The sequence below is a fragment of the Candoia aspera genome, chromosome 7 (assembly GCF_035149785.1).
Source record: "Candoia aspera isolate rCanAsp1 chromosome 7, rCanAsp1.hap2, whole genome shotgun sequence".
Taxonomy (NCBI): domain Eukaryota; kingdom Metazoa; phylum Chordata; class Lepidosauria; order Squamata; family Boidae; genus Candoia; species Candoia aspera.
In genome coordinates, this window is record NC_086159.1 from 50,763,347 (window position 1) to 51,338,095 (window position 574,749).

Consider the following 574,749-nt stretch of genomic DNA (forward strand, 5'->3'; position numbering starts at 1 on the left):
CTTTGGCTGATTAAATAATAGCCAGATTTAAGTATGTTTCAGGTCCATCACAGCCAGAGAAGATGCAATAAACCTAGTACGGTGCATAAAACGCGGTGGTTCTGTTACCCAAGGCCCCAAGCATTTATGTGCTTGAAAGAGAGAGATCCCAATCTGTAGCTCAGACTCTTAGCCATTATGCTACATTTTGTTGTTTATTCGTTTAGTCGCTTCTGACTCTTCGTGACTTCATGGACCAGCCCACGCCAGAGCTTCCTGTCGGTCGTCAACACCCCCAGCTCCCCCAGGGACGGTTCTGTCACCTCTAGAATATCATCCATCCACCTTGCCCTTGGTTGGCCCCTCTTCCTTTTGCCTTCCACTCTCCCTAGCATCAGCATCTTCTCCAGGGTGTCCTCTCTTCTCATTATGTGGCCAAAGTATTTCAGTTTTGCCTTTAATATCATTCCCTCAAGTGAGCAGCCTGGCTTTATTTCCTGGAGGATGGACTGGTTTGATCTTCTTGCAGTCCAAGGCACTTTCAGAATTTTCCTCCAACACCACAGTTCAAAAGCATCGATCTTCCTTCGCTCAGCCTTCCTTATGGTCCAGCTCTCACAGCGATATGTTACTACGGGGAACACCATTGCTTTAACTATGCGGACCTTTGTTGTCAGTGTGATGTCTCTGCTCTTAACTATTTTATCGAGATTTGTCATTGCTCTTCTCCCAAGGATTAAGCATCTTCTGATTTCCTGACTGCAGTCAGCATCTGCAGTAATCTTCGCAGCTAGAAATACAAAGTCTTTCACTGCTTCTACATTTTCTCCCTCTATTTGCCAGTTATCAATCAAGCTGGTTGCCATAATCTTGGTTTTTTTGAGGTTTAGCTGCAAGCAGCTTTTGCACTTTCTTCTTTCACCTTCATCATAAGGCTTCTCAGTTCCTCTTTGCTTTCAGCCATCAAAGTGGTATCATCTGCATATCTGAGATTCTTAATGTTTCTTCCAGAGATTTTAACCCCAGCCTTGGATTCCTCAAGCCCAGCATGTCGCATGATGTGTTCTGCATACAAATTGAATAGGTAGGGTGAGATTATACAGCCCTGCCGTACTCCTTTCCCAATCTTAAACCAATCCGTTGTTCCGTGGTCTGTTCTTGTGCTATGTTGCCTGTGGATTAATAATAATGTGGCCAACATGTTTGTATAATTAAAAATACGGTCTGCCATTCATGTCTGATATAGATGCTAATAACCATGTAGCAAGTTCAGTTGTAATAACTATACAGCTTCATTAACTGTTTTCCATTATCTTTCCCACAGTGGTTTCTAAAATGTGCCAGGATCATTGATAGTTTACTTTACTTTACTTTATTTTATTTTTATCTTGCCTTTATTATTTTTATAAATAACTCAAGGTGGTGAACATACCTAATACTCCCTCCTCCTATTTTCCCCACAACAACCCTGTGAGGTGGATTGGGCTGTGAGAGAGTGACTGGCCCAAGGTCACCCAGCTGGCTTTCATGCCTAAGGCGGGACTAGAACTCATGGTGCCCTGGTTTCTTGCCTGTTGCCTTAACCAATAGACCAAACGTTATGAACTTCAGATAATTTCATTCACATTCATTTCCTAGTGGCAGTTATGTCTTAGTTTATAGTGTGGATAATAGTTGCCAGCATTTAGACTGATTTTTTGACTGTCCTGATAGGAAATATGGAAAATCTAGCACATCTTGGAGGGCTGCAAGTTCAAGGGGCAATTCTGCGATTCTAATGCAGATATCTAGTCTTCCCAGGATGGAAGTTACTAGAAATGATGCAATACTCACTAGATATGATGTAATATTAGTACCAAACGCAGTTAAAAGCAAAGACTGCAGGCATTTGGTCAACGAGCATAAAATAAAGCTTATGCATTAGAAATTGCAGCACTTCTACAGTTAAATGCATTATTATTAAATTATTACTAATTTGTTTAATTATTAATAATAATTACATTATTGCATTATTTTGTGCTTTAACAGATCATCATTTTGATCCTTTTATAAAAAAGTTTTATTTGCACTGTTTATTCAACTAATAATGCAAAATAAACCCATCTGTGTATGGGAGCTACCTAGAATAACTTAGCATACATAGCAGCACAAAGGAGAAAATGCACATTAAATAAAGGAGCAAAGGAAGGAACAGATTATGCAGAGTATTGTCACTATACAAGATAAAAAACGACTTACCAGACTATACTGGGATACAGCCTTAGAAACAAAAAATAGAAGCACATTTATTCACTCAGTTTTGTTTGCAATCAAAGGTCAAACTTAAAATAAAAACCACATTTAAAATGGAAGGAAAAAAGGATAGTGATTTAAAATGAAAAAGTAAATTCAAACAAATTGCATGAAATTAGATTTTTTGGAGATCATCAATAAGTCATCTTATATGGCTGCAAAATTTTTCAGCCTCCTTTGATATATGTGGAAACTGATCACCCAATAATACATTCATATATTCTATCTTTGACCTACCTGTATATGTAGCAAGAGTGGTTGTATCAAATCACTTCAAAGCCCTGTATAGAAATAGTGAAATACTACTTGGTGTCTCTATTACTTTAATCTAGATGGGCGCATTTACTTTGCTTTGGGGATTTATTTTTGAAATGTATATTCTAGCTAGTGAAAAAAACTCTCTGATGCCTATCACAATTGATATTTGTCAGTTTTCAGGAGTAAAATGTCTCTTATTTATCCCCCATCTAGGTGGGAAGAGGACAGAGCCCATGTTCTTTTGATGGTCAATATCCAACATGATGCCTGACTTCAGTCTTTGTTTTTCCTAGACTCAAGGCAATCAATGAATGGGATTAAAATTCAAAGTGCTACATATCTTGGTCAAATTTCTTTTCCACAGAAGCAAGCGAACCTACCTGGAGAACCAGAATTGATAGGGTTAGATTATAGGAAACCGTTTAAGCTGAAAATTTGAATGAACCCTTACCTTTTATGAAGACATTCCAGATTCCAGTAAATTATGAAATAAAAACCATTATTTAAAAGCCGATTAATTTTTATTTATTTATTTATTTATCTAATTTGTCCCTGCCCATCTCCTCCCATCGGGGGACTCTGGGCGGTTTTTATAGACGACATCCAAGAAAGTGATTGAATACAGCTCAATTGTTGCTGAATGGAACAAGCATGTAAACTAGTTTTTAGAGATCTTGCAAATAAAGGATCCTAATCAAAATCCATAAAGGATTGTCATGGGTTTTCCTGCTATAGATTTTGAAATGCACATAGTGTATTTTATTTATATATCAAGGCCAGCCATGCTTTCATTCCATTTGTATAGAAATGTCCTGCTCAAGCAGACATGATGGAAATTTTACAGGAAGATGGCTATAATTGGTTGTCATTGGTCTGTATGTGTGTGTGTGTAAATGAACACACACACACACACAGACACACCCATATACATAGTAACCTAGTGCTTAAAAGCAAAATTATGATTACTGACAAGTAAAGGCAACTATGTGAATTTTTTGAAATTTAGAAGGTTTTCAAAATCCTCCAGGGATGACATTGCTTTAGTGCTATTACTGTTATAATCTTTGTATATTATTAAGTGTAACAAATAGGCCATTCATACCATGCCCTAACTTTGCATTTGGTGACATTCTTGCTGCTGTGTTAATATAAGGTCTATTAAGCTGGACCTCATGGTCCATTACCCTTTCTTTAGGCTTGACCCTGTGAAGCTTAAGGGTCTTGAGCACAGTGTGAAAAAGCAACATGTTTCACTCTCACCCAAGGAGCTCATTAGGACTTTATAGAAGGACACACACACACACACAAAATACTCACACAGTACTAACATTTGCTCTATGGAGTGCTCACCAGACAAACAGCCTGGTGTCAGGAGGCAGTCATTGTTCTCTTTTTTCAGCCTTGCACACCAATTTAGCAAGCTAACTAAAAAAGAAGGGCTCATTCGTAATCCACCATTTCATCCTTTGTCACGGAAATCTATTTACCAGCATCTCCAATGGACCCCAAGTTCTGATCTTTTAAATTCGTGCTTCATTCAGGAATGAATGGATTCAAGATACGGTTACATTTATGATACTTGCCAACCATTTTCTTTCTTAGAATATTTCATTATGATAGGCTTCTAAAGTACAGCTATGTGCAGAAAGTATTTAATTCCTCAACATTGAATCGTTTATTCAGGAAGAAACTGTATGTAGGTTCATAGTTCCACCAGAGTTGTTGACTGGGCAATAGAGAAAAGAAAATACTAATTCTCTGTTAAATAGATAATTTACAAATGCAGATGTAAATGATTCTATACTCAGATTGGAAACATATTATATGAATTAAAATGTATTTAATTTTAATCAATATACTTTTGGGGATGAATAATTCAGCAAGACCAAATGTACTAAAAAGCCCTATTTAAAATAAATGGTGTACAAAAATCATTCAGTTTATTCCCATTTATCTCAGTGTGGCATAAACACATTTTAGTTTGCAGGTGATGCTCACAATTGCACACAGATGTATGTAATACTATCAAAGTTTCCCTGAGTTCAATTAGATTATTTCAGAGTGAGTATAAGACCACAACCATTGCTTCCTACAATTTTAAGCATATCTAAGAGTGCTGCTGAGTTGCAGCTTATTTGTTTAGTTGGGGAAAAAACTACTTTTACTTTTAGATAATTACAATAGTAATTCAATAGTCAAGTGCCATAAAAAGCATATGTTAGTTATATGTAAGTGACTTCTGTTGATCTAAATCAGTTTTCCCCAACCTAGTATCTTCTAGATGTGTTGAACTATAAATCCCTCAATCCCAGCCATTAAGCAAAATCAATCTGACATGGAAAGGAAATTGTTTGGTTTGTAGGTTACCATTTACAGATAGAGAAAACACAATGCTTGAAATGCAGAACTATAAGGATCTCTATAGTAGGGATAAGCAAACTTACATCTCATTAGGTTTACTTTATTTTAAAACAGGAATCCCAGATCCACCAATCAAAGATATTCAAATTTCACAGAGTTAAAAAAGATTGGCTCCTAGTACTTTTTGAGCAAGGTATTTCTTTATAGTACTGTGCCTGAATTGAGCCCATGGTCATTTCACATGGAAGCCAATCCCATGGTCCAAGTTTTTCTTAATGTCAAGAGTCTAATGACTCTTATCTCCGAAGGGTGGGGGAGGGGGGAAGGTAGTAAAACAAGCAGACAAACAAATGAAAAATAAAGAAAAAAGGGTAGAGCAGTATGGGTAGCTTTATTGGAAAGATTAATGCATTTGATAGTGTCACAGATAGATTGGAATTATATTAAGAAAAACTGAAACAATTTGAGGCAGGTAAGGTAGTTGCTGAGGGGAAAAAAGCTTGTTCCATGAATCTTATGAAGGCAAAACATACAGCTTATTTTAAAAAGTTTGACAACGTTCCCAATCCAGCTTTTTAGAAATAATAAAAATAATGCAGGAACATTTGACACCTAACCCCTTATTGATTACAGAGCATTTGACATTTTATAAGACATAAAGAGGAGAGTCCATGCTAGCTATCTGAACATTTCAATTTTGGCAAAATGTTAAATAATGCAACTAAAAGAAAGCACTAAAAAGACTCTTAACAAGGAAGAGTTAACATTTAAGAAAGCATTTAAAATTGTTGTCTCCATGGAAACTACTACTGTAGAGTTGCAGTTGAACATGAAAGCAAATGTGAATAAACTTGCAATATCATACAAATTTAACAGATCAAAATGAACTGTGCTATTGTTGTAACAGAGATTCACATGCACCAATTTAATGCAGATTTAAAAGAGAAACCTGCAGAACACGCAATAAAGCAGGTTGTGGTCAAGAACCTGTCCTTCAGGGAAGAGCAAACCATTTGATAAACTGCAAAGCATGACTTCAAAATGAGTGCTGTGCTGCATGTTTTAGATGAAGAATTTGATACTGAAAGTGAAGCAGGGATAGGTGACCTAGAAATACATATCATAAAAGGTGAAATGACAGCAGCAAAATGGCTCACACCAGAAGTGTATGGAAGAACCATATACATGCAATTGAACACTGATTCTACTTTATCAGTTATATTATAGTATGAATTTGAGCAGCATTTCAGAGATGCTGAACCAAGACCATAAAAAATACAATTAAAAAACCAGAGAAAAGATTATTCCTTCAGAGTGATATCTATAATGGTAAAAAACAATAGCCAGCAGTGTACTGTATGCTGGACTTGTATGCTAGGGAAACAGGGACTATGATCACCTGAGGAAGCTGACACCAGATTAAAGTTCCACCAGCAGCCTGTGTGCTACACTTCCTATCATGGAGACCACTAAGAGTAAGATCAAAAATACATTGGATACTGCTGTGTCTTTGCTGGCATATAGACTGGCACACTCAAGCTCATGAAAGATAAAGTAGCGTTACAAAAAATGCCACATCCAAGTTTTACAAACCATGTTGTTGGGAGTCTTGTGCCATTTTTGCTGTTGTTTATTTGTTCAGTCGCTTCCGACTCTTCATGACTTCATGGACCAGCCCACGCCAGAGCTTCCTGTCGGTCGTCAACACCCCCAGCTCCCCCAGGGATGAGTCCATCACCTCTAGAATATTGTCTATCCATCTTGCCATACATATCTCGTGCTATACAAGTTTAATAAATTATGTCCAGTTCCATTAAAGAGTGGATACTGAACTGGATTGGATGGAAGCTGAGGGAATTATTTCAAAAGTTGATTGGAATGCATAGGCTACATCTGTGGTTTCAGTGGCTAAAAAGAACAAAAGTGTTAGGATCTGTGGTGATTTTGAAGTACACTAGGAAAAAGGCAGTGGTGAGCCACTTCTGAAATCTTGCCAAGAAAACTAGAGATTAGTCTAGGCAGTCACCAGGAGTCAACACTGTCTCAAGGGCACACACACAATTATATGGAAGAATCAAAAAGGAGCAACTGAGTAGGGTGTACCAGCACACTTCTTTTTCCAGGATCAACTAGAATTCTTTATAATTCTATTTTAATATTACATGCAAATGCTTTCAGTAGATCTTAATTTTAGATGAAGTCAATGCATTGGATACAAGTAAAGAAATAATCTACTTATTCATATTTAATTATCCAGTCCTCTGAGAATTGGACACAGTTGAACGGATTAAAAAAAAGATGTATGAGTGAGGTACTTACAATCATATCTGCCTTTAGGTTAATTACATCTCACCTTGAACATTTATTATCAATGCAGCAAATAAAAGAATTTGGTTGTAAAGCTCGATGATACAAAAATAGATTGTATTCTTTCTGATTTTTATCTTTTTTGTGCTGCAAAAGAAAGCTATTTTTTCTGTGCTTCTGTTTCAAAAGACCATAGCTATGCATCTGTTGATCCTGTGGGAACCTTTGTTTTCAACATGTTTCTTTCACCTTTAAGAAAAATCAGGCTCTGACTTCCAGCTCTTAATCGTCTTTCCACCTGACGTTCAAAGAAAGCTGGGCTTCTGTAAGGAGAAAGTCAGGAAACACTTTTTTTTAGCAACAACAAATTGAAACATTTATATAAGGAAGTGATGGGAAACTTCAAATTTGATTACAAGCAACCTTTGGCTTCCTATCTGCTGAACAATAGGCCATGTTGTTAAGGGCAATTTCCATGCACAGCATGTGGGTCCTATTTTTTCATCCTTAGACATGGTTGTTTGCTGTTCAGAGCTGTTTATGCATTTTAATCAGCCTGATTCAGCAGTCCTTAATAAATCACTCCTAAATGAATGTTCCAAAACAAGGACTGTTCTACAGGATTTTTCTTGGTTTTTTTTCTTCTCCCAATTTCAGTGTCTCAGGGCCTGGTAGATATGAAAATAAAAATCAAAGACTGGTAAAGTCAATGAAATGATCATCAGCTATCTGACTTTAATGTCTTTCTTCCAGATTTTGCTCCAAGTTGCTTTTTTTAAGCTGCAGGAGTCCAACTTTAAATTCACAGCAGACAGGCACAATCTCACTATTAGAACCTCTATACAGCAGGTTTTTTAATGGCCTGAAGGTGACAGTCTAGATTTTGGCAGGTATTTACAAGGAAAACAACATGCAAATAGTACAAGAGGCAGTCTGGTGGAACATAAGAACAGGAAAAAAAAACCCCAGTATGGAGATAATACTTTTTGGGGGATAAATATTTGTTCACAATTGAGGAGAAGAACTTTGGACTAACATATAGCAGGTTGACTAATACATTTTTTCAAAGCAAAAATAAAAGCTCTATTGTGCCAAAAACAGGTTAATGCATGAAAGTAAACTGTTAGTCTATCATTTTAAATCAATATTGCACTGCTTGAATCTAATGTGGCCTTCTTTTTAGAAGAATGAAAATTATTATAATATAATAAATATTATAGGAGAATTTCTTCGCTATCAGAGTGTCAGTGGCCCAGCTCAAATTATGTGATGATAAGAACGTTCCTTAGAGACTTTTTCAGCCCCGCTTCAGTAAAAAGATGTATTTAGGTCGCCACCTAATAGTAAACCCCAGAAAAACTATTTCTAAATATTAGGGATTTGGGGAGTTGTAGGCAGCTTCTAGAAATAAATAAATCTAGTAAGTAAATAGACCGGGATAGGATTGTGCTGTAAGATCACAAACCTATGCTGACTTTTGTGATAGTATAGCCCACTGAACTCACTGGGATATATTTCTCAGTAAACATGTGCAGGTTTGCCGAACTCAGTATCCTCTTATATCAGCTTGTATCAGCTTTGACTGCATGGGAGTCCATAAAGAAGTTTTATCTGTTCATATTAAATGCATTCTAACAAACTACCTTAAATATCTCTCAAGCTTCTATAAAACCTGAACCCATGCTTGTCAGAAACAATCTTGAAATGACATTGTAATTTAAAAGTAAAACAATTCCAAATATATGGCCACTTTATTTTCCCTAACTTGGTAATAAGGTATGATGACAGGTCAGAATAAGAGCTGTATTTAATGAGAACATTTTCCACTGGAAGATCCAGAAATATGTATCTCTATGTTTTCCCCAAAGATTGTAATGAAAATTACATTTGTAGAATCAGTGGATTTTTTTTCCAAGAAAAAAAATATGCATTGTTGGAAAACAGATGCTGACAAAGCACACCAAGCTGGAGAAAGCTTACAATATGATCCTACTTCTGGTTCATCAGTTGCCCCTCTGCTCCCTCCTCAAGACAGAAATAAGTTCTCTTTACATGCTAAGTACATTTATGTTGCCATATAAATAGACAGGTAGCTAATAAGCTTAACTTTAAGCTGTATAGAATACAGTCATAATCCTCTGCACACTTATTAATGAATTAGCCCAATTTAGCTTAGCAAGACTTTTCCAAAAACATGTATTTATTTATTAAAATGCTACATTGCTGTCCATTGTTAAAATTCCAAAGCAATTTATGACAGTGTTATAAAAATGCAAGTTGCATTGTATAATCAAGTCAAAGATAATATTACAGAGAATTAGTAAAGTTTGGGGGTGATATGACTGATAAGGTGTCTGCAAGGAAGGTCAGTGGACAAAACATGCATCATGACATTGCAACACAAAAGTTGTCATTTTTCTGTCGTCATGGCTGGTTGGATGCCTATGATGATTGATCTCTCCTAGAGTTCATTGATTGAGTATATGCATTCAAGTTAGTGTTACATTCTATTCTATTCTATTTTCTATTCTATTCTGTTCTGTTCTATTTCTTTATTTTACTTTATTTTATTCCGTTTGGACACTGCCAACTCCAGCTGACGCAGCAATCACATACATGGACCTTCTCTAGAATGATTTGTTCCCACCCTGGATCTTCAGAACTTCCAATGGTGCACTGATTGCTGCTGTAATTGTGTCCATCTACCTTGTTGCTGGTCATCCTCTTCTCTTTCCTTCTACCTTTCCCAGAATAATGTGTCTGAAATATCATAAAATGAGCCTGGACATTTGTGACTTGAGTGAGAATGCTGTTTGTTCTATGTTGAATATATATTGAAGAAGCTGGATGGAAAGATGAATGTGGTTTTAACAATGCAGGAAGAAAGATCAGTAGCCTGTGCTAAGCTGATGACACTACTCGGATAGCTGAAAATGAAAGGACCTGCAAGCTTTACTAATGAAGTCAACTAGCACAATGAAACAATTGGACTAAGATTAAATATAAAGAAGAGCAAACTTATGACAACAGTTACAGCAACCAGCCTTACAACTGACCATGAAGATATTGAAGTGGAGGATAGCTTTTTATGATTTGACTATCAACAGTAAAGGAACCAGCAGTCAAGAAATGTACTGCAGACTAGCTCTTGCTGGGCTAGCAATGAAGGACATAGAAAACATATTCAGATGCTGTAGTGTGTGTGTGTATAAATAAATAAAAAGATCAGAACTGGGCAGGCAGGCAACAGTTTTTCCATGATACTCCATGGAAGTGAAAGTTGGATTTTAAAAAGTAGGAGAGAAAGAGTATTGATGTTTTTGAACTTTGGTGTTGGAGTAGATTCTTGAGCATACCATGGATAGCCAAGAAAACAAACTAGTGGATTATAGAACAAACCAATCAAGGTATCTCACTCATGACCAGGCTCAAATTATCATAGTTTGGACAAATTATGTGAAGATCTATGTCTCTTGAGAAATCTGTAATACTGTGAAAGATAGAAGGAAAGGGTAGACGAGGACAATCTGCAGCAAAGTAAATGGAGTTGATTACAGCAACAGTGGATGCACCATTGGAAGACCTTATGGGCTAGGTTAGGGACACATTCTGGAGAAGATATATGTGGTTGCTAACAGTTGACTCTGTTTGGATGGTACATAATTCATCAGTTAAATACTACAAGAACCAGTTACTGTTATGAGGAAAAACTGATTTTGTACTGTGCTTAGATATAAGCACATACCAGGTAAAAATACTAAACTATACTAAAATAACTTCTAAGGTACCTTCCAATTCTATGATTCTCAACAGTTCATGTTATCCAAATTACACCAGTTTTGTTTTTTTGTTTTTAATAAATGCATTGATGTTGGCAGGAAACAAGGAAGAGATGCAAAAAGCAACTTGGTTTAACTTCCAGAACTGGAGAAGTGCTGACCTCTGTTTGTGAAGGAGCTTCTACCTTTTCCAAAATGATTTCAAAAATAGTATGAAACAGAGGTTGATTACCAAAGTGGGGCCTTGATTGTGTAGTCATGGCCACTCTTGATCCCCTGCTGCAGATACCCCTGTTGATTTCAATCAAGCCCTATGAGACAGGCAAACTCAGGAAACAAGAACCACTGGATTTTTGGAAAGATCTTTATTGCTAGTTGGGTATTGTAGTAAAATCTTACAATGTCAATGGTTTTGACATAAAGCCTGTCAAAACTATTCTCCAGCTCTGAATCTCTTTTTCACACTTCCATCCTGCCCCGGGCCGAGGTGTCTCTTGCACAATGGTCCTGTTTCCTCTCCTGTGTCCCCAGGGTCTGCTAGTTATTGTATCACAATGACTATGCCCAGTTTCTTACTCCTATAAACAAGGGCATTGGGAGACTGGGTAATATTGGACAATTGGCCTAGGCCACAAACATGGAGGGTGCTCTGTACTCCAGTATGAAATGTCAGATGACTCAATGTTTTTATTCAAGGCAAAATCCCTGATAGAATGCAATATAATTTGAAGAGTTATTTCCCCCATTTCCTCATGTACAGGGCCAAAGGAATATCTAGACATACAAGGAGAGAATGACAGATATAGGATGCTGTGTGAAGAGAGAAAATTAATATTCTATATCTCAGTCTCAAAATTTACAAACATATGAATGAGTAACTTCAGTGAGACTGGAGAATCTCCAAACGAAATAATTCTTTTTTGCAATGTTCTTTAACACATAAGAATCTCTGATAGTTACAGAGATGAACCTGGAAGTGTATCAACCACACAAAGTTTTGGACTACTTCCAGTCACAGAACTGCTGTGGTACAAACTAGTCTTATGGGCAGCAGCATCTGCCACAAATCAAGATGACACCAAAATCTGCAGTGCCATTATTGTGCAATGTCATATGCAGAGCCATTATCATGCAAATGCCACATTATCTACTTCTCTTTACATATGACAAAGTATGTACAGTAAGTTGCAACATTTTCATGATAATGTCAAACACATCTCACCATTTGCCCTTCTTTGCCCCTCAGCAAATGCTCATACTTATAGGACTCTTTTTTCTGTTGTGAACCTCTACATGTTTTTTCTTCCTTATCTGAGCCTTCCTGTTTTACGCTGCTTTTACCTTCCTCAAAAGTTAGTACAAAACAAATCAGGAATTGACCCAACAAATCCTGTTTCTGACTTCATAAGCTGCATGTTTACTTTTGCATGTTAAACTCATAGCTTTTAAATGCATATAGGATGAATAAACTTTTCATATATAAGTATATGTGTATATAGTTTTGACCTAGAAATGCAGTTACGTGAGTGAAAAAAAAATTAGCTGAGGGGGCACTTCTGTAGTACAACTTGCATGAACAATCTTATGGGCCTTCCTTTGGATGGCCATGAACATTACCTCACTTGTAGAACATGCAATTAACAATGATCCTTTCCAATCCCATCCACCTTCATTTCATGTTTTAAACTTGCTTCTGAATTGCTGATAAAATACAACAGGGAAACTAACCACCATCTGGATGTGTTCCATTTTTTACTTCCAGCTGAAATCACAGCTCCCTCCCAGCTACCAGAATAATGTGGATGTTGTTTCAATTGCCCTGATATGTAGCTCATCTACCTACAAAGAAACACTACTTTGTTTTATGTGAGGATAATATATTTCAATATATAATATATTTCAAAAGTAAACAAAAATAATTAAATGAACATCTGTAATGTGCCCAGCTGTCCTGACTTAAAACTCTTTTAAAGAAACAAGATGAAAGGAAATATGTTCTTTGGCCTTATATTTATTTATTTGACTTATATCCTGCTATTTATTCAGGAGTTCAAGTTGGGGTAAATAGTATTCCATCCTCACAGTTGTCCCTGCAACAAGTCAGGCTGAAGGAGGACATCTTGTCCAAAATCACTCAGTGAGCTTCTGTGGCTCAATGTAGGCCAGAATCTGGATCTCCCCCCACTTAGTCTAGCACTCTGCCCAGTCACTCACTGGTCCACACTTGGTCCATTATACCAGTGTTTCTCAACCTTGGCAGCTTTATGATGTGTGGACCTGAACTTCCAGAATTCCCCAGCCAGAAACACAGCATTGTACTATACCTGCTCATCTGCTGGTGAAGGTTCTATATACTGGTTACTGCATCCACCAGTGCTGTGCTCACGCTTATTCAGAGTTCCCCAGAATTGCACTGTATCTTCAGCTAAGGGCCAGCATTTCTAGGTCAATGAAGTAACACTGTGGGTCAGTGGAAGACAGCTTCCTATCTTCCTGGGGATCATTCTGAAAACAGAATGTTATGGGGTCCAGGTGTCATCTTCCATTTGTTATCTTTCACACCATCCTTCATCCGTTTTTCTACCTGTTAAGGGAAACAAGACTGAGATGCTTTGCCCAGTGGCCAATATCTGGATTCTCACACTGTTCTAAGCCAGAATTTATGCAGCCATAACTTAATCACCATTGAGGCACAAGAGGCACTACCCTGTAAATTATCACCCACGAACCTCCATGGCTGGGTTTACAGAAGGTGCTGAGCCAAAACTCTCTGGAATCCAGAGTGAGGGAGAGAGACACGGAGGGAGGGAGGGAGAGAATGAATGAGAATGATTGCTGAAGGGGCAATCCCTTTATCAGAACTCTATTCAAAAATTAATTTATAAGTTGATTTATTTATTTATTCATCAGTGTTCATAAGATGCCCCATTTCATATATGCTCCGTTGCAAAGTAAATTAAGGGCCATTTGAGAGCCTCCAGGCCAAAAGGAAGCTCCAGACAGAAAGGCTGCTGCTGAAATTCGGGCAGTGTGCAGATCCTTTAGACATAGTTTCCTTAATCTTCTCTTTAAAGGCGGCCCGAAGGGCCTCAATCCCCAAAGAGCCTCACTTTTCACCAGAAGAAAAGTTGGTGCGTCTTGGGGGAGAAACAGCCTCGCGGACACAAGGAATGCGAGGCTGAGGATTTGGGTGCGCCCGAACTTCGGCTCTTTATTCCGCCGGTCCTGCAGCGCATCAGCGGAGAAGCAGCTGGGAGCTCGGGAGCCACTTCAGCCCGACAAGGGGACTGGGATCCAATAGTGTTTAGGAGGACCAATGCCCATCCAATGACGGATAGCGCCCCCGCCCCGCTCCTCAGCACCCTCAGCAGCGCCTTTCATTGTCGCCCACGTCGATCCTGCCTTAAGGACCGCTGACAGAAATTAATGAGTCGGACACACCTTCCAGCCCATAAGAAACACTTGCGGAATCTCCGGAGAAGGTGTTGGGCAGTCCGCGGAGAACCACCCAGCAAATTCCTGAGGCTCCCGGCTCATGGTCGCCTCCGAAGGGCCGCGGTGGGAGGGGGCGGTAGCCAGACGAGGCGAACCCCCGCTCCGCGTCCGGGCAGCCCAGCGCTTCGCAGCCAGGGCAGCGCGTCCTGCTTCCTTCTCTCGGCCATGCTTCCGAGCGCCCTCGCTTGGCACTGCGGAAGCTCCGCCGCTCTGCTCGGCTTGCCCGGGGCTCCGGGTTTTGGCAATCTGGGCAAAAGTTTCCTGATTGAGAACCTGCTGAGAGCCGGCGAAGGCCCGCCACGCCTTCCCCAGCGCCTGCCCGCCACCCCAATCCCGCTCAAGTTGCGGGAACCAATGCGCGTCGCCGGAGAAGGCGCCTTCCCCGGCCGCGCCTGGCCTTTCCAAGCGCTGAATGCTTCGGCGGCGGACGGCGGGGCTCCGGCGGACAGAGGAGGCGCGTTCCCCGCAGCAGCCCCAGGTGAGCGACTACCTCCCGCCAGCCGCCCTGGATCTGAGGCTTCTTCCCCGGCCACTTTCAGGGACTGAGATCTCGCTTTCAAGCGTGCGCAAACGCTGAGCTCTCCTAGCAAGATCTTTCTACCCAGACAGTAACGGGGTTCACACAGCGACGTCAGTCCTTCTGGCTTAGCAGGTCCTGTGAATGCCGCTGCTGCGGTTTGAGAACCATTGCTTTTGCTTTAGTGTGGGAGTCCAGCCATGTGGTTTGCAAGCCAGAGATTATGGCTTAGTGGGTTATGTAAACACACCCTGGTGTGGCTTGTTTAGTGAACAAACAAACCATGGCTTAGTGCAGTATGTGAACCCAAGGTTACCAAGCAACTCTAGAGATGACATTTCTGAAACAAATCCCAGTGATTTCCATGGACTTAGTTCCAGGTGTGTGAGTGTTGGCTTAGCAGTGCTTTGCCACCGTTTAGTCGGGTGGGAACCCAATGGGATAGTCCGTGTGAAGTAGTGAGGGGTGTAATACCCCTCCTTGGGTAATCAGAAGCTCAGCTTCCTGCGTTAGTACAGGCTCTGGATGGATCTCTCACTTTAACAGCTCTGATCATAAGCACCACAACAGGGTGATGGAAATGCTCAGTGTATAATGAAGAATTAACATGGGACAGAACCAGACTCCCAGTCGGAATAGTTTAGTAAATAGGTAAATATTTCTGCTTCATTAGTCATACAGGATTCTGGCCCATATTAGCAAGCACCATATTTTCAGATTGACGGAAATGGCATAGCATGCCATTATTTTCTTTGTTTGTAATGTCCTACAACTTGTGAGAACCAACACCAGCAACCTCTCATTTCCACAGCTTTCTTTCAGGTTTTATCACTGGAAGGCTATCATCAGCTTTCATGTGCTTCACATTTGAAACACGCCTTATTGACCCCAATATGAACATATTCAGAAGGGCCTGCAGGAGGTAACTAATTACCTAACCTTTTCCCACCCAAGGTTCATCAAACAATGACCCTTTCATCTTCAGCAACCAAGCGGTGGCATTTTGTACTAGTTGCAACCTCCAGGCCAGTTCCAAGGGGAGTACCATACTCCGGGTGTTGCCTCAAAACGGTCACAATTGCAGATGGAATGATTGATAGCGGTGCTTCAGATTTATACAGCAGTTTAAAGCATTCTGATATTTTTGTAAGCATTGCCTTAGCATTAATTGAGGAATAATAGTCAATAAAATTAACAATTAAAGCAAGGCATGCCTGGTAATTGATTAAACTTTAAAGGCTCAAGATTTGATGCAATATTTGCCAGATAGCATTTGTCTAATCATAAAACATTTAGCAGATTAAGCAGGCAACATGTACTGAATAATTTTAGCCTTGCTTATGGACTATTTGTCCTTCTGTTCAGGTTGGTAAAGCACAAAATATACATTAATAACTGACTTAAAAAAAACTTTTGAACATTATCCTGGGAAAAATAAGAGTTTTACTGATAATATTCTCAGTAAAGCCTATGAACACTGGTTGAATTGGATGTTCTTATAAATGTTATAAATAAATAAATAAATCTAGGGCTTTATTGCAGCAGATACTCAGAATTTTAAATTGTTCTGAACTGAAAATATGCAAATGTGCCTTTCATCAGCAGTGTTCTACATACAGTTGAGACTTCATTTAATTAATTTGCTGTAGAAGTTCCAATTCCTGACAAAAACAAAGTTACAGCACTGTTTAAAAATGTCCTAGTCAATTCCTTCAGTATGATGATGTTTAAAAGGTCAGGATAGAAATTGTGGTTTGTTTTGTTTCCAAATATCACAGCACTGAATTCCAAAATTATATTTTAAAAGTCCACTTGCTAACGAAATACAGTGCATGTGTAGAAGATGTGTTCTGTGGAAATGCAGAGGCGAGAATCTGTAGATTACACTGGAGTAAAATAAATGGGTCATTAGAAAGAAATGGATTTTAAAAGAGAACTAGTGATCACACTGATTACAATAACAGGATTGGGAATTTAGCCTTTCCCTTTAAGTAAAGGTATGTTATTGTTTCAAGGTTGGCCTGAAACATTTTATTATAATAAATTAAATAGCATTAGTTATCCTTTTAGGTGACCCACACAGATGTCTGGGGCAGCTGCTGATATTTGCAGTGTGGGGCATGTTTGTGTTCAGATGCAACCTTAAGAGACAGATAACAGGAAGAAATCAACAGATGAAACTTGGTGGCATAAATCAGACTGGTATAGGTATACTGTTGGTTTTGATTTGTCATTCAAATGTTAGAAACCTGGAACCTCTGTTCATTGAAAAGAAGAACAAATGTAGTTTTAAACAAAGTATAATGTAATGGACTGATGCCTTAGCAGTTTCACTTTGATTCAATCCCTCTTACTTCTATGGGATTGTATACTTTGGATTTCTACTTCAGTAATATGAGATAAGATAACAACTAGGACAAATTCCATAGATTGAATACAAAAATCTAGGCAGCCACTAGATGGTAGCAAGGTTATGATAGCTTAATGTCTAAATAATACAGTGCACCTAAATAGCTATCCTTCAGTTTAATAAATCTGCCCAATCTGTACTAGGTTTTCGATCCAAAGAGCATTTGCTCCATAAGATTATTACACTTCTGTCACATTTCCTGAATTAACTCTCTGGGTTCACCAGAAAGCAGCAAACTTTTCAGGCAATGGGCACACAAGGCAATTTGTGTAGCAATTTAGAATTTAAAAATCAGAAAAAATGTGAAAAAAAGAATTTTGTGGATTTAAACTGACAGTCCAATTAGCTTCAGTCTCCAAAGTGTACTCAGTGTGATTGTGACATGCATTCATTCTAAAAATAAAATGTGCTTCCTACATAAGAAATTTCTTGAGATTTCTTACAGTATTTTTCAATCAATTCTACAGAATTTTTCCCAGAAGCAAATCCCAGTCAATTTACCTAAAAGTTGATTATCAGTGATAGGGGTATGCAATCATGTAACTCCAAATCTGGCACATATTTATTAAAAACAAGTACGTATTAGCTTGTGATCAGTGCTGCTTCACATTGTAAAAATATATGAAATATTTATAGATATATTCTTATTACTCTTGGCATATTTATGACATAGTATAAAGACAGCAAAAACATGAGAAGAGCAAGATGATCTTGTATGTTTTCTTTTAAAAAATATTTGTATTAAGCAATATAAGGGGCATACATTTTAGACCTCTGCCTCCATCTCTTTTTCTAGAGTTGGAATTTTCTGACCTTTTTTGGCCTTGGAGCCTGATAGATCAATGGGAAGAGGAATTGGAGATTATGGAGGTCTACCTACAGCTTCACTGGAAGGAAAATACAACTAATCTCTGGCTCTCAGAATACTTCTTTAGAGCCTCTCAGATTTATCAGTTAAAAACTCCTTGATTTATTGAAACATTGCCTTATCAGTTAAGAAAGGCAGGGAGGGGCTAAATGGCCCAAATCTGGACTTAATTAACTCAACATAATCCCCATTGAAATTCACTGGTGAGGTCATAACTAAATAGTCTGTAACTGATTTCACTTAGAGTGCTTCCAATCCATTGTTTTAGTTTAATCATTTACAAAACCTTCAAAGGGCAGGCAAAATCTTAGAAAAGTCATTCATGCTCCTCTCTGACCCTTGGTAGGAATTCGACTATTAAGATGAATTGCAGAACTACCAACATGTTTCATACAAATTTAAATGATCAACTCAAAGTCTTATGATTAATCAAGAAGTGCATATTTATTTGGGAAGAACTGGAACTGTGATTTCTTCAGTCTCCAGCATCCTATTTATTTCTTTTGGATAAGCTGGCTGAGAAGAAGTGGATATAATTAAAATCAATAATAACATAACTCAGTCTCTTGTAACATGGTGCCCTTCAGATTGGGACAGTTCTGGGCAAGATACCTTGAAGAATCCCCTGCTACACATTTTTTACTCCTCACCCGTTTGCCTGGGTCTCCATTGTTTACTTGTGTGGTCACACCACTGTCACTTCGGCAACCAGTATGTTGCACATTTTAACAAGTAACAATATTGGACGTCGAAGCAACAAGCAATATAGATAAGCTCATGCTGCCCTTTGGAATGCAGACAACAAAGACAGCAAGAGCAATAAGTGGCTGGGCTTCCATTTGGCCCAGAGCTCTTAGTGGTTGTGCACTCACAAACACAAGCTCTGTCAGCCCCATATCGCTACATTTGTTTTTTAATGGCAACCTGCTGCTCTACCTTCAACCAGCTAGCAGAGCAGCAAGTTATCCTCAGCAGTCTCAGAGGTGGGGAGGGCTGAACTCTTCTGACCAGGATAGTATTCTATGCCTCTCTGAAGAGACTCATTTTACATCTTGAAAACTGTCAGACAAACAGAGGAAACTTCCTAGGACCAAAATGTTTGGGGGAAGTTACAGAATGGCTTCTACGGAACTTGCATACCAAAAAAAAAGAAAAATGAAACAAACCATCCAGGTCTCTAAACTTATGATCCAAAGGTCTTTTGCGAGATTTAGAGGCTCTTAATGATATTGGTGTTGCATTCTTGGAATTTTTCGAAGGATGCTCTTTCAGAACGATGTCTTTCAAACCAAGCAAACCCTCAAGGGAAGAAAAGATCATAAGCATGGCAAAAGAATATTTGCAAAGTTCAGGCCGAACTTCAGGATTAGTCACTTGAAGGGTGTTCCAAGGCCAGGGCGAGTGGAGGGGGACGGGGAACAAAGTCAAATGGTGGCGGCAAAGAGACCATTGAAGCCCTGCCTTTTTTTAATGTGCATCAGATGCATCCCATACATGTAAAAAGGAACCAATCTTCCATTTCCCAGTTGTGCCCATCTTTTTGATGTCATTGACTCCACCAGTGATGTGGGGGGTGGGGAATGTGAAATGGCTTAGGCATGGTTGCGGTATATATCATGGGACTTAGTGCTGATCTTAAATGTTGTTTCTGATGTCTTTAGGTACACAGCCCCACAAACAATTGAGTTCAAAAGACATCCTACTGCTGATTACAGGATAGTAGATTATTTGTATGTGATGATGAAGGGGCAGGATTGTTCCTTTGTGAAAACCCCAGAATGCCCATGCATTGAGGAATCTCTGGCTAGTCACAAAGCAGCTGAGCCAAAGCAATTGGCTTGAATCCAGTTTTTTCATAAATGGAAGCTTATCTTATGCAATTCTCCTTTTATTCATGGGATGAAATTGGATTCTTTCCAAAATATATGGAAGTGGTGGGGGAATTTTGTGTCTGCCTTGGAACAAATTGCATATCCACCAGAATGACAGCTTAGGTCTGGGCTCTGCAACATTTTTGGCTGAGAACTTCAGTTGTTGGAATGGTGCACTGGGGAGCAGGGCTGTTCCCCAAAGTCAGATATTTGGAGTGCTGCAGGAGCATGGTTTGTGGCTTTCAGGGACCATGGGGCATGGCTTGTGGTTGGAATACTTGGAGTACTTGATTAGCAAGGGGTTTTTTTGCCTATATTCTGAGTGGATGTTTAAAAAGGATGTTGCTTTTTTGCCTAATTTTGATTTACCCTTTGGGATGGGAAAATTATACAGAGGTCATAATACTGTTTGGTCAGTTGTTCTCAACAGCAGGATATTATGGGATACCAGATTACAGAGTAACTGGTAAGTGCCCAGAAGACTTGCCTTTCAGGAATGTGGGCCCTGTGGGCTGAGAAAGAAAGTCCTTCAGGGCTTGCTGATCACACACCCAGAATCCTGAGGCTTGAGGTACAGTGATTCAGGAAGACATTCCTCAACATCTAAAGATCTGGTCAGATGAGGCAGAAGCAAGCTTGCTATTTCCAGAACAGAGCAGGGCCAAGGTACCATTTAAGTAAGATGCTAAGAGGAAGTGGTAAGGTGTCTTAATTCATGCTCACTTGGCAATAGCTGATAACTGGCTTAGGGGAACTTATGTTAATTATCCAATAATTCTACTTATTTATTCCATCTGTGGCCAAGTCAGGCTGCTTCTGTCAAAATTAAGCTTAACTAAATTATTTTGTTTTCTCTGAATTTATTCCTATAAGCTAAATAATTTCAAATAAGAATTTATTCAAACCTCTGTTTGTGCAATCCTTTATAAGCTTATTCAGTTCACTTAATACAAGCTAAAAGTAATTTGTCATTTTGCTTAACATTTCTTTTCTACATCATAAGTTTGAACTTTCTCCTGCAGTGTGTTATTCCAGAACACAGGTAACATAGTCCATTTCTCAATAATATATTTTCTCATTCCCTTTGTCTAATGATAGACTAGAGGTTTCACTGCAGATTCTGCAATTTTTGACTCTTTCACAATTATATGTTTCCAAAGTACCTTCCAAGCACACATCTTTGAAAGGCAGCCATGTAGCAGGGAATGGCAGTATTTGAAAAAAACAAAAAACAAAAACTAAGGGAGTGCTGTTTTGTATATATAATTTATAATAATTGGTGCCCTGATCCTAAACAGGCATTTAAAAACACACACATACACACACACACAAACCAGATTAATTTAGCTCAATTAATTTAGCTCAATGAGATTTCTGGATTGGTGCCCAGGAATCAGCTGGGAAACCTACTTAAATCTATTTTCAGCAAGCCATATGCATGCAAGAGATCATTGTGCAAATAAGGCAATTCTCCAAAAAAACTTGCAATACCATGGAAAATATCTGATCAATGTGGCAAGTCACAGAACACCAGTAACATGTGTGAGGCATTCTCTTTGTTTCAATGAACCTTGTTTTTAGACATCTATCTTTAGGATGAATGCACAGGAAATTTTCCTGAAAATTATTAGATTCCGAATGTACCTGATGGATACTGAAAGAACCAAATGGTTGAGTCTAAAAGAAGTCTTCTCTGCATCAGGTAAGTTAAGAGCCAGAAATTAAGATGGAGTAGTTAGGGTTAAATCCATATATATTGACTTCAATGCTCCATCATATGACTATTCTGTGAAACCATTTCAGATCAGCACTAAAATAATGCCATCTCCCAAAAGTACTTGTTAGGAAATATGAATGGTTCACAAAACAGCAAAGTAAAAGCCATGAAAAAATGTATTGTGAGAAGTTTACTCAGGTTGTAATTAGACACCTAAGATGAAAGAGATCTTGTTAAAATTTCTGAAAATGCTGGACAATTACTAGATATTTGGGATAGAATTCACTGTTACGGAGAAAGCAAAGCCAAAATACAAATTGACTTTAATAGATCATCATGTAGCATAACAGGTATTGTTGTAGATATCAGCTCTTCATTCAATGGACTCAACTCTGCCTTTGCAGCTCTCCCAAAGCACTTTTTCTTAAGTGCCTCCCCAGTCTACTTGGCATGCTGCGGTGGGTCCTGTCAACACCCTGCATCCCCCATGGCTTTTCCAAGTAAGTTTTTATGCTTAATCAGTAATGCTTGAGTTATTCTGTAAACCAAAGCAGCAGGGTTTAATGTGTTCTGGGAAAAGAAAAAAAAACCCTAATTGGGGGTGCAGTGGCCAAGAGCTAATGCCTCTGTGGAAATCACAGCAACCCCATTCAGGACATTTCCAAAGATTTATCAGACTTCAGTGCCCTGAGTGATTGTGGGAGATTTCAAACACCATTGAAGGAAAAGAGCAAAGCTTCTGTTTTGGGCTGACTGCAAAACGTGCTACAGTTTGTTTTAAAGATTTTTAAGTCAATAGGGATTTGCAAAGGGGAATTTAAAAAGCAAAACAAAATGTTAGTCATTTTTTTAAAGAAACCCTTCAACTACTGAGATCTCATAGGATTTAGAGAAAATATTAGGATTTTGCTTTTGAAATGATGCATTGCCTACTTTTGGTGTTGCCAAAAATAGTGTCAAAATTTAGAATTGTTTGTACTATGGAAATGCAGGATGGAGGTTCTATAGAATAAACAAACATGTAAATAATTACAATTTCTTTTCATTGGAAGCATTCTGTATATACAGTACATACATTTCATGGGTTTGTGAGATGGGCGACTACATAAATATGCTAAATAAATAAATAATAAATAATACAATTCCCCAGTTAATAATACGTGTTTAAATGCATATATTTTGCTAATCTGTGCCTTTTATTTCTTTATATATGAACATCCAGAGATCTAAAAATCAGACTCAAAGATAAAACTGAATAATGTAAACTATGATATATGAGATTAAAATTGACAGTTACAATTTTTCTTAGACTACTACAACACTTAAACAAACAAAAAACAAACACATGCACTTCAACCACAATTAAAATTAATAGACTGATATATATTTTCTAAATATCATATATTCCCCACTATATGTGATGAGTGTAATTTGATCAAAATGTAAACTTCCCGGTTTTCATATTTTGTTAAGGATGTCCTTTGTTTTGGCTGCTTTTAAGGTACAATTCTCACCTGGATTTGGGACTAAATTCCACTAAGCTCAGGGAAAGTTTGCTGAATAGTTAGGTATTGGAGTGTACTGCCCAAGCAACACTTAATTGTATGTAAGCGCATTACAGTCTCGTATTTCCATGTTCCACTATAGAGCTCTCACTGATCTCATCCTGTGGTTAATTATACCTTAATCTGGGATAGCATGACTAGTCCATGCTGAACTCAAAATACGTAGGATTAGGCAGAAGCAATGATGCAGAGAAGGTGAGTTTTCTTTTCCCAGCTCCTGCTATGCCTGCTGAAATGTTTTTTTCTCCAGCATTTCTCCATCTAGAAATACTTGAGAATATGTTTCTTGTGACAAAAAACCTTATCTGTCCCTCCTGGACTGATGTGCAGATAGGAACATAACTTCCTTCTCATTTTGTATTTCTCTAAATTTACCATCTCTCTCTCTCTTCTTTTTAACTCAGTCCTATCCTTCCACCCAGGAAATGGATAAACCAAGTCTTTCTAGAATGCATTTAAAATGCAGAATTGGACATAAATTCCAACTAGCTTATCTTTGGTGACGAAATATATTCAATTATGGATTTTTTTGTTTAAAAAACTCAGACTAATAGGTATAAACATAGCTGGTATAATAACCCCCCAGGGGAAAAAAATGGGGAAAATCTAGACCCTGCCAATCTCTGTACTGTAGCCCTGCCTAAATTGCAGTGTACTTCTACCCATTGTAAGCTAGTGCTCCAACAAATGCCAAGCGCCTTCCCTAGTGAAAATAGACTTATGAAGACAGTGATATTTCAAGACTTACATATGGTCTGCTGTTGTAGCACATCTGGTGGAAATCCAAGCTCTGCTGTTACCATGAGAACTTCTTTTATCAGCAGCATCAGAAGGATGACATTTTTCTTTTCCTCACAGCCCCTCACATATTTTCAATTTTTTCCTATAGAAGCTGGAAACAAACTAGATGCAAAATCTGACACTGCATTCAGCTGACAGATTGCCTTAAGCATCTCCAAATGTTCTCCATAATGTTTAATGGTTTTTCATTCTCCCTTAAATGCATTTGTGCTACTGGTTTGGCATTATGTCACCTGATTTTCACCAAAGAAAGTGTGTTCATTTGAAAATAATTGAGAGTCATTCTTGCAGAAATTAATTGATAAAACAGTGTTTTTCAAGTCTTTTCTCCAGGGCAGTGTTTCACGATTATTTTAAGATGGAGCACATTCACATCTCAAGAGGGTGCAGTTAAAAAAAGTCAAGATGGTGGCTATGATAGTGTAATTGAAACGCCTACCATTTTTTATGCATGTCACGTGCACCACACATTAAAAAAAAAATGGATGAAGCTTCAATCGTCTCAGGTCCACATTACCCAGCGATGAGTAAAATAAAATGGAACAGATAGGTTTATGTAGATTAGTCCTATATCAAAGAATTTAAACATTTAACTGCACATATCTTTTCTGATGCAAGTTGGTCTCACTTCCATGCAGATACAGTATATAATATTTCAACCTAAACTCAATACTTTAATTTGAAAGTAAGGCATATTCCAATCCTCAGTGTATTTTCTTAGCCTTAAGTTGGTAAGGCTTATTTTGGTATGTGTCCTTTTCATAGTCTAGGTTTAAGATTAAGTTATTAGAAAAACAGAAGCTATTGTGTTGATGGAAATAGGACAATCCAGAAGAAGCTGAATCAGAATAACAAAAATTAAATTAAATTAAATTAAATGTTTTTTGTAAAAAAAAATAGTGATTTAAAGTCTGGATAAAGCATTACTGCTATACCCATAGTCAGAATCTATGTGTCTTTAGGGAAGTGGAGTAAATTTTTCTAGGAATGTTTTAGAATGCGAGTTGCTAAGTGGAATAATTCTTGACAAGTGAGGCAGCAAATGCTGGCAGTTTAATGAGCTGCAAGTTTTGTAGCCTCTCTTGAGGGGGCTGACACTTTCCCACAGAGCATTTCGTATAGGCCCAGCCACCTCACAATGGGCAACGGCACCGTGACCAATCACCACTTTCACTTGACTCATCTACACGCGACCTCACCACCATTTTTCACTGTGCCGATGAACTTTAGAAACCATCCCGAGTTGAAAAGGCCTGGCTGAGGGTCAGTTGTCTTTTTGTGTGGCCATAAAGGGGTGCTCTGTGTGCTGATCTTTTCTCCTGTCTCACATTCCACAAGGATTTCTTGATGCCATTTAAAGCACTTGACTGAAAAATAAAGCAGTGAATGAAAGTGACTTTTATAGACTCGTTCTAGCTCATCTTCCCATATAACCCTGTCTACCTGAAAAGGGATTTAGTGAGCTGAGCCGAGCGCATACAGGGACTTTCTGAATGCACTGGGCCCATTATCAACTGCAGCAATTGTTTATTAACCAGGACTGATACACTACTATTTTGGAAGTGACCTATTAATTGTCCATTTAACTAGAGTGTATTGAATTGCAATGGAAAAATGGAAACCATGACGAAAGTCTTTCCTCGCTCCTTCAAGGTGGTCTTGGCCACAAAAGCAAATGAAGATTGTTCCACAGATTAAGAAGACATTTATCACCATTCTGTAATACGAAGAAAAAGCTTTTTCCGAAAGTATTTGCTACCATATTAGTGTCTGTGTTAACAAGGTATTATACTCTTCCAGTGTGGAGTTCAGCAGGATGGGGCTGCAAGTTGCTGCAGCTCATTTGTCCTGATGTAGCTTCTTCCTACTACAATGGGTTATATTTGCTAGACAGTTATTTACCAGACAGGCAGAATGAAACATCTGTCTTCAGACATGCAGTATAGTGCTCATTGGTCTAGCTCTACTACTGCTTCCCTGTTATAATTTATAAAGCATTTGTTGAATTTGAACTGATAAAAATACATAAAAAAGCTTTTATAAAAATACATCAAGCTGCACCCAGTGCTATAGAAGGTCACTGATATTTTATTAGTTTGCTATTTTGAACCATGATCCTAATTTGTAATCTAGGCTATATGTGCGATGATTTAATTTTTAAGGTTCCTTCATACTCAGACTGGGAAGGTTATATAAAACTGATCATCATGCTTAAGGGTTTGTGGATAGAGGGTCTGGATCATATGTACAGGGTTTCTATAGGGCTCTTGGGCCACCTGTTTATTAGATCCATGCCTGGTTATTTGAGGGACCATTTGTCTCTGCCTGTCCTGTGCGGTCAAATAGATTTGGCATACTTCAGACCCAACAATTAAACAGCATCACCCGATGGGACACAGGAAGTGAGCCTTCTCTAGTACCTAGGCCTTTATAGGTAATAACCAGAACCTTGAATTGCACCCAGGAAGCAGTGGTATTACATTGTCATAACATTGTATGTCCATAACTGCCTATGCCACTGCATTCTGGTCTAGCTGCAGCTTTCAAGTAGTCAACGGCATGCATATATAGAGTCATTATGTAATCAGGCGGCTTTAGGAACATGATAAATAAATTAATACAAGTGGAAGGACACCCCCCCCCCATTCTGGGTTTGCATTTGCCCTCCTAGTCCTCTTCAGTTACACTGAGGCTGGAATCCTCAGAATCTGCAGGCTACCATGGGAAACTTTCTTTTTCAAAGGATAATATATACATTAAAATAATAACTAATTATATATATATATATATATATATTGTGTGTGTGTGCATTGTGTGTGTGTGTGTAATTATATATATATATATATATATATATATATATATATATATATATATAAAACACACACACAGAAATGCACACTTTCAGACAATTTGCCTAATGTATCAAGTGATATGGAAAGCACTAGATTTGGAAAATGCTGTTGTATACATATTCCTGGGAGTAAGTTCAATGGAATTCAGTAGTGGTTACAAGATTAAACTACAACAACAATGGACTAATTGGGTAAAAATAATAACACTGATGAAGCCTGTTACACTATTTCTCATGTTTTAGGACAGGAGAGTGCTTTGCCTCTTCTAACCCATGACCCTAGATCCCGGAGAGGAATCTTAAGAAGGGCTGTCTTTTCAGAAGAGCAACGAAAATCTTTGGAGAAAATGTTTCAGAAACAGAAATATATCAGCAAAACAGACAGAAAGAAACTGGCCCTCAATCTGGGTCTGAAGGAGTCACAGGTAAAGAAAGATTTGATACAGTGACTTTTGCCCCAGATGGTGCTCCTCAGAATTGTAGACTTCAATTCCCCAAATGGCTGGAGAATGTTGAGATTGGGATTCCACACATTTGGAGGGATGCCCAGGTTGGGAAGGGTTGTGGGGAAAATATTTAAACTTTAATTTCTTTAACAAGAAAATGAGAAAGACAAAAAAGCACAAAAATGTACAAAATAATCAGGGCAGATCACCTTCAGCCTCATTCTGGGAACTTAGCTGTCAAACATGGGAATGAACTTCTGTACACTGTAGCAGAAAAGGAAAAGCCATATTATGTTGACATTTGCTTGCAACAAAAGATTATATATAGAGGATGCAGGGAATTCATAGAAGAACATGGAGCATCTTAATGATTTAACCTAAATCTTCATTGTAGCTGAGAGGTGACATATACATTGGTTGCTTGTGCTAGAGAGAATGTTCAGATCAGTGTTTCTCAACCTTGGCAATTTTCAGATGTGTGGACCAACTCCCAGAATTCCCCAGCCAGCCTTCTGGTAGTTGAAGTCCACATATCTGAAAGTTGCCAAGGTTGAGAAACACTGGTTCAGATGATCCAATTGAGTAAGTAAGGAAGTTCTCATAGTTCAGAAGAGGAAGTATAGGATCTTTAATTAATACGAAGGTATTTCAAGTTCTGAAGCCGGTCACATCTGAAAGAAAGGGTGGGGCTCCTCACAGCCCTCAATCCAGGTCACGTAGTTTGCAGCCTGAGAACTACAGTATGTGCACCTCTCAGAAACATGATAGCAATCCAAAGAATCCTTCCAAAGGTTGCCAACAAATTGTAATTTTTGAAGTTTGGGGAAGGTAAAATTATATTTTGAGGAGCATTACGTTAAATATATCAATATAATTTTAATTACATTTAAAGTTACATTAATCATACTTTTTGCCCTGCCCTGCCCTGCCCATTTTGGGGGGAAATATGACCCCTATATGCTACCCAAACACCAACCTTTGATCCCCCCAAAGTTTAAGACTCCTACCTTAAATATGATTTTCTCTGTGTTTCATATTAAACATTCTCATAGAGTGACTTCTAAAATTTGTTAGCATTATCCTATTTTCCAACTGGCATAAGGTCTGCTTGGGGCTACAGGACTATCCATTTCCATCCTGGGTGTGACCATTTTTCTCTGCCAGATTCCTTCGTTATTTGAGCCTCCATATGCAGAATTTTGTTAACCTGTTAAACTAGATGAATGCTGGGGTATTTTATGCTAGGCAATTTTGGCTAGGGTGATGAAAGGTGTTTTAATTTAACCATCTTAAAAAGTTTATTTTAGGCAGAATTACCTACAGTATCTAACAAGAATTGTCCCTACCCCACAGGTCAAGATCTGGTTTCAAAATCGAAGGATGAAATGGAGAAACTCCAAAGAAAAAGAAGTACTCTCAAATCGGTGTCTGCCAGAGGAAGGTCTTCAAGAGACATATGTTTCCAGGTGTTTAAATTTTTCCTCCTCACCATGTCCGGTCTGGGAAATGTCTCAGCAACAATCAAGTTCAAGATGGCAGAATTTTCCAGAATGTGCTGGGAGACTGAGTAACAGAATTAGTCTGCGGCCACCCATAAAACCAAACTTGTCTTCCAACAGATCGTATTTGTATCGAGAACAAAGCACCACAGAGAAGGCAATTCCATCATAAGAAGGAAAAGTGACAGAGTAAAAATGATGCAGACCACTATTTGAGATGAACTCAGACTAACTTTATATTATGGGAGAACTTAATTAGATTATATATTCCATCACTGGTTAAAATAAAATATAACACATTTATATTGGCAGAATTAATAGTTTAAGAAATATTCAGTCATTAATCTTCCCTCATGTTCCTTCCAGCTGAAATAATATCTTTAAGTCCAGTGAGAAGGAACTGATGGTAAGTAAATTAAAGAAACAATACAAATAGATTTGGTTTTTGCAGTCATTCAGATTAAATTAGCATTTCGTTACATATTCTCTAATAGAAATTATGAAATTATGAAAATGAGAAAATCTTATAATGTATGACATTAGGTCTGCATCATTTCTGTTTTTCAAAAAGATGACTAGGGGTTTGTGATATAGTTGACTTTAATTTTCTAAAAAATAGAGAAATAAACAGTGGAGTGTGATGGTCTACCTATACAACTGCCTGATACAAATTTCTGTATCTGGGATTTCTTACCCTGGTTTGATGAAGGTGTCAGAAGTTCTCCATAAGAGTAGGAGTATGCAGTATGTGACCCTGAGAGGACTCCCATTCATTCTCGCTAGCATCATTGTGATTGAGAAGGGTAGCTAGGGATCAAGAGCATCTGGAGGCATATGTGTTGCATTTACATCATGGGCATCTGCAGGGCAAAAGGGGAAATAACTTTATGAGAGTAATCATGCAAATTAGGCAAATTAGGCAATTCACATCACTTGTGTGATGATGTGATGATGCTCATAATGTCACCATGGTTTGTATCTGATGGCTATGACTCCCATAATTAAGGCAGGGGCTTCCAGGGGGTGAAAAAAAGAGAGTTGCCAGATTTAGATTCTGGTTTTATACCCATGTATCTAGATTAGACCTTGTTGAATGACATAGAGTTTACTTATAAATAAATATGCTATGGATTAGCTCTCTTTTTGCTTTGAATTGACCCAGATAGGAGGTAACAAACAATCTAAGAAAAGGAGAACAAGGTTAAAAAAAAATAAAGGACTCTGAGTCATTCTGGATAGTGATGATTGGTATTAGGATATAGTAGAAAACTTTAGCAGTGCAGCTCCAGATCAACTCCATATATTAGGCTAATGTTATATCTAGTCCCAAAATCATACTTCTTTTCGATTGCACCTCATGAGGAAACTGGAAGATTTAAAAATATACTTTTTCATATGTGTTGACTGATTATTAATCAATCAATCAATTAATTATTACCTAATCCATTTCCTCTTCTTCTGTACTTCAGATATGAGTTATTTACTTACTCAGTATCAGACAAAATGCTTGGAAATTATTTTTCACTATGCATTGCCTACAGCAGGGTTTCTCAACCAGGGTTCCATGGAACCCTAGGGTTCTGCAAGAGGTCACTAGGGGTTCCCTGGGAGATCACAATTTATTTAAAAAATTATTTCAAATTCGGGCAACTTCACATTAAAGAGGTAAGTTTCATTCTTTATTTTTAGTTTAAGAACACTGTTAATTCAAATACAGGGCTACACATGAAACGAATATAATAATTTTGTAACTTCTGGCCTATATTTGAGCCTGAATGTGCAGGGGTTCCCTGAGGCCTGAAAAATATTTCAAGGGTTCCTTCAGGGTCAAAAGGACTTATTCGTATACTGAACAGTGGCTTTTCTGCCACATATTTATACAAAAGGGGAAGTAAGTAGCTGTAATGAATGCCTATTCCAAAAATATTCTCAGACTCACAAGCCAAAGCTTAATAAAATCTGGTTTATTGTAGAATAGAATGCAAATACAAAGAAAGCTGAGAATGAAAAAAGCGCGCCTAAAACCAAACTAAATAATCCCCAATACAAATGAAGTCCCCCCCTACAATCGTCTCAAATTCACAATCCCAGGTGCTCCTAACGAGTTCTGCTGATCAATGGGAAAAAGACCTTGAACAGAGAAGATAACCCAAACACATTCCATCTTAACGAGCACAGATAGAGAGCTTGGTACAAGGTCCCTCAGCAGCTCCCTCCCAACCAGACACGCGCGTCAGCGCCTTGGCATGCGAAACGTTACGATGTACAATGCACATTGAAACGATGAACATGACAGTAGCATAGAAATAATTTACAAACATGAAGAATTTTGGAAAATGTTTATTATGTGCCACATACTGTCTTACAACCTTTTCAGGTTTATTTAACATGCAATGGGCCATACTGATTGCAGAAATTTCTATAGTCATGCAGGACAATTGACATGGCATCGGATTACTGATTTATCTGATTTATCTGTGTTTAGAAATAGCTGTAAATTATAGAAGAAGGCTCAGTTACTGTTCATTTGACACAGTAAGCAGCACATAGGAATTATATGGCATTTTAAACATTTGAATTTGAATTTCTGTAGCTACAACACCCTAAGACTAAACTGAAGTAAATTATTCTAACTAGACATGACCTAAAGAAAATACAGGTGCATACAAATTTTACTGAATCAGTGGAATTTATATGCTGAACTGTGATCTTAAATTCTGCTAATTTCTGTACACACTGTTCCTTTTGTTAATCTGTTGAATACTAAGAAAAATATGTGTTGTATCAAAATAGTCATACAGGTCAGCTTGGAGAGCAGTAAAATGGTGGGAGATGGATATAAAAAATAAACTGCTATAAAGAAAGTTTGAGAACTGGGATGGCTTGACAGAAGAAGAAAAAAATGGGAGTAGGCCTGGTGAGAGTCTTCAAACATTGATTGGCTTCCTTGTAAAAACAAAGGCAAAGATCTGTTATTGCTTTCTAATCACAGAAGCATGAATAGATCCAATTGGCTTAACTTCATTTAAACTTTGATAATTCCTTCATACTTTGGGGGGGGGAAGTCGTTGGCTTCAGGCTGGTGTTTTTTATGGAAATGTGGAAATTTTTATGGAAACCAGCCTAGAAAAAAGAAAAAGGTAAGCTGAGGTGACGGAGGCCAAACCCACCAAGGCAGCCATTGTGTGAGAACATCAATTACATGACTACTAGCCCAAAAATATTGTTACACCTGAGTTAAAATATATTTAGCCTTTAAAGTAAAACCAAGCAGCTAGTCTTACTGAAGTCCAGTGAAAGTTTAATTTCTTTTGATTTTAAAAATCAGGAATAATTCTCTATTTTTTTAAATTGGACTACGGTTCATTAAAAAAAAGCATGCACAATCACAAAACTGCAATTCATCTGCTGCATGAAGTCTACAATATTAAAAAAACTGTCACCCTTAATTCTTCAGCTCATTACAATGGAAAATAATAATGTTTGAGTCCAGATTCTCAGTTAATTATTTACTGAGATGACAAGTATACTAAAGATTTACATAAATTGTTTTGTTCATTTGCCATAGACAATACACAATTGTAGTCTTAAAAAATGGCTTGTCCCAGCTGATTCAAATCCAACAGTTATTTCCTGACACACTCCTACGTTTGAGAACATTCATGCAACGTTGGCATTTATTGGAGCTTTTCCTCAAGCACTGAATAAATTCATAATCACACATGAAATGTGTTCCATTAGTAATAGATAAGCCAGCTGCTTCTGATGATCCTACACAATTCAGCAAATTGCTGATGATCCCATTGACTGCATCTCTGTGAAAAACAGAACAATAAGAAACACTTAGTAGAACATGGGCAAATCCAAGTATAAGCATTCCTACATTTAGACATGATGTTAGAGCCAAAGTTAAAACTATCATATTCAAACTTTCTAGAATTTTTTTAAAAAGGGGCTCCATCAGCAATATCAGTTATTAATAGCATTATCCTAAAGAAAAAAACACAAGAAGGTGTCTAGTCTACTTTTGGCATTTCCCCCCTCCTTCTTGTGTCTACTTTTATCCACTCTTTGAAGAAGGAAGTTGTTGGCAACAGAAGTTAGGAATTTTCCTGGAAGGATTGTGCTAGCAGAGTTTGTCTTTCAACAGATGTCAGGTTAATTAAAGTCCCCCTCACTAATATTCATGACTCTTGAAAGATCTGCATTTTATCTTGGGAAAAAAATCAATAATCAACAACTTCTGTTTGATTTGGCAGCAATAGAAGACACCAATAATGATTCCTTTCTTCACTTACTTTAACCCAGATGCTTTCTTGAGTACCACAAGTTCATTTACATGGATTTCTGAGCAGAAATGGATACTTTTAAAATGTAGTGCAATTCCTCCTCCTTTCTACTGCTACAATTGAAATTTTTCAGTTGATACATTCCAGTTATTGAAGTCATCACACTAGGACTCAATTTTACCTATTGCAGCATTTTTGTACTAGGAGTTTAAGCTCACCTTGTTTAATTTCTATACCATAGGTATTAGCATATAGACAAGAAAGGGCATGAACTTTTTGAGCCAATATTCTTTTTGATTTTTCACTGAGTGTTTTTTTTAATTGGCTCCACTAGAGAAAGGTTCCCTCCCCCCAAGATGGCACTGAGATAATAGCTTGCATATAGAATAGGACTATTTTATCTATATTTATTTTACTTTGGAAGTCTTTTTTTTTAGTTTCTATTTTTATGCCTACAGTAAACATTATACTCTGGATATTTGGAGGTCTAAGCTATGCCAACCAGTAGTTTCTAAGGTGAAAGGGAGGGCGACTTACTTGGCAATTAAAGATTCAATTGACTAACTCACCTTTTTATAAGAAATGGAATTGTAGACAGGGATGTGCTGGGAACTTACACTTTTTGAAATGGATTACAGTCTTATAATCTGTCGAGAGATTTTTTTTAAAAAAAGTTGATCATTTCATAAACTTTTAGATTTAATAGATGGTTTTAAGATGGATCTATATCCAAAGAATGATTGATTCTCTTAAATTTAAAGGAACTCACAAATAGGCAAAAGCTGGGTATAGAAAGGGAGATGGCTCTTTTAAGAGTATTGTCCTATCAGTGGATGTGTCAAAATGGACAAGATAATGAGTGTTTTCAAGAATTATCTAACCCAGAGACTGGGTCACAGGAAGTCTTGAATATCTATGGTAATTCAATAGAGGATATGCAAAGCAAGTTAGCATCAAAACAAGCGATACAATAAAAACCAGTAATGTAAGTTCTAAATCCTGGTTGCGCTGGGTATATGTTGAAGTTAAAAATTTCTGAATTGAAAATTATCAGTGATATTGGGAAATAACTTTTCCATGTACCAAGAATCTTGATTGATTTTTTAAAAAGGCAGAATAAAACCTATTGAAAATAAAAAGCACAAGGTACAGAAATAACTCTGGAATAGCCTTGTACAGGCTTCCAATTAAAATGACCAAATTACTTTCTGGCATATAGTTATGGACCAAATGAAGAAAAATGGATTCACCCACTATGCACTTATTCCTGAAGATTGCTTGGGTAAATATTTTGTGAATTGATTTTTAGGGATAATCCATCCCCCCAGGAAACTACAGCATCAAGAGCTTTTCTCTTGGGAACCGATCACTCTTTTGGAAAAAGCTAAGTTAATTACACTTTTTAAAAGGGGAAATACTCATGCCAAGTTTTTAAAAATCAAACATGGATTGGTGGAACTCCGTGCTGGAAGCATTTTTCTCATATGTGAAAGGTCACTCTTTGCCCCCAAAGATTGGAAACTATCTATTACCAGAGTACAAAAAGAATGATAGAGTTGACCCTACTATCATCCCATTAGCCTGCTAAATATCATCATCAAGCTGTATGTCAGACATCCCCTGTGGAAATAACAGGAATGGATGAAGCAGAAGAAAAAAAATCACTGATGAGCAGGCTGGTATTAGAGTGAGAAGGTTCACCATAGACTGAGAAATACCCTGCTATACCTAAAGGGATATTATATTTTATAGATTTAAAATCAACCTTTGATATCCCGTACTGTGATAAGCTGCTCCTCTTGATTAAGCAGCTATATGTGAATACTTATGTTCAGATTAGATGTAACCAGGGAAATCTTTCTTCCCCAATTCTAGGGCAGAAAACGATTAAGGGAGGCTGTATTCTAGCACCCAATTTGTTTTAATTTTTATTTAAATAGTATGGGACAGGCCCTTGCCCAAAAGAGCAGCCCCTAGTTTCCTTGGTTGATTAATGGATATTCCATATGCACAGATGCTGCTGCAATCTTTTTACTGACATCTGTAAGGATGAAATGGACATCACAAACTGGTTGCTTGTTTCAAGAGGAATCTCTATTAATAAAATACCAAACAAATGAAGATAATTGGGCTTTTAAAGAAAACCAGTTATCCATAACATTGGCAACTTATTAGGCACAAAATTCAAGTGAGTGCCTTTAACTATTTAGGAATTCTATTTAATGCAATGAGTTCTTGGAAAACACAAGTACCTTTGTTAAAGGACAGTACGTCAGGAAGCTCAGCAATCATACTCAATTTTTTTTAGAACAGTGTATGTGTGCATGTATTTTATACTAGCTGCTGTACATGTTTTGAGGCTATGGTTATAGTTCAAATGCTTTATAGGAATCAAGTTTGATACTGATTTTGGTTAATTGGCAACAATGCAAAGTAAATTTTTAAGGGATGCTTTCAAACACACTTCTTTGCCTAGAACCTAGTACACTTTTAATTAAGGACATGGGTCTTATATTATAATTACTGAATACATTTTGTGTTTTCTTCCTACTCCTTAGCATCCATAACCTGATTGTTGCCTTTCACTCTCAGTGGAAAAAAAAAAATGTTAAAGCAAGATGTTTGTGCTACTTCATCTCAGTCTGTAATTTCCCTGGAGACAGAGAGCAGTAAAGAGGTTCTGAACTAGAGAGTAACGGAAACAAAACTTCAGAAAGGTTTGAGTCATATGCCATTATTTTCACCACTTTTTGGCACAATGAAAGGCTATATCCCAGCTTGATATCTATATATTCTGATCTCAAAGGGCTGTACAAGTGTATTTACCTTGGCCCACTGTAACATTCTTGCCTTGACCTTATTAGCGGGCAGGTTCTCCCATATCCCAGTTAAAAGCCATTTCTGCTGAGATGGCATAGGGGAAATCCAATCTATGGGACACATATTCCGTAAACGCAGCATGCACTTCCAACAGAGGTTTAGAGGAAAAATACACCTCTTCAGAAGAAAAGAGCTAGTGATGAGGAACAAAATAGATCAATTTTTACTATTATATCAGAAGAATTAAAGATAATCCAGCAAGAATTTGCTTAACAGTGTTACGAATATTCTATTCCTATATCATTTACTCTGTTACATGTTGTTGCATTTTGCTATTATAGCTTTAAGAGGAAGGGCCTCCTCTTATTTCCCCTTGATTCATTCATGGCCATCGTGGGTTTTAGAAATTTTCTTACTACTTGCTCCTTTACCTTTGAATTTCCCTCCCTGCTTTTCCATTGTTATTTCAATGAATGCTCAGCGTTACTGGATATTTTCTCCAATACTGAAGAAATTAAGTCTTTCCAAATGAACTCAGCTAACATTGACCTTTCGCTGAACACAAGGATATTTTTAAAAAAAATCTTCCTGTTTACATCCCTTAAGCCTATTGTTAAATACTAATATCTCAGCCCTGTACCTGATTGCTGTTAATAGCTCGACCTCTTGACTGCTAAATCTCATCTGGACGGTCATTGTTTCTATTTTTTTCCCTTGTTTATATTGTCCTATTGATTTAAAATTTGTACAACTTCTATGTACATGAAATGTATAAAAATCTATACCAATATGCTGTGGGGAGGAGGGTATAGCAAGAGAAAGAGAAAGAGATGCCTGTGCTATACTTCTCCCAATTCTGGAATTTTTAAATAAGTATTATTGCCTTTTCCTCTTTCTGCAAGTGCTGCAAATTTCCTTAACACCAGCAACAAAAGAATTACAGTCTTTCGTACAGGGATGATAAAAGGGGAATAGAGCGATTTTTAGTTCTAATTTTTACAATGTTTTATTCTTAATAGTGTACTAATGTTTTTACTTGATTTGCATTTTTAAATTGGTCTCTGACTGTAATAAATAAAAACTAACCAGCAATATGCTCACATCCTTCTACACCATTGTAGTGACATCCTTTTTCTGACATCCTTATTTCAGGGTTTTCATCTTTAACATTGCACAGATTCAGTTTAAAGCCCCACAATAATGTTTATCATACTTCAGCCAATCACACTTTTATGACTCTTGTGAGATGCAATTCGTCTTATGCCAGCAATCCATCATCCAGGTACTCTAGTTCAGAGGCTCAGAAACTATGCCCAACCTTTTGGAACTATTTGCATAGCTAAGCCTTCTTCTGCAATATCTTTCTATCCATTTCGAATCATCTTCCACAGACTGGACAGATGGATGAGAACACTCCCTGAGCCCTCTGGTTGCAGAGCTTCCTCCCTAGACTTCATTGTTGTTCCCCAAATATCATTTGTCTACACTGGAATAGCTAATTGCCAATAATCTAGATAAATCCTGGAAATTGTTCTGTCCCATCCCTGATGGTTGCTTCCGTCAGTCGGTATGCGTGCTTCAGAAGCCTGAATAGATCAGGTCAGCATTCATTTGTTTCAATTCATTGTAGTAGCAAGACTGCAACTACTACAACTCTTCTCTTTGTCTTCTTGCAGAAAGTTGTCTTCCTTCTACCTACATGGAGCCACTGTCTGTTATCTGTTCTGCTGGGTCTCTCACTCAGAATTTATTTCCTCTATGAGGGCCTGAGAACTGTTTCTGAGCTCCAAAGGTCCATCATATCCTTTACACCTCTTGCTTTTGGAAGTAATCCACTGGACTTTATTGCTTGTTTATGGTTCTCCTCCTTCTGGAAGGTTGCTTCTTCTCAATTTCTCTTGTAGTCGCCCCTACAATTTTCATTCACTCTGATCACCAGCTGAAGGTGAATTGTTTACTGCTGAAATGCTCTCATCTCTATAACCCTTCTAGCTTATTCACAGGCAGGAACACAAACATACTACGAGCATTGCAGGTGATGTCTTCAGATTCCTATCAATTTATTTTCACCTTTGCTTCTCAAGGGTTCACAGTGTAAAGCTTTTATTTCTTTGTGTTGCATTTTCAGTGAAAAATTTCTCAAGGGCTCCCATCTTAACACCCTTAACAGATAATCTGATGCTTTTCTTATTCACTTACTCATTCTACTTGGTTACTAGAGGTAAGCTTGCTCTTCCTTTCCTTTCCTTTCCTTTCCTTTCCTTTCCTTTCCTTTCCTTTCCTTTCCTTTCCTTTCCTTTCCTTTCCTTTCCTTTCCTTTCCTTTCCTTCCCTTCCCTTTCCTTCCCTTCCCTTCCCTTTTCCTATTTTCTCCCCTCCCCTCCTCTCCTCTGCTCTGACAAAGATATTAGACCTTCTTAGAAATCAGTTTAGAAATCTGAATAAGGGAGCAGATTTCTACTTCCTTTTTTGTGGGATGCCCATGACAGTTGCCAGAAGCAAATTTCTCGTAATGTATGGCAAGTCAGTTCATGAATTTCCCATTTCTGTGTGAAAAACGTACTGAAATAGTGTGACACATGAATTTGTGTCTACTTCCACCCATTTTATTTACTACTGAGGAAAAAACTTCCAGTGGCAGAACTGAATTGCATTATTTGCAGTGGATTCTAGTATTATGCCCTGGAGACTTTTTAGTTTTAAGTTAAATACTTTTTAGATGAGCATAGAGAAATAAACACTTGTGCATTAGCAGTAGCCTAAAATAGTGAATAATTACAGACAGCTTTGGCTGATCTATATATCCTAGTGATAATCAGATTATCTATTTATTATCAATGAAATTGGCCACGGCCCCAGATTATCTAAAATGAAGTGCAGGGGAGCAGAATTGAGGCCAGGTCATCCATAGACTTTGGTAATTTTATTGAAATTTGGTGCATTAGTACGTACTTAAGCTGAGAGACAGTGATGATCCATAAGGTAGTGAATACAAATGAATGAGAAATTAAGGCCTATAGGGGTCAATCAAAACCTTGTAAATCATCAAATGGGTATAAATTTTGTACACTCTAGAGCAGTTCCTGGCTACTGATTTCTGGATCCTTGTTTTGTTCCCAGCAGTTAGAGAGGGGTTTCGTGCATGTCTTCCCTGTGGGTTGTTGTTATTGCTTGCCATCCAGTGAACCTAGTCCTTGGTTTTACCTTGCTAACAAGCTGAGTTGAAGAAAATGCTTATAGTAGCTTGTAACTCATGTTTCTTATTAATGGATGTGGCTTCTAGTTAAAGAAAGGGGTTAGTTTTCTGTTCACTGGGTCTTAGCTATATCATATAGATGGCATACATTTCACATGATCCCAAATTCCATACATTGTAATCCATGGATAGTATTGTGGGGGGCTGTCTTGGATAGATAGCATCTGGCTTTTTCCATCCTAAATGCCTTCCTTACAATTTTGCAATGAGGACTATTATATAATTGACCTTCTGAAAGGCATAATGTAATTGTTTAATTCTTATTGTCCCCTCTGTTTGATTGAATAGCTTGCTTTTCCTTTGTTGCTACACAACACTCATTTTGTTTTATGCTTCTGCTGTAGTTATTTCTTCCATTATAGAGTTATGGAATAAAAGGCTTAGAGGAAATAAATTTGTCTGCATAGCCAAATAAAGACTTTCTGTATTTTCCCCTGCATTTCTCAAGAATAGGTTGTTTGTGTTTTTACAACATTTACTTCCAAGGTGAAAACAAAACACAAATGATAACTGGCTTGGATGACTGCTATTAAATCTTACCTCAGATCTAGAGACAGATAAACCAAAAGAAAAAGACATGACCTTATGAACAGTATAAAAGAGCTAACCACAGTTAGAAAAAAAGAATTCTCAAAGCAGGCCCTATTTTTCTACCATGTTATTTCCAACCCTCCCAATACTATTAGCTTTAATTATTTGTTTAACTGGAGTATCTATCCCAAACTTGTAACAAAGGAGGTCACTCAACACCATATCAGAACAGCAAAGGAATCATTGTCTTAAGGGTGTGCTCTGCAAGCAAATGGTATCTGGTTGGCCATTCTGAAGAACAAAACATTGGACCTACGATGGGCATTGGCCTGATCCAATAGGGCTGTTCTTAAGTTCCTAATTTTTGCCAATTTCTCATTAGGGAAAAAGAGAGAAGAGAAAAGTAATAGAGCTGCATAATTAAGAAGGCATTCTTGCAGGTGCCCCTGATGTCAAAGGCTTATCTTTTTGGCATTTAGGAGAGGGATTCTTTCTGTGTTATTCCCACATTGTGGAATACACATATCAAGAGCTATATTTAATCCCCAATTCTCTTGGTAATTAGTAAATCTGTAAATATATATCTCTTTTGTTGCATGTATAACTAATACATAATTTTAGCATATTGTTCATTTATATCTGTGTTTTTAAACTTTTATATTCTCTTTTTACTGTAAATTTTATTAGCTGCCTTGAGTGCTCATTAGAGCAGAAAGGCAGGATATGAATCAAATCAAATCAATAGTGATATTAATGCAAAAGTTCATGGATTTAAGAGGCCTATTAATAAACCAAATATATTTACCCAGAAGTCAAACTTTTAATCCTACTTAGTATTAGATTATATCCTTTCAGAACCATCCTATGCATATTTACTCAGAAACAAGTCTCTTTTCAGCAATGCATAGACCTTCTGCCTTATTTATTTATTTAAAATAACTTTGGCACTTTTTCAAACTTCTCCTATTGTACAAATAATGTTGCCTGAAACCAGTGTTTAACTGTTCATCAAATTATATTGGCATTTTCCCCCATGGACAGATGTATGACTCATGAGTCAACTCATAAAAATTCTATCGTAAACTAGAAGAAGACATGTTTGCAAAGACTTGTTGATTACTTGATGAATGTTTAATATGTAGGAAGCAGAGCTGTATGCAATGAATCATTCAATATGAAATTACAATCACCTTTCATATTCTTCAAAAAGGTAGGTAAAGTAGGGGCAAGCAGAGAGGGTCACAACACATACATAACTTTATATTGGTCTGCAAAGTGGTTGCTACCTTGACTTAAAACCTTTTCAAGAAGAATTGGCCTTATTTTCAGATCCTTCTTCCTTTCCCCTGGTATAACTGCCACAAAAGGTTGGAGTGCAATAAAAGCAATAAATCATTTTAAGACTCTAATTCCATTGCCATTCAGCAATTAATTATTTCCCTGCCTGCCAAGTAAAGCTGCTTCTAAAGTTAGTGTGTCTAAGTTATTATTATATGCCAAACCACCCTGCTATAGTCTGCCAAGAAAACATTGCGAAAGTGGCATCCCCCCAAAGGGTCAGACATGACTCAGCGCTTGCACAGGGGACCTTTCACTTTTTTTCAATTATACTAAATGCCCCTTAGTATCAGTCAAGGACTTTAGATAAAATTTAGCTGGCAACCTTTCATGACTAGCAGAATATTAAGTCTAGAACCTCTTGTCCCTCTGGCATTCTGCACAATGAAATCTGGTCCTTTGAAGCTTGGATCTTCTCTATCTTCAGTGATCTTTCTGCACCAGAACCTTTTTCAGTGATCTTCCACTCATCATAGAACCAGCTTTCTTCAGCCGCTAAAACTGTCTAAACTCCGTGGTTTGCCAGTTATTTTCTTCTCTTCTCCACAGATGCTTTCTTGATACCTACATAGTCCATGTCACTTTCATCTCTCCCCAGCATGAGGAACTCTGTGCATATGGAAATGCCTTATATGTCATCTCCCATCTCTTTCCTGGCCTCATAAGTACAAGTACCACTTGTATTTCTGGAAGATCATGTGACAGGATGGCAGGCAGGGTTTGCCTGCTCCATTCTGTCTCAGCCTGCATAGAATTTACACTTTCATTTTCATATCTCCATGCACTTTCTACCAGTTCTGGTGGGAGGATTTGAAAGGCTGATGTGATGGAATGTATCTGTGAAGGGGGAGGTGATGTGATGGACTACAGTAATGCAGCTGGTTCTCAGGAAGGGGGGAGCACATTCCAAGGAGGGGGCAGGACAAGAGACAACATAGCTCAGAGATAGAGCGTGGGAAGATGACGAAATTCAGAGTAGCCCCAACCTAGACCCTCCCAGGTTATTTTCCTTTAGGTTAGAGTAGGGTAGAATTAGTCTGGCAAGATTCTGTCTATAAGTTGTGGTCAAATAAAGAACTGAAGTTTGGATGGACTGATTCCTTGTTGTTCTTGGACTAGGCCTGACAGCTGCCCTACCAATCAATCAATCAATCAATCAATCAGGAAGGCCTGCATATGTCTGTGAAATCTCAGACTATCCATTCCTGGTTTTTTTTTTTTTAAATCCATTCAATTGTGTCCTATTCTCAGAGACTGCCTGGACAAGTCCTTGTAGTTTTCTTGGCAAGTTTTTTCAGAAGTGGTATGCCATTGCCTCCTTCCTAGGGCTGAGAGAGAGTGACTGGCCCAAGGTTACCCAGCTGGCTTCATGCCTAAGGCAGGACTAGAACTCACAGTCTCCCAGTTTCTAGCCTGGTGCCTTACCACTACACCAGACTGGGTCTCTCTCTCTTGTTGTATAGAATAACATAATTCAACTGGATAGCTATCCAATTCCAATTGGAATTATTAAAAATAAGCAGAGAATTGAACAGAAAATTAAGTCAAGACAATCTTATGGCTGACCCATGAACAATGGTCTACCTAGTATATAAAACCTGTAAACTATCTAGAATATACAATTTATATCATACAATCCTTCTGAGTTTATTTTACCCTAAGGCTCAAGCCAGAACAGTGTGGGTCTTAGCTGGTGGCAACCTAGTTGACATTGTTTGAATTCAGACACTAAACAGTGTCAACCTTGGTTATACTTGGATGGGAGACTTCCAGGGAATACTAGGACTGAAGAACATCCCTGAAAAAGGCATTGGGAAACTGTTTCTACATGACTGCCAAGGAAATGACATGGATGTGTCCATGAAGTCATCAGGAACTGAACATGAATTGAAGGAGATGTTTGAAGATCAGCATAAGGGGATCAGAAAAGAATTGGAGAATAGGATGCAAGTTAAGAGAAACATGGGTAAAATTTATAGCACCTGTTCCATTTTTTGAAATGACCTTAAGAAAAGCTGGTTCCTCCAAGTAAATAATAAGAGCAGGTTAAACATTTCTTTGAACCATGTTGCTATGGATAAGATATGCAGAGGGGAATCAAACTATTTTTCGGTTACTGAACTAACTTATGACTGAATCCTGTAACATGTCCCTAGCAATATGTCCCTAGGCCTGTGCAAACCATTAGGAAAGATATTTAATGAACTGCATATCTTAATTCCCTGCTTGGACTGTCAGAAAAACTCTTAAAGTTTTGATGCTGTTGCCTTAGAACCCTTTCCAGTCTTCTGAGGATGCACATACTTGTGCAAAAGATATTTTTGCTGGGATCTGCAAAAGATATTTTTGCAGAATCTGATCATGAGTCTATCTAGTTCAGCTTCTTGATTCAAATATTCACCATCTGGATGTCTCCACAAAGTCCACAGGCACAACTATTCATGCAGTATGTATAATTTGGATTCTCAATCAATTTACTTTGAGGGGTTCACACAATATATTGAAACCTAAGTTAATTAAACAAGTTGGATATAGTAAGCAAGAAAAAAACTAACCAATTTTTAAAGCTAACCAATTTTGTATTCTGTGTAACTGAAGTCAATAGGTTGACTTCAGGTTGAAGTCAAACCTGATTAAGTTTTTACCAACATGAATTAACTACACTGAACTATTGATTGTCTTTTCCTACTCCTGTCAGAAACTGGATACTAAATTATTTTCTTCCACAGGTTATCTGAGTTAGTGGTCTGTATGATTTTTTGAGATTTCCTCTTAAAGCTATCTAAGCGTATACCATATTTTGTAGCAGTGAATCCCATAAATTATTTGTGTAGAAGAAGTTCACTGCTATTCCCCTGAGCACAGTGAATATGCTCATATGAACATGTTTAGTTACAAGTAGAACATGCTTAGTCACAGCTCAACCTGGAATAAAACTAAGCCACGATAATGTTTTAATTTCAGATTCTGCTGAAACCTTTATTTCTGTATTTTCCACATGTAGCTAAAGACTATTCTCCTACTAGATTGTGTGAAATTACATTCCTTTAGACTTACACTGCATCCAGACTACATATTTTGTGATGGATCTTTTTATAGCAGAAGTAAAATTTCATCGTAAAATGTTAACCTCATTTTCAACATGCAAGTCAGAGTTACTTCCTTTTCTAACGAATTATTCATGATACTTAACCCACCCCCCAAGAAAACCCTGAAAGGATCATCACTGATAACCTCAGTGTTTTAAGTGTTTTAAGCCTGTTCCCTTAAAAATCTTAGATTAAGTTATTGTTCCTAATGGATTACATGAAGCCAGTAGTTTATTTTTAGAGAGGTTGGTTTTTTTTCATTACCTTTGAACTGAAAGCATTGGGAAGCTGTGACCACAAGATTGGGAACAAGTTGAAAGAGGTGCTAAGATATAATTTTAAAGCTTGGGCTCAATATTGAAAAGATAAATAAAAGTGGGAATACCCATATGGAGTAAAAATAACTGATAAGAATGCTAATATATGCTAAATAGCAAGATTGCCTTTCCTTTCCTTTCCTTTCCTTGCCTTTCCTTGCCTTGCCTTGCCCCACCCTGCCCCCTTGTAGACTATACATGTAGACATCAGATGGGATCTTGCTGAAAGAGTTGTCCTTTTCTGATGTGGTAATTCATATTGGGACAAGGTGGTGCTCTCTTCATGGAGATTTTTTCCAAGAACAATTTAATGTTTAGCAAATTGGTGAAACTTGGAGGGGGGTATTTTCTTTCCTAGGCTGTATCAAGATACCTGTTGGAAATGATTTGATGCTACTTACATTCTCAAAGAATATTTCCCAAATCATAAAGACAAATGGATGGATAGCTCTTTATTAGGGGTGTGTTTGGGGACTACTGATGGCAATTGCAAGGATTTTGCCATACTTAGAGACAAAATTCCTAACAGAACAGATTCCCTTGGGTCACAGTGGCATCTACTTCACTGGAAATGTTTACATAGAACCTGGATGCCCATTTGACATAAATGCTGTATTTAAAAGATTCTTGTTCTGATAAAAGTTGAAACCACAGCGTACATGATAAAAGCAGCTAAAGAACCTCTTTTTGTACTTTTTTCCTTTATCAATTGATCTCTGGAAAAAATAAGCTGAATTTGAACATTGCTCTCCCAAAGCAACCTAGGTGGGGAGGGGACATGCAAGATGAAACATTGGATCTCAATAACTTCAATATGTAGTCTCTGACTGAAGCAGACCTTTCTTTACAGCCATGATTGTTTCACAAATAGGTTATGAAAAAATGCTATGTCGTTCTGCTTTATCTCTAAAATGACTGTTCGTGAAGAGTAGGGAAATGCCTCCAAGGAAAGGTAGCACTGACCTTTTATCTTTGACCAAACTCTTTCCCCCACCCCTGCAATGATTTTATTTTAGTTACTCTGGAACACTTCTGCTTTAAAAGTTTCCAAAATGTCAACAAGGAGCAGACTAGTCTGATCTCAGCTGGGAAGCTGTTTCACAGCACTGGAGCTGCCTCAGAAGAGCAGCTCTGCACTTCAGCTCACTGGACCTCCCAAAGATATGGGATCAGTAACAGCTTTTTTTTCACTAACAGTTTGATCTAATTGGTTGATGGTTCTCGTTGGACTAGGTGGTCCTGGTGACACACTCTAAAGAGCTTTATGGATTAAGACCAGCACTTCAAATTGTACCGGGAAACCAACTGTCAACCTATGCAAGATCCACAAAACTGGTGTTATATGCAGGACCCAGAAAGTATGTGGGCCACTACATTTTGGACCAATTGTAGTTTCTGAGTTATTTTTAAGAAGAGCCCTAAGTAGAATAAGTTACAGTAGGCTAGCTGGGTGGTGATAATGGCATGAGTAGCTAGGTTCTCCAGCTCCAGGTAGTGTTGCAACTGATTGTCCAGCTGAACCTGGATGTAGAACCCTCTGGTCACAGCTTCCAACTTCTGTTCTAGCTGGAACTGTGAATCCATAAAGACCCCCAACTTGCAGACCATATGCCTGATGGGTAGTACTTGCCTATTCAGAATTCTCAAACTCCTGAATGGCCAGGCCTGCCATGATAAAGAATTTAGAACTGGCCTTGAGGAAGCCAGTTTGGTCTAATGGTTAAGGTGCTGGCCTAGAAACCAGGAGTCTGTGAGTTTTAGTCCTGAGTTAGGCATGAAAGCCGGCTGCGTGACCTTGGGCCAGTCACTCTCTCTCAGCCCAACTCACCTCCCAGGGTTGCTGTTGTGGGGAAAACAGGAGGAGGAAGAAGTATTAGGTATGTTCACTGCCTTGAGCTATTTATAAAAATAATAAAGGCGGGATAAAAATAAATAAATAAAAAAAATAAAAAAATAAAAGTACGAGACAGCTATCAAGGAGGGAAGGAAGCAACAGTCCAGAAATGGAAAGAAATGTGAGAGAGAAACTCGAAATAATCTACCTTGATTTTGCTGAGACAGAAACTTGGTCAGGCTTTCAAGATTCCATTATTATACCCTACAACAATAACGTAGCATTCCTGGAATCCCTGCAGTGTCTAGTTCTTGACCTGGCCTACATTTAAGGCTGACAGCCATAAAGGTTCATCCTTACCACACCTTAATCTTTTTTTTCCCTTCATACTAATTACATGTAATCAGAGAGCCAGTTTTGTGTAGTGGTTAAGGCACTGGTCTAGGAACCAGAGACTCTAAATTCTAATCCTGTCTTATGTGTAAATCCAGCTGGGTGGCTTTGGGCCAGTCATTTTCTCTCTCAGTCCTAGCTAGAAGTCAATGGCAAACCACTTCTGAAAATGCTGGTAAGAAAACTGTGTGGACTTCTCCAGGCAGGTGTCAAAACCAACTCAAAGGTACAATTTTCTCTCTATATCTGGGTTCAGAAACTTCTGATGGTACTTGGATAAGAGACTAGACTGGAAAATGGAAAAACATCCAGGAAGAAAGCATTGCTTCCAAGAACATTAAGCCCATGAAGTCACCAGAAGACTAACGTGACAGAGACATTTATTTTATGTTCAGACATATGTATATAAATATAGAATAATTCCAGGTTATATAGTCCCAAGCAGAACTGTATAATTTGTACGTGCTGCAAATTCCATGACAGAACTCAATCTACTTAGATACAGGTTCATACAATATATTTTCCAACAATCCAGGATGATCTTAACATATTGGAAAGTTTTGCAATGCTTCTGAGATTTAGCTGCAAACAATTCCATGTCTTTCTGTATCTTTACATCCAGTTTTACTTTTGATACATCTGTTCAGGAAAGTTGTGCTATGCTCAGCTGCAATTTTAATATTAACTTTCTCCCACAAGATGGCACTATAACTCTTTCGATAGTAATTCTGAAGGTGTCTCTTACTCTTTGTCTTGAAATGCATTATTTCATATAAGATAGAACACAAACAGATGTTTAAAGAAAGATATTAACTGTGCAGATAATTTTGGGGTGTGTGTGTGTGTGTGTGTATGAATGTTCCTTTTAGATGACTTTGTAAACATTATTTACTTATACTCATGAGCAACACCAGAAAAATCTAATTTAGATAATGGTTAGGAAAGGACAGACTCCACAGTATGCATTAAATACAAATATTCTGTGTCTGGAAGCTGGGGGAGCAAATGAGAAGGAAGGGTGCAACCATCACTTACTATCTTCTGGAATTCCCTGCAAATGCATCAATACCAGCTTCTAAACACTAGAAGAGACATCAGTTTTTAACAGAAGTAATTAGGGGTGCCTACAGTGTGTGTGTGTGTGGTTGGGTGGGTGTGGCTGGGTGGGTGTATGAGTGGTCAAAAAAGACAAGATGGCAGCTGCAACTACATAATCAAAGCCCATGCTGAATCAGGCTATCGGGAACTGTGTCCCAAAGGTTTTAAGGATGCCATTGAGGAAACCTGAACTTTATGCTGTCATATACACTAATAACAAAGAAAATTCTCTAAATAAATATACTGGAACAGTAATACACATTGCTGGCTCCCAAAGGTATGGATATGTTTCTCAGCTCATCCAAAAGTTGCTGCCAAATTATAGTGTTTAATGTGACAGAAACTCATGTGAACCCATCATATTAACTGTTTAGATCAGTAAAATGCGCAATATCTGACGGAAAATCTTTAGTTTTGATGTCCCATATTCAAAGAAACTCACACATGTGCCAACACATGCAGTGGCCTCCAGCTATTGATTACAACCTGTATTATCCCCTGCCAGCTAACCAATGGCCATTATAGGAATTGTCATTCCAATTCAGCTAGGGCGAACCAGTGTGAGGAAAGCTGGAATAAACTGAGAATGCTTCATTCAGGTTCTAATAAAATCGTACCTATACAGGATCAGCACATGCATCTTGAACCCCAACTTTAAGACTAGCAGCTTATGCTACATCTATACAGTCTATTTCAATATTTACAGATGCAACATTGACTTGGTTTCATATCCAGTTGTGCTAAAGGTGGCCTGTCAAGTAAGCAGCCAGGATGTACCTGTCCTCAAATTCAGGGATAGACAACATTCTTCAAATTTTGCAAGCATGTGATAGGTACCCTCTGAAAATGGCAGCCCTGCTGGATATGCCCATTACAAACCTTTTCTTATCAAAAACCAAACAACTCTTCCTAGGATATACTATATCTTTTAATAGTACAAATAACTATGATGACAAAGGCAGGTGCTTTGCTTTATGGCATGCCAACTTCCACTTTATTTTTTTTTTAATTAAAAGAAACTTTTAAAAATGTAAGAAAGGGTGCAGGTAGCAAAGAAAGTTACTGCCCCACCTCCCTGGTGTGATTTCTTACCCTGCCTTGCTATTTGGTTTTGGGGCTTGCAAAATAGCTTGCTGATATCCTAAATGACAAGCTAGGAGAGCTAATGTCATTCCATGCAGGTAAGGGCCTGTCTTTTCTGAGCATTCTCTCTCAAATTAATCCCCAGGATAAATGACCTACTTGCTCAATAGGTGAGACAGCTTTGAGCTGTCACTCTTAAATGGCCCTTCTTCATGAACTTATTTGCATTTGCTGGTAGAGTGAACTGGTTTTTCAACAGACTCGGAAGTAACTCAAGCTGATTAGTAAGTTCTAGGAATTCAGCACAAGGCAGTTGATGAAAGGATACATTAACTACATTTTAGGCAATCACATAAAAGTGTTATAGAACATATATTAAACCAGTGTTTCCCAACCTTGGCAACTTTAAGATGTGTGGACTTCAACTCCCAGAATTCCCCAGCCAGCATTGGGGAATTCTGGGAATTGAAGTCCACACATCTTAAAGTTGCTAAGGTTGAGAAACACTATATTAAATTATTAAGTCTTTCTTTAAAAACATACATTTAGACAATCAAATGAAAGTGCACGGAATATATATTAAACTATTCAGCCTTTCTTTAAAAACATATATTTATATAATCAAATAAAAGTGCACAGAATATATATTAAACTATTCTGCCTTTCTTTAAAAACATATATTTCTTAAGGAATATGACTTACCAAGTGAATAGCTCCCCCTCCCCCCTCACAAATAATACTTTTTTCCCTTCCACTAACCATAAATGATTGATGAAAAATGTGTGATGTGCGTATCAGGAAAATGCACCCTGACATATTTACACAGGAAATGTATTGCATGTTGACAGTTTTTTGTTAGAAAAATGACAGTTTTGGTACGTGCTGCTTCTTGCTATGACTATAAGGAGCAGGCAAAAAGGAAAGAGTCTAAGTTATTCTATGCACCCATAAAATGGCCCTGTCAGAATTCAAGGTGGCTTAGTTGCACTAGAGACTAAACCTTTTGTCTTTTCTAAAGCCGTATTTGGAGATTTTAGTTCTAAATAAAGAGAAAAAACAAATGCAAATACAAAGAGCATTGTGCCAGCCACACTTACGCATTGTTTCTGTAGAGTAATAAAATTATAGAGATGGAAAGAATTCAAGTTCAAGATGATGATAGTCATTGACCAATGTTCTTACACATCTAAAATTACAGAATAACAAGAAAATTAAGAACCAAAGGAAAAGGTAAAATAGTGTTTTAAATGAAGTGCAGTCCTTAAGATACTAAAAAGAAAAGAAAATAACATTACAAGGAAAGAAGATAGAGTTGGAAAAAGCCATCCAGGCCATTAAACCCAGCCTCTGCTCAGTGCAGGAATCCCAACTAAGTCATCCCTGATAGATGGCTGTCCAACTTCTTTTTGGATACATCCAGTGAAGTTAGCTCACTTCCTCCTTGGGTAATTGGTTCCATTATGGAACTGTCTCATGTATGGAATTTTTCTAATATTCATCCAGAATGGATTCTTCCTGCCCAGATAGGGTATTGAGAGAAGACCTGCTGAGATCCCAATCCTTAAGCGTTTCATGGGACAAAGATTCATGGTACATAAATTAGATAACAGGACTTCTCAGTGGTAGCCCTCACCCTTTGCCCCCAGAAGCCTTCACAGCCCCTGCCCTGTTTGTATTGAAGGAAAGGAGTAAAATCAACACTGTTTCAACGGGCCTTTGATCTTGATTGATTATGGATGACTGTCAGATGTATTATAGTTTACATAGTTTGTTTCTCCCCCGCTTTAACGTATTTTTATTGTGTTTTTAGTTATGTTTTATGTTTTCTTCTGTTAGCCTCCCATAGTCCTCATCATTTAGGGCTTAGTTTATAGGACTGAGTTTATGGTTCTTTGATCATCTTTGTTATCCTCTGAATCCATTCCAATTGGCACAAATTGTATCTACTGTATTTCCTATTGCAAAATCATATTTCAACTGCTTTCTATGCAATGTCACCTGATCAGTTAAAAGGGCTGGGATGGGCCCAGTCTGGCCATTCGATCTCCAACACCTAAAGGACCTCAAAGTTAAGCTTTTCCCCTTCCTGGAAAACAACTCCCCCTTCACCCTGTTGCTGCTTCAAGGTTCAGGGAGTCCTTGGAAACATCACTTCTGTAGAGCTTTGCTCACTACTCAAGGCAGGGATGATGTCTTTCAAAATGCTTGGAAGACCTTTAAGGGGGGGGGGGCAGGCAAACTTGGTCCCTGACTGCTGCCACTTTGAAGTGCCAGGAATAATTGGAAACAGTATGTCCTACAGCTTCACCTGACAGGAAAGACAAATGGCAGATGAAACCAGATTAATAGGAGCCACTATGTTAAAGGATCAGCTTCTACAGAGTAACTTGAAATTGGTGATTAGGGCTTTGGGGAAAAGAAAGGGACCTCGCCTCCTTGTTTACTTAACTTCATTCAGTTTTCATACAGCTCCTCTTTTCTACTCTTGCTCTGGAACAAAGACCTTCTCTTTCAGAAAGAGATTATGTTTTTTTACCCATTATATAATTATGTTTCTATACCCATTATGTAAATCCTGATTATTTTATAAGAGGTAAATGCTGCTTTTCTTCCCTCACCATTCAGTTTTCACATGGGTGATTCTTTTCTTTCATATTCTAATGGGTTAGGGTTAGGGTTAGGGTTACCTAACCCTAACTCACGATTGGTTCTGTTGTGAATTGTAATCTACATAGTAGTATAAGCATCTCTCTTCAGTGATCCAATGTATGATAGTGGATTGTTGTCTGCTAGAAATATTCATTATATTTATCTCCATTTATAGTATAGTATTATTTTTGCAAATAGATTAAAAATTACAAAAATGATGTTTTGTACAATTGCAAATACTAAATAATAAGTCATCAGTGATTTATCTTCCAAACCCTGTGCATGATGCCCATAGAAGCTCTTATTTGTCAGGGAAGTAAGTAGTATACATATATCAATAGCTCTTTGTGATCAAAACGAATATATGGTTATTTGGCATCCTTTGATTAATCCTGTTCTGTATTGCATGCTTCTTACAAAATACTGTTTATATATTCTGAGTATTTACAGCTTTCTTCTTTGGAACTATCAAGGCTATCTTCTCAGGGGAGAGGAATACTGTTTCTTTCAATCTAATAGTGCTTTAGATTTCCCTGCTGCCAGTTGTTCTCTGTACCACCTTTATCAGGAAGCACAATTTTAACAATGAGAATTGGAAGATCACACTTCACCTGGTAGAATGAAGGCATTAATGGGGAGAAAATGCCCATATTTAAGTATATCTTGGTTTGACTTAGGGTCGACATATTTATAGCTCTGTCAGCTATAAATTTGTTTCCGTATAACGCCTCACATATTTAAATATTTAAAAACATCAACTAGGAACTGGCCTAGAAGAACTCACTTTTTTTCTTGGGTGGGCAGAACATGCAGAACAAGTAGTGGGCTATAGTTTCATGTATCTTCTGCATTAATGAGCACAGTGCAACCACACTGCTTCATTTTTGATGAAAAAAACCTAAAAATCCAACTGATACAGAATGTTCCATCATGATACAAAAAGAGGCATTTGTATGATAGATGACAAATGTAGATTTACATCATGCCTGCTGCACAAAACAAGGTACATTTTAGGCACCCCATAATGCATTGGGTTAACAAGCCAGTTGATTAGCATTAGCTGCAGATAATAAAAAAAGAAACTTCCATCGGCAGCATCTTAGGCTGGGACAAGCAAAGCAGTCACTGTGGCTTTAATCTTCCCATATTAGTGTCCTACAAGACTGTCTCAGCTATTTCTTATGTTCTTTCAGAAAGAAGGAGGTTTGGCTGGTATGTGCTTTTGTCATCAGGAAGACTCCAACAGCAGTCAGAGTGACTCATCTTCCATGATTGGGGAACGTAGGAAAAGCTTCAAGTGATCTACTTTCCCTTATGTTTCATCTTTCCTCCCCAGAGGAAAAGGAAGAGGCACTGGAGAAACAAATATGGTACTATAAGTCTAGGAGATTGAATCTGGGGCACAGAACAGAGATTCCCATCACTGGCACTGTTGAAGGGATATAGAAGACTCAGTTATTTCTGTATGTTATTCACAACAGTTTAGAAGCAGAAGGTGTTTGCTTATGTAATCATTCCTCAGTGAGATCTAGCTGTCAGTAGTTTAATAAAATAACAGGGATGTTTGCCCATCTACTATAAGCTAAAAGCAAAACAGAACACCTGCTATACCATTTTAAATGACAGGTAGCTCTAATTTTAAATCTGTGTCATTTGTTGAATTGTTACAATATATCTTACAATTATTTTTATCATCCTGAAAGTCTTCCTTTCCCCAAGGGAATGGAAGAAAGAATATACATCTCTGCAAACTGACAACAACATTCATCCTATATCTCCCCCAATTCTGAACATTTGTTTTCAAGATAGTAATACTATTTTTAGCAAATTGGATGTGTGCTGGATGGGAGGTGGGTCTATTAATTTTAGATGAGAGTGCTTTTTGTGAAATGTTCCTTGTTCCATAAAGACGTAAGTCAAAACCACAGTGTATTCAAATTGAATCCAGCATGGTTTTCTGCATGTGCCCCCCAAGCCTTTTATTAACGGTGCCCCCCCACACTGTGGCTGTTGTTAAATATGCAATAGCCAGATCTTAATATTGAGGGATACTAAAAGAACAACAACTCCACACCATTATTTAAGTTTACTTTCTGATTTCTAGCACAGAAATATCAGGATCTGGAATCTATACCAAGCAACTGTGATAGATTTTTATCTGATGTGGAGGTGGTTTAACAATGCAAATAGCAGCAGCCTGAGAATTAAATGGAGAAGATCAGGCAGGAAGGGGGCAATTAATTTCTTGCAGTCCTGAGGAAAACCTCTCTTCTGAAGATAGCTTTGAGTGGAAAACACTAACTGGCACCAATTCTGTATTGGTTCTCCTCCCTTTCCTGACAGTATTTTAATCTCCCTTGAGGTCCTCATCAATTGCTACAAGAAGTGTGGGTGGGTTTTTGCCTGTATGTTTAGGAAGAAAAGAAAGCCGTCAGGACATGTTGAGGAGTTTGAAGGGCTTTGGACTGCCTTTCTTTCCATTTTAGTTGTGTAGATGACAATTGTTAGAATACTAGCAGCAAAAATATTTTTGTAGTTCTTCCTTCCAGAATTCTGCAAATATGAGAAACCCCATCATTCTCACTCCACCCCCTTTTTTTCTGCTCATACGCTCTGCTTTCTGAGCCACAGCAAGCACCATTGAAAATCCAAGTATTTTGGGTTGGTTTTGGCAATAAATATTCAACTTAAAAAATAAATGTAATTTATTTTGGGGGAGGAATTTGCAGAGACCAAGTACAGTACTGCAATTCTTGCTGGATTTCAGTAAGGACACAGGTAGAGTTGCTTTTCCCAAAAACCTCATCTCTGTAGAAATCTAGTACACAAAAATATGATTTCAGCTCTACCAATATCCTAAAATGCTAGGGTTGTTCTGAATACAAAATTTTACTATGGGCAATGTTCGAACACTTGATATTTTTAAATGGCTAAATGGACCTACAATGAGATAATATTGGGATTAAAACTCTAATTAATTCCAGTGTTGGACTCATGCCATCTTTTTCTAAAGAACACAGCATATGGTAGATCCTTTAACAGAGCTGCCCTTCCGAACCTGATGTCCTCCTGATCACAAAATCCATAAGCCTTGGTTATTAGTCATGATTTGTAGATAAAATTATCAAAAGGGTACCAGGTTGGAGGATGGTATGATTTAGGTTTTTATTTTATTTGTTGCCTGATGAATAGTTCTGGGGAACTTGAACATCTGTGTACCATTTTGTGTCATTTTGATTGCCACAGAAGTAACTATGGCAATCCATACTATGGATTTTGGATATTTTTTCACTATGGATCAGCACAGCTGTAATTGTTTCTCATTTAGATGTTTTTGTCCCACAGTCTCTTTAAAACAAGTTCAGAGAAGTTGTCTCTAATAGAAATGATGTCCCTTCCTTGGCACATTGATCATGAATGCCAATGCTTTGAGCTGGCTCATTGCTTTGAGCTGACAATGTGAGTCACAGAGAATAAATAAATCTCATGTTATAAATTCTTGATAGTTCTGATGACTGTGTAGGCAGTACATATACTCAGCCAAATGTTAGCAATTTCTATCTATCTATCTAATGCTTCAGCTATTTAAGATACCTTCAGCTTAAAACAAAATATGATTCAATTTTTAAAAAACAGAGTATTAATAATATATTTTAAAAAGAATAATTATATTTGAATCTGTACCAAAAGCAGCATTCACAGCAAGGTCTGTGAATAGTCTTTCCAGACATTGCATCTCCAAGTCTTATGCTGGCTGGAAATCAGGAATTTCAGCTCCAATATCCTAGAGGGTACCAAGGTGGATAAGGATGCTGTATACAAAGTCATGCAACTAGAACTGATGATGTTATATTCATTACATTTGGGTTCTGCAGTACCTGACAGAAGGAGAAAAAAATATTGCAACATTTCCCTAACTAAGAGGAAAGATGAATTGGAGGTGGTAGTGGGAGGTTTAGCAGAATTAGCCTCACCATATGGTTAAGAAGGATGAACAGATTTCTGCATGACTGTAGTCTCCATGCATATGGTCAACAGAGTAAAAATTGTAATCTAGCATCTCTTTCCTATTTCCTTTATAAAACCTGAATAAAGTAGCACATAATCCCAACTTTCTCTTTTTTTATAAAGAACTTTATTATTTTTCAGAGTATAGTTAAAATACAAAATATAGAATATAGAAAAGCTAGAGTATAGAACTAAAGAAAAAAGGAAAACGATAAAAGTGCAAAACAGAGAAAATAGAAACAGAAGGTGACTTATGACCTTCTCCAGTACAGATATGAATACATTTACAAATATAATCTCTTACAATTAGTTGAATCTTAATAACATTATTTCTATCAAATCAAACCATTTAATCATTAAAACCTAAAATCAAAACTTCATTTTTTTCTGACACAAGCAAGTAGTCTAAAAGTGGTTGCCAAGTAGAAAGAAATCCAGAAACAGTATTTTCTCTTATCAGTGCTGTTAACTTGGCCATTTGGGCCAGCTCCATCAATTTAACAACCCATTCTTCCACTGTACGTATTTGTGGGTCTTTCCATCTCTGGGCGTATAAAAGTCTTGCTGCAGTAATCATGAAGAAGAGCAAAGTCCCATGTTGTTTCTCGAGCTGTTTCTCTATCAAACCTAAGAGGAACAGTTATGGGTTTTTTTGTAAGTCCACTTTAAGAATCTTTTGAGTATTAGCACATATTTGATCCCAATTTTTTTAGCCTTTTCACAAGTCCACCAAAGATGATAAAAAGGTCCTTCATCAAGAGAATTTCCAACAAATATTCATTACTCACTTATACATTTTTGACAGCTTATTAGGAGCTAAATACCAATGATACATCATTTTATAAAAATTCTCTTTTAAGTTATAATTCAAAGTAAATTTCAAAGCTTTGTTCCACATATTCTCCCATTGCTCCAACGTAATATTATATCCAAAATATAATCCCAACTTTCTCAAGTACAAGTTCTGGCAAGAGATTTTTCTGAAACTTTAAATAATTACTATTAGATAGGTCAGCTTTTTACAAGCTGATGTTGGACTTCAACTTGTAATCAACAGGCAAATGGCTTTGGGACATACTGGCTGCAAGATTTGAATACTGAAGTTCAACATACATAGAGGGCACCAGACTGAGAAAACTAAAATAAACAATACATGGTTAGATTGATGAATGGTTTTGGTCTTCAGAAAACAATTTAGCAAATTCAGGTTCAGTCCTAGAAAATTGAGAATGCATTGCACATTGTGCAATTATTACACTATTGGGTGAGAATTAATTCTATCTGAAGCAAACCCATGGCAATCAATGGGTTTTAAATCAGCAGAATTAGTCATTACCAGTTGATTTCAATGGGTCTGCTGTAAACATGGCTAAATCTGAATCCTAGAATTTACTCTTACTATGTTTACTGTCTATTCAATCAAAACTGATTTCCCTATTGACTCAGCACTTTAATTTATGAAACTCTAGCTAGTCTAGAATACTGCTCCTTTGATGAAGACAAATATAAACTCTCTCTACAGAGCAAAACCTGTTCAGCATGCTGGTGGCAGAACTGACCTTGGACACCACATTTATTTTTGAAGGAGCTTAAGAATTTGTCTCAAATTGTTGTAACGATAGCTGCAATCTCCATTTTCTTCCAAGAGCATTGCATTTAGTAACCATCTGTTTTCTCAGCCACCTCTGCTATTAAACGATTGTAGAAGATGAATAGCTGTGACATTCCTCAGCGTTACATGTTACACTGCTGTATATAAATTATTTGTGCCGTCTTCATTTATGATAACCTTGTAAACAGTGAAGAGAACACATTTGCATGGTGTTTACTTCGATTAGTGTGGTGCCAGTAGGACTGGAGCTTAGTGACAATGGTAAGGGTCCTACAGTCTAGGGTAGTGTTCTTCAACCTTGGCAACTTCAAGATGTGTGGATTTCAACTCCCAGAATTCTCTTGCAAACTCCCCAGAATTCTGGCAGTTGAAGTCCACACATCTTGAAGTTGCCAAGGCTGAAGAACACTGGTCTAGTGACTCTACTAATACCCTCTAGAAAGACTGAAATAAAAGGGCAGCAACAAGTAAGAATCACTGACAAGGCTGGTGCTCACTGCTGCATTTCTCCTCATCCTCCCCCCTCCTCTTTTAGAAAACGCACTGGGGTTACTCATTTTACATTTTTGAAATATGGTATTCTTCCCTATAACAAAATGCTACATATTCCCAAGAAAATATGCTTAGCATACAAAACGAAACCAAACTCCATTCGGTAGTTGTGATTTAAGTGATTTTAAAACACAAAGCTGCACATGCTCAGTGTACTGAGTACCCCCCTTTTTTTTAAAAAAAAATCAGAGATGGCATAAAGAGTAGTCCTGCATTTTTCATTTTGTTCTCATAAATCAAGAATAATGGAAAAGAGAGAAAAGAAATGTTACTTCACATGGATGTTTCTCAATTGAATGTACATAGCCATGAAAGGTATAGGAGAGGCTGGGTGGGAGGCATCAGACTTGTAAGTCCAGGATCTCTATTTTTTTTTAAACTATAGCACTGGTGTCAACTTGTACAAATGTTCTGCAATATCTGAATTTTAATGGCAAATCCATTAAAGGTGCTGGTTGCCACCTTTAAAGCCCTTCATGGCTCAGGATCAGGTTATCTGAGGACCATCTCTCCCCAGTTGTTTCTACCCATCCAATCTGGACCAGCAGGATGGGCATGCTTCAGGTCCCATCAGCCAAAGAATGCCAGCTGGTGGGGCCTAGAAGATGTGCCTTTTCTGCCCACCTTATGGAACCTTCTCCCTCCGGAAATCAGGATGGCCCTGATCCTGTTGACCTTTCTTAAGGCCCTAAAGACCTGGTTCTGTGCCTGAGCCTGGTTCCTGAGTATGTGCTTCTTGGCTGTGTTAGCAATTTGGGTTGTTGTTTCTCAGCTGCTTGTATTTTAATTTTTATAATTTTTATAATTTTTATAATTTTTGTTTTTGTTATTGTTATTGTTATTGTTATTGTTATTGTTATTGTTATTGTTTTATTTTATTTTATTTTATTTTATTTTATTTTATTTTATTTTATTTTATTTTATTTTATTCACTGCCCGGAGTCACTCACTGAGATGGGTGACCATATAAATTGGATAAATAAATAAATAAATCCAAAGAAGGGCAGCTTTGAAATAAAATGTAGTAAAAATATGATTCTTTTCTTACTGATTTATTTTCTATTTTAAGTAGAAGATAGTATGAAAAAAGAAGTAAAACTGCTGAAATTTGTACTTACGTTCAGAGCAGTCAGTGAATATGCAATAATATAATATGGCCTTACTTAATCAGTAACAAGCCATATCCTATGATATTTCAACAGACAATGAATAATCATTTTATAACATATTTATAGTTCTATTGTGCTAAGTTATTCAATATTGACTCTTTGTCTTTTATCTGCCAGTTTGCTTGCCTATTTTATATTCTTTGTTCTTACCAAATGGTATAGTTGACAACCTTAAAAGAACAGAAATTCCAAACAATTTAGAAAAGTTGTAGATCACAGTCAACATTTGGGAAAGAAATGAGTTACAGTTTCCCTATTACCACCACCATCACAACTTGAATGTATGTCATTCTGTAGATGTTTTCAGTCTATTCATTCCTATCCAACCACTGAATGCAATGAAAATTAAGTCATATTGTGTGGATTATATTAAAAAAAACAAAAACAAAAACCCTGAATGTCAGTAGGAAACCTACAGAAAGAAATAATTAGAATACAGGGGAAATATGCAAAATCAATCAAGAAATTTGCAGACTGGCCATATTAATGACTTTTACAAATGATTTAGAAGTCCCCCAAAATATATATCACAGCAGGTCATTAGGTATTTATGGAACTTTAAAAGCTGCCCACACCAACATATAGTGCAGGAAACAAGTCCAAGTTCACACATTCTATTGTCCAGATATCATTTGGGGTAATTTTACAGTTATCACGTTTTAGCATGTCTATTAAACTCTCTATTATCAAATATTTCTGGGGATCCCCATTAACATTTCTGAAACTACCACCATCTAAGACATAGACTGACTTAGAGGCAGTGAAGTAAATAGCACCCAGGAACACCTCCTCCCCTCGGTTAGATTCCCATGCATTCAATATTTACTACATGGAGGAATATTATCTGAGAAGTGAGATGGAACTTCATTGGGTCACACACCCGCTTCACTTTCCTGCCTGCCCACAGGGACTTATTAATCTTATGTTGTGGGACTTGGTGGACAACTTGGGGATAACACAGGGCCAGGTTCTTATCCAGCTTCTCTTTCAATGATTATGGAGGAACAAAATATAACAAAGTACATATTTTTTAATTAAATGTGCAGATTGTGACTTGTAACACTATCACTTTTTAAATTTAGATATCCTTTTCTTTTTTTAAAAAAAAGTTCTGCATTGTTTCATTTTGATAATGACTGTGCCTTGAAACTTGTAATGTGACTAAATAAAATCCTACAATAATTAACTTATATCTCTCATTTGCTCTTGCTTTTCTTTGAAATCTGCTTAGTCTATTGTTCAGAATTTGTCTATTCAATTTGCCATTCTCTTGCCAGTTTTCCTTTGGCTGCACTGGGTGTATTTAAAACCCTCCACAGGTTTGTCTAATTTCAACATCTTTAGTTGTCAGCAGTTTTGCCTTCTTATTATATGCTGCCTCTTGTTAGTGATTAATTAATATATATGGTGAAGGTGTGAAAAAATGGATCCTAACAATGATCCTCTGTTAGAGATGCATATTATCTTACACTTTTCATTGATCCTGTTATTTCCTTGTTCTTTGGGTACAGCCAGACCCTTGTTACAGTAATAAAGTTTCCATTATGCTTCCTGTGCAGGTTTCAGTGAAAGCCCTTAGTCTCTCTGTAGAGATATGGACCTGGATTTCTTTCAGGTCAGAATTTCCTAACCTCGTGGGCAAAAGAAGCTGGAAAGCCTCAATTTATCCATTCTCTCCACTGATCATAATATCCATTTATCTGCATTGACTTGCAATTTATTCACACTGATTTTCTTTTGTCTACTATACTAGCATACTGTGGGTGTTATTCGGCTCTGTATCCTTCCATTCCTTCAAGTATTTTTCCAGTTCCTGAATGAGGGCTTTCCAGTCTTTTAGCTTCTCCCATTCACCTTAAAGAGATACTTTAACAAATTGCCAGGAAGCTTGTCAGCTGCTCATTGCCGAGGAGAATTGTGATTCAGACAATAAATTGCAAATCTTCTGCACCCTGCAATGGCTGGCACAACACTGGGTTTCATTGTCAGCCAAAGTGTATGGCTTTGTGAGCTACTGTACTTATGGCACAGCATAGCAGTAGTGTACTGTTGACTTAAGTGACTCCTCGAAATAAGTTTGATTTGACTTGATGAATGATTTCAGCGATTCTCTCCAGGATAGAGCGGAAGCCTTCAATACTACTGAGCCAGCAGGTTACTTATCTGACTCAGTTTCATTTTGCATACAATGTCTATTCAATGTAAGGCCTCCCCAGGATGTTTCATTGCCAGGGCAAAAGACATGATACCTTTTTCCTGTTCAGAATCCAACTGTGGACCATATTGTCAACTTCATGTGGAGACTGTGAGGTGGCTTAGAGAGGGTGGAGGAGGCCATTTCTTGTACTCCAGCTCTTTGCCCCTGTACTCATTGCATGATGGGGCTCTTTCCCTCTGCCAAATGACAGAATACGCCCTCAACCGAAGCCAGTACCACCTACTCAGATAGCTTTCTTCTTATTTTTCCTGCTTTAGCATGAGGGGCGCTGACAACTGAGCTAGTGTCATATTAAGCCACATAATGGTAAGCGTTAGGCTACTATGCCATGACTGTCTTCATCCTAGGCTAGGGTGGTTGAAGGCTATATATACCTCAGAAGTAAACTATGGTGAGCTGGTCAGATGTACTGTGTGCATATCACTAGTAGTCGATCTGAAATTTGCTGTAGTGTATAAGATGGTCATATATCTGAAATATAAATATTATATATACACACACACACACACATACATATATAGTAGAAGAGCCATTGTCCTTTTGGTTTTTTACATTCACACCATAAAATATTTCAGAAAATTTAGGCATACTTGACCGTTCAGAATAATGGGACAAAAGAAGAGTGCACACTTGAGAAGGTAGGAGTTGTATCCTGCTACCTTAATCTTGCTTAAAAAGTGTTTACCCTGACTGAATCATGATGGGTGTGGTAGCTTATCTTCATGCTGATTCCACAAGGAGCCTCCAAGCCCTCTTCCCACTACCTTGCTGTGTTCTTTTGTGTGTGTGCCTGGTTTTCCAGAGAAAGCCCTCTCTATCAGGGAGGAGGTAAGAGGCAGCTCCATTCCTTCAGCAGCTGACCTCTCCCAGAAAGAACATTAGTTCATTAAGAATTTAAATCTCTATTAATATAACACGGTCAGAGACCTAGAAGAAAGAGGAAAGGAAAGGAAAGGAAAGGAAAGGAAAGGAAAGGAAAGGAAAGGATGTCAACTATTATCAGCATCAATTCAGGGAATAGCTGATCTCTCAACCCATATAGAAGTATTTGTATGTCTCTAAAAGGAAAAAAAATATTGCCTTCCAGGGGAGGTATGGCGAATTGAAGATGGCTCTGCAAAAGCAGAGCTGATGATGGTGGCAAAGACCAAGGAACTGGTGAGTAGATCAATTCCTTGGAACCTCTCTGGATAAGGAGAGGATGGGAGATTGCTCACATTTGCTCCGAATGGCTGCTCCCCATGAGACCATAGGACAGTGGTTTTCTGTGGATTTGTGTGCCAGAAGACATCAGGATTAGCCATCTTGCTCACAACTACGGCAGAGACTTTTAAAGGACACTAAGTTTGCAAACCTCACTTTCTAATCACTTTCAGAAATTGTTCATTAACTACTTCTAAGCTATTAGAGACCTTTGGAATGACATGTTTGAAAACACTGGGTGAGTCTGCCTTTAATCCTGAACAAAAGAAAATTTTAGTTGTAAGCTTAACAATTTAAAGAATCTGAAATAAACAGCAAAAAGCTATATAATATTTTGATCTTAGAAAGTTATAATCAGACTATGGGTCCAGATAAAATTGGAATTTTGAAACTTTTACAATAAGTTTTTGGAATTAATTATAAAATAAAAACAGATTCTTGTGGGAAGTAGATCCTGTTTTGGTTTGTACAAGACATAACATAGATAAATAATTTCATGATTTCAAAAACTGGACACTAGAGGGGACTAAAGATTTTAGGTAGAGGAAAGATATATAGGCCTGCAAGATGATGCAAAATGTTATGGCAATAGAAATAGTGAAGGAGACTGTTAAAGAATGGAATCAGAAAATAGTAGCCACAATATCAACAATGTTAGTAATGATGTCTGCTTCTATAGATAGACTATGTCCAAAAGAAGAAATGTCAGATGTAGAACAAATTTTATCTGACAAGATACAGATGGTATTGAAAGTGGATTTACAACTGACCAGCCAAGATAATGATTTAGGAAAGGATATTTCGCTGGATCTACAAAAGAAACTAGCTGAGGTTTTAAAACTTAATAAGGAAATACAAATGATAAACCAAGAGAGCAACTTCGGTGATTTTTTCCTACTGGATTTACAAAAGACACTGGTTAAACCCTTGAAGAACTCTGTGTGATGGGACAAAGAAGAAATGAAGAGAAATAAAATCCTATGACAATATTTGAATGAACTAAAGATTAAGACTGTTGGAGGTAAATGGAAGGAATATAAAGTTGGTTTATTTGATCAAGGTTAAAATAAGATGTTATTACTTCTGGCTACCTTTTTTGGACTTTCTGCTGACATCTGGACTAAAAAGACGATGTTTTGTGGATTTGTTTATAGATAAGAGATGGGATATGGGATGAAGAGATAAATGTTTGTAACTTTAGAGAGTTACTACATTTGTTTATACTTGTGATGAAGGTTGGAAGCCATTTTTCATATATTCCTTTTCTTTTTATTCTTATTTTTCTTTTTCTTCTTTCTTTTTTGTCTTTCTTTTTCCTTGCACTTTTTTACTCCTTCTCTCTATTCTCTTTTCTTTAAGTTTAGTTTGTATTCGATTTTACTATTATAATCAAAATCATATATAAAAATGATACAACTGGCATTTATAATATGTTACACATACACAGACACATTTATATGAAGTCGTCTCTGTATTTAAGATTGTCATCTGCTGTTTATGAAAAGTAGACCACAGGATAGAAGTTTGTTAAATCTCTATTTTGCAGTCCTCTCTTTTCAAAAATCTTATTCCCTAGCTGTTCTGATCTGAAATAATACTGAACTGCTTTTTAAAAGTACAGTAATTCATGAATAAGAGTACATGAGAAACAGGCTTATAAGGAAGCAAATCTAATTGAACTCAGTGGTTCAATTTAATTATTCAAGAGTTACTCTTTAGGTTAGAAAATGACTAGGAAATGTATACTTATTTATTTTAAAGTTAGTATCAAATATGTTTGATATCATGGGAGTTCAAAGAATCAAAGGTGCCATAAAAGACTGAGCAGTATCATATCATATCATATCATATCATATCATATCATATCATATCATATCATATCATATCATATCATTCAGCAGTAATCATGTTAAGGATCCATCAGTTAACATTTCAAGGCATTTCCACACCAACATACTTTCTCTGGGGATTTGCTCCTTTGGAAGTGTGACATTAGACAGAGGTGAAAATGGGCTTGGAGGCTTCAGATGGAATTTGCTTCAACCACAGAAGTATTACACAATTTTCATGTGTGATCATTTCCTACCAGGGGAGCAGGGGAAGGTATAAGCTGAAGGAAGGCTATAGAAGGCCAGAACTACAAGTTGCCATTGCCCCTGGATGTTCCTTGTCTGGCCCTAAAGATCATTCCATAATAAAACATCAGATTGATACAAATGCTAAAAACCTGTTTTTGATGTCAACGCAGCATATCTATGACTTAGTTTTATTTACTTTATTTATTAACAATATTAATAGACTGTCTGAATCTGCATGCACCAGTGTAACTATATACTGCAGAGTTTTATTAGAAAGGTATGCTTTGCAAACTGTACAATAAGCTCTAAAATCAGAGGAAAACAATATCTTGTTTTGTAAGTAGGTCAAAGATGTAGATTACTTAAATTTACTTGGAGCATCCAGGTTCAGGGTAAGCAACACATGTACAAAACTACAGCAAATAAAATATTAATGTTTTTCTTTAAAAATAAATAAACTTGAATTAAAAAGGCAGAAATGGATGCAATTCTTACCTAATGCAAAGGATTTCATCATTTTAAAGAGTACTTTAAATTTACTATTAAGGAAACCGCTTAGTTTGAAGTCTTGCAAACTGCCATTTTATTAATATAAATTAATACAATTAAAATCCAAACCAGATAATCCACATTTGGAAACAACATACTTTGCATCAAGATTTATTATTCAAAGCAATGGATATAGTTGTTGTCTCATTTAAGGTCATGACAGCTCTACACAGTGTGAGAGCTAAGAAGTCCATCTTGATTCTGTAAATATTACAATACAATTAAAGTTCAGTTTCAAAGGAAAAATTGTAGGGAGATTCAGATAATAGAAAGTATTTCTGTAGTGTGTGTTCCTTTACCAGAGTTCAGTGTATAACAACTATTTCTGTCTTCCCTTGTTTTTCTCCCTTCTTTCTCTTTCTCTTTAATAAATGTTTTCCTACAAAATATGGATTGTGCTATGCCTTGCTGCAGGTCGACAAGACACTTTCTCAGAAGCCAGAGCTTCTACTCCTCTGCTGAAAATTTAATATTGGTTCCGTGACTGTGAATTTCCTTAGCATCCCCACCCCCCTTGTTCCATTGAGGTTACAGGGAAATTAATCTCAGAACAGGAAGCGTAGAGAACAGAGTTTTTGTTTGTATTTGACTGTAATTGGAGCAGAAGACACTTCTAAGAAACACCAAGTTGCTATTTTGCCACATTGTCTGGGGGAGCAAGCCATTTATCATACTTTCGGTTTCTTGGACACCACAGCCCAAAAGATATTGAAGAAATACTTTTGAAGTTTAGGACATATTGCATTCCCTGTCAGAATGTTGTGTTTGAATGTTGTTCTTTTTGAAATTATTCAGACGCGTGGAGATAGTACTGAGAATTTTGTTAGACAGCTTAAAGTAAAAGCCAGTATCTGTGAGTTTGGCTTTATGGTCAATGACATGGTGAGAAAGACTGTATTTACTGTATAAGATGAACAAGTATGTAAAGGAAAGACTCTTAAGAAAGCCTTACCTCATGGTGAAATAGACTATTGATATTTGTTGTGCAGCAGAACTAACTAAAATACGACTACAGTCAATGGTTGTTATATCAGCATCTACTAATGACTTGTGTACCGTATATGCTACAAAAAAGGGATGTGATAACTGAGAATGACTTCATTGAAAATGTAAGAATTTAAGTTCAGTTTTTTAAAAATTGAGAATTGAAGAATATAAATTGAGAATTGAAGAATATAAATTGAGAATTTGAAGTTGAAAATTTAAGTTCTAAACACAAACTTTAACCATGCCCTTTAAGTGGAATAGTACATAAGCTTCAGTGCTGTCCTGCATTTGGAAAATTTTATTATCAATATTTCATGAAACATCATAATATTAGAGTGTGTAAAAATGAGTTTGCAGTCATGAGTACTGAGCAAAAGAGACATCAGTTTCATGAATTAGATACAAATAGTTTGTTACTTGGGGAATTGGAGCAACATGACCAAATACAGCTAGGCTTTAGAACAGTGTTTCTCAACTCATGCTGGCTGGGGAATTCTGGGAGTTGAAGTCCACACATCTTAAAGTTGCTGAGGTTGAGAAACACTGCTTTAGAATTTGCATAGGGTGAGGCAACAGCCACAAATTTGGATGACTTTAAAAGGGGAATGGAAACATTCACAGAGGATCAGTCATTAATGGCTCCTTGTCAGCCTTTTGGTTTCTGCCCAAATTATTTTCCAAACAAAAGACTCACAGAGTCCCTTCAGAAGTGGTGAAGGGATTGGGATTACAAGAACCCCAGCAAATGAATTATTTCCCATTTAAAATCAATATGTCTCCAAAGGACATTAAAGCAGAACCTTCTTTGTTTTCTTTCTAACTGCTGTTCTATGAGCTGGTAATTTGGGGGTCTCTTATGCAGGTAGGTCTCAATTAGTGCGGTTAATGAATCCCACAAAATGCTTGCATTATTCGAATTCACTCTATTCAAAGTGACATTTCTATGGAAAATATGGTGATAGGTTCCAGCTCAACAGAAATAATCAATAAAAAAAAAAGTATTTTTATATATACACACACACACACATACATACATAAATGAAATAGTATGGTAAAGGATAGAAAGAATATACTTATAATTTAAATGTATTGTTAACGAAGTCACACAGCAGTTACAGAAAGCAAAATAAAAACAAAAACTTCCAAAAATCATTCCTAAAGGTAAGCTTACACTGACGAAAACATCTTTATTGTCTTTCAATAAATGCTCATCCTTTGGAATGAGGTTCCCCCTGAGATCTGGATGGCCCCCACCCTGCTGGTATGTCAAAGGGCCTTCAAGACCTGACTTTGGTGAGGATGAATGAAACCCCCTTTGGATTGTGTGGGTTCATTTCTCTTTCATTCCTGTCCAGTTTTTGTCAAACGTGGCATCTTTTATTCTTTTATTTCTGTCTATTACTGCATATTTTCTTTGTTTTTAATGTTTTTACTTATGAACCACCTAGAGTCGTCGGGAGTTGGATAGCATATAAATATGACAACAACAGCAGCAAGAACGACAAAGGCTAGTATGGAAAGAGAAGCAAATCTTTTTCAGTGTGGGGTTATTTGTTCTCTGGAAAATTTTCTCAGAAGATATCACCAGGTCTTTCATACCAGCGCTGATGTTTAGATAGTTAGTGAGAATATACTTGCTATGTAAAGCTTGTTATCCTTGCTTCTCATCTGATCATTTTTTACTGCAATTTTAAATTAGATTAGCTTGTATAGTGTTTTATACTGCCTTGGAGACCATTTCCATGTTTAAATGCTCTGCATGAATGTATAAATATATATTATGTAATATCAGTTAGAAGATTTTTGTCCCTATCGTCACTGAAAAGATCTCATGCCTGACCATGCCCATCTGGGAGTTGCCTTAGCATAGCAGCATGCCTAGTGCTGTTGAAAGGCAACAGAGATAGGCTAGGAATATACCTTCCTTTATGAAACAAGAAAAAAAAAGGGGGGGGGAAGTGCGTTTGTTTCTGAATGTAATTCACATAGATCTTGATTGATCTATCTAAGACAGAAAGGTCCACTAAATCAGACTTGTCAATTTAAATATTTGCCTCTACCAATCAAAGAAGAAGCTGCTGTCTTTGGCAAAATGGAGCATATTAACAGCCTGTTTTGATTAATCTTGTCAGTGCCCATTACAATATTTCATGAATGTGGTTCCTGAGACTCTGATCTGCAGCCCCCAGGTTCCAAATGGTTTTCCACCCCTGGCATTCATCATCATCAGTCTTCCTGCCAGAGAGGGATACTTTTCAGTGGTGGTATCCCATATGTTGAAGGATTCTTTGATGTCAGATTTAATATCTTTTCGTTGGCTAGTTAAGACCTTTGGTTTTCTAAAATTACCCTGGCCTTCCCATGCATGGAATTTAAGCTGACAGTTATAGTGGTGCTGGGTTTACTTACTCTGGGGTTTTAATTGCTCCGTTGTATTTTTCCTATTTTTTCCCATTTTGGTTTTCACACCTGATTATATATAGCCCTAACAGTTTTGCTATATAGAAAAGGAGCAGGGAAATGGTTTTAAGTAAATAAATAAATATATTTATTTCAGCGATGTCTGTATTTTAATTTATTTTTGTAACATTGTGTCCTGTTACTGAGAAGCGCAAATCAGCACCAATCTAACATGCAATCTTATCCGTGCCGTTCCTGCGCTTTGTTCAAAGGTTATACGGTTTTGATTAGGTGATTCTGTAGAAAAGATATTGTCCTAAATTAGCTCCTTGTTGATGCTCATACTTCTCACTCACCCAACCTCCTGGCATCTGGAGGTCAAAGGAAGGGGTTGAGGAAGCTGGAAAATATCCAGCTGCTCACTGTATTTTCTGCACTGGGTTCTACTCTCTCTGCTTTTTAATAGCGGAAAGGCCTGCAGTGCCAGAGGGGGTGGATGGAAAGCAGAGGTACAAAGCATTCAGCTTGGCAATGAAAGTAGATTCAGGCAACAACAGGAACAGCAGAAATCAAAGCATAGTTCAGCTACAGGTCTCCGTCTCTGCTTTTTGACAATGAAAAGAAAAGAAGAAGGAGAAAAGGAAAGTGGTGCTACCCCAAAGTGAAAATACTGTTGCTATGTTGTTTGTCAGGGTTTTATTTTGTGGAAGCCATGTCGAGAAGTACTTAAATCCCATATCCTACAAGCATTGCACATAGATTACTGCAATCTACCCTCTATATAAAAGGTAAAGGTTTCCCTTGACGTAAAGTCCAGTCGAATCCGACTCTAGGGGGCAGTGCTCATCTCCGTTTCTAAGCCTTGGAGCCGGCGTTGTCATAGACACTTCCGGAGGTTAATGTTTTAGTATTAGAGAGTCAGTTTGGACTAGTGGTTAAGGTGCTGGCCTAGAAGCCAGGAGAGTGAGAGTTCTAGGCCTCCCTTAGGCATGAAAGCCGTCTAGGTGACCTTGGGCCAGTCAGTCTCTCTCAGTCCAACCCACCTAAAAGGGTTGTTGTTGTGGGGAAAATAGGAGGAGAAAGGAGTATTAGGTATGTTTGCTGCCTTGATTCTCCCTCCCTCCCTCCCTTTCTTTCTCTCTCTCCGATAAAAGTCTAATAATAACAAACTAGAATCTGAGCTGTCACTGGGACCAATCTATAACTATTTTTTCTTGGTTCCGTAATATTTGGTATTACACTGTGATGAGAACGGAAATGGTAGAAACTGGAATAGAGGGAACTAATACTGGGTCAGCATCTGATAATGAGCCTGCGTATGAAAACATGGATAATAAGCTTGCATATGAGAATATGTGTATTTGTGCTGAAGCCTGTATTCAATTCCCTTGTCAGAAGTGATATACTTTTACTCAGTTACATGTTTTTGTAACTTTTGAAAACAGCTGTATGTTTTATGATTTCCTTGCTTGCTTTTGTAATCTCTGAACACATCTATATGCTTTGTGATTGATTTCCACATATCCTTGAAGATAACTGTATGATTTGTGATTTCCTTGTATGAGCTTGACCTGGAGTAGGGATGCAGGAGACCAGCTGTGGCCAGTCTGATAAGGTGGGTCATGGCTTGGGCAGCTGACAGGGCATACAAGATTGATAAGTTTATGATAAGTTTGTTCTTGATCTGTTCCCAAAGTTGCTGAAATTGTAAGAAACCAGCTGTGAGCTCACTGTATTTCTTTTGTCTCAAGATAGTATAAAAGCAGGGGTCTGTAGCTTGCTCTGGGCTCTCCCCCTTAGCGGAGAGTCTCTATGTATCTCAGAGCTCTGAAATAAAGTGGATATAAAAAGTCTGATTTTCGTCTTGGTGTTTTGTTCACTTCGCACCAAGTCCCAAACCTGGCTCCTTGGGTCTATTGGCTTGACCCAAACAACTGTAATCTCCCAACCTCTTTTCCTGCTTTTTCCACATTCCCTCCCTCCCTCCCTTCCAGCTGTCCATCTCACTACTGCATTCTTCACTGTGGTTTTTGTGCAATGCTGAGTTATATCTAGCCATTGGGGGAGATCTTCTTCAAGGTGCACCTGGACTGCAAGTCTATGTTTGCAGAATCCCACACAAATTTACTGCACTTTAAAAAGGGGAATACAAAATCCCTAGCATGATCTTTTACTTTTGTGACTGCGCGTTTGTATTTATGGCTTATGTTCCTGCAGTAAACACAAATGATATATTACACAAATAATTGCTTCTTTTGCAATTATAATCCTGTCCATTGAACCTGATATACAAAGGACACTGTGCTATGTGGCAATTGCCCCTGGAAGAAATACCAGGAAAGCAGTAAAAGGGGCCCATTGTAGAATATCTTCTGGTTTATTGTGCAGATAACTCGCTCAGACAGCACTTGTGAACACTAAACACGCACTCCTATGATATAACCCACATCAAAACATAGCATTTTATTTTTAAAAAATTGGGAATGGGGAACTTAGTAATACTTAAGGTACAGTATCTGACTATCCATAGTGAGTATTGTTCAAAAAAATATTCATCTGAGAGATCAGTAAAATAAAAATGTTCATAATTTTTCATGGTAGTTCTGTTATTTTTTCTCCACAATTCAAATGAATTATTTAGCTGTTGTTTCCAGTAAATCTGCAAAAATAGAAAAAAAGTATCTTTATCTTGAATTGTAATTAAAATTATACTAAAATTTGGGATTATCTTCTGGTAGAAATCTAACCATCAATTTTAATATGTATAAAATCATTATTGCATCTGTAGCTAACTTTTTTTTCCTAAAACCAGACGGTATAGAATTATTTCTTCTGTTATTTTTATGACCATTTTAATAACTCAACCATATTTCAACCTAGCCCATAGCAAACTTTATATTCTGATGGTAATTTTCTCTTAATTAAAAATAATTATTGCACCAATTCACAGCAGGTGGACTAAGTCATTAGCAAAACACTAAGTACAATTAAATAAAACATTCAGTAGTACCTAATAGTTGCTAATCTTGTATTTCATTTTTAAAAATATTGATTTGCAATGGGAGAAAATTACAGATGTACATATTTGCTTTTAGCAATGTTAGATGCCAGCTTTTCTCAGATAAGACTGAGAATCCTTCCATGATGTATGAGTTTCCTCAAGTGGTTAATAGCAATTTGAGCTGATTGAAAAAAGTACCAGAGTCATGCATTAGGTACAAATTAGACCTCACAACAAGCATGATATGGGCCCTTGCATGCTTAATTGTCATTCACCCTGTGTGTATGTGTGTGCCACAGAAAAGAAAATCTCCATCTCCATCATGATGAAAGGAATAGACTTGACACAGCCTGTCTTTTGTCATTATTGCCCTGGGAGAGAAAAATGCCTTTAGCATCCTACAAACAACACATAGGCATTTAATACTATTGTTTAATGGTGAAACAATGCACGGCTTGCTTCTTTTACCTGTGTTCCTGATGCTAGTAGTAAGAACACACACCCTATCCCAGGGTTTAATTCAGTTTCATTCTGACTCAGACTGTATCTAGATAATTCTCTTTGTCCAAGATATAACCTGGATCAAGCTTCTCTAGCTTTTCCTAACACTTATCTGAATGAATTCAGGTTGAGATGTGGATTGAACAAAAAGAAAAAGTGCTGCTGAGTGTAGGCAGAAGGCCTTTCTCTACAAACAGCTACACATCAAGTATCCTAGAGAGAAACACAGAGGATCAGGTAGCTGAAGAGACAGATGACAGACAGACAGAGAGAAGAGCCTTCCGTATGGTCTTCTCAGTTTGGCAAATGTCCCCTCTGTTTTCCTGCTTTTTTATGGAAGCATCTTTTCTTTTGAAAGAATCTTTTACATAAACTCTCCTTCAGATGAACTAATGATGAGTCTTCGTAGCTTTCTTAGCAACAATATGGACGTGGTTCACTACTGCTTCCTTCTAGGATATTTTCCTTTTTTAAAAGTTCTCAGTTTAGCCCTGATAGTTTCTCCTATATTTCTACCTCCATCTTTATATCTATTTCTACCAGATCCAACTCTGTTTATGTTGTCAAAATCTGCTAGGTATCTACAGTATTTCAACTGGCACAGAATGAAGTGGCCCACAGGTTGACAGAAAAAAGCCCTGCACTGGTTGCCACTGCCCTGTCTTTGGTGGGGGGGGAGGGGGGAGGGGAATCAAAGAAGTCAAGCTGGCAGGTGTGGCCATGCATCGGAAGCCCCACCCCCTTTTTAATGTGTTTCACAGAAATGTAAAAATGGGTTCCATCATGCAATCACACCTGCCATCTTGACTTGTTTGACCACCTGCCCCATGGATGGCCCTGGGTTTCGAGTACAATTTCCAGTACTGGTTACCATCTTTAAAGCTCTTCATGTCTTGGGTCCTGGCTACCTTTGGGAATCTGCTGCAGAGCACGTCCTCGCCTCCTGAAGCATGGGGGCTGGGAGGAGAGGCAGGGAGGGTGCCCCACTATTATGGAATAACCTGCCCCCCAATGTAAAGATGGCCTCCTCCCTGTTAACTTTGAAATACTGTAGATACCTAGCAGATTTTGACAACATCAACAGAGTTGGATCTGGTAGAAAAGTAAAAAAAAACATCCTCTTTCTCTGAGCTTTTGGATTATAATTTATGGCAGGGGGAGCAGGTTGTTGCCGCTGCTTTACTTATTATCTTTGATCCATTAAAATGGTGTGAGTGTTTTATGGTTGTACACTTGCTTCGCTTAAGTAAACACCCAGATTGGGGTGACATATAAATTCAATAAAATAAAATAAAATAAAATAAAAATGTACCAACTGGGCCAGCTGTTAAGGAAAGGAGATCCCCTTTGTTTTTCAAAAGGGCTTTCCTTTAACAGGCATGGCCAAGCGGGCAGATTATCTCTGCCCCGCCTCCCCCAGGCGGTGTCCTCCCCAGGCCAGGGAGGCTGAAGGAAGGCTTCGCTCTTCTGTACACAGGTCACTCTCCTGTCCTCCGGGAGGCGGTGCCTTTCTCGCCTGCTCAATGCCCGGGGAAGAGAATTTGATGTTGGTTTTTTTGGAGGGGTTTTGCAGTAACTGGGTTTTCCTCTCGCCACGCCGCCCATAATACCCCCCCCCCTCCACACACACACCTCCGCGGATCTTTGCCACTCAGGAGTTCCTACGAATGAAGGCAGAGGTCGTCACGCATAAATGAACTTTACCAATCGGAATGCGGCTACATTTTGGGGGACAGGGAGCACCCGAGCGCTTGACGACCTGTCTCACTGTTACATCCCTGGCACCAGGAGTGTGGGTGCCTGGCTCGCTTCCGATCCACTGAGGCTTAGGACCAGAGGGGTTGCGGATTCTTTTCCGATCCGCAGGCAGGAATGCCAGCGCCACAGGCTTTGCTGTATGGTATCCCGGTGTAACTGTTGCCTTAGCGCAAGTGTTAGGGCAGTACCCCAATCACTGATGGGTTGATTTATTAGCCTGCTTGTGATTGTAACAATAATTAGCCCCGTCGGTGGATCACACTCCTTGATGATGCATGTTTCCTACCCTCAGGTTTGTTGGCTTGTACTGGATGAACCCTTAGAGTATTCCAAGGAGCTCTACCAGTGGGATAGTGGGACAAAGAACAAGGGAAGAGGGGAGAATGTCTCAAGGGCCAATAAAACATATTTTATTTGTATGAAAGCCTGACGCATTTCGGATGTCAAGAGTACTATAAAGCAAAAGCCACGCAATTTTTGTACAAGTTTATAGAATTAATTGTTAAGTGTGTAAGGTAAAGACAGTTGTTTAACCCTCTATCTTGTGTGGTTCACCATGTAAGTCACTGAGTGCATATTACAGTCCATACACACATACACCCCGTTCCCCCATGCCTTGAAAAGGAATGATTGTCCATAAATGTTCTTGTGAATAACAGCTACTGTAAGTGCATGGATGGTGGATTCCACTAGTATTTTGGGATTGCTGTGTGTGTGTGTGTGTGTAAATGAGAGAGAGAGAGAGAGATGGCAAAGCAGCGTTCATGCCTACAAGGCATCAGTTGATGTTGCAGATCAACAGACAAAGTGTGTGCATTTATTTCATTCATAGATCCAGAAGGGCCACAAGATCCTTTCAGGAATTCATTTGCATGCTTGAATCTGACTTGGCAGTGGGAGGAAAGTCTTTTTTCTCACTTGCAATTGACCCCAGCACCATCTGGCCTCGGCAACCTCATTCTTCCCTCCTATTTGCATTAGGTTGTCCTTGAGTCCTCAGCCCAAGAGTGAAACAGACTGAAACCATTTCCCCCCTTGTACTTACAGCACCAGACACCCACTTATTACTGAGGTGATCCAACAAAAAGGAGAACTGTCTTTATGTCATCTCAACAATGATGCTATAAACCACTACTGTGTATATTTTGGAATACAAGCAGTGTTTCCCCTTTTAAGCCATCCCGAGATTAAAAAATCTGCAATTTTATTAGAGGATTTATTTATTTATTCTATTTATATTTATATAAGTATATAAATCAATATAAATTATATTCATCATATTTATATAGTTGCCCATCTCATAAACGTGACTCTGGGCGGCATACCATAAAAACAAATCATACAAAAGAACAACATTAAAAAAAATCCATAATTTAAAAACATCAATATTAACAGATTTTTTATTTTATTAGATTTTTATTATAGATTTTTATTATAGATATTAGATATTTTTAGTTTATTAGAGGTGAAGCCTGCTGACTTGTTGTGGATGCAAGCAAAGGTGTGTTTTGAGAGTGCTGGGAGTTGCTGGTGCATCCTTCTCCTGGTCACTGGCCAGTCTCTTTCTTCCTTCGCCATTGCCCTTGCCATTAGCACCATGGCTCCTGAATCCTTTCACTCACACACACACACACACACACACACACACACCGCAACTCCCTATTTTTGGAACTAGGCTCTCAACAAAGTACTGATTGGAAGAGAAGAGGCCTGTTGTTGTATTTGGGGAAGAAATGGAGGTGCATTGACACAATTCCATTTTAACAGAACCTCTGAAATGGGGTCAATGGGGACCTTAACTATAAATGCCACAGCCCTGCCTTTCTTCACTGCGTTTTCCAGAGATAGGGCTACTGAACTTGGCTTTTGTTGCTTATTTGCCATATTCACCTGCATCTGGCAGCTTCAAGCACTGCCCCCCTGAACTTATTTCAGTTAGCTTAGTTGCTAATTGGTAGCTGGCCTTGCTCTTATCTGGGGATATTTTTATTCTGCATATTTCTTTAGTTCAGACAATTTTAAGTTGGCTGATGCCCAGGCGGGATGTGAGAGGAGAGTCAGCCAGCCAGCCTGGAAAACTCAGTTGAACATAGTGTCGACAATGATGAAATATGGGTTGAAAAATTTTGATGCAACCCCACCCTTATGTACGTGAGCACAATGTGTTGTGTTTTGTCATTTAGGCACCAATGTGGTTAGGCACGGAGATTTAAGCAGGCAGAATCCTGAAGTGAGACCCATTGGTTTGTGCACAGAGCTCAGCTAGAGGACAGCAAAGCTAGAGAAACAAATGTGGGGAAAAGCCCTAAGAATTGCAATAATTCAATGGTAAACCACATGCACAAGGTCTGGGGTCCAAGTCATGGTAGAACTGGAAAACACCTGCACAATCTGGAGGAGCCACTGCCAGCTACTGTAGATTAGTCATCTCCAACTCATGCCATCTACAGAAGTTGGGCTAGAGCAGTGTTTCTCAACCTTGGCAGCTTTCAGATGTGTGGACTTCAATTCCCAGAATTCCCCAGCCAGCTAGCAGAGGAAACTCTGGGAGTTGAAGTCCACACATCTGAAAGCTGCCAAGGTTGAGAAACACTGGCCTGGAGCTTTCATAATCTTCATGTATAACTGAACATATGGAGGTTATGAAATAAAACTGAGCTTAGATAGACCTTAGTTATCCCGGGAGTGGAAGCAGTTTCTTCTGAAATTTTTTTTCTACTTGACTCATTTCTTCACAGTTTCCCGGTCACATGAGAATTTTGGGAGATGCCTGCATGTGTTCCTTTCGTCGCCGTACATGAATGAATGGAGATGTGCACCGAGGCTTTACAGGGTAAGGGGATGAAGACGGGCCATTCTCCAACGGCAGGTGTCTTTGAAACGGTTCCAACTCCCACGGTAGAAATTTCCAGCCTTTAGACCAAGAGAGGGTTGCGCGCGTGTGGGAAGATCTAGCAGGGACGAAGGCGGATGGCTTCGCACGCTTTTCCAGAAAAGTGAACCCGGGGACGAAGCCCGCAAGGAGGCCCGACAGGAGAAGGAATCCCCCGTACTCGGCGCCTTCCCGGCCAGAGGCAGCTGCGGGGTGCGGAAGGGGACCGAGGCGCGCGCCGAGGGGCGCGGGAGGTGGCGGAGGGCGCCTCCCCCTCGCGGTCCAACCGCCTGTCATCTCCGGCCCCAGCCCGCCTCCTCCTCTTCCAACCTGTCGCCTTCCCGGCCCCGTTTGATGCTGCCTGCGAGGAGGAGCCTGCCTGAAGCCTCGCCGGCGCCGGTGGCCAGAGCGGCGGCGGCGGCTCCTGCTGCTGCTATTGGTAACGGCGACGAGGCTGGGCGAGGGAGCCCGAAGGGAGAAAGCGAGATAGGCACGCCTCTGGGCGCCTCTTCCCCGCGCCCGCCCGCCCCACTTCCCCGCGAGGAGCTGCCGGCATTGCCCCGTGGGCGACGCTCTCTCCGGCGCTCTTTAGGGACAGGGGCGGCTTCGGGGTTCGCGGCGCCGGGCGGCCGCTGCTCTTGGCTTGAGGCGCCCGGAAGGATGCTGCGAGCTTTAGTGCTGGCTCCGATCTCGCTGACCTTCGCCTGCTGGAGCCTCACTTTCTCCTGAGGGAAAAGAGCGAGCGAGCGGGAGAGAAAGCTCGGGAGGCTCCGGGCAGCGCTTTTTTCGCCGGGATCCGCTTCCCCAGGAGGACTATGGACTGATCGCCGCCGCTCCCTCTCCTGCCCTATGGAGTCCCCGCCGGTCTTCGCGAGCACTTTGTGCCTGCTCTTCTCCCTGAGCTCCGGTAAGGGCAAGGGGGGAGAGTGTTTCCCACCAGCTTCCCCATCCCATCCCGCCCATCACCCTCGCGGCGCCCTTGATCCAGCCGGGTCTTTGTTTCTGAGAGGGAGAATCGGGTCTGTCTCCGCCAGGGGAGAGGACGGGAGGGGGGTCGATCAGACATCCGACCCCCAGAACTTTGCCAATGGACCGCGCGCAAGTAGGTCCCGCAGCTAGGACTGGCCGGTGCGACTGAACAAAGGGGATCCCCGGGTCGTGGGCCGTTAGAGAGAAGGTACCGGGGACCGCGGGAAGAAAACGGCGGAGGGAGAAAAGTTGCCCACGTTCCGTGGTAATCCTCTCTTTATTTTTCTGGATCCAGTTTTCGGCATTGGCGTGGACCCTTCAGTGCAGATTGACGTGCTGAGCGAGTTGCAGTTGGAGGACTCGGTGGCTGGAGTGCGGCAAGTTCAGGGGCTGCACAACGGCAGCAAAGCTTTCTTTTTCCAAGGTAGGGGACGCCCACCCTTTCTGGTTTGCAGCGCTGGCCGAGGGCTGATTCTTCGGGGCCGGTCGGCTGAGACCACCTGAACAATTGCAGCCCTTGCGGGCACATGCATTTGATTGAACTTTTTGCATTAGTTTTGAAGGCAGGGACTATTCCGCTAGGGTCATGATGCAAGATTTGCTCAGCAAGGATTCTCCCAGTGCTTTTAAGCATCAATGAATTCTTACCGCCCCCCCATCCCCCTTCACTTTTCTAGCTCTTCTTTGACGGATAGGCCTTTCATTAAGGGTCAGCAGGAGATCTGGTGGCAGATGGCTTATTTTGCTAGCCATAGAAAACCCTGCATAATAAATACAGGCTGGTTTGGACAGGCTGAAATTGGTTTATTTGATAGGACAGGCTAGATTAAGCTCTTGGTTCAGTTGTTGCTTAGAGGAGAACGCTAGCTAATTTTTATCTATAATTATTGTTTACTTGTAACTGTATTTTTAGATAATTGTATTTTTATATATTGTAATTTTATTGTATATTTATTCTTTTATTGATTATTGTTGTAAACCGCTCAGAATCCCTCTGGTGGGAGGAGATGGGCGGTGACAAATTTGATAAATAAATAAATAAATAAGTACCTAACACTCTGTATCCGACATTAGAAATGTTGCATGAATAGTGACAGTCACTCAAAAAAAATTGCTTTTTCCTTTGATTAAAACTCTCAAAAAGAACAAAACAGAGGAAATCCCATTATTTGTGTATACAATAACTTTAGCAATTTTTAATGAAGCTGGTTGTTTTTTTCCCCTTCCAGTGTTAGTCTGCAAACAGCAACAACTTCCATGAGATCGTTACTTAATGAATGATTTTATAAAGATAAAAGTATTTTCTGTTCAAAGCTCATTTGTTTGTTTCCATTCAGATTTTTTTGCCAAATTACATAAATATAAATATGTTGTTAAGCTAAGCTGTAGAGCTGAATGTCTTTTAAAAAAAACCTAGCCAATACATTATCTCTTAAAAAGAGGCCTGGATCTCAAATACACAAGAATTTAGAAGAAGGGTTTATAACATTTTAAGGTTGATAATTATTATTTTAATGTAGTTCAATGGTAAACTTTAGAAAGTGGAATGGTAAGGATATTTTGTTAGACATTCCAGTAATGACAGCATTTTTTAATTTTTTCCCGAGAGTCAAATGCAAGACAAGTGTAACTTTATAAAGCAAGTACTGGAGTGTTTTTACTTGCCAGTAAAAATTACAGCCTTTTCCAGACTGGTGTAAAACCCAAAAACTCAACCAATTTCAGATTTTGATAATGGACAATTCCAAACATATTTGGAGGTCACCAGGCTTGGAAAGGCAAACAAGGTATCTGGAGCTACCCACATAATCACTGGCGGGCTTTGTAGAAGCTGTTCTTCTGTAGCTCAGCCAGAGTGTGTCACTATAACCATTAGCATAGAAAATTCTGGGCATTTAAATAGCGAGAGTGATACATGCTATTTTTATATAGAGGAAGCCTCATTGCCACAAGATCTACATGAACTGGCACACAACAGAATGAAAATCTAAAAGGTCAGTTTTGGGGCTAGTAATATGAACACATTAGAATGGTACTCATTGCTGTAAGGAATAGATTTGTTCTTTCTTGTCTTTTCTTTAAAGAGAATATTTTTTAAAAATGGAAAATTTTTGAAATGTTAAAAGTTTTAACATTTATTTTTCTTCTGCTTCCCATTTCTCTTTTTCTTTCTCCCAAAATCAAGTCGTTCAGTATAAGCATTGATTTTTACTTACCTATCTGTTCCCATATATGTATATTTATCTTCTCTAATCTGTGAAGCATCTTATGAAGTGATAAAAATTTTCACCTTGGATGAGAAATAAATGAATATAGAGAGGGATCTGCTCTGCCTTATTTTGATTCCTATTGCTGCCACTTTCCCATTCTTAGAGTTCTGAAAATCTGTGTAACTTCTTGCCCAAATGATGATATATTGCAATATATTGCAGTGTCCTGTGGCAAAAAATTAGAGGTCTGTAGGTAATCAAGAATATTCCTTATGTACAGCAAAGCATTTTGCTTAACATATATTAGTTCTTTATAGCTAGTTCTAAACTGATTTGGAAATCAGGGTAGGTGTCTGGAGATCTATGTAGAGTAACACTGAGAACTGTAGAAATGTTACTGCATCATACAGAGAAAAGAGTGATTGCTCCATGAATCAGTAAATCAATGCTACATAAAACTACCTGCCGTTGAGAAAATACCCCTTTCTCTGTTGCCCCATCCCATCTCAAAAGAGAGAAATAGAAGACAAAACAGGAATTGGATTGCCTTTAACTAGTCAAGACTGTCATCTCGTTTCTATTGCTGAACAATATTGTATGTTACAGAAATCAAATTCACATGGATAAAAGGGACTGGGGAAATATCAAGCCAATAATACTGGGACAATATACAATTAGTTTGCTGTACAAATCTGCTTTGTCCTGCTATTCCTGGAGTAACGTCCCTAAGGAATCAATCAGATGTTTCCTTGTGATGCAATCTCATGAAACCCATCAGCTATATGATGATTGGGCTGTGTAGCCCTGACCATAAAGATAGACTTTCCTATTTCATTGGCTCTACTGGGATTATTTTTTCCACTCATTATTCCACTCCTGTGTTATGATTTTTATTTGTCTATCTCTGTTTTCAAGAAAGGGCGAGAGAGTGAGAGAGAAAAGGTGACTATCTCTGTTCTCACTGGGAAATCTGTCAGGCTTCCCTTGGCTGGCAAGGCAGCAAAAACAAACAAAAAACAAACCCTTCAAAGAATATATTCCCAAGGCACCAAAGTTTCAGATAAATAGGTTTAGTGTGCAAAAGCAATAAAGCTATTGCAAATGAATTCCAGTGACTTCCATATCAAATATAAGTTCTATTTATAGTAAAATCAAGGTTTAAATTCTTCCATCTTTCTCCTGCTTTTATGATGTGGCATTGGTCTTTACTAACAGATCTGGTATCAGACTGTTTACTTTTGACCATGTGAGCTTTCATATCACGTCCCACTTCAAGAGCAATTCTTCCCCATCCAGTGTAGGTGGAGAAGACTGGTGCTCTCCTCCCTCCTTCCCACATAGCCAACTCAGCAAAGATCTGTGATTTTTCTGCAGATTCTCTGCATCTGTTGAGGTTGAACAGCATTCCTCCCTCTCACTCCCACTCCAGGGGAACCTGGATGAAAAGGAATTCCTTCTATTCCTTCTCCCTACCCAAAGTGTCATTGGGGGAGGGGAGGGGAGAGGGAAATAAATATTTATATCCTCCAGAGAGATAACTACAGGTGGGCAGTTTCTGATACTACAACTGCTTGATCAGATGCAATCCCCAGATTAAAAATCATCTCCCCAAAGGTCTGGTAGAGTTGGGTGGGAAACAGGAAAGTGCCTACTGTTATTTGAGGATCAGAGGCAGGTAAGGAAAGAATATTCATTTCAAATATATATTCACTTATTATCCCCCCCACCCACCTCCATTGAGAAGTTTGTCCTGCAGAAGGTTGGGATGGATCAGGTTTCTGATTGGCAATCAACATACCACCTACAAGATCAAGTACCCTCCTTCTCAGGGTCTGAATTGCTGGTAGTGTTGTAGAAGGATTGTAAGGCCAGTTAGGAGGCTTGGATTTATGTGGGTATTGTGAATGGAATTGACAAAGAAGACAGGATCCATGGACGTTTTCTGCTGCTTCCTAAGATCTATATTCATTTTTGCTGAATCAGATATTCTAATTTGCCCTTTTTTTCATTGGGAATCCAAAATATATTCCACCTTGAATTCCTTCACCCCAGCTGGATCATAAGGGGTATGGAGGACATTCAAGTACCAAAACAGAACCCTGGAAAAGTGGGTGTATTTTCACTGTAGTTGGAAGTTGCAGATAAAAGGCCACTGGATTAATCTAAGCTGATACACTGAAGGGACCAATACATTCAGCATCCTGGATTTGCTAGTTCCTAGGATGTGTGGAGATTAGTGAGCAATGTGCAATCCCCAACAAAAAGGCCTTCCTGGTGATGATAGTCAGCAGTATGTTTGTGGAAGCCTTGGCAAGATCAAGCTGTTCCTTGAGAAGCTGGTATGCTACCCAAAATTGCTGTAGAAAATGTGGGGTCCCAGAGTGGGCCAGAGTTAAGCAGTTGGTATTGGGAAAGATACAAGTTGCTTGAAAATATGGCATGCATGTAGGAATATGAAGCTGTTATATGAGAATTCAGCTGTAGGCAATAGTTCAGGCCAGTTGTCTGCTGATAGCTCATAATGAAAAGTATTGTTCCAGGATTCGACTGGTCCTGTATGTATCACCATCAGCTTGTGGGTAATGTACCCAAGAAAAATAGAGCTTAACATCTAAATGTTGAAAAAAAAGACACCTCCAAAACAAGCCATGAGTTGAATTCCTCTATTTGAGATAAGATGACTGGGGCACCTTAGTACCAGAAAACACAGTAGATGAGCATCCTCTAGTGCAGAGGGGAAGCTGTTACAGAGAACAAAATGAGCCACCTTTGTGGAAAGGTTAACTATAACCAGGATAGCAGCTAAATTCTTGAAAGGTGACAGATCAGTAATAAAATCTAAAATCCCAGGGCTCCTGTTGGGACAAGAGGGGGTGCTACAGGCTGGTTGATTTCATGGTTAAAGGTTTGGCATAATAGTGGGTATGATAAGAAGACATGTAGGTCTTGACATTTGCTTGGAGATGACTTCTGCAAAGTCTGTAGATGTATCAGGTTTTCTGTTCAGACTTTGACAGAGTAAGGCTACTTCCAAGAAATGGTGACATTGTTTAAAAGTAAGGATTTCTTGCTAAAACCATCATAGTTTATTTTAGCAGGTAGCAGCTATCTAAAATAAAAGGCACAAAACAAAATGTGGATACCCAGCTGCTTGGAAAATGCTTAGTCCCAAAGGAAAACAAGAAGTACCTATTTGAACAACAAAGAGGCAAGAGAGTATGGCTGGCAGAGGAGAGGCTGGGAGGCAAAAGCTTGTTTTAATGATAAATAGGCCTGTTGTGCATTGAACTCCTACTTAATTGTCTCCCACCTTAGTAAGCTGAGTGAAAATTCTTGTGCAAGCTGCAAAATGAAGTATGAATTGCTGAATTGTTGATGAAAGTTACAAAATCCGCCAAAGTTCTGTATTTCCTTAACATTTCTTGGACAGGGCAAGGACAGGGCAATGAGGTATCCATTTGGATTTCCTCAGAAGAGATGTAGTAGTACCCTAAATAACTCAAGACAGGCAGATTGAATGATATTTCTTAAGCTTAGCATACAAATTGTGTTGGTGAAACTGTTCAAGTATGGTCCAGGGTTCACTCTGAGTAGTTGGGTCTTCAGAATTAAATAAGTCAACTAAATATAGAATGAAACAAAATTCAAAAATCATGAAAAATTTCATTCATAAAACTCAAGATTTCCATAAGACACATCAAATACAGCTAAGTATTTGTGTCTCTTCTTTATGCAAATCAGGTTCTAAGCCTTCCCCGATCCAGCTTGGTAAAAATACATGCTTTCTGCAGTTGTTCCTCACATTTAGAAATGAAAAGGAGGAGATAATAATGGTTTCAAACTCTGAAATCAAGGGCCAATGCCAAAAAACCATCTTTCTCTTTGACAAAGAATGTTAATGCACTGAATGTAGATAGAGAATTTTGGATAAACCTTTTCTGCAAGTTATCAGTAAATTCCTTTGAGCAAATCAGTTCTGCTAATGACATGGGTGTTTAGTAAGGATCTGAGTTCCTGGAATCAAGTTTATAATGAAGTCACAGAGTTTATGGAGGGCAAGGTTCATGACTCTTCTTTCTCAAAATCATTGCATAATAATCAGGAAGGATATAGCAAGAACAATACTTGGCTAAAAGGAATCAATGACCAAATTATATCAGTTAGACTTCATGGAAAACCCTTTAATATGATGATTATCCAGGTTTATGCTTCAACCACTGATGCAGAAGAAAAGGAGGTTGATTAATCTTATGGTCATGTTCAGTTGACCACGCATTGACAGAACATGCAAGGAAGATGTACTGCTTGTGGTTGGAGACTAGAATGCCAAAGTTATAAATTTTAAAGAGGAAAATGTGGTTGGACAGTATGGCCTAGGAAACTGAAATGAAGCAGGAGAATGATTTATCCATTTCTCCCAATCTAATGATTGCTTCATTCTTCCAACAATCAAAACAATAGATATAGTACATGGACCTCACCAGATGGAGTCCACAAAAATCATATTGATTATATTATCATTGGTACAAGGAAGTGAAGCAGCATAGTTATAGCAATAAAGACATAGCCAAGGACTGAATGTTCCTGGGAATGTTGAAGAGATCATGAACTGCCCACTTTAAGCTAAAGTGGAAGATGAAACCAATCAGTTTCCGCAACATGATCTTGACCACGTACCTGTCATTTTCTTTTTTTTATAAGAATTTTATTAAGTTTGAAACAAAGATAAAAACTACAAAAATAAAAAATAAAAAAAAAATAAAGTGTTAAACACAAGAAAAAAGAATTTTGAAGATTACATAAAGAGGTAACTTCTGACTTTCAACAATATACAGCAATTTCCATAATCAATCCCTTGCTCTATATCAAACCAAGATCACATTATTTCTATAAATCATTCCATTAGCACATTATAAAAATCACTAAATACAATTGCTCCTTCCCCTTATATTAAAAGAATCAACCACGCCCAGAACATTTATTTAATTATTTCCTTCTTACCACTATTCTATATATTTCTGTCCACTATAATAAAAATCAGATTATAAAAACATATACATTGTCTACTTTTATAATTAATAATACTATAACAACCCTATTAAACCTAAAACCACACAATCATTATTATACCTTATAAATATTAAAAATCAAACAAACCTTAAAAGCAATCCAGTAAATCTTAATCCAAATCATTAAAGAAAAATGGAATCATACAAGCCTTAATATCAATCCAAATAAACGTTCTTAAATCTTTATCCCACTTCAAAATATACTAAAGCATTTACATACCTCCATATTGCAGACAAGGCATTTTTTCATACAGAAATCAAACAGTCCAACTGCCCCACTTAGAAGTTCAGACTTCTCAGCAAAAAACCTCCCACAGAACAGAGCGTCTTCTTTCCCACAACATTCCATCAGAAAAGCAACTCCATTTGTAATTTGCAACTCAGACTGTCCCTTTAACCCCTTCAGTACCAGAATGTAATTGTTGCCTGGGATTTCAGCAAAGGCTTCAGTCTCGCTGTCAGTAGAAATATCTCTATCTTTGTTAAAATCTTCAACTTCTTCTACAATGTCCTCAACCAGATGACATTTTAAAATTAATATTTTCTACAATGTCCTGAATATCTTGCAAAATAGCTTGACAGGAATCGGAAAAGATCTGTTTGTAGGTCTGTTTAAGCTCACAATGGAACTCTGAGAGAGTCTCCTTGAAATCCTCCATGTTTCAGGCAGTAGATTATGGCGCCCCCTAGATACTTGATTAGTGTAAGTAGGAGTTAATGAGTTAATGAAAAATTTCCAAAAGTTGTTGACACAAGAGAAAGTATGCTAACAAGCAGCTCCCACAGAAAGTGGCAACATAAAGCTGAAGATTCAAAACAGTAAATTCAACATGTAGGAAAATATTAAATCCTTCAAATTCAATACAAAAATAATAGCAGGGAGGCAATTATTTATTCTCAGTCCACCTTAGTATTTAAATGGGAAAACAAGCCAAAACTTAAAAAGATTTTTAAAAATTAATCCAGAAATAATGATAGGCACCAAAAGAGTTCGTTTTTCCTTGCTGTAGAAAACCTCTCTTGGGGTACATAAACTTGAAAAAAGTATAAATTAGGTGGTTTAGAAATGGGGTGGTTGGTCTTAGTGTCCCTTTAAGGCTACAGCGTGGTTTGGAAATGATGACGTCCCAGCCTCCCGGGGTCTCTTACCAGATTAGCGCTAACGCTGTTCGCGATCCTCTGACTGTGAGGCGTACAAATGGGATGATTCTGAGCATTTTCTGTCCATGAAAATGCTCTAGGGCTTCAGGAAAAGCCTGCCTGAGCCCCCCCAAAAAGCCGCATTGTCATATCTGCCTGTGGAGCTCATGGGCACAGCTGTTCAGACAGCCATATTCCCACCAGAGGTCCTACCTGTCATTTTCAAAGGGAACATCAGGAATGGCTTGAACCTAGGGAACCAGAGGAACTGTGGATTGAAATCAAATAAGTTGTTAAGGATGAATGTGAAAAGAGACTGCCAAAGACCAAGAAACAGAAGATAGAAAACTGGATTTTGGTGGAAATTGCCAAAAAGAGAAGCCAAAGCCAAGAAAGACAAGAGTTCTCAGGGAGGAACTTAACAAAGAATTTCAGAGAGCTGTTAGAAGAGACAAGAAGTAGTATTTTAATGACATCTTTAAAGACACTGAAGATGGAAACAGACATGGAAAAACAAGAAATAACTTCTAAATAATCTCCCAACTCAGAAGAATGTTCCAGCCTCAAATTCTGTACAGTAGAGATGTCAACATCCAAGATACCTGAGATGATATTCCCTACTTGAAAGAACCTCAAATACTAGAAGATAAAGTTAGATCAGACTCTTGCCATTTCAAAGTTGGAAGGTTAACAAACTATGGCAGCAAATCAAATGACACAATGATTAGAAGATATCGGTCTACTTACGAATACTAAAGAGACTTAACTGAGTGTGCAAATTATCATACAATACCCTTAATCCCACATGCTACCCAAATAATTCTTAGTATCATCCAACACAGATTAGAACCTTATATGGAGGGGGTCATGTCAGATGTTCAAACTGGATTTTGAAAAGGCCAAGGAGCAAGAGATATTACTGCTGATTCATGCAGGATAATTGAGAAAGCCAAAGAATACTAAAAATATGTCAGTATGTGCTTCATGAATTATAGAAAGTTCTTATTGTGTCAGCTGTGTCAAGTTGTGGAATGTGCTTAGAAAAATGGGAATTCCAGAAAATCGTATTGTCTGTCATGGGCCACGATTCAGAATCTGATGACATTGCTTCAGCCGACCCTGTGGATAGTCAGCCTCAGAAATCATCAAGCCATCTGAGGCTGATCAACCACAGGCATATCCTGATCAGCTGGAGCAGCTGGATGATGAGGCACAATCCCCAAGCCCCAGGTCTTGACACAAGCAGTGGCGAGTAGAGCAATGCTACCCAATGAGGCTCCTCTCTAGCAAATGGCAAGGCCTGAGGAATTGCAGCCAGCTGCCTGCAGATAGATTTATGTAGCTGCTTTGCCTTCAGCTTTTGTTGGAATCAACTGTTTGGAATTCCAACTTGTGACTCTTGCTCCTGTGTTTCCTCACTCAAATCCTTGACTACTGGACTTTCTGACTAAGCTGTCTGACTCCTGGAATGAATTTGGACCATTCTCTTGCTACTTGAACTTCAGACAGAATTATTCGGGCAAGCACTCTTTGCAAAGACCCTAATTTATGATGTTGTCTACTGTTATCTGTCTGGCTCTAGTAAATAACTTAACTCCTAGCTATTGTGTCTGCAACTTGAGTTGGAACATTGTCTTCATGCAAAACTTATACACAGATCAGGAAGTCATAGTCCAGATGGAAAAACAGACTGGCTCCAAATTGACAAAGGAGTGAGACATGGCTGTATAGTCTTCCCTTATTTTTTTTATTTTTCTACCCCACCTTTGTTGTTTTTATAAATAACTCAAGGCAACAAACATACCTAATACTCCTTCCTCCTCCTATTTTCTCCTCAATAGCAACCCTGTGAGGTGAGTTGGGCTGAGAGAGAGTAACTGGCCCAAGGTCACCCAGCTGGCTTTCATGCCTAAGGCGGGACTAGAACTCACAGACTCTTGGTTTCTAGCCTATTGCCTTAACTTTTAGACCATACCGGCTCTTCCATTTATATGCTGAATATATATATTGAGGGAAGCTGGTCAGAAGGAGCTGAGCGTGTTTTTAAAATTAGAGAAAGAAATATTAATAACCTGTGCTATGCTGATGTCGCTACTCTGATACTTGAAAATGAAAAGGCAAGCTCTAGTAATGAAAGTCAAGGACCACAGTGAAAAAATAAGACTGAAATTAGATATAAAGACCAAACTAATGACAGAGAGCCAGTATGGTGTAGTGGTTAAGGCATCAGGCTAGAAACCAGGAGACAGTGAGTTCTAGTCTTAACCTTAGGCACAAAGCCAGTTGGGTGACCTTGGGCCAGTCATTTTCTCTCAGCCCTAGGAAAGAAGCCATGGCAAACCAGTTCTGAAGAACCTTGCCAAGAAAAAATGGTGTGTTGTGTGTTTGTGTGAAGAGGGCCTGTATGTTCAGAACTGGCCAGGCTTACCATTAATATCTATTGTTTGAGTAGACAAAATGTATTTCTATATGTCCTATGCAGGATCTATAAAATTGGCCAGCGGTTCAGGCCATGGAAGTTTAGCACAGAGCCAATTTCAGTGTAAAGCGTAACATACTGTATAGGATCAAGGTGTATGGCTGAGACCACTTAATTGCTGACTACCTCCTTCTCTGACCTTGTGGGATAGAGAGGGCTTTGTGTCATTGTCTGACAAGGTAGGCTTGTTATATCTAAGGCAGTTGTTTTGCAAGTGCCCCCTTATTCCACATGTATGGCACTTCATGGCTGATTTAGAGTAGGAATGTTTAGCAGAGTAATTTATGGCAAAATATTGCAAAATGATACAATATAAAGACTTTGCATGCATCAGCATTGCTTTTTGCAGTTGTTACCTGCTGGTTCCCAGTTGCATGGGCCTTATATCTGAAGACTCTGTTGAGTAGACTTAGGGGAGAAAAGGGCATAAACAGAGAATAGTAATATGTCTTTCCTATTTTTAGTGTGTTGCAGTTTTTGAGTCTTTTGCCTGTAGTCATACTGTGCTGGATTAACACTTCCAAGGTGCCTGGAGTTCCTGTCAAATTAGCTTATCCCTTAGTTTATCAGATAGTCCCTTTTTAAACTGTTCAATCAATGCCACTTCATTCCAGCCAAAATCCTGAGTGTAAAGTTGGAAGTCAGCTATATATAAGCATATTTTGTGCTTACCTTAACAAAATTGTTGAATCTCATGGGTGGCTGTTGCATGTCTAGTCAGATCACTGAAAACAGCTTTCAGTCTGCCCATTAAATAAGTATATTCCTTAGAAATAAGATGTTATTTTCCAGAAAAGAAATCACCAATTTTGCAGCTTCCCTGATTAAAAGCCCATGTATAAATTCCACCCTGGAACAACCTGTGGGAAAATTCTCCAGTCACAAGGAGATTTAAAATTCACTTGGAAGCCCTTAATATTTTGGGAGACCCATCAAGGAACCACAGAATAAAGAAACATAGCTGCCATGAAGCTTTGCAAAAATATTAATATGGTTGAACTTGTTTATTTATTTATATTTTATTCATTATTAAAGTTATCCACTACCCATCTCACTATAAAAACTTGTTCTCTATGAAAAACATAAAACAAAAAGAAAGTCTTTTAACTTGATGTATTTCTTCATAATGCATACTCATAAGCATTCATCTATACTTGTAAACCATACATGACTGAAATGACCTAAATGAAAAGATGAAGGAGTTTTTTCACTTAGTAATTTTGTAGTGTGAGATTGTTTGGTCATCTTATTAAATGGATCCAAAAAGCTAAAGAATAAGGGATAAATAAATATTCTAAATATTCTTGTATTACATCAGATATATCTAACCATACTGGCTTGAGAAATGTGTCAGTGCAAGTAAAAGAGGCAAGTAAGATCCAAACCTTAGTCCTAGATTTGAAATACCTGTATTTATTTAATTAGAAGCTTAAATTCTGCATTACGCATACATGATTTTATTCAGTAGTTATAATATCACTATAACTACTGAATAAAATCATGTGTACGTAATGCGGAATTTCAGTCAATTAATGAATACAGTTACCTACTATTTCATAGTATTTGACACACTGAGGATAGTATTACATATCTGGTAGTGTAAATAATGTTGACATTCTGAAAGAACTCTTATGTATATACAGTCATTCAGAAAACAAGCTTTTGTTTCATTATTTGCTCCTAACTCTTAAGTTTAGACTTAGGTAAAGAACATGAAAATGCAGAATACCAAAGAGAAGGTTTAATCTGTCAGATTGATACATGAAGGAACTTTAGACTTAGTGGCTTCTTAAATACTTCTTTCTGATACAAGCTGTTGCCATAAAATAAAGCAGAAATAGACTGTCTTGAACAACATGTTAGTACTGTGTTGCTGAATAACTCTCTTCAGTGACTGTTACAGATAGTGATACATTTTGCATGCTAATTTTGTATTTGACCCCATGTTTTCTTTTAGAACAAATTGTGATATTGGAATGAATCAATTGTAAATTTATTTATTCACAGTATTAAACAAATGAAGTATCAAACGGAGGTGGATATGTCAACAAAGAGTATCGTGATAGGAATACAGAAGTACAAAGTGTTGAAAAAAAAACCAGCAGTGCAACTAGGCTAGATTTCATCAAAACCAAATAAGCAACATGCACACATTTAAAAAATTCAACAAGGATGAACAATTCCTGTTGGTCTTCAAGGGTCGTGGAATGTTGACGGTCACAAGGAAAACAAAATATAAATGGGAGAGGGTCAGTAAGAAATGGATTTGGTCTTTTAGAATCCCTTACAATCCATAGCATCTTGACAGAGAACATGCCAGTTGGGACCCAGAACAGAACCAGATAGCAAGTGTGCATAAGCAGAGGCCCTGGAGCTGCATATAGCCCATAAAAGGTTTAGATATAGGCCCTTGAAACCCTTCCAGTTTGCCACCATATTCAATTATTGTACTGTAAACTGAATCATATTAAAATGCCCATACAACTAAATCAGATTTAGTTTTTGTTCTGGCCTTATGAATACCTCTCAAAGGCCATATGCTTGGTCCTGAAAGACATCCATAAAGAGCAGAAAATACATTTTATTGCAAGGCTTACTTCAGGTAATGAAAACTTGAGTCAATGTTGAATCTTTCTTCTCCTTCGGTCCAGTTCTTTTCTCGATTCCTATTCAAGCTGAAATAAAATAGAAAACAAGGTTAGGGATAAAACTGAACTAAAACTCATAAGAGCCCAAGGTAGCATGGCAAATGGCAAAGTATGCTGTAGTTAACAACATCCTGTAATAGCTTAGACTGCAATCATATAAACATTTCCCTAAAGTGTAATCAAAACATAATGAGATTGATTCCAAAGTAAACTTACTGATTCTTGGGCTGTGAATCCTTATAATCTTTTGTTAATTTATAGTTTTGTTATATTGGGACAGATGACACACTAAGAGTTACATATTTTGGGCCACAGTTATAATTTGGAATGATAAAGGCATAGAACATAAATGCAATTTTACATGCTAGAATATATTCAAATATAAAGAATTTAGCCACTCCCTTTATAAATACCTCATATGTTTGTGTATAACACAAATACATACATACACAGACACACACACACATATTCTATTTTCTTCCATAGATTATCACAGGGAATACTCTTTTCTGCACTATTCTAATCTTTGTAGGTTTAAACTCATCATGACATCTGAATATCTTTGCCAAGGCCTTCATGGCTATTCTACCAAGTGCTAGACTGCAGCATTTCTTGATTACCTGTTCCTTTACTGTTGATGGTTGATCCTAAAAGTCAGAAGCTGTCTATCACTTCAATATGTTCATCGCCAATTCTAGGACTGGTTCTTGTTCCTGTTGTCATTAATTTAGTCTTCTTTATATTTAATTTTAGTCTCATTGTGCTCCTTGACTTTTATCACTAGAGCTTGCAGATCCTTTGCATTCTAGGTTACCATTGTAACATGTTTCTTCCTCTAATTTTAAGACCATGCTCATATTTTTCCAATCCAGCTTCCCTCAATATATATTCAGCATATAGGTTGAATAAATAAGCGGAGATTATACAGCCTTGTCTCACTCCTTTGTCGAACTGGAGTCAGTCTCTTTTGCTATGTTCTACCCATACTGTGGCTTCCTGACCTGTATATAGGTTTTGCATGACAACAATGAGATTTTATGAGATTCCCATTTTTCTCTTCACATTCTACAGCTTGACATAACCAACACAATTGGAGACTTTTCTATGATCAGTGAAGTACACTCCTTTTTGGTATTCTTTGGGTTTCTCAATTATCCTGCATGCGTCATCAATAATGTCTCTTGTTTCTCAGCGTTTTCTAAAGCTAGTTTAAAGTTCTGGCATTTGTTTTGCCATGTAGGGCTTTAATCTATGTTGGAAGTATTATTTTGGTAGTATGTCAAATTAAGGATATTGTACAATAGTTTTCATACTCTGTTAAGTCTCCTTTTTTTGTATTGGAATATAAATTGACCTCTTCCAATCTATTGTGCCATTTTCCAGATTTGCTAGCATAGCTTGGTTAGAACCTTTCATTGATTCTTCTTCCGTTGCTTGCCATATACTGTATCTGTGGGCATTCCATCAGTTTCTGCAGCCATCTGACTGGTAATAATTGCAGTACTTATCTAATTTCAGCTTCTAGTACTAGAAATTTTTGTAAGTAGGGAATATCTTCTAAGGTATCTTGCATGTTGCCATCTCTACTGCACAGTATTTCAGCGTACTTCTTCCATCTTTATTTGATCTTCTTTGAATCAGTTACTGTCTGTCTATTGGTGTCTGTTAGCATATCAATTCAAGGTTTGGGTTTCCTTGATTTTCCATGTCTGTTTCCATCTTCAATGTCTTTACAGATTTTGTTGTAATACTGCTTCTTGTCTCTTCTAACAGCTCTTTGAAAGTCTGTCTTAAGTTCCCTCTTGAGATTTTCTCTCTTGGCTTTGACTTCTTTTCTTGCAATTTCCATGGTTTGTTCTGACATCCAGTTTGCTTTCTTCTGTTTCTTCATCTTTGGCAGTCTTTTTTCCTATTTATCCTTAACAACTTCTTTAAGTTCATTTCATAGTTCCTATGGTTTTCTCTCAATGAGTTTCAATATATTCAATATATATATTTCAAAGCTTTAATAAATCAATCATAATTGATGTTGCACATTTTTTCCTTTTTGAAGATGAGACAACTGCCAGCTTGATACAATAACTTTCAGAAAACACTAAGTAGATGTATAAAGCTTTACATTAATGAATAGAGATAAAATAAACTGAAGCTCAGTCTATTTATAAGCATAAATACGAGCTCAGAATGAGTGCAGCATAATACATTTTTTTATGGAGGAAAGTAGAACTCTGCTTAAATTTAGAATAAAGAGGATTGTCAAAGCATGAGCTATTGTATGAGTTATTGTAAAGGGCACAAACATTTCTGCAGATAATTAATCAGCCACAGACAGGTACAGTAGTTCTTGAAGTGCTCCCTGGTCAAAATAAAATAGAGGCATGAATGCAAATCGTATAAAACATTACTTAATGCAACATTACATTTGTTTTATAAACAACTCAGAAGTTTCAGTTCAGCTCAAGTTGATAACAACAATGTCTGAAAAGGTAATCTTATGCTCACTTACTGAAGAATAAAATGCATATGGACCTTTTTATACATGTGGCATGCAATGGGGACAATTGTCCTAGGCATCACCCTTGGCCCTATTGAAGTATAATTCAATATCTGAAATGATCAAACGATCAATACTTTTCATTCAAAGTGGTAAAGGAAATTAAAGTACAGTTGCAGGACTTATATGTACCCACTGAGGAAATCTGAACTGTTTCAATTAAGTATATCCGCAGAAGTTTTGAACCACAACTGCAATAAAGAAAGTGAATCAATCTTCCATGAAATGTATTATGATTTATAAAAATATTCCCCCTGCTCCCAAATTCTCACTCATTTAGTCCTATGTGAGCAGCAAAAATCTAGACTACCAGCAGCAAAGAGAAACAAAACCCTTAACTCCTTGCTACCGTATAGCAGTTCTCCAGATTAAAGTCTCATTGCTGTATGATAGCTCTTTTTTATTACAAAACACATAGGTTGTTATATAATAGTGCTGAAGGGTAACAAGAACTATGCTTCTCCTCCAGTTTTCTACGGCTATTAAGATAAAGATGTCCTGCTTTCTGTTTCACCTAGTTATGTTAGGGAGACTTAGTTTTCTGATGCATTTATGAACTTGTTTTCACTGTTCATAAATAGCAACATGGTGTCCTGACTCTTGATATTCTCTTGGCTAGCTAAACAAAATGTATTGCCCATATTGGTGGTTGAGGAAAGGGGAGACTATTGGCTGATATAGCCAATGGCATGTATTTTCCACCAACCCCCTAAGGACATATCTGTGCTTAGTGTATAATCTGCTCCTGTTTTGTGTTCATACCAGCTTGACTCTAAAATAGTTTAAGAAAATCTTATTCAGACTGAGACACTTGGGCAAGGGGTTGCAAGGTGTTCAGTCCAGAATGCAGGTTCCACATCTTCCCATTGGACAGTTCTTCTGATATTGTGCCCTACTACCTTGCTGTTTCAGGAAAGCTATTGCTAATTGATTTTCTTCCTGTATCAATCCAATCAATCAGTATGTGTAACGGTTGCCTAATCCCAAATACTCAGTCTCACAAGCTCGGGCTTAAAGATAACTGATTTATTAAAGGAATAGTATGCAAATACAGAGAAAGCTGAGAATGAGCAAAAGCGCGCCAAATACAAACTAAATACCCTCGCTTCAAACCCAATCCCGCCCCTCGCCCCACCATAGCAACCACCCCCTCCCAGGTGTTGGCAACCATCACACATCGGCCTGGGAAAGTAACCTTGAAGACATGTCATAACCCAAACATACATTCCTGCAGAACAGCAAGGAGATTACAGCCTGGCACGGCTGAAATTCCCCTCCCCGCAAATGACAGACACGGAACAGGAGAGTGACATGTGAAACGTTACGATGTATTCAAACCATTGGAACGATGAACATGACATATCGCCCCCCTTAAAGAAACTAAACTAAGCAGCAAGTTCATGCGGCTAGGCAGAATAAAGACGGGCTAAGTGATTTTACAGTGTGGGACACGCATCAGCACCTATACATAGGAAGACACGCATCAAAGAATCCACATGTGAAACGCTCCCATTCATCTCTACACAAGATCTAAGCATTGGCATGAAAATTTTCACGATGCAGATATTAGCATTGAACATTGCGATCATGACAAAACGCAAGGAACAGGTTACAGTGGTTAAACAGCATATAAATGCAAAAGGCTAAACAGCATGAGAATGCTAAAGCAAACCACAGAGCCCCGCCCCTCCACTCAGTCCGGAGGGACATGCTTCCAGCAAACAAAGCCCTGAAACCCACCCCTATCTCGCCCGAAATCCAGGATTTCTCGCTGATCGCCAGCCTCGCTCGGTGGGTCCACCTCCTCCGCCCTCAGTGCGATGAATGCGTCGCCTTCTTCCTCGGGCCCCAAGGCGGGCTGTCTCACCTCGGCCTCTCCGCTGCATCCCGCCCGACCGCCGCCGCTCTCCACGCAGCCCAGGCCCCTCGAGGCCGCACCCTTCTTGGCGCTGACACAGGCAGGAACGATGGCTCTCTCCTGCCGCGCTTGCATCCCGTGGAGCAGCGCCATCTCCAGCCACAGGAAGTTCCTCATCCAGTCCCGCTGCGCCTCCGAGCGCTCGCACCGCAGCTCGGCTTCGGTCAGCAGGAACACCCACCACTCCAACGAAAATGCCGATGTGCCGCCCTCCTTCGCCGGAACCATGCAGCCACGCCGCGTCCCAGCCTGGGCCATCAAGGATGCCAGCCACTCCGGGGACCACACCGGGGCGCCGCTCTCCACCTCCAAACCCATCCCCGACTCCGGAACATCACTACCGGCCACCGCGCTGAGGTCGCTCCCCCGCGACTCTGCCCGTTGCGGCCTGACCCGCCGATCAGCGAATTCCACCTCCGGAAACGTGGGGTATTGGGGTCTCCAGGTGGCATGAGCTAGCCCCGACCGAGCTTCCGCCACGCCGTCCCCGCTGGAGCGCTGTTGCGCCCCGATTCGTCCATCCATTGTTAAAGTCATCGCTAGCTCTCCCCTTCACCAAAGGCTTGGATGGGGGCTAGCGGAAAATTTCATTATGATTCTCAGCTTTATGTAACGGTTGCCTAATCCCAAATACTCAGTCTCACAAGCTCGGGCTTAAAGATAACTGATTTATTAAAGGAATAGTATGCAAATACAGAGAAAGCTGAGAATGAGCAAAAGCGCGCCAAATACAAACTAAATACCCTCGCTTCAAACCCAATCCCGCCCCTCGCCCCACCATAGCAACCACCCCCTCCCAGGTGTTGGCAACCGTCACACATCGGCCTGGGAAAGTAACCTTGAAGACATGTCATAACCCAAACATACATTCCTGCAGAACAGCAAGGAGATTACAGCCTGGCACAGCTGAAATTCCCCTCCCCGCAAATGACAGACACGGAACAGGAGAGTGACATGTGAAACGTTACGATGTATTCAAACCATTGGAACGATGAACATGACAGTATGTTTGTTGTTTTGACCATTGGTCATAACAAATGAGATAAAATCCACTTAAAGTGGCAAAACATTAATAAAATACATTAAACCATTGTTATTACAGCAGATAAAATAATGGAGAAACATTGGGAACATTTGATAATACCCTCTCTCTTTTTAGCATCAGGCCACACAAAGCTTGCTAATCTCCATGTCTCCTTGTCTAAATTTATTAAATATTCAATTTTATGTGAATCAGGCCAAAATGATTTCCCTAACAAGAGGGGCTCCAAAATTTTTCCGTGTGCGGAATAGAAAATAGGTAGTACACTAAATGATGTGAAAAATCTATTATTTTTTTCCTGTATATTTATACTTGGGTGTATGTATGTGTATAATACACACATATATGTGTTCTTAAGTATAAATAAATACTACACAGTGCTGTACTCTATTTACACAAAACAAAAACTAAAAATTAAAACTAGTTAAGGAAAATTTCAACTGTAAATGAAATCCAAGACTAATACTGAGTCTATAATGTAATACATTAGCAAATTAGAAACAAACTGTACCGTAAAATTTAATACTCTAACATAGTAATGATAAATTGCAATATTTCATTCACACATGACCAAGGACTGATGGAACAAATATAAAGGTATTACTCATGTAGTCCATAAGTCAGTGGCTTGTGCACTTTCACAGATGCTATACAAAACTTTGCTACATTATGTGTAATAAGTCCATCCTTACCATTAGGAGAGCATTAACATAAGATTTCTCAGCCTGGGCTGGAGCATATAACAACAAAGGAAAAATCAGTCTTCTTTGGGTATCATTATATGAAGAGCAGTGTAACAGCATATGGAAGATAGATTCAAATAAACCATCATCACGAGGGCAGGTTCATCTAGCTGCAGGAACTTTGTTAAATCACATGTATAATAGTGATAAAGGCAAACTATTGTATTTGGCTTTGTTGCAATGGGAAATCAGTTGAGCTATTCTTCAAACTTCGTTGAAATGGGAAATCAGGGAGTTGATGTAATTAGTTAGTTTCATCTAGGATGATTAAACCAAATGTGATAGATTTTGAAACAAGGTTTCTCTTATTCTGGTATCCAATATCTAAGAGCCTTTCTCTGATAATTCTCTTAGCCTGAATGAATTTGAGAGATGTAGGAGATCAAGGGAGAGGCTGTGTGATAAACATTTTCTAAAAATTGCTTGTGTCCAAGAGGTCCAGAATTTATTGAATAAAAGAAATTGGATCATTGCAACCGGGAAAGAGAGAAGGGTCAAACTCTTCTACCTCTGGCAACTGGAGAAATTGCTGAAAGGCTGCACTGCTGGACTTTATTTAAAGCACAGAGAAAGCAAGGAAGTTCAAGGAGAGAAAAATAGTAATTAAAAATCTTCTTGGTTTCAAACAACGACTATTCTATTTACAGGACAAGTGTTATAACTATTCTGCATAAGCATTCACAGGAAAGAAACTTTCAAAGGTATCTGAGGTCATAGGAATCACTGACTTTGTTGAAGGGGCATTTCTGCCTCTGGGACATAGCCAGTGAACTGCTGGAGTTAGTCTGCACCAAACTGTACCACCCAGTCCCAAACAGACAGGAACATGAGGTGACATAACAGGGGAAATTATACTTTAGAAGTAGTGCAGAATAACACACTGTGAGAGCACTGTAATGATGGTGTCATCAGTTTCTGCCTTCCAGAAATGATTGTCAGCCTATTCTAGTGACAGGGCAGCCAGGCAGTATAGATAAAGCCTACTGTATAGGAACTTTCCCAGTGCATCTGTCAGTGAAGTTCAAGATGGGGTGGACTTTTTGCAAAAGGAGGAATGTGTGGTGAGGAAGCAGAATAAGTTTACATGTTTTGGCTCTGGAATGGATTATAGAGGAAAAAGGGGTTATTTGATGCTGTAGGATTAACATAAGATGGTTTAAAATATAGGCTGGGTATAAGATGAAGCCAGGTTTATGTCATCAAGGTAGAACCCTGGGGTTGCCACAGCATTTTGTTGCTAATTTAAACTGCAAGTGGGAAAAATTCCTATATTTCATTTTATCCTGCCTGATGTCTTTTGTACTGATGTGAATGAAAATCTATACTTAAAATAGAACTGGCTTTGTGCAAAAGAGAAACATAAGAGCACCACACAAGATGCTTGTAAGAGAAGTGCTTCATTATGGGTCTATTTTTGGTCCTCATCACAGTTGTTGTCAGAGAAGAGGCACACTAGAGTGCATACATACATTTCTAAATTCTGATTGGCTTTCTTTCATACTTCATTTACTGATAATTAATTAAGGCTGGAAAAGTCACATTGATGGTAATGAAAGAGGTGTATTCTTGTTTGCAGAGGTTGTAAGGAATTTTACAGTCAGTGATTGCAACAGTGCAGTGCAGGATCATTCATTCACTGCCAGTACACCATTATCTGTGCACATCTGATACTTCTTCCTCATAATCTCTAGTTTTTGGAGACTACCAGTTTTGAATTTAACCTCTAATCTGGATATGGTGCTGTCTGTTTCTTAAAGTTCTTTGTTTATTAAACTAAATTTTTCATGGACTTGAATCATCTTAATAGCTAATTGGACTATATAGGTTTTAGAGACTGATTGATTCAGTTCTGATATTCACCCCTCCCAGTAGTGTAGTGGATATTTAGACAGCATAGTCCTGGAAAGTTTTTCAGAGAAGAAGCCATGGCTTATCTATTGGGATGTCAGAGTAACTGAGGTTTAAATGAGATTTTCAGTGTTGATTATCATTTGTCCCAGAGTAGCCTAAGAAAAATTTGAGGAAAGTAATCAAGAGCAGGAAACATCTCTTTTTTTTTGTAGGATTCCTACTTCACAGTTTTTGTTGCAATATAATTTGAATGTTTAATTAAAAGCTAAAAGTTGCATTTTAATTGACTAAAGATCTTAGACCCCCCTGAATTAAGCACATGATGTTTAATCTCAAGTATCTATGCACAGGATATGAAATTAATAAATAGGGAAATAATCTTATAGTATGTGCTGTTGAACTGTAAAACTCTCTGTATATAATGAACATACACTTTTGATAACCTGCTGCATTTCAGAATTTATTACTTAATATTACTTGTCCATTTAATGAGTCATGATCAACATTTAGAAGTCAATTCCTTCTATATTTCTGTGTTTCATTTTTAATAGGTATGTGTAGCTTCATTATGGGGACATGTTGTGTTATAAATGTATTACTATATTTGTATTTAACTTTTGGCTTTATACACATAGTTGGGAATGGAAGGGATTCTCTTAATAAATAACGGCACAAGCCTGAGACTTTCAACCTCTGCTAGAATTTGGGGTGTTGGCATTCTTCCAGAAGGGAACAAAAACCATAAGTACTAATACTACCTTTAGCACTTCTTCCCTTCCCTGCCTTTACTTTCCAGAGAACTAGGGAAGGTCCGTTCTGAGGTGCTTACTCCTTCCCCATTCACCCTTTGGATTCAGATCTTGCTTATCAGACCATTGTTTATGCTGCATCATTTCCTCCTGTCTCCCAAGGTTATTCTCACAGCCCATTACAAAATTCTGGCTATTCTTGAAAAGAATTCCAGCTATTCTTGAATAGATTCTGAAATCTGGATCATGGAGAACATAAAATTACTCTTCCCTAGGAATGAGCTTTTAAATAAATGCCTCTGCTTTCCCTCTTTTAACCAGAATTTCTAAGCCTAAGCATCGGATAACACCCAATATCAAAGTAAGAAAGAGTAAAGGAATTTTATTTTATTTGAAGAAAGGCCATGAAGGCAAACTTCAGAAAATGGGTTAGCTGTTTCAAGTTACATAAGGCTCAGATTTGTATACCAAAGCTAGCAATCATTAATCTGAGTAAACAAAGCAATACAGGGACAGAGAATGGGAGCACACTTTGAGGTTATACCAGAGCACAAGCAGCAGTGAAAAGGAATAAAAAGTCCATCATGCATCCGTCTCTATTTTCCCTGCCAACTTTACCTTGCTAGTTCTGATTCTCTTAGGACTCTTTGGGCCTGGAATTGAGCTACCAATCAGAAATATTTTCTCAGGGCGATTGAGGCTCAGCATTTCTAATTTTAAATGTGAAACCCATTCCCAAAGGGAATAAAAGTAACAGTGCCATGAATGTGTGACAGGTTTCCATTTTCTCACATGTCAGTAATATTGATCCAGAAACACAGAAGAAAGACTTAGTAGTCTAGGAAGGTCCTTAACAGATCCTTACTCTCCAAATCTTACCATGTAGAGAAGAGAGGAAGCAGGGAGAAAAATAAATCAATTGCTCGTCCACTGCTCTTGTTGTATTATTATATATTTTATAGGACCACAGTGAGTCATATAGTTGTAGTGATTCATATATTGAATAAATAAATAGTGAACCTGAACATGCAGTCTTCACCCTGCTTGCTAGTTCTGTCATGTAGCTAAGCTGTTTTTACTTAATGCATAAATCTATAGGCTAACTATGTAAATATAAGAAGCATAGTCCTAAGTTAACAATGGAAATTGGGATAGGCAACTCTGTCGCTGTGATGCAGTCATAAAACACAGTTGGGCAACAGCATCTCTAGGGGATGACTGCAACTGTGCCAACTTACAACAGCAGTTCCAGTTGCCATCATTAGGCAAATCCTATGTGGTTGCAGCACCCCATGGCCACCATTTGCAACCTCCTGCCAGCTTCCTGATTGGCTTTGCTTGTTGGAAGCTGGCAGTGAAGGTTGCAAATGGTGATCCAGTGATTGCGGGACGCTGCAACGTTGTAATTGCGAGCCGGTTGCCAAATTGCAATCAAGTGACCACGGGAATGCTGCCATGGCTGCAACTATGAGAGACAGTTGTAAGTCCCCTCATTCAGTGCTGTTGTAACTTGGAACAGTCCCTGGACTAGTGGTCACTGAACAAGGATTACCTGTATGTTTTCTTTGGATTATTTTCTCCCATCTTTTGTATTTATTTTCCATCTTTGGCTTTCCTTACCACTTTAGCTGAGCACCTCTAGACAGCAGCATGTACTTGTGTTTGTGCACATGACAAAACAGGCAAGATGGAAGATATAGCAATTAGATCCCATGTGTACCCACAAAGGGACAGGGCTTCCATTGCAATGCCACAATTGCCACCTTTCTTGTTTTGATCCTCCCCTAGAGATGCTGCTAGTCCTGGAGAACTAAAAAACTTGCAAGCTGTTACCCAACCATAGATTTTCTCATGAGTCATCATGGCTGTTTTAATCTTCTTATAGAGACAAAAGGACAATCTAAAGTCTCTTTGCAGCTGTTACATAAAAAGGATACATAGGCAATTAGGGATTTCCCTGTGTGCTCAGAGTAATAAGGAGAATAATCCAAACATGACTTTCTAAAAAAAGTTACTTTGCAATTTTAAAATATGTATTTCTACATCCTAAATTTTATCTCTGAGTGCATTACCTTTTGCTTAGAATTGTGAATTTTATCCTCTGTTTCTTGTAAAAAATAAATGCCATTGTGTTTTGTAAACAGCTGCAGTGTGTTTTGGCCTTTGAGTGAAATACATGTTTCCCTGGGCATTTTTCCTTTATTTCTTGCTAACTTTGGTTAACGTATTGTTTATATTTTCAGAAGACTTTGGTGTACATCTTACAGAATACAAATGTTTAATACTTTATTACTTTAGTATGTGATTGCTAAACACTGACATTATGTAGTGAAAAAAGAACCATTGAACCAAAGTACTAAGGAAATTAAAAGTAATTTAAAAATTAATACAACATTGTTCAAAAAATGAAAAGTTTAAATATCCTAAATTGAATTAAATCCCTTCTTGGTGAAAATTTCTAGAAAGACTTGGTTCTAATAAATGCAATCATTTTTGTGCTCAAAACTTAAAACAACATGCTTCTTTTTTAAAAAAAATACTTTAAGTGTATTAAACATAATTTTATATAAAATATAGCATTTCAATGGTGAGAATGAATACTTGACTTTGATTCCACACTGAAATATATAATAAAATAGGTCTGAAAGTTTGTTGCAGTTGACTAATCAATTATTTTTGATTGTAACCAACTGTAAATATGTTTCTATGCCTAATTTACTTTTGAACTGGAAAAATATTGTTTGTTTGTTTTGCTTTATTTCAGGTACTGCAAGAAATATAAAAGCATCTCCAGAAAAAGCTGAACTATTTTTCCAGAAACTAAGAAATAAACATGAATTTACAATGTTGGTATCACTCAAACAAACTCTCTTAAATTCAGGTGTTATTTTTTCTGTTCATCATTTAGATCACAGGTAGGCATAAAAAAATATATTTTTTGAAGTTTATTTATTTATGGTACACTCAAATTGACTGCTCTAAAAAAATAACTAAGCAGGTTCGAACCTACTTAATGCTTAGATGGGAGACCACTAGAAAAAAGAAGCAGGGTTAAGTAAATTAAGCACTGAAAAAATACTTTTGGGATAAAGCAGAGGCAAACAATTTCTGTACTGTTGCCAAGAAAACATGCTTGCCTGTGATAACACCTAGTTTAGCTCAATTCAAAAAAGTCTTGTCTTCACAACTGAGAACATGCCTAAAATAAATCTGAAAGAGATGACAGAGGCTGACTTGGGCAGTGATCCTATGCATGTCTGTACAGAGGCAAATTCTATTGAAGCAGGTTAGATTTATTTCTAATATAATTTATTGAAGATAGTAAGTTTACTTAAAACATGGCATGCAACTTTGAAAGAGTGAACATTCCCCAAGGTTATAGAAATCTATCTACAATAATAAGTAATAAACTAGAAGACCTGAGGCCATTTGAGAAAGATTTCTTTAAGATATTGTAAGACAATTCTTAACACAGGTAAAAGAGTTGTTACCAAGGTTGTTAAGCATCTGTTACATCAGATGAATCAGTCAATATATGGCCCTAGCAAAGAATTGTCACCATAATCCTTAAAAATATAGAATGTGGAGTGACTCCTTGAATCTAATGGTGTTTGTGGCTATAAATCAGCATAGGATTGACAGTGTACCACGGCATGCTGAAACAATATTTTTTATTTGTTGTCTAAAATAGGCCATAGAAATCTTTTCTTCCCTCCTTCCCTCTGTCCCCTCCTTCCTTGAAAGGTATGTTTGTTCCTGTGTTGGCTGTAAAACCCACCATTGGACTTCGTTTGGGATATGATTGTTCAGATGCTAGTTTTAAAATGAACATGCATTAAAATCTCTGGAGCTCATTTAATAATTGCTTCTTGAATATCTGAGTCCAACAGGATTTTTTTAAAAAGAGAAAAGTGTTTAGGCCTTTAAAAAGCTATTTATAGGATACATAATGGGATCTAACCTGTAGAACTGGCTAGCATAAAACTTTCTGTGTTTATAATCATATGCATATGTCATATTTAGTTACTCTTTTACAACTTTCAGATATTGTAGAGTGAAGTAGAGTGAAACATATAATGCCTAGCATAGTGAGATATGAATCGAATACTATTGATGAAGAAGAAAAAACCATGGGGATTTTGGCATGGGATATTCCTGATTCTGTGAAGTAGACCTCACTGAGTTACACTCAGGGATGGATGTACTAGATTGTAGCATAACAACCAATATTATTAATTAATTAATTAAATTTTTATCACCACCCATCTCCCCCCAAAGGAGGGCTCTGGGCAGTTTACAATAAAAACAGTTAAAATTTGATACAATTATAAAAAAAACAATAAACAATATACATATAAAATATAAAATATGATAAAATCCAGATGGACTGAGAAATTCTGTATCAATCTGTGAGTCTAAAGGGCCATTCTAGGGGGCTAGCCATCGCCAGGAATGACTATTCCCCTTCCGGCTCCAGGCATGCTGGCAGGATCAGGTTTTTAGATTTTTTCGAAAGACCAGGAGCAAGGGGGCTTGTCTTACCTCCAGTGGAAGGATGTTCCAGATGGTGAGAGCTACTGCAGAGAAGGCCCGTTTCCTGGACCCCACCAGATGAAATTCTTTTACAGATGGGGTCCGCAACATGCCCTTTCTGCATGACCAGGTGGGATGGGTCGATGTGATGGGGATGAGACAGTCCCTCAGGTAACCTGGCCCCATGCCATGTAGGGCTTTAAAGGTAAAAACTAACACCTTGAATTGGACCTAGAAGCAAACTGGAATCCAGTGCAGCTCATACAGCAAAGGTGTTACATGTGCTGACCTTGGGGCACTCAAGATTGCTCGTGTGGCTGCATTCTGGACGAGTTGTAGCTTCCAGATACTATTCAAGGGTAGCCCCATGTAGAGTGCATTACAGTAGTCTATATAGGAGATGACCAGGACATGAGTGACTGTTTGAAGGGCTTCTCAGTCCAGGAAAGAGCGTAACTGGCACACAACAAGAAGTTGAGCATAGGCCCTCCTGGCCACGACTGCCACCTGCTCTTTGAGCAGGAGTCGCGAGTCCAAGAGGACCCCCAAGTTACTTACTGGGTCTGTCTAGGGCAGTGCAACCCCATCCAGAACTAAAGATGACAATTTCCCAGATCCCAAGGAGCCATTAATCCATAGCCACTCTGTCTTGCCAGGGTTCAGCTGAAGCCTGTTCCCCATCCATGCCCCCACAGCCGCCAGGCACCTGGAAAGGGTGGTCACGGCATCACTTACTTCACCTGGGATGGCGATGTATAATTGAGTATCATCAGCATATTGGTGATACCTCATCCCGTGGTGACGGATGATCTTACCCAGTGGTTTCATGTAGATGTTAAAAAGGAGTGGAGAGAGTACCGAGCCCTGTGGCACCCCACACAGGAGGGGTCACAGGCCGGATCTCTCACTTCCTATCACCACCGATTGGGACTGGTCCTGGAGGAAGGAGGTGAACCAGTGCAGAACTATGCCACCCACCCCCAACTCCCTGAGCTGACCCAAAAGGATACCATGGTCAATGGTATCCAAAGCCACTGAGAGGTCAAGAAGAGCCAGGATGGATGCACTTCCCCCATCTAGCTCCCACCAGAGATCATCCAAAAGTGCAGCCAATGCTGTTTCCATCCCATAACCGGGCGTGAAATCTGACTGAAAGGGGTCTAGACAATCCATTTCATCCAGAATCCTCTGGAGCTGCAACGCCACCACTTTCTCAACCATCTTCCCCAAAAAGGGGAGGTGGGAAACTGGACAAAAATTGTCCAGCACAGTAGGGTCCAGTGATGGTTTCTTGAGGAGAGGGGCACACCAGCACCTCCTTAAAGGCTGCAGGAAGCACCCCCTCCATCAAGGATGTATTAACCATCGCCTGGACCCAACCACATGTCACCTCCTGCACTGCCTTCACCAGCCAGGAGGGACATGGATCTAATTGGCAAGCGGTGGCATTTACAGCCCAGAGGATCCTATCTACTTCCTCAGTCCCAACAGAATCAAACTGTTCCCAGATAACTGGGTAAGTACGTTCCTCAGCATCTCCACAGACCCTGTCTCACACTTGGAGTCCAACTTGGAATGGATCCAAGCAATTTTATTCTGCAGATGCCCAGAAAATTCCTCAGCACGGCCCTGTAGGTGGATTTCTGACCCCCCTTTCCCCAGAAGGGATTGGGTGATCTTAAACAGGTACTGGGCAGCATTCCGTGGATGCAATAGAAGCGGAGAAATACTGATGTTTCTCCACTCTTACCACCACAAGGTAGGCCTTCATAGTGGCTCTAGCTTGTGTTCGGTCAGATTCAGTCTTAGTCTTCCTCCAGTGGCGCTCTAGATGTCTCTTAATCCTCTTCAGAACTCTCAACTCCTCCGTAAACCACATGGAGTGTCAGGTTCGGTGGGACAAGAGAGGCCGCACAGGCGCGATCCTGTCCAAGGCCCCAGCCGCCTCCTTATTCCAGGCAGCAGCCAGGGCCTCCACTGGATCATGCAGCAGGTCCTTGGATATAATCCTCAGCTCCCTCTGAAACCCTGCTGGGTCCATCAGTCGCCGGGTGCGGACCACTCAAATGGGTCCTGCCTCCCTGCGGAGTGGGACGGCATAAGAGAATCTCAAGGTAACCAGGGTGTTACAATAACACAGTTATTGAGGTTTCTTTCTGGAATTTATTGCCAAAATAGTTTTTAGATATTATTTTTGTTCTTATTTTGACTATTAAACATGGGAAAAGGAATAGTTATCTAAAAAGTATCATTTTCTAGTTAATGGAATTTACTGAATTTATTGTAGGTGATGTACAGTCTGATTTTATTGGAATCTTACAAGTAAATAAGGCAGATACGACTAAAATGATAAATAAATGCAATATTTAGGTTAATGATTGCCACTAGTAGCTATTGCTCAACAGTGAATGTGAACTTCTTATCCCTCTCAAATGATTTTAATTAATGTGTAATCTTGTTGCTAGTAAGAGGTTTCTAATTTTAGTAAGTGGTAAATCTAGTTTTCTAAACCCTTACTGTTTAAATAATCAGAATAAATGTGTGAACAATTTTCTTTCTGATGGACACACCTGTAGTTCTAAACTTTCAAGCATAACATTAACATATTTCAAGTTGAAATTATCTTTGATTAATGTCATCAAATGCACTTATTTCAGTAGACTGCTGCTGGATAGGAATATATTTTGAAGACAATGCTGTTGTCATATACAGTTTACTTTTTCTCTCAAGGTATTGCATCTGTTAACAAACTAGTACTTTAAAGGGTGTCTTGAATGCCTCATTCTTGTTTTTCACTAGAGAATCTTCTATGACTGAAGTTCATGATTCATGTAGTGCTTGGTGTCAGACTTAATGCAGAATAACAGTGTACTATTTAAGCTATAATGTTGCTTAATGTTGCGTTGTTCTTGAGGGGTCTTAGCAACAGTATATGCTCAGATGCAATAATCTGCACAGTAATAATTCACATTGTTTTGAAATTCAAGTTCAAAATGGCAAGTTCTCCATGCAGTGGCTTCTACAGAGAGGGGGAAGGAATGTCTAGGGAATGACAAAGGCAGCATCATGCTGCTGTGATGTAAGTCCTGCCCCTTTGTGCATGTCTTGTGATTTCACACTGACATATGAAAGGGGCAAAGCTTGGGGTATGATGGCATGAAGCTGCCATCATTTTGGCAAATGTGTTTATAAATGTTATGCAGGAACTATATGCTTCTGGAAAGGAGGTACAAGCTTTTAACCAGATAATTTTGTGTATCTTGGACAAATGAGTAACTGTCCAATGTGTGATGGGTAGAAAAGCATTTGTGTAAATGTACTTAGGTTAGTTATTGTAGTTATGTTGGTCTCGTGCTGCAAACACAACAAAATATCTGTGGCACCTTAAAGTTTAACTATTTCATGCTAGAATCTTTGCATTCAGCGCATATCATGATATTTACTGTCTATATCTAAACTTTACAAGATAGATGTACAATTTAAAACAGGTTGGCAAATTTAACAGGTGCTGGGCATTCCCAAAATTAATAATTGGCAGAATCCCTTCAGAATGCAGTGACACTATTCTCAAAGTCTTGCCCAATCTCACAACATTCAAATCATTTGCAAGCACAAAATCACATGAGGTTTGCTGATATTTAAAAATTATTTAATTTTGGCTGTAGATACCATGTAAAGTGGTATGAGCAGAATGTAATGCACCTGATCTTTAAGGTTTACAGTAGCATTTCTTAAACAACCATAATTAAGTAAAATTACCTGTGATATGAATCTACATGCTGCATTTTCATTTACCTTACTTAATTTATCAATGACAGAGTATTTCTGATGTTATTAATGCTTCGTGTATAATGTTATGTTATACATAGATCGAAGTTTGAATTTTTGGTTTCTTCTACTTTCTTTCATTTGCCTCTAATCATACCAAGAATTTCTCCCTCCCTGTTTGAACAACAAAGTGGTTATATACCAGTCATTTTAGGATAACTTCCAGTGCACTTGATTGGCTAAATTCTAGTATCGGAAAGCTTTTTCCGTAGTAAGTAGATTAGTCTTTAACATGTCACAATCATCTGTTATTTCTGAAGTGTAAGCAGACATAATATAATGAGTGTAGTAAGTATGATTAATTTATCTGAGTACCTAAAAATGTGTAAAACTAGGAATCATTGATATTTTTGTTTGTTGTATAGAATGTTTTTTGCCAGAAATGTATGCACAAGACTGTCTTGCAGATTTGTATAAAAGGGGAATTAAAGCATTCCAGTAGCTTCATTTGCTTCTGACCTCTGCACCTTAATGCTTCTGTCATCCACACTTCTTTCAACTTCTCTTTCCCTCCACCTATACCCTGTCACTCCACTGTTTCATAGCCAGTTATCTCTTTTCTGCTTCTCTTCCTGACCTCCCTCTTTAATTTACTTAAAGAGTTCAGTCACAGCTTCCAACAGTTATACCATAATACTTTAGCCTATTATTGGTTCCTATACATATTATAAGAAGAGAACACAAAGATAGCCAGGCATTCCCATGGCTACACATTATTCTAACATGTTCCAGGATGACTTTTCTAGCTTTTGTTCTAGAAAGTTTCTTCTCTAGCTCAACTTCACTGCTGACATCATTATTATCTGGACTATCTGGACTCTATGGATTATATTCCTTAACCTCAACCTAATCTACATTCTGGATACATTTCTTTTATGTACAAAGTTCCTAGCTCCAGTCACTCTTATTGCAAAGATCTTGAATGCTCTAGTCTTGCTTTCAGACAGCTTTCCAGCCTAAATGTGCTAGGTTGGACATTTAGACCACAATCCAGTGATACAGAATGAGGAACCAAGTCTTACAATAGATGTGGATGCAAATTGCACCCTTTTTCTCTGGCAACATTATCTTAGGTCCTATTAATGTCACTCATAAGATTAGAGATCTATACTTCTATAATTTTTCATCTAATTTGTGGCATCATGTTTCTGTAATGTGCCACTGCATTTCATGTAGGACAAATCAGTCCTATATCTATACTTATAACTCCTGAGAATGCCCCCTGACTAACCTCAAGTTAGCCATCCTTTTGCAATAAGATTGTAAGAATCAGTTTCATCACAAAACGGCTCAACTAGCCAGTCAACTATATTTTCTGTGGAATAAACAGAGTTAAATGGTTTTTCTTACGTGTATTAAGAACTCAGAAATGTTTGGGCCTTTATCCACTACTAAATACTGTCAATTCATCCTTGAATTGGCAGAAAACAATACAGGTATGAAATTTGCTGTTCCCATTGCCAATTTCTCTCCAGGAAATGAGTGCTTAACAGCTTCTACCACTAGTTGGTGTTGGAATATTACTTTGATATAATACAGCTAACAATGACATAAGCCTATTGACTCATGGGTTGGAAATGAGTTGAAGGCATCCCAGAGGAACGGGGGGGGGGGGGGGAATGGCTGCAAAGCAAAGTTGTGATATGGTTAAGTACGAATGGCGGCATAGCTTAATCTGTGTTATGAATGGCTATCACTAGGAAGACACTTTGCATGCTTAATTGTTCTATATTTTATTTTTCCTTATTGCTCCAGCCCCAAATGATTCTCTATCTGTCTGTCAATCAATCATCTGCTATATGATCTATCATCATCTTAAAAGAATCCTTCATATCTGATGAAATGGATAATACCCCATGAAAGTTTATGCTAAATGTTATTAAACTTTAAGTTGCCACAAAATTATTTGTTGCTTTTGCTTCAGCAATGTGTTTTATTCTGATAACTTTCTTATAAGCCTAAATGATTTTTATTCCCATAGCAAAATATTTAAAATTATTCAAATGTCTAATCACTCCAGGCACCAAGAATAGGAAAAGTTTGAAAAAATTAAAAGTTAAAGCATGCTTTCTGTCTAACCATTCATTAAGGTTAACTAACTTCTTGCATTTGGTATTGAACTTACTTGGTGTCTCACCATATTTGTATGTTTTCTTTTTGAGACTAAGCTAAACTTAAATTTATTGACAGCATTGACATTTTGTCTGCTATGCATCTCATCTCATGTGATTATTAAATAAGTAGGCTAAAGATTTAATATAACTGATATCCAACACTTCAAGGAAAACAAAATTGGGAAAAGCTGCTATTAATAAATCAGAGATGTTGTTGTTATTTTATACTGCTTATTTTCTATCCCTGCTTTATTTTCTTTTAAGTAAACAGCAATAATATTATCTAATTTCCTTTATACACCAATACATACGAAAATAGCAACAAATTCTCAGTACTAATTATGTGCTAATTAATTGTAACCATCAAATTACAGCATGATCAACTATGAAGCCATATTCTCTTATATCAGGAATGTAATACAGGTAGTCCTCGCTTCATGACCGCAACTGGGACCGGAATTTCGGTCACTAAGCAATGCAGTTGCTAAGCAAGGCATCATGTGACTGGACCTGATTTTATGACCATTTTTAATGCAGTCATCAAGTGAATCATTCAGTCATTAAGCTAATCAATGGTTCCGTATTGATTTGGCTTATCGGAAGCCGGCTGGGAAAGTTGCAATTTGCAATCATGTGACTGCCAGAAGCTGCAAACCAGTCATAAATGTGAACCAGTTGCCAAGCACCCAAATCATGATCATGTGACCGTAGGGATGGTGCAACAGTCGTAATTTCGAGGACGGGTTGTGAGTAACTTTTTTTAGCCCTGTCGTATCTCCAAACTCTTGTTAAACAAATGGTTGTTAAGCAAGGACTACCTGTAATGACATATTGTTTAGAATGTTTGAACTTTTTTTTAATAGAATACAGTCAAATATCTGTAACCAGGAGTAAGCTTAGTGACTCAATAAAACATGCTCCTGGGTCTTTATCTATAGAAATATATTTATAGCATGTAGCTTTTATATAAGGCTTCTGTAGATGGCTTACTACTAGATTGTATGAATACAACCACTACTATACATTTTATATATCTTTCCAGGAAAGTAAATATTAGCTTTAACTACAATATTCTGCAATGACATATCTCTGTTCTTAGGAATAGGAATAATTCAATTTTATTTAGTTCAAGTATGAAAGGTGAAAGGTCCCCTGTGCAAGCACCGAGTCCTGTCTGTTCCTTTGGGGGGATGCCGCTTTCGTGACGTTTTCTTGGCAGACTATAACGGGGTGGTTTGCCATTGCCTTCCCCAGCCGTCACGTTCCCCAGCAAACTCAAGTATAAAGACTGTTTATTTCATGGAAATGTACATTTATCCTGTTTTGGGTCATTTATGACAAAGCCAAAGGAGTTATATGCTTAACTTATGATGTGATTTGTTAAATTCTGAATTATTCTATGCCACACTGAAACCAGTTTAGGAGAAAAATCTAACTATGTAGCATTTGCTTTTTATGAGTAAGTGTTCATTTTTAGTTTGTATGTAAAGAAGCATGCTTTCTGTTTCTTTGGTGTTAAATTGCTTCATAACTTTCTTGTCCCTTTCTGGTGCAGGTACTTGGAACTAGAAAGCAGTGGCCATAGAAATGAAATTAGATTGCACTATCGTTCAGGAAGCCATCGCTCACACACAGAAGTATTTCCTTACATTTTGGCAGATGACAAGTGGCACAAGCTGTCCTTAGCAATCAGTGCATCACATTTGATTTTGCATGTAGACTGCAATAAGTAAGTTAAAAGTTATATTTTGTACCAGTAACGTGTAGCTGCAGTATTCAAGATCATCTATGAATTGGATGAACATGCCTCCTTTTAAAAAGAATTTTACTCCCACATTCTTTTTCTAAAATAGAATTTATGAGAGAGTGGTGGAAAAGCCATATATGGATTTACCAGTTGGTACTACATTTTGGTTGGGACAAAGGAATAGCGCTCATGGCTTTTTTAAGGTATGTATTCTTTACTGAAACCATATTTCCAAGTTAAGGTAGACATGATCTTTTAGCTGAAGCAATGCATATATTGTAAAAAATATTTAAGCGCACATAAATTTGAGAATAGCATTGACTTTGAAGGTGAGACTTGTATGATACATACTTTCCTTGGACCGTTAGGTCAGTTACGACTATCTTATGATTTTGGCTTCTCAGCTCTGGACAATAGTTGGACACTTTGGGATTTTCTGCTATTATGCCTTTTATGTGTTTTTGTTACATGTTGTTTAAAGTTGAAGGTGATATGAAGTTCTTTTCCTCCTATGCGGAATCTGGCTGTTGAAAATACCATAGCTGGTATTTTCCAGGACTATAAACAGGAAAAAGAAGAAGATTCCATTACTGTAGAGTAAATTTCCTCCAAAATTAAACAATCCTACCAATTGGTCTTTGGTTTTTTTACCTAACAGAAAGAGATTAAATTATTTCTGACCTTTTTAATATAAAGATTACCTAGTTGATTTTTATTTCATCAACTGAGGATGGGTATATTTTATATACGAGAGAGTTTGATTGCAACACATGAATTTATATATACATATAATATAAATATGGAGGACTTTGAATCATTTGATTACACCTTTTTTTACATTCCCTAAAATATTTATATTGTATACCTGATAAGACCCAATTATTATGTCTGGAGGAGATGATTCCAAAGGATAACATGTTAAGAAGTTTTAGCTTACAACAGGTTCAGCTGAACTTGTAAGTTTTGTATCAATAAGCAACATTCTTAGAAGGGGTTTGTTAGTTGAAGACAAGCATCGGTACTTCAGGTCAATTGTTATAGGTGTGATTAAGGTATTCTGAGCTAAAGCCCTAGTCAGCAGGAGCCTGTTGATGGAAGCTGATTTCAGATCATACTAAGATGGAGGAAGAAGGATAAAAAGTTGTCTGCAATGGATACCTTCACTTGACTAGATGGCAGTCATCTTGTTAAAGTAATTGCACAGCTTATATGTTCTTAGATCTTCCTTTGCTTCTGGGGAAAAAAAAGTACATTCTGGGCTTTTCTGGGCTGCCAGATTGCTCCATCATCGGTATGGGCCAGCAACATTTTTGGATAATAGGAACCCTGATTTCACTTCTGACTCACTGTCTACATGCTTTCCTTTCCTACTCTCAAAGTGGTGCTTTTCTGTCCTTGTAACTTCAACCATTGCTGTCCAAATGGTCTACTCATGTGTCTTTCTTCTAGCCAAACACTGCATGTTGATTGGGTGTATTTCACAGAGACAGGACACACCCTTCAACTGAGTCAATGATTACTGTGGTCCCTAGTATCTTGTAGAGCCAGTCCTAGGATAGTGTAGTGGTTATAAACCTTGCCTATCATGTAGAACATTGCTGGTTTAAAATCCTGCAGAAACCTTCCTTTAAATATTAAGACTCCTAACCTTGGTTAAGAGTACCTCTACAAGACATTAGAGACCAACAGTAATTTTTATTTTAAAGGTATTTGTGTCCACATATTTGTGCATTTTCAGGCATTAACTGTGTGTGTGTGTGTGTGTGTGTATAATCTCACACACACATATAAAAGCACATCTGTCCAGTGTAACCTGCCCACAGGAAGGAAAGCGATTGGCAGTAGCTTTCCTGAAATATAAAATGGGGAAGGTAACTCAGCAGGAAATTGTCCAATGGGAGGATATGGTGGCCTGAAAACCTGGCAACCTACGGTCTCAGGACAATTTTATCTTAAACTGGCTTAGAGTCAAACTGACAGGACAGGAGCAGCTTAAGGGTACAGACTGGATATGTTCTATGACAAGAGGAGAATATTTTAGCAGTTCTACTGCTATAGCTATGATCTTTTCTATGGGACAGTGATTTTATACTGATCATCAGTGCCTTTGTGAACTCTAGAACCCACTGTAAGAACATGGTTTATGCAACATTGCCTTTGCAGATAATTCATAATGTTCAAATGGTACAGATCATGGCACCTTCCTTTCCAATAGGCAGAAAGATGGAATATGCATTAGATGTAAACATTCTGTGGTAATAATTCATTTTTGATTAGTATGGAGATCCAGTATGAGATGTTGTCTCCTAGTTGAGCTGGAATGTTTATATTTGACTCTTCTTTCTATAGAATTCTAATTATTGTTAACCAAAAGAATGTAAATGAAATTCTGCTTCTAAGTAATCTATACTTTGGAAAATTTGGCAATTAAATGATGACTTCCATTTGGCATATTTGCATCTCTTAGTAATACTTCTACAGCATAAAACTCTGGAAATATTCTCTACATCATTAGTTGTTCTCTTTGAGTTAGGCATGCTACATTAAGATTCATAACAGAGTTTTGAACTGTTTACCCACACAGATATTCCATTCCTGTAAGTAATTCAAGGTTTGTAGGATGATATAAATGATAAGGAAGAAAATTAGCATTCATTTTCTTCAATCATATTCATATTTTTAACGTCAGATTTTCTACATCTGAGTCCCTCTGGAATGTTTCAGATTGCAACTACTTTCAGCCACAGATAGCATGGAGAATGGACAGGAATCATGTTGTCTGAATATCTAGAAAAACTAAGTTGGCCAAGGTTGAGTTAAGATTTTGAATAGTGATTTTTTTTAGGCTGGCTTTTAGCCCTTTTCCTTTCCTTTCCTTTCCTTTCACCTGTTTTCAATTTTATAGCACACTCTAGTGGCTAGAAATAAAAGATAAAGATGAGCAACATTAACCAGAAAGAAAGAGTGAGAAGGGGAATGCTTCTTTCATAGGACTGTGCTTAAAGATTAGGAATTGGTGTAGTAATAATACGACTGAGAAACATTTAGATATATGGGCTATTGAGGAGATGGACTTTATTTGTAAAAAAAATCTATTCAGTTCAAAGATAACTTTTGATAACTTGATAGAACTAATGCTTGCATAACTGTTCAAACCAATACTCTTATCACATTTTATTCCACTTTTGTACTTCACTATAATGGCTTTTCCAGATTTGTATGCTTCATTTACATAACCCTTAAGACTTAGAGTTTTATTTATTTATTCTTAGTTGAATTTCACAGATAAACCAAAAACATTTGAAATTAATTGGTTGCTAAAAATGAGATAAGTGCTTGATTTGAAATCAGGAATAATCAGGCTCTGAGATTATGAATATGATCATGTCTTTCTGGTACAAATGTATTTCTTTAATAATTGTATGCTATATATTGCTTCATGTATTTTTATGGATGAAATGTCCCTTTGAAACTTAGGCTAGATTCTGTAAAAAGAAATTAGTAAATACAATTGCCTGTGTGCATATGCCAATGGTTGTATATTCCAATTTAGCGTTAAAACCAGGTAACTTGTGATCCTTTAGATGTTGTCATTAGATGTTGTCTAATCACCATTCCTACTGTCTCTCACCATGCCATTTGTTTGGTTGCACTTGTTTATGCACAATTATTCATAACAGATTTATGAAGTATAATTGTTGAAGGTCTTCGTGATTTGGAATACAATCCACCATGCGTTCTTCTTCCTAAACCCTTCTTAAATAAATTAACTTGTTGCAACTCACTATCATAGCTGCGGCTTATATTCTCATATTTTATTTTAATGAGTGTTTCAAAACTCAGTTAAACGCAAATTATGTTCAAATTGCTTTTAAAGGTCACTTGAAACCTTTCCTTTGGCAACTAAATAAAAGTGACAGTGAATTCACAGCAAGCAGTCTCTTCCTGATAAATTACACTTTGACATTTAATCTTAAATCTCTGAAAATGGTTGAATGCATAGATGCATCGGTATGTACATGCATAGCTATCCCCTCTAATGCTACTGTAAATAAAATAGATAATGATCTCATAGAAAATGTTTTTTATACAGGAAGGTGCAGAAAAATATACCTATTCTGTGACAAATAGTTTTATGTAGAAATATTTTGGAATATTATATTGCCAGGAATATAAACTTTCTCGTATCACTTTGCTACAGGGCATAATGCAAGATGTGCAATTACTTATCATGCCTCAAGCATTTATTTCTCAGTGCCCAGATCTTAATCGCAGTAAGTCCACTAGTTTTTATGCCATAATATTCAATATGATGGATCTTGTTTAATTTTTTGTATGCTACGATTTTTTCTTAAAATGTATTGCTCTTCAACGAAAGCTTGATAGCTTGAAAGGACAATCGTATGAATGTCTATAGAGATGCTATTTGTATTAAGTTCAGTAAGCTTTACCCTTTGGTAAAGATATATAAGTCTGCAATTTTCGCTTAAATGAAGTGCAGTGCGATCAATGCAATGTTTGTAATTTCAGCATGCCCAACATGTAATGACTTCCATGGTCTTGTGCAGAAAATAATGGAGTTGCAGGATATTTTAGCCAAAACGTCTGCAAAGGTAATAAGCTCCTCAGAAAGCTCTTCAGTGAACTGAATAACACTAACTTATTTCACCTGAACAACAATAAAAATTGATTTGCACTGTAATTTTTTACTCCAAATCTAAGTTTATTGCAAATAAGTACTTAGTACTTCTTAGCACATTAAGTAAAGCTTCTTTAATTAGAAGTAAATTCCACTGAATTTAAGGGGATCACTTCCAAAATGTAAAACAAATATTTTTGCTCCAGGAATGTAACTATTCTTTATTTTTATACATATACATATACATAGGCTTATTGTTGTATTCTTTTCATTTGGAATTTCAGGTGATTTACTCACAGTGTTGTAACATTGTTGATGTTAGTTTAAATTGGTGAATGAAATTACATTTTCAATATCAAATGTTCTGGAAGATGATCTTAATTTGTAATATGATTGATTCAACAAATATATTATTTGTTTTTAGCATTATTATATGAAGAATTCACACACACACACACATGTTCAAACTATTCCTAATAGCTTGGTCTTCTTGGCTTAATAGTATATAATTAGATGATTATATTATTACTGTTACTGTGGCTATTATATATATGAACTACCTGGAATGACAATTACATAGCATAAATTATATACCAGAAATTTGCTAAGTGCATGAAGTTTAATTGTGGGTAAAATTGCTGTTAAAAGCAAAAAAATTAAGAGAACAAGTTAACAGAAGTTATCTCTGTAAACTGTATTAATTGGTTGCTGATCTGTTTATTATTATATAAACAAGGAAGAAAGAATATTCTAATTTAATTAACACAATTTTATTTTCAATATATACAGAAAATATTGTATGAAATACGGAAAACATCTAGTACATATGAAAAGTAACAAAATACATAGGCACACAATTGTACAATTTGCTATTCTTAAAATGTTTATTTATTTATTTTTATTTATTAATCAAATTTATCACCGCCCATCTCCCACAAGGGACTCTGGGCGGTTTACAGTAAAACATAAATAAAAGAAATATAAAACTATAAAATACTATAATACATAATAAAATAAACATAATAAGAACCCAATGGCTTAAAGTTCTCTGTGATTTGCAAGCAGAGCAGGGTCTTTCTACGAGGCTAGCCATCCCCAGAAATGACTACTTTCCCTCCCGCCCCAGGCATGATTAACATATTAACATAAAGTTTAGAGCAATTTCCATTTCCTCCTAACAGTCAGTCAGACATGCTGCAAAATATAAAGTGTTGAATGTAGAATTATTTGCAAGGTACTTGTCATAACTGATAATGTAGCATATTCAAATTAGTGGCCATAAGAAGCTTTCGTATTCTTATCACCACCTCAAGCCACTGTTTTGTTCAAATTCTTCTGAAAACATATAGATGAAAAATCCATGTTTATCCCAAATCTATTTTTCAGTAGAACTCACTGATTTTTGAAGTCCTTGCTCCCAAATAAATATGAGTACAAATGAAGATAAAATTGCTCATTAAAGGATAACTAAAGATTGAAGCAAAGATAACCCTACAGTCTGTTATGCATTATACACGATGCATGGAACTAATAACCACACTACTTTCCTCATTCATTCCATAGAACACAGTTTCCTTAACTGCTTTTATTTTTAGTTTCATACGGGGATCTAAATTCCTGTTTTCACATTTAGCAAAATTCTGCTAATTAAGATGTATTTCATAATATAGTGGGCTTAATTGTGATGGGAACTCTTTCTTTGGTTAACAAATCCCTTTCTGTGAAACATGTACCTAGCTGTCCCGAGCTGAGCAGAGGATGAATAAGCTGGATCAGTGCTATTGTGAAAGAACCTGCACTATGAAGGGCAGCAGCTACAGAGAATTTGAATCTTGGACAGATGGCTGTAAGAACTGCACTTGCATGGTATGACTGTAAATTAAAAAAAGCATTCAAGGCCCTAATTGTGCAGTCATAAAAAAAATGTTTGTGTTTTGATAAAAAAAAAATTCCCACACCAAATCATTTAAAAGCGAAAGTAATCATACTGGTCATAAAAAATTTGCAGAATACATGTTAGATCACTTGATTAGGCCAGCCTATGGTACGAAATCATATGCATGCTGTCTTGTTTTCTAGAACAAAATAAATTTGTATAAGAAGGAATTTATTTACATTATACAGTAATTTCAGTTGTATTTTCTCTTCTAAAAGGGTCCCTCATACTTTTATGTAATGAGAGCCAGTTAGGTCTAGTGGTTAAGGTGCTGGGCTAGAAACCAGGAGTCTGTGAGTTCTAGTCCCGTCTTAGGCATGAAAGCCGGCTAGGTGACCTTGGGCCAGTCACCTTCTCTCAGCCCAACTCGGTGCAATGTAGACTAGCCTCCTTGTGGTGCACCCCTGGCAACGTTACTTTTCACGGCTAAATAGTCTATATATCTGGCTGCTGGACCTCACAAGGATTTCCCAGCAAGAAAAATCTTTGATTTTACCTGGACTATGCAATTATTATTAATCATGTAAGAAAAGTGTACTTCAAATAAATGTACACAATGATGTTAATCTAAGGCATTATATTGGTGAGAGTGGCTACTCTCATCTCCATCCTCTTCTACTAGTGGTGTCCAAGAGAGTTTTGTTTTAGAGCTGTGTTTTATCTTCTCAAACTATTAGTTGATTTCTTGTCTAAATGGATGCTTACAAGAACTTTGTAGCTGCATATTTACTCCTCTGCAGTTTACAAACATGATAGAGCAAAGACAGAGATATAGGAAAAGATAAGATAGATATAATAGTTGATTTGTGGAAATCACCTGAAAATCTTTATTCGGTATGGCTTTTCATACATCAATAGTCTTCCAAGTTACAGTACTTAACTGGTAGCATCTTCTTTGCAAATGATAGAATTTGGAACAGCTTTAGAAATAATTGAAATGGTTTATTAGAAATCTAAGTGACTCTAGAATGTTTCCTTCATAATTATTTTTTATATAAGATAATAATATGTTTCAAAGAATCCATGTCTGCAACTACCCAATTCATTAGACCATGTTCTGGCAATTATTTTTAAAATAAGCTTTTGTTTTTTAGAATGGTACTATCCAATGTGAAGCATTGATTTGCCCACTTTCTGATTGCCCTCATAATTCTGCGCCTGCATATGTTGATGGCAAGTGCTGCAAGGAATGTCAACGTAAGTCTTTATATTTTTTTATATGTAGTATTTATTCCATATTATAGAACATATAACGCTTTATTCCTATGCATTTGTCTCAGGTTTTCACTTTCACTTTCACTTTTCACCACTAAACCAGAATATAATTTTATTATTGGTGAGATTGGTACCAAGTGTTCACAATGCATGTTTATAGATATTGCATTAAGTGAATATATAGGCAGTTTAGCCAAGCTTAAAGTCAAATGGCTTATTTGTCATCTGTCATGTCCAATGGGCTTCTGGTTATGACTGTTTAGTACGTGGATTGATCCATTGAATACCATCATTTTCTTAAAGGAAATATCTGGAAGAAATCCAATATCATAAAATTTAGATATTTTGCCAGTTTCTACTCCTTGCGGTTAACAAAGGTAGCTTTGTTAGTCTTTAACATAAAACACAACTTGCTAGTCTTTAAGCTACCATAACACTCTTTCTTGTGCTTGATATTATCTCTGTATGCATATGTGAGATTTAGAATGCTTTAGAAATGGGACAATAATGTTAGTTATCCTTAAGAAAAATTTACTCTGCCTAATTGTTTTCTTTAATATCATTCTATACTTTTTAAAATGCAAATCATTTCAAATTTATGGAATATAAAAAAGCAGAAGTCTGCAATCCTACTTCTGTCAAATTTAGATATATGTGTAGATTTGTATAGTTTGTGTTGTTACTAGGATTAAACCCTCATTTCAGCAATGTTGTTTCTACTTAATTTCAGCAATATGAATTACTTTTCTGGTAATAATTAAATATAAATATTTTTATTACATGTTATCATGGGTAAAATGGTTTATATTATATGCATTAAATTTCTCAGAACGTTACATTTTTGTCCTAGCAGCCAGGAAACACGCTGAGACAAGGAACTGGTCTCTAATGTTTATTGCTAGTACATAACAGGAATCCTAACAAACTGAAGAAGTGTGGGAAAAACCCAGACATATAAACCCCAAGGGTTAAGGCGGTCCCGATCTGTGTCTCTTTGAATGGCTGACCAATTCCTCAGTGCTACGCATGCACTTAACAGTCTGGATGGGAGCCCCCTGCTCGCCATCCTTACTCATGACATCACCCTCCCCTCCAGATTCACATTCCATTTCAGCCCCCTCCCCTCCAGAGTCTTGATAAGATGTGCTGTCTGCTTCTAAGGTCCCATGGGAACTGGGCAACGATAGAAAGTCTTCAAAGGAAAACTCCTCCACGGACGAATCAGTGCTGCTCTCCAGGTCTGATAACGCTTCTGGGCCAGGTGGCTGCTGCTGGAAAACATCTAGATAATTAGAAAAGTCATCCCCCCTCCCCCCTGGGAAATGCAAGCCCGAGGTGGAGGGCTGCGGCTCCCCCACCTCCTCTGTAACTGGAGTGAAGGCTTCAGGCGGGGGGGGGGGGAAGGTGCACACTCACGAACTCTTCTGCTTGGGCTTCTTTGGCCTGCTCAGCCGAAAGAGGAATCTCTGGTAGAGTGCGAGGCTTGGGTTTGTGAGGGAAAAGCTGATGAAAACGATGAACCAGTGCTGGTGCATGCACATCTCTGGCATTCTCCCATGTGCGCTCTTCCTCAGGGTACCCTTTCCAGTGTATGAAATATTGGATGCCCCTTCCCCTCTTCTTAGAGTCCAGAATTTCCTCAACTTCGTACTCCTCCAAATTTCTCTGGTAAACTGCCCTGGGATCTCAAGACTATTGGCGGAGCTGCTGCTGGTGCCGGTTGTGGGTTAATCGGAACTGGTTGTTGTAACTACTGTAGCATGGCAGCTTGTAATGTGTTGATTTGGAGATCTACTTGTTGGTGGTGTTGTTGCAGGGCTGCTGCCAATTGTTGGATGGCGAGCCGCATTTCTTGGTTTTCTGAAGACATTTCCAAATGTCTCTCCTTAATTTCTCTTTCGATGGGAGTAGGAGTTTGTTAGGATTGATGTCCTAACAGCCAGGAAACACGCTGAGACAAGGAACTGGTCTCTAATGTTTATTGCTAGTATATAACAGGAATCCTAACAAACTGAAGAAGCGTGGGAAAAACCCAGACATATAAACCCCAAAGGTTAAGGCGGTCCCGATCTGTGTCTCTTTGAATGGCTGACCAATTCCTCAGTGCTACACATGCGCTTAACAGTCTGGATGGGAGCCCCCTGCTCGCCATCCTTACTCATGACAATTTTGAATGCAACATTCTTCCTTCCTTCCTCTCTCCCCCTTCTTTCTTTATGAATATATATTATCACACATATACACTAAACTTACTTTACTATTTTTACTTTACTTCTTGAATAAATCAGGGCAATATCTAATTACTCTCTACTTAATTTTTTTCTTGGCTTCTTTTTCTAGATAAAATGAATTCTGTATTTGATTGGAATATGCAAAGGCAACAGAAACCATACTATTACACAAAAGTCTATAGTTCTTATAACTATTAAATCTCACAATATACAGTAGAGATTTATAATTAAATCTCTATTCTTTCTAAACTTATTTAAATGTACAATATATCATAGGTAAAGGGTAAAGGTTTCCCTTGACATGAAGTCCAGTCGTGTCTGACTCTAGGGGGCGGCGCTCATCTCTGTTTCAAAGCCGAAGAGCCGGCGTTTGTCCATAGACACTTCCGTGGTCATGTGGCCAGCATGACTACATGGAATGCTGTTACCTGCCCACCGAAGCGGTACCTATTAATCTACTCACATTGGCATGTTTTCGAACTGCTAGGTTGACAGGAGCTGGGACTAGCAACGGGAGCTCACCCCGTCACGCAGATTTGAACCGCCGACCTTCCGATCGGCAAGCTCGGCAGCTCAGCAGTTTAACCCGCAGCGCCACCGCGTCTCCTCTACAATATATCATACAGCTACTTATATGTAGTGCACCAGGCTAGAAACCAGGATACCATGAGTTCTAATCCCACCTTAGGCACAAAGCCAGCTGGGTAACCTTGGGCCAGTCACTCTCTCTCAGCCCTAGGAAGAAGGCAGTGGCAAACCACTTCTGAAATCTTGCCAAGAAAACTGCAGGGACTTGTCCAGGCAGTCATCAGGAGTCAACACTGATTTGAAGACACAAAATTATTATTTTTAAAATAATACATTGCTATGTATCAAATTAAATCTTTATAATCATCACATGTTCTAAGCTTTTTTTAATATGCAATAGCAGTTCTGCATACTTGTACATATAAATATGTAAATGATAAACATGATAACCAAATCAAATCAGTTTATTACAGCCCTAAGGCCAGATACAATAAAATATCTAATAGTAGAACAGTTACAAACACACACACACATATATATGTATATATGTATGATTATATGTTATACATTACAGTATGCGTATGTATGTATGTATGTATATGAGAAAAACAAGTATAGTAGGATCTAAAAATAAGTAAGCGCAGATATAATAAAATAAAACAGAATAAAAATAGTATTATAAGATGTTCCAAACTTAATTAATGGTGCAGCATATTGTACAGATGGTAGCAGAAAACTGACTTGGGAAGGTATTTTTGAGTCCTTGTCTGAAATAAATAACATTACAGAAATCACACTCCCTACCTGGAAATTTCTTCAAGATCGGATAAATGAAGATCTGTCTAGAAGATCTTATATAGGGAGCAGCATAGTAGTATGTGGCTTAGAATTTCTATTCAGCTATCACTACATGAACATAACTAAAGGTACATAGGAGTACCCTTAAAATATCCAAAAAGGACTGCTGAGGGCAATGCATCCAGCCTGGCTAAAGTGAAGGTCTTAGGAAATCTCAGAATCGTAATGGATGATAAATAGGAGGCTGGAACAAAGCCTTTTTGGAAGAATATGATAATATTGGGGTGTGACACCTTGCTTAAATTTTTGGAACCATCAATATGGCTTGAATAAAGTTATTTTGTATCGTTTCAAGAATGTTAAGCTTTGCAAAAGCAAATTTGGGAGCCATAAAGAAGCTGAGGGACTACCTTACCATGGAAAATCCTGCAAGCTGCAGGAATATAAGGGACTCCTTTTGAGTGGTAAAATCTTATGATAGCTGTAGAGGTACATTGTGTGATATTTGCCCAATTGAAAAAAAAGAGCATTCCAGGTCAGAGAAGCACGGAACTGCACACCAAGATATTTATAGGTGTGCACCTGTTCAGTTTGAGTCCCATTTATTTGCCATTTGTGAACTTTATGATAATGTCAGGCAAACACTAACACTTTGATTTTCTGATAGTTTATTGATAGCTTTTGTTCTGTAGAGAACAAAGCTAGTGCCCTAAATGTTTTTCTCATTCCCACCTATGAAGTAGACATAATAACTACAGTACATCATTGGCATACAGTAATTCTGGAATCACACAATCAGCTAAAATAGGTAGGTGATGGGCTGAAACAGCAAGTGTTTGGATTATTGGATTTAAATATAGATTAAGAAGTAGAAGAGCTAATATGCAACCTTGTCTTACACCTCTATAAGTTGGGACTGTTTTAGATAAATATCCCCAAGGAGTACATCTAATTTTCAGGGAGATATTTGAGTAAAATTACTGAATATATGTTTCAAACTCTTAGAAGCAATGAACAAGATAGCCTACAAGCACTGAAATCAGCTATCCTGTTTCAGCTGATGAGCCAGGTGAAAGATTGGGCAATCTAGCCAGGAAGGTTTTTGCATTGTAGAGGACAACCTCATATTATATATATCTGAATATGATCCAGTGAAAAACTAAAAAAAGGACAGATAGTCTGATAGTGCCGAGTAACTGACGAAAAAAAAACACTAACTAAATTAGGTTTTTCTCTGGAGGATGTTGGGTGTTCATTCATTGGTCTAGCACAGTGCTTCTCAGCCTTAGCAACTTTAAGATATATGGACCAATTCCCAGAATTCCCCAGCCAGCCATGCTGGCTGGGGAATTCTGGGAGTTGAAGTCCACACATCTTAAAGTTGCCAAGGTTGAGAAAAACTGGTCTAGCATATATTCTAGATGCTAAACAAGTCAGTAACTGTGAACACTGAAGTGAAAGTAAAATAATTTTACGTTAGAACATACCTGCATCTAGAAAAAAATAAATGGAGTAGTTGTTGGAATACACATACATGGTGATAAAATTTGATAAATAAATAAATGTGTAATGGAATCATCTGCTGAGCATTGAGCAGCCTTTACTTGATTCTTCAGTGTTTCCAGGAGCATGGTTTCATGCTGAACCAAGAGTTGGTTCATACCATACTTTTTACTCCTTACCATACTTTTTTAAAGACTCAAGGGAATTTGTCTGTTAGGTATGATACCAAGGTTTTGAATAACATTGAAAAATATTTTATTTTAAATGATATTGTTAACATTCTGCTTTGATAAGATTTCATGAGATTAAGAAGAAATATGGTTACAAATTTCATCTGAAATTAAGTTGGAACTTGTAACCAACTCTATAAGACTAGTGAGAAAGATTGGCCATCAGTAATTAAGAAACTCCTCTAGTTTTCTATTCTTTGAATTAATCTTGTTTACCATATATTTAAAATTTGGACAACAAAGAAGTGGAAGAAAAGGGAAAAGGACAGGGGTGAGAAATTGTTTCCACCTTTTCAAATAAGCTTAAAATTTCTAACTCTGGATCTGTGATGGCAGATATTTTTCATATCAGAAAGGAATGGTATTTTCCTAAAAAAGGGAAGAGAATTCTGGGAGTTTGAGGTCTAACTACCTAGCTTCCTGACCTTCTGGAAGGTCATAGGAGGTCATCCAATGACAAAGTGGGGTTCTATTTTGGGCATGGGGTGCTGATGATGAGAATTGTAATGGAGGTATCTGGAAGGCAAATATACTGTATGTCACTTCCATATTTAAACCCCACTATGGCACTGGCTTTATGGGCATTGACCTGGTTACCAATAGATCTCTGAACAAAATTCCAAGTGCTGCTTTGACCTATAAAAAAACCCTACATGCTGGCTCCAAGTGTCTTCAGGACTGTCTCCTCCTCCTTGCCCACCCTTAATGTTCAACCCGGAGGGCAGGATGCTAAGGTTTCCATCCTTGTGAGATGGGAGTGGGGAAGCCAACCTTTGTGGTAGCATCTCTGTCCCTTTGCAGTAATCTCTGTCACAGACCAAGAGTGTATCTTCCTGGCATTTACAGAGGAAATGAACATGACTTTATTCCAGAGGCCTTTGGATCTGATTGGCTGCTTATGTTGCACTTATGGGTAGGTGGGGTGGGCCTTTATTTGCAATTCTTTATAGTAGTCTTTAATTTATTTTTAGGGTACTGTTCAGAGAGTTCTATTGTTTTACTTTGGTTTATTATTGTAAACTGCCAGGGGTTTTGTGATCCATATACTTAATAGGTTTTTGGAAATTGGTATTTTTGTTCTTAGTTTACTATTAAATGATGTGAGGGGGGCAGAACGTATAAGGAAATCCAATAAATGGTAGGGATAAGCAGAGATATATTTTAGAACAATATCCAAATATCCACTTTATCTATCCTGCATCTTTTATGAGCAAAAAATGCTGCAGATTTGCTTATGAAATTTCTTTTTGAAAAGCTGTTTTCAGAAAATGTGAAATCACTGGTTTTCCGTTCCGATGTGGTTCTTTTAAGCTCCATCTGTTGCAGTTAATCAGTAGGAGGGTGAAGCTCCTGAACTCTGTGGTGAAGCTTTTTGTTTTGTAATGTACAAAGTCACTGATGTTAAACTCTGCTTTCTTTGCATTACAAGCAGATACTACTGCCCCATTGTTCTCTATTGTGTATACAAGAATTTTGGGTTTATTGTGCTCTTTATTTTTAATCAATATTTCACAAGAAACCATTATGTCTCTGTGAAAACCATAATGTGATCTCATAACAGAAGCTAATGAAGTGAAATAGTGCACTCAAGGAAATGCCCATATAAGTTAGAGTATAAGAACAGATTAGATACATGAGTGACAAATCCTTTGAAAAATATGAAAAAACTACATTTTCTGTGATTGAAAGAAATCAAGTATTTTATTCATGACTGCTAAATGTGTAAAACATGGCCATTCATTTAGGCATGCTCTTCTGCTGTTTAGCCCATGGTGCTGGATACATTTAGCAGATACCTAACGCATGGTTATTAAAATGTTTCTGATATCAACCCATGCATGCAAAGATTTGTGCATTCTATCAAAGGCTCAGAAATGTAAAGTGCTAATTGTGTATTACTGTACCCAGTTGGTGTGTGAAAACTACAAAGGATAGCTATGAAACTGACAAGTCCTTTCATATGGGATGTACCTTCACTGTAAAGAGAAAATTGACAAGGGATTTGAAAATTTCAATCTTCTTGTCAGATTAAATAAAAACAGCAACCTAACTGAATTCTGTGAAGTGAATATGGCTGGAATACTGACTTTTAAAAAATGAAATGGATATAATTTCTACATGTATTCATTGTATATGATTGTTGACTCATTTGCAGCCAGAGACTTTGGATTTAAGCTGATTTAGCTCCATTATTCTTAATGAGGTCCTCCAATTGTGTTCTTCCCCCTGTGGATTAAGCTGCAATTCTAAACACTTTTATTAGGGAGCAATTTCTGTTGACCAAAATGACATGGTAGCAGCTCAGTTATTTTGAAATCATGATTTGAAAGGTATCCATCGCTTTTAAAATTTCTGAATCCAAAGTGTGATTTATATTTTGGTAAAAAATCAGTACCTGACAAGAAAATTATGTTGTGTTTGCAGTTGTGTAAAAAATTAGAATACTGCAAGTTTGACTAACAAGAAGTAGGATCTAGATATGAGGCAGTTGGTATAGTGATTCTAGACTAGGTATCAGGAGACTTGAGTTCTAGTCCTCCTTTAGGCATGGAAATCAGCTGTGTGACTTCAGGCCAATCTTGCTCAGCCTGACTACCTCAGGGAGTTGTTGTGGAAAAAATAGGAAGAGAAAGCATTATGTATGTCATCCTGAGTTATGCAATAAAAGCAGGATATAATTTAATACATGAGTGAATGAATGAATGAATGATCATCTAGGTAACTGAAGCTGGCACTTGGTTTGATCTTGCCTGTACAGCTCCAATTATTACATGCTTTCCAAGAGGCAGATCAATACTCAGTATATAAAATTATGTATTGAATTGTCAACATTATGTTACAAACAGATGTACAATTAATCAATATAATCAAACTCTATCTTTAGCCACCATATCAAGTCTTGTGTGGGTGTTTAGGTGTGCCTCAATAACATTGCAAAATATTCTTGAAATTAAGCTTTCAGTTAGGCCTCAAGTGATGGGATATAGTTACATGTTCAACTGAGAAGAGAAATATGAGAGTGTGAGAAGGAACATGCTGTATAAAGACAAAACACCCACATAGTCCAGGCTGCCCTTGAAGAGCATTTGGAAGTTTCAGCTGGTACAGAATGCAGCTGCAAGGGTTATAAACGGTGTCAGCTACTCAGCACGTGTAACACTGCTTCGGGGGATGCATTGGTTGCGAGTGTGTTTCCAGTTGCAATTCAAGGTGCTGGTTGTCACTTTAAAGCCCTTCATGGTTTGGGACTGGGTTACCTGAGGGACTGTCTTCTCCTAGTTGTTTCTACCCGTCCAATCTGGTCTGGCAGGACGAGCATGCTCCTGGTCCCGTCAGCCAAGGAATGTTGGCTGGCAGGCACCAGGAGATGTGCCTTTTCTGCCATAGCGCCTGCCCTCTGGAACATCCTACGTCCGGAGAGTAGGATGGCCCCTACCATGCTGGCCTTTGCGAAGGCCTTGAAGGCCTGGCTATGTGCCCAGGCCTGGGGTCCTGAGTGTGTGAAGGACCCCACTTCCTGGTTGTGCTTCAATCGATTATAATATCTCTTGGCTGTTCTTTGTATTTAATTTATTTTTGTATTGTGTTTGTTTTAATTGTTTTTATGATTGTTCACTGCCCAGAGTCACTGGTTTGAGATGGGCAGCTATATGAATTAATTGAATAAATAAATAAATAAATTCAGTGCCTGTGTGGCCAAAAAAATGCAGATAGAAGGCCTACAAATAAAATGTGAGAGAAATAGCCAGCAACTATTACCAAGAGGCATAATCTTCCACTAGTAGAATATTTGTGTGTGTGTGTGTGCGTTTGTATACAGCAACATTTTCAGGTGGGAAATAGATTATACTTCCAGGAAGACAGTCTTAATGGATCTTGGTGACCAAAACTGCAATAATGAAAGAGTCATGGAGGTGTGTCAAGTCTCATTTGCCTTTCAATCTACTTTCATCTCATCTGTCCCACAAACATAAGAAGCTTCTTATCCTTGAGATATATATTATCAGTACCCATATTCTGGTCACTCTGAACACCAGATTGAATAATAAGAAAAGAAAGCTTTATGTTTTGAGTAGAGACAAGTGATTGACCCATAAGCACAAACTGAGCTCTTAAACTCTCAAATAACTTCTCCATCAATCTCCCCTCAAAATGCATTCCTAAAAACAAAATTATTTCTCCAGGTTCCCTTTCTCTTTATCTGTCATCTCTGTTTATTTTGCTCATACCAACATAAAATATCATATTTTCATAATTAATAATGACTTAGAGTCTGCTTTAACTCATTCAGCTGATCTCCATTATTTTCATTCTTCAATTTAAGACCTCCAGACTTCTCTTAATCTTTTTTAATGCAGACATAAGTCCCAACTTATGCTGTCCCAACTCCAACTATAAGGCTGTAGTTTAAGCTGCATATTTTGAAATAAGTAGATGTATTCACATGCTCTGCTATTCTTCAAATTGAAAGCAGCAGAAATGTTGAATGGATTGCTGCAAAGGTACATGAAGATGAAACCACTTTTGGCCAGTTGAGACAAGCTCCAAGTCAGAACATTAAAATAGTTATAAATAAATCAATTTTGTATTAAGCTACATATATGCATTGATTTTTCATAATCCCTTTCCTTTCTTATTTGAATAGTATTTATTTACATGTTGTATATCCTGAAAAAGAATATATAATGCAAAACATAAGGTGAAGATGATCTTACATACTTATGGATGTGTTTCTTGAGTTGTGCTTGGAAATATGTGGGCACACCATCCTTTCATAGAATTAGTAAGCCATGATCATACCATGATACTATCCTAAACTAGCTGAGCTTATAATACTTTTCACTGATACCATGATATGAAGTACATTTCAATAATCTTTGCTCAAAAATGACAACTACTAAATCCAAATCACCATGTATACTGTACACAATCAGAAGGCGTATTTTTAACACCAAATTGTAGAAAGGGAGCTATGCTGCTATATGGTAGCAAAATTTCAGAAGAAGTTTGGTAGCACCTTTACCAGGAGTCTGGTAGTACAAATTTTATTAAAAGGCAGACACTTTTGAAAAATTGGAGCTTGCTTCATCAGATGCATAGAGTGATTAGACTGATGTAGGATTTAAATTGGGAATGCCGGGGAAAGGAGCTTTCAGCAAGCTCAGAAATCTCAAAAACCTCAATGGATTTTTAATACATTACTAGGGTACTGCACAACCAACATGTCTTTCCTTCCCTCCCCCTCCAGCCTCATCTCAGTTTAAATCCTACATCTGTGGCCACTTTATATATTTGATGAAGTGAGATACAGCTCATGAAAGCTTATGCTGTTTAATAAAAATTATTAGTCAGAAAAGTGCTACCAGACTCCTGTTCTTTTTCCATCTGCATCTTTCAGATGGAGTTCATCTAAGATTGACCTTTCTCTGATCACAAGCAAATATTCTTTAAAATTCTTCCTGTTTATACTCCTCAAGAATTTGTTAAGTGTCTAGATCTTTATAAGTACTGTGAATCATTATATCTACCCCTGACCCTGATTGCTGTTAATAGCTCAACCTCTTGACTGCTCAATCTCATGAGAATGTTTTCTCTGATGTTTTTCTGATTTCCTTTCCTTTGTTTGTATTATCCTATTGATTTGAAGTTAAGCTGCATACAAGACATTTATTAAAACCTGTACTAGTATGCTGTATAGATTAGGGTGTGGCAAGGTAAAGATAGATGTGCCTGTGCTATACTTCTCCCAATTATGGAATTTAAAATAAAGTATCATTTTTTACCCTATTACCCTATCTACAAATGTCCATAACAGGATCTTTCAAGGTGATCCACTGCTATTTTAATTTTCAGTTTTGTAATTATACCATCAACAAGAATGCTAAATAAGTCAAACTCTTCCAACTTTTTTACTTTTTAAAATTATATGCCAGATGAAAAGCTGAACTGAATCATTACTAGATACTAAACTGAACTTTACTTTCTAGATAGCTGAACTGAATCATTACTAGATACTGTTCAGATATTTAGTAGTGATATTGCAATGCAAATTTCAGCAATATGTGCCATCACTGAAGTAAAGAAAGGGAAAATCATTAACTCACAAGAAGATATTCAACTTATAAATGAAATAACCATCAAAGATCTAACACCTGAGGAAGTTTATAAACTGGGAATCTGGGATACATTAGGTATTTTGCACAGCTAAATAAAGAGAAAAATATGCTTAGAATTTTGTTAAATGATTAAAGAAAATCCTAAAGTCCTACCTAAATTGAAGAAATATAATCACAGCCAACAACTCATATGCAACAACAATAATTCAACACTACAGGCATGGTTGGTTGATTTCCCAAGACTTCTCCATGTTAACTTGAAAGTCCATATGGGAGGTCCAATGCTGTGGTAACCAGAGAAACACTATTTTCATGCTGGAACACCTTTGACCAGCTTCAGCTTGCCTCAACAGCAGGCTGCCTGAAGGATCCATGGTCTTTGCAAAGTGGCAGCAGGTTGGTGAAGAGCCTCAAGTTTGTATCACTTCAGTTTCCTTCACCTGCTAAGATTGAAGGCACAGTTAGAGCTGCTTTTGATTGTGAGCCTCAAAACATGCATTGGACCTGTAAACAAGCTCTCACTACAAAAACTTTGTCAGTCTCATCTTCATTTCACTAAACCTTGGTATTGTTGTAGAACATGAAGTAGACTGATGGAAGTGGTATACTGTTCTTTAGTATACCATTATGTAAGAGTATACAAGTTAGTATAACGTGCAGAACTCTTGCATTTGAATGATGCTGTACACTTTGAAAAATATGCCAAAATACACTGAAGAAAACGTCTATACATAAAAAAATACAGATAAATCTCTTTGCTTGCCTAAGGAATGAAAAATAAAACAGAATGGATAAGGAAATCTGTATTAATACAAATATGTAGTGTATACAGTATTTTGGGAATTTATATTTAAGGTACCGTATATCAAAATATAATTTGCCAGGAGAATTAAAAATATCAGTACATTGAAAGTGTGCTATAGGGTATTTTAAATTGTAATTTATCCCCAAAATTTTGCTCTTTTTTTCTTTTTCATTTTGCCCTTACCAAGGAGTTTGCAGAATTCAATAAATTCCTTCAGCAAATTATAACCAACTCATTACTCTTATTCTTACTTTATTTTATTATAATTTTTGAGCTTCAGCAAAGGATCGTTACCTTGTCATGGTGCTGAACCTTGAGCACCTCAGTGATGCCATGAGCTAAACCGTGAAGGGCCACCCAAGACAGGAAGGTCATGACAGAGAGGTCAGACTAAATGCGATCCCTGGGGAAGGTAATGGCAACTCACCCCAGTATTCTTGCCGTGAAAACTAAATGGATCAGTGCAACCAGAGATATGTCGGTATATCATCGGAAGATGAGACCCCCAGGTCGGAAGATGGTCAAAATGCTACTGGGGAGGAACAGAGGATGAGCTCAACTAGCCCCAGACGTGATGACGCAGCTAGCTCAAAGCTGAAAGGACGGCTAGCGGCCAACGGTGCTGGTGGTGAACGGCGAATCCGATGTTCTAAGGATCAACACACCATTGGAACCTGGAATGCAAGATCTATGAGCCAGGGCAAATTGGATGTGGTTATTGGTGAGATGTCAAGATTAAAGATAGACATTTTGGGCATCAGTGAACTGAAATGGACTGGAATGGGCCACTTCACATCAAATGACCACCAGATCTACTACTGTGGAAAAGGCAACCACAGAAGAAATGGAGTAGCCTTCATAATTAATAGTAAAGTGGCTAAAGCAGTGGTTGGATACAATCCAAAAAACAATAGAATGATCTCAATTCGAATTCAGGGCAAGCCATCTAACATCACAGTGATCCAAATATACGCCCCAGCCACAGATGCTGAAGAAGCTGAAGTAGAGAAGTTCTATGAGGATCTGCAGCACCTACTGGACAACACACCTAAAAGAGATGTTATTTTCATCACAGAAGACTGGAATGCTAAGGTGGGCAGTCAAATGACACCTGGAATTACAGGTAAGCATGGCCTGGGAGAACAAAACGAAGCAGGACATAGGCTGATAGAATTTTGCCAAGACAACTCACTCTGCATAACAAACACTCTCTTCCAACAACCTAAGAGATGGCTTTATACATGGACTTCCCCAGATGGACAACACCGAAATCAGATTGACTACATCCTTTGCAGCCAGAGGTGGCGGACATCTATACAGTCAGTAAAAACAAGACCTGGAGTTCAGATCATGAACTTCTTATTGCACAATTTAGGATCAGACTAAAGAGATCAGGGAAGACCCACAGATAGCTAGATATGAGCTTACTAATATTCCTAGGGAATATGCAGTGGAGGTGCAGAATAGATTTAAGGGACTGGACTTAGTAGATAGGGTCCCGGAAGAACTCTGGACAGAAGTTCGCAACATAGTTCAGGAGGCGGCAACAACATTCATCCCAAAGAAAGAGAAAACCAAGAAGGCAAAATGGCTGTCTGCTGAGACACTAGAAGTAGCCCAAGAAAGAAGGAAAGCAAAAGGCAACAGTGATAGGGGGAGATATGCCCAATTAAATGCAAAATTCCAGAGGTTAGCCAGAAGAGATAAGGAATTATTTTTAAACAAGCAATGCGCGGAAGTGGAAGAAGACAATAGAATAGGAAGGACAAGAGACCTCTTCCAGAAAATTAGAAACATTGGAGGTAAATTCCAGGGAAAAATGGGTATGATCAAAAACAAAGATGGCAAGGACCTAGAAGGATCAGAAGAAGAGGAGATCAAGAAAAGGTGGCAAGAATATACGGAAGACCTGTATAGGAAGGATAACAATATCGGGGATAGCTTTGACAGTGTGGTCAGTGAGCTAGAGCCAGACATCCTGAAGAGTGAGGTTGAATGGGCCTTAAGAAGCATTGCTAATAACAAGGCAGTAGGAGATGACGGCATCCCAGCTGAACTGTTCAAAATCTTGCAAGATGATGCTGTCAAGGTAATGCATGCTATATGCCAGCAAATTTGGAAAACACAAGAATGGCCATCAGACTGGAAAAAATCAACTTATATTCCCATACCAAAAAAGGGAAACACTAAAGAATGTTCAAACTATTGAACAGTGGCACTCATTTCACATGCCAGTAAGGTAATGCTCAAGATCCTGCAAGGTAGACTTCAGCAATTCATGGAGCAAGAATTGCCAGATGTACAAGCTGGGTTTAGAAAAGGCAGAGGAACTAGGGACCAAATTGCCAATATCTGCTGGATAATGGAAAAAGCCAGGGAGTTTCAGAAAAACATCTAATTTCTGTTTTATTGCCTATTCTAAAGCCTTTGACTGTGTGGACCATAACAAATTGTGGCAAGTTCTTAGTGGTATGGGAATACCAAGTCATCTTGTATGCCTCCTGACGAATCTGTATAACGACCAAGTAGCAACAGTAAGAACAGACCACGGAACAATGGACTGGTTTAAGATTGGGAAAAGAGTACGGCAGGGCTGTATACTCTCACCCTACCTATTCAACTTGTACGCAGAACACATCATGCGACATGCTGGGCTTGAGGAATCCAAGGCTGGAATTAAAATCGCTGGAAGAAACATTAACAATCTCAGATATGCAGATGATACCACTTTGATGGCTGAAAGCGAAGAGAAACTGAGGAGCCTTATGATGAAGGTGAAAGAAGAAAGTGCAAAAGCTGGCTTGCAGCTAAACCTAAAAAAAACCAAGATTATGGCAACCAGCTTGATTGATAACTGGCAAATAGAGGGAGAAGATGTAGAAGCAGTCAAAGACTTTGTATTTCTAACTGCGAAGATTACTGCAGATGCTGACTGCAGTCAGGAAATCAGAAGACACTTAATCCTTGGGAGAAGAGCAATGACAAATCTCGATAAAATAGTTAAGAGCAGAGACATCACACTGACAACAAAGGTCCGCATAGTTAAAGCAATGGTGTTCCCCATAGTAACATATGGCTGCGAGAACTGGACCATAAGGAAGGGCGAGAGAAGGAAGATCGATGCTTTTGAACTGTGGTGTTGGAGGAAAATTCTGAGAGTGCCTTGGACTGCCAGAAGATCAAACCAGTCCATCCTCCAGGAAATAAAACCAGACTGCTCACTTGAGGGAATGATATTAAAGGCAAAACTGAAATACATTGGCCACATAATGAGAAGACAGGACACCCTGGAGAAGATGCTGATGCTAGGGAGAGTGGAGGGCAAAAGGAAGAGGGGCCGACCAAGGGCAAGATGGATAGATGATATTCTAGAGGTGACGGATTCGTCCCTGGGGGAGCTGGGGGTGTTGACGACCGACAGGAAGCTCTGGCGTGGGCTGGTCCATGAAGTCACGAAGAGTCGGAAGCGACTAAATGAATAAACAACAATAATTTTTGAGACTGTGTCAGGAAAAATATTTTCACACTGATTAGGAAAGCTTGTATGAGCAGCATTCCGGGGATTATGTTTAATAACTGGGTGCCATACAGTATCATTTATTTTAGAGGGAGTATATGTGGATCAACCTCAGTATGTCCATTCTGGATGGCATTTTCAGAGGCAGCCCCCTCCTCTCTGAGATGAGGTTCCCATTCTTTTATCCTTTAAGAAGCCATTGAAGATATTCTTTATCCACAGGATTTTTGGGGAGAGACTTAGAAGACAGCCAACATTCTTCTTTAAATATTCTAAGATTTACTGTTTTTAATATATTGGATTTATGGATGTCTTTAATGCACTGCTGTAAAACACCTTGCATCCTTCAAATAGGCATCATATAAATAATTCAATCAATCAATCAGTCAATCAAATCCTTTCCTCTATTGCCTTCTCCCCTCCTATCACAGCCTTCACCAGTCCCCAAATCTCTATTCATGATCCTGCCACCTTCTGCTCCTGTCTGTACCATTTCCCCCCATTTTTGCTACTTCCCCATGGATCAAATGCACATCTTAAATTCTTCTTTCTCTTGTCACCATTTTCTATTCTGCTTTTAGTGCTCTCTTTCCTTTATGTTATCGGATATATAACAACATAACATGTTATCAGTTCTAATATTTTTTCTCCATTGTTCTCTTCCCTTCTTCTCTGCCACAATCTCTTTGGCTTTTTTCCCCCACCCTACATGTCATTTGAAGTCTCCACCCCATCTTGCTATTTCAACATATTAGTATAAGGATCAAAGCATAATTACTGTGATGTGGGGTAGGATGAGTCAGATAATTACCATAAAGTCAGAGTTTGTAGCTGAATGGGAATGCCCATGCTCCAATCCTAATAGACCACACTTAACTCTCACTTGAATGATTTGGAGTTTATAGAAATAAAGTAAAGCTCTTCTGGGACTGCTTTAAGGCATTTTGGCTGGCACTACATGCTCAATCTTAAACTTTGATTTAAAAAAACATAATCGTTGTATTCATGTAAGGTGCTAATGTTAAACAAATGAATTTATACAAGCAACAAGGCGTCCCCAAGATTCCTTCTACTATAGTAATTATGCAGGCAGAAATTCAAAAGGTTCACAGTTCCTTCTTGAAGACACACCTGATGAATTTCAACTGATGCATATTGACAAAATTTCTGGTACTTTGTCTACTAGGTAGAAATACGTTTCCATAATTTCATTAGGGGCATATTACATGGACAGAAAATTATCCAAATATTGAAGTAAGGTGTAAAATATGGCACCTAGGCTTCTTATCAGTACAAGGAACATGGATCATATAATACCTGAACTGAAAGAATGGAACTGGCTTTTGGTTGTTTACTAGGAATAATTTAAGTATTGGTATTGTCCTTTAAAACTTTAAACAGCTAAAGCTTGACTATTTAAAGGACTGCCTTTACTGCTATGAACCTGATCATTTGTTAAGATTTGAGGGAAAGCTCCTTTTGAAGATTCTGTCACCATCAGAGGCCTGACTTTCTGGATGGCCAGAAACTTCGGTACTGATCCCAGACCATGGAATGCACTCCCTCAGGAATTGCCTTTGGACCCCCATGCAATAAATGTTAGGGAACACATAGTTCTGCCAGGCTGATATTACATTATTTTAGTACTTAATTTACTACTTTAATTGACTTTTTAAACCTTTTATATTCTGTTGGAGTAAAAATATGGAACAAAATAAAGAATCAAGTGATTGTGGAAGCTGTAACAGTATCTGCTTGGACCTATCTGTCCCTAGTACAAATTCTACTTTTTCCTGAAACTGTGTGCACAGGGATCCTGACTTGTAAACCTAATTATAGCATATAAAGCTGAGTAAAATCTTTACTGCTTCTGTGGGACAGAATATAAGAGCTTGGTCTTCTATTCCAATTTCCATCTTTTGAAGCATGAGTGGCATTTGGAAGGCTCTTAAATCTCCATCTGAAAATGCAGTATATTATTGTTGTTGTAATTATTACCTTAGGATATTCAATTCTTGCTGAATGTAGAAAGAAAAGTAATAATACATGAAAATAATATAGTATTAAGGTATTCATAAAAGCTACTCTTTTTTTAAACTAAGCACTTTATATAACATGGGGATATGCCCTAGAAATTTATTTTAGGGATTTAAGCCATATTTATTACATGCATTATATTTATTATATGTGTTTTTATATTAATACAAATAACTCATCCTTCAAACATTAAATTTCTAATAATTGGTATGACAATAACTAGTTACTTAGATTGAATTCTTTAAGTATTGTGTATTATAGCACAGTGAATAGTCATTCTGAAAGTTACAAATGATGATAGTCTAATCAAGGAAAATAAAATTTGGTTCAACAAAAATACAATATATATTTTGAATAGTTCATATTAAATCTAATTATCCAAGGAATTAATCTTAGGGATCTGGGTAACTTAAAGCTGGAAATGGGTATGTTTTGTTTAGCACACTCCTTTTCAGAGCTGTTGGAGCATTTTTACACCAAAATTCAGCCTCTGAATTTTTAAAGTGCAATATAAGGACTATTTTACTGTCAGGATCAGGACTTAAGCTAATTTGTAGAGCCCATTCTTTATATATAGTCGATGCTAGGCTTAATTTATAGATCTTAAAGAATCTAGGAAAGATCCTCCCTGAAACTCTAGAGAATTGGAAGTAATCATTGTATAGCATGATTGTACAAATTTTTGACTCCTAGTGTCTTTCTTAATGCAACTTTCTCAGTTTGCAAGCCACCAACCAACTAAACAGGACAGACTAGATTTAATGACTTTTGGAGGTAAAGAAGCTTAAATATATTCCACTTCAACTACTTTGCAGAAGTTGCTGTTTTGTTAGTGAGGTTCTTGCATGTGTGTTTATGCACTTGAGAAGTGAAAGTTAATAAACTATGTAGGGTGTTTAGGTGTCAAATTATTGCTTCATTCAATTTTACTATCCACTAAATCCCCAGGGGAAGAGTCTTCAACAATTTGCCTTCAGCAAAAACCTGCTGGAGATTTTGGAAATGAAATTTCTGGAAGCAGCCCTGCAGCTAGTAGCTGTCACTCACAGTTTAATCCTCACAACACTAGTGCATATGGTGGTGGTGTCACAGAAGAGCATTAGGGTTGAGCCAAAGCAGTGTGCTTTGGAGCTTCATGTTGCCAAGGTCACTTCTAATAAAATGCAAATAAATTAATTATACTTGACAGGTAGAGTTGGTCAGTTGAATACAGCCTTGAAATGGTTGCTGTATTATCCATTCTTTGTCCTATTACATATCATGTACAGATCATATAGTCAAACATCTACCATATGAATATGTGAGAGCTTTATCTGGATTATGTATGTTTGAAATATCAAGCGGCTGGAATGCGTACAGACACACATTTCAGTTCAGCCAATCTAATGGAGTGAACTTCCACTAGTAGAAAACATTTTAAAACCTTTGGAATAAAGAAATCAAATTACAGTGAACAGCAGCCACTGCAATAAGAAATAAATAGTGCCTCAATGTAGCATAGTATGTATTATATTAAAGTAGTTTAATGCTTCAGCATATTAGAGCTTGCAGCAAATACATATTTGACAACTTACTATTAGCAGAACTGCAATCTTTCATAGATTTTACTAGATTAATTGGCTATAAACACGCATTGACTTATTAAAAATATGTCTCTGATGAATTCCAGGATTTGTACCAAAGATATAATACTGATGACTATAATTTTTAAATCAGATAGAAAAAAATATAAACAGAATATATTGACTTGGATCCTGACTTCTGTGAGTGTACTCTACTGACAGAATCCTCTTGCTCAGAGAAAGAGGGAAAAACTTTATTTTTACCATTTCTCCTTTCCTTCACACTGGTTATGCTCTTAGCATATACTATGAAAGGTAGAAACTGTCAATGACAGTGTTTGAGTGTGTGATACAGTTACAAGAGAAAATAATTATAAATATATAAATCAAGGTCTTGTTTCTGATCAGGAAGTGACTATGAGTTATTCGAATAAGCTAGAAGCAAAAGTTTCAAATGATGATAGCACTAAATTCAGTTAAAATCACATTCAAATTTTAAATTGAAAGTCAGTGTAAATTATGGTAAATGATCTGGCCCCAGCCCAGCCCTTCAGGTCTTTCAGTGATGAACCCATTTCCAGCGCAATTGAGTCCATCTTGGTGCTGGCCACCCTTTTCATCTCTTTCCTTTGACCTTTCCCAGGATCACAGACTTCTCAAGAAAGCTAGGTTTTTGCATAATGTGTCCAAAATATGATAATTTCAGCCTGGTCATTTGTGCTTTGAGTAAGAACTTTGGATTCATTTGTTCAATGATCCGTTTATTTATTCTCAGGAATATTTTCCAATACCAAAGTTCAAAAGCATCAGTACTCTTTTTATCCTGCTTCTTTCAAGTCAGTTCTATAGTTCCCCTGGGACAACCATTGCCTGCATGATTCCGATCTTTGTAGGCATGAAGGCACAACATCTGAATGGCCTTGGTCTATGATATAGTTCTTGACTGCTGGTTTCTATAGTGTTGATGGTCAATCCTAAAAGGCAGAAGTTATCTACCACTTCAGTAAATTCATCATCAGTTCTAAGACTGATTGCTGTATCTGTTGTCATTAGTGTGGTATTTTTTTATATGTAATCATTTTTCCACTGTGCTCCCGATTTTCATTACTAGAGCTTCCAGATCATTTTCAGCTATCATCATCATAGCACAGGTACTGATAGTTCTTCCTCCAATTATATATTCAGTGTATAGGCTGAATAAATAAGGGGAGAGTATATACCCTTGTTTTCTTTGCTGACCTGGAGTCCACAGCATGGCTGCCTGGGGAATTCTGGGAGTTGAAGTCCACACATCTTAAAGTTGCCGAGGTTGAGAGACACTGTATTAGAATATTAATTATATTACTTGCTAGGTGTGATGGGGGGAATAAACACTTAGTGTCCACTCCTGCAGCCATACCTTTCTGTTGCTTATTACATCATATACTTATCGTACATAAAAAAAATTATTATTTCAAAAGTGTCTTGTGAACTTTAAAACAAAATGAAGTATGCCTTGCCTGTGTTTCCATTGAAACACCAGCTATAATGTGCTTACAGATTCAGGTTCAGCAGGTTCTTGCGTACAAGTTCAAGGTTGTGTTTACTGCTTTCCTTTCTCTGTGCTTTGCTTTGTTTGACAAAAAGGGGAAAACGGAATGATCACAGGTCAAGACTGAACCTGAGTAATCCAGTTTCCCCACATACAAATAAAATACACCGAATTCTAGCTGCTAAATAACAGTTGCTATGCTTCTAAGTGATACTTAAATGATGTCTAATACCTAGAATTTTCTGTTAAGTGGTGTAATCATTGTCTTGGAGCATCATATATAAAAAATCTAAGTACTAAAGTATTGTGCTATTTTTAACTTTATAGCAATATGTGTATTTGAAGGCAAAACCTACTTTGAAGGGGAAAGACAATCTGTGTACTTAGACTCAAAGGACTGTATTCTGTTTGAATGCAAGGTAAGATTATTTTTAGTTTATCTTTCTCCTGTAATTTGTTCCAATACAACAAATTAAAAGCTATTATAGTAGTAACATGATGGCTTTTCAAGTTGATGTATCTTTTTTCATATTGCCTTTATGTGTAAGATATTTTTTTAACTGCATATTTACTCATAATAAAGCTGTGATATCCAAGGAGGAGTCTAAAATTTTACACCAAATACATTTCACTTGGAGAAATGTATTTGGGTATTCTAAATACTTATGGGATATCTGAAGTTTATTTCTAGAACAATTTTTAGGGTTGTTAAATATGCCATGCCATGCCATGCCATTTCCCCACCAATTACTGCTTTTAAACACTTCATTATGTGATGGAATGTGTTCCTGAAGGAGGGGGTGATGTGGTGGATTTCGGTGCTAACGCTGATTCCCAGGAAGGAGGGAGCGCATTCCAGGCAGATAAGAGGATTCACAGTCTGGAGACTGTTGCTGGGAAAGTTAAGAGGTTCAAGGTAGCTCCTCCCTAGAGTCTCACAGGTTATTTGCCCTTAGGTCAGTTAGAGTAGCTTTAGTCTGGCAAGATTCTGTCTGTATGGTGACAACAATTAAGAACTGGAGTATGGATTACACTGACTCAGCACTGTTCTTGGGCTGGCCCTGACATAATTTCATCACATGTTCTATGTAATATGTTGCTACTACAATTTTGCAGTGTGGCTCCGTGTATTTTTCTTTTTAGTTGAGAAATTTGATCTTTAGTGTGCTTCTATAGCTATGTTGTTTTTGCTAGCCTGAATTTAACCATTTTTTTTCTTTTTTAGAAAAATGGACAGATGCCTGCTTTATTAATTATCACATAAGCATTTTTCACAAGAAAACACATGTTCAATCATTTCTCCACTTCAATTTGTATTTCTTTTTAAAGCTGCGTGCAGTTTTCTGGCATTTGTTTATGCATGACCCTTAGAACATATTTTAGGATACATTCTCTCTCTTTCTCTTTCTCTCTCTTTCTTTTCCATTTTTCTGTTTCTATATTAAAGCACTTAATTTAATATATATGGCATTGAATCATATTTAAGGAGAATAAATCCACTGAAATAAACTTAACTAACCCTAAGCCCCATTAATTTTGGTGGATGTCCTGCACTAAGTAGGGCTGGATCTGTGGTTTTCTTTCCTAATAGTTTTAGATCTGTTTTAAAAGATGAGAGGAATGTGTTTTGAATTTAATATGAAGAAAATATTTGCTGCATTAATGAGTTACTGTCATGTTCATCGTTTCAATGTTAAATGTACATCGTAACGTTTCGCATGTCATTTTGCTGATGCGTGTTTCAGTTGGGAGGGGAGGAGGATTCTGTCTCCTGGGATGTTATCTGTATTCAGCTGGATTGGAATGTGTTTGGGTTATTTCGTGTGTTCAAGGTTTTCTTCCCAGGACATCAGCAGAAATTGTTACCAGCACCTGCGGTGGGGAATTTGAAATGGTTTGGGCAAGGGGAGGGATTACGTTCGCACCGAGGGTTTTTAGTTTGTATTTGGCGCACTTTTGCTCATTCTCAGCTTTCTCTGTATTTGCATACTATTCTTTAATAAATCAGATATCATTAAGTCCCTACTTGTGAGTCTGGTACTGTTAGGGTAGGCAATCATTACAGTTACTGAGTTTACTCTTAAAGGTTAATGAGATCTGTGTTATCTCTATAGCAACTTCCTTTGTACCAATGGAAGACAATGTTCTGGGAACATTTAAAGAAAAACATGGTGCAGCAATTTGGCCTGGAAATGCAGCTACACTTACTATTTTGATGAAAAGTTTTGATCTATTGTTGCAGTGTGGAAGAACTGCTATAGATTTTCCTAGGAAGTCCAATATGACACCCCCCACCCCATTTCTCTACTGCAATGACTATCAGTTATGTAACACACAATGCACTGTCCAAACCATTTTTCTGGCAGCATCTCTCAATATACCATTTTTTTCAAATCTTCTTGACTTTTTTTGTTAGTTGTAGCTTTTTCTGTAGTGCTGTATTCTATATGATACAATCCAATACAATTGTATCATAACTCTTACCGTTGAAAGTTTTTTTTTTCAGAACTTTAGATCTGGGTTCATAATTTGTCCAACTTCACTCTTGAATTGGTAGGTCTGGATTGTTGCCATTTTGTCTCTTTTATCAAGCCACAATTTTCAGTGCCGCAGAGTTGTGGATATTTTTGTAACTGTTTTATATTTAGTTAGTTGATGATGCTGATGATGCTGATGATGCTATCTGTTCAATCATGTCTGATTCTTGGCAATTCTATGGACCAGTTCCATAGTTTAGTTAGTTAAAGACAAAAAGAAAATCCGAAAGAACTAAGTTTATAAATGAGTTAATAGAGATTCTAACTCAATATATAATTTACAGTATTATCTTAATGTATTGTTTATTATCTGTAGTTTCTCTTTCTCACTTCTTTTTAATGACTTCAGTTATGTTAACCAAGTACCTTTAAAGTTTAATAGAGACATATTGTAATTAGGAAATGGTTATGAAATATTTTATAGTATTATAAGCTTTTAATGATGCACTACAATATATTAGCAATATGATATTTTAGATTTGTCGGCTATCTGTCTGCATTTTACTGTTTATATTTAGTTTTATAAAACAAATAATAATAATAGAGATTCATTAAAAATCCCTATGTAATATATTTTATAATTATATAAATATTATATAAAATAATACAAATTCAAACCTAGTAGTTCTAATGGTAATTTCAATAGAATATAATTTAGCTACTTTTTGGAGATATCAGTGGATTGATCCTCTAATAAAAAATTGCTACCTATTTTTCACATTGATCTAAACACTCAGCAAAGAGTAGAGTGAGTCACCCAGAGCAGCAGCTATTAAAGGGATTCTGCAACAATACATTGCCAAAAGTTTCAGTAGCTTCATTCAGGCATGGAGATAAACTTTCCAAGTGTGGACGCTACTACATTGTTTCTCTGGCATCCTATTGGACCTTTAATAGGACCTTCTGTCTTTTTTAAAGGATACAAACCACATTCCATAGAGAGGCCCTTCTTCTTCTATAGGCCTAGTATTAACACATTATTTATCAAACCAGAATTAGGAAGGTTTAGGAATAGAGTTCTGAACAGATAAGGTATTAGACCTTAACAACTCCTGTGTGATATTCATCATTTGCTAGTATAAGTTAAGTTTATGTGGGCCCTTTTCATGCCTGATAAAGCTTGTTTGAGTTTCAGATACTTTTGACATATTGAGAAACTAGAATGAAGCAAGTATGTGTTTATTGGACAATTCAGTTTGAGGATGCCTAAACTGAATGGCCTCTAATATACTCTGAGTAGTTAACCTTGACTCTGAGTTAATAAAAGCAAACTAGTACTAAGTGGTGGATGAATGCTGTCATGATGAGGGGATGAAGTAGAAGATCTAATTAATGGGCTTGTGTCCATGTGTCAGTAGAAGGTAAGATCTACCTCTGGATTGCCAGGCATCGAGCCATTTAAGATCTGTAGATCATTTTTAATAACCAAATCCACCTCCCATTGTTGACGCCTTTATTCTGGGAACAGCAAGATGTGGGGCAAGCTGTCAAGACTTAAAACATGAAAAGTTAAAATGTGAAAAAAAATGACTTACAAGAATCCATCCTTGTATTAAAATCATCAGCTAGAATCAACTCAGAGTTTGGGTATAGTGACAATGATTCCTTTAAATACACCTCAGACAGCTTTCAGGTGTCTTTATTATGTGACAGAAGTTTAGAAGGACGGAAATAAAACATTTGCTGATAAATAGCTATGCTTCCCAATTTTAAGTTCAGTGTAGATGCCTTGGGCATCCTAATTAGAATTTGGTTCTACAGAGATGCACAGGTATATATGATTAGCTGAATTAAAAAAAAGGAACCTGAAATGACCAGGGAATTCCTATTTCTCTTTCAGTTGCAGCACTATGCATGTGGCTTATATGCTTATGATAAGCAGACGTACTAAAACACACATTACTCTCCAGAATTTTCTACTTCTGTCAAAATCACACAAATGTTAGGGATGACATTTGAACATATTACCAACCGTGGGATGAAATAGATGACATCAGGCTAGAAAATCCATGTGAAACAATAAAAATAAATAAATAACACAATAAAGGCTTATAAATAAAAGAGATTTCAGGTAGTTTTTACCTAGATGACTTACAGTATAATCATTTATATATAAGTATCACTGGTGGTTAACTATGCACTTACATTTTTTATTGAATGATATAATTATGCCCAAAATGTCATTCATAGCCAACACAAATAATGATCTTGATTCAATAGAATTACAAAATGCAACGTACAGAGGAGTCGAATTGTCCTGCTTTGAACTGTCCTGAGTCTCAACAAATATCCTTATCTAAAAGTTGTTGCAAAGTTTGTAAAGGTAAGATAAAAGAAAAGATAAAAACTTTTGATGCCTGCCATATTCATAGTTGTATGTTACAGTAGGTATATTTAAGTTTTATAGCACCCTGATATCCATTGTTTTTATTATATAAATAAAACCTTTTTGAGAAACTTGCCAGTATACAATATATATGACACACATATAGTACACACAAATTGATGTGGAAAATTTCTTGAAAGTGGATGTTGTTCAGCATATAATTTACTACTGAACAATTATTGTACCGTGGGCATAGGTGCCAATTCCAGGTGCTAATTCTAGTTCCGTAGTTATTGGGTTGAAATATGTGAGGCTTGCTGAAGAGATAGAAGTCTGACAGGAATAATCTTGATGTACCCCTAATATGATAAAGTGCATTTTCACAGTTACATTCTCCAAACATTTGCATAATCATTCCATTTTTAAAAACACAGTTATGATTATGTGAGTAGTAGAGACCATGTAATTCATACTTACGACTGAGCAACCTTTTTTGAGTATTCTGTTCCATGGTATAGTTGAAGTGATTTACAAGAAGCAATATTAATTCTGCGTGGCATTATAGTACAATGACCAGCTGAGATATTGATCAATACTATTCTTCACACGAGGAAAGATCCAGTCCTGGCAGGAAAGTTTGCTATATCTCCCTTCTAGAATCTTGATGCTTATGCATTAACTCTGGCTAGAGTAAAGGCCCTTCTATGAGGGACAAAGAGAAAATGTATAAATACTTATGGCTAGATAAAGGCCTGTTTCAAAAGTCATTGTTATAATGGCAAGCAATTCTGTTCCTCTCCTTCTATAGGTCTAGATCTAGGATACATTGTTTGATCTCTTGTAAGGCCCTTTCAGAGTCTAGTGTTATCAATGATTGGGCTAAGAATCTGTAGTAAGTAAAGTCTGAGGTTACTTTTTTTTTCCATGAGGAGTCAAACTTGTCAACAAGAATTACATGGAATAGAGGTCTCTTCCCCCAAATACTGTAAGTTTTGTCCAGTATTTCAATTGTCAAATCCTCACTGGAATCTCAACTGTTACCAATTTGAAGGTTCTTTTCCACTAAGATGGTGATCATTATCCCATTATTGCAAGATTAGCCTCTGATTCTGTGAGAAATAGACAGGAGAATAAGGATGATATAACTACAACAGCAGTTTCCCAATAACACGGTCAAATAAGCTCAATAAGTTTACTTCTTTTTTTTTTTTAGTTTACTGTTGGCTTCCTAACTGAAACTATCTTTATGTAATCCAGAGTCTTTAGTCTAAGTATGAATTTCTAAATATCTATTATCACTTGATTACTTCCAGGTTCTTTAAAAGTTAAGTCACTAACTAATTAGAGAATTACCTTAAGGCCACAAACTTAGGTTTCAGAAAGAATGTATAAAACCGTAGGCTCAATTAGTTACATCCTACTGGACTTATAAGAAAGGTGGTTACTAGCTTCAAGATGAACTTTACAACTTAAAAAAAGATATAAAGTCTTAATGAAATTCCAGAAGCAACAAATGCAAATGGAAAATCAGGAAAAATTAGTGCAAGCTGTTAAAGAAAAAATTTCCTCTGCTAATTGCTAGTTCTAGCACAGACTGAAGCCAGGATGACCATGTAATTTCTCCTGCTGGATGGATTGAGTATTTTAGTGTCCTTTTTGGTGCTGGTTTAAATGCGTTTTTTCCTCCAAATTAACTATAAATTAACTATAAATTCTCTTCTTCTTCCCTTCATGGGCCTTCAGTTTCAACTTTAGAATTTTAGAAAATTCTAATTCCCAAACTTAAACCAAACTAAAAAATGGGAAAGTAGTTATTGGAGCCCTGGGAGAAGAGCAATGACAAATCTCGATAAAATAGTTAAGAGCAGAGACATCACACTGACAACAAAGGTCCGCATAGTTAAAGCAATGGTGTTCCCCGTAGTAACATATGGCTGCGAGAGCTGGACCATAAGGAAGGCTGAGAGAAGGAAGATCGATGCTTTTGAACTGTGGTGTTGGAGGAAAATTCTGAGAGTGCCTTGGACTGCCAGAAGATCAAACCAGTCCATCCTCCAGGAAATAAAGCCAGACTGCTCACTTGAGGGGACGATATTAAAGGCAAAACTGAAATACTTTGGCCACATATTGAGAAGACAGGACACCCTGGAGAAGATGCTGATGCTAGGGAGAGTGGAAGGCAAAAGGAAGAGGGGCCGACCAAGGGCAAGGTGGATGGATGATATTCTAGAGGTGACGGACTCGTCCCTGGGGGAGCTGGGGGTGTTGACGACCGACAGGAAGCTCTGGCGTGGGCTGGTCCATGAAGTCACGAAGAGTCGGAAGTGACTAAATGAATAAACAACAAAGTTATTGGAGATCTGATCCCTACACAATTAATAAACATTGTAACATAGAATGTGGACTTCCTGTGTTGATCTCCCCCTTCAAACAGATTGCTTGCTCTTTACAAATGTCCAAATAGTAGTGCTGTTCTCTTATGGTCCCAATCTTTAAGAAAGGTGATAAATCTGATCTTGCTAATTTATTTCCAGTTAGCTTATTAGTAAACTGCTAAATATCTGTGTGAGAAACTCACTGATTGGCTAGAACATGAGCAAGTCTTGATTAGACCAAGTGGGCAGAATTATTAACAACAGATTAATGTATTTTAAATAATTTGGTGGAAAAAAACTCATTTTTGAAGTTCTCTATATACTAAATCTACCTCTGTAGATTTAAAGGTATATTTTGATGAGATCTCTAGGGAGAGATTGGGATGGGATGGAAAGTACTAAATACATCTATAGACTGCCATTTATTAGACTAATCATAATCTTCATGTGAATCCATGCATAGTAAACTCTATACAAAATACAATATCAGGAATAACAAACAGCATAGTATCAATCATAAAATAAAATTGTGAACAGTAATAAATTCTTGAATTGAACAAAAAATAAAAAATAAGAGTCAGTAAAAGCATTATATACTTATTGTACAGAAGAGAAACTAGAAATTAATTATAGTAAAACAAAAGTGTTATATTCACAAAATGATGTGATAAATGTACTTTTTAAAAGTACATTTTTTTTAGTTAAAACTTTGTGTTTTATGTTTAGAGTATGTTTCCTGTGTTAGCAATAAGAAGCACAATAATATAGAAATAAGAAATTTGTTAGGATTCAAGATGCCCTTTGAGAGTGTAATTCAGTTCAAAATGGCCCAGAGGAAAGAAGCAAAAGGCCCATAACAAGATGTAGACTTGCATTTTGAGGGGAAGTATAAAAAAGGATAATAATATTGTGGAATCAACACAAGACTCAAAGCAAAAATAATCAAGGCTGACTGTAGTCTTTATTGATACAGTGCGCACCAGAGGAGTCCTCACCAAGATGGTGGGTTCCTCCCCTGGAGACAAAAGAAATGCAGTGATATTTATACATCACAGAAAAGGAAATGATGTAAGCATACCTATTCATATGATGATGCAAGCATACATACATATTCATAAGCAATAGATCTCAAGTTACTTTCTGCCCCACTTATCTACTCTGAAGAAAGCTACTGTCTTAGTGGGAAGAAGGGAGGGAGCATACTTCCTGAATACAGGGATTCATGGGTTGCTCAGGAATGTCCTGATAAAAATTAGCAAAAGCTGCAGAAGCTGGTGTGAGACAGCTTCCAAGGTTTTTGCCACATCTTTCAATTTGGTTTAAATGGGGCCATTCATCTGAAAACTTATTTTTCTCACAGTTCTAAAAGAAATGTCTATTCTTTGGTTTAAAAAATGTAGATCAGGGTTGACATCAAGACCAAGGCAGCAGCCTAAAGGCTAGGTGTGGCTGATTACCTTATTGCTGATAGACAGTTGGGAACTTTCCTGTCTATGGAATGTAATTAATTATTCAGGACCGCTGATGTACCTTTTCCATCTCCTATATAATCCTTGGCCAATCTATTGTCGGGCCTCTTGGTCAGTTTGGCTAGGACCCCACTGATCACTGTAGGAGGGAATTCTAATAAAGAAATGTTCATTTGCATTGCTTTGCTTCATGTTTAGTGGATCACTATTTTTCTACAACTTCAATCACTTAAGAGTTTGTTTGTTTGTTTAATTTTAGGCCACAATTTTTGCTCTGAAGGACATAAGTGTTTAGAGAATTCTTTTTGCAGAAACATTGAAGAGAAGGCAATTTGTAGCTGCCAAGATGGTTTCCGAGCTCTTCGAGATGACAGTGTATACTGTGAAGGTAAATCCTAATAAAACATGGCCACATCAACAATAAACTTTAGTGTGGAATATTGCATGAAGTATATATTAATTCACAGCTTGTCAAAATGATGGGCTCATTATATGCAGAAAATTTAATTTAAAGCTTATTAATCAACTGAAATAATTACATCTCAAATTAAGGTTTTATCTTCTTAAAAAAGTTTGATTTGTGTCAAAGTAATAAGCTAATATGACCGAGTTCTTGATTTATAAGTAATATATTAACACAGTAAGTGGAGATTTCTTTTCATTAATCAGATTTCAGATAAGATAAATTTATATATCAGACCATTTTAATACATCTTCTGAGCTGTTATATCATTTTAATTAAGCCTTTAGGGTTGTCCTTAAAGTCATAATATTCAGAGTAAACAATAGGACTGAGGTCTCAGTATTTTATAATATGCATAATTTTAATAAAAACAGTATATTTGAAATATCTATTACAAATATTGCAACAATTATGAATGTGTTAACTTATTACATGGTTGGTTCATGTATGATATATAGTGTACCTTGACAGGAAATAGAAATTAAACCATAATTTTCTGTGTTTTTAGCCATGGGTATGTTGCTTCAGTTCTGTTCTATAATCTTTCAAAACTCTGATATTCAACTGAATACCAGTGAGTTATAGTTTAGATGTTAGAACTAGTATTGATTTAATATTTGGCCCAGATTGTTTTTATAGCATTTTAAAGGTAGGGAGGAAATCTTCTCCAAGATTGGATTAATATTCTCTCTCTTCCTCTCTTTGCATGAAGATAGGCTTACTGTACCTGGAGAATATGTGATTGTCTTTAAAGACAAGATTATTAAGAGTTTTCTCCCTCCCTCCATCTTTTTTTTTCCTTTAATGAAAATTTTGCCACTCTTCAAATGGAAACTTGGTTATCCTTAGCAGTTATTCCCCAAAGCATTTTGGGAGATTGAAGTGATATGCATCCTGGTGTGAACCAGTCTACAAGTATCTCAGCTTTTGCAAGTATGAGACAAGTCCGTTATCTTTGTTCTTCCCTTACACTTCCTTTCTAGAGAAAAATAGAACAATGTATAATTATAGATCATCTTCTTCATTAATTGCCAGTTTATATGCACTTACTTTTATCAGGTACATATGAAAAATGGATTTTTTAAAAAAACTTTTTTTTCAAGTTATGTATTAGGAAATAGATGTAATGATATGTGGGAATGACCTTGGGAGACGGCAGGAAGAGCCACAGCCTAGACAAGGTCTGGTAAATGGTCTGGTATTGGGTCCAAAGGAGGAGGGGGGAGTGAAAGCTTCCCAGAAGGGAACTTCCCTAGTTTTCTGGAGAGTAAAAGGAAAGGAGGGAGAAAGACTTTCAGTCTTGTAAGATTCTGATAATGTAACCTTACCATAAAGATAGAGCTAGTACTCCTGGTTGTACTGCTTCTCTGGACTACCTTGCAAGGCTAACAATAGCTAAGCATGACTATCATGACTAGTTCTATTTTTATAAACAAAGAAAATGCATATGCATTTTTATTACCGTGCTAAAACAGTAGTTTTACCCCATGATAAATAAAAAGCGACCAAATTCTTACATGTTTTGACCACTATATTTACAACACTTATTTAAAACGCTGTTTTATCAACAAAGAGTGAAATGAAAGTGAGAAAATGTCTGAAAGCTGCAGTTTTAATTGCTACCAAACTGCAGCTTTAATTACTGCCACTTATCAATTACTGCCTGCATCTAGTGCACACTTACTTAGGAATAAGTGTTACCGAACATAGCTGAGTTTTGTCCCAAATAGATCTTCGTGGAATTGAACTACAGATTATATTTAAATTAGTTTTTATGTTGAAGATTTTCTTCATCATCATAGCAATGCTTTTGCATAATTTAATGCCTGCTATTAGAGAAAAAGCTAGAGTCATTAAAAAACAAAGTGTTTTAAGAGGCTTAGGGCATTTAAATAGATTCAGTGAAAACTTTTACCATCTGTGGTATATTGCACTTAGGATTTTTAATTTTTTAAAAAATGTGTATTTACAAATATTCACAATCTCTGTTTCTAAGAATAGGGCTGTTTTCTATGCCATTTTGTCTCAGTAGCTTTCTTAATTATTTGGAGTCCACAACCACTGTCAACCACATTGACAGTGGTTGAGCTTCTGGATTTTATAGATTCTTTTTCTTATTCTTCACTCAACATAGCAGGCATTAAATTATGCAAAAGCATTGCTATGATGATGAAGAAAATCTTCAACATAAAAACTAATTTAAATATAATCTGTAGTTCAATTCCATGAAGATCTATTTGGAACAAAACTCAGCTATGTTCAGTAACATTCAAAGGCTTAATTGAACACCCCACAAGCTTTCTTTTTTTTCTTATTCTATTCCTTCATTTAAACCTCGTGTGGCGCAGAGTGGTAGGCGGCAGTATTACAACCAAAACTCTCCCCACGATCCAAGTTCGATCCCAGCGGAGGCTGGATTCTTGGCTAGCAGGCTCAGGTTAACTCAGCCTTCCAACCTTCCAAGGTCGGTAAAATGAGTACCCAGCTTGCTGGGGAAGGTGACGACTGGGGAAGGCAATGGCAAACCACCCCGCTATAGTCTGCCAAGAAAATGTCATGAAAGCAGTCTCCCTGCAAAGGGTCAGACATGACTCTGTGCTTGCACAGGGGACCTTCCACCTTCACCATTCCTTCATTTAAGGTTAACTGTTCTTACATCTAGCTCTTTAGTTAATTAGGGGCTATGAAGAAATCCATTCCAGCTCTTCTTAAAATTGCTATGTAAATCATATTATATTTTGATTTCTTATGCTAATTTGAAGGAATTCAATGCTTTTTAAATAAATATCATTATAGACAATGGCTTAAAGGTAAACTTATGTACCAGCATCATTTGTGTTCCTTCTTATTGCAAAGCAGGTACGTTTGGAACTCATGTGGAATGTGGTAGATGCTGCTATGATCTCACTGAGCTTTTTTTTTTTCACTCTCTATAAGTTATCAAAATAATTTCACAAATATAGATGTTGTGGATATGTGTTCCCCCATATTAATAAATTACTCTACTGAAAATATTAATATTTTCTCTCTAATATTAATCAATTCTACCAGTTGTTATTCTACTGATTATACTTATTAAAATTACTAAAATAATTAGTAAAAATACATATAATATTAGAATACATTTTATTATTTATATAACAATGTATATATTTAATAATAATAATAATAATAAAGCAATTGGTAGTTGCTCTTCTTCATATCTATAATCATAAACATTCTTCTAAAAGTGTTAAAAGAGACGAAGGAACTTGCTTTTATGACTAAATAGTCACAGTATAAAATTGGTGATTTGGACTATTGTAACCTAAATCTCTGCCTAAGAAATAAAACAGAGACAATTGTTCTGATTGGAGACACTATTCCAATCTGTGTTAACAACAGGATATTCAGCAGTATTTGTTCATCTGGCCTTGTTGTTTTATCCACAGATATTGATGAATGTGCTGAAGGGAGACATTACTGTCAGGAGAATACCATGTGTGTCAACACACCAGGTTCATTTATGTGTGTCTGCAAAACAGGTTACATCAGAATTGATGACTACTCTTGTACAGGTAAGCGTAGTTTGTTAACAGAAGCAGCTGTCCAACATTTCAGCTTTTGGAAAAGATTATTTGTTTTGGAGATCATTATCACATGTAATTAAAAAAACCCAACAGCCAATACTCTTTTTTTCCATACAGTGAGAGACATATGATTTAAATTTTACATTCACCAGGATTTTTATGACATCTGTCTTGATTAATTCTAACATGTTCTTACTGTATTCCTCTAGTTTAAAGGGGAAGGCTTGAATTTTGCTCTAACATAAAATATGTATGAATAAATGTAACGTATGGAGAGAACCCCTCCTCCTTCTTTCCTTCCGAAATTTTAAGCTCTTTTTTCTCTACTTTATCGTGTGGGAGGTTGGGAAAGTTACTCAGAATAAATTGTTTCAGCCTGCCAGATAAAAACATATTACATTAAGCCTCATTCTGTAAAAAAAGAAATCAACAAAAACCAGACAGTTGAAAACAGGCAATTTGCTTCCACATTTTAATTTTTCACTTCTGAGGAGCTCCAAAACCTCAAAAAACTGGCTTAAGGGAATGACATCTGGCCTACAAGGCATGGGTTTATTTCTGGTATAAGATAAATAAACATGTCCCCTTGGTAAGTTTAGAACTGCTAGAATATTCTGTTCATGCTGGATCTCAGATTGTTTCCTGACATCCTTTTTTAATATTATCTATATTTTGCAAGTTGGTTTGTGCTGTGCAGTACTTAATTTTATCTTATTTGTCAATACGTTCCTTGGTCACCATTGTGTGGAAATGACCATGACATGAATAATGCATGCATAGTAAATTAGGTCAAATTTCTTTGAAACAAAGATGGATTCAGTGCAGATAGAAAAAACACATTGTCTGGCTTCTTTGATGTCCACAGCAATCAGGGATTTCATCAAAATAATTAAACCTGTCAATATAACAAAGCAAGCTTTGTTTTTTATGTCCTTATGTGCAGTGTCATGACTCAGCAGTAGTTGTAGACTGACAGTAATTTCTGGTTTACTATTTTTCATACAAGAACAATAATATGACTCCCCTATTTTAAATCATCACTGAAATGGAGAAAGAGCAACCAGGAGTTTGTTTTCTTATGAGGAAAATTTGAGTTCTGTTGAGTTCAAATATCTAGTCTAAATCTTGGGCTCTAGCAGTTTGGTATTATGAGACCCTGGTCCCGTTTTTGGATCTCAGATTCCAGAAAAAAATAAAAATAAAATTGTACCAGGACTGCAGTCTGCCCATCTGACTTTATAATGTTCAGACTTAAAGGTCTCAAGTCCACCCACTTAAACATTTTAAATGTATCCATGCTCATCCTTTGATTTGGCTGGACAGATGTGATGAGGATAGGAGAAAGGTTAGAAAGAGAAATGCAAACTGCTATCTTCAGTTTGATACAATGGCTTGCATCAAATTATGATAACTGCTGATAGAAGATGTCTGCAAATGATTCTCCTTTTTCCTATCTCCCTTAACTACTCCCAGTTTTCCCAAAAAATCAGGGGAAGTCTGGTAGCACCTTTTCTGACTAATAAATTTAATTAAAAGGCATAAGTTTCTAATTTTGTACAGTAAGCATTCTTGTAGCTCATGAAAGTTTGTGTCTTTTAATAAAAATTGTTAGTTAGAAAAAGTGCTACCAGACTCTTTCTGATTCTTTGCCACCAGAGATAACACAGTTCTCCTCCTATAATATTTTCTAGAGAGAGCCTCTGTATAAGGTTGCAGGTGCATAAGAGTTTGCAAGAGGGGGAAAATAATACAACACTGAAAGTATTAGTTTGTTAGAATTTGTTCAGAGTTCCCTAAATCTGAAGTCTATTCTCAATTCAGATTGTATTCTGCAAGTATGTGCTATAAATCTTGGGTAACACAAAACAATACAACTGATGATTGTAAGGAGATTATATTATAAGAAAAAAAGAAAGTTATTATGGAGCAATTTGCTTAATGAGGACTGTGTGCATTTGCAAATATAGCAATCCACCTTTATTGTGATTATGAGGAAACACAATTTCACTTCAGTGTATTCAGTGTCTTTGACTGTAAGACTTGAACTTCAAAGTGACATTTGCAAAAATCTTTCTTTAAAAATATAGAGTCGCTTAAGCTTATTAAAGTGATTGTTGGCAAACTAAATGCACAATTCTTCATAGAAGAAATGAATTACAATGACAAGGTGGCCTTGCAAACCAGTTCTGTGCTTGTTGCAATGCTGCAAGGTTACAAGAAAATCAACGAAAGTCAACATGCAATATTTATGAAATTCTAATATGCAAGCTCCATTAAATCTTCTTAAAGGGCAAGTAGAAATAAACTTTCAGACTTCCTTTTTTCTTTTACTTTTATAAAAAATAATAATACCAATAAATGCTGTCTCATTTCCTTTTCCTTTCCAATTCTAAATGCAACTGAGAACAGCTGTTTACCTAGCTATCCAATTATAAAAGGACCTGTTTCTTTTTTATCTCCTTAACAAACCTTCTCTCTTTAGCTATTAATCAAGCTGTTCTGAAATCCAGATGGTTTCTTGTCCACTGTTACAAGTGTTAATGCAAACTAAGGATTCTGTCCAGTATTTCCTAAATAACAGAATATCCTGGAATTCTGGACATTATAGAAACAGCTTTCCTTCGGTGAGTGAGATGGATCACTATGCTATAAATTGTAGAGAAGGAGAAAGAAAAGGATAAATACTGCATTTACCCTTGCTTTGCAAATGTAGGTATTTATCTTGCTGTTGCACTGCATGGCAAATGGAATGACACACTTGTGCCTGTAGAATCTTTTGGACAACAAGGCTGAGCAAGGGGCAATAATTATGCAAGTATAGGTCAAAAATTGACCACAACTTTTACTGGCTATAGTTTATATGGTTCTGGTGTGGCATAAGGCAGGGTTCTTAAGCCAGGGGCCAACTTGCCACTTCAGGCTTTGTGCTGAATAACCACTGGTCATTGGTGCATTAGTGTTCTGCTTATCAAAAGTGGGTTATTGCTGTAAAACTTTCTGAGGGGGGAAAAATCAGCATTGCCACTGATCAAGGACAGCATATAACTCTCTGTAACCATTGGCTGATGCACAGCCAGTCCAACTGCCATCTGGCTGTTTTTCTAGAGAGTCATTAAAATGCAAAGTCAGACTTATAAGACACAGAAATTAAACACTGTTTAAAACTTATAATGATATGCGCTGAACAGATTGTTTTAGAACTGGTACTGTTAGAACATTGATCAGAAAGAGATACTATTTTTAGGTGATTTTAATATGTGAAAGAGTTTAGAAATCTGAACCCTTTGACAGTCTGTTCAGCAATTATCTTTAGGATGAATACCTTGATTCAATGAACAGTTACAGTAAATGACATTATGGAGACTGATAAATAGTGATTCATAGGTCTCCACTATCTATATACCAATATACATTGTACAGATCACAAACAGAATGAAACAGAAATCCTAATGTGGGAAAGCAAATATGATTTGATTCATAGAAACCTAACAAAATGACTGGGTGGTTAGACAGCACTATTATGTACATGTATTGTAGCTGTTTTGCAAGCTACCAAGTATCCATTAATTCAGAAAGGAAGAAGGAAGAAGCCTAGCGTTTAAGCTTTAGAACATATATAGTCTCCTGACCTCTAACTCAGGTAGGAGTGGGACACCCCTGTTGTTGACAGTTTCAGTTTTCAGAAAGTAGAAAAGGTGCAGCTGTCCTAGATGTAATCCTGACCAACACAGATAAATTAATTGATGGATTGAAAGTGTGGGGAATCTTGGGAAAAATGATCACAACATGCTCAAGGTAACTAGGGAGGGACAGCTAAGAGATGTCTGTTAGGTTTCTTGAAATTCGGAAGGCAGTTATAAATCAAGACAGGTGGGCAGCATTCTATGACTTAAAAAGCTAAAAGATAGGAAGAGATACGAAATCCTGAAAAATTGAATATGGAAAGCACAGGTTTGAATAAGAAGAAAAAAAATGGGGGAAGCCTATGGAGACCTATATGAATGAATAGTTAGGACACAGATAAGCTGAGATGCAAAAGGAGATATACAGGAAATGGAAACTGGGGCTAATAACTAAGAGTACAAACTATTTGAAAACTTATTGGGTGCCATGTGAAGTATCATCAGAGAAGAACAATATTAAAAAGGAGAAAAGGAAAGATTCAGGTAACTACAGACCAGTAAGTTTAATGTCTATAGTAGACAAGGCACAGAACAGATTGTTAAGCAGCAGTTCTGCAAACATTTAGAAAAAACTGGCTTTGTTAAGAACAGGTTTGTCAAATTAACTTTATTTCTTTTTACAATAGAATGACTAATTTGGTAATCAGAGGAATGCTGTGAATATAGAGTATATTGATCTCAATAAACTATTTAACAAAGTCTCTTGATTTTTTATGAACAAGTTGGATAATTATGGTACTGTAGGCTAGTGGATTTGGAATAGGTTCAACAACTGCACTCAAAGGATTACAATCCATACAAATAGATTGTGCACTGTCCATGCTCCAGTGCAATTCTGCATCTTATAAATGCCCTGGAAAATGAAATGGAAAGAATTCTATCAATTTGCAGCTTCTATCAAACTACAGAGGTTTGCTAGTACCTTAGAGAACAAGATCACAATTCAAAATGACCTCAACAGGTTTGAGCATTGGGTCACATCCAACAAAATGATGGTCATAATGACAAGTATAACATCTTGCATCTGAGTAGGAAAAGTCAAAACTCTACTTACAGGATTGGGGTCACCTGAATTGGTGGCAATGCATCTGGGAAGGATCTAGGAGTACTTGTAGACCTCTAGCTGAGCATGAACAAGATGTGGAATGCAGCAGTTTAAAAGGCCAATGCAATCTTGGGCTGCATCAAAATAAACAATACACCCAAATCACATGAAGTGGCAGTTCCATTGTACTCTGCACTGTGGTTGGACGAGAACCAATGGGTTGACATTAAAAGAAAGAATATTCAAGTTGAATGTTAAGAAGAATTTCCTGATGATAAGATCTATTAAGCAGTGCGATAATCTGCCTGGAACAGTCATGTATGTACCCCTTACTGTAGATTTTCAAACAGGAACTGGATAGCAAATTGCTGGAGTTGGTTAGACTAAATCACGTATCAAACGTCTCCCAACTTCCTACATTTTATGACTCTGAATTTTAATTTATGTTCAATAAAAATTAAAAAAGAATCACTTGATATATTTATTGTAATTAATATTTTTTCTGGTGTCCTTAAATTGGAGTGAAATTTGAGATCATGACTGTCCATGTAGTTTTGGGACCTTGGGTACTGTACTTCTGTTTTAAGCCAATTATATTTTTAGCTGCACTTAAGGGCCAGAGTATACAAAAGCCATTCACAGGTTAGTATTGTAAAGATTTGTATAAGTCTACAAGTTTAGCTTTATAGCCTAGGTAGTCTGAAGACTAGGAAGCTGGTTATGGGAGAAGAGGTGCTAACAGATCTGGTCTATGGTAGAAGGAGACAGGCTCAGGACCATGGAGAGTTCATTAGAAGTCAAGATGATTCTAGCAAACTGTTCTGGTATATGTCTTTCATCAATGGATGTCATAAGAAGGCTAGTAGATGCAGGTCATCCTTTGGTTTTGCTCCTGCTTGTTCCTGACTCCACAGCTGGCAAGCTGCAGAAGCTATGGAACATAATTTCTGAGCCTGAACTGAATGGAGAGCTATGACTTCTGGCTAGTAGGACTAAAATGAGATTTTCCAAGTTGGAGTACCTGAATTTCCTTATAATTGGAGTGATCTTTATGGCCTTGTTGGGCTCCTAACCCTAGGGACATAGCAGTGGGGCTCATCGTTAGTGGCTGTTAGATGCCTGATTTAAAAACAAAAACAACAATATTCATGCAGTGATCAATGCTGTTTCTCTTATTTTTTTAAAAAATAACATATGCATATTTGTAGTTTTGAGTTTGAGCTTTTAAAAAAATTCTGTGATTCTTTTTATGAAGTCATTGAAGATTGTCTCAAGTGCATGTTGAGAGTAGCAGCAATCCCAAAATATATAAAATAATTACATATGCAGTGAACTTTATGTTGAGAAAGAATGACTCACGAAGTATGTGAGATTACACAAATTGATATTTACTGTGATGCTTTTATATAACATTTAGCTCTGAGACTGCAGGAGAAAATAGTGGGTGAGCTTTAACATTACAAACTTTATTATCAATCAGTAAAATCCTGTTCTTAAAGCACCAGGTTTTATTGGTATATAAAAAAATGTATATAAAAATGTTGGCATATTATAATAGTTCAAATCAACAGAAGTGCTACATCATGAAAGCATCATAAAGCAGGATTACAGGATTATACTTTATTGATTAGTCTATTTGACCATATCAAAACATCAACTGTAGTAAAATACAATAAGACAAAATGAGATAAGACACAATATAATGGGATAAAATAGGCTAGTGTCACACTATGGTGTGACTTCGGCTGAAATCAAATGTGATAGGCTTTGTTCTTTTAAAAAAATATTTACTTAACTTTTTAAAATCTTTTTCATTTCTATGTGAAGCTCTTGCACTGTATTCATATCCTTAATGATATTTAAATGGAAATAGATTATATCTAATTAGTTATAAACTGGTGTTAAAATTTGGAAGGAGTTACTTGATAAAAGAACAATGAAAGCTCAATTTACACAACTTTCAACAGTATTTGACTTTAATTGGACTTAAGGAAATTAGTATCTGCACAGGGATATAACATACACCAGAAGGTTAAAGATGTACTGACAGGATAAAAAGCAAAGCCTCATAGAGTGATCACCAAGGGAAAATACATTGTCAGTAGTAGTAGTTACAGCAAATAAATTATGTCATTGGCTCATTCATTCTACTGATCAAAGCGCCTTCCACCTGGAACGTACATTTACCTTTGATATTTAGAATTTTAGAAAATTATCCAGAGCTTCGTGACAAAATTACAGGTTACATGAAGAGCAGCTTAACTCCGCACTGATAAATAGCTCATCAAATAGTGCACCAGGAGAGGCTAACCATGTAAAATGATCACATTAAAAAATAAAAAACTTTTATCTAATGCCAAAAGGATGATAGAATTGGTGTCAGCTGTAGTTCAGCCGGGGTTCTGCAGTACAGGGCATTGTGTATGGGAATTGTGAAGAACAATTGTAGCCTGAACTCCTTGCCTATATTGTTCATACTGGAGAGCATCCAAGACTGGAACACCACTGCATTATGCCTGGAGTCTTTTTGGACCTATAACATATTTGGGAAGGGGATAATAGGTGGGGCTTGGATATATTGAGGTTTAATAAACATTTTAAGTTCAGAAAACAGCGGTGTCCTTCATCGAATGTCTTTTCAAAAGGGATTCTTGTTTTCACTGTAGTCTCTTTCTAATCAGACTTTATGCTTTGGTAAAACAGAAGCAACCTGAACAAGCGAGCAAAGTAAAGATGTAAGAGAGCAAGACCCCCTACACTATAAAACCAAACCAAACCAGATACTGATATTATTAAAAATTGAAACTCATATTTCTCTTTTCCAGAGAAGAAATTTATTGCAATAAAAAAGGCAAACTGGGGGGGGATCTATAGATTTTAAAATAATGTAGAAATTCTATCAGTTGCTCCCATAGACTCAGGATACCAGTTTGCAGGTCTAGGCTCAATCCAAGCACGCAAGCACGGTTGAGTGGCTGTGGATTCAGAAGCCAACTTATTTCAGAAATATTCCATCTTTAGTTCTAGATAGAATGAAGCTCCCCATATCAGCCTGGCTCGTAATGTGGGGTCCTGCTGAACTGTTGGATTCTGTTTCAAGAGCAAGTAGAAGCATTTGCATGACTTCATCTGGTCCACCAGTTATGGCATTTCTGATCAGAAGGCTCTGCCTACAGTTACTCATGCTTTTATTATCTTGTGTTTGGACTACTACAATGTGCTTTACATTGGGCTGTAATTATATCTGATTACATGTAAAATTCAGTAAAAAAGTATTTAATCTCAGTTTTAGTATTTTTACTGATGGTCTGTCTTATTCTGTATTTTTTGGTTTTACAGTTGCATTTTCATTATCTGTTTTACTGAAATTTCTTGGTTGTTGACCATAATGTATTTATTTATAAATAATAATTTAAGCAAACGAAAAAGCTTAAATTTATTTTTAGTTAATAGGAGTCTAAAAGATATGACAGACAGCTTTGCTACACTCTTTGTTTAAGGATAGGTATGGGTTATGTCCTGTACATTCAAGTGGAATGTGTAAATAAAATATTCAAATAAAATTAAATATATAGCATGATAGTGTATATTTATGCATATTTCCAAAGTTTTTGAAATGATTTTTTTTTCATGGAAGGTTAATGAAACCCAGACATCAAAATAAAAGACATAAGAAGAAGTGAAAACTAATTCCAAAATATTTTATTTCCTTAATTAGTTATTTTTTATGGGTCAATGCTGAGTATCTATATATGTTATTCATCACACACTCTACCTCCATAATTTTGCTGAGAAATTTTCTGGGGGTAGTGCTGGGTTGAAAAGTTTATTATTTATGCTATGGTTTTGAAAGAAATTGGGAAATAAACCATTTTTATAAACATTAAACATTGGTTCAGGTAGTACTTCACAGTAAAGTGAATTGATGGTATATAGCTAAAATCCTCACTAAAGAAATAAGCTTCATGATTATACAATTTAACTTCATAAATCACTGTGTCCAGCCAGTCATCCACCTAGCATCCTTGACCTTAGCTCACCATCCATTTGTTTTTTAAAATGACCAGAGGACAGTCACTAGGCATACCAGGAGCACAATTGTTCTGCTCAATTAAAAAGAAAACAAAACTCACACTAAACAACAATATACAGCAAAAGGGAAAATCCCAGGAGCCAGAATATGAGATGAGGCAGAATTCCTGCTAGTGCTAAACCACATTTCTCCAAACTTCAGCATTATCACAACAAAACTATTTTTGCAGTCATTCTTCCTGCTGAGTTAATTGGCCCAGCAATCAAGCAATGACAAAACCTGAATGCAAGATACAACATCTCACACATGCCATAGGTCTGTGCGAAGTTTCAGTCAGTCAATCACAAACCTGTCCATGAGGGATTGCTGATTGGCAGGGTCCAGGAAGAAGGCCGCCTCTGCCATAGCACCACCCTTTAGAACAAGCTACCCCAGGAGGTAAGACAGGCCCCCACTATCCCAGTCTTTCGGAAGGGATTAAAAACTTGGTTACGCCACCTAGCCTGGGATGGGAGGGGGGACAGCTATCTATATTCTATATTTTATATTTTGTATTTGTATTTTTATGTATTTATATTGAACTGTTTTTAGTGATTTGCTATTTTTATCATTTGTAAGCCTCCCAGAGTTGTTGTATGTGAGATCGTGGGCAAAGAAATTTAATAAATAAATAAATAAATTATGGTGTTTAAGCCATAAAACATTATATAGAAACACATACACCTAAAATATATAGATATGAGTAGATTTTGAAGGCACTAGAAATTTTGCTAGTTCTGAATTCTCTTCAGCATTCAAGTCCAGAGAATGAGAGGAGGCCTAGCATGGCCAAAATGCTGGAATTCTCACAGATTTGAAATAATCAGGTAAATGGAATTGCCTTGATTTTAGTTCTCCTATACTGATTGCCATTCAGGATTCTGGCCCAACTCTATTTGACGGTTTTGAGTTTTAAAAAGCATAGTAGCCCCAGGTGCCAACATATCTCTGGAATTACCTTTTATGCATATTTTCTCATGTCTTCCCAGGTCATCTTGCCAAGTCTCTCTGCTTAATTCTACAGCACTGCTATTCATGGTCTATTGCAAAGGCATATTTGATGTTTTATAAATAGATCAGTGAAATTCATGGCTTTAATGATTTTCTATAGCAAGGATGCATAACTTTTGTTTTGATTGAGAATTGCACTTAGTCTCTGAGTGGTTTTTCAGAGGCTTCACTTCAAAAAGGACCAGGAAAAAGGTGATCCAGAACAAAATGAATTTAAACTCAAATGAATTTAAAATGTACATTCAATTTAGTTAATTAAAATAACTCTTAAAGTTTGTTCATATGAATACTCCCGTAGATTTAATAACTTCCTATTTTTGTCACTTTAAAAATTGTACTTCAATAGCAACCTTTGGAGAGTTTAGATGTAGGTTATATATCCCTAATTTATAGCATGGTGTCACATTAATCTGCAGGCTATAGATTTTGGGTATTGGGCCAGAATCTGATCTTACAAATGTATATAAGGTTTATTTTGAAATAATTCTTTTTTGTTAGTGTTAAGAAGGAATTATTCAAAGTGCTTGCAATAACGTAATATGCAGAGTACAGTGCATATTATACATTTAATGAAGAAAACCACAGCATTAACTTCACAGCATTATTATCTTCTATATCATGAAATTAATGAAATGTGCTATCAACAAATATTGCATTTGAACGTTTGCCTCAAAATTACCTAATGCCAAGTTAAAACAAAACGAAGCAAACTGAAAAATTGTTATGATGTCCACATTAAGAACCCTTCCCCTATTAAAAAAAATGATAAATTAAGTAGCTTTCTTAGGAAAGTAATACATGATGCTAAGAGATGGATAAGAGAACAGAATATAAAATAATTGCTGACTTTGGGTCTGGAAATTGATGATGGCAATTTTGGTAACAATAAAACTATTGCTCCCTGAAATCTTTTTAAAAAGCATATTTCTCCTGGGATATAATTACGACAGTATAGTTATAAATGGATATTCTGCCTTTCCATAATACTGAAGAATTAAAACCAAGGCTTAGTTGTTAGAATATTTGCTTCAAGGAGATATGTATGTAGAGAGAAATAAATCATTTTTAAAAAATTCCTAACCTTTTTATTCCCAAGGTTGGAAACTATTGTGTGTTATTTTATTGCTTTCTTGTCTTAATAAGTAAGTATTCTCCAACCTGAGAATGACTGGAATTATAATTTTATACATCAGGAGTGAAACCAGGTTAGGGGAGGCTACAGTAGTGCATCCCAGACCTACAATTTCAGATGTCATCAGGGCCTTTGTTTACTTGTATAATAAATAGCTGAAAGGCTGTCAGCTCTTGTGTGTACATCTAGATGCAGACATCAAGTAGCCATGCTAAGATCACAAGAAAAGAACATTTAGCGGCTGGCCCATGGACCCTAGGAGACAGAATAAACTATGCCAATAATTCTTTGGCTTATCTATTGTACTCTTCTGAGAAAGTAAAGATATGGACTCCATGTAATTTTGGATATTTTCTTTAATAATTATATATCCTAATAGATACTCTCTTATTATGTGAAATAGAATGGATTGAGAAAAATGAATGCAATTACATTTCAGTAATATTAAGATGATGATACAATGTACCTAAATCTCTCTGCTTAATTCTATAGCACAGCTGATTCTCATGGTTCTAATTTGCAAAGCTGTAACTATTTTCTGTTTCCTACTAGTCTAATCCTCTGTAAATGCTTCTTTTCTCTGCATGGAATAAGCTTCTGGAAGTGATTCCTGCTGGAGGTCACCAAGCTGTACATGATTATTGCAATAGCTAGATAATTTCATGAGTAAGTTATTCATGCTGAGTTGAGAGCAATTAAATTTTTTGCTTCAGGGATCGAAAGCAGCAGTTCCTTAGTATAGTTGCTGAAGACTTAACAAGTCTTCTGGACACGACACTCTATCAGAAGAAAGGTCAGAGATCAAATACTGACCCAGTTGAGACCTCATGTTCCAATTTTCTAGGCCATTGTTTAGGAGGTTAAAGAATAGGCTGAAAAATCTGGATGTCTACTAATGGCTGCAAAGAGATTATTCTATATCATTTTTTGCTGCCTAGATCTGGCAGCCCCTTCATATTGCAAAGTTGTGAACCATAACAAGAAAAATATTTTTTTCATACAGTAGATCGTTTAAATATATGAAGATTTTAAAATTATTCTGAAGCAATTATTTTCAACCTGTTCCCTTCAATATTTCCACTTCTTATTGTCAAAAGTGTGCTGTGCTTCTGCTACTAAACCTTCAAATACTATAAATGGGGGACATCTTCCAAAGCCCACTGTTCATCCATGTCAAGTGATTTTTCCAGGCTTTCTTGGACTTCAAATTTCTTCTGAGTGCCTCTAAAATATATATCCACCACTGTCCTATTGCAGCATATTGAGGAAAACATTGGTAGCAGTAGGCAAGCAATCTTTGAATGAAACGTGCCTGCTGTAACTGATCTCCCCTTTGAAGAATCTCTGACAAGCCCCAGAGGAACTCCAGGGTTCCCTGAATCTCATTTTGAAAGCTAACCATCTCAAGCATCAAAGTAGAGGCATAAAAGGAGTTGTCCTGAGGTATCTAAGCTGTCCAAAATTATATATGCTTTATATATTTTAAAAGAATATCTAATTAGCAACTAGATGGTAACCAGTCCAAACTTTAAGACCCCAAAACTACTCTTAATGTAGAAAAGGAGTTCTAGTGATTTGCTGGAGGTTTCCATATAACATAGAGGCATGGGGGTCAGGAGAGTAGTCAAGCCCATGCTGTTGGTGAATGGTGTTTTTGGGAGCCATTTGTGTTAATTGGTTAGGAACAGTGCTTTTTAATTTTTAAAAATATACATTATATTTATATTGTATTTTAATTTCTGTTAGCCACCCAGAGTTGCACTGGTGAGATGTGTGGCCATATAAAATGATATCGATCAATCTATCAGTCAATCAACTGTATTAAAATTCAGAAGTTCTTGGCTTCCTCTGCATGTTATTACATGATCCAAAGTACGTTAGGAAGTATGGTGTAATTAATAATAATAGAAAAGGAAAGATAGGTAAAACTGGTTGATACTTTTACTATTAACTGTAGCTCTACATACAATATCTTTCTATTCTTGCAAAACATTCTTGCCTCTCCCATATCCATGCACAAATTCCTACATAGCTTTTCTCCTCTCTTTTTCAGGATGTCATTAACTCAGTCCAATTGCAACTCTCTCTGTCCTCCCTTTCCTCTTGATCCATTCACTCATCCTTCATCAATTCAATCCTCATTCATTCTCTCTGTGTGACCAGCCACCTTAACATAGTTCTCTCATGCTTGTCATTCTTTTTTGTATTAAATCCACTTTCATTCAGCAGCCATTCATTCTTGACTCTATCTTTTGTTTTACTACACACAGCCACAGCCACACATACAAGTTTGTATGTGTGTGTGAGTGTAAACCCCATTGCCATTTCATTCAATTCACATTTTATGTTTCTCCTGACATACCCAACTTTCACAGAAGTTGGGCAGCAATCATTTTCATTTTTGTACTCGTTTACAGTATTCCTTGAATTAAACTACTACCTTTCAAACAGCATTGGCAGGCCTTAAAAATTTTCCATTCATTTTGTAAATTTTCTCATGTCTACTTTAGCTATAAATTTTCTTGTAATTCTATTAAACTGCCTCCTAGATTACTGCATTTATCCACCCCAAAACTCTTGGCATTTCAGGTTCCTTTGTTTCTCTAATTTTTGCATTCTGATCACCTATCAATAGTGCCATCTCCTTTTTTGAAATTGCTTTTAGTACCTATTGCAATTTGGCAGAGAAGTTTTCGGTATTTTCCACTGTTGTGTCTGCAAGAACGGAAATTGGTATAACATTGATGCTACTTATCGATCATCTTTTCTTAGCATCATTGCCACTCCATTTGTTCAAATCATGTGTTTTAACTGATTTGGTCTGATTCATAAGAACTAGTTGTTAAATAGTTCTGGGGATATGGCACCTTTCCATTCTACCTTCAGTGAGAAGTGCTGAGAAGGATAAAGTGGTAAGGCCTAGCAGAGATGCTTCCAGAAGTACTACGGACTTAAATATGGGGCAGGCAGCTTCCACTACTGTCTGGAAACTGGAGCAGGAAGGGCTATGGAAACTGAATCTGAGCGCAGTGGTCCTGCTAGCTTTGCTCCACTCCTTATCTGCTGTGATGGAATGTGGACTGATGCAATGAAGGGGGAGGGGAATACCAAGCTATTGCAGAAAAATGTATCTGTGTAGACTTTCTTTGACAACTACTTGCCTTTGATTTTTAAACCATAGATTGGAAAAACAGCTTAGGCTGAAATTCTGTGCACATTTAACTGAAAAAAACAATTGCCTAAACAATGGGGCTGTCTTCAGAATGCACTTGCATGGTATTATATTGGTATGGTAGATTTCTTCTTAGCTATCTTAATCAAATCCAAGTCCTACTAAATCCGATAAGACTTACTACTCAGTAAGTACCATTGTATCTGCAGAATTTAAGCCAGTATATTAAGATGTATATTTACAGCCAAATTACAAGGAGAAAAAAAAGATACAGGCAGAAATGAAATATATATCAAGGTATACTTAGATACAGTGCTAAGTGATTCTTTTTTTAAACTTTCAGAGCATGATGAATGTCTCACAAATCAACACAACTGTGACGAAAATGCATTGTGTTTCAATACTGTAGGAGGACATAACTGTATTTGCAAACCAGGTTATACTGGAAATGGCACTGTATGCAAAGGTAAGGTATCACAATCAGATTTCAGACCCTTTGTTTCTCTAACCTTTGCATTCCAATCACCCTTTAGTAGTACCATCTCCTTTCTTGATGCAGCATTTAGCACCTGAAATTTTCTACGTAGTACATGCTAAACTTGCCTTTGTACCTGAAAGATGGATGTAATTGCAGTTCTGAATAATTCAAAGAGTATGTTTGATCTATTTAGATATATAAAATAAAGATACATTATTATGTGAAATCATCCAAGATCAAAACATAAGTTAGAAGATGTAGAGAGTAATGAAGATCACCTTGGTAGAGAGGTTACCCAGGTGAAAAGGAGTGAAACATATCTTAAGTCCACAACAGATAGCATTCAGAAGAATCTCAGATAGACACCTCCCTAAGTCACAGGAGTATAAGAAGGGGGAGGAGGTTCAGCACAGACTTGCAAGATTCTGTTAGAAGATTGAAATGTCTATTGTGCATGCAAATTAGACTTAAACCATTTTTAGTCAGGTATTTGGGAAAATACCCTTCTGTCCCACTCAGAATAGAATTGAAGATCCTCTTATGATTTTATTTAATGGTTTCAGCCTTTTGCAAGGATGGTTGTAGAAATGGTGGAGCTTGCATCGCTTCCAATGTCTGTGCCTGTCCGCAGGGATTTACAGGCTCAAGCTGTGAAACTGGTAGGAGATCCTTTACTATATTTACCAAACGCATAACTGAATTTCTGTGTATGAAATAATATAGCTTCTTAAACACCATGATTTCTGTTAAGAAGAATTGCCAGGACCTGTTTGCACCCCAAATTTACTCTGTGAAAATTTGGCAACAAACTGTTTAATTTTCAGCAACATTTTTTTCTCAAAAGGGTATAAATGGGAGGGGGAGCAGATTCCTTCTTTTCCATCCTTAACCCTGCCCCATCACTACCCTAAAATTGCAATGCTGGAATTTGGTCATTTTGCTACCGAATTTCAGCAACCTTTGCATAGAGGTAGAAATCAGAGCAGTTTGCTTCTCAAAGTTCCCCCTTCCCACTCTTAAAAAAAATCACTAAACCAGAATGTCAGTAAATTAAAAAGAAATGTTCCTCTGATGTCACTACTTTTCCAGTGACATAATCTGCAACACTCACCCTACCCCTACCCTGCTGGTCAGGGCGTAAGTTGTTGCCTCCAAATCACAAACAGAAGCAGAAATAGCCATGTGTCTCTCTACCACCAGTTAACTCTACATTATCAAATTAGTTTTGTCTGGTAAAGGTGAACATTGTGTGTGCTGAAGGTTTTTTTAAGTGTGGAATCATGGTAACCTTTATTTTTGTTGTTTGTGTACATGTGGATCTTTTTTAAATATGTGATACATTTTAAATTGCTATCAATCCAAAATCTAGGGTGGATTTAGAGAGAAATGGAGTTATTTAAAATTTTTATTTATTTCAAGTTAGTTAAATTAACGATGTCTCATTCTCATACGATTAGTCAATCTATATGTCTATACACAAAGTGAAGTATTTCTCATCTTATTCAAATATATATTAAGTGTGCATGTGATAGCAATATCTCTCACAGATTTATGGTCACTATCCAGTCAAACCATTTCTGGCATATCTTATAATACCTGCAACTTAAATGCATTATAAATGAAATTGCTGTTAAGCATAAACTGTCATTAGGGAAAGAGTCTATTCTGATTATAGTCTTTTTTTTTTCCACAAAAGATGTTGCTGTTTTTAAACATTGCTTGGTTATTTTTCCATACTGGAAAAATTAGACTTTTCCTTTTAAAATGTATAGATTAGTATAGTACATTTCATCAAGTTTAACTCTTTTACTTCATTTTTTTCTTTACTGTTGTAAGAAATCTGGGAACATGCATACATGGATAGAAAGTACTTGTACAGTATAAGAATACCTGACTAGCTATTGAAGTGATACTATAAATTTATCTCCAGTACTGTGTGAGATATATTATTAAGAAATAAACCTGCCCACATACTCTTGCACACCATTATTATTTTCAGGAATTAATATGCTTTCCTCCTTATTGTACAAAATTCTTTGGGTGGAGGTATTTTCCCTTGACTATTCTTTTATTTACACCTAATGAATATTGTGTGCAAAAAGATAAGAAATGCTAAGCAGTATACAAGTCTTCCCCTGGAAATGATGAAGAAAAATCATTATTTGAAAAGCATTGGTTTTTCTGGGATTCTGTCTTCCACTGAGCAGTTAAGTTGTTGCTATAATGTTGACTTCTGCTGTATTTTTTTCTTTTCTCTGCAATAACCTAGATTGCAAATTTTGAAAATTCCCACTAGAAATGTATCAAATATTTAACAAAAGTTCTAGTCCTGCTTTAGGCATGAAAACCGAGGACCTGAGGACCTGCTGCTCGGTCCAGCGGAGGCTCTGGCTGTCGCCTGGAATGTGGCGGTGGCCGGGGCCTTGGACAGGATCGTGCCTGGGCGGCCTCTCTTGCCCGCTCAAACCCGACACTCCCCGTGGTTCATGGAGGAGTTGAGGGTCTTGAAGAGGGTTAAGAGACGCCTAGAGTGCCACTGGAGGAAGACAAAGACTGAGTCCAACCGAACACAAGCTAGAGCCACTATTAAGGCCTACCTTGTGGTGGCAAGAGCAGTGAAATGTCAGTATTTCTCTGCTCTCATTGCATCCACGGAATGTCACCCAGAGGCCCTGTTTAAAATTACCCAATCCCTTTTGGGGAAAGGGAAGCCAGAAATCTGTCTAGAGGGCCATGCTGAGGAATTTTCTGGGCATCTGCAGGATAAAATTGCTCGGATCTGTTCCCAGTTGGGCTCCGAGTGTGAGACAGAGACTGGGAAGATACCCAGGGAATGTACTTACCATGTTATCTGGGAACAGTTTGACCCGGCTGAACCCAAGGAAGTGGACAGGATCCTCCAGACTGTAAATGCCACCACTTGCCAATTAGACCCATGCCCCTCTTGTCTGGTGAAAGCAGCTCGGGGGTGACATGTGGCTGGGTCCAGGCAATGGTTAATACATCCTTGAGAGAGGGGGTGTTTCCAGCAGCTTTCAAGGAAGCATTGGTGCACCCTCTCCTCAAGAAACTGTTGCTAGACCCTACTATATTGGACAATTTTTGTCCAGTCTCTCACCTCCCCTTTTTGGGGAAGGTGGTTGAGAAAGTGGTGGTGTTGCTGCTCCAGAGGATTCTGGATGAAATGGATTATCTAGACCCCTTGCAGTCAGGTTTCAGGCCCTGTCATGGGATGGAAACAGCATTGGTCGCACTTATGGATGATCTGTGGTGGGAGCAGGATGGAGACAGTGCATCCATCCTGGCTCTTCTTGACCTCTTAGCAGCTTTTGATACCATTGACCATGGTATCCTTCTGGACCAACTCAGGGAGTTGGGGGTGGGCGGCATGGTTCTGCGCTGGTACACCTCCTTTCTCCAGGGCCAGTCCCAGTTGGTGTTGATAGGGAGTGAGGGATCCAGCCTGTGGCCCCTACTTTGTGGGGTTCCACAGGGCTCAGGGCTCTGTCTGTTCCTTTTTAACATTTACATGAAACCACTGAGCGAGATCATCTGTCACCATGGGATGAGGTATCATCAATATGCTGATGATACTCAATTATACATCTCCATCCTGGGTGAAGTAAGTGATGTCGTGACCACCCTTTCTGAGTGTCTGAGGGCTGTGGGGGGCTGGATGTGGAACAACAGCCTTCGGCTGAACCCTGGCAAGATGGAGTGGCTGTGGATTAATGGCTCCTTGGTTCTGGGAAATTATCAACTTTAGTTCTGGATGGGGTTGCACTGCCCCAGACAGACCCAGTGTGTAACTTGGGGGTACTCTTGGACTCATGTCTCCTGCTTGAAGAGCAGGTAGCAGTCATGGCTAAGAGGGCCTTTACACAACTTCGTGTTGTGTGCCAGTTACACCCCTTCCTGGAATGAGAGGCTCTTTGAATGGCTACTCATGCCCTGGTTATCTCCCATATAGACTATTGTAATGTGCTCTACATGGGGCTACCCTTGAAGAATATCCGGAAGCTACAGCTGGTCCAGAATGTGGCCACACGGGCAATTTTAGGTGCCCCAAGGTTGGCACACGTAACACCTTTGCTACACAAGCTGCACTGGGTCCCAGTTTGCTTCCAGGTCCAATTCAAGGTGTTGGTTATGACCTTTAAAGCCCTACATGGCATGGGGTCAGGCTACCTGAGGGACCGTCTCATCCCCATTACATTGACCCATCCCACTCGGGCATGCAGAGACGGCATGCTACGGATCCTATCTGCTAGAGAATTCCATCTGGTGGGGTCGTGGAAGCACGCCTTCTCTGCAGCAGCGCCTGCCCTTTGGAATATTCTCCCCCCAGAGGTGAGACAGGCCCCTTCGCTCCTGGACTTCCACAAGCAATTGAAAATCTGGTTTTGCCATCTTGCCTGGGGCAGGAAGGAGAGCAATCACTCTTAGGGATGGCTAGGTCCCTAGAAGGACCCTGTTTTACTTGTGGATTCATTGAGAACTTTTAGCCATCTGGTTTTTATCTTACTTATATTTTATTGTGTATTTATATTTATTGTATAGTTTTATATTGCACTGTTCTAATTTTGTTTTTGTTGTAAACCATCCCCGCCCAGAGTCCCTCCTCGGGGGGAGATGGACAGTCATAAATTTGATGGGTGGGTGACTTTAGGCCAGTCAGTCTCTTTCAGCCCATGATGTCAGGCTCGGGTCACAAGCCGTTTGGGTAATTCCTGTTGCAACCAACGGATCAACATTTGGTTGATTCCAAAAAAAAAAGAGCAGACCCTGCACTTGTGGGGAAAATGCTAGGAAGGGGGAAAAAAAGAAAAAATAACAAAAGAAATAAGATGGACATTGCAATATTATTGGCTCTGCAAGAAGGAGAGTGAAATCTGGATTTAAAGTAAAAGTCTTTATTAATTCATAAATCTCGGATTCTATAATAAGTTACTATCCCTTGCAGTATTTCAGGAGTTCTCTATGAGGCCAGTTCATATTGACAGTTTTCCAAATTATTCACTCTAATTCTGTGGGGCAGAATTAGTAGTATTTATGGTTACTACTGTGGTGGACAGTAAGCTTAGCGTGCTACCTGGATATTGAACCCTTTTTTCTTTTTTACTCTTGAATATAGGATTAGCACTAGACCTTACTGGGCTCTTGACATAAAGCTCTTATTAATACTTGTCAGCAATGAATCCTTGCTTTCTCAGTATAGCTTCTTTTTCCTAACATTACTTGTCCTTTTCATTCAGAATATGCTTCAGGATGAATGAAATTAAACACTTCCGGTGGAAGAAACTACAACACTTCCTTTATTCTCTAAGGAATCTGTAGGTCAGAACATCTAATACCACACTGAAAGGTTTAGGAAGCTAAGTTACTGTTCCTTTTTTGCCTGCCAGTAGTATTAAAATCTCACATCCAAAAATATTTTGTCCTCTGCAGACATAATCGATTGGTACAATATCCTTGTTGTTATTATGGCATGGGTGCATGCTGTATATTTGCAGAGGTAACTGTAAACTATAGATTACCCTAACCCATTTGGCGGGAAAAAGCAGCCAAAACAAGGGGATGTGATAAATTAGTGCACGAAACTCCCTGGAGGGCAACAACTTTTTGGCAAGCAAAAAAGGAACAAGAGCAGGAAATACGGTCTCGTTGCACCATAAAACCAATCACCAAGAGGAAATGTCTGACACTAGTAGACATCACTCTCCTTCTTGCAGAGCCCAATAATGTACATTAACTCATTAAATGAAATAATGATGCCATTCACAAATTTTGCATGTTTAGAAGATTAAAATTCAGCTGACATGGGTAACTCATCTAAGTAATTACTTCATTTACATGTCACTTTCTGTGGAAGTTGAACAGTTAGCACTGTATGGTCAGCTTGTCTCTGAAATAGATCAGCAAACAATGCCTGGACACTCTTTAATCCCACCCACCTGCTGTTTCACAGAGATGACAAATAAGAATAAATTGACCTTGTCCAATTTTGCACCTGGAAGCAAACGGTCAACTTACTGTACTTAAACTTTAACTGGCTTAACATAAGCTTCTGTACCTCACTCATTAGTTCCAGATCCATTTTGCCTGTTCATTTGTATGCAATGCAGTTCTATGGTTGCTTACTTTATCATAACCCAGCGGGACTTTCTGGTTTGGACCTCTATTTGCGATTGTACCCTAGGCTGCATATTGATCCCACTTACCTAACAGAAGCTCTGTTGAACTATATTTAACTTCCTCTTGGTTCAGTATGGCCAGGGTCACAGAATTAGAAAATCTTGTATCCTTCTCCATATTCTTTATCCTTATCCTTGTAATCCTACTTCATAGGATAATATTGATGTTTTAAGCATCAGGAAATACAGTAATTGACTATGATTTCTATACTAACATACGTCCAATGTCAGACATTGACCCTGTAACTCAACATTCATTGTGCAATCGTGTATACGTTTACTCAAGCATGTATACTTTCAGGGGTGTGTGTATGTGTATATATATATAGTCTCGTCCATGTACGAAGGCCAAAGTGGTCCCACTGGTGGTAGGGGCACTTGGGACTGTGACTCCTGAGCTGGGAGAAGGGCTCCAACAGATCCCAGGAATAACATTAGAGCTCTCTGTCCGGAAGAGTGCAGTGCTAGGAACAGCTAAGATACTGTGCAGAACCCTCAAACTCCCAGGCCAAGGTTGAGGAAGACACATACCACCCATAAGGGTGAGAAGGGAATTTTTTATATATATAATATTGCAATCAGTATGCTTGATACATAGATCTTCAGAAAATTTATTTATTTATTTTATTTTCTATCCCGCCTTTATTAGTTTTATAAATAACACAAGGTGGAGAACATACCTAACACTCTTTCCCCTTCCTATCTTCCCCACAACAACAACCCTGTGAGATGGGTGACACTTTAAATCATGATAAGAATCTTTTGTCTGTAGCTTTATATGATTGCAATGCCATTTTTACTTCACAGAACTGTATGTACTTGTCAGGTAGGTATAGATTATGTAGCATCTGTCTTTAAATGATGCCAAATCTTTAATGTCTCATTTTATTCTGGGGAATTATAGAAATTTCTAATCTTCATATAAGAAACTGAGGAAGATCCTCATGTAAGGACACTGTACTATGGCAGAAAAATGAATTTAAAAGTGTGCTCTACACCAGTCATAAAACGAGTGCACTGAGCTTTCTATCCTGCTTATAGCAAAATAGCTACACAGTGTTATTCAATTCTTCAGTTTTGGTTAACAGGTTGACCTTCATAAATTATAATAGTCTTGCACAAACCTTTACCAGCTGACAAATGTTTTCCTTATGTTCTTTTCCTTAAAATGAATATTAATAACCAGATTGCTCTTTACAAAAATAAATATAATAAACAGTGACAGTAGCTACTCCACCTACTGTGTCTCTGGCAAACCATTTAATAGGTTTGTTGACTGATAAGAGAGAAGCAGGTTTTCAACACTTCTCAACATTTGTTGCAAATTCTACTATACTAGCACATAGGACCTTTTACATTCTCACGGTATCTTAGCTTATTTCCATTAATCAATCTTTTTTCCACTTCTAATCAGTATTCAGGGTGAAAGCATGCCCCTTTTAGACATCTGAGAGGAAACAGGTTACCATTAAAGTCTGTGCTTTTCACTATGTAGGGATGTATCAGGATTAAATAAATTAGACTGCGGTCAATTTGAGAAGCTCCTTTATACCGTAAGAAAATGCACTCTGGTGCACTTTTTAAAAAGTAACTTAAAATGTTTTACAAAAGAGACACAGAATTTTCCTGTCAGCTTAATCACACTGATCAGAAAGCACAATGAATGAATAATGTAGAGGAGAAAAAAAATATAAACCAAGTAAAAGTTCCATTTCCCTCTTTGTATTCCTCTCTGCCCTCTTCATTTCTTTTTCATTGCCAGAACTTTTCTACTTCTGTAAATTCTAGTTTTATGCCTTGCATATTGCAACCTTCTCTTTCCTGATTCTCCATGCTGTGTTGTTCCATCATATCCATTTCACAAAATGGATATAATAGCCCAAATTATTCACCTCATTGCTTAGCCTGTGTAATGATGGTTACTTTTTAATACTTATTATTTGCTTACCACTTAATTTCAGATTCAGCATAAACTCCTCATTTTTTATGAAATCTTTCTATAGCCTGCACCAATATATCCTTTAGTAGTCCCTCTTTCCTTTTATATTTCTTACTGTGGACAATTTTGGCACAATATGAACAGATATTTACTTCTTTAAACTTGAATATTCATCTTTTCTTTGTATACCTTTTTGTGCTGAATTTTATACTGTAAAAGGCATGGGAGGACTATCTTTCCACTATGTTTACCAAAAGAAAAACGGAATTTGAAATACATTCCTGCCAGGATAAATAGGCTGGAAAAAAAGAGTTATAAAAACAGAAATGAACCTGGCCTACACCTAGTTTCCCCATCTTGTCAACCTAAGCATTGCCATCTCCAGCTGAAACCAGTCCTGGTGATTTCTGCCCTCCTCCATAAATGTGTACATGCCATACAGTTGTGTATATATGTGTATGTGTTTGTGTGTCAAAAGCCAAAAAGAACAAGGCTAGGACCAACAAAACAATGTTATAATAATGTACGTAATAATTATTGTGGAGTCCTTGGTGCTCTCTGAGCTTGGTTGTTTGCTTGCAGTCATTTCATTGCCCAACTAGGGAACATCATCAGTGCAAGTGAGTGTGGGGATTGTTCTCTGTTTATATACAGTATCTTGCCCTGCCAGTTTTGGTGGGGTTGTGATTGTCTTCTTGGTAGTTCCTTGATTGGAGTATTGTTTTCCGCTTGCACTAAAACAATGGCAGGGCAAGCTACTGTATATAAACAGGGGGCAAACCCACACTTACTCGCACTGATGATGTTCCCTAGCTGGGTAATGAAACATCTGCAAGCAACCAACCAAGCTCAGAGAGCACCAAGGATTCCACAGTTCAACCCTGAGCTAAATATATTCTCTTCTATTGTTAACAATTATTAATTGAAAATAATTGCCTATAAAATAATGTATTTCATTTAAAAAACTAATTGATTCCTATCTGAATATACCAACCATTTTCTTACATACATAAATCATAAAGTTCTGCTTCACATAGGAACAGATAAGTACAGACACAGACATATTCCCTTTCCTCCTTCCTTGAGGAACAGCAAGGAGGAGATGGAAATGGAAATTAAAAAAAAGAAAGGTGGAACAAAAGTGGGTGCAGATGAATCAAAAGAAGAGATAAGACATGGAAAGAAGAGACTCTGCTTGGGCAGGACAGAAAGGTTTAAACTCAGTAGGCAAACAACATTCCCAAGCACCAGCTACTCTTTAGATATTCTCTGCCTTTTCTGTTGTGTTGCCCACCCTATGCAGCTACTTAGTCCCTGAAATTTGGGTGGCCCCTGTCCTGTTGGCTTTTGAAAGACACTGAAGACCTGGCAGTTCTCATGGACATTGGGCCAGGGTATTTAGTGAGCTCAACTCTGAAATATGCTTTTAAGAGGTGTCTTATGGAGTTGAGTGATTGCCCTTGACTGCTCGTTTCTTTTGAGGTTGGATATTTTTACCTGACTTTAAATGTGTTGTAAGCCACCCAGAGTTGTTTTGAATTGCTTGGCCAAATAAACAAATAATCATGTCTTGCAATATATGACTGCAGCTATTTGCCTCTTCTGCTCATTTCTTTCTTTATCACAGATTTTTCTATTCTTATCATTCCATGAAAGAGAGCCTCCCATTCACAGGTAATTATACATCAGTGGGGGACTCTCTCTGCTCCTATAAATAAGTATTCCTAATCTGAAAAATCACAACTGATATTAAAAAGGGGTTTCTTTCACATTTAGAACGGCAATGCTATGCCTGAATAAGAAAACTCAACTTGCATTGAGCGCATAATAGCCCAAAGGCTGCCCAGTGCCTTAGACCCAATGGCCTCCCCTTATCCCTTCCTACCACCCCTGCATCTAATTTAATGCCCCACATTATCTGGAATGGTAAAGTCTGCTCATCTGAAAAGATAGGAAGAAGGAGAGGAGGCTCTTGGTTACGTCTCATGGCAGTCTTTTCTGTGTATCGGTGCTACATTTGGGTCGACCAGCTTGAGCCCTTAGTTCTTAAATATACAATGCAGCATAAATAAAACATGAATTTAGCAGCAGCTCAGCAATATATTATAATATAATTTCGTTCCACATAGGAAGAGAATAAAGAATGACCTCATAACTCACTCCAAGCACTTTCACTTATAAATTATAGTCCATTATATAATTAAAGGAAATACAATGAATAATGACATTAACGTTCTTACACGTCCCTCTTTCATTGCCTCCCTTTGCTCATTTTAAGAGAAGCAGCAGTTCTTATATTTAGAATCAAGTATGCCCAAGAATTTTTTTTTGGCACAAAAACGTACATTCCCAAACCGAGTGTCCTGAGACAGTTGGTATTACATGTCTCTCTCAGTTTGTGTTGGATGTTCACTTGCAAAATAGTCTCTAAATTAGATATCTCAGCTTGCAAACATCATGATCATGTTTGGAGTAAAGCTGGGCTTTGGTTGTATTTTTGGTATACTGGTCAAAATAGTGTGTGTGTGTGTGTGTGTGCAAGCGCACACACGTGCACTGTTGGAAACTAAGATAAAAGGGATGATCTGATCTTGTGGAGTAAAATTTATGCAGGACATATCAGTAACCCAAAGTGGTTTGGTCTTATAGAGATAATGAATGAAAATTAAATTGCAGAATAAATATATGAAGGAAGAGTGAATGGGTCAAGAGGAAGAGAAAGACTGAGAGAATGATAGTTGATGGAGTTAATGAGTTCCCCAAAAAAAGAAAAGACAAAAGGCAATATTGAAGTAATATAAGGACATGATGGAAGCAAAAATGCTTTGCAAGGGAAAAAATATATGGAGAGATATAGTAAATTGTGTTGGTGTACCTTAGATTTATCTGTGTCTCTTTTTTTCTACATATCTCATGCTTTAATTGCTTTGGCTTACTATTTGTTGTGCTTTTCTGCACTTTACATAATGCTTTTTATTTCAAAAGGGAAATGTATGATATGGGTACATCAGATGTTCTAAATCTGTAATTTTCATGGTTAAGCATAGCACACACACAAACACACACAAAAAGGAAAAATAAAATCCAACAAACTTAACAATGTTATCCATAAAGAGTTTAATTTCATTCCTATAAGTCACTCTTAAATCCTGATTTAGAAAGGTTTCGGTATGAACTGTTGCAGATTAGAGACAAGAGCAGAATCATTCAATGCAACTATAAGTCAATATGCAGATGGGGTGGCAGATTTAATTTTGTTTGATAGGTTGTACTTCACATGACATAGCACGCTGGGAAAATCTGTCATCAAAGACCTATCTAAAGTTTTCAGAAGTAAAGATGTCAGTTTAAAAACAAAGGTGTGTCTGAATCATGCCATGGCCTTCTTAATTGCCACATATGCCTGTGAAAGTTGGACATTAAAAAAGGAAGATAGGAGAACTGATGCATTCGAATTGTGGTGTTGGTGAAGATTATTGAAAATACCATGGACTGCCAGAAGAACAAACAAATCAGCTTTAGAAAAGATACAACCAGAATGTTCCCTAGAGGCAAAGGTAACTAGGCTTAGACTCTCATAATTTGGGCACATTGTCAGGAAAGACCGATCGCTTGAAAAGGACATCACATTTGGTAAAGTCGAGGGCCAGCAGAAAAGAGGAAGACCTTCAATGCGATGGATTGATACAGTTACAGCAACAATGGATGCAAACATTGGAACAGTCAGGCATATGGCACAAGACCAAACAGCATTCGTTCTGTTATACATAGGGTCGCCATGAATCATAAACAACTCGACGGCAACTAACAACAACAACTACTTTATCATTTGTAACCACACAATTAGATTAAGTCCTTCCTGTTTTTAATCTTAATATTGGACCTTCCTTCCTTCCTCCTTCCCTCCCTCCCTCCCTTCCTGGGAGGCTTAATTGTCTTTACAGGAAAGCAGGATATAAATTCTCAGCTAAACTATGAGCACACTTAATTGAAACTCACTTGAAGGCAATGTAACCTACATTGAAGTCAATGAAGCCTGTAATTGTAGTAGACTTGCTTTCTATATTCAAAAGCTGCTGAAGATATATTAGGGAAAAAATCTTTAGAGAACTAGTTCCAGTGTTGATAACAATTAACTTAATGAATTTAATTAACTCTTTGTTCTGATCAGTCTAGTAAGTCTATGCTTTGCAGGAAGGTAGATTTAAAATTCACATTTTTATTCACATTCACTTCAATTGTTGGCAGTAAATGAAGCTGAATGAATGAATGAATGAATGAATGAATGAATGAATGAATGTATTCCCTGAAGAATCACTGTTAGATATTGCTGAAAATAAATCTCCCAGAAACCTCATGAGTTCTGAGAGTTTCTTTAAAGTCAGAACAAAACAAGCTATTTTGTTATTTTGACTACAGAACAAATTGTGGCCATTATAACACCAGTGTTTTGACTGTTCCAGGCAGAGAAAATAATCTCGAAATAGGAAATCTCCTGACCTCAAAAAGGTCTGTTTTCTGTGTTCTGAGCTTCACAAACTGTCTGTGCTCATAGAGCTTGTTTCAAAATGTAAACGAACTATTTCAGTTTTATCGCAATGGAATATAGCCAACTCAGCTGTTTTGAAATAATGTTTCAAGCAGAGCTGATTTTTTCCCTGAGTTTAAAGCAAAGCATCTTACCGATTTTGTTCACCCCACTAGTTAGTACCAACACTTGGCACTGTGCCCCAAACCACATTTCTCAGCAGAGCTGAGGAAGCATTGATATTATGCAATTTTATGGAATAGGTCCAGTTAGTAACCTAACCGTTTCACACTAGATTAGTAGAAGTCTGAAGGGTCTTCACAATATAATCTACTCATGAGGTTAGCAGATAATGTATGCCCAGGCTAGGCTTTTTTAGATTTTTTTCTTGAGTAAAAGCTATCCTAGTCACTGATGCCATCTGTGCTTCCAGTGAAAATTATAGGTCCAGAAAACCTGAGACTGCGTATCTGACCTATTAGAGGAGTACAATAGCACTGTTATTGTGTTACAATAGCACAATTGGAGTACAATAGCACTGTTCACCTGGACAGACCATCTACCTAGTAAAGGTGATTTCATCTTTTCCAGACTGAACCTCATGTAACCCTTGCCCTGCTTAAGCACCAATTGAGGATATCCTCCCATTCACCTGGATAAGATACAAAGGAGAAATAAAAGTGGAAACGTTTTTATATTCCTGGTAACTCAGCCCACATCTGGGAATTACTTTTCCCAGAATTTCATCTGGATGTTAAATAGACAAGGAACACTGAGTACTGGAACAATTAATGTTGATAATGTCATTGAAGCCACGTGATGAACATACGTTCTCCTGCACAGTGGAGTATATTCTTTGCACTGGGGTCATGGAAATAATAATAATATAAAAAAAATCTCTGCTTTTGCTAGAATAGACCAAAGGTCTGTCCTTCAACCTTCAGCTTCAACAGTGGTGAGTCAGTACTTATGGGAAGCTTACAAGTAAACATAAGGGCAACAGTATCCTGCCATTCATGTTTTCCAGCAGCTGTTTGTCAGAGGCATACAGCTTCTGATACTGGAGATAATAGATACCCAACATGAGGAGGAACTAATGAAAGCTTTATCCCACAATATTCATCTATCTCCTTTTTAAATGTGATGAACTTTCCGTGGTAGTGAATTCCACAATTAACTCTGTGCCGTTTGAAGAATTGTTTTTCCTTTAGAGAATAATTATTTTTGTTGTTACTTTTTTGTCTTTCAGCTTCATTAGATACCAGGTTCTAATATTATGAGTAGAGAGAAAAAAAAGTCCATTTTCTCTTCACCATGTCTGAATGTAAAAAATAAATAAATAACTTACTGACTACACTTTTCTAAACTGAAAAGTAATGCTGTTTCCCCATAGAAAAGCTGGTCCAGACTCTTGCTCACTATTGTTTTTAAGAACTATATACTATATGCCAAGCATGGTTTATACAAGGCATTTTGACAGTGGCTGAACATATATTTTTTTTTATTTTCTTTTTATTTGCAACATAGAGCACATCGTTTCCAGAGTATTTGCTCTCTGTAAAAGTTATCACTGAAACAAACTCTTTTAGTGCCAGCTCACACTCATCAGCATGTAGGTGAAATTAGGATTTTTGGTAACACTGGCAAATAACCTCCAAAATTTAATATAAATTTTGAACAAATATTGTCACTTTCCTGTATAAAGAACGTGGTTTAGCTGCAAAGGATGACTAAAGAGCTGTGATTTTTTTTAGAGAGTCAACTTAATGAAAATAGATGTGCATTAAGATTCTGTCTGAATCAGCATCTCAGTACAGTAGAATCGTCTCAGGCTGCCTTCTTAATTGACAATGGCACACATCCTAATTGAATGTGTCTGTATGTATACACAGACATGTGCACACTCAATTTAAAGTATTCAAGCATGCACTCAATTTATCATGCCCTATTAGTACTTTGAATTATCATCTCCAGTTGTTACATGTGTCATATATTTTGATGGTGTTGACTGTGTAATAAGAAACTCTCATAGTCTTGCTTTTCAGTAGATTTGTGGTTGATCAGTTTCTGACAACAAAGAAATGTTAACGGGGCCACATGGTGTAGCGCTTAGTGAGAAAAACATTTTTCATAATGTTTCTATCTAACTTTGGAACACTGCCACAGTCACTAATGAACTAACAACGTGACTGAATTTCCTTTTCATAGCATTTAGAAGGAACTTTAGGGTGTAAAAATCAGTGGAAGATAAGGAGTGTGGAAAATTACATATTTGAGGAATTAATGAACTATCATTCTCTATCACATTTTGCTTCCTTTTCATTAATGGAGCTAAATTAGTTTTTCATAGATAGTTTTTTTTAAACCACAGTCATGCTCTTGTAAAAAAATACACTCAACACCCCCAACCCCAAACCAGAGTTTCATAAGAGTAAGTTTGTTCTTTTATGCAACGTGACAGCCGAAAATATTGCGATGAAGAACTGTGTTAATTCAATTCACTGAACAGTTTGAAATGGATTTGCTGTAACTGATTTCCTTCTTTTGAGAAATATTAATGTTTTAAGATAATTCATGTGAATTTTTTGCTGGGCTCAAGCCATCAGTAATATAGGAAAAAATAGAAATTGCTCTGGGCTGAAGCATGATTTGTGAAGACTCATCTACTGAATGTATTATTGTTCTTTCTTTATATGGTCATTGCAACAGAATAAGTAATGCTTAAATTAAAAAGTTGGAATTATTGTAAGGACTTTAAAATTTTTGTTTTCCTTTTTTAAAAAAGGAGTATATGTACATACATACATACAGTAGATACATATATATATTAGATTTTTTTTTAATCCGGCCTTTATTATTTTTATAAATAACTCAGGCAGGAAACATACTCAATACTCCTTCCTCCTCCTACTTTCCCCATAACAGCAACTCTGTGTGGTGGGTTAAGCTGAGAGAGAGTGACTGGTCCAAATTTACAAAGTTTCAAGAGTTTTTAAGTATAGACAGTATTTCATTCAAATTATTCAAATTGGAACATTTATGTGAGGAGGGATTTCAGGATACTGAACTGTGGTTGATTTGGAAGAATTTTAGTATAACTTTTCTGAAGGCTGGGAGCATGACCTCACAGCAGCAACAGGTCCCTTACCTTTGTTGTTGTTGTTAAAGTGAAAAATTGTAGTTTTCCTGCTGTTTTTGGTAGAAGTAGCAGGGAAAAAAAACCTTATTGGCCCACCACCAACCACAGTCCCCCATCTCCAACCCCCAAATTTATAATTAATGATATCATGTGATATAGTGTAACTCTAAGAACCTTCAGAGATGGGACGCGGTGGCGCTGCGGGTTAAACCGCTGAGCTGTCGATCGGAAGGTCGGCAGTTCGAAACTGCGCGGCGGGGTGAGCTCCCGTTGCTAGTCCCAGCTCCTGCTCACCTAGCAGTTCGAAAACATGCAAATGTGAGTAGATCAATAGGTACCGCTTCGGCGGGAAGGTAACGGCGTTCCGTGAGTCATGCTGGCCACATGACCCGGAAGTGTCTATGACAACGCCGGCTCCAAGGCTTAGAAACGGAGATGAGCACCGCCCCCTAGAGTCGGATTCGACTGGACTTTACGTCAAGGGAAACCTTTACCTTTACCTTAAGAACCTTCAGAGAGAGAAAATGCTGTTTCCTGCCTAGTGTTTTGGTGTTTGTTCAGTCATTAAGTCGGGTCCGACCCTTCATGACCCCATAGACCATAGCATGTCAGGACTTCCTGTCCTCCACTGTCTCCCAGAGTTTACTCAAAGTCATGTTCATTGCATCGGTGATGCTATCTAACCATCTCTTCCTGCCTACAGCCAGCTACAAAAAAGACCTTCATTGCCACCATTGCTGGCAGCAGACCTCCAAGTCAGCAGATCAGCTCTCAAGTCCATCATTTATGATTGAGCTTCTGAACTGGGGCAGGCAATTCAATTAATAGTTGTTGAGATCCACCATTACTATCTTAGGCTTGAACAAAAGTCTTTCCTAAAGTTCAGTTTTATAATTTGCAAAGTAAGAAAAAAAAATCTCTGAATGTCAAAATTTAATGGTAGATGGTAAGGACATTTGAAATATATATATTTCACACACACACACAAACACCATATTATATTCTTGTTAGGTGAACAGAACCTGATTCAAGTTCACCCGATTGACTGTATGTGGGAGTGAAAATCTGAACAAAGATCTAATAACCCGAGTAACCACTACCTTACATTGGTTGTATGCTTATTGGAATTAGGAAATATGGAGGTAATAAGTCTAATCCTTGAGTTTAATTCTAGATGCCAAGGCTTTGACATTTAAAAAGAAATAAGAGACTTTTTGTTAATTTCGGTGTTAAAACAATTATGTTCATGTCTTACTTCTAAAGATACAGAGCTTTCCAGGAGTCTAAACTAGCATTAATCTAATGCACCTTTTTAAAAATAGATTTATTTTAGATGCATGAGGGTCCCCCCCACAAAAAAAAGCTGACTCTCCTGGTCTGCTCTTCTTGATTAAACTCATGCCTGGGTTGATAATAATTTTATAAAATCTATATATTATGTCATGAGTAAGGATGGCGAGCAGGGGGCTCCCATCCAGACTGTCAAGCGCATGCGTAGCACTGAGGAATTGGTCAGCCATTCAAAGAGACACAGATCGGGACTGCCTTAACCTTTGGGGTTTATATGTCTGGGTTTTTCCCACACTTCTTCAGTTTGTTAGGATTCCTGTTATGTACTAGCAATAAACATTAGAGACCAGTTCATTGTCTCAGCGTGTTTCCTGGCTGTTAGGACAATTATCTTAGTTATATCTTAAATATACTCTCATGTTTTGTTATTTGCTTTAGTATGTAAACCCCTGTGATTTACTTACTGTTCTATTTTTCTTTGACAATGTGGAAAATAAAGAAAAGTGAATGAAATATAAGCAATTTCTAATTTGAATTGCCTTGCAACACAACTTGAGCATTTGGAAATAGAAAATCTTTAGACCTGCTACATTAGAAAGTCACATCGCTTGCTGTAAAATAAAAACCCTCATATATCTGTTTTTGTTCTCTTGTAAGATGATTATGCAAGGACTAATACTATAGCTACACAAAAGAGTGATATCTTGTTTGAACAGAAAAATAGCTTCCACTTATCAAAATGTGTCTAGATGGTTATGTCTTTCAAATTGAATCTAAAATTCATAATATAATCTCAAATAAAAAGATCTTCTTGAAATGTGGTATATCCAAATGTCAACATCATATTATATACAGAAAGCCATAAATTCTGTTTTGTTTGTTGTAATGTAAAATACTAGTAGGATTTTCAGTTTTAAAGTCAAATCTTGGTAAATATAGATAGGAAATATTTTCAGATGAATTTCTATGTATACGTTGGGATAGAAATACATCCATATTGAAGAAGATACATTCATGTATTATGTATATCTGAAGTATGTTATAGATTTTCTTTCTAGTTGAATGAGGCTGATTCACACATATGGGGAGGGAGGGATGAATCAGTCATTTTTCCAAGCCCATATCAGTTTTGATCATGACCATTTATAAGTCGTCTCCATGTTACTTGTGCATTAATGCATACTTAAAAAAAATTCACATAGAATCATGCAATTAAATAAGTATTTAAATATGTTTTTAAACATAGTGCACAATGTGTATTTCTAAACATATTTCTATACATTTACACATTGCTAGACATAACTTCTGCAGCAAAGGATCGTTACCTTGTCGTGGTGCTGGAGCTTGAGCATCTCAATGATGCCATGAGCTAAACTGTGAAGGGCCACCCAAGACGGGAAGGTCATGACAGAGAGGTCAGACTAAATGCGATCCCTGGGGAAGGTAATGGCAACCTACCCCAGTATTCTTGCCATGAAAACTAAATGGATCAGTACAACCAGAGATATGTCGGTATACCATCGGAAGATGAGACCCCCAGGTCGGAATATAGTCAAAATGCTACTGGGGAGGAACAGAGGATGAGTTCAACTAGCCCCAGATGTGATGACGCAGCTAGCTCAAAGCCAAAAGGACGGCTAGCAGCCAACGGTGCTGGTGGTGAACGGCGAATCCGATGTTCTAAGGATCAACACACCATTGGAACCTGGAATGTAAGATCTATCAGCCAGGGCAAATTGGATGTGGTTATTGGTGAGATGTCAAGACTAAAGATAGACATTTTGGGCGTCAGTGAACTGAAATGGACTGGAAGGGGCCACTTCACATCAAATGACCACCAGATCTACTACTGTGGAGAAGGCGACCACAGAAGAAATGGAGTAGCCTTCATAATTAATAGTAAAGTGGCTAAAGCAGTGCTTGGATACCATCCAAAAAATGACAGAATGATCTCAATTCGAATTCAGGGCAAGCCATCTAACATCACAGTGATCCAAATATACGCCCCAACCACAGATGCTGAAGAAGCTGAGGTAGAGAAGTTCTATGAGGATCTGCAGCACCTACTGGACAACACACCTAAAAGAGTTGTTATTTTCATCACGGGATATTGGAATGCTAAGGTGGGCAGTCAAATGACACCTGGAATTACAGGTAAGCATGGCCTGGGAGAACAAAACGAAGCAGGACATAGGCTGATAGAATTTTGCCAAGACAACTCACTCTGCATAACAAACACTCTCTTCCAACAGCCTAAGAGACGGCTTTATACATGGACTTCCCCAGATGGACAACACCGAAATCAGATTGACTACATCCTTTGCAGCCAGAGGTGGCAGACATCTATACAGTCGGTAAAAACAAGACCTGGAGCTGACTGTAGTTCTGATCACGAACTTCTTATTGCACAATTTAGGACCAGACTAAAGAGATCAGGGAAGACCCACAGATCAGCTAGATATGAGCTCACTAATATTCCTAAGGAATATGCAGTGGAGGTGAAGAATAGATTTAAGGGACTGGACTTAGTAGATAGGGTCCCGGAAGAGCTCTGGACAGAAGTTCGCAACATAGTTCAGGAGGCGGCAACAAAATTCATCCCAAAGAAAGAGAACACCAAGAAGGCAAAATGGCTGTCTGCTGAGACTCTAGAAGTAGCCCAAGAAAGAAGGAAAGCAAAAGGCAACAGTGATAGGGGAGATATGCCCAATTAAATGCAAAATTCCAGAGGTTAGCCAGAAGAGATAAGAGAATTATTTTTAAACAAGCAATGCATGGAAGTGGAAGAAGACAATAGAATAGGAAGGACAAGAGACCTCTTCCAGAAAATTAGAAACATCGGAGGTAAATTCCAGGCAAAAATTGGTATGATCAAAAACAAAGATGGCAAGGACCTATCAGAAGAAGAAGAGATCAAGAAAAGGTGGCAAGAATATACAGAAGACCTGTATAGGAAGGACAACAATATCAGGGATAGCTCTGACTGTGTGGTCAGTGAGCTAGAGCCAGACATCCTGAAGAGTGAGGTTGAATGGGCCTTAAGAAGCATTGCTAATAACAAGGCAGTAGGAGATGACGGCATCCCAGCTGAACTGTTCAAAATCTTGCAAGATGATGCTGTCAAGGTAATGCATGCTATATGCCAGCAAATTTGGAAAACACAAGAATGGCCATCAGATCGGAAAAAATCAACTTATATTCCCATACCAAAAAAGGGAAACACTAAAGAATGTTCAAACTATCAAACAGTGGCACTCATTTCACATGCCAGTAAGGTAATGCTCAAGATTCTGCAAGGTAGACTTCAGCAATTCAGGAAGCGAGAATTGCCAGATGTACAAGCTGGGTTTAGAAAAGGCAGAGGAACTAGGGACCAAATTGCCAATATCCGATGGATAATGGAAAAAGCCAGGGAGTTTCAGAAAAACATCTATTTCTGTTTTATTGCCTATTCTAAAGCCTTTGACTGTGTGGACCATAACAAATTGTGGCAAGTTCTTAGTGGTATGGGGATACCAAGTCATCTTGTATGCCTCCTGAAGAATCTGTATAACGACCAAGTAGCAACAGTAAGAACAGACCACGGAACAATGGACTGGTTTAAGATTGGGAAAGGAGTACGGCAGGGCTGTATACTCTCACCCTACCTATTCAACTTGTACGCAGAACACATCATGCGACAAGCCGGGCTTGAGGAATCCAAGGCTGGGGTTAAAATCGCTGGAAGAAACATTAACAATCTCATATATGCAGATGATATCACTTTGATGGCTGAAAGCGAAGAGGAACTGAGGAGCCTTATGATGAAGGTGAAAGAAGAAAGTGCAAAAGCTGGCTTGCAGCTAAACCTCAAAAAAACCAAGATTATGGCAACCAGCTTGATTGATAACTGGCAAATAGAGGGAGAAAATGTAGAATCAGTGAAAGACTTTGTATTTCTAGCTGCGAAGATTACTGCAGATGCTAACTGCGGTCAGGAAATCAGAAGACGCTTAATCCTTGGGAGAAGAACAATGACAAATCTCGATAAAATAGTTAAGAGCAGAGACATCACACTGACAACAAAGGCCCGCATAGTTAAAGCAATGGTGTTCCCTGTAGTAACATATGGCTGCGAGAGCTGGACCATAAGGAAGGCTGAGAGAAGGAAGATCGATGCTTTTGAACTGTGGTGTTGGAGGAAAATTCTGAGAGTGCCTTGGACTGCAAGAAGATCAAACCAGTCCATCCTCCAGGAAATAAAGCCAGACTGCTCACTTGAGGGAATGATATTAAAGGCAAAACTGAAATACTTTGGCCACATAATGAGAAGACAGGACACCCTGGAGAAGATGCTGATGCTAGGGAGAGTGGAGGGCAAAAGGAAGAGGGGCCGACCAAGGGCAAGATGGATGGATGATATTCTAGAGGTGATGGATTCGTCCCTGGGGGAGCTGGGGGTGTTGATGACCGACAGGAGGCTCTGGCGTAGGCTGGTCCATGAAGTCACGAAGAGTCAGAAGCGACTAAACAAATAAACAACAACAGACATAACTTATCCTAAAATTTAATTTTAATGTCACTGGTACTTTTTTTTAATATAAAACTATATCACAAAGTTCAGACATGTGCAGATTCAGAAGGATTATTAAATTTTCATTTGAAGAGGTTCAAATCTGTTTATTTTATATCAGAGTTCACCAAGTCCTAATTCCTCAAACATCCCTCTCTATATTTATTTTCTTAATGATTTTAAAATTATGCATTATTGCAGAGGTCTGAATCTATGTACCTAGCTTACATTAACATGTAGAATATAATTCATAATTATTCATAGAAATTCTCAAAGCCAAATAGCAGAAGCTATTGAGAACTGACAGGTGATATGCTTGTTACCTTTATAATTAATTGGTCATGGTTCTTACAACAAATTGACTACTGGCGTCACAGAATGTCAGTTTTTCCAACTTGCTTTTAAAAGTCTTTACCTTCCTGTGAAAAAGATTACTTTGCACAATACTTAATTGTGTTACAATGTTCCTCATGTAGATTTTTCAGTGAAAAAGGCTAATTTTTAAAGGAGCAATTGGTATACAAGAGCCTGCTTTCTTATGTTTAATCAGTGGAGATTTCATTAGGGATATAGCTCCTTTTCAGAATTCATAGCTGCTTTAGGTAAACACTTCAGCAAATTACTAATCACATATCAAACCACTCCTGTTTGAGGCCCCTTAGAATAATTGCAGAATTGGAAGAAAATAAATTCAGAGTAAAGCTAATATATCACAGTAGAAATAGCATAGTATAATATTATCTGATCAGGGTATAATTTAGAGTGTGCTGCTAATAGTTTGTAAGCCAATAAAAAAGGCTGACCATATTTCCTTGAGACAAAAACGAGACATTGGGACAGCAAAAAGGGACAGGGTTAAACTTATGTAATATTCCATATTCATGAAAAAGCAAGACAATAAAAAAGTTTTAAAGAGTGTTTACGATTCATTTGCTAGTCCTTAAAAAGATTACTGTATATATAAAAAGATTTTTGTTTTCATTAAAATGAAAAAGTTTTATTACATGAACATATTGAGCTAACAATTATTCTTCAGTGACAGAACTCATACAAAAATGTAGGTGGACGTAGAGGGGGACTGTATTTTATCGCTATCACCATCACATCTCATAAACAAACTGATGTTTTTAACTGAAGCCAGAGTCTTTTCAGCATCTTTATGTTTCTGGCTACGTAGATGTTGGTTCATGTCACTTCTACCTCCATGAGCAATGGAAAAATGGATATTACAATGTTGGTATACCACTTTTTTTCTGTTACTGCACAGTTTGTCCAGTTCAATAAATTTGAATTCCTTCTGGAGATCGTCGTTAAAACTGCAGCTTCACCTCTTTGGCATTGCAAGGGTAGACTTCAAGCTATAAAAAGATGAGTCCAGTTCACACTAGGTACAAGGCAAGGCTTGAGTCCAGTCCACGCTAGGTACAAGGCAGGCACTAGGACCAGCGTGGAAGCCAGCAGGTTCAGGCACAGAGCTCCAATCTGGTAGCCCTTGGAGGCAGCGGCAGTGATTGGAAAAGGCACAGGAAGGTAGGACTTGGTGGACGATTGGTCAGCAAGGCAGGGTCGGGAGCGGCGGTAGGTAAAGGAGGCACAGGAAGGCAGGCTGGGGCGGCAGGCTGGTTCAGCAGGGCAGGACTGGAAGCAGTGGTGGGCAGCAAAGGTGCAGGAAGGGAGGCTTGTCTGGTGGTCCAGCTGTGCAAGGCTGGGAAGGTCTTCCCGGTTCTGGATTTGACTGGAGTCAAGAGGTGAGGTCTGGAAGTTGATCCTGAAGAACGGTTGTCTCCGACAACCTGTTCCTCTTTTTCCGTCCGTTTATTCTTTTTTCTTCGCGCTGTTTGGAGATAGCAGCCAATGGGCTTCCTTTCTTTTTGGCGCTCTTCCCAACTGTCAAGCTGAGCTTTGTTGCAACTGTTTTGCCATTGCTGCAGAGCTCAGCACTTTTCCCGCTGTTGCTGCAAAGCTCAGACTGCTTTCTAACAAAAAAGGCTTTTAAACGTTTTTTTAAAAATGGGACAAAATTGACATTTATATTAAAACAATGGGATGGTCAGGAACTGTTAAAAAAATGGGACTGTTCTGTTCAAAACGGTACGTATGGTCAGCCTACAATGAAAGCACTGGTTTTATGTTTTTTTTAATGGTATCAGTATTATACCATAGATAAGACACCATAAAACAAATACTTGTTTGCATTGTGACAAGGTTTATTTGCATAATCCCATTCATAGTAAATGTAAATTCTGCAATGGGCATCAGCACTTTTTTTTTTTTAATCAAGTTGTTCCATTCAATCCATTGAATATCTGGATGTGAGAAACATGAAAAATAGAATTAGATGTTATCAATGCACTAATGACATTACTCCTCAACTTCCAGGCAATTTCTCCCAAGAACATCTTCTGGATTTAAATTTTAAATAGAATGAAACTTAGATCATCATCTAAGACAGGGATTCTCAGACTTGTGAAACTGTGACAATCTAAAAATGATAAAACACATCTGTGTGACTACCACTACAACCGCTAAATAAAACTAATGGGGTTATGGTTGCGTAAAATATAAACATATTTATTTTTAATAATTAAATGTAGTCTATATATCAAATAAAACAATGGTGCAACCTTATAAAATAAAACAATTTCAAAATCATTCAATAATATTTTATACCATTTTTAGAACAGGAAGCTTGAATGGTTCCTGAAATTTGGGTTTCATTTTGAAGACAGTGACTGTCATTCACCAAAGCCATAAGGGTAAAAAGGGGTTTTCCTTGCCTTAAATGAGCTTCTCTTAAACTGCTATTAAACTGATGCCTCTTGCAGAACAATGGCAGGCTGGTGCTCTCTCCTGGCACAGCTGCAATGGGAAAACAATCACAGTCTAATTTCTTTCCCTTCCAATCCAATGCTTCTAAATCTCTCCCCCCCCCCACTTTTTCAATATCCTCTGCTGACTGAGCATCAGGTAAGATAGCTGGACTTTGCATACTGTAGAAGCATCATGTCTTCTTAGCATATTTCTTCTCCTTTGAAACAAAGCAAGCTAACAAACACCCTTCAGGCTTCATACAGGGCTATGGAACCACTTTGTTGCTTTGATTCATTATACTTCTGCATCAGGGAGCTAAGCCTGTTCAAAAAGGAGGAAGGTGCTTCTTGACGACCCTCCATTCATTGTCTTATGACTACCCTAGCTGTTCCAACCCACATGTTAAGAAACCCTGATTTCTGAGTGGTTCGACACGTCTGGTTGTCTGATACTTGAGATAACTACTTTTCTGCATTTATATTTTACTGAACAGATAATCTGGAAAATTATCAGGACCATGATACCGATTTTATCCTTCCCATATTTTCTCTCTATGCACTTTTGTCAGCTTTGTCAGCAGCTCTGCCTTCAGAGTGTTGTTATTGCAGACAGGAGTGAGGAGTGCAGACAACACAGGAAGGATGAGGCTCATCCCTTTTTCTGTCCTATATAGGGATGAATCCTAATAGCTGCTTCAGACCTCTAGTCCATAGAGTTATGGATTGTGGTTCAGCAAGAGATGCATTTGCCTGCAGAATGGTTGCAGGCAATCATTCATTTCTAAAGATCTGCAGAACTCTTTCATCAGCAAATTCTTATGCAGCAAATGCTCATGCGCTGCTGCTTTCAACAATTTTGCATTCATACATAAGGAAATGGGATGAAAGTCTTGGCACATGTTACACATTTCAGTCCAAGTAATATTTCTTGTGATATTGGTTTGTCAGTTAGTTGGCAAATAAAAATGAAAAGTTATTTCAACTTTCAGCTTCCCAACACTGACATGCCCTTTAAATTCCTTTTCCTCCTGAATAATCCGTAGAAGAGTTCATCAGAACGCACACTGCAGTGCTGGACTCTTAATTGGGAAGCTTGCAACTTCACAAATAAGTTTTTCTTAGAGAAACAATGTGGAATTTGCTCAATTAATGGATGTCATTTTGACCTAACTCATATACTTTCTACCCAATGTTTCTTAATAAAAGAATCCTAACCCTCAATATGAAAAACATCTATCATTCACTATTTTGAACGTTTTGGGTTTTTTTTAACTAGCAGCTGGCACAAAAGACACAGTTTGGTGCACATGCTGCTGTGGATTGATTCAGAAAGTCTGGATTATTTGAAATGATGCTCACTTTGCCTTAGGTATAAATCTGAACTTTAAATGGCTATACTTTCCAATTAAAAATGAGGAAATAAAACTATGGCTAGAGCTTAATTTTTAGTATTTACACAATTAGATTAAAACATGTTCTTTTGAATGGAGAAAAGCCTATCAAATGTTAGACAAATAAGTGCAGTGATTTTGTGCAAGTAGGGTTACCTACAGAAGTTCTAGATGGAAACAGAATTGGAAAAAAATTGCAGGATATTTTTCTTATAAAGCAATCGAGCTTGATACCTTTCAGAGTTTTGTGCACCAGTAGCCATTACATTGGGGATGTTAAAAAGCCAGATGTTTATCCTTTCCTCTTGCTATATGAGACATATGTATTAAAATTATTGTATGCTTTCCTAGTTGAAAAAGTCAAGACAGAGGTCCAACAAAAGAAGTGGAGCAATTATTGACAGCAAGAGCCAGAATTAAACAATGAGTCGTTTTAATGTATGTTGGGAAAATCTACTGGGAACAGAGTTAGAGACAGTTAATTAGGTGGAGACTGTTGGTTTGGCCAGAAACTCTGAGATTGTGAGTTTTGTCTTGGACATGAAAGTAGCTGGGTGACCTTGGGCCTGTCACTATCTCTCAGCCCTAGGAAGGAGGCAATGGCAGACCAATTCTGAAATCTTGCCAAGAAAACTGCAGGGACTTGTCCAGGCATCGCCAAATCAACATTGACTTGAAGGCAATTCCCATCCCCTCACCCTCCAAAAATTAGGTGGAAGACAGAATTAGGTGATCTTCAAATGGGAACTTATAGTGCTGGATGTATGGAGCACCACAAAGAGTTAATAATAACTCTTGTCTAGGAAAATGTGTTCCTCTTCCATAGCATCTTTTAAATATAGTCTGTCTATAATGGCAGACACCCTTAAAATTAACTTCTGGGTCCATTGTTCACAAATATCCCTCAGTACGTCCAATGTCAAAGTATTTTGCTCCATTCTGTATCAGTAAGTCAAATGTTAAGTGTTCTTCTCCTTTAATTGTAATCTTTAGTTCCTTCTGGTTCCCTCTAATGTCCAACTTTCAAAGTCCCATCCTCTTCATTCCTCTACAGTTGTCAGCTCTGCTCTCAATGGAGCCATATTCAATTTGCTATTTCTTCCCCAGAAGTCTGGTTGAAGCACACCTTCAAAGGAAATTAATGAAACTGCACCACATTTCTCATTGTTAATGTAGAGCTTTGTATTCTTTTCTTCAGCACCAGTGGTTATGTACCTTTGTTAGCAAAATAAGGGGTGGACCATGACAGGATGGATGGATGGGTGGGTGGGTGGATGGATGATAGATAGATGATAGATAGAGATAGAGATGATAGATAGGTGAGAGAGATATGGAAGAACATACCTGTGAAATAATCTGTTCTACTGATATGAACTACCAGAGATCTGCTTAATATAACTGACTATGGTAGCTTAAACTTTCACAGTTTATGATAGAATGGCTACATCAAGCGGAAGCTAAGGTAGACAATAAGATTCTTAATTGCAGGCTTTTATGACCTTCTATGGGCCCATAGCACATGTCCATATCAATGCCTCCAGCCCAACTCACCACACAGGGTTGTTGTGGGGAAAATAGGGGGAGGAAGGAGTAGTAGGTATGTTTGCCACCGTGAGTTATTTATAAAAATACTAAAGGCAGGATCAAAATTAATTAGTTAAATAAATAAATAAAGCAACATAATTTTTAGTTATCTTGTTCTTTAATTTTAAAACTCTTTGGAGTCATTATTTCTACAGCTTCATTCCAAGAGTGTATAAAGGTCAGGGCAAAGGAGAAATGGTGTTAGGTTTTCAAAGAGCATCCTGAGCATCTGAGTTCTGTTGCACAGCCGACTTCTTTGGTCCCTAGGAACTCTCTGTAGATTTTCTTTTCTAACTTTGAAAGCAAAGTATCAGTACCTTTATCTTCAGATGTATGGAGAATCAAAAGCATTTAAAAGTGATGGTGTGAAGAGCTAAAAATAATTGTGGACAAATTTAGGTTCACTGCTGGGAATAACCAGGAGGCATGAGTGTAAGACCTAGAGTGGGGTAGAAATTGAGGTATCAGACTAGGATTGGGGAGATCTGGGTTCAAGTTAATCATCAGCCAATTCACTCTGTGAATTAGAGCCATTACGCTGTCTGTCAGTCCAACTTATGACAGAGGTATAGTTTGTGGGGAAAATGGACAAGGGGGTACCATGTATGTCTAACCCTTAAGCTCTTGAAGGAAAGGTGGAATTAAAAAATAATCCCGTTAACTTGCAAAAATATTAAGATTATTGGCTTTATTTTTTTAAAAAGCATTTCCATTGTAATCAGAATTTGAGTATACACAGTCAGACCATTTAAATATCATGTCCACATTTGTAATATTCATGTTCTTGATTACCCATTTTATTGTTGCAGGGATGGGAGAAAAATTCAAAAAGCATTTGGTCTGGCGTAATTGCAGATAAGAACTTCAGTAAATAAAATAAAGGATTCCTAGTTTGTCTCAAGAAATAATGGAATGTTATGATATCATGAAAGAATGGGATAAATTTATTTTATAAATACCGATTCACCTCATCTTCAAGTTGTTTGAATTAATTCATTGTAAGCTATTTGTTACTTTTCCATACATTCCTTTTAAAAACTCTGTATATTTAATTTACCTTCTTTTACCTCCTTCTTGGAATACTATTGTTTCCATTGCAAGACTTGAGAGATGTAGATTTAGAAACAGAGTTTGTTTCATCTTGGGAAATGTGTTAATTATGACAGCAAATGATGCAATTCATATTCAAAATGTGTTTTGGAGTAGTCTTACTATTTGAAAAAACAGATTTAAAACAATAATTCCTAGGAGCATTACCTCTACAAGAATGGGAGTTATGATTTAATGTCCTGCCATACTACAGAAATAGATACTGTTGGTTTATTAGAGGCAGCCTGATGTAAGAGATGGGAGCAGGGATAATGGTTAGAAATAACCCTATTGCTAGAATGACTTTTTCTGCTTGCCATGGGCAGTGACACAATGAGTATGCTTCTCGTTTATCTTCATTGAATGAATTAAAATGTTTCAACAATACTGAGTGCAATTTAATTGTGTTATTTTGTTCACAACACACATTTATTTTTCATCCTGAAAAAAGTAACACTTATAACGCTTCAGTTCCTTTTCAGTATACTGAATCTCAGACTATGGAATTTAAATATTTTGTGTATATCAATTTCTTTCATGTGTCCACAAATAACAGTTCATTTCTGTGGACTGATACTATGGTTTATGTTGTTTTCTATTTATTGAGCAGATATTGATGAATGTTCAGATGGCTTCGTTCAGTGTGACAGCCGTGCCACCTGTATTAACCTACCTGGATGGTACCACTGTGAGTGCAGGGATGGTTACCATGATAATGGCATGTTTTCACCTAGTGGAGAATCATGTGAAGGTTGGTAAAGGGGCATCATAATTAATGTGTTCCTATGAAATTGTGTTTGAGTGATACTAATTGTCTTGATTTAGACTAAGAATTCATTGTGTTGTGGTCCAGAGATCTTACGTTCAGAGTAATCTAAGTAGATAAAGGGAGAACAAACAGATAAAAATGATCTCTACTGTAACTTATTCGCCACTGAATATCTGGAACTGAGCGTTATTTCAGCAGATCTCCCCACCCGTTTCTACCATTCCCATTGCAGTTTACTCCAGTAAAAGTCAATACCATATCAGTGCACATAAAATACTTTTCCATATGGATCATTCTTCACTACCTTCCATGTCACAAAAGAGAGCTTTCTACTTCTTTGCTCTTTCTGCACCATCTGCATCCCCTAAAACATTTTTTTGGGAGGACTAAGGGGCTTTTTTGAAAATGTGGGATATCATGGAAATAAGAAATGACCTCAACTCAAACTTAATAAAATAAGTTATCTTTAGGAAATGCATATAAGGAAAGTTTTCTGTTTTTCTTTTCCTTGGTAGAAATATTCCTACCTACATTGTTTAGGAGCATCTCCTAATGCTCTTGAAGATACAAATAGATATGGATAGAGGAATATTTGGAAACTTTAATTCCGTAATGTGTTTATTCATTATACAAGCCAAGGCAAAGTACAGGCTTGATCAAGCTACTTTGTGGACATTACAAATGTTCCTTTTGATATTTTGATATTTTGGATGTTGAGCAAAATGGAATAGCAGTACACTTTCATCAGATATGTAACTGAAAATGTCATTTGATTTCCACATGCTCATTCCTAGTCCATGAAATTGGGTAGACTTTTGGGAGTTGTCTGGGACTGGGAAAATTGATGGGAAAGAAGAGATTCTAAAAACTGCAGGTAGCCTCATTTTGAAAAGCAGCCAAGTGTTTTAATGTTAAGTTTTGCTCTTTTCTATTTTAAACAATATAATTGCTCCATAGCTTTACAGAGTTACAAGTAGCATTGCAGTGGGTCACGATACTTCCTTACAATGCCTGCTTAAAATAGTACAATGTTGGGATATCATTCTAAAAGTGGTGCTGAGAAAAAAAAAGATTGAAGCTTCCTCTGGTCTGCTCTGTCTCTGACATTCCCAGATATATTTATGGCTTTGTAATATTTGAATAGGATCTATATAAATCCAGTACCTCATATACAATTAGGGGATTAACTAGGCAAAATGGCATTATGTGCACTGGCTTTTAGACTCTGTTTAGATGCTACAGAATCCCTCCATGCATATGTTGGGAGATATCTGCATTAGAGCAGTGGAAGAATCATAGAGTTCCACTTCCTACATGGCTACTGGTTCAACCGTAGATCGGCTGTATGTGTTTGGTTCAGGAACTGTAGAATAGGGATATGTGAAAGGACAGTCTCTGTGTAATCATAATGTTGCAGGCAGATACTATTAAACATATTGATTACTAGAATTTCAGGAAAGGAGAAGTAATTTTATTGTTATTTGAGTAAAACCACTCTTGTTTATTTATTTATGCATGCATGCATGCATGCTTTACATATTTAATATACATTTTAAAGAAACCTCTTATTACCCTGTGAAGCTTCTGCCACCAGTGTGATAATATTATGCTGCTCTTACAATTTGTAGAAATGCTGCAGTTAAGAAAACTATTTGTGCAGCAATAGGGCAAACTTAGCTATACTAAGATTGGATACTATATAAATGGCAATTAATAAATTTAGTGGGCATGCAGTTCTTCTAAGGTATTGTTCTTAAATGAAACTTTAAGTTATATTTATGAAGAAGCTTTGTGTTTTGTTTTTAAGGAAGGCAATATAGCACATTCTGTTATGATCTATTGAAATGTGAGAGGAAAGAAGACCTCTTTCATTCTGATAGCACTAAATTTCACATTTCCTTTCAATCCTTTCACATAATTGTCTAAAACTGAGTATAATTAATCTTAAAGGAGTAAAGGAGGTTTCTTTTCTGCAATTCCTCTTTCCATGGAAGGAAAACGCTGTACTACTGGAGAAGACCAGCTCATAAGGAGATGAGGCTTCCTGAGAAGGTGGACAGGGCTCTGATGCCTGTTGATACTCAACTCTTAGATTGCTGACATCACAGGATAGAGTCTAGGGATGCAGGAAGACCTATGAAAGCAGCCATATTTTTCAAATAAAATTTACAATTAAGTAATTGGCAATATTAAAACTGGGATACAAAATATTCTCCCCTTCCATTATTACTTAGAGTAAAAAAAATGAGAACATAGTGGCAAGCATAATAAAGAAAAAGTGCATACAGTACAGTTCTAGGACATGGTGAAATTATTTTGTACTTACACAAATCTAAAATATATATTTGAAATAACTAAATCAGTGTGGTTATTAATGCTATATCCCAGTCCTCTGAGCAGTACAATTCTTACTTGCTAGAACTTAACCCCTAGTAAGTTGACATTGGGCAGTAGCCATTTGGACAGAATATGTATTTGTGTTTGTGTGAGTGAGTGTCAGTGTGTATGTATTTGTCTTCACTAATTTTCAGCTGGATATAAGGCCAACATAATATCTAAATCAGTTCTGTATGTATAATTTTTAATAGGGCAATTTTTTCAAGTATACATAGCAATCTAATATAATGTTCTAAATGTACTTAGTATCTTTAATTAAGGCTGACAAAATAGAAAAACCCAGAAGCAGCCCTCAAACCGAGAGGACCATTTACAGCTCTATGAAATGTTAATATGACCTGTATGAAGTAAAGGGTCACTGGTATAGCATCTTTTTTTTTTAAGTTCTTTATCCATCAACAAGTGGTGCAAGAGTCTTATTTTCTGAGAAATTAATGGAGTCCTTAAAATGTGTACAAAGGAACAATAACAAGTCCAAATTTTCCAAATAAGGGGAAAAGTTATGTGTAATTTCTTTCCTTTATTACATCAAATGAACCAACAAAATAAATGTGTGCATTTAACTGTGAAAATAATGTGGAGGAACTATTTTTTTTAAAAAAGAGGGAGAGAAAAAAAGGCCTGGAAATTCACCTCATAAACAAAACAAATAAAAGAATTGACTGTATTGAACAAAAGTCTCCTTCTTTAACTTTTGTCTAATAATAATAATAATAATTCAAATGCTGACAAACATATATCAACAATCGACTGCTGCAATCAGGAGCAAGCTGATTTAGCTTTCCATTATTCCTTAAAAATATTCCATACCTCTTGCAAAATAGTTTCTAAATCCTAGGGATTTAGCCAAGAAAAATATAAGGATATATTCTTGACATTCAGCAACTGATCTAACAACAATTGTTAACAATAATAGGGTAAAAATCCATGTGAGTAAATGTTCCCACTCTTGAATTGCACCTCCAATAACATAGTGATTGCAAGCAAACCTTAGTAAGTGTCACACTTCAATCCCCTAAAACCTCTAACAAATATAAATTTCATAAACAACAATAGAATCAAGAGCAAAAAGTCCAAATAACAATAAAGTTGAAAATTTTGCCAAAAAGCATTCTGAGCTAAATTAATAGTTTCAAAAACTAAGTCATCAGAACTGAGTCATTCTAAGATCCAATTGATTGAATTTACTGACTGCATTTTAATCTGGAATTAACTCTAACATAAATGTTTATCATCAGTAAAATCTCCACTTTATGCCTGCGACCACGTATATTCCACAGAGCCATTGACCTATATTGCAGTCTTAAGTGAAGGTACTAAAACTGATTTTGAACAAGCAAGAATCCCAATACTTGCCAAGATTACAGTCAAATAGTAACCAATGAGCAGTACTAAATAAATGCCAATGATAAGTCTGAAGCTGTGAAAAATTAAATCTATTTTTTTCAACAGGTCATTGTAATTTATAGAGTGAAAATCTAGAAGGATACTCTTACTTTAAAAAAACATTATTTAACAGTCTGATTTATTACACTAATTTTTTAAAAAAGCATTTAAAACATATATTAGTAGGGCTCTTCCTAGGGGCTTTATGATACAACTGATGCATCCATCTGAATCCAAAACACTACTGTAGCACACCTTCACAAAGGGTTGGCATGGCCACTTTGAGGGACGCTCCCCCATCGGAGCCAATTCTTTGTCAATGTCAGCCTTATCAGGTAGACCAGACAGGAAACATGACCAGATAAGCTAATTTTACTTTTTTGTAAAGCTACAATAGCAGAATAGTCTGAAAGTACAATTCTCCCGCTGTCTCCTTTACAGCCTGAGAAACTAGGAAGGGTCCCTTCTGAGCCTTCTGCCCCACCCACTATCCAGCTGTGGGCTATGCCCTCTCTTCTCTGACCATTCTCAAGGCAGCATCTCTTTGCCCGGTTTCCCAAGGTCTTTCCCACATACCATTACAGTCAGTCATCTTACACAGCTTTCTAATTAGTAATAATAAACTTGTTCTTATTAATAAGACTACGTACTTTCTGGGGAACAATTTATAGCTATAACAGAGGATAAAAAAGAGTTTTTTGTGGAAACAGAAGAAAAAGAAATCAAAGGAAAATTGATGTATTTAACAGAACCAGCTCCTAATGGTTTGAGAAACTGTGTGCATTTGCAGTATTTTTCACTCTTCTACTGTGTCTACTCATTTCTCTTCATTTATTTTATTTAAAGCATCTGTGAGGCATAATTTGCAATGTGTTTGTATTATGGATGCTTTTTGAAATGTCTTGGGAGTGAAAATAGTTGCGTACGCTACATAAAGCAATAATTGATAATCTAGCTAAATTTTAGTTCTTAAGATATATTTGAAATAAAATGTACAGTGGTGCTTAAAAGTTTGTGAACCCTTTTGAATTTTCAATATTTCTGCATAAATATGACCTAAAACATGATCTGTTCTCCACACAAGTCTTAAAGCAACATAAAGAGAACACAATTAAATGAGTAAAAAACATTATAGTTGTTCATTTATTTATTGAGGAAAATGATCAATTTTAAGAAATCCTGTGGCCTGTAAGTGATTTACTTTCAAGCTTCTAAACCTTATAAATTAAAAAAATTGTTTCTTTACATTACTACAGCTTTCTAAAATAAGCAGTATGGTATTTCAGTTTCTAAAATGTGAGTCTACAAAGTTTTAATCATTTTCTATAGACTTATTTTCAATGTATGTTGTTGCTAATTACATATAAGAAGTAGGATAATATTTATGAAATGTGTATAATATATTCAAAATGGTAAAATAGACATACTTTTTGATATTTTCTAATGAATAAACATGAACATTGAATTTTACTTATACATAGCACTTCATCATTTCTAGTAAGCATTTATCTATGTGAAAACCCCCTCTTACACTCTGCAAAAGATGTTTGAAGAAACCCTCTTGCTTTCTCTTCTTTTTTTTGTCTAGCTACTTGAATTTGTCTGTTAAATACCTTTTGCAACGTTTAAGTAAAATAGCATGTTTTCTGGATACAGCATTGTAGAGAAGGCCATCACCTTGACTTGTGTTCCGCTGCACAATATTAACAAATACAGAACCTCCTGCCATACAATCTTTCTTGGCATTAAATAAAACATACAATTTACATTTATTTTAGCTTCTCTTATAATTAACTACAATAAAATAGATTCTTATTGTAAATCAGCATGGGATTCAGGCTTTTTGACTGAAGATTGCTGAGGTTTGTTTTATCAGCCAGTTGCGGATATTGATTGATGCCTCCGGCCTCTTTCTACAGATATTGATGAATGTGCAACTGGGAGGCACAGCTGTGCCAATGATACAATTTGTTTTAATTTGGATGGTGGCTATGACTGTCGATGTCCACATGGGAAGAACTGCACAGGAGACTGTATCCATGAAGGCAAGATCAAACACCATGGACAAATCTGGGTGTTGGAAAATGATAGATGCTCCGTTTGCTCTTGCCAAGTGAGTTGGGAGATCCCCTGGGAATGTGAGAAAATAAGAAATGAGAAGGAGCTGAAAACAGAAATAGTTGTTTGGGGTTGTATGTGCTATATGAGAGATATTAATATTCACTGATGAACATGAAAAGAATTACAGTTCATAGTATGGCTAGGACATCATACTGAGGAGTAATAATGCTCTACCTAACTGAATGTCTTATCTGACCTCCTTGGGATAATCGCTGTAAAAAGATGTTTTTTTTAAATTGTACAGAATATTGTCTTTACATCACCCTTATTGCAAATTACATATGACTTTAAAAATCTTTTAACTTTAACCCTTAGTACTGCAAACTACTGCAAAATGTTTTTTCTTTATTTTCCATGTCATAATGATATAACTTAAGCATCATTTTACTATATCTTACAATGGTAGAGTGGCTATGTAATGTGTCGGCGAATGGTCTGTGACTGTGAAAATCCCACTGTTGATTTATTCTGCTGCCCTGAATGTGATCCAAGGCTGAGTAGTCAGTGTTTACATCAAAGTGGGGAGATCGTGTACAATAGTGGGGATACATGGGTTCAAAACTGTCAACAGTGCCGATGTTTGGTAAGCCATCCTACTATTTATTGTTTGTTTGTTTGTTTGTTCTGAATTTATTAGCTGCCCAACTCAAATGGACTCTGGAGCAATTAAAGTGACATTATTTGCTATTATTTATATATACTGTACCTTAACTGTTGTTTATTAACTTACATTTGTTTCAGTTATGTTTTTATATAGCCCTTTTTTCTATTTCTCAAATAATCTTTGACTAAGATTTCAGGTAAGTGGCGAGTACACATCTAATCTCAAAATAAAAATAACTTGCAGTAAAATATTTAAGTAGCTGATAGAAATCATGAATCTTGGCATCAAAAATAATACCTTAGTATTAATCATGGTTGAAAGAAAAAACTGAAATAGTTAAAAATATACTGCAAATATTCATTTAAATTAATAAAGTTCAGTTACTGTGCACAGAGAAAATTCCTCCAAGATAATGTGCAATTCAGATCAAGTTAGGCATAATTAAAGCCTATTGAAATCCACAGTGAAACATTAATAATTCAGTGTTTAATTACAGAACTTGATGTGATTTAAGCATACCTAGTGATTTATGAAATGGACCTTTAATTGTTTAATGTTGATAGGTCAGTTTCAGCAATTGCAAACAAATAAACATCACAAATAAACAAGATACACTGGAATCCTAAACAATTTATGTTTATTCAAAAATAAATTCCATGGGGCTCAGTAGGACTTTTACTGATAGAAAATCACAACGAGAAAATATCAAATAGATTTGCCTCTTAGGTAGTCATTCTTTGTTGGGCTAAACATAGATTGCCATTTTATTGCATTAAGCCTGATATAAGCCTGAGTAAACCGGATATAAATATTATGAAGTCCTGATCTAACTCAAATATGTAAGCTGCTCTGTGGGTGTAAATCAACTCAAAACAGGTGCCTTTTTGCATGCTATGAAAGAGTTATATGTACTCCCTATTTTTCCTGGAAGTGCCATTGATATCTTATGTGACTCTTCTTAGCACAAAGCTCATGACAGCAATCAGATGGTTTTCAACATTTCATGGTTTAGCAAACAACAACAAATATATACATAACATCACAACATAGACCATAACTTTTTGTCTATTTTTTAAAACAGCAGGGGGAGGTTGACTGCTGGCCTTTGTCTTGTCCAGAGACGGATTGTGAATTCAGCATACTCCCTGAGAATGAGTGTTGCCCACATTGTGTCACTGACCCTTGTCAAGCAGACACCATGAAGAACGATATCACCAAGACTTGTCTGGATGAAACTAACGTAATCCGATTCACTGGATCATCCTGGATTAAGCATGGCACAGAATGCACTCTCTGCCAATGCAAGGTATGGGAAAAGTAGATCTTTCTCTAGCTGGTTTTATAAGGTAGAAATATTATCACCTTTGCTCTAGGAAATATGGTCCTACATCTGAAGTAGATAGCATTCCAGTTTTGTTAAAATCAGTTATTTCTGTTAAATAATCAGGATAAATTATTTTTATTTATTCCAGGCACTATGTGACCTTGGGGGTTAAAATAGCAAATATATCTCTTTTACTTAAATATATGAACTCAGCTATGATAACTTGCTCTTATTATTTTAAAGATATTCAACAATATCAAATTGTTTTCCAGGATATGTAAGCTATAATTTAGCCCTTCCCCGCCACTCAATTTTTCTTCCCCTGCCCATTTCTATAAATGAACAAATTGCCAGAGAGAATCAATGGTGTTTTGATGATGACAATCTTTTTATATTTCAGAAAATCAGAAATCAAAAACAGTCATTGCTTCCTTCAGAAAATAGAATCCACATGATAATTTGGGCCTAGTATTTATTGGGGTCAAGAAGAAATGTTGACTCAGAATGAATGATGAAGAATTTACATGATTCCAGTAGTTTTAAAAAATGCATAAGCTACGGGGAAAGTAGAATAACATTGTGTTTTGCTTATAAATATACACATGAGATAAAACATATTTTGTATAATTCTTCCTGACTGAAATGAGTGGTGATTCTCAAAACTTGAAACTTAAACTTTATTATGGCCAAAGGCCAGCATGGAACAGTATAATTAATAAAAGAAAAATCACATGACAAAGGGAAAAATATGCAAAACCATTCAAGGTATAGTTAAACCTGCCATAGTAGGTACTAATAACCCAAATAATTAAAAAAGTCAAAACTATATAACATAAAATAGGCAAGCTAATCCTGAATAACAATAACATAGATAAAATCTAGATAAAACTAGAACCATGTATAAAATTGCCATATATAAAATATACTAGTCAATACATAAAACAAGAAAGTGATTCTCACCTAGGGCCCTAGAAAGCAAAAATATCTGTTCTGAATGTCAAGAATTTGCTTTTCACTTCTAGGCCATTGTATCCTAAAATAACTGCTGTAGTCTTTGGGGGTATGGCCTCAGGGAAGGGAGTATTATACAAACACCATGCACTAGGATTCTAGTGAATTCAATGCAGCAGAGTATCATATGGTACATCTGTACCTAAGTGAATAGTATAGATTTTTGTTCAATCTAATTTATTTTCATTTGTCCAAATTTTCTTTTACTACTCATGGAACTGCTTTCTATGAACAAAACTAAAACTGTTCAAAGCAGTTCTATTTATATATAAATCATGAGCCTTGTCATTTTGAAAAGGTGATTTTCTTTAGCCCAAAAAATGTAACATAGAATATTTGCAAGAACCAACCTTTAGGGACTGTTCACATCAGAAAGAAGGGTTAGTTAACTCTCAATTTCTCTCTGTTTTTGGAGAGAAATCGTTTTTCTATTATTTTTTAAAATTAAAATCTGTAAAGAATTTGATCAAATCAGACCTGGATTAGTTAGGGTTAAGGTTAGGCCAATCCTGAAAGCATTGGGCTTTAAAAGTTTTTAAAAGATGAAAGAGAATTCTTGCTCCTGCTGTACATTGTAGAAGTTATTGCATCTCAATCCAACCCTATTACGGATTTTTTTTTTCTCAAGAAAGTGAAATGCTATTTAGACTTGTACTTGCTAGCATTTGTTCTGCCATGGATCTGCTGGAAAGAAAACACCCATATCCACTATTGGCAGGACTGTGGTAGAATTATTTTAATTCATAAACAAAAGAGGGGCATGTTTAGTCTACAAGTGGTCCTTCTAGTAGAATGTCTCACCTAGAAAAGAATTATAGTGCTACTGTAATAAATTCAGCGGATATACTCTTAGCTGAGAATGCCAGAATGCAGCTGTGACCGCAGAAGTTGGTGTCAACCATCAAAGAGCATATCTGTATTCTGTATGAAATGTAGCCTAACATTTCTCCATCAGAGAGCCTTGACTAGAGAGGAACAAGCTGGCTTAGAACTGCCTGAATTGTTACCTGAGATAATTGGAAGATAGCAGGATGGGGATCTAGAAGCATGTAAAGGGGATGGTTCAGACAGATACTGGCTGATGTGTTTAAATACTCTCCTCCTTGAAAAATATTTTTGTGCTTTATTTTACAACAAAGTACTTTTAAAAACTATGTATTTTAAATGCCATATTTTAAATAACTCCAAAAGTCTCATTAAAATTAGACTCATTACCCACTATATGAGCATAGTGTAGTACCATAAAATAGAATATTAATGCTCCAGATGTTCTTGGACTGCATTGCAAGGAAGGTAGTGGCATAAGAGTTCTTCATCAAGCTGCAATAAAGTAATTTTACTTAAAATCCTTAAAATTTCAGAAAAGCCTAAACAGCTAAAGCTGTTTTAACCACAAAATCTTTTGAAATTGCAAGTGGGGAAAAAAATGAATGCTAGCTTTGCTGGATGCTTCTTAAAGGCCCTGTTATACCAGATGTCAACAAAATAAATGAACAAATTGACTAAATGCTGTGCTGAAAAGTATGTACGATTTCAAAGATAAGACTATATTATACTTTTAGCAGAATATAGCCATCAAAAAGAGATGTAGTGTCAATTTCTTAGTTCTTCTGTAACATCAAATATATTTAGTGGTGATAAAGTGTATTTGATCTTTCTTCATTCTCATTAGTAGCAAACAGTGATGTGAAGGCAGGGAAATGCAGATATGATAGTATCATGTAACAGGAGAACAAGATAGATTCTTTTTTGCTGCAGAATAATATGTACTTTCTCCCTAATTGCTCCTGATATCAAGGAGTACTCTATAAGTTATGAGTTGAAGGCTGGTATTTATTTAAAGAGTAGCAGGTTATTGCATAACTATACAGTATAAACTATAAACATATAGGCTGGGAAAGAAAGGGCAAAATTATCTCTGTCATATAATTTATTTAGCCAGGTTCTTGGTCAAAGTCCAGTTTAAATAGTCAAAGTACAATTTAAATTTGAATGAGAGCATAAACAGAATAGACTTCAATGTAGAGTAGGCACATTTATATCCCACCTTTCTTTCATCATGAAATTCAAAAAGGAGATTCATGTTACATTCCACAGTAGTTTCCAAAGAATCAGTGTGCATAAAAGCTGGAATGAATGGCCCAGTTTGTAATTTTGTTAAAACAAGTCAGGTGGAATTCTAGGCATGAATATTCATCTCTCGTACTTCAGCTAAACCAAATGATGGAATTTTGTAAGCACTATTCTCCATTTTGGTTAACCCACCAACATTTAAGAGAAATATTATCAATGAATAGAAATATAATCTGAGGCACATAAATAGGTTCTGGATAGATCACCTCTAGTATGTTAAAATGTTACGCAAGAAAAAAGAAATTACTGTAATCCTGATTACACTTTTAAATGCCATCCTTGCAAAATAATACTTAATAACAATTAGCTAATGAGGCAGTTAGCTATGTCTGCTGCTGTGGTATGATCAAGATGAAAGGGAATTTTCAATCTAACTTGTAAACTGTGGTAAGAATAGAAATATGACACACAATATGTGCTAGCATCTGTAAAAAAAAAGATCTCTAAAGGGTGAATGAGAATTATTTCTCATTCACCCTTTAGTTGCAGCTGGTAGTTACATCAAACTGCCTTATTGGCCACTACTTCCAAGGTATCTATAACAAATGCATACAAGATGGGTAGGTGGCATGTTCTGTTCCCAAAGTAATATTAATATAGAGATCATTTAATATACAGCTGTGCATAGGTATCAAATAATTAAATGCAAAAGAGTGGTTCAAGTATTAATTTTAAGTGATATGAGTAATTAAAGGATGGCAAATGAAAATTGCTGGATTAATTTAAGTAGAACATCAAACAATAGCGGATGCAGAACAATTGAACAACAAGTTCTAATAAATTACTTTTTCCTCCATTTCAGCATTTCTAGGGGCATACACTTAAACAAAACTCTATTGTATAATAAATCACTTTCTCATCTTTTTTCTAGAATGGGCATATTTGCTGTTCTGTGGATCCACAATGTCTGCAGGAACTGTGAAACCAGTTCGTAATCCAAGGCAATTTATGTTAAAGAATATTCCTTCACTAAGGACTTACAGACCAAAAATTAATAAGCCAAAACTGAAACAAGGTTGATTTGATCCAATTAAAGTCCAGAAATGCTATGAATTGAATGAGCTATCTATTTCCTCAGTCCAAATGAAATGTGTATGACTAGGAACAAGTTCAGATGTACAAACCTATGTTTTGATGTGAGGTTCAAGTTCAGGTTCATGTTTGTGTTTGACATCATTAGGATACTGGACTACTGAAAAAAAAAATGACATGCACATAAAGATGTCAAAATCCTCAAGCAGGGAAATGCTTACTAAAGTTTTAAAACTGCACCTCATCTATGGCCAAAATATTTTTTTAATATAACTACACTTGACTCTATATCAATTTGTTTGATTGGTAACTGCAAGAATCCCCAAAGTTATATAAATGATAATATCTTTTGGAAACACAGAATTTTTTTGCAACATATGTACAGCTCTGATAAAAAATCCATTGACTGTAAAAAATAATGCAAAGGCATGATTGCATAATGTTTTCTTATGAAAAAAAATCATCTGTATTTCCTCATTTGATTGCACTTACTCCTTGATTGAATTTGTCCAGTATATATTCCTTGTGCAAAATTTAAATAAATATTTCTCTTACCTTATATTTTTGAGAATCTGTCAGTGCTTTGACTTACAGAATGCATTTATCAATGAGGTCCATCATCACATAATTATATTCACTATATGGGGAAGACAATGAAGCACACTTTGGTCTTTCTCCTATTATATCCCCATTACCTGTCTGACTGTCTTCCATGTGCTGGATGGAGATCCAATGTGAAGCATGTCTACTTGAGTAAAAGATTCTAAATTGGATGAGAGTATTTGACTCTCATACTTTTGGCACATCGTCAGGAAAGACCAATCGCTTGAAAGAACATCATGTTTGGTAAAGTCGAAGGCCAGCGGAAAAGAGGAAGACCTTCAATGCAATGGATTGATATAGTTACAGCAACAATGGATGCAAACATTGGAACAGTCAGGCATATGGCGCAAGATCAAACAGCATTTCATTCTGTTATACACAGGGTCTCCATGAGTCGTAAATGACTCAATGGCAACCAACAACAACAACAACAACCTCTCTATTGCATGTAGGGTTGACCAACTGTGTAGAATATAGTTGTGCATATTGTACTTGTTGCTCCTATACATCTCTCCATTTTTAAATATGTTTTCTATAGCTTTATTCTTCATATGATATATTAGGAAAAGAGTCCCACATTCTAAAATAGAAGCGTGGGAATTGCCTTACACAGAATCAGTGCATTGTCCATCTAGCTCAGTAATGTCTTCCGTGACTGAAGCAGTTCCAGCTTTCAGACCAAAATCTGTAGCAGACATGATTTACCTTCTGTGTAGATCTTGTGATCATGATCTGATCATATGATCCAGAGCAGACCAATTGAAGACTATCCTGTGCTTCCCAGTAAAGTCCAATAAATATACATACCATAGACATTGCACAAGGGAAGTGGAAACACACACAAATGCAAATAGCGTATAATGTCACATGGAAGAAATACAGATGCCTAATATTGTCACTGTTGATAAAGGAGTTGGAAAGAACTCCAGAAGCTTTCCATACTTCGTTATTCCTTTGGAGCCCACATAATGGTAGAAAGAAGGGACTCCATCCATCCATTAGCAGAATAACTTTCAAAACAGAAGAGAATTTAGAGTAGAGAGAGAAGCCAGTAAATGAAAAATGATTCCATGGAACTGTTTGCAGGTAATCCCATGAGGGTGAAGTAGCTCCTGGCCTCTGTGTTCAGTTCTGTAAATATAAGTAGAATATGAAAGTCTACCAACCAAGAATTGACAACAAAAGTAAATAAAGATCTGAAATGTTTAAGAAAACATGTGTAAAAGTATGTGGGAATGACCTTGGGAGACAGGAGGAAGAGCCACAGACTAGACGACCATCATGCAAAAAGTATCTCAGTCCACAGAAGCAAAACAGACATGGGAAGCATCTCAAAAGGGACCCTCTCCAATTTTCTGGAAAGTAAAAGTGAAGGAGAGGAAACATACTTTCAGACCTGCAAGATTCTGTTACTGTAACCTTACAAGAAAGGTAGAATTAGTAATCCTAGTTTGTGCTTCTTGTTTGGACTACCTCAAAGGGCTGACACATGTAACATTCCATTATGAACTATGAAAATGGAAGTTTTTCAGAATGAATGTAGGCCCATTTGCATACTGATACACTTTGTCACACATGTGCTCTTCAAATGCTTTAGCATCTATAAATAATAGATGCTAAAGGGATTTTTCTGTTTTATCCACAGATTCTTCAAGCAGCAGTCAGGAGATAGAATTAAGTGGAGGGAGGAAGTGAACCAAGAAATCTTGTTTGCATGGCTCCTTGGATCCCAACAGATAAATTGGATATGAGAATGATCTACGTTTTGATGCCCAAGGCTCTTTAGTTAATAGGAAGCTCATTAAAATGGTCAATTTGTTTCTGAGATATCCACTTAGCCTTTGTTGCTTATTTGACCCTACGGTTATTTAGATTTTCTTGAAATCACAATGTTCTCAGCCTGAATATGCCTGTAGATTGTTTTATTGATTAATTTCAGCAACCTAAAGCTTTAATTATTCCATTTCAAATACTCTGTTGTATAATATTCTGCCCTTTAACAAGAGTAACATACCCATACCATGCTTCCAGATAGTAAAGAGACATTGGTGACAGAGAACTATTTACTGTCATCCTCAAACCATGCTTCTTTTTTATTATTTTGTAAGGATCAGATGACAGACTACGTGTAGTCATGAATATTATAAAAAATTCAATTAATCCTTACAGTTATATTTTCTGAGCTGTTTTTAAAATTGCAGGCTAGATAAACAATAGAGCTAGCACAACAAAAGAAAAAGAATGGCTGTGTTACAATGGCATAAGTGCAATTCAGAAAATGAAAATAAGCCTGCTAACTCTGGACTGATTCATATGTGCAGTAAATATCTTGATTATTCCACAGTGGCAATTCAATATATCAACTGACTCAGTTTCATTAAATGCATTGGATTGGATCCAAAGGTTTGCTTCCTCTTGATAGATGATTCTGAGAAAGATTTATTTGTGGAATTTATTCTTTAATACTGCCAGGCCCACATACAAGTCACCCTTGGAATTCCAGTATTAAGCAATACAATGCCTAGGTGGATCAACCCTCAAATATCCCATTGTTGTTTATTCGTTTAGTCGCTTCCGACTCTTCGTGACTTCATGGACCAGCCCACGCCAGAGCTTCCTGTCGGTCGTCAACACCCCCAGCTCCCCCAGGGACGAGTCCGTCACCTCTAGAATATCATCCATCCATCTTGCCCTTGGTCGGCCCCTCTTCCTTTTGCCTTCCACTCTCCCTAGCATCAACATCTTCTCCAGGGTGTCCTGTCTTCTCATTATGTGGCCAAAGTATTTCAGTTTTGCCTTTAATATCATTCCCTCAAGTGAGCAGTCTGGCTTTATTTCCTGGAGGATGGACTGGTTGGATCTTCTTGCAGTCCAAGGCACAAATATCCCATGGTGATGGGAAAATGCTTAAATCATAGTGCAATGATTGAAGACATTAGAGGAGCATTTCTCAACCTTGGCAGCTTGAAGATGTGTGGATTTCAACTCCCAGAATTCCCCAGCCAGCAAACTGGCTAGGGAATTCTGGGAGTTGAAGTCCACACATCTTCAAGTTGCCAAGGTTGAGAAGCACTGCATTAGGGCATGAAGTTTCATACGATAGTAAGCTGACTGACATATCAAGTGAGAACTATGATCAGGATAATGTAAAAGAAAGAGCAGGGGAGGGAAACCTTTTCTAATCCCAAGGTTCACATTTGGGTGAGGTCCCAGATTTGCATTTCTGTGGCTGTCATGACTGGAACAAAGTAGCTTCAAGACCATTCTTCAACAGATAGACTTCAGGTCCACACATTCACAGGAGACAAACACATCCTTTCTTCTTCCAAGAGCCATCCCTCTGTCTTCATATCCCCCTTTTTCCCATTACCTCTCCCACTTCTGTAGTGGTTACTTGTTGTTTTTCTACCTAGTAGTGTTGCTGAGAGGATAAATAGGAGTTTCCCATGTAAGGTAGAAAGACAGACTTTGTGAACACCAGTGAGAAATGCAAGTGTCTTGGCAGTTCCAGTAAAAGGAATTTCATAGTGTGTTCAGGAAGTTAGACATTTCTCTATAGTCCATCTTACATTGACTTGGAACATTCTTTAACATATCTCCATGATTATGTGATGTATTTTACAAATCTGCTCCATTTGTGCCTTAGGGATCCATAACAGGGGGCAGGCAAAAGGGGTTGCCAGACACAATTTTTTATTCTAAAAATTAGGAATAAGGACAAAGAATTAGGTAAAGCTAGGACAAAACCAATTTTAATATAATTTATATTTAATTACAATGAGTGTAATCAAACCCAATATGATCATTCCCTTTGACTTTAATACTTTCCTGCTTCTATAGCTTCAACATTTGTTATTTGGTGGAAATTATTAGATGATTTTAAGGGTCCAATCCCAAGATAATTAGTCCTCAGGTAAGGCGGCCTTAAAAAGGCATCCAGCCTTCTTGTAATTTTATTTACTATAAGGCAAGGGTGAAAAACCTGCATGCCTCCAAGTATTGGTGAACTCCAGCAGCCCCAGTGACACGGTTGGTGTTAAGGATGCTCAAGCTTCCAGTTCAGTATCTCTACTATACGAATCCTAGAATCAAGTAAGTTTGTTTTTAGAGCAATATGTTTTTAGGTTTCCTACCAGATTTTGTTCTTTTGCAGATTATACACTGTAACAATCTTAATAAATTTGGTTGACATTAAATAGGCTGGCTTATGATACTAGGAAATTAAATCTACCACTGGAAAAAAAGCATGGATCAAAAATTGTTAGGTGCATTGTTCTCTTTTATAACATGTTAATATAGCTAGATATATTAGAATCATGGAATATATGAGCTGCAAGAAGCCTTTGTAGTCATTTAATCCAGCTTCCTGCAATGTGCAGGAAGCCATTAAACCATTGCTGACAATGGTTTAATGACAAAACACCAACAAACACATAGTTTTATTCCAAGAAGCACTATCAATGACTGTCAAGCACTGTCAATATAAATGAGATTACGGAAAGACATTTTGAGTATACAGTTTCCCACTTCTTCTCCAGAGAAATAAGATCTTCTGAGCATGTATCATAGCAACAGAGTATAACATTAGAAGGTTTAAAATAAATTATCTGATGCCACTGTAATCTTAGCATATTGCTACATTTTGTAAGACAAAGAAGTCTTCTGTCAAGATCTATGGGAATTTGCTCACATAAAATTAGCCAGTAGAAAACAGTATTTGCTAACTGCAATAAAAGTTACATTTTGTAGGAAACATGCACCCTTGAAATCTACCTGCCTAGCATTCAATAAAAATATCTAGGTTTCTGACACAGTGGGAGTGGATTATTTTAAGGCCATATTTACCTTAAAATGTATACCATCTTAAAATATTTTAAGATGTATAACATCTTAAAATATTTACCATATTTTAAGATGGTATACATCTACATCTACATCATCTTCATCCATTCCTAACCATGAAAACTGTAGTCATGTTGTGACTTAAGCTCTGCCCTTATGTAGTTATGATTTTGTTAAATTCATCGCTCCCATCCCCCCATCCCTATGGATACTTCTATGCTTTTAAAAATCTACGTTTTCACTAACCTGGTTTGGGACATAAGGTGAAGAATTTCCTGGATAAAATTGATTACACCATATTTTTTGGTGGAACTACCAGATTCATAAGGATTGCTCTGAGACTAATAATAATAATTTATTAAACTTGTATGCCACCAGACTCTGAACAACTCTGGGCTAGTCCTCAGTACGCTATTATATTTGATTGTGAGTGCTATCTTAAGTTTGAGGACTAAATGATTTGAGTCTAATGATGGGAGAATCTAATGATCACTCTTCAGATGACACATTCATATGTAGAACTCAGCAAGTAGAGACTTCTGGGGGAGGAATGGCAAACTAGCACGTCTCCGAAAGAGTGGAGATGACAACTGCAGCAAAGACTGAAGAATGGGTAAGTGGACCAGTTCTACATAACCTCTTCAGATAAGGAGAGGATGAGAGATTACCCACATGTGCTCCACATGGCTGTTATTTGAGAGTTTGCAGGACAATAGGTCTGAGCACTAGGAGATGAAGGGAAGCCATCATGCTCACAGCCTCAGCAGAGTCTTTAAAAGGATACAGGGTTTGCTAACCTCACTTTATAATCACTTTTAGAAATAGACTATTTAACTATCTTAAGGCTATTAAAGACCTTTAGAACAACAAGTCTGAGTAGTTACCTGGTGAGTTTACCTTCATTCTTGAACAAAAGAAAAATTAACTGTAAGCTTAAGAATTTAAAGAACTGAAAATAAACAGCAAAAAGCTAAATAAAATTTTGATCCAAGAAAGTTATAAACAAATTAAGGGACCAGACAAATTTGGAATATTAGGACTTTTACCACAAGATTTTGGAAATAATCATATAAATTTTATGGAACTAAATGGTTTTGTGGTGTCCTTGGTACTCTCTGAGCCTTGTTGTTTTCTTGCAGACGTTTCATTTCCAGACTAGGCAACATCTTCAGTACAAAGAGGGAGTGGGACTTGTTTGCAGTTTATATACCGTGGCTTGCCCTGCTTGTATTGGTAGGGGTGTTGTTATCTCCTTGGGAGTTCTTTGGGCTGTTGTTTGCTGCTTGGTTGATTGCCTGAGTTAATAGTTCCTTGATTAGGATGTATTGTGCTGTTTGATGGTTCATCTGGTGTTAATCCTAGTGTTGATTTTTGCGTATCTGGGTGTTGCTTGCTGGCAAGGGAGTGTACTGGTCTTTTGGCTTTTCTATTGTCTCTTTTGAATGGTATGTAAATGTTGTTTACCTCTATGTGTCTGTTAATAGCTGCTTTGTCTGAGTGCCAGGCTTCCAGGAATTCTCTGGTGTTTTTGGATTTGGCTTGGGTGAGTGGTGAGGAATTCCAGGAGAATTCTGGAAGCAGAGCATATATATATATAAACAAGCAGGGCACACATATACAAACTGAGAACAAGGCCCACTCCCTCTTTGCACTGAAGATGTTGCCTAGTCTGGCAATGAAATGTCTGCAAGAAAACAACAAGGCTCAGAGAGCACCAAGGACTCCACAGTTCAACCCTGAGCTACAAATATTCGCTTCGATTGGTACTAAATTGTTTTGTCTATCCTGTCATAACTGAGATTTGAGACTCTAAAATTTCAGAAATTGGACACTAGAGGGGACTAAAGATTCCAGGGAGAAAAGGTAAAGGGGAAAAAAACGTGATAGCTTGCCTTTTGTTTTGGATTAGTACTGGAATTTATAAAATGACAGAAAACATGACATTTGAAATACTCCAGGAGATTTTTGAAGAATGAGGTCAGAAATTAGCAGTTACAGTGTCAGCAATGATGTCTGCTTCTATGGATAGACTATGTCCAAAAGTTGTTAAAGAAGGAATGATAGATGTGTAACAAGTTTTGCCTGATGTAGAAATATTAGAACCAGAAATACTGGAAAATAAAAAATAGCATGGATTATAAGACAGAGAAGACAATGTGGAAGTTGTCTTCTAAAGTGGAAGTACAAATGACAAGCTAAGAGAATGACCTGGATAAGGACTTTCTACTGGATATACAAAAGAAGATGGTTAAAGCTTTGAAGATTAAAGTGGAAATACAAATGATAAACCAAGAGAACAACCTGGATAAGACTTTTTAGTAGATTTACAAAAGAGGTTTGCTAAAGCCTCGAAGAAGCCTTTGGAATGGGAAAAAGAAAAACTGAAGAGAGATCAAATCCTACAACATATGAATGAATTAAATATCAAGGTTGTTAGAAGTAAAAGGAAGGAATATACAGTTGGTTTATTTGACCATGGTTAAAATAAGACATGTTTCTATAAACCCTTAACAAACTTTTTGCTGACAGCAGGACTGAAAAGTTGATGATTTATGGATTAGATAAAGGATAGGTTATGGGAAGAACAGCTATTTCTTTTCAACCTTATGTACTTGTTGTGATGAAGATCTAAGTCATTTCTTTAAATATTTCTTTTATTTTTCTTTATCTTTCTTTATTTTTTTCCTTTGCTTACACTTTTTATTCTTTCTTTCTCTTTTTCTCTTTGAGTTTAGTTTGTATTTGCTTTTACTATTGTAATTATAATTCTCAATAAAAATTATTTAAAAAAAATAGAACTCAACAAATAAGCAGTGGTAGGAAGCCCCCTCTCTTTATAATGCCCATAAATACTGCACAATAATCAGCAGCAGGGACCCCTTTGGATGTGCAGTTATGAGCTTTAATGAAGCGTAACCAGTTTTTGAGATAACTTAGAAGCCTTTGCATGTAGAACTCTATAATTTCTCTCTGCAGAAATCTAGGCTGCATTTCTAGATCAACAAGAATGTAGTCTAAACACACAGAGCAAAGGAACTGTCAGTATCATTAGTTTTACACATTACTAGAACAGGTGTATAGGTGCATATTCTTGATAAAACCAGCTAGGAAAGAGAAAGTTTGATGTCTCTCTGTGTGTATATAAAACTCCGATTAACAAGAACAATGCAGAATTGGAAAGACAGATAACTAAGACAAAAAAACATTTTTTTAAAAAGTGAGATGCTAATTGGAGGTTTGTATGTGATCTAAGGAGAACAGCCTTCATTATTCCTATTCAGTACTTCTCTGCAGCTCAAGATTTGTACAGACCAAGATAATCTATTAGAAAAAAGATTATTCATATAATTGTATTAATATAGTTAATAAAGAGTAATCACATTTGACTGAATATATCCATTATTATAGAGTTTTTAAAGCTCTAGCTCTGTTAATTTTTTGGCCAAACTGATTCTCTGTAAACATCACTGATCTCTGTCTTGTTCTTCATTGAACAAATTTGAACTAGTTCATACCCATGAAGTGAATTATGTGTATATTGTATTACATTTGTTCATGAAAAGGTAGATCAGTGGCTATTCCATTAGCCAAAAACAGTTATGGAAAAACTCACTAATTTAGTATAGATTCATGTATACACAGCTTATTCTGCATACAGTGATGAAAATATGTATTGCAGATAGTGGAGGTTATGATAACATAGGGATTTATTTCAACTAAATTTGTATACATACCCTGTAAATTAAAATGCATTTCCTGCTGGCAGTTAAGTGTATTATTAAACAAATTCCAAAGATCTGTGGGAAGGTTAAGCAGCCTGCTTCTCTGTAGTCTTGATTGCACAGTCTCTAAGAAATCAATATCTCATTTCTCACACCAGACAGATAGTAAACCAGGGAAAGTTTTCAAATGAAGCCTTGTAAAGTCTGACAGGAAAAAGAACATGCTTTTCCTGTTTTGAATTCACCACTTTACAAGCAGGTTTTTGACATCTTATTGACAGTTTTGAAGTACTGTCTTCAGGAATGCTCCCTCATGGTGCAATCTGCAGCATTTTTGCATGTGCTGCAAAAATCTGGGTTGTTTTCAACCTGACTTGGTAAATAAAATTTTGACTTCAGGAAATGATGCTTACATATAGCTATTATGTAAAATTTGCAGATCCTCCATAGGAATCTTAAAAAGCCAAGCACATTTAGCATATAGCTTCATTCCCCATATCGTAATTTTTGAAAACCCAATTGTCAAAAACACAATTCTTTATAGAAGTTATAATGTCTAGACAATGTCTTTCATATAATCCTCACTGGAATGTGTATTTGAGGCATAAATATTAGGCCATACATTTTTGTATATATTAAATAAATTAATATTATATGCACCTTTTTGTATATATATTTAAACTACATACAGCATTGTTGGGGGACGCGGTGGTGCTGCGGGTTAAACCGCTGAGCTGTCGATCGGAAGGTCGGCGGTTCGAAACCGCGCAGCGGGGTGAGCTCCCGTTGCTCGTCCCAGCTCCTGCACACCAAGCAGTTTGAAAACATGCAAATGTGAGTAGATTAATTGGTACCGCTTCGGCGGGAAGGTAACGGCGTTCCGTGAGTCATGCTGGCCACATGACCCGGAAGTGTCCTATGGACAACGCCGGCTCCAAGGCTTTGAAACGGAGATGAGCACCGCCCCCTAGAGTCGGACACGACTGGACTTTACGTCAAGGGAAACCTTTACCTTTACTTTACAGCATTGTTAGAAAATGTCTTAGTTAACAGAAATATAACTGAAGTGCAGGAGTATGAAGGAGCATCTGATTGATAGTATCTGATCTATTTTGGTATAATTTTGAAAAGGGAACTATCCCTACAGAGTATATATAAGAGCATAAGGGTATACTCATATTTGGAAAACTGCTCAGTTTTATTTCCAAAGCTGCCTGATTCCACTTGGAAGCTGAATTGGAGTCTTCAATTGTGAATTCAAAGCACTGTGTCTTTTGCTGACTGCCACTGGAAATCAATATATGGCTATAACTTAATGTGATGGACCTGGATGAAATTTTCAAGAATAGGACTTGATGTGAGGAACGATACCCTTCCAGAACCTTTAAAACAGAGAACTGGCAATGACTTTTTAAAAAATCCTGGCTGAATTGGATGCAGTTTGCAGGCATATTTGTACCTTTTGAGAAATTCAAGCTATCAAGTTCAGGAATTTTTATGCAAAAATATATATAAGGAATATATAAATTACATTATATATAGGATGCATTTTACTCCTTCCTTAAGAGATGGGCAAACTAAAGCCCATGGACTATATCTCAAACTCCTTATCTGCTACCCCCACAGCTTCCTTGGGGTAGCCTACAAGATATTAAGAAGCAATGGATGAATAGTGGCTGCATACTTTCCCACTAATTTTGTGGAGAGAAACAAAGCCCTATATAAACTAGTTTTTAAAACTTTTCCAAAAAGTGTATGGGGGAGAGAAATGGAGGGGGGGGGGAATCCCTGCCTCCTACTTGTCATGTTATGTTAATGCTCCATCTTCATAGTGATCTGATTATGTTAATGCTCCATCATCCTGTGGCCCCAGTTGATGAAAACAGTAGCAGAGAAAAAAAGTGAGTCTCCTCCCTTTCATTTTAGGGAACCCATTGTTGAAAAATGACATACAACAGAGAGCACAGAGGTGGCCATAACTAAATAAACGGGGGGGGGGGGGAATCATGAGGGGTGCCATGACTTTGGGGGAAAGTAAATCTTAAAAAAAAAAATGAGGAGCAGGGATTGAAGATTAATTCCTGTCTCCCCTCATGGTTTTTTTTTTGAGGGGAGAGAAACGATTTTTATGAAAAGTATACATATAGAAGTGACTCTGGGGAGGAAGCCTAACAAATTATATAAAGATAGTTGTGGGAGCTAGGCTGGATAAATGAATGAAAAATGCTAAGGTTTTTTTTCTCATCAGCTGCCATCCAAGTCACAGATGGATGATGGATGTGATGCAAAAATGCAGAGGCAGAAGAACATAAACATCAGTAGTTCATAAGCAGGTAAAACACATGCTCTATAGCTTATTAGGAATCTCCCCCATTTGTGATTTTCTATAACAAGTTCCAAATATTTTACTGTTAAAACTGAGCTGTTTTACTAAAGTTAAAATTAACACCACCTGTAATTAGAGCCTGCCATGCCAATAAACTACACTAGAGAACTATCAATTTATTTCCTGTGCTCTGACACATGAATCTGGCCATATTAGAAATAAAAATGTGAAGTTCTGCTTTTGTACATCTGAGGAGCTAAACCATGTTAAAGTATCCTTGGCTGCATTTCTTCCAGAAGCTGCCCTGACAGAAATAACATCTTGTTATTTGCATATATAATCCCCATCTTGTTCACCTTTTTCTGTAGGTGATATGCACAGATGACCTTGGGTGGTCATGGGATCTCCATAAGTCACAGTATGTGAATGACAATTCAGTGTCCGTGCAATAAAAGACAAATGTCTTCGAGAGTTTAACTGCATACTTTGGTGGAAGCTAGGGTTCCATTTATCACTTCCTACTGTCACCATATGACTTATTCCAAATGGTGCTGGATCTTATTTCTTCTTGCGCAAAACTGGCAATTAGAAACTCCATAGTGAATACCTTGATGCATGCAGTCTAGTTCAATATGTTGGAAACATTAGTCAACGTGTGTAAAACTTCATTTAAATTGTTACGTTAAGACAGTAAACTAAACCTGGAATACAAAGCCAGAGGGGATGAACAGAAGAAATGGAGTTAGTATTGCCTTGGTAGGCAGCATATGGGTGGGCAGACTTCATGTGGTTGTTGGACTTAAATTGTTTCTCATGGTAATCCCAAGATCCAGCAAGCAGAGCCATATGTGAAATAGATTCATGTAAGAACAGGTTGAACCTGAGCATAATCTCAATAAGCAGTAACAGAACCAGAGTTTACAGTCCTTTCACATCAAAGTCCTGCCAAGTTTTCTTTAGTTCAGCAATGTAATTCTCCCCCACCACCTCCCAAAAGGAACAGAGTCATTTCACTATTGCAACAAGTCAGAAACAGAAATACATCCTAGTTTAAGGGAGCCCTAGATAAGATATTATCTTTCCCCACATCCTTGACATTCTGATCTCGCTCTTTGCTGCTGTTTCCTCTCATTCTTTGCCCTTCTTCTCTTCTTTGTTTGCCTGACAAGGGCACTTTTTCTTTTTATATTTTCTTTCACTTCCAAAAGCATTTGGATAATTGTCCACAGGTGTCGAGAAAACTGATCTTTTATACAATTATCTCTTTTTGACCAGCTTTACTCTTTGGCATAAAGTTATGCCATTTCTTTACATTCCTAAAATGCAGATAGGAATATAGTATCACAGAAAGGGAATTCATCAAGAAGGCTCAATAGGTTCCCTTCCAAGTCCATATTTCTGGATTCCAAGATTTGTATGAACTGGTTGGGGAGTAGCAGATGTTACTGAACTTCCAGAATCCTTCGCTATAGGCTTCTGAAAATTATCTGGAGAGTCACCAGTTCTCCATCTCTGCTTTAATTAAAGGTAACTGTTTAGCGACCTAAGGAAGCAGAAAAAGACAGCTAGTAGCAAGTGATATTCCAGTAATGTATTTGGAAAAAGTTCAGATGCTTCACCCTTCATGGATCATTACTTTGTCATGGTAAAGGGACTTGCACACCCAAAAGTCCTATAGATTATACAATTGGAAGTACTCTCCCAGAAGGGTCATTCATTATGGGCAGTTCATAGATGAAAGGTCAGGTAAATTTGATCCAGTGGAGAAGGAAATGGCAACCCACTCCAGCATTCATCCAAGAAAGCCAAATGGACATTCACAACCAGAATAATGTGGACATAATACTGGACCCCCTCCCTCCTGACAGAAAGTATTGGACAAGCTACTGGGAAAGAACAGAGGTCAAATATGAATGGCATTGGTCCTTATGTGGTATATTAAATCAAAAATAACATCCAGTTACTGATTTTTCTAGAAGCAAAAGGAAAGATATGTACATTATTGGTACTTGGACATTCAGGACCAAGAACTAAGGCAAACTACATGTTGCCAAAGCAGAAATTAACATTAATGTTCTGGGATGAATGAACTAAAACAGTGTGGAATGGATCACTTCATATCAGAGGTGCATCAGATCATCTACTGCAGATAAGAAAAACATAGAAGCAGAATAACCATTATTATTAATAAAAGTGTGTCAGCATCAGTGCTCAGATAAGTCCTCCCCAATGATAGAATTATTTCAGTCCAAAGCAAGCCAATCAATATTACAGAAATCCAAGTCTACACTCTAACAAGTTGCAGAGGTTGCTGCAACTACTTCTATGACAACTTTAAATTCCTTGTTGACATCATACACACAAAAATGTCATACTAATTATAGCAGACTAGAATGCTAAAGCTGGAGGTAAAACAATATCCAGAATAATGAAGCAGGAGACAAATAAGATTTCTCCCAGGAAAATTCATTGTTTATAGCAAATACCTTCTTCCAACAACATAAAAGACAATTCTGTACATGAATATCACAAGATGAACAACACCAAAATTAAACTGACTATCTATGTTGGTCTGTGACCAAAATAAGATTTGACTGACTTTGATTGACTGACAAATTGACTATACAGTCTGCAAGCAAAGATGGTGAAACTCTATGCAGTTAGCAAAAACAAGACCTGTTGCTAACTATGATTTATATCATGAACTGCTTGCAAAATTACAACTTAAACTAAACAAAAATAAACCAACAAGCTATAACTTCAGCAATACTACATATATTTTTGGGGTGAAGGTAAATAATAGATTTAATGAGATTTGATAAATAGAGGGTCTCTAGAGAAAGCTGTGACATCATTACAAAGGAAATAAGCAAAAATATGAATTAAAAAAGGAAAAGAAGATGAGATGGCTGAGATGAGATGACACACTGAGGAACAAAAGTAAGAAAGAACAAAGACATAGAAAAAAATGCCCAGCTAAACACTGATCTTCAGATAAGAGCAAGAAGATACAAGAAGTTATATTTAAATATGTATTTAAATAAAAAGAAGATATGAAGAAGATGACTACATGGAAGACATGAATCAACAAGAAAAAAATGTCAACCCAAATCAATAATATTTACAAAGGATTGATGATTGAATTAAATGGGCAGCAATCAGGCACTGAAGGGAAGGAATGTGCCAGACACTTAAGCCAATCACAATTGGGGCTGCTGCTGGAATGAAACAAAACATCGGAGTCTACTTGCTCTGAAGGGCTTAAAACAGCTCAGATTGGAAAAACACAGTTTTGAATCAAAGTTGGAAAACATGATGTGTGGTGCATTACCAACAGTCTGGGATTAGGAGGACAATGCCAATCATTCATGCACTTGAGAAGCAGTGGGTGGCCAAGCAGGCAGAGCAAATCTGGTCATAGTGGAAGTTCTTGGTTTTCATACAAATTCTTCAACAGGGAGATGAAGTGGTCTGATAAACACATTTTTTTAAAGGTTATCCACAAATTTTCTCATGCAGTCAAAGCCTTTGTGTAATTAATGAAGCAAAAATAAACATATTTTTGGAATTCCCATTATCCATTGGATATTAGCAATGTGATCGTGGATGTCCCTGTATATCTGGCAGATCTCATTCCATGACATCTGGTTTGCAAAATCTTGAGTATGAACTTCATAGCAAGCAATATAACTACAGTTATTCAATAATGTGAGCATTCTTTAGCATTCCCCCTTTTTGATATTGGAACTGGAAAATAAATTGATGTTTTCCAACGCCTTAGTAATCTTCTTATCTCTCAACCTGTCCCTACCCCAGTGGTGGGATATCTTTTTTTTTTTGGTCACACTTCCTTTGCGTTAGCAGTCTCACTGCCTGGTTTCAGCACTCCCAATTCATTGTGCACACCTTGTTTGATTGGCACAGTCTGGTATCCCATTGTGAGCAATCAGAAGAAGGAAGCTCTTCCCACAGTTCTGCTATGCCTTTCAGTCCCAAGGGCCTTGTTGGGTCACTAAATATAGAATTTACTCTGCTGACATTATAACAGGCTTTGCTCATCTGTAAAAATTCACTGCATCTGGAACTATCACACAAAATCCTTTTCCAGCATTTTCTTTTTTGCCTTCCTGAGGTTGTGTTATTTAAACATTCAGACAGAAATTAACAGTCTTGGCAAGAACACATTAAGGGGAATATTTGACAGAACCTGTTTGTCATAATTTCTTGATAACGTCGAGAATTTGAATCACATTAACATCGATTAAAAAACAACCTAAATAGCATGGAGCAAATTGGATGCACCTGCAGCATTAGAGTGAGTTTGCTGCTGTAGGTAAACCGGATGTGAAATCAGAGGTGCTCAAAATCAGTGTAGCCACAAGGACATAGCATAGTGGGCTAAGATGAAACATTCAGGTAGATTCCAATATTAAGCACAGTTTATTTAATCAATGGTAGCACAAAATCAGGAGTCTGGTAGCAACTTTTCCAACTCAATTCCTTCTGATACTTTGCCAACAAAATATGTAACCTAGCTAAACTAAGCTAGCTCTCCTCCTACAATGTCTACAATGATTCATCACTGATAGCAATATTGCTGCTCCAGACCCTTGTGGATTTTTAGTCGATTAGAGATTTCTGATTTCTGATATTAGAATATCAGGGAGGGAAATCATGACTTGGTTTTTATGTAAAATCTGCGCAAAATACAGTATTTTTTTTCTGATATTGATTGACAGTCCTTCAGGATTTCAAACAGTGATTCTTAAAATGTGGATAGCAGACTACCAGTGGACTGTGGGGGTTCACCAGATGATCTGCAAGAGTCATCCCATGTTCGTAAGCAAAGACTACTTGCTCCTCAAGCACAGAGACCTGTAGAGGTGACCTTGGTGATAGGGAAGGAAGGAATGAACCATTAAGGGGGTGGGGGGGGACAGGCAGAAAAGAGTAAACAGTCCTGCTAAAGAGGAAAGCCTGAGAAAGAGACTCAAAATAACTTCACCTTGATTTTGTTTAGTATAAAATGGACAAGCTTTCAAGGTCTGTTGTTCTGCCTTACTACAGAATAAAGAGCATTTCTGGAATCCCTGCTATGATTGTTGCTTGACCTGACTTTCCTTGCTGCACATAATCAGTCAGTAGTGACAGGCCACTCACTGTCTTAGCACCAAGAGTCAGTCGGCAAGATCCAGGTCCCCCTTCTCTTCAGGGATACTTAGAGTCAGCTGCCAAGATCCTGCTTAGTGCATCATTCCCTGCTTTCCCATATGCTGGTTCATAAAACTACAGTGTCAGAAAATTATTTCATTGGAGTGTAAATATGGTAATACAAGTATCAACATGAGTAGTAAAATTCAGAAAACTCACAGTAATAAACAGGTAGTTAGTGAAGTTGCCAACTGTGAGTCTACATGTTCTGTGCTAAGTGGAACAATGATCTTGTGCAAGCAACCCCAGAGAAAAATGTAATAGAAAATACAGTCATACATATCTAAAAATGGGATTCCATTGGGCTGGAGAGCCATATCTTCTGAGTCCTCTAGTACTCAGAAATTTCTGTTGAAGAGCATTCTTGATCAGCAAGTTTGTGCTAAGAATGCTGTTATTATGGCATGGGGAAAATAAAATGCAACAGTCAACTGTATATTGATTCTGGATTAATTTGTTGGGTACCAAATTTACTTTAAAAGGCCTTTGAAAAGGAAGGGATGGGAAGGCCTCCACAGCTGCAGCCATAAACATCTTATTGGCCCTAAACAGTGTGAACTCCCATTCTCTTAAAGAAAAAGATGTAGGGAGTGTGTTGTTTAATTGGTTGGTCTATGATTTTTTTGAATGTTTATGATTGCAGAAAGTTTAAGAAACACTGTTGTAGAAGACAAAAGTTGGTCTTAAGAACCCTAAAGTTTGCTTATCCTTTAATGATAAGGCTAGTACGAAAGCAATGAAATCACTTTTTTCCTGGCACTTACTATTACCTACGAATTATTATGAGTGACTGGCATAAGGATATGCTATATTTAAGATTTAAATAGTTCTAGTTATATAAATGGAACATGACCAGAGGGTCCTTAAATAACAAACTCTAATGTAGGCATATTGTTGGAATAGAAGAAGAATATTGCAGTCAATGACTAGTCCATAAACTAGTCCAGGTCCAATTTGTCCTGACTATATCCATTACAGATTTCAGGGAAATAATATCAGGTCACTGGGTGTGTGTGTATGTGTGAATTTTATTATTATTTTTTAATTGCTGCCTTCCTTTGATGTATGTGGATACTTGATCTTCTCTTCTGTTCAAGGCCCGCCTGCCTGCCCGCCCTCCCTCCCTTCCTTCCTTCCTTCCTTTTCTCCCAAGATAAAAGTTAGAAGGGTTATTTGCATTCTAATTTTTATTTACTAATCATGTGTCACCAGTATATAATATCTTCTTAATAATATAATCATCATCATCAGGGAGAGATCATAGATAATGTTGCTAAAATGTCATTCTCAATCCCCAGATGTAAATCAGGGATCCAAGTAAATTGTATTGAATCATGGTGAATATTAATGCATTGTGAAAGATCTAGGTTTATAGAAAGTGAAGATTAATAAGCAAGAATGGTTCCATACATGCAACACATCACGTAGCAAGGCAAATAGAATCACTTACAGTCTGGTTTCTAAGGGAGCCCAAATATCTACAAATCTTGCAAATCACAAGATGTATAAAAAGGGGGGAGTTAGAAAAATTAAACATTTTTAATTATTATATATTTTTAAACTATTATAATCTCCTTTTTTTTCTAGTTTTCTTTAATTTTTTATTTAGTAAACAATTCTTGTTAAATTTGTTCTGTTTGTTTTTCATTTTATTAATAGTAATTATTAATAATAGGTATAATATACAATATATAAACACACCCACTAAGTAATGATACAAAGGACTTTAATAAGTAAACTTAAGATTGAAACCTCTAGTATATAACAATTACTTTGATGTGAGTTGTAGCAGTTCTTTCTCAATGTTATACTCAAGTTCAGATGAAAAAGTATAATAATTTTATGCTTGTAAATTAAATATTCTAAGCTATTTAAATAATAGAGTGTTAATTTTTAAATATATTATACAAACATCAATGTATGGAAACAACACAATGTACCGAGATTTATAAGAACATAATAAAAAGGGGAAAAAAGAGAGTGAAGATTAAGAGACTTATTTATTTTGGATCTCATACATGTTTAAGTGGTGGGTATAGCATATTTTATAATATATGTCCACCTGCCATTGGAGCCAGCTTATTTAGATGTATTTCTTTTCCAACCCCAAGTGAAAAGGTGCATGACCATGACTGTCCCAAGCCAGAAGAGAATCATAATAAATTCTGAAGTTGAATAAAATGTCCTTTATTTGAGGGTTCAGAGACAAGATTTCTTAAAGGCTCATGTTCATCATATTCTGATAAACAACAATATTAACAACATAAACAATTCGAGCTACTTACATGTTGACCAATCCCATTCACCACTCTGGATTTTACTTTCTAAGATAAATAGAAAGCTATGTTCAAAATTCAGTTTTCTAAGGAACACACTGGAAAGAACGTCAAATGGTAATTAAGGCAAACTGTTCTATGATGAATTAGAATGTGTTCATCTTTCTCTATATCAGCCTTTCTTAACCTTTTGACCATGGAGGAACACTTGAATTATTTTTAAGGCCTTGGGGAACCCCTCCACATTCAGGCTAAAATATAGGCCAGAAGTTACAAAATTATTATATTCGTTTCATGCTTAGTCCTGTATATATGCATTAACAGTGTTCTTAAACTAAAAATAAAGAATGAAACTTACCTCTTCAATGTGAAGTTGCCTGAATTTGAAATAATTTTTTAAATAAACTGTGATTTCCCAGGGAATCCCTTGTGATCTCCCAGGGAATCCCTAGTGACCTCTCATGGAACCCTAGAGTTCTATGGAACCCTGGTTGAGAAACCGTGCTCTAGATGGTCTTTATAAGCTGCTATTTCCATTATCTTGAGGTATTCCAAAAAGACCATTTTATAAGTATTTTGATACTTAAATGTGTCCTACAAAACTAAAGTTAATTATCACAAGTAATGATATAGAGAGCGTCGTGTGGCACAGACTGGTAGGCAGCAGTATTGCAACCGAAACTCTCCCCATGAGCCAAGTTTGATCCCAGCAGAAGCTGGATTCTCGGGTAGCCGGCTCAGGTCGACTCAGCCTTCCATCCTTCTGAGGTCAGCAAAATGAATACCCAGCTTGCTAGGGAAGGCAAACCACCCTGCTATAGTCTGCCAAGAAAACATCACGAAAGCAGCATCCCCACAAAGGGTCAGATATGACTTGGTGCTTGCACAGGGGACCTTTCACCTTTTCACTTTCAATGACATACAGAGAGGGATACTAAATTCTTCCAGTGATTCCTTGTACCCTTTGGAGTGAACCAATGCATTTAACTGACCATTCACTGTCCTTTCTTAGTGGTCTTACCAGGTAGGTTCGATCTTTGCAAACCACCAATCTCCAAAGGAATCTCCTTCACTGTGTACCCTCAAATGTCTGCATGGGAGGCTTTGTGGGGTGGTAAGGAAAAAAAAAACACACTTTCACGCCAAACCTGGGCTGAATACTACAGTGTAGGCACTGAGGACATATCCTTGAAAAATGATATGTCTTCACATCACAGTGAGATGTGAGGAGAGTCAGCCTAGCTGAGGTGGCCTACCTTCATCATTGATTGATCCAACATTAAAGTGCTATCTTCCAATTTCTCTTAGCACAAGCCTTTCAGTATGTGTGATTCATGGAAACCAGAGTGAGTCAGTAATCTTATATTTGCCACATTTTATTGTTTCTGTGATTCTGTTTTAATTTTTCATATTTATTTAGTAAGCCATGTAGAAACAAGAGGCTAGGGGAGTCTTCTGAGTACACATGTTGAAGTCCATGCTTGACAGAGACTCAGGCCCAGGCACACAGCTGCTGTCTGGTATTTAGATTGGCAGTGAAGTTGTAGTATTGAAAATGCTGGTTGTCTGTTCACAAATTGGGATTGTAATATTCAGCATACACAGCACATTTAACATATAGATTGCCATTAAGACTCTTAAAGCAAACAAAGTATCAGCAAAAATGTAATCATAATGGGGTGTGGGGTAGGGGAGTTTTACAGAAAGTGAAGATTAATAAGCTGCAATGGTTCCATACATGTAACACATCATGTACTATAGCATAGCAAATATAATCACTTACAGTCTGGCTTCTAAGGGGGCCCAAATATCTACAAATCTGCAAATCACCAGATGTATAAAAGGGTTAGAAACCGAATAGTTTTTTTTAAAATTATTATAATAACTTACAAAAATTGCCCACATCCAGCCAAGCTTTAACTTCCTTGAAAGAAACGATTATCAAGTTCTTTATAACATACTAATTAGGAGCCCATGCCAATGTATATTCTAAAATAAATGGCAGTCTTTGGGAAGAAAATTTTCACACGGAGGGCAGATCATAGAAGTCATGTTGAAACCACCGCCACCCACACAGAGGTCTATGTTTAATGCAATCTGTAGTTTGGACCTGTCTCATAGTGACAGACAGTCAAAGGGCATAATACAGCAGGCAATACGCCAGGGAATATAGTTCAGTTCCTGTTTTCTTTCTCTGAAGTGGAGGGGATATCAGATACCCTCTCAAATCTCACTGCCAGCCTTCATGCCTGGATCTGAGTTTGAGATATCCCAATGTAGAAAAATGTTTTAAAAGGCCATGCCAAAAGTTTGGCAGTAAATTGGATGGAAAGAATGCACCCTAAATGATTTTGAGAAATATTGGCATGGTTTTATGAAAATTAAGTCCCTCAAAAACTACATAGCATCCAAATTCTTCTGAGTGTGTTTTTCGGGCCATTAAAGAAAAATGAATGCCAGTCCATTAAATATAATGTATTGTGGTCCACACTTCACTTTCACATTTTATGCTAATTAAATAAAGATGTGAATCTACTGGCCACATTACTTTGAAAATGTTTAAATCTACAAAAATCTGTGGTAGATTATAGCCTTCTAACTTAAGTAGAGTCTCTTGACAGTGATGTATAGAATTATAAGGTCTGCAATTACAAATGAGAACCATTACGAGAATATATTTTTGATTAACAGGAATTAGTAATGGACTGAATATAGATGAGTTATTCCTGACATTATGCCCCACAACCCCTTTTCAATATTGATTTTTCTTTCCAAGAATCTCAGATTCATCACATTAATGAATGTTACTGTTCTTCCTAGTTCAACAACAAAGATAACTCTTCCATGAATAATTCTAAGCACTGATTCAAGGTGATTGATTACAGGGGTTATGAACTAAAGAAATGACTTATTCAGTATGCAAATATAAGGCAATAAACACACACATACAAGTGCATGTCAGTGCAAAACAATAATTGCAATTAGGTACAATGTCAGCACCAACCTGATATATGTTTTAGCTAAAATGCCATGATCATCTTGCAGTCAGGCAATGGGGTTTAACTCCACAGAGTGTAACTCTAAAGAGCTTTCTGTACAATACAAAATAAAATCCAGTTTGGGTTGAGTTTAGCACTGAATGGCCCCAGTAGAAAGCCAATGGAGATGTAGGAATTTCCATGTCAGCTGCAAGATGGACAGAGGTGATGCCTGCAGTTTGTATTGGGACAGCATCAAATGCCTCCTGTCCAGATGCTCATAACTATTTGGATTCAAATACAAATCTGTACATCCTCTTTTTTCAGTGTAGGTCTCAGGCTGCTGGAACAAATCAACAATATACTAGTCCATCCATCCAGTTTCATCAATTAACTTACTCATTGAAATTCTCAGTTTGCATTATCAAAATTGCTTTCCAATTGTGAATTCTTGAAATTCTTGAATTCCCATGATTCCCATGACTGAAACTTGAATTCCCATGATTTCTAACTTGCATGGCCAGTAAACTTCGATAATGTTTTATAGCCTAATATTGTGTCACTTTCTGAGAATAAAACAAAGATATGATGAACTTAAAAAAGAATTGTTTCCATTACTCCAGACTATACTTTTTGAAATAACAAGATATTGCAATGTAAAAGAAAAGCCAGATTAATAAGCACTCAGGGAATCTAATCTACACATGGCTGATCTCTCATTGGAAAGTGGCAGAAGGTAGTGTTTACTGTACCTTAGAATGCAGTGTTTACTGTAATATGATCCATTATCCTAGCCTTCTGTTGCTATTTTTATTCTCTATTATTATTTTATGGAGAGCAGGTGAAGGGACGGAATATTTGAAAAATACTGGGAAGGGTTTAATATACATATTTAAGATAGGGGGAAACAACTGCAACTGTACCTTGTGTCCAAGTTTTCACACTAATTTGTAGAGCACATGCTTTGCATGCTTAAAGTCTCAAGGATAGTCCCCTGATCTCCAAGTAGGTCAAGAGAAATTTCTGCCTGAAACTCCAGAGTACAATTGCCAGTCAGTGTTGACAGTTCTGATACCATATAAAGGAAAGACCTACGTATAAGTCTACTAAGTATATGCCTCACTGAGTTGGTGGAAATTAGTTCCAAGTAATTTGGCACAGGTTGTTAATTCATAGGTTCTGTTTCATTTATGTTACAGTGAAGTTGGTGTATCATTTCCCAAATAATTTGTGTTTTGTCTTTCTCCAATTTTACTGGAGAACCAGTAAGGAGGAGTCTAACATAGCATTTTCCTTGAAACGCTATGGACAAGGAAGGAATGCTATGGACAGTGAAGTGAATCCTTATTTCAGTTGGGAATGATGTAGCTCTGATGCTGATGTCTTATCTCATAAGTTAGCAGGTAGCATTTTTTGTGAAGCTTCTTCTATGTTAATTGCTTCCAATTTCAGACCAGTATCAGTGGAACCAGTGCTCCTCAGTGAAACATCATGTTGCTTATGTTCCTTGTCCTGTTTTTTCCCACAGTCCAGGAGATGATTGATTGATTGATAGATAGACAGACAGACAGACAGAAACAGAAGATAAAGGGATATACAGGAGTTCACAAATGTGGAAGATTGAATAGATTTTCCCCACAAAAAATAGGGACTAAAGACACATTGAGTTTAACATATACAACTGACAATAAGATCTATATGCAAATTAAATGTTCAGCAGCTATAAAATATGGGAACTAGTATTGTCTGGAACTTCACATTATGATCAAATTACACTGTTTACATTGTTCTTATTAATTTAAAGCTTTTCATGACTTGGAAATATGTTTATATATCCTACTTCTTCCTCTACTGGTATTATGATTCTTGGAGACCTTGTTTCAGATTCTCCCAATGCTGAGACACAACAGGTGTGGTTGCTCGTCAGTTTAATATTTAGTACTGCTTCTTAAATATTAAATTGATTTGTAAAACAAGAGGCAGAAAACAAATTCCTAACTAAATAATTACACATAATAAACATATTATTAACTTTGCATCAATTCATAGTATAATAATGCATATAGAAATGAGATTGTGAACATAGAATTTAATGCTAGTAGAGAAAACTATTTACAGAAAATAAGGATATCAAGAAAGATCCGTATAAAATGTATATATTTGGAAAAATATTCATGAAAAGGTAATTTTTTTTTGTTTGAACTTCACTTATGACCAACCAGACCCCACAGAAGTGGTTCTTTCAATTTTATCACCATCACTGGAGACATTTCTCCAAAACTCTCTTGTCATCAGAAGTGAGGCAGAAGATAGAAAGTGACATGGTACGCCCTTCTGGAGGACCAGGCCCTGGTGAGAGTAGCATCCTTAGCATCTCAAGGATTGACTAATGCAATCTGCTCTTCAAGACCTTCCCAGAAGCTTCAGATGGTGAAAACATACAGATTAAAAAAAATTTTTTTTTTAAAGTTATTAGATATTAGATTTAAGGTTAGAAATCATGAGAATCATTAGTAAATAATGGCAATTCACAAAAGAGTTGAATGTGGAACACTTTTTGCTTTGATAAGTTTATTAAAAACATACAGTGTAAAGTTTTCTTGGTTCCTGTTTAATCCATAACAATGGCGTTAAACCTCCTAATAAGTTCTAACTCTGTTGTTATATGATGAGCTTAATCTCTGTAATTTCTTTCTTTGCAGTAAAGAGATTTAAATTTATTTAAGGTCAGGGCCAGAGTCTTCTGGAAGCTGAACAGAATTTGCTTTGGAAATTTTGATCAAAGGAAAAGAGAATTTCAGTGATGTTCTTGCACATTTAGACACAAAATGGCCTCTCTGTGTGTTTGTGTGTATGTGTGAGAGAGAGAAACTGCACAGTCCTTTATCATATAATCCTATATCCAATGGGGTTGCAGCTTTCTGACACCATGGAAAGCCCTTGGTCTCAATGGGTCTTTTCATAGTGAGGAGCATGGGCAATCAGGAATGCTCTAGTATTGGAAAAACATGCAAAAAAATCCAACAATACTAGCAGTGCCTCAACCATTCTTCAATATACAAGAAAAAAAGCAAACTGAAAAATACCAACAAGAGAAATCTGAAGGGAATTCTTAAGTGCAATGAAGAAGGTTAAAAAACAAAAATAAAGAATCTAAAGCTTTTACAGAGAAATTGTAAAATTTCTTTTTTTTACTTTTGAGAAATTCAAAGGCAGAGTTGGATTCAGCATGAATGAAACGTTCCTATTTCTATTGCCTGTTGCCATTTCTGATGTCAGCAGATTCAGCCCATTTATTCTTTACTTAAAGCAAGGTTTCTCAAACTCAGCAACTTTAAGGTGTGTGGACTTCAATTCCCAAGCATGCTGGCTCTGGAATTCTGGGAGTTGAAGTCCCCACATCTTAAAGTTGCTGAGGTTGAAAAACACTTGACCTAGAGATTCACCAATATAAACCCCAGTGGTATTAGTGACAGATGATGTCATATACCATATTGAAATATGAACAAGGATATGGTAATTCATGTTTTGTTACTGTTACTGGGTCCTCAAATGGTAATGCCAAAGTAGAGATGGAGCAGATATTTTTTTCTTCTGCAAGAGAGTAACATGATTTTTTTCTGTAACCTAGAGTAAAGCAAGTTATTGACAGTCTGTTTGGCTTGTGGAGCATAATTTTTGCAGATCTGTGCTAACTCTGAGAACCAGGTTGGGGTAGTGCTTAAGACGCCAAGAGACCCCGAATTCTAATCATGCTTTAGGCACAAAGCCAGCTGGGTGACCTTGGGCCAGTGACTGTCTCTCAGCCCTAGGGAGGAGGTAATGGCAAACCACTTCCAAAATCTTGCCAAGAAAACTGCAGGGACCTGTCCAGGCAATTGGCAGGACTCAAAACTGAGTCAAAGGCACACACACAATCAAAAGTGCTAAATCTACAAATATCTAATGAACTTCAGTATAGATGCTAAGATTTCCAATAGCAACAAGTAGTCCTGCAGCCATTTCTACTGCAGAAGCACATTTGTGTTCAGGTTGATTGAGTACTTGCAGAACAGAACTCCTATTTGGGGTTGTCAATAGTAGGAACCTCAAAAGATTTAACTACTGCCACTTGCAGTTAAGTTCTTGAAATCCTTTTGGTGTTCTAAACATTGTTTTTTTTTTTACTGTTAATATGGAGCTCCTTACACATCTCTGGATTATTAGGTGCTCTGATGATCACTAGTTTTTTGTTTACTTATCTTGGGATGGCTTTGAAATTATTAGTTCGCATAAAGACAGGAAAATCTAGCTGGAGTTCTTGGCTCAATAATCATTGCCTTATAATCATATGGCTGTATGGACATCAAGGCTGAAGTCCATTTCCATTTTCTCCCATGTCTAAAAAATCAGATTAATGACACTATTTATTAATAAAAGAGCAAGTATTGCAAAAGGATTAGATATCTTAGGATTTATCAAAAGCCAATACATATTTGCAAGATTGCTTATCCATTCACATATCTTTTTTGAATACTATGAACAAGATTGTTTATCCAACATATTGTGGATAAAAAACCAGTTAATATCTGCTGCATAGCAAAAGTGAAATTCTGTGTTCTAATAAACAATTAAATAGCCAGCAATCATTGGATTGCCACTGCGGGTCTTATTTTCTACAGCTTGAACAAGTTTCCACGTATCAAACACTAATGAGAGTTGCAGTGTCTAAGGGATAAAATTTTGTGTGATTAAAACTTTCTCCTGATAAAATATTAAATATTTTGAAGGCAAAGTGGGATTACTGTGGTCCTGATGCATCTGCACTTTTTCCTTCCAACAGCCAGTAATATTTATGATCCTAATAGCCTGATGCCCAGACTTTCTGTGCCAGCAGAGGAATGCTTAAAATGGAACATATCTATCACAGTGCATCATTTACGAGCTCTGACATTACACCAGTGTTGCAAGGGCATTATGGCAGCATTTCAAACCCTTGTGCTGCAGCAAATATCAAGCTACAGTATCAAACTGCTATTGGCTTTAGTTATAGGTTTATCTGCTGCTGAATGTTGAGTAAACTTAGCTCTCAAGACAGATGCAGTAAATACCTAGTTCAGCCATGCATGCTGATTTTAGTATGGAGGCATTTTTTAAAGCAAGCAAATTAAAACAAAATATGCAAGCATTAGAAGATGGTTAGGGAATAGCAATTGTTACAGCAGTTTTTAAGTTTGCAGATAAGGCACCTGAAGTATTTGGGGAGGTAAGGACTGCAGAGGGCCATATGATAAGTTCACCTGACCAATCAAAATCCAGGAGAAAGGAAGGAACAGGAAGGAAATACAATATTTATTTTATTCATGTCTCGGTTTTCTATTTTTTAATTAGTGAATACAGTGTTAATTCCTCAAAGTAAGAAAACATAGTATTTGCTGTTCTATTTCATGTATTAACACCTGTTCACAACTCATGGCCACAGCCCATTTCCCCAGTTCCACTGAAGCCTTACTTTCTAATCCATATTTATACTGCAATAACAAACACTGCAAAGAAAAGATCCTATTATCCTTAATATCCCCAATACTAAGGATATTGGCACTGTATAGGTTCCATCTGAACATCTAGCTGTTCCACAGATACTGCTTTTTATCTCCTTCCTCCTAAAAAGAGAAAGTTTTTCTTTTCTTTAATCAAGTAGTGTTTTGACATTAATTATAAAAATAACCTAATCAGCTATCATTACCTAATTCCAATTACTAGTGGAGAAAGCCACATGTTTATAAGCCATGTTACATTATCACTATGATGCTACAGAGTTATGAATCTGTCTTAGCTTTAGAATTCAGCTATCAAAGTCAATCACTATAAATCAGTAACATAAAGTCAGTATCACTGCTGTTGTTTATTGGAAACCTTTCACTGATTAACAATTTACACCATTGTTGTGCTGCAAACCCCGTCCCGTCCAGTCAGATTTTATAGTCTGTTGGATGCATGGCATCTCCCATAGGTTCCTCCATCACTGCAGAAAACAGTCTACTCTGCTGCTGCACAATGTATTATCTAAAGATGAGGAAAGAGGTCTTGGAATGAGACTATCATGTTCAGCCAAAGGATAAAACACTGTCTGGCCAATCATTTTGTTTGAAACAACATTTGAAATTCCTAACAAGGAGACCCACATATCTCTCCTATATGCTTGAATTAAATGTTTGAAGGCACCACCAAAGTAGCATTTTATACCTGCAAGTAATCATCTAGTTCACTATTGCAATTTTTAGAAGCAATCTATAAAGGAATGTTTACTATAATACAGTAGGCACAGTCATTACAATATAAATAGAAAACAATGCATAGAAAAAAGCATGTTCAGCACCATTGGTGTATCTCTCCTGTTCCGAAGACTATGTGAACGGTCACTTACAAAAAACCTCAGTGAAATTTCACAATATTTCTTTGTTTTGATCTTTCCAGGAGAGATATTGTTACTTATTAGGTAAAGGATTATTCTTTGGTACAGAGGGCTCCCTTATTGGTTGCAATGGACTTGGCTGATCCTCTAGATGGGAGCTAAGATTTTCAGATGTTAAGAGTGAGGAATTAAAGACAATCTCACTCAAGTCAGACTTGATAGCTATCAAATGAGGATCTTCAGAGCTTAAAGGCTCCTCAGCTAAAACTTGTGTGTTCTCTCGTGTCATTCCCACATCAGATGGCGATTTCCTTTTCATTCGTGTATATGATTTATCAAGATTTTCCATGCCTTGATCAGTTTTTTGAAAACGTCCAAAGAACCAGATGAAGAATCCAAACAAAGCAAATGCTAATAAAGATGGAATGAAGGCCAAGCATTTAACATCTAGGCTTGCACCAATATATCGGCTATGCAGAAACATGTCATCTTCAGTATAGGTCCTGTTGGTCAAAGGGTTAGTGTTGTTTGACCGCCACTCCCAAGAAAGTTTGGTTCTGTTCAGATCCTTTAAGCTTTCTAAATCTTCCACAGTATAAATTTTCTGTCCAGGACCAATATATTGACCATATTCATGTGGTTTGTAAAATATTTGATTCTTCCACATATTCAGATCCAAGATTAAAACAAGAAATATAATCCCATAATTAAACCATTTGCCTGAAGCAGAATGAAAAGAAAAGGATAATAATTAGAAAATTCCTGTTTACAACTACAGCAAATAGTACATGCAATGTCAGTAGGAAAAATAAGATGCGAGACTTTTCAATTAATTTCACAATGAAGTTTTAATTAAATTCTTTGCAACAGTAGATTTGTAACTGAGTAAGTTTTACAATTTAGCCTTGTAGTTAATTATTTGGAAATGTGAGCCTAGAAGTAAAATGCTTGTTATAGTAAGGTCTAGGTGGCCTGTGGATTAAAGCAGCCTTTTTATACTTTAAAATAGGTCCTGAAAAATAAAAGCCATATATGACAGATCATTTTTGCGGGTTATTTTTGTGCTGTTACTAGTCATCAAGCACTATATTATATATTGTGGTAAAAGTGGAATTCAGGAACTCAGATCAAGAAAGACTGTAGACTTGCATGTTCAAGCAGTAGCAGTAGATCAGACAATTATGCTATACTATTGCTCTTGAATTTTAACTTTAATAGATAAGGATTTAACTCTGAAGTTAATCTTATTTCCCCATGCTTTCCCCCTTCATCTTCACTTGTTTTCTTTTTCATATCACTATTCTAGATAGTGCTCTCTGTCCCTGTCAACCCCATGTTCTCCAATTTGATTTTCACAGCTCTAAGCATGAGTTTACTATTTTCTTTGGTCAGTGCTAAGTTGGGGTCACTCAGTTTTGTAGATCAGAGATGGGCTACATATAATCTTCTAGATGTTGTTTAATTCTCTCTCATCAGCTGGACTCAGCATGACCAATGGTGAAGAATGATTGGAAGTGTAACCAAATAACCTTTGGAGGGCCACATGTTCTCTTCATGGTCCTTAACTTTGGATAAGGTAGGAATGATTTCACAGGAGTTAATCAGTGACTTAAAGGATGTTAAACTCTTCACAAAGCCAAGCAGATATATAGATAGATTTATCTTTTTTTTTTCATGAGTCTCTTCTCTAAACAGTTGCAGACTTATTTTACAGGAAGTCAAAAACCCCTACTTAAAAAGCTTAACCACATAAAACTGTTTCTTACTAGAACAACATTTGCATAAGAAACCAAAGATAAAGTTTTTTAACTCCTTTTTCTAAGAAAAATTGCTTCCCAGACATGCCAACTACACATTCTGTTTTCTTAAAACAAATGTTTTATTACCTTATTGCTAAAAGCTGTTAGGCTGCCATACAAAAATGTAACACAATAAAATAAACTGGTTAAATAACAATTAAAAGCAGCCACAGAGACCAAACTACTAACAGTAGCAGCAGCAATATAAAAGTTAAAAAGACAGAGAATGAAATGATTTTGTCCTGACACCAAAAAGATGACAGAAGATGTGCCAGGGGACATCTCTGAAGAATTGCATTACTGCATTCACTAAGTGTGCCTCTAATACCAGCCATGCAAAGTCTGTTCTTCATATCTGAAATCTTACACAGTACATATAAATAGGTGAAATGGTATCCTTCATTTTATTATAATTCTCAATTATTTATTTAATAATTGCCAAACATATAAATTAACTCACTTTTATCCATATCTCCTGCAACTAGGTCAACGACAAGCTTTCATACAACTGGATCAACATCAGCTTACAACTCCTCCCAGCCAGCATGGCCAACTGTGATGGCTGGAAACTCTGAAAATTGAAGCTCAACCTATCTAGATGAAACCAGGTTCAGAAAGACTGGCCTACACAACCATCAGCACTCACCAAAGAGAAGATCAAGATGTAATTTCTGTTAATTAGGTTTCCTAGGCCCAGCTAGGTCTCGAGAGAGGAAACCCAGGCCTGATACTTCAGGAGGAATACTAGGTGTGGTATTTCAAGAAGAAACACCATGGAAGGCCAGGCTCAGCATTTAGGCCTTCTGTTTTTAAATCCTGCAGTGGACCAAAAGGTCCAAGGTAAGGGACAGCTATCAATGTGGCTGTTTCTAGTAATATGAAAATGATCAAAGCTGTATTCTTCATCTCAGTTATGTCAACTGCAAGGAACATCAAATGTGCCTCTCCAACCAGAATGTACTCTGTTGTTGACTCCTTTGCTGGTATGTTTGCAGACATATATCCAGTATAGATGATATACAGATGGTCCAACTATAATAAATACTCCACTAGAATTGCTTTGTCTTGACTTCTGTCCCTACCTTTCTGGTTTTGCTTGCATGGGCTTGGGAGGCATATTTGCCTCTACAATGACTGTACTGAATCCAGACATGCATGTTCAGGTTGTAACCTATTATTAACAAAATGTTTTTCTGGGTCGGGCAGGCACTTGGTTATTTACCTTATTTGGACTTATTTGAATAACCCCCCTTCATTACTATAGGCATAATGCATATAGTTTTTGTTCATATTTTTTTTTTTAGCTATCCATATGAGACCAATATTTACACATACTTTTGCAGTGGTGGCCCCCAAAGACTTGGATGCAGCCCTCAGAGCTCTTTCAAAACTTGCTACCAAATTGTAATTTGTCAAAAGAGGAATGTATTAAATATACAGAGAGTAATCAGATCACCTGTATTTAAATAATATAACATAACTTAATTTTTAAATTATCTAGCGTCACCAATTATGCTGTTCTGCTCCTACCCATTTTCTGATGTGTAGCCCTGGTATACCAGCCAAAGACAAAGTATAGCCTTTGTATACCCACAAAAAATTGTACTTTCTTACTTTATGGACAAAATGAAGGTGTCTTAAGCCAGGCCAGTTTATTTGTTGACAGCCCACATTGTCTTTTCCACCCTTTGCTAACCCGTGTACAATTCTCCAGCAGGCATGGCCACTGATGAAGAATCTAGGAGATCAGTCTATAAATATGAAGGATACCCAAGTTGACAGGGTTCATCTACACTACTTGGCCCTTAGTCTCCCATAAAATGCTACTTGATCCTTTTTAAAATTAATGCTGTACAGATTGAATCTCTTCTTTTTAGACACTAGATTTGGTTCTTTTGCATGATGCTGAACCTATCTGAGATATTCTGCATGCTGAGCTATCTACCATGGAATAAATCATTTTAGCAATACATTACACGTCATTACAAAATAAAGACAGAAGTGTTTCCCATTGCATTTCTAGGCTGAGAGAGATGACAAGCAGCTGAGCAGGAACATATTCCAGTCAAGAAGAAAATGAGGCAGACGGGGAATCTCTATGGGCTGCATTCAGCCTATGGGGTGAAAGTTCCCCATATTTGTGTGCAAAAAACAAAAAAAAAATCTTAAAGTCTGTAATTTAGTTAATGAAGTTAACTAAATGTCTTAAGGAAAAGACAGACAAAGGAGAAGGCCTTGCTGTTATTGTGAGATGTCTTTCTTGCTTCCCTCAGCTCCTTGCCATTATTCTGTCTGTATAACTGCTTCCTGACAGTCTTAGATGGACAGTATGGAAAGCCACAAGTAACACAAAAATGTGTCCCTTTGCAAAAGAGAACATGACAGTTGTGGCAGGTTCTTGTTTTAAAACCCTGAGGTTGGATTTTTTTTTTTTAATCAATGTAGAAAGTAATCTGAGATCCTCATGTGTTCAGATTCAGTCCCAGATATCATGCAAAGTTTCATATGAGCTGGATGACAGAAAGTCATATAGTTTTTCACAATAGAGGGAGGTAGCTGGTTTTATTTATGGCGGAGCAGAAATGGAGAGTGACCATTCTTCAGGACAGCATGAGAAAGTGGACATGGTTGTTGTACAGCTAATGTTATTAGCCTACATTAGCCTAGGCAACAGTGATTCTAATAGCGGTGAACATGTTCACCCTTCCTCCAAAACTCCATCTAAAATGAAATAATGCTTGTTTACCTCACTATGCATTTGTTTATCATATAGCTACATGTGACTGATTATAAGGCACCATCACAAACTCAGAGCAAGAATAAAAAGCCTGTGACTTACTATTTCCTGAACAGAAGAATACTACCTAATGACTGTTAAATATTTTTCCATTAAATAAATACATATCATGGCATAACTTTTCATTCTGTGAAAGTTCTGAAAGTCCAGATTACTCATTTCCAGCATGGTTGAGTAAAAACATTTAAAATAATCCAGCGTGACAACTTAATGTACTTTAACGAAGGAACAATTGGAGAGTGGATAACCAAACTTTCTTTTAAGTCCTACAAATCTCCCTGGATACCATGGAAACTAGGCTATCCTGGGTATTTCTATAAACTGCTGCCTAGGAAAGAAAACACATACTTTGCAATGAGCCATCTGTCAAGGGAAATCTAGATGAGATAAGCAGATGTAAAATGCAGCTCTCTCTCTATAAACAGATAAAAGGGAAAAAAATGGAAATGAGAAACTACTATGTAAAAAACTCAGGAGGGAATTCCACAATACGAAGGGTTAAGATTAGGGTTAGGGTTAGTGGGACTGGGCAAATCATTTAGAAGGACGCTCTGCTCAAAAGGTTGCTTGAGCAACTCTGCTGAGGCTTTGAGAGATAACGTTGCGTGAAGGCAGGTCTGGACAGATAACTCACTTTGTGAAGCACTCCTTACAGTCTTAGAATTGAAGAAGGTTTAACAAGCATGGAATAATAATGCTAGTGATTCATTCATGTCAGTTTTGAGAAGAACCTTTTGAACAATATATTAATCTGTGCCCACTTTTTATAAGTATGTGGCTCCATGATCTATATATCAATTTTAGGAGTAAGGAAGAGACGGGGATGAAGCTTCAAATGAAATAGGGATTCTGTTCTGTGGCACATCATTCCCATGGGTGCACTATTAATATATGTGCTATTTGAGGTACCTGAGATATTCGTTCTTATTTATAAGCCATTGGGGTGTAAAAGGAGTCCACCGTAGGCTTGTATGAAGAAGATTTGTAAGATCTTCCAAAATGGACATACCTGGCGGCACTGAATAAAGTTTGCTGCCATCCATTATTCTCTGGTAAAAATTAGTACCAAAGAATACATATATTTCAGAAAGCAACATACAAAAATTCAAATGTTTGAGTGTAGAGACACAGAAACAGCTTACATGTGGGAAATTTATATTAAGAAAAGTTTTCTGAGGGAGGTTTACAATAAAACTGCGTATCAGCAAATATGAATACATAGATTCTGCATATTAGGGAAGGCCGTAAATAAAAACATGGATTGCTTTATGGCTCCTAAAAAATAACCTTTAAAAACTCAGCCCTACTAAGGCAGAGAGTAAAAAAAAAACAAAACAATTTTATACCGATCTACACATTCCTAACAGCTTAATGCCTAGTGATGCATTTCTTACTGAATGCACTGATCTGAAGACTACTAATGGATGAGATTTAATAACTATTACAACTGAAATGATACCAGCTTCAGAATCTCTCCCCCAGTAGATTGGGGGGGAGGGGTGCCTTCAAGTCAGTGTTGACATTTATCCAGCCATATTCACCACCAGCAGGGTATCCCATTTCTTACTGCAGCTTTTATATAATGCTCAGCAGCTGACAATACTTTCCATAAATTGTAAATGCAGATTAAGGCAACAAGCTTTTTCTCATTCCAAGAAACAGTGGTTTTCTTGTTGCTTTACAAGGGAAGGAGAATGATTCGATCCAAAATAATTTGAAAGCATAAAAGGAAATGTATCTAATGTTAAAAATTCAAGCAAGTGAAAAGTGAAAGGAAATATATGAATTTTCAAAGCTCCAGAAGAAAAAATAGGTCAAGCTCTTGAAGGTCCTTTGAAGTTGCTAAACTTTGGGACTTCCGGTGTGGACATGGTGGACTGAACAGCTGTGCTCGTGGGCTCCGCAGGCAGAACTGACAATGCGGCAGGTTTTTTTGGGCTCAGGCACATTTTTCCTGAATCCCAAGAGCGTTTTACCTACCAGGAAAGGAAAATGCTTGGAATTACCCCATTTGACTTCCAGGATGGCAGCTTGCAGCCAGGAGATCGTAAACAGCATTCGTACTCAACTGGTAAGAGCTGCCAGGAGGCTGGGGCGTCACCATTTCCAAGCCGCGCTGTACCCTTAAAGGGACATTTAGACTGGCCACCCCATTTCTAAACCACCCAATTTACATTTCTTTTAAGGATGTGTACCTAAGAGAGGCTTTCTACAGCAAGGAGAAACAGCTCTCTTGGTGCTTAGCATTGTTTTTGTGATTAATTCTTTTTAAAAAGAAGTTTTTTAAGCTTTGGATTTTGCTTTCCATCCAAATATTAAGGAAGGTTGAGACTATGTAATCATCTCCCTGTTATTATTTTTGTACTAAATTTGAAGATTTTAGCATTTTCCTACAAGTTCAATCTGCTGTTTTGAACTTTCAGCTTTCTGTTGCTACTTTCTCTGGGGAGCTGCCTGTTATCATACTTTCACTTCTGTAAACACATCTCGGAATTTTTCTATTATCTCCCACTTTCACTGGTTAAATACCTAGGGGGCGCCATAATGTACTTCGTGAGACATGGAGGATTTCAAGCAGACTGTTTCTGACTTTCACTGAGACTTTAAACCGATGCTTTCTGAGTCCTGCCAAGCTTTTATGCAAGGTATTCAGAACATTGTAGAAAACAGGAAGTTTAAAATGTGTCATCTGGTTGGGGATGTCATGGAAGAAACTGAAGAGTTTAACAATGATAGAAATGTTTCTTCTAATAGCGAGTTCAGGGCTTCTGCCAAAATGCTGGATGAAGATTGGATAGTTGGTTGAAGAAATCAAAGGGACAGATCGAATTGCAAGCCGTAAGTGGAACTGAATTGCTGATGGAATGTTATGGAAAAGAAGGGATTATTATGTATGGGAGGCTTTTTGTTGAGAAGTCAGAGTTCTTAAGGGGGGCAGTTGGGCTGTCTGATTTCCTTATGAAAAAAGTTCTGTGTGTACTGTGAGGATACGTAAATGCTTTGGTCTATTTTGAAGTGGGGTCAGGGTTTAAGAATATCTATCTGGATTGCTTCTAGGGCTGGTTTGACTTCATCTTTAACGATTTGGATTAAGATTAACAAGGTATAATAATGCTTGGTTTTAGGCTTAATATGATTAAGATTATTATAAATGTTGTATCATTAATTATAATGGCAGGCAATTTATATGCTTTTTAGTTTGATTTTTATTATAGTAGACAGAAATGTATAGAATAGTAGTAGGAAGGAAATAATTAAATAAATGTTTTCTTTGTGGGGGAAGTTGATTAGGATGGATGGACGGACAGACAGATGGATATCTATCTATCTATCTATCTATCTTTTTCTTTTATTATAAGGGGATGGAGCAACTGTATTTAGTGATTTTCATAATGTGCCAATGGAATGATTTATAGAAATAATGTGATTTTGGTTTAATATAGAGTAAGGGATTGATATGGAAAATTTGTTGTATATGCTTGCTGTTAAAAGTCAGAAGTCACCTCTTCTTAGAATTAAAAAAAAATCTCTCTGTGTTTTCATTCTTTTTTAGTTTTTTTTTCTTTCTGTAGTTTTTTGGGGTTTTTTGTAGTTTTTATCTTTGCCTTAAATCTAATAAAATTCTTATTAAAAGAAAGGAAATAAAGAAGTTGCTAAACTTGGCTGGAACCAAAAAAAGCCCTTACATTTATTGCAGGGGTTTTCTGCTGTGTTCTATGACCATTTTAAAATAAAATCTAGATCCAAGATAATCCTGGATTTGGTATGAAGTGAATTCCAAAAGCGATCCCCAAAAGAATTGAAAATATCTGGGTTTGCCAGAGTTCAGATTCAAGAGGAAAACTAGGCTTTGCCAACACTCATTAAAAGGTCATTTGCCATGAAGAAGAAAAATTTAAAAGAATAATGCTGTTAGTATTCTACAAGCATATATAGTATTGGGCCAATGATTGGAAAACCATCCAAAGCAAAAAAACAGAAGAGCCCAAATAACTACAATCTCAAGATAGGAGCTCAGAGCCATTAACAAAAGTAATCCTACTGGCCAGTGCAGGAAGTTTTAACACTGTACTTCTAAAGACTCCAAAGACCTGCTAGATTTGTCCAAGGAGAGCAAGTTTGGTCTACGATTGTAATAAAGATTGATTTGATCCTTTCTGCTTATTTCTGTTTGGTATCAATGGGAGTGAAATGAACTACATCAATCTGAAAGGAACAGGTCTCCCCATATTCTAGGTATGTGTGAAGAACATGAGATGGATGTGAACCACAGAAATGTACAACCTCTCCTGGCATAGACATACAATGGTACCCCATCTACTGAAATACCTAATTAGTCAGGGAGAGGTTAGATCTGCTCCTCTTTGGGTTTTTATCCTCTGGCTACAATATCCAATTCTCTGAAATTCTAGGCCAAGAGATTAGAATTTATATTCTAGTCCATGCATGGCATGAATTGAAACTGTAACTTAGGCAAAGGACAGATGACTCCCCACCAACTTTTTAGAGACCTCTGTTGGACAGTTGTCCAATATATTCCTTCCTGTTTTTCTTTTCAACTGCAGAACCCTGCTCGTATTTCATTGCCAAATGGCTTTCTCTGAGAGCACACTGCATTGCCATGTAATTAATTTTACACCAAATGGCTTAAAAAAATAGTCACAGATACTTAATTTAAAAGAAATATAATTTTCAAAGAACTTTAAACAGGTCATCAGCCAAATCTTTGGAATTCTTTTTTTACATCTAAGTTCTGGATTTGTGTGAGGTACTCATAATATATGGAAGCAACATGGGCAACTTTAAAAGTTCCAAAGATGGAGTTCAAAACCTAGGACTGATTTAAGAACAGATGGCCACGCACCGCCTACCCAAGGGGAGTTTCTCATGCTGGCTTGATACTCTTTATGATTCTCCTAAAATGGCACTGAACTCAGATAAAGCAGGCTCTTGCAACTCTGGTGATGTGACATGCATTCAAATGGACTCATTTGTCTAGTAACTGTAATAAATAGGACTTATTAATTCTGAGCGGGAAAGGGAGAAAAAAGGATTTCACAATCCTTATTCATGTGCTCATTCTCCAATTAAATTATGCCCTTCACAAAAATATCTCCATCACTTTAAAGGGTCTGAGAGAAGAAAATGCATTGTAAATGCAATGGCCAACCTAGACAGTCTGCTTTTAAAAGGGGCTAGAATGAAAAAAAAAAAATCAAGCCATTTCAAGTTGCACACTCATTTATCTCATTATGGAAGATTTTTCTCCATATCCATATAGCCAATTATCTCTAAAGCCCCTACTTTTAGACTGCTCTTTTTGCCAGAAATGTTGAGTTATCCTTGCTTTTTGATCAATGATACATTTTTAAAATGCTATACTGTAGCTTTTATTATCCACTTACTGTTCTCCTGTCTTCATATCCTTCTATACATGATGGAGGTACAAATCACTCCATTATTTATGCAACGTGTAAGGGAAGAGAGGAATCAGGTTAACTCCATACAGACACGCTTGTGCCTCCTGGTAACAGACAGTGGACCTCTCTTACATTGTGAAGTATGTGTGTATCTGTGCAAGTCTACCCTACAAGAAAGAGAATTCTGATTTTTTCCTGGATTTCCTTTGTGTGAAGGGATACTATGCATAGCAGACTGAATCTAACTGAGATAAAAAATGTTCTTGTGGGGAATGTGGAATTATTATTTTCACTGTTCTTCCTACAATACATGAAAGATGTTCAAATGAACACTTCTTACCTTCTTCTAGACTGAAATGTAAAGATCAACATTTGAAAAAAAATGACATTGTTTCAATTTTGGCTTTGTTTTACTTCCCCACACCACCGCATTCATGGGTGAGTGGATGTGTATCTCTTCACTGAAATATACTGGAGATTCTTCCCTTCCTGGTAACTGTACTCTGGAGTTAGCCATTAAATTGGTTTTAAAATTCCAGTATACAGATTATTTTCCTCTAGGATCATACCTGCCAAGTGGAAGACTGTTAGATATAAGATCTCTTTCCATTTTATAAGCATTTTTAAAAATATATCATCTTCTAAGCCTTATATTGCTTTCAGTGGAGATTTTTTCAAGATTTTTCAGTTTATAATTTTAACAGTTTCTATCCAGACGCATAAACAGTTAAAGTGAAGGTTGCATCTTATAAGTTCCCCATTGCTTTATTATTTCTGTCTAATAGTTTTCAATTCCATTTGTTAATTTTTGACATTTCCCTTTCTACCCAATGTTTTCAGTTTGTAATATTCTCTTTTAATTTACTAAAGCAATGCAACGAAGTACTATCAGTCAATCAGAGGAATCCTTTTAATGGATAACAAATTCTAAACCTGAAAGGGAGGGATTTTCATTCATTTCTCCTATCCCTTTCTTTAATATGGACGTAGACTTGACAAATTCTAGACAAAAGTATCTTCTTAAAGAAAGTTCTCATTGATGCACTGAAGAACATAATTCCAATTCTCTGTTCAACACTGATAGTTCCAAGGCTGGTTAGGTTTCCCCATGAATGCTATTTACATAACAAAAACAAGCACATCAATTGCATCTGTATAATTCTGTACCGCAGCATGCTATTTTTAATGCACACTCAAACCTAATGGAAATTCAGATTGCTCTTAACATTTAGTCACATGGTTAAGAGGTAATTCTATTTTTCATTCTTCTGGAAACCATCTGCTGTTCCATGCTTATTCTAGTTAAAAAGTGGTAGAGAGTTGCAGCCAGACTTTCTTCTTTTTTTCAAATGGAGGATTAGGGGGAAATGAGAGCTCAAGTTATATGGCAGCTGAATTAATCTGCAAGGATATAACCTGTGATTCACATCTTTAAGGTCTTCTGGATGAATTCTGATACACGGGCAGATTGTGTAGGACAAGTGACACTGGACTGTACCATTTCAAATTTCAGGTGGAAAATCACATGAATGAAGCATCTCTCCTTGATACATCAATCTTTCTCCTGAAAACCTCATTGCTCTTCTAAGAAACCATATGCATGAGAAGATTTCAAGCCACACAACTTTCAGTATATATTGATTTTGTGTTCTTCCCAGAAAAAGTATTTTTACCTTCTCTCCTGATGGTGGAAAACCAATCAAAGATAAATGTAGCAATTTGGAATCCTCCAGTTTTATTCTGATCAGGATATTCAGAGAATGTTACATACCTGTTATATGTATGTGATACTCCTCCTTTAAAATAGTTTTAAAATAAGGCAGTCTGAACTGAAAATGTGCAGCAGGCAAGCCTGGGAGATTCACATCAACATCACCCATAAAATGTGGAAATTCCCAGTCCTGCCAAGAAAGAAAAAAAAAGAAGAAATTATTTTCTAACCATTTTATTTAAAAAATATCTTCTGTCACCTTTAGATATACTCAATTTATAGATTATGTTCTTACTGTGGAGTGATTTCTTCAACTTCTGTGCCTAGGTCCCTATGGAACATTAATGTTAAGATTTCTGTTTGGAACCCTGCAGTTGCTCTCACCCCAAATGGAGAATAGGTAAGACCACTACCTGCCTGGAAAGACTGTCACCTAGAAGAATGTTAACCATAACAACTCAAAATTATCATATTGATCCACAAGGAAGACAACTCTGACTTTAAGATAATCTCAGTTTTCCCCAAAAGAAAAAGCAGATGGGGGAAAGAAGTACAAAGAGAGGCAAAAGTGCTAGGGAAAATGCAGCTTTTCTACCTCATCAACCAATGTTGCTAACCAAATGAAAACCAGTTCCATAGATTCCCCTTCTCCATAAATGTGTTTGCATGTGAGACAGTTGTATACTGAATAAATGCATGTCTCCCAGAAGCAAAAAAAGTAGATAGATAGACAGACAGACAGACAGATAGCACAGGATCAGGACAAAAGAGGAAATTAATTGAATTAATAACTATTAAATAAAGTTAATTGCCTATAAGGTATTTCATCTATAACATGGGGTCTTGATTGTGTTGTTGTTGTTGTTTATTCATTCAGTCGCTTCTGACTCTTCGTGACTTCATGGACCAGCCCACGCCAGAGCTTCCTGTCGGTCGTCAACACCCCCAGCTCCCCCGGGGACGAGTCCGTCACCTCTAGAATATCATCCATCCACCTTGCCCTTGGTCGGCCCCTCTTCCTTTTGCCCTCCACTCTTCCTAGCATCAGCATCTTCTCCAGGCTGTCCTGTCTTCTCATTGTGTGGCCAAAGTATTTCAGTTTTGCCTTGAATATCATTCCCTCAAGTGAGCAGTCTGGCTTTATTTCCTGGAGGATGGACTGGTTGGATCTTCTTGCAGTCCAAGGCACTCTCAGAATTTTCCTCCAACACCACAGTTCAAAAGCATCGATCTTCCTTCTCTCGGCCTTCCTTATGGTCCAGCTCTCGCAGCCATATGTTACTACGGGGAACACCATTGCTTTAACAATGCGGACCTTTGTTGTCAGTGTGATGTCTCTGCTCTTAACTATTTTATCGAGATTTGTCATTGCTCTTCTCCCAAGGATTAAGCGTCTTCTGATTTCCTGACTGCAGTCAGCATCTGCAGTAATCTTCGCACCTAGAAATACAAAGTCTTTCACTGCTTCTACATTTTCTCCCTCTATTTGACAGTTATCGATCAAGCTAGTTGCCATAATCTTGGTTTTTTTGAGGTTTAGTTGCAAGCCAGCTTTTGCACTTTCTTCTTTCACCTTCATCATAAGGCTCCTCTTCGCTTTCAGCCATCAAAGTGGTATCATCTGCATATCTGAGATTGTTAATGTTTCTTCCAGAGATTTTAACTCCAGCCTTGGATTCCTCAAGGCCAGCATGTCACATGATGTGTTCTGGGTACAAGTTGAATAGGTAGGGTGAGAGTATACAGCCCTGCCGTACTCCTTTCCCAATCTTAAACCAGTCTGTTGTTCCGTGGTCTGTTCTTACTGTTGCTACTTGGTCGTTATACAGATTCTTCAGGAGGCAGACAAGATGACTTGGTATCCCCATACCGCTAAGAACTTGCCACAATTTGTTATGGTCCACACAGTCAAAGGCTTTAGAATAGTCAATAAAACAGAAATAGATGTTTTTCTGAAACTCCCTGGCTTTTTCCATTATCCAGCGGATATTGGCAATTTGGTTCCTAGTTCCTCTGCCTTTTCTAAACCCAGCTTGTACATCTGGCAATTCTCGCTCCATGAACTGCTGAAGTCTACCTTGCAGGACCTTGAGCATTACCTTACTGGCATGTGAAATGAGTGCCACTGTTCGATAGTTCGAACATTCTTTAGTGTTTCCCTTTTTTGGTATGGGGATGTAAGTTGATTTTTTCCAATCTGATGGCCATTCCTGTGTTTTCCAAATTTGCTGGCATATAGCATGCATTACCTTGACAGAATCATCTTGCAAGATTTTGAGCAGTTCAGCTGGGATGCCGTCATCTCCCGCTGCCTTGTTATTAGCAATGCTTCTTAAGGCCCATTCAACCTCACTCTTCAGGATGTCTGGCTCTAGCTCACTGACCACACCATCAAAGCTATCCCCGATATTGTTATCCTTCCTATACAGATCTTCCATATATTCTTGCCACCTTTTCTTGATCTCTTCTTCCTCTGTTAGGTCCTTGCCATCTTTGTTTTTGATCATACCCATTTTTGCCTGGAAATTACCTCCAATGTTTCTAATTTTCTGGAAGAGGTCTCTTGTCCTTCCTATTCTATTGTCTTCTTCCACTTCCGCGCATTGCTTGTTTAAAAATAATTCCTTATCTCTTCTGGCTAACCTCTGGAATTTTGCATTTAATTGGGCATATCTCCCCCTATCACTGTTGCCTTTTGCTTTCCTTCTTTCTTGGGCTACTTCTAGTGTCTCAGCAGACAGCCACTTGCCTTCTTGGTTTTCTCTTTCTTTGGGATGTATTTTGTTGCCGCCTCCTGAACAATGTTGCGAACTTCTGTCCAGAGTTCTTCCGGGACCCTATCTACTAAGTCCAGTCCCTTAAATCCATTCTTTACCTCCACTGCATATTCCTGAGGGATATTAGTGAGCTCATATCTAGCTGATCTGTGGGTCTTCCCTAATCTCTTTAGTCTGATCCTAAATTGTGCAAGAAGAAGTTCATGATCAGAACTACAGTCAGCTCCAGGTCTTGTTTTTACCGACTGTATAGATGACCACCACCTTTGGCTGCAAAGGATGTAGTCAATCTGATTTCGGTGTTGTCCATCTGGGGAAGTCCATGTATAAAGCCGTCTCTTAGGTTGGTGGAAGAGAGTGTGTGTTATGCAGAGTGAGTTGTCTTGGCAAAATTCTATCAGCCTATGTCCTGCTTCATTTTGTTCTCCCAGGCCATGCTTACCTGTAATTCCAGGTGTCATCTGACTGCCCACCTTAGCATTCCAGTCTCCCGTGATGAAAATAACATCTCTTTTAGGTGTGTTGTCCAGTAGGTGCTGCAGATCCTCATAGAACTGCTCTACTTCAGCTTCTTCAGCATTTGTGGTTGGGGCGTATATTTGGATCACTGTGATGTTAGATGGCTTGCCCTGAATTCGAATTGAGATCATTCTATCATTTTTTGGATTGTATCCAAGCACTGTTTTAGCCACTTTACTATTAATTATGAAGGCTACTCCATTTCTTCTGTGGTCCTCTTGTTCACAGTAGTAGATCTGGTGGTCATTTGATGTGAAGTGGCCCATTCCAGTCCATTTCAGTTCGCTGATGCCCAAAATGTCTATCTTTAATCTTGACATCTCACCAATAACCACATCCAATTTGCCCTGGTTCATAGATCTTACATTCCAGGTTCCAATGGCATGTTGACCCTTAGAACATCGGATTCGCCGTTCACCACCAGCACCGTCGGCCGCTAGCCGTCCTTTCGGCTTTGAGCTAGCTGCGTCATCACATCTGGGGCTAGTTGAACTCATCCTCTGTTCCTCCCCAGTAGCATTTTGACCATCTTCCGACCTGGGGGTCTCATCTTCTGATGGTATACTGACATATCTCTGGTTGTACCGATCCATTTAGTTTTCATGGCAAGAATACTGGGGTGGGTTGCCATTACCTTCCCCAGGGATCGCATTTAGTCTGACCTCTCTGTCATGACCTTCCCGTCTTGGGTGGCCCTTCACGGTTTAGCTCATGGCATCATTGAGGTGCTCAAGCTCCAGCACCACGACAAGGTAACGATCCTTTGCTGAAGGGGGTCTTGATTACCTATATACATATACCAACTATTCTCTTTTTCACAGAAGCCTTGTTTAGGTATGAGAAAAAGGATTAAATTCACTAGGTAAGCAGCTCATTCTCCAGCAAGCAAGGACTGCTGTTCACTTGTGCCAAGTGCATCACCACTAGCAAAGCACCTGTCCTCAAAGCTTTAATACATTTACAATGAATGGCTGCAGTCCATCTCTACAAGCATCTACATGCACAGCCACTTCATCTGTGGTCTTAGTAAAAGTGTGTTTGGTGTAGAAAGGATGCAGCTGCTTTAATGCTCCAAGAATGTTTCATTCACACTAACATATTTTGTGAACTACTTCTGAATGCTTTCCACGGGCCTAATCTTCAGGCTAATTTTTAAAGATAGCTGTTTGTGCCTCCACTAATTCTTTTACTTTTAACCATGTCTTCTATTTTTCTTAGCAAATATAAAAAGACCCTTAATTCATATATAATTGTTGTGGGGGAGAGGAAACTCTCTTACTATTGGGTAAATATGATCGATTCTGGGGACATTATCTATCTAACTTTGCTTTTTTCTTCTCCTAATGACAGGGATTGAACCTGAAATCTTATGCATGTAATTTCTACAGTGTGCCACTGAAATATTATCTCTTCCATTCACATCAAAAAATGAGTACTTCCACAAAGCTTTCTGGAGGTTGCTGATGGCTAGTAGAGGAAACTAGAAATGGAAACACTCTACCATGGATTTTCAAGCTTTATTCAGTTCATCCTCTCAGTTCTCTCATCTTGTCTGAAAATCTGAGGCAGAATTGGCAGTCAAGCACCATCACACATATCGAGGATCTGAGCAACAGGATCACCCCAAGAAAATGTAAGAGGTCCTGATTCAGTTCTTACTGGATAATTAATTTATTTTTAATTAATGCAGTACCTCCTGCAGCTAGCCAGCCAAACTGTCATGAGTACTGATGGTGAGCAGGAGGGGGCCCCTATCCAGGGGGGAAAACGCATGTGTAAAAGGTAAAGGTTTCCCTTGACGTAAAGTCCAGTCGAATCCGACTCTAGGGGGCGGTGCTCATCTCCGTTTCTAAGCCTTGGAGCCGGCGTTGTCATAGACACTTCCGGGTCATGTGGCCAGCATGACTGCACGGAACGCCGTTACCTTCCCGCCGAAGCGGTACCTATTGATCTACTCACATTTGCATGTTTTCGAACTGCTAGGTGAGCAGGAGCTGGGATTAACAACGGGAGCTCACCCCGCCGCGCGGTTTCGAACCACCGACCTTCCAATCGACAGTTCAGCGGTTTAACCCGCAGCGCCACCGCGTCCCTTATAACGCATGTGTAGTACTGAGGAATTAAGCAGCCATTCAAAGAGACACAGATCAGACCCGCCTTAACTTTTGGGGTTTATCTGTTCGGGTTTTTCCCACGCTTCTTCAGTTTGTTAGGATTCTGTTTTATGTAGCAGTAATAAACACTAGAGACCTACTCCTCGTCTCAGCGTGATTTCTGACTGTTAGGACACAAACAAAAGTATTCTTATATAACCAGTGACCCTGGAATATCTTTGAGTATATCTTAGATTATTAACATCCAAACTTTTAGCAGCAACTGATGGTACAGAATTACCATGGTCAGATTTCATAAGTTGTTATATATATTTTTAAAAAGAATGGAAAAAAAATTGGACCCCTGTTGAGCTTCATTACAAACTATAATCAGAAATTGATTCTTTTCATTTCTAGGAACAGCCCTTGCTACCATAAGTAAACTGTCAGTTCACAGATAAATAATTCAGCAAGGAAGCACCTGGCTACAGAACTGCTGCAAAAGTAAAATTGCTGCAAAAGACAAAAGAGGTCTTTTGTTAACATAGAAAGATTGTTCTAAAATCACTGCTCTGTGCATTGGATTCTATTCATATTCTAAAATACTGTCTTTCATGAAGGCAGTATTTTAATATTACATAGAGATCCAGATTGTATTTTATATTCTAGGGAGTTTCAGTGAAGTCCCAATAAAACTACTAGACCATATAAAGCAATCTGTCTGTTCCAGAAGGATTACAAAATCTGTGAAGAACCATTTATGCTACACAGTCTGATGGATGGTATTGAAATGTCTTTATTCCTGGATATGCAGATGATAGGTGGAATACCCATCATTTGTCACATTGGCTGTAGCCTTTTCCAGAAGACTAGTGTTTGGCTAAATATGTTGATTTTGTATGGTTGAGTGGGGACTGTCCTTAGCTGATGTAAGAGATTGTGGGGTGATTGGGAATCAAGAGACATTAGCATCTTATGTCATAAATAGCAACTTGTTCTGCCACCCACAGAGTTCTTGTGAGTTGGTAGCCATGGTCTAGATCCAAAACATGAAACTATGTACCCTCTCTTGTAGGAGAATGAGAAGTTTTGAAGACTGGTATCAGGCCCCATGCACATGGGCAAAACCAAGGCAGCAAGAACTACCCCAATTTCAATAAAGTATATTTAATGAAAGTCTGGGGGTAAATACAGAATCTCGGAAACTGCAAGAAGAATTTCTCACCCTAATTTATAGTGAGTTCATTAACGTGGAGTGTCTTTGAATGATTGGAAATGCTTCTTGCCACCTGGGCTGAGTTGCCATTTATGAGATTAGCTGCCTTCTATCTTGATTGCTTAGGGGATTTATTCTCCCTTCCATTCTTTTTTCAGTCTCCCCACTATCTCTGACTTTTCTTATTTCTCTAATGTATCCATCCTGGCTAAGTCATCAAGATAGCTAAATATATACATGTGGATTGAGCATAATTGCTGCAGCATTGTGAATCTATGATGTCCCCAAAGGAAATTCAAGATGCAGAACAACCTACTTGTCTCATACTCCTATCCATCTTATCTCTATTTCTATGTAAGGTTCTGTATGCAGTTTCTTTTCAAGTATGTTCAAAATCTGTTCAGCTATTATTTTTTTCCATATTGTTTATTTAGTTTATTTTTTACAACACAAAACTTCAACTAGATAGAACATTTGCTCTTTGAAAGGAATTTGATTTTTTTTAAAAATAAAGAATATCTAGCCTCAACTAAATTGAGGAGTTGCCAGGCAATTTCTTCAGTTTATGGACACAATGTAGTTAATTTTGGCCCTAGAGAAACCAATGAGTTGTAACACAGTATATCACACATGGGAAATAGCTCAGCTGTGTCATATCCATTAGGCTTTCTTGTAAACCATTAAAATGGCAGCATTTTGTTTCCCCTTTTGTATTTTGGGGGATGGGATAAGTAGAACTTGGGAATTTTTTATAGATAGCATGCTTATGTGCAAGTCTCCCAATTTTTTTAAAATGAAACTTTTTTTATGAAAAAAACAAGGAGTGAAAAAGGCTGAATTCAATCCACTCTATCATAAACTGGGATAATAATAACCATTTTATCAATTCACAGTACCAATACAAACAGGAAATTCACGTAAGGAGATATCTCTTGTCACACTCTTAAAAATTCTTGGACATTTATTTCCAAGTGTTAAGCATGGAATTGCACATTCTATACTTAATTGTCCTTCAGAGAATATAAATTTTTGAATGGGGATTCTAGGTATGTTCAGTTACTTAAGTAAATCCATTTAGAATCTCCTCTGCAATTGGGAACTCTGTTGAGTTGGAGCAATCCAAGACATTTTCCTGCCTGATGCAAAGAACAAGAAAGCATTCCCATTCTTTCCAGAAGATTACTGGACTGGTGATTGAATTGTCTCCTTGACATTATCTACAAGACTGAGCACCCTACTAGTTGAGGGCCTTCTCTTCCACAGCAAAATAGAAATGGCTTAAGGACCATACAACCATCCTTCAGACATCTGCCACCTAAGATAATTGCTTCATTCTGCCTCATGATATGGTCAGCCTTAGTGCAGAGCTTCACACTGCAGAGAGGAGTCTAAAAATGTCTAGCCATTTAATGATTTGGATTAAGATTTTTTGGACTTTTTTAAAGGTTTGATTTGTAAGATTTATAAAGTGTCTATAAGGCATAATAATAATTGCTTGGTTTTTAGGTTTAATAGGGTTAAGATTGCTATAGTATTATTAATTATAAAAGTAGACAGTTTATGTTTTTATAATTTGATTTTTATTATAGTGGACAGAAATATACAGAATAGTGGTAGAAAGGAAATAATTAAATAAATGTTGTTTTATGGGGAAGTTGATTTAGACATTTATATTTTTTTCCATTTTTTATATAAGGGAAAGGAGCAATTGCATTAGTGATTTGTAGGGCAAGGATTTCTATCACATGACATATTTTTTTCTGGAACCTTTATTTGAATTTATAAGTAAAACATGTTTTAGAGTAATCTGGTGAGAATTAGATGCTTTCTATTTTTCCTGTATTTTGACTTTTTGAAGGCATTATGTCATATTTCTGCTTAATTTTGTAACAAACGTCATATTTTGGTCATTGGCAACCCTCCTGATAAGCCAGCAAGTTCAAGCCAGCAAATAAAGTGAGAATTTGCCTGTTTTTTTTTCCCCCTTATTTACTGCCCAACTCAGGGAGGTGTGTACATGTGTGTTTATGTGTGTGTGTGCAAGACAAAGAGAGAGAGAGAGAGAGAGAGAGGTGGGGACAAAGGCTTCTCCCCTGACCAGGCCTGAAGAAAAAGGTGAGAATTTGCCTGTTTTGTTTTTTTCTTATTTGCTCCCCAACTCAAAGGTGTGTTTAAGGGAGGGAGGGAAAGGGAAAAGGCTTCTCCCCTGACCAGGCCTGAAAAATAAGGTGAGAATTTGCCTGTTTTTTCTTTTTCTTATTTGCTCCCCAGCTCAGGGCTCTCTCTCTCTCTCTCTGTGTGTGTGTGTGTGTAAGAAAGGGAGAACAACCTTTTTTAAAATGACTTCAGCAGGCAGAGGCTTCTCTCCTGACCAGGCCTGAAAAAAAGAGTAAGAATTTGCCTTTTTTCTTTTTCCTCCTTTGCTCCCCAACTCAGGTGTGTGTGTGTTCAAGGTGGTGGAGTCATGTGAGAGCTGCCATCTGATTTCAGCATGCCTAAAAGTAGATGTTCAGCAAGTGTGAAATTATGGCCTCTTGTTCAAGAATTTGGGGAGCAGATTTTCAGTAGTGATAGTGATATTTTGTTTTGTAAATTGTGTGAAGTTAAGGTATCGGCCCAAAAGTGTTCTAATATTCAACAACATTGTGACACCGCGAAACACAAGAGTTGTTTAGCAAGATTTACCTGAGAACAGGCAACATCTCCTTTTCAAGAGAGCTTCTTCTTCAACTGCAGGTTTATCAGTCAGAATTTTGTAAAGATCTCTGTACAATGATAGTTACTTCAAATATTATCTTAAGGAAATTAGGTAGTGGTAGACTCAGGCATTTTTTGGAGAAGTACACCAGTCACCTGATTACAAATGAATCAACTGTAAGGAAAAATTACATCTCTGCCTGCTATGAAGATGTGTTAGCAAAGATAAGATCTGCTGTTCACAACAATAAGATATGGGTTTCAATAGATGGAACAAGTGATGTAAACGGAAGATATGTAGCCAATGTTATTACTGACACTCTGAAATGTGACAAGCCTGGTGAAGTATTTCTTATAACATGTGAAACTCTACAAAAAGTAAACAATTTCACTATTGCTATGCTCATTATTTGACGATTCAATGAAACTACTCTAGCCGGATGGTGTAAAAAGGAAAAATATCCTTTTCTTTGTAACAGATGCTGCTCCATACATGACTAAAGCAGCCAAGGAACTTAAACTTCTTTATCCAAAAATGATCCATATCACACACCTTGCACATGGTTTACAAAGAGTGGCCGAAGAGTCTGGTGCTTAGTGCCTGTTCTTGTGCTGCTATGATCAGTACCTCAGTGCTGTCCTTTAGTCCAGCCCTTTCCAGCCACTGGTAGGATTTCCCAATGTCAGCCACCTCAGCTATCTGTCCATGGTACATCCCATGCAGGGTCTTGTCTTGCCATGGCACTTCCTCTGCTCAATCTTCCTTCCATGTCTGCTGCTACCTCAGGCATTCTCTCAACAGCTCATCTTTAGGGGCCATCTTACTGATGTACTCCTGGATGCTCTGGGTCTCATCCAGGACAGTGGCTTTGACACTCACCAGACACCCCACCCCCTTGCTGCCTGGTGTACAGTCTAGTGGAAGCCTCCATACATTGTGAGGAGCTTCTGGGTCTTCACATTGGCAGCCTCCATGTCCTCCTTTGGCCAGCTGACTATACTGGCAGGGTATCTGATGACTGGCAAGGCATACATGTTGATGGCGTAGATCTTGTCTTCCATTGAGCTGGCTCTTCAGGACCTGTCTTATCCTTTGGTGGTACTTGGAAGTTGCTGTCTTCCTTGCCTCCTCATCATGGCTCCCATGTGTCTGTGGGATACCAAGGTACTTGTAGCTGGTCTGTATGTCTGCTATGTGGCCTGCTGGTACTTTCACCCCATCAGTTAACTACCTTCCCTCTCTTTACTACCATCCAGCCACACTTCTCCAGTCCGAATGACATCCCAATGTCCTCACTGTAGAGCTGTGTCAGGGATCAGTGAGTCAATGTCTCACTCACTCTTAGCAGACAGCTTGATGTCATCCATGTAGAGTGGGTGGCTGATGGTAGTTCCACTCTTGAACTTGTATCCATATCCAGTTCTTGTGATAATCTGTCTGATAATCAAGCCCACGCAGAACAGCAGTGGGGACAGTGCATCACCTTGGTATATGCCATACTTGATGGCCACTTGTGCGAGCTATCTTGAGTTGACAATGTTATCTTCCACAGTTCCACTGAGTTCTTCAGGAAGGTCCTGGTGTCCTGTTGACTTTGTATAGTGCCAGGCATTCACTGATCCATGTATGTGGCACTGAGTCATAGGGTTTCCTGTAGTCAATCTAGGCTCGGCTCAGATTGGTCTGTCTAGACCTTGAGTCTTGGGCGACTGCTCTATCTATGAGCAACTGGTGTTTGGAGCCTCTGGTGTTGTTCCCAATGCCCTTCTGAGCTGTGCTCATGTACTGGCCCATATGGTCCTGCAGCTATGATGCCTGATAGGTCTTTCCATGTTGTGGGGAGGCAGGTTATTGGCCGGTAGTTGGATAGTGTTGTTCCCTTGTTGGGGTCTTTTATGATCAGCACCTTGTGTTAGCAAATCTGGGTGGGAGCCTGCTGCTAGCAGCTGGTTCATCTCTGCTGCTAGGCATTCATGCACTGCTGTCAGTTTCTTTAGCCAGCAGATGTGGATCATGTCCAGGCCAGGTGCTGTCCAGCTCTTCATGTTCTTGACCCGCTGTTGGATGCCCGCTATTGTGATGGTTACTGGTTCCTGCTCTGGGAGATTTCTGTGGTCTGTTCTCAGGTCTTGCAGCCACTTTGCATTAGTGTTATGTGTTTTCTCTTTCTCCCATATGTTCTTCCAGTACTTCAGTTTCTGCTGTTGGTGGCTCTGCTGTTATTGTGTTGTCACACTGCAGTTGGGAATACACCTTGGATGGTTCTTTGGCAAACAGGGCATTTATCTTCTTGGCCTCTGCTTCTCTAGTATATCTCCTTAGCCGAGTAGCCAGTGCTGTGAGCCTTTGTTTAGCAGCCTCTAGGGCTTCAGATGGAGTCAGGCCCTTGTATTTTTTCAGTAGCTGAGTCTTATTCTTAATCTCCACACCCTTCTGTAGTTCCACCAGCTGACTAACTTCTCTCCGAGTTGCCTTGATCTTAGCCTCCAACCCATTTTCCAGGGTGGGGAGGTATGTACTGCTGTTCTTCTTGATCATGTAGCCAAGCATCTCTGGGATTACAGCGGCTGTAGCGTATACTAGTTAATTGGTTTGAGTTTTGGTGGTAGCAGGGATTGCCATGAGGGCTCTGTTGGCATCTTCTAGCATACTATCTGATGGTACTTCTCCACTGAGCCTTGGTAATCGGTCTCAAGAGTTGACTGTAGCTAGTTTATCCATGATCTTTTGCTTCATATCAGCTGCTGTATTCTGTATTGTAGGGGGTGGCAGTGATGTTCCAGCTTCAGGTGTTGGCTGCACCTCCAGTTGTTCTTCTGGGTCTTCTTGAGCCTGGGATATAATGTGTAGTTGGTCTATCTCAAGTTGTGAGAGCAGCTTCCTCTTCACTCTGCTGAAGCATTGCGTAACTAGCTGTTTCTCAGTGTGTGTGTTTGTGTATATATATATTCTTCCTAGAGTTTTCCTGAGGGTAGGGAAAATCCCTGTGCTTTTCATCACTTAAATGTTACCAGTATATAATCAAAAATTTACTATAGCATGGAAAAAAGCCTGGAAAATTGGTTGCCATAGTGGATTACTGTGGTTTGTTTATTGAATTTGGGGGGAGACACAGCAGAGTATATTTTCTACATATGTAATCCTCCCATTTCCCACCTTTATTTTCTTACCATGAGGTAATCGGTTAAAGAGGAAACTGCTACAGTTGTCATTGGTACTCCAAGAACTGTTTTTATGGAAGTATCCTGGAAGTAATCCCAATCTGGGGGTTACATTTAAATAAATGCAAATAGGATTGTGCTATAAAACGGCTTTACTGAAATTGAATTTGTTCTTTAGATGTAACCTTTATTCCAAATTAAATCACAATGATGAAGAAGGAGATGATTTATGGCTACTGACGTAAATAAAGTACAAGTAATACAATAAACAGAGAGTTATAAAAGGGAGGCTCACAAGTTAAAATAACAACAACAAATAATGATAATGATAATAATCAAGACAATCTCATCTTGATTTTGTTTGGTATGAACAGGTAGTCCTCAAGTTACAACAGCAACTGGAACCAGAATTTCCACTGCTAAGCAATGCGGTCATCATGTGACTGCATGGCTTAGTGACAGCAATCCCAGCACTCCCCATTGCCATCATTAACCGAATCCCACTCATTGTTAGCTGAAGACCCACCCCAATCCAAGCCATAACTGGCTTGGTCCCTCCCAGTCCCAAGCCTTGGTTCTTCCAAGGTACGGGACTGCCTCCCCTTCAACTCCCCACAACTGCCTATTCCTCCCCACCTCTGCCCTTTGTCTGCCCTGCACCCTGCCTTGCAGGGTGGCAAGCAGCCCCAGAACTGCGCAGCAGTTACGGCCGTGTCACTTATGGACATGTCACTTAAAGAGACGTGATTAGAAGTTTCAGACCTTCCTTTCTTTTTTGGGGAAATAAATCAAGCTCATCAAACGAAATAAAACTGTATTTAGAAAAGAAGAAAAGACAAAATATAATTCCCCTGAAAATTACAACATAAAGTTCAATGTTCCAGGCAGACCAAAGGATGGTGCTGGTCTGCTACAAATGAGTCAGATGGAAGATGCTGCAGTTTAATATACAGGCTCTCTGAAGATTATAATAAAATTTGTCTCTTTCTGCTCAGCTCGAAAGATGGAATGGAAGATTGCAGTTACACGCTCTATTTTCTTATTTGCACAGAGAACTAAGGTTATTAGGCTGGATTTAGAGCAAACAGGAAAAAAAAACAATGCAACATAAATTCTGGCTATAACATAATTTTCTATTTCATTAATAGCTTTTATGAAGCAAAGACCCTTTGCTTTTTTTTGGATTTTATTTGGATTTCATTTTTTCATGGCAATTCCAAATTTATTCTGAAGCTTTGGTGAGATATGATCCCTGTGCTTTGAAGACTCGGTCCCAGCTTCTTCCTCAGCTACATCATCCTGTTCTGCCACTGCTTTTTAAAGGATTCACATTTTTTACCCCCAAAATAGAAGGGGCATCTATAGTGTCTCTCTTTATGTGACAAAGAGCTATGATTCCTTGTGGACATGTAGATTCTAGGTCTGCAGCCTTCATGAAGGAACCTTTATTGGGATTGTCTAAATTCTGCTGGCTGGCCAGGGATCTCTATTAACAACATTCATTTTAAAGAGATTCAGCAATGAAAATTTACAGTAGAAAATTAGAATCATAGAATGAAATCAATCAGTGGTTTCACTCACAAACATTCCATGCCAGAACTACAAGAAAAGTTGATTTAGCCTATCCAAGGAAATTATGCCTAGCTGTCAACATTTGATCAAGAATTAGGGATATGATGGATGTTTATGTGAATCTCTATCTCACAACAGCAGCTTACAACTCCACAACCTTGGAATCTAATAGAAGCAGAACCAGCAAGGTGGAAGGTATGAGCAAGAGAGCCACACACTATTTAATTCACACAAACAAGTTTCTATAGCCAAGACAAGCACATGTCTAATTTTTCCATCACAGCAGCACTCTCAGACATCTGCCATAAGGAGCCCTTTTCAATTGATTGTGCATCATTTACTCAAAGCTTTGTCAGGAGAGCAATAAACCCACAGTGGCCTCTTCCCATTAATGTAGGGTCTGCCAGTTTTATTGTTTTTAGTAATAACGCAAAGCTTCATAAAGATAGCATGCTGCTGCCTGGATTATTATACTAAACCTTCCACTCAGGTACTGCATTCCTTATTCACAGGGATTGAAGGAAGTGAAATATGCTTCTATTATGGAAAGCACATGATACTTGCTTTACATACAAAAACCAGATTTTTTTCCTGCTTTTACTTCCAAGCAAAACATCTCAGGCTTAGCCAAAGAAAAAAACTGCCCCATAAATCAAGCCCTTTAAGCAATGAATGAATCATAAAACTAAATACAAGAAAAGTGGTATCCAAAAAATAAAAAGGGGAGGAGGAGCTGTAATATTCCCTCTGACCCCAGTGCAAATGCAAATGCAAATGCACACACACACACACACACAACCTCCAACCAATATGTCTTTCTTTGTAAACTCCATGTAGAAAATATGAATTTCATCATAAATATGAATTTCATTTTAAAAGGCTTTCACTGTTAGGAATCACTTGGGAAGATTTATCAAAGCAAGCAAGCAAGCAAACAAAACACACTCTACCTGATTTTAATTGTATTAGCACTACCTGGTTTTGACATGCAAAACTATCTGGCTGAAGTAGCAATGTCTTTCTCACCCATGTTCTTCCATCAAAAAGAAAAGCACAAATTAAGTGCTCCTTGAGCATGTGTGTAGGAAAAAATTAAAAAACAAACTTGAAGTTTGGTTACGAGCCCTGAATGAATTAAAATCCTCTGCCAGTCAGATGAAAACCAGTTTACAGAATCTCCTCACTTTCAAAAATGGCTGTTATAATTTTAGAAAATGATGTGTGTGTGAGAGAGAGAGAGAGAGAAAGAGAGAGAGAGAGTGATGGCCTTCAGAGAGTTTTGTAATTTGGTTTAGATAAGGAGCTATCGTTAAATGCATTCCTGAAATGCACTTAGGCTTTTGATGGATGCCCTCTTGTGACCCCTCCCTACTCATCTTCTAGATTCCTTCTCATTTTCTGATTGCTGATGCAGCCTCTTAATTTTTTTTTTTAAATCTTATGGAATCTCACTGGCAGTCTATGCTGTAATTTCTCTCTTTTTCTTTCTCTTTTTCTTTCTGCCTCCTTCTTTTCTTTTTTCTCTGTTCATCCCAAGTCAATCACCAGGCATTAGCCGAAGACCAGTTCAGACATCTGCAAGATATGGGCAACATTCCAAGATAACATCTGCAGGTTGTCCCCCTTACTCCCGATTAGATATCATAAAATCTTGTGACATTTCAGCTTTCTCACTGGAATTACCTCCCACAAAAGGATGGACATTTCTGTTTTTCAGCATGGACCAAGAAGAAGTTGGTTTAGCTTCAGCTAAAATTATGCCGAAGATCAGAGCAATCATGGAACACAGCTGCAAGAAGTAAAATCTTGTTGCCTTCCCCAGTTTAGCCAACACTGTTGGCTACAACTTCCTGAATTCCTAGCCAACATAATCACTAGAGGACATCTTTAACCACCTGATTGGGGGAGACTGTCTTAGTGGTTATAAAGGCAAGGGCAATTTATTCAATTTATTCAAACCAAAAGTGCTTGAATTACATCCATGCTAATTAAACAACTCTGTACCGTTCAGCTGTTTTGACTTTCTCCTCTTTTTCCTATCCTTCCTCTCTGCTAAAGAACTGTTGTTCTTGTTCCAGTGAATACATCATCATTATCAACACCAACACCACAAGTATAAAGAAAATCAACAATTTTCTTAAGTATCTGTATCTTTGGAGTAGATGGAGCACAACCAGTGCTAGATTTCTGATACTGCTTTAGAAATGTGGCTTAAGAATATCCCCAGCATTTATCTATAGCTTCTCCTTTTTGAAGGAAATAGACATTTTAGGCAGCAGCCTAGCTGTAATAAGCTTGGAATAGATTTTTACTTATTAGTATTCAGAAATCATTTGTGTTTGCCACCATTCCACATTAGATACCTATGCTTCCAACAAGCAAGTAAGGCACATCTCCATTTTGCTTTTCGCCTGTTTTTTTACCTCCTTGACTTTGCCCATTTCAGTCTTTTTAAGCCCTTTTCTGGTTTAGGTGGAAAGAACATAAATAGATGAAAAAGATTGCAAAAAAGAGAAAAAGTTCCCCAAGGACATAATTATTATTTTACAGTTGTTAATTGTTTTATAGGTTGGTTATTTTGCATTTTCAGTGCTATCTTTGCATTATTGGAGCAATGAATATTTGCTCCGATAATAAGACCCATTCAGTGTTTGGAGATACTTAGTATGGGACAACACTATACCTCCAATTCTTTTTTGGTCAAGGGTTTCATAGTTTGATCAGTGAGGCAAGTGTCTGGGATGGGTCACACAATAAACCAAGAGCTGTTTTCCAGTACCAGGTGATACGGCTTCTCCCAAAAGATGAATCAGATGAATTAGTATCCACTGGTACTCATTATCCAGCTTGATGAGACCATGAATAACAAATAACATCCTTGCTCTGATCAGTAAGAGCTTGATGGTTTTAAAAAATTAATTTGTGGCAATCAAAATACCTGAACATGCATTAAGAAAGCATATCGTAGGGAATAGTTAACCAAGTCAAGCTGCTAGGAAAGGAAAGAAAATTTAAGAAGAATGTAAGGATCATGGTAATAGAGAGATTAAAGATGTTCTCCCTTATGGTGGACACTCTGGGGAAAGGTGTCCTGTTCAGACTATGAGATGGCCAGGCATAATTACTATTAAATTCTTTATTTACAAATAACTATTAACAACAATGAAAGTCCTTAGAATAGATTAGGCAGTACAGTTCAATCAAGTCCACACAGGCAATGGAGGATAACAAGGCAAAGATGCAGATTCAGAAGCAGAAGGAGATTGAGACAAAACAGCAAGGCAGAACTTGGCTAATCCTCTCAAGGAGGCAGCAAGACCCGGTGTAGCTAGAGCATGTGGCAAGAAGGAGGCTTGAGGCACGGGTTTCGGACTGGGCACGGAGACCAGATTAGGCTTGACAACGGAGGCTAGGCAAGGCTTGACTGGAGCATCAAGGCAAGGCTTGGATCTGGAGATGAGGCAGGACTTGGCTAGAGTCCTGCCTTGTCTCCAGAGGCAGGACTCTAGCCTCTGGAGACGAGGCGAGACTCATGTCTGGCAAGGCTCGGGTCAAGGAGACAAGGCAGGACTCTAGCCAAGGCGAGGCTCAGGTCTGGAGACAAGGCAGGACTTGGCTGGAATGGGAAGGCAAGGTTTGGAACTGGATGCAAGGCTGGACTTGGCTGGAGCAACAAGACAAGGCTCGAATCTGGAGGCAAGGCTGAACTTGGCTGGAACAGCGAGACAAGGCTTGGAACTGGAAGCAAGACTGTGCTCGGCTGGAACAGCAAGACTAGGCTCGACTGGAGCGGCGTGTGAAGGAAGCAGGTCTGCGACGGCAGGAGAATCCGGCTCTGATTCTGCGTCGGCTTCAGGCGAGCCTCTGAGACTCTGGTAAGGACTCTTCCGCATATGCTGTGAGCTTGAAGGATCGGTTGTCTCCGGCACCTTGCTCCTGACACGCGTACATTTTTAAGCGATCCTGTCCATGCCATTTTTCCTCTGCAGCCAATCAGGCTGCCTTTTGCTTTGCGTGCTTTTCTGCTCTTCTCTCTCGAGCAGTGATTGGAGAATTCAAACCTCCCTCTGAAGTTTGTCCAATCAGCATCTCCGATTTCTCCCGCTCTGCTGAGTCAATCCTGGTTTCTATTTCCCCAATTCCCTTCTCCTAAGTTTTGTTTTCCCCTTCTGGCTCAAGATAAGTTTCATCTTCAGAGTCAGGGTCAGACTCAAACCTCACAAAATGTTGCTGTAGTTTAGTAAAGGTAAACTTTACTAGGGGAGAATAGAAGAGACAAGTTAGGGTGACCTTTCCTGTGAAAGAAGAATGATGTGAATGTAGTATAACACTAGCAGCTGGGGGAATATAAAATAGCTAATATTGCTAGTTAGGGGCTAGGGGACTCTTGGGAGGCTTGGGAGGACACAGAACGTAAAGTAACAATTTGGTTCAAAACTGTCCCTTCAGTCTCTGCAGATGGCAGCAGGTAGCTAGCTATGAATAATCTCAGATATTAAGCAGGTTGGCCCTAGTTAAGTACTTGGTTGGGGGATTACCTAGGAATTCCAGGACTGTTGCTTACACTGAGAAATTGAAAAAAAAAACCCATTCTGAAAGAAGTCAACGATAAAATACTTTGATTCAAAGCATCCTTACTTACTCTGTCCATAGCTGGCCATAATGATACCACGATGCTGAAATATGATGTAATGTCAAGAAACAAGCCCTGCCCTTTTGTATTACTGTAGTATGTAAGAAGCACATTTCATCACTTATCTCTTTGTCCCTCTTAGATGCCTACGCGACAAGAGGACATGCAATTTCAATATAAGCTGAGAGTTCACAGTGATCTGGTACAGAGAACGTCTCGGCTAAATCTTCATGCCTGTTTCATCAGTCATCAAACGCGAAAAGAAGGCAGGAAGCAACTTGTGGTCCACCTGGCTCAGTTTTGCATTGGCAGCAGCTCTCTTGGACTTCATCCCTTTTTGATTCCTACCAGGCAAAATCCAGGACTGAACTTGGGAACTTCTGCATGCAAACTTTTACCTGCATGCTTTTACAGGGTGAGTTACAGTTACTTACCCACGGCAGTATTAATATCTAGCATGTAATTGCCCCATCCTTTAATAAAATATGGCTTGAAGTTTGTGTGTCTTTTTATTTTTGCCTACAATACATTCACATACATTTTTTTGCATCAAGCCATATTAAGTTAGGTACCTTACTTAGCAAAAGCTTTACATTTCTGAGCAAGATTGTCTTTGAACGTCTGAAAAATGACAAATCAATTGTTTCGTTGAAGGAGCCATTTGCCAAGTCAGAATAATGAATGAGCACTTTCACTGGGCATTCCTAGTGGAGACATTATGCCAACTGATTACTCAACACGTGCAATTTATACAAAGTCAATCACTAAGTCTGCGATATGTTTTACCCAATTTGTTATGATATCTGCCCATTTTTAATCCATCAGCAGAAAAGTCTGAGGTATTACCTTTCTGTTTTGTCTGCAGAGTCAGTGTTGTCTATCTACAATATTGAATAAAACTTCAAAACCGAAGCTTTCAGAAATACCAATGAAGACTGACATTTAACTACTTAAAACTTAAAATTTATTCTTCTGAAAATACATTTGGAGATAGGATTGATACTTGATATAAAACGTATCTTACTCTTAATCGTACTAATCATACAAGATTGAAACTAGATGTAATTGTAGCTAGAGTAGGACCATTGAAACTAATGAAATTTGATCTGATTAATTTATGTCCCATTGACTTACTGTAACAATAACTAAAATTGGATGCAAAGAAACCAAATTAATTAGCGGATTATGTGACATCTTCCTGTTCTGTGTCATAGAAACAGAATACATATAGCCACAAAATCCATTATTATTCTTATCCATATTCTTACAATTTATATATCGTTAGTCACATTTATTATAGAGATATGAAACCTTTGCTTTGTTTTCTTAAGCAATGGCTCTCAGCAACAGAACCCTGGTGTTCTTTAGGGTTTTTAGAGTTCAATTTTGATAAAGACATTAGGATTAGCAAACTGGCTGTGATTGCATCTGGAGCACTTTGAGTTGGAAAGGGTTGCATCAGGAGGTGATATTTTTTAGGGGACAAAAGCATTAGTAAATTTTTGATTTAAAGGACTAATGAGGGAAGGAGGTTCCATTACAATGGAATGTCCATTAAAACCAAATGGGATTTTAGATATGCCTATTTTCTATATTTTATGCATTTTAAGCCTGAATATATTATACCCATGAAAAATAGCAAATAGGATTTTATGCATGTACCAATGTAGATAGCACATGGACACATAGGAAATTCATCAAAACAGGTATTTGTTATACCCAAAATTTCTGCAATAAAAATTGAAAATTCATCTTTGGAATTAAACCAGAAGCTTTCAAGCTGAAAACAAATTCTGAATCTATGTGAGGATTTAAAGCAACAACTAATCTTTGTGTAAGTTACATGTAGGATTGTCACATGACACATTTCATCCACTGTATCTGAAGTCTGCTAAGCTGAAATGAATATGAGTCTTGACTGATGCCACTGTGAACATTTGACTGAATAGTCTGTTCCAGAATGATTAAACACAATAAAAATTAAGGAAATGAATGGTCAGAAAGAAATAGTGCCATAGATGCAACATTTAGAATTCTTAAGCTGCTATGCATAAAGGAAGGTGATCATGTTTTTTTTTCTTTTTGCACAGGGTTGTTCTCCATTGAATAGTACTTAGTTCTCCATGTGAAGAATGTCTAGTTAATATCCTATTTCAAGATCATCAAAAAAAGAGAGAGGGAAAACAAAGACCTTAAAGCGGTTTGCAATGTGTATATTGGAGAAAGATGCATTGCAATCTGTGTATGATTGCTGCCAAGTCTAATAGACTGTGGCAGGTTAAAAACTAGAAAATCAATCAATCAATCAGTCAGTCAGTCAATCAATCAATCAATCAATCAATCAATCAATAAAAGGTAAGATGTATGGCTAGGTTGCTTCAACACACTAAACCCTAAACCCAGGGTAACAAAATAGAAATCCCTTTGTTCATGTAATACACTCTGCCAAGGAAACCATAATAGGTCACAACATGATGGCCTAATTCACATGACATACTATGACAATGTGAATAGACTAGTACACAACGTATTGAAATGCAAACTACTGAACTCCATTATAGCCTAGCTGAATGTATGTCTGTAAGTTACATACCAACGCCATCCACTGTGAATGCTCTTGCATTTCCATTTGTTAATACTTTTTAGAAAAATAGACTGAGTAGACTAGTATTCAACTTAACTGGATTTGGATAAATCAGCTTGTGCCTAATTGAAACACAAAAAATTGGGCAACTGGAAAATCAAAGACATTTTTTAAGCTAGTCTTCTTTATCTGGTAGCTTTGCTTAACACTGGAGAAGTATTGCTAGAGCTAGTATTTTCACATTTTATCCCATTATTTTTCCCACCCATTATTTTGCACAGTTGGAGACTCTGCAGATGGCAAGATCAGCATTCTCCCTGCAGAGGCAGAGAAACAGGATCATATGTACAGATAGATGGGGAATCCCAGAAGCCAGATTCAAGCACAATTGTTTCAATGTCCTCCTCCTAATGTAAAAGTGGCCTGGGTCATACTTGCTGAAAAAGGCAGGAAAGACTTTATTGCTACTCCTACTAAAGGTAATGACAAAACTCTTCATCCTTACGGCAACCCTAATCAACTATCAGAAAGGACTCTAATTTTGTGGGAGTGATGCATTATCTATTCCTTGCACATCCCTTTTTTACTTAATTAAACCTGAATAGAGAGTGGTGCAGTCTTTAGCGGTAATTATATATTGTTTTCATTATATATTTCTTGATACTTTGGTTCTGTCAGGAGCTGAGGCCAAAAAAATCACAATGATGTAACAGGGAAGAATGTGCTCCAAAAACACATGCATTCACTTGTACCATCGCATTAGCTTAATTTTATATCCCTGATTGAAAAAAAAAAAAGTATTTACTTCTTAAGTAAACAATAACAAAAGCGAACTTTCAGGATTCATTTGCTTGATATGTTACATTTATACAAATAAAAAGGAAAAGCAAGCTACTTCTGTCTTTTGCTCTCTTTTCATTCCCACTTTAATGCAGAAGGGTGGGCAATGTGGTCCAGCCTAGGTTGCAGACATCTTTTTCTGGCATTCAGAGGTCCCTTGGACTATGACTGTTGAAACAGCAGGTAGCAGTTTCCCACATGAGGTGGCAAGCACATGAAAACTATAATGTAAATCCTACACCCAGTTACATTCTCATGTCTGATGTGACCCATGTATGGTCCTTAGCCCCACCCCATCCCAAATGTTCAGTGTAGCCCACAGCTACATAAAGTTTGCCCAACCCTTTCAAAATAATTTCAAGGTAGTTTTGCTTGGGTATTATGCAAATTTCTCACCTAACTATGCCTTCCAGGGAGAATGGATACTGGAGCAATTTTGCATTAGTCTGAATATAAGTAAGGGGTGAAATAACTATTTTTCTGTTTGGTAATTTCCATCCATTTAATATAGTGCCTGTGGCTCTATTATATAAAGGCTGATAGGAATACTTGTTTAGGTAAGATTAATTCATTGCTTCATGAGTCCATCACCTTTGTATGACAGAATTCTCTAAGCATATAGTGACAGCCAAAGTGGAAATTTTAAACATGTTTTGATCCTGACCTATGGGATGCCAGAAGCCTTGATTCCATACTTGTTCACTCTGTCTTGTTGTTAAACAATTTAACATTTTATTTTAAAACCTTTCCAAATGACATTTTTTAAAAAGACTATGTTAACATCATCAGAGCATAACCCTAATGTAACACAATGGAAGAGCTAAACATTCTGTGTAAGGAAGAAAACAGTGACAGCAAACTGCTATGTAAATGAGGGTAGGGGACGGGGATAATTTTCCCATCTCTACATGGAGTGAAGGAACAAAATTACTCATTAATGACCATAATAAAGTACCATTATAACAGATGCTAATATACCTCATATACTCATTATGGTAAGACACCTAGTGATTAAGCCTGCATATCGCTTTTGTGATGCAAAACCAGCAGCAGCCAAAAGGTATGATGAAGGTGCTCAAAGGCAATAAAAATAAGTGTCCCTTTTAACCAATGTATTCTCCAGTACCGATCAAACTTTCCGAGGAAGCAGAAACAACTGCCATCTCATCGGCTATGCAAAAAATAAGCAGTCAGAAGGACCCTTTTACTTATATTTTATCCTGCTGTTTCTTTGTACAATACCATAAAGCTAATAGCGAACAAACTACACTACTGCTAATATGCCTTGGAATGCATAGGGAGGATTATGCTCAGCTGGATTGGCAAGATTGCCAGCCTACCCCCTGGGACAGTGCTGGAGGGACATTTAGAGTCAAAGTGCATGTACAGTTATTTTAAGATAATGTTTAGAAAATGGGAATAAACTGAACCACTGCTAGGCAGTTCTGAAGATGAATGTAACAGTGGTGACTTAGCTAGACAAAGAGATCCTAAAGCTTGTGATTCTTTTTTCCAGCCAATTATTTCAGGTACCATGCTAAGCCAATCTTTGGAAAGACGTTTGTCATTCAAGCCTTCAAGAACTATATCATGGCACACTGCAAGTGGGAAATTTCACATTTGTATGTTCCTGTGCATGTAAATGTTGTGTGGGAAAACCAGGATGTCAGAGAGATAGGCAGTTAAGTATATATTATGGTCAGGCATATCCCTCGACTGGCTTGCACTGGCCAAAGCTTTTCATCCACTTGGCTTGGCTTAGCTGGTAAAGAATCTTTATTGTGTATCCAAAATGAAGCCACTTCAAACCGTTGATTTCCTTCTGACAGTTAAGGCTGCTGCTCACATTCTGTATCCTCTTTCAGCTCGGTGCCTTTTCCTCCCATCTTTTTTGGTGGCTTGACATAAACCCCACTTTGTGCCCCTCATGGGCTTTGCCAGGTGGCACTTGGTTACTTATATTTTCAGCATTCCTATCCTGGGACCCTTTTGCTCCCTATGTTTTTCCCATAGTTTACATGACATACTACTTTTCTATATGCAGAACAGTTGGAAGTAAGAGGCACATCAAATTCTATAAATACTGGATATCTCCATTCTGAAAGAATGCATAAAGTGAACCTTCAATATATACAATATCTCTTTTCTGAAAGGATATGTTTCCAGAAATATTGTAAATTATACTTTTATAAATATATAACTGTCCTTAGGTATCATTTGGGAAATAGAAAAACATGTGATCCTGACTGTTGTGGGATTCCTGCATAAACAAACATGGTAAAAGGATGACAAAGCTGCTGAACAGTCTTATTTCAGTTTGTTTCAGCTCTGTATCATTATACAGATGAAGTAAAGAATAATACCCTTAAGAATCTCATTTAAACATTTAAAACTGTATTTTTTAAAAAACAGAGCACTAACATAATTGGTACAAAAACTTAACAATCACAATCATTCTTTTCTACATGAAGTTTCCAGGTCATTTTTAAGGACAACCCACACAGAACATATCAAAATGATCTAATTAAGAACATATTCTGTGGAATTAAGGACAGGCAGAAGCATAACATAGTACAAACCAGCCTTTTCTAATTGTAAAGATCTATTTGACTGTAAGTTCAATAATTTTCAGTACTGTCTGAGAATTATATGGGTTCTGGTTCAGTCTGGTAGATTGTCTGATCTGATTTGGAATGATTGGTTGATCTAACAATAAGAATGATCAATATGAGGAGAAAAGGGTAAAAAAATAGATACCACTTAGATGATCTGAATTTCTGCTGACTTCATGACATGTAGTTTTCTTGGCAGCAATATAGAAGTGGTTTGCCATTGTCTTTTTCCAGGATTGTTGTTGTTATTGTTATTTCTCCTTCCTTCCTTCCTTCCTTCCTTCCTTCCTTCCTTCCTTCCTTCCTTCCTTCCTTCCTTCCTCCTCCCTCCCTCCCTCCCTCCCTCCCTCCCAGTCTGGTCTATTGCCCTGGGATTTTTGAATCTGCGTAGCTTTTTTAAGATCAGCCAAAGTTTGACTTAATATGGCAATATTCTTAGTTACATTAAGGGATATATAGATTCTTATTACAACAATCTGCAGTACACATGAGTATAACTAGAAGCTGAACATTAATGCCAAGAGCAAACATTCTGACAACAATTGCAATTAAAGGAAATATGTAACTATCAAGGCATTGCCACGTATCCTTTGTAGAACAATGAAGAAAATCAGGGAAAGATTATAACAGATGGATATTCTCTGCTGGGACTAATCACAGTACTAAAATAGCTATTTCTGCTAGTTCTTGAGAAAATGAGAAGAGAAAGTCATTTGTAAAATATTTCCAAGTTCTACAGATTTAACTTTTTATTGTTTTGCACATGATGTTTAAATTTCAGAGAGTGTTCCAGCATATTTGGTCACCTATAAGTGCAGGAACAAAGTACAAGGTTCCTGCTAGTAACCAGTGACTGGGTACCAAAAGACAGCCTTACAGGGTCACTTGCCCTTATCCTCCCTAGAAGGTAATGGTTACCTCTAGCTCTGATGCCCTTTAATGGACACACGTCTAATGGGGGAGCTGAAGGCTCCTTTAAGCCCTTCAGCTCTTCTCCCTTAGACAGCAATCCTCATTTACTGCTTCAGCTCCATCATCCCATCCAGCATCACTGACAATTTTAAAGAGAGACCTGCATAATCTCATCTTAAAAACTGAGGAAGGAAGGACAGACAACACTGCTAATTATATAGGCCAAGCAAGTCCTGCAAAGCTTTGGGTGTAGGTCCCAACAGTCTTAATTGCCATTGAATTGTAATTTTTATGTTTAAAAAATGTATTGAAAATATAGGAAGCAACCGTGTGAAGTGTATGAATTAATTCAATTGAAATGTTGTTAAATCCGATTTTTGTCTTGTTGCCAGACCCTTCCTTGTCCTGCCCTGTTGACACATATCATTCAAAGGCCAAGAGCAGCCTTTGCTTTAAAAAGGTTATATATCCCCAAAGTAGATCTTATATGTCACTTACAATAAAAGGTTGCAGTGTTTCTCATCTCTAATAGATTGGCTTTTGTCTCAGGCTCCAGTTGGCCAGTTACAACTTTATGTGGAAGATGGTAACAGCATTCCATGCCTGTCATGCCGGCACATGACCGCGGAAGCGTCTTCGGACAGCGCTGGCTCTTCAGCTAAGAAACGGAGATGAGCACCGCCCCCTAAAGTTGGATACGACTGTGCAGGGGAAACCTTTACCTTTGTAAGGGTTTCAGAAAGATGAGATACTCCCTTCTTCATCCTGGCTTTCTGAAATTACAGGATCATGTTTCGAATGCAGCTGGTTCCTAGGGAAATACACGGATTGTAAACAGAACCAAGCTCTTAATGAAGTGGTATGAATAAATCCAGCAGGTTAATTTTTCTGACTCCAATATCTTTTTCTGGGTTTCTTTTTTAAACTGAGATTTGATTGAAAAGCAAAAAGTGTTATTTCTATTTTTTGTTTCAGGTCTGGAAATATTTCAGTCCCAATGCAGAAGTATAGTGTGCTTCTTGGATGCAACTTATACAGTAATGGATGTTCCTCCAGAAGATAACTGTTATACTTTCAACTGATCTGCGATTACAGGAAGGTCAGAGATGTCAGAGTGCCTGATTAATGGACGTGACATACAGAAAGTGTTGAGCATTAGGAACCAATTACAATAGAGATTATTGTTGGCAGATTGCTAGGAAAGCCTTTGGCCCAGGAGAGATCAGAAAAGTCACACACCAGGCATTTCTACAAAAATAATTTTATTTACAGAAAGCAAAACATACTTAAAAGCTGCTGCATTCTTATAGGCTCTCAGTGAGAGCTGCTAGAAAACTCTACATGCCTACACAGAAGGGAAACAGAAACTAAAACAAGTCCAGGCAAGTTGTTCCCCCCAGGTGCAAAAATTAACATTCGAAAAGGGGACAGTTGAATTCAACCTCTTCACCAGGCCAAAATGATTAGTTACCATAGTAACCTTAATCTGTAGTAGAAAACATTAACACTCCCCTTTTTATACTACAGAATAAGATGCAAACCAATATTCTTTGACAACTCTGTCTTTCCATTCACATTATTTTAACATTATCTCCCCTTTGGTTTAACAGCTGGTTCCTAGGGAAATACAAAAAATAGGTTTTTCCAAACCTAGGTTATTTGTTACAATGCCAAGGCTTTTTAATATGAAATGGCTTTTCATGCAGGCTTCAAAATCAAGCCTTTGTTTTTTTTCTGTTGGTGTGAACAGCAGCAAATCATCAACATAAATGCACAGATACATACAGCCTTGTTTGTCTTTCTTCATATATACACATGGATCTGCTTTTCCTTTTTCAAAACCAAAATTCTGCAGTTTTTCATCTAATTTTTGGTTCCAGGATCTAGCAGCTTGTTTTAACCCATAGATTGACTTCTGCAGTTCACAGACTAGATTCTCCCCTTTTTTCATAGCCAGGGGGTTGCTGCATGTATAATTTGTGGTCTAAATCACCATAGAGAAATGCAGTTTGAATGTCATAGTGGTGAACTGACATTCCTTCGAGTGCAGCAATTTTTAACAGTAATCTAATTGATTCACCTTTAGGAACTGGTGCAAAAGTCTTGTCAAAGTCTAAATCTTTCCTTTGAGTGAACCCTTTTGCAACCAACCTTGCTTTATATTTTTGGATTTTACCATCAGCATCCCTTTTCAGTTTGAAAACTCACCTGCAACCTAGACAGCATTCATTGGGAGGTAGATTTACCAGTTTCCATGTTTTATTTTCTTTCAAGGATGCTAATTCCTGTTGCATGGCAGAATGCCAATTTTGTGCAATCTCAGGTGGTAAAGCATTCACTTGTTCTAAAGACTCAGGTTCTGTGAATATGTGAAAAGCCTTTACTGTTTCAGCCTGAAAACGTGATGGAGGAACGCCTTTATTACTTCTCTGAGATCTGCGAGGTAATACAGGGCTTAAATTTTGACTCCTATCACTTTCCTGAGAAGCATCTGTCTTATCAGACAGATCTTCAGTTTGCTTTTCTGGTTTAATGTCCTCATCAGGCAAAAGATCACTATCAGCAAGTCCTTGCTGTTCTCTTGTGGTGGTCAGATCAACTGGAGAGCTACAGTTTAATCTCCCCCAATTTTGTTCAGCAAAAGAAGTGCTTTTGCTAATTATTAATTTCTCTCCCATTATGAACCTGTAGCTCCTTTGGCTTTGTTCATAGCCAACAAAGATGGCTTTCTTTGTTGTGGGACCTCCTTTCCTTCTCTGTTGTTTTGGAATATGAACCCATGCAGTGCTACCAAACACTCTAAGATGGTTTACCTTTGGTTTCACACCATAAAACAAATGGAATGGAGTGTCCTGAATCACAGAGTTATACAATCTGTTTTGTACATAACAGGCAGTAGATATTGCCTCTCCCCAATACTTAAATGATAAATGTGAATCTTAAGCATGCATTACATTGCATTTTGCAAGGTTCTGCCCTTTCTTTCAGCAACACCATTTTGCTGAGGGGTGTAAGGGTTAGAAAGAATTTGTTCTATCCCCTTTTGCACTAGGAACCTTTTGAATTTGTGAGAAAGGTACTCTCCTCCTCTATCACATTGGAGTGCAGATACAGGCCTAGGGAATTTTCCATTTGCCCATGTCACAAAACTTTTAAATTTCTCAAATGCCTCATCTTTACGTTTTAAGATGTAGATAAATGTGTATCTTGAGAAATCATCAATGATGGTCATTGCATACCTTGCTTGTCCAAGACTTGGAGCAAAAGGACCAATAATGTCAGAGTGTACAATTTCCAAAGGTCTAGTTGTAACTCTGTCACCGTGCTTACTCATAGGAGCTTTTAGTGTTTTGCATTCTTTGCAAACTACACAGTCTAAGTATTTATCACAGGGTTTTATCTTTAGGTCTTATTCTGTAGTATAAAAAGGGGAGTGTTAATGTTTTCTACTACAGATTAAGATTACTATGGTAACTAATCATTTTGGCCAGGTGAAGAGGTTGAATTCAACTGTCCCCTTTTCGAATGTTAATTTTTGCACCTGGGGGGAACAACTTGCCTGGACTTGTTTTAGTTTCTGTTTCCCTTCTGTGTAGGCATTTGTGCTATATACTTGAAATTAGCATTACCAAATCTCCTGTGCATCAGGTGTACACATTGGTCATGATATGGTGCCTTGCCAACTGCAGCCTTGCAGCTTGGCTTCCTTGCATTTTGCACAATGTACAAGGAGTCTTTTAATATACCAGTAGCACACAATTTTCCATGTTTACGTATCTCACAACCATTTTTCTTAAATGTTATGACATACCCTGATGCAGCCAATTGTGCCACAGATAAAAGGTTTGATTGTAAATTTGGCACATACAACACACCTTTTACAGTTTCTCCCAAGCAGGATAAATACAAGTCACCTTGTCCCATAATTTTGGTCACAGACCCATCAGCCAAAGATACACTTTGTCTTTCAGTTTTAGACAGTGACACAAAAGAGCTTTTACAATTACATAAATGACAATTGGCCCCAGAATCTAACACACATACATCAGAATTACCCTTCTCAGCAACCTGTGCAATTTGGCTTGTCTGAAGAGCCTTCTTCTGTGTTGCCCTTGTGTTCTTCTTCTCTGTCTTTCTATTCTTGGGTCTCAAGGCACAGTCTTTCTGCAAATGTCCAGCTGAACCACAGGTGAAGCATCGCTGGCTGGCTAGCGCTGTGGCCTCAGCTTCCTTTCCCTTCTTTTCCCTTGTTTTCTGGTATTGCAGCTTTCCAGAAGAGATGGGGGGGGGGATCTTTCCTCTCTCTTCTCCCATTCAGCAAGTAAGCGCTGTGTAACATACCATGGGGTGAGGTCTGCTTCAGGCATAGCCTCCAGGGTACAAATCAGCGTGTCCCACGTTGCATTTAGTGAGGACAGGAGGATATAGGATTTTGTGAGAGGTGTAAATTCCATTCCTCTCTCCTGCAACTCAACAAACAGCTGCTGAATATAATGCAGGTGCTCAGGAAGGATATCTCCTTCTGCAAGGTAGGCTTTGTACAGCTTTTTTGTCAGGGTAACTTTACTCCCTGCTGTTGCCTTTACATACAAGTCTCTCAAAGCGTCCCAAAGTTGCTTTGCAGACTGCATGCCTCGCACGTGGACTAGCTGATTGTCCTCAACTCCCAGGATAATGGTGGCTCTAGCCTGCTCATCCTGTCTCAGCCATTCAGCACTGGGATTTTGGGGGGTTTGCTCACCAATTGGCAGCCAAAGATTCTCTCTGCGAAGATACATCTCCATCTTCAGGGCCCAATTCAAATAGTTGGTCTCTGATAGGCGCTCCAGAGGCATTGCTGAGGGCTGGGAGGTAGCCATGGCTTCTTCCTTCTTTTGCAAGTCACCTCAGCTGGCTTCTTTGTCCTGTAGACCGGCAGTTGCTGGAAAATCTCCAGGTGGCTCCAAAGAAAATCTTCACAGGTCTTTGCTACCTGCCTTTAAATTGTGCATGAGGTGTGGAGCTGATCTCTCTTTTCTCTCTGGGTTTTACTGGGCTTACTGGGCTGTTTACTGGGCCCATAACCTGTTGGCAGATTGCTAGGAAAGCCTTTGGCCCAGGAGAGATTAGAAAAGTCACACACCAGGCATTTCTATAAAAATAATTTTATTTACAGAAAGCAAAACATATTTAAAAGCTGCTGCATTCTTACAGGCTCTCAGTGAGAGCTGCTAGAAAACTCTACATGCCTACACAGAAGGGAAACAGAAACTAAAACAAATCCAGGCACCTTCTTCTCCCCAGGTGCAAAAATTAACATTCGAAAAGGGGACAGTTGAATTCAACCTCTTCACCTGGCCAAAATGATTAGTTACCATAGTAACCTTAATCTGTAGTAGAAAACATTAACAATTATAAATCCTTGTATCTCTCTCAATAGAGAACTGAACGTAGTCTTAATTTGCATTTAGAATTATCTACTTTTTTTTTTTTGTTTCACATCAATGTTGGTCCTGATTACAGAAGCTGGGCACTACATAACCTTTTTCTTGTAGCACCATGCTCACTTGGACTATCAATACATATCCTCTATTCCAATAGCCTATCACTGAAAAACCTGGCAGAAAGATATTACTTAATCAGAATGGCAGTCACTTCCTGATTTGAAGGAAACAGATGTATTGCAGCTATTTTAATTTTTTCAGTATCTTGAAGTATGAACTTGTAGTGTATATAACTCGGCTACTGGAAAGGAAGTTGCATTTCACTTCTTCTAGTTGATGGTCTTTGAGTGGTGAATGAAGAAGGGTAAAGTGCACATAACGTTGATAGTTGCCACTAATCACTGAAAGCCTTGAAAAGAAGGTCAAGGTGCAGATAAAAATGGGTTGATAATTTATCACCTGTAAAAGGCAAACCTAATCGATATGAGGTCAACAATTAACCTTGAATTCTAAAAGCTAGTTAATTAAATCCAGATGGGAAAAGTCAGATCAGCTTGATGAGGTGGGTCAGATAGTATTTCAAAATAGGTCATCAGATATGTATGTCAAGATAGGTCAAAGTGGTGAGCTATGTATATGAACGTTGCTTAAAGAGTAAAGGTGAAAGTAAAGAATGGAACCACAAGATAGCCTTGTGTGGAACCGCATATATAGAGATGTCTAAAAAAACTTACCAATTTAAAGATCTTGCAGTGCTATAGGCCTGGTAAGAGCTCTGGCAGGCAACTGGCTTTTGTTGTCAATTGCTATTATAGATCAGATGTCAGTGGCATGTATATTCAGTTACATTTCTTTGTTATGTAAAAAGCCTGACCAATATTGGAAGCTCAGGAGACATGTATCCTGGCCCCGGCCATGAAGTCAGAGAAGGATGAATTGGCAATACCAACTGAAGTGTTGCATCAGTCCCCTGAAGCAAAATGTTAATACATGCTTTTCATTTGATCATTTACCTTTCCATCACTTATTCTCTAGCAATAACCTTTAGAAGGGACTGAGTAATCCTCCCTCTTTTACCTTTTTGTAACTTATCCAGACTGATGAACTAGCATTGCTGTTCTCCCAGTCATTTTGATCCAAAACTTCTTCAATTATCATCATAAAAATTAGTCCACTCTAGTAAGCAATGCATTCAAAAACCAGGCTTAATTAAACATTAAATTCTATTAATTTAAAATTGGTAAAATTGTTATAGCACATTCATGTAATTTTTTTCCCTCAAGGTAAAGAATGAGTTTTGCACATTATGTTGTTATTTTCCTGTTGCTAAATTTAGATGCACGTAAGGTGGACACACAGCCTTCCCTAGCTTTAAACCTCACAGATACTTTGAACTTCAGTTTGTGTATTCTACAATGACTGGGGGATTATGGAAACGGAGTTCTAATGTATCTAGAAGACACCGGTTGGGGAAGTCTTCCATAACACAATAAATTAATATGAAGGAAATCACACAAGAATTCTTCAGGGTGTTTACTTAACACTATGCAATGTTCACATAGAAAATAAGATTTTCACCATCTCTAAAGAATTTACATTTATTTCAGAAACAGGCTGGCCTCATTTAGTTAGAAGAATCTTACTGCACTATTTCTTTGAACCTCGAATTTAGTACCCACCTGTGTCAACCTGATTTTACTGGAATAGCAATTTACTGATGCCCAAACCACCTTGTAAATAAGATGAGTCATCTCAGTCATGCATCGTGGATAAATATCTAAATGAATAACAACTGTGCTGTACAAACATCACTCAAAAATGCAATTAAACTTAAGACTTACTCTGTGCAATAAAAAGAGAAAGAGAAAGCACCAAAGCCAAGGATTTTCAAATGAAGTTTCCCTCTCAGCTCAATACCTTCAAGGTCATACTGTGGTGACTTCATTTTTCATAGTCAGAAGAATGATTTAGTAATAATAGTGATAGCGGACAATAGCATTTTATGCCTTCAGTATAATGATACTCAGTGTTGCATAGGATAATATATGGGTATTCTTGTTCATGTTTCTCACTGCAACCACACAAAGTAGATTCTCAGAAGGTACCCTGTATCTCATGAAATTATATTGCGGAGTAGGGAAGGGGAATAAAAGCAACATAAATATTCAAAAGTGATACTCATGCTTTTGGACTTTTTTTCTCATTCAACCAAAATTCATAAAAAAGTGGTTATGCAACATTTCTGTTTTCCACACCCAATAGTTCCACCATGGCATCCATAGTGGAGCTTCACTGAAACTGGAGGAAGAGATTAGTAAAAAATGGAATAGACAGAAAGTTTTACTCCCTAGAACAATCTGAGCAGCTGCCCTCACTCATCAGCCTTCAATCTGGACCACACCATGCAATAACTGGGAATGTGACATATTACAGAAAGAAACTTGTTATGTCTTGTATATGTGCTATGATAAAACAGAAACAAAAGCAGAAGAAATGGCCAAGAGCCCATTTTTTTCAACAAATTTCTTGACAGTTGTTCAATAACTCTTAGAGTTGATGAGAAAGAATAACCATGTGGCTATTTCATATTCAGCTGTATTGACAACAAGGAAGTACACAGCCAGAGCAAGGATACTGAACATTTCAAAGACTGAGGAGGCCAATCAATGTTTCTGGGATCCTCAACTGTGTTTCTTATGCAACAGCAAAATGTTTTCAAAAGAATCACCACAGGAATATAAGAAACTTATCACACTAGCAATACATCCTATTTACATAAAATATAATTAGTCTTGATGTTGCCAGCATTATCCAGTATGCAGCCCAGAACATAAAGTTTATATTGTGCTTCTCAGCCTTTTGGCTAAGATCAACTGTCATTTGTATATTCTTTCATTCTTTTTTTTTCCATGCCACATAAAATCTGGGGGCTGTTTTAGGAATCCAGCCCATTCCTAGCAACATTCAAACACCCAGACACACCATATTGTTTCTGCCTCCCTGGGAAATGGTCTTTCTTTAATGATCATTCAGATGTTTTTTTAATTGTACTTCTTTCTTTGTCCCCTCTGAGATATTATCTGGCTAGCTTTCAGAGGGCTTGAATTTTGTTTACAGTAGATGAACAGATGGACTGGATGAGCAGAAAAACAAACTGCTACAGGAGACTGCATCAGTTCCAAGACCCACATATACTCTTTGCTGATTAGTAGACCAATCATCATTTGGTCAGCTTGGTCAGCAAGTGTTTTGGTATTCCCTGTACAACTAGAGTGGATGGAACACGGCGTTATGAATGTTAGAACAGCATAAGAAGACATAAACTTCCAAATGCTAATCCAGTTACATTTTATACCACATTAGCAGGTCTTAGATAATACTGTGATGACTCATCATCTGAAATATTTTTCATTACTATATCTCCTGCCTTTTGGATACACTGGACTTTAACTTCCATAATCCAAGGTCAGCAGGTTGTTGGGAATTAAATTATAGAAGAAGTCCAACATATACATGAAGAAACCAGATTGGGAAGGCTGGTGTACTTAAACTGAAAGGACTCTAAATGTCCTTAAGAAAGGACATCCTTAAAATCCTTGAGACAGGATTTTCATATATATATTGAATGCTAGGGGCTGACCCTCATGCAGCTTCAGATAGTGCTGATCAATGCTGTTCTCATGCTACATATCCTCACTATCACCCATGAACCACCCTGATATTGTCCTTATTTTCTGTCTGCCACTGATTGTCTCAGGTTGGCCTGGGCTCTCTTCTTTTCCCTGAGCTGAATAATGTTCAGAGTATATATCATCACTCCAGCTAATGCTCCACCATATGGGAAGGAATCAAACCACAAATGATTTGGGAAGAGGCAGAGCTATAAGCCTATTGGAAATTATGTCAGTACTGTTCCAAGAAACCAGGATTTCTGGTGAAATGGCAAAATCTTGAAGTTGTAATTATGCAAGAGTTCCTATGACTGTTGCAAACTACCTGCCCCCCCCTTTGAAGTTAATTGGCTCAATTTGCAAGCACAGTCTCCTAATTCAATGTTGTAATATTTCTGTCAAGGTCATTCATTTGTGCAATGAAGGGTACAATGCTGACACAATTCAACATTGATACTTTGTTTGAATTTGAACAGAAGATGTTTAAGTTTTGATGTAATCTGATTATTCAAACAAAGGAGACTTTAAAATTGATGGATCAAGCCCATACTTTGTAAATATGGCTTAAGCCTGCAAAGGAAAACTATATTAATAATAATATAGAAATAAGTCAATGACAGACTGAGTATTGTGATGTTAATTCATATGCAAAATGGTAGAACATTTGGTGTTTCTCTGAAAATGTCACTGTTAATACCTTCATGCCATTCAACAGCTATGAAAATAAACCAAATTGGTAAACACAGCCAGAAACAAAAAATTAGAACTATTCAAAATAAATAAACCCTTAGTTTGCCAGAACACCTTTCTATTTATTTTTTATACAAAATAAAAAATATTCAAATTGTAGAAAAGAGCTATCATGTAGGCATCTTTGTCATCATCACAAGCGTGTGCAGGATTGTGTGCTCCTATTTTAGCAGTAAGACCCAAAAAAGCAAAATTTAGATGGTCTTTAAGAATCCATCTCCTTGGAAACAGTAGTTGGTAGAAAGAAATTGGTTATAAAAAGTGGAGGAGTTATTGGTGCAAACGGAATGAGTCTGCCTACCAAAACCGGTTGTTAATTTTTTGTGTGGCACATGGGAAACAACCTTGCTTTGCTAAAATATTTATTTCAAACTCACAAGGGAGGTTTTTCAAGCAAAAATCTTCCCATTTAATTATCCTCTTTCTCCATGCCATGCCACTGGAGTAGAAAGATGCCTCTATTGTAAAAACAAGCGCTTATATGAAAAAATAAAGAAAACCGGATGTGTTTCTTCTTTTTTTAAATGATAATTTAGTCTTTAAACAGTTCCCTGAGAATACCGATCTTAATGTATGTATATGAACAGAAATTGAAAAAGAAATGCTTATTTACCTTCCAAAACCCTGAACAGTACACATGGGAAAAGAGAAATTAGCAGGAATTCTAGCCACTTCGGCACTCTGTGGAAGAAATACTGGAGTAACATACCTGCATGACAATAAGAAGGTCAAAAACTAAGATGAAGGAAGCCAGGAAGGCTCTCGAAACCTCATCACTTGGCAGAAATCCACGATTCAACTTGTCCCAGCTTATCCAGTCTGTTGTGATGACCAGCACAACCACTGAGGTCAAAGTAAATAAAACAGTCCTGAAAAGAGAAATCCAAAAAGGTCATTAGAGCATACAAGAGAAGAAAGAAAATTACACAATTATAGTGATCTTCAAAACAATTTGAAAATAAAATCATTTTCTCTGTTATACTTAAAGTATTACTGCGCTGATATTCTCCTTACATCCATCTTCTTCACCTAGGTTTGTTCTAAATATGCTGAGCTATAACTCCATCATTCCTAGGCAAGTCCCCAAACTACCATTGCTGAAATTTGCTGCTGCTGCAAATAAATTCCAATGAGCTGTCAAGAGCTGAGCAATGAGAGGAAGTTTACCGTAGTGACTAGAAGAACACTGTGGAGATGACCCTCCACCCACCCACCCCGTCCCTGTCCAACACCACTGGGGACATGCGAGAAACACAACTGTATGGAGGAAGATTGCATGTGGATTTATTCTTCATGCATAAATGTATGACTCGGGGGTGTATATCTAAGAATGTGATAGTGATTATAAATCTCTGCATGAATTGGAAAGGGATGCTGGTATGTACAAGAATGGGTCTACTACCTTCATGCATTCAGAGAAGGCTCATTCTTTTTTTGTACAGCAATTTCCATAATCAATCCCTTACTCTATATCAAACCAAGATCACATTATTTCTATAAATCATTCTATTAGCACGTTATAAAAATCACTAAACACAATTGCTCCTTCCTCTTATATTAAAAGTAAAAGTAATATATAAACCTCCAAATCAACCACCCCCAAAAAACAATATTTAATTTTTTCTTCCTACCAGTATTCTATATATTTCTGTCCACTATAATAAAAATCAAATTATAAGAACATTTACATTGTTTACTTTTATAATTAATAATACTATAACAATCTTAAACCTATTAAACCTAAAACCAAGCAAATATTATATCTTAAAAATCGAACAAATCTAAATCTAAAAGCAATCCAGTAAATCTTAATCCAAATCATTAAAGAAAGATAAAATCATACAAGCCTTAAAATCAATCCAAATAAACATTCTTAATTCTCTACCCCACCTCAAATAAACCAAAACATTTACATACAGTATCTCTACACACAAGGCATTTTTCATACAGAAATCAAACAGCCCAACTGCCCCCCCTGAGAAACTCAGACTTCTCAGTAAAAGAAAAAAACCTCCCACAGAACAGAGCCTCTTCTTTCCTATAACATTCCATCAAAAAAAAAAAAAAAACTGCATTTATGATTTGTAATTCAGTCTGCTCTTTTAACTCCTTCAGCACCAAAATTTGGTCATCTGGCACAACAAGAGTTTCAATCTCACTGTCAGTAGAAACATCTCTATCTTTGTTAAAATCTTCATCTTCTTCCACAACCTCCTCAGCCAGATGAAACATTTTAAAGCTGATACTTTCTGCAATGTCCTGAATATCTTGCAGAATAGCTTGACAGGTATCATGAAAGATCTATTTAAAAATCTGTTTAAACTCACAGAGAAGCTCACAACAAAACTCTGAGAAAGTCTCCTTGAAATTCTCCATGTTTCAAGCAGTAGATTATGGTTTCCCCTAGATACTTGACTGGAGAACGAAGGAGTTAATGAGTTAATAGAAGATCTCTGAAAGTTGTTGACACAGGAGAAAGTATGCTAACAAGCAGTTCTCAGAGAAAATGAACAGAAAACTAAAGATTCGAAACAGCAGATTCAACATGTAGGAAAATGTTAAATCCTTCAAATTCAATACAAAAATAATAGCAGGGACACAATTATTTATTTTCAATCTTCTTTAATATCCAAATGGGAAAACAAGCCAAAGCTTAAAAGATTTTTGAAAATTAATCCCAGAAATAACGACAAGCACCAAGAAAGATCATTTCTTCTTGCTGTAGATAAATTGGGTGATTTAGAAATGGGGTGACTCGACCTAGTGTCCCTTAAGGCTACAGCGTGGGTTGGAAATGATGATGTCCCAGCCTCCTGGCAACTCTTACCTGATTAGCATGAATGCTGTTTGAGATTCTCAGGTTACAAGTTGCCATTCCAGGGGACAGATGAGATGATTCTGAGCATTTTCTTGTCCATGAAAACGCTCCGGGCTTCAGGAAAAAACCTGCCCATGCCCCGCTGCTGTCAGCTCTGTCCATGGAGCTCACGGACACAGCTGTTCAGTCAGCCATATCCCCACCAGAAGTCAGAGAAGGCTCATTCTTATGTATGGTTGTGATGGCACCCTTTAAAATTTCACATATTTGGTAGATGTTTCCTATGTTTTTGGCTGTCAGTGTTCAAAAAGATGAGGGGTCACTTTGCTTGCTTGTGAAAATATGCAAGTGGATGGATCAAGGTCTGTGTGCTCATTGATATGATTTACGAATGACTTGAAGTGCGTGTGTGTATGCCACATTCTACTCAGTTTCTGACTTTTGGCTTTGTTCTTACCCACATTTAGAATGTCAACTCTCCTCCCAAGGTTCCCTGGCAGAATGTGGAAATAGTGTCATGGCCCTTTGGAACCTCAATCAGCTACGAATCTTAAATAGCTGATATAAAAGCTTAAATTATAGTTATATTACTTTTCCCACAATATTAGTGAACTGTAAACATACTCATTAAAAAGCATCTACTTACAGTAAGACATATATTAACAAATGAAACCCACAATTATTTGGGAAGGCAATTCTTATCGTTTTGCTGCACAACCGTTAAATTACTTGCTTTAGGCTCTCCTTGCACATTAGCTGTGAATCTGTCTTCCAAATATGCTTTAGAAATATTTCAGACAGTGGAAAGGAAAACAATAATTCTGGATGTCAATGCACATGTGTTATTACAGGGAAGATCAATGCGTAGGCAGATGCGTAAATAGCAAGTAAGCAAGTCAATATTTGCTCTGGTTTCCCATTGGAATTCTCATATTGTTTTAATGCATTTTTTTATCCTCATTTCCTTCTTTATTTCTAGAGTGAGGGTAGAAAGTCAAAGTACTGAAAATGGTCTTTTGTATTTGCAATGATGACCAATACTCAATAGGCTTAAACATCAATGTATCTAAGAATCCATGTTAAGTTGTTAGATGCTGACAAAGCAGAAATATGTGTATCTAAGAAATAATTTTCTAATGTTTTCAAGCATCAAAAAGGAAGAAAAGAATCACAGATGAAACAATATTTAATTTACTGCCATGTCATGACTCAGGGTCCCGATTACAGCTGGTTTTATGAGTAGGTTCTACTGAATGCATTTACAACCCTTTTTCAGATTTTTACTTATTTGTGAGCAGCTGAACACATGGGGACACTGGAAGCAAGACTGTTTATGCGCCCATATCGGAGAGCATGAGGATTGCAGCTTGCATGCATGTCTATCCTCCCTTGTTTTTAGTAAATGCTTATATAGTGCTAAAAGTTCTGATCATCCAATCACTACATTGCAACATCCAGGATCACTATATCATACAAAAGGAGGCTGTCTTGAATAACATTGCTGGAAATTCATCAGTGCAAAATCAGTCACAAAATTGTTTATGTTCAGCTATTCTAAAATTCTGGAGAATCCCCATGTTGTTACTGTTACAGGTTTTTAAATGTAAATAGTAAAACAAATGAAACTAAAAATAGGTAGGTGCTACAATACAAAACAGAGTTAACCTTTTAACTGAGTTCATAATAACACCACCAAGACAAACATTTAATATATAGCAATCATTTTGTTTTTTTCTAGGACTAGATTTAATTCTCTTCTGCTGGCCAACTGCTTAAAATGCTGCTTGAAAGGCATCTCCCATGGGAATTATTTTTGTTCATGTTGGGAAGCTGCTGTTGACTTTTGATTTATATCTTATTCTTCTGTGATTGCTTTGGGGATATGAAATATTGATTTATAATTCTCTTATTAATAATATATCCTGGAAAAATGTCTGATTGGTATTTGACACCTCTATTTAAAAACAGTAATGTGGATGTGATTGAGTCTCCCAGAATTTTTGGTAGCAGCCATAATATTGTGCAGGACAGTTATCTTTGCTGATGAATGACGCAAAACTTTTTTTTTTAATTGAATATCATATTTTGTATTTTATCTCCCCTTACGGTGCTTTAGTTTTGTGCTGCTAATATTTGTACGTCTATATTATAAGGGGTTTGGTTGTAACATCTGTGTTTGATAAACTGCTCAGTTTTGGGTTGGTAGCTTGGATTTATGACCACAATAAAGAAAGAAAGAAAATCTGTACTGTTGCTGTTTAATGTCAGGAGGAATTTCTCTGTGCATGGCTGAATTTAGATATTATATTCACATATCTTGGGGAGGGATGTTTAAAATGCTATTTTGAAGCAAGCAATAATGTGATTTATCACTTGTAAAATTAAGCAGTGGATATGCTGGGGGAAAGGGGGAATTAGCTACACACAAATAATTAAACAGGGCGTAGTTAAGATAGCGCCCTCTGGTCATAAACTGCTCAGTATCTGTCTGTTCTTATTTATTTTCCCTTACAATCTTGTTTCTTCCTTATGTTCCTCTGAGCAGGGCCTTTTTCAGTTCCTTGCTCCAGGACTGCAGTCTCCAAGTTCTGGCCCTGCAAGTCTGCAATCAGCTGCCTCATTCCCTTTATCTCTATGGATCTGATGGTATTTAAGAGAGATTTAAAGACCTTCCTGCTTGATTCATAGGTTGGACCTGGTTATCCCACTGTTACCTGGAATTGTGAGGCTTCAGTATTAGCTTTTAAGGAAAGGTGGTATTAGCATTCCTGACATGGCAATCTAGGCCTCTTTTCCAACCTTAGGAAAGCATGTATTTCTTCTGGGCCAAGGCCATTATTTTTCTGGTATGTGAGAACTTGCCTTTTCAGCAACTACAAGAGGGAGTGTATTCTGAAAGTCCTTGAATACGCTTGCAAGTTTCAAAAGATACAAACCCTGCTGGGAAAGGGAGTGATGTATCTCATGAATTTGCCACTTGTGGAATGTTATCAAGAATCAGTGTTGATCTAGAATCAATTTTCTATTGTTCAATTCTCACATGTAATCAATGTCTTTCATTGTCTGATTACTTGCTTTATGATGTATCTCATATACTGAATGTACAGTATGTATCATTTGTTTCTGCACCATATAGAAGGTCTTGACCCCTGCCTTAATAAACGCTTTTTGCTTTTGCCTGAAATACTTTGTGAATGGTGTTTTTGGGTAGGCAGAAAGCCACCTTTGCAAAGGTTAAGTTGTTTCTCTCCCAAATTCAGGGAATAGTCTTTCAGCTCCACACCAAACTTGGGATGCCTGAGTTTTAAGGCAACACCACTAGAGTGCTGCAGCTAACCTATAAAGCCCTTCATCACCTAGCACCTAGTTATCTGCAGGACTGCATTCTCCCATTGGAATTGACCCAGCCAGTTCAATCTACCTAGGAGAAACTAGAAGCAGTGCCCCACTTTAGCACGGCTCTTTGGTGGTGCTGATGGTGCTGGTCTTTGGTATGGCTTCCCAGTGGACATCTGGTTGTCCTCCAGCCTGACTGCCTTCCAGAATACTAAAGAAGGCCTTTCTTGAAGGTGCTTGGCCTTGATTTTATATCAGTTTGGTTAGTTTGGTTTGGCTAATTTTATTTTATTCTGAATTTTCATTAGTTCGTGGACTTTTATATTTATTGGTTGTTGTATATGGTTTCTTGTGTAATTTATCTTAGTGATTTAGGGGTTGATAAATGTGACAAATAAATAAATATTGACAGTTCCTAAGACTCGTTTTATTTTTAATAATGGGTGTATAGACACTTGGTCATGTCCAAGGTTTTGTTTTAAATATGTATGGTGGATGTGTTTGGTTTGTCTTAGCATTAATATTTGCTGGTTTGGCTGTTAAGTTGTGAACTGATTTCATTGCACTTGAATGAGTTGAACTGTGAGTTGAATGGATAACAACCAGTTATGTTCTGCTGTTATGTTTTTGTGTCTGTCTTTTCACAGGTCTTCCCAGGCACCCCCCTGGGAATCGCCTCACCCCAGTTTAAATTCTATTTCAGTTGAGCTACTCATTTCACCTGGTGAAGTGAGTTATAGCTCACGAAAGCTCATGCCTTTCAATCAGATTTCTTAGTCTGAAAAGCTGCTACCAGATTCCTTTTGTTGTTTGGGAAGTAAGGCATGGAAAAACTTCTCTTTTCCATTTAGATGGGCCAGTGTAAGAGCGGAACTGGATTTAGATTTTCCAATCTGAAGGAGAGGTGAGATTACATAACTGGGCAGTAGGTAACTGACAATGTGCATAACAACTGAAAGTTCTCTTTGTCCAGTCACATAATCTGCTATGGTGGAGCGGCATGGCTTTCATTATTTCAAAGATCACAGCAAGATTTGCATGACAGATCAAGAGTCAGGACTTTCAAGTGATAAAATGGGAATCTTAGGCATATGCTTAAGGCATGGTTTCCCAACCTTGGGAACTTTAAGATGTGTGGACTTCAATTCAGTTGAAGTCCACACATCTTAAAGTTGCCAAGGTTGGGAAACTCTGCCTTAAGGCATCAACTTTGTCCCCTAAAACAGCCATGTCTCCCTGATCCAAAACAACAACACATTCTTGGTCCCACTTACTCTGGAGGTAGCCTCTGGGTCACTACAGATATTCTAGCAGGTTATTACATAACCCTGGACAGCACCTTTTGCATCTTTATGGTCAGTGAATTTAAATACAATTTCACATAACAAAACTGCAATTAAAATTATTCTTTTGAGTGGAGAATTCAGATTGCTTCATTTATTGAAAGAAGTTGAGTCATTTTTAATTTTTTTCCTTCCCTAATGTCTGAGCATCCCACAGCTGAAACAGCTTTAGAAGGCAAACAAACATGGCCTTCAAGCCCATCCCCATCAATTAATCAAAGTTCATTCACCAGCCAATTAAAAACATTAAAGTTTGCAATAATAAAATTGATATATTATAGCCTAGTGCTTCCTTGGGAAAAATATTATGCATTAATATTGAGCACCATTTTATGTAGTCATGATTTATCATTTGCATTCTTTCATACCACACTATAAGCATTTAAAATGCACTGTGAAGTGAGAGGGTGCAGCCTCAATGGCAGCTCTGAAAGCATATTTCCTGCCCTTTCCAGGAAAAATGTTTCAACAACTGTGTTGCCTTTTCTTTTTTCAAGGAACTGAATAAATGTTTAATGACTGATACACAGGTGAGGCTCCAGAGAGCGGAGGGGGAAGGAGTCTGAAGGTAAATATAAGGGAAAGTCTGCTTGGACTGATACTGAGTTCAGAGCCAGGAACGTGGTTGGGCAGTATCTGGTGGCTAGGACCACAGATATTCAGTCCCAGGACAATGGGTTCTAATTCTAGGGAAGAGAACTGGAAGAATGGTCTAATTTTAGTTATGTATTTACACATGTACTGTATACCCTGCTCTTCATTCCAGAGGAGCTTGCATATCAAGCAAAACAAGACAGGCTTACGTCCTTCATGGCACAAAGGGAAAAAGGCATAGCAGTTACAAGCTGCTTACTATAATTCAGTTATTACACATACAGGACACAGAAGTTTTATAAAACTATGCTGAAGCCGGTCTGAGGACACAAGGAGCTCCTGAGTAAGAACTGGAAGGTCTTCAGACTCACTCTGGACAAAGAGTTGGCGCAGTGAAGCTTTACAGTGGCAAAGTTGTATTTTGGGTAACAGGGCTGTTAATGTTTTCTACTACAGATTAAGGTTACTATGGTAACTAATCATTTTGGCCGGGTGGAGAGGTTGAATTTAATTGTCTTCTTTTCAGATGTTAATTTTTGCACCTGGGGAGAAGAACATGCCTGGACTTGTTTTTAGTTTCAGTTTCCCTTCTGTATAGGCATGTAGAGAGTTAAGCAGCTCTCACTGAGAGCCTGTAAGAATGCAGAAGCTTTTAAATATGTTTTGCTTTCTGTAAATAAAATTATTTTTATAGAAATGCCTGGTGTGTGACTTTTCTGATCTCTCCTGGGCCAAAGGCTTTCCTAGCAATCTGCCAACAAGGGCAAGAAGACTTTTTGGTGGCTGTTGCTTGATCGTGGCCAGGACTGAGCTGAGTGGCCATCTGGATCTGGTGGCAAGCTGGTGCTAGAGCTGTGGCAGCCAAAGCACTGCCAATCATCTGCCCAGCAGTGCAAACTGTTGGGTTGGTAGTGCTGTTGTCCAGCTGTCAAAGATTTTGTGGTTTTACACTGGTGGTGATGATGGAGCTGACTGCATTCTTCTTTCAGGCAATGGCAACAGCAAATTTTGGCTGGTCTGGCTTCCTCTCCTCCTCTTGAATGGCAGCAGTTACAGTAAAGCAATCCTGGAATGCCCACCATTAGTGTTCCAGAGGATGAGGGGAACCAGGAGATGGAGCTGACTGCTGGTGGGAGTGGGAGCTGGTCAATTTCTCATTTGGAAGGCCAGTCTAAGCCTGTTGCACAGCCACCATGCTCGTAGTGGCCATCTTACCTCACACATACTGCAGTGGGTTTCAGAGGGACTGGAGTAAGTGTTGTTTGCCCCATCTTTCCACAGCTCCAGAATTTGTCATCTGTTATTCCAAAGAACACATTGTGTTTATGTGTGTCTGTGTTGAAAGTGAGCCTAGGACTATGCTGAGAGTGGCTGGGGTATAAATGTTTACCCCTCCCCAGGTGATAAGATAGGCAAGCCAAGTGAAAGTACCTCCCTGGTTTTCTGAGTTGGCATGGTTTGTAAATGTAGTTTAACTTTTAACTATCCCAGTGAGAATGGGAGAGAATAGAGGTTCGTGTAGTTGTGGTATAAGGGAGTAAGGAAAGACGTAGACTAACTATACAAGACTAGGGACACAAAATCTATGACAGAATCATCCTGAAGAATGTGTGAGACAGCTGGTGATGGTTATAGTATCAGGATGTAGGTTGGTGTCCTTTATTTTGGGGTGATGGAATGCTGGTTTGACTCAGAAAAGGGGGACAAGAATGCTAATCTGTTATAGAAAATATTTTTGAGTCCTGGGAAAGGAGAAAGAGTGAGCAAGAAACTCAAAACAACTCTGCCTTGATTGTATTAGGTGTAAGTTGAAGTCGAGAGCAGCTCTGATGGGCTCTCAATATTCTGTTGCAATACAGGGCCACAACTGGGGGGGCAAGCGGGGCATGCGCCCAGGCGCCACACTGGGGGGGGCACCAAAATGGGCATGGAATCCATGTTTGCCCCAGGTGACAAAGACCCTAGTTGCAGCCCTGTTACAATACACTAATCTCATTAAAGTATATTCCAAGACTTCTATTTCCTGACCTTACCTTCCTTGAAAGATGACATGGAGGAAGGTGGACACATGGGTGGGGATGGTATATTGAAGTGGGGGATTAGGCAGTAACATTACCATGGTGTTGCCAGGGAGAGAGATGGTGGGAGATGCTAGTGGGTTGCTGTTAGGGAAAGTGGTCTTGGTGTTCGTATTCCTTGTGCTCAACCCCAATGTCCAGTCATCAGACTGTCAGTCTCCCAGGCTTTTGGCTGTTGCTACCGAATGTCAGGTGGGTCTATAATAAGTTCCCCCCAGTCCAGCTGTGATCCTAGTGGATGAGGGGAACAATCTTATGCATATCACAACCTGGATGGGCAAAGTGGAAATGTGGGTCTAGGGATCAGATAGAACTGCTATTACCATACTATCCTATCTGCTACAGTACATCATAGCCCCCTGACCTGAAGTGCTTGAGTCCATTGCTGATTTGGTGGTCAAATTTCCCAGACTGATGGTATTGGGAAACCTTAATTTGCCTTCTCTGGGCACAGGTTCAGGGGAAGATTGTGAGTTCATGTCCATCATGGCAACCATAGAGCTAACCCAGGTTATTGGCCTGATTCAAATTAGACGTGATTTTTTTCTCAGGGCAATAGTGATCTGGTCTGGAGTTGGGGATGTTACCATCAGACCTTTGTTATTGTCATATCATTCTGTTAGCCTTGGAGAAGAGATCAATTCAATCAGTCTACTCAGGATGGCTGATGGACCCTTCTGGGTTTCAAAGGGAACTTATGGCCATTCCTAAGCCTTTGATACATGGATGGCCATGGATCTGATCCTCCCTATGCATACTATTTCTGCCCATGGATCCCAATCTTCAGAGGAACTCTGGGAGGCAGAGTGGCAGAAGAAACGCCTAGAGTGCTGCTGGAGGAAGATGAAGAGTGAATCCAACTGAGCAGGGGTAAGAGCCTTTCTTAAGAACTACCTTGTAGTGCCAAGAGTGGCAAAATATAAATATTTTCTTCTGACAGCCATGCAGAAACCCTGTTCAGGATGACCCTATCCCTCCTGGGGAAGGAATGGCCAGAGGAATATCCACAAGGCCACTGTGAAGACTACTGTAGCCGTCTGTTGGATAAAGTCATTTTGATCTGTTCTGAACTGGATTTGAACTGTGAAAACTCTGGAGGAAATGGATTATTTCTTTGTGGGATCCAAATGCATTGGTAAAAATACAGGTTATGCTTGGAGCAGCTGCTTTGTTTTCCAGCATGCTAGCTTCCCATTCATTTTTTAAAATTAAAATAATCTAAAAAGATAGACAAGGCAAAAAAAAAAAAAAAGTAGCTCAGAAGTGTTCCAACACTGTATTCTGGATCCAATCTGAAGGGATCATTAACTACTACATGCAGTGTCCCCCAAAGTCCTACCTAGCTGGTCATCTAGAAGAGGAGCATGATAGTCAAACCTGCTAAGATTTAAAAGTGTTCACTTCTCTATCTAGTTCCTAATGTAGGTCCTCCCCAAAGCAACCCAAGCAGTTACAGTCCATACCCTAGCAGAAAGCCCAACTAGAATAAGTCCAATTATCACTGTTTTCTTGATGCAATTTTGATACAAAGTCAGATTGGAAAAAGGCAAAACCTCTTTTCTCAGGAGAATGTATGGTAGCGCTGCTTTTCCTCATCTGCATTCTGAGATTTACTTATGACTTATTTGTCTGTCATGGACACTAATATGCATGAATTAATTATATTTACTTATCAGAGTGAAATTCTTCTTGGCCCTTAATAATGTTTTATTTAATTTGTAAGGTCTTCATAGTTATTAAATCGTGCTGCTGCTTTAAATACAGTAGGCTTTGACATTAAAAAAAAACCCTAAATTGGATAAGGAAGGAGGCATAACAGAAAAACATTTCTATCATGAGGGGTTATTAAGCACTCAGTTTATACATTCCTTTGAATTAAAATTATAAGGTACTAAGAAGGAACACTATGAGGGATGTGTGTGGGGGGTATGTGTGTGTGTGTGTGTGTATTGTGCTGTGCTGTGCTGTGCTGCTAGTCAATATTTAAGATGCTAAAGATGAATCAATTCCATTTTATTAATATTAATATTAATATAAAATTATACTTACATTAATTCAGCAGGGTAACATTTTAACTATGCATAAAACATTGGTAAGTGCACATAGTAATAAATAAATCAGGTTACAAAAAATCACTACATAGCAAAATGTTAAATTCTGGAGAGTATCATATTTTATATACATCCAAGTGTCTTGAAATTTCCATTGGCCACACTATTAATATACTAAACTGAAATGTGTTATCTGTTACAAACATAAGTTCCTTGAAATTAAACTCATCAGCCTTACGCTTTAAGTCACAAATACTTCAGTTCCCTACGAATACACAAAGGAACAGCTTAGGAAATTTCATATTCATAGTTTTGCTTGTGAAAACATTTTCAATCATTGTCTATCAGAAGCTTCACATAAATTACCCCCTTTATAGAACTTGCTCCTCCTCCTAAACTCTCAAAACAAAGCTTAATTATAAAACTCAAAAGGAAGTCATTGTGTGGGGGAGGGGGGAACTATTAAAAATGAAGAGTTGCTATTCAGATTTTAATTTAGTAAGCTAGTTGAATGGGACTTGAAAGTACAAAACAGACCACTACTATAGACAGGTGTGGCAAATACTCAGAATGGTGAGATTCCTTTAACCTATTCTGAAAAAGTGCCTTGCTTAGAGAGAGGGTGTTTCCTTCTAACATGTACAGCATAAGAGGATGTGAAGTTGTCCCTTTTGCAGACCATTAATAGATGGACACAAGGGGGGCTGACCTTTAATTTTCACAGCCTTTTGGTTTTATAGTGGGTCTCCCTCGATTACCCTAAAACAGTGTTTCTCAAACTTGGCAACTTTAAGATGTATGGACTTCAACTCCCAGAATTCTGACTGAGAGCATGACTGGCTGGAGAATTCTGAGAGTTGAAGTCCACACATCCTAAAGTTGCCAAGTTTGGGAAACACTGCCCAAGAAGCATGAATATCATGAAGCAAGCTTTCTCATATTTAATTATTCTTGGTGATGCTAGTACATATGTTTCCTTGACTCAGACAGCTATGTAGAGCAGACTTGGGAGGCTAAAATTTGAATTTACCTAACTTACATGCTTCCAGGACAAACTCTTTGAATGGGTTCCTAACCTCCAGAAAGTGCTGGATATAAGTGAGTGGGCACAGGTAATTAAAATCTTTTATCAAGTCAAGAGTTATGCATAACAGGTAATTTTGGTGACTATAGCTTGTCCCTTGGATCTGAATACTTTTAATCTCCTTTGCATGGAGTCATTACTGCATATATGATTTTCTTCCTGTCTGGTTCATATCATCTGATGCACTATTTGAATCATAAGCTGAGGAACTATTAATTTTAACCTTGATCAGAAAGAACTTTCAGTATTTCCTGATCTTCAGAAACTTGCTGATAGGTATTGATATGGGACCTAGACAACAATTCTACTGTCTCTTCTCAGTGAGTAACAATAACCAGAAATGTCTTGTTTGGATTCTTTTATGACTGTTCTACAGCCCAGTCAGGCAAAATAGAAAATCAGATCACTTTTCTATAGTCATCACTCTAAGGCATCTAAATAACATAATATTAAGAATTGAAGTTTATTTTATAAATATTATTGTACTGAAATAATTCACTGTATTAAAACTGAGAAGATGGAGTTAAAAAAAATCAAATCAAGCTAGACTAAGAATTCGTATTTCTCATTTTAGTATATTTGAACCTTGATGTTTAACCCTAACATTCACATTTCATGTGCTTTGAGTGATTTATTTATTTAGATCTACAAAGAACTGGTAACAAAGAAATCTTTTTTGGGGGGGGGGCTGTGCTACTGCAGACTGCAATGTGGCTGAATGCTCTTGACTAACAAAAACAGACTAGGAAGCTAGTACAAAGGATAGGCTTGATGATTTCTTTCAGACAACTTGTTTTATGAATGCAAGGATTTTTTAAATGAACATCTACCATGCCTGAAAAATGGTGTGAAAGTATGAATCAACAACTGGCCTTCACCCCTCTCCCTCCAAAGTTGTACTGTATGAAGCCTGCTGCTATCCCTATCTCATCTTCACTGAAAAATAAAAAGGGAAAGATTTTAACTCAGCCACAAAATATATGCTACATATACTGAAGGACATTGTCTCAGTTCCTAGCTGATCCAAATGATGTTAGGAAACGCTCTCATCCAAAACCTTGGAGAGGTAATTAGTTGATAGGTAATAACATGTTCTATTTCGTTGATGGCTGCCTACTATTTGAAGGGCTATCAAAGGACTTCCACTTGAAGCTATCCTCTACTGGATTGTCCATTGCCAGTTCTGTTTAAAGATAAAGAACCATAAAGAGAGAGAGAAGGGATCCTGAAGTTGCTAATAAAGACTGAACAGGCAGACAGCCAACTATGCGGTCAAAGTAATTTCCACTTTATTTAAATGTATTCTATTTCTACATAAAGTACAGCCTTTATTTCTAAATATGCATCAAATTAGGAAATGCATATTTTATGTATATTTAAATGTATTCTATTTCTACAAAGAGTACAGCTTTTATTTCTAAATATGCATCAAATTAGGAAATGCGTATTTTATGTATATTTGTTCCCTCCTTTGTTCATCTTCTGTTGATACGTTGGTGATGTGATGCACAAATGGCCATCCAAACAGTGAGTTTGAACTTTGCTGACTTAGATTTAGCTTAAAAACAAAGTTATGGTCTAAGTTTCTTCTTTCCACGTGGCATTACAAAGGAGGAAAGGATTCTATAGACTAATGGAAGTATGACTTTAAATGTTCTGTATCCTTTGTTCCATGTCATAATCCTCCCCTTATGTTCCAAATCATTATTTGGTTTTTTCCTCCTATGTTTTGGAAGTAATTTATTTTTTCTTCCTACATTTTGGAACATTGTAACAAGACATCATGGCAAAACATCAATATGCCTTTTGGACACATCTAACAACAATTCAATGTGCTCACATAGGATAGTCTCATAAGTTCCATTCCTATCTTAAGTTAATGGACAGCACAAATGTCCCATTGCATTTAATATGCATCCCAAACTAGATTGATTTAAATTCTAGATTCTCATATCTTATAACATCCTGTTGGCTGTAGCCAAGATCTTAAGGTTTCTTTGCTCAATTGACCTATGTTGTTATTCATTTAGTCGCTTCTGACTCTTCGTGACTTCATGGACCAGCCCACGCCAGAGCTTCCTGTCGGTCGTCAACACCCCCAGCTCCCCCAGGGACGAGTCCATCACCTCTAGAATATCATCCATCCACCTTGCCCTTGGTCGGCCCCTCTTCCTTTTGCCCTCCACTCTCCCTAGCATCAGCATCTTCTCCAGGGTGTCCCGTCTTCTCATGATGTGGCCAAAGTATTTCAGTTTTGCCTTTAATACCATTCCCTCAAGTGAGCAGTCTGGCTTTATTTCCTGGAGGATGGACTGGTTGGATCTTCTTGCAGTCCAAGGTACTCTCAGAATTTTCCTCCAACAACACAGTTCAAAAGCATCGATCTTCCTTCTCTCAGCCTTCCTTATGGTCCAGCTCTCGCAGCCATATGTTACTACGGGGAACACCATTGCTTTAACAATGCGGACCTTTGTTGTCAGTGTGATGTCTCTGCTCTTAACTATTTTATCGAGATTTGTCATTGCTCTTCTCCCAAGGATTAAGCATCTTCTGATTTCCTGACTGCAGTCAGCATCTCCAGTAATCTTCGCACCTAGAAATACGAAGTCTCAATTGACCTATGCATCCCTTAAAACTTAATTGGGATTCCAAATCTCTGGAATATAGGTCTTTGTGTATGAAACAAAAAGTTCTGAGGCATCAGAATTACCTTAAATATATTATGATTATAGTTGCTGTTATTGGTATCTTGGTCTGTAAGTTAAAATATCTCTCAGATAAGATGTCCAGCCAATAAGAGAACTTTATTTTCTAAAGTTCTTGAGAAAGTTCCTATAGGAATATTCCCAAAAGAAAATCAAAGCACATACAATTCTTTTTGTAAAGGCTCAGAGTGACTTATTCCCTTTATTGCATTTATATCATCTTTCCAGCAAAGAATAGTGTCCTAAAAGGCCATCTATATTTTGTTCCCAGAACACATGCTCTAAAGTTTGAGTTTACCTTCATAGCAGGACACTATAGGTATAAATAATTGTAGGTGAAACTTAAAAGTAATAATGCAAGTTCTTGTTTAAATCTTGAAAGTTTTCTGGGTCTCAAAGCACTAACTAGCATAAACGATGTTAGCCAATGCACTTGCAAAAGAACAGATACTTGTAACAGCTTAAAAGAAGGAATCAAATGAATTCTGTTGGCCATAATATAACTAAAGACCTACTGAAGAATTGCTTATCTGTGAGCTTTGCTTTAATAATAGTCTGAAACTGAATTTTCAAAAAATACTTGGCTTTGCTTTACTGTTTACTTTAGATAAATTGCCTTTGCTTCACCATGCTGCTATCAGTCAGCAGTGCATGTCATTACTGGAGCAGAAACTGTCATTCTGCTAATGGTATCACTAAAATAACACATTAGGATGATATTGTTTTCTTATGGGAGATATCCATACATCTCCCACAAGTAATTACATTACAAGCAATCCTCTTAAACTATTGGTTTTGCTTAGATGCTTTGCCAGAAATACTAATTATTGAAAAATCCCATTACTTCAGGTCTACGAATCAAAAACCAAGTAGCCAGCTGCCTTAAAACAAGATTTCAAAGGGGTCAAGATTACTACCAGTTGGACTAAAATTGTTTGAAACTAGAATATCAAAAACAAACAGTGGAGAGGCAAGCTTTATAAAATAGAGAAAACTATAAATAATTCTATTTAAATAGAAAAATCTGTGGGAGAGTTCCCCCAGTAACATTTGGAACTAGAAGCTGTATCTGTGGCATGCCAGAATTAGTGTCCTAAACCAAAATCTATTTAAAGTATCGTTAACATCTCAAACTTCAGCAAAGGATTGTTACCTTGTCGTGGTGCTGGAGCTTGAGCACCTCAATGATGCCATGAGCTAAACCGTGAAGGGCCACCCAAGACGGGAAGGTCATGACAGAGAGATCAGACTAAATGCGATCCCTGGGGAAGGTAATGGCAACCCACCTCAGTATTCTTGCCGTGAAAACTAAATGGATCAGTACAACCAGAGATATGTCGGTATACCATCGGAAGATGAGACCCCCAGGTCGGAAGATGGTCAAAATGCTACTGGGGAGGAACAGAGGATGAGCTCAACTAGCCCCAGACGTGATGACGCAGCTAGCTTAAAGCCGAAAGGACGGCTAGAAGCCGACGGTGCTGGTGGTGAACGGCGAATCCGATGTTCTAAGGATCAACACACCATCGGAACCTGGAATGTAAGATCTATGAGCCAGGGCAAATTGGATGTGGTTATTGGTGAGATGTCAAGATTAAAGATAGACATTCTGGGCGTCAGTGAACTGAAATGGACTGGAATGGGCCACTTCACATCAAATGACCACCAGATCTACTACTGCGGACAAGAGGACCACAGACGAAATGGAGTAGCCTTCATAATTAATAGTAAAGTGGCTAAAGCAGTGCTTGGATACAACCCAAAAAACGACAGAATGATCTCAATTCGAATTCAGGGCAAGCCATCTAACATCACAGTGATCCAAATATACGCCCCAACCACAAATGCTGAAGAAGCTGAAGTAGAGCAGTTCTATGAGGATCTGCAGCACCTACTGGACAACACGCCTAAAAGAGATGTTATTTTCATCACAGGAGACTGGAATGCTAAGGTGGGCAGTCAAATGACACCTCGAATTACAGGTAAGTATGGCCTGGGAGAACAAAACGAAGCAGGACACAGGCTGATAGAATTTTGCCAAGACAACTCAATGTGCATAACAAACACTCTCTTCCAACAACCTAAGAGACGGCTTTATACATGGACTTCACCAGATGGACAACACCGAAATCAGATTGATTACATCCTTTGCAGCCAAAGGTGGCGGACATCTGTACAGTCGGTAAAAACAAGGCCTGGAGCTGACTGTAGTTCAGATCATGAACTTCTTATTGCACAATTTAGGATCAGACTAAAGAGATTAGGGAAGACCCACAGATCAGCTAGATATGAGCTCACTAATATTCCTAAGGAATATGCAGTGGAGGTGAAGAATAGATTTAAGGGACTGGACTTAGTAGATAGGGTCCCGGAAGAACTCTGGACAGAAGTTGGCAGCATTGTTCAGGAGGCGGCAACAAAATACATCCCAAAGAAAGAGAAAACCAAGAAGGCAAAATGGCTGTCTGCTGAGACACTAGAAGTAGCCCAAGAAAGAAGGAAAGCAAAAGGCAACAGTGATAGGGGGAGATATGCCCAATTAAATGCAAAATTCCAGAGGTTAGCCAGAAGAGATAAGGAATTATTTTTAAACAAGCAATGCGCGGAAGTGGAAGAAGACAATAGAATAGGAAGGACAAGAGACCTCTTCCAGAAAATTAGAAACATTGGAGGTAAATTCCAGGCAAAAATGGGTATGATCAAAAACAAAGATGGCAAGGACCTAACAGAAGAAGAAGAGATCAAGAAAAGGTGGCAAGAATATACAGAAAACCTGTATAGGAAGGATAACAATATCGGGGATAGCTTTGACGGTGTGGTCGGTGAGCTAGAGCCAGACATCCTGAAGAGTGAGCTTGAGTGGGCCTTAAGAGGCATTGCTAATAACAAGGCAACAGGAGACGATGGCATCCCAGCTGAACTGTTCAAAATCTTGCAAGATGATGCTGTCAAGGTAATGCATGCTATATGCCAGCAAATTTGGAAAACACAAGAATGGCCATCAGACTGGAAAAAATCAACGTATATCCCCATACCAAAAAAGGGAAACACTAAAGAATGTTCAAACTATCGAACAGTGGCACTCATTTCACATGCCAGTAAGGTAATGCTCAAGATCCTGCAAGGTAGACTTCAGCAGTTCATGGAGCGAGAATTGCCAGATGTACAAGCTGGGTTTAGAAAAGGCAGAGGAACTAGAGACCAAATTGCCAATATCCGCTGGATAATGGAAAAAGCCAGGGAGTTTCAGAAAAACATCTATTTCTGTTTTATTGACTATTCTAAAGCCTTTGACTGTGTGGACCATAACAAATTGTGGCAAGTTCTTAGTGGTATGGGGATACCAAATCATCTTGTCTGCCTCCTGAAGAATCTGTATAACGACCAAGTAGCAACAGTAAGAACAGACCACGGAACAACAGACTGGTTTAAGATTGGGAAAGGAGTATGGCAGGGCTGTATACTCTCACCCTACCTATTCAACTTGTATGCAGAACACATCATGCGACAAGCTGGCCTTGAGGAATCCAAGGCTGGAGTTAAAATCTCTGGAAGAAACATTAACAATCTCAGATATGCAGATGATACCACTTTGATGGCTGAAAGTGAAGAGGAACTGAGGAGCCTTATGATGAAGGTGAAAGAAGAAAGTGCAAAAGCTGGTTTGCAGCTAAACCTCAAAAAAACCAAGATTATGGCAACCAGCTTGATTGATAACTGGCAAATAGAGGGAGAAAATGTAGAAGCAGTGAAAGACTTTGTATTCCTAGGTGCAAAGATTACTGCAGATGCTGACTGCAGTCAGGAAATCAGAAGACGCTTAATCCTTGGAAGAAGAGCAATGACAAATCTCGATAAAATAGTTAAGAGCAGAGACATCACACTGACAACAAAGGCCCGCATAGTTAAAGCAATGGTGTTCCCTATAGTAACATATGGCTGCGAGAGCTGGACCATAAGGAAGGCTGAGCGAAGGAAGATCGATGCTTTTGAACTGTGGTGTTGGAGGAAAATTCTGAGAGTGCCTTGGACTGCAAGAAGATCCAACCAGTCCATCCTCCAGGAAATAAAGCCAGACTGCTCACTTGAGGGAATGATATTAAAGGCAAAACTGAAATACTTTGGCCACATAATGAGAAGACCAGACACCCTGGAGAAGATGCTGATGCTAGGGAGAGTGGAGGGCAAAAGGAAGAGGGGCCGACCAAGGGCAAGATGGATGGATGATATTCTAGAGGTGACGGACTCGTCCCTGGGGGAGCTGGGGGTGTTGACAACCGACAGGAAGCTCTGGCGTGGGCTGGTCCATGAAGTCACGAAGAGTCGGAAGCGACTAAACGAATAAACAACAACAACAACAACATCTCAAAAAACAAAAAACCCTCCCACCCACAAAATTACTGACTTTTAAGTATAATAGCTGTTCCTATTCTATGATTTGCAAAGAACAGCAATTATAACTAAAGCTGTGAAGAATTTATTTGATTTCAGAGGGCTTCTACTATAGCTGCTGGACTGAATGTCAGTTCAAGCTTCTCTTTGTGAATCATGAAAGTTTTGTTCTGAAATCAAGTGCAATCCTGGGCATGTATGCACACTCAGTTATTTGGCCAATATAGGGAATAAAATAGCAAGTTGCCTTAAATCAAAAACATAGACTGTTAGTTCAGCTAGTTCTGTATCATCTGCTGTAGCACTCTCTCTCCAGGAACTCAACCAGAAGACTTGCTTTTTATTGGTTATGTGATCTTACTAAATAGAAAAATATCAGGGTTTAAACAAGGGGCCTTCATCCTGCAAAGAATGATTTACTGAGGAAGAGTGTAGTATGAATTTCTTGAATGAAGGAACATACTCCAGGAAAGATTAGCTTCAAAATCTGGAGCTCTTGTTGAATCGACTTTGCTGCTTCATGCTCAGATAAGAGCAGTGGCCTTCATTAATCCACATGTTGGTAACAACCTTATTAAATTATTTCAAATTATCTTAGACATTGCAGCTAGTCAAATGAAGCTGTATACCTTTTGACAAGGACAAATCAAAGAAACACATAGTTTCTTGCCTGCTTGATTTCAGACACAGTTCAAGGTGTGGCATTTTATTGTTAAAGCCTGGCTTTCCAGAAATAGTTAGTCCAACTCCCATCAGCTCCAGCCAATAAGGCCAATGATTTTAGATGACTGTTTTAAAGCATTAAATGACTTGAGTTTGTATCTGAATTAGTACCTGATTCCCTGGGAGCCAGATTACTTCAAATCATTTACTTCAAGAAAATTCACAAGATATCATGAGTAACGGATATAGTACAGTTGAACCTTTTTTCCCTACTTTGTTTGTTTTTTAAATAACATGCTCATTACTATGGGTACCTCTAGGATGAGATCTTGAATGAGAAAAATCAATAAATGTGTCTATTCTTGCTTTTATCATTCACTCTTAGAGTGGTGTTCTAAAACATAACTGAGAGTGGATCAAGCCATTTTGACAAGACAGCTATTGGAAATCCAAGCATAGAGGCATTATATTTCCAAATACTAGCTCTTTGGCGGACAAGAAATAATGGATGTCTTCATAATCTATTTCATCTCCCTGTAGCTAGCATCTGGTGGCAAGCTACAGGGAGATGAACAAGATTGGTTCTTCCTTTCTCCTAGCATGACTTAACATATTTATCCATAATTATTGATAATGGATGGCCAGACAGAACTGGTGTTATTACCAAGTTCTGTGTGGTGGATTTTGGCAGTGCCACTGGTTCTCAGGAAGGAGGGAGCACATTCCAAGGAGGTGGAGGAGATAAGAGGAGGCATGGTCCAGGAGGCAATAGTGGGAAAATGAAAACGAATAGCCCCACCCTAGAACTCTCCCAGGTAATTTCCCCTTAGGTTAGGTAGAGTAGCTTTAGTCTGGCAAGATTCTGTCTATATGGTGTGAGCAAATAAAAAACTGAAGCTTGAATGGACTGATTCTTTGTTGTTCTTGGGCTGGGCCTGACACTCTGGTTAGGATATTTGCCTCTTGAGTATCTGTATTTCTGGGTTTCAGGTCCTGCAGCCACCTTGAGGCCAAGGATTGGGTAGGAAGCTTCATGTGGCTCTGTTATCTAGGACTCCTTTTGGCTCATAGACTCCAATGAACTGGATAGGGCATGACTTCCACCATTTTTGGCTTGATTTATGTATCTAAGCCATGTGTGTGCCAGACAGGCTGGATCTCTGTATGAGGTGGTGATGCTGCAGTCTTGAAAGAGGCCATGTTTCTCCTCCTTCTTAACCCTCCTGTGTTTGATAACTATCATCCAGTCTTCAACTTTCTCCTTCTGCAGAAGGTTTTGAGTATGTGGTGGAAATTCAGCAACAGAGCACTCTTGAGGAAGTGGATTGTGTGAAGTCCTTTCAATTGCATTTCAGGACGAGGCATGGGATGGAGTTGGCTGGTCAGTCTAGTAGATTACTATTATCAGGACCTTGATGGTGATCCTATTAGACTTTTAGCACTTTTTTTTAATAGTAAATTTTATTTTGTTTAAAGAGAAGAATAAAAATTACCAAAACAAAAAACTACAAAGAAAGAAAGAAAAACTAAAAAAGTGTGGAAACACAAGAGAAAAAAATTTCAAATTTACAAAAAGATGTAGCTCCCAAATTTTAGCAGCAAAGATATACACAAAGTTCCATAATCAATCTCTTACTCTATATTAAACCAAAACATCACATAATTTCTTTAATTCATTCCACCTTAATGCATAATAAAAATCAGTAAGTAGTTACCCCTCCCCCTTATATTAAAATAAAGAAAAAAAGTTCATATTAACCTGCTAAACATCTTTCTCCCCTCCAAAAGATAAAACATATTTAATTATTCCCTTCCTACCATTATTCTATACATTTGTCTACTATAATAAGAATCAAATTAAAAAGCATGTAAGTTGTTTGCTATTATATTTAATAGTACAATTTTAATAATCCCAATCCTAATAAACCCAAAAAACAAAGACAATTCAAAACAGTACTTCCATATCTTTAAAAGGGAATAACATCAATTAAATCCTTAAAGCAAACCAGATAACATTCTTTAACCCTAATACAGCAGTTTTAATAGTTTTACTCTTAATAAACCCACAAAACAAAGCCAATTCAAAACAGTAAATCCAAATACTTAAAGGCAAATAGCATCAATCAAATCCTTAAAGCAAACCAGATAAACATTCTTCAACCTTATCCCACTTCGATATAAACCAGAGCAGTTACTTAGTCCCACAATGTACACAGAGCTTTCCTCTTGAAAGAATCAAACAGCCCAACTGTCCCCCTCAAAGATTCCAGGTTCTTTTCATGGCATTCCACCAGGAGATCGATTTTACTTATGGCTTGCAGATCACTCTCTCCCTTAGATTTCTCCAGCTCCATTATCCAATCTTCATCCAGCATCTTGATAAAAATCCCAATCTCAGTCTTTAAAAAAAAACCTTTCTAACACTCTTATTCCTCAATTTCATCCACCACATCCCCAACCTGATGGCACATTTTAGATCTCATATTTTCCACGATGTCCTGGATATCTTGTATATAAGCTGGATAGAAGTCAGAAGAAATCTGTTTAAAATCCTGATGAAAGTCAGAAAGAATCTGTTTGAAGTCCTTCATGTCTCACACAGTAGGTTATGGTCCCCCCTAGGAGCTTACCCAGTGAAAGTTGAAGATATGGAAGAGTTCAGAAGTGTGTTTACATAAAGTGAGAGTGAGATAGCAGTCAGTTCTCAAGGGAAAGTGAAAACAGAAAGCTGAAGGTTCAAATCAGCTGATCCAGCGTGTCGGGAAATGCTAATATCTTCAAATTTAATACAAAAATAGTAACAGGAAGACAATTGTTTACTCTCAATCTTTGGAATTTCCTTTGGAAGGAAAATGAAATCCAAAACTTAAAAAGGAATTTTTTAAAAAATCCCAACATTAACGATAAGCACCAAGAGAACCAACTTCTCCTTGCTGTAAAAAGCCTCTCTTGGGGTACATATACTTAAAAAAAAAAAACAAATTGGTGATTTAGAAATGGGGTAGCTGATCTTAGTGTCCCTTTAAGGCTACAGTGAGGCTTGGAAAGTGATGAAGTCCCTGCCTCCCAGCTGGCTCTTACCAGTTGAACATGAAACAGTTTGCGATCTTCTGGCTGCAAGCAGCCATCCAGAGGACAGATGGGATGATTCCAGGTATTCTCCTTGATCCAGAGAATGTTTCTGAGCTTCAGGAAAACCTGCCTGAGCCTGAAAAAAGTTACCATGTTGTCAGCTCTGCCAGTTGAACCACCGGGCACAGCCATTCAGTCCACCATTCCCACTAGAAGCCAGACTTCTAGCACTTTTTGACATCATCAACCATGGTATCCTCCTTAACATCTGGGGTGGGGGGGAGTGAAGAAGGAGCTTGAGATATACTCTCTTTCAGTGGTTCTACACATACCTCAGTGGGTACTTCCAGACAGTGAGATGATCTCCCCTTACTGTTTAATATCTAAGCCATTGGGAAAGATTATCCAGCAGTTTGGGATGCAATACCATCAATAAGCTGACTCATGCACTTACTATCATCCATTTGGATTTCTGTAATATGCTCTACATGGAGCTGCCTTTAAAGATCACCCACAAACTGCAACTGGTCCATAATGCAGTGATCTGCTTTCCAACTAGGTACTTGTTGGCATTATCCTATCACACCTTATTCTGAAAGCCCTGCCTTGGATATCAATAGATTTTCTGACTGAATTCAAAGGACTGCCTTTTACATCCTATGTCAATCTGTATGAGATGATCCTCTTTGAAGAAGCAGTTGAGGGCCTTCATTTCCATAAGGTTCAGGATGGGGTAGGGTTGGGTGGGTAGTTGAGCTCAAAAAGTTATGTTTTTGTGTGATTCCTCAAATTTTATAGAAGAACCTCCACTTGAAAGCCAGATTAGCTCCGACTTCAACAAATCCCTGGAAAGTGGTGAAAAATGAACTTTTGAGAAGGTCCTTCAGAGATTGATGGCCATTTTTGGTAGCAGTTGTATATTAGTATTGGTAGTTATGGTGTTATTAATAACTTAGTGCTTACTATTATTTACATTATTTTTGTGTTGTTTCTTCATTTTTTACTATAGACATTTAATATATTGCATGTTCCTTGTTGTTAAGATTCTGGAAGTCAATAAAGACTTAGTGGCATACAAATTCAGCATATATTGTATATAGATGACTAAGTAAATGTATAGATTTCAGGCTAAATTAAGCTCTGTCATGACATGCATTAATGAACACTGTAACTGCACGCTAAACTATGCATCTTTTAAATCTGTTGCTGAGCTAGTGATTAAAATAACTGCTGATGAATATACTAGTTAGAATTTATATATATCATGCAGCAGACACAGTTCTACACAGTGTTTTTTGACCATCTAGCTGTTGCACAGAGAAAAGCAGTGAATAACCTAAAACCTAAAATATAAGCCGCAGGTGATATGTTTGAACTTCATGGCAAACATTATTCATACATATTTAATTGCTCCATTGAGACTTTTCCTGTTTTGGACAAGCTTCAGGCATTATTTCCATTCCATTAGTAAGTCTGCAGTCTGCACATTCCTTAACCCCAAATGATTGATTCTGTAAATGTCTTACCACTTATTGACCTGAGCTCTAATTGAAGTTGCGTATAGCTTAAAACAAAATGTATGTTTTCGAAATCCAGCCAAAATATGCTGTAATATCTGGCATGTCTTATGGCAGCTGAGAATAGAAGTATTTCTAAAGTGCATGAATGTAGATTTCGTTCACTCAAAAAAAGTTTTTCGAGAAGTAGCTCTTAAAGCTGAAATGCTGCATTACACAAGCCTTTCTACCTCAAGGATGAAACAGACAGACAGACAGACAGACACACAGGGATGGATATCCTGGTCCCAACATGCAACTCTGGTAGCACTGCTGATCAACAACAGGAAGGAGGTATTCAAATTATTTAATTTAATTTTGCCAGGCGCTTCACACTCTTTACATGCTGGAAGCAGCTGCTTCCTTCCTATAACAATATTCTCTTTCTCACAGGGTTTATTACAAAACTCCCAAATGTCTCTTAATTCATCAAGGCCTGCCCAAACTTTTCATCATTTGAATGATTTCTGCATCCTAAATTATTCTGTGCCTGAATTTGTCCTTCCCATGGTTTCTATGTATGTCCCCTCAATGTCCCTTTGGATAAACAATTAAGCAAACTCCACAATCAATACAATCTTTCCTCACTCTTCTGTAGTTCTTACATGGAGATCTCTTCATTAAGTATAAAACCATATTCAGTCCTTTTGGTGTTTATACAATATCAGTGAGGCTAACAATCAACAATAAAATACCACAATACTCCCAATAGTGTAACAAAGGAAAAACAGATATATAGAGATAATGTACTAAATGTACTAAAAAGCTTACAATATAGGTGGAGCTACTGAAAAGTGTTTTTTTCCCCTTTTGTCTCCATGAACAAGGTGCATCTCCTGCAGCTGTGACTTACAGAAGGGTAGAAAGAACAAAACAGCTGCTTTACTGAGGTCTCTGTGTTGTTGTTTGATGGCACTTAATCTATCTATCTATTCTATTTATACTCCCAACCTATCTCAAGTAGTCAATCTTTATAAAGGAAAACTCTTAAAATGTAACAAACAGAATTGGAAGTCTTATTCTACAGTTAAGGCAGAGAGCCATAATAAAAACAGACACATTTGTAATGCGGCTATTTGTTTTTTCTATGGTATTTACAGCACATGTTTTGATCCTTGTGTTTTTGACAGAGCTGTTTCCCCACTAGTGACTTATAGAGTCACCCAGCCATTTCTGAGGTGATGTAATGACAGACTATTTATATTGCCATAACCATGGTTGGATGACAGGATAACTGTCTCTTAGGGAAATGGCCATTTTTTTAATAAGAATTTTATTATATTATATCTCAAAGCATAGTTAAAAATACAAAAACAGAGAGTACAGTAAAGATAGAAGATAGAACTAATAGAAAAAGAACAAAAACTATAGATCTGGAATAAATACAAGGGAAATGGCCATACAGAACAATCTCTCGACCAACTCTGCCTCTGGGCGATTGGAATTGAAAGAGATGGCCCCTAAGACATTTTGGATGTAAAACCTTTAGGTCTTCATATATAATCTTTGGCACTCTGAAGTGCCTTTGAAACAAATTGATACACAGGGCAGCCCTAACAGGTGCCAGCAGCATTTTTACTGCTGCATTCTGGGCCAACTGCAGTTTCTGCAGGCTCTCCAAGCATGCCCTGGCCCACTGCAATAATCTAGCTTTAATTATGGCAGGTGTTACTACAGATGATCATCAACATTGCACATATTCCTGCTATATTTAGATTTCTTTTTCTGAAACCAGACACTTTCAACTTGCTCATCCAGCTGTGATCCTTCCTGATAGCAATCAAGCAAATACTTAAAATATTCTGTCATTCAATATGCTTTCCTGCTATGATACCTTTGACTATAAGGTTGTCTTTGTATTGCATACATATGTTTTATAAAATGTCTTGCATATATAAAGTGGCCTATCAGTTTCTGGCCACAAAGGAGAAATGGTTGAAGTAGAACCATCTTCCTTGCTGAAGCAAACTATCATCTGCAAATCATTTATGTTTGCCAGCAATCACATGGCTTCCTTGGAACAGAAATCCCTTTAAAGCAAGACCAAAAGGGTAGTCTTCTCAAACTTTGAAAGAAATAATACTACTAAACAACATGTATTAACTTGCTATGAGATATGGTGTAGCTAGCCATTCTAATAATATGCTAAAATCAGAGTTCCATTCTTCAAAAAATATTTAAAATTAAAACAGTACAATAAGCTGTTTGCATGCATATATCTTATCACATACATATAGGAAGTGCTTCCTACTTAGTCAGACCATTGATTCATCTATTTCTTTTTTAAAATATATCTACACTGCTTCTCATTTACATGAATCCCAAAGTGCTAGCCCAGCCTCTTATATTCTGAAGAATCACAAGTCTTTCAGACAGAGCTTTTCTAGTCCTAGAAATGCTGGAAACTTTCCTTGGAACCTTTAGCATGTTAACTAAATAAAAACACAGCAAGTGCCTTCTCTGCTGACTTTGACTGTGACTCAAAGTCATACAGCAGGTACTGGTTTCTGATGAGATTTTGTATAAATTGTTAAGGACAAATTTGGAACAAGTGATTTATTTATACTGAGCTCCAAAGCACAATTTTAAAAAAAAACCTGACAGCACAGTAGTGTTGAGCCACTTTTGTTAGTAATGACTAATGAAGAAATACTTAGTTTGGGTTGTAACCAAGCTATGGATAACTGTCACTAAGTTTGACCAGCAATTGGTATGCCACCTGTAACTCAGCAATCATGTTCTTTGCTACACTCACCAATAGGAAATCCAGTGACAGTTGGGAATCAGAGAGCACTCCTAAACTGTGAACCTTCTTTTGGAGGTTCACAAACCCACATACAGTAAGCTTCACCTCAGTTCCAAAGTCAGCTTTTTCATTACCCTGTCACTTCTACTAGCCTGGATCTAATTTCAGTTTGTCTTCTCTATTCAAGCCCATTATGAAATGAGGGTACTGATTATTTCCTTAGAAGTTATGAAGCAGGAGAACTGGGTGTTATCAGAACACTGATGGCACCAAATTCCAATGCTCCAAATGACCTCCTGCAGTTGTTTCATGCAGATGTTAAATACAGTACCCTGAAGTCACCCTAGAATCAATGATCTAGGTATTGAACAGTAGTCCCCTAGCATCACCTTCTGGATAGGACCAACAAGAAAGCCTGGAATCACTGCGAAACAGTGTCCCCAAGGTCTGAACTCATTAGGTAAAAAATATTGTGGTTAATGGTATCAAAAGCCACTGAGAGGTGCAAGAGAACTAGCAGATCTGCATTGTCCCATCTAGTTTCTGGTATAAGTCATCCATAAAGGAAACCAAAGCAATCTCAGTATAATATCCTAAATGAAATCCCAATTGAATTGGGTCCAGAAAATCAATTTAATCCAAGTGCATCAAGTGCTATGGGGACACACTTTCTCAATCACCTAAATGAGGAACGGATATTTCTGACTGACCAGTGACAAAAGAAGTCTACCATGTTAAGGGAGGGCCTTTTAAATCTTTAACAGTTTCTTTAAGATGTGCAAGAAGATGTCCTGTGCTCATGGAGCCATTAATCACCTCTCTTAAATATGGATTTAATCAGCCAGGAAAAGCAAAGGTCAAGTAGTCAAGCAGTAGCCTGCATTTCTTCCCACACTCTGCCCACATCCTCAACATGCAGAAGCTGAAAGGAATCCTTCTTTGATTTGTTCCTTCACCAAATCACCTTCATTGACCTATGACCTGGTATCTGGATGCCATATCGAAGCAATGTCATCCAATGTTCCTCTGTGCAGTGTTCCACTCTATGTATGTATGTATGCATGCATGCATGTATGTGGGGTCAAGCTAGCATCAATTTACATTGATAGGTGATGGTGGGTTTTAATTTCATCAGTCGTAATCCTCTTTTAATAGGGAATGAAAATTAATATTTCACACACACCATGGGTCTTCCCAGTTTCCTTTCCTAACCACTGTGCCTAAAGGTCATTTTAAATTTGAGGTGGCAGCTTCTTTGTAAACAGAGATGTCTGAAATCAGGGACCAAATCTTATTAAAACTCTTGCAAATGAAAAAGCTTCCTAAGTAACCCATTAATCTATTATGAAAAGCCTTTATTTTGTTTAATTAAGGGTAATCAAAGACATTTGACATTCTGTGTATTTCAGGGGAATTCTGAATTAAAACTAGTTGCTGAACTAAATCTGCTGATGGGGAAAACAATACTACCAGACAACAGAAAGAATGAATATGCAAGGACAGAAAGAAATCAGTTTCCGAAAAGCTGGGGTGAGGAGAGAGCTGAGCTTTGGAGGTCAACCAATTAGAACTATTTCAAGGAGAAAGTTTAATCAGCATCTGGAGGACAGATGCATGGAGGTGTGGTGGGGGGTTGAGTGGGCTGGGAAGCATTTGCAATATTCTCAGCCATACTCACAAGTCTCAGTGTATGTGAATGCTGTCAGAGCAACCAATGCATTTTACATCTGCCAGCTCCATTTTAATGCAGTCTTTCAGCAAGTCCTTTTTCCTTTACTTTGACTATCTTTGGAGTGAAAAACAAAAGGGACAAACAAAAGATTGTGAATTATAAAAGATGAAACTTAAACAGTTCATTCTATTAACATACTGCAATTTACTGACTGTTTAATCTATCTGATCTATTGTAAATTTTCCTATTTTCTCAACTGTGGTGCAACAACATACAATAATATGGGGAGGGGGGAGAAGGAATGAGCATACTGTCCTCATTATTTCATCTCAGTTACAAAGAAAATTGAACACTTGGATATTGCTTGGGCATCAGAAGGTTCTCCCACTGGAGGGAAAAATCCTATATTGATTTTTGTATTTTTTTAAAGAAAGAAATAAGCAAGAACTTTCCAAGATACCCTTTGTTACATGATAGAGGAATACAGAGCACAGGTAAACTTGCTAAAGCAAACGTTGATCACAGTGAATGTGGTTTTTTGTTATGATTTCAAAAAGATCTTGTATGCACACATTAATAGAAGTTTTGCAAAGCTGGTATTGTGGGAAAGTGAAGAATAACATTGTATTTCAGACTCCCAAACTCTGTAGATCAGGGCAAAGCATTTACAAAATGGGAGCTGGGTAGGAGTATGTACTCATATTGTCTCTGACAACAAACTAAGATCATATTGATAAAACTGTCTGATAAGGCCTGCTTAGATGACTGAGTCCCAGCTTCTCTTCTGTGCACGGGTTCAAATTAAAGTTGGCTGCCAGTTTCTGCTTGAAGGGATGTCCATCATTTTGCTTGGTAATTAGTACCACTGTCAAACTGTTCTTACTGTCAGGAATCTTTTCCTATAATTCAATTGGAATCAGCTTTCCTGTGACTTAAATCCAGTATTCTCTATCCTACATAATGGAATGATATAGAATAGGTCCTGACCTTCTTTTGTAGCACATTCTTCCAGATGTTTGAAGAGTGCACTTATATCCACACCCTTTCTCCAGTCTTTTCTACTCAGTGTGAAAATACTTTCAATCTTGTTTACAAATTTAGTTTTTAGTCCTATGGTCATCTTTGCTGCTCTTCTCTGAACCTGTTACAGTTTTTCTGAATCCTTCAAGTATGATGCCCAGAATTGTACACAGTATTGAAGATGAGTCCTCAGTAATACAGAATACAAAGAAAAAATTACTTCCATAATTTAGAAATTGTACTTCTGGTGATGCAATATAACATTCTATTTGCCTTTTTTTCAGCCACATCATACCAATCCACATTCAGCTTGTAATCAACTACTATATCAAGAACTTTTTCGTAAGTTCTATTATCAAGCCAGTTATATCCCGTCCTATTTCTGTGTATTTGATTTCTGTTTAATAAGTGTGTAACTTTGAATTTATTGCTGTTAAATCTTATTGTGTTATTTTCATCAAATTTCTCTAATCTATTGAAACCATTTTTAATTTTACTTCTACTTTATAGGGGAATTTTGCAAATTTTATTTCTCATCCAAGTGATAAATTTTTCTCTGGGATGATCTGTCCCTAACCTGATCCTTCATGTCTTCCAACAACGTTCACATTGCCACTGTAACTGAGTGCATCCACCTTGCTGCTTGTCATCCTCTTCTTTTCTTTCCTTCCACCTTTTCCAGAATTATAGACTTCTCAAGACAGCTAGGTCTTCACATAATGTGTTCAAAGTATAATGATTTGAGCCTAGTCATTTGTACCTTGACTGAGACATCTGGGTAGATTTGTTTAATGATCCATTTGTTCGTTTCTTAGCCATCCAATTTATTCTCAGAAGTCTTCTCCAACACCAATAGCATCAATGCTATTTCTATCCTGCTTATTCAAAGTCCAAGTTTCACTTCCATAGGTTGTCACAGGGAAAACTATTGCCTGCCTGATTCTGATCTTTGTAGGTATAGACACATCATAGCATCTGAGTATCTTTTCCAAGTCCTTCACTGCTATCCAACCAAGTGCTAATCTGTGGTATATTTCTTCACTGCTTGTTCTTTACTGCTGATAGTTGATCCTAAAATACAGAAGGTATTTACTACTTCTATATCTTCACTGTCTATTCTAATGCTGGTTGACATCAGTTTGGCTGACATTAGCTTGGTCTTCTTTACATTTAATCTTAGTTCCATTTTTTCACTATGCTTCTTGACTTTCATTACTAGACCTTGAAGATGATTTGCATTTTCAGCTACTGGGGAATCATCATCAGCATAGTGCAGACTACTGGTGTTTCTTCCTCCAATTTTAAAATGACATTCATGTTCTTCCCATACAGCCTTGCTTAAATATGTCAGCACAGAGGTTGAATAAATAAGGGGAAAGGATACTTGTCATGATGAGCCAGTCTGTTTCACCATATTCCATCCAGATTGTAGCTTTCTGACCTGCATATAGGTTTCTCATTAGGACAATGAGATGTTCTGGGATTCTGATTTTTCTAAGCACATTCCACAGCTCCACATAATCAACACAACTGAAGCCCTTCTAATAATTCAGTGAAGTATATATTGACCTCTTTTTGGTATTCTCTGGCTTTCTCAATTATGCTGCATGTATCAGCAATAAGGTGTCTTGTTCCTTGGCCTTTTCTAAAGCCATATTGAATATCTGGCATCTTCCTTTCCATGTATGGTTCTAATCTGTGTCAGATAACCCTAAGCATTATTTTGCTACCATATGAAATTAAGCATATTGTATAATAGTTTTCACACACTGTGAAATCTCCTTCCTTTGGTAGGGATATATAGACTGACCTCTTCCAATCTTTTGGCCACTGTGCCATTTTCCAGGTATGCTGACAGAGTTTGGTTAAAACCTTTATAGATTGTTCTGGGTGTTTTTAGATTTTTTAATCCCACCTTTATTATTTTTATAAATAACTCAAGGTGGGGAACATGCCTAATGCTCCTTCCTCCTCCTATTATCCCCACAACAACAACCCTGTGAGGTGAGCTGGGCTGAGAATGACTGGCCCCAAGTCACCCAGCCAGCTTTCATGCCTAAGGTGGGACTAGAACTCACAGTTCCCTGGTTTCTGGCCTGAAGTCTTAACCAATAGACCAAAATGGCTCTCCCTGTTGCTTTACACATTCCTGTAGGTATTCCTTTAATTTATGTAGCTTTCTGACTTGGCAATGACTGGAGTGCTTATCTTATTTCAGCTTTTAATACTAGAGCTTCTTGTAAGTAGGGAATATCGTCTAAGATATTTTGGATGTTGACATCTCTACTGTACAAAATTTCAGTATAATCCGTCTATCTTTGCTTGATCTTCTTTGAATCAGATTGTATCAGGACATTGGCATCCTTTTTTATACCAATTTGAGATTGGAACCTCCTTCTGAGTTTGGAGATTACTTGAAAGACTTTTCCTGTTTTTTCCATGTCTATTTCCATCTTCAATGTCTTTACAGATGTCATTATAATATTGCTTCTTGCCTCTTCTAACAGCTTTCTGATTTTTTTCTTCCTGAGATATTTGTCTTTCTTGGCTTTGGCACCTCTTCTCTTTTTGACAATTTCCACTGTTTGTTTTTACATCCAGTTCAATTTCTTTCCTTAGCCTTTGGCATTCTCTTTTGACATTAATTACATTAACAACTTCTTTAATTTTATACCACAGTTCTTCTTGTTCCCTATCACTGAGGTTCAGGACTTCAAAGCAATTCCTGATGTTCTCTTTGAAAATGGTAGGTACATGATCAAAATCTTATCATACAAACTGGTTGGTTTTCTTCTTCCACTTTAACTTAACTTGGAACTCGCACATGAACCGTTCATGATCTATTTCCACAGTTAACCTCAGTTCACATCTTTGCTGCTATAACTGAAGAACAGACATATTATAACTGCTGAAAAAATGGAATAGCATTTAACTTTTTAGTGGAATTCTGAACAAGACTGGTGACTTTAGATTCCTACAAGTTGAAGAAACTGGCCATGTGAAGTCACTTGGATGTCCTACCATCTCCAGAGACAGAGCTAATCTAAGTACTTGTACGTTCCAAAAATTCTCAGAGAGAGAAGTCAATGAGAACTGATCCTTCAGCTATATTGAAAAATTAAGTTTTTTTAATTTTGAAAATTGTATAAAGATCAGTTTCATACAAATCTGGATAAAGTTCTGAGTTTTGGTTTAGTTGTAGCTGATTGCACAACATGCTGCATTGTAGACTATGATTAACAAACTGCAACTGCTATATTCAAGCTACATACTAACCCAAAAAAGCAAGCACATTATCGCTTAATACGGTTTGGTCAACATGCTAAGTCATATGGTGCTTTGCTTTATTTTTTGCTCAGCAGCTGTGCTATATAATCCATGGTTTATAGTGTACTGCAAACAAACATGATATGTCAGCACAAAATATATAGATCCAGCACCAGAGAGTGATGTTTTCCCCCTCTTCTTTAATGCAATCAATACCATGCAGATATTCAAGAGTTATGGTGCTTATATCACTTTCCATCCCAGCTAAAAGAAATCAGATGAAAGGTACTGTGCCCTTTCTTGGTGGAAGTTATCAAAGTTATGCTCTCAGAGCAACTGGAAAAAGGCTGCAATTGTCCATTAGTCAGAAAACCTGTGTCCAATTCTCTTTTAGTAGGAAAGGATATAATACAACTGATAACATTTTGATTGTTTTTTCCAAAGGCTGGAAATATTGGCTACCGGCTGTTAGCCCAGGAAATGGTACAGCTGGTTTCTGGCTCAAGGTGATAAATATACTGAATCAGAAAACCAGCATTTTGCTCCAGAAGCATTAACCATCAGGAGGCACCATATGACCAGTTTAATCCTTACTGGGACTCTTCAGGCATGGGTAATCAGATGTTATTCTATGGAGTTCAAACCCTCTACCAGGATTGAATTCATGGACCTTCACACTTTAGATTACTATATACAGTACAACAGCTTTACCTACTGGTGCTAACTGGTTCTAGGAAGGAATATTCAGAAGCTATCAGAATGGTATATACAGTCTACCTTCCCTTAAGCTCTCAAAACAGAGAGATACAGTTGTTGCATTATACCATGCCCCCATATATGGTGTTTCACATGACATCCACCACCCCTTCAGAAGAAAATAGCCTCAGTCAGGATTCCTGCTTCTAGGGTTAATTCCTAATTATAAAATTATAGACTCATAGAGTTGAATTCAGATTTAGATCACTGATTCTCCTTCAGGACAGAGAAAAAACAAAAACAAAAATAAAATACCTCGTGTTCTTCAAAAACTTTTTGTGATTTCCCACTCTATCATAAAACTCTGGGATTTCCTGATGATCTCCTATCCAAATATTATTAAGAGCCAGCTCTGCTTAGCTTTCCTGAGATCAACAAAATTGGCTAGGTGCTGCAACTGCTAAGAGATCCAAGCAAAGCCTATCTTTAGCAAGTGTGGCAAACCTTCAACTCCAGAGCCGAGGAAGTTTTTGTTAGTTAAAAAAAGCAATTTCGGGCTTGACAGAGCAATAGTCTAATGCAGTATAGGGCAATTTCTTATATTCAAAACATTTAATTCCATTCGTTTAGATTATTCTGCAAATTCAGTCATTGCAATTTGTAAAACAAGTCAATAATTTATTTAAATGTATCATGGCTTAGTGTGGAGACACACAAGTTCTTTTATGCCTCATTTGGCATTTAAGTAGCATGCCATAGACTAGAATTTTCAAAGTAGTGGGTAGGGCCAAATAAAAACTAAGTTCAATTCCATTTGATTTCCAGTAACATGTAATTAAAATTAAATATAGTTAGTTATTATTATCCAATCAAGCATTTAATTATTTTCTCTTTGTGACATATCAGAAAGTATAATTCAGTAACTACTTTTTGAGGTTTCTATGGATGTACCAAGATTCTGGGTCATTTTGCACCTTTGGCTTAGCACACTGTGATCCTAGCTTCTCTACCAGGAGTGTGGGCAGCTTTTTTTTTTTAAAATAAAAGTAAATAGGGATAGTGTATAACAGCAACAGTACCTACTATATTTTAGAAGGGCATTCCTAAATAAATCCACTTGTTTTTAACCGACTAATCCCAAAGGATGATGTCTAATCATCCATCATCAATCTGAGATCTTATCAGTCTTGGTTTCACTGAATGCTTATGACACTGCTTAATTAAGCTTATAAAACTGGATTTGTATTTTGTTATTTAATTTTGAAAGGAACAATTATCTAAAGACAAATCTCCATTATACTATATAAAAAAGTATGCTTTTAAATAAGAAATCGCAAGCTTAAGACAAGCTTAACAAAAGCAAAACACCTTGTTTTAATATAAAGCATTATGTAATCTACTGAGGTAGCATTGATTCATGCCTTTGAATACATTTTTCTCTTCCTTGAATATTCACCCACAAGATTCAACTCGTACTCAATTAAATTATATTTGCCAAAGTGGTTAAAAGCAAGAACTTCAAACACATAGCAATATGTGGCATGGGGATTTAGAATATTGGCTGCACAGTTTTGTGTTTTATAGCATATTCCTAATTGGTTCTACACAACTAAATTGTTCAAACTAAGAGGGATGAATTGGATTGGGGGAAAAAGGCATTTTCTTTGTCAAGTGATAGCTATTTGTGTCCAGAAATGGTAAAAGCTTTTTTTTTTTGCTTGTCCATTTTTAGAAGGGATTTGCATATTTGTTCTAAGTGAACCCATTCTGGAACTATTTAATGCTAATAAAAGATACACATTTGGAAGGTCACATGTGTCCTCCCAAATGCTATACTGCCATGTAATTATTTTGGCCATGCTTTATAGGGATGAAGAGAGTTGGAATTCAACAGGTTATGAAAGGTCTCAGAATCTCTATCCCAGGGTGAACCTGGAAATTCACGTTTGTGATCTATTTTTCATTATGCTAAATACACACACACATATTTATAAATGTCTGTATGAAATAGTTGAGCACAAAGAATGTGCTTAAAGCCGAAGAATGTAGCTTACAGGATTTCAATCAATATCCTTTATGGGTTCCTAACATCCATTCTTATATCACTTACCACAGCAGATTTTCAGTTTAGGGACAATGAAATATAAGAGAAAGTAATTTATGAAATATTAGAACTGAATAGGATATTCTGGAAATTATTTCTGCTGCAGATAAAATTCCCATCTTCTGTCATTACACTGTTCACTTGTATAAACTATTGTCTCTAAATAATATGTGTTATTTTTGACACAATGGGCAAACACAGGGTTAGCACCCTGAAGAGGCTCCCATGAATTAAATGAATTTAAATTAAGAATTTTTTAACATCTCTACCTTGGATTTTATATTTTTATTTAAGAATATTGTTTTTATTGTATTTTAATCTTTGTTTATTCCAGTTTTATTGTAAACTGCCCAGAATCGCTCTTTGAGTGAGATGGGAGGTGATGAAATTCAAAATATAAATAAATAAATAAATAAATAAACCAGCTGATAAATGGGATGGACTGTTAATGTTCTGTAATTGTTCAAGAAACACCTAAATTTTCAGATAGATGACAAGAGTCTGCACTTACAACAGATGCACATGCACCATGGTTACAGAAATGAAATATCAGCCCAGTGACTGACTGAATTCTATCATAAGTTCTACAAAATCAGATGGAAAATTTTGTAATGATAATATGTCACTATATATCTTTGTACTATTTTACAAACCAAACCAAACCACACCACACCACACCACAATACAAATCACTCTGGGATAACCACAAAAAACATTTAAAACTACCAATGGCTGGATTCCTACAAAACACTAAGACAAAACTAAGCACATCACATAATAGCTTAGCACAATGTGTAAACCCATTAACTATATATTGATTATTTTTCTTATTATTTTTATTCTTTGCCTTTATTTTGATTTTGTGACTGTTTTTGAGATGAGTTATTGATTTATGATTTATATATTTTTAAAAATGTAATCTTGGAAGCTGCCAATAGTCCTCAAATTGCGGTAGGATATAAATGAGAGAGACAGAGAGAAGAGAAAGAGCATGTGTGTGCTAGCTAGACAAATTAACTATACACAAATGATCTCCAGCACAGCTAGCTAATACTATAAAATATGTAGCACGATCTTAAAAATAGTTGTACTCTGTACCATATGCCATATATAGAAATAGGTCTGCATAAGATTTCTAATTTCAGCCTATAATTTAATATTCATTGTGTAATTCATCTTAGGATCCTAATGAAGTATAATTTAGAACAATACTGATAAAACAGGTTTCACTGCATACAGTATAACAATAACATAGCTTATAGTAGCACACATATTCTAAAATTGTGAACACCCTCACTGTTCATGTGTTAATCAGCTTACTAGTGCCAGGATCTCATCACACTGCATTGCTAACACTCATTGCAACTGAGTGCAACTGCACTCATTACATTCAAGATCTAACATGATTGTCATAGTGTCTACTTTGGGCACGAATTTTGGACTTTACTACTTACAATCACACACACAGACATATGATGCTTAACTTAAGATACCACTAAATATAGCTCATAAAATAAATTCTAGTTCATGAAAATATATATTAGTCCACATGACCTTGCTATATTTAACTGTATTTGTTTTTCCTTTCCCCTTTTGCTGTGTTGACTAGAATAGCCAAGCATCCTGTTACTAATGCCTGAAATATAATCAATAAATAAAGCCACCAAATGAAAAGCATTGCAGAAGACATTTCATTTCATTGCCCCCCACTAAAAATGAAGTCACATGTTGCCTTTATATTAAAAAAAACAAAAAGACCCATTAAAAAGATTTTTAAGGACAGAAAAGGACTTCTAAAACATACTTTTATTTGGCGATGTTCACAGTGTTGTTGCAGATTATTTGAAGGTTAAAAACAAACTGACAAATTTTGAAATCAAACTCAAAACAAAGCAAAACAATAACTGCTACAGAAAAACAAATGTGAATCAATTCTACAGTCCTCTCAGGAAGACTTGAAAAGATTACTGTACAATTTGTGAAATGGCAAAAAATATGCTCCTACTGCACATACACTGGTAGCCGAAAATTGGAAAAGAACTCTTTACCATTTAGAGATATCAAAGAAATCCATCACACATTTATTTTCAAGCAAAATGTTACAATCTACCACAACAGAAGCCACTATGACATGAACAGACAAACTATTCTTGGACTCTGTAAGTGCTCTTCTACTTGGTTTGAAAATGTTGGAAAGTTGTATACAAATGTTGTTTGTTTGCTTATATGAAATATTTTCAGATTTTGGGGTGGATATAAATCTTTCCAAGACAGCTTGCAATAAAAAAAAATGCAATAATAAATTTCACTATTAATAAAAGATTGTGATGGTCAAAGAATAGTATCACCACAAAATGCTAAAAATCAGAAACTTTTGTATATTTTTGAGAAGGCTATATACCAAAAATGCAGGTATTTAGGAAAGTTGCATATAGGATGCATACAAAATGCTACAATTTTTCTTGCAGGCTGATAAGACTTGACTATATGAATGATCCAATACATTATTTTATGTTATTCAGTATAAATTGCACTATACATTCTATTATACTGATTGTTCAGATTTTATTCCTTTTTTAAAAATATTGATCTATGCATCAGAGCATCAGTTTTTGGTCCCAGTACATGTTTGTGTTCTGGTCCCCTCCAACACCATTCCAGAATTATCTTTCATTAATGTAATGTAAGCAGTCAAGAAACAAAGATTTAATGTCATTTTCTACATTTCTATGTTTGGTTTATACTCTCCATCTCCCCCAAAGTGCTATCAGCTAATATGAGTGGATATAGTTGCACCCAATTACAGCTACATTAAAGTCTTGAATATCACCTTAGAAAATATTTTTTTACATATGAAAGAGAATTGGAGGGAGAGTAGAACAACAACTTTATGATCTTGGTAGAGCAAGGAGGACAACCAAGAAAGCTCTGAGAATCACACCCACAGTCCTGGACCTAACAACAGTAGAGAAATGGCTTCAAGCCCTAACATTCCTGATCCTGCCCCTAGTATTTTGAACTGCAGTCTTGTTCATTCAGCCCATAGAAACCCTTCTAACCTGTGTGAAGAGTCAAGCAAAGAGATGAAGGAGTGCTCAGCAGCAGAGAGGGATCCTGGGTATATGCAGGTCTATGCAGGAACAGCCTGGCACTAGACATCAGGACTTATCAGTGCTACCTGTGCTCAGGTGAAGGAGTTTCCAACGTTTAAGGTCCCACCTAATGCTAGAACAACTCTCTATGATAGCTCAACTTTGCATAGTTTGAGTCACGTTTTAAACCATGAATACTTCATATTCTAGTTCTTTCCGTGAAGCTTTCTGAGATTCCTCAAAGTCAGTCTCTTCATTAGAATACAACCAGAAAATACAGGAAATTTGTATGTAGTATTTAGGAAATGTGTATGCAGTATTCAAAAACATTAAACAATCAGTAATATATGTATACTTTTGTGGAAGGGGAACAGGGTGAAAAGGCCAAGATATGTTAAAGTTCTCAAAGATTGGAATGAGGATCAGTGGAAAAGAGTATTATGGAGTGATGAATCCAAGTGTGAAATTTTTGGGTCCAATTGTCGACAATATGTGAGAAGAAGAGTTGGAGAGAGAGGGACGAATGAGTGTTTGCAGCCTTCAGTGAAAATTTAAACAAACACAATTTTCAGAACATCTTAGCCTAGAGAGACTGAGGCTGCAATCCTATCCACACTTACCTGGGAGTAAGCCCCATTGATAGAGTGTTTGCAAACATTGTTATTTACCTTACTCAGCAGTAAGCCCATTGTATTCAGCAGGACGCAGGTGTAATCCTATCCTACTCACTGGAAACAAACACCTCTACCCATTGAGTATAATGGGACTTACTTCTGAGTAGACATGCATAGGATTGGGCTCTGAGAAATAATTATACATGGTCATTATACCATTGCTAAAACAACAAACCTAATGGTGGCCTAAGACTTTTGCACAGTACTGTATGTGTGTGCGTGTATGTGTGTATACGAGAGAAACACAACATTAGCTTAGGAAAACTTAGGAGATGTAATAAATTTATATCAGTAAGTTTAATAGCTCTCATCTCCATGACTGTCAGACTCTTGGCAGCTGACTCAACTGAAAGTAATTCTGCCAGGGAAGATTCTCACTGTCTTCCTTAACAAGATTTATTGAAATGAAAGAAATAGGGTTACAAGAATCTTAGCAATTGGTTCTTTCCAGTTAAGAACCAGTTTATCCTCCAATAAATTGTGGCAGAGACTTTCTCATTTTTATTGTAGTAGCTTTCTTGTAAATTGGACACGAAGATCATTCTTTTTCACTGAAAACGGAGAAGTCTTCAGGTGGATGCTTAGAAAATCATCTACATATCTTAATTCCACTGCTGCACACTTATCCTCAAGAGAGTGCCTCATTTGGCATCCTCCCCCTAAACCCAGCATATGAAAGAGACAGTGCTCTCACACCCTGTGCGACTTTCTAACGAAGTGAATGGAAAGCAATGAAGAAAAATATGAAGCAAATCCTGTAGCACCACCTCTTTAGGCTGTTGCGGGAGTATGGATAGGGAAATCAGTCTGTTGGCCCCTCCCCTGCCTTTTTGGGAAATAGAACAATCTAATGAAAGATAAATAAAATCAAAATGTATTTTTTTAAAAAAGAAAAGAGAATATAAAAATTCCTTTCTAGCTTTAGGTAGTCACAACCAAACATTCAGTGGCAAAGGAGAAATACAGAGTTCAAATAGCAACTTAAAAGGATTTCCCATGGAAAAATGGAAAGTATATAGCTCTAGTAGCCTACAAGATGATACTGATTTCCTCCTTTTTAGAAGCCTTCCCCACTGCAAAAACATTGCTGAGGTTGTACAGAGAACATAAATACCAAAGAAAACAATATCAGACTTTGAACAGACAAAGTTAAAATAAAAACTAGTATTAAGCAACCGTCCAGCTGAACATTATTTTACCTATCCTTTCAAAGATATTTGTTTTGTCCTGAAACAGACAAGGATTAATCATGATTAATCCTGGGCTGTTGAGGTTTTCCTACTAACGATTAAGACTGCTATTGTACCTAATCATTTTGGCCTGGTGAAGAGGTTGCATTTGATTGTCTCCTCACACGTGCTTCATGCAAATTGCCTGGGGGGAGGAAACCTGCCTGGACTTGTTTCTTACTTCCTCTTCTTTTTCTCTCTGCCGATATGTAGCAAGCCAGGAGAGCTAAGTCCTTTAAATTTTGTTTTACTTTCTATAAATAAATTATTTTTATAGATATGCCTGGTGTGTGTGACTTTTCTGATCTCTCCTGGGCTAAAGGCTTTCCCAGCATTCTGCCAACAGGTTATGTGCCCAGTGAGCAACCCAGTAAGCCCAGTAAAACCCAGAGAGAAAAGAGAGATCAGCTCCACACCTCATGCACAATTTAAAGGCAGGTAGCAAAGACCTGTGAAGATTTTCTTTGGAGCTGCCTGGAGATTTTCCAGCAACTGCCGGTCTATAGGACAACGAAGCTAGCTGAGGTGACTTGCAAAAGAAGGAAGAAGCCATGGCTACCTCCCAGCCCTCAGCAATGCCTCTGGAGCGCCTATCAGAGACCAACTATTTGAATTGGGCCCTGAAGATGGAAATGTATCTTCGCAGAGAGAATCTTTGGCTGCCAATTGGTGAGCAAACCCCCCAAAATCCCAGTGCTGAATGGCTGAGACAGGATGAGCGGGCTAGAGCCACCATTATCTTGGAAGTTGAGGACAATCAGCTAGTCCACGTGCGAGGCATGCAGTCTGCAAAGCAACTTTGGGACGCTTTGAGAGACTTGTATGTAAAGGCAACAGCAGGGAGTAAAGTTACCCTGACGAAAAAGCTGTACAGAGCCTACCTTGCAGAAGGAGATAGCCTTCCTGAGCACCTGCATTATATTCAGCAGCTGTTTGTTGAGTTGCAGGAGAGAGGAATGGAATTTACACCTCTCACAAAATCCTATATCCTCCTGTCCTCACTAAATGCAATGTGGGACACGCTGATTTGTACCCTGGAGGCTATGCCTGAAGCAGACCTCACCCCATCGTATGTTACACAGCGCTTACTCGCTGAATGGGAGAAGAGAGAGGAAAGATTCCCCTCCATCTCTTCTGGAAAGCTGCAATACCAGAAAATGAGGGAAAAGAAGGAAAAGGAAGCTGAGGCCACAGCGCTAGCCAGCCAGCGATGCTTCACTTGTGGTTCAGCTGGACATTTGCAAAGAGACTGTGCCATGAGATCCAAGAGTAGAAAGACAGAGAAGAAGAACACAAGGGCAACACAGAAGAAGGCTCTTCAGACAACCCAAATTGCACAGGTTGCTGGGAAGGGTAATTCTGATGTATGGGTGTTAGATTCTGGGGCCAGTTGTCATTTATGTAATTGTAAAAGCTCTTTTGTGTCACTGTCTAAAACTGAAAGACAAAGTGTATCTTTGGCTGATGGGTCTGTGACCAAAATTATGGGACAAGGTGACTTGTATTTATCCTGCTTAGGAGAAACTGTAAAAGGTGTGTTGTATGTGCCAAATCTACAATCAAACCTTTTATCTGTGGCACAATTGGCTGCAACAGGGTATATCATAACATTTAAGAAAAATGGTTGTGAGATACGAAAAAATGGGAAATTGTGTGCTACTGGTATGTTAAAAGACTCCTTGTACATTGTGCAAAATGCAAGGAAGCCAAGCTGCAAGGCTGCAATTGGCAACACTCCATATCATGACCAATGTGTACACCTGATGCACAGGAGATTTGGTCATGCTAATTTCAAGTATATAGCACAAATGCCACAGCTGTGTGCTGACCTAAAGATAAAACCCTGTGACAAATACTTAGACTGTGTAGTTTGCAAAGAATGCAAAACACTAAAAGCTCCTGTGAGTAAGCACAGTGACAGAGTTACAACTAAACCTTTGGAAATTGTACACTGTGACATTATTGGTCCTTTTGCTCCAAGTCTTGGACAAGCAAGGTATGCAATGACCATCATTGATGATTTCTCAAGATACACATTTATCTACATCTTAAAACATAAAGATGAAGCATTTGAGAAATTTAAAAGTTTTGTGACATGGGCAAATGGAAAATTCCCTAGGCCTGTATCTGCACTCCAATGTGATAGAGGAGGAGAATACCTTTCTCACAAATTCAGAAGGTTCCTAGTGGAAAAGGGAATAGAACAAATTCTTTCTAGCCCTTACACCCCTCAGCAAAATGGTGTTGCTGAAAGAAAGGGCAGAACCTTGCAAAATGCGATGAAATGCATGCTAAAAGATTCACAATTATGTTTTAATTATTGGGCAGAGGCCTTATCAACTGCTTGTTATGTACAAAACAGATTGTATAACTCTGTGATTCAGGACACTCCATTCCATTTGTTTTATGGTGTGAAACCAAAGGTAAACCATCTTAGAGTGTTTGGTAGCACTGCATGGGTTCACATTCCAAAACAGCAGAGAAGGAAAGGAGGCCCCACAACAAAGAAAGCCATCTGTGTTGGCTATGAACAAAGCCAGAGGAGCTACAGGTTCATAATGGGAGAGAAATTAATAATTAGCAAAAGCGCTTCTTTTGCTGAACAAAACTGGGGGAGATTAAACTCTAGCTCTCCAGTTGATCTGACCACCACAAGAGAACAGCAAGGACTTGCTGATGGTGATCTTTTGCCTGATGAGGACATTAAACCAGAAAAGCAAACTGAAGATCTGTCTGATGAGACAGATGCTTCTCAGGAAAGTGATAGGAGTCAAAATTTAAGCCCTGTATTACCTTGCAGATCTCAGAGGAGTAATAAAGGTGTTCCTCCATCACGTTTTCAGGCTGAAACAGTAAAGGCTTTTCACATATTCACAGAACCTGAGTCTTTAGAACAAGTGAATGCTTTACCACCTGAGATTGCACAAAATTGGCATTCTGCCATGCAACAGGAATTAGCATTCTTGAAAGAAAATAAAACATGGAAACTGGTAAATCTACCTCCCAATGAACGCTGTCTGGGTTGTAGGTGGGTTTTCAAACTAAAAAGGGATGCTGATGGCAAAATCCAAAAATATAAAGCAAGGTTGGTTGCAAAAGGGTTCACTCAAAGGAAAGATTTAGACTTTGATAAGACTTTTGCACCAGTTACTAAAGGTGAATCAGTTAGATTACTGTTAAAAGTTGCTGCACTCAAGGGAATGTCAGTTAACCACTATGACATTCAAACTGCATTTCTCTGTGGTGATTTAGACCACAGATTATACATGCAGCAACCCCCTGGCTATGAAAAAGGGGAGAATCTTGTCTGTGAACTGCAGAAGTCAATCTATGGGTTAAAACAAGCTGCTAGATCCTGGAACCAAAAATTAGATGAAAAACTGCAGAGTTTTGGTTTTGAAAAAGGAAAAGCAGATCCCTGTGTATATATGAAGAAGGACAAACAAGGCTGTATGTATCTGTGCATTTATGTTGATGATTTGCTGCTGTTCACATCAACAGAAAAACAAAGTCTTGATTTTGAAGCCTGCATGGAAAGCCATTTCACATTAAAAAGTCTTGGAATTATAACAACCAAGGTTTGGAAAAACACAGAAGATTGGTTTGCATCTTAATCTATAGTGTAAAAAGGGGAGTGTTGAGGTTTTCTTACTAACGATTAAGACTGCTATTGTACCTAATCATTTTGGCCTGGTGAAGAGGTTGTATTTGATTGTCTCCTCGCACGTGCTTCATGCAAATTGCCTGGGGGGAGGAAACCTGCCCGGACTTGTTTCTTACTTCCTCTTCTTTTTCTCTCTGCCGATATGTAGCAAGCCAGGAGAGCTAAGTCCTTTAAATATGTTTTGCTTTTTTGTAAATAAATTATTTTTATAGATATGCCTGGTGTGTGTGACTTTTCTGATCTCTCCTGGGCTAAAGGCTTTCCCAGCATTCTGCCAACATGGGCTTCCCCTCCAAATACCTGCGGATTTCAGTCAGTTAATTTGGAGACTGCAGGAGAGATGGAAAGAGCTGTAATTTGTCTTCTAAGCCTTCCTTCCTAACATTCTTTGCTATTTTTTTCTCTCTAGCAGAAAGGGGAAGGTGTGTGGGTAGTCTCCCTGCATACAGATCTGCAACCACCTCTCAAGCTTTTTGACAGAGGAGTATGTAAGAAAATGCAGACTCTGCTGGCTGTTAGTGATTCACTACAAACTAAGTGTGTTGAACTATTCAGTGGACCTTTCTTTCGAGCAAACACAGTTTAGATTGTCCTGCTCAACCACTCATAGCTTCTGCTGGAACAGCAAATGGAAGCTGTGGCCATGAAAGCCTTTGACCAGTTCTGGTTGGTGCAACAGTTATGATCAGTTCTCGAACCCTTGTCAGCTCTTGAATGGACTACTGTAATTGGCTCTACGTGGGACTACCCTTCAATATCACCCTAAACTTCACCAGGGACAAAATGCCTGGGTACTAACAGGCCTATCCCAATGCGACCATAGAACTACAGCAGCTGCATTGGTTGTCAGTTTGTTTGCAGGTGCAACTCAAGATGCTGGCAATACTTCCCACGTGGCTTAGGGCATGGGTACCTGCAAGATCATTTATTCCAAGTAGAATATGCCCACATAAAACGTGCTGGCAAAGGTTGCATGTTGAGTGGCCCTACTCCCTGCAAGGTGCCATTGGAGGGGTCCTGGAGGTAAGCATTCTCTGCCATGCTTTCCGCCTTGTGGAATCAGTTACTAAATAAGATCCCCTCCAACATCACCTTGCGAGGAATATGGCTACTCAGCATGTTATAGCAACTGTTACTAAAGATAGCTTTCCTGGTTGCTATAACTTTGGCTGCAGCAATATCTGGGGGAACCATAGTGTTATGCCAGCTATTAGTTCCAAATTCAGTGAAGTTCTTTGGTCCAATTATGTTTAACATCCTTTATCATTTTTTTATGGACGGACAATACAATTTGGCATTTTGTTTTAAGGGACAAGGTTCAGTTGTAAAATAATTTATTAGGCAACAAGCCCTTCATAGTGGCTTTCAAGATATTTAGAGTACGCAGATTAATATTCTTAATGAGAATTGTGGTTTTCCTACCAGAATAAAATGATCCTAATGTTCCCCCTTTTCCAGAAAGCCCTGGCAGATTTTCCCCAGTCAGGGTAAGGCTTGTCCTGAAGCATCATATCAGTGACCTGAAGTGAAGAGAAAGAGAAAAAAACTATGTAGTTCACTTTAGGTAGAAAAAAAATTGCATTATGCTTGAGGGTCATAGAGAAACATGAGAATTGTCCTAAACTAATTTTGCATGTGCAAAATATCCTCATATACTGTATATCTGTGTATAGGAAAGTCATATGCTTATTCTTGCTCTATGTGGTAAAATATGCCATGCAGGGAAGCCCACAGACAAAAGACACAATGCCACAATTATTTTTAGTAACAGGCCTACATATGGCCCACTAACAAAAATGGCATCCCATCTCTTTCTCTCTCCTGCTCCCCCAACCACCATTGGCTGTAACTCTAAATGAGGAAGGTAAAATTGCCTTTATGTAGTCCTTGTTTAACAACTATTCATTTAGTGATGGTTCAGATTTAAACAGTGCTGGAAAAAATCGAGTTACAACCGGTCCTTACACTTACAACCGTCGCAGTGTCCCTGCAGTCACATGATCACAATTTGGGCACTTGGCAACTGGTTTGCATTTATGACCATTGTAGCATCTCATGGTCATGTGATCACCATTTTTGACCTTTCTGGCCAGCTTCTGGAAAGCAAAATCAATGGGCAACTGCATGATTCACTTAATGACCATGTTGTTCGCTTAATGCCAATTATGCTTCACCTAACAACCACTGCAAAAAGGTCATAAAATCGGGTAGGATTCACTTAATGACCACTTCGCTTAGCTACCGAAATTCAAGTCCCAATTGTGGTTGTTAAGTGAGGACTACCTATATTGGAATGTGTAGAAAAGAATTCCACAAAAAAGATGAGAAACTCCTAAAAGGAAGTTGAAACATGTCATCACACACTGTAGCAGTGCAATTCTGAATGCAGCATCACTTCAGAAAGGACTACAGGTTGCACAAACCATTTATATTTATTTATTTGTATGCTGCCATTCACAGAGGCTCTGTGCAGCTAACAGTTAAGAGTAGCATGCAATAAAAAGCAACTTTCTCATAATTAATAAATAAGCCCAACCATAATATAAATAGACATCAAAATAATAAACAGTAAATATACAAAGGCATGAATCTGCCAGATTTATGCCCTCCTCCTGCACTAGATGGACAACTGGACCTTAACTGCTCCCCTGAAACCCAGGAGGGAAGGAGCAGATGGGATCTTTATGGGAAGGAAATTCCAAAATACAAGGGCAGAGACCCAAAAGCTTGCTTCCAAGGTCTGGTCACACAACCATCTCTTATAGAAAGGACCTACAAGGAGTTGTCCCCATTCAGACTTATTGGACAGGCAGAGATAACCTGACCTGGAACCACATAGGGCTTTCAAGGTAACCACCAGCACCTTGAATCCGACCTAGAAGCCAACTGGCAACTAATACGGATACCCAAGTATATATCCATCAGTGCCCAGCTGCCCAATTTTGTACCAGCTGTATTTTTCCACAGCCCCATGCAGGGGGTGACTAAGTCACAACAGACTGTAAGCAGGGCCTCATAATTGAGAAATGGTCAAAAGAGGAATACAAGATATAACTATACGAAAGCCCTCCTGGCAACAGCTGCCACATGCTGATCAAACAGGAGTTGTGAGTTAACAGGATCCCGAAATTGTGAACCACCTCTGAGTGGGAGAGTACAACCCAGTTCAAAGTTAGAATTGTTAGGGCCAGAAAGCCAAAGCCACTGTCTTTGGATTCACTCAAAGTCTGTTCTTCCGCACCCAGACTCTGACAAGATCCATGCACTGGCTCAGCACTTCTACACCACTGCTTGCTTGGCCTGTGGCCAAGATGTATATCTGGCTATCATCAGCATACTGATGATACCAGAACCCATGGGAACAGATGACCTCCCCCAGCAGTTTCACATACTGTAGATATTAAAAATAGTGGGCAAAAGAGAGACTCCTGAGAGACCTTACAAAGTAGAGGTCACCAATTAGATCACTTCTCCCTTCACCCCTCTCCAACTGGAACCACACTCTCAGGAAAAAGGGAAACTACAGCAACATAGAGGCCCCTACTCCAGTGCCACAGAATCTGTCAAAAAGTACACCACAGTCGAGGTTATCCAAAGCTGCCAGGAGATCAAGGACAGGGAGGCTCACATTAACCAAATCCCAGTCTCCCCAAATATCTTCCACAAGCAGAACCTTTGGCTAAATATGTCACTGAATATAGCAACTCCCAGTCAACAGAGATACAGAAGAATAGAATCAGTGAGAGCAAAACTGAGTTTATTGAAAGAAAGATGCTTCATTTTATCGTTTCCTTATTTTTTTTATATTTCCATAGAGATGAAAAAGAACTTACAGAGGATCTTCTTCAGTTTCCTATTCTGTGGTCCCTTTGAAGTATCCATCAACTGAGTTCCTAATCCTTGAAACTGTATCACATACATAGAAATAGTTTCCAACACCTTGTAGAATGAGCAAGTATTATAACACGGAATGACTGCAATTAATACAATAGATTAATTCTATTCTAATAATTAAAATTCTAAGTAGAGTCTAAGTCTCTTAACCTCCTACTACCAATCAGGTATACAACATAATCATCAAATATCTTCCACAACACAAAACAACTCCCCTCCACCTCCGTAAAGTGCCACTGGAAACAGAACTAATCTTAGCTGTAGCATGTTGGGCGATTTTCTTTTAATGACTACACTGATGAAGAGTTTCATTTCACCTCCCTGTGTGCTCAGACCTAATAAAAAATGGTTCCCAGGGCTGATATATATCACAATTATGCAATATCTAGATCTTTATATAGAGCTATCTTCCTAAAAACCCAGTGATGTGATTTAAAGCAGGCAATTATGCCTTATGTACTTAGACTCTCACTTTCTCATGGTCTCAGTATTTCCCTCTGCAGATCACAGTATCAGCACTATGGACAGCACATTCTTGATGGGTTCTTTTTTTAATCTCATATTCTCTTTCCTCATAGCAAAAAGAGGAAGCTGTGTCTCAAAGAAGGGATGCAGGAATTATAAACTAGGACCTCTTGACTAATTAAACAACCATACCCAAGACACAAGCTTTACATTACTGAGCTTTGCATCTTGCTTACTCTTGTGCTTTAATTATTAGGATGCAAATGAGAGAAATAGATAGTCCACAGATTCTTGGGACCGTCTGTCTTCTTACCAGTTCTGTGAAAGGAAAGGCATGTACCTGGTGTATACGATTGATTTCCTGGGACCAAAAGAGTCTACAGAAGATTAGAAAGTCTTTGGATTATACTTCAATTGTAGCATCCAAAACAGACTGTGTAAATACTTGGGTCTTCAACAGAGCATATTTTTGCAGCATATCATTATGAGGGGCTTTGAAAGCATATCTTAGTCAAAAGTCAAGGTATAAATATAATAAATGGGAAAGAAAGAAATTGGTAATTGGATATTGTGGATTATTTAAGCATCCACCTGGAAGTAAAAGTTCCTGAATTAAAGACGAGTTATACAGAAATGACCTTTCTGAATTATACTTTCAGTATATACAAAACAATCCTTCATAGCATTAATTATTCTTTCACTATAAACAGGAATCTTTTTTTCCCTTTTAGATGTTTGAATGCAGGTTTCAAGAACACTCCTTTGTTTTCAAATAGCTGCTACCATTCTTATGTTGGTTGTTTCTATAGGATATTAAAAACTCAATTGAACCTGATCAGGCACAGCAGAGAACTCCCTTTGCAAAGTAAAGCTCAACATAGACAATCTGGTCAGGAAGTATGCTGCCTGACCTTTCCATGTAGCCACGTCCTTCTAACACAGGGGAGATCTAACACAGGGGAACAACCCAAAGCTGCAAACTACATGTGGCTCCTCAGCCACTTGTTTATGAGCTCAGCATTCACCAATGCAATGTTAAAAATAAGATTCCTAAACTACATCCTTGGGGTTGTAACCAAAAGCTTTGTCCTGCCACCTCTGATTATGCCATCACAACACCTTGCAGGCATCACACCCCAATGAAATAAAACAAAACAAAGCGTAGTGCAAGTTGAAAAAAGGGTCTAATGCTTCCTGAATTTTGCAGGCTTTGTGGAAGCAGAAATCAAGTAATTAAACTCAACAGTGCAAAGCATATGTACCTTTGAGTATTTTGTAACTCAGGGATAAAGCATTTCTTTATATTTTAGTCCTTCACCTCCCTAAGTGATGCATCTCTGAAATTCAGAAAAGTGATAGCAAGACAGTCTAAGAAAGGCCAAAAGTCTGACCCATATAAGAGAGGGTCTTTAATTCTATGTTCATAAAACCCTTCAGAGAGCTGGGAAAAGCCACCATATATACATGCTCAAGATTAGTGCCATGTTTTAATCATCCAATATTTATTATCTAATCTGCATGAGTTGCCCATCTCCATTAACTTAGTCTCATTCCTTTTTGAAATTAATTTCACTCAATATGGCAGTGTTATTCCCACTGTGAATCTTACTATTTTATTGTTTTTTAAAATTAAATTACAAAGTGTAAATTGTGCAAGATTCAGCCTATGTTGAATTGGGATTTAAACTGCCTAAATGGAAATGCATCCATATAACATAAGATAATATATATCTTATATAATCCTGCCCACTGGAATGAGGTCTTCCTGAGATTCATACTATACTCCCACCCTGACAACATTACGAAAACCAGGCTATTTACCCAGATCTTGGGGTAGGGTGGGTGAAATCCCTGTTTGTAATGTTTTATGTTTGCTTGCTGTTTGGATTGCCGTCTCATTTTTTGTACTTACTTCTGTACTTGTTCTGGCTATTTTTTGTGTTTTGTTGTTTTTATTATTTTTGTTGTTACTCTACTGTTGTGAGCCACCCAGAGTTGGTTGGAGTCAGGTGGCATCCCAAATGAATAAATAAGATACTAATTATGTTTCAAACTTACTAATATATCACATGCTACAAAAGTATTAATATATCCATACCAGAGAAGTTTGAACATGCCATCAATATAAATAGGGATGGCTATAATCATAGAGCAAATAGACAACATTTATTTGCAAGTTTGATCTGTCGTTATTACAAAAACTTTCATTTTATTATTTTGAACTTTAAGTAAATTCTCTATTATGACCCATAATACTTGACTATATACTGTTAATTAACTCTGAACTAGTTTATTCTTAACCTATGGAAACTAGTCAAGTAAGCTTGGCTGATACTGATTTTTCTTTTCCACCCTTTAATAACCATAACTTGGAGGCAGGTTAATAGATGGGCCTCTTAAATATGAATCTAAAAAATTAGAAGTAACGTTTTATTTTTCCCAAACTGGTTTATAAGAGAACAGGGTGTGGATTTATTCTTTCTGCTTAATTCTCATGGGCATTAAAGGTGGGAAGAATAACACATGGTATATGGGTAACATCAGGAAAGATGATCAGTTCTCACTTCCTTGGAATGCAGTGATGAGTGCTGAATAAGGATTTCTCTTGATGCTGTTCTGATAATATTTTCATAATATAGCAGATATCGTATTTCCTGAATTAACTAATTCAGCAACATAAACCATTTAATAACAGGCAGTGTTATTCTGGGTTTATAAAATCAGTCACAGTTAGTTGAGCTTTTTTCTTTTAATCTCTCCATCCTTCCTTCTTGCATGTTAGATCTATTCAGATTATAAAATTAAAGCAGAGATTGCTTCATTGCTATATTTGTAGGCCACTGTGGGAACCTTTTAGAATAAAAATTGGAGTTTAATGTTTTAAACAATAATACATAATAAAAATAAAGATTGATACCTAGTCGTGTATTTGAAAACTGTCTGGAATATACAGATATTTGAATTTTGTATAAACAGTAACAGAGGGATTAATACATATTCTATTCTAGTAAAATAGGATCACTACTCAAAAGGTCCCATCACAACTCAAAAGATCTTATTGGCAAACACATGAATAGCTTCATAGCTGATCTTAAGGCTTGGATAGATTCATAAATATGTAAGTTGTCTTCAAATGGGTTGTTCCTAAAATATTTCAAGCATTAAATGTGTCCACCAACACTCTGAATTGAGCTTAGAAAAGCTCTAAGCACAGCTGATTAAGTATGTTTGCTGCCTTGAGTTGACCAAAAGATATACATGCACATCTCTATCCAGTGTAATTAGAATCATTATCCAATATTACGAGTGCTTCTGTATGGAAGATTTGATTTGGAGAATAATACATATCTATTTCTTGCTGTCCCACTAAAAAAGTATCAGAAGAATCCTGTTAGAATAGACCAAAACCTGCCTAGCATTGTTTCTCACCTTAATCGATTACATGCTTATGGGACTCTCACAAGTAGTTATTAGGGCCATGTTTCTCTCCCACTGTTTCCTAATGACTGGCATTCAGTGACAAGCTGTCTCCATTCCTATAGCCTTTGATAACTTTATCCTCCATACAACCTATGTGCTATCTATGATAACCTACTTCATAGAACAGTGCACTGATTAGAATTGTACAATAAAGTTGTACTTGGAACAGACTGGGCAAGATGAGACATTTATATCCAATGGCAAACTCTCTGTGATGGATTTTACAGAACTGCAAGGAAAAAAAAGTGTTAAGAAAGTGCTAACTAGATTCCTGCAAAGCAATACTAAGTATTTTAAAAGAATAATTGAAAATTCTTAATACTGTAATAATTAACTATTTGGAGAGTTAAACACATTAAATGCTATTATATTAAATAGAATATACATAAGAAACTTGGGATGTCGCCTCACTGGAAGGACAGACCCCAGGGCTTGTGAAATCCTAAAACCATTCAAGTAAGAGAGCAGAATAGAATGTCTTTTATAGGAAATATTTCAAAAAATTAATAATGTTTAACCAAGATGACGTATGATGAATGTTTAACCAAGGTGATTTTTCTTAGTGTTGTGGATGAAAGCAATATAAAAGAGGATTCCAAGATTTCAAAAAAATTAACAGTTTTTTCCCAGAAGACTGGTTGTTTATGCAGAAAATAGACATTATTGTGCAACAGTGATAGGACAGAAAAAGCTCAGGCTTGAACTGCTGATCATTCATATCCACTTTCATTTCTTCTATGTGAATAGAATGATTTGATCTCAGAAATCTTGCTATATTTATGATTAGCAGAGACAAATATACTCTATATGGCAACCACCTCATAATACTTGTTTTGTTTCTGTAATGAACCTGTATTTTAAGCAAGCGAAAAGTCAAGTTTAGGCTGAGAATTACTTTTGATTTTTTAATTCAAGAGTTCAATCTGTTTCTCAGGGAGGTTAATGGTTTCATTTAAAAAGTCTAAATGTGTTCAGCTACCTGCTGGGCCTATAAAGAATAAAGGCAATTTTGATTCCTGAATTTGATTCCCAAATTCAGACACATTTGTGTAGTTTTCCTGCTATCAATATGGAAGTGATTTGCCATTGCCTTCTTTCAGGTACTCTGATGACTGTGGACCAGCAAAGTACTAACTGTGCCTAACCTGCTTAACTTCCATGCCCAGACATAATGAAAGGCTGATGGATCCATTTTTCAAAACAGAAGAATTCTTCAGGATGCTTCTAAGGTGGAACTTTTGTATGCCTGAAATAAAACTGCACCTACGCCTATTCCTATTCCTACAACTACACAAAGGCATTTCATTTCTGGATCATCAAAGAAATAATATTTGAAATAATATAATCAATCTGGCCTTTGATTATATGAAATTACAATGATATGAAAATGATATGGTTGTGCAGTAAAGCCCATGTTAATCTACATCAGCAAACAAAACCATGACTTTGCACTGAAGGTGAAACCTTGAAATATTTCACTTTTTAAGATGATCCTTTAGCAAGACTGACTGATTTAATCACAGACTGAAAAATAGTAGGAGATGGTGGGCTGTGTCCTAGTTCCAGGAATATACTGAATTAATAAGCAATCAATCAATCAATCAATTTTATTTCGGTCATAGACCAGCATACAACTAGTAGCATGACAATTATGCTAAAATAGAAAAAGTCATATTGATAGCATAAAATAAGGTAAAGATGAAATTATTAAGGTAAAATTACAGAGTGCAAGTATTAAAAAACAAAAGAATCCTATAAAATTACAATTAATTTTACCATGAATAATCTAAATACTATAAATAACTAGGGCAAATAACTATAAAAGGACATAAGCATGGGGCCAGGTTACCGTCTCATCCCCATAACATAGACCCATCCCACCTGGTCATGCAGAGAGGGCACACTGTGGACCCTACCGGTAACGGAATTCCACTTGGCGGGCCTTCTCTGCAGTGGCACCCACCCTCTGGAACATTCTGCCCCCAGAGGTGAGGCAGGCCCCTTCACTCAAGGCCTTCTAGAAGAACTTGAAGACCTGGTTCTGCCGCCTCGCCTGGGGTGGGAGGGGCAACAGTTCTTCTTGAGGTGGATAGCACCATAGATCCCTCCCCAACAAATAAGATCTTTGCCCCTTGGATTTTGTATCTATTTTACTCTTATTTATTGGTTTGTTTATACTGTAATTTATATTTTTTATGGTTTTAATTGTTGATTTTACTGTAAACCGCCTGGAGTCCCCCTTTTTGGGGGAGATATGTGGTAATAGAAGTTTGAAAAATAAATAAATAAGCAATACTAAAATTTGTAAAACATGATGAGAATATAAAACTATTCTAACTTGTTATCAAATCAAATCAATTTTTATTCAGTCACAGGCCAGCAATTAAACCAGAAAATTCACATCTAATTAGAATAAAAGAGAAAACACTTAAAATTCTAAAAAAAATTCTAGGAAAAGTTTGAAGAGATATTGCGGTGTGCTGTACAAATTATAGAGCAATATTTAGCTATGGTCAATGAAATAAAATCAGATTGGTCTGATAGAAACAGCTTGAGATAAAAAGAATCTGAATGACCTGGATGTTTAGTAAAAAATTGAGATAATAATTTCTGACAACCATCTGCATAGAGGGCACAGTATAAAATGACATGTTCCATCGTTTCAATTACTCCTCTGCCACATGGGCACAGTCTTTGATTGAAAGGGATATTTCGATATCTCCCTTCAATAACAGCTGTTGGAAGGACATTAAATCTAGCCAAAGATAAGGCCCTTCTAAATTTTGGAATCATTATGCAGCTAAGATATCTGGCTGGTTGGAGAAAATGTGTAGAATGGCCCCCAAAAATGTTTTTAGGTAAAACTGATAAATCTGATTGTAGCTCTAAATCAATGGCCCGTTGTGTCCTAGTTCCAGGAATATACTGAATTAATAAGCATTTCCAAGAAATGAGTTTATTGCTGGTTGAATTTTATTCAATTTTCAAAGTCTTGTCTCCAAGGCACTTTCTGGAAATTACTTATTATACATGCTAGAAGGACAATCTGGGACTGAATGATTAATTATTTCAACTGTGTGCTTTCAAAGAATGGCTTTCAAGGAGAAGATATTATCTGGAACCAGAAAAAGGCAGGAAACTCAAGCACCAATCTTTTTTATCTCATAGCTTAAGCATTTATTTTAAATCCTATCATCACATCAATGTCAGATCACTTGTAGCTAAATTGGCTTAAGTGGAGATAGTAATTAAAGAGATGCATTCAATAAAGAAAAAAACCCAATTATCTTTTGCATTAAATGAATAAAATTTTCTTGTGCTATCAAGGACACTAATACATCAAAGAAGATACTTGACTTTGTCACAATATACCCAATGCAATCATATTTGGACAAAAACAAAATGCCTTCTTTTGCTAGCAATTTGCTTTGGCTTCCACCGATGTAGGAAAAAAATGTACTTACTGAACCAGTAATTGAATTTGGTAGCTCTATAGGCCTATTTAAGTAGTGTTTTTGTACAACCTTTGAGGTCTATTTCCGGGAAGAATAACATGAGATCATCCACACAAATTTTTCAGTGTGTTGGCATTAATCTCTAATGCAAAGGCTTTCGAGTTAACTTTTCTAATGCACTTCAGCTCTTGGCTGTTTTCTTCCCTAGTTTTCATCATTAACAGGTTTTTCTTCTTTTTGTGTACTTTAAGAGTAATTGTGTACAATTCAGCCCATTAATCTAGAGACTTCATTAATTTTGTTTGCAGAATTTGTTCATGGAAGAAAATCAAAGAGATTTCGCTAGCTAACAATTTAGTTTCTTCATGAATTGTCTCCTACTCCCTTACTGAAGCATTCGAAAGGTGTAATTGTGGAAACTAAGAATGAATACACATACACATGTGTGTGTTTATATATGTGTGTGTGTGTGTGTACACATACACACAAACACACATTCACACTTCTGTGGAAACAGTTTTTAGCTCTTTGCTCCAGAGGAATTTGTTCAACATAATAACATCTCCCCAGAGTGACAGTCAATATCTTAAACTATATAATGCTGTAACAATATAACACAATAATCCAATAGTCAAGTTACAATCTACAAGGATAATAAAACATGGGAACTCAATGAAAACAAGATCAGACCAGAAAGTAAAACCTTTGTCCTGCACAAAGATATAAAAATACATTTTTAGATTAAATTTGTCAAAATCCCACACAACAGACAGAACTATTTGGACAGGGGGGTAGAATTCCATAATTCTGGGGCTACTGCTGAAAAAGGCCATAAGTCTAGTACGTTCAAGGCAAGCTTCTTTCTTGTGCAGCACCTGCAATAGGCCTTTGTGTGAAGGACACATTTCCCTGGCTACTAGCTATGGAGGATACTATTCTACTTGGTATGCATGGCCCAAGCTGTTTATATAATAACAAACACTTTGAGTTTGATTTAGAAATCTATTAGTAGCCATCTCAAATTAGTTAGTGTAGCGATAATGTACTCCCACTGAGATGTACCCAGCAGACCTCATTTTGGACTTACTGTAATTTATACATTTGTTTCATGTTCATCCCCAATTAGAGGGCACAGCAATAAGTCACCAGCACATGAATCACATTGGTCAGATCAGGCCTCTCTAGAAAGAAACATAAATGCAACACACCCCTCAGCTGATCTCTCCCTGCCCATACCACCAAGAGGCAGCTGTGTCTAATGGACATCTGGTAACCAAATTTGCCCAACAAACCTTCCACATTTCATGTGGCTGAAATTTCTAGTATCACTGTTAAAAGCATTGTCTACACTACAATGGAGAAGAGAAGAAAGAAAAGAATTGCTAAGTTGCCTACTTACATCCCTTTGGTTGGTGACTAGATCAGATCCAGGAATAAGTCCAATCAACCTGAACCTCTTCTACTGCAATGATTAGGAGAATGAATCATAGCGACAAGTGAAACTTAGCAGTCAGTGCTCTTCTTGCATAGTCTGCAGAGCACCTGGACAGATTGCGCTCACTTTTTAAAAATGTACTTTTTCAGCTTGCTTGGTCTATTTGTAGGGAGCATGTTGTGTGTCATATAGCTACTGAAGGAACCCTTGAAGAAGAAAAGTGGTTTTCTTACACCATCCAGCACTACTGTCTGGTTTGACAAACCTTTTGAAAAGTGCAAAAACCCCAAACTGCCCTGCCAAAGTGGACAATAGAATGAACCAATTTTGTGAGGTTTTACATAATTCAAATTTAGTCGTGGGAAATGGGAGAGGGAGAATAACATGAACAGATATGCCCTAATTTCATATTTCGGAATCCCAGTTGGTGATCTATTTTTTTAAATAGCCTGCTATGTTAGACTTAGCTGACACTGAGTAGGAAACTGCAAAACAGTTAATGCAATCTGATGAGCAGAAGGTGCATTTGCCACTGCTGGTAATCATATTTACAAGTATGGTATAATCAAGAGGAAAAGACAGGGGAGAAGCAATTGTTTTGTCACTGCACCAACTGTACTGGGGTCTAAGAGTTGAATGCAGAAGGCATGTGCTGTTCATATAAAACATGTTCTATGAGAAGAAACAAGGTGCTTCACAATTACAAGGCACACATTGATTTATTTTCATTGTTCGTGAAAGTCACCAAGGACAGTCAGGTTTGTCCTCATTTGAAAACTGAAATTAGCATATCTTACATTTCCTTGAAAGACTACAATATCCAGTTTTTAAAGTGCAAATATAACTGCATTTTATCTGTACAGGTAATTTAAATACTTTAGTAACACATTGCTCTTCCTCATTAGAAGCTTAAAGGTCAATCAGTTGTCAAAACTTTTGGTAGGCTTATGAAATTGACTTTCTGGGATATGGTTTTTACAATATGTTGTTTTATTTATTCTTGAAGTATCTGCCACTGTATGCATGAAGGAAATTCTGGATTTCACCAAATGGATATGTTCATTATGTTATGAAGACATGTTCATGGAAAATGAGCAGATCCCATTAGAAAAGATGAATCCCTGATCTTGATTTGGAAGGATTTGGGAAAATGGGCATTCTGTTACAATACAATACACCAAACTGGGAGTCAGGTAGTAAAAGTCTATAATCCCAAATATGACTAAGTTTAATTATCCAATTGTCATTCTATATAGAGTTCACACATTATTATCTTACTAATATTTCACAGAATGAGAAGCAACTTCTCTAAATTCATAGAACTGCATATGGGAGAAAATTGGATTCAAGCACCTTTTCTGCTGAGCATAACGTTATAGTCGCTGCTACAAAATTATTGGCTATGATGTTAGTTTTTTGTTGCTTACTTCTGAGAATTCATTTCCTAGCTGTTCATTAAAATGTACTTATACATATTCATAGTTCAGCTAGCGGGTGAATACACATCACAGCAAGCCTCTCTGTGTGTGTCTGTGTGTGTGTGTTTAAAAAAACCGAAGTCCTAAAAGGGCAGAATCAAACAAAAACATATTTTCACAAAAGATGTCATATGATCAGATTTTATTAAATTTTCTGCCTGAAGTATATTATACATAAGTACATAAATAGCCAGAAGGGACGCAGTGGCGCTGCGGGTTAAACCGCTGAGCTGCTGAGCTTGCCGATCGGAAGGTTGGCGGTTTGAATCCACATGACAGGGTGAGCTCCCGTTGCTAGTCCCAGCTCCTGCCAACCTAGCAGTTCGAAAACATGCAAATGTGAGTAGATTAATAGGTACCGCTTCGGCGGGCAGGTAACGGCGTTCCGTGTGGTCATGCCGGCCACATGACCACGGAAGTGTCTATGGACAAACGCCGGCTCTTCGGCTTTGAAACGGAGATGAGCACCGCCCCCTAGAGTCAGACACAACTGGACTTAATGTCAAGGGAAACCTTTACCTTTACCTACATAAATAGTCATCCCACTATTTTCTTTTGGAGGAAGAAATGTAATGCAAACTGCAATAATGAAATAAGAAGTAGTTCAGCTAAGGAAATTAAGGCAGGAGGTAAGAAAAGAAATAGCTGACTATTCCCTGCAGCAACTCTGGGTGATGTACAACAATAAAGAAATACAGTTTAAAACAGCAGCAGATAGGGAAAATAAACAATAAACAATAAAACTGTTAGAAACCCACATCAGAGAAACAAACACTACATAACACAACTTATAAAATCAATCACTGAAAATCAAGTTATCAGAAGTGGATTCAGAAGTCACTTTGCCCTGTTACAGGGCCTGAAGAAAGAGCCAGGTCTTCAAGTCTTTCCCAAAGGACTGCAGAGTTGAGGCTGCTTCAGTGGGAAGGCTGTTTCAGAGGTTAGGGGTAGCCACAGTGAAGGCCCATTTCTTTTTGGCATTTCTCTAGTGATGAAACCTGGAGCATGCTGACCCTACCAGATCTTACTGGATGGGCACAGACAATGGGGAAAACATAGTAGCACAAGTATTGATGCCCTGAGCCATGAAGAGCTTTGTAGGTACCAGCACCTTGAACGGCACACAAAAGCTAACTGGTAACTAATGTAGCTTATCGCAGGAGCAAAACAAGGTGACCTATCACTACTTGTATCTCAACCTTCTGGACTAGGTGTAGTTTCTAAATGGTCATCAAGAGCAGCCCTGTGTAGAACACATTGCATGTCAGCCCTTCCAGGTAAACCAGACAGGAAACACGACTAAATGAACTAATTCTACTTTATTGTAAGGCTACATTAACAGAATCTTGCTAGTCTGAAAGTACAAATTTCCCACCCTCCCTATTTATCGCTTGTGTGGTCAGGGCGGGTCTTTCCTAAGTTTCTTCTTTAGACCATTACCCTCTCATGGACTTCCTTTCCTTGTATCTGATCGTTCCCTGGGTAGCATCTCTCCCCTCTGTTCCCCAAGGTCACCTCACATTTCATCACATTGCAATAGTCCAAATAAGAGAATATTGAGAGGTTCTGCCTCATTGATGGCAGTCTATTGCAATTATCTTTTACTGGTGAACTCAGAAAAAAATGGCCTCCCAGAGTTTTTTTTTAATACTATTCCTGTCTCCCAGTTTGTGTTCACACACTATCCTCCAGCAGGGTCCTCACTGTCATGCTTAGTACCACAACAAGCATACTTCCCCTGGTTTAAGATGTTCCAGAAATCATGGGAATCTGAGGTGACCCTGGAAGAAGCTTTTGGTTAATGGCAATGTGCATAGCATGAATAAAATCTTGGGCAGTCCCCAAAGAAGAGTGCTTTCAGGTTACATGACAAGCTGACTTGAAACACAATGAGCTTGGCCAATTTAAAGTCAATACTTAGATTGTTTGATCTGTAGGTACAGTACACTACTTCCATCTGGATGATGAATCAGAATTTTCATAGAAAGAGTAACTCAACCTCAATGGTGAAAAAATTAAAAAAAATTTAATTTTAAAAATTAAGATAAACTCTTGTCAACATCCATGTAGTTGTCTTGGAAACAGTATGGAAGTGATTTGCAATTTCCTTTCTCTAGGATGGATGGATGAATGGATTACTTTTGGTCTAGCCCACAATCCTGGGATTCCCTGATGGTGTCCTTTCAAGTAATAATGAGGGCCAACCCTGCTTAAGGTTTTTTTTCCCCCAAATTCAATCAAGGTTAGCTAGCTACTGTAACCTGTTAGGTTGATGGGTGAAAAGATTCTAAACAAATTATATATCTTAAAATTAACCTTTCTAAAATAAATGTGAATGAGAGTACATTAATTTTCATTAACATATTGACAGTTTTTCCAAAACTGTGTTGATTCTTGTAGGAAGCAGATAGATCTTCAGTTTCATCCGTGTTTTTCAAATGTAATATTAGAAACACTATGGTTTAAGCTGTTTCTATCACTTCCATTCATGTTGGAAACTATGCATTTTCAGTATAAAATGATTCCTCAACTTCAAGATTCACTTTTTAAATCTAATCTAAAAGCCCTATCCTTAACAACCATAACCATGTTCAAAACTATATACCTAACTCCCTAATTCCAGCAGAACAAAGAATCTGAATTTGAAATCTTAAAAGCACAAACAATATATAAAAGAGGGAGGGGGTACTTTTAAAGCACTTTACTTGCTATTAACGGTTACCAAGAAGTTGTTTTCTTGTTATTGTGGAATAATACAATATTAAATGTGGACTGGTAGTTACTGAGAGTAAATCTTTGTTATTAGGAATATTCACCAACAGATTTCATGTTGTTATCAGTACCTACAAATTTTTTTTTTAAAAAGACCTCCATAGTCTTAGTGCGGGAGCCCAATTCAGTCCAAACCAAGAAATTTACACCCAATGAAAACATTTTGAAGGTACTACTGCAAAAATAGATAAAATACTTTTTCTCTTTCATAGCTGACAAAAAGCTCTAAGATTTTCTTTACACGGTTTTATCAAATTTACAGGAAGAGTACTGAGACTGTATTTTTAGCTATGGAATGTGCTTAAGCTCAGAAGCTTCTATTTTGTCTTAATGCTGATAAATGAACCAGACTGAAATATCAGGTATCTGAGCAACTCTTACTGTGCTTCAAAGCCTCTGCTCCTATACAATTATTTCTTTTATACCATTAACTGCAAAAAAATAAAAATAATATCTGTGGGTTTATATATGGAATATTTATGTGTCACCCTGTAATTGCCTCCAAATGTTACTTTTATAAATGAATCATAAAAATATTTTGGAAATGCATGACCTAGAACAGAGGTAAGCAACTAATGGCATTCCAAATGTTGTTGAATTACAGTATCAAACATCTCTAGGAAGCACAACTGGATCTAGGCCACAACGTAATGTGAAACTTACGTTGTGGCCTCATAGAGACTCTTCATCGTCTAGAATACTGTTTTGAGCTGTGGCCATTTTGGGAAGCTCACAGGCAGGACATCAAAGCAGACACTCTCCCTTCTTAATTCTCTTCAGGAACTTGCCTATAATCACAAATATATGTTCTAATCAAGAATGTTCCTTTTGACAACACAACTAACAGCCAGTAGCATCCAAACACCTTTGTTTTAATATTCTCTCAAAAGATTCATTCTCAGATCTGCCCTTTACTGGCTCTGCTACTGTAAGTTCCACATAATGCTAAGTGAACCTTGCCCAACCATGCATCTACAGATATTGTTGGACTAGTTCCTATGACCTCATTAGTCACAATAAATGTATGTAATGTCCAATAAAATGTTGGGATGGACACATGGGAAAAAAACTATGCTAAATCACCAAAAACCGATCAGGGGATGAGCCTGAATAAATCCAGTCAACACTCCCTGTTCTTTTTTTCTTACATATAGATGAGAAGACAATTCAGCAGTTCTTATGACTAAATAGCTAGGTATGAACTGGAAGCCATGGTTTTAAGCAATTCTGGGCAGTTAAACAATAGATCTCTTTTCTCCACCTGTGTTAAAAAATAATGTATCTTAAACTTATTGTTCTCCTTAGCATATTTTATTCCTTTAGGATTGTAATCTGTCAGATTCCAGAAAATTACTTGTTATTCTACCTCCCCAATACTTGATTGACTGATTATGTGCCATCAATTCAGTATGGCCTCTTAGTGACAATATATAGATTTTCTCCAGGACAATCTGTTTCTAGCCAGGTCCTTCAGGTCTTACAATGGTAGCACCTATAAATTAAGTCCATCTACTTTGCTGCTGCTCATCCTCTTCCCTTTCCTTCCACCTTTCCCAGCATTATAGACATCTCCAGAGTGTATACATCTTTCCATAATGTGCCTAAAGTATGATAATTTGAGCTTGGTCATTTGTGCCTAAAGTGGGTTTATCTGTTCGATGATCCATTGGTTTGTTGTCTTGTCAGTCTTTTCCAACACCAAAAGTTCAAAAATGTCAATATTCTTTCTATCCTACTTCTACAAAGTCCAACTGTTATTTCCACAGAGTGTCACAGGGAAAACCATTGCCTGCATGATTCTGATCTTTGTAGGTACAGATACATCATGGCATCTGAATATCTTCTCCAAGGCCTTTATTGCTACTGCACCAAATGTATTTCTTGACTGTTGATTCCATTATTGTTGATAGGTAAAGGTAAAGGTTTCCCTTGACGTAAAGTCCAGTCGAATCCGACTCTAGGGGGCGGTGCTCATCTCCGTTTCTAAGCCTTGGAGCCGGCGTTGTCCCTAGGGACACTTCCGGGTCATGTGGCCAGCATGACGACTCGGAACGCCGTTACCTTCCCGCCGAAGCGGTACCAATTCATCTACTCACATTTGCATGTTTTCGAACTGCTTGGTGAGCAGGAGCTGGGACGAGCAACGGGAGCTCACCCCGCCGCGCGGTTTCGAACCGCCGACCTTCCGATCGACAGCTCAGCGGTTTAACCCGCAGCGCCACCGCGTCCCTCCATTATTGTACATTATTGTTGATAGTTGATCCTAAAAGCAAAAGCTGTCCACAACTTCAATATCTTCACTATCTGGCTGGTTCACTAAGGCTGGTTGTTGTAATTAGTTTGGCCTTTTCACATTCCTCAACAACTTATTTGGTTTCATTCTACAACATTAGCAACTAGACATCTTGAAGGCTTTCTTCTGATTCCCTTTCAATGAGGTTCAGGACTTTAAAGCAATTCTTCATGTTCTCCTTAAAAATGGTGGATATATGGTCGATTTTTCTTCTTCTTAGCATTTTCCTGCAGGCGCAGGGCCTTTTTGGATCAACCAAATATTGATCCATTGGTTGCGACAGGAATTGACTGACAGGCTAATCGCTCAAGCCTGACATCATGGACTGAGAGAGTGACTGGCCCAGAGTCACCCAGCTGGCTTTCATGCCTAAGGCAGGACTAGAATTCACAGTCTCCTGGTTTCTAGCCTGCAGCCTTAACCACTAGATCACACTGGCTCTCTATAGTCAAGACTGTGTTGGGGAAACTGGTAGTATTTCTTCTTCTACTTTAGCTTAACTGCAAACTTGTACATGAGCTATTCATGATCTCTTGCACAGTTAGCCCCTGGCCATGACTTGCTGTTATAACTGAGCTCTTCCACTTCTTGATTCCAATAATATTTTCAATTTGATTTCTGTGTACTCCATCTGGTGATGCCCCTATATGTAGGCATCATTTTGGTTTGTTTGAAGACTGTGTTGGCAATGAATAATTGGACTGGCAGAAATTGATAAATCATTCTCCTGCTTCATTTCAGTTTCTTAGATCATACTGTCCAATTACTGTAAATTTTCCTTCTTAGTATTTCCAACCCTGGCATTCCAGTGTCCAACCACAAGCAGCACGTCCTGCTTGCTGTTGATTTCAAATTGAACTTGGTAATAAATCTCATCAATGTCCTCTTGTTCTTCCATCAGTGGTTTTGAGCATAAACTTGGATAACTATCATATTAAAAGGTTGTCCCTAACCCTAACCCTAAAGAAAAGTACAACCATAAAAGGCATTTGACTGGGCTTTAACATTAGACCATGTATTTTGCTGTTGTTATTCCCATCTCATAAAATAGAAATGGTCACTTAGCATGTGCAATAGTGTTTCATTTTTATTTTTTTGACCAAACCAAAAATACAGCAGAACAAATCAGGATTATTCAAAGTGTACCATGAAATTCAACTGCAGGCTCTGCAGTCTATTTTGGACTTTTTATTTGCAAATGCCTCTTTACTTAAGTTCTCAGTTTCAAGTGGCCTCAAGATTACCCCTTCAGAATGCAGATTTTAAAATATTTTAATGTATGCAGAACAACCAGCAATACATTTGATTTTTTTTTTATAGTGGAAGAGTGGCTGGCCACTTCTGCCATAAATGAATTCTCATACCTGACTGCTTTTTGCAAATAAAGTACTAGTCTCTTAATGTATTTTTATATCAATTAATAATTAGGAAGTGGAGTTTATGCACTTGTGTATCTATCGTTAGGGTTGGCTACTCATTAAAGCACTTTATTGGATTAGTCAGTTGCATTCAAATGCAACACTAACTGATATTTCATTGGAATGAGAATGAGCAGTAGCAAAGCATTTTGTGACTCCCCACTGGTCTCCTTCAATACAACAGGGGATCAGAAGGGTTCATTTTTAATTGAGCTTAATTGCAGTATGTAGTTGTCCAAACCACAATAGTGGATAATTATAAGTTAAGTTAGCTGAAGTGCTTATTTTATTATCCATAGATGCCCATTACTTTCTTCAAGAGAAAAAAATCACAAACATAATACACGCACACACACTATTGATGATGATGATGACAACACAATAACAACAAGCAGAGTTGTTGGTGAGAATCACCTGGCAATCTTACAGCAGTTCACAGCCTGCAGTGTTCATAGTATGGAAAATCAACAAGATGAACTTAAACTCTTGGGACAGGAAGACCGAAACATGATTTAACAGGTACAGTGGAGAGCTGGCAGGATGATTTCTATGACTAGAATATAGCAACTGAAACCGTACAAAGGAAAGAATAGCACACTATGTCAAAAGTATCCATACCGGCTCAGAAATTCAAGTGAATGAATATGGCAATGCTGGAAGAGAGCATCTGTGTTCCAATAGCATAGCAGCAAGTTATATTTGTCTTAGTCTTCTCCAGCAACAGAGTATGTCTTCCAATTAGGTAATTGTGAAAAGCAGAATGAAAATTAGAAACCTGATAGGTCAGAGGAATGGTCTGAAAATAATTACATAAACATCATTTGCATTTTTAACTGGTTAACTATGATCTGACATTAATTTTACCATTTGCCCTTCTGTTATTGCTTCAGTCCTGCACAGAAAGCTCTGTGCAAACAATGACAAAGCCCAGATAAGCATGGCAGCTCAGCCCTACCAACGACTAGTAGAAAACCCAGTTATATCCTTCTTTCATTCCCCATATAAAGATGAAGAACCAGGAAGCAGACATGGTGTGCATACGCATTACATGGGATAGCAACACAAGACCCATGAATACCAGGGCTTCTGCTATTTCCCAAAGTGGTCTTTGTGGCCTGCAAATTTTATACAAATATATAATATTGAAGAACTGTCAAAAGCAATCTCACAAGATTTTTGGCAGTGGGGAGAAGTGGGAAGAGCACTTAGATTTTATGTAATATTATACAATAGAGCCTAAGACCTGATGTTTGCTATCCCCTGATGTAGCAGATTGAGTGTTGGTTATTCTTTTATTCATTATCTGAATGCACTAAAACTAAATATTGTAACTCTATACTTAGAAGAGTTTTGTAAAGATAAGTGTACTTTGGTAAAACAGTGAACCTTCGGTATGTTAAATCCATCTGTCTTCCCAAGAAGCCTCAACTTTTCTTCACATTGCAAAGCAAATATCAAAGTGACATTTCATTTTTTTATCAACTTTTGTCAAACACATTACAGAAAACATGTTAAGAATGGAGCATAAAATTTTATATACACAGTTTTTTTGAGCAAATGCCAATCATTCTAACAACCACAAAACCTTTAGATGGGAAAGTAAAGGCAGCTCCCCCCACTCCCATTTTTTAGGAGCATAAATTATTTGATTTTGCATGGCAGAAAGGTGCAATAAAGACAACACTTCTGCTTTCATGTAAATTTACATTTCATACTAAGCAAAAAGAATGATCTATTGTTTGACCTTCCAGCAGTTCTCCCATTAGCTAGAAGGAACACATAGCAACCATGTTATTGAAGGGTCATTACTCTGAATTTTTTACAGCTCAACAATAGGGAGTAAATTGGGGGCTTTGAATCTCAGCTCTGACTAGGAAGAGATGCAGAAAGATAAATACCCATACGAAAGCTCTCTGCATTAAGCAGGGGGGAAAGAGTGGGGGAGAAGAGAATGCCTCTTACTTCTCCAACAGTAAATGCATTATTTTGACATATATAGAAGTAATATACATTTTAGCTATACTTAATTCCATATCAAATGAATGATAAGGAACACTGCATTGTGGGAGCTGCAGCCATGCATACACCTAAGGAGTGCAGAGACACTAAAGCAATCAACGTGACAGGTCATGGTAGAAACACATATGCACATATACACACAGTACAGATTTCTTCAGCTGGATTCCTGCTTGTTTCTATTACATAGGTGGGTAGAGTGAGATCTATGATCTGCAGTAGACCTGAAAGGATTCTGGTTACTACTTATTTAACAAAAGGATCAACTAAAGAGTTCCTTTTCTTTCTTAAGGAGCTTGTGAGCATAAACCTGAAGTGAATGATGGTGAGACAGAACTGTAATCTTCCTTTTGGTACTGAAAAAATTCTTGCCACCATGTGTCAGGGGTGTATACAACATGCATAAAAAAACAGGTGGAGCTTTGATTGCACTGTCATGATTGCCATCTTGCTTTTTTCAACCAAACCCTGCATGTGATGGACCTTAATTGCTTAAAAGCCTCTTTGGCCTATTGTCCCTCCTTATAACCAGTTTTCTCTTAAGAAAATAGAGGTTTTCTCTTGTCCATTCAGTTGTGACCTCAATCCCATTCTCCACTTCTCCCCATTTCTTTCCGATAGTGGAAACAATTTTGCTCTTTGCACAGCTCAAGAAAGCTACCATACTAACAAAATTAAAACAGCAATTTTAATAATGATACCTCCACAAACACACAGATAAACAAAATTAAATCACAGGCAGCAATACCAGTGTTATTAAATCAGCTTCCAGCAGCTTGAAAGTTCAGCTTTAAGCCTTTGTGGCTGAAAGCCCTTTCTAAAATGGACAGCTCCAACAGTCAGAATGTAGCTGAAGAAGAGCCCCGCCCATATCCTCTGGGAGAGAATTCTGGAGCTGGATTACTGAGACTTGGGAAGAAGGATGTCAGAAATGGGGGAGAGGAGCAGAAACGTATCTTTTTCTGCTTAACCCCAATGAAAAAGTGCCCCATTGTACAACAGCTAGAGCTCTAGGAACTCTTCTCCATAAGGCTCCTACATACACATTGGGAAGGTGATTCTCCTCCGTAGTGTGCTGGGTCCCTATTATGTTAGGAACACACATGCTCAACCTATAACAAGAAGAAAAGGTCACACATGCTTGAGTCTACATATGGGAAAAGTCCAGTTTTGCCCTGAGAAACCTTTCTTTCCATCCCATGCAGGAGCAGATAATCACCATTGAATATTATGATTACAGCAGAAGTCCTTGGCATGATATAGCACAAAATCATGCCCAAATTACATAACATTATATAGCATGAAATTATGCCCAAATTCATTATATTTTCAAATATTCTGTTTTAGCTTTGAACAAAGACGCATCCCTAAAAAAAAAGTCCTGTTAAAATTCCATAGTAGACGCAGGGTGCTGGACATGCAACAGCTTCTTTATCGTGGACAGCCTATTTTTTTCCCCCCTTGGTGGGGGAAGAAGTAAAATATTGATTTTTAAGGTAATATTCTATCTGTCACATATGTCTGGCCTCTGCCAAGCTTTAAAGCTTAGTCACCCAAACCTATCCAGTCAAGACACCCACTGCCATATGTTTCGTAATCTGTTACCCCTGGTGATCAGATATATTTTAACATGTTGATGGATACTGACTGTAACCAAACCATATGGGTAGAAAGGGGGAGGAAGGAAGAAAAATGCAGAACATAGTCTGCAAAGAAATGTATGTTAATCCAAATGTACTATTAAAATGATATATAATGCTAATATCCAGCACTATCCAGGTGGTATGAATTTGGTATTACTCAGTGGATTAAGGTGTGTGCAACTAAGTGTTGCAGTAAAACTCAACCACTAGTGAGAACCAGCTCTGGGAATGAGCACTGTAATGCTTTTTCCAGGTTCACAGAATCTGTGAATTGTCTTTTCACAAAATAGCATCAGTCTGGGGGAAAAAAGCATACTAAAAATGAGATAATATTTATTAACAGAGCTGTGGTTGCAAGTATAACTTTAAAGCATTAGGAAGAGTATTTTTCTCATATGCTATACTCTAACCCTCCTATGTGCACTCAGACTGTACGTTTGATGTCCAGCAGGCTCCATTCCGATTTTTCATATTTAGAAAAAGATCTTTGAATTAAAAATGATGGAAAGCTGCTATGCTGCCAAGAAAAATTCCAGCCACCAGCATCACTTTTATTTCCAAAATGTCTTTCAGTTCAAGTTTCTGTATCTTAGAAAATAAAAATGATGGGTTGCTGCAGCCCAATGCTCTGCTTGGAAAGATATCCATCTACTAAGAAAGCAGGAATAACAAAGAGTATCCTACTGGAGGGAGAGGATGGTGGGTGGGATTCTGGTAAATCCTTTCTCACTAGGGCAACCATTGTGTGAAAAGGCAAGTCTACCAGCAACTGTTTTGCAAGCATGTATAGCAGCGTTTCTTAACCTTGGCAGCTTTCAAATGTGTAGGCTCCAATTCCCAGAATCCTTGGAGTCAGAGACCACACATCTGAAAGCTGACAAGGTTGAGAAACACTGATCTATAGCATGATCTCCACATTCCATGTGCCCATCTTCCCCAAAAGGCTGGAGGCTTCTGCTCTAGCTAGATACTGAGCAGACATCTGGATGTATATATCTAACTGATTTGTTCCAGGCCATTTTCCAGTACAATGACCTCTGTATCGTAAGACAACATCAGCTGAATTACACTGGTATAGCCTCTGTTAAACTAGCTCCCAGATGATTAGCTTTCAGCCATCAGCTCCCATCATCCTGACTGTTCAAATGTCCTGCCAGCTTTGGAAGGAGAGGTGGAATCAGAGCTGTAGTCCATTATGGACGTGATGGATTAAAGAGTTTGCCAGCTGGGGGATAAAGTGAGTTAAAGTTCTCCCATTTGCATGGTATCAGGTTGGATAAGGATGAATCAAGCTTTAACACTGCAAGTATGAAAAACCAGGCTGCAGGGGGACATGTCCTTTCTTTAGAAAATTAAGAGAACATTTATTTTGCAAAGGCTAAGAGCTCTGAGTGGGGGATTCCTTGAATTTTATGGGAGGGAAGTGTGCTATTTCTTTTATTATTTACAAGAAAATCTTAAAGTCATACATCAAAAGCAAAGTTTCTGCACTATGGAATAAAGCATGGTGGATGTCATTACTTGTCTCAGTTTCAACTTATTTGATAGTAAATTGGAATTCTTTGGGGAAAAGTAGAGGGGTACCAATACTTTTGGCTGTATCTGTATTGTTGTTGTTATTATGCTTAAAAACTAAGCACGGATCAAAGAAAATAAATTAATGCACAAAATTACAAAATAGACATATTACAAACCTAGGCAGCGCTAACTCTTAAGGAATTAATGGGGTACGAGCAGGTATTTACAATAAAAAGAACAAATAAAGTCTTCTACGTTGCCATTTTCAAACTTATGCTTCTTAGGGCTTTACCCATTTTCTCCCTTAGATTTTTATATTTATTGCTCTCTCCATGAACCACAATTGATCTGCCACCATCTTCTGTTGATCAATCCTCTGAATGCATCTTCTGCCAAAGATGTCTGCAGCATGTAGCTTGCTTTCATTCATCAAGCCAATTCCTTCTCTCTCTTCAACACCCCCCTCAAGGTTCAAAGCCTTCTATTGTTGTTTCTCCACTGCCATGTGACCTTTTCTGACCTAACCATTCCTGACTGCTAATCTATGGAACTCAAAGAGATATATCATTACATCTCAAGCACAACAGCACCAGGACTCAAAATATAGAGAGAAGCAAGCAAGCCTCAAAACCAGTTATATCTAGAAAAGTTATTTCAGAATTGGAATAGCTCGGGTAATTAAGCCAAGAACAATGAAAGCATTTGGACTGTTGTTTTATTTTTATAACATTCTATGTTATTAATTGAGATCTAGTTAAAAAATAGCTTCTTCAAATCTATTTGAAAATGCTGACTGCATTTTATTACATTTGGAAATGTTCTTTTTGACAAGAAGAAGGCCTGAAGTGTACTTAGCATATAGAAGACTGGTGAGAGGTTCTTCTCCCCCCCCCCACCCACCCCCCATGTGTTGCAGTCAGAGTTAATGGACGTACAGCAGCCACCCATTTGGACCACTGTGAGCTTTGCAATTTGCTATAATAGGGTAGTGAAATTATGGTGTTCAATGACTGACTAGGCAGCGAGTGTGGTCATGCCTGCTGTGTGTGCTGTCAATCTTTCAACCTCCACTAGGTTCCACTGTGTTCTTTTGGGCAGCTCTCAGGAAAAGCTCAATACAATTTAGCTGACAACATAAATTTTATTGACAATTTTGACACAGCTCTTGATGGACCACCTAGAAGCCCTGTAGGCCACAAGACATCTCCAAATGGGCTGATCCAGTAGCAACATGCAGGCACAGAGGGGCTGTGAGAATTCTAATTTGCTGCTAAACAAAGAGCTCCTGACTTTATATGACTAACTACAAGGCACAAGTGGAAGGGAACTAATGTTTATGGCTCTGATATATTTACCTAGTATAGACACACAGATAAACTGCTTATATGACCTGGATGATCAACAGAATCAAGCACATTCACAAGGTATCTGTAATCTATATACTACTAAAACTTTCATGTCTGTTTGTCTGTTTGTAACCTTCAATTGGGTGAAATGGTGCATCACAGGGCAACAATTTTTGAACCACGGTACCTCAAATAGGCTAACCTACAGAATGTGTCCAAAATCTGGGACCTATTACTCTGATAGGATTGAAATTTGGCAAAGTTGTGGTCACTTCAGCACCACTGCGCCTTCCAACTACACTTCCCATAAACGTGTAGGTTGTGTGGTGCAAGGAAAGATGGGAGGGGTATATCCTCACTCTTTCCCACCTTCCTATGGCCACTGTGCCCAATCAGCTGGCAGCAAGGCCTGAGTGGCGATTGGCTGCATTGGAATCAAGGCTGAAATTTGAAATCTCTTAATGGCAGTTAGCAGTGAGGGAAGGACCAGGGAGCGACTCTTGGGGACATGCCAGAATGGGGAGCAGAGGCACAGTTTTCCTCATGGTCTGGGGCTCCCTTGGTTCCCCCTCCCCCTAGCAAAGTGGCAGGCAGTTCCACAGGTAGTGGAGGAGGAGGAGGAGGAGAAGGAGGCTTCACTGGGGCTCTGCTGAAGATCGTGAGGGGAGGGGAAAAGGTCCCAGCCTATATTATATGTGGAAAGAAGAATGCTCCCTGCCAGCTTCCCATAAGTCAATAAGCCTGCAGGAAGTATGTACTCTTCTGAGGTGTTGACAGCACTATATGCCTCAGGGATTGAAATTCGGCAAAGTTATGGCTGTGACCCATTACTCCAATGGGACTGAAATTTGATAAAACTCATTTCCAATGCTCCCTGCCAGTTTCCAACAAGGAACATCAATGGGGAAGCTGCCAGGAAGTCAGAAATCACTCCCATACCCACTGCTTTTTTGCTCACCCATGGTCATTCTGTTTCTCTGTTTAAGTAAGGAAATATCTCTGAAATGACCAACAGTTCATGGGTTGTCTAGTCAAATATATGTGTGTCATTGGAACAACGACATGTAAGATGAGACCTAAGGAGGAAAGTCAAACCAAATCCCATGTCATGAGTAAGGATGGCGAGCAGGGGGCTCCCATGCAGGCTGTAAAGTGCATGTGTAGTACTGAGGAATTAAGCAGCCATTCAAAGAGACACAGATCAGGCCCGCCTTAGCCTTTGGGGTTTATATGTCTGGGTTTTTCCCACGCTTATTCAGTTTGTTAGGATTCTGTTTTTGTACCAGTAATTGTCATGAGTGCCGTTGAGCTGAAGACATCAGCGCAATGGCACACATGACAATAACAAGGAAACAGGGGAAGGGGCTCAAGATAAGTAGCCATCAACTTACAAAGACTAAAGAACAAGATACAATGGCTAAGCGGATCGCGAGGCACACCCAAGCTGTTAGCGCTAGCGCAACGGAGATCGCCCAGCTGACAGCAATCACCGGAGGAATAGGGAAACCGATGATGGGCGATCCCGGAGCGCCAGCGGGGCCTCGCAACCCCTCACCTACCGGCAAGACAGCATGTTGGACAAAGGGGGGTGACGTAACCGCGAGTGAGGGGGCGCTGACCGGCGCGGGGTATTTAAACCCTGCACCGGCGCGCTCCTGTCACTCTCAGCTTTTTTCTACCACTGTATCTACACTACGAATAAACCAGAGCCTGCTTCAACGGAATCAGTGTCTGTGTGTTACTCGGAGGTAGGCAGCGCATGACAGTAATAAACATTAGAGAACTACTCCTCATCTCAGCGTGTGTCTCACTGTTAGGACATCCCATCTGTAAAAGGCCAAAACAAAGGTTATGCTTAGTTATTCAAATGATTAATTAACCAGAACAAAATAGTCATGAAAATTATCGAGAGTAAAACTAAATGCAGAATTATGTAACAAGATCCACACTACAGTTCAATTAAAGTAGACTACAATTCAATTAAACTGTCTCTGATAATATAAATTATAATTACAACTAAAAACATGCAACCATGTTATATTTAAACAGCAACATCCTACAATAATATTAACTAAATAATGCAGCATATGCAGCTGAATAGTACTGTTCACAACCTAAAGCAGAATCACAGTTTATCTTTCTATCTATTAAATTTATATAGCTGCCCATCTCACTGATGTGACTCTGGGTGGTGTACAATAAAATAAACAATTAAAACAAATGTTAAATAACCATTAAAAACAATTAAAATATAATAAGAGAATGGGAGAATGCACCAAAATCTCACATAGAATACAAATACCATGGGATCCTAAGCCTGATGAAGAAACCATGTTTTAAGAGATTTCCAGAAGAACAATAGGGTCAGGGCTAATCTAACCCTGGGGGAAGTGATGTTCCAAACGGTGGGTGCTATGGTGGAAAAGGTTTGTCTCCTGGGCCCCATCAGATGGAATGCTTTAGCAGATGGGACTCGTAAGCTGCCCCTCCTGCCAGACCTGATGGGGCGGGAAGATGTAACTGGGGAGAGGCAGTCCCTCAATAACCCTCCCCACCCCCCAACGGAAGGTAGTGGTAATAATTTTGCATTGCTTGTTTAAACATCTGAAATTATGGTGCCCATTAAATCCCAACAGTAATTTTCACAAATGTGAGAATACCACCAAAAAAGCACTTTCCCTTAGGTATTCCTCCTGCACACCCGAACTGTGGGGTGTCTTTTTTTTTTCCTTTAAAATCAAAGCATAACTCAGGGAAATCACCATCAAACCCTTTTCCGATTTGGACATTCTCTTTTTTTTCTCCTCCCATCCCCCTACCCACCCACCCTGAAAAATTGGGTGACTGTGTAGAATGGGGGAAGATACAGAACAGCAGAGACACTTTTTAATGTTTAAACAAAGAATCAATGAACTTTAATTATTTGACTTAAAATGAATTGTAAACAGGTTCCCTTAAGATTATTGCTTAGGATAATTTCTTTAGAATATTCTGTGGGCTCTCACAGCAAGATGACTTCCAGTAACATATATTTTATGAAGTATCTGTGGGCTGGTAATTCTTGCCTTCCCTGCCAATAAATATATATATTCCTAACCTGTCACTTGGATAATTGGAGCATTTCCTTAGGCTAGACTCCTAGCCCCTCTGAAATCTATCCTGCCCACAACCCTAGAAATCCCTCTCCAGTTAATCCACCCCCCTCCTAGAATTTGAACTGGAGGACTTGCCCTCTTTTGCCATTCTTTGAATAACAGTTCCAATACGCAATCATCACAACACCAGACTGTACAGTAAACAACTGTTTTCACAAATCGGCATGCCAAAGCAGCTGATCTCAGTGGATGGCATTTAGTGATATAGGTGAAGATGGTGCTCCAAGTAGCTATTCCCTACTTTAAAGGTCTGCATCAGTAATTCAGACTGGACCCAGTAATGCACCCTCAGGCTGATAGATATTTCAGTGACTGAAGTTTCCAAACACTTCAGTCTGGGATCCATTAATTAGCAATTATGAGATCATAAATCAAACAGGCAAAGACTGGACAAGAATAAAAACAATTCACACTTAGAGGAAATAGACTTCCTATCAGCAACGAAAGTTCATAGGGTAAAGCAGCATTCATGACGAGAGGCAGAAACAATTTAAGGCAGAACATAAGGTCCATGAGATGCTGTTCCAGTGCCAGACTGCACTGGGGTTGGACCTTAAATACAGCTTCTGCTTGAGTATAATTAGTTCTGATTTCCAGCACCAGGCTATTCCTGCATAGCTCTGCTTTGACAGATGCTTCACGTTGCCCTGCTTTCTGACTTTTCCCATAGACTTTTCCCATGTGGGCAGGCTGAATGAAGCCCCAGTTCAAGATCTGAATCATAAGGCCCAGGTTCAAGAATGGTGAGTTTTGATGCCTTCTCATCAATGTTACTAGAGCTGAGACTCTCTGTGGCCAAGTCCCTAACTGCCCTGTCCGGGTGATCTTCCTTATCTGAAGATGGTTCCTCAGCTAAGAGCATGGCACATCAATGTACTGGATTATTTGCATCCTCATCTAAAACTATTGGCAATCTCTTTCAAAAGTGTTCTGTTCTGAGTATGAATTGACCAGGAGGGGATAGAATAAAGTTATTTATTTACAAATTCACAATTATTTACACAATTTAGAGCTTAGTTCAAAAGACAGCAATAATAGTCTTCGCTCAATCCCATCCTGGTAGGAAGGCGGAACAAATCTGAACTGCAGGGTTCTGGGACATCGTTGGGCAAAGTTCTGACATAGCACACGGCAAGGCAGCAAGACTGGGCTCAGCTGGAGCACACAGTGAGGCAACAAAGCAAGATTCTGCTGTGGTTTGTGGCAAGGCAGCAAGGCTAGGCTTGACTGTGGTTTGTGGCAAGACGACTGGGCAGGACTTGACTGTGGAGCATGGCAGGATGGCTCGGCTCGGCTGAGGAACACAGTGAAGTGACGGGACAAGACTTGGCTGAAGAACACGACGAGGTGGCAGGGCTAGACCTGGCTGGGAAACACTTGTATGAAGAACACCACAAAGCGGCAGGACAAGACTTGGCTGAAGAGAACAGTGAGGCAACTGGGTGAGGCTCGGCAGAAGAACGCAGCGAAGCGGCAGGACGAGGCTTGGCTGGAATGTGCAGCGAAGCAGCAGGGCAAGACTTGGCTGGAGGACGCAGCGAAGCAGTGCTCAATACATGGTCCAGATTCGGAAGGCAGGGCTCGGTAGCAGCCTCTGAGTCTTCACAGGCACGGACTGGCTCGGAGTTCGAAGACTTGGCGGTTGAAGGCGCAGGATCAAATTGGAGATCGATGAATGCAGGCTTCAATGGAGCTTTTAGCAAACAGTTGTCTCCAGCAACCCGATCCTGGCACTGGTGTCCTTTTATTCTGTTACCTTCCTGCTGTTTTTCATCCATGGCCAATCAGGCTTCTTTCTGCTTCGTGTGCTTTTCAGTTCTCCTTTCCTGTGCACTCATAGGTATTAGCAAATCCGCCTCCTGGCTCTCACCAATCCAAAGCTCCGAACCTTGCTGAATCATGCTCTATTTCAAATTTCCCGCCTTTATCATTATTACCAACGTTCAACTCTAACTCCCCCTCCTCTAGATCAGAGTCAGACTCCATTCTGACAAAAAACAGGTTGGCCCCTTCAAAATCCTTCCCAAAGGATTTCTGTCCCCTGCAGGTTAAAATTTAGCTTATTTTCTTCTCCTGGCTCAAAGCCAATCTTAGATCCTGATTCAAGAGTTCAATAGCTACTCTGGATGCGTAGGTAAAGTGGAATTTGTCCCTCAGCTAAAAACTTGAGAGAATTTTTAAAGTGGTGAATATTGGCAATTTCTTTTCCTCCCACTAGTCCACTTCTACCTTTCTCTTTGTCTTCTTCTACACCTCCTGTATTTGAATTTATTCCTGTCTTGGGAGACAACTTTGACAAATCATAGAGGGATCTCTTTATATTACTTCCATTGCTGATCTTTTTCCTTCGCTTCTGCCTATTCTTTTACCCCTTCTCCTGTCCTATATTATCCCACAGTTTTCCAGACTCTTTTAGGCATGCTCTTCTTTGTCACTTCTTCAAGAAACCCTCCATGGACCCCTTCTTATGATCAACTTACCAGACTGTGCCTTGGTTCCTTTTTTGTCTAAAGTTCCTGATAGAGCTTGATATTTATTTTTAGTAAATTTTCACTGGTATCATTGACTTAAAAACAACTTGTGTGTTTATGTGTGATTTTTTTCTAAAAAACATTAAATTTCTTTCATCCTCCACAGGATTATCCTGAACAGACTAGGACATGATGCATTTACATACCTGGAAAAGCAAGTGCAGTTTAATCTTGAGACACATCAAAAATATAATGACTATTGAACAGATGTCCTGCAGCATCATTTTCTGAACCAGACCATCTAGATATGACCAAAGTTTCTGTGGGCATAGCTGGGAAGGGGAATAAACATCAGCGTGGAGACCATTCCAATGGAATATGTTTAGCGTGATGATTAAAACTCAGTCATCTTTAGATATTTAAAAGGTGTCATGTAATAAATATGCTTGTTATCTCTTGCTTCAGTGTGTAAAACTAAGAAAAAACTTAGAAATTACTTTCTGATGGTACTAGCTGTTCTCTGAAGGTGATGAACATCAGTGATTTTAACCAGAAGATAAATAGTAATCTATTAGAGGTGTTGTAGTGGCAGATTATGATTATGATTATTTTGAATGGAAAGAAGAAACTCCCAAAGCTTGGAGAACCTCAACTTAAAGTATATACTGGAACTTAAGTTTTAAGAAGCTCTTCCAAATTCTAGTTTTACATAGCTATGCAAAAGCAGGCCCTAGTTAAATCAGGAATGTGCAATCTTATTTAAGCTAAGTGCTACAATAGGTATAGGAGTAGCATCTTTTATTCATTTATTAGTTTTATCTATTTATTTGCTTGCTTGGTTTAACTTGATGTACTGCTGATTAGCAATGTAGAATTTTGGAGATGCACACTAAAAATGGATTGGAAAGGGCAATTTTATTTTTATTACATGAATTTTAAACACAATATGCTATATATTTAATAATCCCCGCCTTCACTTTACAGTTCATTTGGTGCCAACTTTTGTGCAGTCTGAGGAGTTGCACCAAGGCTTCATTCCTAAGGAAGCAAATATAGGATTGCAGTTTAAAGTGCTGAATATAGTGTGATTTCCTGCCACTAACCAACACTACATCTCCAAAGGACAGGATGTATGAAACCGCTCCCCACGCTGTCCAGATGGCTTTAAGTATAATACCACAAATGCTCAGTACTCACAGAAAATAGGATCTCTACTAGCTAGCTGTCAACTTTTTGAAAAGCAAACAATGGGACCTCATAATGAAGCATGCTTATTCCATCCAGGACTTCTGATAAAACCAAGTGTATAATGCATTTAACTACACAGGTTTTATCCAGGTATTCCTTTTCTTCTCTGTGTAAATGGTAATTAAACATTGGTTTTCTGTACCTACCACATTATTAAAATAAGGATGATCTCATGAATACTCTTGACTAACACACACACACGCCCTCATATATGTGTGCACCATGTCTTTGAGACAGTCTTGATTCCTGGCGACTGCCTGGACGAGTCCCTGCAGTTTTCTTAGCACCATTTTTGGAAGTGGTTTGCCATTGTCTCCTTCCTAGGTCTGAGAGAGAGGGAGTGGCCCGAAGTCACCCAGTTGGCTTCTATGCCTAAGACAGGACCAGAACTCACAGTCTCCCACTTTCTAGCTAAGTGCCTTTAACCAGTATACCAGACTGGTTTCCAAATAGATAGATTTTATTTGTATTATACTTTATTGATTAGTCTATTTGACCATATCAAAACATCAGCCGCAGTAAAATACAGTAAGACAAAATAAGGTAAGATACAATATAATGAGATAAAATGGGCTCCAGTGAGATAAAATAGATAAAATATAGTAAGGTAGGGTAAAATAAAAATAAAAGGTAAGATAAAATAATATATGATGAAATGGAATACAGAGATGGATATTAGGATGGATATTAAGCTCAAAGACAATATATGTTTAGGTGAATTGCATGCAACCCCAATGAGTTCTATAAAATGTATTTTCTGTGTGCGATGTTAAAGAATAGCAACACTGACCTAATATCTACAAAGAAGTATTATCACAGATTCCAAGTCCAGGGCAGACCCAGATAGATAGATACTGTACACGAACACATAGACATATAAAAACACTCTCACCTCTATATACATAGACACATCCCCAAATATTTTCTTTTTCTCTTTTTTCAGGGTTGAATAAAAATTATGCTGTGAGCCTCTGCCATCTGCCTCTAATCCCTAACCTTAAGCCTTTGGGGATGGAGGAGGCTTTGTCTGATCATATATTTAAGCTACTAAAGTTCCACTACTCAGTTTTCATGGTCAATTGAATCCTTCTCTAATGACAACGCCAGTAAGAGGAACAGGCCCCTTGTTCTAAAATTCTGGGAAGAGTGCCATTTCTAGTTGCTGCAAGAAATAGTTGAGGGTTTCTAAATCTACCAAATAATTTTTAGAAGAAAGGGCTAAAAAAGTCCCAACTCTCATTAAAATGGTTTCTTTATTTGTAAGATTCTCAGAAATAAAAAAGGAATAATTCTTAGTTATTTCTAACTAATTTACAGTTACAGAAAATGTAAACTATTCTAGAAATTGCAAAGAATAAAGTAGCCAAATATTTTCAAATCATCTAAGCTGCAAGCTGTTTGAAGCGTGTCCTCTGATTAACACAGGAACTCCACTCTACTGTCTTGCTTCTACAAGCAAAGTGTAAAATGGAAGCACCCAAAGCTATCTTTCTGTAAGAGCCTTTTATTTCTTACAGAACCTTTTGATGTGAAGTGTTTAATGTCTGACATCAAGCATTTAAAAACAATATTTTAAGCATATTTCCAATTAAAATATTTGTAGATTTAATCAATCAAAATGAAACAGAGCCTTAAACTGTGACTGAAAGTTGCTAAAGTAAAATAGAATTTAAATCTTTTGGAAAATATTCAAGGCATGGCATGCATAAATCCTGATGTATCAGTTAAAAATAGACTGTGAAATAACATTCTAAAGGTTTGTATATTCGTAATAATCAAAGGTATTATTTTCAGATTTATTATGAAAGTTAACATAAGGAGAAAAGCCTTCCTATTAATGTATTCTAAAATACTTCTAGCAGTTCTAATTTCAAACACCTTGGCTCATTTCCAATAATTTATAAGTAGCCTTAAATTATATGTAATAACACAGGAAATGGATGACCTGTGCTTTTTGTTTTCCCTAACTAATTCCAAATTACAACTTTCTCTCAGTTACAACCTATTCTTCTTGCAGCAAGATGTACGAGCTGTCCCCACAATGAAAACATGTATTTAACTAAGAGGGGAAACCTCCATGTTTCTGTTCATGGATGTTCTTTCACACTACATACTTTGGAGTATATTCCTGAATATCTGGAAGGCATCTGTATGTACCGAAATTTGATGTTATTAAGTATCAAAGCTGAGCCCACTCTCTGAAAGTATGGTACATAAATGAATCACCTAGTAGACCTTATCCTAGGTAGTTAACTGGACCTTTTGATAGCTGTTTAATTCTACAGAAATACATTTATTCACAAAATCTTTTATCATGCCACACTGATGAGCCCTATAGACCTTTCCCCTTCAAGCTGCCTTGCTGAATAAGGAACAAGATTCCTAACGAGTTTAAATGAGCTAATTTCTACATTTTGTATTATTTTAAAATTGACAAGTTCTGAATTTCTTTCTGTTTGATCTTTTAATAAATATGCTCAGCTTAGTTCTTACATTTAGCCGAGGCTGCCCTAATTTGTGTCCTAAACTCTGGAACGTACAGCTTTGCCGACTGTTCAGAGAATAAAGGAGACTTGGGAAACAAAGCTGTAAAAATCTGAATACCTGCAACATCTGCCACAATTTGTCCAAACATCCACAACTTCTCTATTCCATTATTTCAGCATGAAGTTGTCCACATTTAGGTGGCAGATTCCAAAAGAGACTTTGTGAGTGCAAGTCATGTGTACATGTGTATGTTATCTATGAGAGTTTTATACAACCACTTCAGCAGGATAAATGAGAAATGAATAATCAACATCTTATTGGATTCAGGGCTGTTGATTCTTCATGGAATGTTACATGGAACTCACAATTAACTGAAGCATGCATTTAGGAATGTACTTACTCATTTTTTTCACAATATATTTATATATGCAAGAGTATTATTATTCTCTTAGCAAATCTATGGACACTTCCACACAAGGACTCTGTGCCATTATAGACCTCTTGTATCCTAGGAGATCAGCTATGTTTGGCAGCTGACCTGATTTATTTTTGGTTCAGCAGCAGTGAAATTGATTATTTGGCAGCGGTGAGGCTCTGCAGAGCTTGTGGGTGGCCCGTTTTCCCACAGAAGAAAACTCTGGCCTCAAGACACCTAAGCTTAGTAGTATATTTCATTTCCTTTTTGTCTGGATCCACAAGATTTAGGAGGTCCAGATAATTAATTCAAATAACAGTGAGTACCATTACAGGGAGGAAAAATTAATTGTTCAGACCCAGATTCTTTTAAAAAGTTGATAGCCCAGGACAGAAATTAAATTTGTTCTAAATATGGTTAATATCTAACAATTAACATCACAACATATAATAGTCTCCACATATTTAATACTTTCCTCTGACACATTAACACAATTTAGCAGCATTTAAAATAGGTTCTAGGGGTTGTATGCAGCACTGCAGTAGTTAAAATATCCCTTCCTTATTTAGGATATGTGGAAACTGCATGCTCAGTGTGATCAATATATAGCTTCAAACCAAATAGAAATACTATCCATGGGAGACAGACACTTTGGTATCCTTTTGTGTTAAAGATAATATACAGGGAGGTAGGATTCTCCATGGAGAAGAGGAAGCAGATAATGAATATGTGAAACTGCATCAGGGCAAATTCAGAAGGTGACTAAATGGTCGAGAGACAAAGCCTTGTGTTTAATTCCTAAATATTCAGGGATTCTATTGATCTAGCTTCCCCAACACGGTACCCTTCAAATGCTGGTTTATGGAATGACAGCAATTGCAATCCACACAACTAGAAAGGAAAAGACAGGGAAAAGCTGGATGAACTCATATGCAGCAACTCTCTTGGGCTTCTGCATACTTCATCAGCAAGCATATGAAGGCATGTAAATAATCAGGAAAAAGTGCTGCAGTAAATGTAGAAGTAAGATAAAGTACAGCCAGGTTTCCATCATTAACTGATACACCGCGTTAGTATACTAAAATTATTACCTTAATAGAAATCCCTCCAGAATGAGGGAGGGAGAGAAAGAAAGGGAGAGCTTGCTTCTATGAATAGCATCCCCCTGCCTCTAATGAGGTCATTCGTGACATCCCTGAGTAGCACTGCTTGTGCTAAGCAACTTAGTAATATATCTTACCCATTTCATTCTTTCCATTTCACGCTTCACAGTTTAATTTCATTTCCACCACTGAAGTACAGCAGAGTAGTTAGCTACCCACTGTACTACTTTAGATGTTGCTGAAAATTCAATTATATCTGAGAGAAAGAAAAACAATTGGAAAAAGAGTAACTTTGATCATAACTTAAGTTGAACATACTTAAATTTGTTCACAAAATTGTGAGTTGATGGAGAACTTCTTCACCTTGGCAGGCATGCAATGGTCAGCAAAATGATCACTGTATTTTGCTATCCTCTTAATATGGCAACTTGCAACTATTTGTAAAATTGGCCATCTCAGCCTACAACAAACATCAAGGGAAAGGTCATCCCTGGAACCAAAGCTGCATTTTCACTTGAATGCTAGCTGCTATTCTCTTTCTGAGTAAATGGGTTTTCTTTTGGGGTTTTCCCCCATTTGGTTGTATTTTTATCCAATCGGCAGAAGGCAGATATACAGTTCCACTGAAATCGTGCTTTCTAATCTCAGCATAGCCAATATACAAGAAGGTCTGAAGGAGCATCATGTGAAGAAAGAAGTTATACTGGTGAATTCACTGGAGTGAATCTGGCCAGGTATTTCTGCTCCAGCCTTCCTGAGAAGGGATGGCCTGTCCACAGTAGTCCATATTCTTGTCAATTTCTATTTCAGTTACTACAACATGTCCTTAAATTCAACTCAGAAATTGCAGCTTGTTCAGAATATGGCAGTGAGGTTTTCCCCAGAACATCCTTCCAAAACCACATAATACCAATCCTAAAAGAATAGCTCTAGCTACCAATGCATTCCTGGTTAGAATTCAAGGTTTAAGCCTATCAGTGGGTTAAGAGCCTGATATCTAAGGGATATCCACCCGTATATCTTCCAGGTGGACATGCCCCAACATTAAAATCTGCACTCAGGACTCTCCTTGGTTTTACATAGCCAGAAACACTCAACACTTTCCAGAAAACTCCATTGGGTGAACATGCTTTCTCTTTTAGATGCTGGCAGACAGTACAGTTCAGAGCCTGCTGGGGAATTCTAGAGAATCAACTATTTAAGTGTCCTAAAATTAAGGATGCAGGAGTGGGCCTCCTCTATTGTGGCACCCAGGATAGCATGAACATTATCTGCCTTTTGGTACCATGTGACAACCTGGCTTTTTACTCTTGTTTTCAGTACTTAGTGACCACAGCCTGAAGTTATCTCATTAACAAAGAAAGCATTTATTACTGCATGCTTTAAAAAGTGTGTACTGAATTATTATTTACTTGTTTTTATTATTTTAACTTGAATTGTAACCTATCACAAGATCCTCTAAATAGTACACCTATAAGTATTTTAAATAAACAGAGTTCTATGTGCAAAATATAATAAATATTTAGGCTGGCGATCAACATTGTGTGGTCAGCTGATCATTCCATGAAGAATTTGAAAGAAGGGGGAAAAGTCTCTTCCCCATTCAACTGTGAATAAACACATACAGACATTATTTTGAAATTTATAACAGACACGCCATTCTTGGCCATGCTCTGCGAGATAAGTTGATCTCACTTTCCTTACATTCTTTAATTTACTTCTACTCTTTATGACCAAGGAAGATTAATGGAAAGTGAATAGTTCAGTACATTATCATTAGTAATCTTGGAGGCAGGCATCCCATATAATTATAATCCACATGGTTAATATAAGCCAGTTTATTGCAAAGGATTGCACAGTTCAGATGGAAACAGATCTGCAAAGCAGTACCTAAAGGATATGAATTGCTTGGGAATCAATCACTTGAAAGCTCTGGCAACTATAAGAGATGAATAGCTTTCAGAAACTTAAGTAAATGCTTCATTTTGAGTTAAAAGCAGCCATGGACATTATGGGATGGCCTCATTTTTAACTAAAATCTAACTGTTCCTTCTGGCAGATGCAAAATAGGAAAACACTTTGTCCTGTGACTTTATATAGAAATTATTATAAATGACATTGAACCCATGTTATTTGAAGGACTGGGTTTCTCATGGCTCCACCTGCCCACATCCAAAAATTGACCACAGATCCTTAATGAACAGAAAAGTTAGGGTTTTTTTTCCCTAGGGTGGCCTTATTATTAAGTAATACCTTGTCATGGAATGTCAAATCTGGCTCCCTCCTTACTATTTTATAAATGAGCTTTGAATACTAGAAGTTCCAGTTCCTTCTTTTAATGAATAGGTGTTGCTCTTTTTAGTAAATGAAAGTTATTTTGTAAATAACCACCATTATTTTAAAAATGGCTTATGCTGCTGTTTTACCTGTGTTCTATATTTTGTATAATTATATCTGGTAAACTGCCATGGGTGGCATACAAATGCTTACATAAATAATCTAGAGTAAGGACCCACAATAATTCTGACTGAATAGTATGACTTCCATATTCCAGTTTGTCCTAATGTTTTTCTTAGCAGAAATTACATTAATTAATTGGAAGAGATGGTCATACTGCAATGACTGTTAGCTGCTATAGTCACAGTACAGTCTTGATCTCCCTGTGTCAGCTTTTTACAACACTTTATCTTCCAAATAAATTGGAGTACAATTTTTATAACTCCCAGATAGGAGTCACAGAGGTTTTAATCTAGCATGTTTCAAGGACCTCAAGTTGAAATGGCTGCATTATGTAAATGCAGATGGACTCTGAATAGTCTATTATTTAGATTTATCCGTTCATCTTCTGCAAAAGAATTCAGATTCAGGAATTCTATGATCTTCATGAAGACTGCTAATTCCCTCCATTTTAAAACACAGGTATTTGGAGAGTTTATTTCAGAAATATCTTAATTTTGCAAAAATGTTCTGCTATCAACAAAACTGTTGCCAACAACATGGTAACTTTCATCCAGAAACAGATATGATGCTTTCATCTGACTCCACATTTCAAATTTATTACACAAGTTTACAATGTACATGTAATTTCTTTCTTCACCTAAAATTCTGCCTTATTACAAAGTCTACTTTGCACAAGTATAAAGGTAAATAAAAATCTACACAAGGCAATGTTTCATCTTTTCATTCCCCTCATAGCCACTTAAACATCCCACCAAATAAAAGGTTTCCTGGAGGCTTGGGAATCTCGATAGACAATTGAGATGGAACCAAAGTATTGGTGGGAAAGAAGGCAATTGTCCCAAACTATTCTTCCATTCACTTTTTTTACAACCTAAACCAATGTCAGCACATCCTGATCATGGAGAGAGAGAGAGATATGCATGCAACTGTATGCTCATAGGGTCTGCACATCCTATCCATTCAACTGACTACACATACATTGAACACAGCCAATCACAACCAATCTACATTCAGCATATTCATATGCCTAGGCATTCTCTATCAGCTTTTCCCAACCTGATGCCCTTAGATTTCAGATGTTTTGCCACTCTATCCAATTTGATTTGAACAGATACATTTTAAAAAATATAGTGAAATTCTTTAAAATCCCCAAAATGACATTAAGCTAAGTGGTTGAAATGGATATGTTTCCTCATTTAGTCCTTTTTGGAATGATGTCCAACGCATAAATATATTTTGTACATGGTTGTGATCCATGGCCTTTAGAGTTCTTATGAAAAATGAAGTAGATCAATAACCATAAGTAACTGTGTCATGCAAATGCAGTCTATATAGGACCTACAAGAGCCAGACGCAAGGGTCCCCTCACCCATGGAAACTTATTGGGTGGCTCTGACTTCATCTTCATCTTTCAGCCCAACCTGCCCACAGGGTAGTGAGAAATATTGGAGGAAGGAGTGCATTGATTCACCTTTAACCCCTGGAGAGGGGATATAAATTAAGAAATCTAGCATCTATTATTAATCTATAAATCCTAACCTTTGGTTTAAAAATAAAATAAGGCCATTTGAGTATCTTGTAAACCCTCTGATATGCCTTCTTACTGGAAACACCATCCATAATGTCATCAACAGAGTCAGACTTTATTATGGGTCACTAACCCAGACTTCATTTAAAAAAAAGTATGTAATGCAAAGCACAGTGATAAAAAAGCCTCTAGTCATGCACAATCTACTTTGCTGTTAAGAACCCATGAATTCTATAGGCTACAATTGTAAACTCTGCAATAGCAAGAGTCATCTTGGGATCTTTATCTGCCAAAAGAAGCTGTATACAGATTTCTTTTATCTGACCTGGAAGTAGGCTAAGAAGAGCTATTAGTAACTCATTGCTGGTCTCTTGATTAAAATTACAGAAGAGCAGGATATGGTCCACTGACTCTTTGCAGGGACAAAGCCTTTTGGCATAGGAGATTTTGTGGTATTTACCCTCTAACACTACTGATGTTAAAATAGTGTAAAGGCCCTCCAAAGTTGGCTATTTGTAAGTTGGGTCAGATATAATGCTGGTTTAAAATTAAATCTACTGTGTCCTAATTGAGCTCTAAGTGACATCTTGGTATATAGTGTATGTAATTCTATGTCAAAAATCCTTTGCTTAAGGCCTACCGTTGCCTGATCTTGTACAAAGTGTATCGGCTTCTCCTCCCACCCCCGATCCATAATGTCCTCATTCATGTGGATATACCTTCTAGCACTGGTAACAATAGCTTCAATTGGAGGTTCTTTGTTCATTTTATGTGATTTAAACCTTTCTTCTAATGAAGTATAAGAGGCAACATTACATGGATAACAAAATGTTATCAAATGCAAGAACCCTTTTTATATTTTTAATGGTACAATACCTGTTATTGTTGTTGTGGTGCCTTCAAGTCAGTGTTGACTCCTAGCGACTGCCTGGACTAGTCCCTGCAGTTTTCTTGGCAAGATTTTGGAAGTGGTTTGCCCTTGCTTGCTTCCTCTGGCTGAGAGAGAGGGACTGGCCCAAGGTCACCCAGCTGGCTTTGTGCCTAAGGTGGGACTAGAACTCATGGTCTCTTGGTTTCCAGCCCAATGCCTTAACCACCACACCAAACTGGCTTTCTGTACCTGTAGTAACTCCTTATGAATAGGAAACTCCTCTTTATGTATATATCTATTTCTTTAATTATGTACGTTTCTTTGGAAGGTCCTTGTATGCACTGGACTATTTTCACCAATATCTGAATTATTTATAGGATACTAGGATGTTGCTTGCCGTTTTATAAGCTGACTTCTAATTACTAGTCAAATGCATTGCTGTGGCTGAGAACTAATCATTCATCTGAAAACAGAGTTGCTGAAAGATCACCATGATTATTTCTGGTTTGGTAAGCCATTAAATCATACAATATTTTTCTTGATCTAAAAGCCAGAGAGCAAAACCTGTGAAACAGAGACCACGCTTGTAGAGATTCAGCTGCAATGATAAATGATGGTTAGTTAGAAAACTCTGTGAGATGCCAACATTCTTCCGCAAAGTAACCCTCTCCTTATTCTAAACCTGTCCAGATGAATTATTTGCTGCATTCTTCTTTTTCATGGTCACCGAATAAAAATAGTGTAATTTGTTTTGGACATGCCATTGTCACACAGTGCTAGATTGCTAAGTTAAAAGAAAATACATTCTTTTTTCCCCCAGTCCCAGTTTGTGTAGGTCAGAAGACTTCTATCACATTAGTAATCTAATGAATAATAGCTGAATGTTTTCAGCGCTGGAATCTCCTCTTCAACAATCTTTACTAATCTTTTGATTTGCAAGTCAAATGGTTTATCTATACATTATTCAATTCAGCCAATTATTTAAACCATTATGTAGAACATTTTCCCAAAAAGCAGTCCCTCAACATATTTTGGACTTCAATTTCTAACAGGCATGGACAATGATAATGGATAACTTGTAGGTCAAACATATGGATGGACATAGATTGGAGCAACTGACTTAGAACGAGTTTCCAAAACTGTGTGTCTCCCAGAGGTTTTTTTTTAGATTGTTTACCCCACCTTTATTATTTTTATAAATAATTCAAGGCAGCGAACATACCTAGTACTCCTTCCTCTACCTTAGCATAATGAATGAACGAACTCTGGGGACCTTAAGCTCACATTAACTCTTTCCATCCTCTCAGTCAAATAAATTCAATTATTTATATAAAATATGTTAGTATGTGCTTGTCTGAGCACCCTCCAAAAATAAAAACATACACCATCCCTTTTTAAAAGCCACAAAAATAAACAAAAACAGAAGTAAAACAACAGCACTGAATTCTGAAAGAGCTTTCCTCAACTGCTGTCTTCCAAATGCATTGGACCTACAGTCACAGAAATACCAGGCATTGTTCCCACTTATTATTCTAAACTCCCCCTGAAATGAAAGGCTCATCTATTCCATCTGAATGTCTAATACTAATAGATCACTACAGTTTCTTAAATATAAAAAAAATCCATGCTGTCTATAGAAAGTATAGCTCTGCAAGAAAGTATAGCTCTGAATTTTCAAATCCCACTGCCTCCCTTTCATTGATCTGTTTTTTTCAAAGATCTACTCAGTAAAATATTTCCTATCTACTTTATTATCCAATTTCACAACTAATATGAAATAAGCTTCAGTATACTTAGCCAGGACTCTCACTGATATCAAGAGGCCCATTCAGCACCTAAACTGTTCTGTTTGCAAGGCACGACCATATCCAGCTGTTCTCCATCATGCTACTGTTACCTTGGGGCTTATTTGATTTGAGTTATGCTTTTGAGACCTTCTAGTTATTTTATATATTTCAATTACCAACTGCATTTTCAGTTCAACTTTTTGGCTTGGTTTTTACAAAACCTCTTACCATCCAAGCTGTGACAAAGTCTCCCATCCAGGTCCCCACTGCTGCTGCTTTCATAAAACTTTCATTCCTGATGCCCATGAAGTCTGTCACAATGTATGTTCTGTAAATACAAGCATATATATTGTAAGTTACAGTCACTTACAGCAGAATAATTTATAATCTGGCTCCGCTGTCACTAGGAAAGAAGGGAAATGCTCCAACTTTCAGCAGTAACTGTGCTTTTGCTCTGCAGCTTAGATACTCATTTTCTTTATCCATTGCATTTATAGTCTGTCTTTCATGAATGAGCTCAAGGAGACATATAGGAAACTCTCTAATAGAGCTGTGCAGCATTCAGATTCAATCTCCAAAACATGCCTTGGATATGCAGAAGCCTGATTATACGAATATCTGTATCCAACATCTTAAATCACCTGCATCTTTTCCCATTATCCCAGGAAAGGATATGGCAGTTTAAAGTGCTGTAGACATTCCTATGTTCAGATTCCTGCATATTTCAAAGCACTTTTTGGAAACTGAATCCAACACACTACATAGCATGATTCCGTAAGTCTCCTATGATGTCACTGACCAGATTGACACCTGTTTAGTGTTAACAAGGTGCTCTGAAAACCTCACTTTTAGACTTAAAGTATATACAACCTGGCAGGGGAAGACTCTCTAGATGTTCTGGAGTTCAGCTTTCCAAATCCCATTTATCATGACAGCTGAGGCTGGTGGGAGTCATAGTCCAAAACATCTGGAGGATACGAGATTGTCTATTTTTGGATTTAGAAGCTAGATACAATCTAGCAGCTGATCCTTTGTGTCTTCACTGATCACATTAACATGAGACCAACAGCTCAGTCATTTTCAGATTAGGTGAAGAGGTATTGTTTCTCCCCCCCCTTTTTTTTTTTTAAATCAAAAGCTGGTTGTTGAGTAATTCACCCCACCCAGGGTCTCCAATACAATAAAAATCCACTGCATCGTAACAACAACCAGGCTGTTTCACCAAGTCTTTAACTTGTAAGAGTTCCCAGTGGAATTGGGCACCACTGAATAATTAAATGAGGTAATGCTGAATTGTTTTTATTGTTTGCTGTAGTTTCGTAGTTTTGTTATGAGCTGCTGAAAGTCTTCCTCAGTGCAGCACTATAAACATATGGTAAATAGATTTTAAAGGACAATTTTCATTAACTATTTCTTTAAGAAAGCCCCAAGAGCTGTTCTTCATAGACAAGGCTGGGACTGTCATAATCTGATACTGTATCAAGAGTAAATCTCTTGACAGCAAATCCAACAAGTTGTATCATAAAACCAGGGCTACTGAGTCTGATGAACTTTTAGCCAAGTTGTTTCAGGCTATAACCCTGAGCTATTTAGCTTAAGATACCTAACTAAATGAATGACATAATTTTTGGGTGGGGGTACTAATATTAATTCTTTAACTTGACCTGAGAAAGAATCATACTGGCTCAAATTGGCACAGAAAACAACAGAGAAGCATAACCTCCAGCCACCTGGGAATACATGTATTGTTTTGGCAAAGCTAATTCTGATTTGAGCAGTGAATTTTGGGGAAAAGGATCAAGTACATTTAGCATGGGATCTTAATAATAATCTGACACCACATTCACTGAATCTAAACCCAGAACAATTCCTGGATATTTGCTTGTGCTTGTACTTTTCAACAGGAAAAAATGAATTAGATACTGGCTCTGAGTTTCAGTAATGAAAACATGCTAATTAATAATCAACTCCTGCAATTTTAACTGAGATAAAACACTGCAACAGAAAAAAAAATTACTCCCAGATGTATTATTCTGCAGCAATTAAACATTAAATCAAATTAGTTAAATATTCTTTTCCTTGCCCTGGTCTTTCAAAGAATGTAAGTTCATTGTCTAACATGCTTCCATACCCTATGATAGCCTTATTTTTGCATCTTTCAGGATTGATCCTAACATACCAAAGCACCTGGGAGCTTGCACCTCCTTTTAATAAAGGTGAACATTAAGGACAAAAGTTTTACTTAGCTGTCTCTGTGACATGATTACCTTTTTAAAAAAAATATTGATTTAACACAAGAAACAGTGAATAATAAAATTTCTTTACCGGGTGTCTGAGTGGATAGAAAAGGAAGGACTGTACACAGTCTTTCATCTATGATTCAGGATCTGTATGCTAAATCAGGTATTCTAGCATAACCTCTGATCTTTCATCCGGGGAAAAGCAATCACTAAAGCCTAGCGTTGCTATCTCAAGCGAATCCTTTTAACATGTAGTAAGCAAGGATATTTGAGTGAAACCTCTTGGAATTGCTTTTTCAGGTAAACAAAGCATATTTTCTCAATATAAAAAGAAAAAAAAAACCTCTGAATTTTGGCTCTTTCAATAAAACCTTATACCTTTCTTGCCATTTCTGTCTTTACTCATCCTTTCTAACCCCTTGTATCTTCTCAAGGATTTTCTAGCTGCTTTGCTTCACATAGCAGGAACACCTGGAGTTCCTTCCTTCTCTCTTGCACTCCAGCATCTTTTTCTTTTTTTGTGGTCTGGGCTTGAGTTACTTACATTCAGTCACAGATACTGTTTCTGCTGTGGCAACTCTCAGTGGCTGAAACCAAACTTACTAGCACCATTCACAGAAACAAAATAGTTTATTCGCTAATAGTTTATTACAGCAAGCAAAGAATTACTTGTATATTTTCTTTAATTACTCAAAGGACTATGAAATAATTATTGAAACATTACCATGAATAGAACGCATGAAATATGGCCAATGCTTATTAAATTCCCATGCTGATCCTAAATTCTCTGTTTTTGCTGTTAGTATATATTTTTGTTTAGGGAAGGATGGAAGACAAATGAGATGTAACATTCCAGTAAAATGCATTACTGAAATAAAAAATTGTTTATATTATTACTTTAGATCATGGTTAAGTAACATGGTATCCTCCATATATTAAAGTCTTAACTTCTATCTGCTCCAGCAAGCATAATCTATGGGGAAGGACTGTGGAAGAGATAGTCCAACTATTTAAAGGCACAGGAGGCCCACCCCTATTTAGAGTCATACTTCTACCAAATCTGTTAAGGTATGACAGTAATAAAGACAAATGACCTTTATGATTAAACTGGTCAATTCCAGCATTATCCAAATTGTATTGATGATGATTTTATGTCTTGATTTAGACAATGTGCTTCTGTTCAGCAGCATAAACTGTTTTGTTCAAAACATGACTTACTGAAACTTTATTTCTTGTATTTAAAGACAAAAACGTACAGAATAATCTGCATTATGAATTAATGAAAGAAAGCAACTATTGCATTTACATTGATAGTCAACACTGACTTATACCCTATTAGTTGTGGGGGGGGGGGACACAAGCCATCAATCAGCATTCAGAACCAACTTTCTCCCCATGTTTCTGTATGGTTCCCAGAACTGCTAGGGATTTCAGGAAACTGTAATATGCAATATCTATGCAGAGTGTCAAGTAAAAGAAGTCTTTAATCAAGTCTAGTCCTATTCAGTTATGCAGGCCCTGACACAACTACATATTTATGTATCACATTTATATCCCACTGCAATCAAAGACACTTGGCAGCTTCCAAGATATGAAAAATTAATTAAAATATCAGATTATTATACAGTACACACAAAGGTGGAAAGATTTGACTTTAACTGTAATGGAGGAATGGATGGTGAAGATGATGGAACTTGCTGAGATGGCCAAACTGACAGCTTTAATTAGAGATAAGGCACTGTTTAAGTTTAATGCTGACTGGAAACTCCTTACTGACTTTTTCTGTGAAACAGAAAAAAAAAATTATGATGTATAGTTGTGATTATTAGAAAAAAAATAGATTATAGAAAAAAATGTAAGCAATGCTGTAACCAGAGTAAGAGGTTAATTTACATTTATACTTATAACTCCTGTAAAAGAAAACTGGAAGTCATTTCTTTATAATTTTTTCCTTTTTTTTTTCTTTTCTGTACTTTTAGCTTGTCCTCTCCTTATTTCTTTCCTTTTCCCTCTCTCTTCATTCTAATTCTGATTAGTTTTTATCTTTCTTTTAAAAAGTTTAATAAAGTTATAACAAAAATTAATTAGAATATCCATGTTACAATTCAACTAAACATTATTAAATCTGCATCATAAAATCATAACCCAATAAATCAAACACAACAATGACCAAAACGAAAAGAAAAAAAGACAAGATGAAAGAGAATGTAGTACAATCGTTTATTCAACTGGAATGTTCTCCAAAAGAGCTCATTTTTTAACATCTGTCTAAAAGTCACCAGGGAGGGGACTAGTATGATCTTGCTCCCTTCCCTTCCCTTCCCTGGAATGTGGTGTGGGACTACCAGGAGCTTTTCCCTAATAGGTTGGGTCTATTTATAGCTTGTCACTTGGGTCATCTTGCAGTTACTTAAGTGTCAAGCCATAAAGTGAGTTATAGATCAAAAACAGAACTTTCAGTTATACCTGGCAACCAGTGCAGCACATACAATACTGCTGCTATATGTTCCCAAAATTAGATACCAGTTAACACACAATCTGCTGCATTCTAGAAAATGTAGTTTTCAAGTAGTTTTTTAAAGTAGTCCCATGTAGAGCACATTGCAGTAGTTTAACCAGGTAGAAATGCAAGCAAGAGTTGCTGTAGCCAGGTTCCCCTGCTTCAGGTAAAACTGTAATTGACATCTCGGCCAAAGCTAGGTAAAGGCTCTTCTGGCCATGGTTTCTTCCTGCTTCTCAGGCAGAAGCTGTGAATCCAAAAGGAACCCCAAATCACAAACTGCATGGGTAGTACAAGCCCATTTAGAGATAACACTAGGGTTAATACAGAACCTCAATCAACAAACAGCAACTCTGTCTTGCTTGGTTCAACTTTAGCCTGTTCTTTCCCATCCAGACTGTTATAGGCTCCAAGCACTGGGCTAAGAAATCAACAACACCCTCCTATAGCCTGGAGTGGTGATGTAAAGCTAGACATCATCAGTAAATTGATGATATTGCACCCCTAACAGTCAGCTGACCCTTCTAGCAACTTCAAAGAGATGGTAAAAAGCAGGGGAGAGAGAACTGAGACCTGTGGTACCCTGTTAAGTTAGGGCCACCAGGTTGACTTCTCATCCCCCTCCCCTGCCCCCACTACTACAGACTGAACTTTCCTGCTGAGGAAGGAGCAAAACCACTGCAAAACAGTGTCTCCAATACCCAACCCCTGCAAGCAGCAAGTTAAGATACTGGACCTCTCAGAAGCTGGTATTAAAAGCTGCTGAGAGGTCCAAAAGGACCAGGAGAGGTGTACTACCCTCATCAAGATCTTAACCAAGCTCATCCAGGAGAGTGACCAATGCTGTCTTGAAACCTGACTGAAAACAGTCCAGGTAATCCACTTCTTCCACAGTACTGAGTAGTGGTCTGCCACCCCCATCTTAACAAACTCCCTGAGAAAGGGAATGTTGGAGACCAGTTAACAGTTATCTAAGACCACTGGACCCAGGGATGGCTTCTTCATAAGGGAGTGCACCACAGCATCCTTCAAGACTGTGGGGCACTCCACTTCTCGTAAAGAGGCGCTGACCGTCTCCCAGATCCAGTTGGTCACATTTCCACCAGGATGGACAGGGATCCAAGCTACAATGACAGTGGCCAGTCTAGACAACAGTCTATCCACCTTTTCCAAGTTCACAGGCCAAAAGGAGTCCCAGATAAGCAATATAGTACCCTAGTCATTGTTAAAGACTGCCTGGGAGGAATTAAGACTTAGGTGAATCTGAGTTTGTCCACAACATGCTTTGCAAATTGATCAGACTAAAAGAGTTCAGTCTGACAACCAACGTTAACAGTTATAATTATAATATGTAAAAGCAATGAAGTATTTAAATCCTAACTTTCAAAATGATATTACTTATAATCACTGGCTGTGAGCTATTAGGCAGATTTAAGAGATTGAAAATACCAATAAAGTCCCCATGTAAACCAGCAGCCAGATATAGAATTCCTGCCTGGATGGGGAAATGCTGCAGCTGGTAGAGTGAAACAAAGAGGGATTGCAATTTTATTTATTTTCAGTCTTTGAGAGAGAGCAGGTTTATTTGTGTATTAGATTTACAGTATATGGCCGCCCATCTCAAATACACAACTCTGAGTGGCTAACAATTTTAAAAAGAATACAACCACCTACAAAAAACATAAAATGCATAGTAGCCGAGAGAAGATTACAAAAACATCATACAGTCAACACGACCAGGAAATGGGCTTCATCACACACCTGGGGCCCCAGGCTTGAGCACAAAAACAAATCCTCAAGGCCTTGTAGAAGGCCAGCAGGGTTGAGGCCAATCTGATCTCCAGAGGAATATGCGGACTCCATGGCAGAAAAGGCTGTCCTACTGAGCCCCACCAAACAACATTCCCCAGCAGGTGGGACCAAGAGTATGCCCCTCCTGCCAGACTGGATGGAACGGGTAGAAACAACAGGGAGGAGACAGCCCTGTAAGGTTCCTAATCCTCTGCTCAGTACAAGAATCCTAGTTAAAGAAGCTCAGAGTGATAGTCTCTTAGCCTTTGCTTGAACATATCCAGTATTAACCAACTCTCTGGGTAACTGATGACATACCTACTATTTTCACATTGGGAGGGTTTATATCACTTTTATATATTCCTCACTTAAAATAACAGGCAATTGTGCCCCTAGTTTTCAGCAACTGTACTACCAAAATTTGGTGGGGCAATTAGAGAAAAAAAGGTTTCAGCATTTGCATACACCCTGGGAACATGAGCTGCCCACTATTGTACTAATCCTAGCCCTGCCGTTCAAAGAAGGCTGCTAGTTATTTTATGCTAACAGAAGGACCTGCCACTGCTACAACTGCATCTCCATGGAGACTGAAGATGAGGCATACAGAGATTCAGTAACGTGTGTGTGGGGTATACATGTTTGTTTTACAGTTGAAGTGGGGGGTTTTTAAAGCACTTTAAGGAAACGGTGCTTTACATATTTTGTCAGGTCCTGGAAGATATCTGTGGTTGAAACACATAGGATGCAGGGGGCTGAGGAGGAACAGGACTACCTCAATCCAGCAAAGGGAAGGTCCACCATCAGGAGTAATACAATATGTAGTTAGGACACAGCACGATGCACCCATTCCTGGATCATGGTTCAGGAATAATTTCAGAAGTATTTGCAGGATTATAATCTTTTTGTCAGATTAAAGCCCATTTCTACTTTATTTAGGTGGTGTATTAAAAATATATTCTGCATTATTGTTTTGCTATTCTCATTCAGTTAGGTTGAGGGAGATGCTTTGTAACTCTCATTTTTCTCAAATGAGAACAACTTTTCAACAAAATAATCATGGCAGGGGGCAGGATTTCTCCACTTAATTTAGTTACAAGATTGCCAAATGGTGCGCATCAATGTTCTCTCTTTCATTGTCCCATCATCTCTCCAGCAGTCTACAGCTTCGCTGGTACTTCAATAAATCCCAAGGGAATATACCATAAGGGAACTCAACCCATGGGGCATTTTTAGATTGGGAATAAGGAGTATCCAAGGAAGCTTCAGAATGGAGAAATGCAGAATTGAAAAAGAAGAGCAATTCTGGCCACAGCAATCCCTGTTGTTTGTTGTTGTTGTTTATTCGTTTAGTCGCTTCCGACTCTTTGTGACTTCATGGACCAGCCCACGCCAGAGCTTCCTGTTGGTCGTCAACACCCCCAGCTCCCCCAGGGACAAGTTCATCACCTCTAGAATATCATCCATCCACCTTGCCCTTGGTCGGCCCCTCTTCCTTTTGCCTTCCACTCTCCCTAGGATCAAGATCTTCTCCAGGGTGTCCTGTCTTCTCATTATGTGGCCAAAGTATTTCAGTTTGGCCTTTAATATCGTTCCCTCAAGTGAGCAGTCTGGCTTTATTTCCTGAAATATGGACTGATTTGATCTTCTTGCAGTCCAAGGCACTCTCAGAATTTTCCAACACCAGAGTTCAAAAGCATCTATCTTCCTTCTCTCAGCCTTCCTTATGGTCCAGCTCTCGCAGCCATATGTTACTACGGGGAACACCATTGCTTTAACTAGGCGGGCCTTTGTTGTCAGTGTGATGTCTCTGCTCTTAACTATTTTATCGAGATTTGTCATTGCTCTTCTCCCAAGGATTAAGCGTCTTCTGATTTCCTGACTGCAGTCAGCATCTGCAGTAATCTTTGCACCTAGGAATACAAAGTCTTTCACTGCTTCTACATTTTCTCCCTCTATTTGCCAGTTATCAATCAAGCTTGTTGCCATAATCTTGGTTTTTTTGAGGTTTAGCTGCAAGCCAGCTTTTGCACTTTCTTCTTTCACCTTCATCATAAGGCTCCTCAGTTCCTCTTCGCTTTCAGCCATCAAAGTGGTATCATCTGCATATCTGAGATTGTTAATGTTTCTTCCAGAGATTTTAACTCCAGCCTTGGATTCCTCAAGCCCAGCATGTCGCATGATGTGTTCTGCATACAAGTTGAATAGGTAGGGTGAGAGTATACAGCCCTGCCGTACTCCTTTCCCAATCTTAAACCAGTCCGTTGTTCCGTGGTCTGTTCTTACTGTTGCTACTTGGTCGTTACACAGATTCTTCAGGAGGCAGACAAGATGACTTGGTATCCCCATACCACTAAGAACTTGCCACAATTTGTTATGGTCCACACAGTCAAAGGCTTTAGAATAGTCAATAAAACAGAAATAGATGTTTTTCTGAAACTCCCTGGCTTTTTCCATTATGCAGCGGATATTGGCAATTTGGTCTCTAGTTCCTCTGCCTTTTCTAAACCCAGCTTGTACATCTGCCAATTATCGCTCCATGAATTGCTGAATTCTACCTTGCAGGATCTTGAGCATTACCTTACTGGCATGTGAAATGAGTGCCACTGTTCGATAATTTGAACATTCTTTAGTGTTCCCCTTTTTTGGTATGGGGATATAAGTTGATTTTTTCCAATCTGATGGCCATTCTTGTGTTTTCCAAATTTGCTGGCATATAGCATGCATTACCTTGACAGCATCATCTTGCAAGATTTTGAACAGTTCAGCTGGGATGCCGTCATCTCCTGCTGCCTTGTTCTTAGCAATGCTTCTTAAGGCCCACTCAAGCTCACTCTTCAGGATGTCTGGCTCTAGCTCACTGACCACACCATCAAAGCTATCCCCGATATTGTTATCCTTCCTATACAGGTCTTCCGTATATTCTTGCCACCTTTTCTTGATCTCTTCTTCTTCTGTTAGGTCCTTGCCATCTTTGTTTTTGATCATACCCATTTTGGCCTGGAATTTACCTCCGATGTTTCTAATTTTCTGGAAGAGGTCTCTTGTCCTTCCTATTCTATTGTCTTCTTCCACTTCCGCGCATTGCTTGTTTAAAAATAATTCCTTATCTCTTCTGGCTAACCTCTGGAATTTTGCATTTAATTGGGCATATCTCCCCCTATCACTGTTGCCTTTTGCTTTCCTTCTTTCTTGGGCTACTTCTAGTGTCTCAGCAGACAGCCATTTTGCCTTCTTGGTTTTCTCTTTCTTTGGGATGTATTTTGTTGCCGCCTCCTGAACAATGTTGCGAACTTCTGTCCAGAGTTCTTCCAGGACCCTATCTACTAAGTCCAGTCCCTTAAATCTATTCTTCACCTCCACTGCATATTCCTTAGGAATATTCATGAGCTCATATCTAGCTGATCTGTGGGTCTTCCCTAATCTCTTTAGTCTGATCCTAAATTGTGCAAGAAGTTCGTGATCAGAACTACAGTCAGCTCCAGGTCTTGTTTTTACCGACTGTACAGATGTCCGCCACCTTTGGCTGCAAAGGATGTAGTCAATCTGATTTCGGTGTTGTCCATCTGGTGAAGTCCATGTATAAAGCCGTCTCTTAAGTTGTTGGAAGAGAGTGTTTGTTATGCAGAGTGAATTGTCTTGGCAAAATTCTATCAGCCTATGTCCTGCTTCATTTTGTTCTCCCAGGCCATGCTTACCTGTAATTCCAGGTGTCATTTGACTGCCCACCTTAGCATTCCAGTCTCCTGTGATGAAAATAACATCTCTTTTAGGCGTGTCGTCCAGTAGGTGCTGCAGATCCTCATAGAACTGCTCTACTTCAGCTTCTTCAGCATTTGTGGTTGGGACATATATTTGAATCACTGTGATGTTAGATGGCTTGCCCTGAATTCAAATTGAGATCATTCTGTCATTTTTTGGATTGTATCCAAGCACTGCTTTCGCCACTTTACTATTAATTATGAAGGCTACTCCATTTCTTCTGTGGTCCTCTTGTCCACAGTAGTAGATTTGGTGGTCATTTGATGTGAAGTGGCCCATTCCAGTCCATTTCAGTTCACTGATGCCCAGAATGTCTATCTTTAATCTTGACATCTCACCAATAACCACATCCAATTTGCCCTGGCTCATAGATCTTACATTCCAGGTTCCAATGGTGTGTTGATCCTTAGAACATCGGATTCGCCGTTCACCACCAGCACCGTCGGCCGCTAGCCGTCCTTTCGGCTTTGAGCTAGCTGCGTCATCACGTCTGGGGCTAGTTGAACTCATCCTCTGTTCCTCCCCAGTAGCATTTTGACCATCTTCCGACCTGGGGGTCTCATCTTCCAATGGTATACCAACATATCTCTGGTTGTACTGATCCATTTAGTTTTCACGGCAAGAATACTGGGGTGGGTTGCCATTACCTTCCCCAGGGATCGCATTTAGTCTGACCTCTCTGTCATGACCTTCCCGTCTTGGGTGGTCCTTCACGGTTTAGCTCATGGCATCACTGAGGTGCTCAAGCTCCAGCACCACGACAAGGTAATGATCCTTTGCTGAAGTAATTAGCAATTTTAATTTAGCAATTCCCTAAAGCTGAAAAATGTCCTCAAAAGACATTATAAAGCACACGGATTATACGGTGGACAAACTGAAACCTCCTTCACAGAAGAAACCTTTCAAGTAATTGGTAGGCAGATTTTGGCACAACATTACTCAATTTAGGACTCCATCTCAAAAGGTATTTTCTACTGGCTGTAGACACTGAAATAAAAAATCCACCTGTATTGCTTCCACTATGAAATTCATGCCAAATTAAAACACTCAGTTTCAAATTTAAATAATTGAATCCTAAGGTTGTTCTTCAGCAAAGGATCGTTACCTTGTCATGGTGCTGAAGCTTGAGCACCTCAATGATGCCATGAGCTAAACCGTGAAGGGCCACCCAAGACGGGAAGGTCATGACAGAGAGGTCAGACTAAATGCGATCCCTGGGGAAGGTAATGGCAACCCACCCCAGTATTCTTGCCGTGAAAACTAAATGGATCAGTACAACCAGAGATATGTTGGTATACCATTGGAAGATGAGACCCCCAGGTCGGAAGATGGTCAAAATGCTACTGGGGAGGAACAGAGGATGAGTTCAACTAGCCCCATACGTGATGACGCAACTAGCTCAAAGCCGAAAGGACGGCTAGCGGCCGACAGTGCTGGTGGTGAATGGCGAATCCGATGTTCTAAGGATCAACACACCATTGGAACCTGGAATGTAAGATCTATGAGCCAGGGCAAATTGGATGTGGTTATTGGTGAGATGTCAAGATTAAAGATAGACATTCTGGGCATCAGTGAACTGAAATGGACTGGAATGGGCCACTTCACATCAAATGACCACCAAATCTACTACTGTGGACAAGAGGACCACAGAAGAAATGGAGTAGCCTTCATAATTAATAGTAAAGTGGCGAAAGCAGTGCTTGGATACAATCCAAAAAACGATAGAATGATCTCAATTCGAATTCAGGGCAAGCCATCTAACATCACAGTGATCCAAACATACGCCCCAACCACAGATGCTGAAGAAGCTGAAGTAGAGCAGTTCTATGAGGATCTGCAGCACCTACTGGACAACACACCTAAAAGAGATGTCATTTTCATCACGGGAGACTGGAATGCTAAGGTGGGCAGTCAAATGACACCTGGAATTACAGGTAAGCATGGCCTGGGTGAACAAAATGAAGCAGGACATAGGCTAATAGAATTTTGCCAAGACAACTCAATGTGCATAACAAACACTCTCTTCCAGCAACCTAAGAGACGGCTTTATACATGAACTTCACCAGATGGACAACACCGAAACCAGATTGACTACATCCTTTGCAGCCAAAGGTGGCGGACATCTATACAGTTGGTAAAAACAAGACCTGGAGTTGACTGTAGTTCAGATCATGAACTTCTTCTTGCACAATTTAGGATCAGACTAAAGAGATTAGGGAAGACCCACAGATCAGCTAGATATGAGCTCACTAATATTCCTAAGGAATATGCAGTGGAGGTGAAGAATAGATTTAAGGGACTGGACTTAGTAGATAGGGTCCCGGAAGAACTCTGGACAGAAGTCCGCAACATTGTTCAAGAGGCGGCAACAAAATACATCCCAAAGAAAGAGAAAACCAAGAAGGCAAAATGGCTGTCTGCTGAGACACTAGAAGTAGCCCAAGAAAGAAGGAAAGAAAAGGCAACAGTGATAGGGGGAGATATGCCCAATTAAATGCAAAATTCCAGAGGTTAGCCAGAAGAGATAAGGAATTATTTTTAAACAAGCAATGCGCGGAAGTGGAAGAAGACAATAGAATAGGAAGGGCAAGAGACCTCTTCCAGAAAATTAGAAACATCGGAGGTAAATTCCAGGCCAAAATGGGTATGATCAAAAACAAAGATGGCAAGGACCTAACAGAAGAAGAAGAGATCAAGAAAAGGTGGCAAGAATATACGGAAGACCTGTATAGGAAGGATAACAATATCGGGGATAGCTTTGACGGTGTGGTCAGTGAGCTAGAGCCAGACATCCTGAAGAGTGAGGTTGAATGGGCCTTAAGAAGCATTGCTAATAACAAGGCAGCGGGAGATGACGACATCCCAGCTGAACTGTTCAAAATCTTGCAAGATGATGCTGTCAAGGTAATGCATGCTATATGCCAGCAAATTTGGAAAACACAAGAATGGCCATCAGATTGGAAAAAATCAACTTATATCCCCATACCAAAAAAGGGAAACACTAAAGAATGTTCAAACTATCGAACAGTGGCACTCATTTCACATGCCAGTAAGGTAATGCTCAAAATCCTGCAAGGTAGAATTCAGCAATTCATGGAGCGAGAATTGGCAGATGTACAAGCTGGGTTTAGAAAAGGCAGAGGAACTAGGGACCAAATTGCCAATATCCAATGGATAATGGATAATGCCAGGGAGTTTCAGAAAAACATCTATTTCTGTTTTATTGACTATTCTAAAGCCTTTGACTGTGTGGACCATAACAAATTGTGGCAAGTTCTTAGTGGTATGGGGATACCAAGTCATCTTGTCTGCCTCCTGAAGAATCTGTATAACGACCAAGTAGCAACAGTAAGAACCGACCACGGAACAACGGACTGGTTTAAGATTGGGAAAGGAGTATGGCAGGGCTGTATACTCTCACCCTACCTATTCAACTTGTACGCAGAACACATCATGCGACATGCTGGGCTTGAGGAATCCAAGGTTGGAGTTAAAATCGCTGGAAGAAACATTAACAATCTCAGATATGCAGATGATACCACTTTGATGGCTGAAAGCGAAGAGGAACTGAGGAGCCTTATGATGAAGGTGAAAGAAGAAAGTGCAAAAGCTGGCTTGCAGCTAAACCTCAAAAAAACCAAGATTATGGCAACAAGCTTGATTGATAACTGGCAAATAGAGGGAGAAAATGTAGAAGCAGTGAAAGACTTTGTATTTCTAGGTGCAAAGATTACTGCACATGCTGACTGCAGTCAGGAAATCAGAAGACGCTTAATCCTTGGGAGAAGAGCAATGACAAATCTCGATAAATTAGTTAAGAGCAGAGACATCACACTGACAACAAAGGTCCACATAGTTAAAGCAATGGTGTTCCCTGTAGTAACATATGGCTGCGAGAGCTGGACCATAAGGAAGGCTGAGAGAAGGAAGATAGATGCTTTTGAACTGTGGTGTTGGAGGAAAATTCTGAGAGTGCCTTGGACTGCAAGAAGATCAAACCAGTCCATACTTCAGGAAATAAAGCCAGACTGCTCACTTGAGGGAATGGTATTAAAGGCAAAACTTGAATACTTTGGCTACATAATGAGAAGACAGGACACCCTGGAGAAGATGCTGATGCTAGGGAGAGTGGAGGGCAAAAGGAAGAGGGGCCGACCAAGGGCAAGGTGGATGGATGATATTCTAGAGGTGACGGACTTGTCCCTGGGGGAGCTGGGGGTGTTGACAACTGACAGGAAGCTCTGGGGTGGGCTGGTCCATGAAGTCACGAAGAGTCGGAAGCGACTAAATGAATAAACAACAGCAACAACAACAAAGGTTGTTCCAGTTACTGTTTTGGAAAGAATGAAAAAATATAACTATATTTTTTAATTAAGTAAAGCAAACAAGCAGAGTTGTCTGCAAGGGATGCTAAAAAGAAAGTCAAGATGGTGGCTATGATGGTGCAATCAAAGCTCTGCCTCTCTTTTATGTGAAGTGCACACGCAACATACAGACACACGCACGCACACACAGAAAAAATAGATGGAGATTCAGTCGTATGTTTGTGTGGTATGGCTCTCAGCTAACCCACAGGTGACAAGAAGTAGCCTTAAGCAAAATCATTTAGGCCTAACCACTAACACAAAATAGATAAAATTACCAAGGTCTTATTAATAAATCTGATAAATGCATTAATTATCTATATTTCTCAATTTATATATTTATAAATTGTTCATAAATCAGCCAAATTTAAGCTGAATCCTAACCTTGCCTAGTTCAAAAAGGGATGGGGTGAAGGAAGAATAATTTTAGAGTAACAATTGAATTGGATGATTTAATTTGCATGACATACACTATTATTTGAACCAGGATGTACTGTACTTAACTAACAGAATTTTCAGGATTCATACTACATACTGAACTTAATTACACAAACTGATTCTCACAATGTCCTAGAATAAAATATGACCAGCTAGTTTGTGATTCAGAGTAATAGATAATCAAAGTCAATGTGTTGAAAATTAAGAGTACCCAAAGCCTAGGTAGATTGTTGGTCTGGCACTGTGGCCATCTCTCTAGTTTGGCTGAGTTTGGGATATAGTATAAATCATCTCATGTCCTGCCACTCTTTTTGGCTTTTCTTGTTGGCATATTTCTGCTTTACTGGCAGGTTTTGGAATTCAGCTGGCAGAAGAAGTGTTTTCAGTTGGCAGAAGTGATTTGTGCCTCATCCTAACCTCTTCCAGATGGCACATTTTTACTCAGACTGCATCTTCCTACAGAACCAGTAGTATACAAATGTTCTTGGGAAAATGTATAAAACAGAGATTCTCCTTTTAAGTATTTCCTAAATTAGTGGCATTAATAAATGTACAATGTGCATGTTTTCCTTTCTTATTTTGTAGTTTGCCATAACCAATTGTGCTAATCTACCTCATTTCTACCTCATCCCTGCTAGTTATGGTCAGAACCCATTTGATAAATCTCATGTTTTGCCTAGTGAAATCTCTTGGGAAGGAAGGAGGAAATGCCAGCTGCAAGGCCTTCATTCTAATCCATATAAAATAGAGGGTTATTTGGCTGCCCCAGCGCTATGTGGGTTGCCAAATGAATGTCAAACACTCCTCTGGATAACACATTACATTTCCACATATTTCTCTGAACTTGAATAACACTCCTTCTTAAACTGCAGGTTCTTTCACAACATACACTTTTGAACAAATAAAAGCACTTTAAGTAAGGTTGGTCCCTTTTTGGAAAATATAAAGGGTATAATATCATTCTATTTATATGCTCATTCTGCTGTTAAAGCCTATCCTTTATTTTAAAGGATTTGCTGCTATAATGGAAACTAAAGTCTCCTTCAGTTTAAGCTTGACTCCAGAAGACTTTATGGATCTGTCCATGCAGTTTTCTTTGCATCACTAGAGAAGTGGTTTTCCACTGTTGTCTTCTGGGAAGTTTTTCAACTTCCCATATAAGCCTCTGGCCCTGGAATTCCTGGGTAACATTCTACAGAAGTACAACCAGGCTGACCCTGTTGGCTTCTAAGCTCAGACCATCTCAGCTGGGTCTCAATTGCTAAATTAATTTTTTCCCCTTGGAATGTAATAAAGCTATTTAAATGCTACATTTAATATTGGACAGTATTTCTGTGTATCTACCCACAGACATATGTGCACATACAACCCATACATGCCATTTCTCCTGCTTTAGAAACTTTCAGTTATTTTGTTCTTCACCAAACTGGGATCAGCCATTGGTTATGAAAAGAAAGATATATAATGTAGCCAGTAACACTTAGATAAAATGAAACCTGTTTAAAATGTGAGCAAATGTTTCTATATAAGAATAGGAAGCTGTTCTGCCAAGTGTCCAGGCAGTGATCAGGTACTCAAACAATTGGTTCTTTTAGATCCAGAGACAATAAGCACGCCAGTGGATAAAGAAACTTTAAGCTTTATTATAAATTTAAGCAAACAGAGTTAAACAGAAACACAGTTAAGGCAGATTAAACAAAAGCATAAAAAGCATAGCATAAAGAAAGAAATCATAACATACCTAAGCAAAGTGATGCCTTTATTCCCTTTTATGTTGCCAGGAGCCTCCTGACCAAGGCAACATGGATCCCCAAAAGGCTGGCTTTCTTTGTTCTGCAGCACCCCAGCGCTTAAGAATCTGCACAGAAGCTCCCAAACCCCAAAAGCAAGCCCAGGAGTTTTTATCGAAGTCTGGCCCTCAAACCTCATGACCATGTTTCCATGGTGGCAGGCTACGAAATCTGACCTTGACTAGGAAGCTTCCCAAGGCCCAAAAACACCTGTCTATGATATCATCCAAGACCCTGGGAAATCTTACAGATCGTAACAAAACAATCTGAGAGTTTTCTCTTATCTCTCTCCCCACTCCAAACAAAGATATGTTCTGGAGGGCTGTTGGAGGAGTGGACTTACAAACTTTCAATCTTGTGGTTTTATTTTATGTATTTATCAAATTTTTATCACTGCCCATTTCCCCCTCAAGGAGAGACACGTATCTTCCCCCCTCCATGCCAAACAGAAATAAAAACAAGCCAATTAAACATTAGCATAACTCATAATACACTCTAATCTTCTTTGTGTGAGGGAGAAAATCAACATATGTCACTTAACTCCTCAAAATAACAATGGTCTTCCGCATTGCCACTGCAGTAGCGACCACAGAAGACAAGTCACATGGTCTTTTTCCAATATTAAGCAAAGGCTAAATGTATTTTAACTTGCTGTTGGTGGCTAAATTAAATTAAAAGTTTTATATTTGATCTATCTTGTTAGTATGGAAATTCTGTGAAAATAATTTGGACTGATATACAATGGACTAAAATTACATTCAAAAAGTCATATCAATGCATCAATATGTATATTCTAAAAAGTATCTTACTGCATTCAGATACACTTATTTCAAATAAATATATGTAAGAATGCATCCTTAAATCTTTGATATAATAGACATTAAGAGTCACAGTTGGTGCAAGAAGATTCCTCTTGTCATACTTTGTTCAGTTGGGGGAGTATGTTTCATTTGCTTAACATAAGAATGCAAGGAAATGTGGGAATTTGAACACTTGTTGTATTTACTTGTGGCTACCAAACTGTCATGCTGATAAATTGTGCCTCGATGCCTTATAGGCCTGTAATAATGTGCTGTGTAACCAGGAAAAAAATCTGTCAGTCTAAAAACTCTAAGGGTTTATTCTCATGTGATATTTCTCAAAGCCAAGGCTAGTGCTATCAGTTTTATGCTGCATGAATCTGGACAACCACTCGGTGGCAATAGAGAATACAGAATATGTTCAATATTTGGCTGCCATCTATTGGCAGACAGGATTTTGAAACACAGATTTGGTAGCCCTAAGATCCTCCTGGCACTTTCTCATTCAATTTTATGAGGTTCCATTATTCAACAAACCATATTGCTTTAGTATGAGCAATGCAAATTCAAACAGACACACACTCACACACACACACACACCCAACCTCCTGCAGTTTTTCCACCAGTTCTCATTTAATTTGCTGAAAGAGGATTTACTTTCAAACATCTTTCAGAAAAGAGAATTTCAGGGACATTTCCAATGGAGGAGTGTATTGCTTTTAGTTATTAGTGACCAAAAGATGTGTACATCAATGTCCTGTCTTTCGTTATATAATAATCTCTTCTGCAATCTGCAGCCTCTCTGGTTTTCCATGTTCCCAGTAAATTCCAAGAGAAAAGATATTCCCATTGGACATGTGTAGTCTGGGAAACTTGGGCAGCCACAGCAATGGAAGAACAGTTCTAGCAGAAGAAATGTTTAGCCTCTCCAATGATAAAGTAAGCTAGAAACACCACCCCCCCAAAAAAATCTCAAGATTCTTTACTGGAGAAGAAAATTAAATGCAAATTTTGATGAGGTTTTTAACATCCTATAATAATTTTTAACACATGAAAAAGTGATAGATTCAATCTCATTTTCAACTAATAAACTTGAGTTGCTCTTTAAAGTAAGACCAAGACCATCAGATTCAGAAATCTCAAATACTGCCCACCACCTAAGAAATAAGCCTTTATTATAATGAGTGCAATAATTTTTACACAAATCTCGGGAGATTTTTTTAGTAGCATGTTTGTTTCTGACTTTGTGATAGAATTTTACCTTGTGTTAGCATGGACATAATATATAGTCCCCTCGCTCCTGGACTTTTGCAAAAGATTAAAGACCTGGTTTTGTCAGCAGGCCTGCGATGGGAGGGGGAATAATCACACCTGGGGATGTCTAGTGCCGTAAACTGATTTTGAGGGGCCTATTACACTCAAGGACTGATTAAGATCTTTTCGCCATTTAGATTTTATTATATTTGTATTTTTATTGTATTTTGTATTGGAATGGTTTTGAATTTCAATCCTGTTTTATTCTAAGCCGCCCAGAGTCCCCCCATGGGGGAGATATGGGCAGTGAATCCATTTATAAAATAAAGAAATAAATGAAATATAGCTATTATTTAACTGTCTTTACTGTAAATATACAAGAATTTCTGTAGACATACAGCGGCTCCTATATTTCAGTCTTGGGAAAAGATGAAGGGATCACCATGTACAAATACTATTTATGTGAAATGACCACATCCATGTTGACATCTAAATATGGATGCTCTGATTTCTGTAAAAATTATGGCTTGGAATAGTGCTATAATCATCATAGGTATTAAAGCTTTTGTATAGCTCGCTGACATAAAGGCACGGGTGACACAAGTTGGAGCAGCTGTGAATCTGCCTCCAGATTTCTGAATTAAAAATATGCCAGTCTTTTTGAATCCGACCAAGTATGATCCTGTACCCTGTTCAAATAGCCAAAGGCTATTTGTAGGACATCCCTGTGATAGCAAATGCTTTGCAGAAAACAATATTCACAAGTACATTGCCTCTGAGCCTGAAGGCAGCATTTATAACACCTATGACCAGTACCTACAGTACTGATATCCTTGTGCTCCATGAATTATTCCATCTCCCTTTTAAACTGTTATCATGTCTGCCTCTGACCAATTCAAGATCAGGGCTTGTGGGAGACAATGGCACTCAGGCCACTGAGTTGGGAAGAACTCTCCTACAGAAAAGACAGGTAAAGATGATGCATTCCTCGAATCTACTCTTCTTCCCGATCCAGGAGAATGGAAGAAACTAAAGTTGCTGGAATGAAGAATAATTAGACTTGCAAATAAAATATATCCTGGTTTGCAGATTTATCCCTGCCCTTTGCTCTCTCAATGTTACTTGTAATGAGATTTCTCCCTGAGGATGTTGTGTACCAGGATTCTCAGACTGAGTCATGGCCACCTCTTTCCGAGTTCCCTTTGAACTAGATTCCTGCCACAGAACGGTGAGAACAGCCTGGCTTTGAACTCTGAACTACATTATCAGTAAGTGGCTATTAATATAGGACATTCTGCCTTGCTTTCATTTGCTTTGCTCAGCAGTACACCTGCTGCATTAAACTGCTATAATGAATTATGACCCAAAGTTGGCAGCCATTGCTGTATCTTGTGAATGGCATGGTCTAACCTTGCAGAGCATAAATAGATTTTCCCTTATACTTATCACAGTCTTCCTGCATGACCAATACATTGCTGCCTCTTTCCCTTATTTACTACCCCCCTCTTTTCTTTTACTTTCTTCATATGGATACTGATTACATTGAGGAGGGGGGAGAGACCCACACTATATTATATATCTATTTCTGTTCTTCTCCCAGTTTTTCTGATGGACAGTGACCAGCACTGTATGAAATATTCCATGTGCAATTGCACCACAGATTTATGTAATGGCACTATGATCCTGGCCATTCTATTTTAACTTTTACTGACAGTGATCTCTAGCATAGAATTTGCCTTTTTCAGAGCAGCTGTAGACTAAAGTACACATAGCATTCAGAGTACTTCACAACAAATCTTAGCATGAGCCAAGCAGCCTCTCCTCAAAGTATTGAGACACCAGTGCATAACTGCTTTGAGGGCTTCCTCGGGTTGTTTTCATGTCCCTGGGCATGCAAAACCATTTCATTTTGTCAACAGGTTGAGAAGAAATATTACCTTTGCATGCATCTGCATATGTGGGCAACCCTGAAAAGCCCCTGAAGAAGCTATATTGAGTCTTCCAAGGAATGATGTGTCTCAACACCTGAGAGAGAACTGCTTGGTTCATGCCAGCACACCTCTGACTGTGTGAATGATTTACACAGGCCTATTACAGACCTGATTAATGCTTTTATCAGGTTATACAATATACCTCAAATCTCAGACTCCATTAGTATCCATAATTAGAGAACCAACATTTTGTCCTTGCTTTTTCTGGACCATATTCGCCATTTTAATGTCCATTTCCTAAATCTCTAGCAGTCCTCCAAGCATCCACAAAGCCACAATTTCCTGCTTAGTCGTAAGTTATTTGTTGCTCCACCCATGAGCCCCAATTTGAATTATTTAACTTGATCCTTATTCTGTCTGCTATGTATGTATGTATCCTGGAATGTAGCCTTGAGTGTAACTTCCAGAGTATATTTAACTGTTAACATGCTCACTCTTTTTTTCCTGAACTATGTGATATATCAAGCTTATAGCTTTTGTAGTGGAAAGTAATGCCCTTAAGTAGGAGAACAGATGAAGTATTACAAGAGGCAGTTTCAGTGGCCCAGAACTCATCATTCCATGGATTACTTTGCCTTCTGCTGCATATGAACAGCTTTTTGAAAACTGTTCAGGATTGGATAGGATTTTGGGTTTTTTTTCTAAAATACTAATTAGAAGTGCAGTTTGATGTGCGTAAGTGGTAATGTACAGCCCAAGTATATTTTTCCTTTGGTTATATAGACTTTGAGTTAAGAGTTTGGTGTCCATGTTCAGTCCCCAAGGTGTTAATTAGGCATAAACACAAACACAAAGCAGAAGCAAACCTGTGAACCAGTTCAGATGGAAGAATTTCCTAAGGATGTTATAAATCCCAGTCTCTAGAGGCAGGAGAAGCAAACTGCTGTTTAGTTTTGCCTCAAATCTTTACATTATTTACATAGCACCTAAAATTATTTACTTATTTTTTGCTAGCTTGCCTTCTTGGAAGAAAGCTTTGCTCATTAATCAAGATGCCACTCAATAAATGTTGAGAAAGCTGTGTTGTTCCCAAAGTAACATGTCTCATTTAACTAACAGGGAATAAGATAAAGAATGCTAGACTGATAGTCCCACAACTGCTGTGATATGTGCACAGTACCTTTTGTTCACATACTATGTGCACAAATGTTTCACATGCATTTGGTTTGGGCTCCACAGAAAGTGGACCTAAGAGCACCTGTGGGGCACAAGAATATGGCCATTAAATATGAGTTCTCCTTCTAGCCCCTCCTTCTTGCAGTAAGAAGAAATGGGATTAGTCTCCATATGGCAAGTTATTAAATAGAGGGATGCTCTAAATCCATCAACATGCATTGCATTGCATTGCATTTATTTATTTATTTGTCGATCAGATTTGTCACCGCCCATCTCCTCTCACTAGAGGGACTCTGGGTGGTTTACAACAAAATACTCAATAAAACAATAAATATATAAAATCCCTTATATATCATTAATAATAGAAACAGAAATAAAGTCCAGATGGCTGAGTCTTATTCAGTCTTCATGCAGGAGGGGTACTTCAAGGCACCAGCCAACCCCAGGAATGACTCTTCCCTTCCCCACCTGAGGCCAGGTGGCAGAGCCAGGTCTTCACGTTTCTCTGAAAGGCCAGGAGTGATGGGGCTACCCTCGCCTCCAGGGGCAAGATGTTCCAAAGGGCAGGCGCTACTGCAGAGAAGGCCCGTCTCCTGGACCCCACCAGATGGAATTCTCTTACCGACAGGGTCCTCAGCATGCCCTCTCTGCAGGATCGGGTGGGGCGGGTAGATGTAACGGGGAAGAGGCAGTCCCTCAAGTAACCTGGCCCCATGCCATGCCAATAATTATTACTGAGTTTTATAGCCCATTCCCATTCATAATCCAGATATAATCATAATTTACTCAAGTCAGTGTATTTTCATATTGTACATCTACATCGGTTGTCCCCAGCTTGGTGCTCTTCAGGTATATATAGAATGCAACTCTATGAACATACTGGATGGAAATTTGGGGAGTTATCATTTCTACATGGTGGACAACAAGTGTTGTATGAGAGGAATGGCTAGAAAGAGTGTGATTTTATACTGAAGCAGGAATAGGATGGGAATAGTAAGAGGAAGCAGTACCTTGCCACAATGCTTGTTTCCAGATTATTAAATGGTGGTCCAAGAAGACTGGAATTATGTTCTCAACAAGTCTATTATATACTTTTCAGTTTCCTATTAATGATAGTTTTGGCTAATATGGAACTGTGATGATCACAGTGCAGTGACACCTACCTGACACTTCATGCTCAGTTGCAATTTGCTTGGTTCTGGCTTCACAAGTTGTTTGAACTATTGTGATTGGAAACCATGTTTTAAGCTACCACAGTATTTCCTAACCTTTCCTACCTATAATTCAGGGACCACTGATGGTCTACAAAGATACTGCTTGTAGTTTCTGATGGAATATCAAGGCGGGGTGTGGGGAGAGAGAAAGATTTTAAATTATTTTTCAATATTTTAACCAACATTGGCATTCTTACTCAATTTTGTGATTCTCACAAAAATCTCACAAGATTTCAGCAGTTCTGCCTAAAATCCAGTCATCACATCACAAGAGATTCATAAGATCTGTATCTCATGAGAATTTGGCCATTAACTTCTAAAAAAATTAACTGTATGCCACTGTGTCCATTTATGCCACACTGCTGTATCCTGTTTTATGTAAGATTTTGCAAAAGGTTTCAGTTACATACACTAGTTGACATACAAGTCTGGGAATCACTATCATGGCATGATGTGTGATCTGAGCCAATTATAGCTTGTTTGATAAATTATATTTAAATAAAACATGAAGAAAATGGTGTGTGAAATCAGACACTACAGTTGTCATGGCTGCTGCAACAGAACATATCTTCTGTATATACACACAAACACACAACCCATCCTAATGAAATTAAGATTATATCATTGCATTTTAAGCAACATATTCTGCTATAAATTCAACCCTCTTCCTAAAGGACATTACATAATTGGGAGTCACTGCATACAAAGGTCCTCTGACTTGTGAATAAATAGTGCACCTCAGCAAAAAACAAAACAACAACCCTCCCCCCACACACACTCATATGGCAAGTTGTTATGGCATTTGGTGATTCTTTACATATTTGGATATTAGACCACTTAAGCTCTAAAGGAAATGTTAGCATACTGTGTTAGTTTGGCATCCAAAACCTGTCAGTGAAGTTCATTCAGAATAGACAAGAAATATACAGAGCCAAAGTGAGGAGCCAAACTGGTGCTTTCCATATGGCTAGGACTATCACTCTCTTCCACTCTAGAGAACAGGGCCAATTGTGAAAGATTATGGAAGTTATGGCTATAGGATTCCCACCTGCTTTCAACTCTGCCTTAATTCTTCCCAGTTCCATATGATTTCCAATAACAGTCTCACATGTAACCTCTTACAATAATCTAACTAGGACATTACCAGGCTATTCTCATGCAGAAATGACCACAGCTGGCAAACCATCTGAAATTCTTTGTTGCCCTAACTTGACCTTCTTGGAATAAGGCTAGTTTTAAGAATATTCCTTGACTGGATATTGGACATTTATGGGGGGTGCAACTTCAACCAAAAGAGGCAGAATACCAATTTCTTGATCCCATAGAGCTTCAACCTCATTAGGATCCAATTTCAGTTTACTGGCTTTCATCTATTCCATGACTACATCTAGGCACTGGCTCAGCACCTTCCCAGCATCATCTGACTCAAATGACAAGAAAAAACAGATGTGATGGCACTACACTGAAAATCTCCAGGTGACTCCAAATTGAGCATGTAAACTGCCTCTTTCCATTAAAAAGATTTGAGCAAATTATGGATTGAGAATTACTCCCACTATTGCAGACATTTTCTTTGGTGACAGAAGTGGAGAAGCACAGTTAGAATTGGAGAGAGACATATTTTCTTGTACCATTTTTATGTCATATCTTTCAGCAAAGGCACTGTGGTGGGAAAGGCTTGGTTTAAGAGCTTTTAGAAGCATTACTACTTTTTAGTGAACACCATCAACCTGCTTTAGTTGAAAGGAAGAATAAAAAGAACTATATATTTAACATAAGTCCTTTGCTTCAGGTCATGGAAGATCCTCACACTCCCATCAATATGCCCCTGTCAAAACTGCTGCAAGCAGAATTTTCCTCAAAGTGCAAGTCTGAAGTGCCATTCAAAAGATTTGTGAACCAGCTTTCTTTCTTTCTTTCTTTCTTTCTTTCTTTCTTTCTTTCTTTCTTTCTTTCTCATTCATTCATTCATTCATTCATTCATTGTATTTAAATTATTTATAGGCTGCTCTTCTACTAAATAGATCCATAGGATATCCTAGAAAAATCAGAAAAAAAGACAATCCCTAAAGGCACAGCACAGAAACAGAAAGGGACTGGGAGGCAAGAGGGATGCTTGTCAACATCTGAAATAGTTCCCCCCTCCCCTGTCAAAGGAAAGAAAAAGGACTTTCAAGTAGGAGTGTCTTCTTGCACACAGTTGCATCCAGGCACTGTAGAGCGTAAGGAATATTACCTTGATAGAGATAGGGCAGATCCATTACCAAATGACAAGGGGAAAAACATATCTTAAGTCCAAAACAAGCAGAAATTATGTGGAAGAGACTGACAGCTCTCCCTAATTCAGAAGTTTAGGAAGGGGGAGGAGGTACAACACAATCTGACTTGAAAATTTTGTTATTATAGACACTTTCAATAAAAGTAGTTTTAGCCTTCCTGTGGAGTTGATTCCTGATCTGCTCTATCTGGTGCAGCTGACAGGTATAAAAGGTACCTAATTTTATTTTACAGATAGCTTATGCTGAATGTGACCCAGCAGACGGCAGTATTTAACCAACCTTGACTGATTCCCCCAAAGCTAAGTACTGTAGGTTCAGACCTGGTTAGGATGGCAGGCCATCAGGAGTCTTCAGGACTGTTAACTAGAAGTTGGGGGCGGAAATTATCAGAAAAAAAGAAATGGCAAACCACTTCCATACCGCTGCCAAGAAAACTATGTGGATGTGTCCATATGGTTACTAAGGGTCAAGCTCAATTCAAGGAATCTTTTGCCTTTACTTAAACTGAATACATACAACCCAGATTAAGGATTTAAGGGAAAAGCTGGTAATTCTTGTTTCCCTACTTTTAACAATAAAACTGGAATCAGCATTCAAAAACATGACATGACATCAGACTTCCTGTCCTGACATACATCCTTAACTTTCAAAAGCATCTCCATGCTTATTTAGACTAGAGCTCTCCTCTATGAAGGGCAGATTGATAAGGCATCAACACACATTCCGAATGGTTGGATAAGCCTACTGTATTAAGATAGATTGAAATTTGTTTGGCTTTGGCTTAACATATTGTGAGAACCCAGCCAACTGCAATTTATTTAGCTCAATATGAGAATCTAGTCAATAAGCTATCTTAGATCTAGTATACCACCCTTATGTGCATCTATTCTCCAAAGTCCCCTGATGTCAGCCATTACCAAAGAAAATCACAGGAGATTAGCCCTAGGACATTTAAGAAAATAGGGAAAAAAATGAACATTTAATTATATTGATGGGAATTAAACTATGCAATTAGAATAATTAGACCAGGAGTTAGTCACTTTCCTAATATTCAATTAGATACACCATCCAATAACTATTTGCCTTTAAGACATTAGACAAAAATCTGAAAGCAGAACCATAAAATAAAGAGAACGAGGGGAATTGCAATGTAGCACAGTAACGTGGTCACTTAACATTTTATACTCAAGCATAGCTGTATCCCCAATTCAAAATTTTCTTATTTCCTATTTACTAACAAGAAGCTTATTCTATGACTGCTAATTCTTTTGTAGCCAGACAGCACCAGCTACACAAAAGAGAAAAGACTATGAACCAAGAAACCTCAAGGTTTTCAGAAATACAAGAAAGAGAAAGAAAGGGAAAGAAGCCTATTTTAGAATCAGATTTTCTCAGGCCCATGCATGAGCACTTTTGGTAGAATGTAGGGCCGCTTTGGAGATCTAGCTACATAAGAAGGGAGCTGTCGCATTCAGATGCCAGTTTTGTCAAGCAGCAATGCCAGACTGGAGAGCCCCAGCAGATTGTAACAGACATGCGCTATAGCAAAAGACAACTTATACATCCCGTTGTTGCATTTCCTGATTAAAACATCCTAAATGCAACACAGATATGTATTTTATTTATTTTACAGCACCTGGGAAATTTAACCACAGTTTTCAGGGCCTTTTCTTCTGCTCAAGTCCAAGTTTATCGTAACTGAGTAGTCAAGCTATCAAGGAGTTGTTATTCACAAATTCAGCCACATTAACTCAAAAGAATGACCTTCAGTTCTATCTCCACAGTATATCACACTAAAATGTAAAATTTTGGATCTTCCCACCAACATCAAGATCAATACAATTGCATTTGTTCTTATGTTTTCCCAGACATTTAACATATTTAAGTAGTTCTAATCCTCTGATCATTTAAAACCGTCCTTGACCTGATACTGTCATTTTCGTCTTGTTTTCTTTAAAATTGTTGCTGCCATTGTAATTTTTCTTAAAACAACAAACTGTATTTCCACTCAAAGTGGAAAATGGGACAGAAATATTTTAAGTAAATAGGTCATTTGATATTATTAAGTAGCAGAGAACAGAACATTAGATTCAACAATCAGAAATCAATATTTAATTAATAAAGACTAAGGAGTGTAGAATATGCATGATGAAGGGATGGGGCATACAAATGTATCTGTTAATTCAGACCAAGGTCCTTGTTTGCTGACAATAAGCAGTTGAAAGTTTTGGGCCTCACTGTTATTTTTCCCATCTTGTTCTGACATTTTGACACTTTATAGATCATCTTATCCAAGCTCCTGCGCACCTCTCTCCTGCAGTCAGGATCCTAGCCTCTGATCTGAAATGGCAGCTGGCTTTTTGATTTACTCAATGGTATGCCCTCCCTACTGAGCCAATCATCTGCTTTAGTGCCACAAAAATTGCTGAACTTTTGTTTTTGTAATACAACACTAAGTAGTTGGCTAGCATTTCCCTGCTGTTATCTTAACAACTTTATTGTTTAATACACATCTGTCTGTATTTTTTCTACTGCAGGAAAATAAATGGTAACTTATCATTTTAGGTAAAATGTACTTCTAAAGGCACTGTAGTATTCTAACTGGTGAAAGCCAATATCTACATAAATGACCCCTTCATTTGTTATATTCACACATATTTTATGATATTACAGAAGGTTTTGGACATGGGTAAGAAGTTGTTGGTGGTGGTGGTGGAGGGAAATGAAGCTGCAATCTATACCATCTCAATAAAAAGACTAGGGTTGGGATCTAATATCCTTGCAGGCATTTGCAAGTTCACTGTCATGTATTTGCTCTTAAATCCCAAAAGTTTAGTATAAATTACAGACTGCTTAGCACATGAATTTGGGAGGATTAAGAATAATCACATTTCAAATGAGGTACCATCAATTTACTGATGGACCCATTCCTGCTTTTTATTTGGAGGGGCAATCAAAGCATCTTCAGTCAAAGTGATGATCTGGAATAACTTCAGTCTGACTTCACTTCCAGATAGGAAACAGAAATGGACTTGGTTGCTCATCTTGGGTTCCCCCAAATATTTTGAAGATTTCTCACTCTTCTTGATCACTGACCACCCTGACTTCACTTCATAGGAGATGGAGTTTAAGAAACTCGTTTTCAGGGTCAGTATTAAAGAGAGGAGGACAAATGCTTCCTTTGGCATGTACTGTGACTGTCCTCCTCACTGCAGTTGGGTCTGGGAACAGCCTTTCAATGAAGCAAATGGATTTGTGTGTGTGTGTGTGTGTGTGTGTGTGTGAACTTAGTCAGAAGTATATGTAATACATATGCCTGTGTGCATTATCATTTTTGGACTAAAACAGAATTCTGAATGCAGGTATGTGTATTATCTGTGAAAATGAATAGATTTATGTCTGTTTGTGTGATTATGTGTGTATGATTTTTAAATGTCCTTGTCCAACTTAATCCTTATCTAATTTCTGTGGGACCAACACCCACCACTAACAGATAACCCCAAAAATGTTACCCCAAGAAATGTGATTGTCAGGGTGAAAAAGATTCCCTGATTATGTCATCAAACATAAACTTCATTTCATTAATTCATCCCCAAAGGATTTTATTAATGGCACCAAGTTACTAATTTAGTCAGCTTCCTGAGAAATAACCAATTTGATGCAATTAGGGATTTATGCACACATTCAAAGCCAGAAGACTTATCTTGGACTTGCTACAACATCCAGACATGTATCTCAGTGGGGGATATTTACTTTGTCTATATTATTAATTTCAATAACTCAGACCTGCAACTTCAGGACAACTTAATCTAACAGATGGATCAATTACCAACAGAGATTTTTAAACAGAAACATTGTGTACTAGGATAAGGACAAGACAGCATGTCAGTTTCTAATTTCAAAAGGCCTATGCAAAGGAATTTAACACGTCTGGTTATGTGACTTCGCTTCATTAATAATATACTGTATGTATTAATAGACAAATATATCTATTTTTTTGCTTCATATGAGACTGCTAAAAAATATCCAGTATTTCAAACATTAACCAGCTATTTTAATAATCTGTGTAGGAATCAGGTTCAGTCCTAAAATGGTAATGTTATTTCATTAAGACTTCTCCACATTTCAGAAAAAAAATAGAAGAAACAGTGAAGAAATTTTAAAAAAAATCAAAGTATCTACATCTTTATTTTAGAACTTTTCCTAAAAAGGGACAATAATTTTGAACATACATAGAAAATTAGTTATGCTGGAAATAAAGGTTAATTCTTACAGGAGACAATGTAATTTTATTGGGGATGCTCTTAAGTAAGACCAGAAGTAGGCAATCCATTGGATGAATGTGACTGCTGACATCTCTTTCTGCAGCTTCCAGAGTTTTGTGGAATTACATGGTTGAAATTCCACACAAATTACTGAATAAACACAATTTCCACCTATTTTGGCAGAATAACAACACTGAGGAGGAAAAGGAAAAGGTGGGAAATATGAGGCAATACACATCCTACATCCTGTGGTTCCCAGAACACAGTAATAGTGAAGAAAAAGGTGTGACCTCTATTCTCTATGCCACAAATTTAGTCAGACAGAAGGTGCACTGGAGAACACAGTCCATTCATTAGAATTAAAGTAAAAATCAACTGCCAGTCAAGTTGAAGATGGTGCAGTATACGAGATATCTACAACTGTGACTTTATCCTTGATGCCCTATGAGGTAAAGAAACTCAGGATGTTCAGTCTGAAGAAAAGAAAACTAAGAGGAGAGATTATATCAGTGTTCAGGTGTATATAAAAAGATGTCATAGAGAATATGGTCAGAAGCAATTTTACAATGTCTCCCAAACTAGGACCAGAAACAAATGTCAGCTGCCTTTCATTTAAAAATAAGGAAAAACTTCCTAACATTAAGATCTGTAGCAGAGTGGAACAGTCTGCCAAAGGAATTTGTGGGGTTTCCATCTCTGTAAGTTTTTAAGAAGAGGCTGAACAACTATCTACTGCAGATGGTTTAACTGGTATTCCTGCAAGTTGCATAGCTTTGATGATCTTTGTAGTCACTTGCAACTCCACAGTTCAATGATTCCATGAACATCTGATGATGTAGTTGACTATATAGGTGACACCACTGTCAGCTTGGGAGATATCCGAAGTTGCTTTAATGTGCGCACTTTTTTTTTAACATAAATATGAATTAGTCAAAAGTGTACTTGTGTGTGAGAAAGAGAACATAGAGAGGGTTTGCAAGATGATGGCAGTGGATAATGTCCCCAGCATATAGATGAGCTGAATGTCTCATGAAATTTGTAGGTTAGCAATAACATCATTTCTTTTCAGATATTTATATATTGTTCTTTCACTAAAGACACTTAAATATATTCTGTAGATCATAAAAACACACAATGGAATCTACTAGCAGAGCAGTACTCGGGAAGAGGTCAAAACACTCAAAAGCAAGACAAGCTAGTTATAATTCATTCAACACCTTAGAAAATAAGAACTTGGAAACTTGTTTTCTCTAAAGATCATTCACTGGGCATCTGCTGTATTTTATATAGCTATACAAATACTAATAAATATTTAAAAAGCAGGGAAATGATAAATACTGTGGATATGTTCTACCAAAATGAGTTGAACTCCATTTAAGTTTTTTTTAAAAAAAATGTACAATTCTGCATGTACTGATTAAAATATGCAACTCTAAGTGTCCTTAAATAGTTGATTTAATCTAATTAAAAACAAGCAGATGTTTTCCATAAATAAGCATTAATTTTTATACCAGATACTCTTAAGTTTCCATACAACAAAGCTGATTTAAACCAGATGAGTATAGGGCCCATATTATTCAATTTTCTGCATCTAGGTTCTGCAGATGGTAAAATATATATACTGTATATTAGGTGGTTTAGAAATGGGGTGGCTTGACCTAATGTCCCTTTAAGGCTACAGCACGGCATGGAAATAATGACGTCCCTGCCTCCTGTCATCTCTTACCGGATCGTCATGAATGTTGTTTGCAATTCTTTGGCTGCAAGACAGTGTCCTAGAGGGCAAATGGGATGATTCTGAGCTTTTTCTTTATTCATGAAAAAGCTCTGGGCTTCGGGAAAAAGCCTGCCCGAGCCTGGAAAAAAGCCTCCACTGTCAGTTCTGTCTGCGGAGCTTGCAGACAGCCAACCAACTCCATTATATTAATTTAAACAGCCCCACATTTGTAAATGTAAAATTATCCAATATATATACTCATTGTAGGTTCTTAGAATCACTGGTACCCAAAGCCAGCTCTGGCTTCTTGAAAACCATGAATGCTGGCATTTCCACTTATATTTCATGATCAGAATCATAAGGAGAAATTTAACTTAAAAACTATAAAACAATTCCTTCCAGATATGAAAATAAGTCATTGCAGAGGAGGAAGAGGAAGAGGTGGAGGAGGAGGAGGAGAGCAATGAGAATATTCCATCAATTTAACAGATGTTTTTCAAACAAGTTTTCAAACTAGAAAAATGTTTAAGTCCTTTCATATAAACCAAAAGAAAGAGTACACTCATAAGAATCTATAGCCTGGTAGATTTCAAGCCAAAACATAATTATGTGACTTCCTATGAGTCCATGTCAAATTGGTTTCAGTAGAGCTTTCTTAAAATGCTGAGCTTATCATGTAGGCTGAACTTTACAAAGCGAGAACCAGGAATGGGATCACAGATGGTAATCCTGATCTAGATCAGGTCATGTTGCTTTACAGTTGAGTATTTAAGCAATGAAGAACATCTGCACATTTTGTGTAGGTGTTTGAAGGATTAGTTGAATCTGAAATGGCTGCCAATGAGAACTGGAGGGAAGGCAGGCACTAGAAAGTACTACAAATTTTGCTGGGTTCCCTTCTCAGCCCTTCCACACACACTTCAAATCACTCAGACCTGCAAACAAACACCTAATCAAAAATGTGGGATCAGATATCTGAGAAAACAGAATTTCTCCAGATGTCTTTTAAGAAAGTTTTCATGCATAAATATTCTTCTCAGATAATAAGGGAAACACAGATCAGGAAACAGAAGAAATATGGCACATTTAAATAGCTATTCTAATGAATAGCTCCCACTGTTTTCATTGGGTTGAGAATTTTCAGTCTAATCTCCTGGTAGGCACAGCTAGCAACTCTGTTACCTCCGGAGGACTGGGTTGTAAGATTACCTAGCAAAATGTTGATGAGAAAAAAAAGCTGTTTTGTTCTGGAGTAACTGGCTGGTTAAAAGAAACACACAAGATTCCTAACAGATACCCACTTGTTCTCGAAACTTGACCTGACACCTTTATAAAGTCATGATCTAATAAGATATCTGTTCCATCAGAAGGGTTGCTTCAGTTTTAATATATCAAACAAAGCCTTGCATTCTAGCCCTAGATCTTCAGACTACCCTTAACACTAAATATGCCACAGTATTCTGGTTAAGCTTTGTAGCCCAACCAATTTTATCACTGCAAAAGTAGTGCGCTTATTTTTACTGCACCAGATTAAGAGGAAAAGGAGAAGAAAACACATCTGTTTAACAAAGCACATGGTGGAAACATTGGTCTTTGGTTGCAAAGAGAAAGATGCAAATAGAAACACACTTAAAAACCAGCAAAAAAGCCTGCATTCTTAACATTAACTTTGAACTTGCTAACTAAGGAATGAAGATGCCATAATCTGAGATGCATAAATTTCTGAGTGCTTAATATGCACAATTCGTGAAATTAGACACTGTGAATGTTACCCAGCAAAAATATACATGGATACCTCCTGATTTGCAATAGAGGTGGGGAAATGAGGAAGAAATGAAGAATGCCATAGCATTCTATATGCATACATGCATGCATTTACAGAAAAAAAAAATATGCATGTATGTATGTATACACACATATACATATACATACACACACACACACACAATATACTGTGTGTGTGTATGTGTGTGTATTTAGATAGAGAATATATATGGCCACCTGTTTTAAACCAATAATAACAAACAATACATAAAAGAAAACCATGTTATAAAACCAATATAAAGCAAGACAAAAATACAATTTAAAATAATCACAATACAATAACCAAGGCATCTCACAACCAACCTGTAACACAAAAACACAAATACTGGGCTCCACTAACATTCTGGCCTCCATACCTGAGGAAAATGCCAGGTCTTCACAGTCTTCTGAAAGGCCAATAGAGTACAACCCTCTTGATCTCATGGGGAAGACTGTTCCATACAGCAAGTGCCATGACAGAGAAGGCATGTCTCCTAGGTTCCACTAGATGACTTTGTTTCACAGAAGATACCCGGAACATGTCCACCTGGCCTGAATTGGTGGGATGGGCTGAGACCACTACAGACAGGAAATCCTGCAAGGTGATAACCAGCACCTTGAATTGCATCTGGAAGTTTATTAGGAGCGAGTGAAGCTCGTGCAGCAGCAGTTTCACGTAAGTGAATCTTTGTGTGCCCAATATTGTATGTGGCACTGCATTCTAGATGAACTGAGGTTTCTAAATGCTTTTCAAAGTCAGTCCCATGTAGAGCTCATTTCAGTAATCCAATGAGGAATTAACCAAGGCCTGAGTGAGCATGAACAGACCCCGCAATCTAGGAATGGGAACAGCTGCACAAAAGATAGATTTATGCAAAGGCCCTCCTAGCCAAGACTCTCACCCACTCCCTGAGCAGGAATTGTGGTTCTAGGAGACTCCCAGATTGTGCACCAACTCTTTGCAGGAACATGCTACAGCATCTAGCAATAATGTGGAAAATCTACAGATCCAGGGAGCACAAGAACCCACAGCCACTCAGTCTTGCTATGGTTGAGTAGCAGCCAGTTTTTCCCCATTCAGACCCTCACTGCCTTGAGGCACTGGGTAAGAAACTTGATGGCATAACTTATACAGGCCAAGGGCAGGGATGTATAATTGAGTATCATCAGCATACTGATGGTATCTCACCCTGTGCCATCATCTATCAGCTTCATGTAGTTGTTAAACAGGAGTGGAGAGAAAGTTGAGGCCTGAGAAACTCCACACATCAAGGGTCTAGGTCTGGACATTTCCCCCACCACCAATACTGATTGGAACTGGCTTTGGAGGAAGGAAGATAACTAGAACAGAATTGTGCTCACCACTCCAAACTCCCTAAGCCAGTCCAGAATGATACCATGATTGATGGTATTGAAAGTCACCAAGAAATCCAAGATGTTAAGGATGGATGCACCACCTCCATTCAGAACCTTGCAGATATCATCCACAAGCATAATGAATGCCATCTTGGTACTATAACCTGACTCAATACCTTTCTAGAAAGGATCCAGTTGAACCTTTTCCTCCAGATCTTTGAAGCTGTGAGTCTACCACCTTCTCAACAACCTTCCCGAGAAAGGGAAGATTGGAAAGTGGATGAAAATGTCCCAGTACTGTTAGATCCAAGGATTCTAACAGTACTGGGTGTCTTGAAGAAGGGATGGACCACTCACTCCTTCAAATCAGATGGAATTGTTCCCTTCCAAAAAAAGAAGCATCAGCACTTGGATCCAACCACCTGTCATCTCCTGGGAGGTCTTGACCAACCAGGAGGGACATGAATCTAAAACCCAGATGACAGAATTCACAGTCCCAACACCCTGTCCACTTCCTCAGGACTAACTGGCTGAAACTAACTGGCTTGGTTATCTGGCCAGATAACCAAGCAAGATCATGCCCCAGCCAATTCCCTAGGACCTGACCAGTCTGAGACCAACACTGAGCCATTCCAACCATCTTTATCCAACAGATACCTAGAATAGTTCTCACAGCAACCTGGCAAGAGTTCCCGCAATGCCTCCTTACCAGAGGGGATCTAGTCACTTGAAATAGGGTCACTGGTTGGCTACCTGCAGATTTGGTGGAGTGGAGAAGTAAGTCCATTTTTTGTATTTTCCATCTTATCCTTAGCTCCAGTAACAGTTTCTCTCTCAATGAAAACCTGAACCTAGCAACTTGAATCTGATTAATTACACACTTTTTTCAGGGTGAGGACTACACTTGACTTCTGAAGGTTGTCAGAAGATGCCTTCTCAAGTCAGGACAAAGAACTTGGTGGGACTAGAAGCTTCCCCTAAAATCAACTACCTTTCATTTATATTTAATCAACTAACATTAAATAGCTATAATTAACATATGATTGTTTCCCATGTAGTTGATTATTTTCCCTCTTTGCCCCAATAAAAATTACAATTCAACAGTAATTTTAAGAATGGCTCTGGGGACTGCATTTAAGGCTTTTGCAGCAGTATGTGACTCTGAAATCACAGGCTGTGCCCCTCTGCAAAAGGGTTTGTTCTCAATAGACAGGTAGAGACCTGTAACATAAATAATCAAACTTTCCAATAACTGTGCTGAACATAAAACAGGCACAGGAATGTGGTAACTTGATTTCCATTCATTTCCATTCAATATAGAATCCCTTCTGAGTTCTACGTACCCTTCTGCATTCCCTGAAGTTACTGTAAGACTAGCTCAAAGAAATCATTGAGGGCACAGCTGAAAATAGTCTTCATTTTTGCCTGTTTTGTAGTTCTGGCTCTTAATTTCTGATGCTGCATTCATCTTAGTATGAATGCAGCATCATAACTCAGCCAAAGTTATGGATTCCCCAGCTATTTGGCCTTTTTCATCAATGTTCTTCAAGAGCAAGAAATTATTGGGCATTGATGCAACATTGCTTTAAAGTATTTTTATGTTCAGCAAGATTATAAAATCTAGCACAATGATGTTCTTGAATTGTACAGAGGGCCTGTGAATTTGCAGCATCACTACACAGGTCACTTCCCTATCAAGGTCATCTTTGTCTATCTCCAGCTGGGTCAAAGGCAGATAGCAAGGGGAATCTATAGAACGGCAATGATGCAAAGAAACAAGCACAGCAGGAAGAGATTTTTACTTCAAGCCTTCACAATAAGAACTATAATAAACTGTTTATATATTGGTTTGAAAAGTATATTTTTACGTGGAAAAAAACCCTTGACAAAATATTTTTGTTGCCTGAAAACAAAAGGTAGGGCAGAATATTTTCTTGCTTGTTATGGGAAACAAATCAAGCTAGAAAGTTATGGAAGAATTTCATTTATAGCCGCGTTGTCTTTTTTTAAGCTCAAGCTGGTATCATTGGAAATCATGATCCATCTTGGAAATAAATATTGGTATTATCCCAGTACGCTTTTTTTTTTAAAATTTCGGTCAGTCCAAAAACTGAAATCACCCAAAGAAGAGACTGTTGACCCTGATCAGCATATGCCATGTGGATGGCTCAATTCTGATCTAGAAACAAAAATAGTGACATATGCTGCCCTACAGAGGGGTGGGAAGTTCTGAGTATCCAGATGTCACTGAGCTACAAATCCAGGCATTCCTTGCCATTTCCCAAAAATTATGGGAAAAGAAAAAATAATAATAAAATTGGAAAGGTCATAGGAGTCATCTAGTCTAACCTTATGCTCAATGCAGGATCCACTAGAGCAATGTTTCTCAACTTCAGCAGCTTTAAGAAGTGTGGACTTCAACTCCCAGAATTCCCCAGCCAGCATTCTGGGAGTTGGAATCCACACATTTTAAAGTTGCTGAGGTTGAATGCTACCCCAGAGCATCTGTGACCATATAGCTGGTTGAAGACCTCTACTGAAGAAGAACTCAGCAAGTCATGTTCTACTGGCTGTTAGCTCATTTAGCCAGGAAATTCCTCCAAGATATCTAGCCTGAACCTCCTTCCATGTAGTTTTAACCTACTGGTTCCACTCCTGCTCTCTAGGGGAATGAAGAATAAGCACACTTCCACTCCTGCATGACAACATAAATGTTAAGACTGCTAACATACTGTATATCCTCTTACTCATCTTTCCTGCAGGTTAAACATACCCACATCCTTTAACTGTTCCTCACAGGATTTGGTTTCCAGACGCTTCATAATTTTGGCAGTCCTCTTCTGAACGTGCTCTAATTTGTTTCTGTCCCTTTTCAATAGTGGTGCCCAGAATTGGACAAACTAGTCAAAATGTGGTCTGACCTTGTTATTTATAAGGTTTTTAGCCTATTATTGTAAGGAGACTGTAAGCTGCTCAGACAGACCTAATAGGAACAGCATATAAAACTAAGTAAATAAATGCATAAGTAAAGTATAGATGATTTATATAATAATTATACACTTAGAAACATTTTTTTTAAAAAATTAACTTTAGGATAGACTATAATGCTCCTATAGACCAATAATCTAGTAACACTTCGGTTTTACTAACTGAGGAATGATACAGTTGAAAACAAGAAACTATCAATAGAATAGTAATTTACTGTTCTAGATGGGATTAATGTACTTTTGGGTGCCCTGTTGTGGTTTTTGTTGCCTTTATGACTGTTTCAGTCCAGTGTCTATGTGGTTTTGTGTTTTTAATAGATTTTACTATTTTTTGGTTTTGTATGCCATCCAGAGTCTAATGGAGTTGGGTAGCTATAACAAATTCAAATGAATAAGTAAGTCATTGCTGTAGTATTACAATGAACTAAACCTCCAGTCATCAGTTGATGACACTGGTGGGCTCTTGCCATTACTCTTTGGTATAACTGCTGCAGTGACAAGACTTATTGCAAATGAAGAACTTCCCTTTGAGGCAGTAAGAAACAGCAAGTTGCTGTGATCTTAATGATCATCAGAAGGGATGATGGTTCACTTTGTCTTCCTGCTCCTGGTATCCTAGGCTGACCGCAGGATATCAAAACTAGACAAAGAGACGACAGGAGAAAGGACAGAGAATTTGGAGACTTGCCTCCAGATAAGGACCCAAAATACCTGTAATTGTTCTTTACCAAGAATGGAAAATTGTAGCTTCTCTTGCTTGTAATCCATCTTATTATCATTTCATTATTATGAAAACCACAGCTTTGTTTTGATGGACTCCTCCTTCTCCTCTTTAATTTGTTTCTTGATAATTTGTTTCTTTATTTGGGGTGAGCGATTCTAAACCAAGCCTATAATAAAGCTATATTTACTCAACTTTTTTAGATACCATCTGAGGTGAGTCAAGAGTTCCAAAATATATAAAATATGGCTTAAATGTTTTATTCATTGTTTAAAGGAGATGTTTGTTACTTTAATAACCCAGTATTGATTTTTTTCAATTGCATTAATTTCATTACCATTTCTCTCCCGTAATATTTCAGCCTCATCTCCATCACTGCTCTAGAAATAGGAAGGAATTATTTTATTAAGTTTTTCCATTTCTAGGTTTCCATGTTCAAGTTCAAAAAAGAAGTATTTATACTTGCTATGTTTTCTAAGTACAGAAAAGCTCTTCGTTTTGCAGATTTTATCATCTTCACTTCTAATCTTCTAGAAAGCAAAAATAAACCCCTGTAAATTGCTTTGTAACTACATTAAAGAATCACAGGCTGTTTCTCATTTTGTATTTATTTCTCATATTCTAATTAGCATTATTTTTATGCAGGAACTCGAGATATACTTCTTGCATGATTATTTCTATGTCAGTCCTTGGAGTCCCTGGTGGAGGGTTTTACTCAAGGGCTCCAATATCTTAATTATAGAATAAGCTGCAAAATATTTAAATGGGGTAATACCAGTTTATCCACCTATGATTGGTGGTCCCCAATTGTACCCAGGGTGATACGATATTCAATTTTACTTATTTTCCTAGGTATCTAAATACTATACAAATTCTTATTTTAGGGTCTTGTATTACTCTGTAGACACTGAATCTCAAATACAATATTGATTATTAAAGGTTGTGTGTGTGTGTATGTGGATAAAATTTGGCTGATTGTGTGCGCGTGCATGCGTCTGTGAGAAAGAGGGAGAGGGAGAGAGAGGAGCCTGAGACAACCACAAAGCAGGGGCTTTAGGCTTGACCGCTCTGCCCCACCAATAACTAGAACCAGCCCTGAAGAAAGGAGGAGAACCACCATAACACAGCGCCTCCCATTCCCAATCCCCCAAGACCAGCCAGTAGGATATCATGGTCAATGGTATCAAAGGCCACTGACAGATCAAGGAAGGCCAGGAGGGCCCTTGCCTTTGTCCTCCTCTGCAAATACTTTACAGACCAGGATTTGGGGGCCTGAGGATTGTTAAAATGCGTCTAGAACAAGCCATTCTTGTTTATAGAGATCTTGTTTGAGATTAAAAATGGAAGATGATTTGCAGAACATTGGAAAAGAGCAATTAAAAATGAGGCTGATGTGACAAGACTTCCTGCAGTCAAAAACAAGGTAGAAGCAGAATCGTTTAATAAATTCATGACTTCTGCATCTCCATCAGGCTTTGTTTGATATCTCCTATAAAGCTGAAGTCTGCCCACTTCCACCTTAGTGAGGCAGAGAATCTTTGTCTTACCAGCATGTCCATGATAATTCATTGGTAACCCAAGCCCAATTCAGTTTTCCCCAGACCTGACTTTTGGAGTTGAATTACAATTTCCATGGGAAAGGCAAGCCTAATTCCTTGACCAATTGGTGTCCAATTAACTTTCTTGTATTACAAGCTTTAAGATAAACACAAATTTGCTTCAGCAGATTTTCAGCATTAAGCTTTCTTAAGTTATCTTCCCACTGTGACTTCTGCTATTGACATGAGACATGACTCCTGGGAAGTGAGTGCATGGCACTAAAATATTCATAACCTGACTGAATCTATCAAGTGCAAACCCTGGTAGAGTAACATTTTAAATGCCTACTCTTGCCCCTTTGTGGCTACAAGCTACAAAATGAGATAATTGGTCTCAATTAACTACAGCAACCACCTACTGCATTATCCAAAGATTACAAATTAAATTCTCATCATGCCTTTTTGTGAAGAGGAAGCTATACATAAACAGTATAATGGACTTTGATTAAGTAAAACCCACTTGGCTCTAATTTTTTTAAAACTCAAACCAAGATTAATTGAGTTTAAATATTCAGGCTGAAATATTGTAATTTAAGAAGGAAAATCTTTTGTCTAATAGCAAAAAAAAAGTCTAATATGTATCTTTGGCCAGACATTAATCATCAAGTTCAAGAATTATTGCAAAAAAATCCATAAACAACAGGCAAGCTGCTCTTCCATGTATTCTTGGATTCCATTCATTTTAGCCACCATGTCAGAGATTGTAGAGGTGTGATGCAGGAATAATCAGAGGACTAGTTTCCCAGGCAAATTGCCAATTTTCCATGAAACTAAGTAAGGCCAACAAGACACAACTCAGAGAATCACCCAGAAACAGGGAATTGTGCAACCTAGCTAAATCTGGGCTGTCTTTAAGATTATCACTCCCCTGCTGATACAATAGGGTCAGAATTATAAAGGATGATGTTGAACCATCTGGTCTCAGAAAAGGCCACTAACAAGAATACATAAACTGAAATATGACTTAACTTTGGCTCAAGTGGTTTGGAAAATTTTGAAGGGATAACCCAGATGAATTTAGGATTGTACAATTTTTCCATTCCCAAGGCTGATGAATACAATATATTTAAAATATTTACATCCTATTTTCCCTTAAAACATAGTCAACAGAGGTGCACAATAAAATAATGGTACAATAGAAACAGAAATTTCCTCTTAAGGATCTGCAAAGGTTTTGCATAGTACCTCTAGAATCTAGTATAACATAAAATGTAAACAAAATTCAAAGGGCACAACACACTGGTAAAGAGAAAGGTGCTTCTGGGGGAGAGGGCTAAAGAAAATAAAGGTGCCTTTATCACTATTGTCATCATTATCGTCATTATCACCACCTAAAAAATCTGCATTATTGTAGATGAGGGGCAAGCAGTATTTGTGGTTAAAACAAAAAATAATCTCTGAAGGCTGCAAAGAGTGGTAGTGACACAGTAGTGTCACTGGACAGTACAGGACTGAAATGTTTGGGTCTTCATTTAGTCCCAATAGAAGAAAATATCTGTAGCTCAGGGTTGAACTATGGAGCCCTTGGTGCTGTCTGAACTTGGTTGTTTGCTTTCAGATGTTTCATTACCCAACTAGGTAATATTGTGTCATCAGTCCTAGTGATTCATTATCAACTTAACTTCATTTAGGGTTTTTCATTTTGTAAAGGTAAAATTAATATTTTAAGGCTGCCAAATACATCTACTGTACTTTGTGCCTTTGCTCTGTTAAAAAAATACATGGAGATGAATGTGGAGACATTGCCATTTAGTACCATCTGGAGGGAGGGGTCCAGGAAATACCAAAAAAGAAAAAAAGAGCTGGGAAGGTGAGTCACATGGAACCCATGGACTGCCCACATGTTTTCTAAATTTGATTCACCAGGTGCAGCACCTAGCCAAGCCCAGATCTCACAAGCTAAGTAGGGTCACTATTTACACAGGGGATCACTGGAGGATTCTAGTGCTTTAGGCTGGACTGGGAAATTTTAAAAAAATCCAGAAAAGGGCAATGGCAAACCATTTCTATAATGGTGCCAAGAATGGATATTATCACCAGAAATCAGGCTCAGCTGATGATATGATGTCATCCCTACAAGGCTGACTGAACTAAGAAACCAATGCCATGCAAGTCAGTACTACATATATTGTAACAGCTAATCTAACAGAATCTTGCAAGTTTGAAAGTGCTTCCCTCTCCCTCCCTTTATTTCTGTGTGAACTAGGGAAGGGCTTGTCTGAGATTTTTTTCAAGTTACTTTCTTGGTCCGGGCTCAGACCCCTTTATCTGACCATTGCCTTGGTAGCATCTCTTCCTCCTGTCCTTCAAGGCCATTGCCCTCTACATATCTCTATCATTACCAATTTTTACTAGATTCAAGTAACGTTAATTTCAGACTTGCATCTTAGACACTTCAAATTACAAATGTGCTAGCTGAAAAGAGCAAGCATTCTAACCTACCCATGTGAAGAGCACTGGGTTGACAAGCCTACATGCAGAAGAATGAGGAGGAAGGCCCCCAAAACAGCAAGGCAGGTATATCAGTATGTTGAAACTAGTAAAGTAATATACATATACTTCTCTTTAAAGAGACATTTTGCCTAAGACGGTTGAGTCCAGTATGTCCACTGCTTAATTGTACCACTGTTGGGAAACTACCAACACTGTAAGTACCACTTGGAACAGGGCTGCTTTCCCACATTTCTTGCTGTGCATTAAAATACAACTTGGACTTTTATGTTAAATCTCAAATAAAAGCACCATTAATTTTTATGGGACTCAGAGCAGTCTTAATATGCCATTGAGTTGGATCAATGTAATGACCCAGCAGCATACCAATTATGCCTGAAAAAGAATTCATGCTTCAGGTCTTGTGTCATCACTACTGCAATGAAGAATTAAGGTTGAAGTTACTATATCTCTTACTACAACAGAGGAATATTTCCAGAAATATGGGTCTGTCATCCCCCCAAACACAGGCATGCAAAATCATTTATCCAAACTTACTCAGAAATACCCTTTGTAGGCAAAAGATGATTAAATGAACCGATACAGAATTCTGCATAGTTCAATACTAATCCACAGAATGACTTGAAAAAGACATTTGAGGCAACAGAAAGGTGAGCAATTTTGCTTGGATGATTTTTAATCAGCTACAATTCATAAGATATCATTCCAAGATACATACAAAGATAGAAGACTTCCTGTTCCTGATTTAGAAAACAGATCTGTGTCCTATATATAGTGGCATGGAATTTTCCATGAGAATTGAGTAGCCACTAGAACGTAGTTGCCAATGGATATGATTTAGCAAGTTCTGAAACTTTTTTTTAAAATGTGAAAGATTGTCACAAGTGGGCATCTACACAGACATTTACAGAAGCCAGCTATTTATATACTGCTCCCATCCACTGGCTTCAGATATCACAATTATAGTACTGAGATGATGTAAGAACTCAGTCCTCTAATGAATATCTATAAAACAGGATTATTTTACTGGGTATAGATAATTTACAGTTTCTGTCTCTGAGCACACCAAGGCAAAACGTATCCAACGATCTTAGATAAATGCTTGGCAGCAATTTATTTTACCTATTTATCATATGTAATTTTAATGAGTGCTCTGACTTTCCTGAAATGGATATATAACCCATTGCAAGGCTTGATTTACGCATGCTGTAATGCCAAACAAACAAACAAATGCAAACCCAACAAACTGTCCTGCCACATATAGAGTAAAATATTAATTTCTGAACAAGCCTGATGCAGCAAAAGCTAACATATTTAAATTGTGGACAGATTATATGAAAATAGTAGATGTGTAACAGGATCCACAGAAGTTAAAATATATGCCAGCATGCTATACAAAATATTCTAAAGTTGTGTCAGTGCTGATAGAAAGCAAGGTGACATGAAGCAAGCATGAGGCAGGGTTTATCACATTGTAATGTATATACAGTATGTAGAACTATCCTCATTGTAGATATGAGGATTAGTAACATAAAAAGAATTTTAAAAAAAATCTTCAGTTCTCTGAATTGGTTTAACAAGAATAATAAATAATTCTTGCAGAGAGACTATTAGCATTTTCAACAAAGAATAGATATTCCCTATTGTGTATATAGATCTCTGAATCATCAAGAGATGATAGCTGGTATGCCAAAGAGGACAATGCTGTCATGTAGAACAGTGTCCTAGAATTCCCCAGCCAAATGTGGCATTAAAGTCCACACATCTTAAAGTTGCTAGAGTTGAGAAACACTGATCTAGAACACTGAATAAGATACCTTTTTTGATGATAGAGATACAACCTGAGTTAATTTGTACCTCCCAAACCAAGGTACAGACTGGAATGTATTTTACCTACTCGCTTTTGAACTTCCTGAAAAAAAAATATTTTAACGTTCTCCTGTGAAAACGAATGAAAAAGTGTTTTTGAAATAAAATATAATTGTGCATTTTAATATAACCTAATTTAATGTTAAGAGCTAGTTTGGTCTAGTGGTTAAGGCAACAGGCTAGAAATCAGGAGACTGGGAGTTCTAGTCCCTCCTTAGGCATTGCTGAGCCAGTCGCTGAACATGATTGAACAGCTGAAAAAAAAAATAATGTGCATTTTAAGAGAAATACTTTGTGGTCATCCTGTTTTAGTTTTTCTTTTTTAAGAAAAGAAAAAAAAAATGTATATTGGATTATTTTATGTGATTTTGCAATTTGTATGATGCTTTGAGAAATCTGTTTTATAAAGGTACCCAAAAATTCTAAATAATAAATCTTTTAAAAATCAGACCAATAATTGAAAATGGCATTGGCTTGAAGTATTTTGATTTTCCCAGCTCTGCAATGAAAGAGGGTAGTCATAAAAAGAGGTCTTTAGTCAGCTGAATATTAAGCTGACTCAAATACTTCCTGGAATTGATAACGTACAGGAGCATAACCGGGTATAAATTGAATTTTTCTATCCATGTTGGAGTAGAGAGTAATTACATAAAGACTCAGCTATATTAAAAGTTCAGCTTAAACTATTGTTTACTGCAAAAGGCCTAGTAACCTTTTGTAGCTGCCTTCTAAGGAGGCTTCCTATAGTGTTATGTCTCCTTCAAAGCTAAGGACAATTTCACTGATAAAATCAACTGCTTTAATTAAAAGTGGTGAAAGGTGAAAGAGTAACAAATCTTGAAAAAGGAGAAAGCTATAAGGTTCTAAAAATGATGGGCTTGCTTTAAAGTCTAGTGACAGATTCCAATTAAAGTGGTTTAAAAATGTACTTTACACTGCACAAGCAAAAAAGACCAAAAATTGGGGCAGCCATCAGAAGTTTATGTTTACTGCTTGACTACCTATTGCAAATCGAGCACACTCAATTGCTTTCCAGGGCATGCTTCAGTAGCAGTTCCAAAGGCCTCTGCACATGCTTCAATTAGGTTAGAAAATAAACACATCAAAGCAATGTCTCCTGAGTATTCGCTGTAGACAAATCCCCACCTGCTTAACACAGAAAACATTTTATCTTGCTCTGGCTCCTGAGTTTGGTCCATCATCAAACTAATAACCATTAAGGGATTGTTACCACACTGAGTACAGACAAAAGGCAGAGAACGGTTGGGATCATGGCACAGCTGTCACGCACAGCACGCATTTAATCCCAGCTGAGCTATACAGTCCTTACCAACAGCCGGCAAATACCAAATTGAGTGTAATTAATGAAAGATTCAACAAATAGATGGCCTAATTAAATAACAGCCAACCATTAGTAATTAGTACATGATTTAAACAGATACAAGCATTTAGGCATGTCAGATATAAATTTTAGTATAAATTGATTACACAGATCTTACAGATGTGTATGTGTGTGTGTGTGTTTGCATTATAATATCCTTTCAAGGTCCATTAAGACAAATTAATAATTTTTCTTAACCGTAAGAAAATTTAAGGTTAAGAAAATAAGTTATGATAACTTTAATATGTTATGGTTCAAAATACATGAATGTTACCATAAACAGAACTTTAAAACACACACACACATAGCACAAACTGACAGGTATTTCACTAAGTGTTTCAGTTGATTATGACTCTAGATCATATATTTTTACAAATTTATTTTCCTTGAATGTGCAGACCCTGTATTAACTGGCAGTTTTAAATTTCTACCAATCAGATAATTATTCTTGTTTGTACTCTCAAAATAATATTTCAAGAACCTTTCATTTTCGGAAGCACCATAAGATGCTCCTGTCTGAAAAACAGCTCTAATTAATCTTAAAGCATCTATATTTTCTACAAGTCAATTCCACATCCTGAAAGGCAAAATTTCTATTCTGTCAAAATACATTTTAAATTCTCCATTTTGTATATGCCCAACTTCCAGTGTCATAATAGAAAATGAGGGCTGTAAAGAAGAAATAAGATTCCCCAAGCAGGCTGTTAAGTGAGTACATTTAAGATGTTAGAGAAGAATGGTTGACAAAATAGGACCAGAAGAAGATTTGCACTATTATAAAGAAGAGGTCTTTCTGAAAGTAAAGCAAGTGAAATATTACAGCATATAATCTTAGAACTTGATACTGATTCTGCTGGGTCAAATCTGAAACATTTCCATTAGTATCAGACAAGCACATATGCATATATGCAAATACATACTGTACTGTATGGCTGTGTTCACACAATATACTTAACCTGAATTAAGCTATTTTACACTGAACTAACCAAATGGCCTGAGTTCACACTATATACTAACTCCCTCCCCCTCAAAAAATAAATCCTAAACAAAGGCTAATCAAGCTTAGAGACTACAAATGCAGCTGTTACATTGTAATGAACTTGGTTAGGCATGTTATATGAAAGCTATATTGGATTTATAAATCCTTCATGTGCATGATATATTCATTGAAACTGTGCAATTATCAATAGCTTAATAGCTAGTATTCAGGCACAGGAAATGGTAGGACATCTAAAAATAGCTAGATTTCACTTACTTTGGTTATCCCGACAAGCTGCTTTCAACTGTTGGCAGAAACAGTCAAGAAATCCCATCTGTTTCCCCATTAACATTTTCAAAGTGCCTGCTCAAGCCATATGGATGCCATTGTTCCTTATCAATTATTTATTATATATGGAAAAATAATTAGGCAAATATAATTAATGGATGGTAGGATTCAGCAGTTACAGATGGCAGTGCAAGGATTTGTTTGTTACAGGAGCAGGTAAAAGACTATTATTCTAAATATGATTTCTAATTCTCCTTTAATAGAACTGCCAAAAAAGGGGCAGAGCTTTGGCTTCTTCCTCATTATTTTCCTTACAGATAACAATGGATCAGATGGTTCAAACTTAATAAATACAGTTTCAAGCTTGTGCTGATTCCAAATTGTAGCTGGCCAGTCTCGTTACTGTATGTGAAAGAAGCTGAAAAAGTTTAGCCACAGTGCCCCCTAGAAGGCTTTAGTTGAGATCATTAATATTCAGTGCAACAAACAAAATTAGAGTAGTTCATTCCTTTTAGCACAATGTGTATTTTCTCTGACATGTATTGTTTAAGTTCTGTATAAGATCATGCCAGAATTTCTTCTTAGTATTTAAAAATTATTATTATTATTATTCACCAACACTATCCCATGATAATATGAACATTAACATTATAATTGGGAGATGCCTTCCCACTAATTTCCAAGATGCCCTATGGAAATAATATCAAGAGTCTGGATGAAGAAGATCACGATAAACACCTGGGCATTCTTCAGGCTGACAACAAGCACAGTGAAGTCAAGAAGAAGGTTAGTAGTGAATACGTCAGAAGCGTGAAGATCTTAAAGTCCAAATTCAGTGGCTGAAATACCATCAAGGTGATTAACAGCTGTGCAATTCCAGTCATTAGATATACAGCTGGAATAGTGGACTGGACTCAAGCTGAACTAGAAGCCCTGGATAGGAAGACCAGAAAAATAGTAACAACAAATCATGCCCTTCCTCCACGCAGCAACATTGACAGCCTCTATTTACCAAGGAGCATAGATGGGCATGGAATGTTGCAAGTATACCAGATAGTTGAAGAAGAAAAAAGGTCATTGGAAAAATATCTGTAGGACAGTGAAGAAGTCAGTGAAGAAGGTGCACTGAAGCTAGTAACCATGAAGGCTTACTGAATACCAAAGAGACCAGACTGGCCTATAAAAAAGACCAAAGAATAGAAAAGAGACATGGCAAGGCAAAGTATTACATGGACAGTACATAAAAAAAACTAGCAAGCAAAGCAGAAATCAAGAAGACCTGGCAATGGCTAAGAGCAGGAAAGTTGAAGAAAGAGACAGGGGGGCTAATTCTGGCTACACAAAACCAAGCCTTAAGAACAAATGCATATAAAGCTAGAATTGAGAAGACAGCAACAGACAGCACATGCCGTCTCTGCAAAGAAGTTGAAGAAACAATGGACCACCTAGTTAGCTGCTGCAAGATGATCACACAGACTGATTATAAACAATGGCATGACAAAGTACCAGCAATGGTGCATTGGAATATCTATAAGATATGCCATGTTAACACAATTCTTTGAGAAGGCAGCTGAGTTCCTGAACTGTGGAGCCTGATACTGTATTGTTATCAGGTACTAGACAGCAAGATGATATACTGTCTGTGCCAACTCAGGTGCACTTGTTCTTGTGACTGGCCCCCAATAAGTAATGTAGCAGATAGTATTTTCTAGCTGTTGCTCAAAGCCAAAGCTCCTTCTGCTGTAGTGACTATGGTGAGGACAACCTTCACTTGCCATCGCTTATCCATCAGCCAGTCATGACATGTTATAGAGTGAACTTTGATAAACATGGTAGCCTATAGAACCCTTGCAGAGTTCACTTTATCACAAGGATGGCCAAAGCCATTTTCAAACAGTTTTGTTCCAAAGATGGGAAAACTGCTGAAAGTCAAACAGACTGTAAGTATTAACTTGATTTTAAACACAACCCTTTAAGGTCTGGGGGTTTTTTACATCCGTAACAGTAGCATCTGCAATGTTATTCTCTCAGCCCACCACCTTTCTGTGTGTTACAATGTCACATACACATCCAAAAGGGCAGAGCTGGTGGCATCATGTAGCAAAAGCCTGCAGGTACCCATGGTGCATAGCTAAACCCTGTCCTCAAAGTCATGCCTGTAATGACACATCTGCATGTACAGTGAGGACATCTGTTCTTGGGTCCTCACACTGGATGCTTGATAGCTTTTACATGAGCTTAAGATCTAAGCTGCCAAGGTAAAGCTCATATGGAAACCAGTGGATGCACAGTTGCATGAAAAACCCAACACACACTCTTTTTGAATGTGCAAATTCCTTGCCTGCTATCAAAGATGCAGTTTCAAAAGACTTCTTACAGGGTAAGATCAATACTTTTCTATAACACCTTCATAGGGCTAGTAATTACCACTAGTATGCAATGCCAGCCCAGTTCTCAAATATTTTCAAACTCAGTTTTAAGTCCTAATTTTAACTTCTAAGTTTCTACTATGCTTAGGGCCCATTCCATTCCATTCCATTCCTTTCATTCAAATTAGGTACCACTCAACTCCAAACTGACCCAGGGCAGCTCACAACAAAACATTAGTCTTTAGCTATCTGTTGAATTGCCTTCTCCAACATCAGCCCACATATCCACTGAGATTTCTATCATGACTTTTTTGGGATGTCATCACCAAGTGACCTGTACCAGGTAGAATCCTAAGAAAGAAACTTTTCAGTGGTAATCCTTTGTTGGGCAGTGTTGGGCTTCAGTACGATGGTCTAGACAACAGACCACCTTGCCTCTGAAGATGCTAGCCACAGTTGCCAGTGAAATGTCAGGAAATCTGATGTCTAGACCACAGTCATTAAACCCTGAAGCCCAACAGATACCAGCCGTGAAAGCCTTCACTGGGAATCAATTATCTTCAGAATGCTGTTTCAGGCTGCTGGTTACCTTTTGACAATAAGCAAACATCTGTTTTTCCAGGCTGTTATTGTTTTACTTCTCGTTCCTATTTCACAAGCTTTATATTTTCTGAATATTCTGTATGTACTTATAACGTATTATTAATTTTATTATTTATTTAAATTTATTGGCTAACCAACTCCAGTGGACTCTGGAGGCACACAAAACAAAAATGTATATGTATTTTATATGTATTTATATGTATTTTATGCATGCATTTGTGTGTGTCTGCTCTCCTAGTTTTTGTTCAAGCAGCTGTGAGCTTCTGTTTCTCATCTCAGATAACTGTGACCTGGGAAGATTTTCAAGAGCAGACCGCAATTTAGCAGGACACTTTCACTCAGAGACAAACACCCCATGAGCTTGCCCAACCTTTGTATATACCAAAATAACTCTCTGGATCCCAGCCACAACCTGTAAAGAATAAGTGTATGGGTAATAAAAACTAGCAAGTGCAAAATTAAATATAAGCAAGTGTTTAATTAACCACTGCTATACGGGACCGATGGCCTGATCCAAAGTCAGGAGTTATGATTAAGGATGTGATACTGCAAGATCAGAATAAGCTGTGTTGAAATGCAAGCACTGGACAATATTTGTATCATGGTTTGCTCTGGGAAACTGCTACTGGTCTCTATGTGTCACAATACAGTGGAACAATATTGTTTAGAATTGGCCATGGGGTAGGGCACATAGAAAATGAGAAGCTGAAAACTCACATACATTGTACTTCAACATACTTTAGGATATTATGTGTGACTCTCCTTGACCTATTTTTCCAAAGAGAAAAATGTCAGACAGACTACATCTTCATTCAGCATGATATTCTTATTGTACTTTTTCTTTAACTAAATAGCCAAGACTTCTGGTTGTGAAAGAATGAAGGAAACAATGATAAATGGCGGCCTCTTGACATCACACTTAATGATGGCACAGGCTTTGCTTAATGATGGCAACCAGAACTGCCGAAACTGCTGTCACTAAGCAGTGTGGTCATGTGACATCACGTTTTATGACCACTTTGCTTAGTGATGGAAATTCCGGTCCCAATTACCATCATTAAGTGAGGACTACCTGTTCACCAAAGACAGCAGTTCACAACAGAATTGGAAACAGAATTGCATCCTGCATTGTATGTACACCTAAGAATACTACTACATGAGTATCTTTGTGGCATATTTTCAAAGTACCCTACTTATCATTCATGAATTGAAAGATTTGGGGGATTTTTTTGCTTTATTTAATGAAACAGAACAGAAAGAAAAAATAATGAGAAAAATATACAAAAAGTAACAAAAAAGGAAAAGGAAAAAACACAGTAACAAGACACATGCATTTTTTTTACACAATAGTTCGGTAAAACATAAATATATGTCATTGTAACTGTCCTTGCATAGTCTACATATATAGGCAACTCATTAGTAAGTTGCTAGTAACATCAATTCTTCATTTCACTGGGTAATTGGAGTCATAAATTTGTCTTTCCCATGTTGAAGGGCTAATTTCTTGGTAATAATAAGGTCACAGTTGTCCAGCTGTCAGTTTCCATGTAATAGGTATGCACATCCAATGAATGTATGCATTCATAAATATTAAACTTAATCTTAAACTCCAATTAATATATGTAAATATTCTTCCCATAACTTTAGGACATTCCAAAAGCAGGTGTTTTAGTGAACCACTGTTTGGGTTGCCTCTCCAACAACATGGTGATTTACTCACTCCTTTTCTGTATAAATGCAGTGGGGTCCAGTTAAGTCAGATATATTTTTTGTTGAACAAGTAAGATCTAGTGAGGTTGCTGATGTTACATTTTCCCTCTGTTTAGACAAAAGTAGGTTTGACAATTCTTTATTCCATTCAGTCTCTAAAATTTGTGTGTTAAATTGATTTATAGATAACATATTTATACAGACTGATTATGGGCTTTTTGGTTTCATAAGATTTAATGATCCCTTCTAATAATTGTTGTCTCTGAGGCTGAAGATGCCACAGCTCTGAACAAATACATCAACCAATGTTGTGAATACTTCCAGTGGGTAGCAACTGAAAATGGTTTTTATCCTTTAACACAGAAAATGATAAAAATAAATTGTTATCAGCCACTATTTGATCTAATATAAAGATCTCAGTATCCAATCAAATATTCCATAAAACTGCTCTTTTAAAGCTCTAGATTACCCCACAGCATCAGTTTAACATGAGAAAAAAGATAAAAATGATTTTCCATTATTACCAGTTTTCAAATCAATATAATAGCAACAGGAGATACAGCAAATCTATACCTACATCCATCAATGAAACAGTCTGATAATTAGCACATAATGCATGATCCTTACCGGGTTTGATATAACTGTAATATACGCTTCATTAAATGAAGAAAAAAATCCAGTCTCAAAAATGCACTATATGATTGATAGAAGCAAGAATATCAATAAATGTTTTACCTTTCCACAGGAAAGCCATCCAGTGCTATACTATTACGTGTGTTCATAATCGCTTTTTTGATCTAATCCATGATCAATTATGTAATAACTGTTCTGAGAAGTCCAATTGCAGATAGTCAATTTTAGCATTAAAAGCCTCTCTATCCTCATCAGGTAAGTTCTTAGATTTGCTATATAAATTAAAAAAAAATTTAAATTGAAAATTTATGTCCTCAAGAGACCTACAGTATGTATCTTATTATTCCCATTTTAACAGTGGTGATCAGTTTTCCTCTTTTTTATTTCGGACGTTTAATCCTTGGGAGAAGAACACTGACGAATCTCGATAAAATAGTTAAGGGCAGAGACATCACACTGACAACAAAGGTCCGCATAGTTAAAGCAATGGTATTCCCAGTAGTAACATATGGATGCAAGAGCTGGACCGTAAGGAAGGCTGAGAGAAGGAAAATAGATGCTTTGGAACTGTGGTGTTGGAGGAAAATTCTGAGAGTTCCTTGGACTGCAAGAAGATCAAACCAGTCCATCCTCCAGGAAATAAAGCCAGACTGCTCACTTGAGGGAATGATATTAAAGGCAAAACTGAAATACTTTGGCCACATAATGAGAAGACAGGACACCCTGGAGAAGATGCTGATGCTAGGGAGAGTGGAGGGCAAAAGGAAGAGGGGCCGACCAGGGGCAAGATGGATGGATGATATTCTAGAGGTGACGGACTCATCCTTGGGGGAGCTGGGGGTGGTGACGACCGACAGGAAGCTCTGGCGTGGGCTGGTCCATGAAGTCACGAAGAGTTGGAAGCGACTAAATGAACAACATGGTTTCCTAAGACCCTGTCAGGTCTTTCACCACTCTCAGTATTTTTGAGATAAACACGTTAATATCAATTCAGTTTGCTGTGATGTTATTCAACTGATATTTTGTTTGTTTTATCTCCCTGCATAAGCTGGGAGTTTTCAACTTGTCTTTCAAATCAGTCTTGTATTTATGTTTAGGTAAAGGTAAAGGTTTCCCTTGACGTAAAGTCCAGTCGTGTCCGACTCTAGGGGGCGGTGCTCATCTCCGTTTCTAAGCCTTAGAGCCGGCGTTGTCATAGACACTTCCGGGTCATGTGGCCAGCATGACTCACGGAACGCTGTTACCTTCCCGCCGAAGCGGTACCTATTGATCTACTCACATTTGCATGTTTTCGAACTGCTAGGTGAGCAGGAGCTGGGACGAGCAACGGGAGCTCACCCCGCCGCGCGGTTTCGAACCGCTGACCTTCCGATCGACAGCTCAGCGGTTTAACCCGCAGCGCCACCGCGTCCCTGTATTTATGTTTAAGCTTCATTTATTTGATTACAATTTATCAGCGGCCTCTAGAAACTTAATGGCATCCCAAATACAGCCCTGGTGTTGGAGACTGGGCACCTTTGCTTTCATAGATTACATAATTTGCTTTGGCAAATCACAATTCACACAGATCAGCCCCCATGCAATGCAAAGCTCTTATCAATCTTTTCAAACTTTATTCCATCTGTTGCACACACTGAATTAGGGAAACTTCTCTATTACTGTAGATAATTAGGCGCCAATGCTTCATGACCATTCTTATGGCTTAAAGCCCCATTTGAGTCTACAACCACTTTTCAATCAATACAGCACTTATTCAATGTGCTAAAACTTTATTTCCAAAGGCTGCCAATTTTCTTCTAATTTATTCCCTTCTCAGTAGAACAAAGGAAGTAACTGCACCATTACAATGATCTAGCGGATGCCATTTTCCTTCTTTCCCCCCGTCTGATAAAAAGTATTTTCAGATGGAACACGCTATTCTTTTTCTCCCCTGCTCCAGTTTTAATAGGTACCAATGCTGTAATTTTCATCTTCTTGCTTCCACTTGCTGCGCTGTGTCAGAGGCCAGATTAGATGGAGCAGCAATCAGTCAGAGCAGTGGTCAAGGTGACTTTTTTCCTTCCCAGCAGCCTAACAACTGCAGTTAATACTTCCTTTTCATTTTCCTATTCATTTCTTTAATACTTCACGGATATCCATTTTTATACCATGTGGGAAAAGTATTTCGTAAGATGAAAAAGAATCACTCCCCAGACTGCATAGTATCTAGTTGAGTATTAGGAAAGAATGGTGAAATATGGACTTGGGGTACTAGTGGGGAGAAAAGTTGCCAAGTGTTCCTAGGAAATACAATTCTTGCCACCCGAACATGCAAATATCGTTCAGCTGCCTGGGCTGGTGGTGAACTGGCTGTACCGCATCCTCCTTAGTCTGTTGCTTCTCTTCCTGTACTGGACTAGTTACTTATGTTGAGAGACATTAAGTTGGGCTCAACCTCAGACAACCTCATCGCAAAGGTTTGCCATTCTGGACTATCTCCAGCATTAATTTGTGCAGGACAGCTTTTTAATTTATTGCATCCTATCCATCCATCCAACTTAGCCGTTGTTGCCGCCTTCTTTTACTTCCCAAGCACTGGGGCCCGGATGTTAATCATGCCCAACGTGTCCTTTTTACGTGTAGCTAGAGACAGCAATTGTAACATAGTCACAGCTTGACCAGGAAGCCAATAAACGATGAATCCAAGGGAAAAGATGACAGACATGGTGAGATGGAATCCAGAGTTCAGAGCATGGCAAGAAGGTAAATAGGGCAGAGCTGAGGCCGGAAAAGTTGTTCTCAGCATTCCTCTTGGGGAGGGAGGCCAATAAATCAGCCATCCTGAGCCACCACCCAGATGCACAGCTGAGGTACACTACTTATTAGACCCTGCCTGCCTGCCTGCCTGCTTCTTGGCCAGTCTATTTGACCTGCAGAGCTCATCTGCTGTTGTATCTTTAAAGCATATTCTGCTTGGGACTGGGTAGGTGAACCTCAGAGTCTGAGATGCTGTCAGTGGGTGCAAGCAGGGATTTCTGGAGGCTTGCTGGATCTGCCTCAACCTGAGTGGAGTTACTGGCTTCAACACTGCTGGAATCACCCCCTCCAGGATTATCTTAGAAGCCCCTGGCTCCTGATCCTCCTCCTCCTCTGATGAATCCAGCCAGGCCATAACAGAGTACACCTCAGTACGCTAATGCAAAACTACTATTGTGTGAGCTGCACTCGTTACCAATGGGCTTCCGGTGCAATTTGAAGTTGGTGATCTTGGCATAGGACCTGAGAGATCATCTGACTCCGACTGTACCTGCCTGTTTTACAAGATCCAGCAGAGTTAGCAGACTCCAGGTCCCATCAATTAAACAGTGTCATCTGATGGGATTCAGAAGGTGTGCCTTATCTGTTGCAGTGCCTGTCCTATGGAATAGCATCACCCCAAGTTTCTGCTGTCCCCAAACATGCCAGCCTTTAAGAGTTTTGAAGACCTGGAAGACCTCTGACGTCAAGGAATTGGATCTTGTGGACCTATCAACCTACTATAAACATAAATATATGGTTATTGTGTCTTTACTGTTGCCTTTGTATTATTATGCTTTTTCACCTGTTATCTACTCAGATTTGTTCTGCATCTGGGTGGCCATATGAATTTAATAAATTTAATAATACATTACTACCAGAAAGACTATTTCTTTAACTATTTTCATTTTTGTTGTCAAAGAAATTTCTTCTCCTTTGTGTTCTTCAAGTTTGTCATTGCCTTCTTCCTTAGAATTAGCCCCATAATTTCAAGCCATAATGGCAAACACATTTGGAAGCTATCAGGTTGGTGGAGCCTACAAGGTGATGTATTAAATTCTTTTTTTAAAAAAAGTCCTGTTCTTCTCTCCAGGAAGATTCGCAGAATAATGGCTTGCAGTGTATACTGAACAATTTCCCAAATACATCTTCCTGTACTGATCAGTTTTATACCGCTACATCTCTTGCCATTTAGTATGACTAGTTTGATTTCACTACAAGTGCTGTGATATTTTCTATACCAACTGTATTGCTTCACTGCTCTGCCCCCATGAAGCTCAGTGTGATATGTACAGTATATGCCCCAAATGTGGGAGGTGTCAGCTGAACAGGGTTAAAATCCTGCTTCAAAATGGAAGATGATTTGAAGATGAAACAGGATGTCTGGGGATTTGGAAGGCAGACCTTCCATATGTCCCCTTTCTCTACTCATTGTTAGCTCTTATGGGTTCAAGCAAATATCAGGTTAGTACTAGTATATTACAATCCACATGCTCTATTTGTTCAACATGTTTAACAAATCACAACTGCTGCATTCACATAGCATGCTTTACCCAACAATTAAACCTTGTAATGACTTAATTGATGGCCTGGTTTGTGCTACATGCTAAGTCAATGGCTGAATTTCCCACAACATGCTGAATCACAAATGATCCACTTCCATCTTAGTCTAATCTAGCATGTTACATGAATCAGGCTACTGGGTTTCCCAGTCAAATTTGAAGCTTATCCAAAATCAAGGGTAGATAACGTTAGATTTCTGAGCGCCGGCAGAAACCTCCCATTGCACTGGTCAAGTCCCCTGCTTCATTTGACTTTATTCAGCTTCCTAACTAGTTGCCCTGCTGTTAAATTGAGTGTTCTTGATTGGCTGCATCCTCTGTAGCATTTTGAGAGATAACTCACAATGTTCCAAACTTCCAAATATGTTCACTAACCCTAAAAGCTTGTTTATTTTTGCTCCAGAGTCTCACTTGGGTGTAAGTATGTCTAACTAGCCCTATTTAACCATAATGTCACTTAAGAAAGGCTAAACAGTCACTAGGCTGGGGTTTTAATTCTTTTTCATGAAATCTTGAATCAAAACTGAAGTCTGAAAAGTATTTCATTATTATGAAGAGATGACAAAATGCCATTCAATACAGAGGACAGGAAAATATACAGAGGACAGGAAAATTCACGCACACAAATCTAAGTGCTAAAACCTCTAGGCCAAAGAGACTACCAGATTCCAATTAGGAACAAGACACAAATTAGCAGGGACTGGTGCGGTTACCCTCTGCACCTGGATTGTTGATTGTCAAAATGAAAAAGCGAGGAGTAAGGGAAAAAATAAGAAAATATAAATAAAAGCATGTTTGGAACTGTTCATGTAATTATTTGGTTAATTTGATTTTCATATCTGATTTAAACCTCCCAATATAAGTTTAAAATAAAAATGATTTCAGCCTTGAATATTCCATTTCAGCCTGCTACAGCCTCCCATAATTTCTCTTTCAACAGACTTAGATATTATGTGTTGAAAAAAAATTAAGGTTATAAGTGATTGAGAAGCCTATCAAAAAATGCACGCACACACACATTAGATTGGTGTGCTTTTATCTTGATGGATGCATCTAATAATGGATAAAGCAAAGGGAGTGGGCAACATTATCTACTAGTTTCAGCTAGGCTGTGACCTTACACAGAGATTTTCTGCATTTTCTTTGTACAATGGAAACAGGAATACTTGGTTTTAATGGGAGCAAAACATTATAAACATTGAAAGAAGCTGCAGTATAGCACAGAGAGGCTATTCGGGTGTAGAAGCTCTACATTTCTTTGATAACACAAATATTTCCCTGGGGAATACTGGATTGTTTTTTGCATAAAAGAAAATGAACTGGAAGAACTGTCAACATAATCCATCTACAATCCAAGAGGTAAATGTGACATTGCTATGGTAACACCTTGTTATGAGTCTTTAGAGTAGATGACCATGAGCTTCAAGTGGTATTCCTTGGGTTGAAGTCCTTGACCATTAGAGACTAACATATTCATTGCAACATCACCCAACTTTGAATGCCCAGGACCGCCTCCAACCACAACTATCAAAAATTAGTTGCATAGGTTCCCACGTGTTGAGGTGCAAAATACATAAAAACTATAGCATGAGTCATAAAATCAGCTTTAAAAGAAGAAAACCCTGAAACTCCCAAACCAAAAAACAGAGGGGGAGGGGGAAATTGTACCCCCTACCTTGCTTTGGCATAACCTCCCTTCCTTTGTATTATGGTCTCACCTTCTAATTTTTGACTTCAAAAAATGTTAAGCGTGGATACCTGCTGCAGCCCAAAGGTTTCCCACCCATTACATTGATAAGCAAACTCTACTTTGCCAGATGCCTTAAGAAGAAAAAAATAAGTTGTTGTTTTAAAATAAAGCCAGCACAAGAAAATGTTGTGCAATGCATGGAACAAAATAGAGCTATGTCGAGTAGAAGCAGGAATAGAATCCAATTGGCTTCTTGAGAACAAAAGGCATCCCAACATAAGCTTAAAGAAAAATTCTATAGCAGTCTACCAATTCCCAGGATGATTTGGAATCTACTGGGACTGAACACCTGTGGCAACTGTAATGAATTCTGATGTGATGGCCTCAAATGGGAATTTTCCCTTTATTGTTATTCAGGGATGGTACTATGGTAACTATGTCTATAACAAAATGCCCAGGAAGACTGAAATTTCCCCCCACAACCATTTGAGAGATGCCAACATTTTTGCCACTTACTCAGTTAGAGGTAGGATTGGATTCTTATAAATAGATACAGCTCAATGTGGTTTAAGCCTACCAGTTAAAAACCATCCCACTCTGAAAACTCATTCCGATAACTCATTAGATTAAGAATGCTCTGAAATTTATAACTATGTTAGCTAAAGATGGCTTTGTTAGGAATATGAAGAAATTTTCAAAGGGTATTTATACTCCTTTTAAAAAAACATAAGCACAACACGCCATCATAAAGGAAGTAGGGAAAATAGAAGCTGAACAGACTTGTATTACTGGAAATGTGTGGGGCTTTTTTTAATAGCATATGTGACAATCAGTACTAACACTGGCCACCATTCACAGTTTTATAATAATGAACTCAGTGGCTAGCAGTCCCAAGTATATGCCAAGGTAATTATTTGTAAAGCCTTTTGCTGTCCTCTTGTGGCTCTCCCCAAAACTACATTGGTGAATAAAACAGGGACAAAAAGAAACCAATAAATATTCTATTATAGGAGTATATGAGTTTCTCTTTGCTGATCATTGATTCAAGGAAGAGTCACTTTTATTTAATACAGAATTGACTGATTGGTTTTTCTTGCATTCCATAGTACTCTTAGTAATTGACTCCAAATCCACAATTTGAAGGCATACATCTCTCTGTGTCCAGCTTCCACAGTGGGTACATTACTATATTGTTGTCACAGAAATATCTTTCATTTCATGATCTCGTATAAGTTTGTCATTGTGTCTCTTCTTTACTTCTCCAGAATACCACCCATCTTTATTTTTGACCTCAAGAAAACATAACCATCTACCATTTTACTTCTTTACTGTCCACTCTAAGTATGCTCTTTGCCATTAGTAAAGATAAAGGTTTCCCTTGACATTAAGTCCAGTCGTGTCCGACTCTAGGGGGTGGTGCTCATCTCCATTTCAAAGCCGAAGAGCCGGCGTTTGTCCGTAGACACTTCCGTTGTCATGTGGCTAAATGGAACACCGTTACCTGCCCGCCAAAGCGGTACCTATTAATCTACTCACATTTGCATGTTTTCAAACTGCTAGGTTGGCAGGAGCTAGGACTAACAACAGGAGCTCACTCTGTCACGCAGATTAGAACTGCTGACCTTCCAATCAGCAAGCTCAGCAGTTTAACCCACAGCACCACTGTGTCCCATTCTTTGCCATTACTTTTATCTTTTTAACATTTAACATTAACCTGTTTCATTTTCTATGTTTACTTTCAAAATGAGCTTTCTATTTTCTCCTAAAAGGGGAATCAAATCTTTATTAGTCTTAGAGCAGCATAAGGAAGGTGGGGTACAGTCAATTATAAAGCATAGAAGACACATCATATTCTAAAAATAAAAATTATGAAAAGCTAGAAGGGAAGTTGTCTTAAATAACTATTTTTGTGGGCCTATTTTGATTCTAGCTTCCATCCTACATTTGCTGTACAAGTTGAACAGATAAGGGAACAATATACAACATTCTTGTCTCCTTCCTATTTTAAATTACTTTATTTCTCCAAATTCAGTTCTTACAGGAACCTTTTCTTTACTGTATTTACTGTAAAGCTTCCTCAAAAGAATCATCAAGTAAACTGGTACTCCCATTAGCTCTAATATACTCTATGCTGTGGCATGATCTACGTAATAAAAAGCACTGCTTTTCAATACAATAAAAGTAAAGTCAATACAATAAAAGTAAAGCACCTTATAGTCTGTTGCTCTCTCCATTATAAATTTTATGTTATCTATTTGATCTTTTGTCCTGTATTTTCTAAAATGTATCTGTTCATCCTAAACAAAAGGTTGCTTGTATGCAGGATTAGTACAATGGTCTGTTAATTTGCGCATTCTCTTGCCTCCCTCTTCTACCAGTATTTTTCAGCTGCTATGCCACAAGAATTTTTTCCCTATTTGTTAATATGGAGATGTTAGCATTTTAACTACCTCTTCTGCAGTTTTAATCAGCTCAATGGGAATTTTATCTGTACTTCCTGCTTTCCTATTTAATAGCTAATATGGTTAATCCTTCTCAACTTTGGTTTTTCAACTCCTTGTTTCATGTGGTTTGGGAAAGTGAACAGGTAGCACAATTGAGAATTATGGGATGGATGGACAGAGTTTTCCAAACTGGGCATCCATCTAATGTGTGGACTTCAACATGTAGAATTCTCCAGCCAGCATAGCTACTGATAAGTATTCTGGGAGGTGCCAAGGTTGTATCAGTTTCAAAGAAGGCTGTTTCCCACTGAGCCTTTAACAACTACTTGATGTAATGGTACCTGGGGATGACCTTGGGAGACAGGGAGAAGAAACACAGCCAAGGGAATGGTCAGATAAAAGGCAACTTAGCCCACAGCAGGAATGTGGGCAGGGCAGGATGCTCAGAAGGGACCCTCCCTATTTCTTGGGCTGCAAAGGAAATGGCAGAGAGAAATGCACTTTTAGACTTGCAGGATTCTGTTAATGTAACGTTACAATAAAGTAGAACTAGCTCATATGGCAGTGCTTCCTTTCTGGTATACTTCACAAGGCTGACATCTAACAAGCTTTAACAACTACTTACCAGCTGGATGTTAACATCTTTATTACCTAGGGTAGGGTTAGGGTTTTTCAAAGAAAGAAACCAAGAGCCAAAAGACACACTTTACTTGAATGCAAGACAAGTATCTTTCATTGGAACTTTTCCTCTTAATCAGAGGGTTCCAGGCATGATTTTGTAGGGTTTTTTTTTTAATTAGCAGTTTCCATAGTCTGAGAAAGTTTGACAACCCTGACTAAGGAATCTTCGAAGGTGGTAGTACAGCATCTGGAAGGTAATGTATGTCACTGTTACAGGAACATAAGCTGTTTCAGGGTTTAGATTAATAATTCTTTACTTATAGATTTCTAATTTAAGAAACAGATTTTTAAAGGTGTTCCTTGTTTCAAAAAGGACAGATGATAGATAAAAGGACAGATGATATATTATCACACTGAAAGTGTGAGGTTTATCATTTCCAAAAATGAGGTGTCTGTTCAAACATGTGGCCCTCTGGTGGAGTCCCTGCCCACTGAAACTGAGCTGGCAGATGAAGAGAACTTCAGTCCATCTATGAGAGGCAACAGACAATATGTGGCCCTCCAGGGATGCAGCTTTGCTGGATTACAACTCTCATGATTACTTGATTTCTGGTACTACTGATGAAGCTGATAGGAATTGAGATTCACTAACATCTGGATGATCACGCATTCTTTGTTCCTGATTTGTCTTTTCACCTTCCTCGTAATACATAGGCAGATGCTTTATTAGGCAGTGCCATCTATTGGGGCCTAGGAAGTGTTCCTTCTCTGTCCTCCAGAACATCCCCCGCCCCAGATTCCCCAACCCCCAGGACATCCTGAGAATCTCTGAAGACCTGGCTGTTCTCCAGGCCTAGGGCTAGGGTGAGAGTTGAACCCCTGTCAGTTGTTGGTTACTTTTGTTATATCGTACGTTTCCTGATTCTGCATAGTTTCCCCCCCTCCCATTTTATGATTGTTTCTGTTTTAATTATAAGCCACAGAGTTGTCTGAAGTTAGGCAGCCTCTCTATTCAAATAAATAAATAAATAATCCTCATCTGTTTTGCCACCCTTCCAGTAAGGAAGCTTCTCCCAAGTCCATCAAAGGAAATCAGGACAACACATAGTCACTCCTTTCATGTACATCCAATAAGCCAGTTCGCTTAATTTTGCTATTTATCTATTTATTTTATTCAACTTAGATGCCACCCAACTCCAGATTGACTCTGGGAAGCTCGTGCCATAAAGACAAAATAACAAATATACAATCAAACTAGAAAACATAAAATGTTAAACAAGATGGTGAATCTGGTCAGCATTAACAAAGCACATCATGCGCCCAGCAAGGGACTCCAATCACCCCACTCAGTGCCTGGAAGAAGAGCCAGTTCTTTAAGGTTCTCCAGAATGCCATCAGGGTAGGAATCACCCAGATCTTAGAGGAAACCTCATTTAAGAAGACAGGTGCCATGACAGAGAAATCACGTTTTTCAAGGTCCCGACAGACACTGCTGGATTGAAGGAAATCCTGAGCACACCAACCCAGTCACCTTGAACTGGCTGGGCAAGCATCACAGGAAAGAGTGGCCCTTCAAGTAACCAGACCCTCTGCCATGTAGGGCTTTATCGGTCATAACCAGCACTTTGAATTGCACCCAGAAACAATGTGGCGACCAGTGCAGCTCAAAAAGCAGGGGTGTCATAGGAGTACACTAAGGCATACCCATCATTGTCAACACCACTGCATTCTGCACCAGTTGAAGCTTCTGAGGACCAATTCTTTGCATTCCACTTTCCACCATTCTCATCTCCTTGCCAGGAATCCTAGAGATAGCCATGGAGAAAGAGAATTATTCAGCACTGTGTCCTTCTGCTACAATGGCAATGTTAGCCCTTGACTTAATATCATAAGATATTTAGACCCCTGACAAGAAGACATCAGTTTAGATCCCTGATAAGAATAATCTCTCCTCTGCAGTTTGCTACTTGGGAAATAAAGAATAGAAGAGAGTGACAGAATAGCATCCCTGCCTACTTTTGACACTGGAACCATCTATAACATGGTCTCCATCAGATTACTCCTGATTAAGATGACTTTCAAAAAGTGCCTATTCCTGTCTTATACAAATAAGAATAATGATATTTCATCTTTAAAATGTCTCTGTACTGTGTCTAGCATACTAGGATTTTTCTGGCCTACAAAATGTAATAAAAGCAGAAGACAGAAGCAAATTTCATCTCAATAAAATTAGCTGAAAGAACCAAGTACCTGACTTCCTTCCTTCAAACTACTTATATTAAGGGCTTGCCATGATTAGGGACCTGTTAGCTGGCAAAGGAGACTATCAAAACTTGAAGGAGAAAGAGTGCAAACGCTGGAGAATACTTGTAAACAAAATCTAAATGGGTGTGCAGAACTGCAGTTTCAACTAACTTTAAAGAACTTTTGACTGGAAACCAGAACAGACTTTTTAATGCTAACATCTTCCAGATATGTTGGCTATCAACTCCTGATCTTCTCACAGAAAGCTGAACTGTAGCAGATGGAATTGCTCTCCTATAGCTATTTAGTATTTTATAATTGGAAGGGTATGAATTAGTTCCATGTTATGAAGTTTGCATACTTACTTTATAAAATCCCAATCAATGAGTTATAATGAACAAAAGAAACATCAGAGAACTATAACCCACCTCATGTTACCTGCCATAAAGAGACATAGATTGTAGATGTGAGAAAAGATGAAGAGAAAAAGTATGGTGCTGAAGAACATTGTCATCCAAGACCCGTGATCCTCTCGAAACATTTTCAACCGTAGTAACTGACCTGGAAAGATAAGATATTAAAAATGTGTTCAGATTTCTCACAGAACTTCCTACTGTTCTAGAAGAGACAGAGAATGGTACAAAAACTTGTAAACATGCCAAGGTATAGTTTCAGCAAGTTAACAGCTCCACAGTGTGATCCCCATTTACACTGTAGCAGAGACAAAACTTCTCTGCCCCTTGTAATGTGGCTTAAAAAATATGAGTCAAATCCATGTTTAATTTATCCATGCAACATTCTCTAGACAACAGTTCTCTTATAAAAATGTTGCTGTTCAATGGCTCCCACTGAATAAGAACTCCCTCAGAGGTTTTATCTTGGTCAGGATTAAAGCCTGTTTTCCACATTCGGTACTTTTTGATGGACTTGTTGATGGACTTATATTCTACTAGAAATCTGGACTGACAAAAGTAGTATTACTGTCTGAAGCAGATATCTAACACTACTGCTCCCATTCCATGTACATAAACACCCAGCAGTGTAATCTTATTTCGCTGCTTATACTACAATTTAAGGTAGAAGATTATGTTAGGGGACACACGGAAGGCTGCTTCTCCAACATTTCTCCTTGCTCCCAATGATTTGCCTCCAAGGCACCTGATGTATTTGATCTAGAAGAACCTATGAGAAAAATAGATTCATATTAGTTGTTCAAGAAGATTCAGATTTGCTGCTGCTTCACTCTGCCTAGTGAGAAGACAGTCCTGAAAAAAGGGAGATGTTTCTAAGGATGCAAGACAGAGAAAACATAGTATGTAACATAGAATCATTTCTCAGATGAAGTAGTTTATGTTGAAGGTTCTTGTTGAAGTATTTCAACTTTCAGAAGTTACTGTTTGAAACCATTTAGCACACAAATTCTCAAAGCAATTATTACATGATTGTGACTGTCTGAATTTCAATGAGAATTTTATTGTAGTAGGACTAAGGCCCGATCTGCACATGCAACAGTAAAATGAAGTGATTAGTGTCCTGGAGCTGTTATTTGGCTCTCCCACTTCAGGCAGCAGGTTGAGAGCTTCTTGTTGAAAATTACTCCATTTATAGCCTCACTGCAATCAGAAAGCCGCACAGCAGGGAGAAAAGTTCTAAGCTTCGTGTGCCACGTGAATGCGAGTGCATCCACCAGCTTTCTCATCCACCTTATTTTTGTTGTGTGTATGAATATGTGTGTGTGTGTGCATGTACACACACGCATATGTACAAGTATACACACACAAAGTGTTCCTAAAGTCAGGCCCTGTGGGCAATTACTGTATATAAATTACATTAAATGTTTGAATTGGTTGCCATTTTCTTCTAAACACTTTCTTATTCATTTGATGCATGACCTTTGAACATTACTAAATACAGCAACATTTTACCTGAAAAAACTTAATAAAATTAATAACATATATTTATGAATGTGATTGGCATATAGTGTCTGACTTTTGGTATGCCCTATGCATGAGTAACATGCCACAAAATGCCAGACTGGTAGTCCTAAATAGGCCCATATTGATTGTTTTTGAACAAACAAACAGAAATAATGGGACGTTTCAGCAGAGTTACTTGTTTGGAAATCTATTCATCTGCCCCCTAAAAGGTCATACAAGCATATGGGCACTTGACCAACTCCTTAGGCTTGGAGTGTTACGGCAGGCTAGGAGATGTTCAGGGAATGTCAGGACTATACTGTAGGGTAGACTAGGAAATCAATAACATCACCTAGCAGAAGCCTACTGCAAGCTGCATCCTTACTGCTGTCAAGAAACTACATGAATGCATCCATGTAATCACCAAATGTTGCCCTTGACTCACAGAAGCTATGCAGTGGAAACATGAAGCATCCCATAATAGGCAGATTGGCTTAAGGCATCCATTTTCTACCTTTAAACCCTCCCAAACTGCAAAAACAATTCAAGACAAAACATAAAAAAACTTTAAAAAATAAAAACAAAAATAAAATTGGGTGCTGGGTATCACCTGCAACCTAAATACCAGTTGTCCAGTCCTCTGCTATGGATATTCACACAGATTAGCTTATATTAAAACATTATCTGAATGGCTAAATTAAAGTATCATTGTCAAACACTAAAAACAAACCCACACATCATGTGAAAAATGGGAACAAAGCAACAGTCTGCAATGCCATTTAATTACTGAGATAATTTCATCCCCTGTTCTCACTGACGGATGCCAAAGATTCCTTATCAAACATTTGTTTTCTTGCAAAAAAGCAGCAGCATTTCTGTTTCCCACCACTTTCCATGATTTAATAGTTACAATTGTCTTACGGGAAAAGAGCAAACACACATGATCAGTACACCATCCTCGTCTCATTTGAAAGTGTCATGTTTGCAGTTTGGCACAGGTCACAGTAATTTCAAGCAACAGTGTGATACAGCATGTCCCAAAAGGTTTTCTTTAATTGGCTCCCATTTCTAAAGGTTGCTCAGTGCATATTGCTGAGAAACTGTCCATGTGTATCAAAGCAGCTCATTAAAAAAAATCAAATGCAGACTCTTAACAGGGCATTTGCTTTTTGAAACCATATTACTGGAACTCTCTGGAGAACCTGAAAGGACAAAAAGGAAAGCTTTCTTCCCATGTAAAAGACAAAAGGCTGGCAGCCCAGAGCAGACACCTAAACCATCCACATTTTAGTCTGCTTTAATAAAGTTTAGCAACCAGAGGTTCTTGTGCCAAATCCATTCTTTCAAAAGATGCTATCTGTATTCCAAAAACTATCTCATAATGGGAGCCTGGATGGGCAGCATATATGAAAACAAGGGTTAGCGACAAGCAAAGGTAGGTTTGCCAAGACTTCCACTCCTTTTTAAGGTGCCCCTCTTATAACAAGCAGTTAGGACTAAGGATATTTCCAAAGGAGACCCCCATTCTATAACTGCCATGTCTCATTCAGAGGGACCAGACAAATCTTTCCATTTGTAAATCTTGAGTTTTACTCCTGACTCCTCCTTTTCTTTCTAGCACTGAAAATTTGCAAAGGAGGGAAAGGCAAGATAACAGCACAATGTATTTTTCATTGGTAGGATCAGGCATTGTCTATCGGAAAGCCCCCTAGGATGTAAAACCAATATACTCATGCCTTTCTGTGCACACTTTTTATTGCTTTGTTTCCTAGAAGTGGAGAAAACGGTAGAAGTTTAAGTACAACTCCTGAGGGAGTTGCTTCATTGCTTGGAAGTGAGGAGGCAACATATACAAAACATCAGATCAATATTTACAGAGCTAAATTTATTCCCTAAAAAACAGCTGCCATGTAGAGAGCAATCAGTTCCTCAGATTTTGTTAAAAAAAACAACAACAGCAGCAGCAGCAGCAAAGAACAAAATTTCATTATAAAAGTGCACAGAAGCAGAAAAATTAGCTTAGCCTCATTCTATGAATGGGAGGAGTCCAGAGAGGCAGTTTTCCATTCCTGCCCTCTTTATCATTGCTTTCTCACACGTTGCAAGGATTGTCACTGAATTATTAACATTAATTGGACAAGGGTGAAGATTAATGGAAATTTAAAAAGATGGTTTGGAACTCTCAGCCATGTGGGACAGAGGATTCTATCACTTTCAAACAAGGTAAGGAAGTACTTTTACTAGTTAAACTAATGCTTTTAATCATATATACAGAGAGAGAACAGAGAGAAAGAATGTAGACTCATACAAACTATGCATAACCTATGAATTATTCATAATATGGAATAGAAAAGGCACTTTTATATATTTTACTGGAGGTGTGTTTTCAGTAAATTATTTTTTTAATTATAATAAATAGTCAATTCTGGCAATTAGTTTTACCTTGACTGCAATTAATATGAAATATTAATCTTCTTGCTAGCATAGCTCGTTACACTTTATGAAATTGCACATAAAAAGATGGATCTGCTTTACTAAGTAGTAGCAAAGTACCTAATCAAAAGGTAAAACATTAGGTGTCGTAGGAGCTACACCACTTGCAAGATTAGCATCTATTTTTATTTATCCGTTGTGTTGCAATTCCTGAAAGGGTACAATTGTGACACATTTCTTGCCAAGTTTCCTATAATGTAACAATGTAATGAAATATTGACAACGAAGTTAAATTACAGTATAACAGAATACAGAGTAACAGGATTGATATAATCCATGTGATAAACTAGCATTAAAGATAATGCCAAAGCAGAAGAAAACTATTGTCTTAAGGAATTATGTAAAATATAGAAATACAAAAGATCTAAGAAATAAAATGCTGCAGTAGAAAGAGTGTCCTAAGGATAATATATTTTGATACAAAATTTCCAATTGATCTGTTAAAAAAAAAAGTTTTTAGAACACTCTTGTATATCTGTAACTTCGTTTTTTTTGTGATTAAGCTAAATGTATAACTACTACATGTGCAATCTAATAGTAGGGATATTACATTAATATTACACTGAGAAAAGAGACGTGACAATGCTAAATATCTTATTTCAGAGCAACTATCTTCCAAAACAGGAAACTCATCCAAAATTGAGGTGCCTGAATATTATCAGTAAGATGACCTTGGGTAGCTGATCCCAAGAAAAAAAGACAAACTGGCCGGAGGAAGCTCATCAGAACCTCAACCTTGGACGGGTGGCTCAAAATTTAAGACAAAGCTAGAACTTAAAACCAGAAGGCTGGAAATGGTGAACAGCTGATTCAGGAACCAAATGAAACAAAAGGTTCTATTTCATTGCCAAAATATGTTCTCCTATTGTATTAGCATAAAGGGAAATGGATTCACTTTAGAGCTACAGTTGCCTTCCCAGCTAGCCCAGATATTAAGGAGCATATGGGTAGGCTGCAGGTCTCTCCCATAACTGAAATCCCAACTCGCACAATGTTTGGCCACTGCATTAGGGTAGACTACACCTTCCTTCCTTGGTGATACATCTGTTTGCATCATATCAGGCAATCAACTATGGTGGTCCTATACAAGGGCTATTCTTACCACACACATAGCCCAATAGCCCCAACACTAATGCAACCAATGAGAAGTGTTCCTGCCTGCATGACAATGTTCCTGTTTTGAATTGTTCCAGTTAAATGGCAATCCTCATCAGTACAACCATAGGATCTTCACAGGTGTGTGGAGCTAACCAAAGTGACTGCTATATCCATCTCAATTCTGCTTTTTGACATGGTGGAATAAAAACAAAGCTATATACCACTGCAGTATGGATTTTCATAGAGTCCATCCCAGATTTTTACTGTGGGATTGTTCTTACTTGAAGTATCTCAATATTACACAGAATAATTCCCATTTACTTCCACTGTTGCCTATAGTTGTGGGAGTCTTTAGAAAAGCTTGGAGATTTAAGTATGGAGTAGTAATTATGGGGAGCTGTCTTGGGATTGCAAAAGGACTTGCTTTGCATTGTGGAAGGCAAGGAATTTCCCATCTCATTAGTAGAATTACAGAAAAAAAGTATTCAAACATTACATTAAAAAGCAGGAAAAAATAGAGTTTTACCCCAAAATAGAGTTTTACCCATTTTACAACTACGTTCTTGAGAGATTCAAAGCCATTATTGCATATTTGAAAAATCTAACCTTCCATAGCTAGCACAGAAAGCCAAAGTCACGGAAAAATTGGGGGGACGGGCGGGGTTAAGATTCCCAGTGGTTCCAAGTTCTTCCCTCTTCCCATATATATATAATTGCTAAAAAGTTGATTGACTTAGCAAAATCTAAAAGTGCTTACAGAATGCACACTTACCTAGAGTTGTTACACCATACTTTTTTAAAAATAATTTTTTTAAAAAAATGTCAAGGTATCTGGACTTAGGAAATGCAATCACCCTTGATTATAATTCTTGTCAACATCTTGCACTTGTTAAACTGACAACATGAAGGACAAAAAAATGAAATTGAACTCAGAGTGCCGATTGTAAAAAAATCACAGTCATTAAAAAAAAAAATTCAGTTCCAGAGACATGGTAGATCACCCAGTTGGGGTCACACTCTCCCAGAAACAGTAAGTATGTAGTTTGGGCCCAGTCAGACTCTGGTTTCCCAGACTGAAGAAGTGGCCAGGAGTGCCTTTTACAAGCTTCAACTGATACACCAACTGCGTTGCTTCCTAGATGAAAATGATCTTGAAACTACTGTTTACATACCAGTGACTGTCCTAACAACCAGGAAACACACTGAGACAAGGAACTGGTCTCTAATATTTATTGCTAGTACTTAACAGGAATCCTAACAAACTGAAGAAGCGTGGGGAAAACCCAGACATATAACCCCCAAGGGTTAAGGCGGTCCCGATCTGTGTCTCTTTGAATGGCTGAACAATTCATCAGTGCTACGCATGCGCTTGACAGTCTGGATGGGAGCCCCCTGCTCGCCATCCTTACTCATGACAGTGACCCCCGATTTAACGATTACAATATTTAGAGCTGCCATTGTGTCTCGTTCAGAAATTTCAAGTAGTATAAAATTCACCCGGTTGGACTCTGAATGAAGTCATAAGACCATATTGCATCTTTCTGTATAACCTCCCTCTGTCCATGCTTTTTGAGATCACTTGAACAGATTCAGGTTGAACCTTTTCTGTAGCTGCCCCAGTTCTTTGGAGTTATTGCTGAGTTAAGGGGTCTAACCTCTCTGTTAGTTTATTTTAAACAGCTTTTAACCCACCCCCACCACTTTAAAGAAGCGTTTAATGGTTGGTTTTATTTGTAGTTGTAGTGTCTCTTATTTTGACTATTTTGTTTTTATGTCATGAGATTGCCATAACTGGTGGTATAATACATTTTTAAAATAAGTAAAATCACAAGCTATAATGCTAAACATACTTATATATTAAAATAACACAGAGAATCAATACTTTTAGCAAGAGGTGCAATTTACCTGAAATAAATGCACTATTTGAGAGAGATGGCTTTTTAATACATATATGCACACCCTCAGAGAAAGAGTCACCTGTGCACCATACTGTCATTCATAGTTCAACCAACTACTTTCTAACAATTGAAGGCAACTCTTGCTTATAATTCATCACATGCATACATGTTTCTTCTTTTTTCATTTTCAGGGAGGATCTATGAAAGAATATCAAATATTACCTGCAGTATTTATTTCTGCACCACCTACAGCAGACTGGAATGGTATTGCTATTCTGTGATTATACTCTGCCTTTTAGTTTTGCTAATAGGATTTCTGGGGAATGCATTCACACTGTTCTACTGTATTTATACTGTGAAATCATGGACCACTAGCAGTATATTTTTGTTCAACCTGGCCTTGTGTGATTTCGCTTGGATCCTCTTGACTCCCTATACAGTTTATTACCAATTACACAACCAAGCAATCTGTTCTTCCCAAGTATTCTGCCAATTCCAAAGAACATTCTTTGACATTAATATCTATGGAAGCATTTACTTTCTCACACTAATCAGCTTTGACCGGTATATAAGTGCTGCCCATCCCATACATTCTTTAAAATTTTGGAATAAGAGCAAAGCTACCCTCTGCACCATTACTGCCTGGATTTTCATTTTGATAGAGTCCATTCCAGACTTTTACTATACATTTGTGGACCAAAAGCAAATGGAGTCTGCAGCTTGCCTGGAAACAATCGGGGAACCCCTGTACTTTGTGGTGCCTTTTACAATTGCCAGAGTCCTATTTGGATTCCTTATTCCCATTACTGTAATCTTTACATGCTACGCACTGACTCTTAAAGCCTTGCGGAAAATGAAAAAAGGCCAGCAAACAAGAAACAGTATTATAAAGCCCTTAGTGTTGGTTTTATCTGCAATGATTGTTTTTGCTGTAGCATTTATTCCTTACCACATGATGATGATGGCAGTACTAATTTTCAGAATGAAAAACCAACTCACCTCAGAGAATATAAGCCTGGTATTTACCATGTATAAGCTCACTAAAATCATTTGCACTATCAGTAGTTGCCTAAACCCGGTCATTTTTATGCTTACAAGTAAGAAATTCCAAGAAAAAATCAAAACTATCAAGTGCTCCCTTAAACAGAGATGGCTTTGCTGCCAATCACATAAAGTGGGCAATACTACAGTTGAACTTTGATATATACAGCCATGGGTGGATATTTGCAAAGAACATGGCTATTAGCTCAGAGTTTCTTTTCTTTTGATCATCTTTCTGAGACAGATGGAAGCCCGTCAACAAACTTCAGAAAATCAGAGTACCATTCCACAAATGGTGAGCTAGCAAGCTTGACAAGGGAATAATTAAAATTCAAAGGTACTAACTTTCTCCAAAATGTTGAAGTCCAAGCAACCAATTCGAAACTGTGGTATATAATTTTTGGAAAAAAATGCATTTTCATTCCTTTTTTCATGTTAAACTGATGTTATGGGATAATTTATGCCTCAACGTTAATTAAAGTTTTATGGAAGATATGGATGTGTGCTAGGATTTTTATATTAGATGAACTAGTAAATGAACATACTGCCTTTTTAGTATATTTTCTATGTTAAAAGATAAATACTATTTGTCAATTGCCACCTACTGGCAGTATTTATAATTACAACATTTATTGACATTTAGACAGGAGGCATTGTCAGTCTCAGAGATGCACAAGTTATTAGAAGGGATAATTAATCCTATGATATATATAAAAAAACCACAATCAGTAAATATCTGTTATCAGTAAATCAATTTGATATGCAAAGTTTAAAGACTGAATGGAATAAGGAACTGGAGACCCCATTTTTGTCTAAAAATAGAAAATATTTTAACGTTAATGCCAGAAGCCTCACTAGATCTCAGGTCGAGAATCTACCACAAATATAATACTTGAGACTTACTGGTCCCCCCTGCACTTGTACAGAAAAGGAATGAGTGAATTATGTTACTAAACATGCAACTAGAATAATGCTTCATTAAAATACATGTTTTTGCGCTATATATATATGACTTTGAGGCAAAGTTTAATATTTATGGCTGCACACATTCTTTTGAAGTACATATTTACTTACATGGAAACTGACAGCTGGGTAACAAAAATGGATTCTCCATGCCCTTATTATAGCCAAGAGATTAATTCTTCAACATTGGAAAGACAAATTTATGGCTCCAAATACTAATTGGAATAAAGACCTGATGTTACGTGCAACTCATGGATGAGTTTCCTATAGATGTAAATTATGCATGGATGATTGTAATGAAATACATCTTTTGCTATGTTAAAATTTATATATACAATCAATATATCTTATTATAGAATCTTTTTCTTTTTTCTTTTTTGTTATTTTTCTTTTTTCCTTTGGGCCATATTGGGATGTAGATTAGTTTTGATAATGAGACTTATGAATATTTGTTTGGAAAAATTCTATTTTAAAAATAAGCAGTAAAAAAAGTTTATTGGTCAGAAGTTGGGATGGTGACTTTAAATCAATTATTACGTATTAATTACTTTGATTTAAGACTTCAAATCAAAATTTATCATCCTAGAAGTGGCAGTATTTTCAACTTAAGTATTTTTTAATGGCTTAATGTGGGCCAGATACTTTGGCCACTTCAAACGAACCTGAGATACTTTCATATTTGATGGAATCCATGACAGAAATTAAACCCACAACATATCTTTATCAAAACCTCAAGAAAATGTTTGAAGTTGATATTACTGGGATATGTCAAATGTGGACTAAAGAATTAGAATATTCGACAATGCTCCATCAATGGCTGCATATCCTTAAAAACGTTAAAATTGTACTGACAGGCTTAAGTTTAAAGCTATTTCATTTTTTAAAAAAATGTACTTAGAGTACATTGGCCTTTAATTAAATACGGTAATTAAGTTGAAATGTTAGATCTTTAGTTTCAACCCTAACCCTTTAGTATTGTAATTTGTTAAATTTTGTTAAGTTTTTTTTTTCATTATCTTTTTAATTTTTAATTTTTTTTATTTCTTGAATTGTTTAGTTTAATTTTGCTATTGTGTGTTCTGGTCATCTGTTTATATTTTGTTATCTTCTAAAATAAAGAAGAATGTTTGGGGGAAAATTCATATGTAATTGATATATCATATTGCATTGTTTTTTTTTCTTTTTTATTGTTTTTCTTCTCTTTTATTAAATAAATAAAGCCAAAAAAGACCCTTCAGTTTGTGAATGAGCAGTAGCATATTTTGAACATTTGCCTCAAAGATATTCAAACAGGTGTGATTGAATTCTTGGGTACTGAAACTGTTATGTAAAAAATATCTATATATACATTGGAAGCTATTATATATACAGTTGATGTTAATGCATTTTGTTCTTTTTTTCCTTTTTGTTCTTTGTTATTATTTTTTTCTCTCTTTGCTCTCTTTTATTAAATCAGTAAAGCAAAGATGGCGGGGGAGGAAAACTCCAAAACTACTCCACCAAATTTATTTTACATCCCGGTTCATGTTCTTCTTTCACATCTGACACCACAGCTGCTAAAACATAATTTGAAGAAGAGTCATTGTGATGGGCATTTGAGTGTAATGGATATGTGTCTTCAGTTTGCCTATCCCATTCAATGTTAAAAGGAAATGGTAGCTTCGTGATATAATAAACCACCCCCTTGGGATATTTTTAAGCATATATTAGAAGATTAGATATCCCAATCATGCATCTTGATATCATAACCGCTCAGAGTCCCTCTTTTGGGGGAGATGGGCAGTAATTAAATTTGAATAATAAATAATCTTGTCAAAGATTCAGAATGACTGTTTTGAGGATTTCCCCAGGTCAGTTGCATGCAGAGATAATAACCACCCTCTGATTCACACAGCCCTACCGCAAACACAGAGATTAATTTGATGAAGATATTACATTCCTTTTGCTCAAATTGTGTACTTGTGTGCACTATTTAACACTGATCACTAGATATATACCTGTTAGAAGGTATTTTCTAGAGAAAAATGAATATAATTCTGGTGAAACAGTCATTTTTTTATCAACTCTTAACAAAGTCAGCGTCATGAGTACTGATGGCGAGCAGGAGGAGGGCCTCTATCCAGGGTGGAAAATGCATGCGTAGTACTGAGGAATTAAGCAGCCATTCAAAGAGACACAGATCAGACCCGCCTTAACTTTGGGGGTTTATCTGGGTTTTTCCCACGCTTCTTCAGTTTGTTAGGATTGATGTCCTAACAGTACTCTAGTGTTTATTACTGCTACATAAAACAGAATCCTAACAAACTGAAGAAGCGTGGGAAAAACCCAGACAGATAAACCCCAAAAGTTAAGGCGGGTGTGATCTGTGTCTCTTTGAATGGCTGCTTAATTCCTCAGTACTACGCATGCATTTTCCACCCTGGATAGAGGCCCTCCTCCTGCTCGCCATCAGTACTCATGACAGTCAGTGTATACAAATTGTCTTATTCAGTGATTATTTTTAAAAGTAGCCATAGAGCACAAACCTCTTAATAATTAACAAAACCTGGGATCCAAAGAACTACATGGGGACTGGTCTCTGCAGTGAAACTCAGGTCCTCTTTCTTTTTTTTAAATAAAAATTTTATTCAGTTTCAAAGCAAAGATAAAAACTACAAAAAAACAAAAAAACTAAAGAAAAAAAAAGAAAAACTAAGAAGATGTGAAAAAACATTTTTTTTTTCAAAGTTACAAAAAGATGTGACTTCCGACTTTTAACAGCAAGGATATACAAAAATTTTCCATAATCAATCTCTTAGTCTATATGAAACCAAAACCACATTATTTCTATAAATCATTCCACTTTGGCACATTATAAAAATCATTAAGTACAGATACTCACTCCCCTTATATTGAAATAAAGAAAAAAATTCATATGAACCTCCTAAACAGCTTCCCCCCAAAAGATAGCACTTGTTTTATTATTCCCTTCCTACTTCTATTCTATACATTTCTGTCTTCTATAATAAAAATCAAATTAAAAAGCACATAAATTGTCTGCCATTATACTTAATAGTACAATTTTAATAATTTAATAAACCCAAAACCAAAGCATTTTTACCTTAATAATCTTAATCCAAATCCTTAAAGACAAATAACATCAACCAAATCCTAAAAACAATCCATATAAACTTTCTTTAACCTTTACCCCATTTCAAAATAAACCAGAGCATTTACATATTCCCACAATGTGCAGAGGTTTTTCTTAGGAAAATTGAACAGCCCAACTGCCCCCCTAAAAAATTCCAACTTCTCTTCAGGAAACCTCCCATACATAATGACCCCTTCTTTGGCATTCCACCACAAAATCAGTTTCACTTGTTGCTTGCAGATCCCACTCTCTCTTAAATTCCTCCAACTCCACTATCCATTCTTCATCCAGCATCTCAATAGAAATCCCAATCTCACTCTTAGAAGAAACATTTCTATCAAATTAAATTCCTCAGTTTCATTCACTACATCCCCAACCAGATGACACATTTCAGACCTCATATTTTCCACAATGTCCTGAATGTCTTGCATAAAAGCTTGATAGGAGTCAGAAAGAATCTGTTTAAAATCTTGGAAGTCAGAAAAAAATCTGTTTAAGATCTTCCATGTCTCACGCAGTAGATTATGGCACCCCCTAGGAGCTTAACCAGTGAAAGCCGAAGATATGGAAAAGTTCCAGAATGAGTTTACACAAGGTAAGAATGAGATAAGCAGACAGTTCCCAAGGGAAAGTAGAAACAGAAGGCTGAAGGTTCAAATCAGTCAATTCCATGTGTAGGAAAATGCTAATATATTTTTGTAAAATGAATAATGACATGGTATAATATGTCATGTGTTGTTTTTCATCTGAGGTTGTATTTACCTAATTTTAAGACCTGGTAAGGACCAGATGATTTTTATTATGTCCTGATACGTAAAACCATAGAACTCGAAGACGGTGTACTTTTTCACACAACTGTATATGTTTGCATTTATTAGCTATATTTGAGTCTACAAACACTGTCAGGTTCTCCCTTGAAGTATTTTTAATCTCATAAGTCATTTCTGTTTGTTCTGCCACAACAGCATAAATGATGTCATTTTATTTTATTTTATTTTATTTTAGTAATAAAAAAACAATTGTCATACAATCAGCAAGCTATGTCAACATATTCTCCAATTAATATGGATGGATGGATAGATTGATTACAGGGATAAGGTTAGGGCACTGCATTTTTCTTATAAGGGGACACAGCTTAAAAATTGTCAACTTAATCTTAGTAAGTTGGCAGGCCCCTATAAAATATTTCATTGATCCTAATTATTTGGTGTGAATGCCAAACTAATCAAGACAGCTTGGTTTAAATTAAAATAATTACACTACGATCCCAGGTATGTTTACTTAAGAGTTTTCTGTAGGAGCCATTCTTATATAAATGTTGTCTACTATCCACTTATGTGGAAGCAAAACCACTGAACATATTAAGGTTTACTGTGAATCAATAGGGTGTACTGAACATGCTTAGAACTGCAGAATGGTTAGCCTGGGTCTGCAAGAGCTTCAGTGTGTCTTTTAAGAAGTATCAGTTACAAAAGTTTCAGTTTTGTTGTCAACACTATCAACACTTTTTCACAGCCTCACTGGAACACTTTTACTTGTAGTCACCATATCATGACTCCTATGATATCTATCAAGTTTTTTTTAAGCAAATGAGGCATATCTCAGATCCCTATTGTTCTCAGCAGGAGTCATCAATCCCACCAAGCCACTTTTTCAGGATAAAGAAGCCAAGAGCACTCAGGTTAAAAAGACATGAAACCCTGCACACATCATAGGTATGCGCTATTTCTCTAATCCCATCTCTGTGAGCATCCTTGTGAACTATCCACCTGACACTTTACAAAATAAAAACACCGGAGATACAGGTCTAAGCAGCTATTGAGGATCTGGCCTTTTCAGAAAGGACTTTGAGAGACAGAAATAATATACCCTCACCCCTTTAATGCCAAAGAAGTTGCAGGCCCTCTGTTGACACAACTTCACTACAGCTAAAGGCACCATGAGTCTTTTATTCTAACTTCCAAGTGTTTTTTTGTAATTGTATGGCAATCTGTGTATGTAAGGAGTGGCCACAGCTCGATGGTAGGAAAAAATGCAGAAAGCCCCAGGTTCAATTCATCTCCAGTAATGAGAGAACAGATGAAGATCTCTGCCTAAGAGCCTATGGGCAGAACATCTGTTCAGACTGTACTGTAGAAACAGAAAGACTACATTCAGGATTTCTAACTATTGGGTTTTGCTGGAAGTGAGGTTGGGGAGGAGGAACCAGCTGTAGTTCATGCATAATGCTAAGCCATAATGGATGGATTCACTTAATATGCTAAGACAAAACCAGCCAACCACCCTATTGCTTAATGTGATGTATGACCCCCATCCATTATAATTTATCTGAAATTAATCTGATTTCAACTTGTCATGTTTTTGGGTGAGCAAGAAATATAAGCGATTAACAGTAAGGTTATTCAGACAAGAACTAAATGTTTTCCTGTGATCTCTAGTAATGGCTCCCAATTTATGATCTGGGATTATTGGTGGCCCATGAAGGCACTTCAGTAGTCACTGGTTTATATAAAAACAGATAGGTAGGTAGATGCCAAGATTTTGCAATATTTAGAGATCCAATGAGATTATGGCATTCTGTTTGAGAGGATGGTAGATTCTGGCATCCTTTCCCAAATTTCACAAGATTTCAGGTGGGAAGACTAGTCTTATAGGCTTCAGAAATCCCATGAGATTTTGACTACTTAAGAAAAAAGAATTAATTAGGTTTGGAGTGCTACGGGCACCATATATGGATACCTCCGGCACTACCTTGTCAAATGCTGATTTATGTGGATGTTCTCAAAGCTTTTGATGACACTATACTGGTCCATATAAAGGTTGGGAACTGCTGATTTACAGAGATATTCCTACAATCAATTACAGAAATAGTTATATCTTCAGAATCTCCTGGATTCTATTTCACTATAGAACAAATACAGTATAGGCAGAACAATAATGAAAAGGAAAAAATATGTATTATTCCTTTGAATTGACTTCTCGAGTAGAAATTTGAATGTGTATTCAAATGTAAATTTGGAATTATGTTTATAAACTTTGTATGGTGTGCTAATAACAGCAATGATCAATTATTATGTTCAATTTATATTCCAAAGGTAATGAAATCTTGGTCAATTTCAGTTGATATAAATAAAAGTAACAAGCAGTCAGTATTTATCTTTCCTGGACAGTTGTGCAGTGGTTAGATAGGGAAGTTAGTCAGAAGGTTTAGGGAGTCTGATGGGGGGGGGGGGGAATGAATTAAATGATGGTAAGTGGTTTATAAGGGTGAATCAGAGTGCAAAAATAGGGCAAGGTCTTGTATACATGCACACACTGTGGCTTCTGAATGTTCAGTTTATGTCCTCTCTCCATTTTGTAATGATGCCAACAACAATTTCAAAAAAGCATTTGCAACCGACTGCTCTAGAACATAACCCTGCTGAACTTCTTTATAGCTGTGAACAAACCTGTAGTACAACTTTATGTTTAATGGGATTTAACCCCTTGTGAGAGTACATACAAAGGACTGCAGCTCTGTATTTGTGCAGTAAAAGCAAACATCAAGATGTAATGTCTTTTTCTTTTCTCTTTTTCTTTTTTGAGCAAAAGACCAAAAATTACTAAAGGCTAGGAATATTTTAGGTTCTAATTTCAGACTGTAGAAATTCTTTTTTTCTTTTCGCTTGGTAAAAAGCATGCTCTTAAATAAGATATGTCAAAATATACAATGACCTTTGATGGACAGTCTTGCAGCTGAGTCCTCTAATTATGTGAAATGGTGGTTATTGATAAATACTGTACTTGAATCTCTCCCAGTGTAATTTTCTTCTTTTAAAGCAGCATCAATCAATAAAGGAGCAGAACTGGAACTGAGGCAACAGCATGGCAGAAAGATTGACATGTTCAACCAACAGCCCTTCCACTTCTCCATAATCTAAGAGTATCCACGAAAGAGTTGTTAGTAGGGAAAGGGGGAAAAAAGTGAGGTTGATCAGCTGTCTGGAAAAGAAGGAGACTAATCCAGCCTTCTACCACTTATACGTGCTAGGACCTCAACTCTGACAATTCCCAGCACGTATGGCCAGCACCTAGTAATTCTGTGGTCTTAATATGCTTATGAAATAGTTATGACATAATGATCTGTTATGGATCATTCAAACTATTATTTGACTCAGACACTTTATTTAACATGAATACAGGAGAGAGAAAGCTAGTGGAAATTGTGCAGGTCTATGGTCACTCCTAAGGGACGCGGTGGCACTGTAGGTTAAACCGCTGAGCTGCTGAGCTTGCCGATTGGAAGGTCGGCGGTTCGAATCCGCGTGACAGGGTGAGCTCCCGTTGCTAGTCCCAGCTCCTGCCAACCTAGCAGTTTGAAAACATGCAAATGTGAGTAGATTAATAGGTACCGCTTCGGCGGGCAGGTAACAGCGTTTCGTTTAGTCATGCCGGCCACATGATCACGGAAGTGTCTACGGACAAACGCAGGCTCTTCGGCTTTGAAACAGAGATGAGCACAAAAAGTTTGTTTTCAAGCCAGCTTTCAATAATTGGCAATTGGCTACAGTTGGAAACTGATGAGCATTCACAAGCAGCTCCTGCTTTGAGATCAGGTATTTATGATGGTGCCAACATTTAAAGACTTCAATCAGATGCATTCTGATATTAGCAGATTTTTAGAGGTTATAACCAAATGGAATCAAAGACATGCCAGTTATATGGAATGTTAAGAACATGCCCTGTTCAAGTGTTTTATCTCAACAAAATTCCAATGCATGATGGAAGCCTGGGTTGCTAGGGATGGCTGAACATATCCATTTTGTGGTTTCTTAAGATTTTTTTTTTTAAGTTTGTACTACATTTTGTATGTATAAAGGTGCACATTTCTCCAAACATGTATTTTAGATCTCCTAATAGATCTTGTAAACAATTTATTGTGATGCATTTTTGTACACATTTCTGAACACTATAAGCTTTTTGTACAAACTTTTCTCTGATACTGTATATTTTTTTATTATTTGGCAAACTGAATTTTGAATAATGGAGTTGAGAGTCATGTGTTGCTTTGAACATGTGAAATCAATTATGTGTGCATTTAAAATGTAAACTAATAGATTTTTCCCTCACCATTAAAGAATGAGGGTAAAGGTCTCCTAGCTGGACCTTTCCATATTAAGTAGGAAGACCCAAATAAAGTCTCCATGTGTCTTTCTTTGAACGTGGCCTGGGAATCACATCAGAGTTGGAAACTCTTCTTTAGAATGATTTCCAATTCCAGGGAGCTTTCTGTATTCTTTCAGCAGAAGGTCCAAAGATCTTTCCAGTAAGGAAGGAAATTAAAATTGGGAAAAGCACAACTGGTGTGCATGGGGATGCACATGTACCTCTACAAAGGTTTTTATTCTTTGGTCATTCATTTAAGTAGGTCCCTTGAAACTGTATAAATGGCTCAAAAGATTGAAACCATATTGAAGAATCTTGATTTCAGAACCAGTCTAATGTTACCATATGTTCAAGTGCAACCTTCTCATGGACCAAAACAGACCCACTTTTGTGATTCAAAGAGCCCCTAAAGGTCACTTTAATTAAACTGATGGCAGTGTGGTGAATTGTGATATATTTTTGCCTTCCCTGAATTTGTATGATCACCAGGAAACAATTAGAATGGAATATTCTAATATTCTAATATCTTGCTGTAAACTGCCCAGAGTCCCTCTGGTGAGAGGAGAAGGGCAGTGACAAATCTGATAAATAAATAAATATGGAAGTACTAAATGGTTCAAACTTGGGAAATAAGTAAATCAAGATTATTTAATGTTATGTAATTTATTTAAATTGTGTGAATATTTCATGAAAAATGTTGGACTAAAATTAAAATTACTGGGACAAAGATCAACCAAAGATCAACAATATGACTGACAGCTGTAAGTGTCTTATGGAATCTGTTGTTGAAAATGAAAGAAGAGAGTACAAAAGCTTGTCTGCTTATGACAACAGGCAGCATCAACCTAATGCTAATAGGTAGAAAAGAAGTGGAAATAGTACAGACGTCATATGCCTAAGCTCACAGGTGTGATGAATGTAGCCATGAAATCAAGAGATGTCTTCTACTTGGAAGGAAGACAAAATATCAAAGTACAAAGACACCACACTGTCAGCAGAAGTTCATGTTGTCAAGGCCATGGTTTTTCCAGGTATAATGTGGCTGGGAAAGCTGGACCATCAGAAATGCCAAAGAAAAATAGATGCTTTTGAATCAATTTTTGTGAATCAATTGAACCACATATGCAACAAATAATTCAATACTAGATGATGTAAAACCATACTGGAACCAGTAATAATGAAACTAAAGCTTTAATGTTTTGCACATGTAATGCAAAGTCAAGAGTCACTGAAGATGACCTTGATGCTTGGAAAAATGGAAGGCATTCGAGAAAGAGGCAAGCAGAAGATGAGGTGGCTATGTACGATCACTGATGAGATAAGCAGGAGCTTAAAGAAAATATGAAACAGTATACTGTAAAATAAATCAACACAGTGTAGAAACCTATCACAATTTGCTATAAAGCCTCACATAAAGTGCCCTGAACATCTCAGGAAAAGTGGGGAAAATGTAAAGGAAGGAAGGCTAAGTAGTCCTTTGGTCATTAGCTTTTCTCTTCAGCCAAAAGAAATATTTTAAAGTTATTTAAATATATTATGAAGATACATTGATTCACCAAGGCTAGAGGAGATCATGTTTCTAAGATCAAATATATGAATACTCCATGAGACAAGTTCAAATGCCAAAGTGAAACTGTATACTGGACACAGAAAGTACCAGTACATTTATAGCAGAATTATAATTTTGCTGATCTAAAGCTCTCACATGGCAAGGCTTGGATCTTCTTACCAGCTCTTGCAAAACACTTATTGGTGCACAGGTTTGGAAAAAACCATGTTAGAGCAGGGTTATTTACAGTCTTCACATTATTAGTGTTGTTATCATCGTTCAGAAATAGATTCTGTGCCATTCAATGGCTGGACCAGGGCCACTGGTGTTGCAGGCTAGGGCTTGCAACAGAAGGACATGAAATTCAGGATAGTTCTCCCTTTTTGGATTGAATACTGGCTTAAGTAAAACTGAGTAACAGGATGGAGTTGGGAAAATCAGGCATGCAGTGTATAAAGTTTATTTGTGATCCAGTTTGATTTACTTATACGGGTAGTCCTTGTTTAGCCACCATAATTGGGATCAGCAACTCGGTCGTTAAGTGAAATATCATGATTTTACTTCAGCTTTCCATTGGTTTACCAACCTGTGAAGTTCGTAAATGTGAGGACTGGTCACAAAATTACTTTTTCATTGCTGTCATAACTGCAAACAGTTGCTAAACAAAAACTGCCTGTAGTTGCCTAGTTATAGGTCAAATACATTCTACATGCTTTGCCACATATGGAATATGTGTTGCTTCATCTAAAAACAGAGAAAATGATTTTATCATAAACTGTATACCACCCAATCGAATAAATTTCTGGCAATATGTATAAAAAAAAAACCTTTCTTGAGCAATCCTACCTCAAAACCTGAGCACTCTGTTGAATATAAATTCCTGGAAATGAAGGGGAGACATCTGCACATCTCTATTCTCTTCTTGACCCATGCTGTCATGATCACCGTTGCGATGCTTGAAACATCACAACGGCTCACATAACAATACAAAGAAATGAGCACCGGGAGGATTAAGGGATAAGGCAACCAACTAACAAAAGCAAGCAACAGGTGCTGGCAACCAAGTATCGATCCTAGCCGGAGGCACAGAAGGAAGAGATACAATGTTGCAAGAGAAGTAATTGACAACACCCGACCACGAGGCACGCCCGAGCTGTCAGAAAGCTTACGAACCGGATTGCCCGGCAATGGCCCATCACCGGCCGGAGAAAACCAATTAAGGAGACACCCGAGGCACAGTAGGGGCTGCTCGACCCCTCACCTGCCGGCAACGGGGCTCGGGGACACTCGGAGAAGGAGGGCTGGAGCGCTGACCGGCACGGGCTATTTAAATCCCATTCTGGCACGTTCCACTCACTCTCAGCTTTTCCTAGGGCATGCATTCTATACTCTAATAAAACCAGAACCTAAAGCCTACAGTAGCGTCTGGGTTTTACTGAGTAGCAGGCAGAGCCTGACGTAAAGCTGAGAGTCACCAAACCAAAAATCGCCAAGCTCCACCGGACGAAAATTTTCTGCGGGAGAGACCAACTGGCGAGAAACGGAATCGGGAACAGCGATGGAGCCAGCACTTCGCACCAGAGGCGTGAAGGACGGCCCGCAAGAGGCAGAGGCAACCCGATGGCGGCGGGAGGTGGTGCACATCACAGGAGACGCGGACACCCTCCCTGCCCACACCGCTCCCCAGTTCCAGACCTGGAGCCCCAACCCAGACGGGAGAACCCTGACAGAAGACAAGATCAGGGACCAACAACTCCTCACTTGGGCCGATGGAGTTGGATCCTGGACGGGAACACCCTACCCCAGCTGGAGGCTCCGCTACCCCGAAATGCCCGAGCAGGAAGGCGCAGGACTGCGTACCAGACAGCATCTGGCAGCACCGACGTCAGACGGCCAGGGCATGCCAGACAGGGTCACGGCTCTAGAAGCCAGAGTACGATACCTTGAGCACCTGCTCCTGTCCCCGCCAGCGGCAGATGAGGACACGACCCTGAAAGCCAAGGTACGAGACCTGGAACACATGCTCCAGTCCCTGGCAACAATCGTCAGCGAGTGCTCCAAGACTGAGGCAACACAGGGGGTAAGAGGGGACCGGGGCAACATACCCACCCCGTCTACAACCCCGAGCGGGAGGGGCCAAGCTCGAGACTCTACCGCAGAGATTCGCACCCCCAGGCCAGTGGGAGCCATCCTTCAACACCCACGGGTTGGGGACCCGCAACACGGGAGGTTCACAAAAGACTTCACCGTGCAATTTGACGGGAACCCCACGAAACTGTCCTTTTTAACTAACACAAGGGACTACATGGCCCAATACGGCCATTACTTCAACACAGAAGCTGCCAAAATCTCGGCAGTGGCCACCAGACTCCAGGATAGGGCTGCAGACTGGTACGTACAAATGTACGAGTCCGGAGCCCCAGCTTTGACCAACTTCCATGACTTCCTCGCCGAGCTGAAACATTACTTTGAGGACCCCCTGGCGAAGAAAAGGGCAAAGTGCACACACCTAGCACTGCGGCAGGGCAAGAGAACGGTGGCCGACTACACCCTCGAATTCAAGGTCCTCGCGGGCAAAATCACAGAATGGTCGGAGGCCACCCTCATCGACATGTTCAAGCGTGGCCTCAACCGGGAGGTGCTCCAATGGACACTCTACAGGGACGACCCAGCCTCCCTTTACGGATGGATTTGTCTAGCCAGCAAAGCAGAGCACGCGCAGCGCACGTTCCTGCTCGCAACTGCAGAAGACAAAATCCTGCCCAGCACAAGAGGACCAGTCCCACAGACGGGGCCAACTGGCACACAGACCAACAACGGAGGCTTGCCCGCAGACAGCACACCAAGTGCAGGAAAACGGGCCACCAAGCGGCAGATTGCTTCATGAACAGAGCAATGGATCTCCCACCCAGACCCACATCGAAGACGCCGCACAAACCATCCAACCCCCCCCCCCCTGACGGCTGACAGGAGTGTTAGCAACCCCGGACGAGGACGCGGACACCTACCTCGCAGGGGACGTGATCGACGCCCAAGAACAGCCGGCAGAAAACGCTCCCCACCTGCTCTAAGCAGCGCCGCTGGGCAGGTGGTGAAGGGGCGCAACAACCCCAGGGTGAGTGACAACTGCTCCATCCTGGCAGGGACAATCAAACTCGCTTACGGCCCCAGAGTCATTGCAGCCAAAGCTATGGTGGATTCTGGGTGCTCCAGAAATCTGATCCACCTGAACATTGTCACCGCACTCAAACTGCCCTGTGCCCCCCTCCCTAAACCGCTGGCATTCCACCAACTAGACGGTTCTACAGTGGGGGGGAGACCGGCCACCCAGAGGACCGAAATGGTCACCCTGACAATGGGCACCCACAAGGAATCAATAAACTTCATGGTGACCCAGATAGGGAAACCCATAATAGTCTTGGGGATCCCATGGCTAACACGCAATAACCCACACATTGACTGGAGGACACGCTCCATCAAGTTCAAAGACGGGGTCTACCAGGCACCGACACCAGACAAACCACCTACTCCGACAGTGGAGAGGCCAGAAGCTGTCGCCCACAACAACGACCCCCCCCCCCGAAGGACTGCCAGAGCAATATGCAGACTTTGCAGATGTCTTCGGAGAAGAGGAGGCGGACCAATTACCCCACCGCAAGACGGACTGCACAATTGAGCTGCTCCCAGACGTCCCATTACCCAAACCCAAGATCTACCCCATGACCCAGAGAGAACTAGCGGTGCTGCGGGACTTCTTGGATAAAAACCTTTCCAGGGGCTTCGTAGAACCAGTGAACTTGCCGGTCGGAGCACCCGTCCTATTTCGAGAAAAGAAGGACGGCACCCTAAGACTATGCACCGATCACCACAGATTAAATTCCGCTTTCCTATCCAATAAATACCCACTACCCCTTGTAAAGGACATGCTAGCACACCTGTCAAAGGGTAGGGTGTTTTCCAAACTCGACCTCCGCGAAGCATATTACAGAATCCGCATTAGGGAAGGGGTCGAGTGGAAAATGGCATTCAACTGTCCCTTGGGCTCCTTCCAATATAAGGTACTGCCATTCGGCCTTGCGGGGGCTCTGGGGGTCTTCATGCAACTCATAAACGAGGTGCTGCATGAACACCTATTCAAGGGCGTGCTGGTGTACCTGGATGATGTCCTCATCTACATGAGGACGCAGAGGAAACACGAAAGGTTGGTGAGGCAAGTCCTCGCCAAACTACGAAAAGCCAAACTCTACGCTAAGCTGTCCAAGTGCGAATTCCACAAATCACGCTTGGACTACCTAGGGTACAGAATCTCTGACAAAGGCGTAGAAATGGACCCCACGAAGGTCCAGGCAGTTTTGAGCTGGGAACCCCCACGCACCAGGCGCCAGCTTCAAAGCTTCCTTGGGTTCGCAAATTTCTATAGGTCCTTCGCGAAGGGGTTCGCGGAAATAGCCCTACCACTAACCGATCTACTTAAGATCAAGGGCGTCGGGTAGACGCGCAAGGTTAAAAACCCGGGGGCCATACTTGATTGGACTCCCGCCTGTCAAACTGCGTTTGACAGGCTGAAAGCGCTGTTCACAGCGGAGCCAATCCTAGCTCACCCGGACCCCGAACGACCTTTTGTGGTGCAGGTGGACGCCTCTGACTTTTCAATAGGTGCCATCCTACTGCAAAAGGACTCCGCAGGAATCCTTAAGCCATGCGCCTACCTTTCAAGGAAATTCTCGGAGACTGAGAGGCGGTGGCACGTATGGGAGAAGGAGGCGTTTGCGGTTAAAGCAGCACTGGAGGCTTGGCGTCACCTTTTGGAAGGGACGACTTGCCCGTTTGAGGTCTGGACAGACCACCGCAACCTTGAGGTGCTCCGTACGCCCCGACGCCTCAGCCCCAAACAAATACGCTAGGCACAGTTCTTCAGCCGGTTCAACTTCCAACTGAAGTTCATACCAGGCAAAAAGAACTTCCTGGCAGATGCACTCTCCCGACTACCCCAGGATGCAGAGCCTATCTCCGACATCGTAGGGACGGTACTTTCCGACTCCCAGCTGGGTATGGCAGTGGTCACCCAGGCTCGCGCTCGGGGACAGCCTGGCCCCCCCTCACAAACAACCACAACGCCACCCGCCCCCAGACGCAGACAACCTCAAATACCGGGTGGGCTATGGGCAGACTTCATAACGGCATCGAAAACTGACCCCTGGCTCCTCGCCAACCCCAGCAAGGTCACCATGGACCAGGATCTCGCATGGGTGGAAGGAAGGCTATATGTACCCAACTCACAATGGCAGGCGATCCTCAACAGATCGCATGAGAGCGAACAGGCTGGTCATTTCAGGTTCTTGAAGACCCTACACCTGACTCGGAGGCAATTTTGGTGGCCCTTGCTGAGGAAAGACATCAAGACGTATGTAGCATCCTGCCCAGTGTGCGCTATGGCCAAACGACCAGCTGGCAAACCCCAGGGGCCGCTGCGACCCGTGGCTGAACCCTCCCGCCCCTGGGATGAAATCTCAATGGACTTCATAGTCGACTTACCGCCCAGCCAAAAGAAAATGGTAATTTGGGTGGTAAAAGACTACTTTTCAAAACAAGCGCATTTCATCCCCTGCGCCTCGATCCCATCAGCCCAACAGCTGACGAAACTGTTCCTAGTTCACGTGTACCGCCTACACGGATGCCCCTCCCGCTTGGTGTCCGATAGGGGCACACAATTTACCTTGAGGTTTTGGCGGGCTTTTTTGAAGCTGATAGGTACCCAGCAAGTCCTGTCAACCTCCTGGCATCCCCAGACGGACGGATCCACAGAGATCCTTAATGCCACACTGGAGCAATTCCTCCGCTCCTATATAAACTATCACCAGGACGACTGGGTAGACCTCCTCCCATTCGCAGAGGTCGCATACAACAACGCGATACACCAGAGCACCGGAAAAACCCCATTCGGGGTGGTGTCGGGCCGGGAGTTCGTCCCCATCCCTGAACTACCTCAGCCTCCATCCCCAACAGTGACCGCTTGTGACTGGGGTGAGAAAATCGCAGCTTCCTGGCCGGTCATCAAGGACGCGCTTAAAAAGGCACAAACAGCGTACAAATCCCAAGCGGACAAACACCGGCGCCAGCAACCAACATTTCAGGTGGGAGACATGGTCTATTTATCCACCAGATTCATAAAATCGCCGCAACCGTCAAAAAAGCTGGGCCCCAAGTTTATTGGACTGTTCCAGGTAACACAAATAGTAAAACCAGTCACGGTACGCTTGGACCTGCCCCATAATCTTAAAAGACTGCACCCGGTGTTTCACTGCAGCTTACTCAAGCCGGCAAGTGACCCCTCCCGGTGGCACCCGCGCGCGCGCCCCCCCACCGGTGATGATAGACGGACAGCAACACTTTGAGGTAAAAGAGGTGCTTGACTCCCGGAAGCAGCGGGGCTCCCTCCAATACCTCGTGAAGTGAAAACACTTTCCACATCCTGAGTGGGTCACTGCCCGTGACGTCCAGGCTCCCGACCTGATCCGCACCTACCACACCACCTACCCCTCCAAACCCGCGGCTTAACCTTTCAGTAGGGGGGCAGCATGTCATGATCACCGTTGCGATGCTTGAAACATCACAACGGCTCACATAACAATACAAAGAAATGAGCACCGGGCGGTATCGATCCTAGCCGGAGGCACAGAAGGAAGAGATACAATGTTGCAAGAGAAGTATCGATCCTAGCCGGAGGCACAGAAGGAAGAGATACAATGTTGCAAGAGAAGTAATTGACAACACCCGACCACGAGGCACGCCCGAGCTGTCAGAAAGCTTACGAACCGGATTGCCCAGCAATGGCCCATCACCGGCCGGAGAAAACCAATTAAGGAGACACCTGAGGCACAGGAGGGGCTGCTCGACCCCTCACCTGCCGGCAACGGGGCTCGGGGACACTCGGAGAAGGAGGGGTGGAGTGCTGACCGGCGCGGGCTATTTAAATCCCGTTCCGGCGCGTTCCACTCACTCTCAGCTTTTCCTAAGGCATGCATTCTATACTCAAATAAAACCAGAACCTAAAGCCTACACTAGCGTCTGGGTTTTACTGAGTAGCAGGCAGAGCCTGACACATGCTTACTTAAAACATACATACACACACAGCAAACCAGGAAAGGAAAAATATATAGACCAACAAAATGGCTCATCCAAAATGGAGATAGGTTGAAGGGGGCTTAAGAGTTTGCTGTTTCCAAGCTCTTCCATGAGTCTCCCGGATAACCCTTCCCAGATTCCTTTTTGGACATTCTAACATTTAGTCATCATAAGCAGCCGACCTTAAAAAGCTAATGGGAAGGGAGGGAAGGAGATCAGATGTCACCTTCTCACTTCAGTGATGGAACTGATACTAGAAGTAGGAAAATAATCTATACAATGTACCTTGGACAGCTGTCTCAGGATCACCATATGGAAAACTTTATTGAAAGACTCTTGCTGACTTGAACAACACAGTCACACAAGGGAATGAGCCACACATTTGGGAATGAGATGATCCTGATACTACGTATCCAAAACTCCAATGTCTTGTCCCCAATCACAAGACAGAAATTCCAGATGGTAGAAAACATAACAAGGCAAAAAAAAGTTAATGCCCTCTTCAGCACACTGAGAACAATGGAGGTAGAAAAATGGGATATTATTATTATCATCATCATCATCACCCAAACAGATTAGGTTCTATAGTGCAGTATATTCCACTGAATCACTATCAAGGACTCTTCTGCATGTTTATTTTAACTAAAAAGTGTTAAATAGCAACATCACAGAAACGCTTCTCGCACATTTTGGGACTTACCAAATAGACGCCGATGGAAGAGAAACTTGCCAGTTATAAGTCCCACTAGGATGGCAAGCAGCCACAAAGACACTTTTAAAAACTTCCAACCACCTCCATCAGGGTATTTATTTGCTATGAAGGAAAAGCAGTTTCCGACAACAATGACGTTTGCTTCCGTTCGGCTATGGGATACTGGATCCTCAGCAAATACTAAAAAATTAAAGAAGATCACCAGGTAGGCCACAATTAAGCGAGACCACGGATGCTGGAAGTAGTAGCGGAAATCTTTTTCCATTCTCAAATGCTTCAATTCCTGCACATAGAAATAAAGCATAAGAATATTCCGTTATATTCTTAAACTCAGGAAGCTACAGTAATCTCCTTCTCTGTCCCCAAAGCCTTTTTCCTTTAGCAGGCCTCAGAACCAGCTGTCCATTTCAACCTGATTTCTTACCAAATGGTGATTTATTAAACATATTGTTGCTCCCAAGTCCTGGCCAAACCCGATAGTAGGAATAAACGGAACCTCTATATAAATGTACATTTTCATTTGTTAGGCAAGAGAGAGATTGGAAAGTCTGAAGGAAAAAACTGTTTTTTTCCCCAAATACCCACCTAAACCCTACACTTGTCTATCCAACAACCAGCTTTTGAATTAACCAATAGAATATACTGTAAGCACATAAAAACATATGGTGTATGCAGTGTTTATTCATAATTCTATTTTATTTGTCTTCTGCATCAACTGTGTCCAAATTCTTAGACAAAAAAACGTGGGTAAAGTCCCAGTGGAATTAGTGGGCCCTAAAATATTCAGCTTGTTCAACTGAATACAAGGTGTATAACTAGCTTTCTGTAACATTTGGGCCAATATTCAGGTAAATGTAGTAATATACTCAAACTGAGTACAACTCTTAGTGTTAATATGGACATGACTATGCAGTTTTCTTGGAAACAATATAGAAGCGATATCCAATTTTCTTCTTCCAAGATGTTATTCAGCTTCGGAGTAGCCTACAGCCCTGAAGGTCTTCTACTGAAGGTCTTCCCAAGCCCAAACCTGCTTAGCTTCCAAAACCCAGAAAGCCACCTGCTGCCACCTCCCTAAGGCAACTATTTTAAAAAATCTCCAGTAAGTCTTCACACAGATGAAGTTCAATTTCCTTTCCTTGGCTTGATTAATTGGCTACAATCATACATATTTGTGCCTTCAAACCCAGAGAGAAAGCAACTGGCCCACGGTCACCCAGCTGGCTTTCTGCCTAAGGTGGAACTAGAACTCATGGTCTCCTGGTTTCTAGCCTGATGCCTTAACCATTACACCAAACTGGCATGTGTATGTATTAAAAAGTGATACCCACTAAACTGTCCAGAAGCCAAAAAATCTTACCATGAAGCAAGAAGCATTTCTCTTGCAAGATAGCGTTTGACTTCTGCACAGACTCATTTTCAATACTGAGAACTAAGATAACAGAACCATTCCCTTTCTTATTGTCAATAAAGCCTTTTCAAAAATCTCTATAATAGAAGACAAATTCATCAAATTTGATTGCCATTAGTTAATAATTAGCTAATAGACTACCCTTATTTGTACAAGTGTCGTTAAGGATAGAAATAAATATATTGTATATGGAGGTTTAAAATGTTTATCAGATTACACACATTACACAGATTACACATTCTCTATTATTATTCTTCCCTCTTTTGTTTTGATTTAGTTTTCTTTTTACCTCTTTTTTCTTTTGAGTGTTTGTTTTCATTTTTCAACAACAACAATAATAAAGTTAGAAATGGAACAGTTACATGAAAGAGTTCCAAATATAATCACTTGTTCACATCTCGACTATTTTTAGATATATAAGCCACATTTCAACCCTGAGAATCCACACAGTTGTTACTGGAAAATCATGATAAATCATAAAGCACCATAAAATACAAACACAGGATAAGCAAATAGCAATTTAGTTGCTGGAAAGCCTGAGGGAATGTGAATGCACCTTGACATCAATTAATTATAACCCAACTTTTGCTACCCAAAAACCAACTCTATATGCATTATTTTGTGATGAAAAGTCAAGAGATGTGATTTATTTGGCCAGGGGATCCAGTAAAATGGCTATGGAGCCTGCCAAGTGGTTGTATTGCTAGGGAAACTAAATGCGCTCTTCTGCAGATTATGGAGTGGGGAGGGAGTATGGTTTTTAAAGTTTATAATTTTTTAAAATGATTTTTGTTATGTTTTTGGTTATTTTGTGGCATTATTTTTGTGTTTTTTAAACTTTGGATGCCACACAGAGTCATGAGTGGCATACGAAATGGGTGTGTGAGATGAGCGGCTATATAAATTTACCACATAAATAAATAAACAATCACCCTCCATGACAACCACGCGTACAGCAAAATATAGGTGTTAAACTCCCATGGTTGCAATCTGTACACAGGGTTCAAACTATTTCCTACAGTGGACTGCTTCCCATGTATCAAATTATAGGAAAACAAAAAGGTGGTATCATAATATAATTTCCACTAAAAAGGCACAGGTCCAAACCTGGTCCTTAAGCAGAACATAAGTAACCTTCTGCATGAGACCAAAACCGCATATAGTACAGCATACATAAAAACATGTGTAATTGTTCAGGAATGCACAGGAGAATGACAGTCCTATTCCTCTGATGCTCTTTGGCAGATAGAATTTATTATTTACTCCTGGTGATTTAGTCTTAAGATTAGTTACCACTGGTAACTCCATCCTACATGAATTTTCTGGTCCAGGTTTAGAACTGTTTACATTGGTTGCTATCACTATCTCTGAAGGCAGGAAATGTAAAGATATATTTCTTATTATTGGTCCAGGTGAAGCAGCTTAGATGGCTGGGCTGGGAAAGATTTCTTTTAGAGATCCAATGTCAGAATGCATAAATCAGTGCTCAGTATTAGCAGATGGACTATACGCAGGAATCCTGTCAATTTACAAACTGACTTTGGGCATCCTAAAGTCAACGAAATTCCAAAGATTTCCATGCAAGTATTACTAAGACTCTGATCTAACTGCCAATATATTCTGGGGAATATGAATTTCAGTTAAGTTATTTAGAACTAAGCAAATTGTGTTCTCCATATAGAGCATAACAGTTCATATTGTAGCTTCATTTTGTATTAATAAAAAGAAAAAGCAACAATTCTCAGGCCCTTTTCCAGGGATGGTGTCAGTAAATGTACCAATCCTTCTTTTCTTTTAAGATAGATACTGTGAGATAATCCTAACAGTAATTCGCTCTATTTTGTTGTAACCTTTTACATATAATGCTTCTTTTATTATCTTTTATTTTCACTATTTTATTGTTTTATTGTTATTATATTTTATTGCATTGCTATATTATGACCTGTGGTTACAACAATAAAGTTCACTTACAGTAATTGTGCAGTGTAATTGCACCAGAGTTGCAGTAACTATAAAAACAAGATTTAAATGTCTGAAAGTTTTTGGCAAATATTTATTTAGCGATAAGTGCCACTTTGGGAAATACAGCTCTTTATAAATCTCTGCAGCCAAAATCTGCCATTGTGGGAGCATATTTGGAAAGCATATGGACAATTAATCACCTTGAAGAAATTACTTGAAAATGGAACCATGATGTTTCTGAAAGATCTACAACAGCTTTCTAGAAGCTGGTTCTACGCTTCACAAAAACTATGCTGACCAGGAATTCTGGGAATTGTAGCCACTAGAGCTGCCGCAACCAAGTGTGCAAACTGTGCAGAGCACAAGAGTGCTACATGTGGGGGGAGCACATTTTGCAAGTTTTAAAGAACTGCAAAAGCCCCACAGCACCTTTATATAGAGTCTTTATTATATAGACCCTTCAGCAAAGGATCGTTACCTTGTCGTGGTGCTGGAGCTTGAGCACCTCAATGATGCCATGAGCTAAACCGTGAAGGGCCACCCAAGACGGGAAGGTCATGACAGAGAGGTCAGACTAAATGCGATCCCTGGGGAAGGTAATGGCAACCCACCTCAGTATTCTTGCCGTGAAAACTAAATGGATCAGTACAACCAGAGATATGTCGGTATACCATCGGAAGATGAGACCCCCAGGTCGGAAGATGGTCAAAATGCTACTGGGGAGGAACAGAGGATGAGCTCAACTAGCCCCAGACGTGATGACGCAGCTAGCTCAAAGCCGAAAGGACGGCTAGCGGCCGACGGTGCTGGTGGTGAACGGCGAATCCGATGTTCTAAGGATCAACACACCATCGGAACCTGGAATGTAAGATCTATGAGCCAGGGCAAATTGGATGTGGTTATTGGTGAGATGTCAAGATTAAAGATAGACATTCTGGGCGTCAGTGAACTGAAATGGACTGGAATGGGCCACTTCACATCAAATGACCACCAGATCTACTACTGCGGACAAGAGGACCACAGAAGAAATGGAGTAGCCTTCATAATTAATAGTAAAGTGGCTAAAGCAGTGCTTGGATACAACCCAAAAAATGATAGAATGATCTCAATTCGAATTCAGGGCAAGCCATCTAACATCACAGTGATCCAAATATACGCCCCAACCACAAATGCTGAAGAAGCTGAAGTAGAGCAGTTCTATGAGGATCTGCAGCACCTACTGGACAACACGCCTAAAAGAGATGTTATTTTCATCACAGGAGACTGGAATGCTAAGGTGGGCAGTCAAATGACACCTCGAATTACAGGTAAGTATGGCCTGGGAGAACAAAACGAAGCAGGACACAGGCTGATAGAATTTTGCCAAGACAATTCACTCTGCATAACAAACACTCTCTTCCAACAACCTAAGAGACGGCTTTATACATGGACTTCACCAGATGGACAACACCGAAATCAGATTGATTACATCCTTTGCAGCCAAAGGTGGCGGACATCTGTACAGTCGGTAAAAACAAGGCCTGGAGCTGACTGTAGTTCAGATCACGAACTTCTTCTTGCACAATTTAGGATCAGACTAAAGAGATTAGGGAAGACCCACAGATCAGCTAGATATGAGCTCACTAATATTCCTAAGGAATATGCAGTGGAGGTGAAGAATAGATTTAAGGGACTGGACTTAGTAGATAGGGTCCCGGAAGAACTCTGGACAGAAGTTGGCAGCATTGTTCAGGAGGCGGCAACAAAATACATCCCAAAGAAAGAGAAAACCAAGAAGGCAAAATGGCTGTCTGCTGAGACACTAGAAGTAGCCCAAGAAAGAAGGAAAGCAAAAGGCAACAGTGATAGGGGGAGATATGCCCAATTAAATGCAAAATTCCAGAGGTTAGCCAGAAGAGATAAGGAATTATTTTTAAACAAGCAATGCGCGGAAGTGGAAGAAGACAATAGAATAGGAAGGACAAGAGACCTCTTCCAGAAAATTAGAAACATTGGAGGTAAATTCCAGGCAAAAATGGGTATGATCAAAAACAAAGATGGCAAGGACCTAACAGAAGAAGAAGAGATCAAGAAAAGGTGGCAAGAATATACAGAAAACCTGTATAGGAAGGATAACAATATCGGGGATAGCTTTGACAGTGTGGTCGGTGAGCTAGAGCCAGACATCCTGAAGAGTGAGGTTGAGTGGGCCTTAAGAAGCATTGCTAATAACAAGGCAACAGGAGACGACGGCATCCCAGCTGAACTGTTCAAAATCTTGCAAGATGATGCTGTCAAGGTAATGCATGCTATATGCCAGCAAATTTGGAAAACACAAGAATGGCCATCAGACTGGAAAAAATCAACTTATATCCCCATACCAAAAAAGGGAAACACTAAAGAATGTTCAAACTATCGAACAGTGGCACTCATTTCACATGCCAGTAAGGTAATGCTCAAGATCCTGCAAGGTAGACTTCAGCAGTTCATGGAGCGAGAATTGCCAGACGTACAAGCTGGGTTTAGAAAAGGCAGAGGAACTAGAGACCAAATTGCCAATATCCGCTGGATAATGGAAAAAGCCAGGGAGTTTCAGAAAAACATCTATTTCTGTTTTATTGACTATTCTAAAGCCTTTGACTGTGTGGACCATAACAAATTGTGGCAAGTTCTTAGTGGTATGGGGATACCAAGTCATCTTGTATGCCTCCTGAAGAATCTGTATAACAACCAAGTAGCAACAGTAAGAACAGACCACGGAACAACAGACTGGTTTAAGTTCGGGAAAGGAGTACGGCAGGGCTGTATACTCTCACCCTACCTATTCAACTTGTATGCAGAACACATCATGCGACAAGCTGGCCTTGAGGAATCCAAGGCTGGAGTTAAAATCTCTGGAAGAAACATTAACAATCTCAGATATGCAGATGATACCACTTTGATGGCTGAAAGTGAAGAGGAACTGAGGAGCCTTATGATGAAGGTGAAAGAAGAAAGTGCAAAAGCTGGTTTGCAGCTAAACCTCAAAAAAACCAAGATTATGGCAACCAGCTTGATTGATAACTGGCAAATAGAGGGAGAAAATGTAGAAGCAGTGAAAGACTTTGTATTCCTAGGTGCAAAGATTACTGCAGATGCTGACTGCAGTCAGGAAATCAGAAGACGCTTAATCCTTGGAAGAAGAGCAATGACCAATCTCGATAAAATAGTTAAGAGCAGAGACATCACACTGACAACAAAGGCCCGCATAGTTAAAGCAATGGTGTTCCCTGTAGTAACATATGGTTGCGAGAGCTGGACCATAAGGAAGGCTGAGCGAAGGAAGATCGATGCTTTTGAACTGTGGTGTTGGAGGAAAATTCTGAGAGTGCCTTGGACTGCAAGAAGATCCAACCAGTCCATCCTCCAGGAAATAAAGCCAGACTGCTCACTTGAGGGAATGATATTAAAGGCAAAACTGAAATACTTTGGCCACATCATGAGAAGACAGGACACCCTGGAGAAGATGCTGATGCTAGGGAGAGTGGAAGGCAAAAGGAAGAGGGGCCGACCAAGGGCAAGATGGATGGATGATATTCTAGAGGTGACGGACTCGTCCCTGGGGGAGCTGGGGGTGTTGACGACCGACAGGAAGCTCTGGCGTGGGCTGGTCCGTGAAGTCACGAAGAGTCGGAAGCGACTAAACGAATAAACAACAACAATTATATAGACCATCCAAGAAAGAGATAGAATGTTCTGAATATTTAAAAGTCTTTTGTGGGGGCAGTAAGTGAAATTTTGTACAAGCGCATCTTGTATGCCAACATAGGCCCTGATAGCCACAACCCATCTGAAGAGCACGATGTTCAGGAAGCTATATCATTATTATGGTTAACTTTTATTTTAGATCAACAGAATTACTTCACGTGGTGTTTCTATGAATGTCTGAAAGAGCTAAATCACTGAAAGGGAAAAGGCTTTGAAGCATCAGGAAAGCCCTGCTTTGAAACCTTTACCCATCAGACAAAAACTCGTATTACTAACATGAGTCTTTTCACCCCTTTCAATAAAGTACTGTAATTCCTCAGAAGGATCACAGGCCCCAGTATAATGAGGCAGAATATGAACTATGTAGGGTTTTTAGATAGCGTACTTCATGCCCTTTACTGTTAGAACAATATTATATCTTTAATGCAGATGAGTAACTAACATAATTTCTAATGTCAGATTTGAACAGAGTAACCGAAGACAGCTTCTTAAGCATTATAAAATTTAATTTGTTCCTATTGCAACTCTACTCCTATACAAAACCATACACAAAGCTGTTGGGGCTCACACTCAGCATACAATACACAAGCAAACACTCCTACAAAGACATTTTAAAATGGAAGAAATAGCAAAGTTGGTTGTTGAAAATCCAGACCTTCTATTAACCAAAAAAGTGGGGGAGGAGTTAATAGTGAAAGATTAAGTAACAAGAATTTACCACACCTTAGCCTAGCAGCCTAGTGTTAATTCTAGATCATGCAGGATAAGAATAAGGTAGCACCAAAAACAAAGGGGTAACAAGTGCCATTCCACCACAGCCAGCGCATAAACAGCTCAGATGACAAGGGAGTGGAGGGGTGGAGATACCCTGTACTATAAGCTTTCTGTCTGAGCCTCTCACTTTGGAGGGCTTAAAAAAGAAGAACAGGAGCCAAAGAAATGTTGAAAGGATTAAATGTATTCCTACACATGTATTTCTAGCTATAACCTCGAGGAATTCGGAATCCCCTTATATAGCAATGTAAGCTAGTAACTTTAAAAGGCATAATTGCTCTCCACGAGGCCAAAAGACGGGCCTTCGAAAAGGATGCAAGGAGGTCTAAGAGCCTCCTTCTGCCTCCCAACTATCCTGTGCTAGAACATGTGTCATTCCCCGCATTTTTCCTGGGTGCGGAGCACAGACGGGCTAGCCAAAGTCACGGACCATTCCCTTGGAAACGAAGAGGGTACCTCCCCGCTTAGATATCCCCGGTTTTAATTCCACCAGGCGGCAGTTTTCAGCCCTGGAGTTCAGGCGCGAGCATGTGCAGAGCGCCTTCCTCCCTGCACCGGCTATTCGCATTGGTCGCCCAAGCCTCTTACCCAGCTTAGAGGACGCAACTCCCCGGCACAATGAATTGATATGAGCGCTGCCTTTAAAATGCTCAGTAGAGAAGAGCCAAGTCACGGCGGTAGACCAAGCAAGGCCAAGCCGCGTGCACGCGCCTGGCTGGGGCTGCAGTTGGAGGCGGCGCTCTTTGCGGACACGACGTATTTTACTCACCTCACCGAGCCGGCAAACGCGTTTTGTGGTCGGACTGAGGCGGACCCTCCTCGGCCGTCTGTATCAGGCAAGAGTTTGCCGCGACACAGAATGCCGCTCCCACCTCCTCTGAATATAACTTTAACCCTGAGTAGCCCACGGTCTTTTCTAAGCCCCCGAGAGGCGTGAGTGGCCTTGACGGGTTTCCCCTGCTTGCATCGGCCGGATCCGGCCGCGCTTCCTTCTCGACGAGGAAAAGGACGACAAGGAGCTGCGCCAAGGCCAGATACGGCTGCAATCAAGAGCTCCCGCAGGCAAATGCTGCTCCTTTCTCTCTTCCAGGCCCCAATGCAAGTCACTAATTGCGGGGAGGGAACTCTGAAAGGAGCTACAATGTTGATGTCCGAGGACGAGAGAAATACAGTAGGAGATCTCGGCTCCGTAGCCAGAGAACCGATCTGGGCTTGCAATCGCCAGATCCAGATTTTTCAAGATCGCCTTCCTCCTGTTCGTGCAGGCCGAATTGTTTACTTTGGTCTCTTGCACCTCCCGATCTCGGAAACCCACGCATCATTCCCACATTGAATTTTCCGGGCAAGGAACTGAATGCCTGGAATAACAGTCACCCTTTAATCACCTGGGAGCCCTGTGAGGCAGAACAACGGGTAATAACTGGGCCAACATCATCCGGGGAGCTTCATAGGTAAAGGAGGATGTGAATTTCAGACCTTTCTCCACTACAAAGTGTAGGATTCTCCACCCATCCTGGCATATGCACCAAACAACTTTGCCGTAACATTTGCTGTCAAGCAGTTCCATTCTGCCTCGGTGGCACCTGTTTCTAGCCTTGGCTGAGTGGGTTGGCCACATTTTGTGTCCCAGTCATTATGGGCAGAGCAGCTGACTTTCTCCTATGGCCCTGCTGCCTGCCGGTCTCAGTCAGGACACTGCAGCAGGAATAGGGTGGGCTTCACTTCAGACTCAGGCCACATCATATATTTTATTCTATTATTTTACTTATAAAGACCACCAGGACCTAATCAGTTTCATCCTATATTGGGACTCATCAGAGGTTTGGGGTCTAATATAGGACCTTGATATATGGTCATGTACTGCCTCCTTTTGGTCAAGATATATGTCACACACAAACACAAAAAATATACACTGTAAAACTAAAGAATCCCTGCTCCTGCCAAGGGAGGGAATAGAAATCATGTAAAATCACTATTTAATGTATCTATACCCCTCTCTGAGAGCTTAAGGGAAGGTGGACTGTGTGAACCATTCTGATAGATTCTGGTAATGTGTAACATTTTATTGTTGCATTCAGTTCAATTTTATTGTGAGCCACCAAGAAACTTAGGTGGCTCACAATAGGTGGCTTAGGAAAAAGGATACAATTAATGTATGAAAAAATAACAAATATCAAAATTGCAAATGTACTTACTGCTCCCAACATGTTCCCCCCTGTTCCCCCTCCTTCCTTTGGGGGGAGATAGGTGGTGATAAATTTGACAAATAAATGTTACCAACCTCTGGCCTTAGAGTCTATCTGTATAAGGGAAATCAGTTCTTCCTGATTATTATATACACCATATGATTTTTTTACATCTAAATTAGACAATACACTTAAAAGTAAATCTGAATTACTTCTGAGTAAACAAAATTAAGAATACACTGATGTGACAAACTGTTTTTGAAGTTGGGGGGGGTGAGCAGTTTAAGGGGGGAAAAAAACTTTGTCAATTCTCAGTTCCACAAAACACTAGGCTTCAGTTTAAATTAACCATTTCTCCTCTTGTCTTGCATTTCCCTGCTCTTACCTAAACTAAACTGTAATAATAGTTGGCACCTTCAACACCTTCAGTTATTCAAAGTTGCATGGCTGAGGCTGAGGGAAGGAGAGAGTGCCAAAACCCAGCTACTGAATTAATGCCTCAGTTGATATTTAACCCAAGGAGCTTTACATCATAGAGTTATTTGTAGCTCAAGTCATTTCCACGCTAGTGACTTACAGGATCTTCAGAGCATCATCCAGTCATTGCTGAAGTAATATAAAGCCTGTCCACATTACCATTATTTGGGCACAAAGTTGGTTGGATTACTCTAGAAGACACTATAAATCATTCACGTGGAAATGACCTCAGTGATGAAATGTCCATGTGGAGCATAAAAAAAAAGAACCCTTTCACTTTCCTATAATTTACCTTTAGCAAACAGAATCCTTGTAAAATTTTCACAACTGAAGATATTATAAGAAGATATCAGGTATATCCTTCCAGAACTTTATACTGCATCCTACTTTTATTGCTAGAGTTTTCTCTGTTGAATTGTCTGTTGAATTATGCCACCATCAGAAATTTAGAGAGGAGAGTAAATTTCTGCCCAATAACTCTAGGATACGCTGTTCTCTTCAGGAAAGACAATACCGTAATATACATGCGTGATTTATTTAAACACACACTGCAGAATTTGTTTAGCAAAGAATATTTGGATACTTGTGGCATTAATAAAAGCATTATTATTGGTTAGAGTTTCATGGACAGCATTGTGCCTTATTTGATATATGAAGTATCAATGTATGTTGTAAGTCAACATATAAGTATATAGAGACATGGTAGTTGTCCTAACAGCCAGGAAACACGCTGAGACAAGGAACTGGTCTCTAATGTTTATTGCTAGTACATAACAGGAATCCTAACAAACTGAAGAAGCGTGGGAAAACCCAGACATATAAACCCCAAAGGTTAAGGCGGTCCCGATCTGTGTCTCTTTGAATGGCTGACCAATTCCTCAGTGCTACGCATGCGCTTGACAGTCTGGATGGGAGCCCCCTGCTCGCCATCCTTACTCATGACAGTAGTGAAGGAATGAGATCCAATGAAGTTTGACAAATCAATGCATAATAAGGAATAGTGCCTCAATAAATGCAGTTACACGAAGTGTCAAGCCACAAGTGAGATAGATAGATGATAACAGACATAAAATGATAATCACCAAACCATCATATAACAGTAAAATACCATAAATGTGATTTAAAATAAAATAGGTCTATATTTACTATTTAGTTTCACTGTAACAATAGCAGTAAATAACAGTAAACTTAAACTTTCCACCACTGTATTTCACAATACATTTTCTGAAATCAGATCAACTGTACTCTCCTGATTAGAGACTGGCCTGTTTATCATCCGCAGAATACACTACAGAACTCTTGTTAAATAGTGTTATATGTCTGATTATATTAGAATATGAACATGGTTGTGTGTGTGTATACATACATACATACAAACAAACACATTAGGCATCTGATGAATTGAACTGTAACTTATGAAAGCTTATGCTGAATGCTACAGCAGTATTTCTTTTTGCTGCAACTAATTAATATGGTACCATTCTGGAAATACAAATAAAGTAGTAACCAGAAGGTATAATGTTTTGCTTTCTCATTAGGTTTTTATAAGGGCCATGGAACACTTAAGCCTTTTCCCAGTGGGGAGAGAAAACACCCTGAATCTCTGAAATTTCTGTTGAGTCTCTGTTGGTGTCTCCATTCTTGTCCTCCTTGATCTCTCAGCAGTTTTTGATACCATGAATCATGGTATCCTTCTGGACTGCCTCTGGGGAGTTGGAACGGGCAGCACTTATTTTGCTGGTTCTCCTCCTTCCTCCGAGACTAATTCCTATTGGTGTTGACAGCAGGGGAGAGCCTAGCCTTAGGCTCAGTTTCAGGGTGACACAAGGTTTGACTCTCTCCCCATTCCTATTTAACATCTACATGAAGCCATTGAATGAGGCCATTCTCATCAGTATACGGAAAATACCCACTTACATATTTCTGTCCTCACCACTTGAGTGATGCTGTTCCTTCTCAGTGCCTAGAAGCTGTGAACGTCTGGATGCGAAGCACAGGCACCAACTCAATCCTAGCAAGATGGGGTAGCTGTGGGTTTTAGTTCCTCCCAAATTTGGAGAGCTTCCATTGTTAACTCTGGATGGGATGCTTTTCTCCCAGTTGGGATGGAATCTGGGGTTTTTCCTATATTAATAGCTCCTGCTCAAGGAGCTGATGGCAGATATGGCCAATAACATATTTGCCCAAATCTCTCTTGGGCACCAGTTACTCCCGTTTCTGCATTGGGAAACTCATGCCTTAGTCACTTCCCAGTTGGACTATTGCAATATGCTGCACATGAGGTTGCCAGTGAGTAGCATTTGAAAACTTCCACTGATACAGAATGTGGTGGCACAGTCAGTTTTAGATGCACCACGGTGACGTCCATGCAATACCACTGCTACATGAGCTGCTCTGGGTTCCAAGCAGGTTTCCAGGTGCAATTCATGGTGCTGGCTATAAAGCCCTACCTGGCATTGGGCCATGATATTTGTGGCAATGCCTGTTTCTGGTGGTTTCTGCCTGTCCAATCAGATTCTAGCAAAGTGGGCAGGCTCCAGCTGTCATGTTATGAATGTAAGAGGCAAGTCTTCTCTGTTGCAGCACCTGCCCTGTAAACCTGTATCTCTGAGGTTAGGATGGCCCCAACCCTGTTGGCCTTTTGGTAGACCTTAAAAGCCCTCTTCCCTCAGGCTTCATGGTTAAGATGTTAGTGGAACCTCTTGCCCTGTTTTGACTGTGTTTATTTTTTATCTGATACCTCTTATTTTTTCCTATTATTCTTATACATAGGTTTCTGTTTATATGCTTATCTACCCAGAGTTATTTGATTAAGATGGGTGGTCATTTAAATTTGTTACATACATACATACATACTTACATACATACATTTACAGTTTCTCTGTCCCCAAATCTCAATATGTAAATCTGCTAGGCTAAGCAGTTTTTGTTCCCTACTAAGGAATTTCTGAGATCATTTTAGACTAAATCCAGATCTATGTTGGATCTACACACTGAAGCTCTTTTATCTGTAAGGCACTGTGATAATGGCAGTTTTCAACACCTAGTTGCTGATCACTCCACAGGCAAGTAACAAAAGGTGCAGTACAATAAAACTCAAGCAAGAAGTAACTACTACATAATTGGGAGAAGTAAGAGGTCCTGAAGAAGCTACATGTTTTTGGTAATCAATACATTTGCTGTTGCTCGCCCCAGTTCCTGTTGAATATGTTTCTTTGTTCTTAGTCATAATATTCTGCTTACAGTCATGCAAGGTTTTGAACCATCCATCCATCCCTTATGCGCAACTGGTATAATTAATTTTGAAAAAGTTGCCACAGTTGAGAAAACACTGCCATAGGCAGTTTCACTGAAACCCATTGAAAACTCTGTAACTTGATTTTCTATCTATAAAAGCAGCGTACAGCTACACCTACCAACATCCCACAGGTAAGAGTGATACCATCACTGAAATGGATTATATTCAGCAACACATGGAAACCAAGATCATCCAAAAGGTGCTTTGCAGAAGCAATCTAGAAAAAAACTTTTTTTTAATGGTTGGCGTCATAGGTAATCTGTTTAAGCCATGATGATGTCACATACATCATGGCACATTCTGTAATTTACATCATTTGCATGACATCATTGTATGTGTGATATCACTTGTCCTCCAAACAGATTTCATATATTCTCTGAGGCAATCTGCATAGTAGCCTCTCATTATATTATATCTCAATATATTTTTTTTAAACGGTAGAATTATTCAGTGTTCTGCATCTGCAGTTAATGCACAGAAATTTAAACGAGACCTTGCTTGCAGGCTCACAATTAAGTACGCACAATGCTGATACAAAGGGGTAAATAATAGGGAGGGAAGGCAAACCATTAAAGGTACCAGTTTCTGAAGTTGTGTCAGCCTTATTCGGGCACACAACTGCACATTCCTGAGAGAGTAAGGTAACAGGCTAGCTCTGGTTTCCCTGTTGCCTGGCAACCTCTGTTTGACTGCTAGCAGGAACTGGATATACGATGCTCCATGCAATACAGAACTTTGTTTTTTCAGTGTTCAAATCATGCAGGGAGTTGGCACAGGTGCAGCACTCTTGAGCACATGGAGTATAATAAACTAACAAGCAGAGCGGCGGCTGCATGGGTTAGCGTTTACTTTCCTTCAAGCCATTTTAGCCTGATCAAAACAGAGCTAAAATCTTAGTATCATTTACTGGAAAGATACATAGTATGAGCCTTCCCATCTTTTAGTACATGCACACACCAAGTCGTGTGGGGTCTAACAGCATTCTTCACTTTTTCTCTCTATTCTATTTAATATTTACATGAAACCACAGTGAGGTTTGTTCAGGGATTCAGTCTTAGATACTATTAGTATACAAATGACATTCAGATCTTTCTCCTTTTTGTCTAATCTAAGAATAAAGTAGATGCCCTTGACAGGTGCTTCAGTTGAAAATGAACTAAATAGGAGCTAATGAACTGAAACTTAATTTTTTAAAAAAGGTAAGGACCTTAAAGCAAGTATTACTCAAATGGTAATTTCACAATCCATCGTAGATCAGGTGCACAACTTGAATATGCACTTCTTAATATGATGCCTGTACTGAATTTGTGCCCAGAATCTATTTTCCTAAAGCTCAACTGAAAAGAGAAGTCCTGGCGAGAAGTGTCAAGAATCCCAACGCTGGACAAACTAGGAGCTTATCATAATTATAATAGAAGTCTGCCAATGAGGTCTTATCTTTGTAATGAATGTGAGAATGAACTTGGGAGGCAGGAGGAAGAGCCGCAGACTGCACAACCGGTATGTAAAAGATTTCTCAGAAGAAGAAAGAGGCGTGGGAAGCATTTCAGAAGGGACCTTCCCTAGTTTTCTAGACAGTAAAAGGAAAGGAGGGGTGAAATACATTAAGTCTTTCAAGATTCTGTTAATGTAACCTTCCAATAAAGAGAGAGTTAATACTCATGCTTGTGCTTCTTGTCTGGACTACCTCAAAGGGTTAACACCTTACACTTTGTAAAACAACTTATGTCAGTGGGTGAGTTTGGGAGAGAGTCTCTCTCCCCAAAGCTTTTGTCCCTGCCCTCTTGACTACCTTTTTTTAAAAATTCTGTTCCACTTCAATACAATAGGATGTTGGCTATTACTCAGCTACCCCAACCCCTATAGCCTCTAGCTCAAAGCCAAGCTTCAAAATGAGTCAGTGATTATGAAGATAGGCAAGAACAAACCAGTTATGTGACTCTAATCATAACACCATTTAAAAATGTATGGAAAAAGTAATTTTAATCCCTAGGTAGAAATCCAAGAATAAAGTATGTTCTGCAGACAGTTATAGTTTAAGCAATATACTGTACTCTGCTGAGAGAAAATTGAATAAAGTTGTTATTCATAAAGTTTAATAACCAATGATATACTTTGTAGACTTTATAGACTCTCATCATCCTGGTTTGCATTGCCAGATCAAAAGGCAAAGAAAGTGCTGGTCTGCAGCCACTTGCCATTTTTGTTCTCTAAGAATACATTTGAGACTCACATGGAATTCAGAGGTATTTATGGAAATAACAACAGTGCTGGAGTCTGATGTTCTATTTGTAGTTGGCTAGCTTCCCATATAATATATTTAAACATTAGGTGCATTCGCTGGATAAGCACCAAGGGAGGTTTTCCCAGGCATCAAGCCGGGAACTCCAAACCTCCAGGAACTGAGTTTAGTTGGTTAGATAGATTTATTTATTCATTCATTCATTCATTCATTTTTGCCCATGCATTTAACTTTACTGTTCAGCATGGCCAAATGTCATAATCATTACAGAAACCATCTAGATTGATAGTTGAATCTCATCCCCCAGTTAGTCCTGGGATAAGCTTCCTTTATTACAACTTATGCAGGATAGCTCACGTTGCTTAGGGACAAGCATTTGGCCTATAAAACTCTGTCCTCTCATTTAGGGGTATACGGAGGAGGATGGAGGGTAGCTCAGAAGAAACAAGTTGAAAAAGATGTGTGGCTTTTTGTCTTCTGCCACGTCACTTCAGTTGCTGGTGCTTTCTATAAGATTTTTGTTTTACTGTAGTTCCTTTTGTTTAAAATTTTGTGGTTATATTGTGTATATCACTTTTTTAAAACTTTGGGAACTTAAAAATGGGTGGGGATTTCAACTCCCAGAATCTCCTGGCCAGCATGTTAGCTGGGGGATTCTGGGAGTTGAAATCCACAACCATCTTTAAATTCCCAAAGTTTAAAAACACTGATATAAATGTTTATTTATTTATCCATCAAATTTTGCCACCGCCCATCTCCCCCCAGAGGAGGGACTCTGGGCAATTTACAATAAAGGTAAAAGATTTAAAATACAATAAAACCATAAATAATATATACAATATAAATACAAGATATAAACATAAAATAAAATCTGTTATAACTGTCTTGATGCCTCTCTTATCAAAAAGTAAAGTTGAAACCCACCAACCATACCTAGTGGATCTGAGGTGATTTTTTTAAAAAAATGTTATTTTGACAAACTGGATAATGGAAGGAACAGGTTTAAAAAGTGAAGCTTTCCCCCTTCATGGAGATTTACTAATAGGAAAGACAACTCTTTGAGTCCTTTCAGCTGTAAAGGCATCAAAACCTTGATAGAAGAGACAAGAGGTAGCAAATCTTCATTAGAGTCTAAGCAAGGGAATCAGTCCCTGATAGTTCTTACAATAAGTCTGTGGAGATGAGCAAATGTTGGGAAAGGATTTGGCTACAGGTTGCAGTATGGGTCAGGAAGAGAGAACGGAGAATTAAGCTTATATAAGCAGTAGGTAAGGCAAGAATAATAGCCACAGAAATAATACAGAGGAGTATTAATAATAGTTTATGCAAGAAATAGCTGAATGCAAGAATTTTAAACACATTTCCCATAACATAACAAAGCAAGTTCTCTCAGCACAAAAGGATCTTAAGACATGTTAACAAGATGCGATCCTCAGTGCCCTTGAGGGTTATTTTAATTATAAGTTCCTTGTCTTTGTTCCTTTTCTTTTATCCATGTTAGATTAGTTTGGCTCATGAACACTTTAGGCTAAAATGTGGCTGTTCGGTTAATTTATGGTTCGATTAACCATGTGCTAGCATGTTGTGTTGTGCAAAGCCAGCTATTCTTTAAGTTTTATTGATCTTATATTATGTACAGGTTAACCAATAGCAAATGGTGTACAATAATTTAAATTTAAACAGATAGCATGCTAATAATTTAACACAGCAATAAAACAATTTAAAATACAATATAGAATAACATTAAATAGCAGGTAAATAAAAGAAGATTCAATAAGTTTACTAAGCAACTAATGTTTTAAAAGGCTAAGCAGGGTTTTGTCCAGTGATAAAAGAGTAGGTATTTGTTTGGCATTGAAATGACAGGGAAGTAGGCACTGGCTTAGCCATCCATAGGGGGTTATCCACAGGTAAGGTGTCTGCTGAAAAATCTCTCTTTTCATTAGTAATTTGTATTTTACCTTGTAGAGACCTCTGAAGAATCTATCAAGGTCAGGATTGTTACAAATCAGGAAATACTATAATTCAGGCATTCTGGTCTCAAGGTTGACAGATAACAACTGGCTTAGTGCAGATCTGAATTGGAATCTCCCCTACCACCATTTGAGCCTCTAATTAAATCAGAGTCTCTCCTTTGCATTTTTTATGGCTAAGTTTAAGTTTGTTTTTCTTAGAGCTACTATATCTGAGCTGCAAACATTCAGGTGACTGCTATACAGAGGAAAGAGATACAGAAGACTAATTTTGGTTCTGTTGAGTGATTCGAAGTAAACAAAACAGCATCTATCATGTCTTGTAAAGCTCTGAAATTTTGGAAGAATGTGTTTTACAATGAAAGTTATATTTCTTACTAGAAACATTCCAACCCAACATTGTACAACTTTTTTCTCTAAAATTAAAGCAACTGATTTCAGATACACTTACTTTCAGGTTGCAACACTATGAATGCTTGTCTGAAAGCCACTCTTAGAAATTAGCTTTTCTTCCAGATTGGAATGACAGTGGCCTAATCAAAATATATGTTTAAAAACCTTCTCTATTTACTCATCAATTTCTATGCATCTCAACATCTTCAAAAAAAGTTAATGGCAAACAACCTTATGCTCCACTTGAGGGTGTCTTCGACTTTTTTAGTATACAGCTCAGAAGGCCTCATTTCTGAGAAAATCTTATGATTGCAGTCTTATAAACTGGGTGAGATTCCTCTGTAAATGAATATATAACTAACTCAGGCTACTTCAGGAGAATTGTTAGGACTGCAATTTTACTTTCAAATTTTCCTGGAAGAAGCCACTGGAGCTTTAGGGTTGCTGTTTGGGCCTACAGCCATCATTATACAGTATTTACTCGATATTAAGTCTGGGTGTCATGAAATATGCTGCTAATTTTTGGTTCAGAAATGTATCCATTTAAGTCTATTGCAACAACAAAAACATAGTCGTGTGACACCTTAGGAACTAACCAACTAATTACAGAGGAAGATTTTTGGGCTGCATTTCGTCAGAAAGCTTTTTGTTTTGAAAGGGTTTGGTTTTTGTTAAGTTTTTAAGTGAAGTGTTTAATATGGCCAAGCACATTTAAGGACAAGACCAAAAAATACGTTTCTTACTCGTATGTCTTAGTTTCTCTACGGGTCTTTTTTCTTCGCAGTTGGCATGCAATTCTCGCTAAAGAGGGGGTAAAGTCGTCTAGACTAGGATTACGTTGGCTGCCCGCAATCCTATGAGGAGTTCTTGGAAATGAGATGAATCAAAGCCAGCGGGACTGAGTTGGAGCTCAGCACGTCCGGCATCGCCCGCTAACTTGTAAGAAATGTTGCACGACGAGTCTCGGGCCTGCCCCTTTCTTCCAGCGGGCGGCGCTGGGGGACAGTAGTGGCAAAGGGCGGCGCTCCCCGTGGCTCCCGGCGCAATTCCAGCCGGAAGGAGCTGCTGCCGGCTGGGCGAAGGCGTGCGAGCGGCTGAGTGGTGGCAAAGCGTCACGTGAGCGTCCCGCGCCGGTCTGGGATCTCGGCGGTGGCTCTTACCTTTGCCCGCTGACCAAAAAGCTACTGCTGCTGCAGTCATGTCTCACCAGACCGGCATCCAAGGTATCTTTCGGGGAGACCCGTGGCTTCGGGTTCCTTCCTTCGTCCTTCTTTTCTGGGTTCCCCGCGGGGTGGTTGAAAGAGAGCGCTAACCCTCCCCCCCCGGCAACCGATCGGCTCTGCCAGGGGCCACTGGGGGGGCAAACTTCCGGCATTTGGATTTAATTCATCCGCCCACGAGACAGACTTGCAATTCCCGTCTCTGGACTTTGCGCCTTTATTTTTAGAAGAAAGCGAGGAATGCCTCTGGGTATATGCAGAGTGCTTTGCGCTACTGATCAGGGTTGTTGATTGAGGAAAGGAGGTCTAGGGTCAGAAACAATTCCGGACAAGGGAAGAGGAGACCTGGCTTACAGGCTTTCTACGTCCTCCCTTTTCTCAGCTCTTCCCACTGGCTATTGAAGCCACAAAGCGATCGAATCGTTCCAAAGTCAGTCCACAACGGGCTTTTGTTACTGTTCAAAGCAAACACACAAAGCACCGTGCAGCGACGGGCTTGTAGAGAGGCTGGTCTCTTAATTGTCACCAGGGTGACGTTGCGAAGGAGACTGAGAGGAGGAGGAGGAGGTGGCGGCTTGCGGTGGCCTCCTGGGAGTCGCACCTGCTCGCCGACGAGTTGAGGCTTCCTGGAGAGAAAATGCCGGGGACCTGCTTTGGACTGCGCTGGTCAACCTTCAACTCTCGCGTGCTTGCATTTGACTAGAACGCCTTATATGGAAAATGCTAGTCTCATCCTCATTTTGCGTGTGTACGAATTGGAAACAAACTCAGCTCCGGGATTTATCGCCCGATCGCCCTGCACGGGAAGGAAACCTTGCAGAAATCCAGTAATTGCAATAGTTGGCGAGCGGCTGAACCATCAACTATCCAGTCATACTTTAGCTTACAGGGTCTTGCAAATCCAGTCTGTGTGTTTAGTCTGTGGCAAGGGTCCCCAAACTTTTCAGCTCATCGACCTCTTCATGAAGTTTCAGATTGTTCATCGACCCCCAAACGTTTATTATATGAAAATAAATTAATAAATACTACTTTAACTAGTAGTACTACTAATAACAAAAATATCAACCCCTTGGATAGTCCCATTGACTCTTGGGGGTGGATATTTACCACTTTGGGGAACCCTGGTTTATGGCCAAGGCGTGAGCCAACACTGGAAACTGGGTTAATTCCAAAAACCATAGTTAACAGCTGGTAGGACAGTAGGAAAAACAAAGCCAGTGGCAGGAATTGAGGTTTCTTACTATGAGATAAAGGAATAGAAATGCCGCAATACTAAAAAAAAAGAAGTCCACTGAATTAGTAGGTAGTATGTATAAATTGAAAATTCCAACCAGAATAGAAAATGAGGGTTCACAAACAACCCTCTGTTCTAAACATGCATTTTGTCACCACCTTCTCGATAATGTGTTTTAGCTGTGAAGAATAGGGATGCTGTACGAGATGGACAAAGAGATAAAGAGATAAGCAGAAGTTCTTTTAACCATCTTTGCTCTTTCCAACTAAAGACATCCTCTGGAAGCTGGACAAGGATGAGGCACTTTTAATGGGCTGCCTGGAAAAAGGAATTCTTTCCCTTGATCCTTAGGTCTTTCATGAAGAAAGGGGAATTTCTCCCAGACTGTATTCAGGCTCCTGCTGCTATCTAAAACTGTGAGGAGAGTCACAGTTGCTTCTCATCCCTCTCTAGAAACAAGATCGGTTTGCCCTGATTGTAACTCAGTAGCATTCACGTGACCCTTTGTATGCTAGTTCCTGTAGGAAAATGTGTTTTTGTCTTGCTGCGTTGACTTGTTTACTGTCAGTGTTACCTGTTGAAGGCACAGCACACATTGCAGCAAGCTTAAAAGTTACTTACTGTCTGGATTTGATTCATAACATGCTCAGGTAAATCGTACAAAATAAAATGGTATTTCTGATTATGCTAGTTTATTCATTTATTTTGTATTTCTGATGTGAACAGGACATTATTTGTAGTATAAAATTACCTAACAGTGTTGGTCAAATGCAGAAGTGTTTTAGCCATATCTTACAGAGTAAATGGATAGGTATAAACCAAACTGAAATGCCTGAAAGCCATTAATCTTTTTCTTTCTTTTGTCTTTGTTTCAGCTAGTGAAGAAGTCAAAGAAACCTTTGCCAGAGCTAGGAATGGCCAATACAGATTTTTAAAAATAGTTATTGAAAATGGTATGTGTTATTTCCCTTTCCAATACTTTTTCATAGCATTGTATAGATGAATAAGGAAATTAGTGTAGCGATGGATGGATGTTCTGTTTCTGAGTACTTGCAACTAAACACTGCTTGTCAGTAGAAATTGCCTATGCCTATGACATCTCGCTTAGGTTAGCCTTGACTCCCGGTGACTAGATCCAATTGTGGGGGGGCCACAGGACCACAATGGGGGGGGCAAGTGGGGCAAGTGCCCTGGGTGCCATGCTGGGGGGGGGGACTAAAATGGGTGCGGAATCCACGTTTGCCCCGGGTGACACAGACCCTAGTTGCAAGCCTGGGGGACGGTGGTGGACTAAAAGACTTCCAGGGTCCCTTTGAACCCTATGACTCTATGAGTATGTGGCCATATTTGCATCACAGTTTTTGAAACTATGTTCTGCAGAACCCTAGGGTTTCACAAAAACTTGTGGGGTTCCATGAGAGACTATGGGCAAAAAAAAAAAAAAAGGCACTTGAACAGAACCAATTTTCTGTCACTAGAGCAGTGTTTCTCAACCTTGGCAACTTGAAGAAGTGTAGACATCAACTTCCAGAATTCCCCAGCCATCCATTCTCTTAAATCTTTTCTGTTGTCTTATTGTCACATTTCAAAAGGGGACAGAATTTAAAGTCTTATCTACCTTAATTGCCTTTTGTAAAGAATTCTCAATAGCTATATTCTGGTTTTCTGAATTCAGCATGGCTCCTGAAACTTTTCCCAGCCTGGTGCCTTTCAGATACTTTGGGGATGATAAGACTTAGAAGCCAACACATCTGGAAGACTCCAAGTTGAGAAATACTCTTTTGTTCATTTATTGGTCCATTATTAGTGTAGATCTTTAAGTAGTTTTCTAGGAAATCTACTTAAAGATCTACACTAGATAATGGACCAATATGTAAATGTTGCTGTTTACATATTGGTTACATCTGTGTAAATGTTGCTGTTGTTATTAGTTTGTCAATCATTTTTAATATATTTTTACAGAGCAGCTTGTTATGGGATCTGCCAGGCAGCCTGGTGCAACCTGGGAAAAGGATTATGATTCCTTTATTCTCCCTCTGCTTGAAGACAGACAGCCATGTTATATACTGTACAGATTAGATTCTCAGAATGCCCAAGGATATGAATGGATCTTTGTTGCATGGTCACCAGATCATTCTCCTGTACGTAACATAATTAAATTGCTGATAACAAAGCATATATTAAACTCTTTTAAGCACATCTTATACTGCAAATTCTTTGGTTGTTCCCACACTACTCATATCACATATCTATGAGCATGTCTTCCCAACCAACCCCAAGTCATATCTTTCTTGGCTAACAGGCACCCAGTGGAAAGGATAGCGCCAATTGAAATAGAAATAAAATGCACATCTGTTCATGTGCAGTTTTGATTATGGTATTTGTTTCACTAAGCTTGGCAGTCTGATACCCCTCAGATGTTTGGGACTTTAACTCTTAGGTGTTGTCAGCATAGCCAGTGCCAGTGAATTCTGGAAATAATAATGCAACACTTTGGGAAGCATGAGGATGTTCCTTATTCTTACATTAAAGCATTCTGATTCAACCCTTCCGTGTGACCTATGAGAGACTTTTGTTTCAAGTATGAAAATATGAAATCTTCCATCTGGGATTGACAGCTTTCCAGACATTTTGCACTGTAATTTCCACCAGTCCCAGTTAGCAAGATCAGTAACTAGGGAATGTTGAATTGTATATAGTCTGAGCCATTTGGAGAGCACCAGATTGCCTGTCTATTTTAATGAATAATGTATTTAGGGGGTAACGGATAACGTACCCAAAGGTATAAACGTTTTGTTGGGAGTGAGATAACATGCATAATATTGTTTCATAAATAATAAATTATAACTCTTGGTAAAGAAATCAGTAAATTAATTGTTTGTGTTTGCACCTAAGCTCAATTTTAGCATTTTACTATTATGTCTATGTATGTACTTTATATATATATATATACTTTGTATATTTATCATATACCCACTGATAATAAAGGGAAAATTAAAATACAGATTTTTAAAATTAAATGTTTATGTCACAACAGAAAGAGGGAAGCGGTTTTTTTAAACCTATATGTTAAGTAACTTTAGCATTTAATTTTCATTTAATTCAATTGAAAAGATCCAAATTAATCCCTTTTATAACCAACCAGGTTCGTCAAAAAATGTTATATGCGGCTACTCGGGCAACTTTAAAGAAAGAGTTTGGAGGTGGGCATATTAAAGATGAAGTATTTGGAACAAACAAGGTATGTATTCTACAGAAGCTAATTTTAACGATTTGTTTGTAAGTAATAATCTAAGAAATTAGATCTATTTTCATGTGTTAATTTGATGTCTTGGGGAAGAGCAGGTAAACTTCATGTGGCTGAAATGTTTTTGTTTGTTTGGGAAGTATTTTTTGTTTGTTTGTTTCCTGGTTTGCATTTTTTATTTCAGGGCAATTTGGTGTTTCCTTATTTCCTTCCTTGCTGCACTGCCTTTTAAATGTCAAATGTCAGTAAAGCTGGTTTTGTATTATAAGACAGAAACAATGTAAGATATTTGCTTCTCTGAGGCTGGAGTGTTACCCAAACTAAAGAACTTGGTGGCCCTGGAACACTGTCCTAGGGGATGTAGGATTGCATTCCTAGTTCATTATAAAGCAAACTCTGAATTGAAATGCTTCAGAAAAAAATGTTGCAATTTGAAATAGTCACGCAAAACTGATGGCTTTGTGTTTTCAGGAGGATGTTTCATTAAATGGTTATCAGAAATACCTGATGACTCAGTCTTCCCCTGCTCCTCTGACGGCAGCTGAAGAAGAACTTCGACAAATCAAAATTAGTGAGGTATTACATCTTGGTTTGGAAGCCAAACCGTTCGTTAGAGGATTGAAAGCAGAGACTGGATGTCAAATTTTCTGCAGCCCTGAAATGTTTCTTCCTAACAGTTAAACTTTGTGTTTTCATTGTAAATTCACTAAATAAGATTTATTTCTGCCCAAATGTTCTTTGAATTGAAGCATGTCCCTTCTCTTCTCTTACATGCCAACATCTTGTGCAATCCAAATTTAGTGACTGTTCCATGTTTAATTATGAAGATTCTTTTAAACATAAGGCAGATAGAAAGAACATACCATTCAAAATTATGACTAATTGACGATTCTAATTGCTTCTCTTATGCTTTGAGTGAAGCACAAATGTGCATTATAGAATTGCCTTTTTCGAAGCTTTTTAAAATTTTGTGTTCCAGGTACAAACTGAAGTCAGTGTTGATACTAAACATCAGACTTTGCAAGGAGTTGCATTTCCAATAGCTCAGGATGCCCTCCAAGCACTAGAAAAATTGAAAAACAAGGAGCTTAACTACGTGCAGTTGGTAAGATAAATTAATGCCTTAAACATAATACATTTCTCATCATGTGGAATGACCAATACACAACTCAAACATTGTGCTCCAATACAAGAAAACAAATTCCCTGTAGAGTTTTTATAATAACAATTATAATTCAGTATTCTATCTGCTGCCAAGAGTCTTTGATCCCTTGGAGTTTTTTTTAGTGGAAGTTAATATCCCCATACCCTGACATCAAAATCTGTTTCTGGTGGCATGGAGTCTTTCAATCATGACAGGTGGTGCAGTAGAGATAGAAAAATCAACAAAAAATACCTCCCTGCTTCATTCTACTGAAAAGTTTCCCTTGGATCAAAAACAACCAAACAAAAAACCCCTTTGTCAGCAGAGTGAAAGTTTAAATTCCCACCCCTTCGCGTGCTTTCTTATTTTATATTTCATTTGAATCAAGAATATATCACATGCCTTTTTTATAACCATCCGTATTACATATATTCACAGCAAATTGACATGAACAATGAAATTATTGTCCTGGCCAATACACTTCCAACTGAATTGAAGGACTTGCCAAGAAGAATTCCTAAGGATTCTGCACGATACCATTTCTTCCTCTACAAACATTCTCATGAAGGGGACTACTTGGAATCCACAGGTATGCAGATACTTCTGGCATTGATGTGGATGGACAACTGAGTGATTAGAAGCTTCTTGGCTAGGTCTTTGAGCCAGTAATTTGCATAGCTACAAAATGTACTTAATTTTTTCAATTAATGCGGCCCTAGCCTAATTACAAAGCACCTGTGTAATAGGCAAGTTGTGTTTTCTGACAACAGCAACCTGTGCCTGTCCTGCAGCTTACTGCTTAGGAGAAAGAGAAGGATCAAAGAAAAAAAAGCTGTGTCTTTTCCTGCTCCTGCATGGTAGCCACATGACCCCTTCCTTAACTCAGAAATACTATAATAGAAGCACACAGCTACTAAGCAAGCCTCTCTCAGCAAGACTCTTCAGAAGGTGCCAGTAGGATTGGTGTGTATGTGTACTCCTGCTGTGAAGTACCTTTTGAGCTTCCAATCCAAAGTTCTGTACATGTTTTATTTCCACCCAGGTTTGATTTTGCCCTATCCACAGCTTCATTCAACCCCAATCAAATTGTAGGCCCCAAAAGATTGATACAGATGGAATCCTTGAAAAATATTTTGCTGACCTGTTTTATGCTTGCCAGCTTAGCATTCCCTTCCACTTCCTTTAAAGAAAGTACCCCTCCCTAATCTTATGGTAGATCAGTGTTTCTCAACCTCAGAAACTTTTAAGATGTGTGGACTTCAACTCCCAGAATTCCCCAGCCATTCTGGGAGTTGAAGTCCACACATCTTAAAAGTTGCCGAGGTTGAGAAACACTGCAGAAGATATTTTCAAGACTTGTTAACAATTATTTGGAATAACAAATCACTACTTTAAATACTTTGCAGTTTTTATCTACTCTATGCCTGGTTATGCGTGTGGTATACGAGAACGGATGCTTTATTCTAGCTGCAAGAGTCCTCTCCTAGAAATTGCAGAAAGACAGCTGTGGATGCAGATCATTAGAAAGGTGAGATTGCAGCTCTGGGCACTGTACTTCTTGTGCTGACACATCCCTGAAATGGAGGTCTCTGCACATGATGTCTCTTTTCTACAAAGATTGGAAGACTTCAAGACAATATTCAGTAGATCTATTCCTGAACCCAGATGATTTATGAACAGAATGAAAATGGTTACTACCATGTGCCACAGACATTTGCACTGCAATTTTAAGCTACTCTTTCATGTCACTGAGATACCATGCTCATTATATGATATAAAATTATTAAAACAATTCCGGCAATACTGGGATAATTCAACAGTGCTGTATTTGATAATACCTTTTCAAATCTAGTTCCATTTTCTGATGTAACACATTAGGGCCAAAGATACATGAAAAAGCCGTAAGCGTACAAAAGATCATCTCTGATCTCATCCATGTTCATGTAGTTTAGGGCTGGATGAGGTTTTGTGATTGGGAGCTGCAGTTTTTCTTTAAATTACTTTTGGGGAGTTATTGGGGATGGAGTATATCATACAAGTAGTTGGGACTGTTTTCAGGGAATGTCTGTTTAAGGTAGCCTACCTAAAAGCTTTGAACAACTGATTTTGTTGGTTTTCTCACCAGAGAAACCACTGGGAAATAGTAGTGATGGTTAGTGATTTGTCACCTAATTTTGAAAATGTGGAGGTAGAGGTCCTCTAAAATAGGAAAAAAAGGTTGGAGACCATGAGTTGCCTACCCAGTATAAGCCTTCTGATACATAAGTTAGACTGGATTAGTTTTTAGTCATCCATGTTTCAGTGCTGGGTTGATTTTGACAGACTAGCACATGCCTAATATATATCAAGTTCAGTTTGACTCAGTATCTTCATGAATACATCCATACAGTTTTCTGAGTGTAGTTCGCCACTGTTGTAGCCAAAATATTTTTTTAAATTCCTAATCCAGCCTACAGCCCTACAGGTTTCTGCTAGTGTCCCATCCAATAACTTGATCTGTATCTGTTAGCTTTTGGTATCAGCCAAGGTTGACAAAATGCCATTAAACTAGACATTTTTTGACAATGCTTTCAGTATGATGGGAGAAAACCCCTTCTGGGTGAAACATGGAGTTCTTGCACTTGCCTTAATTAGGACATGGCTTTGATTACACAAGCTAGTAAATTTAAATGATATGGTACAGAATTGGGTATATTTAAACTCACGTTTTAGTAGCTGCAGGATGCCTTCATTACATTCCGTAGTCTCTTAAGTTTTTAATATATAAACCTTTATCAAATATAATCACGATAGAATAAAATCCTTAAATGATAAGAAATTTCTGCAATTATTTATCATTTCTTATATAAAATTACCATTTTATACGTGGTGCTTAAAAATAGCTATAGGTGGCTTTGCTGAGTTAGATTATTATGTAAATGACAGGATTTAGTAAAATTTTTTAAATATATAAAATGGTCAACAATACAAGATTTATATCTTTAATATTTATGTGTGTGTTGGGTGGAGCCTTTTTCAGAGTTACTTAGATTGTCAACTCCTTCTTTCATGACAGATTGAAATAGATGACGGAGATGAGCTAACTGCTGATTTTCTCTATGAAGAAGTCCATCCCAAACAACATGCACACAAACAGAGTTTTGCTAAGCCGAAAGGGCCTGTGGGGAAAAGAGGAATCCGAAGGTTGATCCGAGGTCCAGCTGAAACTGAAACACCTACCGACTAAATCAGTGTTTCTCAACCTTGGCAACTTTAAGATGTGTGGACTTCAACTCCCAGAATTCCCCAGCCAGCACTGAAGTTCACACATCTTAAAGTTGCCAAGGTTGAGAAACACTGGACTAAATGTTGCAAGTGTATTGAGTGGAAAAGCAAAGCATTATAATAGGACTGGGGGTGTATGAATGTGTATGAATCTTTATAATGAACTGAAAGCATTCCACAGTGATCTTTTCCAGCAGAAAATAAGTCACTTTCTATTGCACTTATCTGGCTATGCCACTATAGATCTTATAAGGTTCACAGCCTGTGGTTGTAATATATTCGTTCAAAACGAAAACACAACCTTGTAGAATATTACTTATATTCTAAAAGTCTTAACTACTCTTAATTTTATAATAGGCACATGGTTATTTTTCAGTCTCTCTTAATGATCTCATAACATGTACTTTGATCATTTCCCTTGTCTTTCTTAAGCAGGCCTTGTCTTTAAAAATGAAGAAATTTTTTCATGATTTCTTTAACCTTAGCCTATTCTCCAGGCTTGTATGTACGTTTTATACCAGTCTAAACTGCTTAGAGCAAGTTCCACTGAATTCAGGCTATACAAGACTAATTTATTTGATTCAGGAATCCAACTCTAGACTTTCATGTAATTGTCTAACAATGCATCTATTGTTTGTTCTGAAAGAATAATTTTTTCCAAAAATTGTGTCACACAAATTTCATTTCTGCTTAAGCAAGAAAATGCTATTCAGATGATTCTGTCACTAATATACTGTTTAAAGAACACAGTACAGACTTTCCTATTCAAAGTCAGTGGATTCACTCGCCCGATGGGGGACATGGGCAGCGATACAGATTTAAATAAATAAATAAATAAAAATTCAGTTTCTCTAAAAAAGCTGCTACTCTGTCACTGCTAGTACCAATACTGTTAAGAAGCAAGGAAAATGTAATGCATTTCTAGTATCTTAAGAAAATGAAAATATTCTTAAGCCAATTGTTCTGAAGTGTCTCAAATTGTAAAACTACTGCAGTCTGTGACTTTTTGAGTTAGTCCTTTGATTCTACAGAACAGTGTCTGAGTTGACATAAGCAGTCTTTCTTATTAGTGTCCTCCAGATGAATAATTAGGACCGCACATGCCCGTTAGCAGTTGACGTCTGAACCTAACTAAAGAGGGCCAAATTCACAAAACTATCCACTCAAAGTAAAAACATTGATTAACGTAATCTCTCTACACTTTTTATGGGTGCGTTTATGGGAAGTAATGCTCTTACATCCACAGGCTTTTGCTTCCTTGTAAATATGCAAGTTTCATATTTATAACACTGAAAGTAAATACATAAGCTATACATTTCTAGAAATTAATTGATTAATTTCAAATTTCAGTTTTCGTTCTCCTTGTACCTAGATAAAATGTGTATCAATACAGTAAACTGATCGGGTTTAATTTGAATGAACAGAATCATTTTTTAATCAGCACTGATGCTATCCTTAATTCTAAACACGTGTATAGTGGTGAAGTGGATTGTCAGTTAATTTATAAAATGTACATACATATTTCCTTAGAAGGCAAACTGCCATCACCTCTCCAGATTTTTCACAGTATCTGCTATAGAATGTAACACTACAGCTTCAACTTGACAATGTAGTCAATTACTACTTCATAATTGTGACAAGGTTGTTTACTTTTCTAATAACATACCTATAATACCTTAGGGCTTTTTGCCCATAATAACTCTTCAAAAATAGGGCATCAGCTGGAACCAAAGGAAGTGAAGTTTTGATCATCTAGTAGTGGATAATTGATCCACAAGGTTGCCTGTAAGGCAAAAATACTCATCTACTTGGAAATAAGCACCTGCAAATTTATTAGGGCTTACTTCCTGGTACTTGTGCATGTGATTTCATCACTAAATTCTGATGAATCAATGACTGAAAAGTGTTTTCTATTGTATATTTTAAATATGCACAATGTGGTATAGGAAGAAAGATAAGCTGAGTTGTGTAATCATTCGTTAGGAATATGATGAGTACTGTTAAATGATTAAATAGATGAGTGCTAAAGGAATGCACATGAGGAAAACAGTGCCTGCCCACTACATTAACATTTCCAATGTTGATCGTGCTGGGATATAAAGATACGGATCTTTTGAAGTGGTGCATTTGTAGATATTGGGGAAAGATATCCTTTCTGTCCAAATTCTTAATTCATAAGGAGAATCAAAGCTCTTCTGAGGTCTGCGCATGCGGTTTGAGGCCTCTCAGTACCATGAGCGCTTTAGACAAATGGACAAACGCACACCACCCCAGCAACAAATACATGAGCTTTCCTTCCCCTATTTTCTTACTTCAGATTCAGGTTTTCCTGAGACCTTTTCTTAGTTCAAATGGTGATGATATCAGCCCTTGAGTTAATGCTATGATCCTTATAAAAAAAACCTTGGGATAATCCGCAAGTAACAAAGCACTCTCCTTCTTTAGCATCAAACCCACAATGACACTTTTGCTAGGCTAAACTGAAGCAAATAAAGAGTTTCCTCCCCACTATCCATCCAAAGCAATTTTTCCAATGCTGAAGGGTCTTGGTGGACCTCTCCACCCCCCCCTCAATTTTTTTCATTCTTAGCAATCAGAAATGAAGTTACATAAGATTGTAGAAAAATTCAACTATTAACAAGAATAAAACTGAAGGTTCTGAAGGTGAAATTAATGTATACTCTCAGTTAAGAAATTTGCTAAGGGAAAACAAGCATACTAGAAAAAAGACAATGTTTTTGAAAATAAAGATATATTTGGTTTTAAAATAGAAACATACATGATTAAAAAAGACAAGATAATGTGACCATAGGAACTTTGTTTCAGATGTCATCTTGTTTTTACTGAATAATACATTTTTATCACTATACTGTAGTCCTGATTTATGATAGTTTCTGTTAGTAATCTCAGCATTTTAAGAAATACTTCCTTATTAAATCTAAGAAAACAAAAGGAAGGGCCACAAACCTTATTGCATTTATTTAAAAAACACTGAATAACCATCACAGAGGAACACATATTCAAGTCAGAATATAAAAACAGGTTTGTTTAAACACCAAGTCAAGATACAGAAGTGATCTCATTCAATCAACATTTCTTCCAAATGTTGTTTGACCTGCAACAGAAGGAATATAAAATTAATGCTGGCAATATTCAAAAGCATATATATTACATCACTATATTTAAAAGTTTGTTACCCTTTCAATATCTGGCCTCCGGTTCTTCTTCTCATGCAGACACTGGGAAGCAAGTGAATACATCTTTTCAATTGATGCGATATTCCAGTTGCTGATTTTTTTATCAACATAATCTTCAATAGTCTTTTCTTCATCTTCAATTTCCTCTTTGATGGTTAGCTGAATGGAAGCAGCAATAGCATTAAAATAATTATATGACTTCAGAATTCCATAAGGAAGAAAAACGTTTTTGTGAATCGATTAAAAGGAATAAAACAAACGGATTGTATGGTGTGATGAGGGGCGGGAGAGGTCGTATGTCCACACCACTGTACCTATAGATCATCTTGAACATTCACTACAAGGGGGGCTGCTGAGGGCCCCTATACTATAGATTTCAAATGACTATATTAATTAAATATGCTAATAAACTAACATAAATTTGGCAGATTTCCATATGTTATATTCTGCTTAGATCCTTCTACAACTTTTTCCATCCTATTTTTCACAATGTTGCAGGTTCCCATATCACTTGGAGGAATATTTTAAAGTTAAATGGAAAGCTATATTTCAATCACATTAAACATTTGGTTATCTGTAACTTAAGTGTCTGGTTATTGGTAACTTAAGTTACCTAATATGTTTATGTTATTTAACATCTTCATAACTTTTTTATTGATAAGAAGTGACTATCTCCAATTAAGATATGCCTGAGGTTTTCTTGATTCACAGGTCCTGTATCCTTACCAAGGCTTCTCCCACAGTTTCCAAAAGGGTCCAAGGAACTGCTTTATTCTACCTTTCCGTATGAATTCAGACTTCTGGTATTACCAAAGGATTCAACAAGCACACACTGGTTCCTATACTTACACTGACCTAACTTTAAAACAGACCTGCATAAGGGCAAAAGCATTCCCCAAATCTTGACATTACAAATCTTTAATGCTCAGTTCGCAAATCTAACTACAATTTGTTAAATAAGCCACAAGCAAATCATATGACAACTTAGGGCAATATGTGGATTTGCTAATGTCAGCTTTTGCCAAAATCTGCTGAATCCATTGAAACAGTAAACCAGCCTTTCCTAGCCTTGTGCCCTCCAAAGGTACTGAACTTTAGCTGGCATAGCACAGAAATTGATTTTCTAAAACAAAAAATAATATAAACTCAAGCCAAGAAGAAAAAAATTACCAGTAACTGGGGATCCCGATTTTCATCCACAGGAATAAGCCCAGTTATTATTTCCAGTAATACCTAGAAACAGATGAAAATTAAGAAATGAAATATATGTCATGAGTTTTCATCAAATATAACTCCACAACAGTCAATGTTTTTATATTGTCTTGTGAATAATTTATTACTTCCAAATCTATTTCCTTACTATTTAAGAAAAAGCATTTTTAAATTAAAGTCACTATTTTATTTCACAGAGGGACACCCAAGTACCTTAAGCAACGAAGTGAACAAGCTCTGACACAATTCCACAAAGGCTGAGCTTTTAACCAGTGATCAAAGGTGTGCAATTGAATATATGAACAAACTGTATTCCCAGAATCTCTACTTCTGTACGGCTATCACCAGACCTATGATTATGGAAGGAAGTTTTTCAAATTCTACATTTGAGAGAGGAGGATTTGAAGCCTTTTCAGGATAAGCAAATATTTAAATAAATAAGTAAATATGTAATACCTGACTGATAAAGGAATACAGTGGTCCAAATAATTAGGGTGTGTTTTTTTCTTTGACTATTCCCTCTGACCACTAGGAGGCAGGCTCTTAAGAAGAAAAGGTCTGGCTTGAGATGAAGTAATACTGTAGACATCTCCACTAAATCCCATTCATTACTTTCATAGTGAATAAAAATGAAGTCTGTCCTTAAAAGCAGAGCAATTCGGAAACAATTGAGATTGTGGTATTACAGGAAACCTGGAGCTAAATTCAGTTGTGCATTGACCCTTTTTTTTCCCTCGATAGCAATCAAATACAGAAACTAGCTTCTCTTCAAAGGAAGTGCTGTATAGAACATCCAAGAGCATCAACGGGAGCCTTGGACATCTTTCCTGGGAGTTACCAAGCTTCTTGCCCCAATTAGCTTCAATGCTAGCTCTATTTATGTGATGTGTACATTTTGCCAAAAATTTTAATATGTGTTGGGAAAGGGAGCAGAGGGTTTTAAAAAGCTTCAACAACATGACTTCTATGGAATTGATATTTTATTGTACTTTGTGAGCTTATATATAAAATCTTGCTTTTGGACCATGGACCATTCTTCTGTTTTAAGATATGCTTAGCTTCATCTATTTGTATTCTGAAAAATGGGCATCTCATATAACTGAGTACATTTACTATGGCATCCATTTTATGAGAATGCCTATAGTGTTCCAGATGCATCTACTGATCCAAAACATATAAGAAATTTTGTGATTGGGAGACTGGGGGAAGGTATCTTTTCTACACTATAGTTATTTGAGGTAATTGATAATAAGCTTCCCTTTGATAAAGCTGTAATTTTTAAAAAAGAAATCCATGTTGCCTATTTTATTTATTTATTTATTTTATCAAATTTCATCACCACCCATCTCCCTCAAAAGAGGGACTCTGAGCTGTTTACAGTAAAGCTAAAAAAGATTAAAGTACAATAAAAACAAGATATCTTAAATAAAAATTTAAATATAAAATAGCATCCAAGATGACAATATTAAAAGTTCTGATTTAAATTCATAAGTACATGGGAACCACTTTAAGGCACTAGCCACCCCCAGGATTGACTACCCCAAGTGAGATGGCAGAGGCAGGTCTTTAATCCTTTCTGGAAGGCCAGGAGAGGGGGCCTGCCTCACCTCTGTGGGAAGAGCGTTCCACAGGGCAGGGGCCACGGCAGAGAAGGCCCACTTCCTGGGCCCCACCAATCAACAATCTCTCATGGACAGGGTCTGTAACATGCCCTCTCTGCCTGACTAGGTGGGACGGGTCAATGTAATGGGGGTGAGGTAGTCCCTCAGGTAACCTGGACCCATGTCATGTAGGGCTTTAAAGGCGATAACCAACACCTTGAATTGGATCCAGAAGCAAACTGGCACCCAATGCAGCTCCCACAGCAAAGGTGTTACATGTGCCATCCTTGGGGCACCCAAGACTGCTCGCGCAGCTGCATTCTCAACCAGTTGTAGTTTCCGGATACTCTTCAAGGGTAGCCCCATGTAGAGTGCATTGCAACAGTCTATATGGGAGATGACTAGGGCTTGAGTGACTGATCAGAGGCCCTCTCGATTCAGGAAAGGGCGTAACTGGTGCACAGCATAAAGTTGAGCAAAGGCCCTCCTGGCCACGACTGCCACCTGCTCTTTGAGCAGGAGTCGTGAATCCAGGAGAACCCCTAGGTTCCACACTAGGTCTGTCTGGGGCAGTGCGACCCCATCTAGAACCAAAGATAGTAAGTTTATGTTTTCCAAAGTGGCCTACCTACATAAAATAATATGTAATATACAATGTTACAATTGATATTATATCCTACCTTTCCACTCAGTGCATACTTACGGGAGCTAGTTTTCCTTGACCAATGACGCCCTCTCATAACTGCATCTTCCACTGCCCCTTTCACCCTAGTTTTTGCTTAAGTGCTGGGGAAGCCTGACTGTTCTGCTTTCATTTTATAGTCCATTATCTGGTGTTACGCTCAGGATTTCCTGTCCCCAACCCCAGGACCACTGACCCTTTCACAATCAAGGTCAAAGGTGGATAACACAGGTACAGCAGCGTGCAAAGTTAGTTTTTGTTCTGTGCAGCAGATATAATTTTTAAGAAGGTGTGCTTCATAAAATTACACAATAAAGCTTCAGTTAGTTAAGCTTCCCAGAGTGTTCACCTTTAAATGTCAATTCTAAATCAACAGAATTACTGAAGGTGTTACAAGTGACATAGATTTGCTTTTGATTCCGAAGTTCTTCACCAGCTAACAGAAACAACTTCAAAGAAGTAAGTAGCATGTTCCTTGCTGCACAGAACCAGGTCCCACTCACTTTAAGACAACCAACTACTAGACAAGAGAAGGAGTAAATGATCATCAGGTTTGGTGATAGAGTGGTAAGGGTGGCATGTTCAAAGTGTCCAAAAGGGTACCCTTTTGGACACTTCGAACATGCCACTTTTTAAAAATGGATGCAGCCCAATTTTTATTCAAAACTAACTTTGATCAAATTAAATGTAATTAAATGCAGTTAATATCATCCCAAATTGTACTGTTTTTCATTAAAAGATCCAAATCAACATTGTTTAAGCAACATATTGAGAGCTTATGTAAGTATGTGGACCCAGAGGATTCATAATCAGATTCTATAGTTTTGTTTTGAATAACAGCAATTGTGTAAGACAAAAGAGACTCCTATATAGATCAGGACTATGACCTAGGAAAGAAGGATTTTTTACTTCCAACATTTTTCCTTTCTGAATTGGTCCTTCTTCCATAGCATCTGTCTGACCCTTGAGAGAGAGATTACATATCTTCAGTTTAGATCTCAAGAAGACATACTTTTCAAAAGTATGACTGAATTATGTATATGTATATATATTAAAAAGAACAATAAGCAAGGATAGCCATATTAGCCATAACAAACACTATTAGGCCACCCAAAAGTTGGAAAACAAAGTACAGTTTGTGAGTTATCAGTAACTTTTCATTAGGCAAGATGATTAAAGAAACAAAAAGGGAGCAGAAAGGGAAAATAACCCTCATTTACTGACATCTTTTAAAAAACTGCAACTTACCACACCAAAACTGAAGATATCTGATTTGGGAGTTATCTCCCCTCTCAAAGCCTCTGGAGCCATATAGGCTGCTGTTCCAACAATTCTATCTGTTAGAATAGTATGTGTGAATCTTACCGATGCCCTTGCAAGCCCAAAGTCAGAAAGTTTTGGCACAAATGTTTCAGTTAACAAGATATTCGCACTGGAAAAAAAAATAGTAAGCTAAAGGTTATTTTTGCCCTCTCCCCCAGAAGAAAGACCATACATCAAACCAAACAGAAAGCATTTTTTTTCTTATCAGCAATACCAGTTATTTTTGACTTTTATGTGGTTTATCTGGACTGTGAAGAAACAGGATAGAAAGGGTAGTGACACTTTTGAACTTTGGTTTTGGAGAAGACTCCTGCAAATACCACTGATATCCAAGAAGACAACAAATGAGTCACCAGACAAATCAACCCAGAGTTACCACTAGAGGCACAAATGAGCAGGCTCAAATTATCGTACTCTAGACATATTATGCCAAGACCTAGCTCTTTGAAGAAGTCTGTAATGCTGGGAAAGGTGCAAGGAAAGAGATGAAGAGGGCAACCAGCAGCAAGGTGGATGGATTCAATTACAGAGGCAATGGATGCAATGTTGGGAGACCTGAAGTACCACGCTGGGGACAGATTCTCCAGAGAAAATCTATCTACATAGTCACTAAGTTTACATAGCTTGATGGCACATCAATTAATCAATCTGGTTTATCAAGCAAAGAAAAGCTTCCATTTCCCATTTTTTTCTATGCAAATACACTATAAACATAAACAAATATACTATATACATACTTATGCAAAACTTTAAAGAATACTGAACATTTCACTATTTACCTCTAATACAGGTAGTCCTCATTTAGCGACTGCAATTGGTCCAGTGACCTGGTCATTAAGCAAAGCAGTCACTAAGTGAAAATCACATAACTGCAACTGTACCTACAATTTACTTCAGTTTTCCTTTGCTTAACAGTGCCAGAAGTATATGACCCCAAACAACTGGTTAAGCCCCAACAGCAGGGAATGTTTCTGGAACTTAACTCAGGAAGAAGCCAGGTAACTTACAGCCTTTTTTCCTACTCCCCCACCCTTTGGAATGCTCACCCCTGCACTGGGATAGTTAGCAAGAAGAGAATTAATGTTTGTAGTTACATTCATTGGAGAGGAAGGGATTACAAGAGAGTAAACAGGCACACAAAGGGGAATTCACATTGAAAGGAATGTGCTAGCACTGGCTGTTTGCCTAGCGCACTCACAGCTGTGAGCCACAGCCTGCTTAGGAGGCAAACAAAAGCCTTTAATGTGAAACTGATAAGGGTCTTGTCAGTGTCAGGCAGCAGCACCAGCTGGCTGGAGGGTTCTGTCTAATTAAGGTCACAGAGATGAGCATGTTAACCTGCAGTTAGCACTTTTTAGGGACACACTGCGCTGTGGAGAACAGCAGCTCAGAAAGAGAAGGCTTATTTAGGTAATCTCTCCACTCTGTGAGGGGGGCAAAGGGGAAAAAAAATGGGTCAGGCGCAAGACAACATGCACTAACTGTAATGGCAAACATGTGACTGAGACACTGTGAAAGTCATAAATGCAGGCATTTATTGCAAACTTACTTTTTAATCACTGTCGTAACTGTAAACAATTGCTGTCTGAGGAAGTTGCTAAATGAGGACTACCTGTATTTAGAAAGACTTAAAAATGCTTAGACATTTAAATAAAACAGTAGCTGAAAGATCTGTTAACACAGGAATTCGTTTTACAGATTTTACCTTTTAACATCTCGGTGAATGTGGTTATTTTCATGCAGGAAAGAGATTCCATTTGATGCACCGTAAGCAATGTCGCATCTAGTTTCCCAAGGTATTGGTGAAGTGTTGTCCTTTAAAAACAGGAAGAAAGAGTAGAAACGTTTCAGTATTTTATTGGGCTCGCTTATTTTATCCAATAAAATTAGATAAGCTAACAAAACAAGCAGAATAGTACAGTTGTGAGCATTCCATTCCCAAGGGCAAGGAGCACTGACCAATTAAGGCTACAATAACCCCTGAGAAGTTTTTTCAAGATAAGATGCTGCTTATAATAATTTTGGATCTTATTTTTCCATGTCACTGATTCCGTGAAATCAAAGATCATATCTGGTTATTGGAAAGCAAGGAGTAGATCTCTCTACTTCTTATGTTTAAGATAATAGTTATTAGCCGTCATTAATGTTATCCCAATATACAGATTTCTGTTGTTTCATAAAAAGTGCAGTCACTTTTTAAATTTACATCGTTAGTCACTTGTTTCATACCCACTATCTGAGGCTGATTATCAGTCAATTCTGGGTGCTTCTTATGAACAGAATATACAACTGTTAACTTCATATATCTTAACAAAGCAAAGCCTTTTGGCATTGAAAAGTCTCCAATTTAACGGATACACTGAAAAACCCTAGTGGGATTCGGAACAGGACTTAATATTATTATATTTATAAACTCCAGGCATCTTTAAAGTTTAGGTTAATTTGTTCAATTAGTATAAGCAGGATTAGTAGTCACTAGTCAAAGAAAAATTGGTCATGCTGCTTCTAGTCAAAGAAAGCAACTAGTCAAAGAAAAACTGGTCATGCTATAATGAGTTTTGACTGCAGAATTTAGGAATTACAGTATTTTATTACGCAGCAAAAGAAAATTTGGAAATACACTAAGAAGTCTGCTTTAGGAAAAGCATTAAAACATACCTTAGCATTACATGAATAATCTGGCTAATAATCTGTACTTTTCCCACTAATTCCAGTAACGATGAATAAAAATCACAAGTTTTTATCAGAGTTTTTTATGTCTTAGCTGGTTACTTTAAGTACCATTTTTGGAAAAAAATACTAGAATCGCTGTGGTTTATGAATCATTTTCTACCAACAGAAACTGTAGTTTAAGCTAACAAGATTTCTCTCTTATTCAGGCATAACCACCTCTAATTATTTTTTAAAGATAGAACATGACATACTCCTTCTAGACATATTAAATGAAGAGTAATGGTTTAACGTTATGTCTGCAAAAGGTTACAGACTTTTCTGAAACCTTGAACTGATTCATAAAAATACATTTATCAGGAATAGGAACCAATCTTATCTAGAGGAAAGTTACATTTTACTCAATTTGAAACAACTATTTCTCCAAAATAAATAATGGAAAAATAGTTGACAATATACTAGATAATCAATCTTAATGAGCCATATGATTTCTGGTTTTTATGTTAGTTTTAAGAAGTTAAATAATTAAAAAGCATGATCCTGCATGATTGGGTCAAGTTTTTTCCCCTCTTTCAGTTTCAAAGATATTACCTTTAGGCCTTAATACTAAAGAAAGCACTTACCAGACAAGCTAATCTATCAAGCAAGGAGCCTTTGGGCATATAATCATACACTAAGCAAGGCTGATCAAAATCATTTGAGAAACCAAGCAGTTCTACTAAGTTCTTATGTTGACATCTGTAGACAAAAGTAGATAGTTTTATTTGTTGTGCCTTTTGTATTTTACATTCTGAAAAGTGGAGGGGATCTAAACTACTTCTAGCTTTGACTAGAAATTGTTTGTATTGACTATATACAAGCTGATTCAATGGGTAGTTCAGTGATTGCATTCATGCTTTGTACACAAAATATTCTGCAATAATTTCTATGGATAGGCCTGAAATTATTCCTTTCCAAAACCCTGATAGTCAATATTTTGACTACCTGAACACCAAACTAGACATAGTACTCATGTTTTCAACTCTACCAGCACCTACAAATATTAGGTGGTGAGATGGGTAAGAGCTGAATAATCTTGATTCCTCTTTGGACCTCCCACTCCTGAGAGCAATTTATTTTAAAATCTTGCATGACAGTTCTAAAGATATGAACTCCACCTGTCCCATCTCGCCTGAGCCAGGGCAACCAATGGTCTAACTAGAGACAAACTAACTTCTATTAATACAGTATCCTAAAAGAAAAATGACATATAGTATTTTTCTTTTTAAAACTAAAAACTGGAAGCTCAGGGATAATGTTTGTATATATAAAATCAAAGATAATAATTTATTTCAATACAGTGATGACCTAAAAATTGTCAAGAAACTTCAAAGGCTTAAGAACTGTACATTCCATTGCAATCAGTGGAACTGCTTCCGAGCTGGTACATTTAGAAATAGGCCACAGTAATTATTCGAAGAAAGCTACCTAAACATCAAGAACATGTACAATCTAAAAAAATAGGAATTATATTCTTGCAAATGAACAGTTCAGACCAGCAAAACAGCTGACCTCTGAAGCAGAGAGGAGCACAAGTCATGTTCATTTCTACAGAAATTTGCTCTGAATTGAAACTGAAGTTCCCTTCAGCTACCTTATACAGTTAATAAAAACAACTTCTAAATGCTACAGCCCTGCAAAATGTTAGTCCCCTTCCCCAAAAGAGATGGCTATTCTATGTGCATGATTGTTCTAGTGATATTATAGTACATGGAAACTAGAAAGGACTATTAGAGTTATGATTTAACTATTTTAATTGCTATATCCACATTTTTCCGAAGCTACTTATACATACACTAGTAATACAAATGATCAGCATTTCCATAGATTCTAGTGCACCATCTTAAATTTCACAGAATGCAACTAGAAGAAATATCTAATGTGTTTCCACATATTTTATACTAAGATTTCTACTTTAGTTCTAAGACAAAAAAAATCCCAAGCAATTTATTCCAGATACATATTGCAATAATATTTTACTATACTTACTACTTACTTTGCCATAATTTTTATTTCTTGCTCAAACTGCTTTTTCAGGTCTTCGATACTTACATCAGCCAACTACAATAAAATAAAAATAAAATAAATGTACATATGGTTAATAGAAAAAAAAACCAAGCTTATTTTTGCAGAGCCCAGTGGTTAGTTGGTTCACATAAGCTAGGCCTTGGTTTCATTTCTACCTGAGCTGGCCTTATTTTGTTAAGCCCAAAATGTCTGTAGAACAGTAAATTGAGGGATTTGCCATAAGTAATGTTTTCTACAGGGGATAATTAAATTCTCTTAGTGACTCAAAAATTTCTGGAATTTAATTATATGAAATAATTTCCCTGCTCAGCTTCTTAAAGAGATTGTTCATGATGACTAATTTTGCTCTGATTCTTCTATTAGACATTATAAATTTGGTGTGAAAGATAGCAAAGAATTGTTATCATTGCATGATTTTCTGGTCTCCTCTTATTCTTTAAATTAAATAGATAACACAGTATAAATCAAACAATACTGTTTAAAAAATAATTGGCAACTTACAGCTGTAAGTTTTTTCACTGCCACTGTTTGGCCATTGATGCATCCTTTGTAAACCACTCCAAAGCCTCCTTCACCAATCTTGTGGCCACCAGCTGACACAGTTCGGTCATCAAAGTTATTTGTAATACTTTTCAGCTCAAGAAACAAGAAGCTTTTCAATCCTGAACAGAAGTGGGGAGGGAGCGAGAATAAGTTTGAGTGGAAATCACAAAACCATTTTAACCATGGAAATCTTTAGAATCCAAAACCAACATTAATTTACTTATGTATTGTGAATCACCGCATGTTGTCCCAGTGCTGTGCCATATAGGGCTCTAAAGGCAATAAGCAGCATTCTGAATATGGCTCAGAGGCCTTCCAATAACTAATATAGTGACATCATCTCCAAAGGAAGGCCCACATATAGTACATTACAATAGTCCAACCAAGCAGTGATCAATATATAACAAAGTGGATCAAATTAATGTTACTTAAAGGTGGTTGGAATCACTGAAATACCTGAACAAGATTGGGCAAACACAATTAGTTTAATATACTGGTGAAGGATTTCATGGCCAGTATCTGTTGGGCAGTGTTGGGCTTCAGGGTTTAGTTACCATAGTCCAGACAAAAGATTTCCTGATGTTTTGCCGGCAACAGTGGCTGGCATCTTCAGAGGCAAGATGGTCTGCTATGCAGACCACAGGCAACTGAGCAGGGACTGACTGGGCTTCTGTCTTTATAGCCAGGTGTCCTGACTGCTGATTGGTAGTATTATGGTGCCAAAGCATAATACCCAGAATCTTCCTGGGAGGAAAACAGCCTTGTTTTTGGTTGTCAACAACTATAGGTTTGTATGTATCTACTCACTTGTCATCATCTGAACCCGACCCCCTACACTATGTTACTGGAATGGGCTAGCAAAGGTGGAGTAAAAGATGAGATAAATTTTGGAAATTGTCTACCTGTATCATTGAGATGATTGCACGTCTTTTCTGAACTCAGATCACAACAACTTGACCTTAGGTGGCCATTATTTGGAACCAAGAGTGGCAATTCAGCTGGCATTTCCTTGACTCCTACAAGAGGTTCTTTTTTATTTAGGAGTACAGTTTCCGGTAAGGGTAGAGACACTGTCATGTCTTTTGTCATGCTTAGAGAATCTGCCATTAAATAAAATAATCATACAGACTTCAGATAAGGTTAGCTTAACTGTATGAAATCAACCTTTTCAATAAAGCAAAATATTTTATGCATTTCTTAACTATAACAAATTAACATTGTCATTTTTCACAGATTGCTACTAAGTGGAAAAAATTAAAATATGCCTTCATCAAAGAGTATATATCCTCATGTAAGAGGCTCAGTAAAGATTACAGTTTAAAAGAAAAAATATTTTTTAAAACTTTCACATGCCCAAGATAATGTGTAGATCAAACTTACCTGGAATCAAAAGACTTGCTGGTGCCAAGAACTGATTTCTGATGAGGAGATCCACCAAATCACTAACTGTACAGTTTAAGGTCCCCCAGTCATAAAGTAATTCACAGGTGGGACTTTTTCCTACTTGTTTTAATGCTTCAAATCGCCTTTAAGACATATACATATGTGTTAGTTAAATAAAATAATTAGTTCTATTATTGATCAAAAGAAATATGACTTATATCACAAATAACCATTTTAGCTGCACTTTTGCTGTAGGATTTTATTCCAAGCATGGACAGCTAAAGACTCAATATTCTGCTAGCTATAAAGCACTAGGATACATGAACCTACTGTATGTAATAATTTATATGGCAGCAGTTTAACCCAGTAGCAGTAGTGAGAAAACAGGAACACCCCTAGCACTGAAATGAATGAATGGTATAGTACAAGAGAAATTGTACAGAATGGGAGAGGAAGTTAATTTCCAAGATTACTTTCACAAACACAGAGTGATATATGGAACAAATATAGCCAAAATCAGACATTACAAGCAAGGTTTAACATCAGGTTGCCATTCTTAAAATAAAGCTGCCACTCCTGTTAGACAACCCCAACCTCAGCTGGTATAAACTGAAGTCTGCAGACACCTAAGCCTTGTTTTTGACAGTCAGTCTTTCAGTGAAAGACTTACAAGCAGTATCAGCACGATCCAATACAGCTTCTCACCACATCTACAGTCTAGATACACCAGCAGGAGAAAACTCAGGGGTGTATTTCAAAGGATGACTTTTACTCCTTCACCTGACTGATGTTCCTACAGCAGCTGTTCCAACAAATTTTTGGTCTCCCACTCCAACTGCCAATCTCCCACAGTGGAAGTAGCACGGTTTAGCATCCACTAGTCCTATACCTTCACTTTCAAGGACTATAACAGAACTTCCCCTCCACAATTGAGTTGGGAGAAGGCAGTTATGCCACACAAAGAACGATGGAGCAGACAGACCATAGTCAAATTTTTTATCAAGTATACCAGGACACATAAAATGGGAAGCAGGAACAGATACAAAATTTGGTATTGCAGATTCTACACTGCTACCAATTCTACATGCAGGGGTCAAGTAGTGACTTGAATTCAAATAGCTGAGATATTCTAGGTATGTATATGCTCTTCCTTTACTGTTGTATGGGTTTCTAAAAAGATTTTAGGAAAGAAATAGGGTATATGCAAGGTTAAAGATACAATAATGGAGATGGTGTCAAATTTAACCAACATAGGCCACTAGGTAATTTTGACCTTGACACATTAGGGACCAAATCATTTAGCTAGTTACAAGCTAACTCTATACCAACGCTCCCCCTTTGGTTTCCACACCTTACCTTATATGAATTTGGTTATACCGTTTTGCACCAGATGAATCTGTTATATCTACAGCTAATTTCTTCCAACCTTCTTGTGGATCAATGAAATCTGCCAGTTGTCTCATCATTCCATAGCCAAGGGAGCGTACAAAGGTAGAAGGTGTTATGGAGTTGCTCATTTCTGATTCCTAACAAATGCAAATGAGGTTGCTTTCAAGCAGTCTTTTTTATAATCCAAGATTATACACTGACCCCAAGGCTGTAATCCATGTTTTATATGTATTTCATTTTTACAAGTTCTTCCATAGCTACTAATTATAATGCAGTATTTCCTTAACATGTCCATACAAGTTTTGAATTATTTTAGACAATTTCTTTTAAAAAGTTCAGTCATAGGTCACATATATTCTCCTGCCATATAAATATGAATACATCCCTTCAAAAGATGATGATAGGTAAAGGTAAAGGTTTCCCTTGACGTAAAGTCCAGTCGAATTCGACTCTAGGGGGCGGTGCTCATCTCCGTTTCTAAGCCTTGGAGCCGGCGTTGTCCGTAGACACTTCCGGGTCATGTGGCCAGCATGATGACTCGGAACGCCGTTACCTTCCCGCCGAAGCGGTACCTATTGATCTACTCACATTTGCATGTTTTCGAACTGCTAGGTGAGCAGGAGCTGGGATTAACAACGGGAGCTCACCCCGCCGCGCGGTTTCGAACCGCCGACCTTCCGATCGACAGCTCAGCGGTTTAACCCGCAGCGCCACCGCGTCCCAGTCAAGATGATGATAACTTAAATAATAATACAAGGGAATCTCTTCTTACTACCCTATTACTTTAATATACATATCTCAACTACATATTTATATTCATCCATAGCATTTATTTATTTATCAAATTTGTCACCGTCCATTTCCTCTGACCGGAGGGACTCTGGGCGGTTTACAATATATTCCCCAAACATAACCAGAATACAATATACAAAGCTGTTAGTGGGCAGAGCTGCTATCATATAAAATGAAATACACATACCCTACTAATATACATTACAAAAACAAAAACAAAAACTTCCTGTGTGTCATTGCACATGTTTGCGTGTGTGTGAGATAGGCCAGACGAGAGAACTTATTTTAAAGAGAAAGATGGGCTTTAGGAAACTTCTTAAAAGCCAGTCTTAATGCAACAAGTAGACATTATTTTTTTTGAGATGGGGGAGAAAGGGAAGAAACAAAAGAGACCACATCCCAGGGTTTACCTCCAAAGCTTTTCAATATTATTTAAGTTTGTATGCTTTTTTTCATGTTATGACAAACTATACAAAATGCACGTTTAAAAAAGTCGTAATATGGTGTTTAATGAAGCCCTCATCCACTAGAAGTTTAGATGCAAGAATGATGTAGCTGGCAACCCACCCATCCCTTTTACGAACACAGAATTGCTGCCTGAAGTCTTTTCCGACTCTTCCTCTATACTTTTATCGGCAAACGGAAGGCTTTATTCTAGGGGGCGACGCCGTACTGCGGGAGTCTCTCTGAGCCCAGCCTACCTCACAGGGTGGCTGTTGTGGGGAAAAGTGGGAGGGGAAGCCCTAAATATGGTGCCTTGAGCTCTGATGAAAAGGCGGAATAGAAATCTAGTAAATAAATAAGTACTTACGACTCACAACATACACTCGCCGACAAGGAAGCGCCACACCGCTCACTTCGGAAGTTTTGCGCTCCGACCCACCAAAGCAGAAAAACGGCCACGCCCCCCAGCCTCATCAGCCCATTGCCCAAGATGGGAACTTCCTCGCTGCCGCTTCCCTTTAATCCGGATTTCGCGCACTCTCTCTCGAAATGAGAGTTCTGCGCATGCGTCCAGGCTCCAGGGAAGTTGGGGAAGTAGTGGCTTGGTGCCCTTAGCGAAGCGTGAGGTGGGGACGCCTACTTCTTCCCTTTTCTTTCCGGCTTTTGGCCACCGTGAACGTGTAATGAGCTCTCTGTCTCCTGCAGCGTAATCAGCCGCTCTTTTCTAAGGTGTGATAGTCTGGTCTGCTGCCGCTGCCACCCCCAGTGTTCGATTGATTGTGGTACGGTCCTCGGTGCCTGACTCCGCCTTCTTAGTCCCACCTCTGTTCGGGGGCGGGCGGAAGAGGCTTTGCAAGACTTCGGTTCGCGCCCACGAAGAAGTTTCCAAAGGTACGCTGCGTTTTCCCTACGTGATGCAGCAACAGAGGCTGTGGGATTGGGTGCACTGAGTACGGAGTCCAAAGCTAAGAGGTGCTGGCGGCTGCACGGACAGGTCTTGGGAGTCATAGGAAAACCTTGCCCTGATGCCAGTCGCTGTCATCAAAGCTTGGCTCTCCCTCCGCTTCGGTAGCACGTGCTGAACATCGAGGACAGTCTCCACGTGGATAGCCTAGGAACCAACTGCGTGCTTGCATGGATAGGCTGTCGGTATATGATTGTGCAAACAAATAGGCAAGGGATTTCTAGCTGAGGGCACTTTTCCAGAAGTGAGAAGGAAAGAGAGCACAAATGGATGAAACCGATGGTTGATTTTTCAAGGACCCAGACCTCTGATTCTTTCCTGCTGAGATGCTGAAGAGAGGTATGAACTCCTCCGTTGCTCCCCTTCAGCAGAACGGCAGCTTTAATCTTGATCATTGTAATCCGAAGAGAGATGGCAGGTCTGTCCTTGGAATTAGTCACCATTTGACCCTGCAACTGACATTTACCGCTTTCAAGGAACAAGAGAAGCAGCTGCCTCATGTTACATGTTCTGTGGTTGGAATTTAATTCCTTTGTATGTCTAGACCAAGTGTTTAGTGGCAACTGTGTACAGGTAGTCCTCGTTTAGTGACCCCAATTGAGTCACCCACTGGGAGCTGGGATAACTGGCTCAAAACTGACAAGACTAATTAGCTTCACACCTTTGGCTTTTGTTTGCTTCCTGACCACTCCTCTGCCCTTTGCAATGCTTATCCTGGTGGCGCTGGAATAATTTGCAAGAAGGGAATTAATAGGAAGGAAGGGATTCATTAGAGAGGAAGGGATTATAGAGAGTAAGCAGGCATACAATGGGGAATACACCTGGCTGTTTGCGTAGCGCACTTGCGGCCGCTGGCGCCAGTGCATTGCTTTCAATGTGTATTCCCCATTGTGTGCCTGCTTACTCTCTTGTAGTCCCTTCTTTTCCAATCTCTGCTCTGCAAGGTGGAGGGAAGAAAAACAACAAGTCAAGGGTACCGACTGAAATGGCGATCACATAACTGAGAGACAGCACTGTTGTAACTTCAAACAGTCACTGAACAAGGTAGTCAGTAAGCAAAGACTATCTGTAATGGCAGTGGGATCTAAGAGGTGCTGTCCCTAACACTTTAATCTCCAGCTGACCTTGCTGGAACTATTTTCAGTTCATTTATTATATCTTGAGTGTTGGGCAGCATTAAACACAGATATATGTGTAAAGAAACCTCTGTGCTCTTAAGAATGTTATGTGTGTATGTACAAATTTTGTATGTTTTAATTTTCACAGTTGGCTTGTCCATAGGCAATCAATGGATTATCCATTTTTCATGGTATTTTGGTTAAAAATTTGAGGGTCATCTTATCTGCACATGGGCTTATACCTGAGTAAATACAGGTACTTTAAAAAAGTATTACCATATATATTCATGGATAAACCCATCCAAGATAAGCTGAACCCAATTTTTTGAGTGTATTTTGGCACCTAAAGTTCTCTGCTTATTCACGAGTATATACACTATGTATGTGTGTGTGTATCTATATCTATATATCTTGTGTTTTGGCTTTACAGTAAACTTTCACAACATATTGAATTTGTTTCAAATAAAAATAAAATCCTTTCTCTAAATATAAGTTCTTATCTTTTATCCTAGGGCCACTCAACACACATTCAATCTTTCCTCTTTTGTCCAGTTTGTAAAATATTGGAATGGAAGAAAGTTCTGTAGCACCAGAGATCCTCCAGTTTCCCACTTATATGAATGATCACACTGGCTTCTGCGGCAGGATAAAAGCATTCCCAAGTGACTTTGTAGTGACAGAAATTAGTATACTCGGACAATTAGTTAATGAAATTGTGGCAGATTCTTCTCAAAAATCCAGTGGAATTTTATCAGAACAAGGAACCAGTGGACAGCAGGATTTCAAAAAGTTGCGGATAGATAAGGAATGCCCAGATAAGGAATGCTGTGGAATTCAAGTTGATAATGTTCACTGTACTACTGATCAGCTTTTATCTTGTATTCAAGAAAGTGAAGACTATAGAGATAATCATGTATTTGAATGCCACTTTGACAGAGCTGTTATATTGGACTCCTTACTAGATGAGCCTGTAAGGGAACAACTACATCATTTTGCTTGTCATGTCAAACACACATGGAATTCTACATCTGAGTCAGGAGCTGTTCTTCCTGAATTCACCCTTGGTTCAATTCCTGACAAGAATGTCCGAGCCAGCTTGCATGGAGCCATCAGGCAAGAATATCCTTTCTTAATCACAGTTACAAAATGTGGTGAGATTATCGTCAAAGTGAACCAGGAGTACCAAGAACTCTGCCAGTTGGTATCTGAAGAAGAAGCATCTGGATTTCTAAAATTTTTGGATGCCAAATTAGAAAATTCTAAGTTTGCTTTTAGGCCTGATGGGAATAAAGAGAGTCGTAAGCTGGTTCACCATTTTCTCAATAAAAAATTTGGGAAGCTCATAGAAACCAAATCGTTCCCTGACTCTCAACAAAAGCTTGTAATTATGGTAAGGTTTCGTGAGAAAAGTGGATTCAGGAAAAGGGCTAATTCTGACATTGGGGAGAAGCACAACATTTATACAGGTACACGTGTCACTAATTCATCATTTTCTTGGAAAAAGTTTGTGTGCTGTTACAGTAAAACAATATATTACCAAACAGAGTGCCAGATTATTTTGAAGAGAGACCTCCATAAACTAAGTTGGTCTCTGTTAAGAAATGATAAAGAATATTAGTCCAATGTCTGCAATAATGTAAAGTACAGGTAATCCTTGTTTGGTGACTGCCTTGGATAGCAACCGTTTGCAATTACCAACATGATGCAAAAGTAACTTTGCAACCAAAGCCCACCTTTAGTACAACAAAATTCTTCAGTGTGAGACTGATTAAGGTCTGGTCAGTTTCAGGCAGCAGCTGGGAGCCAGCTGGAGGGTTCTAATCAACTAATTAAGGTCACAGAGCTGAGCTTGTTAATTTGCTCTCAGCATTTTTAGGGAACCACTGCACTGCCAGAAAAGCAGCTCAGGAAGAGAAAGCTTGTTCAAGCAATCTCTCCATTCTGCAAAGGGAAAAAAAAGGAAACAAATGAGTCGGGCACAGACACTGTAGGGAGAACTTTATCAGAATGAGTTGGCAGCAGCCAGCAACCTTCACAGCGTGTGTCTCTCAGTGTTGCGGTTCTCTTAGCAACCATTTCACAGAACCAATTGCAGTTACTAAACAAGGACTACCTGTATTAGGAAAACAAAATGTTTTCATTAATATTTTTATTAATTTTTTTCGTAACCTGAACTGTCTCAACTTTACCCAACAAAATTTAAAGATTATTTGACTGATATGAAAGTTGAATATTCAGGTAGATGTATGTCTGTACTATAATGTGGATTTAAATGTAAAGAACACAGTTACTATGTCTGGACTGGATATGGTAGGTCCATTTTTATCCACACCGCATTGCATCTGGAATAGGCAAGCTTTCCTAACATGGAGTTTTCTAGCATATTCATAGTGGCAGTGTGTGCATTTTGAAAGTGACAAAGTGTTTTCTACATAAGCCTGAAAAAAGATACTGCTGCTAAAATGAACAGAGAGATGCTGCATTCACATTTTGATGGAGTTCAAAATACTTATCAAAGTGTGCACAACCCTAATTGGGCTGTCTGTTAATTGTGGTCTGAATTAAGGCCTAATATGGCAAGCATCAAATCAGTGCTATCATGTACTATTAATATGGAAGATTTTGAATATATGCAATACCAAAATAATAGTGATTGAATGATGGCTTTAGATTTAAATTGGTAGCTTGGTAGCTCTTATGTGAATCAAAATCTAATGGAAGACATAGGAGCTTTATCCCTTGGCCCTACCTCCTGCATTGTCAACCAAATTTCCTTGATGGGAGGGTTCTCAATTCTAACCATTACCCCATGACAACATACCAATATCACACTACACATACACTTAGAGATAGTAGTTTGTTCTTTATACAACTAGAAGGCTAAAGGTCCTGATCCAAAATAAAGTGGGAGGAGAGCAAAAGGTTGTATTCTGCCCTGTTCCCGATAAACAATCTGATCCAGATTTGAAATGTTTGGGGTGGGGGTGCAACACCTGCAATTTACACTTTAAAAATAATTCATGCAATTGCTAAAAATCTAGCTTCAGAAAGTCAAAATATTGATGTTTTATGTTATTGTACACATTATTGTGAAATTGTACACTAGAGGCAAATATAGTGTCACTTTTTATTATGTTGCAGAAATGATAAAGATGTGCTTTTAGAGAAACAGCTGCAATGAATTTGTTGCAATAGCTCCTGATACTTAAAAACAACTTGAGCCAGAGTGGTCTTACATGAGATAGAATAAAAGCTAGTTCAGGACAAGGAAGTCCTGAAAAGAGGACCCTAAAAGAGTCCAGCTTTCCAGATCTTTCAGTTCACCATATAAATAAATGTTGCATTAGCATATTTCCCTTGAGCATCTGTGTGAGATGAAACAGGTTGAGTGACCTGAACTTACGTTTCAGCTTTTACTCTCAGGAAAGAGAACCTGGAAACCCTTGAAGCAATTAATTATTTGTCTGCAAAGCTCCGTGTACTTCCTTCAGACTTCAGTTATGCTGGCATTAAAGACAAAAGAGCAATTACTTATCAAGCTATGGTGGTGAAGAAAGTGACCCCTCAAAGGTATGAAAGATTTATAGCATATTTCAAATCATAGGCCCCAATGTATGTATGATGATGTCATCACATATGGGTCATTTTCACACTGCAGCATGTTAACAGACACTGCAACTTCAGTATTATTTGAATAAGGACATCAAGATTCCTTTTAACAATTTAGTTCTATTCAAGTTTGAATGGATTTGAAAAGATACGTTGTTCTCATTTTTTAACATTGTAAAACAAAGTGGAAAGATAGAATGCAGGTAGTCCTCACTTAACTACCACAATTGGGACTGGAATTTCAAAGTGTCATTCAAAAGGTCATTAAGTGAATCCAACCTGATTTTATGACCTTTTATTGCAGTGGTCATTAAGTGAATCACTGTGGGTGTTAAGCGAACCACATGGTTCCCCATTGATTTTGCTTGCCAGAAGCCGTCCAGGAAGGTTGAAAATGGCAATCACGTGACTACAGGATGCTGCGATGGTCACAAATGCAAACCATTTGCCAGGCACCTAAATCATGATCATGTGACCATGGGGACGCTGTGACAGTCATAAGTGTGAGGAATGGTCATCAGTCATTTTTTTCCAGCACTGTCATAAGTCTAAACCATCACTAAACGAATGGTTGTTAAGTGAGGACTACCTGTACTCAGTTTTCAAATAGAATGGCAACAGGTTTTCAGTGCTTTAATTGTTATTTTTTGTCTTTTCTAGTGATCTCTAGGATGAAATCCATGTGTCGCATGATTGCTTTAGGGATGGGCAAGAAGTTTGGAATTCAAAGCACACCCATCTCAATTGTAAAATATCCTCTTTTGAGTATTTTGAGTGCAAAAAAGGCTGTTTTAATCATTGTGGAGCTCTTTTGAACTCAAAACAGGGTGTTTTGCTTTAGAAACAGTTTGAAACATTTTGCATATCCCTAGCTGCAATCTACAAAAACATTGTCCTTGACAAAAAAAATTCAAAATAATGAAGGAAAATTTAAGTATACTAGAAGAAAATGTAATGCGAATAATGAGTCTGAAAGCCATCACTGTTGAGTCATGAACTATTTTCTTGAGTATAATGAATATGAAAATAATTGTGCTCTTTTTCAAAGTACTAGTTAACTGGTACTTGAGAGAAATATTTACTTTGGATGTTTTACCCTTCAGTTATATATTTAGTAAGGTGGCATAATGTTACTTGTTTTAAAGATACTATTAGAGGTAATGGTCTGGCTAACCTTTTAATTTACATTCTTGCAGTTCCTAATTGCTGCAAAATTGTGTGTCAAAGTAAATATTTTCAAATGTAAATGAAGATCTTTCATTAAAAATGTTTCCTTTTGCAAAATGTCTTATACCAGTTAGGTCTCCATTTCTTTGGCCATTTCTTCAATGCCTTTGTATTGAACAGTGTTTTTCCCCTCCCATGTTTTGGGCAAGAACAGTAACTTCCCATATACAAATTGCTTCCAGAAGGATCCTCTAGTTTCCTATTTGTTTTTAGGTTGGGCTTTTTAAAAAATTATAGCTTTTTTATCTTATGTTCTCCTATGATTTTTTTAAACTTTCTCCTCCAAATGGGTTGGTGGCAACGAACTGTCGCAGTATTTAAAAATAGATCCTGTAACTTGCAAAAATCTGTGTCTATAGCATCAAATGGCAGGATACCCTTAACCATTTCTTAGTTCTGCAAAAGATGAAATGCTTATAAAATTCGTATTACAGTACAGATTTCTTTCTTTCTTTTATTTACTTATTTAAAAGATTTGTATGGCCACTCCTCTTAGGGCACAACTCTGGGCAGCTCACAACAACAATAAAACTACAAACATAAAAACAAAAACAAAAACCAAGAACTAAAAAGACCCAGTGTCTCAGTCATCTCCTGGGATGCCCCAACAACCATCCATAGGCTTTCATCACTCTACCCCAGTGCCTGGATAAAAAAACAGGTCTTGATGGCCTGGAAGGCTAAAGGGTAGGTGGGGGGCAGATTGCTGGAGGGAGGGTTTTCCACAAGTTAGGACCAGCTACAGAAAAGGCATACTTCCTAGGTCCCTCTAGATAGTAACATTTCAAGGAAAGGACCTGGAGTGTGCCTACCCTATTCAATGTGATGGGACAGTCATATACTGTCAGAGCGAGGTGGTCCCACAAATAACCTGGTCCCGTGCTATGTCGGGCTTTAAAGGTAATAGCCAGTACAGGCAGTTCTTGCTTAACAACCACAACTGAGACCGGAATTTCAGTTGCTAAGCGAAGCAGTCATTAAGCGAATCCTACCCAATTTTAAGACCTTTTTTGCAATGGTCATTAAGCAAATCATGCAGTTGTTAAGCGAACCATGTGGTCCTTAAGCAAATCATGTGGTTTTCCATTGATTTTGCTTGCCAGAACTTGGCTGGGAAGGTTGAAAATGGCAATCACATGATGCTGCAATGGCCATAAATGCGAACCAGTTGCCAAGTGCCTAAATCATGATCACGTGACTGCAGAGATGATGCAACGGTTGTCAGTGTGAGCACCAGTTGTAAGTCAGTTTCTTCAGCACTGTCTCTTCAGTATGTCTGAACTGTCACTAAATGAATGGTCATTAAGTGAGGACTACCTGTACCTTAAATTACACCTGGAAGGAAACTGGGAGCTGGTGCAGCTTGCGCAGCAATGGTGTAGTATGTAAATGTAATAGATAAGTACAATGCTTCCAGCAAAACAATTTACACTAAAATGCTTGGTTAAGCCCAGTTTTAATCATTCGATGATGAAGTAAATAAGGTTGTCTGTCTTTCTGCAGATTAAAAGAACTTGGATATGCAATTGAAAAAAAAGGACTTAGTGTGTCTCATATACACGCTGTGAGCCAACCACTTAAACTTGGTCAGCTGCAAGGAAATCAGTTTGACATAATTGTGAGAGATTTAAAACTCCATAATCCTACTTCAAGCCTAAAGGAGCAAATTTGTGAGGCAGTCGAGAATGTCAAGGTAATATTCATACTATGTATGATTTGAGTGCATATACTGTATATAATTCACAGGATTACCAAAATAATATTTTCTCTTTTTTTTAATTTTGTAGAAAAATGGGTTTATAAATTACTATGGATCTCAGCGGTTTGGACAAGGGCAGAATATTCAGACAGATCAGATTGGCTTGGCTTTGCTGAATGAACAAATGGTACTTCTACATTATTTTTAAGTTCAGAGTTATGGACATAGTTTGTCTTTCTGTTTTACTGTTACGGCAGATGGGGAGGTTAAGCTGAAAGAGGGTAATTGTCCCAAGACCTCCCAGTAAGTTTCATAGCTAGGTAGGCTGTTGAATCCAGGTCTTCTACTCATAGTATGATGACTGCAGTGTTTTCTCAACCTGAGCAACTTTAAGATGTGTGGACTTCAACTCCCAGAATTCACTAGCCAGCCATGCAGGCTGGGGAATTCTGGGAGTTGAAGTCCACACTTCTTAAAGTTGCTCAGGTTGAGAAACACTGTTCGACTGTGCTGATGCATTTTCATCTATATAGTCTAAATTTGTCTCAGAGAAATTTTGCTCCCAGCCACAATTTAAAGACAACTGCAGGGTACCCTTTCAATTTTTTTTTAAAAAGCTGGTATTTATTTAAGGAGAAACAAAGCAACACAATATTTGCATTTGTTTGTTTGTTTGTTTGAAAGGTCAAAGCTGTGAAACTGTTTTTCACACCAGAAGATTCAGATGATCCTGTTAATAAGGCAAAGAAATACTTTCTTCAGACTGGTAAATATCTCACACTACTCATTTCTGTCCATGAAATATAGCACGGGAAGAAAAGTTTATGCTTTCCTTTTTATGGTTAGCCCCTGTGCCACTTCAGCAGTCTCAGCCTGCTGCACATTCCCACAAGCATGTCCCGTCTTCCTACCAGGTCTCCACATACCAGACATGGTCACTGTCTCCTCCTGGCTGCCGGCCGTAGGCTTGCAAAGCAGCCACACGTTCCCAGGAGGGGAAGAATACGACGAAGGTCACCTGGGGGCAGCGGGTGCAACAGCGGGTCGGCGGAATACAGCCTCTTCATCTCGGCCACACTGTGCAGGGCAGAGATGTGGGGGGATAGGCGGGTGGGGGGAGTTGAAGTGGAGGGAGTTCATGCAGAGCAGGAGAAGCATGAGATCCTCGCCTAGTGACTGTGTGGTTCTCGGTTAACGACTGTAACCGGGACTGCAGGAACTGCCATTGCTAAGCAGTGCAATCACATGGTATTTCCCTTAATGACCACTCTTCTTAGCAATGGAAATTCCAGTCCCAGTTAGGGTTTTAAGTAAGGACTACCTGCAGCTGGTAGATTTGCAACTTCAGAGGACCTACAGTATCTAGACCCATTTCATTCAAATTTCAAGCCTGGTATGTTTAGGAAATTTAATAGACCTTATTTTTCTTTGTGGCACTTGGGAGGCAGTTTCAGAGAAAAATTCTCTGCAGCCAACCTTCTTTCTGCTCTGAAACAGGGCTGTTAAGTGGCTACCTATCCTAAACCTATCCCCTCAGAATCCACAAGATTTTAGCTTACTAGGTCAGGATGACATAAGGAGGATTATTTTTATATGACCATGAAATGTAGTTCCTCTAACTTTTATATACTTTGCCTTCTTCGATCACATTTATAATTGACTTCAGCTGTTCTTAATGATATCATTATATAGCCAGATCCAATAGACTGATCAGTATTGCTGTATAATCAAAAATGACATAGAAATTGTTGGAAAATCAAAGAAGCAATCACGGTGTTCACACCGAACAATAACACTTAATATCAAACTACTTAAGAAAATGTTTTTTTCACACTACAGAATTGCTACTACATTGACCTGGAAAAGCAGAGGAAACTCTCCAGAGCTCTATACTATTTTGTAATATTAATGCTTTGTTAGTTTTATTTGTAAAAACTAGATGAAATATTTCAATGTAGTACTACATTGCTTTTTCTTTTGCAAATGTTGGAGGGTTCTCTTCCATTGAAGAAACATCTGGAAGCACTGCTGGAGGAGGACTTGATGGGTTAAATTGGTGGGCCCCTGAATAAGACAAAGCATGTTCATTTTTGAAGCAGTCACTACATTTCTGCTGAAATCATGTCTTTGTTGAGCCAGACCTCAAAATGAGAAGAAGGCTACAAAGGCATCCATTAGAACAGTGTTTCTCAACTTTGGTGACTTTAAGATGGGTGGGGGATTCTGGGAGTTGAAGTCCACCCATCTTAAAGTCGCCAAGGTTGAGAAACACTGCATTAGAAACACAATATGAACTTTACGTTGAATCAGCTTTTTTTCTTTTCTTTTTCTTTTCTGTTTTTCAGAGGATGTGAAAGGTACCCTTGCAATGCTGCCTGACTTCAAAGTAAGAGAGAAGATGCTATTGCGTGCCTTGAACCGATATGGTTTAAATCCTGATGGGTGTACGCGAGGATGGCTCAGCATTCCTCACGCAATGCGTATTTTCCATATCCACGCATATTGCAGTAAAGTTTGGAACGAAGCCGCATCCTACAGGGTTAAGATCTATGGTGCGAGAGTTGTGACTGGTGATCTGGTTTTTTCAGGAAAAAGTACAGAAAACTGCTCGCTGAATGACAAGGTAAGCAGAAATGTAAAAAAGTTAATAGCAAATCTGATTATTTATTTCCTAGTTAGATGAGCTCCAGACTATTATTTAAAACACTTCCTTATATGGCCTATGAAACTGCATTAAAAATTTGGTCGGCATTTACATGAAAATCTGATATTGTATGTAGTAGAGGCATTTAAATGACTCATTTACTTGCCACATTTATGAAGGCTAAATTGTTTTTAGGAATTATAGCTTGAACTAGGAGGATGGATCTGTTGAACAGATTACTGTTGCTCTGGGTTTAATAAAAATGTATGGTGTAAATACTATATTAAATTGTGATGGTGCATGTTCAAATAAAACATCGTAGTTGACAAAGAATGTGCCAAGTTAAAACTCAGATATATACTGAAAAATTCTGAACTCAACATATCTGTTATTGCACAAGCTATTCTACAGCATGAATTGGTCATGTGGTGCCCTATAGATCATTGGGGCTATTATTTCCATAATCTCCGAGTAGCCTTATCTATTTTTCACAGATTATGGAAGTTAGAATCCAAAAACCTTAAGAAGTACTGGTTATCTACCATTATCTTAAATCAGTTAATTATGAACAATTAAACTTTTTTTTAAAAAAATCCCATTATATGAATGATCAGGATTAGCTATAAATTGTTTCTATTTATAGGTACATAAAACAGTCCAAGCTTATTTATGGAAGCTAGTTTACTGTTTAACAAGGGCCACAAGGATCTCTCTTTTCTACATACTGATTGTCTCCTTTTTTATTTCCCTCTTTTTATTGTAACTTTTCTCTCCCCATTCTTTGAGCTTTCTGTCTATCTGTCTAAAAGGAAACAACCAGATAACCTTTATTTGCATTCCACCAAAGCAACATACTTCTCAGCCTATTTTATTCTCAAGCAGTCCTGTGAAATAGGTTAAGAGACAAAGGCTTATGCAAGATCTCCAAGTGCCATTCAAGGCTGAATAGGAATCTGAACCTTAATTTTTATGGTGCTAATTCTACGTTCTAACACTTAGGGAATTTTGGCTTTTGGAAAGGGGACTTGACTAAATATGTAAAATAAAGGAAAAGGTGGAGTGTAACCTTTTTCCTTTGAACATACATGCCTGTTGTAGACTTGATTTCAGCATCAAACTCATATCTGATATGAGGAACAGAAAGTGAATAAATATTTTTATTATTGTCACTGACCAGAATATGAGGAACAGAAATTTGATATTTTTTTTAGTCTCAGAATTATGATCTCAAAAATTATGATGCAGTCTCAGACACATTACATTGTCATGAAATGACAGAAAATAAGTTTCTTTATCCAGAATGTTATAATACTATACTATATAATACTATACATTGCATATGGACTAAAAGATGGAGAAAGTGAGTAGATAAACTAAAAACATAAAATATGTGATTTTCTAAAAATCCCTCTTTTATTTGTCACAAAGTCCTTATGGAAAAGACATTTTGAAATAAAACAAAATGAAATGATTCAGTAAGAAGCTCATATATCCTTCAGTTATGACATTAATTCATGTACTGTAATACAAAAACAACAAATTTTATTGATTAGTTGTCAGATCATGCCAAAATAATTCTTCTCAGCCTACATGAAAATAATTCATGTAGTGTTTTAATTTCAAATTGTTTACCATTTAAAGTGTTATGTTTTAAGCTTAGAAATGTGTTAAGCAAAGAGCCAAATTAAATAATTGTATCATATTGGTGAAAGCCAACTTTTTTTCCCCCCAATAAAGAACTCAGGAATGCTTTCTATTAATTAATGGTTAGGGTGGCAGTCCTAGGTCCATTTACTTGAAAACTAGCCATATTGAGAATATGGGAATGACTGTTGAGTAAATGTAAAGGATTATACAGTAGCTGTGCAATACATGAAAAGTAATCTACAACCCACATTCCCATTCTTTAAAATATATTTATTTATTTTAAAAGATTTGTATGGCTGCCCATCTTAAGACAACTCTGGGCAGCTCACAGCATTAAAACTATAAAAACATGTAAAAACTAAAACCCTGGCACCTCAGTCTACCTCCTAGGGTGCCCCAACAACTCTCTGCAGGCTCCACCACTCTACCTCAGTGCCTGGGTGAAGAGCCAGGTTTTAATGGTCTTCCAAAGGCTAAGAGCGTGGGGGCCTGCCAGATTTCTGGGGGAAGTGTATTTCATAAGGTAGGGCAGCGAGAGAAAATGCATGCTTCCTAGGCCCACTAGATGGCAGTGTTTCAGGGAAGCAACCTGGAGTGTGCCCATCCTGTCTGATCTAGTGGGTTGAAGGAGAGGCAGTCCTGCAAGTAACCTGGCCCTGTGCCATGTAGGGCTTGAAAGGTGATAACCAGCACCTTGAATTGCACTGGAAAGCAACTGGGAGCCAATGCAGCTTGCACAACAGGGGAATAACTTGGGCAAACCTAGGGGTGCCCAACACTGTGTACAGTGCTGCACTGTGGACCACTTGTAACTTCTGGGTGGTCTTCAAGGGCAGCTCCATGTAGAGTGTGTTGCAATAATCCATCTGACCATTGACAAGTGACCCTTAACAAATGAATTGTTACCTTTTATTATGTGTTTGCCATAGTACTATTTTATTGCTACTATTTCTTTTTAACCTTTATATTCCAGAATGTCCTTGGGGATATGTTATGCATACTGTACATTTCTTTACTTTTTATATCAGGTCCATGTGGTAACAACTGCAGAAGAAACAGACAACAAGTATACAATAAACCAAGTAAGTTTCCCAGAAAGAATCAAACTGCATTGCTTTGAATTAATCCTGGGTTTTAGGTTTCATGGAATAATTCTGTCAGTATACTGCATTGTTGAAAAACATGCTGGTAGTAAAAAAAAAATGTGGTCTAGATATCAGACCCATTCAGAGAAAAAGACTAAATGCTTGGGCTGGTTTCATTCATCAACCGCTATTGCTGCTCCCTGTTCATCTCTTTTCTGAGCTTCAGCTTTTCTGTTTGCCTTTGTTCTAATACATACAGTTTCACATGCTGGGGTTTTTTCCCTCATAGAAAATATAAACTGATGTTATCTTTTTCTTTCCCAAGGTTATTCTCCCAATGGTTGGTTACAGTATCCAATATCCCACTAATGAAGTCGGGAAGTGGTATCACAAAAGGCTTGCTGATGATGGGCTTCAGATGTGCCAGTTCAGACTTCCTGCATTGCAGTTGAATGTGCCGGGCTGCTACAGACACCTTCTAAAATATCCTCATGATCTGTCATACTGTTTCTTAGATAGTACTGAAAAAGAAATGGGAATGGAAGATGATCCCCTACCAAATTCAAAACTGTCTCTTTCTATATCATTCCATCTTGATCCTTCGTGTTATGCAACTGCTTGTTTGGGGGAAATCATGAAGTGCCAACTTTAAAATATTCCATTTTAAGGAACATGGTTGACTTGTTCAAATTGGAATGGACTCTGTGGAAAAATCAGTAGTGCTACAAGGAATGCTTTGGGGTATTTAATTATTATAACAAATAATAAATTTGTTATAATATAAAGTTCCCCTGCCTTCTATTATTTATTTATTTCATTCTAGTTGATGGCGCCCAACTCTTCTGACACTTATGTTAAATCCTAAGGAAGGCGTTATGAGGCAGTTTTCTCTTAAAGCTCTCTTTGGATCAGGAAGTATGGACAGCAAGTGTGGCTTCACACCAATAGAGTCATGAAAGTATGCTAAAAATGCACCCCAAAATTGGAAGCACCCTGAGAATGAGAGAGAGAAACAGAAGGCTGTTGTGCAGAAGAAAGAGAACAACTTTGGGAAAATTGGAAGACAAATTTCAGCAAAGTATTAATTCCCCATGTGAATCCATAAGTTCTACAGTACAATGCACTCAGAAATTACCAAAGATGGCACTGATGATTAAGAGCTTCACAGAAAAAGCAAAAGAGCTTGATTCTGAAAAATTCCTTAGAGGATTCCAAGCAAACTTTTTATTAATGAGCTCCAGGACAAATGAATCCAGTGATTTTCAACCCAGCCTATAAATTGCCAAGTTGTACTATGTAAACAGTAATATAATAAGGGAAAATGCAACTAGTTTTCTGTGTGGTTGGAGTCAAAATAGCTCTGGCACAATGGAATCCTAAGGTACAATGTTATTTCATAGCAATCTTTAACTCAGACCATTACTATGTTAGTAGCAGTGCAAACTATTACATTTTTGCATATGGATTCATAGCTCTAAAATTAATACTAGAAAATTTAGCCAGTTGCTTTGCAGTTATTGAGATGAACAGTGAGAAAATATTTTGATTTTGAAAGACCTTACATGTGGGGAATGGGGAGCGCTTTTATGAATACTAGAATATTTAGAATTATCCTAAAAGGCACAAATTCCTGCTAAAAGGAAAGTTTCAGCACAAAGCACAGTTAAAGAATTGTAGGGCTTCCTGTTAATGCTAGTCATTTGTATTTGCGGGATGTATGCAATTGGTTGAAGAGGGTTTTGATTTTTTCACCGATCAGGCTTGTATGTAGTGGATAAAATGAGTTTAAAAAATGCATTAGTTGCACATGTTATACTTTTTCTGCAGATGGCACCATGACTTTGCAAAAACTATGTAAGAAAGCAAAATGTGTAGAATGTTTTATGTGCATTGAATGCTATTTTACTCTACACTCTTTTCCTAATAGATAATTATTTTTCTATGGGATATAGTTTCTGATTTAATTTTTAACTGTTATAAAAGCTCTTGAGATCTAAAATTGAGTTTTCACAGAATTTTTCATCAGCTACCTATTTAATAGGAATTACAGTATTTTTGTAAGTTTCTGAATTGGAGATGACTGAATATTCTCTTCCTCTTTCAAATTATCTTTATCTCTGTGGGTGCCAGAGACTGGTGCTCTCTCATTAATTTCTGGTTAAAATTATTTTTTCCTTGTCGGTCTGGCTCCACAGGTTCTCAGAGACCATTTTAAATCAACTGGGCTAACCACCTCCAGTCTTTAGATCGCTCTTGGAGAGCCTCTGCCTGTTAGGGTTTGAAAATGCCAGGAGTCATCTTAAGTTGCATATCTGGGATATTAATTTCCACACTAGTGTAATCCTAGTATCGAACCCTGTGGATTTTTTTTTCAAATGAGCATGTGCCATCTTCCTATCTCTTCTCCATTTTAAATCTTGGCCAGGTTGGATTTACTATCCTCTGCAGTCCTATGGAGCGTTATAAAAATATCCCTCTACAGCAAAGCATATGGCTCCATGCAGTCCCTCAGCCACATGTTCCTCTCTTGTGCTCTTCACAGGGAACCTCGGATGACATTCATCTATCCCATTTTAAAGAAATACCCTGGCAGAGAATACAATTTGCTGCTGCTTCTATCTGACCAGGACTCTGATGTATCTTCCTAGGTTGCCCAATTCTGTATCTCTATTTGTTCTATTTGTCCCTCTTACAACTGAAGATTCGTGCTAATCCTGTTGATTATTATTATATATTGTATTTTATGCCTACTTTTAATTCATATCTATATATTTAGGTGTATGTGTGCATGTGTATGTATACACACATTTACATATTTTACATAGATTGTACATATTTTACATAAGGTTTTTTTTTGTCTTAAAGGCCATAATAAAGAATTGATGATGAATTACCTTTAAAAACCACCCAGAGTCCCTCTTGGGGGAGATGGGCAGTGACAAAATTTGATAAATAAATAAAATAACAAAAATAACAAAACATTTTGAATGAAAAAACACTGTGGGGTTCATAACTGCATTGGGCAATAAAGTTCTCAAACGGGCTATTTATGTTTTAAATAGTATGTTGATGCAGTTTGCATTACAGGTAGTCCTCAACTTACAACCACAATGGGGACCGGAATTTCCATCGCCAAGCGATGCAGTCTTAAAGCAAGACGTCATGTGGCTGCGTTACTTAGCAACCTCAATCCCTGTTGCCATCATTAAGTGAATTCCACCGGTTGTTAGCTGAGGACCCACCCCAATCCAATGCGGCTCTGGGGCTGGTTGCCACGCTGTGCTCAGGGGCTTCATGGCATGCCGTGGCGCTGAGGCTGCCAGAAGCCCAAGCTGCAGCGCCCGTGGAAACCTCAGCCATCCCAGCCTGTCCCAGCTTTCCAAAGAGCTGCACTCTCTTTACGAAGGCCCTGGGAAGAGAACACAGTTCTCCAAAGGCTCAGGGAGCCCCGTGGAGGAAACTTTTGCAGGAGAACCTGGGTCTGAAAAGGAGGCCCTGGGAAGAGAACACAGTTCTCCAAAGGCTCAGGGAGCCCCATGGAGGAAACTTTTGCAGGAGAACCTGGGTCTGAAAAGGAGGCCCTGGGAAGAGAACACAGTTCTCCAAAGGCTCAGGGAGCCCCATGGAGGAAACTTTTGCAGGAGAACCTGGGTCTGAAAAGGAGACTGTGGCTTCGCGCTGCCCTGCAGCTCGGGCTTTTTGCAACCCCAGAGCCACACGGTTGGGGTTGGGGGGCAGGGGGAGTTGAAGCACCCCTGCGGTTGTAAGTGTGGGTGGGCTGCCAAGAGCCTGAATTTTGATCACAGGATCATGGGGGGCTGCAACAGCCATAACTTCAGGCACCGGTCGTAAGTTACTTTTTTTTAGCACGTTTGTAATGGTCACTCAACGAATGGTCCTAAGTCGAGGACTACCTGTAATGCCATTTGATGTAGCTGTTTAAATTATTTTGAACATAGCTGAAAATTTAACTTACTCATTTTTTCATTCTTTTGAAAAGTCTGCAAAATCCAAACACTTGACTCCTTTTAGCAGTAAGATAAATTGATTCCATCAAAGGAATTGCTGTACATACAGTTTATTTCTCTATCTGGGAACAACAACTTTTGTACATAAATTCTATCTTGCATTAAGTCCTAGAAAATAAATCCAGTAGTGATTTTAGGCAAACCTAGTCCATTTAAGTTTTAGTTAGATAACTCTCTCCAGGCATTATTCATATTTTTGGACAGATCCACTGCAAACTTGATAATTGTTTTCTTCAGTAACACATTGCATATAGTAGTAAGATGTGAAAGGCATAATCACGAAACATGACCTAAAATAATTCCAGCCCAAATCAGAGCTTTAAAAGTAATATTGCAAAAGTCCATAAGACTTTATATTCGCATTGTTAAAAGGTACCTATTGGGAGATGGCTATTCTTTTGAAATATTGTTTTGTGGTATGAGAAATAACTTTATTGCCCCTTTTTCATGGAAGTGGTATGCAATTCACATATCTTCTTCCATTGCTTTTAATTTTCCTTGGAAGAAAATTTTGTATGGCTTACAGGCCTATGCATATAACTGTACAGGGTGGGGATTACGGGAATTGTGGACTAACACATCTAAAGTTGAGGAAAGCTGGGCTAGATCATTCACTCTTTATTTCTTTGACGGACATGGATACTTAAGATTTCCTGTTAAATTCCACAATCTACTTTAATGCCAATCCTAGAGTCTTCTGTTCTCTCTCTCTCTTTGGTACACCTGAAGCAACTAGGACACGGCAGGTTCTACAGCTTCAGATTGCTCCATATTTTTGAGCAAGCATCAAGTTTTCCCCCCAACTTGGTACTTTTTCATTTGATTTGTTTTTAAATCTATTTTTTCCTGTCTCGGGTAGCCAGCTCAGGTCGATTCAGCCTTCCATCCTTCCGAGGTTGGTAAAATGAGTACCCAGCTTGCAATGGCAAACCACCCTGCTGTAGTCTGCCAAGAAAACGTCACGAAACCGGCATCCCCCCAAATGGTCAGACATGACTAGGTGCTTGCACAGGGGACCTTTCATCTTTCAATGAATTTGTAGCAGATATATATGATGCTTGCAAGTGTTTATAATCATGGCTACTTCTAGTCCACTATCAGCTTGTATGGGCTATTCATTTTGAGAGATACTGATTCTCATCTGGTACATTCCCCTTTCACCAAACAATGAGGCTTCTAATGTTCAATTCAGAGATGCCCATCTAGATATGGAGAGCATTTTGAATGTCCCTTTGGTCTGACCACCATTCTTCTTTACTTATCTCTACTTTTGCCCAACTTGGCTGAAAGCTGCTCCTTTTCTGTGGTATGCGAGATTGTCCTAGAGACCAAAAATCATCTCAACTGCACTGCCATAGATACACTACATAACTGATTTGTAATGCTTCACATTGTATGGTTGCTCTAAAACATTGGCCAAATATGTTTTATTTGCATGAAAACTACCGGAAGACCATTTAAATAGAAGGCGCCTTTGTAATGAATAACATTGCTAGTATTGTGCAAGATTTTGTCACTCGCCTACACAGATTCATTTCCCCACATACTATTAGTTTCTCCTCATTATTTAAATTTATATTTAAGAAGAGGAAAAAAGTAAACTGACTAGGACTGGGATCTCATATTTTCCCCTCCAGGTCCCCTTAAAGCAAACTCAAAATGATTGATGAAGAAGCAGAGCTAGCTACAAATAATGGTTGATAGTGCAGTTTGGCATAATCAACTGGTAATTGTTGATATATTGATATAAAAATATATTCAATATTTTTCCAAGTGTTTTTGGAAAATTACTTGGTTTGATATATTTCATCATTCTTTCTTCAAGTAAGTACAGATAATGGCTCTGGAATTATGATTTAAGTTCATTTCAGGTAGAATTTTCTGGGCTGGTAGTTCTATGTTAATTTTTGCCTTTCCTATTTGAGTTCCTTCCAAACTGTTCATCAAATGGCATTGTTTCCTTCACACCTATTGCCTCATGATTGCCAGATTCTTTGATCCTTTTTCCCTACTGCTTTTATATCCTTCCCAGTTTTGATGATAGTGATATAAATATTAGGGTTTTTCTTCTTTTCATTCATTCTTCTCTGGGAGGTGGGAGAACTTCCCTGGCCTTCCCCACCTGAACTTCCACATTTTCTCTCTTTCATGCTCACATAGGCAGAAATACCAGAACTCCCTAGTTTCTGGTGCTGCTGTGCAATATCAGATTGTTCCTCTGAGGTAGAGGAGATAACTGTACAAATGCAGCTTGAGGAACCCATCCTATTCATCTCAGTCATTCATCCTGTTCTTTTATTAGGATCTAAGTATTTATCAATGGCAACACTTTTATGTTGTTTTTCAAGGCAGCCTCCATTAGAATGTTTACAGAAATATCTGATCAATGCAAAAAAATTATATATTCTGTCTAGCAACCATGAAAAGCAGAGAAGATAAGAGAATATCCCTCCTCCCCCACAAATCCCATATGTTTATCTCCAGGTATTTGGAGATAATACCAGCATTATAAAGATATGTTTCTTGATTAAAGGGAAAGTGTCTCTGTGAACCTAATAAAATCAACCAGCAGAAAATGACAAGATGACACTAGCAAATATTTTTATTTCAAGGCTGTGAGGATGCATTTTTGTGGTCTTTGTCAGGCATCCAGAGGAACCGGTGATTTATTTAGTTACTGCTATCAGTTTTCAGTTAAGTAATTCCATAAATAAGGTATTACAATGTAAACAACTGTGCATGTACATTTATATACATGTTTGTGTGTGTAGAGACGGAGATAAAGAATCACCAGTTCTGTAGATATGCTAACTGCAAGCTCACTGCTGCTGCTGCTTTAATATCCACTTTCATTTTCTGCTGTTTCTAATTGTGAGAAGTCACACATTTCCTTAAATGGTTTTATATTTCAGTTGATTTATGACTTTCTTGTTGGATTGCAGCGTAGGCCAGATATTTTCCAAAATGCTTTTTCCTGCTCTCCATTTTTCTTTCATTTAACTCCAACTTGGCTTGACTCAATCAAAGGCTTGTCCTTAATGCACTGACTTTTCAATGCCTTCACCTCAGGAGGCTCGAAATAGTGCTATGGTTGCTAAGCAAAACGGTGACCTTTAATGCTGACCATCCACTCAGTATTCTTTCTCTGTTACTCTTTTCTGTGCTGGTGCAGTCTCTGGTTTCAAAATGCACTGTGCTATGTTTGTTTTTGAACCTCATGTAACTTGCATAGAAAACATCTTTCTAAAATTGGGAAAATTGTCACAGTGCGTTTATCAGAGGCCAAAGGGATTTATGCATCTCACAGGGCTGATCCAAGATATTTTTGTGGCTTGAACCATCAAACTGGACTGGCCAAGTTACTTGGGTACCCATGAAGTCTTCCAATGCCTAACAGTAAAAAATCAGTAACAACAAGGTCTCTAACCATTTATTGCCTTGTCATGATACTGAGAGTCTATTGCTTTGGCCTGGCATCATAACCCATCTATGCAGAAATACACTGTATCTTTTCTGGGCCCTCCAAAAATACAGAGATAAGAATTTAAATTTTGATTGACCAGCATGGAAATCATCTCATCATACTAGGTTATGTTATAAAGCATATAAATAGTGTTCTCATTTTTACCCTGGGAAGTACTTTGGTGGCTCAGCCTGTTTCTCAAACCCTCCCCACCCCCATTGTGATTGATCTACAGGTAGTCCTTGTTTAACATTCACTTGTTCAGTGAATATTCAAAGTTAAGATGGTGCTGAATGAGGGGAACTTACAACTGGTCCTCATAGTTGCATCTGTTGCAGTGTTCTCATGGTCATGTGATCACGATTCAGGCGCTTGGCAACTGGATCACAATTACGACGTAGCATTCCGTGGTCACATAATCGCCATTTGTGACCTTTACTACCTTTGCTTCTGACAAGCAAAGTCAATGGAGGAGGCAACTGGAGGTCACAAATGGTAATCATGTGACTGCAGAATGCTGCGACTTTGTGGCATTTGCTTAATGACAGCAACTGGGATTGCTAGAACTGCCATCATAAGTCAGTGTGGTCACATGACGTGCTTTATGACCACGTCACTTAGCAACAGACTTCCTGGTCCCAATTATCATTGGTAAGCAAGGACTACCTGTATTAATATGCTTTAATTAAATTACTCAAGTACAAATGTTATTGTATTATTGATTGCCATTAACCACTGTGAGTCTGTAGATAGTGGGAGGATTCAATCTAATTTTAAAAAAAAATTTAATTGTTAAATTTATTTTTAATTTTGCTTTTACCATTTTTAGCTAACTTGCAAAGATGGAGAATAAATTAAATAAATGTTGTGAAAAACCTACCAACTATTTTCTGGGAGGGAAGCCGCTGGCCTACAGCTGATGCTTAGAATGATTTTTCTTTTGTTTGCTACAGAACTCTTTTCTTTCTAGTGTTAAGGAATGTGGGAGAAGAGATTTGTGATCTTCAAAGGCTCTCTTTGTTTCAAACACTTTTTATCAGCTTACTGAAATGCTATTCATGCTGATCTGAACAGCTGTCTGCAGGAATTATATTCAATGATAATGCATATAATAAAATTGGAATTACTTAAAAAGCTATCAGGGGCATCTGAAAGGGGTAGGGGAATCAAAACGTCAAGATGGTGGCTACAACTATGCCACGAAAGCCTTGACCTTTTTTTTTTCATGTGTTGCTATTTTGATGAGGGCTCTTTGTGTGTGACTGCTACCATGTTTCACTGAAGTTACAAGTGGCAAATTTGATAACAGCATTTAGTACTTGCTTTGCAACAGTCCAGCAGATGCAGTCTGCCTTTATGTCATGCGCTGCCTACCTCTGAATAATGCTCAGACACTGGTTCGGTGGAACAGGCTCTGGTTTATTCACAGCTCAGGTACAGCATCGGAAAAAAGCTGAGAGTGACAGGAGCGCGCCGGTGCGGGGTTTAAATACCCCGCGCCGGTCAGCGCCCCCTCACTCGCGGTCACGTCACCCCCCTTTGTCCAACACGTTGACCTGCCGGTGGGTGAGGGGTTGCGAGGCCCCGCTGGCGTTCCGGGATCGCCCATCATCGGTTTCTCTATTCCTCCGGTGATTGCTGTCAGCTGGGCGATCTCCGTTGTATTAGCGCTAATGGCTTGGGTGTGCTCCGCGATCCGTTTAGCTATTGTTTCTTGACCTTCAGTCGTTGTGAGTTGATGGCTACTTATCTTGAGCCCCTTCCCCTGTTTCCTTGCTATTGTCATGTGTGCCATTGCGCTGATGACTTCAGCTCAACGGCACTCATGACACTTTAATAGTGCTGCAGCAGCCCTAAAAATCCAAACTTCCCCTCTCTCCCTCCCCCCCCCCAATCTCTCTCTATCTCTGAGAATAGTGCAATTATTACATTTTCCCTGAGTATTTTCATTAATAGTTAATTGTAGAGTCTGTGATCAAGTCTGGGAAAGTACATCTTTCCAGAGACCTAGAGGAGTTAATTCAGATAGGAGCATCTCATTTAAGATTAAATTGTGGAACCCTGTTGATAATATTGATGGAAATGAATTTACTTGAACCTATGTACTGGTGCTCGTTTTCTTGTCAGGTTTGTTAGATTTAATTAAAAGTATTCATTGATTTAAAAGTTGATTTAAATCTTTTAAATCAATGCATTTAAAATTATTCTATGTTTTTCATTAGGACTCGTATATATGTTATTGCATTTTGTATATTGTTCCTTATTTATTGCATTTTATTTATTGTGTTTTCTTTCTTATGCATCTTATTTATTGTATATTGTTTCTTATATATCTTATCTGTAGGCCACTGAGAGTTCTTAGGGATTCAGTGGCCTATAGATGTAATTATCGTCAACTTTAAGCCTTAGCTTTCGGATGCTGGATTGTGCTTGGATAACCTGAAGGAACAGAAAGATTGAACTGACACCACTTACATTATAGAAAAAATACAGGTTACTAGGCAGTACAAGGCACACAAGACTAGCCTGTACAGCTGTATCTATTCAACTGAAGCAGAGCCTAAACATTTTCTACAAATGATCACTGTCAACACATCAAGAAGGGGATGCTCAGATTATGTCACAGATGAAAGAATTTCCCAAGCATTGCAAGTTCATTTGTTTCAGCAAGTACCAGACTAGAAGACTTACATTTTTATTTCTCAGCCATAATGATCATTGATCATTGGAGTGACTCTGAGCTGGTTATGATATTTCTGTTTTTCCCCACGGGGTTATTTGTGATAATAAAATGAAGGCAAGGCCATTCTGAGTAGTAAGAACACAGGAAAGAAGTACATATATTTTGAAAAGAAACTAAAGTAGTAAAATGAGGGGAGGGGAGGGGAAGGAGGATCAGTACTTATTATTCAGGTTTCAGATAATAGTGAGGTGGACAAACCATTGGTTTGACTTAAAGGAATGGATATGTGCAGGAATAGAGTATCTATTAGGACTGTGTAGCTTTTGGGGTTGAAAGGAAAAAGGTGTTCTGGAATGTTCAGCAGAGTTTGTGTAACACCTATAAGCAACTCCTTAAACAGCTGCATCTTTTCCTGAAACTGCACGGCTGCCCTTTCCATCTGCAGTGTAGTTACAGGAAAAGACATTTAAAGCCATGGTTTTCAAACTTGGCAAAATTATGATGCCCTAAATTAATGATTTCATGTGTGTTAGCGCTGGGCCAAAATAAATATAGCACTTCTAATCATTATTGTGTATTATTTAAGCTCTGTATCACAGGCATGTTCAAACTCTGTGGTACAGCAACTGCCCACTGTGGGCCTGTGCAGGCAAAATGAAAACCAAAGCCCAGAACAAGTTCTGACAGAATTCCTCCTTTCCCTTTATAGACTTTATTTCTTTTTTTAAGTGACTCCCCTCCGCCTCCCACCAGTTCCTTACAACCCTATGGGGGGGGGGTCCAACCCACATTTTTAGAACCCCAGGTTTCAGGAGTTGTTGACAGCCCCCCTGGCCTCAAGTTCATTGCAAGGGAAAATAAATGAATTCACATTCATTTATTCTCTGAAAATGAATAATCTGTGAATTATGTATTTAGCTTTGTAACCAGATCTATTGTTTGAAGTAAACATATTGCTGTAAATGATGGTTGAGTTATAATCCTCTGGAGGAATGCCAGCAGTTTGGTCTAGCTAGCAGAAATTGTATTCAAACAGGATCACCTAACTTATTAATAGAATAGCAGGTAGATAAAAACCCCTTCTTGAAAAAAATAACATTGCCTCTTTTTGTCTGATAGAACTTGAATTTCTTTCTTTCCTTTTTAAATCTTCTATTCAAGGTATGAGGGACTGGAAAAGAAATAAAGTCACAGGAATAAAAGGAAATGTAAAAGAAAATAAGTGATGAAAATAGTAAGGAAAGTAAGTGTGGTAGTTTAGTCATTTGACAGCAGCATATTTTGTTATACTGCTGAAAAACCCAGGCAACCACACATTCATGGCAACAAGACTATAAATCTAGAGCTATCTGACCTGAGCTGCAAAAATTCAGGTGACCATTAGACAGAAGGGCAGGAGATACAGAAAACCCCTAACTCTTTGCTGCCAATGCTCAATTGGATTTATGAGATTATTATGTATAGTAAATAGGTAATATCTGCAGACTTCATTCTGCACTGGAAAATTTCAGGAGATAAAAAATTGCTACAAGTTCCTTGAAAAAATTTGGCTGCCTTGATAGTTTATCTTCTTTTATCTTGTTTTATACTCATGCAAAGTAAAAGGTCCCAAATAGAGTTAAACTGAAGGAGATTGAAATTAAATTTGATCATTATTTTAATGGAGTAACATAATTAGAATGGCTAGGTGGGAATTCTGGAAGTTGGGATTCAACACATCTGGAGCAAAAGCAGTATATTTTAATTATGCTTGTGCATAAGTAACAATGAATTGGGAAGTAAAATTGTAAGGAGTAATACATTTTGTGAAGCCTTTTTTCTTTATAAGACTGATGTTCTTAGTATCAGGGTTTAAGTGAAACACATATCATTTATTTGGGTCATGACTCCTTCCATGATACAATGAAGTTCATTTATTTATCTCACAAGAAAGTGACTCTGGGCGGCATACAACACTCAATTAAAAAACCAATAAATACATATAAAACAATCACTGAAACTTAAAAAACTATTAAAAACACACAAAAAAAGAGAAGATTATGTTAACCATAGTAAGGGAGCCATCGCAAAATCCCCCCAGTCCTGAAACCCCAAGGCCTGATCACAGAGCCAGGTGTTGAGGGACTTGTGGAATGTTAAAAGGGATGGGGCTAACCTCACTTCTAGGGGGAGAAGATTTCACAAGGTGGGTGCCATGGCAGAGAAGGCCTGCCTCCTGGGACCTGACAAATGTAATTCCCTGAGAGGTGGCACCCACAGGATGCCTTTTCTGCCAGACCTGATGGGACGGGCAGATGTAATCAGGAAGAGGTGGTCTCCCAAATATTCCACTCCATGCCATGAAGGACTTTAAAGGTCAAAACCAGCACCTTGAATTGGACCCAAAAGCAAACTGGCAGCCAATGCAGCTCATGGAGCAGAGGTGTAATATGTACCCTTCTAGGGGCACACATAACTGCCTGCAGTGCTGCATTTTGCACCAGCTGAAGCTTCTGGATACTCTTCAAGGGCAATCCCATGTAGAGAGCATTACATAAGTCCAAATAGGAGGTGACTAGGGCATGAAGGACAGAGAGCAGAGCCCCCCGATCTAGGAACGGGCACAACTGGTGCACAACCTGAAGCTATGGAAAGGCCCTCCTAGCCATGACTGCCACCTGCTCTTTGAGCAGAGTTGTGAGTCCAGGAGCACCCTCAGGTTGAGCACCAGCTCTGTCTGAGGCAGTGTCATCCTATCCAGCACCAAAGATGGCATAGTCCTAGAACCAGAAGGCCCCAAACCCAAAGCCACTCAGTCTTGCCAGGATTCAGCTGAAGCCTATTGTCCTCCATCCAGACCTTCACAGTCTCTAGGAATTGGGATAAGACATTCACAGCATTACTTAATTTGCCAGGGGCAAAGATGAATAGTTGGAATCACACCCCATGGCAATGGAAGAGGTCACCCAGTGGCCTCATATGTTAAATAGGAGAGAGGAGAATACCAAACTCTGTGGCACCCCGCATAGTAGGGGCTGAGGGCAGGATCTGTCCTCCCCAACTACCACCAACTGGAATTGGCCCTGGAGAAAGGAGGTGAACCAGCACAACACCGTGCCACCCCCCACCCCCCCAATCCTCTGAGCCAGTCCAGGATACCATGGTCAAACATTCATGGTAATCAAACAGAATTTTTCTGTTTAAATTTTTTCTTTGAAGCTTTTTAAGGGGCATGGTATAAGCAATTATATTTGAGGTGTGAAAAGAGATGTCTGTTGAAAGTTCCCCTTTCTGTAGTGCTCATAATCATATACACACTTCTTCCAATGACGTTATATGTGCTGTTAGAATCCAAGTCACATTTATGATCAAATGGATATGAAGCCATATCTGTGGAAATTTTCCAGTGGGTGATGAATAGCTGATCGTGCAGAATAATGAGAAGTATATCTACAACAGACAATAATCAAAGAACACTTTATAGAAGCTTACTCATATTAATGTCACAGTCTCCAGATCTTATCCAACGGCACTTTTTTCCTCTAATTTTGGAGATAATTATGGTTACAAAAGTGCTGTGGAATGAAATTATCTCACCATGAAAACAGAGCAATTACAGACGGTTTTGGAAGAATTATAAATGTGCAATTGTCAGATGCTTTAATTTGTGAACAAATATTGAGGGCAACTTGGAAAAGTGGTCTCTGCAATGCTGAAATAAAAATGTGTATGTGTGTTATTTATATTTGACACAACAAGGTAGAATATCAATCAATCTTCCTGACCCAATCTTGCATTGTTGATCTAAGGTTCATAATTGTTGATTAAGATTCATAATGGTTCTCTGGATATTTAAATGTTTGTCCTACTTCCAATTCATATGCCCTTGGCTAGCATACAAAGTAACAATCAGATATAAACTAAATAAAATACAAGAGACAAAGCATTGAAAACAGTTTTTCTCAACTTGTGTTGACATACAACTCCAAAATATCCAACTACCATAACGATTGGTTGTCTGAGAACTCTGGGAAGTTACTCAATACATCTGGAAGTATCAGGCTGGGGAAAGATGATGATGATGATGATGATGATGATTTAAAATAAAAACTAACTCCTTAAGTAACTCTCATAATTTGCTGTTAGAAGTGCCTTCCTAGCCAACTGGCTATCGTTTTTTGTATATAATTCATTTTATATCAGATAAGCTTGGCATATTTCCCACTAGAGAATGTAATGGGCAGCTCTTAAACCAGACTGAATTAATATCATGCTATTGGTCACAAAACTATAGATATAGCTGTGTAGATATCCCCTTGAATGGAACACAGCTTGCCCCTTAGTCTTCTTGCACTTTATTTTTTCAAATATCCTTTAAAATATGGAGTTGTATAAGCTGTTTCAAGGGCTATGTGCACAGTGAGAAAGTGGTAGATAAAAGCTGTATATATATATATATATATATATATATATATATATGTGTGTGTACTACTTTATAATCCAGGACAAATAATGGATTTAAAATATATTAACTTAACTTTCCTCCTCTATGCCATTATTTTCTCCAGATTTTTCTAATATCTTCTTCATTAAATTTCACCAATATTCTCTCTATAAATTTACATTTTTTTCTAGCTGTTATCTTCCCAGGCAAGATAAAAAAAAATGTATGAATTTTACAAATATTTCATTGCATTTCTTGATAATCGTTTAACACCTGTGCATGTTGCATGCTTTATTATTTTAATTTGTAATTTGCAAATGAGATTACATATTTGAATAAATGCTTTGCATCTACTACCAGTTTTATGTCTATACAACACTAATGTACTATGATATGATTTTTTTCTGGGTTAGAATGTCATTGTAGGTTGTAGATAATCAATAGCAAGGATGTCAGAGGTGTAAATATTGTCCTTTAAAAAAAAAGGTAATAGTATGATGGTGAACATGTAGCATTTCTGAAATTTTGGATATTGGTTTTGGACAACAGCATGCTATTGCATGCCAAATCATTGTCAAGCTCATTCCAAAGTTCCATTATTAAACCATTATACGTATAAGCTGTTTTCTTTTTCCGATGTTAGATTGCATTCCTGGTGATTAGCTGCCTATTGCCACTCAAGATTTAAGAGCAAGAAAATGATACTCCTCTGACCTTTTCATTTATCTTCTGAATTCCTTAAAGACCTTTGTTTGGCACAATAGCAGCATTGCACATGCTGACTTGGCAGAATGCTCAACTAAAAGAGATAAATACTGGCAAAAGTGCACTAAATCACTAAAAAAAAAGCTGCAAAAAGAGCCTTATGAGATTGACCACACTCATTTTATTCATTTTCAATCAGATTTATATCCTGCCTTACCTCCTGGAGCTCAAGGCAACACATATAACACTCCATTCTCCAATTTTCCCCTGGAAGAACTCTAACCCTAACTCTAATAGATCAGGCTGAGAGATAAAAATTGGCCTTAAATCATTCTATAAATTGCATTATGCCCATGGCTGACTGCCAGCCTGCCCCCCCCCAGTCAATGCTCAACATCCTAACCACTAAACCATACTGGCTTTCCAGTAGCCAAACCTGGAAAACAAAAACAAGGGGACTCCAAATGCCATGCCTAGACATGCCTGGCCATCTGGAAACCTGAAGAGCAGCTGTCTTCTTAGGAGAAAGCTCATTCAGCAAAACTGTATTATAAGCTCCACTTGTTCATACTAAATAAAACTGAATAGCAGTAGTTAAGTGAGTGAGCTATATTCGACGTTATGCAAAACTTCCTATCTGCCCAGCAGGAGTTCCCCCGTGCTTTTCTTCCCCTACACATTCCTGCATACTTCCCCAAAGACCAGGGTCTCTCCTACAACTCTGGAAAAGATTTGTTGCACTGGTGAAAGAACATTACTGGATACAGTAATTTTGATTGCATTCTTAATCTCCCCTATCATCTCATTATTCAGAATTGTGAAGCAGCGTTTTCTTTCTTTGAAATGTTATTTTTGTTTCCTTAAGAACAGTCAGACTTCCTAAGATTATAATCTGCTTTCAATAAGCACCTTGTATAATTTCCCACATGGCCCCGGGACACAAATGAACCTGTGGACCTCTTTACTGGGGGTACAAAGCCCCCTGCCCAATCTCTCTCCCATAAACAGAAGAATCTGAGCATGGGAGAGGAAATGGAAGCCATTCCAGCTTAATTGGCATGTAGCACAAGTGTGTGGTATGAAACAGCTATCTAAAATCTTATGTGTCAGGGAGAAGCTATGCATCAGAGAGTTCTGTGCACCAGAGTTACATGGGGTTAATTCTTGAATAAAGATTCAATTACATTTTACCAATCCCAGTGACACCTGTTCTGTTTCAGTTTACCTTTCTCACCAACAAAGCCTATCTTAGATTCCCACCCTTAACACCCCAGGAGCTTTTGTGTCATTGTTCTTTCCAGCCAGCTCCTGTTCTGTAACACTGCTTGAGATCTGCCAAAAGGTGAAATGCATGTAGTGTCAAACTCCTAAGACTCTTGGGGCTATTGACAAAACACTGAATAGTATGGCAGAGGGAGAGAAGGGTCATACAACGACAACAAGCTCTCTGTCTCTCTCTCTCTCTGTCTTCCAATAATAGGGCTGGAATGAGAAAATACCCTTTTCCTTATTTTTGTTTAAAGAGGAATATGCTTAAATGTTAGGGAAAATAACAGAATTAGTGCAGTGTAGGTTAAATTCTTTTACCATGTCTATCTATATATCTATATCTATATCTATATCTATATCTATATCTATATCTATATCTATATCTATATCTATATCTATATCTATGAGATCTGCAATAAAATATAAAATGCTTCTCCACCCAAAGGGAATCTCCTTAGTCCATCTGGAAAAGAAACCTTGTCTTTTTCTTGAAACTTCATAGGGAAGCAGCAAATTTCATGAAGGAACTGAGACAACTGTAATATTAGCAGACGGTTTCAGGCTGTTCTTCCTGGACTTTCACCTATTTTTCCTGAATCTATGCTGCATACTAATTCCTAGACTGCTAAACTAGCCTTCTGCATCAGATGTGTCCCCAGATGCCGGGTTCAGAAAATGGACTTTTGATTTCTTGTTGTCCATATCAAGTAGGTGGCAAACACACACACACACACACACACAGTATGTATGTATGTGTATATATACATATATATATAATTACATATAATATAAATTCACATTTGTCCTCCGGACAGCAAGTTGCAGCCAGGAGATCGTAAATAGCGTCTGCGATCGACAGGTAAGACTTTGCTGGGAAGCTGGGATATCACCATTCCCAAGCTGTGCTGTGGCCTTAAAGGGACATTAAGTTCACCCACCCCATTTCTAAAGCACCCAATTTATTATTTTTTTTAAAGTATTTCTATCCTAAGAGAGGCTTTCTACATTAAGGAGAAACGATTTCTCTTGGTGCTTATCATTACTTTTGTGATTAATTTTTTAAAAAATTTCTTTGAAGCTTTGGATTTTGCTTTCCATCCAATACTAAGAGTATGGGTTGAGAGTATGTTATTGTCTCCCTGTTACTATTTTTGTGCTAATTTTGAAGATTTTTACATTTTTAATCTATTTAACATTTTTCTCTTGTGTTTTCATACTTTTTTAGTTCTTTTTTGTAGTTTTTTTGTTTTTCTGTATCTTTTTTTTTCTGAAATTTAATAAAATTCTTTTATTAAAAAAAAGTGTAGCATGGACTGAAAAGCGGGGAAAGGAAATCAAGCCACTGGATAGTAAATGGGCAGTTTTATGTAAGATAGGCTCAACTTCAATTCTTCATGGTAATTATAATTCCTCACTGTGTAACATCCCAAGAGATTTTACCATATCTCTGAGATAAGAGCAAAATGTATTTGTAAAACATTTTGCAAATGTGATCATGTCAAATTTGTTAGTTTTAAACCTATTGATTTTAGTAGAATGTTAAGTCCATGCTCCTGCTGAAACCCACTGGCAAGTGTTCATTTTTGGCTTGATTCTGACACTGAGGTTAAATTACTTATAATTTGCAGTGCCTATTAGTACTGTTGAAAATGTAATGAAATGGTGTACAGAACAGTAATTCAGGCTGTAGTTAAATGGTTAAACTGACATTTTAATAGATTCAAAGTGATTCATTACCTGTAACAGAAACCCTGTAAAGCTGTGATTACATTTTTCATCTTTGCAACCCACAATTATAACTATTAGTTTAAACTCTTTGTTCTAAAATGAGTCTTCTGTGACTGAGTGATCTCCAGATGTGTGTTGGTTATAGGGAAGACTGTTTTAGATCTTTCAGATAGTTTTAGACAACTTTCAGTGATTTGCACTGTATTTGGGGGAAGGCAACAAAGCATTTGTTCTTCACTAGCCCCCCACCCCACCCTCCCAAGCACACCCACCTATCATTACCGTACTCCATTGTCTTGGTCCCAAGAAATAGCAACATATGGATTTACTAATTAGATTCCTACTGCTAGTTGATGGAAAATACTATTTTAAACACAATCTTGTGTCTTTCGGGTTGCAATCAGATAACATCCCTTAGATGCATGCCTGCCCAGATAGGCTACCATTAATTACCAGATACTGAGTTAAGGTGCTTTTAAAGTAGCAGAAAGTTTCCTTCATTTGGCCTTGCTCCTATAACCTTGTTTGTGGGAAAGAAAAGAAATTGGTGATAGTAAATACCATTTACAGGCAATCCCTGCTGGCATCCTGGCTGGGTGGTGAAGGCCTAGTGATAAGTGTGTGGCGGGGAAGAAGGAGAGTGGAGAGTAGCTTAGAGGTATACTTTGTACAAGAATGGCCATCAGATTGGAAAAAATCAACTTATATCCCCATACCAAAAAAGGGAAACACTAAAGAATGTTCAAACTATCGAACAGTGGCACTCATTTCACATGCCAGTAAGGTAATGCTCAAGATCCTGCAAGGTAGACTTCAGCAATTCATGGAGCAAGAATTGCCAGATGTACAAGCTGGGTTTAGAAAAGGCAGAGGAACTAGGGACCAAATTGCCAATATCCGCTGGATAATGGAAAAAGCCAGGGAGTTTCAGAAAAACATCTATTTCTGTTTTATCGACTATTCTAAAGCCTTTGACTGTGTGGACCATAACAAATTGTGGCAAGTTCTTAGCAGTATGGGGATACCAAGTCATCTTGTCTGCCTCCTGAAGAATTTGTATAATGACCAAGTAGCAACAGTAAGAACAGACCACGGAACAATGGACTGGTTTAAGATTGGGAAAGGAGTACGGCAGGGCTGTATACTCTCACCCTACTTATTCAACTTGTACGCAGAACACATCATGCGACATGCTGGGCTTGAGGAATCCAAGGTTGGAGTTAAAATTGCTGGAAGAAACATGAACAATCTCAGATATGCAGATGATACCACTTTGATGGCTGAAAGCGAAGAGGAACTGAGGAGCCTTATGATGAAGGTGAAAGAAGAAAGTGCAAAAGCTGGCTTGCAGCTAAACCTCAAAAAAACCAAGATTATGGCAACCAGCTTGATTGATAACTGGCAAATAGAGGGAGAAAACGTAGAGGCAGTGAAAGACTTTGTATTTCTAGGTGCAAAGATTACTGCAGATGCTGACTGCAGTCAGGAAATCAGAAGACGCTTAATCCTTGGGAGAAGAGCAATGACAAATCTCAATAAAGTAGTTAAGAGCAGAGACATCACACTGACAACAAAGGTCCGCATAGTTAAAGCAATGGTGTTCCCCGTAGTGACATATGGCTGCGAGAGCTGGACCATAAGGAAGGCTGAGCAAAGGAAGATCGATGCTTTTGAACTGTGGTGTTGGAGGAAAATTCTGAGAGTACCTTGGACTGCAAGAAGATGAAACCAGTCCATACTTCAGGAAATAAAGCCAGACTGCTCACTTGAGGGAATGGTATTAAAGGCAAAACTGAAATACTTTGGCCACATAATGAGAAGACAGGACACCCTGGAGAAGATGCTGATGCTAGGGAGAGTGGAAGGCAAAAGGAAGAGGGGCCGACCAAGGGCAAGGTGGATGGATGATATTCTAGAGGTGACGGACTCGTCCCTGGGGGAGCTGGGGGTGTTGACGACTGACAGGAAGCTCTGGCGTGGGCTGGTCCATGAAGTCACGAAGAGTCAGAAGTGACTAAATGAATAAACAACAAATACTTTGTAAAATATTAGAGCCTTTCCAATTACAGAGCTTAGAGCGAGATATTCTGAGGCTTATATGTCAACTAATTCTGTCCAAAATCAATCAAACAAAAAGAGATAGGTGCTTTCCTTTTTGTAAAATAATAATAATAATAATAATAATAATAATAATAATAATAATAATAAGTAGCCCTTGGTTAGGACTTGAATTATAAAGTTTTCACCAGTCTTTGTGAATTTAATTGTAGATTACCAATACTACTACTACTACTACTAATAATAATATCAATATTTAAATAAACCTACCTCTAAGTTCTTGCACATATTTTTATCAACTGAGAAAAAAACTGAATAAAGTGTCTACTGTGAAGTGTCTATTGTACCATAAATTTCATTATGGTATTAAAACTTTAAAGCAATACCTGGATTTTTCTTGCAGTGGATCAAGAGGTATGAAGCTTTAGATTCTTGAATCTTGGATTTTGGCTCTGAATCCAACTGGATAGTTTATGATCTGGTCTGAGTCAAATGGGGTTATTTTATGAATGACTGAACTGGGTCCAAATTTAATGTTGGCACTAGTCAAATTATTACAAATTGGGATTATCTCCCATCCTAATCTACCTCACATATGATTATGGATGTAGCATGGTAAAAATCTGATGGGAGTATTTTGAAAAGAGAGAGGAATGTGAATGACAGAAGAAAATTGAATGTAGACATAAAAACAACAAAGAAATAATATACCAATATAAATTTATAAATATGTACACAAAAATAATTCTCATTTTCATTAAACAGCTATTCATAGATTCAATTTTATACATACTGTAAATAGAAAAATTGATTAATCTGTGTCTTCATGAGAAGCTTTCTACAAACAATTACTGTAAGACTCAACCTTTCATAGACTGATTTGTGTTTTGCTAAAATTGCTGATGCCTGAGCATAATATTAGGAGACAACAAGATTATACATTTGAGTACTAATTCAAGCTTTTTTTGTTCTGAGAATAGACAAAGCAATATTTGCTGGACAATTATCTGGCTATATGTAATCAAAAGACCTTCCTGGAAGCTGAACAGGAGAACAAAACAAAAGTTTTTCCAAGAAATGTAAATTCTCTGGTTTCCCTACCTACTTTACCATCATTTTAAATTAAGCAAGATACAAAGAAATATGGTTAAAAGACTTGGTCCTTTGTTTAGAACTTTATCATCAAGATTACTTTCTCTATTTAAGAATCATAGAAAAGCCATTCACAAATGTTGGCATTTTACATCTAGACAAAAATCTAAAGTGACTTCATCAGGAAAAAAATTAGTGGAGGAATTTCAAGCATAGCTAAACCCCAAAAAACATATCTCAAATTATTGCTTTACATTATGTAACCTTTATCATCTCACATTGTTTTCTTTTAAAAATATATGTTACAGTTTACTGAACATGAGCCAGCATCAAAAGTCATAATGGTAATTCATAAAATAGTTGTTGGTTGTGTCCCAGAGCCCCACTTTAGTGAGTTACAAGATGGTTTTTCTCCTACAGTGTACATAGTTTAAATGATTCTTCTTTTCTTTAATTTCTAATTCATCTTGAAGATGATTATATTTAAAATAACCATGCCTTCATAAGTCATGTATTTTGGTAACAATTTCTTAAAACGTTACTGTATATCCAGTTCAGCAAGGCAGCCTCATGACACTGCTAAAACCTCCTGGTCACTGATGGCGAGAATAAACTTTGTCCGGCTCCATTTGGAAGATCACGTACAACATGGCCAAATGAAGGGCTCAATCTCTTGTTCATTCAGGCTTCAGCCTCTCTCAAGAGACTGCCAAAAAGTTGCCAATTAGTGCTAATTGTAGAGGAGAAGTTAGATGCTCTGGCCTCCGGTCCACTGGGAATTGGATTAAGACCATCAGACTCATTTCCTATCCTGCTGATATGTGCAAATTACCAGAGCTTTTTTTCAGGTCACTACCACATTTATAGTCTTGCTCCTTTCAAAATTATTGTACAACGGAGCAGCAATTCTTTTATTTCAGTTCATTCATTCTAAAGTAAAAATTTTAATGAATGTCTATATTTTCTATTGGCTGATCATTCCCCTTCCCCCAACTGTGTGTCAAGGAAAGTTATCATCAAGACCTTTTGGTGTTTTAAGTTATAGTTTAACATGGACATCTTCCACATTAGATGTCTAAGTATTTAAAGCTGTGTTTGGATCAAGTTCCCTTTATTCGTTTCTATTATTATGCTTCTCTTTGATCTGGAAGATTTCTTGTTGGTGATCAAATATACAATGAGCTAAGAATCATCCTCTTTCATCTGTTGTGAAGGAGATGTGTGAACCATTTATTTAGCTCAGCGGAGCTTTATGGATGAGTATGGTCCTTTTCACTTAGCCTAGTGGGAAGGCTTTTGGATGAACTGATTCTTTTATATGTATCTACAAAAGACATTGGCAAACTGTCACGTCACATTTGTCAAGAGCATATTGGTCAATCTTTTCATCAAATGACTATTTTACAATGTCCTGTGGAAGGAACTGGGGAGAATGTTGGTAAATTCTGTTAATTAGCCTAACTGAAGGTATAGTGTATGTAATTAAGCAATCTTAATCTACTTTTGCATCATATGAAAGGTTCTTATTAAGTTTCACTTCAGCAGATAATAAAGAGAGCTGAAAGGACATGGTACCTTCTCATGCTAAAGGGGATTTGATATGGAGTACCCACACATTCCATACTTGTTTCAATCAAGGCTGCCTAAATTTAAGAGTTATTGATGCATATTAATTTTGTTGTTGCTTTATATTGACTAGCTCTTAAACTGAGCTGGGCAAATGTGATTTGAAGAGAAAATAACAATAAAATGCACAATTATTTTGAATAAAATCATCCAGATCATAGCCTTTGTTCTTATCAATTAAAACAAGAGTAAAACATTTGATCCTAATTCTAATCCAGCTGTCATTGAAAGTATATTTTCACTTTTAATGTGTGGACTCACATACTCCTTCATATCAGAAGAAGTCTTCTCAACATGGCCTAGGAAAGGATCCTGCTTATGGGGATATGTATCAGGATGTGAAACTGTATCATAAATATATAAAGGCTGGACCATTGATCCATTTTTGCAAGTAAAGTATTATTACTAGGATGTCATTGTAGCACAGAATGTTAGATTAAAATAAGTTTCCTGATCCTCATGATTTACATGGACACATACATGTAGTTTTCTTAGTATGATACAAAAATTATTTACAATTGTCTTCTTTCTTAAAATGAAAGCTACTTTAATGTGAAATACCTGTTTCAAAATTTTAGGCACTTCACTGGCATGCATCTCTCCTGCTAGATCAAGTCAAAACCATACAAAATGAAAGTCTGTCAACAAATGTCAGTATTTGTAAGCTCTCTTTGTGGTGTTTCATTTCTAGTGGTTATTTTGCACATGTTGTAAGTCATTACTATCCATTGCGTAACAGCTTGTGCAAAAATTCATGCAGTTTCTTGATGTTTTTTTGTTGAATCTAATATTAAGTGATAACTAGCAAATCAGTCTTCAGCAAAGGATCGTTACCGTGTCGTGGTGCTGGAGCTTGAGCACCTCAATGATGCCATGAGCTAAACCGTGAAGGGCCACCCAAGACGGGAAGGTCATGACAGAGAGGTCAGACTAAATGCGATCCCTGGGGAAGGTAATGGCAACCCACCCCAGTATTCTTGCCGTGAAAACTAAATGGATCAGTACAACCAAAGATATGTCGGTATACCATCAGAAGGTGAGACCCCCAGGTCGGAAGATGGTCAAAATGCTACTGGGGAGGAACAGAGGATGAGCTCAACTAGCCCCAGACGTGATGACACAGCTAGCTCAAAGCCGAAAGGACGGCTAGCGGCCGACGGTGCTGGTGGCGAACGGCGAATCCGATGTTCTAAGGATCAACACACCATTGGAACCTGGAATGTAAGATCTATGAGCCAGGGCAAATTGGATGTGGTTATTGGTGAGATGTCAAGATTAAAGATAGACATTCTGGGCGTCAGTGAACTGAAATGGACTGGAATGGGCCACTTCACATCAAATGACCACCAGATCTACTACTGTGGACAAGAGGACCACAGAAGAAATGGAGTAGCCTTCATAATTAATAGTAAAGTGGCTAAAGCAGTGCTTGGATACAACCCAAAAAACGACAGAATGATCTCAATTCGAATTCAGGGCAAGCCATCTAACATCACAGTGATCCAAATATACGCCCCAACCACAAATGCTGAAGAAGCTGAAGTAGAGCGGTTCTATGAGGATCTGCAGCACCTACTGGACAACACGCCTAAAAGAGATGTTATTTTCATCACAGGAGACTGGAATGCTAAGGTGGGCAGTCAAATGACACCTCGAATTACAGGTAAGTATGGCCTGGGAGAACAAAATGAAGCAGGACATAGGCTGATAGAATTTTGCCAAGACAATTCACTCTGCATAACAAACACTCTCTTCCAACAACCTAAGAGACGGCTTTATACATGGACTTCACCAGATGGACAACACCGAAATCAGATTGATTACATCCTTTGCAGCCAAAGGTGGCGGACATCTGTACAGTCGGTAAAAACAAGACCTGGAGCTGACTGTAGTTCAGATCACGAACTACTTCTTGCACAATTTAGGATCAGACTAAAGAGATTAGGGAAGACCCACAGATCAGCTAGATATGAGCTCACTAATATTCCTAAGGAATATGCAGTGGAGGTGAAGAATAGATTTAAGGGACTGGACTTAGTAGATAGGGTCCCGGAAGAACTCTGGACAGAAGTTGGCAGCATTGTTCAGGAGGCGGCAACAAAATACATCCCAAAGAAAGAGAAAACCAAGAAGGCAAAATGGCTGTCTGCTGAGACACTAGAAGTAGCCCAAGAAAGAAGGAAAGCAAAAGGCAACAGTGATAGGGGGAGATATGCCCAATTAAATGCAAAATTCCAGAGGTTAGCCAGAAGAGATAAGGAATTATTTTTAAACAAGCAATGCGCGGAAGTGGAAGAAGACAATAGAATAGGAAGGACAAGAGACCTCTTCCAGAAAATTAGAAACATTGGAGGTAAATTCCAGGCAAAAATGGGTATGATCAAAAACAAAGATGGCAAGCACCTAACAGAAGAAGAAGAGATCAAGAAAAGGTGGCAAGAATATACAGAAGACCTGTATAGGAAGGATAACAATATCGGGGATAGCTTTGACGGGGTGGTCAGTGAGCTAGAGCCAGACATCCTGAAGAGTGAGGTTGAGTGGGCCTTAAGAAGCATTGCTAATAACAAGGCAACAGGAGACGACGGCATCCCAGCTGAACTATTCAAAATCTTGCAAGATGATGCTGTCAAGGTAATGCATGCTATATGCCAGCAAATTTGGAAAACACAAGAATGGCCATCAGACTGGAAAAAATCAACTTATATCCCCATACCAAAAAAGGGAAACACTAAAGAATGTTCAAACTATCGAACAGTGGCACTCATTTCACATGCCAGTAAGGTAATGCTCAAGATCCTGCAAGGTAGACTTCAGCAGTTCATGGACCGAGAATTGCCAGATGTACAAGCTGGGTTTAGAAAAGGCAGAGGAACTAGAGACCAAATTGCCAATATCCGCTGGATAATGGAAAAAGCCAGGGAGTTTCAGAAAAACATCTATTTCTGTTTTATTGACTATTCTAAAGCCTTTGACTGTGTGGACCATAACAAATTGTGGCAAGTTCTTAGTGGTATGGGGATACCAAGTCATCTTGTATGCCTCCTGAAGAATCTGTATAACGACCAAGTAGCAACAGTAAGAACAGACCACGGAACAACAGACTGGTTTAAGATTGGGAAAGGAGTACGGCAGGGCTGTATCCTCTCACCCTACCTATTCAACTTGTACGCAGAACACATCATGCGACAAGCTGGCCTTGAAGAATCCAAGGCTGGAGTTAAAATCTCTGGAAGAAACATTAACAATCTCAGATATGCAGATGATACCACTTTGATGGCTGAAAGCGAAGAGGAACTGAGGAGCCTTATGATGAAGGTGAAAGAAGAAAGTGCAAAAGCTGGTTTGCAGCTAAACCTCAAAAAAACCAAGATTATGGCAACCAGCTTGATTGATAACTGGCAAATAGAGGGAGAAAATGTAGAAGCAGTGAAAGACTTTGTATTCCTAGGTGCGAAGATTACTGCAGATGCTGACTGCAGTCAGGAAATCAGAAGACGCTTAATCCTTGGAAGAAGAGCAATGACAAATCTCGATAAAATAGTTAAGAGCAGAGACATCACACTGACAACAAAGGTCCGCATAGTTAAAGCAATGGTGTTCCCCGTAGTAACATATGGTTGCGAGAGCTGGACCATAAGGAAGGCTGAGAGAAGGAAGATCGATGCTTTTGAACTGTGGTGTTGGAGGAAAATTCTGAGAGTGCCTTGGACTGCAAGAAAATCAAACCAGTCCATCCTCCAGGAAATAAAGCCAGACTGCTCACTTGAGGGAATGATATTAAAGGCCAAACTGAAATACTTTGGCCACATAATGAGAAGACAGGACACCCTGGAGAAGATGCTGATGCTAGGGAGAGTGGAAGGCAAAAGGAAGAGGGGCCGACCAAGGGCAAGGTGGATGGATGATATTCTAGAGGTGACGGACTCGTCCCTGAGGAAGCTGGGGGTGTTGACGACCGACAGGAAGCTCTGGCGTGGGCTGGTCCATGAAGTCACGAAGAGTCGGAAGCGACTAAACGAATAAACAACAAAAAGCAAATCAGTTTCCAGGTTAATTACAATGGATAGAAGTTTATTACCTTCTGAAATTAGTATAAAAACAGTTCTAAAAAGAGAAAGTACATCCTATTTATAAGAATCACCAAGTATTAAGTGATCCCATAAGTAGAGATCAAGTGAAATGTGGAGCATTTAGGGATAAACAGGTATTTGTGAATGCAACCAAAGCTGAAGGTCATGAAAAAAGTGACTGGAAGAGCTTGTATTTGTCCTGAGAGGCTTTACTAAACCATTCCTTGAGCTTGACCCAAAGTGTAATTTCAGGAAAATCTTATCAATGCACAGAAAAGCCTGTTTTAGCCAGAGTTGGCCTCCACACAAAAGAGATTTCTTGATTAACACTTCAGTGGGATTTCCAAAGGACTGTTTTAGAAGAATTAAAACTGTTCTCTTCATGAATGTATGTGTAAAATAGAGTATTATTTTTGAGTGGAACATTCTCTGTCATTTGCAATTGCTAGTGACTGCAGGTATCAGATAGACTAGGATTAAACACAATAGTGATTTGTATGGGGCATTGTAGTGCACACTGCATCAGACCATTTGAATTCCAAAAGTTAACCTTGTTAGATAATAATCTACCACTGAATGTTAGCCATCAACTCTAGTGTTTCAGATATTCATAAATATTTGTGAATGCTCTTTTTTCCCTTAATAATTAATAAACATTTTTACAATTGAACAATGTGCTTTTTCTGGGCCAAAATAAAACTGTGTAATTAGCATTTCATACACAGGTCTTATATATAATAAAGAACTTAGATTCTATCTATCCATTATCCTAAAAAAATGAATATTCCTATATCATAAAGACATTTTTCATTAATCAAAATGGAAATTAATCTGCATTTTTCTCTCTAGATGAAATGAATACACAAAGGCTTGTTTGAAGCTGTAGAAAAAAAATACTAATAGAGTTGATCTGCTAGTAACAGCCCATTGCAAAATTACAGTGTGTTCTTGTGCATAATCATTTACATTATGTGATATGTAATATAATATGGAAGTTATGGTCTATTAGGTCAAGTTATGAACTTGACTTGAAACAATGGCTATAAAATTCCATTACATAAAAGGAAACCTAAAAAACTATGATTTATGTAAACTGGAATTCTGTACATTTAGCTACTTCAGAAAAGTGGGTGCTCTGACTAATAGATTAGGCACTGGTATGACTTCAATTCCAGAGAAGGCAATTGTCCTGGAACTAAATCAGCTGAAATACATGTGACTTGGCAAAGTGATTTGAATTTGGTTTCCCTTGATTTGTATATTTAACATACATAATTATCACCAAATGTAATAAAATTTGATCATGTTAATATTTAGGTGTTTATAATATCATTCTGGTTTTAAAAATGTGATTATTTATCTGAGTTTCACTGCTCACTATAAATACTAGTTTCATAGATTATCATCTTGACCTTTACTAGTATAAACTGAATGACATACTCCTACCAGATTAGTTCTGTAGTAAGCTATTGGTCAGTTAAAATAAAGCAAAATGTCAGCTAGTGAAATCTGAGACAGGCAGAATTTTGATATGGAGCTTGCTTCTAAACTGAAGCCAATGGATTGAGGGAATAGGAATATAAATAGCTCATTGAAGAGATTGCCCCACAGCCATTTAGGCAACTCAAGAAAAATTATTTTGAATTTGCTTTCTCTAGCTTGTGATCCTACAGGCAAAATCATCTGTTTAAACAAAAATGCATCTATGTTTTCAGTCATACAACTTCAGAGTTTAAATCGGCATTTGTCTGCCATTGCATTTAACTATGTTATTCTATATGAGATATTCCTAACACATATTTATTTATAGTTCATTCTGAAGTTAATCAAATAAGTCAGAAGCTCTAAATCTTGCTGGAATATTGACTGAATATATAGTATTGTTAATCTAATGTTCTGCTTTGTTTCCTCCATCAGATTCAACCAGTTTGTGGAATTTTGGGACACCTGCATATGTTGCAGTTGTCACATCTGGGAAGAAAACAAGAAGATAATGATGACAGTTTCAACCATGCATTTTTTGTCCATAATTTTTTACTCTAAACAATTGTCAGTAGTATTGCTCATTATGCATGCCATGCCGTATTTCATAACTGTTTGGCAGCTTAATCCTAAATGTACTGATATGAATAATATCTAGAAAACATTTTGTGTGTGAAAATGAGATTCTCCTTGTCTACCTCTTTCTAATCTTATGAAATCTTTAAAAATGTTAGTGTTTAATAACCCAAATAGATTGTGTTGTTACACATTTCGCTGTTTTAAAAAATGTTTTCATTTGTTTGTTTTTAAATATTGCAGCATCAAGCAGCTACAGATCACCAAGCTCAAATCAGTTGAAGGCTTTGGGCTTTAACCCAAACAAAAATATCCTAACACCCAAGTTATGCTGTTATTTACATCTGGAAGAAAAGTTCCATTAATAATAACCAGCAGATAAATAGCAGCCTGGTTGATGGGGAATGAGTCATGAACTATGAAAACAGAAAGTAACATTCACTTACTGTATGCTTCCTTTTCAAATTAAGCATTTTCACATAGCTAGAATGACTAATTATATGAATATTGGCATATCTATTTTCACCTCATTTAATTCAGAATGAAGGCATTGCTTTCTAAGCAGATACTTTGCTCACTGTAAATAAGTCCACTGACACTCTCACATAGCAAAATCTAGCTATATGACAATAATACAATTATTAAGTTGTTTTTCAGATTAATAACATTATAATAGTTCCAAGACCATTTATTGGAGTTGGGTGGCCAATAAATTTGAATAACATAATAATACTGCAGGTTGCCTGTATTCCAAGTTTAATCTAGAAAACAGTCTGAAGTCTCCTGATGATAGATCATACTGGTGTCAGCCTGCCTCAATGTCTGCCCAAAAGGAAACACATTTTGCAAGAGTGAGAAGTCTTGAAATGAGACCTCACTTTGGCTTAGTCTAGCCCCATTTGATCACCTCGCATCATTTTGAATATAGTGATTTTGCAATTAAGAGTTCTAATGCAATTAAGATTTTTTTCACTCAGTTAAGAATGTTCTAGATTGAATTTCTAGCTCATAGGAGACCAGTTGGGCTTGTTATTAACATTTAAAAGTGCCATTTATTATATCATTACAAGCATGTACATTGGCTTTTCAAAAGTCATTGGGTGAAGCAGAAGCAGTAACCAGCTGCTGTTTTTTTTAAGCAGAAGCATTTCTAAAATAGAATGATCATTTTTGTGTTTCAAATACAATTAACGGCTATTATCCATGTTGCATGCCTGGCATAACCATCAATATATTTTAAGAACTTACTCTCAGAGCACAAAACTGTCATCAGTCTGTTAAGAATGCTTGACTCATGACTCACTTTTGCCCTATCACCAATTGCTTGTGTGACGGTGTATGCTACAATGCATTACAGCGATATGTTTTACAGAAAATATGCTGAGAATGACCAAGAAGTCTTGCTTTGAAGGAAAATAATTTTGTAATGTATGCACAATGAATTCAAAACTACATCATGTTTTTCCACTCTGGGACCTTTCAGATGGGCTTAGTTTGCCACTCTGAAAATTGAAGAGTGGCAGCTTTGGCAAAGCTTGCTTAATTGATTTGTACTTTGCTGTTGTTACTCTTGAAATGCCATGCTCACCAAGACTGCCTCAAAATGTATTTTCATGACTATACCATCTCCCTGGTTGCCATTATTTTTCAGTCTGGGAGAAAAAAAAAAAACCTCCATAAGGAGAGTCCAAGATGATGCATCCCTAGGAATTTAATTGAAGAGCATGAAGATAGAACGACTGCAGATTGCGGGGGAGATGACTGTACAACAAAAGACGTTGTATTCTCTAAGGAAAGTGCAAGGACCTCATTCCCTGCTCAAGAGAGTTTCATCTATTGATGCAGTCTGAAGCAGTTTTTAAATGTTATGTTCAGTTCTGGATGAAAAAACTAAATACTCTACTGCTCATTAACACTGAAATTTTAAATCATAATTAATACTGATATAATATTTCTGCAGTGAAGGGAAAACATCAGTCTCTTCATAAGCAAGCCACAGCTCCTGATTGTAACCGCCTGCAGACTCAGGGCTGGCTAAGCTTAAAGGCTGCTCTGTCAAAGGGCAGGGGTGGGCTTGAAGAGGAGGAGATGAAGATGGAAGCTATCAGAGGACCACCACCACCACCACCACCACCACCACGTGAAAGAAGCGCCAGCTGGGATTACCTTTATCAAGGCTTGTATAAACAAACTCCCTCACCCTTCTTTGCTGTCTGGCTGGGACCCAGCTCATTTTTCAGGCACTCAGTAGACATGTTTCCTCATATTGGAAAGCCTTAGTTAGAAGAAAGGAAGGGGCCAGAGACATCTGAAGAAGGGAATTGCCTTTCTGCTGAGGTTGCAATGCGCATTGAGTCTGTTGGTGTAAAAGGAGGATTGTTTTTATCTTTTTGGTGGGGGGTTACTTTCTGTGTTGACTTCTGGTGTTGACTTCTGGTGACTGCCTGGACTAGTCCCTGAAGTTTTCTTGGCAAGGTTTTTTGGACTGGGTTTGCCATTGCCTGCTTCCTAGGGCTGAGAGAGAATGACTGATCCAAGGCCACCCAACTGGCTTCATGCCTAGAGCGGGACTAGAACTCATGGTCTCCAGTTCCCAGCTTATTAAAGTAACAATCTAGTGTGAGATGTACTTCCTGTTGTTGTTGTTTAATTAAAATCAGCTAAATGGTAAAGTTTTATAGATACTTTGGAGTTAAGCTTGATTATTAATGACTTCATGGATACATCCATACAGGGTTTTTTGGCAACAGTATGAAAGTAGCTTTCCACTGGCTTTGGCAAAGATGTTTTATCAATGTTGTAGTCTAGCATACAGCCATAGTATTTCTTGGTAGTCTCCATCCAAGTGCTAAAGTTCAATCCCACTTAGTTTTTCAAGAAGAGTCAAGGTTGGCTCAATGCTGCTCAGGTGCTTGTTTCTAAACAAAAATTTAGCTAGTCAATTACAAGTTATGTGAAAAACATGCTTAAATAAGCCTTAATTTGTCCTAAGTACTTCGAAACAATTAGATTTTTGTTACTTTTAAGTATAACCAATTTTATTCTGAGTATGTGAATTATATTTAATTCATAAAATAAGAGTAAACCAGTCTCCTCCATGAAAAGGTGTTACAAATAATTTACATTAGGAAGGTGGTGTTCTCAGTAATAAAAGAATAACTTAGCAAGATGTGGACAAGGATCAAAGAACAGAAAATATGTTTATATCTGCACTGACAATTTTCCAGAACACATCAATTTCCTTCTTCCAACAGTTTATTTCAATGAAGTGTTAGAAAGATTATTGTCTCTGTAAGGATTATTTTTTTATCTGAAAAATTTCTGTAGGATCTTCAAAGCTTACAAAGTGTTCTTTGACACATTTATACAAGCATTCAGCATGGGCTATAAGTAATTTTAGCAGATTTACAGTCCCTTCCAAAATAGCTTAATTTTGATGTTAACAATGGGTTATGTTATTCCATTAACATCAGTTACAAATTCAGTGCCAAGTGGATATGGCTCTTGTAGATGCTGTGCAGCTCTTTGAAGGTGACTCAAGGTTACCTGGCATAAATATATGGCATGGCTATTTTACCATCCATGTTCATTGATATGTTCATCCATAGATACAAATATTATTTGAGCATAGACTATATTACATATTGATTTTAACATAGGTAGGTCCCAATTATGAGTTTTTAGATTTTTTTAATCTGGGAAAATCATTATACAGACTATGAATGTATGTGATTTTTAAATATGGTATCAATATATGAGATTAGATGAAGGACAAATGGATGGGTGTGCAATTTATATATAATCTTGCTTTTTTCCTTTGTACCACAGTATAATATCAAAAAGATGTTTTATTTCAATATTGCTAATTAACGGATTAGTCAATTAACAGGTGTATGTCTAATTGGATAATAAATGTAATTGGTTAACCTTTCTTATTACTCAAAATTGCAGTCCAGATCTGAGACTCAAATAGATTTGTAAAATGTTATACAAGAAATGTATCAGAAAAAAAAAATGGTGTCAATGTTTTGTTCCCATGCAAATTACAGATTTGGGAGAGAAGGTAATTTACACTGGGAGCCCATGAGGAATGGAAGCTTTTCTTGATTTTTAGTACTCTTGGAAACTATTCATTTTTGTTAAGTAAACAAATTATTTATATTTATGTAGTTACTGTGGGAGCACTGACTTTGGTTTTTTGTTCATCCTATGTTCATATTAAGAGCCTCGTGTGGCACAGAGCGGTAGGTGGCAGCATTGCAACTGAAACTCTCCCCACGCCCCGAGTTCGATCCCAGCGGAAGGTGGATTCTCTCTCGGGTAGCCAGCTCAGGTCGACTCAGCCTTCCATCCTTCCGAGGTCGGTAAAATGAGTACCCAGCTTGCTGGGGAAGGTGATGACTGGGGAAGGCAATGGCAAACCACCCCGCTCTATAGTCTGCCAAGAAAATGCCGCGAAAGCGGTGTCCCCCCAAAGGGTCAGACATGACTCGGTGCTTGCACAGGGAACCTTTCACCTTTCATGTTTCATATTGCTGGTTTTTTTTTAATGCATAATAAAGTTTTTAATTCAGAAGAAAAAAAGTCAATTTTAAGAAACATTGTTGTATATGATTATTATTATTATTAGGCCTGTCTTCTTATTAAATTAAAATTTTCCCCACATTTTTCAGCAAATTGTGTCCATTTTGCCTTCCTAAAATATAACTAAGGAGGCCATTAAAAACACTAAAGGGTTGTGGGCATCCTGTGGCCCTTCTACATACCAACTTTTTGTGAAAAATTTCATTACTGTACTTTTACAAGCTGCACAAGCAGAACAGCCTAACATGTGCTTGCACATGTGCTTGGACTCATGCCATCAGCATGAGCTGCTAAATATTCCTTGCCTTTTTTCACCCCTGGCCACTTGTCCTTTCACCTTATCTGGCACAGAGTCAGGTCAAAGGGGTAAACGGTAATAGAAGTAGGATGATTATTAACTTTCCTGGCATAAGACTCTTTGGGAAGGAGCCATACAATGCCCTTTATATATATAAAAAAATTGCTAAAAAAATTTGCTAGGTTATTAATATTCAGCATAGTATCAGTGACCCATACTTGGAAGTAGAGTGCATCTATAGTTGCAGCAAGCTCTTGAGTTTTCTTGTAAATGAAGCAGCTTGCAGTTTCTTTAAAAAACAAAACAGCAAAAAGGTAAGGAATGTCAGATAATATGTTGATCCTCTGAGTGCATCCCATGGAGCTCAGTGTCACCATTCATTCTTTAGCTTCCAGAACCTTATTCGGTATCACAAAAACAGGTGGGACAAGCAATTAAAAGGAGGAAGGTTTATATATATATAAGCCTTATATATATATATATATATATATATATATATATATATATTGGGTATAGTGGTATTAATACAGTATTGACTGGAGATTATGAACACTCTATTGTTTAGGCAACTTAAACTTTAAAGATAAAAAGAAGGAGTTTCTATCAATAGTAACTATCACTTCTAAAATGTTAATGTTGATAAGCATAAAGTTGTTTAAATTTTACATCTGAAGCTAAATGTGGCATTAATAAACAACTGCAAACTACATTAAATTATTTGTTATACATTAAAGGTTTCTCACTTAAGCTTAATACTTAATACTAAGGTCTCCACTATATTGTTACTTATATTTGTGCATATGAAATAAAAGAAACAAAGGCAAAACAACCACCAAAAGGGAAACATTTTAAAAAATTAAAAAGCTGTTTGGTTTCTACCTTCCTCCTTTTTGTGTCTCTACCAATTTGCGGTGTTTATAAGCATTTAGGTTGCCTTAGAAGCTATAGGGTAAGTGTTTACATTTGCCATACTGTGTAATATATTATATGTATGAGAACCATTCGTGCTTCAGTTTGGTTAAACTTCTGTTGTGTTTATATGCTGTTAATTTTGCCATTGCTGCATATTCTCCAAGTTTTAAGTTCCCAATCAGATATTGTCAGAATTGTATCTTTCTTCCAATGTTGGGCAAAATTTATTCTCGCTGCCATGAGCATGTATCTCAGTAAATTATAATATTTCTTGTTGTATATTTCAGGGATTATACCTGGTAAAAAAGAGTTGTGATTTTGTTGCTAATTTAATTTCCAATTTTTTTCTGAATTGTACTATGTATATCTTTCCAGTGCTTTTGATTTTTTTTTTTGCATGTCCACTACATGTGATAAAATGTTCCTTCTATTTCATGGCTTTTCCAACATTTATTACTGTATGATTTATTTTGTTTTTGTTCAGGCATGACTTGATAGTGAGGTTCCTCTCTACAGTATTCTCCATTGTTTCATTCAAAATTTAATAGAATAAATAAACTATAAGCAGTGGATGGCAGAGTAACGGGGAGCATACATTTTTTATCAGCAATCCACCACTCACCCATGTTAAGGCAAAGTGCACTTCTATACATATTTCCTCAGAAATTAATCATTACATTCAGTGGGGATTCATTCTATGCCCAATTTCCACCTAATATTTGCACAGTTCTTTTAAATACTATCACATCATTCCCAGCAAACAAGTTATCTGCACTTCTGTAAGGTAGAGTTAGCCCACCCAAGAGTCTCTGTAGGGTTAGGCAAGATTCAGAAACTCCAGTTGTGTGATATGTATCACTGTCCTTTGAAGATGCTTTGAAATGAAATGCCCAGTCTTCCAGCCAATTTTAACTGACAACCAGGAGAGTGTTCTCTGATGCTACATATATTTCTATTTATAAACCTGAATTCTTTTTTTATTGTTCTTTCAAGTCTTCCAGGTATGCACATGATAGTATACAGTATTTCAGAGAATACATTCTCCTGGCTGTTGCTTTGCTAAATTTCTCTATTATACAAATTTGTTTTAGGCTTTTGTTATTTCCAGACTTTGTCATGTCTCCCTCTTTCTCCCATCTCAACTGTTACTTTGTAAGCCTAAATGTTTAGTGTATTACACATACACAATGGCACACACTTCTTTAAAAGACCAAAAGTCACACAAAACTCTGAACTATCTGTCAGATTGCCTTATTTTGTCTGAAGTCTGTGGTAGAAGATTTATCTGCATTGTACAACATGTAGACTATTTGATTGATTTTGCCCTTGGCTCTACCATATCTTAATCCTGTCGTTGCTTTCTTCTCTATATCCTTTTGTCCTTTCTGATCTGCCAGTGTCCGTCTGGGATAGCACATCTTTCTTCTTTGTCCTAACAAAGCCTTTCGAATGATCATTATTAAAACAGATTGATAGAGTTGTAACTCTAGCATACTTTGAATCTTCTTTTGTTAGATTAACATGAAAGCAACCATGCTGCTTCAATATGCACAAGATTCTATTTGAGATGAAAGGCATGACATGCATTAGCATGGAGCATGATAGTGTCTTCTTACTTTTTAATACAACCCATGACTGAGTATTACAAAGGCATATTGTTCTATAGAGGCAATAATATATCCTATGTTTTCCAATTGAAAACTCTAGAAGTGAGCTTGGTATTAGTCTTTTTAAGTCATAGCATTCAATCTGAAATTAGGAAGCCCAATTCTGTATCAGGGGCCAATGTCATTGTGGACATTGTATTATACAATTGCAAGATAGGGATAAAATGCTTCCATATTGCTAATAGAATTTAATTTCATTCCTTTATTATGGCCTTTGGGCCAGAAAGCACAACAATAAAATACATAGATGTATAATTATTAATAAAACTTTTTAAAAATGCAATGAAATTACATAAATACATTATTACAGTAAGAAATAGCAGTAGCAATCACCAAAATTTCTGCTAAACTTCAACCACAGGTAGATTGGACACAACAAACGATAGCACAAAATTGGGCAACCTGGAATGTTATGTCATGGTCCTGGTCAGACAGAAGCAGTGATAGATAGACATTGTATTCTCTACCAGGATAGTTCTTTAAAATAGGATAAATATACATCTTCCTTGATCCTCTAGAGAGAAAGCAACAAAGGAGCATACGGCTTAGGGATTCCACAGACCCATCTCCACATGGAGATAAGCACTGCTGAAAAGTGATGTTTTCTATCACCCCCACAGAACTGCAGAGGGTAGTGCATCCAACCTGGCCAAGATGAAAGCCTGAAGAAATTTCAGAATTAGAACTGAAGAGAGATCAGATGATGGCACATGCCCACTTGAGAAGAATCCATAAACTGTAGTGTTGAATAATAGGCTTAAACTGGTTTGAAACCAATATCCCAAATAACCTTGTTTAAGAGGACTCCTGGCATTTTCAAGCACTAATGGACAGAGACTTTCCAAAGGAAGTCCTGAGGACTAGAGTCTGCTATTAGCTGATTGATTTAAAATGGTCTCTGAGAACCAGTGGAGCCAGACCCACAGGAAAAAACATTTTTTTTTTAAAAATAGATTTCAACCAAAAATTAAGGAGATAGAACCAGGCTCTGGCACCCACAGAAACCAAACCTGTCTCTAACCATAAAACAGCATTCTTGATGCATCTTGGAACTGCAAGTATTGCTCTTATAAATTTTGGACTGGACAGCTTTCAGGATATTATACTTCGTAAAAATGCAAACTGGAACACCATAAGAAGATGAGAGATGACCTAAGCAAGAAAAACCTTGCAAGCTACAGGAATAAAATGTGCCAGCTTTGAATAGAAGAATCTTAAGATAGCTGTGGAGCTACATTGAGCCACACTTGCCCGATAGGAAAAATGTGTGCCCCAAGATAAGGAAGTCTAGAACTGCATCCCAAGTATGTACCTGCTTTATTGGGGTCCCATTAATTTGCCATTTATGTAACATGCTGTTGTGCTGTGCAAACTCTAGCACTTTAGTTTTTTGATAATTGACTACAAGTTGTTCTTTTAGGCAAAAGGAAGCCAATGCTCTCAGTGCCCTTCTCATTTTCATCTAGGAGACAGACAAAATTACTACATTGTCTGCCTATAGCAAGGCTGGAATTGCACGTTCTGCTAACATTGGTGAATGATGATTAGAAGATGAGAGAGCCTGAATTATTGAATTGATGTATAAATTAAATAGTAAGGGGACTAGAATACACCCTTGCGTTACCCCTCTTTTGGTGGAAAGAGCTCTAGAAAGGTGCCCCCAATGGGAATATCTGACTCTCAGTGAGGTGTTAGAATAAAGACTCTGGATAAGAAAGAGCAATCTTTTATCCATTGAGGATTCTTGAAGCTTTTGCCATAGGCTCTCCCTTGGAATCAGATCAAAAACTGATCTGAATTCCACAAAGGCTGCAGAAAGGCCTTTGGGTGATGAAGTGTATTTTTCAGCTAAATTGTGCAAGACCAGACAGTTGTCTACGGTTGAACAGTCCCCTATAAATCCTGCCTGTTCCTCAACAAGAATATTTTCACTTTGGACCCAGTCCAACAGTTTTAAATAAAGATACTTTGCATATAATTTGCTTATTGTATTAAGCAACTAGTAAGTCTATAGCTGGCAGGGTAAAGTCTATTTCCTGTATTCTTATAGAGGGATAACAATGGCCTCATTCCGCTCAGATTGAAAATGTGCTGTGCTATTAATATAAGTAAAAAGAGCACCAGCACTGGAGCCCACCAATCCTGATTTTCTTTTAGCGACTCTGGAGGGATTAAATCATCACCCAGAGCTTTCCCAGAATTGTACAATGAGATCCTTAGCCTCACCTATAGACCAGGAGGCCATTTGGCCCAATGAAGTCACCATTGTGTGGGGAACCATTGGGTGGATTATTTAATAGTTTTGGATTAAAAATGTTCTGAAAATAGCTCTTCCAAATATCTGCAGGTATTTGGCAGATGGGACCTAAGCTATCACCCATAGGACAACAGTTAACTAGGCGCCAGAACCAAGCAGGGTTCTTAAGCTTAGCTGCTGCAATTAATCTCACCCAATCATCTCTCAGAACTTGTTCTCCCTTAGATTTTTTAGTGTTTTATAAAACTTGTTTCGCTCTCTGAGTGATCGAAAGGAACCTAATGGCTGTCAGATCAAAAAGTATATACTGCAGTAAGAAGGGCTTTTTGCTTTATAACAATCTGTGTCAAACCAAGGTTTGGATCTCACAAGATGGGGGCTAGAACTAATTGATGAAACTCTAGACAGTGGGGCATGGAGACCATAGATAACAGACTGTTCAGAGGAGTCTGCTAAACAAATTTGGGAGCAGAGTTTTAATGTTAATATATTGAAATATGATTTCATTTAAACAGACTGTATATAATCCATATTGAACAGTCAATGGAAAGCTAATTTGAATACGTGACATAGGCTGCTTTCACAAAGAGATTTAAAAATAATCCAGTATACACTGAAAAACATCCCCCCATGGTATTAGTGTCTACATGCAATGGCCCACACCACAGTTTGAGATATACTGTACATGTTCCTGCATTGGGGAAATTGCAAGAATGACATTTTTAAAGGAATTGGTTTTAGAATGCCCAACACTATGTCTATGTATATTATGTATATATTTTTCCAGGTGCAAAGTGTAACATTGGAAAGGATTCATTTTGCTGTGGAAAAGCATTCTCAGTGACATACAGCCCTTATCTTTCTATGTGCTTCAGCTGAAAGTTGGCAAATGGCAGTGACATTAGTCAATCCACTAATTCTGTTTACTGGCAGCACTTCCTATAAACTAAGCATATACAGCTGTCATTTACCCAGCTTTTAAGAAAGATAATTCTGTAAACTCAGCTGTTTAAATGGTGACCTTTCCTTCTTAAAGGTGAGTTTGTATATATTCCCTTGCAATGGAGAGATTTCAGTTTTGTCATGCTTACTGCACTAAGGAATATTATATTTGTAAAAACTATATAATAAAATTATCATGGCTGTTCTTGGGTCTCCATAAAATATGATAACTCTGGAGAAAATAGTGCATGGATCACATTATTTGGAAGAATAATGTTGACACAATGTAGTTAAAGCTGAATAATTTTAAGCATTTTTTCCCTTGTGGAGCTATTTCTCATTCATTAACAAAAACAGCTGCACTGTGCTCATGACAACTGTAAAAAAAGAAAAGGTTTCCAACAGATTCATGATAGAATGATAACTGAAGCTCTCTGCCCTGTGGATTAACATTATTTTTTTCTACCATAACATGCTTTGTATGGTGTATGCCTTGGTTGTTATGAGTCCTAATTCTTTGTTTTTTACTGATATTTCTATCCCTGGAGTTAAGAGTGACCTACATTTCTATCTACTTCTCTATGTGGCTTAAAATTTATGCAGGTGAAATAATAGGTCTACAATGCTTTGACACCCAAAAAGAGTGGACTACCATCTTCTCATTGTTGTTACTAGTTTGGGAAAATGAATATCGTGACCATTTGCCAACTACTGAGTCTATAAAACATAGTGGACTATTTGTCTACTTTAAACTAGCAGTTTCATATTGGAAAGGATTTCCACATATGAAATCAGGCTATCTGGTATAAATATTCTGAATGTTTACTGCATTTAAATGCTGTATAGATTTTCCGTCAATAAAACTTATATCTAATAATATCACTTCCATTAACATAGGACTCAATAGGACTCATAGTGAGATAGATAGATAGATAGATAGATAGATAGATAGATAGATAGATAGATAGATAGATTCCCACATTTATTATTTTTACAAATAACTCAAGGTGGAGAACATACCTAATACTCCTTCCTCCTCCTATTTTCCCCACAACAACAACCCTGTGAGGTGAGTTGGGCTGAGAGAGAGTGACTGGCCCAAGGTCACCCAGACGGCTTTCAAGCCTAAGGCGGGACTAGAACTCTCAGTCTCCTGGATTCTAGCTGGTGCCTTAACCATTACACCAAACTCTCTCAGCCCAACTCACCTCACAAGGTTGTTGTTGTGGTGCAAATAGGAGGAGGAAGGAGTATTAGGTATGTTCCACGCTTTGAGTTATTTATAAAAATAATAAAGGTGGGATAGAAAATAAATAAATATAAATGAAACCAAATCCAGCCACTAAAAATAAGATGAAAGTATCGATGAGCTTGGAGGAACATGTTTTTGCATAAATCTATGCATGTGAAAAGTCCCAAATGAGACTAAACATGCTCTATATAAACAGTGCTTCCAGACCCATTTTGGAAAAACATATTTAGTTGGGAAAGAGAAAGAATGCATACAACTTATACTAACAATTAGAATAAGAAAGAAAACTTATAGTAAAATTTCCTGCATTGGCTTACATAAAAAAAATCAGCATTTATATTGACATTTTGCTGAGGCTTTAGCTCACTGAACTGTTCTTTGAAAGTCTGAGTTCTTTATCAATACAGTATCATACAACTGTAGTGCAAGCTTTCCAGCCAGATGTCCTTCAGAAGACTTAGAACTGCAATTCCCTTTGGCCATCCTGGGGGGAAATTCCAAGAGTTGTAGCCCCAAAACATCAAAAAGGCAAGGGTTGAAGAAGTGAGCTAATACTTCCACCTGACTATGAAGAAATACATTAATGTTCTCCACCAACATTTTAGAGTAACATTTCCAATTACATTTCTGCACTATGGAGCTTATGGAAAGATTATTTTTTTATGTTGGAAGTGTTGGAATTATCAGGGGTCAACTCAGCATCGTCTCACAAGCATAGTAAGGGGGTTTCTCTGGTAGATATCTCTATTGTGCTTGTGGGATGTCACGTGGGTCACCTGATTTCCACTTCCTCCTCCTTCTTGGTCTTGGGGATTAACAATCTCCATTACCCTTCTGGCAAACCTGCAAGCAGGAGGTGCTGTGTGCAGCTCCTCCCCCTACCATCTTGCTTTGTAGAAAGGGTCTACAAAGAACCAGTGATGATTAAGTGCTTTCTACTATGAATGTACCTGTATCCAGATCTACTGAATAAAAGTAAGCTATCTCTATTTTTCTTCATCTAACTACAACGTGAAGACTAAATTTATTTCTGAATGTAATTAAGCTTAACGTGCAAGTTCTCTTTTTTGGTTCACACTTCTACTCTGCAAGATTGCTGTTAGCTGCTTGGAGTTCTTTTATTAACCTTTAAAAACTCTATCAGGAAGAACTTAAGAAATAAAAGAAGATATAGTACAGCAATCTGTAGAAACCAGAATCTAAGAAGAAGAAATCATCTCACATAGGCCCCCAACCCTTCAGAAACAGTTTCGAACTGTTCAGATGATCCACATTTGACCTCACAGTAGTCAACACTGAAAAACTGAGAACCTCACAAGAACCATCCACTCTTGTCTTCAACAGTAAACAGGCTGAAAAAGTGCAGAGAGTATGAGAAAACATTTGGAGTTCCTACCAAAGGTTAAATGATCTAGCTGCGGTTACCAGATATCTGAATAGCCAAAAGAGGACATGGACAATTGGAAAGGAGGACACACTAACTGCTTAACTTTCTTTTATCTGCAACAAAATTTACAGTGAAAAACTGCAAAAAAAAAAAAAAGTACTGAGGCCTATGTAATGGTCTGTGAGAATAACTTTGGGTGAGAGGAGGAAGCCTAGACAACCGTCAGGCAAAAGATATTTCACAGAAGGAAAAGGGGCATGGGAAGTGTCTCAGAAGGGACTTCTCTAGTTTTATTTTATTGATTGATCAAACTTATATACTGCCCATCTCACTGGGCCAGTGACTCTGAGCAGCTTACAAGTAAAAAAGACTATAAGAAATCCATACAAAAATAGAAGTAAAGAAGGGAAGAAATGCTTTCAGACCTGCAAGATTCTGTTACTGTAACCTTACAGTAAAGGTAGTGTTAGTACTAATGGCTTGTGCTTCTTGTCTGGACCACCTTGAAGGGCTGACAGCCTACATGTATATGAAATTACTTTTTCCAGCATCAGAAAGACTAGCTTGGGTTAGCACTTATTAGGGAAGCCTTGCACCCTGGAGAAAAGCTTCTTAGGAAGAGATAGCTTGTTAGATGCTCAAAAAGCAGGACAATATTTGATTTTAAGGCTATGCCTGATCGATGGAGGACATGAGGACAAAGAGGAGGACATGTTGTCCTTTTGCCAGACATCTGGGAACCCTAGCTCTAACCCTAAATTCCATGGAACTCTATTGTATTACAACTGAGCCACAGGTCAGCTTCTGAACTATGACTATGTTGTGGAATCATGCAGGCAGGGAGCTAATCCAAGAGGGTTAACACATTCACAGCTTACTGCTTTCATTCATTATGTATAGAACAGAAATGTTTCAAAAATGTAGAGGGAGAAGTTACAAAATGAACCAGTGTATAGGCTGTATATATTGCACAGTATTTTCCCCCTTGTCTTTCTGTGATAATTAGAACATTTTCATTTAAATTATTTAGCTTTTTGCAGTTTTTAAAAAATTTTTTTTATTTATTTAGGGCAATTTGACTCCTTTCTCTTTCATCTCAGAATAGCTTTTAGTAAGTTATGGGGTATAATGAAATTATATGGCCGTAATAAAAATTTAGTGATGATGATGATGATAGAAGGGGCAAACATGTTTTTGAAACCCTAAGGAGAAAATTGCTAGGGAGCAGGAAAAAAAAAAAGACAGATTGGGGGCAACTAGGCTGATTGTCCCTTCCTTGTTATTGTATCTAGACTTTATTTTCATCCTCTCAGATTGGCTTTGCTTGAACAAATGAATTAATTATTGAAATACATTTAAACTATGCATACACAGATATTTGTTTATGATCTGTAGTTAGTTCCTAATACCAACAATCTGCATTTTTGCTGAATACAGTAAATATTTTTGTATTATTAAATAGCATGATTTATTTTTGTACCTTTGTAAACATCAGTTAGAGACCCAGTTTGTTGTAGTGGTTAAGGCATCAGGCTAAAACCAAGGAGACTGTGAGTTACTAGTCCGGCCTTAGGCACAAAGCCGGGTGACCTTGGGCCAGTGACTTTCTGTCAGCCCTAGGAAGGAGGCAATGGCAAACCAGTTCTGAAAAAAACCTTGCCAAGAAACTGCAGGGACTTCATCAGACATGATTGAACAGATTAAAAAAATATCAATTAAGTACAAAATAAATCTGTGTATTGTCCTAATATTGTATGACTATATTATAGGCTAGAATTTTTAGCAACGTATTAGTTAATGAGCTAACATGAAGATTTGTTTTCAAAAGAACTTATGGACGTTGTCACCATGATTCATACTGGAATGCCCTAGGCTATCTAATTTATTACCAGTTTGTTCATGCAGCTGAACTGATTAGCATAGTACCTATACATTAATCTTTTCAGCTGCATGAACAGGCAGTTGATAAACTATATAAAGTTTATATAAGACTTTGATCTTGTAGCAGTCCAGATGTTGCTGAAAAACAACTCTCATATAAATAGGTAGAAGAAACTTGGGGTGCATTCACACTATTTTTTAAAATTTGTTTTAAAAGTATACAGTACATTCCATTTCAACTGATCCTACATTTCCCTCCTGAAGCTATTTCTATCTTAATTATTGCCTAAATATCAAGAACTGGTTAATTTAACCAATATTGTCATTAAGAGGTGAGAAGCTTAGGGAAGTAAGGATGATTCATAATGATAGAAGAGTATGGAGAAGTACAGTGAATGGTGTAGGTCACAAGTAAGTTGAGATTTCTTTTTCTCATATTTCTTGCCTCCAATTCATTTTGCTTACCATTCATTTTTCTTTTTGTCTGCATTGTGTAATCTTGTTTATTCTGAAACATAGTACTGTAGTGTGACAGGCATCTATGTATTGTGGACACCAACAGATATAAATTATTTGATTCTTCCCTACTTGCATAAAGTGGTATTGTTCCTGCCCTCATTGTAGCAACACTTTAAAAACTCAGTTTTAAAATGCCTTTTCAGAAAGAATAGAACCAGAAGTACTTCTATCAGCATGCCACAGGTCGCTGAAAGTAAATATAGATCTAAAACTATTCCTATTTTAAACCAGCTGTAGAACTTTTTAATAAAATTGGGAGTATGACTGGATGTACAATAATATGATAATGAAATTAAGATTTTTTTTCCCCAGAAGACTTTTTCCTTACTGCTGCTAGAGTATGGCGAAGGGGCTGAGTAATAGGATACAATGGCATCATTGTAATACAGTAGGGGAATTTTAAGTGGGAATCTCCATGACATTCATATTCGTATACATCACTATTGAAAAGGCATAGAAACTTAAACTGAAAGGAAAAAGTATGAGTAAGCATAGATTTTGCTTTCTGATTTATTGGCTTTTGAATAAGCTGGCATTCATGTATCATTCCGTACATTTCTACTCAACAGTGTAATTGATAGATTCAATTTACTTATTTTACAAAGGCAATTCTTTGTTAGCAACTAGAATGCATATTCAGATTTTAGGGAACAGAAGATGTTTCATCACTGGACTAAATATTTTCAGGATGGCATAATTTGGAATACTTCATTGATTTCATCAGATTACTCCAAGTTATAGTAACAATTCAGTTTTATATATAAACATTTTATATTACTTTTCAGTAAAATCAGTTATAAAGCAATTGATTTCTAACTTTTTTGCTATTTTGTGGAAACAAGGAATGAAATTACATTTCTATTTATTATCTACTTTCTCAATTGGGGCATGGGAATGGAAAGGTTAATCATGAAAGTCCAATGGACCATTTATTGCTTGTGGACTGTCAGTTCCCTGCTGCTCATAGATAAAGGTAGTTGAGAACAAATCTAAATTATTTTAATTTTGTTTATTATCATTCCTACTATGTGCAGAATGGCACATATAAGTTGCTATACTCTGGAATTGAGCCTCATTAATATCAGCACATTTTTCTAATTTCTTCCTTAGCCTCTTAGCCACCTCAATCAGTAGTTTCAGCTAAGTGATACAAACTTTTCTTTTCTGAAAATTCTACAGATCATAGTAGGAAAACAGTTTAAAATTTTGCTTTGATAATGTTTTAATCTATATCATCATTTTCACTTAGATTTTCATTATATGCCTTCTGGTTGTACACCTTGGTAAAAGGTGAGAGATAAAGAATATCAATCATGGGAAACCCAAAGTTTGCCTTTCAATTAACAATGCAAAGATAAAATAACAGATAATAATTCTAAATTGATACATTCCTTTATTTATATAAATAAATGGCCCAGCAGGTTTCAGAGGAGGGTTTCCTCAAAGATTTGGTAGGCAGTCTGGCAGAGGCCTTGGTTGTAGCATGGAATGGGCAAGTGGCAGAGGCCTTGGACCATATTGCCCCTATGCAGCCTATTGTGCTGATCCTAGGGTGCCCCTTGGTTTTCTGAGCAAGGAATCAGGGACAGGAAGTTCAAGAAGAGAGACCTAGAACATTGTTGGAGGAAGACAAAGAGCAAATATGATTGGACACATGTAAGAACCCATATTAGGGATTACATTGCGGCTATAAGGGCAGCGCTTATTATGTATACCAATAGTCACCTGGTGGCCATGTTTAAGGTGGCCCAATCCCTGCTGGTGAGGGATGGATCACTGAACTACCTGTGGGGCTGCTGTGAGGAATATTCTTGCTATTTGGCAGATTAAGTCACCCGGATTCACTCAGAGTTGGACTCCTCCTAATCAGGTCCATAGGAGGTGACCAAGGTACAGCCTTGTAAGGTTATCCAGAGCAAGTTTTACTCTGTGACTCCTGAGGAATTGGACAGGACCACCAGTCTGTGAACCCAGCATTCTGTTTGTAAGATCCAGGCCCCTCTTGGATGGTTAAGACCACTTGGGATGGAGCCTACTGTTAAGCCTATGCAGTAGTTCCTGCTTTTGAGCAGGAGGGAGTGGGAGTGGTCCACCAGCCTTGAAGGAGGTTGTGTTACACCTTCTCTTCAAGAGACCATGGATGCACCAAATGATCCTGCACCAATTTCCATCCAGTCTCTAACCTTCCATTTCTAGGAAAGGTGGTAGTGAAGATGGTTGAGTCTTAGCTCCAGAAGACTCCGGAGGAAGCAGATTATTTAGACCTGTTTCTTTTGGGTTCCAGGCCAGGGTTCAGTCAGAGATAGCATTAGTCATATTTGCCTATGTGGCAGAACCAGGGCCGTGGTGGTGGTGGTGCATCTATACTGTATATACCATACTTTTGAAACTGTCTACTGGGTTGGCTTTGGGGGTTGGAATTGGGAGACACTTTTTTGTGGTGGTCCTACTTTTTTTGTGGATGGTTTCAATCACTGTTGACATGGGATAAAAGGTCGCACCTGCAGGGCCTCTCTTGTGGGCTCGACTCTTTCTCCCTTTTTGTTTAACATCCACATGAATCATTGGTTGAGGTCATCTGTTGGTTTGGGGTCAGGTATCATCAACAAGCTGATGATACCCAATTATAAATCTCAAGCCTGCCCACCAAATGATGCTGTAAGTCTTGACCCAGTGCCTAGAGGTTAAGTGGGCCTAGATGGGGAGGAACAAACTCAGCTTAATCCTGACAAGACCAAATGGCTTTGTTTGACCTCACTGTTCTGGGGACATTTCATTTTTAGTCATTTTTAATCGGGTTGCACTTCCCCATAGAAACTAGTGCATATTCTGGGGGTTCTCTTGGACTCACAGCTCCTACTGAAAGAACAAGTGGCAGCTGTGACCAAGAGAGCCTTTGTATAGTTCATCGGATGCACCAGTTGTACCCATCCTTGGACCAGGAGGTCCTACAGACAGTCACTTATGCCTTGGTCACCTCTTGATTGGACTACTGTAATTTGCCCTATATGGGGCCTCTCTTTATAGTATTTTGAGTACATTGAGTTTTAATTATGCCTGATTAGAGATGAAGCAATGAAACTTTGACATAGAAAGACCTTTAAGTCAAATTTATAGTCTCAGATAGACATATCAGCATTCTTATAAGAATAATTCCATGGCACTCTTCAGGAATATATTTGGTCCTTTCTGTTGAGGGCAGTTGAATCAATTACCTACTTTTTTTTTTTTTACTGCCCGATTTATTCCCCATGGTGCAAAGACCCAATCTCTTCTTTCTGGCCAATTTATGTGGATATTTAGAAGTCAATGATTTTGTTCTCTTTTAGTTAGTAAATTGAGGATGAAGTCTGTGTTGCAAAATGTTGTACAATTACTATTGTTTCTCCATTAATTGTATAATCATTGCGTATCCCACTTCTCATAATCATACTTTCAATACTTCGGGTAGAATATAAACCATGTTTATGCACAGCCTCTTCTTTACAATTGTATTTATCTAGGATTCTTTCTCATACTTCTTAATGTTTTAGCAAATTTGAATCATGATTTTGGTATCTTAGTAGCTGAGATATCTAAGACTCTATCCATTTAATAATTATTCTATAATTTTAATTTTTTAAATTCTTTTATTTTTTTCTCTAGCCTAGCATTTCCACCATTAAAATATTTTAGTCCACTTTCTTTTATTCTGTACAATTTGT

The 574,749-nt window shown here is 38.0% G+C and overlaps 7 protein-coding genes and 1 long non-coding RNA gene across 9 annotated transcripts; 6 read left to right on the forward strand and 2 right to left on the reverse strand.

Moving 5' to 3' along the window:
- The first annotated feature begins 14,636 nt into the window (after positions 1-14,636).
- Positions 14,637-29,224, forward strand: DBX2 (developing brain homeobox 2). The gene is made up of 4 exons (XM_063309125.1): positions 14,637-14,949; positions 22,259-22,354; positions 27,315-27,496; positions 28,871-29,224. The coding sequence occupies exons 1-4, from the start codon at positions 14,637-14,639 to the stop codon at positions 29,186-29,188; spliced, it is 909 nt and encodes a 302-aa protein (XP_063165195.1). The 3' UTR covers positions 29,189-29,224.
- A 47,809-nt stretch (positions 29,225-77,033) lies between these two features.
- NELL2 (neural EGFL like 2) lies at positions 77,034-210,046 on the forward strand. Of its 2 annotated transcripts, XM_063309386.1 has the most exons (20): positions 77,034-77,527; positions 77,885-78,013; positions 102,757-102,907; positions 112,023-112,196; positions 112,321-112,417; positions 116,416-116,488; positions 116,745-116,827; positions 118,591-118,719; positions 119,884-119,986; positions 141,190-141,281; positions 145,620-145,722; positions 149,829-149,957; positions 153,464-153,589; positions 168,060-168,182; positions 168,758-168,853; positions 197,321-197,461; positions 203,182-203,375; positions 203,790-203,966; positions 205,069-205,293; positions 209,327-210,046. In XM_063309386.1, exons 1-20 carry the CDS (start codon positions 77,470-77,472, stop codon positions 209,375-209,377), a joined length of 2,454 nt encoding a protein of 817 aa, XP_063165456.1. In that variant the 5' UTR covers positions 77,034-77,469; the 3' UTR covers positions 209,378-210,046. The 2 variants fall into 2 exon arrangements, with proteins under 2 accessions (XP_063165456.1, XP_063165457.1); XM_063309387.1 differs by lacking the exon at positions 197,321-197,461.
- A 27,380-nt stretch (positions 210,047-237,426) lies between these two features.
- Positions 237,427-475,379, reverse strand: TMEM117 (transmembrane protein 117). Its single transcript, XM_063309394.1, has 8 exons — positions 474,936-475,379; positions 466,282-466,576; positions 439,652-439,784; positions 375,850-375,949; positions 332,306-332,403; positions 285,737-285,896; positions 249,627-249,756; positions 237,427-238,559 (listed from the first exon to the last, which is right to left on the reverse strand). Exons 2-8 carry the CDS (start codon positions 466,556-466,558, stop codon positions 237,913-237,915), a joined length of 1,545 nt encoding a protein of 514 aa, XP_063165464.1. The 5' UTR covers positions 466,559-466,576; positions 474,936-475,379; the 3' UTR covers positions 237,427-237,912.
- LOC134501228 (uncharacterized) lies at positions 310,935-315,317 on the forward strand. Its single transcript, XR_010068323.1, has 2 exons — positions 310,935-311,013; positions 314,875-315,317. It is a non-coding gene; the product is annotated as an uncharacterized LOC134501228 (long non-coding RNA).
- LOC134501109 (P2Y purinoceptor 1-like) lies at positions 443,281-447,829 on the forward strand. Its single transcript, XM_063308699.1, has 2 exons — positions 443,281-443,362; positions 446,820-447,829. The coding sequence occupies exons 1-2, from the start codon at positions 443,308-443,310 to the stop codon at positions 447,827-447,829; spliced, it is 1,065 nt and encodes a 354-aa protein (XP_063164769.1). The 5' UTR covers positions 443,281-443,307.
- Positions 475,380-485,852: 10,473 nt separating the features above from the next.
- On the forward strand, positions 485,853-495,176 carry TWF1 (twinfilin actin binding protein 1). The gene is made up of 9 exons (XM_063309395.1): positions 485,853-485,958; positions 488,065-488,142; positions 489,152-489,330; positions 490,335-490,430; positions 490,908-491,012; positions 491,416-491,541; positions 492,019-492,169; positions 492,987-493,108; positions 494,636-495,176. The coding sequence occupies exons 1-9, from the start codon at positions 485,934-485,936 to the stop codon at positions 494,804-494,806; spliced, it is 1,053 nt and encodes a 350-aa protein (XP_063165465.1). The 5' UTR covers positions 485,853-485,933; the 3' UTR covers positions 494,807-495,176.
- A 2,420-nt stretch (positions 495,177-497,596) lies between these two features.
- Positions 497,597-512,675, reverse strand: IRAK4 (interleukin 1 receptor associated kinase 4). The gene is made up of 12 exons (XM_063309396.1): positions 512,522-512,675; positions 510,879-511,048; positions 509,520-509,665; positions 509,042-509,239; positions 508,098-508,258; positions 507,565-507,629; positions 506,153-506,267; positions 504,565-504,674; positions 502,785-502,968; positions 499,212-499,274; positions 498,042-498,200; positions 497,597-497,959 (listed from the first exon to the last, which is right to left on the reverse strand). The coding sequence occupies exons 2-12, from the start codon at positions 511,037-511,039 to the stop codon at positions 497,924-497,926; spliced, it is 1,398 nt and encodes a 465-aa protein (XP_063165466.1). The 5' UTR covers positions 511,040-511,048; positions 512,522-512,675; the 3' UTR covers positions 497,597-497,923.
- A 2,070-nt stretch (positions 512,676-514,745) lies between these two features.
- PUS7L (pseudouridine synthase 7 like) lies at positions 514,746-526,905 on the forward strand. Its single transcript, XM_063309397.1, has 8 exons — positions 514,746-515,695; positions 517,640-517,799; positions 520,569-520,758; positions 520,853-520,951; positions 521,449-521,530; positions 523,110-523,387; positions 526,084-526,137; positions 526,466-526,905. The coding sequence occupies exons 1-8, from the start codon at positions 514,798-514,800 to the stop codon at positions 526,790-526,792; spliced, it is 2,088 nt and encodes a 695-aa protein (XP_063165467.1). The 5' UTR covers positions 514,746-514,797; the 3' UTR covers positions 526,793-526,905.
- The last annotated feature ends 47,844 nt before the right edge of the window (positions 526,906-574,749 follow it).

Bases quoted from the DNA above. Each gene is read 5' to 3' on its own strand.
- DBX2 (XM_063309125.1), top strand. From the start codon at position 14,637: ATGCTTCCGAGCGCCCTCGCTTGGCACTGCGGAAGCTCCGCCGCTCTG. The intron at 22,355-27,314 runs GTAAGTTTTTAT...CTCATGTTTTAG, and splicing joins ATCCCCCATGGCTTTTCCAA to GACAGGAGAGTGCTTTGCCT. The intron at 27,497-28,870 runs GTAAAGAAAGAT...CCTACCCCACAG, and splicing joins TGGGTCTGAAGGAGTCACAG to GTCAAGATCTGGTTTCAAAA.
- NELL2 (XM_063309386.1), top strand. From the start codon at position 77,470: ATGGAGTCCCCGCCGGTCTTCGCGAGCACTTTGTGCCTGCTCTTCTCC. The intron at 153,590-168,059 runs GTAAGCGTAGTT...TTAAACTTTCAG, and splicing joins TGATGACTACTCTTGTACAG to AGCATGATGAATGTCTCACA. The intron at 203,967-205,068 runs GTAAGCCATCCT...TTTTTAAAACAG, and splicing joins GTCAACAGTGCCGATGTTTG to CAGGGGGAGGTTGACTGCTG.
- LOC134501109 (XM_063308699.1), top strand. From the start codon at position 443,308: ATGGTTTGGAACTCTCAGCCATGTGGGACAGAGGATTCTATCACTTTC. The intron at 443,363-446,819 runs GTAAGGAAGTAC...TTTCATTTTCAG, and splicing joins TTCTATCACTTTCAAACAAG to GGAGGATCTATGAAAGAATA.
- TMEM117 (XM_063309394.1), bottom strand. From the start codon at position 466,558: ATGGAAAAAGATTTCCGCTACTACTTCCAGCATCCGTGGTCTCGCTTA. The intron at 375,950-439,651 runs GTGGGTTATAGT...TTGTATTTACAG, and splicing joins TTTATGGCAGGTAACATGAG to AACATACATTGTGACAGACT. The intron at 238,560-249,626 runs GTATGTAACATT...ATTCTGCTTCAG, and splicing joins GTATCACATACATATAACAG to GCAAATGGTTTAATTATGGG.
- TWF1 (XM_063309395.1), top strand. From the start codon at position 485,934: ATGTCTCACCAGACCGGCATCCAAG. The intron at 491,013-491,415 runs GTATTACATCTT...TTTGTGTTCCAG, and splicing joins GACAAATCAAAATTAGTGAG to GTACAAACTGAAGTCAGTGT. The intron at 491,542-492,018 runs GTAAGATAAATT...ATATATTCACAG, and splicing joins AGCTTAACTACGTGCAGTTG to CAAATTGACATGAACAATGA.
- IRAK4 (XM_063309396.1), bottom strand. From the start codon at position 511,039: ATGAGCAACTCCATAACACCTTCTACCTTTGTACGCTCCCTTGGCTAT. The intron at 499,275-502,784 runs GTAAGTTGCAGT...ATCTGTTTCTAG, and splicing joins ATATCTTCAGTTTTGGTGTG to GTATTACTGGAAATAATAAC. The intron at 497,960-498,041 runs GTAACAAACTTT...CTTCTGTTGCAG, and splicing joins GGAGGCCAGATATTGAAAGG to GTCAAACAACATTTGGAAGA.
- PUS7L (XM_063309397.1), top strand. From the start codon at position 514,798: ATGGAAGAAAGTTCTGTAGCACCAGAGATCCTCCAGTTTCCCACTTAT. The intron at 517,800-520,568 runs GTATGAAAGATT...GTCTTTCTGCAG, and splicing joins AAGAAAGTGACCCCTCAAAG to ATTAAAAGAACTTGGATATG. The intron at 520,952-521,448 runs GTACTTCTACAT...TTTGTTTGAAAG, and splicing joins CTTTGCTGAATGAACAAATG to GTCAAAGCTGTGAAACTGTT.